This window comes from Tinamus guttatus, unplaced genomic scaffold (genome assembly GCF_059628265.1).
Source record: "Tinamus guttatus ecotype Peru unplaced genomic scaffold, ASM5962826v1 Tinamus_guttatus_pri_ptg000190l, whole genome shotgun sequence".
Taxonomy (NCBI): domain Eukaryota; kingdom Metazoa; phylum Chordata; class Aves; order Tinamiformes; family Tinamidae; genus Tinamus; species Tinamus guttatus.
The window spans coordinates 136,252-625,000 of record NW_028288724.1 but is presented as its reverse complement, the minus strand read 5'-3'; the positions used below and the strand labels follow the sequence as shown (position 1 = coordinate 625,000).

Genomic DNA, 488,749 nt, shown 5'->3' with positions numbered 1-488,749 from the left:
TTGCTGTTGCAGCAACTTCCACTCTAGATGCGGCAATTCCCATTCTGACTCACCAGGTCGTGATCACAATCCGCTTCCCTCCAGTAAGATCCCTCGCGTTCTCGCACGATCACGTCGGGGTCACCAGATGTCGAGGGTCACTCTTGCGCCAAGTGCCAGGGCCCTCTCCACAAGCCAGAGCAAACAACACCTCCACACAAAGTGAGGTCAACTCCACCCTGCTGTTGTCTGTAGCAGGGCTTTATACCGGTGCAGGTGGGCATGCGCTGAGGAGCAGCACTCATTGGCTACAGGCTCCCAGCTGATTGGTTCTCCTCCAGGTGTTCGGTTGCTAGGCGTCGGTCCAGTTCCCCACAAACTCCACTTTCCTATATATTCTTACTAAGGCCCCAACATTGTCACCATCACTGAAAGGTGGTGGCACCACTGTTGTGACTGGAGTGCTGCAATGGCTGGCTATAGGCTCCTCAGAAGGGATAGGCAGAGGAGAAAAGGAGGTGGAGTAGCAGCATGTATTAGGCAGTGCTTTGATTGCGTGGAGCTCCAAGTGGGTGATGGAAAAGTTGAGTGATTATGGGTCAGGATCCAGGGGAAGGTCAACAAGGCTGATATCCTGGTGGGAGTCCGCTATAGGCCACTTAACCTGGATAAAGAGACAGAAGACGCATTCTACAAAAAGCTGGCAGAAGTCTCACGATTGGCAGCCGTTGTTCTCATGAGGGACTTCAACCTACCTACCAGATGTTTGTTGGGAATACAATACAGCAGAGGGGAAACAATCTGGGAGGTTTGTGGAGCGCAAGGAAGAGAACTTTCTATGACAGCTGGTAAGTGAGCCTAGGAGGGGAAGAGCCCTACTGGACCTGCTAATTGCCAGCAGAGAAGGAATCCACAACTGAGAGTTGTGGTGGTTGGAGGCTGTCGTGGGCACAGTGACCACGAAATGATAGGGTTTTCAATTCTTGATGAAGTCAAGAGGAGCATCAGTAAAACCTCTACGTTGAACTTCCAGAAGGCAGACTTTGGATTGTTTAAGACCTTGGTTGGGAGAGTCCCTTGGGAGATAGTCCTGAAGAGCAAGGGGTCCAGGAAGGCTGGATTTTCCTCAAGAAGGAAATCTTAAAGGCATAGGAACAGGCCATCCCTGTGTGCCAAAAGATGAGCTAGAGGGGAAGAAGACTGGCTTGGCTGAATAGGACCTATTGCTGCAACTTCAGGAAAAAGAGAGAGAGTTTACGACCTTTGGAAGAAGGGACAGACAATTCAGGAAGAGTATGAGGAAGTTGCTAAGGTCTGCAGGGAAGAAAGGCAAAAGCACATATGGAACTCAATCCGCCCACCATTGTAAAATACAACAAAAAGTGTTTCTCCAAATACATTAATAATAAGAGGAGGGCCAAGAAGAATCTCCATCCTTTATTGGATGTGATGGGGAATACTGTGACCAAGGATGAGGATAAGGCTGAGGTACTTAATGTCTTCTTTACATTAGTCTTTAAGACTCAGATCAATTATCCTCAAGGTACTTAGCCCCCAGAGCTGCAAGACACCTATAGAGTGGAGAATAAACCCCCCATAATCCAGGAGGAAACAGTCAATGAGGGCTAGAGCACAGAGCTTTTGAGGAGTGGCTGAGGGAGCTGGGGTTATTTAGTTTGGAGCAGAGGAGACTCAGGGGAGGCCTGATCATTTTCTACCTTTCTACAAAATAAACAACATATAGATTTAATGCCCTATGTTAGGAATGCTGAGTGGATGAAAACAGGAAAATGTTTTTTTGAGTGCTGACACTGTACCCTTTGAACGAATTTCCTCAGAGCATCCTTGAACTGGCTGTTTCCCTATAGATGGGGGGTTTCGCTGCTGGAGGCACCACTGAGTACAGAACAGCCACCGCCAGATTCAGACTTGGGGAGGAGAGGAAGGAGGGATACAGGTAGGCAACCATGCCACTGCTGACAAGCAAGGGGACCACGGCCAGCTGAGGGAGGCACATGGAAAAGGCTTTGTGCTAACCCTGCTCTGAGGGGATCCTCAGCACAGTTGTAAAGATCTGCACCCAGGACAGCATAATTAAAGCTGGGAAGTTTTTTTGGCTGCATCAAGAGGACTGCCCTTAGGTAGCACTGGTGAGAGCGCAGCAGAGTCACGTGAGGTGGTTGGGAGCTGGAGCACAGGTTGTCTGAGGAGAGGCCAAAGGTGCTGTGTCTGTGCAGCCAGGTGAAAGCAGAGGGAGATCTTGCTGTTGCCTGCAGCTGCAGCTGCAGCTGTCTAAAGAGAAGATGGGGTGAGGATGGAGCCAGAGCCTTCCCAGAGGTGCCTGGGGACAGGACAAAGGGCAGCGACACAAGTTGCAGCAGGGGAAGTTCCCATCAGAGCGTGCAAAATGCATTTGAAGCCCAAGGGTGGTCCAACACTGGAGCAACATCCCAGAGCCATGGAGCATCCATCCCAGAGAGTGTCAGAGAGAAGTTGATGGCCAAGCATAGACCCAGACCTGATCTCTGCCCCTCAGCACAGAGCTCGCAGGGTCCATGTGGGCCTTGGAGCACCCAGGTCTGTGTGCTTTGCTTGCGAGCACACATGAATGTGTCTTTGGCTTCAGGACCTGCTGCAGCTGCTGTAACCCTGTGCCAGTCACAGAAGCAGGTCCTCCTCTTTCCTGTGATCCTCTCCCTACTCATAGGGCTCCTTCTTAGCCAGAAAACCCTCTCACCACAAAACCGCAAGGACTGCCATGGGAGAAGGGCAGCACTGGAGCTGATCAACTACACGCTGATGACTTTTACACGCCCCTCAGCTCCAATTTTATCCTCCTTGGAACAAAAACAGCTCTGTTCTAAATATTTTATTCAGTTGGTCCCACTTTTACTCCCTGTATACTCCAGTTTAGTATTTCTGGATTGTCAAGGAGAAGAGAGAGGGAAAGGCAGGTTAAGGGGGATGACACTGAGATGATGGGGGTTACCTCTTCTGCACTGTATCAAGATCTTTGGAACTGAATTTATAGCTGAGATCCAAACATAATACACAGAGCTGATATAGCCACTGGCCCTTTTTATTCCCTCTGCCTCATTCTCTTACCTGCAGTGCTCAATGACTTCTTATACCCTCTAGTTCTTCATGCCCTCTTCAGTAATGCCCACCCTGAGCCATAGCCAGGGCATCTGCCTGCACACCCTAATTCTGCTTTGTGAGTGGAACTGTGAGCCAGGATCAGAAGATCCAGGACCACCACGTCCTGCACTGTCATGCAGGAGGACTCAGCCCGGAGAAAGACAACCGTGTTTTGAGCTTTCCTCCACAGTCCTTGGACATTGTTCCCAAAGTTTTCAGCTGAATTTCCTGAGATGACTTATGAAAATTCCTTGTGTCAACATGCATTGTCAGGCTGTCCCAGTCTGAAGAAGCGGGTCACAATGAATAAATATAAAAACTTATTAATTTTCATTAATATTTATTTAGAATAGTCCCTTGTACTCATTATAGAGTTCATGCTCCAACCTGTCACCACACAGTCCAAAGGGAACACAAATCTACTGAGGGATCTGTATTTAATAGCTACATATAGATGTTTTTGATATAATAAATCATGCATAACTGGGATGGCTATCATGAAAAGTATCATGACTGGGGAAGAAGCCCAAGCTTTGCACACCCATGGCTTCCTTTAAGGGCCACAGGCAATTTCACAACCTTCTTTCTGAGAGTGCAGATAAGGGGCTTTACAAATGGGACAGAGCCCTTGAGGTAGAGGGTGGAACCTGGAGGGAAGAAGGAGGGAGAGGCAGGTGAGTGTCAGAGCAATGGCACAGTGATTGTGAGGTCACTTCTTGTTGTGAGGTTGTGAGGGTGCAACCTGATTGGCCAGCAGCAGGCAGGCAGGTAGGTAGGCACCGTGACCTCATCGGGGCAGAAGAAAGGCCCACCAGAGAGGAGAGCTCCTGGAGAGGGGAGAGGCAGAGGCAGGTCAAGGTGGCCTGCCTGGGAGATGGTTGCTGAGGTCACCTCTGTTGCAGCAATCGGATTGGGCAGCAGGCAGGCAGGCACAGTGAGTTCATGAAGCGGGTCAGAAAACTGGAGAGGATTGCTCAGCAGAGGGGAGAGGTGGGCTACAGCGACATGTTGAGGATGTTGATTGTGAGGTGAGTTCCTTCCATCAGCCAGATGGGCCCTTAGCAGCTGGGAGCATTGTGAGGTGATCAAGAGCATCAGGAAAGTCCCCGTTTCTGACTGAAAGGATGGGACAAGCGGATGGGAGAGGGAAAGGCAGGTAAAGGGGGATGACACTGAGATGATGGGGTCACCTCTTTTGTACTGTGTCAAGATATTGGGAAATGAAGTTATAACTGAGATCCAAGGATAATACATAGAACTGGTATAGGCCTGTGTCAGCAGGAATGCATCGTGCATGCTTTGGAGTTGTTACAGAGGACTACGGACCAGCTGGATTTTCAGGGTTCACTGAAACAACCTGTGGCAGAGACTGCTATCAGCTGCACAGCAACCAATAACCCTAAGTAAAAATTCCAAATAAAAATTTCCCAATAAAGTCAAAGTTTTAAAATGACAATCTGTCCAGGAATGTCTGTGAAGCATATGGATCATTTTGATCCATCCCCTTCTGGTATAAACCCAGGCACTTCCACTCTTTCCCTCTGCTCTTGCTGTGGGCTCTGCATTTTAGTTTCGGAGCAGGCGCATTGTTTCCTTCAACCAAGAACAGACATTTGGCTGCAGGTGTGAAGCTCTGGTTTTGCGCCTGGTAAACATCTCTTGGGGATCCCAAAGACATCAACCTGATGATGGAGCAGAGGTCCGTCTTTATTTTGCCCATGTGTGGCCCATGTCCATGTTTGTGAGCATGAACAGAGCTTTGCAAAGGGACCAGTCCCAGGACAACCCAGGACCTGCTTTCCTGCAGGCTATGGGCAAGATCTGGAAGCGCGGCTCTTGGGTAGATGGGGCCAGCAAAGCCCTGTGACCACAGGCTCCAACCTGCCCATGTGCATGCAATCTCCTCCTGCCCAGATCATCCTCTGAGGAGGGAGTCATATTGGCCTCTTCCCTGCTGCTGGCTTCTGATTCACCACAGGGCAGTGGAGAAGAGCAAAGTGCCCATCCTGCGCCCCCAACCTGCCAATTCTGCCCTACTTCTGCAACCCCACAAGCTGCTTTGCTCCCCTGGCCATCTCTTGCTACTGCTCGACCCTGCTCTGCCAGCATGGTCTCAAGCACAACTGGGACATCCTGCTCCATGTGCAGGCTCAGCCTCTCTCCAGCCAACAGGTCAAGGATCAAGCACAGAGTGGATGGAGAGTACTGTCCCCTATGCCAATGTGTTTGGGGCACATGAAGGACTGACCCTGCCACTGGGTTATCTGCCATAGCTGCCTGCACATCAAGTGGATGTCTCAATCGCTCCTGTGCCCCTACACACTTGATGGAGCGGGGATTCAGCCAGTCCCTTCCATTGCCCTATGGCTCTGCACCTTCCTCCCCATTCAGGAATGAGATGCATGGACTCAACCACCCGGCATGGACACGTGCTGTTCCTTCTCCTCTCCTTCCTGGCAGGGATAGAGAGGGGACAGCTCAGCTCAGCTCCGCAGATGATACATGTGCTAAGGGGACAGCGGGGCAGCAGCTGGACAGATGTGGGATATGGGACAGACACACAAGGCACACCATGATCAATACCGACCATTTATTACCTCTGCATCTAAGCAGGGGTCCTTCCTTCCTTCCTTCCTTCCTTCCTTCCTTCCTTCCTTCCTTCCTTCCTTCCTTCCTTCCTTCCTTCCTTCCTTCCTTCCTTCCTTCCTTCCTTCCTTCCTTCCTCCCTTCCTTCCTCCCTTCCTTCCTCCCTTCCTTCCTCCCTTCCTTCCTCTCTCCCTCCCTTCCTCTCTTCCTCCCTCCCTCCCTTCCTTCTTTCCTTCCTTTCTTTCTTCCTTCCTTCCTTCCTTCCTTCCTCCCTCCCTTCCTTCCTTCCTCCCTCCCTCTCTCCCGTCCTTCCTTCCTTCCTCCCTCCCTCCCTCCTGTCCTTCCTTCCTTCCTCCCTCCCTCCCATCCTTCCTTCCTTCCTTCCTTCCTCCCTCCCGTCCTTCCTTCCTCTCTCTTTCTCTCTCCCTTTCTCTCTCTCTCTCTTTCTTTCTTTCTATCTCTTTCTTTCATTCTTTCTTCCTTTCTTTCTATCTCTTTATTTCTTTCTATCTCTTTCTTTCTTTCTTCCTTTCTTTCTCTCTTTTCAAAGGGAAGGGCTCTGGAGCAGACACTCCTGCCAGAGCACCTTCTCTAGAGGCAAACAACTGCGGCAAAAGCCACCGAACGAGGAAGCATAGAGAGCGAAAGGCAGCCCCAGCACTACCCCTGTGTGGGCAGTGCTGAGCTCCCAGCCAGAGGCGGCTCTGACTCAGCAGGGGCAGAGCCAGCAGGGCAGGCAGGAATTCAAAAGCTGCCCCCAGGGAGTGTGAGTGACCAGGATTGCAGCGAGCAGAGCTATGGTGGTGGTGGTGCGTCAGTTAGCGCAGGCAGTTAGCGCAGGCAGAAGGTGCAGGGAGTCTCCCCTCCAGGTGTGGAAAAGAATTCTTTCCACAGACTCTTCTACCAGCGGGAGATCGGGTGAAGCCATGGTCTCCACTTGGCAGAGAGCTTCCACCAGGAAGATTGTGGTGACACAGACTGAACCACCACAGAAACATGCAGCGGTCCAGGTTTCTGGCTGTGGGGAATGTCTGAGCCTCTCCATGTTCCTGGGGAGCAGCAAAAACACCGTCTGCCTTAGGTGTGAGCAGGTGGATGACCTGCTCAGCCTGGTGGTGGAGCTAAAGGAGGAGGTAGAAAGGCTGAGAGCCATCAGGGAATGTGAAAGAGGAATAGACTGGTGGAGCTGCATTCTGCAGTCTTCCTAGGAAAGCCACTCAGAGAACCTCCCAATTCAGTCTGTAAATCCAGTGCCCTCTTGCCATAGGGCAGAGGGGGCAGAATTAACAGTATCAAGGGATGAACAACAATGGAAACAGGTCCCTATTCGATGTGGCAGGAGAAACCTTCCATGGCCTGCCTCACCTCCACCACTGACCACGTCCAACAGGTACGAGGCCCTGAAACTTGAGGATCAGATAGATGAGGTTATGAACCAAGGCCCATCCAGGGGGCTGTCTATAGAGAGGCAGTCTGGTCCACACCCTGAGGCTGCTCCCTCTAAGGAGAAAAGGAACACCCAGAAGAAGTGGCGGATGGTCGTCATGGGTGACTCCCTGCTGCAGGGCACGGAGGTGCCGATATGTAGACCTGACCCCTTATCCAGAGAGGTCTGCTGCCTGCCAGGGGCCCGAATAAAGGATGTTACAGAAAGGCTCCCAAGGCTTGTCCAGAAGTCTGACGATTACCGCTTGGTACTGTTTCACGTGGGCACAAATGATGCCACGGGGAAACTGAGGGATATCAAGCGAGATTTCAGAGCCCTAGGGATGGCCGTCAAAGGATGGGAGCCCAGGTAGTGTTCTCCTGCATCCTACCAACGAGGGGAATGGATTCAAGGAGGAAAAGGCAGATATGCCAGATTAACAACTGGCTGCGCCGCTGGGCTTGGCAACAGGGTTTTGGCTTCTATGACCATGGAACTCTGTTTTATGACCACCAGCTAGTGGGGAATGATGGGAACCACCTCAGCAAGACAGGCACACGTCTCTGCCAAAAGGCTGGCCCACCTGGTTAGGAGGGCTTTAAACTAGGCAAGAAGGGGAAAGAGGAGTGTCACACAGACAGGGCAATCAGTACCACACAGCCAAAGTCAGATGGCATCCAGCGGGAGTATGCTAGTGGGGAAGTGAGGATAAGATATGATTGTAGAGGGTCCTCTTTCACCCTCCTGCGAAACCTTACTTCCCTGAAATGCCTGTACACCAATGCACGGAGCATGGGAAATAAGCAGGATGAACTGGAGATCTGTGTGCGGTCCAAGTGTCATGATCTCACTGGAATCACAGAGACGTGGTGGGATAGCTCACATGACTGGAGTGCTGCCATGGAAGGCTATGTGCTCTTTAGGAAGGACAGGCTGGGAAGGCAAGGTGGTGGAGTTGCTCTTTATGTGAGAGAGCAACTGGAATGCATGGAGCTCAACCTGGGGGTGGATGATGAGTGAGTTGAGAGCTTGTGGGTAAGGGTTAAAGGGCAGGCTAATGTGGGAGACATTGGGAGAGGTGGGTGTCTGGTACATGCCACCTGACCAGGACGAGGAGGTTTATGAGGCCTTCTATAGTCAGCTAGATGCTGCCTCACAGTCACAGGCCCTGTTCTCATGGGGGACTTCAACTACATCAACTGGAAGGACAACACAACCAGTCCTGGAGGTTCCTGCAGGGCCTTGATGATAACTTTTTGACGCAGGATGTGGAGGCGCCAATGAGGAGAGGTGGGCTACTGGACCTTGTACTAACAAATAGAGAGGGACTTGTAGGAGATGTGAAGGTGAGGGGTAGCCTCGACTGCAGTGACCATGAGTTGGTGGAGATCAGGATCCAACGAGGAGGAGGCAAGGCTGTAAGTAGCCTTGTAACCATGAACTTTAGGAGGGCCAACTTTAGCCTCTTCAGAGACCTCCTCAGAAGAATCCCATGGGCTAGAGCTCTAAAAGCAAGGGGGGACCAAGAGAGCTGGTTAGTTTAAAAGCGGCACTTCCTCCATGCCCAGCAACACTGCATCCCTGTGTGTAAGAAGTCAGGCAAAGGGGACAGGACCTGCGTGGATGAGCAAGGAGCTTGTGGCAATGCTCAAACAGAAGAAGGAGGTGTACAGAATGTGGGAAAAAGGACAGGCCCCCTGGGAGAAATACAGGAACGTAGTCAGGGAATGCAGAGATGTGAAAAGGAAAGCTAAGGCACGTTTGGAATGCAATCTGGCAAGGGATGTTAAAAAATAACAAGAAAAACTTCTTCAAATATATTAACAGCAAAACGAAGATCAGGGAAAACGTGGGTCCACTGGTGAACGGGACAGGCACCCTGGTTACGAATAACACAGAAAAGGCAGAGTTTCTGAATGCCTTCTTTGCTTCAGTGTTTACCAAGCGCAGCCCTTTAGAGTCCCAGGCCCTAGGGACAAGAGAAGAAGCCTGCAGAGAGGAAGACTTGCCCTGGGTAGAGGAAGATTGAGTGAGAGAGCACCTAAGGAAACTTGATACTCACAAATCTTTGTGCCCTGATGGGATGCACCCCAGACTGGTGGGTGAGCGATGGATGTCATAGCTAAGCCACTCTCCATCATCTTTGAAAGATCCTAGAGAATGGGGGAGGTGCCAGAGGACTGGAAGAAAGCCAATGTCATGCCAGTCTACAAGAAAGGCAAGAAGGAGGACCCAGGCAACTACAGGCCAGTGAGCCTCACCTCCATCTCCGGAAAAGTGATGGAACGGCTCATACTGCCGTTGTCTCCAGGCACATGGAGGACAAGAAGGTGCTCAAGGGTAGTCAGCATGGATTCACCACGGGGAAATCATGCTTGACTAACCTGATAGCCTTCTACAATGGAATGACCAGTTGGACAGATGAGGGGAGAGCAGTGGATGTCATCCATCTCAGCTTCACCAAGGCTTTTGACACCGTCCCTCACAACATCTTCCTGGGCAGGGTCCGGATGTGTGGGATGGATGAGTGGACAATGAGGTGGATTAGGAATTGGCTGGATGGCAGAGCTCAGAGGGTGGTGATCAGCGGTGCGGAGTCTAGTTGGAGACCTGTAGCTAGCAGTGTCCCCCAGGGGTCGGTCCTTGGTCCAGTCCTGTTCAATTTATTCATCAATGACCTGGATGAAGGCACGGAGTGCTCCCTCAGCAAGTTTGCTGATGATATGAAACTGGGAGGAGTAGCTGATACCCCAGAGGGCTGCGCTGCCATCCAGAGGGACCTGGACAGACTGGACAACTGGACGGTGAAAAACCTCATGCAATTCAACAAGGCCAAGTGCAAGGTCCTGCACCTGGGGAGGAATAACCCCAGACACCAGTACAGGCTGGAGACCGACATTCTGGAGAGCAGCTCTGCAGAGAAAGACCTGGGCATCATGGTGGACGACAAGTTGACCATGAGGCAGCAGTTGCCCTTGTGGCCAAGAAGGCCAATGGGATCCTGGGGTGCATTAAGAAGAGTGTCTCCAGCGGGTCGAGGGAGGTGATCCTGCCCCTCTATTCAGCCCTGGTGAGGCCACATCTGGAGTATTGTGTCCAGTTCTGGGCCCCACAGTACAAAGGGATGTGGAGCTGCTGGAGAGAGTCCAGCGCAGGGCTACGAGGATGATCAGGGCCTTGGAACATCTGCCCTATGAGGAGAGACTGAGAGAAGGTTGAGAGGGGATCTAATCAGTGTATTTAAGTACCTCAAGGGAGGCAGTGAGGAGGATGGGGCCAGCCTCTTTTCAGTGGTGGCCACCGACAGAACTAGAGGAAACGTCCAGAAACTGAAGCATCAGAAGTTCCACAGGAACTTAAGGAAAAAATTCTGAACAGTGAGGGTGACAGAGCGCTGGAACAGGTTGCCAAGAGAGGTTGTAGAGTCTCCTTCTCTGGAGATCTTCAAAACCCGCTTGGACGCAGTCCTGTGCCATGTGCTCTAGGTGACCCTGCCTGTGCAGGAGGGTTGGACTAGATGACCCCTAGAGGTCCCTTCTAAGCTTAAGCATTCTGTGATTTCTTTCTCTTCTTTTCTTTTCTTTTCTTTTCTTTTTTCTTTTCTTTTCTTTTTTCTTTTCTTTTTTCTTTTTTCTTTGCTTTTCCTTCCTTCGTTCCTTCCTTCGTTCCTTCCTTCGTTCCTTTCTTCCTTCCCTTTCCTTCCTTTCTTTCTTTCTTTTTTCTTTTCTTCCTTCCTTCCCTCCTTCCCTCCTTCTCTCCCCCTCTCTCCACCCCCCGCAGTCACAGTCACACTCACTCTCATTCTCACTCCCATTCCATTTCCCACTCCTATTCCCACTCCCTTTCCTCTCTCTTCTCCCCTCTTGTCTCACGCCCCACCTTTTCCCCCGCCCCTGAGCACTTCTGAATGCTGTGCTGTGGTTGGCTGGCAGAGCTGTCATCTCCCCTTCCAGCCAATAGGAGGGGTTGTCCTGGGAGCAGTGCCATGGCAACATTGGGCCCTCCTGCCCTGGCAGCAGCTCCGCACCCTCCTCTGCGACGAGACGGTGCCATCTCGTGGGTGGCATCGCGGGGCCTCAGGGCAGCCACGGGCGCTGTGCCCAGGCAGAGCAGGGCCCCATGCCCGTGCGCTGCCCAGCCGGGCTGGGCTCTGCCACAGGGGCCCCACCGAACTCCTGGCTGCCCTGGAGTCCATGTGGAATGCGGAGCTGTGAGGAGAGTCTGGCTCTGGGCTGCGGGTGCTGGGAGCAGTGGTGCGGGGCCCTACCGTGCCCAGAGCCCTCTCCGCAGAGCCTGGCCGGCATCAGCATGGCGCCTGAGCACAGCCTGCCTTGGCTGTGGCTACGCTGGCCCAGGAATTGCCTGGCACCAGGTGTCTGTTCAGTGAGAGATGGGGAGGGTGCCCTGGCAGGAGGCTGTGCCGCTGAGCATAGGAAGGCCCTGACTGCAGAGGATGCCCTGCTAATGTTTCCTGCTCTGTGGACATGGGCCCAAACCCCATCCTCATCAAAGATGATTCTGTTTGCAGCACAAAACCAACCTGGAAGGGCTGTTTGGGAGCAGTTCTACTCTTGCAGTCCCTTTTCCTACAGTCAAGCTTTTTCAAGCTGATCTTTCAAAAGGGGCAAGACAATCATCTTGCTTGGGTGAGCAGCCCCTTCCTCCGCCCACTCCTCTCACTCAGCTCAGTCACAACAAAAGCCAGACTTCTCTGGAGGTTCACGCCTGAGGAGCCGCCTCTGAGACAGCAGATCTGCTGGTGGCTGGGACATATATGCTGCTGTGGGATAGCATTTCTGGAGCATGTGGCCTGGCCAGGAAAGCTGGAGAGCAGCATGGAAGATGCAGGTTTCCTGTTGAAGCTGAGCTCAGCTGAGCTGAGTTGTTCCATTCCCTTTGTTGATGGGAAGCCCAGAAGCTGCGATAGTGTGTGTCAGTGCCAGATCGATGTGTGTGTTCCTCTCATTACTGAACGTGGAGAAGGGAGGGTACGGTCGTATGGGGCAAAAAAAAAACCTATGGGAGTTTCGCACGTTAGACCAAATGACCCAAAACACACATGACCCTTCAGCTTTTCCTCTCAGCATGGAGGTTCTTGACCTCAGTTGAGTTTCCCCAGGACCAGAGAGCCAAATCATGGGCGTTTAAGAACACCGTGACTTCACGTGTCTCACAATCCTCATTCCTCATGGTTCCTAATTCTTACAGGTGCTTCTGGAAAACATGTCTGAGGAAATACTGGAGTTTATTGAAATGACATTCCCAAAAGTCCTCTCCTGTTCTCTCTCAGTTGCCTTCCTCCATCTTCAGCAAAAGGCAAAGGAAAGGAAAATTGTCCCAGGCATTCAGAGTGAAGGAAAGGTATAATTCCCTTTCCCTCTTGCTCTGCGGTGGTATTTCTGGACCTGCGGGGCCACAGAAAAGAAACAAGAAAGATTATGACTGGCACCTCTTCTTTTCCAGAGCACAAAATCACTTCTCACCCTCTCTTCTGTCCCTGCACCTGAGCCTTCTTGACAGCCCTCTAATGCTCCTAAGGTAATCCTAGCAGGTCAGCACATCTGCAAATTGTGTATCAGACATGACTGATGAGCTGAGCTAAACCCAAGCTGTGCATGTCCTGAAATAACCAGCAGGTACCTTCGAACTAGAACCAAAGAGGGCTTTCTGATAACTTTCCTAAGAAAGCAGTAGTGACAAATGCATTGCAACACTAGAGCATGACCTTTTCAAGCAAAGCCATGACAAGGTTGGCCAATGGCCAAATGAAGCCTCAGGAAGGCATCTTTCACACTCCCTGCCCAGAGAAGTGAGTTTGCTTTCCCACAAATCCATAGGGCATATGAATTACCGCATGCAGAAGCACATACCTCTTCTAGCCACTTCTCCATTCTCTTTTCCAGCTCTTCAACTGAGGACATTGATGCAGTACTGTCCTTTCTTGCCTTCTGTGAGGAAGTTTCATGGATGGCTGGGAAAATGCTGAAAATAGACATTATTAGGCAGTGATTTGGGCCCAGGAAGACTTTGGTCTCCATCCTGCCCTCACAAGGTTCTGCAGCACAAGACAGTTCTGTTGGCTTTTGCCATGAATCATGAGGGCTCAACTGACTCCGCTCAACTGACATGAAGAGAGAGCGAGATCACTCCCCGCTGAAATGCCCAGAGCTGCAAGGCATTCCCGCAGGAATGCTCCATATGTTCCCGCTAAAGGCTCTCTCTTGATGCAGCAAGGAGAAGAGCAGGATTCATTACAGATGGAGCCTCTGAGGGACACAGATACTCTGTCCTGGCAAATGTATTGAACATTGTCTGACAGTCCCAGCTACTGCATGGGATCAAAAACTCTCAAAGCGGCTTTGAACCTGTGGCGCAGAGGAAGCATCTCACGCACACAAGCACACGGCTACAGGGTCGCCCTCATTCATTCCTCCAAGTGTCTCACCTGCCACGAGTTCCTTTTCTTTCATGTTTCTTCCCCTGTTTTTTTTGCATATTAGTATAAGCAATTTTGGGTGCTGTGTCGCTTCTCCTTGAGAGGAGACGGTTGGCAGGTAGATTTCCTGTAGACAGAAGACAATAAAACCCTTCAGGACAGCATTGCAGAGGACTCTTGAAAAGGAAGGCTATGCAGTTCTTCTCAGCCTGAGGTCAAACTGTGAGGCATCAGGCTGATTCCTTTGAAGCCTTGTTTCCTGGCTGGACTTTGGCCATTCTGGGCACTGCCTTCTCTCTGTCTTGTTGTTTGTACTTCACAGGATCATTTTTTGGGGTAGTGCTTTTCTCACTCTCTGTCCTATTTGGAAAAAGGACACTAGCTGGGAGGTGTGGGTGGCCAAGAAGAGTCTCTCTGAGGGCGGTAATTTAAGGCAAGTGAGTAGAGCCTTCGATTTGCCTACTGATCTCACATGCCTAGAGTTCCTCTGTTGCCACAATCAAAACCAGTGAGTTGCTTGGGGCATTTTTATGGGGCATTTTTATGAGACTAGGGCATGGAAATGAGGGAAAGCTGAACTTGGAGGTATTAGTACGGGTGGGAATATTGTGCTGCGCTGAGGTCTTCTTCCCTCAGGACTCACTTGAGATTTGCCCTACTGGGGTAGCAGCGTCACCTTTAGTGCCTCATGCTGCCTGAGCCATCACACTGTTACTTGGGCCCAATGGGCTACCCAAGAGCACAGAAGGAGAAGGCACAAACCCCCATCAAGAACCATCTGTTCCATTACCATTCTGGCCAGTGCTTGCTTCTCCTTTCCTCTCCTCCTCAGGCCTAGGCTTTACAGGTGCCCCAGGTGGTTTTCTAGGTCTAGTCTTCAGCTTGTACCTGGAAAGAGGCAAAGGCATCTCTCTAAGGGTGGGGGGCACCACACTTCTTTTGCACCTTCTGTGAATAGTGGGGATACAGGGGCATTTGAGAGGTGCTGGGAAGTCCCTCTTTTTTCAAAGCACAATGGACAGAATAGGCCAGATCCTGGAGGAGTGTCTCATCAAGGTGAGAGACATCAGGAAGCCCTCCAGTGCCTGGAGGGGCATGACCTTTCTCCTCCGACTCTTGCAGTGTTTCCTTGTGCTTCCTGTGTAAATGCCAAACCAATTTCAAACCAAATCCCCTGGTGTGCTGTTGGAATGATCACCCATCTCCTGTTCTTGCTCATGTTCAGGCAAGAACACATTCATGTCCTTTTCTACAGCTTTCCAGCATCCTTTCTAATTTCTGTCTCACCCTCCGGAACACTTGCCAACCTTCCCTCGATGATGGCTGTGCACGTGAGAACCTCCATATCCCAGACGTAAGGGAACAAAAGCACCATGGGAGCAAGGACAAAGCTCTCCAAAACCCCACTAGGCACAGGCTTCACTGTGGCCTACATAGGTCCCCCCACAAAAAGAAAAAAAATGATCACCCTAGGCAGCACATTTAGGACACATTTGATTCATGCAGATCTCACAGAAAATATGAAAATGTCCCAAAGCAGCAACTAAGAGGGACCTGTACTTTGATGCACATTTCAAAGGTTGCTTATAAATGGCTTTCTGAGCAGTCTTCACAAGGACTGGCAACACAAGGTTACAAAACAGCTGCTTACGTGGCCAGCCACGGGCTAGGAAGGAAACATACTCACTCAGGAAAGACAATGACATGACGAGAGCGCGTCTGTGAAAGAGCAGTTTCAGTGCCCGAGAGCACCGAATTCCTCATCTCCGGCATCTGCAAACGGGAGAGACACATGACAGATGATGCCAAGAGAATTATCTCATTGCTCACAAGGGAAGCAAACTATTCTATTGCTTAGAGAAGAAGCTGTATCTGAAACATTCAATTCTTGTATTCCCATCAGCAGTCTCTCAGTTATGCACCATAACAACTGGAGAGAAATGAAGGAGAAAGGGGAGGAACATGCTCAGGCCTTTTGCTCAGGATTCAGAGACTCAGTTAGCTCAGGTCTCCTAATGCAGAAATCAAGGGAGGCAAGCACATGAGAAGACATTTTACCAGCTGGACCGCTTGTTTTCCCTGCTGTCCAGACCTAATGCTTCAAAGAGAGAGGAATGAGGTCAATAGACAGTAGACAGAGTTGTGTGACATTCCCGCTGGCCTAGGCAAGTGTATCCATGAGGAGATCAGGCCAAGTTTCCAAAGGGACTCATAGTTTTCAAAACCTTAAGCGAAATGGCTGAACTTGCTGCCTTACTATGCCAAACACGGCTTCAGAGGCCATCCTCACAAAAAGGGCCTCTAAAGCATGGCTTTTTGCAAGGAGGGAAGTCTAGTGGGGAAAAAAAAAAAACCACACGAGGCCTCCTCTTGTCTCGGCCTTCTTTGCTGAGAATTTGAAAACTGTGTCCTGGGTTGTATGAATCTTTGGGTGGAGCCAGTACACTTCTGCACAGGGTCATCTTCATTGCCAAGTCCTCTGAAAGCCCAAGACAAACTGTCCGGGGCGCTGAAATTCCTCTCAGCCAGGACTGTCCATGTCCTTCAACAGGTCATGGCAGGCTAAGAGAATTGCATTCTTTTGTAAATTCAAAAAGATGACAGGGAGCATTGGAGAACTGGAAAACTTACCGCAAGAAGGGCCGCTAACATCTGCTCGGTCCCGTTAAGTCTTTTCAGAAACTCTTTGTAAAATTGCATTTTCACATCTGCCCTGTCAATTACTAGCATGCCAATGTTTTTCAGTACAAACACAACATTCTTCCCACTCTCGAGGCAGCGGCAGAAAAGACGCAGGGTCTCTTCTGTGCCAGCCTCCACCGTTTTGCAGTCAAGAAATGTATTTTTGGCTATGCATGCACATTTCAGGGGTTCAGAAAGATTATGACCTAGGAAGCAGAAAAAGAGGAGCAAAGTCACTATAAAAGCACACTAAAGCACAGCATCAACAGCTTTGTGGTCTTCAACGAAGGCATTCCTATAGAACTGTCTTTCTTGACCTTCTGGGAAAATACATGCAGGAAGATGTTCGAAGCACTCTGCAGGCAGATGTGCCAAGTGGACAGCAATGCTTTCTTCCCTACAGAGTTGGAAAGATAGGGCCACAACCATCTCCTACGAATGTGAGGCTCAATGGCAGGACAAGGAGAGGAGGAAGGGGGCTAGCTGCCTTCATGGGAGCCAGGTCAAAGGACTTGGGCCAAGCTCAGCCCATTCCACACCATGAAAGAGAGCATGTTTCACAGAGCCATGTTACATGAATGAAAGAAAGAAGGAAAAAAAAATCCTGAGAAGTTGTCAGAGAAGATGTGGAGTCCTTGGAAAGGGAAGACCCACTCCAAACACAGCTCAGAGCTCCTGATGCCCCACACCTATCCAACACCATGTCCACTGCAGCTGCAGTGTTCACAGGGATGACCAGCAATCACAGCAAAACTGGCCTCTGATGGGTTTTCACACACACTAAGGTCCCAGTCTCCATTTCAAGGCTCTGTACAGCTGACTGTGACCTACTTCAAGGTGCAAGGAGATGGGAAAAGCCAGCACGAATGCTGCTACATTCAGAATTGTAGCTGTAGTCACATGTGAAATCCAATCTGGGAGAGAGGGAGTATAATGGTAATTGCCATTATGATGTCCTGGGAGCTACAAATAGAAGCTGTTTTTAGAACTTGGTGCCAGAAGTGTGGAGCTCTAAGAGTCACTGCAGAACAACAGTTATGCCTAGCCCAAAGATGTCCCCAAAAAAGGGAAGCCCAAGTTTCAGCATGTCTTCTTACCAGGAGCATAGGTCTTATCATAGGTGAGGTCATGAAGTTTCGCAATATTCCTTGAAAGATGGAATACAGGTCTGCGAACAGTCACAAGACCCTGTTTCCCATCACCAACTTGCTCAGTCACCACATGAAAGGTGCCAAGCCGAATAATCCTGACTCCCTGGAAAGAAGAAGGAAGAAAAGCATTATTCGAGTGCTAGGTGAAGAGACTTGTAACTGGTCAGCTGTATGAGGATGGAGCTTGGTGTCCTCCCCAATCCTGCTGTGCAAAGGGATGAATGGAGGAGTGGGGAAAGCTTTGGAGAACCCTTGGAGAATATCTTTAGAAGACCACTTGAGGTGTTTTCATTCCCCCTCTTCTTCATGCTCTCAAAAAATGCAAGCAAGCCCAGAACACTTATTCCTCAAATAGATCAGATGCAGAAGAAGGGCTTCCGTGGGAGATGCAAGATGGCAGACCCACCTTGTCCAGCATCAGCTGCTCTAGAATATAGTTGGAGACTCCTTCCCAGATAGCAAGGGTCTCTGGAAAAGAAGTGAAAGACATATCAGGCTGGGTGTGGCCCTGCTCACAAACATGCAGCACATGGTTAGCCAAGGAGGTGACACCTGTAACCGTACTCAGTGAGCAAACTAGGCCCTACCCTGAGAGGGTCTCAGCAGCTGAGATTGAGATGGCATTAATGGGGAGGCCTGGCAGCTCAGGTAGGCCTTCTCCACTGGGAGGCCCTTGTGCAGGGACTTCTGAGTGGGGTGTCCCGGGACAGTGGGGACAGCATCAGGGTTGGGAGGCAGGAGTCCTGGCAGCCACACTGGCACCTGAGCCAGAGGGGACCATGAGCCTGGGCTCTGGCTGCAGCCCCAGTCTCATCCATGCTCCCCTCAGCACCAGCCTTTCCACAGCCATGTTCACAGTTCATGATCTCTGCAAGACTTCCCAAGATAGAACTCCCGGAGGCCTACCCTGTGCTGGCCGCGCTGGCAATCTCTGCCTATGGAACCTGCCGTAGCCAGCGTCCCAGAACTCCATCCTAGTTTCTTTGCTCTGGATAATGAGCAAACAGGAGGTAATGAGGAAACAGCTCCTCTCCTGCTCCTCCTGCACACGTCACCGCAGCCCTGCACTACTCCAGCCGCCCCTCGCTGGTTCCCGCTCGGGGTCGTGGGCTTCTCGCAGCAGAGCAGAGCCGAGAGCAGTCCCAGCGCGTGGGCTCTCCCAGGCTCGTCGCGACGTGTGAGGAAAGGTCGGAGCGCGCGCTCTGACTGCTGTGCCTGTGACACGGGATGTCCTCTGTGAGCACAGCCCGTGTCATAGAGGGGCCCAGCCCTCCTCACCACTGGCCTGGCTATGGCTAACCAGTGGGCAGAGGCAGAATGGGGTGCTCAGAGGCTGCCCCTGTCCCATGCAGACTATTCCACAGGGATTGTCCCTCCTCCCACCATGGGTCCTGGATGCACTGGGCACTGTGACTCACCCAGACACGGCACCACGCACCAAACCTGGCTGCCAGGGCAGGCAGTGGGCATCACACAGCACTCGCTCAAGGCCACACAGTGCAGGCAGTTGTTGCCACCGCAGGAGGAAGCGCTCACCACTGAGGCCACCTCAATACCCAATAGCTGCTTGGCAGCCACTACAATGCTCTTCAGGCTTCTCCAAACAGCAGCTCCTTCCTTTGCCACTTTCCTCAGCCACAATACCTGCAGGAACTTCTGTTCAGCCATGGCCAGCCTGCAGACGGCTTTTAGACCTCGTGATTGCAGCTCCCTGGGGTCTGGGCTGTATGGGAATTGAGCAGGGCAAGAGGCCGCAGACGAGAGACCTCAACACCTCCTAGCTGGAATGGCTCTGTCCACAGAGTGAGCAGTTGCTGTCCCAGGTGCTTTGGGATGCTTAATTTTGTACAAGACATACAAATATATCTTTTTGAATGGTGTGGACCATTCAAAATATATGAGAAAATGTCAATCAAAATGAAACAAGAAACAAATTTTGAAAAAGATGTATAGAAGGAGGTGTTTAGTCAACCCTTTTCAGTCTCTACCATTCTTTATTTTAAGAGCCATCCTTTATTATGTTTATTTCTTTTGTTGTTGGTAGTGTATCCTTTGACTTACTGGTCTTTTGAGGCTATTTTGTGTGTGGTCTCTTTTTAAGGAAAGTGATTTGGAGTGGAATGCCATCACAGGGTCATGGAGATCTGGTTCCATTGCAGGAGTCCTTGTCCCCCCTGCCAAACCTCTATCTGCAGCCTTGAGAGGCTCTGGCCTCTCGCAGGTGGCCCCAGGATGGGCAAGAGGTTGCAATAGCTCTTTCATGCCAGAAACCCTGCAAGTTACTGTAATTTGTAATCAAGGAGTCACTCAGCCCCTCCTGCTGCCCATTTTACTCTGCAATCATGGAGGGAGTGCACCTGAGAAGCTTCTATTGCAAATATTGAGCACATTTGCTTGGAAATGAACATCTGTGGATTTTCCCCTGTTCCTCACAGATCCTCACAAGCTCTTGGCTTTGCCCCTCATCCCAGTGCAGAGCTGCCTTGTATTTCTCCAAAACCTGCAGACAACCTATCTGCACTCTCTGGTTCAGCCACTGCCCCTCTGGCTCCCTGGCCCTGCTCCTCTGATAGACTGCCCTGCATGTTTGCTAAATCACTCCCAGGATCCCTCCTAGACTGCCTCCATTTGCCTGTGCTCCCACACAACCCCAGGATGTACCCAAAAGCAGGACTGCTCTTATGCACGCCAGGTCTTGGATTTTATGCCACAGCTTTCTGCAGCTTTTCCCAAAGCTTCCTAATTATCCCAAGTATGAAGAATGCCACATCTTCCCAAGGAGAAACCTGCCCTTACGTGGTACTAGAGGAAGGAGGGAGGCAGGAAACATAACACGTGCAGGAAGGAGAGCTGGCAGGGAGGGGGCACAGGACAGGCACTTTGCTCTTCTCCATCACCGCAGCATGGGTCAGAGCCCAGCAGCAGGGAAGCAGCCAGCATGAGTCCCCTGTCAGAGGATGGTCTGCTCAGGAGGAGACCACACTCACCTGTGCAGGCAGGAGGCTGTGGCCACAGGGCTTCCCAGCAGGCACCTTTGTGCTGGCACCATGAACCCCAGAGCAGTCTTCCCATTCCATGCCCAGAGCTTGCAGGAATACGTGTCCCATGACAGTGCTCTTCCCTTTGCCAGGCTCTGTTCACACTCACACACATGGACAGGGGTCACACATGAGCAGGGAGTGACAAAATACAGAGAGACATTTGGGATCCCCAGGTGTTTGCCAGGCCCAAGACCAGACCTCCATACCTCTAACCAAATGTCTGTTCTTGGCTGAGAGAAATAATGTTCCTGCTCAGAAGCACCAAGCAGAGTTAACGCCAGGCGTTGCTGGCTCCATAACCAGAAGGTGACGGATCAAAAGGATCCACTTGCTTCACAGATGTTCATGGACAGTGTAGCATTTTAAAATTTTGACTTAATAAAATCTTTTGTAACTTTTTTATTTGGAATCTTTTACTTAGGGTATTTGGTTGCTGTCCCATGGATGATTGCAGTCTCTGTCACAGGATGTTTCAGTGAACCCTGAAAATCCAGCTGGTCCGTATTCCTCTGTAACAACTCCAAAGCATGCACGATGCATTCCTGCTGACACAAAGCTATGCCCACTCTGTATTTTCCTTGGACCTCAGCAGTAACTTCAGTTCCAAAGATCTTGACACAGTGCAAAAGAGGTGACCCCATCATCTCAGTGTCATCCGCCTTTACCTGCCTTTCCCTCTCCCATCCCCCTGACCGATCCTTTCAGTCGGAGACAGGGGGACTTTCCTGATGCTCCCGATCACCTCAAAATGTTCCGAGCCACAAAGGGCCCATCTGGCTGATGGAAGGAACTCACCCCACAATCTACATCCCCAACATGTCACTGTAGCCCACCTCTCCCCTCCCCCTCAGCTCTCCTCTCCATGGCGAAGGTTTTCTGACCTGCTGCATGACCTCACAGTGCCTGCCTGCCTGCTGCCCAATCCGATTGCTGCAACAGAGGTGACCTCAGCAACCATCTCCCAGCCAGGCCACCTTGACCTGCCTCTGCCTCTCCCATCTCCAGAACTCCCCTCTCTGCTGGGCCTTTGTCCTGCCCATGATGACATCATGGTGCCCACCCGCCTGCCTGCCTGTCTGCTGGCCAATCAGGCTGCACCGGTTTGTGTCCAAAGGTGCCTCCAAACACCTTTCAGGGCATCCCAGAAACCTCTAAACACATTTTGGGAATCTCCCTTGGCCTCTGTGTTTCTTTTAGTTCGCTTCATGGACCTCATGCTTTCCAGAGGGCTCTGTGTTTGTATCAGGCTAAGCAGGAACCTCTGTCTTGGGCCTCTGTTTGCCTTGTGGACCCTTCTAGGGTGTTCAGAGCACTTCTTGGAGCCTCTCATTGTCCTCTGATTGCCTTTGGTTTCATCACAGAGACCCCCACTTTATTTTTGGTGCATCCAATGAGTCTCTGCTTCCTGGGGCACGGAAGGAGCACCCAAGCACCATTCAGTGTTTTTGAGCAGCTCCCAAGTGCCTTTCGCTGTGTCCCAGGTCTCTTTTTTGGTCCGTTCCTGGGGCCTCAGGTGCCTTTTGGTGTATGCCGGAAATCTCTGTCTGTTTTTTGATGATTCTCATGGCCTCGATCTGTTTTTCAGTGTATCTCATGGGTTCCTTTCATTTCCCTTGTTGGCTGCTGTCTGATTCTCCCTGCATCCCAGGGCTCCTTGAGTGAGCTCTGGTGCATCCTTTGATCTCAAAGCAAAGGAGGCTCACGCAGGAGATCCTTGCCGGGAGGATCAAAACTGCTGTAAAACCATGAACCAGGAAAGCCCAGGGAGCCAGAGGCAGCCCCAGCCCCCAGCCCCAAGCAAGCAGTGCAGAGCCCCAGACCAGAGACGGCTGTGACAGGGGTGAAGCCAGCAGGGAGGCCGGCCCACGTCACCACATGTACAAGAGCAGCCCCCAGGGACCGCCCTGACCAGGAGCGCCATGAACAGAGTGAGGTATGTCAGCCAGGGCATGGAACGGCAGTTAGTGCAGCAGTTGGCACAGGCAGGGGGCGCAGCCTCCTCCTGGCTCAGGAAGAGAGCTCTCCCCATGGTCTTTTCCCTCAGTGAGGAGGCAATCCACCCAAGGATCTCCTATTCTCTTGCTGTAGGGTGGAGGGGGCAGAGTTAAGAGATGAGCAAGAATGGAAATAGATCTCTGTTTGGGGTGGCAGAAGAATCCCCTTCCGGCCCACCTGACCTCCACAGGTGTCCATACACAACAGCTATGAGGCTCTGGAACTTGAGGGCCCCGCGAATGAGGTCACAGATCAAGGTGTCAGAATCACAGAATCACAGAATGGTTGAGGTTGGAAGGAGAACATCTAATCCAACCCCCCTGCTCAAGCAGGGACACCTTGAGCACGAGGCACAGGGTCACAACCAGACAGGTTTTGAAGATCTCCAAAGAAGGAAACTCCATAGCCTCTCTCAGCAGTCCATCTAGGGGGTTGTCCAGGGTGAGGCAGTCACACCTTGTCTTAAGTCTGCATCTTCTAAGGAGAAAAGAAGGATAATAGTTGTTGGTGGCTCCCTTCTGAAGAGAACAGAGGGCCCAATATGCCGACTGGACACTTCCCACAGGGAGGTCTGTTGTCTCTCTGAGGCCCAAGTAAGAGACATCACAAAAGGGCTCCCGAGTCTTATGCGGCACTCTGACTGCTACCCACTATTGCAATTGCAGGTTGGCAGCAATGACATTGCCAAGAGAAGACTGAAGTCCGTTAAAAGGGACCTCAGAGCATTGTGGAGATTAGTTGAGGGAGCAGGAGCGCAGGTGAAATTCTCTTCTATCCCCTTGGTGTCAGGGGAGGAGATGGAGGACATGACGCGTCAGGAAAACTATGACATTGTCGCCATCACTGAAAAGTGGTGACACCACTGTCACGACTGGAGTGCTGCAATGGCTGGCTATAGGCTCTTTAGAAGGGACAGGCAAGGAAGGAAAGGAGGTAGAGTAGCAGTGTATGTTAGGCATTGCTTCGATTGCATGGAACTCCAAGTGGGTGATGGAAAACTTGAGTGATTATGGGTCAGGATCCAGGGGAAGGTCGACAAGGCTGATATCCTGGTGGGAGTCTGCTATAGGCCACTCAACCTGGATGAAGAGCCAGAAGAGGCATTCTACAAACACCTGGCAGAAGTCTCACGATTGGCAGCCATTATTCTCATGGGGGACTTCAACCTACCAGATGTTTGTTGGGAATACAATACAGCAGAGGGGAAACAATCTGGGAGGTTTGTGGAGCGCATGGAAGAGAACTTTCTATGACAGCTAGTAAATGAGCCTAGGAGGGGAGGAGCCCTGCTAGACCTGCTTTTTGCCAACAGGGGAGGACTCCACAACTGGGAGTTGTGGTGGTTGGAGGCTGTCGTGGGCATAGTGGCCATGAAATGATAGGGCTTTCAATTCTTGATGAAGTCAGGAGGAGCATCAGTAAAACCTCTACGTTGAACTTCCAGAAGACAGACTTTGGACTGTTTATGACTTTGGTTGGGAGAGTCCCTTGGGAGATAGTCCTGAAGAGAAAAGGGTCCAGGAAGGGTGGATTTTCCTCAAGAAGGAAGTCTTAAAGGCGCAGGAACAGGCCATCCCTGTGTGCCAAAAGATGAGCTAGAGGGGAAGAAGACTGGCTTGGCTGAATAGGACCTATTGCTGCAACTCCAGGAAAAAGAGAGAGAGTTTACGACCTTTGGAAGAAGGGACAGACAATTCAGGAAGAGTATGAGGAAGTTGCTAAGGTCTGCAGGGAAGAAATCAGAAAGGCAAAAGCTCATGCGGAACTCAATCCGCCCACCATTGTAAAATGCAACAAAAAGTATTTCTCCAAATACATTAATAATAAGAGGAGGGCCAAGAAGAATCTCCATCCTTTATTGGATGTGATGTGATATTGTGACCAAGGATGAGGATAAGGCTGAGGTACTTAATGTCTTCTTTACATTAGTCTTTAAGACTCAGATCAATTATCCTCAAGGTACTTAGCCCCCAGAGCTGGAAGACACCTATAGAGTGGAGAATAAACTCCCCATAATCCAGGAGGAAACAGTCAGTGAGGGCTAGAGCACAGAGCTTTTGAGGAGTGGCTGAGGGAGCTGGGGTTATTTAGTTTGGAGCAGAGGAGACTCAGGGGAGGCCTGATCATTTTCTACAGCTGCCTGAAAGGAGATTGTAGTGAGGTGGGTGTCTATCTCTTCTCCAGAATAACTACGGATGGGAGAGGAGGAAATGGCCTCAAGTAGCGCCAGGGCAGGTTCAGGTTAGATGTTAAGAAGAACAAGTACATGGAAAGAATAGTCAAGCATTGGAACAGGCTGCCCCGGGAAGTGGTGGAGTCACCGTCCCTGGCAGTGTTCAAGAAACGTGTAGATGAGGCCCGTAGGGACATTGTTTAGTAGGCATGGTGTTCAATGGTTTGTGTTTGCACTTGATGATCTTGAAGGTCTTTTCCAATCATTATGATTCCATGACCCCTCGGCAGTTCAGTCTGGTGGAGGGCAAGGCTGGGTGCCCAGGCACCCGCTTTTGCTCTCCAAATGAGATTCCCCTCCATCCATAACAGGCCCTGGATTAAGGCGGATTAGGTTAGGGCAAAGTGGAATATCCTCCAGGGAGACTGGGAGAGCCAAAGAGCAGTCAGTGCCAGTCCTGGGGACCAAGGCGGATGGCAGAGGCAGAAGGTAGCAGGCTATTGCGAGTCCCTGCTGAGCACCGTGCCCCAGCAGCTCCGTGTGGGGCTGTGGCAGGAGGTCAGGGAGGCCAGGCAGCCCCCGCACCAGGTCCTGTGCCCAGCTCTGGAGGAACAGGGCTTTCCTGTCCCAGAGACTCAGGACTCATGAGTTCATGGCCACATTCAGATCTCCACATTGGGGCCAGGCAGGTGCCATCCACAGTGTGTGTTTTCAGCATGCTCCCAGCCATGCAAGGGAGCTCCTCTAAGAAAGCAAAGCAGGGCACATGGGAGGACTGTGCTAGAACCATGAACTAACCTGAGAAACTGGTTAAAAGGATTGAGAGGTGGCCGGGAGAAATACATACTCCTGATTTAAGTGTTCCTAGTGCCATACAGACGTAGAGAAATGTGCATATTTATGAGCAGTGAGCATGAATGATCCCTTCCTGCACATTCCTTTGGCCATTGACCAACCTTGTCAACCTCAGGAAGACAAGACAGCTCCTAGGCACTGAAAAACAAAACATTCTCTGTGACTCTATGTTCCTGCTTCAGAAGAGTCTCTGGGCGGGATTCAAGATAAACTACTGAGGACGATTGGCATAAACCAGAATGTTTTTATCTTTTAACATTAATATAAGAGAGAAAATGAGGAAACAAAATAAACAACATATAGATTTAATGCCCTATGTTAGGAATGCTGAGTGGATGAAAACGGGAAAATGTTTTTTTGAGTGCTGACACTGTACCCATTAAACAAATTTCCTCAGAGCATCCTTGAACTGTTTGTTCCCCTATAGATGAGGGGGTTCACTGCTGAAGGCACCACTGAGTACAGAACAGCCACGGCCAGATTCAGACCTGGGGAGGAGAGGAAGGAGGGCTGCAGGTAGGCAACCATGCCAGTGCTGACAAGCAAGGAGACCACAGCCAGCTGAGGGAGGCACGTGGAAAAGGCTTTGTGCTAACCCTGCTCTGAGGGGATCCTCAGCACAGTTGTAAAGATCTGCACCCAGGACAGCATAATTAAAGCTGGGAGGTTTTTTTTGGCTGCATCAAGAGGACTGCCCTTGGGCGGCATTGGTGAGAGCACAGCAGAGTCACCTGAGGTGGTTGGGAGCTGGAGCACAGGTTGTCTGAGGGGAGGCCAAGGGTGCTGCGTCTGTGCAGCCAGGTGAAAGCACAGGGGGATCTTGCTGCTGCTTGCAGCTGCAGCTGCCTAAAGAGAAGATGGGGTGAGGATGGAGCCAGAGCCTTCCCAGAGGTGCCTCGGACAGGACAAAGGGCAGCGACACAAGTTGCAGCAGGGGAAGTTCCCATCAGAGCGTGCAAAATGCATTTGAAGCCCAAGGGTGGTCCAACACTGGAGCAGCATCCCAGAGCCATGGAGCATCCATCCCAGAGAGTGTCAGAGAGAAGTTCATGGCCAAGCACAGGCCCAGACCTGCTCTCTGCCCCTCAGCACAGAGCTCACAGGGTCCATGTGGGCCTTGGAGCACCTAGGTCTGTGTGCTTTGCTTGCGAGAAAATGCCCATGGCCAGGAATAATTGTCTACTTATGAGAGGATCTCCTGCCTGGCTACCTTCACTCAGATCTCCTTCCTCACCAGCCTCATACTCTCCATGTGGGTTCCATCTCTGCAGCCTGTGTCTCCCTCTACCACCCTGCTCACCTCAATCTTGTCATCCTGCGTGCCCGGGACTCCATTTGTGGTCTGGGAGCAGGCATTCTCCTGCTGCCCCTTCTCCATCTCTAGCACAATCTCCTGAGGCCCTTTGGCTCTGGCACCAAAGGGAATTGCTTCCTCCTGGTCAAGCTGCTCTCCTCAAAGTGAGGACCCCTGGGGCTGTGGGATCATATCTAAATAACAGAGGCTTCCTGATAGAAGACGAATACGATGAGCTGGACTAAGACCAAGGCAAAAAGATCGTGGGAAAGTCACCAGCTGCAAGAACACAGAAGTAGGAGAAGAAGAACATGTAAACAAGCTTATCAGTGCAGGATACAGGACTGTGTGGGCCAATCATGTAAACGTGTGCCCCTGATATCTACAGCCAACCTAGTACGGTAGAAGACATGTGGACAGCAGTGTGCAACCAATCGCAAGGTAAGCGTACGTGTGGCTAGATGACTTAACAGAAATGTAGTTAATAAATAGACTGCTGTAACGCCAATAAAGTGTTTCCTGCTAGATTCATATTGAAGCCTTCAGGAGTCATGTCTGGCCTCCTGCAGATGGTGATTCCGACGTGATGCGATTTCAGCGCATTTGAAGAGGGACACCCTGACGGGAGCACCTGGCTGGGGAACGGCTTGGCAGGACCAAGGTCCGGGACGGATTGGGTGGCAATCCGTGAAGATTTGAAGATTCGTTGCAACGGTCACCTGGTGGAGGTGAGCAGCCGGGGCAGGAGATGGGGAAGTCAGTAACTAAGGAAGAAAGTGCAGTTGTTAAGCTCCTCCTGCATATTCTCTCCAAGAGAGGAATTAAGTATGATGAGCAGACCCTCTGCAAGGTATTGATCTGGTGCAGAGAGAATGGGTTCAAAGCTGAGCCCCACCTAGCATTTGATGTGGAGACGTGGGAGAATGTAGGGAGGCATCTCTGGAATCATATCACTGACGGGGATAAGCAGGCCAGGGACCTTGCTACTACATGGAAGCTGGTCCTATCTACCTTATCCGATATGAAAGCGGAAAAGAAAGTGGTCACCGGAGCCATGGCAGCCTTTGCAAGCACTTCGGGCATGGGACCGTCACGCCGCCGAAAACTGCAGGCCTCAATAACATTGCAGGCCTCAATAACATGGAACAGCGTGACGGGGATCCGTTGCGCCTAGGAGGGCCTGCTGCCTTAATGGGATCTGGAAATTTTGCTAACCCTGCAGATCAAGCACAACTTCCGCCTGAGGTGCTACGCATGTCGGCGGACTTAGCCAGGGAAGCTTTGTGATCTATACCTGAGGACGGGAAACTGATCCCACCTTACACAAAGGTAAAACAAGCAAGCGGGGAGTCATATATGTCTTTCTTAGACCGCTTGCGAGAGGTCCTACAACGTGCCTCTCTGACTCCAGAAGCGAGAGAAGCCATAATGATGTCTTTAGCGGTTGAGAACGCTACTGTGGAGTGTAAGTGAGTGCTTAGAGCACTACCATGGGATGCCTCGATCGCGCAAATGATGAAGGCTTGTGAGCATATTGGCTCGGATGAGCAAAAGGTGGATTACATGGCACATGCATTTGCAGCAGCCATACAATCTTTAGTTAACAAAAACAACCCGCGCTGCTTTAAGTGCGGACGCCCCAGTCCTCTCAAAGTGCAGTGCCAGTTCAATAAAAGGGGCGGCGGATATGCGTTTAATGGAGGTTGCAATAGATGTGGGAGGTTTGGTCACCGGGAGAAGGAGTGCCGCTCCCAGGCACATGCAAATGGGAAGGTTGGGAAGTGGGAAGGCGAGCGCGCTGGGATCTTGCGCGCTGATGAAAGTAAGATCCCGGGGAGTTTGGATACCATCACCGCCACCACAACAGGAAGTGCCGGAGTGGACATTGCCCTCGCAGGAGACGCAATGCTCACTGACTCCAGTCTACAATGGCTCCCATCCACTACTTGCGGCCCGCTGGGAAAAGGATTAAGTGCACTGCTATTAGATCGCTCATCGGTTATGCGCAAAGGCCTTTTTGTATTGCCTGGTGTGATTGATGCGGACTTTACGGGTACCATTCATGCGATGGTCTGGACCCCCAGTCCACCGATTCATGTTCCGGCTGGGGAGAAGATCGCACAGCTAGTGCCGTTTTTTGCATGTGTTCCCAAATGTACATCAAAAGTCAGAGGGAAACAGGGTTTTGACTCAACCGGGACCCCTGAAATACACCTGGCAATGGACATCTCAAAATGACAACCAATGGAACAGGTAACATTAAAAAACCCATGTGGGCATCAGACATCAATTTCAATGTTAGTGGACACTGGGGCGGATGTAATGATTGTCAGTGTGGCTGCCTGGCCTCACACCTGGCCATTAGAAATTCCATCGATTCCTGTTATGGGGGTAGGTGGAGTGCGAACAATGCATGTTAGTAAGGAGCTAGTTCAATGCTGTATGGCAGATGGTGGATACTGCAGTATTAAACCATATGTCACCAATGCACCAGTATCGCTGCTAGGACGAGATGCACTAAGCCAGCTAGGTGCGCGATTGGTTACTGATCAACAGGTTTTCTAGCGGCGGTCACTGGGAGAGAGCGACCGGTGATAAAATTATCCTGGACGTCTAGTACACCTGTCTGGGTCGACCAGTGACCGCTGTCTACAGAAAAGGTTGCTCACTTACAAGCATTAGAACAAGATCAATTAGAAAAGGGCCATATACAGCCTTCAGCTAGCCCCTGGAATACGCCTGTCTTTACTATCCCAAAAAAATCTGGGAAGTGGCGATTGCTGCATGATTTGCGGAAAGTAAATGCAGTTATGAAAGATATGGGAGCTTTACAACCACGCTTACCATCGCCTGTGATGATCCCAAAAGACTGGGACATCTTAATAATCGATTTAAAAGATTGTTTCTTTACCATGCCATTGCATCCTGAGGATCATGAAAAAATCATGTCCTCTGTCCGCTCAGTTAACAAACAAGCCCCTATGCAGTGATATCATTGGGTAATGCTTCCCCAGGGTATGAAAAATTCGCCCACCCTGTGTCAGCTCTATGTCTTGTGGGCATTAACTCCCATCTGTCAGATACACCCTGAACTACTGATCTACCGCTATATGGACAATATATTAGTAGCTGGAAAGCATCTGGTGGCAGAAAGTCTGCTGACAGAAATAGAAAAGGTCCTAGGAGAGGGAGGTCTGCAGATAGTGCCAGAAAAAGTACAACGGCAGCCAGCTTGGCAGTACTTGGGCTGAGAGATGACAAGAACAGTTGTTAGGCCACAAAAGCTCTTTCTACGAACTGAAGTCACTACCCTAAACGATGTGCAGAAGCTCCTGGGCGATATTAATTGGGTGCGATCGGTCTGCAGTTTTTCCAATGAGGATATAGAATCTCTAGTACAACTCCTTCGGGGGGAGTGGAGGGGGCAGGGGTGGAGTTGATGCCCCGCGTGAGCTTTCCCCCAAAGCAAAACTGGCACTACCAAAGGTATCCGAAAGGGTATCAACCGCCTATGCCAGTCACTGGGACCCTGATAAATCGGTGGGTTTGCTCTTGATAAACCACAACCACTACCCACTGACGCTATTACTGCAATGGTCAGAGATGGAGATCCCCTTCATATACTCAAGTGGATTTTTTTGCCTATTAAACCAACGCAAGCATACAGTGACAACTCGTTTAGAAGCTTTTGCACAGCTGATAATGAAAGGACAATCTCGGGTAGTGGAAATAGCAGGATTTGAAACCAGTTTTATCGTTGTGCCATTGGCAGCAGAATACCTACAGTGGACTTTACAGAACTCTGCGCCACTTCAAGTTGCCCTCTTGGACTATCCAGGGCAGATTAGAGCCCATCTGCCACCCCATCGTTTTATGGCTGCGGTCAAACTTCGACAGTTTGAAGAGCGCCCTCCTCAGCAATCCCCAACACCGGTTAAGGGAGTGACTGTGTTTATGGACGCTGGAGGGAGATCACAGAAGTCAGCGTTAACCTGGAAAGAGGGAGACATCTGGAAGGAGGTAGTGCTATCAGACTTTTGTGCTTCCACTCAACAACTAGAATTATGTGCTGTCGTCATGGCTTTCAGCGCTGGCCAGATCAGGCCCTGAATGTGGTCTGTGACTCCCTGTATGTAGTAGGTATTGTTCAACGCATGGAACGCGCAATTCTGAAAGAAGTTGGCGATGCACCTCTGTTTGCCCTCTTTAAAACACTTTGGCTATGAGTCAATGAACGCTAGGTGCCATTTTTTATTACCCATATTTGGAGTCACACAAATTTGCCAGGCGATCTGTCAGAGAGAAACCAACGGGCAGATCAGCTGGTAGCTCCAGCATGGACAGGCCCCATGCCGGATGAGTTTCAACAGGCTCAGCGTTCCCATGACTTTTTCCGTCAGTCTGCCAAGGTGCTATGATGACAGTTTAACCTGATGGACGCTGTGGCATGAGGGATTATACAAACTTGCCCTGATTGTCAGCAGTTCACGGGTGGCCGCCTGACTGGGGTGAATTCCAGACATACCGTTCCGTTGGAATTGTGGCACGTTACCACTAGCTACAGGCCTCCAGCTAGACTCTGCACCACTATCACCACCCTCTGAGCTCCACCATCCAGCCAGTTCCTAATCCACCTCACTGTCCACTCATCTATCCCACACTTCCAGAGCTTGCCCAGGAGGATGTTGTGAGGGATGGTGTCAAAAGCCTTGGTGAAGTCGAGAGAGATGACATCCACCACTCTCCCCTCATCTGTCCAGGTGGTCATTCCATCATGGAAGGCTATCAGGTTAATCAAGCATTATTTCCCCTTGGTGAATCCATGCTGACTACCCTTGAGCATCTTTTTCACCCTCATGGCCAAGAAGGGCAATGGGATCCTGGGGTGCATTAAGAAGAGCATCTCCAGCAGGTCGATGCAGGTGATCCTGCCCGTCTACTCAGCCCTGGTGAGGCCATATCTGGAGTATTCTGTCCAATTCTGGGCTCAATAGTATAAGAGGGATGTGGAGCTGCTGGAGAGAGTCCACCGCAGGGCTACGAGACTGATCAGGGGCCTGGAACATCTGCCCTATGAGGAGAGGCTGAGGGAGCTGGGCCTGTTCAGCCTGGAGAAGAGAAGACTGAGAGGGGATCTAATCAGTGTATATAAGTACCTCAAGGGAGGCAGTGAGGAGGATGGTGCTGGCCTCTTTACACTGGTGGCCACTGACTGAAGTAAAGGTAATGGCCACAAACTGAAGCATGAAAAGTTCCACTGGAACTTAAGGAAAAATTCCTTAACAGTGAGGTTGACAGAGCACTGGAACAGGCTGCCAAAAGTGGTTGTGGAGTCTCCTTCTGTGGAGATCTTCAAAACCCGCTTGGACGCAGTCCTGTGCCACGTGCTCTAGGTGACCCTGCACATGCCGGGGGTTGGACTAGATGACTTCTAGAGGTTCCTTCCAGCCATAAGCATTCTATGATTCTATGTAGGCCACAGTGAAGCCTGTGCTTAGTGGGTTTTGGAGAGCTTTGTCCTGGCTCCCATGGTGCTCCGTGTTTTGTTCCGTTACACGTCTGCGGTATGGAGGTTCTCACGTGCACAGCCATCATTGAGGGAAGGCTGGCAAGTGTTCCAGAGGGTGAGACAGGAATTAGAAAGGATGCTGGAAGGCTGTAGGAAAGGACACTAATATATTCTTGCCTGAACCTGAGGAGGAACAGGAGTTGGGTGATCATCCCAAGAGCACACAGGATATTTGGTTTGAAATTGATTTGGCATTTTCACAGGAAGCACAAGGAAACACTGCAAGAGCCTGAGGAGAAAGGTCATGCCCATGCTCCAGGCGCTGGAGGTCTTCCTAATGTCTCTCAACTTTATGAGACACTCCTCCAGCACCTGGCCTATTCTGCTTTGAAAAAAGAGGGACTTCCCAGCACCTCCCAAATGCCCCTGTGTCCCCTCCTATTCACACAATGTACAAAGGAAGTATGATGCCCCCTGCCTTTTCTGCTTTCCAGGTACAAGCTGGAGAGGAGACCTAGGAAACCACGAGGGGCACCTGTAAAGCCCAGCCAGGAGGAGGAGAGGAGAGGCACTGGACAGAAAGGTAATGGACCTTCTGATTCTTGGTGGGGGTTGTGCTTTCTTCTGTGCTCCTGCGTAGGCCATTGAAGCCCAAGTGACAATGCGATGGCTCAGGTAGCATGAGGCACTAGAGGTGACGCTGTTCCCCCAATAGAGCAAATCTCAAGTGAATCCTGAGGGAACAAGACCTAAGGGCAGGACAACACTCCCACCTGTATTAATTAAGTTCTACCGTCCCCCATTTCCATGCCCTGGCCTCACAGACATCCCCATAACAATGCATTCGTTTTGATGCTGTCAACAGAGGAACTCTAGGCATGTGCCTTAAATTATCACCCTCAGGGAGACTCTGTTAGGCCACGCATACATCCCAGCAAGTCTGCTTTTTTCCAAATAGGACAGAGAGTGAGAAAAGCACTAGCCCAAGAAATTATGTTTTAAAGTACAAATTAAAAGAGAGAAGGCAGTGCCCCGAATGGCCAAAGTCCACCGTGGAAAAAAGGCTTCAAAGGAATCAGCCTGGCGCCTCACAGCTTTACCTCAAACTGAGAAGAACTGCATAGCCTTCCTTTTCAAGAGCCCTCTGCAGTGTTGCCCAGAAGGGTTTTCTGGTATTCTGCCCACAGGAAATCTTCCTGCCAATTGCCCTCTCTCACGAAAAAGCGGCCCCCCACCCGCCATTTCTAGTACCAACGTGCTAAAAAAGCAGGGGAAAAAAGCTGAAAGAGAAGCCACTCATGGCACTCATGGCACTCGGAGGAATGGATGAGGGCAACTCTGTAGCCGTGTGCTTGTGTGCGTGAGATGCTTCCTTTGCGCAAAATTTTCAAAGCAGCTTTGAGAGCTTTTGATCCCATGCAGTAGCTGGGACTGTCACACAGTGTTCAATACATTTGCCAGGAAAGGGTATGTGTGTCCCTTAGAGGCTCCATCTGTAAAGAACTGTGCTCTTCTCCTTGCTGCATCGCAGCTGTGGACATTTCAGTGTGGGCAGTGAGTGTGAAAGATCCCTTCCTGAGGCCATCATTTGGCCATTAACTGATGTTGTCATGGCTTTGCTATCAAGGATGTGGGTCATGCTCAAGTTTTGAAATACATTTGTTGCTACTGTGTTCCCAGGAAAGACATCAGAAATCCGTCTTTGGTTCGAGTGGGAAGGTACCTGCTAGGTCTTTCAGGGATAGGGCATGCACAGTTTTGGTTTAGCTCAGCTCAACAGTCATGTCCAAAAGACAGTTTGCAGACATGCTGACCTGCTAGGATTGCCTTAGGAGCGTTAGAGGCTGTCAGGAAGGCTCAAGTGAAGAGGTAGAATAGAGGGTGAGAAGTGATCTTCATGCACTGAAAAACAACAGATGCCAGTCCTAATCTTTCTCATTTCTTTTGTGTCCCCACAGGCCCAGCAATATCACTGCAGAGTAAGAGGGAAAGGGACTTATGCCTTTCCTCCGATCTGAAGCCCTGGAACAATTTCCCTTTTACTGAAGATACAAGGAAGGAAACTGACAGAAATGAGCGAGAAGCACACTTTCGGGAAAATCGCTGGAATAAGCACCAGTATTTCCTGAGACATGTTTTCCAGAAACATCTGTTTAGGGGTTGACCTACTAAAAACCATTCTGTGGAGAGGGATTTGGGAGTCCTGGTGGACAACAAGTTAACCATGAGGCAGCAATGTGCTTTTGTGGCCAAGAAGGCCAATGGAATCCTGACCTGCATTAAGAGGAGTGTTACCAGCAGGTTGAGGGAGGTCATCCTGCCCCTCTCCTCAGCTCTGGCGAGGCCACACATGGAGTACTGTGTGCAGCTCTGGATGCCCTAGTACAAGAGGAATATGAAGCTTCTAGAGGGGGTCCAGCATAGAGCAATGAACATGATTGAAGCACTGGAGCATTTATTGTGTGAGGAGCCTCCATTGTATGAGAGAAAGGATGGGACTAAACTCTTCTTGGTGGTGGCTAGTGACAGAACAAGGGGTAAGAGGTACACATTGAAACACAGGAAGTTTCATCTCTGGGTGAGGAAGAACTTCTTTCCTGTGAGGGTGACAGAGCCCAGGAACAGAGTGCCCAGAGAGATTGTGGAGTCTCCTTCTTTGGAGATACTCAAAACCTGCCCGGATGCAACCCTGTGCCCCGTGTTCTAGGTGTCCCTGCTTGCCAGGGGGATTCTACTAGATGATCTGTAGAGGTCCCTTCCAACCTCAACCGTTCTCAGATTCTCTTATGTGTGAGAGGCAAGGAACCATCAGAAATGAAGCTTGTCATCTACATGAAGACACAGTCTTCTTAAAGTCCCACTTAGAGGCCCACACTGTCCATCTCTGTCCTTTTTTCCTCCCAGTGTCACACCCTTTTAAGAGACATAGCTCTGCCTACAAAGGTGTGAATGGGAAGGTCCGCCACACCATTGGAACACATAGTGATGCCTCATTCATAGCAATCCCCCGCTTGAGCTCTGCTTTGCAGTGGCTGAGTGGGCTGTGAGGAGCCAGGGACTCTACCCATGTGCTGCAGAGTGCTTAGTCCTGCTGTGCAGTGGTGGGAAGGAGGGAATAGACTAGCTCTGACGTACAGAATTTCTGTCAGGTGAAATGTACTGCTCATTTGGAAGGCCTTTTCAACATCTTTATGTCCAGTTCAATTAGGTTTTGAAGAACATACAAACACAAAAACATCTATATATATATATATTTTCTTGGGGATTAAAATGTTTTTGCTGAGAGGAAAACATTCACTGACCCTTGGTGCAGAGTGAGGACAGTTAGTCTGTCTATTAGCTTTGTCCCAGCTGTCTGGTGCTTCCAGCTCTTTCCACTGGAGCATCATCACACTTATCTCACACCTGAAAAAGAAACCAGCCTCTACTGAGTGCAGAGGAATCCAGTTTGGAAGTGCAGATCTTCAAGCTTCCCTCCCTTTCTCAGAGTCCGAAGGGAGGTGGGCACACTGCCCTTCTAGCCAAGGACACACACAGGGTCTTTTCAGCTGCCCATATATAGCCTCTCACCACCACTTCCACACTCTTTGCATTTCTGTACCTTCTTGACAGTCTCTCAGATATTGAATACGCTATGAAACAGCAGAGCCTTTGTGCAGGGCATCTCACAGCCTGGCAGAGCACGACAGGGAAAGAGTCGAATGTCCTCAAGATGGTGTCTCCCTGAGGGAGAGCCAGATCAATTCCTACTCCATGGTTCATGGAGCCCCACAGGTTAGAAGGGGAGTGAGACCACCTCACTCCCACACAGAGCCCTCTGTGGCACAGCTTGCAGGGCAGCTGTGTGAACTGCAGCTGAAAACCTGCCGCCCCAAAGAACTCACGCGCAGAACAGGATCAGTTTGGAGAAGAGGGGGAACATGGAGCACTAGAGACTGACAGGCCCTCTGGAAAGCCTTCATCTTCTCCAGCAACATGGCAAGACTTTTGCTCTCAGCCTCTATTGGGCATCATGAAATGGGCCCGTGGCAGGAGAAACATGTCTGTCCTGTGCAGGGCTGTGATTGCAGAGAAGGTGGTTCATGCCCTCGACTTCATGGCTTGCAAGGCAGAGGTTCTTCTGGATGGGAGAGGAGAGCTGGGGGACTTGATCAGAGAAAAGTGTCTGCACGAGCAGGACTGGCCATGACTTGCCCACATCCATCCTGCCCTCATAATTCTCTTAGTTCCTCTCATTTTCTGACCTTCTCTGCTGCCTGGAGCAGTCCCTGCCTGGACCTGTTCCTCTGTCCCAACATCTTTTCTCTGCCAGCACTCACAGAGATGCTTTGATGTTATGATCTCCTTCCATATTCTGTGTGCTCAGTTGTGCTCTCCTGAAACCCCCCGGCTCTGGGCACTGGGCAGGGCCATTTCTTTGCATGCAGCTCCTGAGGAGCAGGTCAGAGAAAACCTGATCCTCTCACCCAGAGCCTCTCCCTGCTGCTGCAGGAGAAAATGCCCAGGCTGGCTTAGCACTGACCCTTGCAAGTGGCAGAGTCCCTGCCCTGGGCACACAGCACCCTGTGGCACAGGACACTGCTCTGATTTCAACCCTGAGATGATTTGAGAAGACTCCTCCAGGCATCCCAGTAGCATTTCTCTGCTGCCGGAGACTTACTGCATCAAGATCTGTGCATATTTCTCCAACACTGAGCCCTCCTCTGTCCTCCCAATCCACCCTTTCACTTCTCTCTCCCCTTCTGTCTTCTCTCATCTCATGTCACCAGCAGCAGGCAGTGCCTGGACAGAGCTGTTTCTAGATTTTGCTGCCAGGTTGCCATGAGCTCAGCCTATCCCAAGAGCCTTGCCCAGTTAGGAACAGTGGCCCAGCTCAACGGATGACTTGATTTCTCCTTTGTGCTCTGTCCTCCTAGGTGATACTCACTGATGCTCTCCATGACGTTTTGGAATCATTGCTGGGCCATTGCCTGTGAGAGTCTCTGAGCAGATTTTTCCTGATATTCCATACATACAGAGCGTGAAAGGTTTAATAGAACAAGTTTATGTTGAACATAGTTGATGTTACAATGGATTTTGATTTAGCAGGGGGATTCCACAATGTACAGAAATCACAAATGCACTTACACAGTTCGGTCACAATACCATGTGATTGCTGTTATCAGTATGCACAGTATGGTCACGTTCACGATGCTGGGCATCTCTAGTCTCCAGAAGGGAATATAGGGGATGAAGTCAGCACAAGCCCGTTGCTCTCTTCAAAACTCCTTTTGTACGTTGTACACGTTTTATATCCTATGTTGGGCTGAGCTATGAATACACTACCCTCATGCTGGTCTGGCTAATATCAGGGAGATATTCACATTCATTTCATCAACTCAGCAAGAAACATTAATCCACTCGAGAGTTATAGCTGCTTCTCTAAGAAGACTGACATCCTCTTGTGGCCTGTATGTTGGAATGAAGTCAATTCTCTGTACAACAGCAGTGATTAGAGAGTTACATGCTACATGATTCCTGAGCTTCCTGGGCACCTCACCCTTTGCCCGTCTCCTCTACATTTTCTTATATGGTAGGGGTTTAGTGGTTGGTCACAAAGCGGCAAGAACCAAAATGTTTCCTTTTCACGAGAACACACAAAGGAAAATAACTTGAGAGTGAACAACACATAGATTAGGTATCAAATATCTTGGGAATGGGGTGTAGAGGCAAATGGGGTAGTTACTGGTGCTGACAATATAACCATTGGATCAATCTCCTTCTGGCATCCTTGAGCTCCTTGTTCCTCAAGCTGTAGATGAGGGGATTCACTGTTGGGGGCACTACTGAGTACAAAACAGCCAACACAAGATCTAGATCTGGTTGGGAAATGGATGGGGGCTTTAGCTGGGCAAACATGATAGTACTGACAAAGAGGAAGACCACAGCCAGGTGAGGGAGGCACGTGGAAAAGGCTTTGTGCCGTCCTGGCTCAGAGGGGATCCTCAGCACAGCTCTGAAGATCTGCACATAGGACACCACAATGAAGATGAAACACCCAAAGCCTAACCAGGCAGTAACCACAGTAGCTCCGGATTTTCTGAGGTAGGAGCCTGTGCAGGAGAGCTTGAGGATCTGGGGAATTTCACAGAAGAATTGCTCCACCACATTGCCTTGGCAGAGTGATAGTGAAAATACATTAGCAGTGTGCAGGACAGCACAGAGAAAACCACTGCCCCAGGCAGCTGCTGCCATTTTGACACAAGCTCTGCTGCCCAGGAGGGTCCCATAGTGCAGGGGTCTGCAGATGGCAACAAAGCGGTCATAGGCCATGACAGTGAGAAGAAAGTACTCAGCCAGAATGAAAAAGACAAGCAGAAAGAGTTGGGTAGCACATCCCGAGTAGGAAATAGCCCTGCTGTCTCTCAGGGAATTGGCCATAGATTTGGGGACGGAGGTGGAGATAGTGCCAAGATCGAGGAGGGAGAGGTTGAGAAGGAAGAAGTACATGGGGGTGTGGAGGTGGTGGTCACAGGCTACAGCTGTGATGATGAGGCCATTCCCTAGGAGGGCAGCCATGTAGATGCTTAGAAACAGCGTGAAGTGCAAGAGCTGCAGCTCCCGCGTTTCTGAGAATGCCAAGAGGAGGAACTCATTGAAGGAGCTTCTGTTGGACATTTGCTTCCTTTGGGCATGCGGACTGTCCAAGGAGAGAAAGACATTGACAAGTTAGGACAGACTTCTCTGAGCAGGGCTTTCTTATTCTTACACCTCTGCCCTCCCCACAAAAGGAAACGATACTCCTCCCCGTCTTTCCTTTCTGTGCAGTGTCAAAGACTCTTCAGAGTGAAATGGTCAATTCTCCTGCAGATGGGGTGTCCTGAAGAGAGAGGTCCCTCTCACCCCACAGTTGATTGCCCAGAACCCCAAAGGCCAGAGGGGGAGTTGGGCACCTCGTTGTCGAGGACAGGTTTGCATGGCAGGTGCCACAAGTGCCATGTCTGAACTGCATCTGAATCCCCCTCACTAGAGACTCCAAGGGAAAAGCAACACCAACACAGACAGATGGGGAGTCATGGAGTAATGACATGATATTACTGCCAAGGGAGGCAGGGACACAGAGAGACATGAAGGCACTCCAGTGTTTCTCCTCCTCTGGGTATGTGACCACCAAAGACATAACTCATGATCTAGACTCCACAGGCCGGAGGACTGTGCTGGGTGGGAGAGGAGAAGAGGTTCTGAAATTTGTAATTTCCGTCCACACTTGGACTCTGCTGCCTGGAGCAGGACTCTCCTGCACCTGCAGGAACCAGTGTCTCTGTTCCCACATCTCTCCCTTTTCAGCGCTCACAGACCACACCCCACCCACTGGGCCCTCAGAACTGCTCTGAATCACAGCTCTAGACAGACCTGTGTGAATCCACTGGATTAATCCCCCTTGGGTGTCCTTGGCAGACGGTACCAGGACACCCTCTCCTTCTGACCATGTGGCAGTGAATTCCAATTGGAAATATCTCCTCCTCCAGCATACTGCAGAAGTTGGGAGAATAATCCTTAAAAAACAGTCATGAAATGGGATGAGTTTAGAAGACTCCGACAATGTCCTCTCCAGCATTAACCCACAATCAGACATTTCCCATGCATAAGGCTGTGAATATTGTTCCACAAGGAGCTCTCCTCTGCCCTCCTGCTCCAGATTGCCTTTCACATCTCTCTGCCTCTGTCACCTTATGTCAGCAAGAGCAGGCAGTGCCTGGAGCCCTGTTACTCTTTTTTGAGGAGCTGCTTCTGGGCAGAGAGTTGAGGATGGAGAGGAATGATGCAGGTCTCCCACACAAGAGCAGCAGTAATATATTTTATTGAGGTAAGATAGAGCGATTTAACATTTTTCTGTGGTAAATAAGACAATGATTAAAAGATGAACAATGGCAAGGTTTACTCACTTATGAACTGCATGAAGAACAGGATCAGATGAAAGTGTCAAGAAGACCCTCCTGATGAATCATGAGTTTCAGAATGGACAACCTTGCTTTCCAAAGTCCTTGTCAGAGGAGCCTGGGGATGGCTGGACCCAATCCTAGCCTCGGACATGGACAACAGTTTACGTCTAAAAGATTCTGTGTACCATCAGAGATACAGTTAAGGAAAGTTTCAAAGGTTTGCAAAGCTGCAGCATGCTATTTGTCACCTACTGAAGAGCTGTTGTGAGTAAGGAATCTTTCAACATCGAGGAGTATCCTTGAGAGGTGTCCCTGCTCAAGAAGAGGTTCTGAAGAACAGCCCGCTGCTGTGAAGGAGAGCTCAATGGGCTCCGAGCTGCCTGTGCTATTTATGGGGGGAGGAGGGAAGATGATTGACTCATAGTCATGTTTGCATACTAGATGGATTTTAGTTGGTGCATGCTCAATTAGCCGCTGCCTATGTATTGTTTATGGAGTGGTCAGGTTGAGGGTGCCACGTTTCCATGAGCTCCCTCCATCCCAGGAGTCTGGTACAGACCCTGCTGAAGGCATAAATTTCTCTCTTCCTGCTGGGAAGCAGTCACTGAGGTCATCCTGTTTCTTCTCTGTGGACAGTGCAGAGAGACTGATTCCACCATTGCCATTTGTCAAACTAGGGGATGGTTAACTAGAAGAGGTAGAAATGCCCCACTCTGGGAAACACCTCTTCCCATCTCTTCACTGCACTGGACCCCTAAACAGGAAGAAGAAGGGAGCTCATTTTCCAAGGATTCAGGTGTTTCTTGAGGTAGTCTATCTGGACATACCATGTCAGTGTATAAACTCTTGGAGTGGAGCAGGATTCAGCTCGCTCCCACGAACTCCACAAACACACAGGAGGTGGGATTCGTCTTGCCCAAGCTTGTAAAGGGTGCACAAGAGAGATGTTGTACACGCAAACTCCTTGTCCAAGCTCCTATTATAAATCAGTGGAAATGGAGGTTGGGTTCCAGTTGTCCACACAAAACTACCAGGTGACCTTTGAAAAGACAAGTTGCTTCAAGATTTGTGCCAGTGTTTCTGTGCTTTGATGGAACAAGTGTGAGACTTTCATCCTTCTAGAGAATCACATGAGGGTCAGGTGCGGAATTTCCTTGGCTATCTGGAATTCTTCTAGAGGCCTACTGCTACTACTACAGCTCCACACCCTACAAAACCGAGACACAGGCAGACCCCTACAGTGCAAATAGCCTATGTAATTCAGTGCAGACACTTGATTCACTGACATAAATATAGGTCCTTAGGGCCATGTCAAATGTTTGCGTTGTCCAGCACAACTACACGTGCCTAACAGATACAGCATGAGACATATGGGAAAGCCATTCCTTTCTTGAGTGGTTGCTGGGCCAGTGCCCTTGGGCATCCCAGGTTTCCAACCTGTGCCCAAACAACTAAAATTACTGTTGATCTTAGGCAAGGTCATTCCCATCTAACAGCCACGCATGCTGCATACATGAGAGGCACATCACAGCAAGGCCTGCACGGTAGTTTCTACATTCTCAAACTCTTCTAGTTCTACACTTGTACCTTTTTTCACCCACAGATGGTGTGACCAGGGCCTGTGTAGATGATCTCCCCAGAGTGACTGGATTACAGGCTGTCCTGTAGTGTGACTGGATTACAGACCCAGGGACTTCTTCAACGGCACTTTGTCCAACCTGGAGACTGATTCACCTCTGTCACAGGGCGCAAGGTGCTATGAAGTCAGCTTGGGCAGCAACCCCTCTCCTGCCATTTCTGAACAGCCCCGTTCTCTTTCTCCCTGACCTTAGGTACTGCAGCGTTTGCTCTGTTAGTGAGAGTCACATTCCACTATTCCACTGTCACCTGCTATCTATGTCAGCATGTCACTGCTCTGAGTGGGGGCATTGCAGACACAGTGTTCTTGGCCCTTCATAACAGCTTTCACCATGATTCCTTTGTGCTCTGTGCCACGCAGAGGCTCTACAGCTCATACATTCATAAATAAATGCATCTTGGGGCACAAACATGAGCAGATGGAGATTCAGTAGCTCTCACAGGGTTGAAACCTTCTGAGAATAACTGGCATGTGGTGGGATCACTCAAACAACTGGAGGGCTATGATAGTACAGTACAAGCTTTTCAGGAGAAATTGTGAGGGAAAATGAGGAGGAGGGGAAATGCCCTTTGTGTAAAGGGGAAACTGAGATGTGTGGAGTTCCATGCAGGGGGAGACAAGAGTCTTGGTGAAAGCATGTGGGTGAGCATCAGAAGATAAAGGTCACACTGTGATGGAAATTATGGACTACCTGATTAGGGTGAGGTTGATATAGATGCCTTTAAGAAGCCTGAGGAAATCTGTGGCTCAGAGGCCCTGGTTCCTTATGGGAAGAGTAGATGCACTGAAAGGTCCATCATCAGAATGCAAGGATTGCAGCATGGTTTTCAGAGGTTTCAGGGAATATTTCATAGCAGAGGCAACAGAGGGGCCACCAAAACTTTCCTAGATGTGGAGCTGCAAACAATGCTGAAATGAGCAGGGATGGGATAGCCAATGCCAGCCTTGCCTTCAGTGTCCTTGAAAAAGTGGAGTGAAGAAGGACAGAAGCAGGGTAGAGACTCTGGCCTTCATAGGAGCAGACTTGAGCCTGTCCAGGTGGGGGTCCCAAGGCAGACATCTCTGAAGGGCTCAGGAGCTCCACCAAGCCAGTAAGTCTTTAAGGCCAGCACCCACCAAGCAGAAGAATGATACATCCTGATGCTCAGTAAAGATGGTAAACATCTCAGAGGACCCACCTGGGTAAAAAGGGAACTGAAACCTGAGCACCATGGCAAAAAGGCAGCATATGGGAGGGGAATGGAGAAGAGATTGCACATCAGAAGCTTAGAACTGTGGCATAGACACAGTGTTAGGGAAGACAGTGCTGCCCTAGGATTGGCACTGGCAAGGGATGTTAAAGGCATGAGGATGAGCTGCTACCTCTTCAGTAATAATAAAAGGAGAAGGTGGGCTGAGTGCTGAGTGGACAGGGAGCAGGAGATGCAGAAAGGTCTGAGGAATTCATCACAGTGTTGCCTTCAGTTTTCACCAAAAAGGTTTCCCAGTCTCTTGTGCCTGGAGTCATGATTCTGAGGACAAAAACAACCAACAGAGTTTGGGATTACTGAGGGACTAGTTGTGAGAACTCAAACTATACAATGACCATCAATGGCACTGCATGGTCTGCATAGGAGGATGCTTTTAGAGCTGACTCTGTCATAGCAAGGGCACTCTCTATCACCCTTAAAAGCTTGTGGAGAATGGGAGAGGTCCCAATGATTGCAAAAAAAGAAAATATTACATCCCTCTTCATGAAAGGCCCACAGAACTACAAGGGGAGATGCAAGCACTTCAGCCTCTCTTTGGTGAGGAATGTGCAATCGAGAGAATTCTTTCACATCACATTTTTGGCCATATAGAGGAAGAGTCCACATGGTTTTCCATGGAAAATTGTGCCTCACCAACCTGCTTGCCTTCTCTGATTAAATAGCTGCATTTGTAGATGGAGAAGAGCAAACATCTTTTATCCAGAGTTTAGCAAGGTGTTTGACATCATCTCCCACCATATTTTTTGCCTGCAACTTAGGAATTTACCATCAAGAGGGACTGACAACCTGGTGCATAAAAAGTTGCTTGGATGGTCAGGCACAGAGGGGAGTGATGAATGAGTAGCCTTCATGGGGAGCCCAGAGAGAAATGAAGCAACCGTGATCACTCCAGGAATCAGACCCTTTTACCATCTCTATTAGTGACACACAGGAGGCAACACTTGACATATTTGCAGATGACCTGAAACTGCAAGGGAGAGACCAGGCATATGCTTGAGGGCTGCCCTTCAGAGGGACCTAGACAGGCAGGAGAAAGAAGCTGCAGAAACCTCAGAAAACTCCAGGAAAATACTGGGTTCTGTAGCAGGGACAGAACAGCACACCACAGTTGCTCTGTTACAAGTTAGGGCCTTGTAAACAAGCTGGGGCCTGAGTGCCTGAGTAGCAGATCTGCAGAAAAGAGGTGGACAGAAGGCAAAAGGTGGGCCAGCAGCTTTGGCTGGCAGCAAAGAAGGCCAAAAGCATCCAGGTCTGTATGTGCAGAAACAGAGCCCAGAGCTGGAGGGAATGCTGATCCCATTCTCATCAGTATTCCCTAGACCACATCTAGAATATTGCATCCAGTGTGGGTACCTGGGAAAAATAAAAGGTTGGTAACTGGAACAAAATATTTCAGAGGGCCTTCAAGATAACTGGGGAGCTGGAGCACTTTGACTGTGAAGATACGGGGCTTGTTAAACCTGCAGAACAGGTGGCTTTGGAGGGGCTTCATTTGGAGGGCCTTCCATTGCTGCAAGGAGGCCATCAAGAAGATGGAGGCAGGATCTTCACCCTGATGCATGGTGGGAGGATAAGTGAAAGATAAGATAAGATAAGATAAGATAAGGTAAGATAAGATAAGGTAAGGTAAGGTAAGGTAAGGTACAGAGAAAAGCTGTGCAGTCTCCCCACTTGGGCATTTGCAAGATCAGACTGGATCAAGTGCAGAGCAATTTGGCTGGCCCCAGAACTGACCCTGCTGGGAGCAAGCAGATTAGGCTAGAGAGTTCCTGAGCTCCCTTGACCCTAAAGGAGTCCATGATTCTTCCCTCTATATGTATCTGCAGACAGTTTCCCCTTGTCTGTGGACGTAGGTCAGCTATCTTGACCTCCTTCATTCACAATGGTTCAGATGCAGAACTTCTGGGAAGGAATCCCGAAATGCTCCTGATCTATCTTTTGCTTAACTTTCAATTCCCCCCATTTTCTTTTTCTCTTTCCACCTTCTAAGTTGTCTTCTGCCATCCTTATATCCTCTGATACAGGGAGCTCAAATCTGTCTACCCTTTCTCCATTGGTGTTGACTTGTGTTATTTTGTTTGTTTGCTGGTTGGCAGAGAAAAAATTGAATCCTCAAGGCCCTTGTCAAACTTGGGTGATTTGGAGAACAGGCACCTCATGGAGATTTGTAAGAGAATTGTAAAAATCTTACACGCAGTGGGGGATGACTGTGTCCATGCAGAGAGGTTGAGAGAAGTTGAAGAGTAGGCCTGTGGTGCTCCAGGTCTCTCTGAGGGATCTCTGTGATTATCCTCTGGTTTCGTGTTTCAAGGAGAAACAAGTGAGCAGAGAAAGACATTAGTAGAGGTAGGGAGGTGCATGGGTGCGAGTAAGGTGACAAAGCAGTTTGGTTGTCTGCTGTTTTTGGGTAAACAGGCACAGGCATGGGACAGCATACGACAGCTTGTGGTGGAGATAGCTATGGGCACTGCCAAAGCTGCAAGGACCCAACAGAACTGTCTTTGTCCTCTTGGCTATGGCTGCTCTCTCTGTCACTGAGGCCTTAAAGATGATGCTATTTTCTTAAATCACTGTGGCCTCACATCCTCCTCACATTCAGGGAGCCCAGGAGGTGCCTTATTGTTGTCCTGCACTTGTCCTTGCATGCCCCTACCCTCATAGTGCCCCTAGAAAGAGCCCTGAGCCACATATGGAGGAAGGGATCACCCTGCCCATGGGCTGTACGTCAGTGCCTGTACTGGATAAAGCATGCCAAGGTTGACTTGGCATCAGAGCCATCTAGACATTGCCTTTGTCTATGTACAATCAGCACCTCCAATGTTTTGCTTTATCAGCCCCTGAGGAGCCTTCTTTGATAGCAACCCTCAGAGGGACCCATTAACACTCCAAGAAACTTTTGAACTCTTCTTCTGACTTCAGCTTCTTGAGGTCTTTGTTCGATCTCCTCTCAGGATGTGAGGTTCATGGACTCAGCACCAAATACACCCAAGGGGCCATTAAAATGCAACAAACCTCTAAGGACCCATGACTCTCATAATTTTCTTCATTTCTTCTGTTCTTGATGGCTACTTGAAGAGCTTTCAGCAGTGTATAGACCAGAGGAGGATATCAGTGAGCACCTGAAAAGAAGGATGCCTGCTTTTTAAGCTCTCTCTATTTTTCAGCTTAGAGAATAAGTGATATTGACATTCTCCAATTCACACTGGACATTTAGGAAAAGCAGTATTTTCAATATGAGGATTTGAGGATGGACAAACTTTCTCCAAATGTCCCAACATTCCATTTCTATAATCAGCCCCTGGGGACTTGCGTCTCTCCTGTTAAAATATAACTTTTTCCATTCTTGTCTGTACCTGAATGTTACAGCTCCTCTACCCTAATTCCCATCTGCTTTTCCTAGTCAACTAGTTGCAAATACAGGAGTTTTTTTTTTTTTCTTAACTACAAAAATAAAAATAAAAAAACTATGCTACAAATGCATTAAAAAATTAAATATATTCCTCAACTCTATGTTAAGTTAAGTCTGGGCTGCCAACCAGGGAGGAATAACCTTCCTACACAAGGAATTCCCCTCCTAGAAATGTTTGTGAGAGACAGGAAAGGAAAGCCAACCATGGAGTTGGCTAAAGAAACAAGAAGACTCCTTGAAGCACAGAGCAGCAACTAAAGGATTGAGAGGAGTCAAAAGAAGGGGAAATGGAAGGAAAATGGAAAGGAAGGGAAATGGAAAGCAATGGAAAGTGCATTTATGTGCACTAGGAAAGTGCACTAGGTTTACCTAGTCTGATGCAGTGGGAACTTTAGCAATGATCAGCATAGTCAGGACATGGGAGATATGTGATTATAGAGATTACATCCACAGTTTAAAAGACAGACCACTGGTAACACAAGTTGAAGGGTGGATCGATATGTCTTTCTCCTGAGATTCATAGGCTACCTGAAACTTTCCACTATTTCATCATAGGAAACCAATGACATTAGGACTACTCAACCCTTTTAGCTGACAAAAGGGTGTTTGCTCAACATTTTTTAGATGTTGGCAAGTACTCTTCGGCTTTCCAGGGAAGGATCAGGTGTCTAACCACAAGCTTCCTGTGGCACATGAAGAGGCCCTGTTACACCTAAGGAACGTACGTCAGACTGCCAACTCTCACGGGAGGCATGTAGGAGACTACAGCCCCTCTAGGTGCAGGTGGAGATTGGGCAAAGGAGCCCAGAGCCCCTACAATGACACCAGACATCCATGATCTTGTGACTCATCTCAAACCAGTTCTGAATATCACTTTCCTTTTCAAAACAATTAAAAAAAAAAAAGAGAAATCATACAAATCACAATAATCACAATAGTTTCCCCAAGCGCAAAGCTATTATAGTAAAACAGAAGAGAAACAAGAGAGGAAAATGAACACCAAGTTTTGTAAAAGCTGAAAAATGTATCAAAATATATTCTTTATATTAGATCATGTCCTCAATTTCTTTCTATTTTTATTGACATTTTCTAAATATTTCTATTATAATTAAGACTGCATCATTACAAAGTTTGTCCATGTCTCCTGCAAAGTTGAATGTCCCTGCAAACACTCCCTCCGCAGGGCTGTCCATCCACTGATAACTGCACAGAGTGACTTGCATACTGAGGTGTTGAGCTCTCTTGACTGACAGAGGGAAGAAGGGTGACGAGCTTCATTGAAATGCTGCATCTCTAGATGAAAATTTGGTGCAAATCTCAAAATAACTGTGTTACAGTGACATCTTAAAGGAGTCCCTGATTGTCTAGCTATACTGCTTTTTCATTCCCAGCATGGCAAATGAAGGGCAACTCCATTTGAGGGGACAATGGGGATGAGACTGATCTCACCCAGTGTCAGATATCTCTTGTGTAGCTGTCTGGGCTTCTCTTTCTAAACAAGGAAGAGAGAAAAAGTGTCTCACTGTGAGATTTTGAGAGACTCCTGATGCCCAGCTTGTGCTCCAGAAAGTTTCCCTAGGTCTGGGGTCACATTTCTTAGCACCATATGAAAACAAGCTGACTCAGGGCATCCTGGGCAGCAGTAGAGTAGCAGTAGAGTAGTGGGACTGTTAACCATCCCTTGCAGTAGTGCAGTCCAATGATACCTGCATATGGGCTCACAATGTTTGAGAGAGAGCACCGAGAATGCAAAGTGAGGGCCATCTTGGAGATGCAATGGTATGGTAAAGAAACAATCCTTCAGGTCTGTAACAACTAAAGGCCATCCTGCAGGCAACATATCTGGTGAGGGTAACCTCAGTTGCAAAGCTCCCATAGGCTCTATAGCTGCATTAACCTCCCTTAAGTCATGCAACATTCCTCATATACCATTTTTCTTTGGAAGCACAAAAACTGGAGTATTCCATGGGCTAGTTGTAGATGTCCTGCTCCTCCATCAGCAAATGCAGCTGTTGCAGTTGCTCTTTTCATAAGGGCCACTGGTCTACCCAAACCGGTGTATTTGTGTGCCAGGTGAGTTGAGTGGGTTGAACCTGGGCTGGTGACCTGCCAATGGTCCCTATTGAAAAATTATCAAGCCTTCTTTGGGAATGCCTACGCACAGGGTCGTGCCAAGCTGCTCTAGCAGATCATGGCCCCAGAGAGTACACAGTACAGACAGCATGAAAGGCGCTATGGTGCCGTCCGGACCCAACACTGTCAACAAACGTACTCTCTCTCGTGGTCACTGCATGCCTCCCACACCCACAGTAGTGGCTGCTGGTTCCTTAATTGGCCAGTGGGGTGGCCAGTCACAGCGTACAATCGGCCAGCGCGTACATTCGAAACATCTGTCCCCGTATCCACCAGCCCTGCAAACTGAATTCCTTTGATAGCGCATGTCAGTAGCAGCTTCTGCTGTAGAATCCTTTGCCCAGAAAATTTGTGGCTCTCCTGTACTTCCAAAACCTTGTGATCCTCTCTCTCGTTTGTGTCCTTGCATGGAGGGCTTAGAAAAGGGACCAAACGCACAATCATCTGCTGCCCAGCAGGAATATAACGTGGGGGTACAGGAGTCCATGCCACAATTTGAAATTCCCCTGTAAAATCAGCATCAATAATTCAAGGCAATACAAACAATCTTAATTTTGTTGTAGAAGAATATCCTAATAAAAGCACATGTCGACCCTTAGCCCTGGCTCGCTGGGTGCCGACTGCAGGCAGTCGTTGGCGGGGTGGCGACTGAGGAGGGGCACGCGGATGCTCCCGCAGTCTTTCCCCTGGGTGTCCATCGCTGTGCCACCAGGAGAGCTCGGGAGAGCTCTCCCAAAGATCCAAACACCCCTGTCGGAATCAACATGACTCAGATATCAGTTAAGGTTACATCTCGGATGGTGGCCAGGTCCAGTCCCACACTTTCTCTTGTGGCTGGCCGGAGCGTGCTAGCCAAGCACTTATTTGCTACCTACTTACATTTCTTCATGCCAATGCATAGGCACAATGTTCTCCAGTGCTGATATTCTGGCAAGCTCTGATCATGTGAGCAATAGACGGGTTTTAATGTTTCAGGGGCTGCAATGTCCTTTTACAGTCGGAATTTGCATTGTCAAAGGCGAGCTATTTGAGCAACATCTCTTGGGCCTCTGGATGCTCCACCTGTTGCTCAAAGGCTCTCTGCAAGCGATCTAAGAATGCCGAGTAGCCTTCCGTCAGGCCTTGGGTGATTGTTGCAAATGACTGGGCAGTCTCCCGTCCAGCGTCTGGTATTCATCACAAAGCGCGTAAAGCTAACTCTTTACTCTAGACATATACTGGCATTTGGTATCTAACTTCTGTCTGTGGGGTGGTGTGAGGACCTTCCCCCGTTAGCATTTGCTATGAGACACACCGTGCACAATATTGTCTATAGCCTGTAGGGTGGACATGCCTTTGAATTCGTCTAAGCATACTTGATAATTCATGGGGGATCAAGATCATTTGCAACACTGATTTCCAATCCTGCAGAGTTACCCTATAACTTTCTGCTATCGATTCCAACAGTCATAGATATGTTTGATAACTTCCCACTTTCCTTTACCACCTTCCACAATTCTTTCATAGCTTCATATGGCAGTGGTTCCCACTGCGGCGGCACATTAGGTTGGTACACAACCAGCACAGCCATTAACATTTCCCCTGCCGAAGTGCCTCTCTCCTACACATTTCCCAGTGACCTGACCCTCGATCCCCTTTTGTAACCCCAGTATGTGGGTCTCGAGGGTACAAATCGGGTTCCTTCTCTGGGTCCACGAGGCCTTGGTCGAACGGAGTGTAGCAGGGAGGATCAGCCGTCCCTGCATAGGGTGGTGCTGACAGTGCTGCTGCACATGGCTGATTGCTTTTGTCCCCCTGAAGATCCCAGGCTGTTTTTAAGGTGAGCATGATCTGCCACCAGGTGGTCACATTTTTCTGCATCTGTATCACCATCCACCACCACCTCCTTAAGGTGCTTTCCCAGATCTTCCCGCACCTCTCACTGGAGTGTGCCTTCCTTTGGGAAAGTAGGTACCTTCTCCCGAATCCACTCTAGTAGAGTGACTAAATCCTTCCTGGAAACTGCCAGTTTGGTTCGTGCACCATGCACTGCAGCTCGTCCAGGCTGCCCTTCTGCTCCCAAGGCATTCCACCTCCCATGGTTCCCAAGCCACTCACCGCTAATTAGGTGATGGGTGTACCTGGGAGTTCTTCCTGCTCCGTTCCTGGTTTGGCTGGGCTACGCTGCCGCGTTTGGGCTTTGGGAGCCTCCTCTATCTTTATGCTGCAACATGGGGCACCATTTGCAGGGTATGAAATTCCCTGACTTCGGTGGGGGTGAAACCAAAGACGTGTAAGTTAAACCCAACTTATATAGCTTCCGACCCTGGAGCAGCCCCCGCCCTGCCCAGCAGCACGTGAAGCACAGAAACCCAATCAACCAATCAAATAGATTATCACACACTGATCAGGTAAGAAGCCGTCCAATGAGCTTCTTGATCATGTGCTGGCCATGTGGCTGCAGCTTCAGGCCTCTTCTGCTCAGCCCCCCATCTGCTGACCAGACATTCTTTGTTACTGACCTTAGGCTGACCTCCACATTATAGAATTGTAGAATCATCAGAATCATAAATTCTAATAGTTGGAAAAGGCATTCAAGAGCATCGAGGCCAACCATAAACCCCTCAACACCATGACTCTTAAACCATGTCCTTAAGTGCCTCGTTTGCACATTTATGCCAGGGACAGTGACTCCACCACTTTGCTGGGCAGCCTGTTCCAATGCTTCACCACTCTTCCGTGTAGAAATTTTTCCTAATATCTAACCTGAAGCTTCCCTGGCACAACTTGAGGCCATTTCATTTTGTCCTATTGGTAATTATCCTGGAGAAGAGTTTAATCCCTATCTCAGTACAACCTCCTTTCAGGTAGTTGTAGAGAGTCATAAGTCTCTTATTGCTTTAGTCCTATTCTCCAGATGAAATAAGTCCATCTCTCTTAGCTGTTCCTCATACGCTCTGTGCTCCAGCCCTTTCACCAGCTTTGTTACCATTTCTGGGACATGCTTCAGGCCTCCACATGTCTTTTTTGTAGAAGGGCCCAAAACTGAACACAGTATTGGAGATGCGGCCTCACCCATGCTGAGTACAGAGGGACAATCTCTTTCTTGGTCCTGATGGCTACACTATTCCTGATACAAGCCAAGAAGACATTAGGCTTCTTGGCAACCTGGGCACACTGTTGGCTTATGTTCAGTCATCTGTCGACCAAGACCCCCAGATCCTTTTCTGATGCGCAGATCTCCAGCCACTCTGCCTCATGTCTGTAGCATTGCATTGTCTTGAAGGGCAGGATGCGGCACTTGGCCTTATTGGACCTCATACAGTTGGTCTCAACCCATCAATCCAGCTTGTCCAGATCCTTCTGTAGAGCTTTCCTACCCTGAAGCAGATCAACTTTTCCTCCTGGCCACAACCCTGACCCCTGGAAGACACTGCTCGTGACCAGTCACCAGCTGGATTTAACTCCAAAGTCTATTGATTGATGATGCCCACAGCCTTTCCCTCATTCACTACATGAGTCACCTGGTGAAATCAGCACAACTCCTGCCCCTCTGAAGTGCCTGTACACTAATGCATGCACCAGGGAGAGCAAGCATGAGGCATGAGAGGTCTGTATACTGTTGCAGAGTTATGATTCCAGCGGGATCACTGAGACGTGGTGGGATTACTCACAGAGATGATAAATAAAGACTCTTTAGGAAGGACATGTAGTCAAGGTAAAGAGGAGAGTAGTCCTTCATGTGAAAGATCACTTCAAATGAAGGACATGCTGCTTGTGTTGGACAATGAGCCAGGCCAGAGCTTCTGGGTCAGGATGAGCAAGCAAAGAAACGTCCTGGGTGTCACCTTCAGACATTTGATGAGGAAGAAGCAGCCCTCTTCAGGCAACAGGAAGAAGACTCATTTGGAAAACCTTGTTCTCACAGGGACTTGACCCCACTCTCTATCTACTGGAGGCACAACACAGCAGGGCACAACCTCCATCCAGGATGTTGACAGCAGAGGTGGTTCAGGTCACTCTCTTCCCTTCAGTAAGGGGTGCTACGGCAATGAGCTCACTGTGGAGTGTGCCCAGGGGAGAGCTCTGAGGAAAAGGAGACATTCTGGACACCCACTGTCCCACCAGCAGAATGGACACAAAAGGCATTCCTTTCTTCTTCTCAAGTGACAGGTCCAAGGAGCCACCCCAGCTGCAGGTGACCTGACAGCAGGACTGCAGGGGCCAGATGTCATGAAATTCGGTAAAAATGACCAACTAGAGCTTTCAGCAAGACAAAGCAGGTTTCCCTGTTCTGTTAGGAACCTGCTTTGAACTTGTCCCTCAGGTCATCAACCCTGCTAGAGAAAGGAAAGGATGTTGGTGCCTGTTGGCCTCCAAGGTAGTTGTGCCTTGTTGCCCAGATATGATGTCACGATCTCTGATGTCACCATGCTGATGACCCTTGATAAGATGGTCAGGTGTGGGATATGGTATAGCTCGAGACAGCGCTGTCCCATGACCTTGAAAGACCAGTGCATCCTATTCCTCCCTTTTCTGTTCTCATGAAAAACTTACTTTAGAGATTAATTGGATATGGCACGAGGCCAGCTGGTTACTGGCATCCACAAGGCCATGAATCCATAGCTGATTGGCTCTAGTAGCCATTGTGTTAGTATGTAAGGCATTCACTTGAGCAATAAAGGGGTTATAATTAAACACCTGCTGGGGTCTGTGTAATCATTCACCACAAACGGCACACAGTGTGGGGCCTGAAGACATTTGGAATTGAAACTTGTTGCCGGTGTTGGATCTGCAGCAGAGATGGAGGAGATGTATGCACGTGTCCACTCTCGGGAGGATTCTCCCTTCACTGTATGATTGAGGTGAGAAGCTGCAGCAATTATAAAATGGGTCAGTCAGCTACGAAGGAGCAAAAGCTCCATAAAGAGATTTTAAAGAGAATTTTGAAAGAACAAGGCTTTGTGATATCAGTCTTAAAGTTGCTTAGATTGCTGATATGGAAAAGAGACTACTGCCCATGGTTCCCTTCCTCAGGTTCATATGATAGCTCTTTATGCGCAAAGGTGGGGGAGGAATTGCAGATAAAAAAGGACTTGCAGCTCAAAGTCCCTGAGGAAATCATCATCAGTTGGAAAAAAGTGATAATGCTCCTAAATGCTCTAAGACCCACAGAAGATATCTTACGAGTGTCTGCTGCCCTCCCTCTGTTCTCTCAAATAGGCTGAGCTGCAGTCTTTTGAAATATTAAGCCCTGGGTATGATGAAAAGACCTTGTGTGTCCTTGGCTAGAAGGACAGTGTGCACACCTCCCTTGGGGGCTCTGAGAAAGGGAGGGAAGCCTGAAGATCTGCACTTCCAAGTTAAATTCCTCTGTACAAAGCATTGGTTGGTTTCTTCTTCAGGTATATTCTAAGTGTGATCAGGCTCCAAGTGAAAGAGCATGTGAAGACCCCTATATGGTTCATATGGATACCCAATATGAAATATTATGGATGCTTGTATGTGTGATGAGTATAGCTATAACACCAGCACAAATTTACTGGGCTCATATCATTAATCCACCATTATTTAGACCCCTGACATGGTGGGTTGCATCTCCTCCAATTGGCAATAATCGTGTATGGCTTTACCTTTTTTTTTTTTTCCCCCAGAGAAACACTTCTCAGTTATCAAATCATACCAACCATAATCAGGCTAATCTGACCCTCTTTCACACCACCAGGCTATGGTATGCACTTCACATCCATATGCCTTTTTATTAGCATCTAATCTGAGTATCACGAATTGTAATGCTTTTGTTTTGTGTAACAAGTACTAATCCTATTTAAAAAAAAGCATATATGAATATATATAAGTGTATGGATATATAAAATATATATATAAATATATATATATATAAATACAGGTGCATATAAAATATATATTACTTATATAAATAAAATATGTGGGTCTCAATGAGAAGACTGCAAAAGGCTGAAGCCCAAATCATGGCAGCTCTTATTGCCAACGGCCTGGCTAACAAAAAAGGGGAACAGTAAAAAATGTGGGAAACGGTATAGCTCGAGACAGAACACCGCTCTCCCGTGACCTTAAAGGACCAATGCATCCTGTTCCTCCCTTTGCTGTTCACATGCAATACTTACTTTAGAGATTAATAAGATACCGCACAAGACCAGCTGATTACTGGCATCTGTAAGGCCACGAATTCAAAGCTGATTGGCTCTAGTAGCCATTGTGTGAGTATATAAGGTGTTCACTTGAGCAATAAAGGGATTCCAATTCGGATTCTGATTAAACACAAATTGCAGGCCATGTGATCATTGACCATAGTTGACCTGCTGGAAAGCAGCTCTGTGAAGACAAATTTGGGAGTCCTGGTGGACAACAAGTTAACCATGAGGCAGCCAAGTGCCCTCGTGGCCAAGAAGGCCAATGGCATCCTGGCTTACATTATTAGGAGGAGTGTTGCCAGCAGGTTGAGGGAGGTGATCCTGCCCCTCTCCTCAGCTCTGGTGAGGCCATGCCTGGAGTATTGTGTGCAGTTCTGGACTCTTGAGTACAAGAGGGACGTGGAGCTTCTAGAGAGGGTCCCGCATAGAGCAATGAAGATGATTAAGGGACTGGAGCATCTATCGCATGAGAAAACACTAGGCAAGCTGGGCTTGTTTAGTCTGCCGAAGAGAAGATTGAGAAGGGATTTTATCAATATGTACAAATAACTGAGGCAAGAATGTAGGGAGGATGGGGCCAAACTCTTCTTAGTGGTGGCCAGTGACAGGAAAAGGGGTAATGGGTACAGCCTGAAACACAGGAATTTTCATCTCCAAGTGAGGAAGAACTTCTTTCCTGTGAGGGTGACAGAGTTCTGGGACAGACTGCCCAGAGAGGTTGTGGAGTCTCCTTCTCTGGAGATGTTCCAAACCTGCCCAGATGTGACCTTGTGCAGTGTGCTCTAGCTCTTCCTGCTTGGATTATCTGTAGCCATCCCTTTCAACCTCAATCATTTTGTGATTCTGTGATCTGTAAGACGCAAGGAATCACCAGAAACGGAGCTTGTGATTCACATGAAGTCATGGTCTTCTTAAAGGCCCCTTAAAGGCCCACACTGTCCATTTCTATCCTTTTTATATCCCAGGGTAACACCCTTTTAACAGACTTATTTCTGCCCACATAGGTTTGAAGGGGAAGGTCAGTGACACCATCTGAACACACGATGGTGCCTCATGCATAGCAACTCCCTTGCTTGAGCTCTGTTCTTCAGTGGCTGAGCGGGCTGTAAGGAGCCAGGGGCTCTACCCATGGGCTGCAGAGCGCTTAGTCCTGCTGTACAGTGGTGGGAAGGAGGTAATGGACTAGCTCTGCATTTCTGTCAGGTAAAATGCAGTGCTCATTTGGAAGGCCTTTTCAGCATCTTCATCGCCAGTTCAATGAGGTTTGGAGGAAAAAGGTAACAGAGTTTTAGGGATTATTATACATGGGTATATATATATATATTTATATATATAGTTATATAGGTATATGTAGGTATATGAGTACGTATATTCCTATATATACGATTTTATATGTTTACACGCACATAGGCATATATGCGTGTATACATATATATTCCTACATTCTTTTTTTCTTGCGGAAATAAAATGTTCTTGATGAGAGGAAAGGATTCACTGGCCCTTGGTGCTTAGTGAAGACAGTCTGCCTATTAGCCTTGTCCCAGCTGTCTGATGCTTCCAGCTCTTTCACTTGGAGCATGATCACACTTATCACACACCTGGAAAAGAACCCAGCCTCTACTGAGTGCATAGCAATCTAGTTTGGAAGTGCACATCTTCAAGCTTCCCTCCCTTTCTCACAGCCCCTCCAAGGGAGGTGGGCACATTGCACTTCTAGCCAAGAACACACAAGGTCTTTTCACCTGCCCATATATAGCCTCTCAACACCACTCCACACTCTTTGCATTTCTGTACCTTCTTCACAGTCTCTCACATATCAAAGATGCTATGAGACAGCAGAGCTCTTGTGTGCAGCCTGGCAAAGCACAGCTGGGAGACAAATTTCCTCAAGATTGTGTCTCCTTGAGGGAGAGTCAGATCAATTCCTGCTCCTGGAACCCCATGGCTAGAAGGGGTCTGGGGCCACCTCACTCCCACACAGGTCCCTTTGTGGCACAACTTGCAGGGCAGCTGTGTGAACTGCAGCTGAAAACCTGCCACCCCAAAGAACTTGAGCGCAGAACAGGACAGGAGGGGAAACAAGGAGCACTAGAGACTGACAGGCCCTCAGGAAAGCCTTCATCTTCCCCAGCTAGGCATGTTGCGTTGCAGGCAGCAACATGACAAGGCATTTGCTCTCAGTCTCTTTATTGGGCCTCATTAAATGGGCCTGTGGCAGGGGACACATGCCTATCCTGTGCAGGGCTGTGAGTGCAGAGAAAGAGGTTCATGCCCTCGACTCCATGGCTTGCAGGGCAGAGGTTCTGCCGGATGGGAGAGAAGGCATGGAGGGGCTTGATCAGAGGAAAGTGTCTGCATGAGCAGGACTGGCCATGACTTGCCCACATCCATTCTGCCCTGATAATTCTCTTAGTTCCTCTCATTCCCTGTACTTCGTTGCTGCCTGGAGCTGTCCCTGCCTAGAGTTGCTCCTCTGTCCCAACATCTCTTCCCTGCCAGCACTCACAGAGATGCTTTGATATTATATAACAATTTCATTCCTGTTTTGCTTTCTCTCATCTCATGTCACCAGCAGCAGGCAGTGCCTGGAGCTCTGCTGCTCTTCACAGAGTTGCTGCTCCTGGACAGAGCTGTTTTTTGATTTTGCTGCCAGGTTGCCATGAGCTCAGCCTATCTCAGGAGTCTTGCTGCACTTGGGAACAGTGGCCCAGCTCCACAGATGACTTGATTTCTCCTTTGTATTCTCTCCTTCTAGGTGATGCTCACGGAGACAGACTAAAATAATCATGTAGACCTCTGCATTAAAATAGCTAATAAATACAATTGTTAGCATTGCAGCATGTCTTAGCAGATAGAGCACAGGACGCACAGGAGAACCATGCCCTTTTGAGTGGTTGCTGGACAACGGCCTATGAGAGTCTCTGAGCAGGTTCTTCCTGATATTCCATACATACAGAGAGTGCGAGATTTAATAGAAAAGTTTATTTTGAAGATAGTTGATGTTACAAGGAATTTTGATTTAGCAGTGTGATGCCATGATGTACAGAAATCACAAATGTGCTCACACCATTCAGTCACAATACGCGTGTGATTGCTGTTATCAGTATCTACAGTATGGTCGCTCTCATGATGCTGCACATCCCTAGTGGCCAGAAAGGAATACAGGGACTGAAGTCAGCACAAGTCTATTGCTCTCTGCAAAATTCCTTTTTTGGTTGTTCACGTTTTACACCCTATGCTGGGGCTGAGTCACAAATGCACTTCCCTCATGCTGTTCTGGATAATCTAGGGGAGATATTCACATTCATTTGATGAACTCGGGTAGAAAAGTTTGCACCTGTTAATCCATTCTAGAGTTTAGCTGCTTCTCTAACATGAAGGTCATCCTCTGGTGCCCTGAGTGTTGGGATGAAGTCCATTTTCTGTACAACAGCTGTGATTAGTGAGTTACATGCTACATGATTCCTGAGCTTCCTGGGCACCTCACCCTTTGCCCATGTCCTCTGCCTCTTCTTATAGGGTAGGGGTGTACTGGATGATCAAAAAGCTAGAAGAACCAAAATCTTTCCTTTACACAAAAATGCATTAAAGAAAAGCAAATTAAGAATGAAGTGAACAACACACAGATTAGATATCAAATACCTTGGGAATGGGGAGTAGAGGCACATGGGATAGTTACTGGTGCTGGCAATATACCCATTGGGTCAGTCTCCTTCCGGCATCTTTGAGCTCCTTGTTCCTCAAGCTGTAGATGAGGGGGTTTACTGTAGGAGGCACCACCGAGTACATAACAGCCAGCACCAGATCCAGATTTGGTTGGGAAATGGATGGGGGCTTCAGCTGGGCAAACCCAAGCGTGCTGACAAACAGGGAGAGCACGGCCAGGTGAGGAAGGCACATGGAAAAAGCTCTGTGCCGTCCCTGCTCAGAGGGAATCCTCAGCACAGCTCTGAAGATCTGCACATAGGACACCACAATGAAGATGAAACACCCAAGCGTTAACCAGGCACTAAGCACAATAGCTCCAGATTTCCTGAGGTAGGACCCTGTGCAGGAGAGCTTGAGGATCTGGGGAATTTGACAGAAGAACTGCCCCAGGACATTGCTTTGACAGAATGGTAGTGAAAATGTATTAGCAGTGTGCAGGACAGCACAGAGAAAACCACTGCCCCAGGCGGCTGCTGCCATTTTGACACAAGCTCTGCTGCCCAGGAGGGTGCCATAGTGCAGGGGTCTGCAGATGGCAACAAAGCGGTCATAGGCCATGACAGTGAGCAGAAAGTACTCAGACAAAATGAAAAAGACAAGCAGAAAGAGTTGGGTAGCACATCCCGAGTAGGAAATGGCCCTGGTGTCCCACAGGGAATTGGCCATAGATTTGGGGACAGAGGTGGATATATTGCCAAGATCGAGGATGGAGAGGTTGAGAAGGAAGAAGTACATGGGGGTGTGGAGGTGGTGGTCACAGACCACTGTTGTGATGATAAAGCCATTCCCTAGCAGGGCAGCCATGTAGATGCTTAGGAACAGTGTGAAGTGCAAGAGCTGCAAGTCCCGCGTTTCTGAGAATGCCAGGAGGAGGAACTCATTGAAGGAGCTTCTGTTGGACATTTGCTTCCTTTGGGCATGTGGACTGTCCAAGGAGAGAAAGACATTGACAAGTTAGGACAGACTTCTCTGAGCAGTGCTTTCTTATTCTTACAACTCTGCCCTCCCCACAAAAGCAGATATTTCCCCTCCCCATCTTTGCTTTCTGCGCAATGTCAAATGTCAAAGAGTTTTCCAGCTCAAATGGTCAATTCTCCTGTGGACGGGGAGTCCCAAAGAGAGAGATGGCTCATTCCCAGACAGCCCCTCTCACCCCACAGTTCATTGCCCAGAACCCCAAAGGCCAGAGGGGCAGTTGGGCACCTCATTGTCAAGGACAGGTCTGCATAGCAGGTGCCGCAAGTGCCTTGTCTAAACTGCATCAGAATCACCTCATCAGGGAGTCCAGGGAAAAGGACACAAGCAGCTCAGACAGGTGGGGAGGCATGGAGTAATGGCATGATATTACTACCAAGAGAGGCAGGGACACAGAGAGACATGAAGGCACTCCAGTGTTTCTCCTCCTCTGGGTATGTGGCCATCAAATAAATAACTCGTGAACTAGACTCCACAGGGCTGAGGGCTGTGCTGGGTGGAAGAGGAGAAGAGGTGCTGAAATATGTAATTTCCACCCACATTTGGACTCTGCTGCCTGGAGCTGTCCCTGCAGGAACCAGTGTCTCTGTTCCCACATCTCTCCCTTCTCAGTGCTCACAGACCACATCCCACCCACTGGGCCCTCAGAACTGCTCTGATTCACAGCTCTAGGCAGACCTGTGTGAATCCATTAAATTCATCCCCCTGCAGTGTCCCTGGCAGAATGTAGCAGGACACCCTCTCCTTCTGACCATGTGGCAGTGAATTCCAAATGGAAACATCTCTTCCTCCTCCATACTTCAAAATTTGGGAGGGTGATCCCAGTAACAGTCATGGAATGGGATGACTTCCCTAACCTGACTCCTGGCAGGTAGCATACCTACTGAGGTACCTGATTCTTCCAGATACCTCAGTAGCATTAATCCACAACCCGACATTTCCCATGCAAAAAGCTGTTAATATTGCTCCCACAAGGAGCTTTTCTCCGTCCTCTGCTCCAGACTGCCTTTCACATCTCTCTGCCTTCTCTCACCTTATGGCAGCAAGAGCAGGCAGTGCCCGGAGCCCTGTGTACTCTTTGCCATGAGCTATTCCTGGGCAGAGTGTTGAGGATGGTGAGGAATGATGCAGTTCTCCCAATAGGAGATAAGCAGTAACATGTTTTACCAAGGTAGGGTACACTGATTTAAAATAATTCTGAAATAAATAAGACAATGATTTAAAAAAGAACAATGGCAAGATTTACTCACTTATGTACTGCATGAAGAACAGGATCAGATGGAAGCATCAAGGAGACCTTCCTGATGAATCATGAGTTTCAGAATAGACCACGTTGCTTTCCAAACTGCTTGTCAGAGGAGCCTGGGCGTGGCTGGATCCAATCCTGGTCTCAGATATGGTCAACAGTTTACCTCTAAAGGATTATGTACACAATCAACTAATGATTGCACAATCAATCAGAGATAAAGCTAAGGAAAGTTTCAAAGGTTTGCAAAGCTTCAACATGCTATTAGTTACTCAATGAGGATCTGTCGTGGGTAAGGAATCTTTCAACATCGAGAAGTATCCTTGAGAGGTGTCCCTGCACAAGAGGAGGTTCTGAAGTACAGCCCGCTGCTGTGAAGGAGAGCTCAATGGGCTCTGGGCTGCCTGTGCTATTTATGGGGGGAGGGGGGAAGATGATTGACTCATAGTCATGTTTGCATACTAGATAGGTTTTAGTTGGTGCATGCTCAATTAGCCCCTGCCTATGTACTGTTCATGGAGTGGTCAGGTTGAGAGTTGGAGATATAAGAACACATGAGGAGGAGATGGGGGAGGAGGAGCACAAGGTCACACAGAGCTGCCTCTTGGCAGCTGCCTCACCATCCCAGGAATCTGGCAGAGACCCTACTGAAGGCATAAATTTCTCTCTTCCTGCTGGGAAGCAGTCACTGAGGTCACCCTGTTTTTTCTCTGTGGACAGTGCAGAGAGACTGGTTCTACCACTGCAGTTTTTCAAACTAGGGGATGGTTAACTAGAAGAGCTAGAAATGCCCCACTCCGGATACACCTCTTCCCAGCGCTTAGCTACACTGGACCCCTAAACAGGAACAAGAAGGGAGCTCATTTTCCCAGGATTCAGGTGTTTCTTGAGATAGTCAATATAGATATTTAACATGTCAGTGTACAAACTCTTGGGGTGGAGCAGGATTCAGTTCGCTCCCACAATCTCCACAAAGCTACAGGAGGTGGCATTCCCTTTGCCCAAGCCGAAGGGTACACAACAGAGATGTGCGCATGCAAGCTCCTTGTCCAAACTCCTCTTATACCCACACACAAATACCAGGTGACCTTTGAAGAGACCAGATGCTTCCAGATTTGTGCCAGTGTTTTCTTTGCTTTGATGGAACAAGTATGAGACTTTCATCCTTCTAAAGCATCGTATGGGGGCCAGATGTGAAATTTCCTTGCCTATCTGCAGTTCTTCTAGAGGTCTACTGCTACTACTACAGTTTCATGCACTACAAAATCGAGACACAGGCAGACCTCCACCGTGCAAATAGCTCATGTAATTCAGTGCAGATACTTGATTCAATGACATAAAAATAGGTCCTTAGTGCCATGTCAAATGTCTGCGTTTTCCAGCATAACCACATGCGTCTAGCAGATACAGCATGGGATGTATGGGAAAGCCATTCCCTTCTTGGATCGTTGCTTGGCAAGTGCCCCTGGGCATCCCAGGTTGCTAATCTGTGCCCAGACAACTAAATTCTGCCATTGTTTTTAGGAAAGCTCCTTCCCACCTACAGCCAAGCAGGCTACATACATGAGAGGCAGATAGAATCATAGAATAGAATCATAGAATTCCTAGGGCTGGAAGGGACCTCTGGAGGTCATCTAGTCCAACCCCCCTGCATACACAGGGTCACCTAAGCACGTGGCACAGGACTGCGCCACGATCCAAGCGGGTTTTGAAGATCTCCAGAGAAGGAGACTCCACAACCTCTCTGGGCAGTCTGTTCCAGTGCTCTGTCACCCTCACTGTTAATAAATTTTTCCTTAAGTTCCTGTGGAACTTTTGGTGCTTCAGTTTGTGGCTGTTTCTTCTAGTTCTATCAGTGGCCACCACTGAAAAGAGGCCAGCACCATCCTCCTCACTGCCTCCCTTGAGGTACTTACATACACTCGTCAGATCTTCTCTCAGCCTTCTCTTCTCCAGGCTGAACAGGCCCAGCTCTTTCAGTCTTTCCTCACAGGGTAGATGTTCCAGGCCCCTGATCATCCTTGTAGCCCTGTGCTAGACTCTCTCCAGCAGCTCCACATCCCTCTTGTACTGTGGAGCCCGGAAGTGGGCACAATACTCCAGATGCGGCCTCACCAGGGCTGAGTAAAGGGGCAGGATCACCTCCCTTGGCCTGCTGGAGATACTCGTCTTAATGCAACCTGGGATCCCATTGGCCTTCTTGGCTACAAGGGCACACTGCTGCCTCATAGTTCTCTTTTTCACTGGCCGCAGGTCCTGCAGCGTTTGCTCTGTTAATGAGAGTCACATTCCACTATGCCATTGGTACCTGCTAGCTATGCCAGGATGTCACTGTTCTGAAGTAAGGACATTGCAGACACAATGTTCTTGGCCCTTGATAACAGCTTTCATGATCAGTTTGTGCTCTGTGCCACAGCAGGGGGCCTACAGCTCACAAGTGAATGCATCTTGGGGCAGAAACATGAGCAGATGGAGATTCACAAGCTCTCACAGGGCTGTAACCTTCTTAGAATAACTGGCATGTGATGGGGTCACTCAAACAGCTGGAGGACTATGATAGCACAGTACAAGCTCTTTGGGAGAGATTGTGAGGGAAGACAAGGAGGAGGGGAGATGCCCTTTGTGTGCAGGGGAAGCTCAGATGTGTGGAGTTCCATGCCGGGGGAGACAAGGGCCTGGGTAAGAGCTTGTGGGGAAGTGTCAGAGGGTAAGCATCAGAAGATAAGGGTGACACTGTGCCATGTGCTCTGGGTGTCCCTGCTTGAGCAGAGAGGGGTGGACTAGATGATCTCTAGAGGTCCCTTCCAACCTCAGCCATTCTGTGATTCTGTGACTACCTGATTAGGATGAGGTTGACGCAGACCCTTTAAGCAATCTGAAGACATCTATGGCTCACAGGCCCCAGAACTTATGAGGAGAATATAATCTCTCTGACATGCCCTGAAAGGTCAGTCAGCACATATTTCCTAGCAGAGCCAACAGATGGGCCACAAGGGCTTTTGTGGAGGTGGAAACTGCAGACAAAGAGGAACTGAGGAAGGATGGGACAGCCAGTGCCAACCTTGCCTACAATGTCCTTGAAAAAGTGGAGTGAGAAAGGACAGAAGCAGAGTGGGGTGATCCGGGTGGGGGATGGCATGGGAGCCATCTCTGAAGGGCTCAGGAACTCCAGGAAGCCCCTAAGTCTTTAAGGGCAGCACCCACCAAGCACAAGAATGCTACATCCTGATGCTCAGTGAAGCTGGTAAACATCTTAGAGGACCTGCCTGGCTGAACAGGGAACTCACAGCTTAAAATCAAGGCAAAAAAGTAGCAAATGGGGAGGGGATGGAGGAGAGGCTGCACATCAGAAATTTAGAACTGAGACACAGACATGGTGTTAGGGAAGACAGTGTCGCCCTAGGATTGACACTGTCAGAGGATGTTAAAAGTCATGAGGATGAGCTGCTACCTCTTCAGTAATAATAAAAGGAGAAGGTGGGCTGAGTGCTGAGTGGTCAGGGAGCAGGAGATGCAGATAAGTCTGTGGAACTCATCATGTCATTGGCTTCAGTTTTTACCCAATAGGTTTCCCAGTTTCTTGTGCCTTGAGTCATGACTCTGAGGAGAAAAACAACCATCAGGGTTTGGGATTACTGAGGGACACAAACCATACAATGACCATCAATGGTGCTGCATGGCCTGCATAGGAGGATGCATTTAGAGCTGGCTGTCATAGCAAGTCTACTCTCTATCATCTTTGAAACCTTGTGGAGAATGGGAGAGGTCCCAGTGATTACAGAAAGGCAAATGCTACATCTCTCATCATAAAAGGCCCACAGGACAACATGGGAAGCTGCAAGCAGTTCAGCCTCACTTTGATGAGGAATGTGCAATGGAGTGAGTCCTTTCACAACACATTTCTGGGCAAATGTAGAGGAAGAGTCCACATGTTTTTTCCAGGGCAAATGGTGCTTCACCAATTTGACTTCCATCTAGGATTAAATAGATGGAGAACAGCAAAAATATTTTTTCCAGAATTTAGCAAGGTGTTTGACATAATCTCCCACCATATCTCTGCATGCAACTTGGGGATTTACAGTCTACAGGGTTACGCAACCTGATCCATAGAAAGTTGCTTGGATGGTTGGGCTTAGAGGACAGAGATGAATGAGTAGCCCCCTTGGAGAGCCCAGGGAGAAACGGAGCAACAGGGATGACTCCAGGAGTCTGACCCTTTTACCATCTCTATTAGTGACACACAGGAGGCAACACTTGGCATATTTGCAGATGACCTGAAACTGTAAGGGAGAGACCAGGCATGTGTTTGAGGGCTTCAGATGGATCTAGACAGGCAGGAGAAAGAAGCTTCAGAAAACTCACAAAGCTCACCAAGGAAAATGCCAGGTTCTGTACCAGGGACAGAACAAGGCGCCACCGTTGCTCTGTTACAAGTTGGGGCCTTGTAAACAAGCTGGGGCCTGAGTGCCTGAGTAGCAGATCTGCAGAAAAGGGGTGGACAGAAGGCAAAAGGTGGGCCAGCAACTTTGGCTGGCAGCAAAGAAGGCCAAAAGCATCCAGGCCTGTATGTTCAGGAGCAGAGCCCAGAGCTGGAGGGAAACACTTATCCTCCTCTCATAAGTATTCCCTAGACCACATCTAGAATATTGTGCCCAGTGTGGGTCCCTGTGAGAATTAAAAGGTTGGTTACTGGGAGAAAATATGTCAGAGGCCCCTCAAGAAAAGTGGGGAGCTGGAACACTTTGATTGTGAAGATATGTGGCTTGTTAAACCTGCAGAAGAGGTGACTTTGAAAGGGCTTCATTTGGAGGGCCTTCCATTGCTGCAAGGAGGTCATCAGGAAGATGGAGGCAGGATCTTCATCATCATGCATGATAAGAAGTTAAGTGATAATTGGCATAATTTGAAAGAAGACTTATTCATGGAGGAGATAAGCAAAAGTTTTTCCCTTTGGAGGATGGTCAAGCATCTGGGAACTGGTTACCCGGAGAGGTTGCAGTCTCCCTACTTGGGCATTTGCAAGATCAGACTGGATCAAATGCAGGGCAACTTGGCTGAGCCCAGGGCTGACCCTGCTGGGAGCAAGGAGTTTGGGCGAGAGAGCTCCTGTGCTCCCTTCCACCGTGAAGGAGTCCATGAATCTTCCTTCTCTCTATCTGTATCTGCATAAAGGTTCTCCTTGTCTGTGGAAGTAGGTTAGCTTTCTTGATCTCCTCCATTCAAAATGGTTCAGATGCAGAACTTCTAGGAAGGAATCCCCAAATGCTCCCGATCAATCTTTTGCTTAATGTTCCATTCTCCCCTTTTTTTCCTCTTTCCCTTTTCTAAGTTTGTGTCTTCCACCATCCTTATATCCTCTGATACAGTCAGACCAAATCTGTCTACCCTTTCTCCATTGGTGTTGTCTTGTTTTGTTGTTGTTTGTTGTTGTTGTTGTTCTTTTTGCTGTTGGATGGCAGAGAGAATCTTGAGTCCTGAACGTCCACATGAAACTTCTCTGATTTGGAGAATGGGCACCTCATGGAGATTTGCAAGAGAAGTGTCAAGGCCTACGCATAAGGGGGATGACTGTGTCCATGCAGAGAGGTTGAGAGAACTGGAAGAGTAGGCCTGTGGTGCTCCAGGTCTCTCTGAGGGATCTCCTTGATCATCTCCTGGCTTGGTGTTTCAAGGAGAAACAAGTGAGGGAAGAGAGACATGATTAGAGGTAGGGAGGTCCATGGGTGCGAGTAAGGTGACAAAACAGTTCGGTTGTCTGCTGTTTTCAGGGAAACAAGTGCAGGCATGGGACAGCATATGACAATTTGTAGTGGAGATAGCTACGGGCACTGCCAAAGCTGCGAGGACCCACCAGAACTGTCCATTGTCCTCTTGTCTATGGCTGCTCTCTCTGCCACTGAGGCCCTAAAGATGATGCTATTTTCTTAAATCAGTGTGGCCTCACAACCTCCTTACATTCAGGGAGCCCAGGAGGTGCCATATTGCTGTCTTATTGCTGTCATATTGCACTTGTCCTTGAATGTCCTTACCCTCATAGTGCCCCCAAAAAGAGCCCTGAACAACATGTGGAAGAAGGGATCAGCCTGCTCACAGGCTGTGTTACAGTGGCTATACAGTCTACTTGATAAAGCACGTCAAGGTTGACTTGACATCAGAGCCAGCTAGACATTGCCTTTGTCTACCTACAATCGGCACCTCCAACATTCTGCTTTTTCAGCCCCTGGGGAGCCTTCTTTGGTAACTACCCTCAGTGGGACCCGTGAAACTCCAAGAAACTTTTGAGTCTTCTTCTGTCTTCAGCTTCTTGAGGGCTTTGTTCAATCTCCTCTCAGAAGGTGAGGTTCATGGACTCAGCACCAAATACACCCAAGGGGTCATTAAAATGCAACAAACCTCTAAGGACCCATGACTCTCATATATTTCTTCAGTTCTTCAATTCTTGATAGCTACTTGAAGAGTTTTCAACAGTGTATAGACGAGAGAAGGATATCAGTGAGCACCTGAAAAAAAGGACGCCTGCTTTTTAAGTTCTGTTTATTTTTCAGCTTACAGAATAAGTGATATTGACATTCACCAATTCATATGGGACATGTAGGAAAAGCAGTATGTTCAGTATGAGGATTTGAGGATGGACAGACTCATTTCTCTAATCAGCCACTGGGGGCTTGCATCTCTCCTGTTAAAATATAGCTTTTTCCATGCTTTTTTTTTCTTTAGCCTTTTTTTTTTTTTTTTAGCTTTTTTTAGCTTTTTTTTCTGTACCTGAATATTACAGCTCCTCTACACCTTAGTCAACTAGTTGCAGATACAGGAGTTTTTTTTTTTCTTAACTACAAAAATAATAAAAAAGCTATACTACAAATTGATAAAAAAAACAAATACAGTCCTCAACTGTAGGCTAAATCCAGGACACCTCCAGTGTGGAATAACCTTCCTCCACAAGGAATTCCCCTCCTAGAAATGTTTGTGACAGACAGACAAGGAGAGATAGAAACACAACTATGGAGTTGGCTAAAGAAGCAAGGAGACTTTGGAGCACATTTTAGACTTCTTGAAACTCAGAGCAACAACTAAAGGGTTGAGAGGAATCTCCATGAATAAAGAGAAAGAGAACTGGAAAGCATTGGAAAGTGCATAAACCTAGACAGTCTGATGCAGTGGGAACCTCAGAAATGATCAGCATAGTCAGGACATGGGAAATATGTGATTATAGAGATTACATCCACAATTTAAAAGACAGAGCACTGGTAACACAAGTTAAAGGGTGGATCAATATGCCTCTCTCCTGAGATTCATAGGCTACCTGAAAATTGCCACTATTGCATCAAGAGAAACCAATGACATTAGGACTGCTCAACCCTTTTAGCTGACAAAAGGATGTTGGCTCAACATTTTTTAAATGTTGAAAGCTAGTCTTCAGCTTTCCAGGGAGGGATCAGGTGTCTAACCACAAGCATCTTGTGGCACATGAAGAGGCTCTGTTACATCTAAGAAACCTATTTGGGGCTGCAAACTCTCGCAGAGGGCATGTGGGAGACTACAGCCCCTCTAGGTGCAGGTGGCGGTTGAGCAAAGGAGTCCTTGGCACCTAGAATGATAGCATATATCCATGATCTTGTGACTGTGTCTTAAACCAATTCTGACAATCACTTTCCTTTTCAAAACAAGAAAAAAATACAAATCACAGTGTTTTCTGCACCTGCAAAGCCAGTATAGTAAAACAAAACAAAACCTGGAGAGGAAAATGAACACAAAATATTGTAAAAACTAAAAGGTGTCTCAAAACATTTTCCTTGTATTAGAGCATGTTCTCGATTTCTTACTTTTTCAATTTTTATTGACATTTTCTAAATATTTCTCTTATAATCAAGACTGCATCATTCCAAAGTCATTCTGTGTCTCCTACAACATTCAATGTCCCTATAAACACTCCTTCCCCAGGGCTGTCCATCCACTGCTGACTGCACAGAGTGACTTGCATCCTGAGGTGTAGAGCTCCCTTGACTGACAGAGGGAAGTATGGTGATGAGCTTCACTGAAAAGCTGCATCTCTAGATGATGGAATTGGCACAAATCTCAAAATAACTGTGAGGGAGTGATGTCTTAAAGGAGTCCTTGATCGCATAGTCACACTGCGACCACCCCCAGGCTGCTTGGGCCATCAGCACGCTGACACCAATGTGGTGGACGGCAAATGGCGTTTATTGATGGGTAACAAGGTGTTATATAGCTAAGGTTTACAACGTCACATCCGTCTGCTTACATCATAAACTAACACTATTGGCTATTAGGGGCCCTATCTTTCTGTACAGCACGATATCTTCCTGCCGCCGGACCCTAACTACCTGCAACAAGCCTGTTCCAGTGCTTCACCACTCTACGTGTAGAAATTTTTCAGACTGTCTAACCGGTAGCTACCCAGGTAGCACTTGAGTCTATTTCCTTTTGTCCTATCAGTAGTTATTCTGGATCAATCCCCGTCTCACTACGGCAGGTTGTTGCAGAGAGTGATAAGTCTCTTATGGCTTATCTTTAGCCCTATTCTCCAGACTTCACCTGTCACCTGTTCAAATGAGCACAACTCTTGCCTCTCCAAAGTGCCTGTATGTTAATGCATGTACCAGGGAAAGCAAACATGAAGCATGAGAGGTCTATGTAGTTTTGAAGAGTTATGATCCCATTGGGATCACTCAGACATAGTGGGATCACTCACAGAGATGATACTCACAGACTCTTCAGGAAGAACAGGTGGTCAAAGTGAGGAGGAGGACAGTTGCCCTTCATGTGAAAGATCACCTCAAATGAAGGGCACTCTGCTAGTGTTGGAGAGTAAGCCAGGCCAGAGCTTCTGGGTCAGGATGAGCAAGCAAAGAAACATGTGCTGGGTGTCATCCTCAGACATGTGATCAGGAAAAAGCAGCTTTCTTCAGGCAACAGGAAGAAGACTCGCATTTACAAGACCTTGTCCTCCCAGGGACTTGACCCAACTCTTTACCCGGTGGAGACGCAGCACAGCAGGGCACGAGCCCTCCAGGAGGTTGAGAGTAGAGGTTGCTCAGGTCAGTTTCTTGCCTTAGTAACACTACAGCAATGACCACACTGCAGAGTGTGCCCAGGGCAGAGCTCTGAGAAAAAGGAGACATTTTGGGCACCCACTGCTCCACCAGCAGAATGGACACAAAGTGCACTCCTTCCTTCTCCTCAGGTGGCCAGATGTCGTGAAATTCAGTAGAAATTTCCAACTCCAGCTTTCAGCATGACAAAAAGAGCAGGTTTCGCTGTTCTGTTAGGAACCTGTTTTGAACCAATACCTCAGGTCATCACTCCCGCAAGAGCAAAGGAAAGGCCTGTTGGCCCCCAAGGTGGTTTAGCCTTGTTGCCCAGATATGGTGTCACGATCTCTGATGTCACCATTGCTGGTGACCCTTGATAAGATGGTCAGGCTCAGACAGGCTCAGGTGTTTGGCTTCTGCCACCTTTTAAATCAGGCTTTCCCTGATTTGAACCCTGATATCCAGGTTTATAAATCATGGCCTTACTGAGATATTCATCAGCTGCAGACAATACCTGCACCTCAGAACCCAGCTCTTTTGGAGCCTCACAATCTCTGTCAATCTTTTCCACCTGTTACCTCCCCCTGAGTGGTTCACACAAAATACCTCAGCTTGGCATAGGTGCACGTAGTCATGGAAGAAGAAAAATGCTGTCATACAGCTCTTGTGTGTGTGAACGGGAGTGTGGGAGCACACACCAGGTTGCTTGCCAGACAAATGCAGGTGTCCTGGAAAAGGGACGAGGAGTCAGAGAGTGCTGAAGAGCCCAGGTTGTTACCTGTGTTGCAGGGACACACTGGGGAAGCTGCACCAGGTCCATCCTCCCAGAGCAGCCCCTCATATCAGCCCTTCCCAGCACTGGCTACTCACCCCAGCAGTGCTGTGGGAATGGCCATCTCCATTCTCCTGCACATCTCTCCATGCCCACCATGCTCCCAAAGCATGAGAGCCCTGGCCCTGCAGTCAGTCCAGTAGCTCCTGCTGCCCCAAAGACAGAGCAGCCTGCCCCAAGCTCACAGCCTGGATCCACGCCGTGGTCACTAGAGGATTGTACTGGATCTATGAGCTTGTCCTCTGGACTCCACTAAGTTCACAGGCAGAGCAGCAGACTCTTTTATTGATTTGGGTATATTTTCAGCTACATCTTCTGTAGAAGATTTAAGGTATGTTTCTGAGGAGATCTCCTTGTGTTTTAAATGTGTCCTGCCCCTCACAGGAATGCAGTGGAAACATAACCCTAACACCACCAAGTTGTGATTTGCTCTTGGGCCTTATACACACACCACAGCACAAGAGGAGAGTGTGGGAATGAGGAGAACCGCCCTGAAAAGAGAAAGTCCTGCTGCTGGAAGTGGAAGTGTCTCCAGGAAAACTGCAACCCCCGTGCAAAGGCTGCAGCCAGGAAATGCCTGCTGTAGCAATGAGGGCATAGTCCTGGAGAGCGGAGGGTCTGGCCACACAGGTTGCATCCAGGCTCTCGTCCCCTCCACTCCCACTCCACTGTGAGCACTGAAGCACTGGAGAGGGCAAAGACCATCCCACAGGGTCTCCCAGGAAGGCACTCTCACAGGAATGAGGGTGAGATCACACTCCGACTCTGGCCAGGAGAGCTGTGCCCTCCTAATGGGCATGGGAGCCATGCTCTCAGCCCATCTTAACTTGCCAGAGCTCTTGGTGTCATTGCTGAAAGAGACACCGCAAAGAGAAACCCTCTGCATTGCACTGAGTGCACCTGAGTGAGCTGAGACCAGCAGGCTATAGGATCCCCACATCTCTGCTAAGCAAGGGAGAAATCTGTCTTTCTGCTTCAACAAAGTCTCTGGGTCAGATTCAAAGGATTCCTGAAGACAAATGGCATGAACCAAAACCATTTTTCCTTTAATAAGAATGTAACAGGGAAAAGTCAGTAAGGAATGCACAACAGCCTTGATGCCAGTTACTCTGGGAATGAGGAGGAGATGCACATGGGACACTTACTGGTATTGACGTTGAACATGCTGAAGCAATTTTCTCAGTGCATCCTTGAGTTCCTTGTTCCTCAAGCTGTAGATTAGGGGGTTCACTGCTGGAGGCACCACCGCATAGAGAACAGCCACCCCCAGATCCAGGGATGGGGAGGAGATGGAACGGGGCTTGAGGTAGGCAATCATGGTGGTGCTGAGAGAAAGGGAGATTATGGCTAGGTGAGGGAGGCACATGGAAAAGGCTTTGTGTCGCCCCTGCTTCGAGGGGATCCTCAGCACAGCAGTGAAGATCTGCACGTACGACAGGACACCAAAAACAAAGCATCCAAATCCTAAACATAGAGTAAATATCATAATAGCAGCTTCCCTGAGGTAGGAGTCCGAGCAGGAGAGCTTGAGGAGCTGGGAAACTTGGCAGAAGAACTGCTCCACAACATTGCCTTTACAGAGTGGTAGTGAAAATGTGTTGGCAGTGTGCAGGAGAGCACTGAGGAAACCACTGCCCCAGGCAGCTGCTGCCATTTTCACACAAGCTCTGCTGCTCATGAGGGTCTCATAGTGCAGGGGTCTGCAGATGGCCGCAAAGCGGTCATAGGCCATGACAGTGAGAAGAGAACATTCTGCTGAAAGCAGCAAAAAGAGGAAAAAGACCTGGGCAGCACAGCCCAAGTAGGAAAGTGTTCTAGTGTCCCACAGAGAATTGGCCATGGATTTGGGAACAGTAGTGGAGATGGAGCCAATATCCAGGAAAGAGAGGTTAAGAAGGAAGAAGTACATTGGAGTATGGAGGTGGTGGTTGTAGACTATGGCTGTGATGATGAGGCCATTGCCCAGGAGGGCAAACAGGTAGATGCACAGAAACACTGCAAAGTGCAAGAGCTGCAGCTCCCGTGTGTCCACGAATGCCAGGAGGAGGAACTCGTTGAAGTAGCTGATGTTGGACATTTTCTGTCTTGCAGCACTGCGGGACTGTCCAAAGAAGTAGAGACGTAGACAAGTTAGTGAAGACTGCCATGAGCAGAACTTTCTCATACCTCCCTTCCCTCTAGTAAATTGTTTCTCTCTCCCTATCTCCACAAAACCGTCACTGAGCTCCATATCTTGAGCTCCATTTTGTGCTGAGGTTGCTGTGAGGACATAGAAATCATCTGGATTGCTCCAGTACTCTGAGTGAGCTACTGTGATTTCTAAGAGAGAAATGAGTCACCATGGTGTTAATGCAGAATGAGGAGAGCTCCTTGTCCATCCACCTTGTTCACAACCGTCCTCTGCATGCACCTCTTTGGTTCATGACATTTGCACACGTTACCAAGAAAAAAGTGACACCACTGAGCACAGACGAATCCAGTACCAAAGTGCACATCAGGAGACTCTGTACCCTTCCTCAGAGGATCTCAGGATCCGCAGGGTGGGCGTCTGAACTGCATTCGAAGCCCACTCTGGCCTGACAGTCCCAGGGCAAGAACAGGAACAGCATGGACAAGTGGTTAACACAGAGCAATACCATGATATTTCTGCTGAAACCAAAGGGAGAAGGAGGGGGAGAGGATGCTGAGAATCTCATGAGTATGAGATCCTTCTCAAATGGAGAATGGACCTGCCCTGCAGGGGGTCTCTGCTTCCACCCAGAGCTTGTCCCTGCAGTCCCCAGGCAAGCTGAGTGTTGCCCCTTGCAGGCAGCAGAGTCACTGCCCCAGGTACACAGCACCCTGGGGTGGCAGGGACATTCTGATAGTGCGGCAAGGAATCTTTGCTCTGAACACCTCCTGCTCCACACCAGGAAAATGGGGAGAGTCATCCAGGCAGATGCTATCATCAGCCATTGGATGTGGTAGCTTTAGAGGACTCCTCAGGGTACCTCATGGTCATTGAGACTCTCAAGGCAGAGACTTACTGTGTTAGGGGCTATGAAGATTTCTCCACCACAGAGCTCTCAGACATCCTCCCACCTCTGAACATCTTTTAACTTCTTTTTGTCTCACTTGTCTCGCTCATCTTGCTTGTCTCAAGTCAGCACCTGTAGGAAATGCCCAGAGCTCTGCTGATCTTTGCAGAGGAGCTTCTTCTGGACACACTGCTGCCAGGTTGCCGTGAGCTCCACCCCAGGAGCCTGGCCATGCTCAGAAGAGTGGCACAGCTGGAGGCGTGACTTGATTTCTCCTCTTGCTCCCTCCTCCTCCTACTAATAGTCCTTGAAGCAAACTAAACTAATTATCCCTGAAAAACAGACTGAGGCCAGCATTAGAAATTGTATTTTTAAACTCCAAGTGTCAATTCTAGCTTCCCTTCCACCAACCCTACTTCATCACATCATGCAGTATTTCTGACTTCCTCCTCTGCAGCCTGCCCCTGCTTTTACCACTTGTATGAAGACTTCTAATGCACCTCAGTCATGACTTCCCTCTTTAGCCAGGCTAGCCTCCTGAAATGTCTACTGGTTTTACTGATTATGGGAATGGAGCATTCTTATACTTGCCGGGTGCTGTCCCTAAAGTCCTAATGCCTTTCTTGAGGCCCTTTGCTCTTCAGAACTGTCTCCCTTGGGATTCCACCACCAGCCCCGTGGAGAGTCTGAAATCTGTTCCTCTGAAGGCCAAAATCTGTAGGATGCTACTGTCCTTCCTCAATCCATTCAGGATCTGGCACTCCACTATTTCATGGTCCTTGCAGCCAAAGTTTCCACTGCTAATCACATCCCTGATCAGTTCTTCCTTGCTTGCAGCTCCCCTGCTGTCCTGTCTGACAGCTATGCTAAGAATTTGTCCTCAGTCCCTCCACAAACCTTCTCTACTGCATTTCACTAAAAGTTAGAAAAAATAAAGTCTCCCCATAAGAAGCAGGGCCTGTGATGCAAAGACTTTCTCAAGTTGCTTAAAGAAGATTGCATCAACTTCCTCACCCTGATCCAGCGGTCTGTAAATCTCATCACAAAGCCACCCTGATGCCACCCACAAGCACTCAGCCCCTTCTATACCCCATGGAATATGGGATATATCTCCTTGTGTCGCAACTGCCGCTTCACACAAATGGCATCTCCCCGTCATTAATGTCCTTGCTGGTCTTTTCTGATGAGCTTCTACCCTCACATTCTAGTCCTACAGTCATGCAAGTGAGACCATCCCTTCCCAGGTATTCCAACAAGGTGGCACAGCTCCTGCATCTCTGTCGCCTCCTATCTGTGCCCCAGGCTGCATGCTTTTGTATAAATTTAGGCTGCAGAGCATCAGTTGCGGCACAGAGCGCAGATTGGTCATGGTGAAACCTCTTACAAAGAGACAAGAACACAATGTGTGCAGTGGCCCTGCTTCAGAGCAGAGACATGCTGGCATAGAGAGCAAGTGGCAGCATAAGGGTGAAACGACGTTCCCGCTAAGAGCACACTGTGTGGTAGCCAAGGCCAGAAATCCACTTATGGACATTTATACAACATCTCATCTAGTGTGTGCCATCTCTAAGCAAGAGAACGATGAGAAGGTGATCAGGAGCAGTCACCATGGATTCACCAAGAGGAAGTCATGCTTAACTGATCTGATTGATAGCCTTCTATGATGGAATGACTGGCTGTGGGGGGCAGAAAAGTGGATGTTGTCTACCTTGACTTTGACAAGGCTTTTGACACTGTCCTCCTCATAGAGAATCTCAGAAAGTGTGAGTTAAATGAGTGGGCAAAGAGGTGAATAGTGATCTGACTAAGTGGCAGAGCTCAGAGGGTTCAGCAGTGCAGAGTCTAGCTGGGGGCCTGTAGCTGTGACAGGTCAGCCCGATCTGACTTTTTACAAGTAGACCTATGCAGGTGTTAATGACCAGTGACATTATCTGCTCCTGGTGGTTGCCTCCCTGATCCCATCCCCCATTCATGCAGTAACCATCAGTAACTGTCCCAATGGTGGCATTCTGACAGGGTGATAAGGGCTAACTGAGCATACACCAGTCAAAATGCTGCTGAAATGAAGAATGGCTATAAGTCAATCATCTTACCCATAAATACAGGGAGAGCCCAAGATCCCATTGAGTTCTCCTAGCACGGCAGTGGACTATATGCCAGAATCTCCCCTTGATCAGGGGCACCTCTCAAGGATATTCTTTGGGTTTAAGAGATCCTTGCTGCAAGAGATCCATGGTAAGCAACTATACCGCTCTCCCTGAATTTGTAAACTTATGGACATAACTGTGCACAAAATTCTTTAGTCATAAACTGTTGACTAGCTCTAGGACTAGGATTGGATCCAGCTGCACCCAGACTCCTCTCAGAAGCAGTTTGGAAAGCAAGGAGGTCCAATCTAAACCCCATGACACAACCAGAGGGTCTCCTTGGTAATACAGTGTATATCTAGTACCCCATGCAATAAATAAGAAGTGACCTTGCCACAGAATCTCATTAAATTGTTGTCCATATCCATAAAAACCTATTACTGTTTCTTTCACAGGAGTGAAGTGCATTCTGTCACTCATCCCCACCACCACTTGTTCCTTGACAGTAGCTAGCAGTGTTCCCTGGAGGTCAGTACTCGGTCTAAATTTTATTCAACTTCATCAATGATCTGGATGAAGGAACAGAAGGTACTCTCAGCAAGTGATATTGGCTCCATCTCCACTACTGTTCCCAAATCCATGGCCAATTCTCTGTGGGACACTAGAACACTTTCCTACTTGGGCTGTGCTGCCCAGGTCTTTTTCCTCTTTTTGCTGCTTTCAGCAGAATGTTCTCTTCTCACTGTCATGGCCTATGACCGCTTTGCGGCCATCTGCAGACCCCTGCACTATGAGACCCTCATGAGCAGCAGAGCTTGTGTGAAAATGGCAGCAGCTGCCTGGGGCAGTGGTTTCCTCAGTGCTCTCCTGCACACTGCCAACACATTTTCACTACCACTCTGTAAAGGCAATGTTGTGGAGCAGTTCTTCTGCCAAGTTTCCCAGCTCCTCAAGCTCTCCTGCTCGGACTCCTACCTCAGGGAAGCTGCTATTATGATATTTACTCTTTGTTTAGGATTTGGATGCTTTGTTTTTGGTGTCCTGTCGTACGTGCAGATCTTCACTGCTGTGCTGAGGATCCCCTCGAAGCAGGGGCGACACAAAGCCTTTTCCATGTGCCTCCCTCACCTAGCCATAATCTCCCTTTCTCTCAGCACCACCATGATTGCCTACCTCAAGCCCCGTTCCATCTCCTCCCCATCCCTGGATCTGGGGGTGGCTGTTCTCTACGCGGTGGTGCCTCCAGCAGTGAACCCCCTCATCTACAGCTTGAGGAACAAGGAACTCAAGGATGCGCTGAGAAAATTGCTTCAGCATGTTCAACGTCAACACCACTAAGTGTCCCATGTGCATCTCCTCCTCATTCCCAGAGTAACTGGCATCAAGGCTGTTGTGCATTCCTTACTGACTTTTCCCTGTTACATTCTTATTAAAGGAAAAATTGTTTTGGTTCATGCCATTTGTCTTCAGGAATCCTTTGAATCTGACCCAGAGACTTTGTTGAAGCAGAAAGACAGATTTCTCCCTTCCTTAGCAGAGATGTGGGGACCCTATAGCCTGCTGGTCTCAGCTCACTCAGGTGCGCTCAGTGCAATGCAGAGGGTTTCTCTTTGTGGTGTCTCTTTCAGCAATGACACCAAGGGCTCTGGCAAGTAAAGGGCTCTGGCTGAGAGCATGGCTCCCATGCCCATTAGGAGGGCACAGCTCTCCTGGCCAGAGTCGGAGTGTGATCTCACCCTCATTCCTGTGAGAGTGCCTTCCTGGGAGACCCTGTGGGATGGTCTTTGCCCTCTCCAGTGCTTCAGTGCTCACAGTGGAGTGGGAGTGGAGGGGACGAGAGCCTGGATGCAACCTGTGTGGCCAGACCCTCTGCTTTCCAGGACTATGCCCTCATTGCTACAGCAGGCATTTCCTGGCTGCAGCCTTTGCACGGGGGTTGCAGTTTTCCTGGAGACACTTCCACTTCCAGCAGCAGGACTTTCTCTTTTCAGGGCTGTTCTCCTCATTCCCACACTCTCCTCTTGTGCTCTGGTGCGTGTATACAGCCCAAGAGCAAATCACAACTTGGTGGTGTTAGGGTTATGTTTCCACTGCATTCCTGTGAGGGGCAGGACACCTTTAAAACACAAGGAGATCTCCTCAGAAACATACCTGAAATCTTCTACAGAAGATGTAGTTGAAAATATACCCAAATCAATAAAAGAGTCTGCTGCTCTGCCTGTGAACTTAGTGGACTCCAGAGGACAAGCTCATAGATCCAGTGTGATCCGCTAGTGACCACAGCGTGGATGAGGCCGTGAGCTTGGGGCAGGCTGCTCTGTCGTTGGGGCAGCAGGAGCTACTGGACTGACTGCAGGGCCAGGGCTCTCATGCTGTCTTTGGGAGCATGGTGGGCATGGAGAGATGTGCAGGAGAATGGAGATGGCCATTCCCACAGCACTGCTGGGGTGAGGAGCCAGTGCTGGGAAGGGCTGATGTGAGGGGCTGCTCTGGGAGGATGGACCTGCTGCAGCTTCCCCAGTGTGTCCCTGCAACAAAGGAAACAACCTGGGCTCTCCTCTTCTGCACCCAACATGTCCTGGCACTTTTCCAGAACACCTGCATTTGTCTGGCAAACAGTCTGGTGTGTGCTTACACACTCCTGTTTCACACACACAGGAGCTGAATGGCAGCATTTTTCTTCTTTCATGACTGTGTGCACCTCTGCCAGGTTGAGATATTTGGTGGGAACCACTCGGGTTGGGGTAATAGGTGGAAAAGACTGACAGAGATGGTGAGGCTCCAAAAGAGGTGGGTTCTGAGGTGCAGGTATTGTCTGCACCTGATGAACATCTCAGTAAGACCATGATTTATAAATACCATCCAAGGTCATCCACTCCTCCAGCTTAAACACAGTGCTGGGTAAGGGTTGAAGCCACTCCTGTTTTCTATGTGAGATTTCTCTGTCACAAAGTTTGTGATGTTTCCAACAGGAGACCCATTGCTGCACCAAACTGCAGAGCAAGGCAATTTGTCCCAGGACTGCAAGCAGAATTTCACCCTCCAAGCATGCTGCAAATATGAAAATGTTCTCCGTACTCACAGACCTATATCTATCTCCTACACAGACAACTCTCCTTTCTAACCATCTCTTTGACTTGCAGATACTTTCACAGGGGCAGACATGTTCAGGCAACAGGTTTTAGTTTCTTCAGATTTCTTTCCATTTCAGAGGCTGATTCACATAGACTGCTTCAATATCAAGTCAAATGTTTTCTTGGTTGATCGGTTGGTGGGTTGGTCATGTTTTTTCCCAAATCCATATTGCAGGTGGGAAGCCCCAAAAGGGAAAGCCTGATTTGAAAGGCGGGGAAGCCAAACAACTGAGTCTGCACTTGACCATCTTCTGCAGGGTCACCAGCAAGGGTGACACCAGAGACTGTGACATCATATCTGGGTAACAAGCCACAACCATCTTAGAAGCCATTAGGCACTAACTTGCTTTCCTTTGCTCTAGCAGGAGTGATTAGCTGAGGGACTGATTCAAAGCAGGTTGCTAATAGAACAGGGAAAACTGATTTTTTTTTGTCCTACTCAAAGCTGGAGTTGGTCATTTCCACTGAATTTCACTACATCTGAACACCTTCAGTCTGGTCACCTACATCTGGGGTGGTTCCTTGGACCTGTCACTTGAGGAACAAGAAGGAGTGCAGTTTGCGTCCATTCTGCTAGTGGAGTAGTGGGTACCCAGAATGTCTCCTTTTCCTCAGAGCTCTCCCCTGGGCACATTCTGCAGTGTGCTTATTGCCATAGTGTTACAGAATGGAAGAGAGTGACCTGAACCACCTCTACTGTCCACCTCCTGGCTGGCTTGTACCCTGCTGTGTTGCACCTCCTGCAGATATAGAGGGGGCCCTAGTGCCTGTGAGGACAAGGTCTTGCAAATGCGTGTCTTCTTCCTGTTGCCTGAAGAAGGCAGGCCTTTGCAAGAAGACATCACATGTGCGAGGATGACACCCAGCACATGTTTCTTTACTTACTCATCCTGACCCAGAAGCTCTGGCCTGGCTCATTGTCCAACACAAGGGCAGAGCGCCCTTAATTTGAGATGATCTTTCATATGAAGGGCAAATCTTCTCCTTACTTTACCTGCTTGTCATTCCTAAAGAGTCTATCATCTCTGTGAATGATCCTACCATGTCTCAGTGATCCCAATGGGATCATAACTCTTCAAGAGCACACAGAACTCTCATGCCTTATGTTTGTTCTCGCTGGCACATGCATTAGTGTGCAGGCACTTCAGAGAGGCAGGAGTTTTGCTGATTTCACCAGGTGAAATGCCTAATGGATGAGGGAGAGGCTGTGGTCTATCTAGACTTTGGAGTTAAATCCATCTGGCGACTGGTCATGAGCAGTGTTCGCAGGGGTCAGTGTTGGGGCCGGTCCTCTTTAAGATCCTAATTGTAGATGTAGATGAGGGGATTGCGTGTACCCTCAGCAAATTTACAGATGACACCAAGCTGGGAGGAAGACTAGATCTGATTAAGGTAGGAAGGCTCTCCAAGGGGATCTGGACAGGCTGGATCAATGGGCTGAAACCAGCAGCATGAGGTTCAACAAGGCCAAGTGCCAGGTCCTGCACTTCAGTCACAACAACTCCATGCAATGCTACAGGCTTGGGGCAGGGCAGCTGGAGAGCTATGTGGCAGAAAAGGATCTGGGGGTGTTGGTTGAAAGCCAGCTGAACATGAACCAGCCTCGTGCCCAGGTGGCCAAGAAGATCAATGGCCTCTTGGCTTGTATCAGGAATAGTGTAGCCAGCAGGACCAGGAAAGTGATCATCCCCTTGTACTCAGCACTGGTGAGGCCGCACCTCAAATACTGTGTTCAGTTTTGGGCCTCTCACTACGAGAAAAACATGGAGGCCCTGCAGCGTGTCCAAAGAAGGGCGATGAAGTTGATGGAAGGCTGGAGCACAGAGCTTATGAGGAGTGGCTGAGGGAGCTGGACTCATTTAGTCTGGAGAAGAGGGCTAAAAATAAGCAATAAAGAGACCTATTGCTCTCTACAACAACCTGAAAGGAGGTTTTGGTGAGGCAGTGGTTGATCTCTTTTGCAGAAAAACTACTGATAGGACAAAGGGAAATGGCCTCAAGTTGTCCCAGGAGAGGTTCAGCTTAGATATCAGGAAAATATTCTAAATTGAAAGAGTTGTGAAACACTGGAAAAAGCTGCGCATGGAAGTGGTGGAGTCACCGTCTCTGGCAGTGTTCAATAGACACAGCTTGTGTCTGCTGACATACATAGAAAAACAATTCTTAAGATAAAATTGAAAAAAAATGGAGTTTAGAAAATCACAGCATTTCACAGACCAAGTATTTTGACCTTATCATAATCTTTGTGTGCTTCAGTTGCTTCTGGCCCATTTTGAATGACGATTGTATACAAAATAGAGGAAACAGCACAATAACCCCCTCCAGCGTGGAACATTGTGTACCATTGAAGGAGTGTAATTTTTCATTCCTGATATGAAAAAAGTCAAAAAAAAAAAAAAGCCAAACCAAAACTGAATGTATTGCAGTATTCTAATGAGAATAATTTCTAGGAAGGCAAATGTGTTTTCTCAAGTTTTCATCTTTATCATTTCTCTCCAATGCTTTTCTACCCATATAATCTATGTTTTTTCTTCCAGCACATTTTTTTCTCCTACCTCCCATTATTTCAAGGGATCCCTCAAAAGATATGGGCAGCATAGCCCTGCATATGCAGTGATGACTGCATGGCACTGATTTTTAGGACAGGGACCTTCACCTCATGTCATGTTTGAAAATGGATGTAAAAAGTCCTGTTTGCAGTAGCTCACATGCTCGAGAGCTCTATAAAGATAGCATAAGCAGCATCAGAAGAAAGGCCATAGAGGCAAAAGATGATATGAGAAATATGGCAATTTGGGTGGAGTAATTCCTCAGACCTTCTCCACTCAGAGTGTTGGTAGGAAATATATTATGATGACATGCTGTGTAGATAGATCTATTTATATTTTAGTCACATAAGGAGAGTAATTGCTGTAATGCATCACATAGTGTTGCCAACAACAACAACAAAAAGAAATAAATCAAACTGATAAATATTGAAACTGTGGAAGTTTATTTTTTATTTTATTTTTTATTTTTATTTTTTACCTAAATTTACTCTTAAAATAGCTTTCACATATTTCACATTTAGGCCTTCACTTGTTTGTGCACATACGGAGGTTACTACTGCTCTACTGCTTCCTGAGGTAGAAGTGTTTCCCCGTGGCACTGGGATATGTGACCCTAGACCTATGCAAACCTTTCTGGAGTACAAGAAGGACCTCAGGAATCTTTTTAGACCTGCCAATGAGACACTTTCTTTCTCTTCCTTGTTTCGAAAGGGAAGACCAGACATCTGCATAGGTGCCTGACACTGAGTGAGATCAGTCTCATCCCCATTGTCACCTCGAATGGAGTGGTACTTCATTCACCATGCTAGGAATGAAAAGCCAGTGTGTCTAGATGATCAGGGACTCCTTTAAGATGTCACTGCAACAAAGCTATTTTGAGATTTGTGCTAATTCTGCTATCTAGAGAGGCGGCTTTTCAGTGAAGCTTATCACCCTTCTTCCTCCTGTCAGCAGAGAGAGCATGACAGCTCAGGATACAAGTCACTCTCTGCAGTTATCAGTGGATGGACAGCCCTGTGGGGGGAGTGTTTGCAGGGACACTGAACTTTGCAGGAGACATGAACTTTGCAGGAGACACACAATAACTTTGTAAAGATGCAGTCTTGATTATAACAGAAATATTTAGAAAATGGCAATAAAAATAGAAAAAGAAAGAAATTGAGAACATGATCTAATACAAAGAATATATTTTGATACACTTTTCAGCTTTTACAACACTTCGTGTTCCTTTTCCACTCTTTGTTTTGTTTTATTTTACTATACTGGCTTTGAGGATGGGAAAACTATTGTGATTTGTAGAATTTTTTTTTCTTGTTTTGAAAAGGAAAGTTATTATCAGAGCTGGTATAAGATGCAGCCACAAGATCATGGATGTCTGGTATCATTGTAGGGGCCCAGGACTCCTTTGCCCAATCTCCACCTGCACCTAGAGGGGCTCTAGTCTCTCACACACCCTCTGCAAGAGCTGGCAGTCCCAAGTAGGTGTCTTAGATGCAACAGGGCCTCTTCAAGTGTCACAAGATGCTTATGGTTAGACACTTAAACTCTGCCTGAAAAGCTGAGGAGTGGTTTTCAACATTTAAAAAATGTTGAGCAAACACCCTTTTATCAGCTAAAAGAGTGAGTAATCCTAATGTCATTGGTGTCCCATGCTGAAATAGTGGAAGTTTTCAGGTAGCCTATGAATCTCAGGAGAGAGGCATATTGATCCACCCTTCAACTTGGGTTACCACTGCTATATCTTTTAAACTGTGGATGTAATCTCTATAATCAGATATTTTCAATGTCCTGACTACACTGATCATTTCTAAAGTTCCCACTGCATCAGACTATCTAGGCATATGCACTTCCCAATGCATTCCTTTTCCCTTCTTTTCTCTTCTTTCATTGAGATTCCTCTCAACACTTTAGTTGCTGCTCGGAGCTTTGAGGAGTTTTAAATGTGCTCCAGAGTCTCCTTGTTTCTTTAGTCAACTCCCTAGTTGGCTCTCCTTTCCTGTCTCTCACAAATATTTCTAGGAAGGGAATTCTTTGTGGAGGAAGGTTATTCCTCACTGGAGGCAGCCTGGACTTAACATACAGTTGAGGAATGTATTTTATTTCTTTATCAACTTGTACAATACTTTTATAAAATATTTGTAGTTAAGAAGAAAACTTCCTGGGTCTGCAACTAGTTGTCTAAGGAAAGCAGGTGGAAATTGGTGTAGAGCAGCTGTAACATTCAGACAAGAATGGAAAAAGTTATATTTTAACAGGAGAGATGCAAGTCCACAGTGGCTGATTAGAGAAATGGCATGTTGGGACGTGAGGAGAAAGTTTGTCCACTAATCCTCATACTGAACATACTGCTTTTCCTACATGTCCAGATTTCATTACAAGACCCTGTGGGTCAATATGAATTGGAGAATGTTGATATTATTTATTTCGTAAGCTGAAAATTAGAGAGCTTAAAAAGCAGGTATCCTTCTTTTCAGGTGCTCACTGGTATCTTCCTCTGATCCATACACTGCTGAAAAGTCTTCAAGTAGCCGTCAAGAATTGAAGAACTGAAGAAAAATATGAGAGTCATGGGTCCTTAGAGTTTTGTTGCACTTTAATGACCCCTTGGGTGTATTTGGTGCTGAGTCCATGAACCTCACATCCTGAGAGGAGATTGAACAAAGCCCTGAGGAAGCTGAAGTCAGAAGAAAACCTGAAAGATCATTGGACCGTTAATGGATCCCACTGAGGGTCATTGCCAAAGAAGGCTCCCCAGGGGATGTTACAGCAGAATGTTGGAGGTGCTGGTTCCATGCATGTAAAGGCAATGTATAGGTGGCTCTGATGCCAGCTCAACCTTGACATGCTTTATCAATTAGACTGTACAGGCACTGACACACAGCCTGTGAGCAGGCTGATCCCTTCCTCCATATATTGCTCAGGGCTCTTTCTGGAGGCATTATCAGGGTAGGGCCATGTAAGGGCAAGTGCAGGACAGCAATATGGCACCTCCTGGGCTCCTTGAATGTAAGGAGGCTGTAAGGCCACAGTGATTTAAGGAAGCAGCATCTTCTTTAAGGCCTCAGTTGCAGAGACACCATCCAAGAGGACAAACACACTTCTGTGGGTTCATTTCAGCTTTGGCAGTGCCTATAGCTACCTCTACCACAAACTGTCATATGGTGTCCCATGCCTGCACCTGTTTCTCTGAAAAGAGCAGACAACCAAACTGCTTTGTCACCTTACTCTTACCCATGGACCTCCCTGTCATGTCTCTGTCCTCACTTGTTTCTCCTTGAAGCACAAAGCCAGGGGATGATCACAGAGATCCCTCAGAGAGACTTGGAGCAGCACAGGCACAACATGGCAAGTGCTGTCTGCTCTGTGTCACTAATACAGATTATAAAAGGGTCAGGTTCCTGAAATCATCACTGTTGCTCCATTTCTCTCTGGGCTCCCCAAGAGGGTTATCCATTCTGTCTTACCATCTGAGCAGTTTTCTATGCATGAGGTTGCGTAACCCTCTAGATGGTAAATCCCTAAGTTGCATGCAAAACTATGTCAGGAGACGATGTCAAACCCTTTGCTAAAGTCTGGATAAAAAATGTTTGCTCTTCTCCATCTACAAATGCAGCTGTTTAATCAGAGAAGGCAATAAGGTTCATGAGGCAAAACTTGCCCTGGGAAAACCTTTTGGACTCTTCCTCTACATGTGCCCAGAAATGTGATGTGAAAGGATTCACTTCATGGTACATTCCTCACCAAAGAGAGGCTGAAATGCTTGCAGCTCCCCATGTAATCCTGAGGGCCTTTTGTGAAGAGGGATGCAACATTTGCCTCTCGGCAATCTTTGGGACCTCTCCCAGTCTCCACAAGCTTTCAAAGATGATAGAGTGTGGCCTTGGTATGACAGAGTCAGCTCTAAAAGCATCCTGGGCTAGTGCTCTAGAAGGCAGGGGGGCCCAAGAGAGCTGGTTAGTTTTCAAGCGGCACTTCCTCCACGTCCAGCAACAGTGCATCCCTGTGTGTAGGAAGGGAGGCAGAGGGGGCAGGCGACCTGCGTGGATGAGCCGGGAGCTTGTGGCAATGCTCAAGCAGAAGGCAGCGGTATACAGAATGTGGAAAAAAGGACTGGCCCCCTGGGAGAAATACAGGAACATAGTCAGGGAGTGCAGAGATGCGACAAGGAAAGCTAAGGCACGTCTGGAAGGCAAGCTGGCAAGGGACGTTAAAAATAACAAAAAAAAATTCTTCAAATACATTAACAGCAAAAGGAAGATCAGGGAGAACGTGGGTCCGCTGGAGGACGGGATGGGCACCTTGGTTACAAATAACACAGAAAAAGCAGAGTTGCTCAATGCCTTCTTTGCTTCGGTGTTTACCAAGGGCAGCCCTTTAGAGCCCCAGGCCCTAGAGGCAAGAGAAGAAGCGGGTGGAGAGGAAGACTTGCCCTGGGTAGAGGAAGATTGGGTCAGAGAGCACCTAAGGAACCTCGATACCCACAAATCCATGGGCCCTGATGGGATGCACCCCAGAGTGCTGCGGGAGCTGGCAGATGCCATAGCTAAGCCGCTCTCCATCATCTTTGAAAGATCCTGGAGAACGGGGGAGGTGCCGGAAGACTGGAAGAAGGCCAATGTCACGCCAGTCTTCAAAAAAGGCAAGAAGGAGGACCCAGGCAACTACAGGCCAGTCAGCCTCACCTCCATCCCCGGAAAAGTGATGGAACGGCTCATACTGGCCGTTGTCTCCAGGCACATGGAGGACAAGAAGGTGCTCAAGAGTAGTCAGCATGGATTCACCAAGGGAAAATCTTGCCTGACTAACCTGATAGCCTTCTATGATGAAATGACCGGCTGGATAGACGAGGGGAGAGCGGTGGATGTCGTCTATCTCGACTTCACCAAGGCTTTTGACACCGTCCCTCACAACATCCTCCTGGGCAAGCTCCGGAAGTGTGGGATAGATGAGTGCACAGTGAGATGGATTAGGAACTGGCTGGATGGCAGGGCCCAGAGAGTGGTGATCAGCGGTGCAGAGTCTAGTTGGAGGCCTGTGGCTAGTGGGGTCCCCCAGGGGTCAGTCCTTGGTCCAGTCCTGTTCAATTTATTCATCAATGACCTGGATGAAGGCACAGAGTGCTCCCTCAGCAAGTTTGCTGATGATACCAAACTGGGAGGAGTAGCCGATACCCCAGAGGGCTGCGCTGCCATCCAGAGGGACCTGGACAGACTGGACAACTGGGCGGTGAAAAACCTCATGCAATTCAACAAGGCCAAGTGCAAGGTCCTACACCTGGGGAGGAATAACCCCAGACACCAGTACAGGCTGGGGACCGACCTTGTGGAGAGCAGCTCTGCAGAGAAAGACCTGGGTGTCATGGTGGACGACAAGTTGACCATGAGGCAGCAGTGTGCCCTCGTGGCCAAAAAGGCCAATGGGATCCTGGGGTGCATTAAGAAGAGCGTCTCCAGCAGGTCGAGGGAGGTGATCCTGCCCCTCTACTCAGCCCTGGTGAGGCCACATCTGGAGTACTGTGTCCAGTTCTGGGCTCCACAGTACAAGAGGGATGTGGAGCTGCTGGAGAGAGTCCAGCGCAGGGCCACAAGGATGATCAGGGGCCTGGAACATCTGCCCTATGAGGAGAGGCTGAGGGAGCTGGGCCTGTTCAGCCTGGAGAAGAGAAGGCTGAGAGGGGATCTAATCAGTGTATATAAATACCTCAAGGGAGGGAGTGCAGAGGACGGTCATGGTCTCTTTTCAGTGGTGGCCACTGATAGGACTAGAGGAAATGGCCGGAAACTGAAACATCAAAAATTCCATAGGAACTTAAGGAAAAATTTCTTAACAGTGAGGGTGACAGAGCACTGGAACAGGCTGCCCAGAGAGGTTGTGGAGTCTCCTTCTCTGGAGATCTTCAAAACCCGCTTGGATGCAGTCCTGCGCCACGTGCTTTAGGTGTCCCTGCGTATGCAGGGGGGTTGGACTAGATGATCTCTAGAGGTCCCTTCCAACCCTAAGCATTCTATGATTCTATGATTCTATGATTCTATCCGCCTATGCAGCCCATGCAGCACCATTGATGGTCATTGTATAGTCTGAGTTCTTACAAGTAGTCCCTCAGTAATCTCACAACCCTGCTGGTTGTTTTTCTCCTCAGAGTCATGATTCAAACCACAAGACTGGGAAACCTTTCACGTGAAAATGGAAACCAACATGGTGATGAGTTCCTCAAATCTATCTGCATTCGCTGTCCATTCAGCAGTCAGTCTACTTTCTCCTTTTATTTTTACTGAAGCAGTAGCAGCTCATCCTCATGCATTTAACATGCCCTGCCAGTGTCAATCCTAGGGCAGTGCTGTCTTCCCTAACAGTATGTCTATGCCACAGTTCTAAATTTCTGATGTGTAGCCTCTCCTCCATCCCCCTACCATGTGCTAACTTTTTGCCCTGATGCTCAGCTGTGAGTTCCCTGTTTAGCCAGGCAGGTCCTCTGAGATGCTTACCAGCTTTACTGCCTATCTGGATGGAGCATTCTTGTGCTTGGTGCGTGTTGCCCTTAAAGACTTACTGGCTTTGTGGAGCTCCTGAGCCTTTCAGAGATGGCTGCCTTGGGATCCTCCACCTAGACAGGCTCAAGTCTGCTTCTCTGAAGGTCAGAGTCTGCCTCTGTCCTTCCTCATGCCACTTTTTCAAGGACACTGTAGGGAAGGCTGGCACTGGCTATCCCATCCCTGCTCAGTTCCTCTTTGCTTGCGGTTTCCACATCCAGGAAAGCCTTTGTGGCCCATGTTGACTCTGCTAGGAAATATTCCCTGACACCTTCCAAAACCCTGCTGCAATCCTTGCACTCTGATGACTGACCTTTCAGGGCATGTCAGAGAAATTTTACTCTCCCCATAAGAACCAGGGCCTGTGAGTCACAGATTTGCTCAGGTTGCTTAAAGGGGTCTGTGTCAACCTCACCCTAATCAGGTAGTCCACAACTTCCATCGCAATGTCACCTTATCCTCTGATACTCACCCTCTGATGCTCACACACAAACCCTCGCCCAAACTGTTGTCTCCCCTAGCATGGAATACCACACCTCTGAGCTCCCACTTCACACAAAGGGCATCCCCCCTCCTCCTTGCCTTCCCTCAAAGTCTCTCCTGAAGAGCTCGTACTGTGCTATCATAGCCCTACAGTTGTTTGAATAATCTCACCACATGCCAGTTCTTCTAAGAAGGTTTCAGCCCTGTGAAAGCTTGTGTATCGCCATCTGCTCCTGTTTGTGCCCCAAGCTGCATTCACTTATGAACAAATGGACTGTAGAGCCTCTACTGTGGCACAGAGTGTGCACTGACCATGGGGAAACCTGTTCCCAAAGGCTGAGACCGCCGTGTGTGCAATGCCTCCACTTCAGAGCAGTGACATCCTGGCACAGATAGCCAGTGGCAATGGAATAGTGGAATGTGACTCTCACTAACAGAGCAAATGCTGCAGTACCTAAGGCCAGGGAGAAAGAGAACGGGGCTGTTCAGAAATGGCAGGAGAGGGGTTTCTGCCTAAGCTGACTTCATAGCACCTTGGGCGCCGTGACAGAGGTGAACCAGTCTCCAGGCAGGACAAAGTGCCATTGAAGAAGTCCCTGGGCCTGTAATCCACTCACACTACAGGAGAGCCTGCAATCCAGTCACTCTGTGGAGACCATCTACACAGGCCCTGGTCATACCATCTGTGGGTGAGAAGAGGTCACTGTTACTGAATCAAGTGTCTGCACAGAATTTTATTAGCTGTTTTTAATTCAGAGATCTACATGATTATTTTAGTCTGCTCAGTGAGCATCACCTAGGAGGACAGAGTACAAAGGAGAAATCAAGTCATGCATTGAGCTGGGCCACTGTTCCCAAGTGGGATAGGCAGAGCTCATGGCAAACTGGCATCAAAACCTAGAAACAGCTCTGTCCCGGAACAGCTACAGGAGTTTCCGGGAGTTTCCCAAAAGTGTGCTGCTTGCTCATTTCTGTCAGTTTCCTTCCTTGTCTCTTCAGCAAAAGGCAAAGGGAAGTCATTCCAGGGCTTCAGATCGGAGGAAAGGCATGAGTCCCTTTCCCTCTTACTCTGAAGTGATATTGCCAGGCCTGTGGGGACACAGAAAACAAATAAGAAAGATTAGGACTGGCATCTATTCTTTCTCAGTGCATGAAGATCACTTCTCACCCTCTCTTCCGCCTCTGCACTTGAGCCTTCCTGACAGCCCTCTTACGTTCCTAAGGTAATCGTAGCAGGTCAGTACGTGTGCAAATTGTCTTTTGGATGTGACCGATGAGCTGAGCTAAACCAAAACTGTTCATGCCCTATCCCTGAAAGACCTAGCAGGTACATTCCCACTAGAACCAAAGGGGGCCTTTTCATGTCTTTCCTGGGAACGCAGTAGTAACATATGTATTGCAATTTGTATACAATATATGTATGCATGTATATGTATGTATATGTATGTATGTATATGTATGTATGTATGTAATATTGCAATTTCATAGAATCATAGAATCATAGAATGCTTAGGGTTGGAAGGGACCTCTAGAGATCATCTAGTCCAACCCCCCTGCACACGCAGGGTCACCTAGAGCACGTGGCACAGGACTGCGTCCAAGCGGGTTTTGAAGATCTCCAGAGAAGGAGACTCCACAACCTCTCTGGGCAGCCTGTTCCAGTGCTCTGGCACCCTCACTGTTAAGAAATTTTTCCTTAAGTTCCTGTGGAACTTTTGGTGCTTCAGTTTCCGGCCATTTCCTCTAGTCCTATCAGTGGCCACCACTGAAAAGAGACCAGCACCATCCTCTGCACTCCCTCCCTTGAGGTACGTATTGCATTCCTGTATGCTATATGCAATACATATCTTACACATATTAATATATGACATATTAATATATAAGATATGTATTGCATATAGCATACAGGAATGCTCCGTATGACCAGGTACGGGCTCTCTCTTGATGCAGCAAGTGTATCCCATGAGGAGATCAGTTTCCAGGGGGACCCAGAGAAATAGTTTTGAACAGCTTAAGGGGAAATGCCTGAGCTTGCTGCCTTAACCGTGCCAGACATATTCTAGGGAAACATGGCTTCTGAGGCCAACCTCACCAAAAGGGGCACTAAAGCATGGCTTTTTGCAAGGAGGGAAGTCTAGTGGGAAAAAAACCCACAAAGCCTCCTGTTGTCTTGGCCTTCTTTGCTGAGAATGTGGAAACTGGTTCCTGGGTCATATGAATCTTTGAGTGGACCCAGTACACTTCTGCACAGGTTCAACTTCATTGCCAAGTCCTCTGAACGTCCAAGTCAAACTGTCCGGGTAGCTGGCATTCCTCTCAGCCAGGACTGTCTATGTCCTTCAACAGGTCATGGCAGGCTAATAGAACTGCATTCCCTTGGGAATTCAAAAAGACGACAGGGAGCACTGGAGAACTTACCCGAAGAAGGGCCGCTAGCATCTGCTTGGTCCTGTTAAGTCTTTCCAGGAACTCTTTTTTAATCGCATTTTCACATCTGCGCCTTCAATTACCAGCATGCCAATGTTCTTGAGTACAAACACAACATTCTTCCCACTCTTAATGCAGCGGCAGAAAAGACGCAGGGTCTCCTCTATGCCAGCCTCCACCATTTTGCAGGGAAGAAGGATGTCTGTGGCTATGTGAGCAAATTTCAGGGGCACACAAAGCTTATGACCGAGAAAGCAAACAAAGAGGAACAAAGTCACTAGCAGAGCACACTAAAACACAGCATCCACAGCTTTGTGGTCTTCAAGCAAGCAGCTCCTACAGAACTTCTTGCACTTTCTGGGAAAAATCATGCGGGAAGATGCTCAAAGCACTCTGCAGCCAGATGTGCCAAGTGGATAGCAATGCCTTCTTCCCTACAGAGTTGGAAAGAAATAGACACAATCATCTCCTACGAATGTGAGGCTCAATGGCAGGACAAGGAGAGGAGGAAGGGGGCTAGTTGCCTTAATGGGAGCCAGGTCACAGGACTTGGGCAATGCTCAGTCATTTCCACATTGAGAAAAATTTCACAGGGCCATGTCACATGGATGAAAGAAAGAAGGAAAAAGAAAACAAGCACTAGTGTCCCATTCTGTATTTCAGGGCTCTGTAAAGCTGACTCTGAGCTACTACAAGGTGCAAGGAGAAGGGAAAAAAACAGCTTGAATGCTGCTATTTGACTTTACATAATCAGAGTCACAAGACCCTGTTCCCCATCACCAACTTGCTCAGTCACCACACGAAAGGTGCCAAGCCGAATAATCCTGACTCCCTGGAAAGAAGAAGGAAGAAAAGCATTATTCGAGTGCTAGGTGAACAGACTTGTAACTGTCAGCTGCATGAGGATGGAGCTTGGTGTCCTCCCCAATCCTGCTGTGCAAGGGGATGCATGGAGGAGCTGGAAAAGCTTTGGAGAACCCTTGGAGAATATCTTTAGAAGACCACTTGAGGTGTTTTCATTCCCCCTATTCTTCAAGCTCTCAAAAAATGCAAGCAAGCCCAGAAAACTCATCCCTCAAATAGATCAGATGCAGAAGAAGGGCTTCCGTGGGAGATGCAAGATGGCAGACCCACCTTGTCCAGCATCAGCTGCTCTAGAATATAGTTGGAGACTCCTTCCCAGATAGCAAGGGTCTCTGGAAAAGAAGTGAAAGACACATCAGGCTGGGTGTGCCCTGCTTCCCTTCTTCTGAAGGGAAGAAAGGACCCAATATGCCGACCCTTCCCACAGGGAAGTGCGCTGTCTCCCTGAGGCCCGGGTAAGGGACATAACAAAAGGGATCCCGAGTCTTGTGTGGCCCTCTGACTGCTGCCCACTACTACTGTTGCATGTTGGCAGTGTTGACATTGCAAAGAGAAGCCTGAAGTCCAAGAAAGGGACTTGAGGGCATTGGGAAGGTCAGCTGAGGGAACTGGAGTGCAGGTGGATTTTTCCTCTATCCCCTTACTTTCAGGGAAGGATGCTGGGGGATAAGAGCCTGGGGTCATCAGTCGAATTTGGTGTTTTTCATCCTTGGGGAAGACTAAACAGCACTGGGCCTCCTGGCAACAGATGGCGTTCACCTGTATTTCAGGGGGAAAAGATTCCTTGCCCAGTAGTTGGTGGGGCTCATTGAGAGGGCTTTAAATTAGGTATGAAGGGGGAAGGGAATAAAATTGGGATCGCTAGGGATGAGCCTAGGGGCAGAATGCCAGGGCTGAGGAAGATCTCAGCAGCTCAGCTGAAATGCATCTACACCAACGCATGCAGCATGGGCAACAAGCAGGAGGAGCTAGAGGCCAGGGTGCATCAGGAAAACTATGACATTGTCACCATCACTGAAAAGTGGTGGCACCACTGTCGTGCTGCAGTGGCTGGCTATAGGCTTCTCAGAAGGGATAGGCAGAGAAGAAAAGGAGGTGGAGTAGCAGCATATATTAGGCAGTGCTTTGATTGCGTGGAGCTCCAAGTGGGTGATGGAAAACTTGAGTGATTATGGGTCAGGATCCAGGGGAAGGTCAACAAGGCTGATATCCTGGTGGGAGTCTGCTATAGGCTACTTAACCCGGATGAAGAGACAGAAGAGGCATTCTACAAGCAGCTGGCAGAAGTCTCACGTTTGGCAGCCTTTGTTCTCATGGGGGACCTCAACCTACCAGATGTTTGTTGGAAATACAATACAGCAGAGAGGAAACAATCTGGGAGGTTTGTGGAGAGCATGGAAGAGAACTTTCTATGACAGCTAGTAAATGAGCCTAGGAGGGGAGGAGCCCTGCTAGACCTGCTATTTGCCAACAGGGGAGGACTCCACAACTGAGAGTTGTGGTGGTTGGAGGTTCAGGTTAGACGCTAAGAAGAATTTCTACATGGAAAGAATAGTCAAGCATTGGAACAGGCTGCCCAGGGAAGTGGTGGAGTCACTGTCCCTGGCAGTGTTCAAGAAATGTGTAGATGAGGCCAGTAGGGACATGGTTTAGTAGGCATGGTGTTCAATGGTTTGTGTTTGCACTTGATGATCTTGAAGGTCTTTTCCAATCATTATGATTCCATGGCAGTGCAGTCTGGTGGAGGGCAAGGCTGGGAGCCCAGGCATCTGCTTTCACTCTCCAAAGGAGATTCCCCTCCATCCATAACAGGCCCCAGATTAAGGCTGATTAGGTTAGAGCAAAGTGGAATATCCTCCAGGAAGACTGGGAGAGCCAAAGAGCAGTCAGTGCCAGCCCTGGGGACCAAGGCGGATGGCAGAGGCAGAAGGTAGCAGGCTATTGCGAGTCCCTGCTGAGCACTGTGCCCTAGCAGCTCCGTGTGGGGCTGTGGCAGGAGGTCAGGGAGGCCAGGCAGCCCCCGCACCAGGTCCTGTGCTCTGGAGGGACAGGGCTTTCCTGTCCCAGAGACTCAGGACTCATGAGTTCATGACCACATTCAGAACCCCACACTGGGGCCAGGCAGGTGCCATCCACAGTGTGTGTTTTCAGCATGCTCCCAGCCATGCAAGGGAGCTCCTCTAAGAAAGCAAAACAGGGCACATGGGAGGACTGTGCTGGAACCATGAACTAACCTGAGAAACTGGTTAAAAGGACTGAGAGGTGGCCAGGAGAAATACATGCTCCTGATTTAAGTGTTCCTAGTGCCATACGAACCTTGAGAAATGTATATATTTATGAGCATGAATGTGTCATTTGCCTAAGGACCTGCTGCAGCTGCTGTAACCCTGCGCCAGTCACAGAAGCAGGCACTCCTCTCTCCTGTCATCCTCTCCCTACTCACAGGGCTCTTTCTTAGCCAGAAAACCCTCTCAGCACAAAATTGCAAGGACTGCCATGGGAGAAGGGGAGGGAGTCATATTGGCCTCTTCCCTGCTGCTGGTTTTTGATTCACCACAGGGCAGTGGAGAAGAGCAAAGTGCCCATCCTGCGCCCCCCACCTGCCAATTCTGTCCTGCTTCTGCAATCCCACAAGCTGCTTTGCTCCTCTGGCCATCTCTTGCTGCCGCTCGACCCTGCTCTGCCAGCATGGTCTCAAGCACAACTGGGACATCCTGCTCCATGTACAGGCTCAGCCTCTCTCCAGCCAACAGGTCAAGGATCAAGCACAGAGTGGATGGAGAGCACTGTCCCCTATGCCAATGTGTTTGGGACACATGAAGGGCTGACCCTGCCACTGGGTTATCTGCCATAGCTGCCTGCACATCAGGTGGATGTCTCAATCGCTCCTGTGTCCCCACACAGTCGATGGAGCGGGGATTCAGCCAGTGTCTTCCATTGCCCTGTGGCTCTGCACCTTCCTCCCCATTCAGGAATGAGATGCATGGACTCAACCACCCGGCACGGACACGTGCTGTTCCTTCTCCTCTCCTTCCTGGCAGGGATGGAGAGGGGACAGCTCAGCTCAGCTCCGCAGATGATACATGTGCTAAGGGGACAGCGGGGCAGCAGCTGGACAGATGTGGGATATGGGACAGACACACAAGGCACACCATGATCAATACCGACCATTTATTACCTCTGCATCTGAGCGAGGGTCGGTCCTTCCTCCCTCCCTCCCTCCCTTCCTTCCTTCCTTCCTTCCTGCCTTCCTTCCTTCCTTCCTTCCTTCCTTCCTTCCTTCCTTCCTTCCTCTCCCTTTCTCTCTCCCTTTCTTTCTTTGAATCTCTTTCTTTCTTCCTTTCTTCCTTTCTTTCTCTCTTTTCGAAGGGAAGGGCTCTGCAGCGGACACTCCTGCCAGAGCACCTTCTCTAGAGGCAAACAACTGCGGCAAAAGCCGCCGAACGAGGAAGCATAGAGAGCGAAAGGCTGCCCCAGCACTGAACCCTGTGTGGGCAATGCTGAGCTCCCTGCCAGAGGCGGCTCTGACTCAGTGGGGGCAGAGCCAGCAGGGCAGGCAGGAATTCAAAAGCTGCCCCCAGGGAGTGTGAGCGATCAGGAGCGCAGGGAGCAGAGCTATGGTGGTGGTGCGTCAGTTAGCGCAGGCAGTTAGCGCAGGCAGGAGGTGCAGGGAGTCTCCTCCCAGGTGTGGAAAAGAATTCTCTCCACAGACTCTTCTACCAGCGGGAGATCGGGTGAAGCCATGGGCTCCACTTGGCAGAGAGCTTCCACCAGGAAGATTGTGGTGACACAGACTGAACCACCACAGAAACATGCAGCAGTCCAGGATTCTGGCTGTGGGGAATGTCTGAGCCTCTCCATGTTACTGGGGAGCAGCAAACACCGTCTGCCTTAGATGTGAGCAGGTGGATGACCTGCTCAGTCTGGTGGTGGAGCTAAAGGAGGAGGTAGAAAGGCTGAGAGCCATCAGGGAATGTGAAAGAGGAGTAGACTGGTGGAGCTGCGTTCTGCAGTCTTCCTAGGAAAGCTACTCAGAGAACCTCCCAATTCAGTCTGTAAATCCAGTGCCCTCTTGCCATAGGGCAGAGGGGGCAGAATTAACAGTATCAAGGGATGAACAACAATGGAAACAGGTCCCTATTCGATGTGGCAGGAGAAACCTTCCATGGCCCGCCTCACCTCCACCACTGACCACGTCCAACAGGTACGAGGTCCTGAAACTTGGGGATCAGATAGATGAGGTCATGAACCAAGGCCCATCCAGGGGGCTGTCTATAGAGAGGCAGTCTGGTCCACACCCTGAGGCTGCTCCCTCTAAGGAGAAAAGGAACACCCAGAAGAAGTGGTGGGTGGTCGTCATGGGTGACTCCCTGCTGCAGGGCACGGAGGTGCCGATACGTAGACCTGACCCCTTATCCAGAGAGGTCTGCTGCCTGCCAGGGGCCCGAATAAAGGATGTTACAGAAAGGCTCCCAAGGCTTGTCCAGAAGTTTGACGATTACCCCTTGGTACTGTTTCACGTGGGCACAAATGATGCCATGGGGAAACTGAGGGATATCAAGCGAGATTTCAGAGCCCTAGGGATGGCCGTCAAAGGATGGGAGCCCAGGTAGTGTTCTCCTGTATCCTACCAATGAGGGGAATGGATTCAAGGAGGAAAAGGCGGATATGCCAGATTAACAACTGGCTGCGCCGCTGGGCTTTGCAACAGGGTTTTGGCTTCTATGACCATGGAACTCTGTTTTATGACCACCAGCTAGTGGGGAATGATGGGAACCACCTCAGCAAGACAGGCACACGTCTCTGCCAAAAGGCTGGCCCACCTGGTTAGGAGGGCTTTAAACTAGGCAAGAAGGGGGAAGGGGAGTGTCACACAGACACGACAAACAGTACACACAGCTAAAGTCAGATGGCATCCAGCGGGAGTATGCTAGTGGAGAAGTGAGGATAAGATATGATTGTAGAGGGTCCTCTTTCACCCTCCTGGGAAACCTTACTTCCCTGAAATGCCTGTATACAATGCGCGGAGCATGGGAAATAAGCAGGATGAACTGGAGATCTGTGTGCGGTCCAAGTGTCATGATCTCACTGGAATCAGAGACGTGGTGGGATAGCTCACATGACTGGAGTGCTGCCATGGAAGGCTATGTGCTCTTTAGGAAGGACAGGCTGGGAAGGCGAGGTGGTGGAGTTGCTCTTTATGTGAGAGAGCAACTGGAATGCATGGAGCTCAACCTGGGGGTGGATGCTGAGTGAGTTGAGACCTTGTGGGTAAGGGTTAAAGGGCAGGCTAATATGGGAGACGGTGGGTGTCTGCTACATGCCGCCTGACCAGGACGAGGAGGTTTATGAGGCCTTCTATAGTCAGCTGGATGTTGCCTCACAGTCACAGGCCCTGTTCTCATGGGGGATTTCAACTACATCAACTGGAAGGACAACACAACCAGTCCTGGAGGTTCCTGCAGGGCCTTGATGATAACTTTTTGATACAGTTTGTGGAGGAGCCAACGAAGAGAGGTGAGCTACTGGACCTTGTGCTAACAAATAGAGAGGGACTTGTAGGAGATGTGAAGGTGAGGGGTAGCCTCGACTGCAGTGACCATGAGTTGGTGGAGATCAGGATCCAACGAGGAGGAGGCAGGGCTGTAAGTAGCCTTGCAACCATGGACTTCAGGAGGGCCAACTTTAGCCTCTTCAGACACCTCCTCGGAAGAATCCCATGGACTAGAGCTCTAAAAGCAAGGGGGGACCAAGAGAGCTGGTTAGTTTAAAAGCAGCACTTCCTCCATGCCCAGCAACAGTGCATCCTTATGTGTAAGAAGTCAGGCAAAGGGGACAGGACCTGCGTGGATGAGCAAGGAGCTTGTGGCAATGCTCAAGCAGAAGAAGGAGGTGTACAGAATGTGGAAAAAAGGACAGGTCCCCTGGGAGAAATACAGGAACGTAGTCAGGGAATGCAGAGATGTGAAAAGGAAAGCTAAGGCACGTTTGGAATGCAATCTGGCAAGGGATGTTAAAAAATAACAAGAAAAACTTCTTCAAATATATTAACAGCAAAAGGAAGATCAGGGAAAACGTGGGTCCACTGGTGAACGGGACAGGCACCCTAGTTACGAATAACACAGAAAAGGCAGAGTTTCTGAATGCCTTCTTTGCTTCAGTGTTTACCAAGCACAGCCCTTTAGAGTCCCAGGCCCTAGGGACAAGAGAAGAAGCCTGCAGAGAGGAAGACTTGCCCTGGGCAGAGGAACATTGAGTGAGAGAGCACCTAAGGAAACTTGATACCCACAAATCTTTGTGCCCTGATGGGATGCACCCCAGAGTGGTGCGTGAGTGGTGGATGTCATAGCTAAGCCACTCTCCATCATCTTTGAAAGATCCTAGAGAATGGGGGAGGTGCCGGAGGACTGGAAGAAAGCCAATGTCATGCCAGTCTACAAAAAAGGCAAGAAGGAGGACCCAGGCAACTACAGGCCAGTGAGCCTCACCTCCATCTCCGGAAAAGTGATGGAAGGGCTCATACGGCCGTTGTCTCCAGGCACATGGATTACAAGAAGGTGCTCAAGGGTAGTCAGCATGGATTCACCAAGGGGAAATCATGCTTGACTAACCTGATAGCCTTCTACGATGGAATAACCAGTTGGACAGATGAGGGGAGAGCAGTGGATGTCATCCATCTCGACTTCACCAAGGCTTTTGACACCATCTCTCACAACATCCTCCTGGGCAGGCTCCGGAGGTGTGGGATGGATGAGTGGACAATGAGGTGGATTAGGAATTGGCTGATGGCAGAGCTCAGAGTGTGGTGATCAGCGGTGCGGACTCTAGTTGGAGACCTGTAGCTAGCGGTGTCCCCCAGGGGTCAGTCCTTGGTCCAGTCCTGTTCAATTTACTCATCAATGACCTGGATGAAGGCACGGAGTGCTCCCTCAGCAAGTTTGCTGATGATACAAAACTGGGAGGAGTAGCTGATACCTCAGAGGGCTGCGCTGCAATCCAGAGGGACCTGGACAGACTGGACAACTGGGCAGTGAAAAACCTCATGCAATTCAACAAGGCCAAGTGCAAGGTCCTGCACCTGGGGAGGAATAACCCTAGACACCAGTACAGACTGGGGACCGACATTCTGGAGAGCAGCTCTGCAGAGAAAGACCTGGGCATCATGGTGGAAGACAAGTTGACCATGAGGCAGCAGTGTGCCCTTGTGGCCAAGAAGGCCAATGGGATCCTGGGGTGCATTAAGAAGAGTGTCTCCAGCGGGTTGAGGGAGGTGATCCTGCCCCTCTACTCAGCCCTGGTGAGGCCACATCTGGAGTATTGTGTCCAGTTCTGGGCCCCACAGTACAAAGGGATATGGAAGCTGCTGGAGAGAGTCCAGCGCAGGGCTACGAGGATGATCAGGGCCTTGGAACATCTGCCCTATGAGGAGAGACTGAGAGAAGGTTGAGAGGGGATCTAATCAGTGTCTATAAGTACCTCAAGGGAGGCAGTGAGGAGGATGGGGCCAGCCTCTTTTCAGTGGTGGCCACCGACAGAACTAGAGGAAACGGCCAGAAACTGAAGCATCAGAAGTTCCACAGGAACTTAAGGAAAAAATTCTGAACAGTGAGGGTGACAGAGCGCTGGAACAGGTTGCCAAGAGAGGTTGTAGAGTCTCCTTCTCTGGAGATCTTCAAAACCCGCTTGGACGCAGTCCTGTGCCATGTGCTCTAGGTGACCCTGCCTGTGCAGGAGGGTTGGACTAGATGACCCCTAGAGGTCCCTTCTAAGCTTAAGCATTCTGTGATTTCTTTCTCTCCTTTTCCTTTTCTTTTCTTTTCTTTTCTTTTCTTTTCTTTTCTTTTCTTTTCTTTTCTTTTTTTCTTTTTCCTTTTCTTTTCCTTCCTTCGTTCCTTCGTTCCTTCGTTCCTTCGTTCCTTCGTTCCTTCCTTCCTTCCTTCCATTCTTCTCTCCCCCTCTCTCCACCCCCTGCAGTCACAGTCACACTCACTCTCATTCTCACTCCCATTCCATTTCCCACTCCTATTCCCACTCCCTTTCCTCTCCCTTCTCCCCTCGTCTCACGCTCCACCTCTTCCCCCGCCCCTGTGTGCTTCTGAATGCTGCGCTGTGATTGGCTGGCAGAGCTGTCATTTCCCCCTTCCAGCCAATAGGAGGGGCTGTCCTGGGAGCAGTGCCATGGCAACATTGGGCCCTCCTGCCCTGGCAGCAGCTCCGCGCTCTCCTCTGCGAGGAGACGGCGCCATCTCGTGGGCGGCATCGTGGAGCCTCAGGGCAGCCACGGGCACTGTGCCCAGGCAGAGCAGGGCCCCATGCCCGTGCGCTGCCCAGCCGGGCTGGGCTCTGCCACAGGGGCCCCACCGAACTCCTGGCTGCCCTGGAGTCCATGTGGAATGTGGATCTGTGAGGAGAGTCTGGCTCTGGGCTGCGGGTGCTGGGAGCAGTGGTGCGGGGCCCTACCGTGCCCAGAGCCCTCTCTGCACAGCCTGGCCAGCATCAGCGTGGGTGCCTGAGCACAGCCTGCCTTGGCTGTGGCTACGCTGGCCCAGGAATTGCCTGGCACCAGGTGTCTGTTCAGTGAGAGATGGGGAGGGTGCCCTGGCAGGAGGCTGTGCCGCTGAGCATAGGAAGGCCCTGACTGCAGAGGATGCCCTGCTAATGTTTCCTGCTCTGCGGACCTGGGCCCAAACCCCATCCTCATCAAAGATGCTTCTGTTTGCAGCACAAAACCAACCTGGAAGGGCTGTTTGGGAGCAGTTCTACTCTTGCAGTCCCTTTTCCTACAGTCAAGCTTTTTCAAGCTGATCTTTCAAAAGGGGCAAGACAATCACCTTGCTTGGGTGAGCAGCCCCTTCCTCCGCCCACTGCTCTCACTCAGCTCAGTCACAACATAAGCCAAACTTCTCTGGAGTTCCACGCCTGGGGAGCCGCCTCTGAGACAGCAGATCTGCTGGTGGCTGGGACATATATGCTGCTTTTGGATAGCATTTCTGGAGCATGTGGCATGGCCTGGAAAGCTGGAGAGCAGCATGGAAGATGCAGGTTTCCTGTTGAAGCTGAGCTCAGCTGAGCTGAGTTGTTCCATTCCCTTTGTTGATGGGAAGCCCAGAAGCTGCGATAGTGTGTGTCAGTGCCAGGTCGATGTGTGTGTTCCTCTCATTACTGAACGTGGAGAAGGGAGGGTACGGTTGTATGGGGCAAAAAAAACCCTATGGGATTTTGGCATGTTAAACCAAATGACCCAAAACACACATGACCCTTCAGCTTTTCCTCTCAGCATCGAGGTTCTTGACCTCACTTGAGTTTCCCCAGGACCAGAGAGCCAAATCATGGGCCTTTAAGAACACAGTGACTTCACGTGTCTCACAATCCTCATTCCTCATGGTTCCTAATTCTTACAGGTGCTTCTGGAAAACATGTCTGAGGAAATACTGGAGTTTATTGAAATGACATTCCCAAAAGTCCTCTCCTGTTCTCTCTCAGTTGCCTTCCTCCATCTTCAGCAAAAGGCAAAGGAAAGGAAAATTGTCCCAGGCATTCAGAGTGAAGGAAAGGTATAATTCCCTTTCCCTCTTGCTCTGCGGTGGTATTTCTGGACCTGCGGGGCCACAGAAAAGAAACAAGAAAGATTATGACTGGCACCTCTTCTTTTCCAGAGCACAAAATCACTTCTCACCCTCTCTTCTGTCCCTGCACCTGAGCCTTCCTGACAGCCCTCTAATGCTCCTAAGGTAATCCTAGCAGGTCAGCACGTCTGCAAATTCTGTATCGGACATGAATGATGAGCTGAGCTAAACCCAAGCTGTGCATGTCCTGAAATAACCAGCAGGTACCTTCCAACTAGAACCAAAGAGGGCTTTTTGATAACTTTCCTAAGAAAGCAGTAGTGACAAATGCATTGCAACACTAGAGCATGACCTTTTCAAGCAAAGCCATGACAAGGTTGGCCAATGGCCAAATGAAGCCTCAGGAAGGCATCTTTCACACTCCCTGCCCAGAGAAGTGAGTTTGCTTTCCCACAAATCCATAGGGCATATGAATTACCGCATGCAGAAGCACATACCTCTTCTAGCCACTTCTCCATTCTCTTTTCCAGCTCTTCAACTGAGGACATTGCTGCAGTACTGTCCTTTCTTGCCTTCTGTGAGGAAGTTTCATGGATGGCTGGGAAAATGCTGAAAATAGACATTATTAGGCAGTGATTTGGGCCCAGGAAGACTTTGGTCTCCGTCCTGCCCTCACAAGGTTCTGCAGCACAAGACAGTTCTGTTGGCTGTTGCCATGAATCATGAGGGCTCAACTGACTCCGCTCAACTGACATGAAGAGAGAGTCAGATCACTCCCCGCTGAAATGTCCAGAGCTGCAAGGCATGCCCACAAGAATGCTCCATATGTTCCCGCTAAAGGCTCTCTCTTGATGCAGCAAGGAGAAGAGCAGGATTCATTACAGATGGAACCTCTGAGGGACACAGGTACTCTGTCCTGGCAAATGTATTGAACACTGTCTGACAGTCCCAGCTACTGCATGGGATCAAAAATTCTCAAAGCTGCTTTGAACCTGTTGTGCAGAGGAAGCATCTCACGCACACAAGCACACGGCTACAGGGTCGCCCTCATTCATTCCTCCAAGTGTCTCACCTGCCACGAGTTCCTTTTCTTTCACGTTTCTTCCCCTGTTTCTTTTGCATATTTGTATAAGCAATTTTGGGGGCTGTGTCGCTTCTCCTTGAGAGGAGACGGTTGGCAGGTAGATTTCCTGTAGACAGAAGACAATAAAACCCTTCAGGACAGCATTGCAGAGGACTCTTGAAAAGGAAGGCTATGCAGTTCTTCTCAGCCTGAGGTCAAACTGTGAGGCATCAGGCTGATTCCTTTGAAGCCTTGTTTCCTGGCTGGACTTTGGCCATTCTGGGCACTGCCTTCTCTCTGTCTTGTTGTTTGTACTTCACAGGATCATTTTTTGGGGTAGTGCTTTTCTCACTCTCTGTCCTATTTGGAAAAAGGAGACTAGCTGGGAGGTGTGGGTGGCCAAGCAGAGTCTCTCTGAGGGCGGTAATTTAAGGCAAGTGAGTAGAGCCTTTGATTTGCCTACTGATCTCACATGCCTAGAGTTCCTCTGTTGCCACAATCAAAACCAGTGAGTTGCTTGGGGGATTTTTATGGGGCATTTTTATGAGACTAGGGCATGGAAATGAGGGAAAGCTGAACTTGGAGGTATTAGTATGGGTGGGAATATTGTGCTGCGCTGAGGTCTTCTTCCCTCACGACTCACTTGAGATTTGCCCTACTGGGGTAGCAGCGTCACCTTTAGTGCCTCATGCTGCCTGAGCCATCACACTGTCACTTGGGCTCAATGGGCTACCCAAGAGCACAGAAGGAGAAGGCACAAACCCCCATCAAGAACCATCTGTTCCATTACCATTCTGGCCAGTGCTTGCTTCTCCTTTCCTCTCCTCCTCAGGCCTAGGCTTTACAGGTGCCCCAGGTGGTTTTCTAGGCCTAGTCTTCAGCTTGTACCTGGAAAGAGGCAAAGGCATCTCTCTAAGGGTGGGGGGCACCACACTTCTTTTGCACCTTCTGTGAATAGTGGGGATACAGGGGCATTTGAGAGGTGCTGGGAAGTCCCTCTTTTTTCAAAGCACAATGGACAGAATAGGCCAGATCCTGGAGGAGTGTCTCATCAAGGTGAGAGACATCAGGAAGCCCTCCAGTGCCTGGAGGGGCATGACCTTTCTCCTCCGACTCTTGCAGTGTTTCCTTGTGCTTCCTGTGTAAATGCCAAACCAATTTCAAACCAAATCCCCTGGTGTGCTGTTGGAATGATCACCCATCTCCTGTTCTTGCTCATGTTCAGGCAAGAACACATTCATGTCCTTTTCTACAGCTTTCCAGCATCCTTTCTAATTTCTGTCTCACCCTCCGGAACACTTGCCAACCTTCCCTCGATGATGGCTGTGCACGTGAGAACCTCCATATCCCAGACGTAAGGGAACAAAAGCACCATGGGAGCAAGGACAAAGCTCTCCAAAACCCCACTAGGCACAGGCTTCACTGTGGCCTACATAGGTCCCCCCACAAAAAGAAAAAAAATGATCACCCTAGGCAGCACATTTAGGACACATTTGATTCATGCAGATCTCACAGAAAATATGAAAATGTCCCAAAGCAGCAACTAAGAGGGACCTGTACTTTGATGCACATTTCAAAGGTTGCTTATAAATGGCTTTCTGAGCAGTCTTCACAAGGACTGGCAACACAAGGTTACAAAACAGCTGCTTACGTGGCCAGCCACGGGCTAGGAAGGAAACATACTCACTCAGGAAAGACAATGACATGACGAGAGCGCGTCTGTGAAAGAGCAGTTTCAGTGCCTGAGAGCACCGAATTCCTCATCTCCGGCATCTGCAAACGGGAGAGACACATGACAGATGATGCCAAGAGAATTATCTCATTGCTCACAAGGGAAGCAAACTTTTCTATTGCTTAGAGAAGAAGCTGTATCTGAAACATTCAATTCTTGTATTCCCATCAGCAGTCTCTCAGTTATGCACCATAACAACTGGAGAGAAATGAAGGAGAAAGGGGAGGAACATGCTCAGGCCTTTTGCTCAGGATTCAGAGACTCAGTTAGCTCAGGTCTCTCCTAATGCAGAAATCAAGAGAGGCAAGCACATGAGAAGACATTTCACCAGCTGGACCGCTTGTTTTCCCTGCTGTCCAGACCTAATGCTTCAAAGAGAGAGGAATGAGGTCAATAGACAGTAGACAGAGTTGTGTGACATTCCCACTGGCCTAGGCAAGTGTATCCATGAGGAGATCAGGCCAAGTTTCCAAAGGGACTCATAGTTTTCAAAACCTTAAGCGAAATGGCTGAACTTGCTGCCTTACTATGCCAAACACGGCTTCAGAGGCCATCCTCACAAAAAGGGCACTAAAGCATGGCTTTTTGCAAGGAGGGAAATCTAGCGGGAAAAAGAAAAAACACACAAGACCTCGTCTTGTCTTGGCCTTCTTTGCTGAGAATTTGAAAACTGTCTCCTGGGTTGTATGAATCTTTGGGTGGAGCCAGTACACTTCTGCACAGGGTCATCTTCATTGCCAAGTCCTCTGAAAGCCCAAGACAAACTGTCCGGGGCGCTGAAATTCCTCTCAGCCAGGACTGTCCATGTCCTTCAACAGGTCATGGCAGGCTAAGAGAATTGCATTCTTTTGTAAATTCAAAAAGATGACAGGGGGCATTGGAGAACTGGAAAACTTACCGCAAGAAGGGCTGCTAACATCTGCTCGGTCCCGTTAAGTCTTTTCAGAAACTCTTTGTAAAATTGCATTTTCACATCTGCCCCGTCAATTACTAGCATGCCAATGTTTTTCAGTACAAACACAACATTCTTCCCACTCTCGAGGCAGCGGCAGAAAAGACGCAGGGTCTCTTCTGTGCCAGCCTCCACCGTTTTGCAGTCAAGAAATGTATTTTTGGCTATGCATGCACATTTCAGGGGTTCAGAAAGATTATGACCTAGGAAGCAGAAAAAGAGGAGCAAAGTCACTATAAAAGCACACTAAAGCACAGCATCAACAGCTTTGTGGTCTTCAACGAAGGCATTCCTATAGAACTGTCTTTCTTGACCTTCTGGGAAAATACATGCAGGAAGATGTTCGAAGCACTCTGCAGGCAGATGTGCCAAGTGGACAGCAATGCTTTCTTCCCTACAGAGTTGGAAAGATAGGGCCACAACCATCTCCTACGAATGCGAGGCTCAATGGCAGGACAAGGAGAGGAGGAAGGGGGCTAGTTGCCTTCATGGGAGCCAGGTCAAAGGACTTGGGCCAAGCTCAGCCCATTCCACACCATGAAAGAGAGCATGTTTCACAGAGCCATGTTACATGAATGAAAGAAAGAAGGAAAAAAAAAATCCTGAGAAGTTGTCAGAGAAGATGTGGAGTCCTTGGAAAGGGAAGACCCACTCCAAACACAGCTCAGAGCTCCTGATGCCCCACACCTATCCAACACCATGTCCACTGCAGCTGCAGTGTTCACAAGGATGACCAGTAATCACAGCAAAACCGGCCTCTGATGGGTTTTCACACACATTAAGGTCCCAGTCTCCATTTCAAGGCTCTGTACAGCTGACTGTGACCTACTTCAAGGTGCAAGGAGATGGGAAAAGCCAGCACGAATGCTGCTACATTCAGAACTGTAGCTGTAGTCACATGTGAAATCCAATCTGGGAGAGAGGGAGTATAATGGTAATTGCCATTATGATGTCCTGGGAGCTACAAATAGAAGCTGTTTTTAGAACTTGGTGCCAGAAGTCTGGAGCTCTAACAATCACTGTGGGAGAGCAGTTATGTGCAGCCCAAAGATGTCCCCAAAAAAGGGAAGCCCAAGTTTCAGCATGTCTTCTTACCAGGAGCATAGGTCTTATCATAGGTGAGGTCATGAAGTTTCGCAATATTCCTTGAAAGATGGAATACAGGTCTGCGAACAGTCACAAGACCCTGTTTCCCATCACCAACTTGCTCAGTCACCACATGAAAGGTGCCAAGCCGAATAATCCTGACTCCCTGGAAAGAGGAAGGAAGCAAAGCATTATTCGAGTGCTAGGTGAAGAGACTTGTAACTGGTCAGCTGCATGAGGATGGAGCTTGGTGTCCTCCCCAATCCTGCTGTGCAAGGGGATGAATGGAGGAGTGGGGAAAGCTTTGGAGAAACCTTGGAGAATGTCTTTAGAAGACCACTTGAGGTGTTTTCATTCCCCCTCTTCTTCATGCTCCCAAAAAATGCAAGCAAGCCCAGAAAACTCATCCCTCAAATAGATCAGATGCAGAAGAAGGGCTTCCGTGGGAGATGCAAGATGGCAGACCCACCTTGTCCAGCATCAGCTGCTCTAGAATATAGTTGGAGACTCCTTCCCAGATAGCAAGGGTCTCTGGAAAAGAAGTGAAAGACACATCAGGCTGGGTGTGGCCCTGCTCACAAACATGCAGCACATGGTTAGCCAAGGAGGTGACACCTGTAACCGTACTCAGTGAGCAAACTAGGCCCTACCCTGAGAGGGTCTCAGCAGCTGAGATTGAGATGGCATTAATGGGGAGGCCTGGCAGCTCAGGTAGGCCTTCTCCACTGGGAGGCCCTTGTGCAGGGACTTCTGAGTGGGGTATCCCGGGACAGTGGGGACAGCATCAGGGTTGGGAGCCAGGAGTCCTGGCAGCCACACTGGCACCTGAGCCAGAGGGGACCATGAGCCTGGGCTCTGGCTGCAGCCCCAGTCTCATCCATGCTCCCCTCAGCACCAGCCTTTCCACAGCCATGTTCACAGTTCATGATCTCTGCAAGACTTCCCAAGATAGAACTCTGGAGGCCTACCCTGTGCTGGCAGCGCTGGCAATCTCTGCCTATGGAACCTGCCGTAGCCAGCGTCCCAGAACTCCATCCTAGTTTCTTTGCTCTGGATAATGAGCAAACAGGAGGTAATGAGGAAACAGCTCCTCTCCCGCTCCTCCTGCACACGTCACCGCAGCCCTGCACTACTCCAGCCGCCCCTCGCTGGTTCCCGCTCGGGGTCGTGGGCTTCTCGCAGCAGAGCAGAGCCGAGAGCAGTCCCAGCGCGTGGGCTCTCCCAGGCTCGTCGCGACGTGTGAGGAAAGGTCGGAGCGCGCGCTCTGACTGCTGTGCCTGTGACACGGGATGTCCCCTGTGAGCACAGCCCGTGTCACAGAGGGGTCCAGCCCTCCTCACCACTGGCCTGGCTATGGCTAACCAGTGGGCAGAGGCAGAATGGGGTGCTCAGAGGCTGCCCCTGTCCCATGCAGACTGTTCCACAGGAATTGTCCATCCTCCCACCATGGGTCCTGGATGCACTGGGCACTGTGACTCACCCAGACACGGCACCACGCACCAAACCTGGCTGCCAGGGCAGGCAGTGGGCATCACACAGCACTCGCTCAAGGCCACACAGTGCAGGCAGTTGTTGCCACCGCAGGAGGAAGCGCTCACCACTGAGGCCACCTCAATACCCAATAGCTGCTTGGCAGCCACTACAATGCTCTTCAGGCTGCTCCAAACAGCAGCTCCTTCCTTTGCCACTTTCCTCAGCCACAATACCTGCAGGAACTTCTGTTCAGCCATGGCCAGCCTGCAGACGGCTTTTAGACCTCGTGATTGCAGCTCCCTGGGGTCTGGGCTGTATGGGAATTGAGCAGGGCAAGAGGCCGCAGACGAGAGACCTCAACACCTCCTAGCTGGAATGGCTCTGTCCACAGAGTGAGCAGTTGCTGTCCCAGGTGCTTTGGGATGCTTAATTTTGTTCAAGACATACAAATATATCTTTTTGAATGGTGTGGACCATTCAAAATATATGAGAAAATGTCAATCAAAATGAAACAAGAAATAAATTTTGAAAAAGATGTATAGAAGGAGGTGTTTAGTCAACCCTTTTCAGTCTCTGCCATTCTTTATTTTAAGAGCCATCCTTTATTATGTTTATTTCTTTTGTTGTTGGTAGTGTATCCTTTGACTTACTGGTCTTTTGAGGATATTTTGTGTGTGGTCTCTTTTTAAGGAAAGTGATTTGGAGTGGAATGCCATCACAGGGTCATGGAGATCCGGTTCCATTGCAGGGGCCCTTGTCCCCTCTGCCAAATCTCTACCTGCAACTGATTATGGAGATCTGGTTCCATTTCCCCCTGCTGAGCCTCTATCTGCAGCCCTGAGGGGCTCCGGTCTGCCCCAGGATGGGCAAGAGGTTGCAATTGCTCCTTCATGCCAGAAACCCTGCAATTAGTATAACATGGAACCAGGGAGTCATTCAGCCCCTGCTGCTGCCCATTTTCCTCTCCAGGCCTGGAGGGAGTGCACCTGAGAAGTTCCTATTGCAAATATGGAGCTGATTTGCATAGAAATGAACATCTGTGGGTTTACTCCTGTTCCTCACAGATCCTCACAAACCCTTGGCTTTGCCCCTCATCCCAGTGCACAGGTGCCTTCTATTTTCCCACAACCTGCAGACAACCTATCTGCACTCTCTGGTTCAGCCAGTGCCTCTCAGGCTCCCTGGCCCCGCTCCTCTGATAAACTGCCCTGCATGTTTGCTAAATCACTGCCAGGATCCCTCCTGGACTGCCTCCATTTGCCTGTGCTCCCACACAACCCCAAGATGTACCCAAAGGCAGGACTGCTCTCATGCACGCCAGGGCTTGGATTTTATGCCTTAGCTTTCCTCAACTTTTCCCAAAGCTTCCAAATTATGAATAATGCCACATCTTCCCAAGGAGAAACCTGCCCTTATGTGGTACTAGAGGAAGGAGGGAGGCGGGAAACATAACACCTGCAGGAAGCTGAACCAGTGGGGAGGGGGCCTATGACAGGCACTTTGCTCTTCTCCATCACTCCAGCATGGGTGAGAGCCCAACAGCAGGGAAGCAGCCAGCATGAGCCCCCTGTCAGAGGATGGTCTGCTCAGGAGGAGACCACACTTACCTGGGCAGGCCAGAGGCTGTGGCCACAGGGCTTCCCAGCAGGCACCTTTGTGCTGGCACCATCCACCCCAGAGCAGCCTTCCCATTCCAGGCCTAGAGCCTGCAGGAATATGTGTCCCATGACAGTGCTCTTCCCTTTGCCAGGCTTTGTTCACACTCACACACATGGACAGGGGTCACACATGGACAGGGAGTGACAAAATACAGAGAGACATTTGGGATCCCCAGGTGTTTGCCAGGCCCAAGACCAGACCTCCATACCTCCAACCAAATGTCTGTTCTTGGCTGAGAGAAACAATGTTCCTGCTCAGAAGCTCCAAGCGGAGTAATGACAGGAGTTGCTGGCTCCATAACCAGAAGGGGATGGATCAAAAGGATCCACTTGCTTCACAGACATCCATGGACAGTGTAGCATTTTAAATATTTGACTTTATTGGTAACTTTTTTATTTGGAATCTTTTACTTAGGGTAGTTGGTTGCTGTCCCATGGATGATGGCAGTCTCTGTCACAGGTTGTTTCAGTGAACCCCGACCATCTAGCTGACCCATACTGCTCTGTATCCAGTCCAGAACATGCACGATGCATTCCTGCTGACACAGAGCTATATTCACTCTGTATTTTCCTTGGATCTCATCTGTAACTTCAATTCCAAAGATCTTGACACAGTGCAAAAGAGGTGACCCCATCATCTCAGTGTCATCCGCCTTTACCTGCCTTTCCCTCTCCCATCCCCCTGACTGATCCTTTCAGTTGGAGACAGAGGGACTTTCCTGATGCTCCTGATCACCTCACAGTGCTCCGAGCCACAAAGAGCCAATCTGGCTGATGGAAGGAACTCACCCCACAATCAATATCCCCAATATGTCACTGTAGCCCACCTCTTCCCTCCTCCTCAGCTCTCCTCTCCATGGCGAAGGTTTTCTGACCCGTTTCATGACCTCACAGTGCCTGCCTGCCTGCTGCCCAATCCGATTGCTGCAACAGAGGTGACCTCACCAAGCACCTCCCAGCCAGGCCACCTTGACCTGCCTCTGCCTCTCCCCTCTCCAGGAGCTCTCCTCTCTGCTGGGCCTTTCTCCTGTCCTTGATGACATGATGGTGCCCACCCGCCTGCCTGCCTGCTGCTGGCCAATCAGGCTGCACCAGTTTGTGTCCAAAGGTGCCTCCAAACACCTTTCAGGGCACCCCAGAAACCTCTAAACACATATTGGAATCTCCCTTGGCCTCTGTGTTTCTTTCAGTTCGCTTCAGGGACCTCTGCATGCTTTCCAGGGGACTCTGTGTTTGTATCAGGCTAAGCAGGAACCTCTGTCTTGGGCCTCTGTTTGCCTTGTGGACCCTTCTAGGGTGTTCAAAGCACTTCTTGGAGCCTCTCATTGTCCTCTGATTGCCTTTGGTTTCATCACAGAGACCCCCACTTTATTTTTGGTGCATCCAATGAGTCTCTGTCTGCTTCTTGGGGCATGGAAGGAGCACCCAAGCACCATTCAATGTGTTTGAGCAGCTCCCAAGTACCTTTCGCTGTGTCCCAGGTCTCTTTTTTGGTCCGTTCCTGGGGCCTCAGGTGCCTTTTGGTGTATGCCAGAAATCTCTGTCTGTTTTTTGATGATTCTCACGGCCTCGATCTGTTTTTCAGTGTATCTCATGGGTTCCTTTCATTTCCCTTGTTGGCTGCTGTCTGATTCTCCCTGCATCCCAGGGCTCCTTGAGTCAGCTCTCGTGCATCCCTTGATCTGAATGCGAAGGACTCTGGAGTGGAGGCTCATGCAGGAGATCCTTGCCGGGAGGATCAAAACTGCTGCAAAAGCCACGAGCTAGGAAAGCCCAGGGAGCCAGAGGCAGCCCCAGCCCCCAGCCCCAAGTGGGCAGTGCAGAGTCCCAGACCAGAGACGGCTGTGACAGGGGTGAAGCCAGCAGGGAAGCCAGCCCACATCACCACATGTACAAGAGCAGCCCCCAGTGAGCGCCGTGACCAGGAGCGCCATGAACAGAGCGAGGTACATCAGCCAGGGCATGGCACGACAGTTAGTGCGGCAGCTGGCACAGGCAGGGGGTGCAGCCTCCTCCTGGCTCAGGAAGAGAGCTCTCCCCATGGTCTTTTCCCTCAGTGAGGAGGCAATCCACCCAAGGATCTCCTATTCTCTTGCTGTAGGGTGGAGGGGGCAGAGTTAAGAGATGAGCAAGAATGGAAATAGATCTCTGTTTGGGGTGGGAGAAGAATCCCCTTCCGGCCCACCTGACCTCCACAGGTGTCCATACACAACAGCTATGAGGCTCTGGAACTTGAGGGCCCCGCAAATGAGGTCACAGATCAAGGTGACAGAATCACAGAATCACAGAATGGTTGAGGTTGGAAGAGACCTTCTAGAGATCACCTAGTCCATCCCCCCTGCCCAAGCAAGGGACACCTCGAACACGTGGTACAGGGTCACAACAAGGCAGGTTTTCAAGATCTCCAAAGAAGGAGACTCCACAGCCTCTCTCGACAGTCCATCTAGGGGGTTGTCCAGGGTGAGGCAGTCATGCCTTGTCTTAGGACTGTATCTTCTAAGGAGAAAAGAAGGATAATAGTTGTTGGTGGCACCCTTCTGAAGAGAACAGAGGGCCCAATATGCCGACTGGACCCTTCTCACAGGGAGGTCTGTTGTGTCTCTGAGGCCCAGGTAAGAGACATTACAAAAGGGCTCCCAAGTCTTGTGCTGCGCTCTGACTGCTACCCACTATTGCAATTGCAGATTGGCAGCAATGACATTGCCAAGGGAAGACCGAAGTCCATTAAAAGGGACCTCAGAGCATTGCGGAGATTAGTTGAGGGAGCAGGAGCGCAGGTGGAGTTTTCTTCCATCCCCTCAGTGAGGACATGACGCTTCAGGAAAACTATGACATTGTCACCATCACTGAAAAGTGGCGGCACTACTGTCATGACTGGAGTGCTGCAATGGCTGGTTATAGGCTCTTTAGAAGGGACAAGCAAGGAAGGAAAGGAGGTAGAGTAGCAGTGTATGTTAGGCATTTCTTCAATTGCATGGAGCTCCAAGTGGGTGATGGAAAACTTGAGTGATTATGGGTCAGGATCCAGGGGAAGGTCAACAAGGCTGATATCTTGGTGGGAGTCTGCTATAGGCCACTCAACCCGGATGAAGAGCCAGAAGAGGCATTCTATAAGCAGCTGGCAGAAGTCTCACGATTGGCAGCCATTATTCTCATGGGGGACTTCAACCTACCCGATGTTTGTTGGGAATACAATACAGCAGAGGGGAAACAATCTGGGAGGTTTGTGGAGCGCAAGGAAGAGAACTTTCTATGACAGCTGGTAAGTGAGCCTAGGAGGGGAGGAGCCCTGCTGGACCTGCTATTTGCCAACAGCGGAGGACTCCATAACTGGGAGTTTTGGTGGTTGGAGGCTGTCGTGGGCATAGTGACCACGAAATGATAGGGTTTTCAATTCTTGATGAAGTCAAGAGGAGCATCAGTAAAACCGCTACGTTGAACTTCCAAAAGGCAGACTTTGGATTGTTTAGGACCTTGATTGGGAGAGTCCCTTGGGAGATAGTCCTGAAGAATAAAGGGTCCAGGAAGGCTGGATTTTCCTCAAGAAGGAAATCTTAAAGGCACAGGAACAGGCCATCCCTGTGTGCCAAAAGATGAGCTAGAGGGGAAGAAGACTGGCTTGGATGAATAGGACCTATTGCTGCAACTCCAGGAAAAAGAGAGTTTACGACTTTTGGAAGAAGGGACAGACAATTCAGGAAGAGTCCAAGGAGGTTGCTAAGGTCTGCAGGGAAGAAATCAGAAAGGCAAAAGCTCATGCGGAACTCAATCTGGCCACCATTGTAAAAGACAACAAAGTGTTTCTCCAAATACATTAATAATGAGGAGGGCCAAGAAGAATCTCCATCCTTTATTGGATGTGATGGGGAATATTGTGACCAAGGATGAGGATAAGGCTGAGGTACTTAATGTCTTCTTTACTTTAGTCTTTAAGACTCAGATCAATTATCCTCAAGGTACTTAGCCCCCAGAGCTGCAAGACACCTACAGAGTGCAGAATAAACCCCCCCATAATCCAGGAGGAAACAGTCAATGAGGGCTAGAGCACAGAGCTTATGAGGAGTGGCTGAGGGAGCTGAGGTTATTTAGTTTGGAGCAGCGGAGACTCAGGGGAGACCTCATCATTCTCTATAGCTGCCTGAAAGGAGACTGTAGTGAGGTGGGTGTCTATCTCTTCTCCAGAATAACTACGGATGGGAGAGGAGGAAATGGCTTCAAGTAGCACCAGAGGAGGTTCAGGTTAGATGCTAAGAAGAATTTCTGCATGGAAAGAATAGTCAAGCTTTGGAACAGGCTGCCCAGGGAAGTGGTGGAGTCACTGTCCCTGGCAGTGTTCAAGAAACGTGTAGATGAGGCCCGTAGGGACATGGTTTAGTAGGCATGGTGTTCAATGGTTTGTGTTTGCACTTGATGATCTTGAAGGTCTTTTTCAATCATTATGATTCTATGACCCCTCGGCAGTGCAGTCTGGTGGAGGGCAAGGCTGGGAGCCCAGGCACCCGCTTTCGCTCTCCAAAGGAGATTCCCCTCCATCCATAACAGGCCCTGGATTAAGGCGGATTAGGTTAGGGCAAAGTGGAATCTCCTCCAGGGAGACTGGGAGAGCCAAAGAGCAGTCAGTGCCAGTCCTGGGGTCCAAGGCGGATGGCAGAGGCAGAAGGTAGCAGGCTATTGCGAGTCCCTGCTGAGCACTGTGCCCCAGCAGCTCCGTGTGGGGCTGTGGCAGGAGGTCAGGGAGGCCAGGCAGTCCCCGCATCAGGTCCTGTCCTCAGCTTTGGACGAACAGGGCTTTCCTGTCCCAGAGACTGCAGACTCATGAGTTCATGGCCACATTCAGATCCCCACATTGGGCCCAGGCAGGTGCCATCCACAGTGTGTGTTTTCAGCATGCTCCCAGCCATGCAAGGGAGCTCCTCTAAGAAAGCAAAGCAGGGCACATGGGAGGACTGTGCTGGAACCATGAACTAACCTGAGAAACTGGTTAAAAGGATTGAGAGGTGGCCAGGAGAAATACATGCTCCTGATTTAAGTGTTCCTAGTGCCATACAGACCTAGAGAAATGTGCATATTTATGAGCAGTGAGCATGAATGATCCCTTCCTGCACATTCCTTTGGCCATTGACCAACCTTGTCAACCTCAGGAAGACAAGACAGCTCCTAGGCACTGAAAAACAAAACATTCTCTGTGACTCTATGTTCCTGCTTCAGCAGAGACTCTGGGCTGGATTCAAGATAAACTGCTGAGGACAATCGGCATAATGTTTTTATCTTTTAACATTAATATAAGAGAGAAAATGAGGAAACAAAATAAACAACATATAGATTTAATGCCCTATGTTAGGAATGCTGAGTGGATGAAAACAGGAAAATGTTTTTTTGAGTGATGACACTGTACCCGTTAAACAAATTTCCTCAGAGCATCCTTGAACTGGCTGTTCCCCTATAGATGAGGGGGTTCACTGCTGGAGGCACCACTGAGTACAGAACAGCCACTGCCAGATTCAGACCTGGGGAGGAGGGGAAGGAGGGCTACAGGTAGGCAACCATGCCAGTGCTGACAAGCAAGGAGACCACGGCCAGGTGAGGGAGGCATGTGGAAAAGGCTTTGTGCTATCCCTGCTCTAAGGGAATCCTCAGCACTGTTGTAAAGATCTGCACCCAGGACAGCATAATTAAAGCTGGGAGGTTTTTTTTTGGTTGCATCAAGAGGACTGCCCTTGGGCAGCATTGGTGAGAGCACAGCAGAGTCACCTGAGGTGGTTCGGAGCTGGAGCACAGGTTGTCTGAGGAGAGGCCAAAGGTTCTGTGTCTGTGCAGCCAGGTGAAAGCACAGGGGGATCTTGCTGCTGCCTGCAGCTGCAGCTGTCTAAAGAGAAGATGGGGTGAGGATGGAGCCAGAGCCTTCCCAGAGGTGCCTGGGGACAGGACAAAGGGCAGCGACAGAAGTTGCAGCAGGGAAAGTTCCCATCAGAGTGGGATGCATTCCCATCAATGCATTTGAAGCCCAAGGGTGGTCCAACACTGGAGCAACATCCCAGAGCCATGGAGCATCCATCCCAGAGAGTGTCAGAGAAAAGTTCATGGCCAAGCACAGGCCCAGACCTGCTCTCTGCCCCTCAGCACAGAGCTCACAGAGTCCATGTGGGCCTTGGAGCACCCACGTCCATGTGCTTTGCCTGAGAGAAAATGGCCATGGCCAGGAATAAACGCCCACTTATGAGAGGATCTCCTGCCTGGCTGCCTTCACCCAGGTCTCCTTCCCCACCAGTCTCATACTCTCCATGCGAGTTCCATCTCTGCAGCCTGTGTCTCCCTCTACCACCCTGCTCACCTCAGTCTTGTCATCCTGCGTGCCCAGGACCCCATTTGTGGGCTGGGAGCAGGCTTTCTCCTGCTGTCCCTTCTCCATCTCTAGCACAATCTCCTGAGGCCCTTTGGCTCTGGCACCAAAGGGAATTGCTTCCTCCTGGTCTCCTCAAAGTGAGGACCTCCGGGGCTCTGGGGACACAGTCACCATGGGGACCTCGCTGTCACAATGGCCTTGTGGGCACGATGCCACCCCCCTCACAGAGTCCCGGTGGTCACCCTGGGGACACCATTCACTACGTCATTGTCGCTTTTTCCAGCCTCTGAGCATCTATCTGGGGAACAGGATGATTTTTTGCACTTCCCAGATCTGCTACCCTCATTTTGTAGACACTGCTCTTCTTTACACATGCTTTATAGGAGACATGCACTACAAGTCCACCCCTTTTGTTCTGCCAGCTCATCCTCACCCCTACACTCTTAACTATTTGTAAATCCCTAGGCACAGCTCCCTGCATTCCCACTTTATTCAGTGTTCCTTCTTCCATATCCCCATGGACTCCTTGCTTCCTTCCTGCCTTCCTTCCTTCCATCCTTCCTGCCTTCCTTCCTGCCTTCCTGCCTTCCTTCCTTCCTGCCTTCCTTCCTGCCTGCCTGCCTTCCTTCCTTCCTGCCTTCCTTCCTGCCTGCCTGCCTTCCTTCCCTTCCTCAGTCATTTTTGCATCCCCCTTTCCCTTCAGTCAGTCTCAATTTAAGCCTCTCCTCAGCAGTGTGTCCACCCAGATGACCACCAGGTCAGCAGGTGGGAACAACTTGCAGCCTGGGTCCCTCACTGTGGGCTTCAGGACCTCCTGCAGCTGCTGTAACCCTGTGCCAGTCACAGAAGCAGGTGCTCCTCTTTCCTGTGATCCTCTCCCTACTCACAGGGCTCCTCCTTAGCCAGAAAACCCTCTCACCACAAAACTGCAAGGACTGTCATGGGAGAAGGGCAGGACTGGAGCTAATGAATCACATGCTGGTGGCTTTTACACTCCCCTTAACTCTAATTTTATCCTCCTTGGAACAAAAACAGCTCTGTTCTAAATATTTTCTTTCATTGGTCCCACTTCTGCTCCGTGTGTACTCCAGTTTAGTATTTCTAGAGGGAAGGGCAGGTAAAGGGGGATGACACTGAGATGATGGCATCACCTCTTTTGCACTGTATCACGATCTTTGGAACTGAAGTTATAGGTGAGATCCAAACATAATACACAGAGCTGATATAGCCACTGGCCCTTTTTATTCCCTCTGCCTCATTGTCTTACCTGCATTGTCCAATGATTTCTTATACTCTCTAGTTCTTCATGCCCTCTTCAGTTATGTCCATCCTGAGCCAGAGCCGGGGTATCTGCCTGCACACCCTAATTCTGCTTTTAGGTGGAGCTGTGGACCAGGATGGGAGGAACCAGGGCTAACACGCCCTGCACTAGACTCAGGCCAGAGAAAGACAACCTTGTCTTGAGCTTTCCTCAGCAGTTCTTGGACATTGTTCCCAAAGTTTTCAGCTGAATTTCCTGAGATGAATTATGAAATTCCTTGTGTCAACATCCACTGTCATCCTATGTCCCAGTCTGAAGAAGGGGTTTACAATCAATTAATATTAATAGTTATTGATTTTTAATTAATATTTATTTATAATAGTCCCTTGTAGCCATGACACAGTTCGTGCTGCATTCTGTCACCACTATAATGCAAAGAGAACACAAATCTCCTGAGGCACCGTATTAATAGCTACACATAGATGTTTGTGATATAATAAATCATGCATAATTACAGTGGTTATCATGAAAAGCATAATGACTGGGGAAGAAGCCCAAGTTATGCATGGCCAATGGCTTCCTTCAAGGGCCAGTTTCATAGCCTTCTTTTTGAGAGAGTGAATGAAGGAGTTTACAAATGGGACAGAGCCCTCAAGACAGAGCGGGGAGCCAGGAGAGAGGAAGGAGGGAGAGGCAGGTGAGTGTCAGAGCATGGCACAGTGATCGTGCGGTCACCTTTAGGGTGCAGCCTGATTGGCCAGCAGCAGGCAGGCAGGCAGGTGGGCACCATGACATCATCAGAAGCAGGAGAAAGGCCCAGCAGAGAGGAGAGCTCCTGGAGAGGGGGGAGGCAGAGGCAGGTCAAGGTGGCCTGGCTGGGAGATGGTTGCAGCACTCTGGGCAGCAGGCAGGCAGGCACTGTGAGGTCATGAAGCAGGTCAGAAAACTGGAGAGGAGAGCTGAGGAGGAGGGGAGAGGTGGGTACAGCAACATGTTGGGGATATTGATTGTGAGGTGAGTTCCTTCCATCAGCCAGATTGGCCCTTAGCAGCTGGAAGCATTGTGAGGTGACCAAGAGCATCAGGAAAGTCCCTCTGTCTCCAACAGAAAGGATTGGTCACGGGGATGGGAGAGGGAAAGGCAGGTAAAGGCGGATGACACTGAGATGATGGGGTCACCTCTCTTGTACTGTGTCAAGATCTTTGGAACTGAAGATCTTTGGAACTCCAAGAGATCCAAGGATAATACACAGAGCTGATACAATTCTTTGTCAGCAGGAATTAATCATCCATGCTCTAGATGCATTAAAGAGGACTATGGGCCAGGTGGATTGTCAGGATTCACTGAAACAGCCTATGAAAGAGACTCCCATCATCAGCCGGACCGCGACCAATAATCCTCTTCAAAAGGTTTGAATTACCCACATGGGCATTACCCTCTGTGAAAGTTCCCAATAAAGTCAAAGTTTTAAAATGACACACTGTCCATGAATATCTGTGAACTCTGCTTGGAGCTTCTGAGCAGGAACATTGTTTCCTCCAGACAGGAAAGACATTTGGCTTCAGGGGTGGAGGTCTGGTCTTTGGCTTGGCAAACACCTGGAGATACCAAACGTCTGTCTGCATTTTGTCACTCCCTGCCCATGTGTGGCCCATGTCCATGTCTGTGAGTGTGAACAGAGCCTGGCAAAGGGAAGAGCCCTGTGGTGGGACACATAATCCTGCAGGCTCTGGGCATGGAATGGGAAGGCTGCTCTGGGGTGGATGGTGCCAGCACAAAGGTGCCTGCTGGGAAGCCCTGTGGCCACAGCCTCCTGCCTGCCCAGGTGAGTGTGGTCTCCTCCTGAGCAGACCATCCTCTGACAGGGGGCTCATGCTGGCTGCTTCCCTGCTGCTGGGCTCTAACCCATGCTGCGGTGATGGAGAAGAGCAAAGTGCCTGTCATGGGCCCCCGCCCTGCCAGCTCTGCTTCCTGCATGTCTTGTGTTTTTCCCTTATCTCCTTTTCCTAGCATCATCTGAGGGCAGGTTTCTCCTTGGAGAGATGTGGCATTCTTCATACCTGGGATAATTTGGAAGCTTTGGGAAAAGTTGAGGAAAGCTATGGCATAAACTCCAAGACCTGGCATGCATGAGAAGCGTCCTGCCTTTGGGTACATCTTGGGGTTTTGTGGGAGCACAGGCAAATGGAGGCAGTCCAGGAGGGATCCTGGGAGTGATTTAGCAAACATGCAGGACAATCTATCAGAGGAGCGGGGCCAGGGAGCCTGAGAGGCAGTGGCTGAACCAGAGAGTGCAGATAGGTTGTCTTCATGTCGTGGGAAAATAGAAGGCAGCTGTGCACTGGGATGAGGGGCAAAGCCAAGGGTTTTTGAGGATCTGTGAGGAACAGGGACAAACTCACAGATGTTCATTTCTATGCAAATCAGCTCCATATTTGCAATAGGATCTTCTCAGGTGCACTCCCTCCAGGCCTGGAGAGGAAAATGGGCAGCAGCAGGGGCTGAATGACTCCCTGGTTGCATGTTATACTAATTGCAGGGTTTCTGGTATGAAGGAGCAATTGCAACCTCTTGCCCATCCTGGGGCACACCGGAGCCCCTCAGGGCTGCAGACAGAGGCTCAGCAGGGGGAAATGGAACCAGATCGCCATAATCCTGTGATGGCGTTCCACTCCAAATTCCTTTCCTTAGAAAAGACCACACACAAAATCTCCTCCAAAGACCAGCAAGCTGAAAGTTACACCACCAGCAGCAAAAGAAATAAAACATAATCAAGGAGGACTATAAAAACAAAGAATGCTGGAGACCGGAAAGGGTTCACTAAACACCTCCTTGCTTACATCCTTTCATCCTTTGCAAGATTTGTTTCTTGTTTCATTTTGCTGGATTTTTTTTTTTTTCATATTCAGACCCACATTATTAAAAATGTATATTTGTATGTCTTGCACAGAGTTTAGCCACCTGGGACAGCAATTGCTCACTCTGTGGACAGAGCCATTAGTGCTAGGAGATGTTGATGTCTCTTGCCTGCTACCTCTTGTCCTGCTCAGTTCTCATCCACCACAGACGCCAGGATGCTTCAGTCATGAGGTCTAAAAATCGTCTGTAGGCTGGCTGTGGCTTAACAGAGGTTCCTGCGTGTTTGGTGGCTGAGGAAAGCGGCAAGGGATGGAGCCACTGGTTGGAGCAGCCAGAAAAGCCTTGTGGTGCCTGCCAAGGAGCTGCTGCATGTTTTGGTGGGCTCAGTGGTGAGTGTTTCCTCCCACGGTGGCAGCAGCCACCTGCGCTGTGTGGCCGTGGGATGAGTGTGGCATGATGCTGCCTGCCCTCCCTGGCAGCCAGGTTTTGCGTGTGCAGCCGTGGCCATGTGAGCGCAGCCGCAGTCCCCAACGAGACCAGGACCCGCAGTGGGAGGAGGGTTAATCCCTGTGGCACAGTCTTTGTCAGACAGCGGCAGCCCCTGAGTGCCTGGTGCAGTCCCTGCCCCCTGCAGGGGCAGCCCTGGCTGGGCCCCCAGTCAGGAGGGCTGGACCCCTCTGACATGAGCTGTGCTCACAGGGGACATCCCACGTCACAGGCACAGCAGTCAGAGCGCACGCTCCGACCTTTCCTCACACGTTGTGACAAGCCTGGGAGAGCCCACGCACTGGGACTGCTCTCGGCTCTGCTCTGCTGCGAGGAGCCCACGACCCCAAGCGGGAACCAGCGAGGGGAGGGGGAGACTAGCGAAGGGCTGTGGTGACGTGTGCAGGAGAAGCAGGAGAGGAGCTGTTTCCTCATTACTTTCTGAAGGGCTCCTTATCCAGAGCAAGGGGACTAGCATGGAGCTCAGGGACACTGGCCATGGCAGGTCCCGTGGGAAGGGGATACCAGTGCTGCTACCACAGGGTAAGGCCTCCCGGAGATCTTCCCCGGAGGCTGATGATGAACTGTGAACATGGCTGTGGAAAGGCTGGTGCTGGCGGGAGCCTTGATAGGGCTGGGGCTGAAGCCAGAGCCCAGGCTCATGGTCCCCTCTGGCTCAGGTGCCGGTGTGGCTGCCAGGACTCCTGCCTCCCAACCCTGATGCTGTCCCTACTGTCCCAGGACACCCCACTCAGAAGTCCCTGCCACAAGGGCCTCCCAGTGGAGAAGGCCTGCCTGAGCTGCCAGGCCTCCCCATTAACGCTGTCTTGAACTCAGCTGCTGCAACCCTCTCAGGGTTGGGCTTAGTTTGCTCATTGAGTGTCACCTCCTTGGCTAACCATGTACTGCACGTTTGTGAGCAGGGCCACACAGAGCCTGATGCATCTTTCATTTCTTTTCCACAGATCCTTGCTATCTGGGAAGGAGTCTCCAACTACATTCTAGAGCAGCTGATGCTGGACAAGATGGGTCTGCCATCCTGCACCTCCTCTGGAAGCCCTTCTTCTGCATCTGATCTATTTGAGGGATGAGTTCTCTACGTTTACTTGCATTTTTTGGGAGCATGAAGAAGAGGGGGAATGAAAGCACCTGAAGAGGTCTTCTAAAGACCTTCTCCAAAGGCTCTCCAAAGCTTTACCCAGTCCTCCATTCATCCCCTTTGCACAGCAGGATTGGGAAGGACACCAAGCTCCATCCTCATGCAGCTGGCCAGTTACAAGTCTGTTCACCTAGCACTCGAATAATGCTTTTCTTCCTTCCTCTTTCCAGGGAGTCAGGATTATTCGGCTTGGCACCTTTCCTGTGGTGACTGAGCAAGTTGGTGATGGGAAACAGGGTCTTGTGACTGTTCGCAGACTTGTATTCCATCTTTCAAGGAATATTGCGAAACTTCATGACCTCACCTATGATAAGACCTATGCTCCTGGTAAGAAGACATGCTGAAACTTGGGCTTCCCTTTTTTGGGGACATCTTTGGGCTGCACATAACTGCTCTCCCACAGTGATTGTTAGAGCTCCAGCTTTCTGGCACCAAGTTCTAAAAACAGCTTCAATTTGTAGCTCTCAAACACGACCGGCCTGGAAATATCTTGGCTGGGAAATTACCAAAACAACAGTGAGACCCCCGAAAATAGAAATAAAACTTGACATAAAGACCGTGAATGACATTCAAAAGGTACTGGGAGATTTAAAATGAGTACGAGCAATTTGGGGTCTTACCAATTCGGAACTAGCCCCTTTAATGAAACTGTTAAAGGAGGAGAGTGTGCAGATGCAGCTCGAGCATTGACAGAAGAGGCAGAACAGGCTTAAAAACCAAAAGCAAAAAGGTCACTACAGCGTATACATATCGCTGGGATCCTGACTATGATATTGGCCTTTTGCTTATTAACCACAATCGTAATCCTCTTCCATTGATTATTCAGTGGGGAATCCTCCACATTCTAGAGTGGACCTTCTTGTCCATACAGCCAAAACAAACTGTTACTACGCAGCTAGAGGTATTTGCTCAATTAATAATGAAGGGGAGACAAAAAATCATGGAAATTGCAGGCGCGGAGCCAGCATTTATTGTCATATCATTGGTAGCAGAATATTTACAATGGGCTGTACAGAACTCAGTTGTCTTACAAGTGGCACTTCTGGAGTTTCGGGGGGAACTGAAGGTTCATTTGCCCCCTCACAGATTTTTTAATCTATCATCTCTAGGGCAATATGAGGAGCAGCCACCAAAGCAATCACGGTACCCAGTCGTGGGTTTAACGGTCTTTACAGACCCTGGGGGAAAATCTCAGAAGGAAGCTTTAACTTGGAGGGAGGACAAGCAGTGGCATGATGTGGTCATTACAGATTTCCAAGGCTCCACACAGCAGCTTGAGTTGTGAGCAGCTTGAGTTGTGAGTGGTGGAAATGTTTTGTCGATGGCAAACACAACCTATTAACATAGTCTGTGATTTTCTGTATGTGGTAGGAATAGTACAATGAATGGAACGCGCTTTGCTTAAGGAGGTAGATAACGAGCAGCTGTTTCTGTTGTTTAAGGAGTTATGACTTTTGCTGGAAGGAAGGAAATGCAGGTATGTTATTACACATATTAGAAGCCACACAGGTATCCTAGATGGCCTGGCAGAAGGTAATCAAAGAGCTGACATGATCGTGGTACCCACATGGGCAGCCCCATCTGTTGATCGCTTTACACAAGCTAGGTGATCGCACAAATGTTTTCACCAGTCTGCAAACATCCTTCAGCGTCAATTTGGCTTAATGGAAATGGTTGTGAGAGACATAGTGAAATCTTGTCCAGGCTGCCAGCAACATGCCGGAGGACTGGTCACAGGAGTTAACCCCTAGCGTACTGGTCCTCTGGAAGTTTGGCAAATGGACGTTACACATTTTCCAGAATTTGGGAAGCAAAAGTATGTGCATGTCTCTGTGGATTGCTTTTCACTTGTTGTGTGGGCAACAGCACAAACTGGGGAAGCCAGTAAACATGTACATGTCATATGCGGGCTGCGATGGCGGCTCTGGGCATCCCTTGGGAAGTAATAACCTACAATGGCCCCTGCTATATTTCTAAAAATACAGAGCATTTTTTCCACTTATAGGGCATTGTGCGTGTTACAGGCATCTCTCACTCTCCCACAGGGCAGGCTAGTGTAGAGCACATGAACCAGACGTTGAAGCATCTGCTTCACAAACAAAAAGGGGGAGAATTGGGATTATTCCACAATGATTGGTTATATAAGGCATTGTACGTTTTGAACTTTCAGTTGTTACCACAGGACAGCCTGGTGCCCCCAGTGGTAAAACATGGAGCAGGATTAAAAGGAGATCTCAGAGAACTAAGGCAAGGACCATGCAAAGTCATGGTAAAAAACAGGACCACAGGGGCATGGGAAGGGCCAGCAGACTTAATAACTTAGGGAAAAGGGTATGCCTGTGTCATTACAGATGCCAGAACCAGATGGGTACCAGCGAAATCGGTGAGACCATGGCTGGAAACAGACTCGCATAAATCAGATGTAGCAGGCAGGCAATCGGTACCCTAGCTGTGGAAAGTGTGAACCTGCAGAAGGAAAAAATGGTAGAAAGAAGTGTTACTGTTATTAGATGTATATTGTGGTTCATAGGAGGTAATGTTGCTTTTAATGCTATTATAGGGGCTGATACTGCTTTTAACGCTAATGGATATGATATGCTTCTTAAACAGACTGTTAATTATACCCAGATCAAGAGTTGTTGGCTTTGTGGGACAGCAGATCAATTTGATGCATCGGTGTTAGGTATTCCTTTGAGCAACTGGACAGACCTGAATCCATATAGCCTACTCAATGCGTCATATCAATGTACGCAGGAGAATGCCACTATGGAAGGAACGCCTTTTACACTTCAATTGGTTAATAACACAGTGCCTTATATTAATTCTAGCCTATCAGGCCTGAATCTAGTCACCTTCCAAAACAAAGAAGGCAATTGGACAGCCATAAACCTTAAGTTGAACCACAGTCTAGAAGAATCAAGTAGCTACTCTGTGGGAGTAGGAAACCAACAATAGGCTGACTATTGATGGGGAAGAGCCACCACGTATACATCTCTAAGAATAAACGCAACCTGCAACTTGCTGGGGGGTCACTGGTGGCTGTGTGGAGACCAAGTTGCCCAAAAACAGCTCCCAAGCAACTGGCCAGGAGAATGTACTATGGGAATTTTAGCTGCCCCACTAACAGTATTTAACCATTCAGACATGAGGGGAATAGTAAGGGGCCTTTGGGGAAAGTCTAGAACCAAACAAGAGACTAGTAATCCTTTAACAAGATATAATACCGGGTTCCACAGCTTTGTTAGGGTGCTTTTGCCAACCCTTGGCATTGTTCAGTTAGAGAGGGTGATTTTGAATATTTCAAGTGAAATGGAAGTCATCGCTAACAGAACAGCAGAAGCAATCTTTGGGTTGCAAACAGAAGTGGATTCCCTGAAAAAGATAGTCTTACAAAATCCAAGGGCCCTTGATATCCTAACCGCACAGGCTGGAGGAGTATGTACCCTGATAAATGAAACGTTGCAGCTATATTGATCAGTCTGGCAAAATATTTACGGATGGCCAAAACATTTGGGATCATGCAAAGATTTTACATAAGGTTACAGAGGATAAGGGTCTGTCATGGTCAAACAATCTATTAAGTGGATGGGGAATTTTGGTATGCTTACAAACATTAATCAGAAGTGCAGGGATGGTGTTGTTGATTTTGTGTTGTATTCTATTAATTATGCCTTGCTTGTTGAAATGTGTGTCTAATGTGATCGAAAAAGCCTTAAAGAAGGTTTGGCTGGTTCAAGAACAAAAAGGGGAAATTGTGGAGTCTTACTTGGAGGACTATGGCCACCTGATGAACCAGCCATAGGAGAGTAAGCACATAGTGCAGGCCAAAAGGTCACCTTGAACCCACGGAATGAGGAAGTAAGAGGCAAAATGGGACCTAAGGGAAGATCGACGCGACCTGACAACAACCAATCAGAGAGAAGATGTAAACATGTGGACAGTGCATGAACAAAGGCTCTAGCCAATCAGGCGATGCAGGGACGTGTGCAGGGAAGGGAAAATTGTATTTAAGGGATGGCTTTATTTCAATAAACAGTTTTTTCAGTTTGCTTCACATTGGATTGTGCTGATCCCATGGTCTTTCTCTCCTCACTGTCCCAGGTTGCAAATAAACTTCCCACTGATCTCACTTTGGGGTTATGAAACACATTTGTGGACACTGTTCCTCTTTGCCAACATAGCATTGCAGCCTCCAGACAAAAATCCAAGTGACATGACTGAGTTTAGTAGTTCAGAAGAAACAGAAATCGACACGGAGAAAAGTGACCCAGTGCGGACAACCTGACCTCCCTTCACACCTGTGCATTTAACTGATTTTCACACTGAAATAGCAAAGGATTAACATAAGCTTTGTGGCTTAAATGTCAATAGGTGATAACACCTGGAAAGAGCTGCTGAGGAGGCAATGACTGGCAGAGAACCTGGAAGAACTCCAGTGTGTGAAACTACCCACTGGCCAAATTCCCACCTGGACCAGGCAGGCATATCCAATTTGTCAACAATGTCTGGCTGCTTCTTAGGAGCCGCTACTCCAGCTTAGCACAGCTGAGGTAAGGAAATTGTTCTAGCAGATAAAAGGGAGTCCTTGGTTTACACAGGGCAAGTCCCAACTGCTCATCCGACTCGTGTGTCTAGCATCCTCCTGTCAGCAACCACCCTGCATGCCTCCCTGGGATCCCCATGCTGCCTGGAGTCCAAGTCTTCTATTAAATCTGTTCTGTTTAACCCCTCACAAATTTTGAGTGTCTCTCTCTGCCAGTATCCACTGCTTTCTTGCCTGCCTTCCTGTCACTGGAAGAAATGCCAACATTGTGTTAAGTCTTTCGTTATGCTCTTTTAACAAGCTCTTGCTAAATTTTATTCCCACGACATAACTCACTGTTGTTTTGATGATCCTGCAAGTTGGAAGGACAAAGATGACTACACAAACCCATATATATATATATGTGTGGGTGTGCACCCTGTGCATACATATAAACATATATATGTATATATGTGTGTGTGTGTTTTATCTAAAAAGATACACATTTTCTTTGGTCCTTAATCTTTTAGGACATAGTGTGTTTTAAATCAACATACCCAAATATTGTCTGGATGTTTTCTGATGGGAAAAAGAAGCTGAGTAAATTTGATCAGTGATTACAATGTATTTCATTGGAACTATAATTCCTACTTTTATCTTCGTGCTTTCTTCTTGCACGTATTTATAAAAACCTCCCTATTTTTTTTTCTTTCCTCTCCTCTCTGTTCTACACCCTCTCACACTTAAAACAGCCAAGGCTGTGTAGAAAGACCCAGCACTCTGAAGAGTTTGACACACGTATTTACCTGTTGTAATCAAGCAGTGTTTCCTTCTGTCTATTAGGCATGTGATGAGACTCATCTTCAAAGAAGCCTCAATACTACTGAATGCATCATCTTTTATGATAGGATTTATATTGTCTGAAATACCAAAGATGCTTGTTTACTTCTCTGAATAGTCCCTATCCCTCACTTGCACTAGCACAGCTTTGAAATGAGTGTTGATATATATGATCTTGCATTTCTTGATTTAATGGTAACATGCTATTTGCTTGAAACTTTATCCTACCACACATCTGAGACTGTACCAGTCTCTGCAAAGCACTCTTGAATATTATAATTTGTTTCTGCAATGGTGAAAACTCCTCCTAAGAAAAATGATTGTCAGGAATGCCCTATGTAGTTCTGCAACACCGAAACAATATATATAATATGTGTATACCTGTATACATTTATATATCATGACAGAGCACTTAGAACAACACAGTCACCACATAAGTGCAAGTGTGTTACACAGTTCACTGATACCAGTTGAGAAATCTGGGTATAAATTCAAGAGAAGTCTTCAGTGTGTAGAAAACAAAACAAAATCCTGCTTGCATGAATGAACACGGTGATGAATTTATTCAGTGGACTCTGGGCTCCATTCTGGATCCATGGCAGCAGGACCTATCGTGAGCCCTCAATACCCAACCCAGCATAGAGGCAGCTCAGGCTTCCCTGGAGAGCTTGAGCCCCATAGGGAGCAGCCCTGTTGTCTTCAGAGGCAAAGGCATCCTAACAGTCCATGTCACAGCCCAGTTCCTGCTGACCAGCCACGCAGACTGAAGTGACCTCACAGGCACTTTGCTGATGTTGGTCTAACAAATACTTGGGCAGAAGTGACCTCACGATCTACACAGAATCCAGGGGTGACTTTGCAAGAACCCTCAGCAACCAAGTGCCTGTTGATGGGATCAAGTCTACAGAGAAGGATGTCACCTCATGATCAGCATTAATAGCACATCCCTGCTTTTGGCAGATCAGGTGCTGAGGTAGCAGTGATCTCACAGTCTTCATCCAAGGTTGGTCCTGGCTACTGGCCTATCAGGGACTCAGTCAGCAGTGACCTCATGAGCAACATGGTCTTCTGTGTACTGAGGCAAAAGTGGCATCACAATCAACATTCAAGGCGTAAGTTATCAGTCTCACAATTGCTCCTTCACTCTTTGCCAGGGACATTCCTGCTCCCCAGAAAGCCTTTGTCCAGGTTGGCGCATCAGTGTTGGTCTCCTTGGCTATTCCTGAACCCTCCCATGTGCTCCCTGCACAGCCCTGAGCTGGTAGTGCTCTGCAGAGTGAGTGGGTCGTGATGCACTGAGGCCATAAGGTGACTCTGCACTGACCATGGTGAGTTGCATGGGAAGAACACCCAGCTGGAGGGGCATCATTGCACCTGACAGCCCCGCTCCAAGGAGTGTGTGGCCATAGATGGAGCTCTGAGCATTCACAGAGCATTTCAAATGGTGTTCAGGTGTGTCCCTAGATCCAGCCCATGGTTCTTCATTGAAGGTAACATAAAACACTCTCCAGGCTCCCTCCCCTGTGCCCACAGGGTCCCCACTGTGGGCATCTATCACCAACCCTGTCATATGGGGGACAGTGCCAGGCAGATACCACTTGACCTGTCACCACTTCCAGAAACACTGGGGACCCACAAGTGAGACCTAATCCAGCCCTCATTGGCTAACACATCACCCCATGAGCTCATTGACTTGAGCTCATGGAGAGCCCCGGAAAAGTAACAGGCTCTGTCAGGGTCAGCATCCTGGAAGGCATTCTTGGTTCCATCACTAGAAGAAGAAACAATCCTTCAAGCACTGTACTCAGAAAATCCCCTTATTACACAAAGGCCATTTCTGACATGATGATAGACAGACACATTTATTGCAGGCCTCTGGGTCAGACAGACTCGATTTGTACTTCTGGAGCAGTGCGATAAATTCAAGCTCTCTTCAAGTACTATCACTGAGAATGTGCCCATAGCACAAGAGTAGCCAGAATTATATTACAAATCACTTGTAAAGAAGGATGGGCACATCATTGCTGCTGAACTAGTACTAACTGGATCAGTTTCTTTAGCGTGTCTCTGAGTTCCTTGTTCCTCATGCTGTAGATGAGAGGATTCAGGGTTGAAGGCACTACTGAGTACAGAATGGCCAGGCCCAGATCCAGAGTGGGCAAGGCGATGGAGGGGGGCTTCAGGTAGGCAAACACACCAGTACTGACAAACAGGGAGACCACAATCAAGTGAGGGAGGCACATGGAAAAGGCTTTGTGTCGGCCCTGCTTAGAGGGCATTCTCAACACAGCAGTGAAGATTTGCACGTAGGACAGCACAATGAAAATGAAGCACCCAAAAGCTAAAGAAATACTAACCACAAGAATCCCAACTTCTCTGATGTAGGAGTCTGAGCAGGAGAGCTTGAGAATTTGGGGAAGTTCACAGAAGAACTGGTCCAGAGTATTGCCTTGGCAGAATGTTATTGAAAATACATTAGCAGTGTTCAAGACCCCACTGAGAACACTACTGCCCCAGGCAGCTGCTGTCATTTTGACACAAGCTCTGCTGTCCATGAGGGTCTCGTAGTGCAGGGGTTTGCAGATGGCAACAAAGCGGTCGTAGGCCATGACAGTGAGAAGGGAATATTCAGCTGAAACAAAAAAAGTAAACAAAAATGTTTGGGCAACACACCCCGAGTATGAAATGACCTGAGTGTTCCAGAGGGAATTGGCCATGGATTTGGGAACAGTGGTGGAAATGGAGCCAAGGTCAAGAAAGGAAAGGTTGAAGAGGAAGAAATACATGGGAGTGTGGAGGTGATGGTCATAGGCTACAGCTGTGATGATGAGGCCATTGACCAGGAGGGCAGCCAAGTAGATGCCCAGGAAGAGTGTGAAGTGCAAGAGCTGCAGCTCCCTTGTGTCTGTGAATGCCAGGAGGAGGAACTCATCTGGGAAGCTGCTGTTAGACATTTGTTCTGGAGGAAAAAGCATTGAGAAATTATGACAGACTTCTCAGCAAATCCCTTTTGACTCCTCACATTATCTCCCACATTCCCCCCCTCCTCTACCTTCATTCAGCTCCCTTTTCTGACCACTGGTTTGTACTGTGTGCAGGGGCCTCTGTGCATGGACTTCAGAGGAATGAGTACTACCCTCCCAGGGTGCATAAATGGAGATGTCAAACTGCCATGTGTGTCGGTGGGGATACCTGGGGATGGGCGCCCTGAGCTGAGTGAAGGGGATTTGGTCTGCTGCCCCAGTAGTAATATTCTTTTTACCATGCAAGAGACAAATAGAGCATGCATGGCAGCTGTGCCTGAAAGGAAGATGCTTGTGAGGCCTCTTCCCCGAGACTTGCTATCCTTAACAGAGATGTTTGTATTGGAATCAGTCACAGCAGCTCCCTGGCTGCCAAGGCAGAGAAACGGTGCAGTGCAGGCAGCGTTGACCTCACCCTTTCTCTGCATCTCTGTCCCAGTGAGATGAACCCTGCTCTCACATCACTTTGCCATTTACTGTCTTCACTGTTTCTTCAGACAGTGTCATGGGAGTAAGAAGTTACTGCCTTAACTGCAGCTGAATCCCACTCCCTAAGCCCAGAGAGCACAAGAGCAAGAACAAGACCAGTACAGAGAGGTGAAGACATGAGGAACAATACTGTGCCTCTTCTACCAAAGGGGAGGCAAAGAGGGAGGCACACGTGGGCACTTAGGAAGACATCCACATCCTCCAGCTGTGCATATCAGCTCCCACACAGCCCCATCTCAGGATGGTCCTTTGTCATGCAGTGGGAAGTGGGCACCTTGCAGGAGAGAGGCCTCTGTGGTCTGCGGGAGCCCTGCCTGCTGGGGAAGGGGCTCATAACTTGGACTCCATGGCCTGGAGGGCAGAGGCTCTGCTGGGTGAGAGAAGAGACCCAGGAAGCTTGCTTAGAGATGGACATCTTCATTGAGAGGGATAGCGGAATTCTCACAATTCCCCCCTCCCACAGCATTTCTGTTTCTAGTTTCCTCCCATTCACTGATTGTATCTTCGCTGCTTGGAGTCTTTCCTCTGGGGAGCTGCTTCTTTATCCCATGTCTTTCCCTGTCAGTGCTTGTAGGACCCATCAAAGTGGAGAGAAGTTTTTCTGAGGTTTCTCACAGACCTCTTGATCTCTCAGTGTAACAATCTTGGAGTCTTGGAGTCTCAGTCCTTCTTTTTTTTTTTTTTTTTTTTTTTTTTTTTTGTCAAACCTGACAGTTCCTTTTCCACTCCCTCCAAGTACAAACAGTAGGAAGCCTGAAACATAGGCTTGGGAAAGCTCCTTATCTTAAAGGCAACAGCTTCCTTGACATTGTTCTGGAAAAACCCTCTTCAAAAAATATTCTGTGGAGGAGATAGAGCAGAGAGCAGCCCTGACCCTCTCAAGAGGAGAATGAGCCTGCCCTGATGAGGGTCACTTCTTCCACTAGGGCTTCTCCCTGCAGGACTGTATGGATGTCCCCAGGCAGGCTGAGTGCCGACTCTTGCAGGCAGCAGCATCACAGCTCCAGGTTCACAGCACCCTGGGGTACAGGGACAATGCTCTGAATTACAGCCTATGCAGACCTAGGTGCAGAACCTGGCTTCACGTCCCTGCACTGTCCTGGAGAGAAGGCAGGCACAATGCCCTGTCCATGTGACAGCATGGCTGGGAATCCCTGCTCTAAAGCACCACCTGCTCCAAGCAGGAGAAGCTCCAGTAACCACAGCAGCATTGTCCTGCAGCTCGATACTTACTGTGTGAAGGACTGTGAAGATTTCTCCCTGCAGTGAGCTTTCAGCCATCCTCCCCTTCCCACCCGTCTTTAACTTCTGAGTTGCTCATCCTATACTGGTGCCTGCAGGCAGTGCGCTGAGACCTGTTGCTCCTTTAAGAGGAGCTGCTCCTGGACAGAGATGTCTGTCTGCAGCGCCTGCCAGGTTGCCATGGGCTCCCACAGGTCCCAGGGGGCCAGGCTCAGCTCCACAATAGTATTACCCAATATATAAATATATTGCCCAATAAGAAACTTGTGGGATGGAGTAGGATTCAGTTCCTTCCTGTGTGTTCCACAAACTCAGGAGGTTTCCTTGCCCAAGTTATGGGGCACACAAAGTGGTTGTCTGCATGGGAGCCCTTGTCTAAGCTCCCACTGCAGCCGGTGGAGATGAAGGGAGGAATTCAGCCGTACAGACATACACACACATTTTGACTTTTGAAGGGGCAGGTGTCCAATGTGTAGAAATGTCTACTTGCTCTGATGCAGCAACTGTGAGACTTACAGCTTTCTAGACTATTATGTAAGGGCTAGATGGAGAATCTCCTTTACAACATGCAGTGACCCTTGATGCCTGCATTCTCTAGAACTTCACTCAAAAAGAAGCTCAGGCCTATACAAATCCAGGCTTACATAAGAGCTTCTGTAATTCAGAGCAGACTTAATGCAGTAATAATAGGAATGCAAGGGCCATGTCACATATATAGGATGTGACAACACATATATAGGATAGAACAACCACATTTCTAGTATATTCAAGATGAGACCAACAGGAAAATCAGGCCCTTTCGGAGGGTTTGGTGCACAAACACTCCAGAGCATCTCAGATTGTCCACCTCTTCCCAGACAATAGATTCCCGCCCCTGACGTTACGCACACATTAATAGCTGACACAATGAGCTTCAGTACAGGGGACATTGAGATATTTGGGCATTCAGCCAATGGAATCCTCATGGAGTTAGTTAAGGAGACAGGATAAGTAAGTCCTGCACATGGGGAAGAATACCCCCCATATATCAGGACATGTTGGCACCTGACTAGCTCAGGAGTGGCCTGAGGAGAAGGGCCTAGATGTTGTGAGGGACACTGTGCAAGGCAGTGGTGCACACTCACTGTGAATAAGCCCTGATGCCCATAAGGTTTCATCAGTAGGAGTACAGCCATCCAGACAAAGAGAGTTATTTTATCATCCTTGACTCAGCACTGCTGTGTGCCATTGTTGGACTGCCAGGAGCTTTCCTTTGTAGTAGGAAGCAGCATGGAAAGAGGAAACAACACCAAACTGTAGGCTAGGAAGTTCAGACTGGCATTAGCATGAAGAAATATCCCTTGAAGGGTAGTGCTGTGGTGCAACAAGTCACCAAGAGGGAATCAGTGAAAATCTTATGGCTTTGTGTTTCAAGAAAGAGACAGTGTGGATGGAAAGACAACAGTGAAGGGAGGGAGATGCCAGGGTGAGAAGGATGGGAAGCAGGTTGGGTGTTTATAGGCTTCAGGGACACAGGTGCAGATGTGCACCTGCAGATGTGTAGGGACAGCATAGGATGACCTGTGGTGCAGATGGCCAAGGGTGCTGGCAAGAATGAAGGGCCACAAAAGAACCAAGTTCTCTGTCCTCTTGGCTATGGCTGTTATTTCTGCCACCAACGCCTACCAGGAGACACTGGAGCCTCAATGCACTCTGTACCCTTCAGGTGACCCTGAGGGTGTTGTGTGTTGGTCCTACACTGAGCCTTCTTACCCTCAGCCACATGCTGCCCCAAGGAAGAACCTTGGGCAATGCATGAAGGAAAGGGGTTCACTGTGCTTGCAATTTTTGCTTGAGAAAACAGATGAAGGCTTTATGAGACATTAGAGTCACCTGAGTATTTCCTCTGCCTGTCTGTAATCAACGATTACAGCATTTTGCTCTAATCATCTCCCGGGAAGTCTTTGCTGGCAATGGCCCTCAATGGGACCCATTAATGCTCTAAGAAACTTTAGGGTTTGCTTCTGACTTTGACAGCTTTCAGTAGGTGTGATTCATGGACTCAGCTTCAAGCACACCATGGGGCTCATTAACAAGCAAAAAGCCCTGACAAACCATGCAATTTTCTTCAAGTCTTTTACAGCTAATTAGATTTCAAGAGTGTGGTGAAAAGATGGAGACATCAATAATATACAAGCATTTCTGCTTTTATAGCTTTATTATTATTTTTTAATAATAATAATAATAATAATAATAATAATAATATGCGATTGAATAAATGGCAGCAGTATTTTCCAATTGATATCAGCCTAGAGTGTCTCCTAATGAACTGTGGACATGTAGGAAAAGCAGTGTCCCAGAGGTCAGCAGTGACTGTATGGATACTCTTCCTCCCCATCTCCCCAACTCCCTCATTTCTCTCAGCCTCCTGGGACTTTACATCACTGGTTAAAAGCTAACCTTATTCCACCTAAGTCTGCAGCTGAGTGTTAAAGTTCATATTTTTTGGTGTTAGAACTGGTACATAATGGGTGTTTTGCTCACTGTGAGCATTGTGAAGCCACAAGGTGAATCAGGGAGGCCATTCAGGAGCTGACTCAGCCTTGGTGGGGATGAGTAAATTTCTGTCTCAGAGGCATATAGGCCAGTGACAGAGACATAGCTGTGAGAGTGACTGTGCAGTCAAAGACACTGTGCGTCTTTCTGAGTAGCTGATAGGCCAGCAGAAGGCAGCAAGGCCTTGGCATTATTGTGAGGTCTCTCATGGTACAGTATCTGACCAGAAGTTGGTCAGGTTGGGGAGGTAATTTTGATGAGGCTTCTGTCTTTTCTCATAGGCCAGCAGGCATGTGGTGGACTTGTGGGGTCACCTCCATTGGAGCAGCTGGCAGGTCAGGAGAAGACAAATGTCTTGGATGCTGGTGGTGAGGTCACTTCTGGATTTGTTGATTGTGCTCAGAGGAGAGCTGGACACCTGCAGAGCTCTAGAGCAATACAGAAATGCAACTCATTAATCAAGCAGAAGTAGATGTTCCATCATCATCTGACACCAATTTTATTCACTCCCACACCATGAGTTAGTACTGCTGTGTTTAAAATGCTGATGATATTGTCTGATGAACATGGAGTTTCGCTTTCCACTTGTTGCTAAGTCAAAGCTTGCAGCCTACTACTGGTCAGCTAGGGAGTCCAATTAGACTTTTGAGACTGTTAAATTAATCTGGTACTGGTGTAAGCAGTGGTGTTAGTAATGTGTTCTTTGCATGGTATTGGTGCTTTAGAAATTGCCCCATCAAAACAGCAGGGAGATTGTGACTTTTTGCTATAAGGTCTGAATGTTGTGTCTGGTTTTGAAGCATTCCCCTTCCTTTATGAGCAGGCCTGATCCACCCTTCTGAGAGCACTTTTTCTCTGCTTCTTGGAGGTGGGAAGTGGCAAGATGCAGGGCTGTGAGTGCATGTATTGAGGAAGTGCTTGTTGCAAACCTTTGGAGGACTAGAAGGGAATGAATGTGATGGCGAGTTGGGCTTTCTTTGTTTTTGGGGCACTTGGACATGTCCTGTGTGCTGCCCTGTGTGGTGCTGTGTCCTGTGTGTCACTGACACAGACACACTGACTGTCAACTCTCGGTGAGGCCCTGTGACAGAGCCTGGTGGTGGTCCCTGTGTCTCAGTGCTCCAAATGGGAGGCGGTAACTGGAGAGAGCATTGCTGTGGGTGGGAGTGCTGCCAGGCTGGGGAGCAGGGGAGTGCTGCGAGGAGGTGAGTTTGCTCACAAGGCCCAGGCTGCTGTGGTGGCGTGGGCCAGTGATGTTGGCAGCCTATTGCCTTTGTTGCAGTGAGGTTCAGGCCTGGAGCTTGATGGGCTCTTGACACGGCCTGCAGGCAGGACACTGCTTAAAGGCAAGGGAGTGTTTTCCCTTCTTCTGAGATGTGAAGCAAGCCTGCTTTCCCCCTCCTTTCCTAGTGTATTTGCTAATGAGAGCTTTCCCCTGCAGCAGTGTTTGCTGAGGCTGGAAGGAGGTCCTGGGAGGTGTTCATTGCCAGCTGGGTGTTAGTACTAGAAGCTCTTTGAAGGATTGAAGGCCTTCTGGTGAGATTAGTTTTTGGAGACGGGCAAGTACGTTCTTGGGAGCTGACTCTCAAGTGTCTGAGTCCTTCCTGGGTCAGATGTATTTGGAGGAGCCCCTTTGAATAGCAGAACCAAGGCAAGAGTGCCCTGCAAAGATGACAGCATCCAGGTCTCTCTTCCTTTTAGATGCAGACTCTACAAGGCCCTTCACCATCCAGGTGCAGTGTGGCCTTTCTGTGCTGCAGTGGGAAAATGAGGGAGCACCCAATGCATAGACATCAGCATGCTACGTGTTGACCCATTTTTCACCTGCACTTTGTGGTGGATATGAGGAGACCCACTTAGCTCTAGGTGCATTGCTTAGAGTAGCTGCAGTCAAAGAAGTGATGGCAAGCACACACACCCAACAACTCTCTTCCCAACTTTTTGGCATGCATTATGGCCTCTCTGTTCTTGATGCATTTTACCCCTGACTCCCTTGTGGGTACCTTGTGTGCTGCGAAGATGAGTTGTCATGCCAGTGTGGTAAGAGAGCCTGTGGTTCTGGCCTTCTTTTTGTTCAAATGTGAGTGCCTTTTGTCATTTCATAAGAAGATGTTTCTTGTGCCTCACAGCTCTAGGGAAGAGAAAGCTTGAGGATGGGAGGATTGATGGTGAGGCTTAGCACCTCTTGAAAGCTCAAAGGGGCTACAAGTGGGGAGGCACCTTCGGTGAATGCCTTGAGGGCATGAGAGGTAAAAGTGAGAGGCAAGATCTGGCCTGCCAGCCCCCATGAGAGTACTTCTCTGCTTCCTGTAGGTGAGGAATGGCAAAGCACAGAGCTGTGAGTAGGCATTCTGATGAAATGTCTGTTGCAAGGACTTGGAGGACTAGAAGGGAATGGAAGAGATGGAGAGTTGGACCTTCTTGCCAGGTGGTGGCCCCAGGATTTGGCTGCTCAGCATAGGAGGAGGTGGCTGGAGAGAGCCTTGCTCTGCTCTCAGAGCCCAGATTGCTATGCTAGTATTGTTCTGGAAGACCTGGGTGAGGGCTGTTGACAGCCATGTTCCCTCCTCGATAGAAGCCACAGATGCTCACAGTTTGGTGCTTTCTGTCAGCTGAGGTTCATGCTTGCAGTTTCTGAAGGTCTTGATGCGTCTGTGCATTTTGGGATTTTATTAACTCCCCAGGGGAAAGTTTCCTTCTCCCTCCTTAAAAGCTTTCTGCTGAATATGGACCTCAATGCATCTTCCCATCTAAGACCCTAATTTATTCTGATCCCTAAGAGGAATGGCTCATTCATAAAAGCAGTCAGAGCCGTTTCTCCACTTTGTGCCTTCCCAGAGCCTTTCGGGGGAGATGCCATCTCAGAAGAAGTCAAGCCTCTCAGGGTGGTGAGTAGCTCTGAGACTGCTCTCCTTGGTCATCGGTGGAGGTGGCATCTCCAGAGCCCCAGATACCTTTGCAAAGAGTCTCAGAATAGCAGATGCCTTGAGCCTGCAAGGGGGAGGCATCTGGAGGTAGGGGTCCAATGCCATTCTCCAGTTAAGTTTTGGTTATCTCCTAGGATAGAGATCTGAGAATCTCTCTGGAGTGCCACAGTTTGACTGCCACCCTTGTGGAGAAAAATATTTGTTCTTAATATCTAGGAAGAGTTTCTCATTGTCCAATATGACCGTGTAGCCGCTCATGCTCTTAGTGTGCATCTACAAGAAAATCTGTCTTCACTGTGCTGTAACTGTGCACAGCATGAAGATCCCCATGACTGAACAAAGCCAGCTTTCCCAGCCTCTCTCTGCCCCACACTCCAGCCCCTGACCATCTTGGTATCCCTCTACTGGAGATACTGACAGACCAGTGGTAGGAGCATTGCTGCCGTTTCTGTTGCTGAGGTCACTCGTAAATCCATGTCTTCCAGGACAGCCCAAGCCCCATGGTTGCTGTCTGTGGTTAGGAGGTCAAGGTGCCTCAGTGCATTATATTCCAGGGATAGGTAAAGGTCCTTGAGAGATCACTTCTGCCAGAGGCCCTGAGGGGCCAGTGCCTGAGCCATGCCTGCTGCTTTGGTTGTGAGGTCTCTTGTGACCTAGGGAATGATAGCCCCATTCTGGTTGTGTTGTTGCTTGTGGTTGTGAGGTCACTTGTGCCTAATGGCCTGATAGGCCAGCCCTGGTCATGTGGCTGTTTTGAGTGGTTGTGAGGTCACCTCCACCTGAGGCCCTGACACGCCAGCACTAGGCTCATGGCTGCTCTTCGTGCTTGTGACATCAGCAAGGCTGCTGCCTGTGGCTGTACAGTCACTTGTCTCTCAGTGCCTGACAGGCTAGTCCTGGTTATGTTGCTGCTGTTTGGGCTTGTGAGGTCACCAGTGGCCAGTGCCTAATAACCCAGAACTGGTTACAGAACTGCTGTTTGGGCTTTTGAGGTTACTTGTGCCTCTCTGAAGCTGGCTTGGCTGTGTCAGGACCTCCTGGTGTGGAAGTGGAGAGCAAAAAAAAAAAAGTATGAAGAGTAGCTGGAAGCAGGAACAGGCTGCAGTTGAGGAATACAGAAACAAGTCCTGGGTATGCAGTGATGGGGTCAAGGCCACAGCTCAGCTGGAGCTGAGACTTGTAGAAGAAGTCAGGGAAAACAAGAGCTTCTTCTGCTAAATGAGTAGACTGAACTGGAAAATACAGGTACCTTGCTGAATGGGGTGGTTGTGCTAATGGCAGCAAAGCAGGTGAAGCTGAGCTCCTTTGTATCACCTTTACCTTGGGCTTCAGCAAAAGGTCTCTGGGCCTCTGTGATTAGGAAAGGGATTCAAGGAGGAAGAGTAAGGAGCAGTGTAGGAGGATGCAGTCAGGATCCTTTGATCCAAGTGGGCAGGCTGTCGGTTAGACCTGCCTGGAGATCACAGGGCTCATTCTGAGCCTGGTTACTCTCACCAGACCTGATTTCTGGTTTTGACCCTAGGAATTGGCTTCTGAGCTTGAACATAAACCTGTTTCTTTATACGTCACAGTAATTCTTAATAAAATTCTTCAAAAACTCCAAAGTCTACAATACTGGGGAACCTAACCACAGATGGGATCTGTACTGCGTGCCATAAACTGATCCAAGGTCCATCCCAAGCTGCATTAGCTTGCCGTTCCCAGCATCTGAATGGACATGAGGTTTTATAATTTGCTGTCACCTTCAACTGCAATGTTAATAGAATAGTTCTTTGGAGAGGGGCAAGGGGGAGAGAGAATTTGTAGTTTTATTTTGTGATCCAAAAGCACTGGCACTGCCTGGTAAAAAGGGGATGTGATGGCTGCAGGAGGCCTTGGGCAAGAGGAGGGACTTTGATTGCATGGGAGGTGAGAGAGATGATGCAAGGCAGTGCCTGGGGTATCATAAAAGGTTCTCGAAAGGACTGGGAAGTGACAACGTCCCAATTTATTTCTAGTCCTACGCAGTTGTCAAACAGGATGAAGTATCCACATGTCCTTCTCTGGACAAAGGACAGAGAAAAACAGCACAGAGGGATCCCTCTGGGGTCCCTAAAAAACATCCTTTTGCATCCTGTCCTTCTTACTAAAAGGGCACAAAACAGGACAGAAAATCGATTCCCTGAGCTTTAGAAAGGAGGCTAAGAGCTGTCTGGGGCTTATTGAGCATGCGCGAACTAAAACCCATCTAGTATGCAAATATGACTAGGAGTCAATCATCTTTCTCCCTTCCCCTCCCCCAACCCCATTAATAGCGTGGGCAGTCCAGAGCACATCGAGCTCTCCTTCACAGCAGCGGGCTGTACTGCAGAACCTCCTCTCAACAGCGACAGCTCTGAAATAATCGTCGAGGTTGAAAGATTCCTTACCCACAACACATCCTCAGTCAGTGACTAATAGCATGTTGAAGCTTTGCAAACCTTTGAAACTTTACTTAGTTGTATCTCTGTTCTTCATGCAGTACACAAGTGAGTATACCTCACCATTGTTCATTTTTAAATCATTGGCTTATTTATCATTGAACTATGTTAAATCACTATATCTTAGCTCAGTAAAATATTTTACTGCTTCTCTCTCATGGGAGAATGGCATCATTCCTCACCGTCTTCAACACTCTGCCCTGGAAGAGCTCCTTGGCAAAGAGTAACAGGGCTCCAGGCACTGCCTGCTCTTGCTGCCATAAGGTGAGTGAAGGCAGAGAGATGTGAAAGGAAGTCTGGAGCAGGAGGGCAGAGGAGAGCTCCTTGTGGGAGAAATCTTCACAGCCTTTTGCATGGGAAATGTCTTGTAGATTAATACTACTGAGGTACCTGGAGGAGTCTTCTAAACTCATCCTATTTCATTACTGTGACTGGGATCACCCTCCCAACTGCTGCAGTATGGAGGAGGAGCAGATGTTTCCATTTGGAATTCACTGCCACATGGTCAGAAGGACAGGGTGTCCTGCTACATTCAGCAAGGGACACCGCAGGGGGATTAATCCAGTGGATTCACACAGGTCTGTCTAGAGCTGTGATTCAGAGCAGTTTTGAGGCCCCAGTAGGTGGGATATCGTCTGTGAGCATGGAAAAGGGAGAGATGTGGAAACAGAGACACTGGTTCCTGCAGGGACAGCTCCAGGCAGCAGAATTAAAGTGTGGATGGAAGCCACAAACTTCAACACCTCTTCTCCTCTGCCATTCAGCACAGCCCTCAGGCCTGTGGAGCCTAGGTCATGAATTAATTCTTTGGTAATCACACACCCAGAAGAGGAGAAACACTGGAGTGCCTTCATGTCTCTCTGTATCACTGTCTCCCTTGGCAGTAATATCATGCCATTGCTCCATATCTCCCCACCTGTATGTGTTGCTCTTGTCCTTTCCCTTGGAGTCTCTGGTGAGGGGGATTCAGATGCAGTTCACCTGCCATGCAGACCTGTCCTTGACAATCAGGTGCCCAAGTCCCCCTCTGACCTGGGGTTCTAGGCAATGAATGAGCAGACCTGTCTGGGAATGAGCCACCTCTCCCTGCAGGACACCCCACATGCAGGACATTTGACCATTTGACTCTGAAGGGGCTTTGACATTTCACGCTGTGCAGAAAGCAAAGATGGGGAGGGATAATATCTGCTTTTGTGAGGAGGGCAGATTTGTAAGAATAAGAAAGCACTGCTCAGAGAAGTCTGTCCTAACTTGTCAATGTCTTTCTCTCCTTGGACAGTCCCCATGCCCAAAGGGAGCAAATGTCCAACAGAAGCTCCGTCAATGAGTTCGTCCTCCTGGCGTTCTCAGAAACGCGGGAGCTGCAGCTCTTGCACTTCTCACTGTTCCTAAGCATCTACGTTCCTGCCCTCCTAGGGAATGGCTTTATCATCACAACAGTAGTCTGTGACCACCACCTTCACACCCCCATGTACTTCTTCCTTCTCAACCTCTCCCTCCTCGATCTTGGCACTATCTCCACCTCTGTCCCCAAATCCATGTCGAATTCCCTGTGGGACACCAGGGCCATTTCCTACTCAGGATGTGCTACCCAAGTCTTTCTGCTTGTCTTTTTCATTTTGGCTGAGTACTTTCTGCTCACTGTCATGGCCTACGACCGCTTTGTTGCCATCTGCAGACCTCTGCACTATGGGACCCTCCTGGGCAGCAGAGCTTGTGTCAAAATGGCAGCAGCTGCCTGGGGCAGTGGTTTTCTCTGTGCTGTCCTGCACACTGCTAATACATTTTCTCTACCACTCTGTCAAAGCAATGTCCTGGGGCAGTTCTTCTGTGAAATTGCACAGATACTCAAGCTCTCCTGTGCAGGATCCTACCTCAGGAAATCAGGAGCTATAGTGGTTAGTGCCTGGTTAGTCTTTGGGTGCTTCATTTTCATTGTGGTGTCTTATGTCCAGATCTTCAGAGCTGTGCTGAGGATCCCCTCTGAGCAGGGACGGCACAAAGCCTTTTCCACGTGCCTCCCTCACCTGGCTGTGGTCTCTTTGTTTGTGAGTACTATCACGTTTGCACAGCTGAAGCCCCTCTCCATTTCTCAGCCAAATCTGGATCTGGTGCTGGCTGTTTTTTACTCAGTGGTGCCTCCAGCAGTGAACCCCCTCATTTACAGCTTGAGGAACAAGGAGCTCAAAGATGCCAGAAGGAGACTGACCCAATGGGTATACTGTCAGCACAAGTAACTACCTCATGTGCGTCTAATCTCCATTCCCAAGGTATTTGATATCTAATCAATGTGTTCTTCATTTCATTTTTTGTGTCATTCTTTGATGCATTCTTGTGAAAAGATTTTGGTTCTTGCTGCTTTGTGACCGACCAGTTAACCCTTACCATATAAGATGCAGAGGACATGGGCAAAGGATGAGGTGCCCAGGACGCCCAGGAATCATCTAGGATGTAACTCACTAATGACTGCTGTTGTGCAGGTCACTGTCTTTATCCCAACAAACGGATGGGAGAACCAGAGGATGACCTTTACGTCAGAGAAGCAGCTATAACTGTTGAGTGGATTAACTGGTGTAAACATTATATCAGCTCTTCCTGAGCCGATAAAATGAATGTGAATTTCTCCCTTAGATTAGCCACACCAGCATGAGGGAAGTGTATTTGTGGCTGAACCCAACACAGGATATAAAACCTGAAAAAATTAAAAAGGGAATTTTGAAGAGAGCAACAGGCTTGTACTGACTTCATCCCCTGTATTCCTTTCTGGCAACTAGGGATGCCAGCATCAAGAACACAACCATACTGTGCATACTGATAAGAGCATTCACACTGTTATTGCAACTGAACTGTGTAAGTGCATTTATGATTTCTGTACACATGGAATCACGCTGCTAAATTAAAATCCCTTGCAACATAAACTATCTTCAAAATAAACTTGTTCTATGAAACCTTGCACTCTCTGTATGTATGGAATATCAGGAAGAACCTGCTCAGAGATTACTGGGCTCTCACAGGCCATTGCCCAGCAACCACTCCAAAAGGGCATGGTTCTCCTGTGGGTCCCATGCTCTATCTGCTAAAACATGCTGGAATATCAAGGATGTGACACGATGCTGCTGGGCTTTTTTTTCTGTCACTAAATTAAGTGTCTGCACAGAATTGTATTAGCTGCTTTAATGCAGAGATCTACGTGATTATTTTAGTCTGTCTCAGTCAGCATCACCTTCTTGGTGGGGGCCAGTGACAGAACAAGGAGTAATGGGTACAGATTGAAAGACAGGAAGTTTCATCTCCATATGAGGAAGAACAACTTTCCTGTGAGGGTGACAGAATTCTGGAACAGACTGCCTAGAGAGATTGTGGAGTCTTCTTCTTTCAAGATACTCAAAGCCTGACTGGATGTGACCTTGTACCACATGATCCAGGTGTCCCTGCTTAGAAGAGGTGCTGTGCTAGATGTAGAGGTCCCTTCCAAACTAAATTGTTCTGTGATTCTGTGATGTTTAAGAGGCAAGGAACCATCAGAAATGGAGCTTGCAGTCAATAGGGAGTCACAGTGTTCTTAAAGACCACTTAAAGGCCAATACTGTCCATCCCTGTCCTTTTTTTGTCCCAGTGTAACACTCTTTTAACAGACTTATCTCTGCCCACATAGGTTTGAAGGGGAAGGTCAGTGGCACCATTTGAACACACAATGGTGCCTCCATTCATAGATGCTCCCTTGCTTGAGCTCTGCTCTTCAGCGGCTGAGTGGGCTGTAAAGAGCCAGGAGCTCTACTCATGGGCTGCAGAGCACTTAGTCCTGATGTTCAGTGGTGGGAAGGAGGGAATGGACTAGCTCTGACATACAGAATTTCTGTCAGGTGAAATGCACTGCTCATTCGGAAGGCCTTTTCAGCATCTTCATTTCCAGTTCAATGCGGTTTTGAGGAAGAGACTAGCAGAATTTTAGGAATTTATATATATGTATATACATATTTTATATATGTGTGCCTGTGTATATATAAACATATTCATATATACACACACAAAAACATTATATAACTTTCTTTTTTTCCTTTTTTCTTGTGGATATAAATGTTTTTGCTGAGAGGAAAGTATTTACTGACGCTTGCTGCACAGTGAGGACAGCTAATCTGTCTATTAGCTTTGTCCCAGCTGTCTGGTGCTTCCAGGTCTTTCCACTGGAGCATGATCATACTTATCACACACCTGAGAAAGAAACCAGCCTCTACTGAGTGCAGAGGAATCTAGTTTGCAGGTGCAGATCTTCAAGCTTCCCTCCCTTTCTCAGAGCCCCAAGGGAGGCGGGCACATTGCCCTCCTAGCCAAGGACACACAGGGTCTTTTCAGCTGCCAATGTATAGCCTTTCACCACCACTTCCACACTCTTTGCATTTCTGTACCTTCTTCACAGTCCCTCAGATATAGAAGATGCTATGAAACAGCAGAGCCTTTGTGGAGGGCATCTCACAGCCTGGCAGAGCGTGACAGGGAAACAGAAAAATGTCCTCAAGATGCTGTCTCCTTGAGGGCGAGCCAGATCAATTCCTACTCCATGAATGGTGGAGCCCCATAGCTTAGAAGGGGACTGGAGCAAGCTCACTCCCACACAGACCCCTCTGTGGCACAGCTCGCAGGGCAGCTGTCTGAACTGCAGATGAAAGTCTCCAACCCCAAAGAACTCAAGCACAGAACAGGATCAGCTTGGAGAAGAGGAGGAACAAGGAGTGCTAGAGACAGATAGACCCTCAGGAAAGCCTTCATTTTCCCCAGCTAGTCATGCTGCCTTGCAGGCAGCAACATGGCAAGGCATTCGCTCTCAGCCTCTTTATTGGGCATCATGAAATGAGCCCGTGGCAAGAGACACATGCCTCTCCTGTGCAGGACTGTGTGTGCAGAGAAGGCAGTTCATGCCCTCGACTCCTTGGCTTCAGGGCAGAGGCTCTGCTGGATGGGAGAGGAGATGTGGGGGAGTTGATCAAAGTGTCTACACGGGCAGGACTGGCCATGATTTGCCCACATCCATCCTGCCCTGATAATTCTCTCAGTTCCTCTCATCCTCTGTCCTTCTGTGATGCCTGGAGCAGTCCCTGCCTGGAGCTGTTCTTCTGTCCCAACATCTCTTCCCTGCCAGCACTCACAGAGATGCTTTGATGTTATGATCTCCTTCCATCTTCTGTGTGCTCAGTTGTGCTCTCCTGAAACCCCCTGGCTCTGGGCACTAGGCAGGGCCATTTCTGTGCATGCAGCTCCTGAGGAGCAGGTCGGAGAAAACCTCATCCTTTCACCCAGAGCCTCTCCCTGCTGTTCCATGAGAAAATGCCCAGGCTGGCTGAGCACTGACCCTTGCAAGTGGCTGAGTCCATGCCCTGGGCACAGGACACCTCTCTGAATTATAAACCTGAGATGACTTGAGAAGAATCCTCCAGGCACCCCAGTAGCATTTCTCTGCTGCCAGAGACTCTGCCTCCACTCACCTGCAAAGTAACTTATGCCAACATCAGTCAGTGTTAGTCAGTGAAATTAGTTAAAGGGTTATTTACAAGAACTGGAAATTATGTCCCACTCTGGAAACCCGTATTCCCATCCCTAAACTACACAGGACCCCTAGACAGGAGCAAGGAGAGAGCTCATTTTCCCAGGATTCATCATGTTTATCATGTAGGGGCCAGCTGGGGATTTTCCTTGGACATCTGCAATTGTTCTAGAGACCTACTGCTACTACTACAGCTCCACTCACTGCAAAACCAAGACACAGGCAGATCCCGACAGTGCAAATAGCTTAAGCAATTCATTCAGTGACATAAAAATAGGTCCTCAGGGCAGTGTCCAATGTCTGCATTGTCCAGCACAACCACACGCGTGTAGCAGATACAGCATGGGATGTATGGGAAAGCCTTTCCCTTCTTGGGTGGTTGCTGGGCAAGTGCCCTTGGGTACCCCAGGTTACCAGCATGTGCCCAAACAATTAAATTCTGCCATTGTCTTTAGGCAAGGTCCATCCCGCCTACAGCTAAGCATGCTGCTGCGGAGTTGCAGACAGTTCAGCCTCACTTTGGTGAGGAATTTACAATGGAGTGAATCCGCTCACATCACATTTCATGGCACGTTAAAGAGAGGAAGGTGACTGGGAACACTGCGCATAGTTTTTCCAAGGTAAACTGTGCCCCACCAACCTGGTTGTGTTTTATGAATGAATAGCTGCATTTGTAGATGGAGAAGATCAAACATCTTTTACCTGGAATTCAGCAAGGTGTCTGACATCATATTGTTCCCCCCTCCCCCATATCTTTGCATGCAACATAGGGATTTACAATCTAGAGGGTTAGGCAAACTGATGCATGGAAAGCTGCTTGGATGGTCAGGCTTGGAGGGCAGTGATGAAGGGAAAGCCCTCTTTGGGAGGCCAGAGAGAAATGGAGCAACTGTGATCACTTCAGGAACCTGACCCTTTTAACATCTCTATCGGTGACACACAGGAGGCAACACTTGCCATATTTGCAGATGACCTGATACTGCAAGGGAGAGACCAGGCGTATGCTTGAGGGCTGCCTTTCAGAGGCACCTGGACAGGCAGGAGAAAAAAGCTCACCAAGGAAAAAGGCCAGGTCTTGTTCCGGAAACAGAACAACACGCCACAGTTGCTCTGTTTCAAGCTAGGGCCTTGTAAAGAGATGGGATCTGAGTGTCTGAGTTACAGATCTGCAGAAAAGGGGTGGACAGAAGGCAAAATGTGGGCCAGCATCTTTTGCTGGCAGCAAAGAAGGCCAAAAGCATCCAGGCCTGGATGAGCAGGAGCAGAACCTGGAGCTGGAGGGAAATGCTGATCCTGCTCTCATCAGTATTCCCTAGACCACGTCTAGAATATTGCATCCAGTTTGGTTCCTTGCGAGAAATAAAAGGTTTGTAACTGGTAGAAAATGTCAGAGGGCCTTCAAGATAACTGGGGAGCAGGAGTACTTTGACTGTGACGATATGGGGCTTGTTCAACCTGCAGAAGAGGTGATTTTGGAGGGACTTCATTTGGAGGGCCTTCCATTGCTGTAAGGAGGTCATCAAGAAGATGGAAGCAGGCTCTTCATTCTGATGCATGGTGGGAGGATAAGTGTTAATGTGCATAAATTGAAAGACGACTTATTCATGGAGGAGATAAGCAAAAGTTTTTCCCTTCGGAGGATGGTTAAGCATCTGGGAAGTCGTTTTCGAGTGAGGTTGTGTAGTCTCTCCACTTGGACTTTTATAAGAACAGACTGTATCAAGTGCAGAGCAACTTGTCTGACCCTGCTGGGAGCAAGGATATCAGGCTAGAGAACTCCTGTGCTCCCTTCTACCCTAAAGGAGTCCATGATTCTTCCTTCTCTCTATCTGTATCTGCAGACAGGTTCCCCTTGTCTGTGGAAGTAGGTCAGCTTTCTTGAGCTCCTCCATTCACAATGGTTCAGATGTAGTACTTCTAGGAAGGAATTCCCAAATGCTTCTGATCAATCTTTTGCATAACTTTCAATTCCCACTTTTATTTTCTCTTTCCCCCTTCTAAGTTTGTGTCTTCCACCATCCTTATATCCTCTCATACAGTGACCCCAAATCTGTCTACCCTTTCTCCATTGGGGTTGTCTTGTGTTATTTTGGTTTTTTGTTGGTTGTCAGAGAGAAACTTCAGTCCTGAAGGCCCTTGTGAAACTAAGGGGATTTGGAGAACAGGCACCTCCTGGAGATTTGCAAGAGAAGTGTCAAGTCTTAGGCATGGTGGGGGATGACTGTGTCCAGGCAGAGAGATTGAGAGAACTTGAAGAGTAGGCCTGTGGTGCTCCAGGTCTCTCTGAGGGATCTCCCTGATAATCGCCTGGCTTTGTGTTTCAAGGAGAAACAAGTGAGGATAGTAGAGGTAGGGAGGTCCATGGGTGCGAGTAAAGTGACAAAGCAGTTTGGTTGTCTGCTGTTTTCGGGGAAACAGGCACAGGCATGGGACACTATACGTACGACAGCTTGCGTTGGAGATAGCTATGGGCACTGCCAAAGCTGCCAGGACCCAACAGAACTGTCTTTGTCCTCTTGACTATGGTTGGTGTCTCTACCACTGAGGCCTTAAAGAAGATGCTGCGTCCTTAAATCGCTTTGGCCTCACAGCTTCTTCACATTCAGGGAGCCCAGGAGGTGCCACATTGCTGTCCTGCACTTGTCCTTGCATGCCCCTACCCTCATACTGCCCCCAGAAAGAGCCCTGAGCAACATATGGAGGAAGGGATCACCCTGCCCATGGGCTGTGTGTCAGTGCCTGTATAAGCTACTGGATAAAGTGCGTCGAGGTTGACTTGGCATCAGAGCCACCTATACATTGCCTTTGTCTACCTACAATCAGCACCTCCAATGCTCTGCTTTATCAGCGCCTGGGGAGGCTTTTTTGCTAACAACCCTCAGTGGGACCCATTAAGACTCCAAGAAACTTTTGACTTCTTCTGACTTCAGCTTCTTGAGGGCTCTGTTCAGTCTCCTCTCAGGATGGGAGGTTCATGGACTCAGCACCAAATACACCCAAGAGGCTATTAAAATGCAACAAACTTCTCAGGACCCATGACTCTCACATTTTTCTTCAGTTCTTCAATTGTTGATGGCTACTTGGAGAGTATTCAGCAGTGTATAGACCAGAGAAGGATATCAGTGAGCACCTGAAAAGAAGGATACCTGCTTTTTAAGTTCTCTTTATTTTTCAACTTACAGAATAAGTGATATTGACATTCTCCAATTCATATGGGACATGTAGGAAAAGCAGTATGTTCAGTATGAGGATTTGAGGATGGACAAACTTTCTCCTCATGTCCCAACATTCTATTTCTCTAATCAACCCCTGGGGGCTTGCGTTTCTCCTGTTAAAATATAACTTTTTCCATTCAAGTCTGTACCTGAATGTTACAGCTCCTCTACACCAATTCCCACCTTCTTTCCTTACACAACTAGTTGCAGACACAGAAGCTATTTTTCTTAACTACAAAAATAAAAAAACTATGCTACAAGTTGATAAAAGGAGCGGCAAGGAGAGATAGAAACACATCTACGGAATTGGCTAAAGAAGCAAGAAGACTCTGGAGTATGTTTAAGACTCCTTGAAGCTCCGAGCAGCAACTAAAGGGTTGAGAATAATATCAGTGAATGAAGAAGAATAAAGGGAAGTGGAAAGCATTGGAAAGTGCATAAACCTAGACAGTCTGATGCAGTGGGAAGTTGAGAAATGATCAGCATAGCCAGGACACGTGAAATATGTGATTATAGAGATTACGTCCAAAGTTTAAAGACAGGGCACTGGTAACACAAGTTGAAGGGTGGATCAATATGCCTCTCTCCTGAGATTCATAGGCTACTTGAAAATTTCCACTGTTTCATTGCGGGCACCCAATGACATTAGGCTTACTCTACATTTTTAGCTGACAAAAGGGTGTTGGCTCAATCTTTATTAAATGCTGACAACTACTTTTCAGCTTTCCAGGGAGGGCTCAGGTGTCGAACCACAAGCATCCTGTGGCACCTGAAGAGTCCTTGTTGCTACTAAGGCACCTGCTTGGGGCTGCCAACTCTCACAGGGGGCATGTGGGAGACTAGAGCCCCTGTAGGTGCAGGTGGAGATTGGGCAAAGGAGTCCTGGGTACCTACAATGACAGCATATATCCATGATCCTGTGACTGCGTCTCAAACCAATTCTGACAATCACTTTCCTTTGCAAAACAAGAAAAAAAAATCATACATATCACATTAGTTTCGCTACCCCAAAAGCCAGGATAATAAACAAAACAAAACCAAGAGAGGAAAATTAGCACAAAATATTGTAAAAACTAAAAGGTGTCTCAAAACTTTTCCCCTGTATTAGATCATGTTCTCAATTTCCTTCTTTTTCAATTTTTATTGTCATTTTCTAAATATTTCTGTTATAATCTAGTCTGCACCATTCCAAAGCTATTCTGTGTCTCCTGCAAAGTTCAATGCCCCTACAAAGATGCCCTCCTCAGGGCTGTTCATCCACTGCTAACTGCACAGACTGACTTGCATTCTGAGGTGTAGAACTCCCTTGACTGACAGAGGAATGTATGGTGAGGAGCTTCACTGGAAAGTTGCATCTCTAGATGGCAGAATGGGCAGAAATCTCAAAATAACTGTGAGGGAGTGATGTCTTAAAGGGGTCTCTGATCATCTAGTCACACTGCCTTTTCATTCCCAGCATGGCAAATGAAGTGCAACTCCATTTGAGCTGACAAAACGGATGAGACCGATCTCATCCCCTGCTAAACATCATGAGTGCAGACATCTGTGTTATAAAGTCTGGTTATAAAGGTGAAATCTATTTTAAGAGTAACTTTGGGCAAGAAGTAAAAAGCTTCCAAACTTCCACAATTTCATTTTTTTTATCAATTTGATTTCTTTCTTTCTGTTTTTATTGGCAACACTATGTGATGCACTACAGCATTTACTCTCCTTATGCGTCTATAATATAGATAGATACAAGGCTTTTGATACCATCCCTCACAACATCCTCTTAGGCAAGCTTCGGAAGTGTGGGATAGATGAGTGGACAGTGAGGTGAATTAGGAATTGGCTGGATAGCAGAGCTCAGAGGGTGGTGATCAGTGGTGCAGAGTCTAGTTGGAGGCCTGTAGCTAGCGGGGTCCCCCAGGGGTCAGTCCTTGGTCCAGTCCTGTTCAATTTATTCATCAATGACCTGGATGAAGGCACAGAGTGCTCCCTCAGCAAGTTTGCTGATGATACCAAACTGGGAGGAGTAGCCGATACCCCAGAGGGCTGCGCTGCCATCCAAAGGGACCTGGACAGACTGGACAACTGGGTGGTGAAAAACCTCATGAAATTCAACAAGGCCAAGTGCAAGGTTCTGCACCTGGGGACGAATAACCCCAGACACCAGTACGGGTTGGGGACTGACCTTCTGGAGAGCAGCTCTGCAGAGAAGGATCTGGGTGTCCTGGAGGACGGCAAGTTGACCATGAGGCAGCAGTGTGCCCTCGTGGCCAAGAAGGCCAATGGGATCCTGGGCTGCATTAAGAAGAGCGTCTCCAGCAGGTCGAGGGAGGTGATCCTGCCCCTCTAATCAGCCCTGGTGAGGCCGCATCTGGAGTATTGTGTCCAGTTCTGGGCTCCACAGTACAAGAAGGATGCAAAGCTGCTGGAGAGAGTCTAGCACAGGGCTACAAGGATGATCAGGGGCCTGGAACATCTGCCCTATGAGGAGAGACTGAGGGAGCTGGGCCTGTTCAGCCTGGAGAAGAGAAGGCTGAGAGAAGATCTGATGAGTGTATATAAGTACCTCAAGGGAGGCAGTGAGGACAATGGTGCTGGGCTCTTTTCAGTGGTGGCCACCGACAGAACTAGAGGAAATGGCCAGAAACTAAAGCATCAGAAGTTCCACAGGATCTTAAGGAAAAATTTATTAACAGTGAGGGTGACAGAGCGCTGGAACAGGTTGCCCAGACAGTTTGTGGAGTCTCCTTCTCTGGAGATCTTCAAAACCTGCTTGGATGCAGTCCTGTGCCACGTGCTCTAGGTGACTCTGCGTGTCCAGAGGGGTTGGACTAGATGACCTCTAGAGGTCCCTTCCAACCTTAAGCATTCTATGATTCTATGATAAATTTATCTACACAGCATGTCATCAGAATACATGACTCTGAATGGAGAAGGTCTGAGGAATTGGTCCACCTATATTGCCATATATCCCACATCTTCTTCTGTCGCTTTGTCCTTTCTTCTCCTGCTGCTTAGGCTGTCTTTATAGAGCTCTCTAGCATGCAAACTACTGCGCATAGGGCTTTTTAACTTCAATTTCAAACATGACATGAGATGAGGGCCTCTGTTCTAAAAACATGCAGTCGTCACTGCAAATGTGGTGCTATGCTGCCCACACCTTTCAAAGGGTCCCTGAAAATAATGGGAGATAGGAAGAAAAAGTGAGTTGAAAGAATCAAGAAGAGATTGACAGAGGTACAGAACAGTACATGACAGTAGGTCCATGCAAGTACAAAGAGTCCATGAAAGTCCAAAAAAAGTACAAAGAAAGCTTTTACATGTACGCAGCCATAATTTCTTTCAATGTAATTTAGAAAACGAACAAACAGACTAAGAAAAACATAGAATATTTGAGTAGAAAAGTACTGGAGAGAAATGATAAGGATGAAAACTTGAGAAGATGCATTTGCCTTCCTGGAAATTATTCTCATCCAAACACTGCAATACATTCAGTTTCACATTGGCCTTTATTTCGGTTTGTTTTCCTATCAGGAATGAAACATTGAACTCCTCCAATGGCATTCAATGTTCCACGCTGGAGGTGGTTATTGTGCTGTTTCCTGTATTTTCTATACAGTCTTCGCTCAAAAAGAGCCAAAGGCAACTGAAGCATACAAAGATTATGATGAGGTCAGATTACTTTGCTACTGGAATGCTGTGATTTTCTAAACTCCATTTTTTCAATTTTAGCTTAAAAATTATCTTTGCTTTTTTATGTATGTCAATAAACACAAGCTGTCTGTAATAGATTCGCCATGGCAAGAAAGTAAAGGAGCAAATTCTTCTGCTGTTACTGGGAAATGAAATGTAAGTTCTATAGAATCATAAAATCATCAGAATCATAGAATCATGATAGTTGGAAAAAACCTTCAAGAGCATCGAGTCCAACCATAAACCCCCAAACACCATGCCTGTTAAACCATGTCCCTAAGTGCCTCATCTGCACATTTCTTGATCAGTGGTCAATTAGGTTTTCCTGTTCTATTAAGAACCTCCATTCCCCCAGGTCATCACCCCTGCTAGAGCAAAGGAAAGCGTGTTGATACCTATTGGCCTCTAAGATGGTTGTGGCTTGTTAACCAGATATGATGACACAGTCTCTGATGTCACCGTTGCTGCTGACTCTGCAGAAGATGGTCAGGCTCAGATAATCTCAGTTGTTTGGCTTCCCTCACCTTTCAAGTCAGGCTTCCCCTTTTGGGGTTTCCCACTTGCAATGTGTATGTAAAAGATGTTTGGAAAGGGGAAGTGTCTATGTCAGAAATAGATTGAGGTCTATGAGCATGGAGAGCATTTTCATATTTGCAGCATGCTTGGAGGGTGAAATTCTGCTTGGAGTCCTGGGACACATTCCCTGGGTGTGCAGTTTGGTGCAGCAATGGGTCTTCTGTTGGAAACATCACAAATTTTGTGAAAGAGAAATCTTGCATAGAAACCGAGAGTGGCTTCATCTCTCACCCAGCATTGTGTTTAGGCTGGAGAGTGGATGGCCTTGGATGGTATTTATAAATCATGGTTTACTGGGATATTCATCAGGTGCAGATAACACCTCCACCCCAGAACCCACCTCCACCCCAGAACCCACGTTTTTTTTTTTGAGCCTCATACCATCTCTGTCAGTCTTTTCTACCTGTTACCTCTCCCTGAGTGGTTCCCACCAAATATCTCAGCCTGGCACAGGTGCACACGGTCATGGAAGAAGAAAAATGCTGCCATTTTGCTCCTGTGAGTGTGAACAGGAGTGTGGGAGCACACACCAGGCCGCTCACTAGACAAATGCAGGCCTTCTGGGAAGGGCACCAGGACATGGTTGGTGCGGAGGAGAAGAGCCAGGTTGTTCGCTGTGTTGCAGGGACACACTGGGGAAGCTGCGCCAGGTCCATCCTCCCAGAGCAGCCCCTCACATCACCCCTTTCCAGCCCTGGCTCCTCATCCCAGTGGTGCTGTGGGAAATAGCCGTCTCCATTCTCCTACATGTCTCTCCATGCTCACCATGCTCCCAAAGACAGCCTGAGAGCCCTGGACCTGCAGTCAGTACAGTAGTTCTTGCTGTCCCAAAGACGGAGCAGCCTGCCCCGAGCTCATGGCCTGGATGCGGCTTGTGGTCACTAGCAGATCACACAGGCACAATGAACTTGTCCTCTGGAGTCCACTAAGTTCACAGGCAGAGCAGCAGGCCCTTTTATTGATTTGGGTATATTTTCAACTCCATCTTTTCAAGAAGATGTCAGGTATGTGTCTGAGGAGATCCCCTCGTGTTTTGAAGGTGCCAATTACCTGCTCCTACGAGTACTCACAGGAATGCAATGGAAACAAAACCCAAAAAGCACCACATTGTGATAGATCTTGGGCTGTATACACACACCAGAACACAACAGGAGAGTGTGGAAATGAGAAGAGCTCTGAAAAGAGAAAGTCCTGCTGCTGGAAGGGGAAGTGTCTCCAGGAAAACTACATTCCCCATGTAAAGGTTGCAGCCAGGAAATGCCTGCTGTAGCAATGAGAGGAGGATCTGTGTGCACAAGTTGCATCCAGGCTCTCGTCCCCTACACTCCCACTCCACTGTGAGCACTGGAGAGGGAAAAGACCAGCCCACAGGGACACCAGGTGGGCATGCTCACAGGAATGAGGGTGAGATCACACCCTGACTCTGGCCAAGAGAGCTGTGCTCTCCTAAAGGACATGGGACCCATGCCCTCAGCCCATCTTGACTTGCCAGAGCCCTTGGTGTCACTGCTGAAAGAGACACTGCAAAGGGAAACTCTCTGCACTGGGGACATCTGAGGGAGCTCAGACTAGCAGGTTATGAGGTCCTCACATCTTTGCTCATGAAGGGAAAAGTCTATCTTTCTGTTTCAACCAGATCTCTAGGTAAGATTCAAAGGATTCTTGAGGACAAGTGGCATGAATCAAAACAATTTTTCCTTTAATAGCAATGTAGCAATTGCAATAGCAATGTAACAGAGAAAAGTCAGTAAAAAATGAACAACAGCTTTGATGCTGCTACCCTGGTAATGAGGAGGAGAAGCACATGGGACACTTAAGGGTGCTGACATTGTACCTGATGAAGCAATTTTCTCAGCACAACCTTGAGCTCCTTGTTGCTCAAGCTGTAGATGAGGGGGTTCGCTGCTGGAGGCACCACCACATACAGAACAGCCACCCCAGGATCCAGGGATAGGGAGGAGATGGAGGGGGGCTTGAGGGAGGCAATCATGATGGTGCTGAGAGAAAGGGAGATTATGGCCAGGTGAGAGAGGCACATAGAAAAGGCTTTGTGTTGACCCTGCTCAGAGGGGATCCTCAGCACAGCAGTGAAGATCTGCACGTAGGAGAGCACAGCAATAACAAAGCTTCCAAATCCTAAACAAAGGGTAAATATCATAATAGCAGCCTCCCTGAGGTAGGAGTCTGAGTAGGAAAACTTGAGGAGCTGGGAAACTTGACAGAAGAACTGCTCCACAGTATTACCTTTGCAGAGTGGTAGTGAATATGTGTTAGCAGTGTGCAGGAGACCACTGAGGAAACCATTGCCCCAGGCAGCTGCTGCCATTTTCACACAAGCTCTGCTGCTCATGAGGGTCTCATAGTGCAAAGGTCTGCAGATGGCCGCAAAGCGGTCATAGGCCATGACGGTGAGAACATTCTGCTGAAAGCAGGAAAACAAGGAAAAAGACCTGGGCAACACAGCCCAAGTAGGAAAGTGTTCTAGTGTCCCACAGAGAATTGGCCATGGATTTGGGAACAGTAGTGGAGATGGAGCCAACATCCAGGACAGAGAGGTTAAGAAGGAAGAAGTACATGGAGGTGGTAGTCGTAGACTATGGCTGTGATGATGAGGCCATTGCCCAGGAGGGCAAACAGGTAGCTGCGCAAAAACACTGCAGAGTGCAAGAGCTGCAGCTCCCGTGTGTCCACGAATGCCAGGAAGAGGAACTCATTGAAGGAACTGATGTTGGACATTTGCTGTCTTGCAGCACTGAAGGAGACTGTCCAAGGAAGAATAGATGTAGACAAGTTAATACAGACTTCCGTGAGCAGAACTTTCTTGTAACTCCCTTCCCTGCAGCAAACTGTTTATCTCTCCCCATCTCAGAAAAAAACGTCACTGAGCTCCATGGCTTCAGCTCCATTTTGTGCTGTGTATGCTGAGAGAATATAGAAATCATCTGGATTGCTCCAGCACTCAGTGAACCACTGTGATTCCTAAGAGCAAAAGGACTCTCATGGTGTTAATGCAGAGTGAGGAGAGCTCCTTGTCCATCCACCTTGTTCACAGCTGCCCTCTGCTTTCACCTCTGAGGCACAAGACCTCTGCACATGTTATCCCAGAAAGAAATGACACTACAGAGGAATCGAGTACCAAAGCGCACATCAGTAAACTCTGCCACTGTCCTCAGATGATCTCAGGATCTGTAGGGTGGATGTCTGAACTGCATCTAAAGCCCACCCTGGCCAGACAGTCCCAGGGCAAGAACAGGAGCAGCATGGACAAGTGGGAAACACAGAGCAATACCATGATATTTCTGCTGAAGGAGGAAGGGACAGGGAGAGACATAGGGCGCTGAGAAGCTTGAGATCCTTTTCAAATGGCGAATGGCCCTGCCCTGCATGGGGTCTCTCCTTCCACCCAGAGCTTCTCCCTGCAGTCCCCAGGCAGGCTGAGTGTTGACCCCTGCAGGCAGCAGAGTCACTGTCCCAGGCACACAGCACCCTGGGGTGGCAGGGACACTCTGATAGTGTGGCAAGGAATCCAAGGTGGATAATGAAGCTCTGAACCACTTGCAAGTCAGCGCCTCAGAAGCTCTAGCCACTGGGAAGTGGGAGCCTAGCTGTCGAGGACCCTGGGAGGATCCATGACTAAGGAGCAGGAAAGGGTGTTGCAGGTTCTGCAGAACATTTTAGATAAGTCTGGAAAAGAGAAGGACATTCAGCCAGGGGACATGACCTGGCTTTTAAAATGGGGTTTGGAAAATTGTAATGCTTTAAGTGAGGCAAAGGAGTCTGACCTCAGAGCCTGGGATAGTTTTGGAGTAGTGCTGTGGGACTGGGCACCTTGCGGGGACCCGACTGCGTCTTTCTTATTGGGACCATGGTGAATTATCTATGAGGCTCTAAGGAAGTATGTAGGGACCTCAGCCACCGGGATTGATGCAACAGCGCCCCTGCCATCGCTCAGGGTGGGGAAACCTGTGCCGCTGTGGCTCGAGGATTGCTATCCCTGGGTGGAAACCTAGAGGGAGCCAGGTTTCCACTCCCCACCTCCTGATTATCTGAAGGGGATGGTAGTAGCCAACCCCGTAGATCAAGGCCCTGTGACATCCTGTTCCTCAGGAGAAAGGACCGAGAAACCCTGGGCCAGGGTGGGAGGCACTTCATGCTCGGGATCTGCATGTGAGCAAGGTTGTGAGGTCCACAGTCTCTGTATTATTTGACACAAATACACGACAACAAGAAGCTCATAGAATTTGTCCAGAATTAGGTGTGGACTTAATGATCCTGCAGGGAACCAGGCAAGCGATCGGCTTGATTGGACAGCACGGGAAGCAACCAACAGAACCTGTAAGAATGCTGGAATGGGTGTTCCTGCCACATTCTGCACCAAGGACCATCGTCACCCATGTCAAAATGCTAGCTCAGGTCACTGGAAAAGGCCGCCTGAGAACCATTCAGCTTACGGGTGCAGAACCAAGGCAAATCCTTATTCCATCTACACGGGAAATATTGAACTGGCTGATGCAGCACAGTGTGGTATTCCAAGCTGCCTTAGCCGACTATCCTGGCAAACTCAATGTCCACTTGCCTCGTCACCCACTTTTTGCTTTAATGAATGTCACGGACCTGATAGAAGGGACCTTGTTCAGCCTGGTTCCAATAGCGGATGCCCTGACATGTTTTCAGATGGGTCAGGATCCACCAGAAAGGCAGCAGTGGTCTGAAAGATGAGGAACGGAGATTGGACAGAATATGTAGAAGTAGTGGAAGGATCTCCGCATGTGGTGGAATTGGCTGCAGTGATGTGGGCATTCGAGAACTTCAAAGAAGAACTGAATGTGATAATTGACTCGGCCTACGTAGCAGGGGTGGTAGCTTGATAGAGTAAGTCCACTTAAAGGAGATCACAAATCTTCATCTCTGCCCTTTTGCAACAATTGCTGAGGGCGCTGGAAGAGTGAGTGAAGCCGTATTTCATGACCCATATCCAATCATCGCACACGACGCTGCCTGGTTCTATAGCAGAAGCAAATCGCGTAGCCAACTGACTGACAGTTGCTGCTGTCCTGCCCAACTTAGTGAAACAAGGAGAACTGTCACACCAGTTCTTTCACCAGAACGTTTGTACATTGAAGCACATGTTTGGACTAACCATGAATCAGGCACGGGACCTCCATCAGCCTGCCCTGATTGCCAAATGCAGCAGACCCCACCTGTGGTGAGGGCAAACCCATGACGGTGACAATCAGATCAGTTATGGCAGATGTTTGTAACACATATACCAGAGTTAGGAAGGCTGAAATACGTCCGTGTGTCTGTGGACACCTTCTCGGGAGTAATAGTCGCTACTGCTCATTGCGGGGAAGGTGTGAAAGATGTAAAGAGACATTTATTAAGTGCTTTTGCGATGCTTGGGGTACCAACTCAGACAAAAACCGATAATGGGGCAGCATAATGGGGATAGCTCTTGCGCACTATCTGCATTCTTACAGACCTGGGGGGTCCGACACATTACGGGAATCCCGCATTCCCTCACTGTGGGAAACTGAGAAACTGTGAGAAATTGTGGGAAGCTGTGGGAATGGTGAAAGTTAGGAGTGAGAAACTGTGAAAGTTAAGAATAACAGATTAGCAGATAGAGAAACTTAAAACACAGGCCAGGCGCACTGATCTCTGGGTGGCTACCTGTTGTCCGTTAGCAGGATTGGACCCAGATAGCAATAGAGTCAAGGAATTGGCTGGAGGCAGGGGGAGGGAGCGCGTGGACAGTGCATGCTCACATACTCGGAGAATATATAAGTTTGGTTTGATGTTCAATAAAATGGATTCTGGTCCCAAACCTTAAGCCCCTGCTCCTTCAATGATTCCCACACTCCACAGGCCAAGCTATAGTAGAACATGCTCATGGTTCTCTGAAAAGAATGCTGGAAAAACAAAAAAAAGGGGGAGTGAAGGGTACACTCCTCAGGATCGGTTGAATAAGGCATTGCATGTATTGAATTTTCTGAATCAGGAAGAACATGGGGCTGTCCCAATAGAGCGGTACTACCAAACAGGGAAGGGATCAGAAAGTGAGGGACAGGCGAAAGTAATGTATAAAGATTTGCTTACGCAAAAGTGGGAAGGCCCAGTACCTCTAATAACCTGGGGACAAGGGTATGCTTGTATTCACGATGCAGAGCAAGCTGGTTAGGTGCCAGCACAATGGATAAAACCAGCACTCTCGGCATTGCTGGCTGTGGACAAAGAAGAGGATCACAAGGAGGAATTCCAAAAGCCATCAGCGGACTCATCCTCTATGGACTTGTCACCATCAGAATTACTGTAGCAGTGCCAGCTCCTCCGAGACTGCCAGAGCATAATGTTTGGGTGACCTTAGCAAAGGCTTTAAATCAAAACACACTCTGCCTAGCAACTAGTACACAGGAAGACCCTTTCAGCACCTGCCTCGCAGGGGTTCCCACAAGTATGGGGGAATGGAGGATGACTGAAATAGCCCATAATTATAGTGAACTGATTGACAAACAAAAGGGCGAGATGATTTTAGGTGCACCACATTCATTTTGGCAGAAGAACACAGATGAGAGGTGGGCTTGGGCCAAGAATCTGAGTTGAATTTACAACAAATTTCCTAAATCCCCGTTATACGGTCCCGTACAGAGCCGACCAGAATAGAATATGAGCGGAATCAGGTTAGTTAACACCACCTCAGAAATTTATCATAATACCACATATTGGTGCAATCAAACTGCAGAGAATGCCACCCTGTCGTTTCACGCCAGGGGTGTCTGCTGCAGCAGCACACGAAAAGTTGGAAAAGTTGGGATGTTGGATGTTAAAGCAAACTAAATGCGACCGCTTTAGCTCTCTCAGAGCATTTGCTTTAGTGGTTGTGCTTGCTTTTGTAGTGATAGTAGTATGCCTACCATGCCTATTACGTTTGGTTCGATCCACAATAAATGCGGCACTGGATGCGGCTTTAAAGAAAAACGTTAACTTCATGCTGATGGATTGGAGACATCAACGGGTATGCCAGACAATCAGAAGCCACTTTGGCCTGAAAGACTCTGTCAGCCTTTATCCAGGCCTTGGGAACATTGCTTCTCCTCCTGGTATACCTCTTGGGCAAGAAAACAAAAAAAGAGGAGATGTTGGGGTCAGCCTGGGCCTGGTGATGGTGAATGTCTCCTCGGCAGATGGAGGGGCTGAGCAGGAGAAACCGCAGCTGCAGTCACATGGCTAGCACATGATCAGGAAGTTTGCATCAACCTTGTGCATGGTTGGTGCGTGATCACCTGGCTGATTGGTTGGTCGGGTTGCTGGGCTTTGCGTGCTGCCGGGCAAGGCGGGGGGTGCTCCAGGATCAGAAGGTATATAAGTTGTGTTTAACCCTAAATAAAGGGCTTTGTTCACCATCTCCGGGGACCCCTGCTCCTCAATACCCCACAATCCTGGTGTGCAGCCCACTAAAATGCTAGGAAAGGTCAGTGGGCTCTCGGGCTCTCCCCGTATTTACAGGATGACTGACTTATAGCCATTCTTTCATTTCAGCTGAATTTTGGCTGGTGTGTGCTCAATTAGCCCTTATCTCTCTGTCAGAATGCAGCCATGGGGACTGTTATTGATGGTTATTGCCTGAATGGGGGAAGAGATCAGGGAGGCAAACACCAGGAGCCTGTGAAAATCAGGTTAGGCTGATCCGTCACAGCTACAGCCCGCCAGCTAGACTCTGCGCTGCTGATCATAACCCTCTGAGTCTGCCACTTCGCCAGGTATCAGCTGGCCTTCACCTCACTGCCCACTCATTTAACCCACACTTCCTGAGACTCTCTATGAGGGGGACAGTGTAAAAAGACTTGCCAAAGTCAAGGTAGACAACATCCGCTTTCCCCCCCTGCCAACAATCAGTCATTCCATCAGAGAAGGCTATCAGATCAGTAAAGCATGACTTCTTCCTGGGGAATCCATGCTGACTACTCCTGATCACCCTCTTATCCTTCTCATGCTTAGAGATGGCACACTGGATGAGATGTTGCATAAATGTTCCTAAGCGGATTTCTGGCCTTGGCTACCACACAGAGTGTTCTTAGTGGGAACCTCATTTCACCCTTATGCTGCCACTTGCTCTCTATGCCAGCATGTCTCTGCTCTGAAGCAGGGCCATTGCACACATGGTGTTCTTGGCTCTTTATAACAGGTTTCAGCATGACCAGTCTGCGCTCTGTGCCACAACTGATGCTTTGCAGCCTAAAGTCACACAAAAGCATGCAGCCTGGGGCATGGATAGGAGGCAGTGGAGATGCAGAAGCTGTCACAGGAGTGCCATGTTGTTGGAATGCCTGAGAAGCGAAGGTCTCACTTGCATGACTGCAGGGCTACAATAGGTGGGTAGAAGCTCATGAGAAAAGACCAGCAAGGACATTAATGACGGGGAGATGCCATTTCTGTGAAGGGGCAGTTGGGACATAAGGAAATATATCCCATATTCCACAGGATATAGAAGAGGCTGGGTGCTTGTGGGTGGGCATCAGGATGTATGTAAGTCTGATGAGACTTACAGACCAGGGGATCAGGATGAGGAGGTTGATGCAAACTTCAAGAAACTGGGGAAGGTCTTTGCATCCCAGGCTCTAGTTCTTCTGGAGGGACTTCAATGTCTCTAACTTTCAGTGAAATGCAGTAGAGAAGGTTTGTGGAGGACCCTAAGGACAATTTCTTAGCATGGGTGGCAGATAGGACAACAGGACTGATGCTCCATTGAATCTAGTACTCGGAAGCAAGGAAGAACTGAGGAGGGATCTGATTAGCAGTGGAAACTTGGCTGCAATGACCATGAAAGAGTGGAGTGGCAGATCCTGAATGGATTGAGGAAGGACAGTAGCAGCCTGCAGACTTTGGCCTTCAGAGGAGCAGACTTGAGCCTCTTCAGGGGGCCCAACGTGCCCTGGCGATGCTCCTGCTCCCTGCAGCACTCTAGCTGGCTGCCATTGCCCGTCTCCTGACACTCCTTTGTATCTCCCACACACTCGCTCTTCCGCCCTCCTCCCCCTTCACTTCTCCTTCTTCTCTTTCACTTCTCTCCCCCTCCCCTTCTTCTCTCCCCCCTGCCCTCTCTCCTCTCTCCTCTCTCTTCTCCCCTCCCCTCTCAGGCCCCACCACATCCCCCGCCCCTGAGCACTTCTGAACGCTGCACTCTGGTTGGCTGGCAGAGCTGTCACCTCCCCGTTCCAGCCAATAGGAGGGCTGACCTGGGAGCGGTGCCATGGCAACATTGGGCCTTGCCGCCCTGGCAGCAGCTCCACACCCTCCTCCGCGGCGGGAGGGCGCCATCTCGTGGGCGGCAGCGAGGGGTTTCGCGAGGCCTCGGGGCAGCCGGAGCTGCTGTGCCGGGCAGAGCAGGGCCCCGTGCCCGTGCGCTGCCCGGCGGGGCTGGGCTCTGCCACAGGGTCCCCACCAAACTCCTGGCTGCCCTGGAGTCCATGTGCAGTGTGGGGCTGTGAGGGGAACCTGGGTCTGGGCTGCGGGTGCTGGGAGCAGTGGTATGGGGCCCTGCTGTGCCCAGAGACCTCTCCGCAGAGCCTGGCCAGCATCAGCGTGGGCGCCTGAGCACAGCCTGCCTTGGCGATAACTGTGCTGGCCCAGGAACTGCCTGGCACCAGGTGTCTGTTAGGCGAGAGATGGGGAGGGTGCCCTGGCAGGAGGCTGTGCCGCTGAGCAGAGGAAGGCCCTGACTGCAGATGATGCCCTGCTAATGTTTCCTGCTCTGTGAACATGGGCCCAAACCCCATCCTCATCAAAGATACTTCTGTTTGCAGCACAAAACCAACCTGGAAGGGCTGTTTTGGAGCAGTTCTAGACTTGCAGTCCCTGTTCCTACAGTTAGGCAAGACAATCACCTTGCTTGAGTGAGCAGCCCCTTTATCTTCCCATTCCTCTCAGCTCAGTCACAACAAAAGCTAGACTTCTCTGGAGGTCCATCTCTGGGGAGCCGTCTCTGAGACAGCACATCTGCTGGTGACTGGGACATATATGCTGCTATGGGATAGCATTTCTGGAGCACGTGGCATGGCCAGAAAAGCTGGAGAGCAGCATGGAAGATGCAGGTTTCCTGTTGAACCTGAACTGAGCTGAACTGAGTTGTTCCATTCCCTTTGTTGATGGGAAGCACAGAAGCTGCAATGGTGTGTGTCAGTGCCAGGTCGTTGTGTCTGTTCTTCTTATTACTGAATGGGGAGAAGGGAGGGTACAGTCCTATGGGCAGCGCAAGAGGCCCTCTGAATCTCCACTCCAGTGACCGTGGGGATATGGGATCAATTCAAACATGTGCCTCATGTGCAGACAGTTCTGCCAGAGACCCCTGTGCCAGAGTGTGTCCTTCATGTGCCCACAACATCGGAGTAGAGGACAGTGGTCTCTGTCAAGTCTGTGCTTCGTCCTTGGACTGACGATCCTTGTTGTTGGAGGAAGCCTGAGACTGGAGACAGAGTGGGAAGTCCTGTGTCGCAGCTATAACAGAGCCCCTGATGGGAGAGAAGGGTTCAGCAGGAGCTTCCCAGAGAACGAGGGGCTTGTGGGGCTGCAGGAGTAGGGTTTGTCCCTCTGTGCAGGAACGGAGTCTGCAAGTTGCTGCAGTTGGGCTGGCTACAGCAGCCTGATGGGTGAGAGGTTTTGGTAAGAAAACGGTGGGATCAAGACAAGCCTGTGTGCAATTCAACCCTCCTGGGAGGTTTGGGGGTTTCACATGTCATGTCAAATGACCTGAATCTCTCTGCATCAGTGTTCTTGGTCTCATCTGAGCTTCCCCAGCACCAGATAGTCAAGTCATGGGCCTTAAAGAACACCATGACTTCATGTGGGCAACAAGCCCCATTCCTCATGGTTTCTAATCTCTTACAGATGCTTCTGGAAAACACGTCTAAGGAAATACTGGTGTTTATTGCAGTGACTTTCCCAAAATTGCTCTTCTCTCCTGTTCTCTCTCAGTTGCCTGGTAAAGGAAAGGGAAGTCATCCCAGGCATTCAATTTGGAGGAAAGGCATGAGTTCCTTTCTTTCTTACTCTAAAGTGGTATTTCTGGGCCTGTGGGGCTACAGAAAAGAAAGATTAGGACTGCTGTCTGTTCTTTTCCAGTGCATGAAGATCACTTCTCGCTCTCTCTCCTGCCCCTTCACTTGAGCCTTCCTGACAGCTCTCTTATGCTCCTAAGGTAATCCTAGCAGGTCAACATGTCTGCAAATTGTGTTTTTGATCTGATGAGCTGAGATAAAACACAACTGTGCATACACTATCCTTGAGAGGCCTAGCAGGTACCTTCCGCCTAGAACCAAAGAGAGCCTTCTGATGTCTTTCCCGAGAACACAGTAGTGACAAATGAATTGCAAAACTAGAGCATGACCTTTTACAACAGAGCCATGACAAGGTTGCACAATGGCCAATTGACCCCTCAGGAAGGGATCTTCCACACTACCTGCCCAAAGAACTGTGCTTGCCCACAAATCCATAGGGCATAAGGAGGATCTCAGGCAGTAGCACATACCTCTTGTACCCACTTCTCAACTCTATTCACCACTTTCTCCACTGGTGGCATGGCTGTAGTACTGCCCTTCCTCCTGTCCTTCCTTGACTTCTGGGAAGATGTCCTATGGATGGCTGGGAAAATGCTGAAAATAGACATTATGGGGAGGTGTTGTGAGCACAGAGGGACTTTGGTCTCTGTCCTGTCCTCGCAAGATTCTGCAGCACAAGACAGTTCTGTTGGCTGTTGCCATGAATGATGTGGGCTCAGCTGACTGTGTTCACATAAAGAGAGAGCGAGATCACTCCCATCTGAAATGCCCAGAGCTGCAAGATGTGCCCACAGGAATGCTCTGTGTGATGGGTACCAGCTCTCTCTTGATGCAGCAAGGAGAAGAGCAGGATTCATTACAGATGGAGCCTCTAAGGGACACACATACCCCGTCCTGGCAAATGTATTGAACGCTGTCTGACAGTGCCAGCTACTGCATGGGATCAAAAACTCTCAGAGCTGCTTTGAACCTGCTGTGCAGAGGAAGCATCTCACAAGCACACGGCTACAGGGTCGCCCTCATCCATTCCTCCAAGTGTCTCGCCTGCCATGAGTGGCTTCCCTTTCTGGTTTCCTGCCCTGTTCTTTTGGCATATTTGTATTGCAATTCTGGGTGCTGGGTTGCTTTTTTATTTGAGAGGAGGCGCTTGGCAGGAAGATTTCCTGAAGGCAGAAGAGTAGAAAACCCTTCAGGACGGCATGAAGAGCTCTTGCTCAGAAAGCGTGCGGGCTCTTTCGCTTAAGTCCTGCCGTTATGGCGGCCCTGCCAGAGGCTTCCTGTGCCCAGCACAGCGCCAAGGCTGGCAGAGGGACTCATGCAGCAGCTCCTGAGGCCTGCACAGCTCTGCCCTGGTGCCCTGGCTCAGGGGAGCACTCCGACACCTTGGCCAGGCTCCCAGCTAGCTGCTGCCCAAAAGCAGCACAGAGCAGCAGCAAGGGCCAGCTGCCAGAGCAGCCCCAGCTCTCCGTGTGCTGCCTTGCAGCAGGGGCAATACCTGGAGGCTGCAGCTGGAGCTCTCCCACTCCTGCTGCCTTTCGGCTTCAATTGCCTCGGCGCGTCGAGCGGGCACGGGTGCCACCACCCAGGAACCCGGGCCAAATGAGCACAGACACCAATATGGTGGATGCAGCAAATGGCGTTTATTGCAGGTACATCCAAACTTATATAGGGCACCTGTGTGCGGAGGCACGCCCCATAGCCAATAGAGTTAACATCGCCTTATACGGGCACATGCCCATCTCCCCTATTCTTTTTGCACAGCACGAGATCTTCCGACCGCCGTACCCTACACACTCCATTGGTTCAGGCCTGCTGCAGATATCCGGGCCATCGGTGCCCAGCACCTGGAAGAGAGCAGGAGACGTTGGCGGGGACGATCACAGCAGCAGCGCTGGCTCTGGCCCGGGGCCTCATGTCCCCTGCGTGCGCAGGGCAGGCAGTGCACAGAGCCAGGGGACAGGCGCAGGCAGACGCCCCTGAGGGCTTGGCTGCTCCTGGCCCACGGGCCACTCTGCCCCAGCACCCAGGCCCGCGCAAGCTCCCTGGTACCTCTGCCAGGAGCCCTGGGGCTGCTCTCGCAAAGTCAAGCCCTGGCCGTCCCCGTGCAGCCTCTGCCTGCACGGCTGCAGCTGCTGCTGGAGCTGAGCTGCTCCATGGGCTTGGGCCAGGCCCCTGCAGCCATCCTGCTGCTGCCCAGAGCCTGCAAGAGAGAAGGAGGCATTTGTAGGGCAGATCCCCACGGAAGCAAGCTCCGGCCCCATGATCTCTCTCGCTGCCGAGGCCGGGGCAGGCCTTGCCCAGCGTAGGCAGTGCTGTCTGCCTGCAGCAGCCTCTCTCCCACCAGCTGTCCCCCTTCCTGCACACCACAAATCTGTGGCCCCAGCAGCCATGGGAACGGTTACCTGGCTGCTGCTGTCATGGCTCTTCCATTCCACGGGCTCCTCTTGGGGACTGCAGTCGGCCAGGCTGGTGGTGGTACCCAGAGCCTGGAGAGAGCAGGAGGCATTGGTGAGGATGGTCACAGCACTGGCGCTGTCTTGGGGGTCTCGTGTTCTCTCACGGTGTGGGGCAGGTGGTGCAGAGCCCTGGCAAGGCTATTGCTTGCCCAACCTTGGCCCCCTCCCAGCAGCAGTCCCTTTTTCCACTCTGCACAAGACTGTGCTCGCTGCAGCCTTGGAAAAGGGTCCCCCTGTAGGGGTCCTCCTGGAGATGCTCCAGTCCTGGAGCCACTGGGAGACGGAGCCCTGGGAAGCATCAGTGTTCCTGTGGCAATAACTGCCCCTCTGGGATGTTCAACTCCTCTCAACGCCGCAGACCAGCCAACCGGGCAGCTGGCATTCCTTTCAGCCAGGACTGTCCATGTGCTTCAACAGGTCATGGCAGGCTAATGGAATTGCATTCTCTTGGGAATTCCACAACGTGACAGGGAGCACCGGAGAAATGAAGAATTTGCCGTAAGAAGGGACACTAGCAACTGCTCGGTCTCACTGAGCCTTTTCAGAAAGTCTTGGTAAATTCTCATTTTTACAGTTACCCCTTGAATTTCAGGCATGCCAATGTTCTTCAGTACAAAGGCAACACTTTTGCCACTTCCAGGCTCGATGGCAGGACAAGGAGAGGAGGAAGGGGGCTAGTTGCCATGATGGGTGGCCCATGTCACAGGACTTGGGCCAAGTTCTGCCCATTCCACACTGGGAAAGATTACACAGGGCCATGTCACATGAAAGAAAGAAGAGAAAAAAGAAAAGAAAAAAAGCATTGCACTATACCTGTCCTGGTCCTCCAGTCCATCCCAGCACCCTCTGAAGTGCAGAGAACATCCCTGCTTTTGGTCTTAGAGGCCCATCTCTGACAAGTGCCAGCATGGGAAGTTGCTGTGCCAGAGAAATGTGGAGTCCTTGGAGAAGGAAGACCCACTCCAAACACAACGCAGAGCTCCTGCTGCCCCACACCTATCACCCACGTCCACGACAGCTGCAGTGTTCACAGGGACAACCAGCAATCACAGCTAAACGGGCCTCTGATAGGTTTTCACACACATTAGGGTTCTGGTCTCCATTTCAAGCTGTACAGCTGACTGTGACCTACTTTCAAGGTAGGAGGAGTAGGGAAAAACCAGCATGAATGCTACTATTTGCCGTTACAGAGACACAGCTGTAGCCAGCTATGAAATCAAATTAGGGAGAGATGCAGCATAATGATAATTGCCATGACGATGTCCTGAAATTGTTTTTAGAAGCTGGTGCCGGAAATCTGGAGCTCTAACACTCACTGCAAAACAAGAGTTATGCCCCTAGTAAACCCCATTCTGACTAGGACTCAGCACTGAGGTGGGCTCTGCCTTGAGGCTACAACCTTAACTTGCACCCCCAGCAGAGATTTGGAGCTCAAACAGAGCTATTAAGGCATGGGGATCCCACCACGTGGCATCCACACCGTGACTCTGAGCTCAAAGGCTGCTCTGCCTGTCTGGAGGAACAAACAGGAGGCAACAGTTGGGGTCCTGCACAAAAAGCACTGCTGGGCTAAGGAAAAGTCCAAGGCTTCCTTTGCAGCACAGGCATCTCTAGCAGCTTTTCCAGAGCCCAGCAGGAGCTGCAAGCCCCCTCAGCCTCCTTCACACAGGTCTCGTAGCCTTCCAGGTGCAGCTCTCATGCAGCAATCCCCTCGCTAGGGTCACTGCCAAGGCATTTTCACCCAGCGAGAGGATAGTGCTGTGCAGCGGGAGGAAGCACTCACCACTGAGCCCACCAAAACATCCAGCAGCTCCTTGGCAGCCACCACAACGCTCTTTGGGCTGCTCCAACCAATGGCTCCTTCCCTTGACAGTTCCCTCCTCCACAAAACCTGCAGGACCTGCCATGGCCAGCCTGCAGACGGCCTTTAGACCTTGTGACTGCAGCTCCCCAGGGTCTGGGGTGGATGGGATATGAGCAGGACAAGAGGTAGCAGGCAAAGAGAGCTCAACATCTCCTAACAGGAATGGCTCTGAACAGAGTGAGCAATTGCTGTCCCAGCTGCTTTGGGCCACTTAGCTCTGTGCAAGATGTAAAAATATAACTTTCTAAATGCTGTGGGCCTGAATATGATTTTTTTTTAATGTGAGTAGAAATGAAGCAAAAAATCAAGTAGGTGCTTGTCCCTGAGCAGCCACTCAAGGGTAATTGTGCTCTTGAAGTGTCTCTGATAAGCCGTGTTTGCTCATGGCTGCATGCACAAGGAGCCTATTCAGGCAGCTGTCCACTCTGTAGAGCTCCCATGGGCCTGACCTGGAGGTAGGAGTGGGTGGAGGGGTAGAACCACCCAAATACCTGGATTCTCTCCAGCACCTGACAGTGGTTAGAGCTGGCAGGGGGGCAGAAGCAGCCCCTTCCATACAGGAGTCCTGCCTGGGCAATGGTTAGAGCTGGCAGGGGGCAGAGGCAGCCCCTTCCATACAGGAGTCCTGACTGGACAGAGGGCTGAGAGCTGCCCAAGGATGGGTCCAATCCAGACATGACCTGGGCAAAGCTTGCCAGACACACACAGTTTAATGGTGAATGATATATCAAATGTCCTCTGCCTGCTTTGGATTTCTCTCAGAGAGTCTTGGCCTCTCTTGGGCAAATATTCCCCCATTACAGCAATGCATACACTTCATTCATTATTTTCACGGTAACTTCAGAGTGCGAGTAATGTCACAGCTTTTTTAAGTACAAAAAATAATTCAGTGCTTTTTTTTAAATTCAGTTTTGCAGTAGTAATGCACAAAGCAGAAACAGGCAAAAAGAAAATATTCCCCCTGACAGCTTCCTGTCTGGACTGTGTCCAAAGCAAATATTGAAGTCAGCACTGGGTGGCTTAAGTATTTTCATAAGTGATACATAACAGCTCCCTGTGCTATGGCAAGACTCCAATAAAGATAAGAGCAAACATCCATCCTGTAAGAGGTAATCTTGGAAAATGACCTGGAGTGTTTCACCAAAGAATCTGACTGTTCTCACGAATCATGCCTCAGTGCCTCTCATTTATCTCTTCTCACTTGGAGAAACTTAGACAAAGTCTGCCTGAAGTCGTGACAGAGACTGTATCATGATGAGAACAAAACCAGTGTGACACTGGGGTTCCCTGTAATTGGGGAACTGCCACTTTCCCCCTGAAGTGATCCAACTGTAAAGCACAATCAAGAAAAACTTGGCTACACAGAGAAGGCAGCTCTCAGCCCACAAGCCGTCGTGTTTGGAGGGTGCAATGGGCTCAGCCTGACAGAGGGCCCCTGGGACAGGCAACTGTTTCCAAGCAGCAACCTCTGCCTTCTTGCCCATCAGGACCAAGTTGGCTGGGGGAGGAGAGTTGAATGACAGTGGAGAGTGAGAAATCCAAGGTGATCTATCCATGCGCCTCATTGGTTACCTTTCAAAATGCGTAGGAGAAGATCTTTCTCCTGACCTGAAAGTGGTCAAAGCTTTTGCTAAGATTTTTTTTTAAGTTAATATCTCTTCAAAATCAATGAACTTGACCGAAGTGCTATCAATGTCCTTTCCATCTCCCCTAGTGTGGCATGTTGGACAGCATTACTACCGAACGTGGAGCTTGCTTGGAGGGTGAGGAAGGCTATGGAGTTTCATGGTAGCCCATTCGCCTAAAGGGCTCTCTTGACTCTAACACAAAACTAGAAGTATCAGCATTTGAAGAACATAATGGCTCTTCCACTTTTTAGGTTCATGCCATATCATGGCCAAGGTGAAACACCTGTAAATAGCCAGGAAGTTCTTGGCTAGTCTATGTGTGTTTCATTTATCTGAAACCTTGATTTCTTCTCTGTAACTCAAGTTTCCAGATCCTTGTTTTCCGCTTTATTCACTTAGTAACTGAACAGAGACATGTGGTGAAGATGTTTCTGCGCTCCCAGGCTGGTCAGTGATACATTTCCTTGCAGTAGGTCAGCCAGCAACTCCTGGTGCCCCATGGTCTTTGGTGCTGCTGCTGATTGGACACACTCACAAAAGCTTCTGCCTGATTAGCAGAAGTGCACTTGCTATTTCTGAAAGGCAGTGGAGAAGCACCTGATCTTGTAAAGTTTTTTTTTTCTCTTTAAGTTAATATCATCAGTGCCCCTGAGCATGAGATGCAGGCAGGGAACATACTTTAATGCCCTGCAAGTATGCCAGCTCAGGAGGGGAAAGGGGACCAGGACACCTGATTCCCTGCTCTGCTCTGGCTAGGAGGGAAGGATCATGGATAAATGCCTCCTGTTCCTTACGTCAGAGATTCCCAACTCTGATAGGCAAGGTGAACCACTGCCTAATCTCTGACCACCTCCCTGACCCATACAGGCCCCCGTGCCAGGGAGAGCAAGCCAGGCATGTGGGGACTGCTCTCCCATCCTGTGCTGACTGCAAGACTGTCTTCCTCTGCCAGCTCTAGCCTCTGTCAGGCAGTAGAGGGAACCCAGGCGTTTGGGGGTTTGGTGTTTGGGTGGCTGTATTCCACCTCATGGACAATCCTCTGGGTCCTCCAGAGAGGAGGCCAGCTCCCGGAATAGAATTTTTATGCACAAAGCCCTGGGCAAACATAGCTTATCAGAGACACTTCACAATTATCCTTGAGTGGCTGCTCAGGAACAAGCACCTGCTTCATCTCATGCCCTCTGAAGAGCCACATTCTCCTTGAGGACAACACCTGCCTTTGCTGTGACAACATGGCCTTTGCTACGGACCAGGGCATTGAAAGGTCACTCCCTGGGGAAGAGACAGTGGCTTCTCTGAGTCCCATGAAGGGAAGAGACAGCTGCTGGAAGCCTAGCTGGGGATGGGCCACTGAGACCCATTGGACATGAACAGCTCTGGAGAGCAGGACTGAGGCATCTGGGAGGGCATGGTCCCTCAGGCAGCAACAGGGCCAGGGCAGGCGCAGTTTCCCTCTGATCCATGCTCTGCTTTGGGGAGGCTGCAGCTGGAGTCTGGGATGAGTTTGAGCCCCAGTGTCATGGAGGTTGGAGGAGCTGGAGCTGGGCACTGAACTCACCCCTAGCAGTTTCCCCAAGTGCAACCACCCCTCCTCTCGTAATGTCTACCACTCACCGTTGCTCATCTTTTACATTGTGTCCCAGTACATGCACTGGGTTCCTGGCAGACTGGGTGAATCTGTCTTTGTGGGGCTGTCAGGGGGAATCATGTTGGGGCAGGAGGTCCTCCCTGCAGGGTGTCCAGCTTTCATGGGGGTGCTGCCACTCGCCACCCTCTGGACGCCTGTGTCCTTCTCTGAGGAGCTGCCAAGTGCAGGATGGAGGCAGGAGGACCGATGCCAGGGGAGGGCAGGTTGCCAGGGCCAAGATTGACTTTGCCCTGGGGCTCCTGGAATGGGGAAGTTCTGGGAGGGATAAATTTGCTCCTCACCCTTAGCAGCCGCATTCAGGAATCACCAGGCCTTGGAGGAAGATGAAGGTTGCAGTGCTCAGCGTGGCTGTGCTTCTTGCCATCCTATACCACCCAGCAGATGCACTGGTGAGCTCTAATGCGAGGGTGATGGGCTTGATGCTGGAGGTGACTGCAGGGGCAGAGCTTTCCTGTGTCTGTGTGGGGCAGATGGAGTCACAGCTGCTGCCACAGGGACCTGCAGGAACCCTTCTGTGAGGGTAGAGCTGAGATGAGCTAAGCAGAGATGAGCAGAGGGGAATAATTGTGGCTGGGGCCCTGCCCAGGAGTTGTGGATTTGGGCTGTTGGGTGCCCCCTGACTGTAAGACACTGTGTCCTCCCAGCCAACTGCGGCCCAGATCAGTGAGGGACATGGACCTATCCCTGCACTGCTGGGTCCTTCTTACACCCTGACCCTCACCTCTTACCCTCCAGGAAGTGGGACCACTACGCACGGACGGAGGAGATGTGGACTTGGATGTGAAGTCTCCGGTAAGTGCTCCGATGGCTCCCAGGTCCCAGTCAGGAGCCTCAGGATCCCCCTCTAGAGACATTACCCCGTAGAGGCCTTCAAGACACCTCCTGCATGGGACACCAGGAATCTCTTTGCTCCAGACCACCTCACCACCTCTTCTTGGTGTCCTTCAGCTCCCTTGTCCTTGATCTGTCTCCTTCTCCTTCCCTGGTGTTCCCCAAACTCCTCTTTTTGGTCTCCCCCAGGCATCTCTTTCCGGGCTGCCCCAGGCCTGCACCTTTCACACCACCAGTGTTCACCAAATCTGTCCAGTCCCCCAGTCCCCGATTTCGGTTTCTGCCAAACTGTCCCCGGTCCTGACAGCTCTGTTGTGCCTACCACAGAAACAGGGCTGTGGGTGTCGGCTGCTGGACACCCCCAATTCAGCAGACACAATGTTGTCCACATCCTCCCAGACACCTGTGTCCCAGAGCAGTGTGGGGTGTGGACCCACCCCTGCACTACTGGGTTCGTCTTGTACCCTGAAACTTTTCTTACCCCTCCAGGATGTGGGGGCAGTTGACCTGGGAGACAGGGCTGCTCTGGAGCTCCTCCGTGCGGTAAGTGCCCACATGGCTCCCCAGGTTCCCATGTGGGCTCTGGCATCCCAAAGAGCCTGGAGGTTCCTTGCCAGAGACCTCATGGGAGCCCTGGGTGGGGATGGGGAACAGAGTAGGGGTTTCTCACCACCCTTACTGCTGTTGTCTCTGGTGTGGACTGAATTGCTATGGGTGAGTATCAACCTCTCTGGCTGTGCCTCTCTCCTTCCCACACATGGGCTCCTGGTAGCATCTCCGCTGCACCCAACAGCCCCAGGAAATGTAGTTGTGTCCCTCCCACAGACACCCCAGGATCATTAACCTGGTAAATGTGGTCAGGCCTGTCCCCTCTGCCCCCTTTGTGGGAAGGTGCCCCAAAATCCTGTGCTGGCTCCCAAGAACTCTCTGTGAGGGTGGCCAGAAATCTCTTCCCTCTGGAGCTCCCCATCCTCCGTTTACCATCTCCTCATGATCCTTTGCTCTTGATCTCCCTCCATCCAGCATCCCCAGATCTCCTGCCTTCACTCTTTTCCAATCAGCTCTTTTCACTCCACCCCCACCACAGTTCTCTGCCTTCCATCCCACCCAGGCCTTACCTTGTGCTGCCATTTCTTTGACGCAGCTTACTAAATCCCATCTACCCAGGCCTGCAGCATTCTTGCTGTGGCTTCCCCCACACCTTTGCCCTCAGCCCATCCTAGTCACCCTTCTTGCCCTCCCTAAGTCCCTCCCATCTGAATCGCAGTCCCTTCCCTACTGTCTCCCCAGTCCTGTTCCTTTAGCACCTCCAAATCCAGGCTCCACCATCACCATTCCCTTCCCTTTAGGACCCCGCATAGCCACATCCCTTTCTCTAGGGGTTGCCAGATACCCTGCCTTTGGGCCTCCAAATCTCATCCCCATCGCTATTGCTGCTTTTCTTTTCAACAAGACACAAGGGTCCAGGTGGACATTGCAAGCAATAGGCTTGGCAAGGCAGGGAGTTCCTATTCCCAATTAGAACATGGGGGAGCCTTTGGTCCAGGCACAATGGGGAAGATACTCCAACCCAATGTAGACTGACATGGGCTTCTTCTTGCCTAGTCCGTGAGAGATGCTGCTCTGCCAGCAGGTGGAGATGTTGCTGCTGTGCCAGTAAGTAATGGGGCGCACTTGAGGGGCAGCTGGTGTGGGGAACTGGAGGGGCCTTGAGGACAGACCCGTGTCCCTCATTGTCCCCTTTTCTGCTGCAGGCTGAAGACGCGCGAGAGAAGAGGGCTCTGGTAGGTACCACAACAGGAGCAGGCCCCAGCCCAGCCCTTCCACTAGACTGCTAGGTCACTCCAATGTCCACAATGTGTTCCCCATTGACCCCACTGCACCCCAGAATTGCCATGCGTGTGTCCTACAGCTTTCCCAGGGCCCCCTTCCTCATTGCCCCTGCTGCTGTCCCCGGTCTCCCGGTACAACCCAGCCCATCCCAGTGTGTCCCTAACATTCCCTTTCTCCACAGCCTCTGGATGCCAAGTTGGCACTTGCTGCAGCCCGTGAGGCCTAGGTGAGCAGCTTTGGGGTATACCCAGACCTACAAGGAATCCTTGACCTTGGGGGATCCCAGGACCACCTGTAGTAGGGAGGACGTGGGTTGGGGTGGGAGGACAGAGTGACCTGTCCCAGGGTGACTTGTGCAAAACCATCCCCACCCCTTCCTCTGCGCTCAGTGGGACCGCACAGACCCCCAGAGTCACAGTGCTGCCTGGGATCTGGGCTCTGAGAACTGTTTGGATCCCAAGGGTCACTGTAAGGATAGGGCAGGGCTCAGAGATCTGTACAGACCTCCAGGGTCCATGTATGGACCATCAAAGGCTCTGGGTTTTGAATGGAGCCAGGAGAGCTCAGCCCTGCCCTGAGGCCTACAGGGGATCCAATTCCCCCTCTTTCCCCTCGGCATTTCAGAGCATCCTAGTAGGATGGTGACCTCTCTCTTCTCCCAGCAGACTTTGGAGTCACATTCTGTGCCCTGTCCTTGAAGACTGGCACTGTGGATGACCCCTCTCCTGTCCCCCTCCAGTGCTTTGAGCAGATCATTGTCCCTGGACCTCAAAATCAAATCCTTGAGATTTCTGGGCCATTTTCCCCAAATGATCAATAAATGCATTAGCAAAATTGTCCTTCACGTGTGTGTTTTTATGTGTGTGTGTCCCTGTATTGGAGATGCATAATCTGAGAGACTGAAGAAGGTGCAGAAATATGAAGAGCATGGAACTGGTGGTTGGAGCCTGTATATGGACAGGTGAAAAGGCTAGAAAGGGAGTGTGCACATCTCCCCTTGAGAGTTCTGAGAAAGGGAGGGAAGCTTGAAGATCTGCACTTCCAAACTGGATTCCTCTGCACTCAGCAGAAAGCAGCAGCAGGTTTCTTTTTAAGGTGTGCAGTAAGTGTGATCATGCTCCAATTGAAAGAGCTGGAAACACCAGACAGTTGGGACAAGGCTAATAGACAGATCAGCTCTCCTCACTATGCACCAAATGTCAGTGAACCCTTTCCTCAGCAAAAGTATTTCTAGCTTTGAGGAACACTCCCCAGGGGTAACAAGGATATCTAAAAGAAAAAAAATACATATATATATATATTTAAAAAAAACCCTAAAACTTTCTCCCTCAAAACCTCATTTTTTTGAACTGGGGATGAAGATGTTGAAAAGATCTTTTGCATGAGCAGTGGATTTCACCTGACAGAAATGCTGAATGTCAGAGCTAGTCCAGGCCACCCCCTCCTTCTCTCCACTGTACAGCAGGACCAATCGCTCTGCAGTCCGTGGGCAGAGCCCAGGGCTCCTTACAGTCCTCTCAGCCACTGCAGAGCTGAGGCAGTAGTGACCTCACAATCAACACCCAAGCACCTGTCTCCTGCTGGCCTATCAGGGGCTGTGGGGGACCTCACAACCAACATGCAAGTGCTGTGCCTGCTGCTGCCCTGTGAGGTACTGAGGGAGCAGTGACCTCAGAGTTGGCATTCTGGCCATGTGCCTGCTGCTGGCTTATCAGCTACTCCATCAAGAATGATCTCAAAAGCACATGTCCCACCCATAGAGTCATAGGATCATACAATCATGGTTGGAAAAACCCTTCAATATCATCGAGCCCAACCATAAGACATTCAACACCAGGCCTGTTAAACCATGTCCCTAAATAAGTGTCTCATCTACATGTTCCTTGAACTTTGCTAGGGACGGTGAGTCCACTACTTCCTTGGGAAGCCTGTTCCAATGCTTGACTACGTTTGCCATGTATCATTTTCTCCTGACATCTAATCTGAACCTCCCCTGGCACAACTTGAGGCCATTTCCTCTTGTCCTGTTTTTGGTAGTTATTTTGGAAGAGAGATTGACCCCCACCTAGAACTACCTCCTTTTAGGTAGTTGTAGAGAGCGGTAAGGTCTCCCCTGTGCCTCCTCCAGACTAAATAACCTCAGCTCCTGCAGCCGCTCCTCATGAGGTCTGTGCTCCAAACCCCTTCACCAGCTTTGTTGCCCTTCTTGGGACACACTCCAGTGCCTCCATGTCGTTCTTGTAGTGAGGGGGCCCAAAACTGAACACCTGCTCCTAGCCTATCAGCTGCCGCAGCAGGAATGACTTCAAAAGCACGTCCCACCATATCCTGCAGTGGGCCTATCAGGCACTCAGGCAGCAGTGACCTCACAACCAGTCTCTAAGCCATGAGCCTGCTGGAAAAGTGAAAGAGTTAAATACAGTATGCACTGGAGAAGATAATGACAGCATTCCATGGAAGGGGAGCAAAATAAAATAATGTGGAGAAAAAAAAAAGAGTAACTAGTGTTTGAAGCATCTAATAAGATGCCCAAGCATTTCTCAATTAAAAAAAAAAAAAAAAAAAAAACTAATTCTGTTAAAAAAGTAAAATACATAACCATACATGAAAGGCTAATGTTGTGGAAATGTGTGAAGGTGTGCTGCAGCAGCAGGTGAGGTGATGAGAAACTGCATTGCACTTCTGGGACCTGCACCCAGAACCCATGAGTGCAAAGGCAACAGGAGCTGCCCCCGCAGCCCCTTCCCTGGGAGCAGGTCCTGGAGCTGCCACAGTGGCTACATGCAGTGACACTGCTTGGGGAACCAGGGCCAGAGAGAAACCACCGTCTTTCTGGTTCGATTGCTGCTGCAGGGAGAGTGCGGCGCAGGCTGCCGAGGTCACGTGGGCTGTGGTTTCTGCACCTGCAGGCGAGGCTTTGATCTGCCAATCCGCCCCAGCAAGGGAATAACGGGCTCTTGGGTGAACACCCTGAGAGCTGGGGGGCTCTGAATGCCTGGGCTGCCCTGTCTGCTGTCAGAGGAGTGAAGTGCCCCAGCTGCCTGCTCCTGACCAAGGCACCAGCACCAGGCTGTCCGACAAGCGGTGGACGAGACTGCACTCATGGGACGTGTCTCTGGCCATAGCAAAGAGACCTTTCATTGCTGCTGCTCCCAGCATAGCGGGACTGTAGCAGGATTAGGGGCTGTTCCTCTTTCCTTCCCTTCCTGACACAGCCCATCCCAGGGACAATCCCAGCTCCAGAATTCTCATTGTGTGGGGAAAGCTGGACACTCGCACCTTGGGCACTCGGGCAAACACAGCAGGTGAGATCCCAAAGTTCCCAGTCACCCAACTGGAATACAAAGTGCGACAGACCCACTTCCCTCCATGGTCTGCCCTGTCCCACTGAGATAGGCCCCATGATGATGCCCCAGAGCAGTAACCATGACATCCACAGTGGAGCCATGCCACATATATGGTCATGAACAGCGTTGGAGAAGTTCATTGGAGGGCTGGGCTGTGTCAGAAGGGAGATAATCTCCAATAACATCTAAAAAAGTGCCTGCTGCTTTGATTGGCTTGTCCAGGAGCTGGGCCAGCACCTGCAAATATATATTGGCCTCCCATGTTTGTTATACTGCACAAGTCTCCAGGATTTGTGGTAGGGACAGGGTACAGCAGGGCAGTGCCTTCAGGACAGGAGGCTGCAGATGGAAACAGAGGGACTCCTCATCTCTTGGGTACTGTGGCTGCTCGTCTGGGTGCAGCTGTGCTGGGGTAAGTGCCTGTTCCCTAACCCATGGGCACAGCGCCAATGGGCAGCGGTGGGCTCATTGGGATCCCTCCTGAAACATTGAACCTTCCCACAGAGCCATGAGACAAGGGTCAGAAGTGCTCAAGTCAAGACCCTGTGTCCCTCTGGGTGAGAGAAGGGCATTGGTGTTTCCAGGGCTCCTGTGCTTCTGGCAGTCGGTGCCTGGGTGTTACAGGCATCTCATCCTTGCCACACTTTGGGGACATCCTGTTCCCCCCAGCTCTGTGGCCCCGGAGCTGGTGGTGGGTCAGCTGATGACTGCAGCACTCAGTGATTCTCAGGGCACAGCCAGCCCTGGGGTTCCCAGGAGGTTTTCTGTGCTATTCACTGCCCTGGGGTCAGGGTTGCCTGGCCCGAGGAGGGGCAGTTTGTGCCCCGCAGAGAGAAGGAAAGCAGAGTGCCTGTGCTCACCCTGCAGCAGAGAGGTGCCTTTTGCAGGGGCCACGTCCAAGGGCAGGGGCTGAGCTCTTCCCCATAGGTGAGGAGGGAATGAGGCTTGGGACTGATTGGGAGGCTTGGGAATGAGGCTTCCCCCAAGATGGGGATCATCTTGGTGTTCTCTGGGGACCTGTAAAGCCCTGAAGCAGATGAGTGGATTTATGGGAGATGGGTACCTCCCATCCATGGTGAGTGGGAACAGAGAAACTGGCCATCAAGAATGCAGAGGGGAGTGATCTCACACTCCAGGGCCTGGGACTCAGCCCTAGGACTCTACACAATCACTGTACTGGGTCTCGGTGCCCTCCTAACCGGCCCCATGTCTGTGTTTGAAGGTGCTGCGGAGGTGAGGCTGGAGGATGGAGACAGCCGCTGTGCTGGGAGAGTGGAGGTGAAACACCAGGGACAATGGGGGACTGTGTGTGATGATGACTGGGACATGGAAGATGTTGCTGTAGTTTGTAAGCAGCTAGGCTGTGGATCTGCTCTCCAAGCTCCTCAGTACGGATATTTTGGGTCAGGATCTGACCCAATTTGGCTGTACTCTGTAAGCTGTCAAGGCACTGAGAATACCTTGTCTGAGTGCACACATGACGACTGGACTAAAGCTTTCTGCACTCACGCTTTTGATGCTGGAGTGATTTGTTCAGGTAAGGTATCATCCAGTTCCTTACCTCTGGGCTCAGACCTGGGATCAGGGGACTAAACAGGCTGTGACCTGAAGGAGCAGTGCGTGGGTACCAACTCAGGCCCTGACATGACTACTCTCACTGTCCTTCTGCAGCTATTGCTGCTGCTCTCCCTGGGGAGAGCCCAACTGAGCCTACCATGGGGTACATAGACCCCATCAGGGTCTTTGGGGACCATCCCACCCTCAGGTGGTACCTCAGGCTGGGAGATGAACCCCCACCCTGCCCTACAGGGTCTCTTGGTCTCCATTGATCTCCTCAGATTCTTCCAGGACATTCCTGGCAGTGCTGGCTGTCCCTGTGCCCCAGACCTCAGGATGACTTGTTTGGCACCCCATGGCTGGCAAAACAGCACAAGATAGCACAGGCTCCTAGAGTCATTCCCCTCACAGACAGGAGTGCCTTGCTTGACCCAAAGGGACTTTACAGAATGAGCAAGAGCAGGACCTGGGGTAGAGAAGCAGGGTGATGAACAGGGCACCCCTCGTCCAGGGCCGCCCTGCAAGGACCACCCCCCGATGAGCTCGGCGTTGGTGTCTGCAGGGTCGCTGGCTACTCCCTCCCATCACCACAGGCTCATGCTGGTCCTTGTGGGTCTGTGTCACGGACACCCCCGACAGCGCAGGATACCCTGGGAACAGGGAGCAATTTGAGCTGCTCTGAGGCGATTCCCCAGTCCGGCTCCTGAGTTCTCTAGGGCTGAACAAGCTGCAGCAATCCTTAGCACTGTGGTGCTGGGGACTGGACCCCTGGGGCAGTCTCTGAGGCAGCAGCATTTACCTGAGAAGTGCCTGTAGGGTCTGTGCTATGGGTCTGTGATCCAGACAAGCTCCAGAGCTTGAATGTTGGAGGAGGTGCAGGGAGCCTTGAAGGGTCTGTGTCATCAAAAGCTACTGAGAGCTTCTGTTTGACATTAATGGGATCCTTTGGATGTGGCTGCCATGGTGTGTAACTGCCAGAAACTTGTGGCAACTCCCTGTCGTTGTGGGGTTTTTAATTTATTTATTTTTCCCCAGGATTTGTTCAGCTGGTTGGAGGAAACAGTCCCTGTTCAGGACGTGTGGTGATCAGAGATGGAGACCAGTGGAAAACAGTCTGTGACTTACACTTTAGTGTGAAAGCTGCAAATGTCATCTGTAGGGATCTGCAGTGTGGCGCTGCCCTGTCCATCCATGACGGAGCTCACTTTGGAGAAGGGGTCGGTCCCATCTGGGATGAGGAGCTGCAGTGTGTGGGGAATGAGCCCTTCCTCTCCTCCTGCCCCAGGAGGTCCCTCAGCAACCAGACCTGCAGCCATGCCAATGACGCTGGTGTCACCTGCACACGTGAGCATTTGGGGAGGAGGTGTGAAAAGCCACTCACAAGGTATATGCTAAGAGATAGGGGAGCAGGAAAGTGATCATGCTGAGCATGGTGTGAGTGAAGGAGGGATGGAGTTGTTGTCTGCAATCCTGCAGTGCTGGAAGCAAAGGAAATTGTATCTCTGTGGCATTTCTATCTTGGGATGATGAGCTAGAGCACGAAGTGATGCTCTCTAAAGACCCTCACTTCCTTTTGTAATATAGCCAGGATTCAGGCTGGTGAATGGCAGCACGGCATGTTCCGGGCGAGTGGAGATCGAAGTGGAGGGGACCTGGGGAACCCTCTGTGATTCTGGCTGGGACATCTCCGATGCCCATGTTCTCTGTCATCAACTTAACTGTGGATTTGCTGAGTCCATTCCTGCAGGAGGGCGCTTTGGGCGAGGATCAGGCCCTGTTTGGAGAGACACTTTCCACTGTAATGGGCCTGAATCCCATTTGGGGCAGTGCCCTGTGACTGCTCTGGGGGTGTCCCCATGCTTGCCTGACAACAATGCTGGTGTTTTTTGCTCAGGTGAGTTCAGGGAAAATGGATTAACTCATTTTGCCCCTCTTGTGTTACATGGAAATGCAAAGCAGGGGAGTGCCTGGTAGTGACAAACTGAATTTCCTGCTGGAGAAACTATGGATTCCCATGGAGGGGTTCAGAGAGCTTTGCCAGCTCTTTCAGAGCATGTTTCCTTGGGGGAGATGAGAACTGATCAGGGAGCAGGCATCTCTACTGCTCCAGCGCATCTGGTTCAGGCCTTGGGGCCACCACCAGGCCTGGGCTGCTCTGCTCTTTCCTGGGGAACAGGCCCAGGAGGGAACTGTGGGACACAGCTCCACTCCCTTCAGCTGTGAAAGATCCTCTGCTCCCTACCGCAGCCCATACCCCCATTCTAGATTAGAGTGCGCCCTACAGACCCTGACCCAACAGCCTGCAGAATCTGCCATGAGCATGCCCAGCAGGAGGAATCCCTGAGGTTGAGCAGCACCTTGGGTATGGGATTTGCCTTTGGTCCTTCTCAGTATGAACCTCAAACTTGTCCTGGTTTGTAAAGAAGGCCCTCATCCCTCTGGTTCTTGCTAAGGACACAAGCTCCACATCCCAGATTCACAGGGATGTAGAAAGGCAGAGCCGTCCCAGCAGGAGCCAGTCCCAGTTTGGAGATGGAGCAAGGCTACTGCTCATCCTGTCACCCAGGCCTTGTACAGGCCACCACTTCCTCCTGCCTAAGCTGCTCCGGGTTCATTATTAAGGACGTACCTGATGGCTCTGGGATTTGCCTTAACCTCCAATGCTTTCCCATTTCTGTCACTGAGATGGTGTTAGAACTCAGCAGGGTTTAGGGCCCGGAAAACAAAATCCCTTGGAGAACTCCCATCCTTGAGCTCCTCACTCTGAGCTGGGTATGGATAGGTGAGCTCCAGGGTGTCCAAAGGCATGAGAAATGGGAGACACAAGGCAGGGTGCAGGACATTTCGCCTCTCTCTGAGCAGGACTCTCTGGATCCCTGCATCTGGTGAGTGGAGAGAGCTGCTGTGACGGGTGAGTGGAGATGCCCCTGAACGGGACGTGGCTCCGAGTCTTGGATGACCAGTGGGACCTGAACGATGCCAGCGTGGTGTGCAGGCAGCTCCAGTGCGGAAAGGCAGAGCAAACCTACAACTCACGAAAGCCTGAGCGAGGGACGGGCCCCGTGGGGCTGAGAAGGGTCCACTGTGTAGGGAAGGAGCGTCACCTGACCCTCTGCAACACCTCCCTGCCTGCGGCAGCACCTGCAGGAATTGCCGAGGATGTGGGGGTGGTTTGCTCGGGTGAGTTGCTCTGACGGTCCCCAATGTGCTGTGCTCCCCAAGGCTGTGAGCCCCCGATAGCCAGGTTTCTCCTGGGTGCAGGGAGCCGGCGGGTCCGGCTGGTGCACAGGGCAGGGCGCTGTGCTAGGAGAGTGGAGATCTTCTACAACGGCACCTGGGGGACCGTCTGTGATGACTCCTGGGACCTACTGGACACCACCGTTGTTTGCCACCAGCTGGGCTGCGGGGTGGCTGTGAATTTCACTGGTTCTGCTCATTACGGGGAAGGCTCTGGGCAGATCTGGCTGGACGACGTGAACTGCTCTGGGGATGAAGCTGCTCTCTGGGACTGCCCGGCCAGGCCCTGGGGGTAGCACAACTGCAGACACAAAGAGGATGCAGGAGTCATCTGCTCAGGTCTGTGCAGGCAGCAGTGACGGGAGCCTGGTGCTTCCGGGTGTGGGAATGAGGGAGAAACTGGACATGGTGGACCTGGCCCGACTGTCCTAAGCCCCCTTCTTGCCTGGTCCTGGGGACACCCATGCACAGTCCTCACTGGACCTACTCAGGGCTATAGGGAGAGCACGGGTGTCCTCACAGATCAGGGGGGAGGGTAATGCTGCACATTTGACACCTGTCTGCTCGCTTGGTGAAACTGTTTTGTTGGCAGTGCCCTCTGACTATCTGAGTCCTCGAATGTCTAGAAGAGTCTCTGCTCCTTAGAATAACCCTTCCTACTCATGGATGCCATAGAATGTCCTGGGGAATTGTCAGGGATGCTTTAGGTTTCTGTCTCCTCATGCCAAGACCAGCTTGTTCCCCCCAGTTTTGTGTTTTTCTTTCCAGAGTCCATAGCCCTGAGGCTGGAGAACAGTGATGGCTGCTCTGGGCGCCTGCAAGTTTTGTACAATGGGACATGGGGGAGTGTTTGCTCCAACTCCATGACTCTGAGCACCGTGTCTCTGGTGTGTAAACAGCTGGACTGTGGAGATGGAGGATTCCTTGAAACAGGCCTGGCACATGGCAAGGTGTCTGGCCACACATGGCTGGATCATGTTGAGTGTGGGAAGAGGAACAGCTCCTTTTGGCAGTGCCCCTCTGATCCCTGGAACCCACACTCCTGTGGTGACCAACAAGAAGAGACCCACATCACCTGCAATGGTAATGCTGGAGCCACATGTGTGCAAAGCTCACAGCAGGTCTTGCTCCCTGTTCAGTAAGGCACACTGTTGAGAAGGGATCTGGAGTGGCTTTTACTTTCCATATCAGATCATTGTGCTGTCAGTGACACAAACACAACTTCAGCTCTCAGATACATGTCCATGAGCAATAGCTGCCCTGAGCTACCCCCATGGCCAACAAGGGAAAGAGGCACATGCAGCCCCCACATCATCTTGTTGGTCTCCTCTACCTCACCTTGGACACCTGTTGGAGGTGCCTGTTGCTCTCTGTTGTCCACAGACAGGGCCCAGACAATCACCTTTTAGCTTGGGAAGTCCGTGCAAAGCATTCCAATCATGGCCATGGTTTGCTGAGGGAAGAGGAAGGGGGAGAGAGGTCACAGTGCTGGTGGATCAAGGTTAGGTAGGAACCAGGACATGCCCAGGGCAGTGCTGGCACCAGAGCTCAGAACAGCCTCCCTCTGGGGACAGGCTTCTGCTCCTCTGTGACCCCAGGAAACTTTTGGGATGAGCAGCCAGGGTAACCCTGGAGCTCAGCACTATTATACACTGCATTATTGGGGGGTTCAGCTGTGTACATGAGCAGGGGGAGGTGTTAGGAGGTTCAAGCACGGGTCAGTCCTGATCCTGTCCACATGACCCCCATGAAGCAGCCCCTTCCTTCACTGTAGCATTTCCTTCTGCACAGGGAGATGACCAGAAACCCCTCCAGCCCTACCAGCAGAGTGCCCCAACTCTACGAGCTGCACAGGTAGCTGCTGCTCCCTGTGCCCTTCTTGCCTGGCCAGGCCCTCCCAGCTACCCCAGTGACATGGAGGGTTCTGTGTTTTCCAGAGAAGGAGAAGATTCGTGTCATGGAAGGAGAGGATGGCTGCTCAGGTAGAGTGGAGGTTTGGCACCGCAGCACCTGAGGGACGGTGTGCGATGACTCCTGGGACATGAAGGATGCTGAGGTGGCCTGCAGGCAGCTGGGCTGCGGCTCTGCCGTGTCTGCCCTGGGGGAGGCTGCGTTTGGAGAGGGGACGGGTCCCATCTGGCTGGACCAAGTGGAGTGCAGAGGGACGGAGTGGTCTCTCTGGGAATGCAAGGTGCAGTGTGGGAACAGCGGTGCCTGCCAGCACAAGGAAGATGCTGCTGTGAAGTGCTCCGGTGAGTGGCAGTGCTTGATCCCCTATTTTGGGGGCATGTTTTCCCAGCTGGGCTTTCCTAGGGCCCCAGAGCTGCTCAGAGCAAGGATGTCCCTACAGAGGTTGGGTACCTGGTGCCAGGTGGGGAGCAACTGTTGTGGGGTGGGGTGTCCTCAGGCCTCTACCTGTGGGGTTCTGCAGTCCCCCAGATGCCTGTCCTGGGCTGCCAGTGCTGTCCTCCCCATGGCCCAGAACAGAGAGCCCAGGGCCTGTCACAGGCATACAGAGAAGGACTGTTCTGATGGCACCTGGAGGGGGTATCCACAGGCACAGCCACATCTTTCTCCTTGCTCTGCAGCTGCACCCAGGATGACAACACAAGCCCCACGAGCAGGTAACCTGCCCTCCTCCCTGGGTTGAGTCTCCCTGGGGCCAGTCTGTGACCTGCAGCCTGAGGGAAGGGGCCTGTGCTGGGGTGCAGGGCCCCAGAGAGGAGGCCCGGGGTGGGATCAAGTGGCTTTGTGGAGGGCTGTGAGTCACCCAGCAGTGTGAGAGCTGCCCCATGACCCAGCACAGGGCCCCCCAGCCCTGCCATGTGTGAGGGGTCAGGACTGTGGTGTCCCTGGGCCCCCACATGCCCCAGGCAAGGACCTGCCTCATCCATGTCGCTGCCCATGCAGATCCTGCCCAGAGGCATGTGAGGGAGACCGGGGGAGTCTCCGTGCCTCTTGTCATCTGCATCATCCTGGGGGCCCTGCTCTGCCTGCTCCTGGCCCTCCTGACAGGGCAAGTGCAAAGAGCCAGGACTCAGCGCAGAGGTGGGTCCTTCCTCAGCAGTGCCAGGGTGGATGATGCTTCTTGGCAGCCCTGTGGTGGCTGTGGGGCATGTGTGAGGGCACAGAGGGGTCTGGAGTTAGGGTGCTGCCTCCTGCCTTAATCACTGTTCCTTCACTGTTTGTGGGACACCCACAAACAGGAGTTTTAGGAGCGCTGATGCAGGAGGAGATGGTGATAGAGGAGGAAAGAAAAGGCAGCAAGGGGCTGGGGGAGATGGGAGCAGCAGGGTACCTACAAGGACGCTGCAGGCTGTGCTCTGGACAGCGCTGAGGGAAGGCTGTGGGGCAGGAGTGGTGCCCAGAGGAGCTCAGGTCAGGGAGTCTCTCAGAGTGGGAGTTGGTCCCTGGGCTGCTCCCTCTGTCCTGTCCTGTTCACCCATGTCAGGGCAGGGCCATGTTATGGATCCATCTGGCAAAGAGCAAGGAGCTCCCTGAGGAGAGAAACTGTGGGAGCTGCTTTCTTGCCAGAGCAGGGACTGACTCAGGACCAAAAGGGGCATTGTGGGGTGACTCTGAAGAGACAACATGAGGTGACATTGCCCCAGACCATCTCTATAGGGGTGTCGCTGTCAAAGGGGATCTGGCAGTGGTGCCTGGGCAGAGCAGTGAGTCTGGGCTGTTGGGTCAGTGCTGGTCTGGCCAGGGTGGAAGGGCTGGATGCCCACATCGGGGTCCTTCTCCTCTCTCCAAGTGCCTGTGCTGATCCTGCCCATGTCCTCAGACTCCAGGAGGTCTTTGGAGCCCTTCTCTGAGACTGTGTACCAGGAGATCGACTACAGCCAAGTGTGGGAGAAGCAGGCGAGGTTCAGTCCTCCAGGTCTGTGTGGTGGGTTCTGGGAGGGAGCACATTGCAGGGCCCTTTGCACTAGCCCTAACCCACAATGGGATGGTATCAGTTCTCAGGCCAACCATCCCCTCAGTGCTGGGCTCAGGTGAGGAGCTTCTTCCCCACCAGCTCTGCCCATCCCTGCCCGAGGCACGGTTCCTCCCTGCGTGCCTTGCTGTACTCATAGGTTATTACCCAGCAGGTAAGGGAAGGGGGTGGCCAGGGCAGTTCTAAAAGGCCCTTGGAGATGGGGCTTGTCCCATGGGAGCAGAACAAGCCCTGAGCCCTCTTCCCCACGCAGTCCCTGCTAGGTGGGTCCCCATCCCCAGCAGGGATGACCCTGATAACACTCACTGCTCCTCTTGCCAGGCTCCTCTTCAGCGGGCTCCCTGACCAAGCTGCAGCCCGAGCCCAGGGACAGTGAGGAGCATCCTGGGTAGGCACCAGGTAATGGGCAGGGAGGCAGAGGAAGGGTTGGTCTCTCCTCCCCATAGCTGTGTCACTGTCACCACTGGGATGGGGAGGAATTGCCTTCAGGAATGATTCTGGAGTTATGCAGTGTGGGCAAGAATTGGACATGTCCCGTTGAGCTCGGTGCCTGAATGGGGCCTTATTGGGCTGGACTTGTCCCTGCCTCCATCAGGCTCTGAGGTTGTCCCAGGGAGTCTCCAGCACTGGGGCAGACTCCAGCTCTGCTGTCCCTGTGGCAGGGGGTGAGGGCGCCTCACTGCCTCACACACACTCCCATAACCCTGGATCCAGGATGCTGGATTTTTGTGGCCCTGTCAACACCAGCGTCTTTGCCCTTTGTTCCTGCATGTCCTTCCTTCCTCTGCTCTGTGGGAGGGCTCCTGTCATCACCAGCTCCTCTCTCCTTTCAGAGGTCCCTGTCCTGCCCAGAGGTGACCCAGCAGATGGCAATGACGATGACAGAGAAGTATCTGACCCTGAGGAGGATCTTGTTCCTGGGCAGCAAGACTGGGAAGCACCCAGGGAAGCAGAGAAGGGTGAATGGCTTGAGGAGGCACAGAGAGATGAGGTGGAAATGCAGCTTCTGGCTCCTGGGATGCTGTCCCCAGTGCCAGGAGAGTGGCAGCAGCCTGAGAGCCTGACCTCCTGGCATGGGGAGGGAACCTGCCCCAGAGGCTTTCCTGGTGAGCAGACTGGGGTGAGAAAAGGGGTCTGAAGGTCTCAGGCAGTGAGAGGAGAGGGAGGAAGGGGATTTACAGCCTAGAAGGAGCATGTGTGTGGGGCAAACTGCAATGTACTGGCCTTGCTGCTTTCAGCAGAGGAGCCTGCACTGCTGGGGATGTGATGGAGCCCTCAGGGCAATCAGAGCTGCCCCATCTTCTCCCTTCACAGACATGGGGTACGGTGATGCTAAAGAGGCGTCTCCAGTGCATCCCCACAAGGACACCAAGGCTGTGAGACTGGACTCTGGCACCAGACCGTCCCTGAACCCAGGTCTGGGAGAGCCCATCACTGCCATGAAGTTGGGTGCAGCTTGGAGAGCCATGAGGGACAGACACTGCTCTCCCTTCTGCCACTAGTAGCCGAAAGAGCTGGGCATTTCCCCTTTTATCATTTCTGTACTTTTATCCCATGCATTGCGATTTGTTCTTATTAAGACCATGTGGGAGTTTGATCCAGAGATGATGCTTCCATCCCCAGGATTTGGATGTCTCCCAAAGGCTGAGCAGGGAGGGTGAAGGACCACAAACCAATGGGGAGACAGGCCCTGCTCCTCCAAGAGCCTGTGATCTCTGGGGTGTAGGAATAGTGATGAGCCCTGATGTGCCCAACTGAAGGATATTTCTGCTGGCAGGGACATAGAATCATAGAATCATTAAGGTTGGAAGGGACCTTTAGACATCATCTAGTTGAACCCCCGTGCACACACAGGGTCACCTAGAGCATGCGATACAGGACTGCGTCCAAGAGAGTTTTGAAGATCTCCAGAGAAGGAGATTCCACAACCTCTCTTGGCAACCTGTTCCAGTGCTGTATCACCCTGTCAAGATTTTTTTCCTGGTTTCCTGTGGAACTGTTGGTGCTTCAGTTTTTGGCTGTCTCCTCTTGTCCTATGGCTGGCCACCACTGAAAAGAGGTTGGCCCCATCCTCCTCACTTCTTCCCTGAAGGTATTTACATACAGTGACCAGTTCCCCTCTCAGCCTTCTGTTCTTCAGGCTGAGCAGGTCTGCAGAGTCCTGTTATGTCCCTCTGAGCAGGATGGGTCCAGTCTCCTCGCCCCCACTTGCTCTTTTTCTGGGCTACCCTGGGCTACCCTGGTCCCCAGGACAGGGGCCACCTCAGAGCTGCAGCACAGAGCTGCACAGAGCCCTGAGCGCTGGGCTGCAGCCCCATAGCAGTGAGCCTGGAGGTGACAGCGGGCCCTGAACACATATTTCCATGGCCGAGAAGATGTCATGTCTATCCCTAAAACAGCTGCCCATGGGAGCTGAGGCAAGATGCCTGTTCCTTGGCTGGGCTTTAAGCAGCTGCTCCCCAGTGCGAATTGGTGAGAAACCTATCCTGTGGGAACTGAGCAGGGAGGAGGGTTTGATGGTTGTGCAGCATGTGACACCCAAACTGCCTCCCTCCTCCATCCAGGGGTCTCTGCAACTTGCTGGCCCTTCCTGAGGGGGTCCTACACACTGATGGGCAAGTGAGGGCTCAGGAGAAGCACACAAAACCCGCTTCATTCTTTAACCCAGCTCATTTCCTTTCTTGCACTAAGCTGATGCCTGAAATACTCAGAGAGATACTGCTGGAATAGTTAAAAAGGAGCCAAACACACCTATTCCTGTGTTTCTATCATTATCTATATAATAGATACATGAATATGTAAAAGATGAGGCATCTGTGGCTAAACTGTCAGTTTCTGACAGTTGCTTTTTTCCCCTGCTTTAATTTTCCTTCCCTGCACTGCAGTTAACTATGTTCCCTACATCTTGTTTTGCATATTTTTCTTTCCTTTTTTTTCTGCCTGCCCATCACACTACCACTTGTGCATCCATCTTCCACTCATGTACTGGTCTCAGCCTTCTCAGCCACTGAAGCCATGTGGCTGCCACCAGCTCTCTCTGCCTCACTGCCCCAGCACAGCTCACCTCTCCTGGCAATGGGCACCATCAGTCACGAGACAAATTGAGACGTCTCTGCTCAGGGTCTAGGGTCTCTCTGGAGGCAGCAGAGGATAACGCCCCAGCCCCAGCACCCTCTCCCATGGCAGCATCTCTCCACTGGTTGCTCCTCCAGCCCCAGGAGGTACTGAGGAACTTTGGGGGACCCTAGAGGAGGTGCTGTGGACCTCACCAAGGACCACATGTGCCAGAAGAGCAGACATCACCACCTGATAACATCCCTGGTGATAACACCCAAGCAGGGGTCTGTGTGGGAGGTCACTCAGGCTTGGGAAGTAGCATACACGACACAGGGCTCTGCAGCTACAGGGGGTTGGAGTTCACATCAACTTAACTGGCTTACTCTCTTTTATAGCCAGTCAAAGCAGTGCCAGCCCACAGGTACCCAAAGGTTGTAGGGCCTCAGCCAATAATACGAGCACATCAGCAGTAACCTAGAAGTCAGCTCACAATACTGCTCAGTAGATTACAACAGGCCCATTCATAGGTCCTTCTGTGGGGAATTCCACAGCACCTAAATGTTTATGGTGAGTCCTTGGAGTCACTTCTCCTTGGTCAGGACAGTGTCACTTCTGTGTCATTACTTGTCAGTCATCGGCCCTAAATTTCTCCATAGAGACATCCTAGGAGCCATAGAAAATTGTTGCCTCAAAGGAGCACCTGAGAAGCAATTTTTCTCCCAAGGGTGGAAGGAATCCTCAGGATCATGGGGTGACAAATGCCCAGCTGGTTGGGCTTAAAGCAAAAGGAGGGAGGAGGAGGGAAACAAATCCACAAAAATGGTTCAGTTGGATTCAGAGCAGGATAGTTTTACCATTGCTGTGCAATTGCGAGGATACAGTGAATTACATTGAAGCCTCAAAAAGAAAATCTGTAACTTTTTAAAAATACATGATCTTTTATCTATCTATATGAAAATTATGTTTCATTCCACTAAAGTTTTCCTTGCTTCCAGCATGCTCTTCAGTATGGGACTGAGTCACCACAGGAGGAGAAGTTTGGCACTCCTCAGGCAGCATCCACCTCTCAGGGCCTGCTTCACTTTCCCATCCTTGAGCCTGTAGAAGGAGGATTGAGAGAGGGTCCCTGACAGTGGTCAGTGGAACTGCCCAGCTCAGAGGCCTGTGATCAGTGGTCATGCAGAAGCGAAGAAAACTACTGCATCGTGGACTATATTAGGAGTTTCGCCAGCAGCTCAGAGGAGGTCATCCTTCCCCCTCTACTCAGCACTGCTGAGTCCACATCTGGAGTGCTGTGTCAAGTCCCAGGCGCCCCAGTGTAAAAGAGACATGCATGTGCTGGAGCAAGTCCAGGTAAGGGACACAAGGATCGTTGGGGGACTGGAGCATCAGTCACATCAGGAGAGTCTAAGAGAGCTGGGATTCTTCATTCTGGAGAAGAGAAGGACCCGGGGTGTCTTACCAAAGTAATTATCTCATGGATGGCAGTAAAGAAAATGGAGCCAGACTCTTCTCAAAGGTATCCAGGGACAGAGCAAGAGGAAAGAGACACAACCTGAAATACAAGAAAATCCTTTTAAACTTAAGAGGGAACTTTTCTACAGTGAGGGTAATTGAACATTGAAACAAGATGCCCAGGGAGGTTGTGGCATCTCCATGTTTGAAGATTTTTAAAACCAAAGTGGAAATGGTCTTAAGCAAGCTGCTGAAGTTGACCCTGCTTTGCACAGGGTGGTTGGACCAGGTGGTCTCCAGATCGTCTCATTTCCACCTCAAACATTCTACAATTCTACAAATCCCCTCCAGACAATATTAGGCATAGATGCATGAAAATATCTAACACCTAATAGGCCTTGACAGGCCTATCCAGCAAAAAGTATCTGCAATGGCCTTGCTGAAGTCAGAGTAACCCAGTTATGCAAGGAAGGTATCCTTTGTAAAAGAATGAACTCTCTGTGCCACTAGAGCTTCCGTTTCTGCAGTAATTCATGCCCTCTTGCCACTTCTCACATTCTGATCATCCATATGGCTGTAGTTCAGGGAAAGACAAGTCTTTCACAGACAGAGGTATCTAAACTCTGTAACTGCCTCACTTGAGCAGAGTTCAAATCAGCACAGTCTGGCACTCTGTTGCTCTGTCTTCTCTCCCACTGCTATAGGAATAAAATTGCTCTGAATTGAACCTAAATTGTATTCTGGTTATTCCATGGCAATAGGTATTTTAGGGACTATCTGGGATACCTTGTATCTTTGGTTAAACATCAGCTCATTGGACTGGAAAGACTATATCAGATAAGGAATGGAAACCAAGGAGAAAAACAACAACAAAAAGTCAGGCATTGAAATTTCTATGATGACTCTTAAACTTTGAGCAATTATTGATATACCTCATATGAGTAAATACATCTTTCATGTGTATTCCTTTTTGGAACGCCTATACTTCAACTGGATGAAATCAAACTAAAGATGATGCCTGAGTGCTTTGTCCTTATATTCTCCAATGCTATAAAGGAGCTACTAGTAAAGAAAAATATTTTGATTTTTTTTTTTTTGGTTCACACACACTGTCATTTCAAAAGTGGTACAGACTCACACTAATTGTGGGTCAGTATATCACAGAAATCACAGACTTGACTTTTCCACTTTTCATTTCTTTTTATCAAAAGGGGAATATTTGATATTTCAAAATGCATTTATGAGTACTTCGGAAAAAAAAAGGATATTTACATTATTGCATGTTTGTTCTTCATCACAGTGAAAGTGACCCAGGACAAGTAATGGCTTTCTTAGTCCTCTCATGGCCCTACTGCCATCATCCTGTCATCCTGTGCCTCTAGCAATCTCTTCTAGATCCTTCCACCTAATGGATGTGCAGGCAGATGCCTCGGCTCTGGCTCAGGATGGACGCAACTGAAGAGGGCATGAAGAACTAGAGGCTATAAGAAATCAGTGGACACTGCAGGTAAGAGAATGAGGCAGAGGGAATAAAAAGGGCCATTGGCTGTATCACATATATGTATTATGTTTGGATCTCAGGTATGACTTCAGTTCCAAAGATCTTGACACAGTGCAAAAGAGGCGACCCCATCATCTCAGTGTCATCCCCTTTCACCTGCCTTTCCCTCTCCCATCCTCTTGACAATCCAGAAATATTAAAATTGGGTACACAGGGAGTAAAAGTGGGACAAATGAAAGAAAATATTTAGAACAGAACTGTTGGTTCCAAGGAGGATAAAATTGGAGCTGAGGGGAGTGTAAAAGCCAGCAGCATGTGATTCATCAGCTCCAGTCCTGCCCTTCTCCCATGGCAGTCTTTGCAGTTTTGCGGTGAGCGGGTTTACTGGCTAAGAAGGAGCCATGTGAGTAAGGAGAGGATCACAGGAGAGGGGAGCGCCTGCTTCTGCAACTGGCACAGGGTTACAGCAGCTGCAGGAGGTCCTGAAGCCAAAGGCACACCAAGGGACCAAAGCTGCACGTTGTTCCTATTTGCTGACCTGATGGTCCACTAGGTGGTCACACTGCTGAGAAGAGCCTTAAACTGAGATCGACTGAAGCGAAAGGGTGACTAAAAACTGAGTGAGGAAGGGATGTCCTAAGATCGAAGGAAAAAAAAAAAAAAGGAAACAAATTAAAAATGTGAAAGATAAATGTGATGTGAAAGAAAGAACACCGAAGAGAAAGAAGCGGGAATTCAGGGAACTGTGCCTAGGGATGGACAAAGAGCCAGTCAAGAGCGTGGGGGTGAGGATTACCCAGCAGAACAACAGGGGTGGATTTGTAGTGCCTGTCTCCTATGAAGCACCTGAAGCAGAGCAGCACCTACAAAACCCGTGGAGCTCAATGCAAAAATCATCCTGTTCCCCAGATAGATGCTCAGAGGCTGGAAAAAGTGGCAATGACATAGTGAATGGTGTCCTCAGGGTGACCACCAGGGCTTTGTGAGGGGGGTGGCATTGTGCCCACAAGGCCATTGTGACAGGGAGGTCCCCATGGTGACTGTGTCCCCAGAGCCCCAGGGGTCCTCACTTTGAGGAGAGCAGCTTGACCAGGAGGAAGCAATTCCCTTTGGTGCCAGAGCCAAAGGGCCTCAGGAGATTGTGCTAGACATAGCAAAGGAAGAGCAGGAGAACGCCTGCTCCCAGCCCACAGATGGGTCCCTGGCATGCAGGACACCAGGATTTAGGTGATCAAGGGTAGAGGGAGACAGAGGCTGCAGAGATGGAACCCACATGGAGAGTATGAGGCTGGAGGGGAAGGAGATCTGGGTGAAGGCAGCCCAGCAGGAGATCCTCTCATAAATGGACGTTTCTTCCTGGCCATGGCCATTTTCTCTCAGGCAAAGCACACGGACCTGGGTGCTCCAAGGCCCCACATGGACCCTCTGAGCTCTGTGCTGAGGGGCAGAGAGCAGGTCTGGGCCTGTGCTTGGTGACGACCTTCTCTCTGACTCTCTCTGGGGATAGATTCTCCATGGCTCTGGGATGTTTCTCCAGTGTTGGACCACCCTTGGGCTTCAAATGCATTTTGCGTGCTCTGATGGGAACTTTCCCTGCTGCAGTTTGTGTCTCTGCCCTTTGTCCTGTCCCCAGGCACCTCTGGGTAGGTTCTAGTTCCATCCTCTCCTCATCTTCTCTTTAGACAGCTGCAGCTGCAGGCAGCAGCAAAATCCCCCTGTGCCTTCACCTGGCTGCACAGACACAGCACCTTTGGCCTCCCCTCAGACAACCTGTGCTCCAGCTCCCAACCACCTCAGGTGGCTCCGCTGGGCTCCCATCAATGCTGCCCAAGGGCAGTCCTCTTGATGCAGCCAAAAAAACCTCCCAGCTTTAATTATGCTGTCCTGGGTGCAGAACTTTACAAGTGTGCTGAGAATCCCCTCAGAGCAGGGATAGCACAAAGCCTTTTCCACATGCCTCCCTCAGCTGGTCTTGGTCTCCTTGCTTGTCATCACTGGCATGGTTGCCTACCTGCAGTCCTCTTTCCTCTCCTCCCCAGGTCTGAATCTGGCGGTGGCTGTTCTGTACTCAGTGGTGCCTCCAGCAGTGAACCCCCTCATCTATAGGGGAACAGCCAGTTCAAGGATGCTCTGAGGACAGTGTCAGCTCTAAAAAACATCCCGTTTTCATCCACTCAGCATTCCCAACATAAGGCATTAAATCTATGTGTTATTTTTTTTCTTAATTTTCTCTCATATTAATGTTAAAAGATAAAAATATCCTGCTTTATGCCAACTGTCCTCAGTAGTCCCTCTTGAGTCTGACCCTGAGAATTTTTCAAGCAGGAAATCAGGCTTCCTCCTTCTTCGGCAGAGATGGTCCAACCTGCTATCTATCTAAAATATCTCTCTGAAGGTTCCTGCAGATTCCAGGAGAAAGTGGACTTCATCTTGGACTTAATGAACATACAATCAAGGAGAATGTTTTATTTTTCAGTGCCTAGGAACTCACCTTCCCGCTAATAACAGCATTAAAGAGGGGCTCTTGCACCTCCTTCTACACACACATTATGGATGGCACCTGCGTGGCCCCAATGTGGGGATCTGAACATGTCCGTGAAACCAGGAGTCCTGAGTCTCTGGGACAGGAAAGCCCTGTCCCTCCAGAGTCGGGCACAGGACCTGGTGTGGGGGCTGCCTGGCCTCCCTGACCCCCTGTCACAGCCCCACACTGAGCTGCTGGGGCACGGTGCTCACCAGGGACTCGCAATAGCCTGCTGCCTTCTGCCTCTGCCATCCACCTTGGTCCCCAGGGCTGGCACTGGGTGCTCTTTGGCTCTCCCAGTCTCCCTGAAGAATATTCCAGTTTGCCCTAACCTAATCTGCCTTAATCTGGAGACTGTTATGAATGGAGCAGAATCTCCTTTGGAGAGCAAAACCAGGCACCCGGGCTCCTGGCCTTGCCCTGCACCAGACTGAATGTGTGGGAGATGCTGCCAGGGAGAGGTCACATGTGTGGTCACCGGCTGCAGAGGAGGCACCTGGGGACACACACACAGAAAAACACACATGTGAAGGGCAGTTTTGCTGAATGCATTTATTGATCATTTGGGGAAAATGGCCCAGATCTCCCAGGCATTTGATCCAGGGACAGGGACAATCATCTCCTCAAACCACTGGGGGGGACATGACAGGGGTCATCCACAGTGCCAGTCTTCAAGGACAGGTCGCAGAATATGACTCCAAAGTCTTCTGGGAGGAGAGGTAACCATCCTACCAGGACCCTCTGAAAATCTAGGGAAAAGAGAGAGGAATTGGTTCCCCCGTAGGCCTCAGGGCAGGGCTGAGCTCTCCTGGCTCCATTCAAAATCCAGAGCTTTTGCTGTTCCATACACTGACCCTGGAGGTCTGTGCAGACCACTGAGCCCTGCCTCATCCTTACAGTGGCCCTTGGGATTCATACAGTGCTCAGAGCCCAGATCCGAGGCTGCACAGTGACTCTGGCAGGTCTGTGTGGCCCCACTGTGCACAGAGGAAGGGCTGGGATGGCTTTGCACAAGTCAGCCCTGGGACATATCATGGACAGACCTCTCTGTCCTTCCACCTCAACCCATGTCCTCTCCACCACAGATGGTCCTGGGATCCCCCAAGGTCAGGGATTACTTTTACTGCTGTGTATATCCCAAAGCTGCTCACCCAGGCCTCACAGGTTGCAGCAAGCGACAACTTGGCATCCACAGGCTGTGGAGAAAGGGAGTGTTAGGGATACACTGGGGTATCCTCAGCAGCGTGGCCACCCAGTTGACCATCAGGTCAGCAGACAGGAATACTCTCCTTCCAAATAAAGACTGACAACTTGCAGCATGGTTCCCTCACTGTGGCTTTGGCTTCAGGACCTCCTGCAGCTGCTGTAACCCTGTGCCAGTCACAGAAGCAGGTGCTCCCCTCTCCTGTGATCCTCTCCTTACTCACAGAGCTGTCTTAGCCAGAAAACCCTCTCATCACAAAACTGCAAGGATTGCCATGGGAGAAGGGCAGGACTGGAGCTGATGAACCACATGCTGCTGACTTTTACACTCCCTCCAGCTCCAGTTATATCCTCCTTGAAAAAAACAGCCTTGTCCTAAATATTTTCTTTCACTGCTCTCACTTCTACTCCCTGGGTACTCAAGTATAATATTTCTCATACTGTTAGCAAGGTAACCTCTAACCCATATGGTGTTTCTGATAAGGTTACCTTGGTGGCGCTGGTGCTGCAAGAGTCTGCATCCCAAAAGCTCCCCAATACAGCAATTATCTGTGAAGACTGTCCTTTTCTTCTGTAACTGTCCCTTAGCCACCTCTGAAATCCAACCGTCCCTCACAGGGCAGTCTGTATTCTGTCAGGTTCTCATTCTCTTACTTGCAGTGTCCAGTGGTTTCTTATACCCTCTAGTTCTTAATCTCCTGTTCAGCTATGTCCACCCTGAGCCAGAGTTGGGGCATCTGCCTGCACACCCTAATTATGCTTTGTGGGTTCAGCTGTGGACCACGGTGGGAAGCCAGGACCACCACATCCTTCACTGTGGTGCAGGAGGACCCAGCCCAGAGAAAGACAACTGTGTTTTGAGCTTTCCTCAACAGTCCTTGGACACTGTTCCCAAAGTTTCCAGCTGAATTTCCTGAGATGATTTTTGAAAATTCCTTGTGTAAACATGCACTGTTAGCCTATGTCTCAGCCTTAAGAAGAGGTGTAAAATTAATTAATATAAATAAATATTAATTTATAATTAATATTTATTTATAATAGTTGTTTGTACCCATGACACAGTTCATGCTCTGTCGTGTCACCCTACAAACCAAAGAGCACAAATCTCTTGAGGCACCTGTATGTAATAGCTTCATAGAGATCTGTGTGATGTGATAAATCATGCATAATTAGAACGGCCTTCATGAAAAGCATCATGCCTGGGGAAAAAGCGCAAGTTTTGCATGGTCAATGGCTTCCTTCAAGGCCCACTTTCACAGCCTTCTTTCTGAGAGGGTAGATGAAGGGGTTTACAAAGAGGACACGGCCCTTGAGGGAGAGGGCGGAGCCCGCAGGGAGGAAGGAGGGAGAGGCAGGTGAGTGTCAGAGCAATGGCGCACTGATTGTGAGGTCACCTCTGGGGTGCAGCCTGATTGGCCAGCAGCAGGCAGGCAGGCGGGTGGGCACTGTGATGTCATCAAGGGCAGGAGAAAGGCCCAGCAGAGAGGAGAGCTCCTGGAGATGGGAGAGGCAGAGGCAGGTCAAGATGGCCTGGCTGGGAGATGGTTGCTGAGGTCACCTCTGTTGCAGCACTCTGATTGGGCAGCAGGCAGGCAGGCACTGTGAGGTCATGAAGCGGGTCAGAAAACCTTCCCCATGGAAAGGAGAGCTGAGGGGGAGGGGAGAGGTGGGCTACAGCAACATGTTGAGGATGTCGATTGTGAGGTGAGTTCCTTCCTTCAGCCAGATTGGTCCTTTGTAGCTGAGAGCATTGTGAGGTGATCAAGAGCATTAGGAAAGTCCCCCTGTCTCCAACTGAAAGGATTGGTCAGGGGGATGGGAGAGGGAAAGGCAGGTAAAGGGGGATGACACTAAGATGATGGGGTCACTTCTTTTGCACTGTGTCCAAACCTTTGGAACTGAAGTTATAGCTGGGATACAAGGATAACACATAGAACTAATATAGCTCTGTATCAACAGGAACGCATTGTTCATGTTCTGGATGGATTAAAAAGGACTACGGGCCAGCTGGATTGTCAGGGTGCACTGAAACAACCTGTGACAGAGACTGCGGTCATCAATTGGAGGGCAACGAATAACCCTCTTCAAAAGGTTTGAATTACCCATGTGGGCATTACCCTATGTGAAAATTCCCAATAAACTCAAATTTTTAAAATGATGCTCTGTGCATGAATGTCTTTGGGCTCTGTTTGGTGCCAAGCATAGAAATTTGGGTACAAGGGTGGAGGTCTGGTTTGGGCCTGGCAAACATGTGGGGACCCAAATGTCTGTCTGTATTTTGTCATTCTTTGACCATGAAATTTAATCTCCATATGAGGAAGAACTTCTTTACTGTGAGGGTGACAGAGCCCTGGAACAGGCTGCCCAGAGAGGTTGTGGAGATACTTCTCTGGAGATCTTCAAAACCCACCTGGACGCTACCCTGTGTCATGTGATCTAAGGGTCCCTGGTTGAGCAGCGGGGTTGGACTAGATGATCTCTAGATGTCCCTCGCAATCTTAACCATTCTGTAATTCTGTCTGATTCGATGTGTGGCCCATGTCCATGAGTGTGAGCGTGAACAGACCCTGGCAAATGGAAGAGCCCTGTGCTGGGACACGTGTTCCTGCAGGCTCCGGGCATGCAATGGGAAGGCTGCTCTGGGGTGGATGGTGCCAGCACAAAGGTGCCTCCTGGGAAGCCCTGTGGCCACAGCCTCCGGCCTGCCCACATGAGTGTGGTCTCCTCCTGAGCAGACCATCCTCTGACAGTGGGCTCATGCAGGCTGCTTCCCTGATGCTGGGCTCTGACCCATGCTGGGGTGATGGAGAAGAGTAAAGTGCCTGTCCTGTGCTCCCTCCCTGCCAGCTCTGCTTCCTGCATGTCTTGTGTTTTTCCCTTCCCTCCTTTTCCTAGCATCACATGAGGGGAGATTCCTCTGTGGGGAGATGTGGCATTGTTCGTATGTGGGATAATTTGGAAGCTTTGGGAAAAGTTGAGGAAAGCTATGGCATAAATGCCAAGGCCCAGCGTGTGTAAGAGCAGTCTTGCCTTTGGGTATGTCTCGGCGTTGTGTGGCAGCACAGACAAATGGAGGCAGTCCAGGAGGGATCCTGGCAGTGATTTAGCAAACATGCAGGGCAGTCTATCAGAGGAGCAGGGTCAGAGAGCCCAAGAAGCAGCGGCTGAACCAGAGAGTGCAGATAGGTTGTCTGCAGGTTGGGGGAAAATACAAGGCAGCTCTGCCCTGGGATGAGGGGCAAAGCCAAGAGTTTGTGAGGATCTGTGAGGAACAGGGGCAAACCCACACATGTTCATTTCTATGCAGATGAGCTCCATATTTGCAATAGGATCTTCTCAGGTGCACTCCCTCCATGACTGGAGAAGAAAATGGGCAGCAATTGTTCACTGTTTGTTCAGAGCCATTCCTGCTAGGACATGTTGAGCTCTCTTGCCTGCAGCCTCTTGCCCTGCTCAGTTCCCATCCACACTAGACACTGGGGAGCTGCAGTCACAAGGTCTAAAAGCCATGTGCAGGTTGGCCGTGGCTGAACAGAGCAGCTTTTGTGGCTGAGGGAATTGAAAAGGAAAGGAGCTCTTGGTTGGAGCAGCCAGAAGAGCATTGTGGTGGCTGCCAAGCAGCTATTGGGTTTTTGGAGTGAAGTGCAGTGTCACTCATCCCCACCACCACTCGTTCTGTGACAGTAGCTAGCAGCCCTCCCTGGGGAGCAGTACTTGATCTAACATCAGTTCAACTTCATCAAAGATCTGGATGAAGGAACAGAAGGCACTCTGATCAGCCTTGCAGCATCAGCAAGTTTGCTAATGATTCAAGACTAGGAGGAGTGGCTGAAACCACAGAGGGCTGTGCTGCCATTCAGAGAGACCTGCACAGGCTGGAGAGATGGCCAGAGAGGAAGCTCACGAATTTCAGAATGGGAGGGGCAGGGTCCTGCACCTAGGGAGAAATAACCTCATCGGTGCCAACTGGCTGGAAAAGAGCTCTTCGTAGAGGGATCTGGGGGTCCTGGTGGACAACAGGCTGACCATGAGCCAGCAATGTGCTCTTGTGGCCAGGAAGGCTAATGGTATCTAGAAGTGCATTAGGAAGAGTGTTGCTAGCAAGTTGAGGGATCCTCCCCCACTACTCAATTCTGCTGAGGCCACCTCTGGAATACTGTGTCTGGTTCTGGGCTCCTCGGGATCAGAGGGACATGGGACTACTGGAGTAAAGCTATGAAGATGCTGAGGAGACTGGAGCATCTCTCCTATGAAGAAAGGTTGGGAGAGCTGGATCTGTTCAGCCTGGAGAAGAGAAGACTAATTGGGGATCTCATCAGCATGCACAAATATCTTAAGGGTGGGTGTCAAGAGGATGGAGCCACACTATTTTCAGTGCTGCCCAGTGATAAGATGAGAAGCAATGGGCACAAACCAAAACACAGGAAATTCCATCGGGACATGAGGAAAAACTTCTTACTTCTTTCCTGTGAGAGTAACAAAGCACTGGGACAGATTTCCAGTTGTGGAGTCTCCCTTGAGGATATTCAAAAGGCCCTTGGACGCAATCCTGCTCAACAAGCTCTAGGTGACCCTTCCTGAGCATAAAGGTTGGACTAAGTGATCTCCAGAGGTCCCTTCCAACCTCAACAATTCAGTGATTCCTTGTGTTATTCTGTGTTTGTGTGTTGGCAATTGACATTTCATCTCCAGCCACTATAACGGGACCTTTGCGAAGGGAATCAGATTTAGATATCTGTTACTCACACATCAGCTTTGGCAAGAGGAATGCCACTACCTGTGAGTTTGCAGAATGCACAAGAGAGATCTGAATCCCATTCCACCACAAGGCCTTGAAATCTGGCATGAGATGCTGAGATTGACTCACCTGAAGGATGGATAAATGAACTCAATGCATGTCCCCATCTAAGCTTGCTATATAGTTAAGAGGTGGGAATAGGGCCTCCCAGAGTGGGAAAGTTCCACCTTTCCTAGATAATCATCCTCCGATGACACAACTCCTAATGCTGGCTTCAGTCTGTCTTTGTTCTTCAGAGGGAGGCCATTGATAATTAGTTTAGACTGCTTCAATGACTATTTCCCAGGAGGAGGAGGAGGCAGCAAAAGGAGAAATCAAGTCATGCCTCCAGCTGTGCCACTCTTCTGAGCATGGCGAGGCTCCTGAGATGGAACTCATGGCAACCTGGCAGCAGTGTGTCCAGAAGAAGCTCCTGCAAAGAGCAGCAGAGCTGCAGGCATTTCCTACAGGTGACAATTTGAGACAAGCAAGATGAGCGAGACAAGTGAGACAGAAAGAAGTTAAAAGATGTTTAGAGGTGGGAGGAGGTCTGAGAGCTCTGTGGTGGAGAAATCTTCATAGCCCCCAACACAGTAAGTCTCTCCCTTGCCAGGCAATGACATGAGATACCCTGAGGAGTCCTCTAAAGCTACCACATCCCACGGCCGATAGCATCTGCCTGGACAGCTGTCCCCATTTCCCTGGTGCGAAGCAGGAGGTGTTCGGAGCAGGGATTCCTTGCCACACTGTCAGAGTGTCCCATCCATCCTAGGGTGCTGTGTGGCTGAGGTAGTGACTCTGCTGCCTGCAAGGGTCAACACTCAGCCTGCCTGGGGACTCCAGGGAGAAGCTCTGGCTGGAAGGAGAGAACCCCTGCAGGGCAGGTCCATTCTCCATTTGAGAAGGATCTCGTACTTCTCAATGCCCTCTGTCTCTCCCTGTCCCTTCCTCCTTCAGCAGAAATATCATGGTATTGCTCTGTGTTTCCCACTTGCACATGCTGCTCCTGTTCTTGCCCTGGGACTGTCTGGCCAGGGTGGGCTTCAGATGCAGTTCAGACACCCACCCTACAGATCCTGAGATCATCTGAGGATGGTGGCAGAGTTTACTGATGTGCACTTTGGTACTCAATTCCTCTGTGTTCAGTGGTGTCATTTCTTTCTGGGATAACATGTGCAAAGGTCCTGTACCTCAGACGTGCAAGCAGAGGTTAGCTGTGAACAATGTGGATGGACAGGGAGCTCTCCTCACTCTGCATTAACACCATGAGAGTCCTTTTGCTCTTAGGAATCACAGTGGTTCACTGAGTGCTGGAGCAATCCAGATGATTTCCATATTCTCTCAGCATACACAGCACAAAATGGAGCTGAAGCCATGGAGCTCAGTGACATTTTTTTCTGAGATGGAAAGAGATAAACAGTTTGCTGCAGGGAAGGGAGTTATGAGAAAGTTCTGCTCATGGCAGTCTTCACTAACTTGTCTACATCTCTTCTCCCTTGGACAGTCCCCCTCAGTGCTGCAAGACAGCAAATGTCCAACATCAGCTCCTTCAATGACATTCTCTACCTGACATTCGCGGACACACGGGAGCTGCAGCTCTTGCACTTTGCAGTGTTTCTGTGCATCTACCTGTTTGCCCTCCTGGGCAATGGCCTCATCACCACAGCCATAGTCTATGACCACCACCTCCACACCCCCAAGTACTTCTTCCTTCTCAACCTCTCTGTCCTGGATATTGGCTCCATCTCCACTACTGTTCCCAAATTCATGGCCAGTTCTCTGTGGGATACCAGGGCCATTTCCTACTTGGGCTGTGCTGCCCAGGTCTTTTTCCTCATTTTTCCTGCTTTCAGCAAAATGTTCTCTTTTCACTGTCATGGTCTATGACCGCTTTGCGGCCATCTGCAGACCTTTGCACTATGGGACCCTCATAAGCAGCAGAGCTTGTGTCAAAATGGCAGCAGCTGCCTGGGGCAGTGGTTTCCTCAGTGCTCTCCTGCACACTGCCAACACATTTTCACTACCACTCTGCAAAGGCAATGTTGTGGAGCAGTTCTTCTGTCAAGTTTCCCAGCTCCTCAAGCTCTCCTGCTCGGGACTCCTACCTCAGGGAAGCTGCTATTATGATATTTAGTCTTTGTTTAGGATTTGGATGCTTTGTTTTTGCTGTGCTATCCTACGTGCAGATCTTCACTGCTGTGCTGAGTATCCCCTCTGAGCAGGGTTTACACAAAGCCTTTTCCATGTGCCTCCCTCACCTGGCCATAATCTCCCTTTCTCTCAGCACCCTCATGATTGCCTACCTCAAGCCCCACTCCATCTCCTCCCTATCCATGGATCTGGGGGTGGCTGTTCTCTACGCAGTGGTGCCTCCAGCAGTGAACAAGAATCTCACGGTTATGCTGAGAAAATTGCTTCAGCAGGTTCAATGTGAGCACCCCTAAGTGTCCCGTGTGCATCTCCTCCTCATTCCCAGGGTAGCTGGCATCAAGGCTGTTGTTCATTTCTTACTTACTTTTCTCTGTTACATTGCTATTGCAATTGCTACATTTCCCATACTTCAACTTTAAAAGCGTTCTCTGGATCAGAGGGGAATCCATTTTCTCGACACCAGATTAACAGTTTCTGGAGCATAAACTTAATCCCTCTCTTAGAGAGTATATGCAGGAGAAGTTTAACAATTGCACCTTCTTCTTTTGTGAATCCTTGACCCATCTCCTGCCCCAGCTGCTCACCTCACAGGGTGTCGCGTTGCAATGTTTGTTCTTCTTTGTCCCCGGACCATCCTTCGATCCATCCCAGTCTCAGTCCCGCTGAGCCGTCCTCCAGTTGGGCTTCTCCTTTGGGGCTCCCCAAGCACTTCTTCAGCTTTGCTGTGCCGTGACGTGTATCATGTCGGGGGGGTCACCATCTGAGGAGAGAAAAAAACATGGGCTCAACACGATCCAATGTGAATCAAGCTGAAAAACCATTTATTGAAGAACAGCTGCACCTTAAATACAATTCTCCTTCCCCTGCACACGTCCCCGTATCACCTGATTGGCTAGAGCCTTTGTTCATGCACTGTCCATGCATTTACATCTTCTTTCTGGTTGGTTGTTGTCAGGTTGCGTCGATCGTCCCTTACGTCCTGTTTTGCCTCTTACTTCCTCATTGCGCAGGTTCATGGCGACCTTTTGGTCTGTGCTACATGCTTACTCCAACCTCTCATATTGGCTGGCCATAGTCCTCCAAGTACGACTCCACATTACATTGCCATTGCAACTGCTACATTGTTATTAAAGGAAAAATCATTTTGATTCATGCCACTTGTCCACAGGAATCCTCTGATTCTTACCTAGAGATCTGGTTGAAACAGAAAGATAGACTTTTCTCTCCATCAGCAAAGATGTGAGGACCTCATAACCTGCTAGTCTGAGCTCCCTCGGATGTCCTCAGTGCAGAGTGTTTACCTTTGCAGTGTCTCTTTCAGCAATGACACCAAGGGCTCTGGTAAGTCAAGATGGGCTGAGGGCATGGGTCCCATGTCCTTTAGGAGAGCACAGCTCTCCTGGCTAGAGTCAGGGTGTGATCTCACCCTCATTCCTGCGAGGGTGCCTGCCTGGGGCACCCTGTGGGCTGGTCTTTTCACTCTCCAGTGCTCACAGTGGAGCGGGAGTGGAGGGGACGAGAGCCTGGATGCAACCTGTGGGGACAGACCCTCCTCTCATTGCTACAACAGGCATTTCCTGGCTGCAGCCTTCTCATGGAGGCTGCAGTTTTCCTGGAGACACTTCCCCTTCCAGCAGCAGGACCTTCTCTTTTCGGGGCTATTCTCATTTCCACACTCTCCCATTGTGCTCTGGTGTGTGTATACAGCCCAAGAGCTATCACGACTTGGTTGTGTTTTGGGGGTTTTGTTTCCATTGCATTCCTGTGAGCACTCATAGGAGCAGGTAATCGGCACCTTTAAAACATGAGGGGATCTCCTCAGACACATACCTGAAATCTTCTTGAAAAGATGGAGTTGAAAATACAGCCAAATCAATAAAAGGGTCTGCTGCTCTGCCTGTGAACACAGTGGACTCCAGAGGATAAGTTCATTGTGCCTGTGCAATCCGCTAGTGACCACAGGCTGGATCCACGCCATGAGCTCGGGGCAGGTTGCTGTATTTTGGGCAGCAGGAACTTCTGGACTGACTTCAGGGCCAGGGCTCTCATGCTGTCTTTGGTACCATGGTGGGCATGGAGAGACATGCAGGAGAATGGAGACAGCCCACAGCACTGCTGGGATCAGTAGGCAGGGCTGGAAAGGTGTGATGTGAGGGGCTGCTCTGGAAGGATGGACCTGACGCAGCTTCCCCAGTGTGTCCCTGCAACACAGGGAACAACCTGGACTCTTCTCTGCAGCCACCATGTCCTGGTGCCCTTCCTGGACGACCTGAATTTGTCTGGTAAGCAGCCTGGTGTGTGCTCCCACACTCCTGTTCACACTCACAGGAGCTGAATGGCAGCATTTTTCTTCTTCCACAACTTTGTGCACCTGTGCCTGGTTGAGATATTTGGTGTGAAGCACTTGGGGCAGGTAACAGGTAGAAAAGACTGAAAGAGATGGTGTGAGGCTCCAAAAGAGGTGGGTTCTGAAGTGCGAGTATTGTCTGCACCTGATGAATATCCCAGTAAGACCATTATTTATAAACACCATCAAAGGCCATCCACTCCTCCAGCCTAAACACAATGCTGGATGAGAGGTGAAACCACTCTTGTTTTCTATGTAAGATTTCTCTGTCACAAAGTTGGTGATGTTTCCAACAGGAGACCCATTGCTGCACCAAACTGCAGACCCAGGGAATGTGTCCCAGGACCGCAAATGGAATTTCAGCCTCCAAGCATGCTGCAAATATGAAAATGCTCTCCATGCTCACAGACCCGTATCTATCTCCTACACAGACACTTCCTCTTTCCAAGCATCTTTTACTTGCAGATACTTTCACAGGAGTGGACATGTTCAGATAACAGAAACTTGCTTTCTTCAGATTTCTTTCCATTCCATTCCAGAGGCTAATTGACACAATCTCTTTCAGTCTCAAGTGAAGACTTTTTTTTTTTTTCCCCCCCAAATACACATTGCAAGTGGGAAACCCCAAAAGGGAAAGCCTGACTTGAAAGGTGGGGAAGTCAAACAAATGAGATTGTCTGAACCTGACCATCTTCTGCAGAGTCACCAGCAATGGTGACATCAGAGACTGTGTCATCATATCTGGGTAACAAGCCACAACCATCTTACAGGGCAACAGGCACCAACATGCTTTCCTTTGCTCTAGTAGGAGCGATGACCTCAGGGACTGGAGGTTCGTAATAGAACAGGGAAACCTGCTTTTTTGTCATACTCAAAGCTGGAGGTGGTCATTTCTACTGAATTTCATGACATCTGGCCACGTGCAGTCCTGCTCTCAGGTCACCTGCAGCTGGGGTGGCTTTGTGTCCATTCTGCTGGTCAGGCAGTGGGTGCCCAGAATGTCTCCTTTTCCTCAGAGATCTCCCCTGGGCACACTCAGCAGTGTGCTCATTTCCATAGTGTTACTGAAGGGAAGAGATTGACCTGAACCTCCTCTTACTGTCAACCTCCTGGATGCAGGTTCTGTCCTACTGTGTGATGCCTCCAGCAGATAGAGAGTTGGGTCAAGTCCCTGTGAGAACAAGGTCTTGCAAATGCAAGTCTTCTTCCTGTGGCCTGAGGAAGGCTGCTTCTTCCTGATCAAATCTCTGGGGATGACACCCAGCATATGTTTCTTTGCTTGCTTATCCTGACCCAGAAGCTCTGGCCTAGCTCACTCTCCAGCACTAGCAGAGTGCCCTTCATTTGAGGTGATCTTTCACATGAAGGGCAAATCTTCTCCTTACTTTGCCTGCGTGTCCTTCCTAAAGAGTCTGTGTCTATCATCTCTGTGAGGGATCCCACTATGTCTCAATGATCCCAATGAGATCATAACTCTTCAAAATTACATAGATCTCTCATGTCTCATGTTAGCTCTCTTTGGTACATGCATTAGTATACAGGTACTTCAGCGAGGCAGGAGCTGTGCTGCCTTTAACAGGTGACTTGCCTATTGGATGAAGGAAAGGCTGTGGACATGGTCTACTTAGACTTTGGAGTTAAATCCAGCTGGTGAGTGGTCACGAGCAGTGTACTCCAGGAGTCAGTGTTGCAACCGGTCCTCTTTAAGATCTTTATTGAGGATCTGAATAAGGATCTGAATTATGGAGTGCACCCTAGCAAATTTGCAAATGACACCAAGCTGGGAGGAAGAGTTGATCTGTTTGAGGTAGAAGGTCCTACAGAGGGATTTGGACAGACTGGATTGATGGGCTGAGAGCAACTGTATGAGGTACAACAAGGCCATGTGCCAGGTCCTGCACTTTGGTCACAACAGCCCCATGCAACTCTACAGACTTGGGATAGAGTGCCTGGAGAGTGGCAGGACAGAAAAGGATCTGCGGGTGTTGGGTCAACAGACAGCTCAAGATGAGCCCGCCTTGTGCCCAGATGGCTAAGAAGGCCAATGGCATCCTGGCTTGTCTTTGCAATAGTGTAGGCAGCCGGACCAGTGAGGTGATTGTCCCCCAGTATTCGGCACTTTTAAGGCCGCACCTCAAATACTGTGTTCAGTTTTGGGCCTCTCACCACAAGAAAGACATGGAGGCCCTGGAGCTTGTCCAAAGAAGGGCAATGAAGCTGATGGAGGGCTGGAGCACAGAGCTTATGAAGAGTGGCTGAGAGAGGTGAACTTAGTTTAGAGAAGAGGATAAAGACTTATCACTCTCTACAACTACCTGAAAGGAGGTCGTAGTGAGGCTGGTATTGATCTGTTCTGCGGAATAACTACTGATAGGACAAAAGGAAAAAGTTCCACGTGAACTTAAGGAAAAATTTTTTAACAGTGAGGGTGACAGAGTGTTGGAACAGACTGCCCAGAGAGATTGTGGAGTCTCCTTCTCTGGAGATCTTCAAAACCTGCTTGGATGCAGTCCTGTGCCACGTGCTCTAGGTGACCCTGCGTGTGCAGGGGGGTTGGACTAGATGACCTCGAGAGGTCCCTTCCAACCTTAAGCATTCTATGATTCTATGAAAAGGAAATGGACTCAAGTTGTGCCATGGCCGCTTCAGGTTAGATATTAGGAAAAAGTTCTACACGGAAAGAGTGATGAAGCACTGGAACAGGCTGCCCAGGGAAGTCGTGGAGTAACCATCTGTGGAAATGTTCAAGAAATGTGCAGACGAGGCACTTAGGGACGTGGTTTAACAGGCATGATGTTGAGGTGTTTATGGTTGGACTCGATGCTCTTGAAGGTCTTTTCCAACTACAATGATTCTATGATACTGATGATTTTATGATTCTATAAAACTTACATTTCATTTCCCAGTCAGAGCAGAGGTATTTGCTCCTTTACTTCCTAGCCAGGGTGAATCTATTACAGACAGCTTGTGTTTATTGACATACATTAAAAAAAAGCAAAGATAATTTTTAAGCTAAAATTGAAAAAATGGAGTTCAGAAAATCACAGCATTCCAGTAGCAAAGTAATCTGACCTCATCATAACCTTTGTATGCTTCAGTTGCTTTTGGCCCTTTTTGAGCAAAGACTATATAGAAAATATAGGAAACAGCACAATAACCACCTCCAGCATGGAACATTGTGTACCATTGGAGAAGTGCAATATTTCATTCGTGATAGGAAAAAAGCCAAAATAAAGGCCAATGTGAAACTGAATGTATTGCAGTGTTTGGATGAGAATAATTTCCAGGAAGGCAAATGCATCTTCTCAAGTTTTCATCCTTATATTTCTCTCCAGTACTTTTCTACTCACATATTCTGTGTTTTTTGTTAGTTAGTTTGTTTGTTTTCTAAATTTCATTGAGCTGCATACATGTAAAAGCTTTCTTTGTACTTTCATGGACCAGCTGTCATCGTCCTGTACCTCTATCAATCCCTTCTTGATTCTTCCAACTCAGGTTTTCCTCCTACCTCCCATTAATTTCAGGGCCCCTTGAAAGGTGTGGGCAGCCTAGCACCACATTTGCAGTGACAATTGCATGGCACTAATTTTCAGAACAGAGGCCCTCATTTCATGTCATGTTTGAAATGGAGGTGAGAAGCCCTATGTGCAGTAGTTCGCATGCTGGAGAGCTCCATAAAAACAGCCCAAGCAGCAAGAGAAGAAAGGAGAAAGCGACAGAAGAAGATGTGGGAAATATGACAATATAGGTGGACCAGTTCCTCAGACCTTCTCTATTAAGAGTGTTGGTGAAAACTGTATTCTGATGACATGCTGTGTAGATAGATCTATCTATATTATAGTCACATAAGGAGAGTAAATGCTGTAGTGCATCACATAGCGCTGCCAATAAAAAAAGAAAGAAAGAAATAAAATTGATAAAAAAATATTGAAATTGTGGAAGTTTGGAATTTGTTTACTTCTTGCCCAAAGCTACTCTTAAAATAGCTTTCACCTTTATAACTAGATGTTAGCATTTAGGCCTTCACTTGTTTGTGCACATACAGATGCTACTACATTCCACTGCTGCCCAGGATGTCCTGAGGTATCTGTGTGTCCATGTGGTACTGAGAAATGTGACCCTAGACCTATGTGAACCTTTCTGGAGCATGAGCTGGGCACCAGGAGTCTTTTTAGGCCTGCCAATGAGGCACCTTCTTTCTCTTCCTTCTTTAGAAAGGGAAGTCCAGATTAGACACAGACGTCTGCACTCATGACATCTAGCAGGGGATGAGATCAGTCTCATCCCTCTTGTCAGCTCAAATGGAGTTGCATTTTGTTTGCCATGCTGGGAATGAAAAGGCAGTGTGGATAGATGATCAGAGACCCCTTTAAGACAGTTATTCTGAAATTTGTGCCAATTCTGCCATTGCCATCTAGAGATGCAACTTTTCAGTGAAGCTCCTCACCATACTTTCCTCTGACAGTCAAAGGAGCTCCACACCTCAGGACGCAATCACTCTGTGCAGTTAGCAGTGGATGAAGAGCCCTGAGGAGGAAATCTTTGTAGGGGCATTGAACTTTACAGGAGATGCAGAAAAAAATTGGAATGCCCCAGTCTTGATTATAACAGAAATATTTAGAAAATGTCAATAAGAATTGAAAAGGAAAGAAATGGAGAATATGACAAGGGAAAGGTATGGGACACCTTTTAGTTTTTACAATATTTTGTGTTCATTTTCATCTCTTGGTTTTTTTTTGTTTTTTTTTTGTTTTTTTTTTTTTACTATCCTGGCTTTTGGGATAGCGAAACTATTGTGATATGTATGATTTTTTTTTCTTCTTTTTGAAAAAGAAAGTGATTGTCAGAATTGGTTTAAGATACAGCCACAGGATCATGGATATATGCTATCATTGTAGGTGCCCAGGACTCCTTTGTCCAATCTCCACCTGCACCTAGAGGGGCTCTAGTCTCCCACATGCCCTCTGTGAGAGCTGGCAGTCCCAAGCAGGTGCCTTAGAATCAACAGGGAGTCTTCAGCTGCCACAGGATGCTTGTGGTTAGACACCTGAGCCCTCCCTGGAAAGCTGAAAAGTAGGTGTCAAAATTTAAAAGATGTTGAGCAAAAACCCTTTGGTTAGCTAAAAGTGTAGAGTAATCCTAATGTCATTGGGTGCCCGTGATGAAATAGTGGAAATTTTCAGGTAGCTGCTGAATCTCAGCAGAGGGGCATATTGATCCACCCTTCAACTTCTGTTACCAGTACTCTGTCTTTAAACTCTGGATGTAATCTCTATAATCACATATTTCACATGTCCTGGCTATGCTGATCATTTCTAAAGTTCCCACTGCATCAGACTATCTAGGTTTATGCACTTTCCAATGCTTTCCAGTTCCCTTCATTCCTCTTCATTCATTAAAATTCTTCTTAACCCTTTAGTTGCTGCTCTGAGCTTCAAGGAGTCTTAAACATACTCCAGAGTCTTCTTGCTTCTGTAGCCAACTCCATAGTTGTGTTTCTATCTCTCCTTGCCTGTCTGTCACAAATATTACAGAAGGAGAATTCCTTGTGGAAGAAGGTTATTCCACACTGGAGGCAGCCTGGACTTAGCATACAGTTGAGGAATATATATATATATTTTAATCAACTTGCAGCATAGTTTTTTTTATTATTTTATTTTTGTAGTTAAGAAAATAAACTCCTGTATCTGCAACTAGTTGTCTAAGGAAAGCAGGTGGGAATTGGTGTAGTGGAGCTGTAAGATTCAGGTACAGATTTGAATGGAAAAAGTTATACTTTAACAGGAGAGACGCAAGCCCCCAGTGGCTGATTGCAGAAATGGAATGTTGGGACATGAGGAGAAAGTCTGTCCTTCCTCAAATCCTCATATTGAGAATACTGCTTTTACTACGTGTCCCATATGAATTGGAGAATGTCAAGGTCATTTATTCTGTAAGCTTAAAAATAAAGAGAGCTTACAAAGCAGGCATCCTTCTTCTCAGGTGCTCACTGATATCCTCCTCTGGTCTATACACTGATGAAAACTCCCCAGGTAGCCAAAAAGAATTGAAGAACTGAAGAAAAATGTGAGAGTCATGGGTCCTGAGAAGTTTGCTGCATTTTAATGGCCCCTTGGGTGTATTTGGTGCTTGAACCTCACATCCTGAGAGGAGATTGAACAAAGCCCTCAAGAAGCTGAAGTCAATAGAAGAAGTCAAAAGTTTCTTGGAGTGTTAATGGGTCCCACTGAGGGTTGTTACCAAAGAAGGCTCCCCAGAGGCTGGTAAAGCACAACGTTGGAGGTGCTGATTGTAGGTAGACAAAGGCAATGTACAGGTGGCTCTGATGCCAAGTCAACCTTGACGTGGTTTACCCAGTAGCCCGTACAGGCACTGACACACAGCCCATGGGCAGGGTGATCCTGTCCACAGTCCTCCCCCACTATGCCTAAGACTTGACACTTCTCTTGCAAATCTCCAGGAGGTGCCTGTTCTCCAAATCCCCCTAGTTTCACAAGAGCCTTCAGGACTGAAGTTTCTCTCTGACAACCAACAAAAAACCAAAATAACACAAGACAACCCCAATGCAGAAAGAGTAGACAGATTTGGGCTGACTGTATCAGAGGATATAAGGATGGTGGAAGACACACGCTTAGAAGTGTGAATTGAAAGTTAAGCAAAAGATTCATCCGGTGCATTTGGAGATTCCTTCCTAGAAGTACTACATCTGAACCATTGTGAATGGAGGAGCTCAAGAAAGCTGACCTACTTCCACAGACAAGGGGAACCTGTCTTCAGAGACATCTAGAGAGAAGGAAGAACCATGGACTCCTTTAGGTGGAAAGGAGGACAGGAGTTCTCTAGCCCAATCTCCTTGCTCCCAACAGGGTCTGTCCTTGATCCAGTCTGATCTTACAAAGGTCCAAGTGGGGAGACTGCACAGCCTCTCTTGAAAACCACTTCCCAGATGCTTAACCATCTTTCGAAGGGAAAAACTTTTCCTTATCTCCTCCATGAATAAGTTGTCTTTCAATTTATGCACGTTACCACTTATCCTCCCACCATGCATCAGAATGAAGAGCCTGCCTCCATCTTCTTGATGACCTCCTTGCAGCAATGGAAGGTCCTCCAAATGAAGTCCCTCCAAAACCACCTCTTCTGTAGGTCGAACAAGTCCCATATCTTGATAGTCAAAGTACTCTAGCTCCCCAGTTATCTTGAAGGCCCTCTGACATTTTCTACCAGTTACAAACCTTTTAATTCCCAGGGACCCACACTGAATGCAGTATTCTAGATGTGGTCTAGGGAATACTGATGAGAGCAGGATCAGCATTTCCCTCCAGCTCCGGGCTCCATTCCTGCTCATACAGGCCTGGATGCTTTCGGCCTTTTTTGCTGCCAGCAAAAGCTGCTGGCCCACCTTTTGCCTTCTGTCTACCCCTTTTGTGCAGATCTGCTACTCTGACACTCAGGCTCCAGCTTGTTACACAGCCCAACCGTGTAACAGGGCTACTGTGGCGTGTTGTTCTGTCCCTAGTAAAGAAACTGCCATTTTAACTTGGTTAGTTTTGTGAGGTGACTGAAATTTCTCTCTTCGGCCTGTCTAGGTCCCCCTGAATGGCAGCCCTCAAGCATGTCCCTCCCTGCAGTTTTGGGTCATTTACCAGCATGGCAAGTATTGCCTCTTCTGTGTCACTAGGAAAGAGGATAAACCAGTCAGGTTCCCTGATTAGGGATCACCCTCACAGTGATCACTGTTGCTCCATTTTTCTCTGGCCTCCCCAAGAGGGCTACTATTCACCACTGCCCTCTGAGCCTGACCATCCAAGCCCTTTTCTACACAACAGGTTGTCTAACCCTCTAGACAGTGTATTTCATGGAAAAAAATGGTGGGAGACGAACACCTTGCTAAAGTCCCTGTAAAAGATATTTGCTCTTCTCCATCTACAAATGCAGCTATTTAATCACAGAGGGCAACCAGGTTGTGAGGTACAAGTTACCCTGGAAAACTATGCGGAGTGTTCCCAGTCACCACCTTCTCTTTCAAGTGCCCTGAAATGTTATGTGGGAGTATTCACTCCATTGTACATTCCTCACCGAAGTGGGCTGAACTGTCTGCAACTCTCCAGCAGCATGGTTAGCTGTAGGTGGGATGGACTTTACCTAAAAACAATGGCAGAATTTAGTTGTTTGAGCACAGGTTGATAACTTATCCAGCAACCACCCAAGAAGGGAATGGCTTTCCCATATGTCCCATGCTGTAGCTGCTAGACACAGGTGGTTGTGATGGACAACGCAGACATTTGACATGTCCCTGAGGACTTATTTTTCTGTCAGTGAATCAAGTGTCTTCACTGAATTACATAAGCTATTTGCACTGCAGGGGTCTGCCTGTGTCTTGATTTTCTGGTGCGTGAAGCTGTATGATTAGCAGTAGGCCCCTTGCACAATTGCAGACAGCAAAGAAAATTTCATACTATTGGAAGCAACATCTGAACCCTGGGAAAATGAGCTCTCCTCTTGTTCCTATATAGGATTCCACTGTAGTTAAGAGATTGGAAGAGGTTTTTCCAGAGCGGTACATTTCCACTTCTTGTAGTTAACCATTCCGCAATTTGACAAATTGCAATATTGGAATCAGTCTCTCTTCATTGTTCAGAGGGACACCATAGGGTGACATCAGTGACTACTTCCCAGCAGGAAGAGAGAAATTTAGACCTTCAGCAAGGTCTCTGCCAGGCTCCTGGGATGAAGGGAGCTCATGGAAACCTGGGAGCACTGCAAAGAGGCAGCTCTGTGTAACCGTGTGCTCCTTTCCCCCCATCCTCCTGATGTGCTTTTTTCCACCCAACCCTCAACCTGACCACCCCGTAAACAGCACACAGGCAGGGGCTTATTGAGCATGTACCAACTAAAATCTATCCAGTATGCAAATATGATTATGAGTCAATCATCTTTCCCTCCTCTGCCCCATAAATAACACAGGCAGCCCAGAGCACATTGAGCCCTCCTGCACAGCAGCAGGCTGTACTGCAGTACCTCCTCTTGAGGAAGGAAATCTCTCAAGGAAGCTCCTTGCAGTTGAAAGATTCCTTACCCACTACAGAGCCTCAGTAAGTGACTAATAGCATGTTGAAGCTTTGCAAAGCTTTGAAACTTTGCTTAGTTGTATCTCTGATTGATTGCGCACATAACCCTTTAGATACAAGCTGCTGACCACATTTGAGACCAGGGCTGGATCCAGACACCCACAAGTTCCTCTGACAAGGAGTTTGGAAAGCAAGGCAGTCCATTCTGATACTCCTGATTCAACAGGAGGGTCTCATTGACACTTTGATCTGACCCTGTTCTTCATGCAGTACACAAGTGAGTAAACCTTGTCATTGTTCCTTTGTAAATCATTGTCTTATTTATCATGGAACTATGTTAAATCACTATATCTTACCTCAGTAAAATATATTACTGCTTCTCTCTTATGGCAGACCTGCATCATTTCTCACCATCCTCAACACTCTGCCAAGGAGCAGCTCTTAGGCAAACAGTAACAGGGCTCCAGGCGCTGACTGCTCTTGCTGCCATAAGGTGAGAGAAGGCAGAGATGTGTGCTCCAATGTGGAGCAGGAGGGCAGAGGAGAGCTCCTTGTGGGAGAAATCTTCACAGCCTTTTGCATGAGAAATATCTGGTTGTACATGAATACAGAGAACACTGGAGGAGTCTTCTAAACTCCCATTCCATGACTGTTTTTTTAGGATAATCCTCCCAACTTCTGCAGTAGGGAGGAGGAGGAGATGTTTCCAGTTGGAATTCACTGCCACATGCTCAAAAGGACAGTGTGTCCTGCTACCTTCTGCCAGGGACATGCCAGGGGGAAGAATCTAGTGGATTCACACAGGTCTGTCTAGAGCTGTGATTCAGAGCACTTCTAAAGGCCCAGTAGGTGGGATGTCATCTGTGAGCACTGAAAAGGGAGAGATGTGGGAACAGAGACACCTGGTTCCTGCAGGGATAGCTCCAGGCGCCAGAGTCCAAGTGTGGGTGGAAACTACACATTTCAGCACCTCTTCTCCTCTCCTACCCAGCACAGCCCTCAGGCCTGTGGAGTCTAGGTCAGGAGTTATTACTTTGGTGACCTCATACCCAGAGGAGGAGAAACACTGGAGTGCCTTCACCTCTCTCTGTGTCCTTGCCTCCCTTGGCAGTAACATCATGCCATTGCTCCACATCTCCCCACCTGTCTGAGCTGCTCCTGTCCTGTCCCTTGGACTCCCTGGTAAGGAGGATTCAGATGCAATTCAAACAATGCACTTGTGGCACCTGCCATGCAGACCTGTCCTTGACAATGAGGCGCCCAAGTCCTCCTTTGACATGCGGGGTTCTGGGCAATGAACTGTGAGGCTGAGAGGGGCTGTCTGGGACTGAACAACCTCTCTCTTTAGGACACCCCATCCACAGGACATTGGCCATTTGACTCTGAAGGGTCTTTGACATTTGACGCTGTGCAGAAAGAAAAGATGGGGAGGGGTAATACCTGCTTTTGTGGGGAGGGCAGAGTTGTAGGAATAAGAAAGCACTGTTCAGAGAAGTCTGTCCTAACTTGTCAATGTCTTTCTCTCCTCGGGCAGTCTCCATGCCCAAAGGAAGCAAATGTCCAACAGAAGCTCCTTCAATGAGTTCCTCCTCCTGGCATTCTCAGAGACACGGGAGCTGCAGCTCTTGCACTTCTCACTGTTCCTAGGCACCTACGTGGCTGCCCTGCTAGGGAATGGCCTCATCATGACCGCAATAGTCTGTGACCACCACCTCCACACCCCCATGTACTTCTTCCTTCTCAACCTCTCTGTCCTCGATCTTGGCACTATATCCACCTCCATCCCCAAATCCATGTCCAATTCCCTGTGGGACACCAGGGCCATTTCCTACTCGGGATGTGCTACCCAACTCTTTCTGCTTGTCTTTTTCATTTTGGCTGAGTACTTTCTTCTCACTGTCATGGCCTATGACCGCTTTGTTGCCATCTGCAGATCTCTGCACTATGAGACCCTCCTGGGCAGCAGAGCTTGTGTCAAAATGGCAGCAGCCGCCTGGGGCAGTGGTTTTCTCTGTGCTGTCCTGCACACCGCTAATACATTTTCACTACCACTCTGCCAAAGCAATATCCTGGGGCAGTTCTCTGCAATTCCCCAGATCCTCAAGCTCTCCTGCACAGGGTCCTACCTCAGGAAATCTGGAGGTACTGTGATTGTTGCCTGCTTAGGCTTTGGGTGCTTTGTTTTCATTGTAGTGTCCTATGTGCAGATCTTCAGAGCTGTGCTGAGGATCCCCTCTGAGCAGGGACAGCACAAAGCCTTTTCCACGTGTCTTCCTCACCTGGCTGTACTCTCCCTGTTCACCGTCACACTTGCGTTTACTCACCTGAAGCCCCTCTCCATTTCCCAGCCAAATCTGGATCTGGTGCTGTCTGTTTTGTACTTGGTGGTACCTCCAACAATGAACCCCCTCATCTATGGCTTTAGGAACAAGGAGCTCAAAGATGCCAGAAGGAGGCTGATCCAAAGGGTATGTTGTCAGCACCAGTCAACTGTCTAAGGTGCCTCTACTCCCCGTTCCCAAGGTATTTGATATCTAATCTATGTATTGGTCATTTCATTCTTGAGTTACTTTTATTTGATGCATTTTTGTGAAAAGGAAAGATTATAGTTCTTCTGGTTTTCTGACCGATCAGTAAACCCCTACCATGTAAGAAGATGCAGGGGAGATGGGGAAAGTGTGAGGTGCCCAGGAAGCTCAGGAATCATGTACCATGTAACTCACTAATCAGAGCTGTTGTACAGAGAACGGACTTCATCCCAACACACGAGGCACCAGAGGATGACCTTCATGTTAGAGAAGCAGTTATATCTCTCAAGGGGATTAACTGGTTTAAACATTTCTTCTTGAGCTGATAAAAGGAATGTGAATATGTCCTTCCGATTAGTCCTAGCAGCATGAGGGCAGTGTATTCATGGCTCAGCCCAGCATAGGGTATAAAACCTGAACAACGGAATGTTGAAGAGATCAATGTGCTTGTGCTGACTTCATCCCCTATATTCCTTTCTGGAGACTAGAGATGCCCAGTGTCGGGAATGTGAACATACTGTAGATAATGATAACAGCACACACAGTGGTAATGCAACTTAGCCGTGTCAGTGCATTTGTGCTTCCTGTACATTGCATAATCACTCTGCTAAATCAAAATCCCTTGTAACATCAACTACCTTCAAAATAAACTTTTCTATTAAAACTTGCACTCTCTCTATGTATGGAATATCAGGAAGAACCTGCTTAGAGACTCTCACAGGCAGTTCCCCAGCAACAGCTCCAAAAAAGGCATGGTTCTCCTGTGGGTCCCTGTGCTCTATCTACTAAAATAGGCTAGAATGCCAAGCATGAGACATGACACTCCTGGGCGTGATCTCCTGTCACTAAATCAGGTGTCTGCACAGAATAGTATTAGCTGTTCTAATGCAGAGATCTACATGATTATTTCAGTCTGCCTAAGTGAGCATCACCTAAGATGAGAGAGTACAAAGGAGAAATCAAGTCATCCATTGAGCTGGGCCACTGTTCCCAAGTGGGGCAAGGCTCTTGGGATAGGCTGAGCCCATGGAACCTGGCAGCAAATGCAAGAAACAGATCTTTCCTGGAGCAGCTCCTGTCTGAAGACCAACAGAGCTCCAGGCACGGCCTGTTCTTGGTGACATGAGATAAGAGAAGACAGAAAGGGAGAGAGAAGTGAGAGAGTGGAGTGGGAGGACAGAGGAGGGATCAGTGTTGAAGAAATCTGCACAGATCTTGATGCAGTAAGTCTCTGGCAGAGGAACAATGCTACTGGAGTGCTGGGAGGAATCTTCTCAAATCATCTCAAGGTTGTAATTCAGAGCAGTATCCTGTCCCACAGTGTGCTGTGTGCCCAGGGCAGGGACTCAGCCACTCGCAAGGGTCAGCAACAGGGAGAAGCTCTTGATGGGAGGATCAGGTTTTCTCCGACCTGCTTCTTGGGACCTGCATGCACAGAAATGTCCCTGCCCAGTGCCCAGAGCAAGGGTCTTTCAGGAGAGCACAACTGAGCACACAGAACATGGAAGGAGATCATAACATCAAAGCATCTCTGTGAGTTCTGGCAGGGAAAAGATGTTGGGACAGAGGAACAGCTCCGGGCAGGGACTGCTCCAGGCAGCACAGAAGGACAGAGAATGAGAGGAACTAAGAGAATTGTTAGGGCAATATGGATGTGGGCAAGTCATGGCCAGTCTTGCTCATGCAGACACTTTCCTCTGGTCAAGTCCCCCCACCTCTCCTCTCCCAAACAGCAGAACCTCTGCCCTGCAAGCATTGGAGTTGAGGGCATGAATCGCCTTCTCTGCACGCAGAGCCCTGCACAGGACAGGCATGTGTCTCCTGCCATGGGCCCATTTCATGATGCCCAATGAGAGCGAATGCCTTGCCATGTTGCTGCCTGCAAGGCAGCATGCCTAGCTGAGGAAGATGAAGCCTTTCCTGAGGACCTGTCTGCCTTTAGTGCTCCTTATTCTCCCTCTTCTCCAAGCTGATCCTGTTCTGTGCTTGAGTTCTTTGGGGTTGGAGGCTTTCATCTGCAGCTCAGAAAGCCGCCCTGTGAGCTGTGCCACAGAGGGGTCTGTGTGGGAGTGAGCTTGCTCCAGTCCCCTTCTAACCTATCAGGCTCCACAATCCATGGAGTAGGAATTGATCTGGCTCTCCCTCAAGGAAACCCTATCTTGAGGACATTTGTCTGTTTCCCTGTCGTGCTCTGCCAGGCTGTGAGATGCCCTCCACAAAGGCTCTGCTGCCTCATCGCATCTTCAATATCTGAGAGACTGTGAGGAAGACACAGAAAGGCAAAGAGTGTGGAAGTGGTGGTGAGAGGCTATATATGGGCAGCTGAAAAGACCCTGTGTGTCCTTGGCTAGAAGGGCAGTGTGCACACCTCCTTTAAAGGCCCTGAGAAAGGGAGGGAAGCTTCAAGATCTGCACTTCCAAACTGGATTCCTCTGCACTCAGTAGAGGCTGGTTCTTTTCCAGGTGTGTGATAAGTGTGATCATGCTCGAGTGCAAAGTGCTGGAATCACCAGATAGCTGGAACAAACCTAATAGACAGACAAGCTGTCCTCACTCTGCACCAAGGGCCAGGGAATCCTTTCCTCTCAGCAAAAAAATGTATAACCCTAAGAAAAGATCATGTATATAAATGTTTTTGTGTGTCTGTATGTATGAATATATATGCACACACACACACACATATATATATGTATATAGAATCATAGAATCATAGAATGCTCAAGGTTGGAAGGGACCTCTAGAGATCATCTGGTCCAACCCCCCTGCATACGCAGGGTCACCTAGAGCACGTGGCACAGGACTGCATCCAAGCGGGTTTTGAAGATCTCCAGAGAAGGAGACTCCACAACCTCTCTGGGCAGCCTGTTCCAGTGCTCTGTCACCCTCACTGTTAAGAAATTTTTCCTTAAGTTCCTGTGGAACTTTTGGTGCTTCAGTTTCCGTCCATTTCTGCTAGTCCTATCAGTGGCCGCCACTGAAAAGAGACGAGCACCATCCTCTTCACTCCCTCCCTTGAGGTATTTATATACACTGATTAGATCCCCTCTCAGCCTTCTCTTCTCCAGGCTGAACAGGCCCAGCTCCCTCAGCCTCTCCTCATAGGGCAGATGTTCCAGGCCCCTGATCATCCTCGTAGCCCTGCGCTGGACTCTCTCCAGCACCTCCACATCCCTCTCATACTGTGGAGCCCAGAACTGGACACAATACTCCAGATGCGGCCTCACTAGGGCTGAGTAGAGCGGCAGGATCACCTCCTTCGACCTGCTGGAGACGCTCTTCTTAATGCACTCCAGGATCCCATTGGCCTTCTTGGCCACAAGGGCACACTGCTGCCTCATGGTGAACTTATCATCCACCATGACACACAGGTCCCTCTCCGCAGAGCTGCTCTCCAGAAGGTCATCCCCAGCCTGCACTGGTGTCTGGGGTTATTCCTCCCCAGGTGCAGAACCCTGCACCTGGCCTTGTTGAATTTCATGAGGTTTTTCACTACCCAGTTGTCCAGTCTGTCCAGGTCTCTCTGGATGGCAGCGCAGCCCTCTGGGATATCGGCTACTCCTCCCAGTTTCGTGTCATCAGCAAACTTGCGAGGGAGCACTCTGTGCCTTCATCCAGGTCATTGATGAGTAAATTGAACAGGACTGGACCAAGGACTGACCCCTGCAGGACCCCACTAGCTACAGGCCTCCAACTAGACTCGGCACCGCTGATCACCACTCTCTGGGCCCTGCCATCCAGCCAGTTCCTAATCCACCTCACTGTGCACTCATCTATCCCACACTTCCGGAGCTTGCCCAGGAGGATGTTGTGAGGGACGGTGTCAAAAGCCTTGGTGAAGTCGAGATAGATGACATCCACCGCTCTCCCCTCGTCTATCCAGATGGTCATTTCATCATAGAAGGCTATCAGGTTAGTCAAGCAAGATTTCCCCTTGGTGAATCCATGCTGACTACTCTTGAGCACCTTCTTGTCCTCCATGTGCCTGGAGACAACGGCCAGTATGAGCCAAACAACGGCCAGTATGAGCACTCTATAAATCCCTAAAACTCTGTTACTCTGTTCGTCAAAACCTCATTGAGCTGGGGATGAAGATGCTGAAAAGGCCTTTCGAATGAGTACTGCTTTTCACCTGACAGAAATTCTGTATGTCAGAGCTAGTCCATTCCCTCCTTCCCACCACTGTACAGCAGGACTAAGCGCTCTGCAGCCCATGGGTAGAACCCCTGGCTCCTCACAGCCCACTCAGCCACTGCAGAGCAGAGCTCAAGCAGGGGAGTTGCTATGAATGAAGCATCATTATGTGTTCCAATGGTGTGGCAGACCTCCCCATTCACACCTTTGTAGGCAGAGATATGTCTCTTTTAAGAGTGTTACACTGGGAGGAAAAATGGACGGAGATGGACAGTGTGGACCCCAAAGTGGGGCTTTAAGAAGAATGTATCTTTATGTAGACCACAAGCTCCATTTCTGATGGTTCCTTGCCTCTTACAGACCACAGAATCACAGAACGGTTGAGGTTGGATGGGGCTTCTACAGATCACCTAGTAGAATACCCCTGCTAAAAACGGACACCCAGAACACGGGGCACAGGGTCGCATCCGGGCAGGTTTTGAGTATCTCCAAAGAAGGAGACTGTACAATCTCTCCGTGTAGTCTGTTCCTGGGCTCTGTCACCCTCACAGGAAAGAAGTTCTTCCTTACCCGGAGATGAAACTTCCTGTGTTTTAATGTGTACTTTTTACCCCTTGTTCTGTGTGGGAGATGGCGAGCCAGATTGAGGCTGGCCACACTTAGGCTAAACGACAGGGCCTGGCGCTCGGAAGATCCCGTGATGTACGGAAAGCGCAAGGGTAAGCAGGCATAATCCATATAAGGCAAAATATGCAAGCCACGCACGCTATTGGTTAACGCGCAGCCCCCCGCAGCGAGCACGAGCATAAAAGACGCTGACACGTAGCAATAAACGCCATTTGAAGTATCCTCATATTGGTGTCTGTACTTCTTTGGCCCGGGCGCGGGGGTGGCGCCCGTGCCGCCTCGGACAGCGGTCATCAGTTGCCAAACCGAAGGCAACAAGTGGTGACCCCGACGTGATACCCCGAGGCGGCGGACCGCAGGCGGTCGTAGGATCCGGACGGATCATGGAATCGACGATTAAGGTTGTATTAGCTTGTGCTCGAGAGTAGGGGATTTCTGTGAAATCGGCAGCTCTTAAAAGCTGCGTCGAGCGGCTCCTGAAAGAGGGAGCGACTCATTCCCCTGGTGATATTATTTTTCACCAGAATTGGGGAGAGGTGCACGTTAGCCTTAGCTGAGTACGGGATGGCGAAAGGGAGCGTGAAAGATATGAAGACGTGGGGTCAGATAAAGTTGGCCCTGCAGAGGACGAGGGAAGAGAGAGAGACATGGAAAGCGGTAAAGGCGGTGATGGGCATGACAGAAAATGTCGGGGCCCAGACGGAGGGTGCAGGATCTGAGGCGAGGCAAGGGAATGAGCCGGGGAAGCCAGGTGAACCAGGCGAGAGTGACGGAGGGAGTTCGGTGGGGGACGAGGAGTTGGGTGGCCGGGAACAACCGTCCGCGCCAATAGTAGTATGCCCCGCGCGCCCTCCACGTCCACCGGGGTACCCACGGGCAGAACTGCGCAAGGCGGAAAGAACGGTAGATGGGCCCCCAGACTCGGCGTCAATGCCAGAACAGGAGCCGATAGCGGTAGACGACCCGCAAGATTGGCTGCCGGGGATGTGGATGCGTCCCCAGTACCCACCGGAGCTCCAAGAGGGGGAGGAGAGGAGGCAGACGGCACCAGAAATGGCGCCCAGAGGGAGGAGAGGAGGCAGACGGCGCCAGAAAATGGCGCTCAGAGGGAGGAGAGGAAGCAGACGGCGCCAGAAAATGGCGCCCGGAGGAGGCGGCCACCGTCCATGCCGAAGGTCGTAGAGGGGGAGGAGACAGGACAGGATGACTTGGAGAGACTCGGGGCGGAGTTCCGGCGCATGCGCGTTGGCTCCGACCCCACACGCGAGCCTAGCTCCGCCTTCAAGGTTTTAAAGATGTTTGAGAGGCTAGAAGAAGAAGTGCGTAGGCAGCAGCGGGAGATGGAAAGGCTAACGAAAAACGGAAGTGGGGAGCAAGCCGCAAGGGCGGAGATTCCGCTTACAAACTGGCGGCTGGTGGCCACCGAGTGTGCTCTAGGAGGCCTTAAGCTCACCACTCCACCTCAGGTGCTTCTGGTGAGGGTACACCCCGAGGAGGGGATCACGAAATGGGTCCCTCTGGATCCAAAGACGGTGCAACAATTGGTCAAAGCGGTGAGTGAGGATGGCCTGCGGGCATCTGCGGTCCAGGCCTTGCTGGATGCTGTTCACGCCAACCCGATGACACCGTGGGATCTGCGCATGCTGGCACGCATGGCGCTTCCTCCCACGTTGATGGTCATTTGGAAAGAACAGTGGATGGCTCGTCTCCAGTACCAGATGGCACAGGCGGCTAATGACCCAGTTCACCCATTAAGGGCCTCCTCCATAGAAAGAATGAAAGGGAGTGACCCCCAAATGGCCACCCCGCAGTTACAAGCTGCACGCCTGGCGCCCAGAGAGGTGCAGGTGACCACTCAATGCTCGCGGGAGGCTTACAATGATGTGGCCAGGCTCCAACAGCCACCGGAGCCGTGGACCAAAATCAAACAGGGTCTAACTGAGCCGTTCGAGAAATTTTGCGATCGGCTAACCACTGCCCTGGAGCCTGCGCCTATGCCAGCAGAGGCTAAGCCGGCGATCATGCTGGAATGCATAAAGCAGCAGGGGAACGAAACCACAAAGGAGATATTACACTCTCTCCCCAGAGATTCAGCCGTAGGGGTGGTGATTAGAACCGTGATGGAGCGACAAGGCCCATCGCAGGCGGCGGTAACTGCTGCGGTGCAGGCGGCCTTAGCGGTTCGGGAGGCAACGGGAGCAAGTTGCTTCGGATGCGGGCGTATAGGTCATCATAAAGCTCAATGCCCAAAAATCAAAAAACCTGTAGGGCAAGGCCCAGGACCCTGCTGGGCCTGCGGGGGCCAAGGACACCGGGCGAGGGATTGCCGGAAAAGACAGGGAAACGGCAATCAGAGGAGGGTGTTATGGGGCGGCCCTCCTCTGCGTCAGCAGCCGCAGCCCCACCCCTCAACCCAAGGATCCCCGGCCGGGAGCTATCCGGGGCCACAAAGGGGGCAAGCGGGCACCACCACGTGGCCCTGGTCCTAAATTGCAAGCAGCGGCCCCGGGTCGAGGTGCAATTGCGCCACCCGGGAGCGGCTCGACCCCTCTGGCTTGTTATACCCATGCTACTTGATACGGGGACTGACATCACATGCATCCCTGACCAGTGGTGGCCGTGTAGTTGGCCCACAACCCCGGCTGGTCCGCTGGATGGAGTGGGGGGAACAAACGTAGCACTGCTCCGATAACCATTCTGATAAAGGATCCTCAAAATCTAAGGGGTCCACCATTGAAAGCAGAGACGCATGTCTATATAGTTGGAGCACCAGAGCCTCTATTGGGCAGAGACTGCCTAACCCAGGCAGGGCTCTATCTGTCCACTGCATCGAACCTTCAAAATTTAGCCTGAGGGCCACTGCCTATATGATGCGCCCCTCTCAAGCGATACCATTGAGATGGAAAACAGAAGAGCCGATATGGATAGAGCAGTGGCCGTTAAAGACAGAGAAGTTAGAAGCGGTGCATCAATTAGTGAAAAGTGAGTTAGAAATGGGGCATATTGAACCCAGTACCAGCCCCTGGAATACACCAATTTTTGTGATACAGAAAAAGGATAAGTCCAAATTCCGATTGTTGCACGACTTAAGGGCTGTAAATGAAAGGATGGAGGACATGGGAGCATTACAGCCGGGCCTCCCACTTCCATCAGCAGTCCCCAAAGACTGGCCGGTGGTAGTAATGGATATTAAGGACTGCTTCTTTTCGATTCCGCTAGCACCCCAGGACTACTGCAAATTTGCCTTCACCCTTCCATCCATTAACTTCTGTAAACCAACTCAGCGGTATCAATGGAAGGTCCTCCCCCAGGGCATGAAAAACTCACCTACGATATGCCAGGTCCTGGTAGCAAGAGCCCTGCAACCGGCCCGACAGAAGTACCCTAGAGCAATCATCATCCATTATATGGATGACCTCCTGTTGGCGGCTCAGACGACTCAAGAATTGAGTCTTTTGGAAGAGGAGGTTGGAAAGGTTCTGCAGGAGGAGGGATTGTTTTTACAGGAGGCAAAGACTCAGAGAGGTGAATCAGTTGAATATTTGGGGACGATCATTAGACCTACAACAGTCCACCCACAACCCTTGAAGTTATGCAGACAGATAAAGACGTTACACGACGCCAAAAAACTGGTAGGAGCCATCCAGTGGCTTAGACCCATGATAGGTGTCCCCTTAGACTTAATGCAACTGTTGTTCGCAATGCTGCAAGGACAGCATCCATGGGAGGAAAAACATCTCACGCCTGACGCAACCCAGGCGCTGGGTAAAATTGAAGGGTTAGCTAACCAGGGACGGCTTGATCGCTGGGACCCCCAACCAACCGTTGGGGCTCTACATCGCAATAACCCTCCAGGGGGCAGTCGCAATCCTCGGTCAGGGGAACCCAGAAAGGCCTTTGATATTGCTATGGCTGACCTCAAATCAGGTGTCCGTTGCCTTCGTGACGTACGCTCATGCGGTAGCTGGAATGATAACCAAAGGACGCACCGCATCGATTAGGCATTTTGGGAAGGACCCTGAAGATATCTGGGTACCTTTCAAGAGGCAGCACTGGGAGGAAGTCAATCAGAGTCAGGAACACCTGGCATTAGCGCTGGAGGGGTTCACAGGGAGTATCCGCCACGGATCCTCCCTGGAACTATACAGACATCTATCCCTGGTCGTCCCAGGAGAGCCCCTCCGGGTACTTTCAAAGCCACAGCCAGGGCGCACGGTGTTTACCGACGCGTCCTCTTGTACAGACATGGCAGTGGTGGTGTGGCAAGAGCCTACAGGCTGGCACAGGGTACGGATATCCGCACCAGGTAACAGTGTCCAATACCTAGAAGCACGGGCTGTGGCCCATGCCTTAGGGCTATGGCCCCATGAGCATGTTAACATTGTTACCGATTCCATGTTCGTATACAAACTTCTGCAGCATATGTCAACTCCAGGCTGGGCAGGGATGCAGATAGCTATAATGCTGGAAAACGCGCTTCAGGAAAGACGAGCTACAGTATCAGTAATCCATGTGCGCAGCCACTCCGGCATCCCCGGACTATATCAACAAGGGAATGATGTAGCAGATAAGGTAGCACAAGGGGTGTGGATGGTTCAGCAAGCACAGGACCTCCATAACACGCTGCATGTGGGCGCAAAAGCGCTTGCCAAACACTGTGGTATCACACTGAGTCAGGCAAGGGATATCATTGCCACCTGCCCATACTGCCAGAAAGGGACCCTCTGGGGAGCAGGGGTTAACCCCCGCGGCCTAAAGCCGAATCAAATTTGGCAGTCAGATTTTACCCTCTGTTCACAGCTGCACCCTCAGCCGTGGTTAGCGGTAACTGTAGATACTTACAGTGGATATATCATAGCCACCCAACATCGGAAAACTACCGCACGTGCGATACAACAGCACTGGGCATCCGCCATTGCTGTGCTAGGCGTGCCGAAGGTCATCAAATCGGACAATGGCCCATGCTTTATAGCCCAATCCACCAAACAATGGGCTGCGGCTTAGGGCGTTGACCTCAAACATGGGATACCCTATAACAGTCAAGGCCAAGCCATTGTGGAAAGGGCCAATCAAACTCTAAAGCAAAGAATTAAGGTTCTTGGGGAGGGGGAAGGATATACCCACGGCATCCCCGCAGGCAGACAGGCGGAAATAGTCATGAAAGCACTATACTCACTAAATCATTTCATGCGTGGTGAAGACACAAAGTCTCCACAGGAAAAACATTGGGCAGTCAACGCTATGGAAGACGGACCATGGGTCCAGGTGAAAGATCCGGACACGGGCAGATGGGAAAAGGAATGGATGCTAGTACTGCAGGGCAGGGGCTACGCAGCGGTCAAGAGAGATGGTATGGTGAGATGGGTTCCCGCCCGTTGGGTTAAACCCGACCTGTCTAACCAGGAAAAGAAGGACCTTTCTCTTTCCACAGAACCGCTTCGTGGGGAAACCCCTGAACGCCTACCACCGTATGATGAGGTCGGGGACGAATGAATGAGAACGCTCACAGAAAGACTTAAAGCCGACAAGAAGAGGACACCCCAAATTGTGTAGAGCTTTAACGGCACAGGGAGGGGGGAAATGTTGAAGTAATAAGGATAAGGTAGTAATGACAGTAGGTAAGAGTAAGATAATAATAAGATAGTAAGAATAAGATAACAATGAGAATAAGTAATTAGAATAAGATAAGAATAAGTAAGAATAAGATAGTCATATTTTAGCTAGTTTTGTTATGCATGGGGAGGGGGAGATGTGGGAGATGGCGAGCCAGATTGAGGCTGGCCACACTTAGGCTAAACGACAGGGCCTGGCGCTCGGAAGATCCCGCGATGTACGGAAAGCGCAAGGGTAAGGAGGCATAATCCATATAAGGCAAAATATGCAAGCCACGCACGCTATTGGTTAACGCGCAGCCCCCCGCAGCGAGCACGAGCATAAAAGACACTGACACGTAGCAATAAATGTCATTTGAAGTATCCTTATATTGGTGTCTGTACTTCTTTGGCCTGGGCGCGGGGGTGGCGCCCGTGCCGCCTCGGACAGCGGTCATCAGTTGCCAAACCGAAGGCAACAGTTCTGTCACTAGCCACCACCAAGAAGAGCCTAGCCCCATCCTCTTTACATTCTCCCCTCAGGTCTTTGTACATATTGATAAGATCCCTTCTCAAGTCTTCTCTTCACCAGGCTAAAGAGGCCCTGCTCACTTAGTCTTTCCTCATGCAATGCTAATGTTTCCTGCTGGGCCCAAGCCCCATCCTCATCAAAGATGCTGAAGACCAACCTGGAAGGGCTGTTTTGGAGCAGTTCTAGTCTTGCAGTCCCTGTTCCCAAAGTCAAGCTTTTTCAAGCTGATCCTCAAAAGGGGCAAGACAATCACCTTGCTTGGGTGAGCAGCCCCTTTCTCTTCCTACTCCTCTCACTCAGCTCAGTCACAACAAAAGCCAGACTTCTCTGGAGGTCCATCCCTGGGGAGCCATCTCTGAGACAGCACATCTGCTGGTGGCTGGGACATATATGCTGCTGTGGGACTCCCTTTCTGGAGCATATGGCATGGCCAGGAAAGCTGGAGAGCAGCACGAAAGATGCAGGTTTCCTATTGAAGCTGAGCTCAGCTGAGCTGAGTTGTTCAATTCCCTTTGTTGATGGGAAGCCCAGAAGCTGCAATAGTGTGTGCCAGTGCCAGGTCGTTGTGTGTGTTCCTCTCGTTACTGAATGGGGAGAAGTGGGGGTACGGTCCTATGGGGCAAAAAAAACCTATGGGGGTTTCACACGTTAGACCAAATGACCCAAAACACAAATGACCCTTCAGCTTTTCCTCTCAGCATCGCGGTTCTTGACCTCACTTGAGTTTCCCCAGGACCAGAGAGCCAAATCATGGGCCTTTAAGAACACGGTGACTTCACGTGTCTCACAATCCCCATTCCTCATGGTTCCCAATTCTTACAGGTGCTTCTGGAAAACATGTCTGAGGAAATACTGGTGTTTATCTCAAAGAGTTTCCCAAAAGTGCTCTTCTCTCCTGTTCTCTCTCAGTTGCCTTCCTCCATCTTCAGGAAAAGGCAAAGGAAAGGAAAATCATTCCAGGCATTCAGATGGGAGGAAAGGTATAATTCCCTTTCCCTCTTGCTCTGCGGTGGTATTTCTGGACCTGCGGGGTCACAGAAAAGAAACAAAAAGATTATGACTGGCGCCTCTTCTTTTCCAGTGCACAAAGATCACTTCTCACCCTCTCTTCTGTCCCTTCACCTGAGCCTTCCTGACAGCCCTCTAATGCTCCTAAGGTAATCCTAGCATGTCAGCATGTCTGCAAATTTTGTTTTGGACATGACTGATGAGCTGAGCTAAACCCAAGCTGTGCATGCATTGAAAGACCCAGCAGGTACTTTCCAACTAGAACCAAAGAGGGCTTTCTGATGTTTTTCCTGAGAATGCAGTAGTGACAAATGCATTGCAACACTAGAGCATGACCTTTTCAAGCAAAGCCATGACAAGGTCGACCAATGGCCAAATGAAGCTTTAGGAAGGCATCTTTCACACTCCCCATAGAAGTGAGTTTGCTTTCTCACAAATCCATAGGGCATACAAATTATTTCAGGCAGTAGCACATACCTCTTCCAGCCACTTCTCCACTCTCTTCTCCAGCTCTTCAACTGAGGACATGGTTGCAGTACTGTCCTTTCTTGCCTTCTGTGAGGAAGTCTCATGGATGGCTGGGAAAATACTGAAAATAGACATTATTGGGCAATGATGTGAGCACAGGAAGACTTTGGTCTCTGTCCTGCCCTCACAAGGTTCTACAGCACAAGACAGTTCTATTGACTGTTTCCATGACTGATGTGGGCTCAGCTGACTCTGCTCAACTGACCTGAAGACAGAGCGAGATCACTCCCCGCTGAAATGCCCAGAGCTGCAAGGAATGCATGCCCACAGGAATGGTCCATATATTCCCGGGTACAGGCTCTCTCTTGATGCAGGAAGAAGAGTGGGATTGATTACAGATGGAGCCTCTGAGGGACACAGAGACTCCATGCTGGCCAATGTATTGAACACCTCTGACAGTCCCAGCTGAACACCTCTGACAGTCCCAGCTACTGCATGGGATCAAAAAATCTCAGAGCTGTTTTGAACCTATTACGCAGAGGAAGCATCTCACCCACACAAGCATATGGTGACAGAGTCGCCCTCATCCATTCCTCCAAGTGTCTCACCTGCCATGAGTTCCTCTTCTTTCAGGTATCTTCCTCTGTTTTTTTTTGCATATTCGTATAAGCAATTTTGGGTGCTGTGTCGCTTCTCCTTGAGAGGAGATGATTGGCAGGAAGGTTTCCTGTAGGCAAAAGACAAGAAAACCCTTCAGGACAGCATTGCAGAGGGCTCTTAAAAAGGAAGGCTATGCAATTCTTCTCAGCCTGAGGTCAAACTGTGAGGCATTAGCCTGATTCCTCTGAAGCCTTGTTTCCTGGCTGGGCTTTGGCCATTCTGGGCACTGCCTTCTCTCTGTCTTGTCGTTTGTACTTTACAGCATCATTTCTTGCGGTAGTGCTTTTTTCACTGTCTATCTTATTCAGAGAAAGGATGCTTTCTGGGAGGCGTGGTATCCTAAGAGAGTCTCTCTGAGGGCGGTAACTTAAGGCAAGGGAGCAGATCCTTGGATCTGCCTACTGATCTCACATGCCTAGAGTTCTTCTGTTGATGCAGGCAAAACCAATGAGTTGTTTTGGGGATGTTTATGAGGCATGTTTATGAGGCCAGGGCATGGAAAGGGGGGACAGTTGAACTTGCAGGTATCGATACAGGTGGGAATGTTGTGCTGCACTGAGGTCTTGTTCCCTCAGGACTCACTTGAGATCTGCCCTATTGGGTGAGCAGCGTGGGCTCCAATGGCCTACCCAAGAGCACAGAAGGAGAAGGCACAAAGCCTCGCCAAGAACCAGCTGTTCCATTACATTTCTGGGCAGTGCTGGCTTCTCCTTTCCTCTCTTCCTCATGCGTGGGCTTTACAGGTGTCCCAGGTAGTTTTCTAGGTCTACTCTCCAGCTTGTACCTGGAAAGAAACAAAGACATTTCTTTAAAGGCAGGGGGCACCACACTTCTTTGCAACTTCTGTGAATAATGAGGACACAGGGGCATTTGGAGATGCTGGCAAGTCCTCTTTTTTCAAAGCACAATGGGGCAGAATAGGCCGGATCCTGGAGGAGTGTCTAATCAAGGTGAGAGACATCAGGAAGCCCTCCAGTGCCTGGAGGGGCATGACCTTTCTCCTCCAACTCTTGCAGTGTTTCCTTGTGAAAATGCCAAACCAATTTCAAACCAAATGCCCTCTGTGCTGTTGGAATGATCACCCATGTCCTGTTCCTGCTCATTTTTAGGCAAGACACATTAGTGTCCTTTCCTACAGCTTTCCAGCATCCTTTCTAATTCCTGTCTCACCTTCCAGAACGCTTGCCAGCCTTTCCTCAATGATGGCTGTGCACGTGAGAACCTCCATATCCCAGACATGTAATGGAACAAAAGCAACCATGGGAGCCAGGACAAAGCTCTTCAAAATCCCACTAGGCACAGGATTCACTTGGGTCTACATAGGTCCCCCCATAAAAAGAAAAAAATGATCACCCCAGACAACACATACAGGACACATTTCATTCATGCAGATCTCACAGAAGAAATAAAAATGTCCCAAAGCAGCCACTAAGAGGGACCTGGACTTTGATGCACATTTCAAAGGGTTGCTCATAAATGACTTTCTGAGCAGCCTTCACAAGGACTGGCAACACAAGGTTACAAAACATGCCGTGAACAGCTGCTTGCTTGGTCAGCCAGGGGCTGGGAAAGACGATCACATGACGAGAGCGCGACTGCGAAAGAGCAGTTTCAGTGCCCGAGAGCACCGAATTCCTCATCTCTGGCATCTGCAAAGGGGAGAAACACATGGGACATTATGCCAAGAAAATTATCTTAGTGCTCACAAGGAAAGCAAACTTTTCTACTGCTTAGAGAAGTTGCCCGTGAAACTTTCCATTCTTGTATTCCCGTCAGTGGTCCCTCAGTTATGCACCATAACAACTGGAGAGAAGCAAAGGACAAAAGGGAGGAGTTTTGCTCAGCATTCAGAGACTCAGTTAGCTCAGGTGTCTCCTAATGCAGAAATTGAAGGAGGCAAGCACAAAAGAAGACATTTCACCAGCTGGAACGCTCTGTTTTCCCTGCTGTTCGGACCTAATGCTTCAAAGAGAAAGGAATGAGATCAATAGACAGTAGACAGAGTTGTGTGACATTCCCACTGGCCTGGCCTAGGCAAGTGTATCCATGAGGAGATCAGGCTGAGCCTCCAAAGGGACTCATAGTTTTCAAAACCTTAAGCAAAATGGCTGAACTTGCTGCCTTACTATGCCAAACACGGCTTCAGAGGCCATCCTCACAAAAAGGGGCACGAAAGCATGGCTTTTTGCAAGGAGGGAAGTCTAGCGGGAAAAATTAAAAACACACAAGACCTCCTCTTGTCTTGGCCTTCTTTGCTGAGAATTTGAAAACTGTCTCCTGGGTTGTATGAATCTTTGGGTGGAGCCAGTACACTTCTGCACAGGTTCAACTTCATTGCCAAGTCCTCTGAACACCCAAGAAAAACTGTCTAGGGTGCTGGCATTCCTGTCAGCCAGGACTGTCCATGTTCTTCAACAGGTCATGGCAGGCTAACAGAATTGCATTCCCTTGGGAATTCAAAAAGGTGACAGGTATCATGGGAGAAATGGAGAACTTACCACAAGAAGGGCCACTAGCATCTGCTCAGTCCCATTAAGTCTTTTCAGAAACTCTTTGTAAAATCACATTTTCACATCTGCCCTGTCAATTACTAGCATGCCAATGTTCTTGAGTATAAACACAACATTCTTCCCACTCTCGAGGCAGCGGCAGAAAAGACGCAGGGTCTTTTCTGTGCCAGCCTCCACTGTTTTGCAGTTAAGAAATGTATTTTTGGCAATGCATGCACATTTCAAGGGCTCAGAAGGATTGTGACCTGGGAAGCAGAAAAAGAGGAGCAAATTCACTACAAGAGCACACTAAAGCACAGCATCAGGAGCTCTATGGTCTTCAACCAAGGCATTTCTATAGAATTGTCTTTCTTGACTTTCTGGGAAAATACATCCAGGAAGGTATTCAAAGCACTCTGCAAACAGATGTGCCAAGTGGACAGCAATGCTTTCTTCCCTACAGAGTTGGAAAGATAGGGCCACAACCATCTCCTACGAATGTGAGGCTCAATGGCAGGACAAGAAGAGGAGGAAGGGGGCTAGTTGCCTTGATGGGAACCAGGTCAGAGGACTTGGGCCAGGCTCAGCCCATTCCGCACCAGGAAAGATTTCATAGAGCCATGTTATATGAATGAAAGAAAGAAGAATGAAAAAAAAAAAAAAGGGGGGGGGCCATCCTGAGAAGTTGTCAGAGAAGATATGGAGTCCTTGGAAAGGGAGGACCCACTCCAAACACAGCTCACAGCTCCTGCTGCCCCACGCCTATCCATCACCATGTCCACTACAGCTGCAGTGTTCGCAGGGCTGACCAGCAATCACAGCAAAACCGGCCTCTGATGGGTTTTCACACACACTAGGGTCCCAGTCTCCATTTCAAGACTCTGTACAGCTGACTGTGACCTACTTCAAGGTGCAAGGAGAAGGGAAAAGCCAGCATGAATGTTGCCACATTCAGAATTGCAGCTGTAGCCACCTGTGAAATCAAATCTGGAAGAGAGGGAGTATAATGGTAATTGCCATGATGATCATAGAATCATAGAATCATAGAATGCTTAGGATTGAAGGGACCTCTAGAGATCATCTAGTCCAACCCCCCTGCATACGCAGGGACACCTAGAGCACGTGGCACAGGACTGCATCCAAGCGGGTTTTGAAGATCTCCAGAGAAGGAGACTCCACAACCTCTCTGGGCAGCCTGTTCCAGCGCTCTGTCACCCTCACTGTTAAGAAATTTTTCCTTAAGTTCCTGTGGAACTTTTGGTGCTTCAGTTTCCGGCCATTTCTGCTAGTCCTATCAGTGGCCGCCACTGAAAAGAGACGAGCACCATCCTCTGCACTCCCTCCCTTGAGGTACTTATATACACTGATTAGATCCCCTGCTCAGCCTTCTCTTCTCCAGGCTGAACAGGCCCAGCTCCCTCAGCCTCTCCTCATAGGGCAGATGTTCCAGGCCCCTGATCATCCTTGTGGCCCCTTGTGGCCCTGTGGCACCACTGATCACCACTCTCTGGGCCCTGCCATCCAGCCAGTTCCTAATCCACCTCACTGTCCACTCATCTATCCACACTTCCGGAGCTTGCCCAGGAGGATGTTGTGAGGGACGGTGTCAAAAGCCTTGGTGAAGTCGAGATAGACGACATCCACCGCTCTCCCCTCGTCTATCCAGCCGGTCATTTCATCATAGAAGGCTATCAGGTTAGTCAGGCAAGAGTTCCCCTTGGTGAATCCATGCGGACTACTGTTGAGCACCTTCTTGTCCTCCATGTGCCTGGAGACAACGGCCAGTATGAGCCGTTCCATCACTTTTCTGGGGACGGAGGTGAGGCTGACTGGTCTGTAGTTGCCTGGGTCCTCCTTCTTGCCTTTTTTGAAGACTGGCGTGACATTGGCCTTCTTCCAGTATTCTGGCACCTCCCCCGTTCTCCAGGATCTTTCAAAGATGATGGAGAGAGGCTTAGCTATGGCATCTGCCAGCTCACACAGCACTCTGGGGTGCATCCCATCAGGGCCCATGGATTTGTGGATATCGAGGTTCCTTAGGTGCTCTCTGACCCAATCTTCCTCTACCCAGGGCAAGTCTTCCTCTCCACCAGCTTCTTCTCTTGTTCCTAGGGCCTGGGGCTCTAAAGGGCTGCCCTTGGTAAACACCGAAACAAAGAAGGCATTCAGCAACTCTGCTTTTTCTGTGTTATTTGTAACCAGGGTGCCCATCCCGTCCGCCAGCGGACCCACGTTTTCCCTGATTTTCCTTTTGCTGTTAATGTATTTGAAGAAATTTTTTTTGTTATTTTTAATGTCCCTTGCCAGCTTGCCTTCCAAACGTGCCTTAGCTTTCCTTGTCGCATCTCTGCATTCCCTGACTACGTTCCTGTATTTCTCCCATGGGTCCTTGTCCTTTTTTCCACATTTTGTATACCGCTGCCTTCTGCTTGAGCATTGCCACAAGCTCCCGGCTCATCCATGCAGGTCTCCTGCCCCCTTTGCCTGACTTCTTACACACAGGGATGCACTGCTGCTGGGCGTGGAGGAAGTGCCGCTTGAAAACTAACCAGCTCTCTTGGTTCCCCCTGCCTTCTAGAGCTCTAGCCCATGGGATTCTACCGAGGAGGTCTCTGAAGAGGCTAAAGTTGGCCCTCCTGAAGTCCATCGTCGCAAGGCTACTTACAGCCCTGCCTCCTCCTCGTTGAATCCTGAACTCCACCAACTCATGGTCACTGCAGTCGAGGCTACCCCCCACCTTCACATCTCCTGCTAGGCCCTCCCTATTTGATAGCACGAGGTCCAGTCCCCAAAAGATGTCCCCAAAAAAGGGAAGCCCAAGTTTCAGCATGTCTTCTTACCAGGAGCATAGGTCTTATCGTAGGTGAGGTCGTGAAGTTTCACAATATTCCTTGAAAGATGGAGCAGGGGTCTGTGAACAGTCACAAGACCCTGTTTCCTGCCATGAACTTGCTCAGTCACCACAGGAAATGTTCCAAGCCAAATAATCCTGACTCCCTGGCAAGAGGAAGGAAGAAAAGCATTATGGGAGTGCTAGGTAAACAGGCTTCTGACTGGTCAGCTGCATGAGGATGGAGCTTGATGTCCTCTCCAATCCTGCTGTGCAAAGGGGATGAATGGAGGACTGGGGAAAGCTTTTGGAGAACCCTTGGAGAAGGTCTTGAGAAGACCCCTTCAGGGGTTTTCATTCCCCCTATTCTTCAAGCTCTCAAAAAAATGCAAGCAAGCCAAGAAAACTCATCCCTCAAAGAGATCAGATGCAGAAGAAAGGCTTCCGGAGGAGGTGCAGGATGGCAGACCCACCTTGTTCAGCAACAACTGCTGTAGAATGTAGTTGGAGACTCCTTCCCAGATAGCAAGGGTCTCTGGAAAAGAAATGAAAGATGCATCAGGCTCTGTGTGGCCCCACTCACAAACGTGCAGCACATGGTTAGCCAAGGAGGTGACACCTGTAACCATACTCAATGAGCAAACTAATCCCTACCCTGAGAGGGTCTCAGCAGCTGAGATTGAGATGGCATTAATGGGGTGGCCTGGCAGCTCAAGTAGGCCTTCTCCACTGGGAGGCCCTTCTGAGTGGGGTGCCCTGGGACAGTGGGGACAGCATCAGGGTTGGGAGCCAGGAGTCCTGGCAGCCACACTGGCACCTGAGCCAGAGGGGACCCTTAGCCTGGGCTTTGGCTGCAGCCCCAGCCCTATCCAGGCTCCCCCCAGCCCCAGGCTTTCCATAGCCATGTTCACGATTCATGATCTCTGTGAGACTTCCCGAGATAGAGCTCCCAGGGGCCCTACCCTGTGGTGGCAGCGCTGGCATTAGCTGCTGTAGCCAGCATCCCAGAACTCCATGCAAGTTTCTTTGCTCTGGATTACAAGCAAACAGTAGGTCATGAGGAAACAGCTCCTCTCCTGCTCCTCCTGCACACGTCACTGCAACCCCGCACTATTCCAGATGCCCCTCACTGGTTCCTGCTCAGGGCCATGGGCTCCTCGCAGCAGGGCAGAGTCAAGAGCAGTCCCAGCGCATGGGCTCTCCAGGCTCGTCGTGACCTGTGAGGAAAGATTGGAGCGCGCACTCTGACTGCTGTGCCTGTGACACGGGATGTCCCCTATGAGCACAGCCCATGTCTCAGCAGAAGGGCCCAGCCCTCCTCACCACTGCCCTGGCCATGGCTAAACCTGTAGTGGGCAGAGGCAGCATGGGGCGCTCAGATGCTGCCCCTGCCACATGCAGATTGTGCCACAGGGATTATCCCTCCTCCCACCATGGGTCCTGGACGCGCTGGGCACTGCGACATGGGCTGATGCAGCAAACCTTACTGTCAGGGCAGGCACTGGGCATCACACAGCACTCGCCCACAGCCACACAGTGCAGGCAGTTATTGCCACCGCAGGAGGAAGCGCTCACCACTGAGCCCACCTCAATACCCGATACCTGCTTGGCAGCCACCACAACGCTCTTCTGGCTGCTCCAGCCAGTGGCGCCTTCCCTTGACATTTCTCTCAGCCACAAAACCCGCAGGAACCTCTGTCAGCCATGGCCAGCCTGCAGACGGCTTTTAGACCTCATGACTGCAGCACCCTGGGGTCTGGGGTGGAAGGGAACTGAGCAGGGCAAGAGAGAGCAGGCAAGAGAGCTCAACATCTCCTAGCAGGAATGGTTCTGAACAAAGAGTGAGCAGTTGCTGTCCCAGGTGCTTTGGGCCACTTAATTCTGTACGGGACATATAAATACATCTTTTTGAATGGTGTGGAACTGAATATGAGAAAATGTCAATCAAAATGAAACAAGAAATAAACCTTGAAAAGGATGTCAAGAAGGAGGTGCTTAGTCAGCCCTTTTCAGTCTCTACTATTCTTTAACAGCTATCCTTTATTATGTTTATTTCTTTTGTTATTGGGGGTGTATCCTTTAACTTACTGGTCTTTTGAGGATATTTTGTGTGTGGTCTCTTTTCCAAGGACAGTGATTTGTAGTGGAATGCCATCACAGGGTCATGGAGATCTGGTGCCATTGCAGGTGCCCTTGTCCCCTCTGCCAAACCTTTGTCTACAGCCTTGAGGGGCTCTGGTCTCTCACAGGTCCCCACAGGATGGGCAAGAGGTTGCAATAGCTTTTTCATGCCAGAAACCTGCACATTACTGTAATTTGTAACTAGGGAGTCATTCAGTGCCTGCTGCCCATTTTACTCTCCACTCGTCGAGGGAGTACACCTGAGAAGCTCCTATTGCAAATACGCAGCTGATTTGCCTAGAAATGAACATCTGTGGATTTTCCCCTGTTCCTCACAGATCCTCACAAACTCTTGGCTTTGCCCCTCAACCCAGTGCAGAGCTGCCTTGTATTTCCCCACGACCTACAGACAACCTGTCTGTACCCTCTGGTTCAGCCACTGCCTCTCGGGTTCCCCGGCCCTGCTCCTCTGATAGACTGCCCTGCATGTTTGCTAAATCGCTCCCAGGATCCCTCCTGGACTGCCTCCATTTGACTGTGCCCCCACACAACCCCAAGATGTACCCAAAGGCAGGACTGCTCTCATGCATGCTAGGCCTTGGATTTTATGCCATGTTTTTCCTCCACTTTTCCCGGAGCTTTATGCTAGGTATGAACAATGCCGCATCTTCCCAAGGAGAAATCTGCCCTCACCTGATACTAGAGGAAGGAGGGGGGTAGGAAGCATAACACATGCAGCAAGCAGAGCTGGCAGGGAGGGGAGACATGACAGGTACTTAGCTCTTCTCCATCAGCCCAGCATGGGTCAGAGCCCAGCAGCAAGGAAGCAGCCAGCGTGAGCCCCCTGTCAAAGGATGGTCTGCTCAGGAGGAGACCACACTCACGTGGGCAGGCCATAGGCTGTGGCCACAGGGCTTCCCAGCAGCCACCTCTGTGCTGGCACCATCCACCCCAGAGCAGTCTTCCCATTCCAGGCCTAGAGCCTGCAGGAATACATATCCCATGACAGGGCTCTTCCCTTTGCCAGGCTCTGTTCACACTCACACACATGGACAGGGGGCGCACATGGTCAAAGAGTGACACCTGGAATCCCCAGGTGTTTGCCAGGCCCAAGACCAGACCTCCATACCTCCAACCAAATGTCTGTTCTTGGCTGAGAGAAACAATGTTCCTGCTCAGAAGCTCCAAGCAGAGTTAATGACAGGAGTTGCTGGCTCCATAACCAGAAGGGGATGGATCAAAAAGATCCACTTGCTTCACAGGCATTCATGCACAGTGTGTCATTTTAAAAATTTGACTTTATTTCAAACTTTTTTATTTAGATTCTTTTACTTAGGGTCGTTGGTTGCTGTCCCATGGATGATGGCAGTCTCTGTCACAGGATGTTTCAGTGAACCCTGACCATCTAGCTGGCCCATACTCCTCTGTATCCAGTCCAGAACATGCATGATGCATTCCTGCTGACACAGAGCTGTATCAGCTCTATGTATTATCCTTGGATCTTAGCTGTAACTTTATTTCCAAAGATCTTGACACAGTGCAAAATAGGTGACCCCATCAACTCAGTGTCATCTCCCTTTACCTGCCTTTCCCTCTCCCATCCCCCTGACCAATCCTTTCAGTTGGAGACAGGGGGACTCTCCTAATGCTTCTGATCTACTCACAGTGCCCCCAGCTACCAAGGGCCAATCTGGCTGATGGAAGGAATTTACCTCACAATCAACATCGTCAAGATGTTGCTGTAGCCCACCTCTCCCCTCCCCCTGAGCTCTCCACTCCATGAGGAAAGTTTTCTGGCCTGCTTCATGACCTCACCGTGCCTGCCTGCTTGCTGCCCAATCCGATTGCTGCAACAGAGGTGACCTCGCCAACCATCTCCCAGTCAGGCCACCTTGACCTGCCTCTGCCTCCTCCCTCTCCAGGAGCTCTCCTCTCTGCTGGGGTTTCATCCTGCCCTTGATGACATGATGGTGCCCACCCGCCTGCCTGCCTGCTGCTGGCCTATCAGGCTGCACCAGTTTTTGTCCAAAGGTACCTCCAAACACCTTTCAGGGCACCCCAGAAACCTCTAAACACATTCTAGGATTCTCCCTTGGCCTCTGTGTTTCTTTTAGTTCGCTTCATGGACCTCTGCATGCTTTCCAGGGGACTCTGTGTTTGTATCAAGCTCTCCAGGATGCTCTGTCTTGGGCCTCTGTTTGCCTTGTAGGCCCTTATAGGGTGTTCAAAGCATTTCTTGGAGCTTCTCAGCATTAACAGCGCCATTAACAGAGCGAGGTACGTCAGCCAGGGCATGGCACGGCAGTTAGCGTGGCAGTTGGCACAGGCAGGGGGTGCAGCCTCCTCCTGGCTCAGGAAGAGAGCTCTCCCCATGGTCTTTTCCCTCAGTGAGGAAGCAGCAAAAGCCATGGTCTCTACGAGGCAGAGAGCCAGCACCAGGGAGACTGTGGCGACACAGGCTGAATGGCCACATGTACATGCAGCGGCCCAGGTCTGCAGCTGTGGGGAGTGTCTGAACCTCTCCATGTTACCGAGGAGTAGCAGAGACAACACCTGCCTTAGGTGTGAGCAAGGAGATGAAGCGCTTAGCCTGGTGATGGAACTGAAGGAGGAGGTAGAAAGGCTGTGGAGCATCAGGGAGAGTGAGAAAGATGTATTTGTGGAGCGACACTCCACAATCATCCCAGGAAGTGCACCCAGGGAACACACCAAATCTACCCAAGGATCCCCTATCCTCTTGCTGTAGGGCAGAGGGGGCAGAGTTAAGAGATGAGCAAGAATGGAAACAGGTCTCTGTTTGGGGTGACAGAAGAATCCCCTTCCGGCCCACCTGGCCTCCACAAGTGTCCATACACAACAGCTGTGAGGCCCTGGAACTTGAGGCCCATGCAGATGAGGTCACAGATCAAGTGACAGAATCACAGAATCACAGAATGGTTGAGGTTGGAAGGGACCTTCTAGAGATCATCTAGTCCATCCCCCCTGCTCAAGCAAGGAATGCCTAGAGCACGTGGCAAAGGGTCACAACCAGACAGATTTTGAAGATCTCCAAAGAAGGAGACTCCGCAACCTCTCCGGGCAGTCCATGTAGGGGGTTGTCTAGGGTGAGGCAGTCATGCCCCACCTTAAGACTGCATCTTCTAAGAAGAAAAGAAGGATGATAGTTGTTGGTGTCTCCCTTCTGAAGAGAACAGAGGGCCCAGTATGCCGCATGGACCCTTCCCACAGGGAGGTCTGTTGTCTCCCTGAGGCCTGGGTAAGGGACATCACAAAAGGGCTCCCGAGTCTTGTGTGGCCCTCTGACTTCTACCCACCTTTGCTGTTGCAGGTTGGCAGCAATGACATTGCCAAGAGAAGACTGAAATCCATTAAAAGGGACCTCAGAGCATTGCGGAGATTAGTTGAGGAAGCAGGAGCGCTGGTGGAGTTCCCTTCTATCCCCTCAGTGTCAGGGAAGGATGCTAAGAGGAACAGGAAAAAACATCTGCTCAACTGGTGGATAGCAGGCTGGGGTCACCAGTCGAATATGGGGTTTTTTGACCAAACTAAACAGCACTGGGACTCCTGGCAACAGAAGGTGTTCGCCTGTCTTTCAGGGAGACAAGAATCCTTGCCCACAAGTTGGCGGGGCTCATTGAGATGGTTTTAAACTAGGTATGAAGTGGGAGGGGAATAAAACTGGGATTATAAGGGATGAGCATAGGGGCAGCATGCCAGGACTGAGGAAGGGCTCAGCAGCCCAGCTGAAGTGCATCTACTCCAATGCATGCAGCATGGGCAACAAGCAGGAGGAGCTAGAGGCCACGACGTATCAGGAAAACTATGGCATTGTCACCATCACTGAAAAGTGCTGGCTACCAGAAGGTAGCAGGCTATTGCGAGTCCCTGGTAAGCACTGTGCCCCAGCAGCTCAGTGTGGGGCTGTAGCGGGAGGTCAGCCAGCCTGCGCACCAGGTCCTGGGCCCAGCTGTGGATGGACAGGGCTTTCCTGCCCCAGAGACTCAGGACTCATGAGTTCATGGCCACATTCAGATCTCCACATTGGGGCCAGGCAGCTGCTATCCACAGTGTGTTTTCAGCACGCTCCCGGCCATGCAAGGGAGCTCCTCTAAGAAAGCAAAGCAGGGCACATGGGAGGACTGTGCTGCAACCATGAACTAACTTGAGAAACTGGTTAAAAGGATTGAGAGGTGGCCAGGAGAGGTACATGCTCCTGATTTAAGTGTTCTTAGTGCCATACAGACCTAGAGAAATGTGCATATTTATGAGCAGTGAGCATGAATGATCCCTGCCTGCACATTCCTTTGGCCATTGACCAACCTTGTCAACCTTAGGAAGACAAAGCAGTTCATAGGCACCGAAAAACAAAAGATTCTCCACGACTCTATGTTCCTGCTTCAACAGAGTCTCTGAGTCTGGTTCAAGATGGACTACTTAGGACAATTGGCATAAACCAGGATTTTTTTATCTTTTAACATTAATATAAGAGAGAAAATTAAGAAACAAACAACACACAGATTTAAAGCCCTGTGTTGGGAATGTTGAGTGGATGAAAACAAGAAAAGAGTGCTGACACTGTACCCTTTGAATGAATTTCCTCAGAGCATCCTTGAACTGGTTGTTCCCCTGCAGATGAGAGGTTCACTGCTGGAGGCACCACTGAGTACAGAACAGGCATCTCCAGATTCAGACTTAGGCAGGAGAGGAAGGAGGGCTGCAGGTAGGCAACCATGTCACTGCTGACAAGCAAGGAGACCACAGCCAGGTGATGGAGGCCCATGGAAAAGGCTTTGTGCTATCCCTGCTCTGAGGGGATCCTCAGCACAGTTGTAAAGATCTGCACCCAGGACAGCATAATTAAAGCTGGGAGGTTTTTTTGGCTGCATCAAGAGGACTGCCCTTGGGCAGCATTGGCGAGAGCCCAGCAGAGCCACCTGAGGTGGTTGGGAGCTGGAGCACAGATTGTCTGAGGAGAGGCCAAAGGTTCTGTGTCTGTGCAGCCAGGTGAAAGCACAGGGGGATTTGGTGCTGATTTGGTGCTGCAGCTGCAGCTGCCTAAAGATAAGATGGGGCAAGGATGGAGCCAGAGCCTTCCCAGAGGTGCCTGGGGACAGGACAAAGGGCAGTGACACAAGTTGCAGCAGGAGAAGTTCCCATGAGAGCGTGCAAAATGCATTTGAATCCGAAGGGTGGTTCAGTACTGGAGCAACATCCCAGAGCCATGGAGAATTCATCCCCAGAGAAAGTCAGAGAGAAGTTCATGGCCAAGCACAGGCCCAGACCTGCTCTCTGCCCCTCAGCACAGAGCTCATAGAGTCCATGTGGGCCTTGGAGCACCCAGGTCCGTGTGCTTTGCCTGAGAGAAAATGGCCATGGCCAGGAATAAACGCCCACTTATGAGAGGATCTCCTGCCTGGCTGCCTTCACCCAGATCTCCTTCCCCTCCAGCCTCATACTCTCCATGTGGGTTCCATCTCTGCAGCCTCTGTCTCCCTCTACCACCCTGCTCACCTCAATCTTGTCATCTTGCGTGCCCGGGAGCCCATCTGTGGGCTGGAAGCATGCATTCTCCTGCTGCCCCTTCTCCATCTCTAGCACAATCTCCTGAGGCCCTTTTCGTCTGGCACCAAAGGGAATTGCTTCCTCCTGGTCAAGCCGTTCTCCTCAAAGTGTGGACCCCCGGGGCTCTGGGGACACAGTCACCATGGGGACCTCCCTGTCACAATGGCCTTGTGGGCACAATGCTACCCCCCCCACAAAGCCCTGGTGGTCACCCTGGGGACACCATTCACTATGTCATTGTTGCTTTTGCCAGCCTCTGAGCATCTATCTGGGGAACAGGATGATTTTTCCACTTCCCAGATCTCTGCCACCCTCATTTTGTAGACACTGCTCTTCTTTACACGTGCTTCATAGGAGACACACACTACAAGTCCACCCCTTTTGTTCTGCTAGCTCATCCTCCCCCGTACACTCTCAACTGACTCTTTGTACAACCCTGGGCACAGTTCCCTGCATTCCCACTTCCCTCTCTTCGGTGTTCCTTCTTCCACATCACCCAGGACTTTTTTTTTTCTTCTTTCTTTCTTTCTTTTTTTTTTTTCCCCCCATCTTAGGACATCCCTTGCTCACTCATTTTTCAGTCACCCTTTCCCTTCAGACGGTCTCAGTTTAAGGCTCTTCTCAGCAGTGTGGCCACCCAGTTGACCACCAGGTCAGCAGATGGGAACAACTTGCAGCCTGGGTCCCTCGCTGTGGCTTTGACTTCAGGACCTCCTGCAGCTGCTGTAACCCTGTGCCAGTCGAAAAAGCAGGTGCTCCTCTTTCCTATGATCCTCTCCCTACTCTCAGGGCTCCTTCTTAGCCAGAAAAACCTCTCACCACAAAACTACAAGGATCGCCATGGGAGAAGGGCAGAACTGAAGCTGATGAACCACATGCTGCTGACTTTTACACTCCCCTCAGCTCCAATTTTATCCTCCTTGGAACAAAAACAGCTCTGTTCTAAATATTTTCTTTCATTGGTCCCACATTTACTCCCTGTGTACCGCAGTTTAGTATTTCTGGATTGTCAAGGGGATGGGAGAGGGAAAGGCAGGTAAAGGGGGATGACACTGAGATGATGTGGTCACCTCTTTTGCACTGTGTCAAGATCTTTGGAACTGAAATTATAACTGAGATCCAAACACAGAGTTGATATAGCCACTGGCCCTATTTATTCCCTCTGCCTCATTCTCTTACCTGCAGTGTCCACTGATTTCTTATAGCCTCTAGTTCTTCATGTCCTCTTCAGTTATGTCCAGCCTGAGCCAGAGCCGGGGCATCTGCCTGCACACCGTAATTCTGCTTTGCAGGTGGAGCTGTGGGCCAGGATGGGAGGAACCAGGGCCACCAGGTATTGCACTGGGGGGCAGGAGGACCCAGCCCAGATAAAGACAACCATGTTTTGAGCTTTCCTCAACAGTTCTTGGACATTTTTCCCAAAGTTTTCAGCTGAATTTCCTGAGATGAATTATGAAATTCCTTGTGTCAACATGCACTGTCAGCCTATGTCCCAGTCTGAAGAAGGGATTTACAATCAGTTAATATATTTGGCATTTTATTTATAGTAGTCCCTTGTACCATGATAGTTCATCCTCCTTCCTGTCACCACTACAATCCAAAGAGAACTCAAATCTCCTGAGGCACCTATATTTAATAATTTTTAATTAATATTTATTTATAGTAGTCCCTTGTAGCCATGACACAGTTCATGCCACAATCTGTCACCACTATAATGCAAAGAGAACACAAATCTCCTGAGGCACCTGTATTTAATAGCTACATATAGATGTTTGTGATATAATAAATCATGCATAACTACAGTAGTTATCACGGAAAGCATAATGACTGGGGAAAAAGCCCAAGCTATCAGGGCTTCCTTCAAGGGCCTGTTTCACAGCCTTCTTTCTGAGAGGGTAGATGAAGGGGTTTACAAATGGGACAGAGCCCTTGAGATAGAGGGGGGAGCCCAAACGGAGGAAGGAGGGAGAGGCGGGTGAGTGTCAGAGCAATGGTGCAGTGATTGTGAGGTCACCACTAGGGCGTAGCCTGACTGGCCAGCAGCAGGCAGGCAGGCGGGTGGGTGCCGTGAGGTCATCAAGGGCAGGAGAAAGGCCCAGCAGAGAGGAGAGCTCCTGGAGAGGGGGGAGACAGAGGCGAACAACTTGTGAGAGAGACTCCCATCATCAGCTGGACCGCAACCAATAACCCTCTTCAAAAGGTTTGAATTACCCACGTAGGCATTACCCTATGTGAAAGTTCTCAGTAAAGGCAAAGATTTAAAATGTCACACTGTCCATGAATATCTCTGAGCTCTGCTTGGAGCTTCTGAGCAGGAACATTGTTTCCTGCAGACAGGAAGAGACATTTGGCTGCAGAGGTGGAGGTCTGGTCTTGGGCCTGGCGAACACCTGGGGATCCCAAATGTCTGTCTGTATTTTGTCAGTCTTTGAACATGTGTGGCCTGTGCCCGTGTGTGAGCGTGAACAGAGCCCGGCAAAGGGAAGAATCCAGTTGTGGGACACATATTCCTGCAGGCTCTGGGCATGCAATGGGAAGGCTGCTCTGGGGTGAATGGTGTCAGCACAAAGGTGCCTGCTGGGAAGCCCTGTGGCCACAGCCTCCTCCTGAGCAGACCCCCATCTTGATAGGGGGATCATGCTGGCTGTTTCCCTGCTGCTGGGCTCTGACCTATGCTGGAGTGATGAAGAAGAGCAAAGTGCCTGTCCCGTGCCCCCTCCCTGCCACCTCTGCTTCCTGCATGTCTTGTGTTTTTCTCTTCCCTCCTTTTCCCCTAATCACGTGAGGGCAGGTTTCTCCTTGGGGAGATGTGGCATTCTTCATACCTAGGTTAATTTGAAAGATTTGGGAAAAGTTGTGGAAAGCTATGGCATAAACTCCAAGGCCTAGCCTGTATGAGAGCAGTCCTGCCTTCAGGTACATCTTGGGGTTGTGTGGGAGCACAGGCAAATGAAGGCAGTCCAGGAGGGATCCTGGGAGCGATTTAGCAAACATGCAGGGCTGTCTATGAGAGGAGTGGGGCCAGGGAGCCCGAGAGGCAGCGGCTGAACCAGAGAGTGCAGATAGGTTGTCTGCAGGTTGCGGGGAAAATACAAGGCAGATCTGCCGTGGGTTGAAGGGCAAAGTCAAGAGTTTGTGAGGCTCTCTAAGGAAAAGGGGCAAACCCACAGATGTTCATTTCTATGCAAATCAGCTCCATATTTGCAATAGGAGCTTCTCAGCTTCCTCTCTACTGGAGAGGAAAATGGACAGCAGGAGGGGCTGAATGACTCCCTGGTTGCATGTTTTACTAATTGCAGGGTTTCTGACGTGAAGGAGCAATTGCAACCTCTTGTCCATACTGGAGCAGACCAGAGCCCCTCAGGGCTGCAGAAAGAGGCTCAGCAGGGGGAAATGGAACCAGATCTCCATAACCTTGTGATGGCATTCCACTCCAAATCCCTTTCCTTAAAAAAGACCACACACAAAATCTCCTTCAAAGACTAGCAACCTGAAAGTTACACTAAACATCATCAAGGAGGGCTATAAAAACAAAGAATGGTAGCAACTTAAATGAGTAGACTAAACACCTCCTTGTTTACATCCTTTCCAAGATTTGTTTCTTGTTTCATTTTGCTTGACTTTTTTCATATTCAGGCCCACACTATTGAAAAAGATATATTTCTGTGTCTTGCACAGAGTTTAGTGGCCCAAACTGCCTGGGACAGCAATCGCTTAGTCTGTGGACAGAGCCATTAGTGCTAGGAGATGCCTCTTGTCCTGCTCAGTTCCCATCCACCCCAGACCCCAGGGTGTTTCATTCATGAGGTCTAAAAGTCATCTGTACGCTGGCTGTGGCTGAACAGAGGTTCCTGCATGTTTTGTGGCTGAGGGACGTGGCAAGGGAAGAAGCCACTGGTTGGAGCAGCCAGAAGAGCACAGTGGTGGCTGCCAGGTTGCTTCTGGGTGTTTTGGTGGGCTCGGTGGTGAGCACTTCCTCCCTCAGTGGCAACAGCCACCTGCGCTGTGCCTCCGTGGGGTGAGTGTGGCATGATGCCTGCTACCCTCCCTGACAGACAGATTTTGCATGCACAGCCGTGGCCGTGGCCATATGAGCACAGCCGCAGCCCCCAACGAGGCCAGGACTGTGGCGGGAGAAGAGTGCCTGTGGCACAGTATTTGTCAGGCAGCGGCAGCCCTTGAGCACCTTGTGAAGGGCCCCACTGTGACACGGACTGTGCTCACAGGGGACATCCCGTGTCACAGGCACAGCAGTCGGAGCGCGCCCTCCAACCTTTCCTCACATGTTGCGACGAGCCTGGGAGAGCCCAAGCGCTGGGACTGCTCTCAGCTCTGCTTTGCTGCGAGGAGCCCAAGACCCCGAGCGGAAACCAGCCAGGGACGACGGGAGTCGCGCAGGGCTGTGGTGACGTGTACAGGAGAAGCAGGAGAGGAGCTGTTTCCTCATTACTTCCTGCAGGGCTCCTTATCCAAAGCGAGGGGAGTAGCATGGAGCTCAGGGACGCTGACCATGGCATGTCCCATGGACAGGTGATTCCAGTGCTGCTACTACAGAGTAAGGCCTCCCAGAGATCTGCCCCAAAGGCTGTCACAGAGATCATGAACTGTGAACATGGCTCTTAAAGCTCTGATGCTGGAGGGAGCCTTGATGGGGCTGGGGCTACAGTCAGAGCCCAGGCTCATGGTCGCCTCTGGCTCAGGTGCCAGTGTGGCTGCCAGGACTCCTGCCTCCCAACCCTGATGCTGTCCCCGCTGTCCCGGGACACTCCACTCAGAAGTCCCTGCCACAAGGGCCTCCCAGTGGAGAAGGCCTACCAGAGCTGCCAGGCTTCCCCATTAATGCCCTCTCAATCTCAGCCTGAGACCCTCTCAGGGTTGGGCTCAGTTTGCTCATTGAGTACAATTGCAGGTGTCACAAAGCCCCTGATGCTGTGCTTTAGTGTGATCTTCTAGTGACCTTGTTCCTCTTTTTCTGCTTCCCAGGTCATAATCTTTCTGAGCCCCTGAAGGTGGAGGTGGGCATAGAAGACACCCTGTGTCTTTTCTGCTGCTGACTCAAGAGTGGGAAGAATGTTGTGTTTGTACTCAAGAATATTGGCATGCTTGTAATTGATGAGGCAGCTGTGAAAATGCGATTTTACAAAGAGTTTCTGAAAAGGTTGCATGGGAGCGAGCACATGCTAGCAGCCCTTCTTGCGGTAAGTTCTCCATTTCTCTAGTGTGTGTTCTCATGTGCTTGCCTCCCTTGTTTTCTGCATTAGAAAAGACCTGAGCTAACTGAGTCTCTGAATGCTGAGCCTTGCAAAAGGCATGACCATGTTCCTCCCCTTTCTGCTTTATTTCCCTCCAGTTGTTATGGTGCCTACGTGAGGGGCTGCTGAGAGGAACAGAGGAATTGCATGTTTCAGAGGCAGCTTCTTCTCTAAGGAATAGAGAAGTTTGATTCCCCTGTGTGCACTTAGATAATTCTCTTGGCATCATCTCGTATGTGTTTCTACCCTTTGCAGATGCCAGAGATGAGGAATTCGGTTCTCTTGGGCACGGGAATTGCTCTTTCGCAGACCCACTCTCGTCATGTGATTGTCTTTCCTGAGTGAGTATGTTTTCTTCTTAGCCCGTGGCTGGCCAAGCAAGCAGCTGCTCATGGCATATTTTGTAGCCTTGTCCTGCCAGTCCTTGTGAATGCCTCTCAGAAAGCCATTTATGAGCAACCCTTTGAAACGTGCATCAAAGTAGAGGTTCCAGTTAGTCACTGTCTTGGGATATTTTCGTATCTTCTCTTAGAACTGCACGAATCAAATGTGTCCTGAATGTGTTGTCTTGAGTCAACCATTTGTTTTCTTTTTATGAGGGGACCTATGTAGGCCACAGTAAAGCCTCTGCTTAGTGGGGTTTTGGAGAGCTTTGTCCAGGCTCCCATGGTGCTCTCTGTTTTGTTCTGTTACATGTCTTGGATATGGAGATTCTCACGTGCACAGCCATCATTGAGGAAAGGCTGGCAAGCATTCTGGAGGGTGAAACAGGAATTTGAAAGGATGCTGGGAAGCTGTAGGAAAGGACACTAATGTGTTCTTGCCTGAACCTGAGCATGAACAGGAGAAGGGTGATCATCCCAAGAGCACACAGGACATTTGGTTTGAAATTGGTTTGGCATTTTCACAGGAAGCACAAGGAAACACAGTAAGAGCTAGAGGAGAAAGGTCTTGTCCATGCTCCAGGCGCTGCAGGTCTTCCTAATGTCTCTCAGCTTGATGAGACACTCCTCCAGCACCTGGCCTCTTTTGCCTATTCTGCTTTGAAAAAAGAGGGACTTCCCAGCACCTCTTAAATGTCCCTGTGTCCCCTCCTATTCACACAAGGTGCAAAGGAAGTGCGGTGCCCTTCCCCTTTAGAGTGATACCTTTTCTGCTTTCCAGGTACAAGCTGGAGAGTAGACCTAGAAAACCACATGGGGCACCTGTAAAGCCCAGGCAGGAGGAGGAGAGGAAAGGCCAGCACTGCCCAGAAAGGTAATGGAACAGCTGGTTCTTGGTGGGGGTTGTGCCTTCTTCTTCTGTGCTCTTGGATAGGCCATGGGAGCCCAAGGGACAGTATGATGGCTCAGGTACCACTGAGGCACTAGAGGTGATGCTGCTCCCTCAAGAGGGCAAATCTCAAGTGAGTTGGGGTTAGGGTTAGGGTTGGGGGTTGGAGTTAGGGTTAGAGGGTTAGAAAAAGTTTAGGGTTAGGGGTTAGGGTTAGGGTTTAGGGTTAGGATTTAGGTTAGGGTTAGGGGTTAGGCTTAGGGTTAGGGTTTAGGGTTAGGGTTTAGGTTAGGGTTAGGGGTTAGGCTTAGGGTTAGGGTTTAGGGTTAGGGTTTAGGGTTAGGGTTAGGTTTAGGGTTTAGGGGTTAGAGGGTTAGGGTTAGGGTTAGAGGGTTAGAAAAAGGTTAGGGTTAGGGTTTAGGGTTAGGGTTAGAGTGTTAGAAAAGGATTAGGTTAGGTTAGGTTTAGGGTTAGGGTTCCTGAGGGAACAACACCTCAGTGCAGCACAACACTCCTACCTGTATTGATACCTGCAAGTCCAGCTTTCCCTCATTTCCATGCCCTGGCCTCATAAACATGCCTCATAAATATCCCCAAAACAACTCATTGGTTTTGCCTGCATCAACAGAAGAACTCTAGGCGTGTGAGATCAGTAGGCAGATCCAAGGATCTGCTCCCTTGCCTTAAGTTACCGCCCTCAGAGAGACTGCAAGGAGGTCATCAAGAAGATGAAGGCAGGCTCTTCATTCTGATGCATGGTGGGAGGATAAGTGGTAACGTGCATAAATTGAAAGACAACTTATTCATGGAGGAGATAAGGAAAAGTTTTTCCCTTTGAAGGATGGTTAAGCATAAGGGAAGTGGTTGCCTGGAGAGGCTGTGAAGTCTCCCCACTTGGACCTTTGTAAGATCAGACTGGATCAAGGACAGACCCTGTTTGGAGCAAGGAGATTGGGCTAGAGAACTCCTGTGCTCCCTTCTACCCTAAAGGAGTCCATGGTTCTTCCTTCTCTCTAGCTGTATCTGCAGACAGGTTCCCCTTGTCTGTGGAAGTAGGTCAGCTTTCTTGAGCTCCTCCATTCACAATGGTTCAGGTGTAGTACTTCTAGCAAGGAATCTCCAAATGCTCCTGATCAATCTTTTGCTTAACTTTCAATTCTCACTTTTATTTTCTCTCTCCCCCTTCTAAGTGTGTGTCTTCCACCATCCCTATATCCTCTGATACAGTCAGCCCAAATCTGTCTACTCTTTCTCCATTGGGATTGTCTTGTGTTATTTTGTTTGTCGGTTGGTTGTCAGAGAGAAACTTCAGTCCTGAAGGCCCTTGTGAAACTAGAGAGATTTGGAGAACAGGCACCTCCAGGAGATTTGCAAGAGAAGTGTCAAGTCTTAGGCATAGTGGGGGATGACTGTGTCCATGCAGAGAGATTGAGAGATCTTGAAGAGTAGGCGTGTGGTGCTCCAGGTCTCTCTGAGGGATCTCCCTGATAATCCCCTGGCTTTGTGTTTCAAGCAGAAACAAGTGAGTACAGTAGGGGTAGGGAGTAAGGTGACAAAGCAGTTTGATAGACTGCTGTTTTCAGGGAAACAGACACAGGCATAGGACACCAGAGAACAGCTTGTGGTGGAGATAGATATGGGCACTGCCAAAGCTGAAAGGACCCCACAGAACTGTCTTTGTCCTCTTGGCTATGGCTGGTGTCTCTGCCATTGAGGCCTTGAAGAAGATGCTGTTTCCTTAAATCACTGTGGCCTCACACAGCCTCCTTACATTCAGGAAGTCCAGGAGGTGCCCTATTGCTGTCCTGCACTTGTCCTTGCATGCCCCTACCCTGATAGTGCCTTCAGAAAGAGCCCTGAGCAACATATGGAGGACAGGATCACCCTCCCCATGGGCTGTGTGTCAGTGCCTGTACAGGTTACTGGATAAACCACGTCAAGGTTGACTTGGCATCAGAGCCACCTGTACATTGCCTTTGCCTACCTACAATCAGCCTCTGGGGAGCCTTCTTTGGTAACAACCCTCAGTGGGACCCATTAACACTCCAAGAAACTTTTGACTTCTTCTACTGACTTCAGCTTCTTGAGGGCTTTGTTCAGTCGCCTCTCAGGATGTGAGGTTCAAGCACCAAATACACCCAAGGGGCCATTAAAATGCAGCAAACTTTTCAGGACCCGTGACTCTCACATTTTTCTTCAGTTCTTCAATTCTTTTTGGCTACCTGGGGAGTTTTCATCAGTGTATAGACCAGAGGAGGATATCAGTGAGCACCTGAGAAGAAGGATGCCTGCTTTGTAAGCTCTCTTTATTTTTAAGCTTACAGAATAAATGACCTTGACATTCTCCAATTCATATGGGACACGTAGTAAAAGCAGTATTCTCAATATGAGGTTTTGAGGAAGGACAGACTTTCTCTTCATGTCCCAACATTCCATTTCTGCAATCAGCCACTGGGGGCTTGCGTCTCTCCTGTTAAAGTATAACTTTTTCCATTCAAATCTGTACCTGAATCTTACAGCTCCACTACACCAATTCCCACCTGCTTTCCTTAGACAACTAGTTGCAGATACAGGAGTTTATTTTCTTAACTACAAAAATAAAATAAAAAAAAACTATGCTGCAAGTTGATTAAAAAATATATATATATTCCTCAACTGTATGCTAAGTCCAGGCTGCCTCCAGTGTGGAATCACCTTCTTCCACAAGGAATTCTCCTTCTGTAATATTTGTGACAGACAGGCAAGGAGAGATAGAAACACAACTATGGAGTTGGCTACAGAAGCAAGAAGACTCTGGAGTATGTTTAAGACTCCTTGAAGCTCAGAGCAGCAACTAAAGGGTTAAGAAGAATTTTAATGAATGAAGAGGAATGAAGGGAACTGGAAAGCATTGGATAGTGCATAAACCTAGATAGTCTGATGCAGTGGGAACTTTAGAAATGATCAGCATAGCCAGGACATGTGAAATATGTGATTATAGAGATTACATCCAGAGTTTAAAGACAGAGCACTGGTAACAGAAGTTGAAGGGTGGATCAATATGCCCCTCTGCTGAGATTCAGCAGCTACCTGAGAATTTCCACTATTTCATCACGGGCACCCAATGACACTAGGATTACTCTAAACTTTTAGCTAACCAAAGGGTTTTTGCTCAACATCTTTTAAATTTTGACACCTACTTTTCAGCTTTCCAGGGAGGGCTCAGGTGTCTAACCACAAGCATCCTGTGGCAGCTGAAGACTCCCTGTTGATTCTAAGGCACCTGCTTGGGACTGCCAGCTCTCACAGAGGGCATGTGGGAGACTAGAGCCACTGCAGGTGCAGGTGGAGATTGGGCAAAGGATTCCTGGGCATCTACAATGACACCAGACATCCATGATCTTGTGACTGTGTCTTAAACCAATTCTGACAATCACTTTCCTTTTCAAAACAAGGAAAAATATCATACAAATCACAGTAGTTTCCCCATCCCCTAAGCCAGTATAGTATGTCCTCTGATTACGGTGAGCCCAAATCTGTCTACTCTTTCTCCATTGGTGTTGTCTTGTGTTATTTTGTTTGTCGGTTGGTTGTCAGAGAGAAACTTCAGTCCTGGAGGCCCTTGTGAAACTAGGGGGATTTGGAGAACAGGCGCCTCTTGGAGGTTTGCAAGAGAAGTGTCAAGGCCTACACGTAGCAGGGGATGGCTGAGTCCATGCAGAGAGGTTGAGAGAACTTGAAGAGTAGATGGTGCTCCAGGTAGCTTTGAGTGATCTCTGTGATCGTCCCCTAGTTCAGTGTTTCAAGGGGAAACAAGTGAGGACAGAGACATAAGTAGAGGTAGGGAGGTCCGTGAATGAGAGTAAGGTGACAAAGCAGTATGGTTGTCTGCTGTTTTCACGGAAACAGGCATAAATATGGGACACCATAGTTCAGCTTTTGGTTGGCACTGGTTCAGCTTTATTGGCACTGCCAAAGTTGCAAGGACTCCACAGAACTGTCTTTGTCCTCTTGGATATGGCTGGTGTCTCTGCCACTGAGGCCTTAAAGAAGATGCCATTCAGGATGTTTTTTTCTTAACTACAAAAATAATAAAAAACCTATGCTGCAAGTTGATTAAAAAATGAAATACCTTTCTGAAGTGTATGCCAAATTCAGGCTGCCTCCAGTGTGGAATAACCTTCTTCCACAAGGAATTCCACTGCTGTAATATTTGTAACAGACAGGAAAGGAGAGATAGAAACATAACTATGGAGCTGACTAAAGAAGGAAGCAGACTCTGGAGCACATTTAAGACTCCTTGAAGCTTAGAGCAGCAACTAAAGGGTTGAGAAGAATTTTAATGAAGAGGAATGAAGGGAACCAGAAAGCACTGGAAAGTGTATAAACCTAGATAGTCTGATGCAGTGGGAAGTTCAGAAATGATCAGCATAGTCAGCACATGTGAAATATGTGATTTTAGAGATTACATCCACAATATAGAAGACAGAGCACTGGTAACATAAGTTGCAGAATGGATGAATATGCCTCTCTCCTGAGATTTGTAGGCTACATGAAAATTGCTGCTATTTCATCATGGGAAAGCAATGATATTAGGACTACTCAACTCTTTTAGCTGACAAAAGGGTGTTTGCTCAACATTTTTTAGATGTTGGAAACCACTCCTCAGCTTTTCAGGCAGAACTCAAGGGTCTTACCACAAGCATCCTGTGACACTTGAAGAGGCCCTGTTGCATCTAAGGCACCTACTTGGGGCTGCCAACTCTTGCAGAGGGCATGTGGGAGACTAGAGCCACTGCAGGTGCAGGTGGAGATTGGGCAAAGGATTCCTGGGCATCTACAATGACACCAGACATCCATGATCTTGTGACTGTGTCTTAAACCAATTCTGACAATCACTTTCCTTTTCAAAACAAGAAAAAAAATCATACAAATCACAGTAGTTTCCCCATCCCCAAAGCCAGTATAGTAAAACAAAACAAAACCAAGAGGAAAATTACACAAAATATTGTAAAAACTGAAAGGTGTCTCAAAACCTTTCCCTTGTATTAGATCTTGTTCTCAATCTCTCTGTTTTTCAATTCTTATTGACATTTTCTAAATATTTCTGTTAGACTGCACCATTCCAAAGTTATTGTATGTCTCCTGCAAAGTTCAATGTCCCTGCAAATACTCCCTCCTCAGGGTTGTCCATCCACTGCTAACTGCACAGAGTGACTTGCATCCTGAGGTGTCGAGCTCTCTTGACTGACAGAGGAAAGTATGGTGAGGAGCTTCACTGAAAAGTTGCATTCTAGATGGCAGAATTGGCACGAATCTCAAAATAACTGTGAGGGAGTGATGTCGTAAAGGAGTCCCTAATCGCCTAGGCACATTGCCTTTTCATTCCCAGCATGGCAAACGAAATGCAACTCCATGTGAGGGGACAAGAGGGATGAGACTGATCTCACCCGTTGCTAGACATCATGAGTGCACATGTCTGCATCTAATCCATCTGTCTGGACTTCCCTTTCTAAAGAAGGAAGAGAAAGAAGGTGTCTCATTGTCAGGCCTAAAAAGACTCCTGGTGCCCAGCTTGTGCTCAGAAAGGTTCACATAGGTCTAGGCTCACATTTCCCAGTACCACACGGAAACACAGCTACTTCAGGGCATCCTGGGCAGCAGTAGAATGTAGTAGCCTCTGTGTGTGCAGAAACGAGTGAAGGCCTAAATGCATCTAGTTATAAATGTGAAAGCTATTTTAAGAGTAACTTTGGGAAAGAAGTGAAAAAAAAAATCCAAACTTTCACAATTTCATTTTTTTAATCAATTTGATTTCTTTCTTTTTTATTGGCAACACTATGTGATGCACTACAGCAATTACCCTCCTTATGTGACTATAACATAGATAGATCTATCTACACAGCGTGTCATCAGAATACATTATCCACCTCCACCCAAATTGCCATATTTCCCATATTTTCTTCTATTGCTTTGTCCTTTCCTCTCTTGCTACTTATGTTGCCTTTATAGAGCTCTCCAGCATGTGAACTAATTCATTAGGGCTTTTTACCTCCATTTCAAACATGACGTGAGGTGAGGGCCTCCGTCCTAAAAATCATTGCCATGCTGTCGTCACTGCAAATGTGATCCTATGTTGCCCACACCTTTCAAAGAGTCCCTGGAAATTAATGGGAGGTAGGAGGAAAACCTGAGTTGGAAGAATCAAGAAGGGATTGATAGAGGTACAGGACGCTAACACTAGGTCCATGAAAGTACAAAGAATGCCTTTACATGTATGGAGCCATAATTTCTTTCAACGTAATTTCGAAAACAAACAAACTAAATAACAAAAAACATATAATATGTGGGTAGAAATGGATTGGAAAGAAATGATAAAGATGAAAATTTGAGAAGATGCATTTGCCTTCCTGGAAATTATTCTCATCCAAACACTGCAATACATTCAGTTTCAGATTGGGCTTTATTTTGACTTTTTTTTCCTATCAGGAATGAAACATTGCCCTCCTCCAATGGCACGCAATGTTCTACAGTGGAGGCATTTATTGTGCTGTTTCCTATATTTTCTATATAGTCTTTGCTCAAAAAGAGCCAAAAGCAACTGAAGCATACGAAGATTATGATGAGGTCAGATTACTTTGCTACTGGAATGCTGTGATTTTCTAAACTGCGTTTTTTCAGTTTTAGCTTAAAAATTATCTTTGCTTTTTTTAATGTATGTCAATAAACACAAGCTGTCTCTATATATACTCACCTTGGCTAGTAACTAAAGGGGCAAGCTCCTCTACTGTTACCGGGAAATCTGAAATCTCAGTTTTATAGAATCATAGAATCATCACTATCATAGAAACATTACAGTTGGAAAAGATCTTCAAGAGCATCGAGTCCAACCATAAACCCCTCAACACTATAACCTGTTAAACCATGTCCCTAAGTGCCTCGTCTGCACATTTCTTGAACACTGCCAGGGGTGGTGACTTCACCACTTCCCTGAGCAGCCTGTTCCAGTGCTTCACCACTCTTTCTGTGCAGAAATGTTTCCTAATATCTGATCTGAAGCTCCCCTAGCACAACTTGAGACCATTTCCTCTTGTCATATCAGTAGTTATTCTGGAGAAGAGATCAATACCAGCCTCACTACAACCTCCTTTCAAGTAGCTGTAGAGAGTGATGTCTCCTATTGCTTCTCATTAGTCCTCTTCTCCAGACTAAAGTCCAGCTCCCCCAGCCGCTCCTCATAAGCTCTGTGCTCCAGCCCCTTCACCAGTTTCATAGCCCTTTTTCAGACAAGCTCCATGGCCTTCATGTCTTTCTGGTAGTGAAGGGCCCAAAACCGAACACAGTATTTGAGGTGCAACCTTAGAAGTGCCGAGTACCGGGGGACGATCACTTCACTAGTCCTGCTGGCTACGCTACTGCTCAGACAAGCCAGGATTCCATTGGATTTCTCGACTACCTGGGCACAAGGCGGGCTCATGTTCAGCCATCTGTCGAGCAACACCCCCAGATCCTTTTCTGTCCTGCAATTCTCCAGACACTCTACCCCAAGCCTCTAGAGTTGCATGGGGTTGTTGTGACTAAAGTGCAAGACCCAGCACTCGGCCTTGTTGAACTTCATACAGTTGGTCTCAGCCCATCAATTCAGCCTGCCTTGTTCCCTCTGTAGAGCCTTCCTACCTCAAACAGATCAACTCTTCCTCCGAGCTTGGTATAATCTGCATAGTTGCTGATCCTCAGCAACTCAATCATCATCCAGATCCTCAATAAAGATCTTAAAGAGGACCGGTTGCAACACTGACTCCTGCAGAACACTGCTCGTGACCAGTCACCAGCTGGATTTAACTCCAAAGTCTAAGTAGACCATGTCCATAGCCTTTCCCTCATCCACCAGGCGAGTCACCTGTTCAAAGCAGCATGACTCCTGCCTCTCTGAAGTACCTGTACACTAATGCATGTACCAGGGAGAGCAAACATGAGACATGAGAGATCTATGTAATTTTGAAGAGTTATGATCCCATTGGGATCATTGAGACATAGTGCAATCAATCATAGAGATGATCGACACAGACTCTTTAGGAAGGACACGCAGGCAAAGTAAGGAGAAGATTTGCCCTTCATGTGAAAGATCACCTCAAATGAAGGGCACTCTGCTAGTGCTGGAGAGTGAGCTAGGCCAGAGTTTCTGGGTCAGGATGAGCAAGCAAAGAAACATGTGTTGGATGCCATCCTCAGTCATGCAATCAGGAAGAAGCAGCCTTCATCAGGCAACAGGAAGAAGATTTGCATTTGCAAGACCTTGTTCTCACAGGGACTTGTCACCACTCTATATCTGCTTGAGGCACAACACAGCAGGGCACAACCTGCATCCAGGAGGTTGACAGGAGAGGTGGTTCAGGTCAGTCTCTTCCCTTCCGTAACACTACGGCAATGAGCGCACTGTGGAGTGTGCCCAGGGGAGATCTCTGAGGAAAAGGAGACATTCCGGGCACCCACTGCTCCACCAGCAGAATGAGACTCTGTGAATCATCCTCTGGAATGGAAAGAAATCTGAAGAAACCAAATCCAAGTGATGTTTTGACTGACGGAAACAAGATGGGCTTTTTGTGGCAAGGCAGCCTTTGCGAGGTGTGAACTGACGGAGGCAAGAGGGCCTTTGCGAGGCTAGGCGTGGACTGACAGAGGGGAGGTGGCCTTTGTGAGTCAAGGTGTGGACTGACAGAGGGGAGGTGGCCTTTGCGAAGCGAGGTGGCTTTGCCAAGTGATGTTGTGACTGATGGAAATGAGGTGGGCTTTGTGTGGCGAGGCAGTCTTTGCGAGCTGTAAACTGACAGAGGCGAGAGGGCCTTTGTGAGGCAAGGCAACCTTTTTGAGGCGTGGACTGATGGAGGCAAAGCGGGCTTTGCGAGGCAAGGCAGCCTTTACAAGGCATGGACTGACAAAGGCGTCATGGTTTTTGCGAGGCGAAGCCACCTTTGCTACACGAGGCGTGGACTGATGGAGGAGGGGTGGCCTTTGTGAGGAGAGGTGGCCTCTGCGAGGCTAGGTGGCCTTTGGAAGGAGTGACGTGACTGGGGCGAAGCAGCCTTTGCTAGGCGTTGACTGACAGAGGCGAGGCAGCCTTTACAAGGCAAGGAGGCCTTTGCGAGATGTGGACTGACGGAGGAGAGGTGACCATCGCGAGGCGAGGTGGCCTTTGGAAGGTGTGACGTGACCGGGGCAAGGCAGCCTTTGCGATGTGTTGACTGACAGAGGCAAGGTAGCCTTGCGAGGCTAGGAAGTGTAGACCAATGGAGAGGAGGCGGCCTTTGCGATGCGCAGAATGATGGAGGCAAGGTGGCCTTTGCAAGGCGAGACCTAGACTGATGGAGGCGCAATGGCCTTTGCGAGGCTAAGCAGCCTTTGTGAGGTGAGGTGGCCTTTGCGAGACATGGACTGACGGAGGCAAGGTTGCCTTTGTGAGGCGAGGCGGCCAATGCTCAGAGCGTTCCAGACTGGGAGAGATTTAGATGTGCCATGTCACATGGAGTCAAGAAAGAAAGAAAAAAAAAAGCATTACACTACACCCATTCAGATCTTTCTAGTAGCCCTCAGCACCCTCAGAGGTCCCCAGCAAACAACCCTGCTTTTGCTGCCAGAGGGCAGTCCCCAGGATGGGCCAGAATGATGTCGCCATCCCAGAGAAGATGGAGTTGTTTGAAACAAAAGACCCTATTCCAACATAGCTCTGAGCTCCTGCTGCCTCAAAGGCATCGCCAGGGTCCAGCACAGCTTCAGTGCTCCTAGGGAGGGCCAGCAAGCACAGAAAAGCTGCCCCTTGCTGGATTTGCATAAACATTATGGTTCCCATCTCTGTTTCAAGGCTCTCTACAGCTGACTTTGACCCACTCCTAGGCAGGATATTTGAAAAATCAGCATGAATGATGGTGTTTGACTTTACAATGTCTGCTGCGGCAGTAAACACAAGCAAAAATTTGCAGCTAAATCTGATGGGAAGCAGCAGTCCCAATACATCTAACCTGTTGGGTTTTAATTGTCATGTGCACAATGACGAGAGGAACAAAGGAGCCTGTGTCTTTACAAATGTATGAAACACTCCACATTCTTTGGTGAACAGGACTAGGGAGTAAAGGCAGGAAGGTCATGCTATACGTATACGAATGGCTGCAGTTGACCTCCAGGGAAAACAAGAGGGAGACAGAGAGCTGTCCTGATGATGTCCTGATTACTTGAAAAAAATCTGGAACTGTTATCCAGATGCAGTGTCAGAATTCTAGAGTTCTAACAGTCACTGTTGAACAAAACTTATGCACACCCAAACATGTACCACAAAAGAGGAAGCAAAAGTTTCAGCAGGTCTTCTTACCAGGAGCATAGGCCTTATCATAGGTGCAGCTGTGAACCTCCACAATATTCTTTGAAAGACAGAACACGAGTCTGCGAACAGTCACCAGACCGTGTTTCCCCACACTGACACGCTCAGTCACAACGCTGAAAGTCCCAAGTCAAATAAGTTGAACTCCCTGGAACAGGAAGGAAGAGAAGAATTATTGGAATGGTAGGTAGACAGGCTGGTGAGTTGTCATTGCACATAGAGGGTAGTTAGTGCCCTCCCCAACCCTGCTGTGCGAAGGGGATGAATGGAGGACTCAGGAAAGCTTTGGAGAACCCTTGGAGAAGGTCTTTAGAAGAGAACTTCTGGTGCTTTCATTCCCCTTCTTCATGCTCTCAAAAAATGCAAGTAAACCTAGAGAACTCATCCCTCAAATGGATCAGATGCAGAAAAAGGGCTCCCAGGGGAGATGCAGGATGGCAGACCCACCTTGTTCAGCATCAGCTGCTCTAGAATGTGGTTGGAGACTCCTTCGCAGATAGCAAGGGTCTTTGGAAAAGAGGTGGAAGACACATCAGGCTCTGTGTGGCCCTGATCATAAATGTGCAGCACGTGGTTAGCCAATGGTGCTTAATGAGCAAACTAAGCCCAACCCCGAGAGAGTCTCAAGAGCTGAGATCGAGATGGTATTAATGGGGAGGCCTGGCAGCTCAGGCAGGCCATCTCCACTGGGAGACCCTGCTGGCAGGGACTTCTGAGTGGGGTGTCCTGGGACAGTGGGGACAGCATCAGAGTTTGGTTCCAGGAGTCCTGGCAGCCACACTGGCACCAGAGGGAACCATGAGGTTGGGCTCTGGCTGCAGCCCGAACCCCATCCAAGCTCCCCCCAGCCCCAGGCTTTACACAGCCGTGTTCACAGTTCATGATCTCTGCTAGACTTCCCAAGATAGAGCTCCCAGAGGCCTTACCCTGTGCTGGTAGCACTGGCAATTGCTGCCCACAGGACCTGCCATAGCTAATGTCCCAGAGCTCCATCCTAGTTTCTTTGCCCTGTATACCATCAAAAAGGAGGTGATGAGGAAACAGCTCCTCCTGTACAAGTCACCACAGCCCTGCGCTACTCCAGTTGCACCTCGCTGGTTCCCACTTGGAGTTGTGGGCTCCTCACAGCAGAGCAGAGCTGAGAGCAGTCCCAGCATGTGGGCTCTCCCAGGCTCGTCACAACATGTGAGGAAAGGTCGCAGCATGCGCTCTGACTGCTGTGCCTGTGACACGGGATGTTCCCTGTGAGCACAGCCCATGTCACAGAGGGGTCTGACCCTCCTCACTGCAGGCCAAGCAAGGGCTGGCCCTGCACTGCGCAGGGACTGTATGGGGCACTCAAGGGCTGCTCCTGCCGCACACAGACTGTGCAACAGGGATTAACCCTCTCGCTGCAAGTCCTGGCTGCAGTGGGCACTGCGACTGCACTTACACGGCCACACAACACAGCGGGTTACTGCCACCGCAGGAGGAAGCGCTCACTATTGAGCCCTCCTAAACATCCAGCAGCTGCTCGGCAGAGACCACGACGGTCTTCTGGCTGCTACAACCAATGGCTTCTTCCCTTGCCACTTCCCTCAGCCACAAAACCTACAGGAATCTCTGTTCAGCCACGGCCAGCCTACAGACAGCTTTTAGATCTTGTAAGTGCAGCACGCCGAGGTCTGGGGTGGATGAGAATTGAGCAGGGCAAGAGGCAGCAGGCCCGAGAGCTCAACATCTCCTAGCAGGAATGGCTCGGAACAAACAGTGAGCAGTTGCTGTCCCAGGTCACTTTGTGTGTGGTCTTTTCTAAGGACAGCGGGGTCCCCCAGGGGTCAGTCCTTGGTCCAGTCCTGTTCAATTTATTCATCAATGACCTGGATGAAGGCACAGAGTGCTCCCTCAGCAAGTTTGCTGATGACACAAAACTGGGAGGAGTAGCTGATACCCCAGAGGGCTGCGCTGCCATCCAGAGGGACCTGGACACACTGGACAACTGGGCGGTGAAAAACCTCATGAAATTCAACAAGGCCAAGTGCAAGGTTCTGCACCTGGGAAGGAATAACCCCAGGCACCAGTACAGGCTGGAGACTGACCTTCTGGAGAGCAGCTCTGCGGAGAAAGACCTGGGTGTCATGGTGGATGGTAAGTTGACCATGAGGCAGCAGTGTGCTCTTGTGGCCAAGAAGGCCAATGGGATCCTGGGGTGCATTAAGAAGAGCGTCTCCAGCAGATTGAGGGAGGTGATCCTGCCCCTCTACTCAGCCCTGGTGAGGCCGCATCTGGAGTATTGTGTCCAGTTCTGGGCTGCACAGTACAAGAGGGATATGGAGCTGCTGGGGAGAGTCCAGCGCAGGGCCACAAGGATGATCAGGGGCCTGGAACATCTGCCCTACGAGGAGAGGCTGAGGGAGCTGGGCCTGTTCAACCTGGAGAAGAGAAGGCTGAGAGGGGATCTAATCAGTGTATATAAGTACCTGAAGGGAGGGAGTGCAGAGGATGGTGCTGGTCTCTTTTCAGTGGTGGCCACTGATAGGACTAGAGGTCATGGCCACAAACTGAAGCACCAAAAGTTCCACAGGAACTTAAGGAAAAATTTCTTAACAGTGAGGGTGACAGAGCACTGGAACAGGCTACCCAGAGAGGTTGTGAGTCTCCTTCTCTGGAGATCTTCAAAACCCTCTTGGACGCAGTCCTGTGCCACGTGCTTTAGGTGACCCTGCGTGTGCAGGGGCGTTGGACTAGATGATCTCTAGAGGTCCCTTCCAACCCTAAGCATTCTATGATTCTATGAACAAAGCTTATGCTGGGATGTTGCAGTGATGGGTCAAAGGCAGGGAAGAGATCCAAGTTTTCCTGCTCAAAGACAGGGAGAAATTGCTCAAGAGTTTCATCAAGTCTTGTCTATGAAGGATGAAGACCACACAGCCTCTCTGGACTACCTCTTGAGAGCTTTCTTGTTGCCGTTTATGTCCATTGCCCTTCCTCCTCCCACTTTACACCACTGTGAAGAGCTTTACTTTGTCTTCTCAAAAATGTCCCTGTTGGTATTGAAAGGTTCCTTTGAGGTTCACCTGAATCTTCCTTTCTCCAAACTGGATAATTCCCATTCTCTCAGTCTCTCTTCCCAGGCTCAAAATCCCTGAACACTTTGGTGACCCTTCAGTGAACTCCCTCCTGTTTCTCCATGTCTTTCCTAGACTGAGGCTGCCAAAACTGGAGGTAGAATTGCAGATGTGGTGTAATGAGTGCAGACAGAGTGGGATGATCATTTGGCCTTCCTTGTCATAAGGGCACACATGTGCCAGCACACATGGCACTGTTGCCAGGGCACATGCTCACTTTAGGTCCATCAGGATCTTCCATTGAGCCTTCCCCATAGAGCTGCTCCCAGTCAGATATCCATAGCCTGGATCACAGCAAGGGGCTGTTCCTTCCAAGGGCAGGAGTTTGCATTTGTTCCTGTTTGAACTCATATGGTTTATGTTGGCCCATTCCTCCAGCCTGTCAAGGTCCCTCTGGATAGCATCCATTCCCTCAAAATTGCCTATGGTCCCCTCTGCTTAAGAACATTTGCCAACATGATGAGCAAGCACTCTGTCACCTCTCATATGACAAAATTCATTGTTAAAACTGGGAAAAAAGCTCATGTCCTAGGACATACCCCTGAGGTATGCCATGGTCACAGTCCTCTTGGTTGATTACAACCCAAGTACTACTATTCTCTGAGTTTAATCATAGAATCATAGAATGCTTCGGGTTGGAAGGGACCTCTAGAGATCATCTAGTCCAACCCCCCTGCATACGCAGGGACACCTAAAGCACGTGGCACAGGACTGCATCCAAGCGGGTTTTGAAGATCTCCAGAGAAGGAGACTCCACAACCTCTCTGGGCAGCCTGTTCCAGTGCTCTGTCACCCTCACTGTTAAGAAATTTTTCCTTAAGTTCCTATGGAATTTTTGATGTTTCAGTTTCCGGCCATTTCCTCTAGTCCTATCAGTGGCCACCACTGAAAAGAGACCATCCCCGTCCTCTGCACTCCCTCCCTTGAGGTATTTATATACACTGATTAGATCCCCTCTCAGCCTTCTCTTCTCCAGGCTGAACAGGCCCAGCTCCCTCAGCCTCTCCTCATAGGGCAGATGTTCCAGGCCCCTGATCATCCTTGTAGCCCTGCGCTGGACTCTCTCCAGCAGCTCCACATCCCTCTTGTACTGTGGAGCCCAGAACTGGACACAGTACTCCAGAAAAAACACATGGCCTGTACGGGGATCGAACCCGCGACCTTGGTGTTATTAGCACCACGCTCTAACCAACTGAGCTAACCAGCCCACCCCTTTTTTTGTTTTCTTTTTGTGCATCTGATGCTCCAGCCATTCAGAGCATGACATCCTAACATGGATGTTATGACTGTTGTTGTCATGACTGTAAGACTGTTGTTACACGTCATGTCAAATACCTTCTTCAAGTCACAGTCTTTGTGTCATGAAGGACACACAGATCAGGCAGGCAGGAAGGCAGGCAGGTCAGCCAGGTAGGTAGGATGTAACCTTGGTCACTCCACACTGACTGTTCCTCCTTTATTTGCCCAGAAATATCTTCCAGGAGGACTCCAAGAATTTCCCAAGCACCACACTGTGCTTAATGACCTATAGTTCCCTAGATCATCCCTTGGTCATTTTTGAAGGTGGGTGCAAAATTGGCTTTCCTCCCATCATCTCAGTTCTCCCCTAATCTCCAAGCATTATAAAGAAAACAGACACAGATGAGAGAGGCCTTGAAAAGATGCTGGGCACATCTCTTAGCACCTTCTGATGCAACGTTTTTAGCCAACTCTTTGCCAGACTAAAAATTTCCTGATGCCCCAACATTTCTTCACAGGAGCTTTGCAGTTGGCACTTTACCATTTCCTACTGGATCTTCCAAATTTTCTCTCATCCCTCCCCGTCTGGAGGGCCCATGACTAGGATCAGTACTCAAAATGTGGCCTTGCCATCTGTGAGTCTGAGCCAATAGCAACTTTACCTTGATGTTCCAGCCATTGCCCTTCTCCAGGCCTCTGTCTGGAGTAGGACCCCTCAGACGGAAAAGATGAGCATGTTGCCAAGTAAGTGTCCCAAGGAGCACTCCAATTTTATTGGTTGTAGTTACATAGGATGTCGAGGGTCACTCTCGCGCCAAGTGCCAGGGCCCTCTCCACAAGCCAGAGCAAACAACACCTCCACACAAAGTGAGGTCAACTCCGCTCTGCTGTTGTCTGTAGCAGGGCTTTATACCCATGCAGGTGGGCATGCGCTGAGGAGCAGCACTCATTGGCTACAGGCTCCCAGCTGATTGGTTCTCCTCCAGGTGTTCGGTTGCTAGGCGTCGGTCCAGTTCCCCACAAACTCCACTTTCCTATATATTCTTACTAAGGCCCCAACATCTCCCCCTCTTTTTTCCAAAAAACAAAAATTAGCAATAAACATTGCAACATTTACAAAAAACAAATTAACATAGCTGTAAACCTCAGCATTTCCCCTCTTTTTACAAAAAACAAAAATTGGCAATACCATGCATCAAAATATTATGAACAAAAACAAAGTAACTTAGTTGCAAGCACAAATATAATCATTCTGGTCACGCTTATGATAGTGTTTCATTTTTAAATTCCCAAGACAAAAGAAAATGGTCCCAAAGGAATACACAATTTCATTTTGCTTACAACCACAGAAATTCTTCTTGGAAAGGTAATTGTGCTCTTCATTTCAGCAACAGGAGAAGGAAAAAATCTTGCCCTTTGGAGCTGGGGAGGATGGGGGTCCAAGTTAGTATGGTCAGACTGGATATGCTATCAGTTTTAGTTTTCAACCGCTGGAAAGTTCTTCCAGTCACAGAGACTGCCGCTCTTTTCAGTTTCAGACCTTGAGGAAGCTGTCCCACGATCCTGTTGCCACTGCCATTCCATCATCAGTCACACCTAAGCAACTGACACGGTTATCATGACCGGCAAGGACACCTGCTCTATCAGCTTTCAGTGCATCCCAGACATTGCAATTGAAGTCATCATAACCAGCTAGGAGGAGACATAGCTGTCCCAGATTATAAGCTTGCCATCCTGGGAGGCACTGACTAGAAGCCTGGAATCAGTCCCCCAGTGCATTGCGTAAATTTTAGCCAAGTGTCCCCAGAGTGTTCTTCTAGTACGCATTTGAATTCTCCCCACAGGGTCAATGTTGGCTGTGATCCGAGTCAAGGTGGCGTTAGCACATGCTTTCCTAGCATCCCTGATTTGGTTTTTCAGTTGCTCGGCCTCCTGGCGTAACTGGTCAAGCTCACTCATTTTCCCGTGCTAAAGTTGCACTTCACTGCCACCTCTGAGAGGATCACAAGTCTGCCCTTCCGTCCGCTGCTCATTACTCTGTCCGGTTCGTCCGCCCGCCCTGGCCTGCTCCCAGTGACACCACGGCTCAGGGGGCGGGAGAAGAAGGAGAGGGTGGTGGTTGGGGGGGGGGGGGGGGGTCGCTGGCTCTCAGCTCCTCCCCAGGGGACCAGTGCACATCAATTCTAATATGTGCACGTCAGTCTCTAATCACTGTGGATTTTGCCACAGAGAGGTTGACTCCTGCACTTCCTCGGGTTGCGGCGGAGAGTTCACAGAGGCAGCCATCGTCTGGGGATACTTGTTTGCCGCGTCCCTCACAACGCGGCGGCTCCCATTTCCCCGTATCGGCATGCCGTTCTTGCGGAACCATGATCGACACTCCGCTGCCTTATGCCCGAACCTTTGACATCTCGTACAGGTCCCATTAAATCCTCTCGGGGCCATACCTTCCATCCTGAATCTGTTAGGACACTTCCTCCTCATGTGTCCTAATCGACCACATAGGAAACATGTCCCATGAAATCTCTTGTCTTCCTTTCTAGACATTCTTTCTCCTTTAATTGCTGCGGCCAAAGCCGCACCATGTATTTTTGCTTTTTGTTCTTCCTCCATCAATGGCGCTCGGGCACAGGTCTCTATCATTTGGACAATTGAAGCTCCTGGTGGCAAAGTAGCTAACAGTTGCTTGCAAGTTTGGTTTGCGTTCTGAACTGCTAGATCCTTTGCCAATATTGCTTTCATTTCCGCAGGCACATTAGGTGCCATATCCAAGGCTTCCTTCAGTCGATCAACAAAGTTGAAAAAAGACTCATTCGGCTTTTGTGTTATTTTTGTGTATGGTAACTGTGGCGTTCCTATTTGTGGTAGTGCAAGAAAAGTGGCTAGCGCTGCATTTTTTGACTGCTGTAGTATCCTGGGGTGGAGCGCTGCCTGGGCCTCGGTTGCCCGGTAACGCCCATTCCCCATTAGTTGATCAAGGGTGGCAACCCTTAATGGATCGTCCATACTGCGATTTAGATTCTCCAACTGTTTTTCCTCTAATCTTTCCTGCCATTTTGCTAACCAAAGCATGTAAGCGGTAGAGGAAAGCAGGAGCTCCATTATCGCTCTGCTATCCGCAGGTACCATATGGGAATATTTAAACAGAGCAGAGACCTGATTTCTCACCAACTTATTGTCGTGCCCATACTGCATTACTGTTTTTTGTATGCCTTGAACAAATTTCCAATCGAGAGGTTCCCACCTGGGGCCCTGGGCTCCCATTACTACAGGAGCTGCTAGTGGTGTTAATACAAATTCTCCTTGTAACTGAGCATTCTCTATGAGTCCTTTATACCGTGCTCCCGCATTAAATGTTGGATCAATAGGTGGCATTCCCTCATCATTACTTCCACCTGCAGTGGAAGTGGCTGGGAGCTCCGGCAACAATCCTTCTTCAGCTGGGTCACTTCCTCCAGCTGCTTTCTTTTGAATCTTAGGAGCATCTTTTCGTGCCTCCCACTGCTCTAATTGTTTGTCTACATTTTCCAACCCTTCGACTATAGCCCTATGGGCAGCCTTATAGGCTGCCTTCACATCTCTGGCCTTGGACCCACCGTCTAATCGCCGCATTTGTTCTAATAATTCTGTCATTCTCTCTGCCTGTCCCCGAAGTTCTTGTCGCATTTTTTGAACCACGGCATTATCATCGTCCGATCCATCTGGGATTGGTACTTTAACTGGGTCCACTTCCATTTCGGGCGCTGTGGGGGTTGGTCGCTTTTCCCCCTCCCATTCGGGCGCTGTGGGAGGTGGTCGCTTTTCCCATTCGGGTGCTGTGGGGGGTGGTCGCTCCTCCCCCTCCCATGGGGGGAGATACTCATCCACTCCCCCCCATACTTCTTGTTCGGCCAAAGTTACCGGACATGCCTGTTTAGGTGAGGTTACCTTTTTCTCATTATCTATTTTCTTACACTGAATTGGCTCAGTATTGTTAGTACATTCAGAACTTTCAGACCCGTTTTCCTCTTCTTCTCCATGGAGCGCTTCCCAAAAGGCGATAGCAACTAACCGCTCAAACATAGGCCATATGAGACGATATGTCTTGGTGAGGCGCCACGCTTCCTCTGAGCCTAATTGTACACCGTCCCATAGTTCTTTTCCTACTCGCTCCCATGATTCAAATTTACATGCCTGGGAGGCTTCTTCTATGATTTTTCTCTTCTTACAAAATAGCAACAAATCGGTTAACTCGGTTTTCGAGACCTCAATCTTAGTTTTTTGAGCAAGCCTTACGAAGCGTTCAACAGTATCATGTTCCATTGCTGTTGCAGCAACTTCCACTCTAGATGCGGCAATTCCCATTCTGACTCACCAGGTCGTGGTCACAATCCGCTTTTCTCCAGCAAGATCTCTTGCGTTCTCGCACGATCACGTCGGGGTCACCAGATGTTGAGGGTCACTCTCGCGCCAAGTGCCAGGGCCCTCTCCACAAGCCAGAGCAAACAACACCTCCACACAAAGTGAGGTCAACTCCACTCTGCTGTTGTCTGTAGCAGGGCTTTATACCCATGCAGGTGGGCATGCGCTGAGGAGCAGCACTCATTGGCTACAGGCTCCCAGCTGATTGGTTCTCCTCCAGGTGTTCGGTTGCTAGGCGTCGGTCCAGTTCCCCACAAACTCCACTTTCCTATATATTCTTACTAAGACCCCAACACATAGGATAGTTCTGCAAGATGGTCCCAACAGATTGGCATGCTCAAATGTCCCTAGAGACTGTCACACAGCAAGCTAGGACATACAGCCTCAGCTTTAACATCACCAGGCCAAAGCCTTTTTCCTATTGTTGAGGATAGCAAAACACAGATACACACACAAAAAAAATATGTTTGTGTCCAAGAGTGCAATAGGACTGCCCAGGAAACCATCATGTGTCCTTAAGGATATCTGCCTCATGTGTTAATCAGAGTGAGTGTGATCCATGCGAAAGTGGGGAGAGCCTCTTCAGTGAATCCACCTGCCCAGTAAAGCATCAACATATGAGTCCTCAGTTAGCCCCATCCTAACCCCAAATAGATAGACTGGACTCTGGAAAAACCAATGGTTGGACCCTTCTGTATTAGCTTCATTAGGTGAGATGATTCTTCTCATTGTTGTGGTCTCTCTGAAAGACAAGACCCTTAAAGTGATCACTTTTTTCCTCAGATTTACTGGGCAATGCTCTTGTTCTCCAGAAAGAAGAAAAGTTTTCTGCTTTTGTAAACTTTAGGTGAGACTTGCTTGCCTGAGTCCCCTGAGTCAGAAATCTCCAGCTTTCAAAGTTCAAATGCTTCTAAGGGAGCCAATTATCTTCTCTTTGTCATTTCTAAGACTGTCTATCAGGTATAACTGGCTCACTCTGAAGTGTGCTGTCTTCATTAAAAATAGATAAATAAATAGTTAAAAAAAAAACACATAATAAGAAGACTTCCACCTTTCTCCTGAAATTTATTTTCTGGACAACATGCTTTGAGTGGTTGCAAATTTATAAACTGCTTCAGGTTTCTTGAGATAACTAGGTTCGCTCCGATAGCAATCAGCAGCTAAAGCTTACACAAACTACAGAAACAGTGTTACAGTTCTCATGATATGAGAATGATATGAGTTCCGGTTATCAGAGCCCACATATAACAGTTCTGGTTATACCACCAGCAAGGGTGAAAAATGTTTTTTACTCTAATACTCTGAATCTTGTGGCTCACTATATCATATGATTGCTGCTTTGTATTTGTCCTCCTATGGGCCATGCTGTAACTCTGTTAGAAAGTGAGTTCCTCTGCTGTTACAATATCAACTGGGAAGGTAGGATATATCCACTTGCTATCTCTATGTCTCCACGGTTTGCTGGAACAGAAGAACTGCTGCAACTCCACACATTCCTAAAACTGCAGAGCTCATAGGGAACTTGGACACAGATAGCTTCAACAAGCTATCAAAATCGAATATATGAGGTGTTCTTTGTGCAGAAGGTAAGTGCAAAAGCACAAGCATAACAGAAGTATTTTAATTGCAAATGTAAAGTTTTGCTGCTTTTTGCATGCATAACTTGCAAATATGGAAGTTGGATATGTAGGATGAAAATAATGCATTGCATATTGTGATTTGATGGTAATTTTGTCTGGAGGTAATAGAGATCAAAAGACTTTGTCAGCAAAGACATGCATGTTACATCTTTCTATTTTTTTTTTCTTTTTTTAACAAAGAGCAATAATGATATTAGTGGAATGGGGAGGAATAGAGATGTAAGTAATGAGGAAAGATTTTTTTTGAATGAATGAATTGAATATTCAAAGAGTCTGTGTTGGTCTCTTCTTCTCACCATGACAGAAAGCACATTTGGATGGGGAATATCACGCCTGTGACAGAGTTTGTTCTCGTGGGATTTCCAAACCGCCAGGAAGCGGAGATCATCTTCTTCGTGGTGTTCCTGTTGGCTTATTTAGTGACTGTCTTGGGAAATGCTCTTACCATTGTACTGGTCTATACAGACTGCCATCTCCATTCTCCCATGTATTACTTCCTCAGTAATTTGTCCTTCATTGAGATCTCCATGACTTCTTCTGTTGTGCCAAAAATGCTGGCAAACTTCCTTTTAGAGAAGAAGACCATCTCCTTTGCTGGCTGCTTTAGCCAATTCTACTTTTATTTTTCCTTGGCTGCAACAGAGTTCATCCTTTTTGCTGTCATGTCCTATGACTGATATGTGGCAATATGCAACCCCTTGAGATATCCCATGATCATGACGGAAAGGGTATGTGGCCAGCTTCTCCTGGGTGCGTGGGTGGGTGGCATGATTTTGATCTTGCCATTAGCAGACCTGAAAGCCAAGCTGCCATACTGCGGTCCCAGCATCATTGACCGCTACTTCTGTGACAGTGCACCTCTCCTGCACCTCGCTTGCACGGACATCTGGGTTGCTGAGCTAAGGGATTTTGTGGTGTCTGTTCTCCTGCTCCTCAGCAGTGACTGTGTTCTCCTACACCTGGATCATTTTGACCATAGTCCGCATCCCATCTGCCCATGGCAGGCAGAAAACCTTTGCCACTTGTGCTTCTCATTTCACTGTTGTTTCCCTAGGCTTTGGCATCTCCATCTTCATCTATGTCAGGCCTTCCCAGATGAACCCTGGACACCTCAACAAAATCCTCTCTGTTCTCTCCAGCATTGTGACTCCTCTTTTAAATCCCTTCATATTCAGCCTAAGGAATCAGCAAATGAAAGAAGCCTGGAAAAATGCTTTGCACAATTGCCTGGGAATGGCTGAGGAGGCCAGAAAGCCAAGAGAATCCTCGTGGCTGATAGGAAGCCAGTCGTCAACTAATCTCAATAAGATCTCTGCATTCATGGTGTCTTCTGTCAGAATGCATCCGGTTACGGCCAATGTTGAGGAATAGCACATGTCTCAAAGGTCAGCATCACGGCAGCAGTGTTGTGTCAGGCCTCACTGAAATTCTCCTGCACTTTAGGTAGTCATGGGTGTTTATGTGGTGCTATGTGGTTGTTGGGCACAAAACAGTCTCCTAATCTGACCAAAAGGCTGTAAGACTGAAAGGAACAGAAAGACCACTAAAGAAGCGGCAAAATGAAAAAAAAATGGCTGTCAATTAATTATTACAAATTTTACTAAATGTTCATCATATAGTCATGTTTTCAAATAAAGCTTTCAAGATTCATATAAAGTGTTCTGCTGGAAAGTAACATCAATTAATGCTTCATCTTTAAAGTGCAAGCTACAGCTGATAGAAATAAGATAAGGGACTCTCAGAAAGTAGATGCAGAAAGAGAAGAAATGCTGAGGAGTGCCAGAAAGAGAGGGAGAACTGAACAGGGAGGTGGAGGAATCCAAAATCAGATCTGTGTCTGTGATAGAAAGGTTCTCTGTTTCTTTTAAGGAAGTGGTGGGACCAATGAGTAAAAAGTCTAATCTTCCTACTCATTCATATGCAAAAATAGGTAGATTAGGAATCAGATGTTGGCCACTTCCCCCTCATAAAACGCTAATTTTATCTTGGAGATTTGGCACCGCTAGAACTACAAAAATAAACCTAAAAAAAATAAATAAATAAAACTGTGTGTGTCTGTGAATTCAAGTCTTCTCTTAAGAAAACTTAAGAAAACCACCCTGTGTTTTTGTCTTAAGAAAACCACCCTGTGTTTTTTATTTGGATAATCTGAATGTTTACAATGCTTGTGTAAACATATTTTCTAAGTAGCTGTTCTCATTCTTGATTCCTCAGAGTTTAAGGCTATCATCTGCTACATATCAGTCACTCAGCTAGAAATAGTGGTGGATTTCCTGGTCGAAGTTGGCAAGTTCTCCTTCCTTGACTATGCTACCCAGGTGCATTTCTTCATTTTACTGGGCAACACCAAAAGCCTTCTCCTGTCTGCCATGGTATGAGATCACTATGTGTCCTTGTGTGACTCCCTGCATCATTCTCTCATCATGAGTGGAAGTCTCAGTGTGTCAGCCTGGTGCTGGTGTCATGGGTGAATGTCCTACCAGAGCAGGCAGGGCAGACCTATCAGGTGTTCCCTTTGCCTTCCTTGCATCCCATGCCATTCGCCCACACCACCACAACCCCCCAAATTGGAACTAGCCTGTGCAGACACTTTCTGGAGATGAGTGATGTTGTACGTCATCATCTTGGTGTTCGACACCCTTCCCTTTCTCCTAGCAGTTATTTCTTATGCCAAAATTACTCAGGCTGGTTCTGAAAAGACCTTCAGTAGTGTGCAAACATGCATCCTTTTCCACCTGATGCTTATACCTTGTGGTGGTGACTCCCTTCTCCAGCTCAGGCATGGTTGCATAATTAGAACACTGAATGAGGGCTTTTCAGACTTTGACAAATACTTTGTTTACACAGTTGGGACCCATCCTGCCATCTGTAACCTCAGAAATAAGGAAGTGAGAATTGCCCTCAAGAGATTCCTATGGAGAAAGTGATACTGCAAACTGTGCAAAATAGTCACAAATAGAAACAAAAGTCCCAATGAGGTATTTGGTTGTCTGAACTTAGACATCCCATTTTAACCTTAGTAAATTCAGGTGTCCCCTGGCTTTGATTCTCCTCAAGATGGGCCCCGGTCTCTTGAGTCATTCCTGCCAAGTCTGATAGTCCCACCTAGGAATTTTCATACCTGCCGCATGTCACTGCTAGGTGATGGCATATCCCAGGAACAGGACTGGGAATTTGTTTTGTTGTTGTTTTCCATGAGGTTCCTGACAATCCATTCCTCCCACTTGCTGAGGTCCACCTGGAGGGCAGCCCTCACATATATGACCCACATATGTGCCTGATCAGGTAACATTTACAAATGTCATGACAATTGCATCTTCTAGATCATGAATGAAGCAGTTAGACAGGTTGGACAGGGCAGTAGAGAGCCCTGCATACTCTGTTGGCAGCTTCTGGTTCAACACAGCCTATTCAACAAAACCCTCTGAGCTTGATAATCCCATGATGATGATGATGATGATGATGAGCTTTTTACCTGTCTGATTCTCTCTCCATCCTATCATAAAGTCCTTACTTGTCTCCAAGAGTATTGTGGTGGACAGTGTCAAACGCCTTGCTAAACTCATACTAAATGGCATCCATAACTCTCTGCTCCTCCACAAGGACAGGATTTTTATCAGAGAAAATAATAGGTTTGGTGGGGAGTGATTTGTCTTCAGTAAATCCATGCTGACTGTTCCCAGACATCTTCTCATTCATGCAACCAGAAATGTGATCCAAGAGCATTCGCTCCATGACACACTCCTCACCAAAGTGAGGCTGAACAGACCACAGTTGTTCTTTTGCCCCCTTTTGAAGATAGGCAGAACATACTCCATTTTTTCCTATTCATTGAGGTCTCCCTTGATCTCCACAACCTTTCAAAGATGAAAGCAAGTGGCCTTGCTATGACAGTGGCCAGCTCACTCAACATCCACAGACACCATACAACTATTCCTATAAACACGTATATGTTTTGTTCTTGCAAATAATCCCTCTCAGCCTTCAGCATTGCTTTTGCTCATCATTGCACATTGCTTTTCTCTTTTGGAGACCTGACTCAAGGCAGAAAAGCCCGGAGCACCTTGTTGGTGAAGACTGAATCTAAGAAGGTCCTCAGACCTATCTACATCTCCTATTACTTGAGCTCTTGTCCCATTCAGCAGTGAGCCCATGAGTTCCTTGTTTATTCTTTCGCTGTTAGTGGAGTAGTAGCAGCACTTCCTCATACCCTTGAAATCCCCTGCAAGTGTCAATCCTAGAGAGCTTTGGCTTCCCTTACACCAAACCTGTTTCACCACTCCATAGAGTATTTCTGACTTCCTTCTCTACAGCCTGCCCCTGCTGTAGGGGCACTTGTATGTAGACTTCTAATGTACCTCAGTCATGACTTCCCTGTTCAGCCAGGCTACCCTCCTGAAATGTCTACTGATTTTATTGATTATGGGTGGGGAACATTCTTATGCTTGGTGGGTGCTGTCCTTAAAGACCTAATGTCTTTCCTGAGCCCCTTTGCTCTTCAGAACTGTCTCCCTTGCGATTCCACCACCAGTCCCCTGAAGAGACTCAAGTCTGCTCCTCTGAAGGCCAAAGTCTGCAGGCTGCTACTGTCCTTCCTCAATCCATTCAGGATCTGGCAATCGACTATTTCACAGTCATTGCAGCCAAAGTTTCTACTGCTAATCACATCCCTGACCAGTTCTTCCTTGCTTGCGAGTACTAGATGCAGCTGAGCATCACCCTTGTTGTCCTATCTGTCAGCTATGCTAAGAAATTCTTCTCAGGGCCCTCCACAAAGCTTCTCTACTTCATTTAAATGAATGTTAGAGAAATTAAAGCCCACCTCCTGTAAGAACCAAGGCCTGGGATGCAAAGACTTTCCCAAGTTGCTTAAAGAAGATTGCACCAAACGCCTCATCCTGATACAGTGGTCTATAAGCCTCATCACAAAGCCACCCTGATGTCCAACAACAAGCATCCAGCCCCTTCTATATCCCATGTAATATGGGATTTACCTCCTTATGTTCCAACCACCCCTTTGCACAAATGGCATCTCCCCATCATTAATGTCCTTGCTGGTCTTTTCCAATGAGCTTCTACCCTCCCAATGTAGCTCTGCAGTTATGTGAGTGAGACCATCACTTCTCAGGCACTCCAACAATGTGGCACACCTGTGACAGCTTCTGCATCTCCATGACCTCCTATCTGTGCCCCTGGCTGCATGCTTTTGTGCAGATTTAGGCTGCAGAACATCAGTGGTGGCACAGAGCGCAGATTGGTCATGGTGAAACCTGTTACAAAGAGCCAAGCACACCATGTGTGCAATGGCCCTGCTTCAGAGCACAGACATGCTGGCATAGAGAGCAAGTGGCAGCATAAGGGTGAAATGAGGTTCCCACTAAGAGCACCCTGTGTGGAAGCCAAGATCAGAAATCCACTTATGGACATTTATGCAACATCTCATCTAGTATGCCATCTCTAAGATGGGAAGGATAAGAAGATAATCTGGAGTAGTCAGCATGGATTCAGCAAGGGGAAGTCATGCTTAAGTAATCTGATAGCCTTCTTTGATGGAATGACTGGATGTGGGGTGGAAAAACTGGATGTTGATTACTTGACTTTGGCAAGTCTTTTGACACTGTCTCCCTTGTGGAGAATCTCAGGAAGTGTGGGTTAAATGAGTGCACAGGGAGGTGAATTGAGATCTGGCTAAGTGGCAGAGCTCAGAGGGTTATGATCAGCAGTGCAGAGTCTGGTTGGCAGCCTGTAGCTCTGATGGGTCAGCCCAATCTGACTTTTTGTGGGAAACTGAGAAACCGTGGAAAGCTGTGGGAACCAGGAAAGTTAGGAGTGAGAAACTGTGAAAGTGAGGAATAACAGATTAGCAGATAGAGAAACCTAAAACACAGGCTGGACGCACCGATCTCTGGTTGGTTACCTGTTGTCCATTAGCAGGATTGGACCCAGATAGCAATAGAGTCAAGGAATTGGCTGGAGGCAGGGGGAGGGAGCGTGTGGACAGCGCATGGACAGTGTATGCTCACATACGCGGAGAATATATAAGTTTGGTCTGATGCTCAATAAAATGGCTTCTGGTCCTAAACCTTAAGCCCCTGCTCCTTTCAATGACTCCCACAACTTTTCACAGGTAGCACTACACAGGTGTTAACCACCAGTGACATTATCTGATCCTGGTGGTTGCCTCCCTGATCTCTTCCCCCATTCAGGCAATAACTGTAACAGTCCCAATGGCTGCATTCTGACAGGGAGATAAGGGCTAGCTGAGCATACACCAGCCAAAATTTGGCTGAAATGAAAGAATAACTATAAGTCAATCATCTTACGCATAAATACGGGGAGAGTCTGAGAGCCCATGGAACTCTCCTAGCACGGTAGTGAGCTGCACGTCAGGATCTCCCTTTGATCGGGGCACCTCTCAAGGATATTCCTTGGGGTTAATAGATCCTTGCCACAACAGATCCGTGGGAAGTGACTATACTACACTCTCTGAATTTGTAAACTTTATGGATGTAACTGTGCACAAAATGCTTTAGTCATAAACTGTTGATCAGGTCTAGGGCTAGGACTGGATCCAGCTGCACCCAGACTCCTGTCAGAAGGAGTTTGGAAAGCAAGAGAGTCCAATCTCAAACCCGTGACTCAATGGGAGGATCTCCTTGATAATTCGGTGAATATCTAGCACCCCATGCAGTAAATAAGTGACCTTGCCATAGAATCCCCTTAAACCATTATCTATATCCATAAAACTTATTACTATTCCTTTCACAGGAGTGAAGTGCATTGTGTCACTCACATCCACCACCACTCTTTTCATGACAGTAGCTAGCAGCCCTCCCCTCCAAAGTTAGCACATGGTCTAACTTTAGTTCAACTTCATCGATGATCGGATAAAGGAACAGAACGCACTTTCAGCAAGTTTACTGATGATTCAAAACTGGGAGGAGTGGCTGAAACAACAGAGGGCTGTGCTGCCATTGAGAAAGACCTGCATAGGCTGGAGAGATGGGCAGAGAAGAAGCTCATGAAGTTCAACAAAGGGAGGGGCAGGGTCCTTCACCTAGGGAGAAATATCCGTATAGGTCCCAACTAGCTGGAAAAGAGCTCTGCGTAGAGGGACCTGGGAGTCCTGGTGGAAAACAAACTGGCCATGAGCCAGCAATGTGCCCTTGTGGCCAAGAAGGCAAATGGTATCTCGAAATGGACTTCTGCAGTAGGGCTACAAAGATGCTGAATGTACTGGAGCATCTCTCCTATGAAGAAAGGTTGGGAGAGCTGGAACTGTTCGGCCTGGAGTAGAGAAGAGAATGCTGAGAGGGGATCAGCATACACCAATATCTTAACGGTGGGTATCAAGAGGATGGGGCCACACTATTTTCAAAAAGCTATTTCCTGTGAGAATAACAAAGCACTGGAACAGGTATCCAGGTGTGGTGTCTCCCTTCCTCGAGAATATTCAAAAGACACCTGGACACAAATCTGTGCAATATGCTCTAGGTGATCCTTCTTGAGCATAGAGGCTGGGCTAGATGATCTCCAGAGGTCCCTTCCAACCTCAACCATTCTGTGATTCTTTGTGTTATTCTATGTTTGCATGTGCATAACTGACCTTCCATCTCTGGTGACTATAATGAGACCTTAGACAAGGGAATCACATTTAGATATGTGTTATGTACACATCAGCTTTGACAAGAGGAATGCAACTACTTGTGAGTTTGCAGAGTACACAAGAGGCATCTGAATTCCAAATCAAAAATTCCATAGGAACTTAAGGAAAAATTTCTTAACAGTGAGGGTGACAGAGCACTGGAACAGGCTGCCCAGAGAGGTTGTAGAGTCTCCTTCTCTGGAGATCTTCAAAACCCGCTTGGATGCAGTCCTGTGCCACGTGCTCTAGGTGTCCCTGCGTATGCAGGGGGGTTGGACTAGATGATCTCTAGAGGTCCCTTCCAACCCTAAGCATTCTATGATTCTATGATTCTATGAATTCCATTCCATCACAGGGCTTTGAAACCTGGCATGAGATGCTCTCTCAGATTAACTCACCTGAATGATGGGTAAATGAACTCACACGTTGATCCCATCAAAAGTTGCCTATATAATTAAGAGGTGGAAATAGGGCCTCCCACAGTGGGACAGTTCCATCTTTCCTAGATAACCGCCCTCTGATGAGACAATTTCTAATGCTGGCTTCAGTCTGTCTTTGTTCTTCAGGGGGAGACCATAGATAATTAGTCTGCTTCAATGACTATTTCCCAGGAGGAGGAGGAATGAGCAAAAGGACAAATCAAGTCATGCCTCCAGCTGTGCCACTCTTCCAAGCATGGCCAGACTCCTGGGGTGGAGCTCATAGCAACCTGGCAGCAGTGTGTCCAGAATAAGCTCCTCTGCAAAAAGCAACAGAGCTCAAGGCATTTCCTACAGGTGCCAACTCAAGACAAGCAAGATGAGCGAGGCAAGTGAGACAGAAAGAAGTTAAAGATATTCAGAAGTGGGAGGATTTCTGAGAGCTCCATGGTGGAGAAATCTTCATAGCCTCTAACACGGTAAGTCTATCCCTTGCCAGGCAAAGACCATAAGATATCCTGAGGAGTCCTCTAAAGCTACCACGTCCCATGGCTGATAGCATCTGCCAGTTTGGCTCTCCCCATTTCCCTGTTGTGAAGCAGGAGGTGTTCGGAGCAGGCATTCCTTGCCACACTGTCAGAGTGTCCCTGCCACCCCAGGGTGCTGTGAGCCTGGGACAGTGACTCTGCTGCCTGCAAGGGTCAACACTCAGCCTGCCTGGGGACTGCAGGGAGAAGCTCTGGGTGGAAGCAGACCCCCTGCAGGGCAGGTCCATTCTCCATTTGGGAAGGACCTCATACTCCTCAGCAACCTCTCCCTCTCCCTGTCCCGTCTGCTTTCAGCAGAAGTATCATGGTATTGCTCTGTGTTTCCCACTTGCACATGCTGCTTCTGTTCTTTCCCTGGGACTATCTGGCCAGGGTGGGCTTCAGATGCAGTTCAGAGACAAACCTTGCAGATCCTGAGATCATCTGAGGAAGGGTGCAGAGTTTACTGATGTGCACTTTGGTACTCGATTCCTATGTGCTCAGTGGTGTCATTTCTTTCCGGGGTAACATGAATGCAAAGGTCCTGCACTTCAGAGGTGCAAGTACAGAGCAGCTGTGAACAAGGTGGGTGGACAGGGAGCCCTCCTCACTCTGCATTACCACCATGGTGACACCTGCTCTTATGAATCACAGTGGCTCAGTGAAATGGAGGAGAAATCCAGATGATTTCTATGTCCTCACAGCAAACTTAGCACAAAATGGAGCTAAAGCCATGGAGCTCACTGGTGGTTTTGCTGAGATGGGGAGAGATAAAGAGTTTACTACAGGGAGTGGAGTTATGAGAAAGTTCTGCTCATGGCAGTCTTTACTAACTTTGCTACATCTCTTCTTCCTTAGACAGTCCCCTTCAGTGATGCAAGACAGCAAATGTCCAACACGAGCTCTTTCAATGAGTTTCTCTTCCTGGCATTCGTGGACACACGGGAGCTGCAGCTCTTGCACTTTGCAGTGTTTCTATGCATCTACCTGTTTGCCCTCCTGGGCAATGGCCTCATCATCACAGCCATAGTCTATGACCACCACCTCCACACCCCCATGTACTTCTTCCTTTTCAACCTCTCTTTCCTGGATATTGGCTCCATCTCCACTACTGTTCCCAAATCCATGGCCAGTTCTCTGTGGGATACCAGGGCCATTTCCTACTTGGGCTGTGCTGCCCAGGTCTTTTTCCTTGTTTTCCTGCTTTCAGCAGAATGTTCTCTTCTCACTGTCATGGCCTATGACCGCTTCATGGCCATCTGCAGACCCCTGCACTATGGGACCCTCATGAGCAGCAGAGCTTGTGTGAAAATGGCAGCAGCTGCCTGGGGCAGTGGTTTCCTCAGTGCTCTCCTGCACACTGCCAACACATTTTCACTACCACTCTGCCAAGGCAATGTTGTGGAGCAGTTCTTCTGTGAAATTGCCCAGCTCCTCAAGCTCTCCTGCTCAGATGCCTACCTCAGGGAAGTTGTTATTATTGTATTTGGTCTTTGTTTAATATTTGGGTGCTTCATTTTCGGTGTGCTGTCCTATGTGCAGATCTTCACTGTTGTGCTGAGGTTCCCCTCTGAGCAGGGTCGACACAAAGCCTTTTCCATGTGCCTCCCTCACCTGACCGTAATCTCCCTTTCTGTCAGCACTGTCATGATTGCCTACCTCAAGCCCTCCTCCATCTCCTCTCCATCCCTGGATTGGGGGGTGGCTGTTCTGTATGCTGTGGTGCCTCCAGCAGTCAACCCCCTCATCTACAGCTTGAGGAACAAGGAGCTCAAGGATGCGCTGAGAAAATTGCTTCGGCAGGTTCAATGTGAGCACCCGTAGGTGTCCCGTGTGCATTTCCTCCTCATTCCCAGGGTAGCTGGTATCAAGGCTGCTGTCCATTTCTTTGTTATTAAAAGCAAATATAGTTTTGGTTCATGCCACTTGTCCTTAGGAATCCTTTGAATGTGACCTAGAGACCTTGTTGAAAGAGAAGGATGGACTTCTCCCTTCATCAGCAAAGATGTGGGGACCTCGTAACCTGCTAATCTCAGCTCACTCAGATGCCCTCAGTGCCATGCAGAGAGTTTGCCTTTGTGGTGTCTCTTTCAGCAATGACACCAAGGGCTCTGGCAAGTCAAGATGGGCTGAGAGCATGGGACCCGTGTCCATTAGGAGGGCACAGCTCTCCTGGCCAGAGTCACCATGTGATCTCATGCTCATTCCTGCGAGGGTGCCAGCCTGGTATCCCTTGGGGATGGTCTTTTCCTTTTCCCTTTCCAGTGCTCCAGTGCTCACAGTGGAGTGGGAATGGAGGGGACGAGAGCCTGGATGCAACCTATGGGGACAGACCCTCTGCTCTTCCGGACCATCCCCTCACTGCTACAGCAGGCATTTCCTGGCTGCAGCCATGGCATGGGGTCTGCAGTTTTCCTGGAGACACTTCCACTTCCAGCAGCAGGACTTTCTCTTTTCAGGGCTGCTCTCCTCATTTGCACACTCTGCATTGTGCTCTTGTGTGTGTATAGCACCTAAGAGCTCTCACAACTTGGTGGTGTTTCCATTGCATTCCTGTGAGTACTGGCAGGAGCAGGTAATGGGCACCTTTAAAATACAAGGGGATCTCCTCAGCTGTATACTTGACATCTTCTTGAGAAGATGAAGTTGAAAATATACCTGGGCCTCATGATTTGCCTGTGAACTTAGTGGAGTCCAGAGGACAAGTTCATTGTCCCTGTGTGATCTGCTAGTGACCACAGGCTGGATCCAGGCCATGAGCTCAGGACAGGCTGCTCTGTACTTGGGCAGCAGGAACTTCTGGAATGACTGCAGGGCCAGGGCTCTCATGCTGTCTTTGGGAACATATTGGGCATGGAGAGATGTGCAGGAGAATGGAGATGGCCATTTCCCACAGTACTGCTGGGGTGAGGAGCCAGTGCTGGAAAGGGCTGATGTGAGGGGCTGCTCTGGGAGGATGGACCTGGCAGAGCTTCCCCAGTGTGTCCCTGCAACACAGGAAACAACCTGGGCTCTTCTCTTCTACAACCTCTGTGTCCTGGTCCCTTTTCCAGAACACCTGCATTTTCTGGTGAGCAGTCTGCTGTGCTCTCCCATACTCCTGTTCTCACACACAGGAGCTGAATGGCAGCATTTTTCTTATTCCATGACTGTGTGCCTCTGTGCCAGGCTGAGGTATTTTTCTGTGGCCCACTAAGGGAGAGGTAATAGATGGAAAAAATTAACAGAGATGGTGAGGCTCCAAAAGAGGTGGGTTCTGGGGTGGGGGTATTGTCTGCACCTGATGAATATCTCAGTAAGATCGTGATTTATAAACACCATCCAAGTCCATCCACTCCTCCAGCTTAAACACAATGCTGGGTGAGAGGTGAAGCCACTCTCGGTTTCTAGGCGAGATTTATCCTCCACAAACTGTGTGATGTTTTCAACAGGAGACCCATTGTTGCTCCAAACTGCAGATCCAGGGAATGTGTCCCAGGACTGTAAGCAGAATTTCACCCTCCAAGAATGCTACCAATGTGCAAATGCTCTCAATGCTCACAGACCTGTATCTATCTCTTACACAGATGCTTCCCCTTTCCAACCATCTCTTTGACTTGAAGATACCTTCACAGGGGCAGACATGTTCAGACAACAGGGATTTGTTTTCTTCAGATTTCTTTACATACCAAAGACTGATTCACACAGTCTCCTTCAGTCTCAGGTGTCTGTTGTTCTTGTCATCTCTCCTCTCCTCTCCTCTCCTCGCCCCTCCCCTCTCCTCTCCTCTCCTCTTCTTTTTTTTTTTTCCCAAATACATGTTGTAGGTGGGAAGCCGCAAAAGGGCTTGAATGGTGTGGAAAGCAAAACAACTGAGTCTGAGCCTGACCATCTTTTGCAGGGTGACAAGCAATGGTGACACCAGAGATTGTGATATCCCATCATGTCTCAGTGACCTCAATGGAATCATAACTCTTCAACAGGACACAACTCTCATGTCTCATTCGCTTTCCATGATACATGCATTAGTGCACAGGCACTTCAGAGAGGCAGGAGTTGTGCTGATTTGAACAGATGATTCACCTAGTGAATAAGGGAAAGGCTGTGGACATGGTCTACTTAGACTTTGGAGTTAAATCCAGCAGGTGATTGGTCAGTTCTCCAGGGGTCAGTGTTGGGACCTGTCCTATTAAAGATCTTCATTGAGGATCTGGATGAGTGGATTGAGTGTGCTCTCAACAAATTTGCAGATGACACCAAGCTGGGAGGAAGAGCTGATCTCCCTGAGGTAGGAAGGCTCTCCAGGGGGATCTTCACAGACTGCATCAGTAGGCTGCAACCAAGTGTATGAGGTTCAACAAGGTCAAGTGCTGGATCTTGCACTTCAATCAAAACAACCCCATACATTGCTGCAGGCTTGGGGCAGAGTGGCTGGAGAGCTGTGTGGCAAAAAAGAGTCTGGGAGTGTTGGTTGACAGCAGGCTGAACATGAGCCAGCCTTGTGCCCAGGTGACCAAGAAGTCCAATGGCATCCTGGCTTGTTTGAGCAATAGTGTAGCCAGCAGGACTAGTGAAGTGATCATCTTCCTGTACTCGGCACTTGTAAGGCCACACCTCAAATACTGCGTTTGCTTTTGGCCCCCTCACTGCAAGAAAGACATGGAGCCCTACAGTGTGTCTGCAGTGTGTCTTCATTGATGATGAAGGGGCTGGAGCACAGAGCTTATGAGGAGTGGCTGGGGAGCTTATTTAGTCTGGAGAAGAGGACTAAAGAGAAGCGATAAGAGACTTATTGCTCTATACAACAACCTGAAAGGAGGTCGTAGTGAGGCGGGTGTTGATCTCCAGAATACTACTGATACGACAAGAGGAAATGGCTTGAAGTTGTGCCAGGGAGCTTCAGGATAGATATTAGGGAAAATTTCTGCACAGAAAGAGTGGTGAAGCACTGGAACAGGATGCCCAGGGAAGGAGCAGAGTCACCATCCCTGGCAGTCTTCAAGAAATGTGCAGACGAGGCACGTAGGGACATGGTTTAGCAGGTATGATCCTGAGGATTTTATGGTTGGACTCGATGATGTTGAACGTCTTTTCCAGCTGTAATGATTCTATGATTCTGATGATTCTATGATTCTATAAAATTCACATTTCGTTTCCCAGTAAGAGCAGAGGAATTTACTCCTTTACTTCCTAGTCAGGGCAAGTCTATTACAGACAGCTTGTGTTTATTACCATACATAACAAAGCAAAGTTTTTTTTTTCAAGCTAAACTTGAAAAATGGAGTTCAGAAAATCCCAGCATTCCAGTAGCAAAGCAATCTGACCTCATCATAATCTTTGTATGCTTTAGTTGCTTTTGGCTCATTTTGAGCGAAGACTATACAGAAAATACAGGAAACAGCACAATAACCACCTCCAGCGTGGAATACTGAGTGCCACTGGAGGAATGCAATGTTTCATTCCTGATAGGAAAACAAGCAAAAATAAAGGCTGAATATATGGATATAATATATGGATGAGAATAATTTCTAGGAAGGCAGATGCATCTTCTCAAGTTTTCATCTTTATCATTTCTCTCCAATACTTTTCTACCCACATATTCTATGTTTTTTGTTAGTTAGCTTGTTTTCTAAATTACATTGAAAGAAATTACAGCTGCATACATGTAAAAGCTTTATATGTACCTTCATAGACCGACTGTCATTGTCCTGTACCTCTATCAATCCCTTCTTGATTCTTCCAACTCACGTTTTTCCTCCTACCTCTCATTATTTTCAGGGACCCTTTGGAAGGGGTGGGCAGCATAGCACCACAATTGCAGTGTCAAATGCATGGCACTGATTTTTAGGACAGAGGCCCTCACCTTATGTCATGTTTGAAATGGAGGTTAAAAGCCCTATGTGCAGTAGTTCACATGCTGGAGAGCTCTATAAAGACAGCATAAGCATCAAGAGAAGAAAGGACAAAGCGACAGAAGAAGATGTGGGAAATATGGCAATATAGGTGGACTAATTCCTCAGACCTTCTCCATTCAGAGTCTTGTTGGGAAATGTATTCTGATGACACGCTGTGTAGATAGATCTATCTATGTTATAGTCACATAAGGAGAGTAATTGCTATAGTGCATCACATAGTGTTGCCAATAAAACAAAAGAAAGAAAGAAATCAAATTGATAAATATTGAAGCTGCAGAAGTTTGGTGGGTTTTTTTTTTTTTTTGCTTCTTGCCCAAAGTCACTCTTAAAAGAGCTTTCACCTTATCACTAGAAGTTTGCATTAAGGCCTTCACTTGTTTGTGCACATATAGAGGCTACTATTGCTCTACTGCTCCCCAAGATGCCCTGGCCTTGCTGAATTTTCATGTAACACTGAGAAACGTGACCACAAACCTACAGGAATCTTTCTGGAGCATGAGCTGGGCACCAGGAATCTCTCAGAACCTCCCAATGAGACACCTTCTTCCTCCTCCCTGTTTAGAAAGGGAAGTCCAGACAGCTGCACAGGTGTCTGACACTGGGTGAGATCAGTCTCATCCCCACTGTCACCTCAAATAAACTGGCACTTCTTTTGTCATGCTGGGAATGAAAAGGCAGTGTGGTTATATGATCAGGAACTCCCTTAAAATGTCATGGTAACACAGTTATTTTGAGATTTGTGCCAATTCTGTCGTCTAGAGATGCAGCATTTCAGTGAAGCTCGTCAGCATACTTCCCTCTGTCAGTCCAGAGAGCTCGACACCTCAGGATGCAAGTCACTCTGTGTAGTTAGCAGTGGATGGACAGCCTGAGGACCAAGTGATTGTAGAGACGTTGTACTTTGTGGGAGACACAGAATAACTTTGCAATAATGCAGTCTTCATTATTACAAAAATATTTAGAAAATGTCAATAAAAATAGAAAAAGAATTTAAGACATGATCTAATACAAGAAAAATATTTTGAGGTACCTTTTAGTTTTTACAAAATTTTGTGTTCATTTTCCTCTCTCTTTTTTTTTTCTTTGTTTTTTTATTTAACTAATCTGTCTTGAAAGGTGTTACAAATCAACTACTGTGATTTGTATTTTTTTTTCTTGTTTTGAAAAGGAAAGTGATTGTCAGAACTATTTTAAGATGCAGTAACAAAATCATGAATATCTGGTCTCATTGTAGGGGACCTGGGCTCCTTTGCCCAACCTTCACCTGCACCTAGAGGGGCTCTAGTCTCCCACATGACCTCTGCAAGAGTTAGCAGCCCCAAGTAGGTGCCTTAGATGCAACAGTTCCACTTCAAGTGTCACAGTGTGGTTAGACACTTGAGCTCTGCCTGAAAAGCTGAGGAGTGGTTTCCAGCATTTAAAAAATGTTGAGCAAACACGCTTTTGACAGCCAAAAGGGTTGAGTAATCCTAATGTCATTGGTTTCCCATGGCGAACTAGTGGAAATTTTCAGGTAGGCTGTGAATCTCAGGAGAGAGAAATATTGATCCACCCTTCAACTTGTGTTACTACTGCTCTATCTTTTAAAATGTGGATGTAATCTCTATAATCACATATTTCCCATGTCCTGATATTGCTGATCATTTTTGAAGTTCCCACTGCATCAGACTATCTACGTTTGCACTTTCCATTGCTTTCCCCTTCCCTTCCTTTCTCTTCATTCACTGAGATTCCTCTTAACCCTTAAGTTGCTGCTCTGAGCTTCAAGGAGTCTTAAAGGTGCTCCAGAGTCTCCTTGTTTCTTTAGCCAGCTCCACAGTTGTGTTTCTATCTCTCCTTCCTCCTTTGTCTTTCACAAACATTTCTAGGAGGGGAATTCCTTGTGGAGGAAAGTTATTTCTCACTGGAGGCAGCCTGGAAATAACATACAGTTGAGGGAATTTTCTTTTTTTTTTGTATCAACTTGTATTATTTTTTATGTATATTTATTTGTAGTTAAGAAGAAAAACTCCTTTATTTGCAACTAGTTTTCTAAGGGAAGCAGGTGGGAATTGGTTTGTCCATCCTGAAATCCTCATATTGAAAACACTGCTTTTCCTACATCTCCCATATGAATTGGAGAATGTCAAGATCATTTATGCTGCATCTGGTAGACACATGTGGTTATGATGGACAACACAGACATTTGACATGGCCCTAAGGACCAGGGTCTGCCTGTGTCTTGATTTCGTAGTGCATGGAGCTGTAGTAGTAGCAATAGGCCTCAAGGACAATTGCAGATAGCCAAGGAAATTCCACACCTGGCCCCCATGTGATGCTCTGGAAGCATGAAGGTCTCACATTTGTTCCATCAAAGCAAAGAAACACTGGCACAAATATGGAAGCATCTTGTCTCTTCAAATATTACCTGGTATTTGTGTGCGGGTAACTGGCTCCCAAGCCCCATTTCCCCTGATTTATATGAGGTGCTTGGACAAGGAGCTTGCATGCAGACATCTCTGTCGTGTACCCTTTAGCGTGGGCAAGGGGAATCCCATCTCCTGTGTGTCTGTGGAGTTTGTGGGAGTAAGCTGAATCGTACTCTGCCCCAAGAGTTTATAATCTGGCATTGTATGTCCATACTGCCTATCTCAAGAAAGACCTGAACCCTGGGAATATGAGCTCCCTTCTTGTTCCTGTTTAGGGCTCCACTGTAGCTAAGAGATGGGAAGAGGTGTCTACAGAGTGGGGCATTTCCACCTCTTGTAGGCTCCTGAGATGGAAGGAGCTCATGGAAACCTTGCAGCAATGCCAAGAGGCAGCTCTGTGTGACCATGTTCTCCTCCTCTTCCTCATGTACTCTTCTACCTCTAACTTTCAACCTGACCACTCCATAAACAGTATACAGGCAGGAGCTAATTGAGTATGCACCAACTAAAATCCATCTAGTATGCAAATATGACTATGAGTCAATCATCTTCCCCCCTCCCTCCATAAATAACACAGGCAGCCTGGAGCATATTGAGCTCTCTTCCACAGCAGCAGGCTGTGCTGCAGAACCTCCTCTTGAGAAGAGACACTTCCCAAGGGTACCCTTCTTCATTGAAATATTCCTTACCCACAACAGATCCTTAGTAAGTGACGCATGTTGCAGCTTTGCAAACCTTTGAAACTTTCCTTAGTTGTATCTCTGATTCATTGTGCATGTAATCCTTTAGATGCCAACTGTTGACCACATCTGAGACTAGGATTGGATCCAGCCACACTCAGGCTCCTCTGACAAGGAGTTTGGAAAGCAAGGGGGTCCATTCTGAAACTCATGATTCAACAGGAGGGTCTCCTTGGTGCTTCTATCTGACCCTTTTCTTCATGCAGTACATAAGTGAGTAAACCTTGCCATGGTTCGTTTTTAATTATTGCATTATTTATCATGGAAATATGTTAAACCGCTATATCTTACCTCAGTAAAACATATTACTGCTTATCTCTTATGGGAGACCTGCATCATTCCTCACCATCCTCAACACCCTGCCCAGGAGAAGCTCCTCAGCAAAGAGTAACAGGGTTCCAGGCACTGCCTGCTCTTGCTGCCATAAGGTGAGAGAAGGCAGAGAGATGTGAAAGGCAGTCTGGAGCAGAAGGAAAGAAGAGAGCTCCTTGTGGGAGAAATCTTCCCAACCTTTTGCATGGGAAATATCTGGCTGTGAATTAATGCTAGAGAGGACATTGTCAGAGTCTTCTAAACTCATTCCATTCTATGACTGTCTTTTAAGGATCACCTTGCCAACCTTTGCAGTATACTGGAGGAGGAGGACGTGTTTCCAGTTGGAATTCACTTCCACATGGCCAGAAGGACAGGGTGTCTTGCTACCTTCTGCCAGAGACACTGCAGGGGGATGAATCTAGTGGATTCAAACAGGTCTGCCTAGAACTGTGATTCAGAGCAGTTCTGAGGGCCCAGTGGGTGGGATGTGATCTGTGAGCACTGAAAAGGGAGAGATATGGGAACAGAGACACTGGTTCCTGCAGGGACAGCTCCAGGCAGCAGAGTCCAAGTGTGAGTGGAAGCTATAAATTTCAGCTCTCCTAACTCTCAATGTCTTTCTCTCCTTGGACAATCCCCATGCCCAAAGGAAGCAAATGTCCAACAGAAGCTCCTTCAATGAGTTCCTCCTCCTGGCATTCTCAGAGACACGGGAGCTGCAGCTCTTGCACTTCTCATTATTCCTAGGCATCTACATGGCTGCCATCCTAGGGAATGGCCTCATCATCACAGCAGTAGCCTATGATCACCACCTCCACACCCCCATGTACTTCTTCCTTCTCAACCTCTCTGTCTTGGATATTGGCTCCATCTCCACCTCCGTCCCCAAATCCATGTCCAATTCCCTGTGGGACACCAGGGCCATTTCCTACTCAGGATGTGCTACCCAACTCTTTCTGCTTGCCTTTTTCATTTTTGCTGAGTACTTTCTTCTCACTGTCATGGCTTACGACCGCTTTGTTGCCATCTGCAGACCCCTGCACTATGGCACTCTCCTGGGCAGCAGAGTTTGTGTCAAAATGGCAGCAGTCGCCTGGGGCAGTGGTTTTCTCTGTGCTGTCCTGCACACTGCTAATACATTTTCAATACCACTCTGCCAAAGCAATACTCTGCACCAGTTCTTCTGTCAAATTCCTCAGATCCTCAAGCTCTCCTGCGCAGGATCCTACAACATGGAATCTGGAGCTATTGTGGTTAGTGCTTGGTTAGTCTTTGGGTGCTTCATTTTCATTGTGGTGTCCTATGTGCAGATCTTCAGAGCTGTGCTGAGGATCCCCTCTGAGCAGGGACGACACAAAGCCTTTTCCACGTGCCTCCCTCACCTGGCTGTGGTCTCCCTGTTTGTCAGCACACTTGTGTTTGCTCATCTGAAGCCCCTCTCCATTTCCCAACCAAATCTGGATCTGGTGATGGCTGTTATGTACTTGGTGATGCCTCCAACAGTGAACCCCCTCATCTACAGCTTGAGGAACAAGGAGCTCAAAGATGCCAGAAGGAAACTGACCCAATGGGTAAATTGTCAGCAGCAATAACTGTCTCATGTGCCTCTATTCCCCATTCCCAAGATACGTGATATCTCATCTATGTGTTGTTCTTTTCAAGTTACTTTTCTTTGATGCATTCTTGTGAAAAGGAAAGATTTTGCTTCTTGCTGCTTTGTGACCGACTAATAAAGCCCTATCACCTAAGAAGATGCAGAGGACATGGGCAAAGTGTGAGGTGCCCAGGAAGCTCAGGAATCATGTAGTATGTAGCATCTTTGCTGTACTACCAAGAAATGATTTCTTCCCAACACATGGGGCACCACAGGATGACCTTCATGACAGAGAAGAAGCTATGACTCTCGAGTGGATTAATGGGTACAAACATTTTTTCCTGATTTGATAATATGAACATGAATATCTCCCTGAGATTATTCAGAACAACATGAGGGAAGTGTATGCATGGGTCAGCCCAGCATAGGGTATAAAACCCGAACAATTAACAAATGAATTTTGCAGAGAGCAATGGGCTTGTATTCCCATGTGTTCTTTTCTGGCAACTGGGGATGCCCAGCATCATGAACGCGACCATACTATAGATACTGATAACAGTAATCACATTAGTATTGCAACTGAACGGTGTAAGTGCATTTTTGATTTCTATACATTGCAGAATCACCCTGCTAAATCAAAATCCCTTGTAACATCAGCTATCTTCTGAATAAACTTGCTCTATTAAACCTTGCACCCTCTGTATGGAATATCAGGAAGAACCTGCTCAGAGAGTACTGGACTCTCAAAGGAAATTGCCCAGCATCCACTCCTGCTGTAGATCCCATGCTCTGTCTACTAAAAAAGACTGGAATGCCAAGAGTGTGACATGATGTTGCTGGGCTATTTTTCTGTCACTGAATCAAGTGTCTGCATGGAATTGTATTAGCTGTTTTAATGCAGATATCTACACGATTATTCTAGTCTGCTCAGTGAGCATCAGCCAGGAGGAGAGAATACAAAGGAGAAATCAAGTCATATGTTGAGATGTGCCACTGTTTCCAAGTGGGGCAAGGCTCTTGGGATACGGTGAGCTCATGGCAACCTGGCAGCGCAACCTAGAAACAGCTCTGTCCAGGAGAAGCTCCTATGTAAACAGCAGCAGAGCTCCAGGCACTGCCTGCTGCTGGTGACATGAGATGAGAGAAGACAGAAAGGGAATGCAGTCATAATATCAAAGCATCTCTGTGAGTGCTGGCAGGAAAAAGGTGTTGGGACAGACGAATGGCTCTGGGCAGGGACAGCTCCAGGCAGCAACGAAGGACAGAGAATGAGAGGAACTAAGAGAATTGTCAGGGCAGGATGGATTTGGGCAAGTCATGGCCAGTCCTCCTCATACAGACACTTTCCTCTGATGAAACCCCCACACACACACACATATGGGCAGCTGAAAAGACCTTGTGCATCCTTGGCTAGAAGGGCAGTGTGCACACCTTCCCTGGGGGCTCTGAGAAAGGGAGGGAAGCTTGAAGATCTCCACTTCCAAGCTAAATTCCTCTGTATTCAGCAGTGGTTGATTTCTTTTTCAGGTGTGTGATAAGTGTGATCATGTTCCAGTGGAAAGAGCTGGAAGCACCAGATAGCTGGGACAAAGCTAATAGACAGACTAGCTGTCCTCACTCTGCACCAAGGACCAGGGAATCCTTTCGTCTCAACAGAAACATTTATATCCACAAGAAAAAAGAGTGTATATGAATGTTTTTGTGTGTGTGTGTATGAATATATATATACACAAACACACATATATGTAAATATATGTATACACGTCTATAAATCCCTAAAACTCTGTTACTCTGTTCTTCAAAACCTCATTGAACTGAAGATTAAGATGCTGAAAAGGCCTTCCAAATGAGCAGTGCATTTCACCTGACAGAAATTCTGTATAGCAGAGCTAGCCCATTCCCTCCTTCCCACCACTGTACAGCAGGACTAAGCGCTCTGCAGCCCATGGGTAGAGCCCTTGTCTCCTCACAGCCCACTCAGCCACTGCAGAGCAGAGCTGAAGCAAGAGAGTTGCTATGAATGAGGCATCATCGTGTGTTCCGTTGGGGAGGTGGTCCTTCCCATTCACACTTCTGTAGGCAAAGATAGGTCTGTTAAAAGGGCGTTACACTGGGATGAAAAAAGTACAGAGATGGACAGTGTGGGCCTTTAAGAACACTGTGACTTCATGTGGACCAGAAGCTCCATTTCTGATGGTTCCTTGCCTCTTACAGACAACAGAATCACAGAACAGGTTGGAAGAGACTTCTAGATATCATCTAATACAACCCCCCGGCTAAGCAGGGACATCTAGAGCACATGGCATAGGTCCACATCTGGGCAGGTTTTGAGTATCTCCAAAGAAGGAGACTCCACAGCCTCTCTAGGCAGTCTGTCCCAGGGCTCTGTCACCCTCACAGGAAAGAAGTTCTTCCTCACCTGGAGATGAAACTTCCTGTGTTTCCCTCCCAATGGGCTTCCTCCCATTACCCCTCGTTCTGTCACTGGCCGCCACCAAGAAGAGTTTGGCCCCATCCTCTTTACATTCTCCCCTCAGGTCTTTGTACATACTGATAAGATCCCCTCTCAGTCTGCTCTTCTCCAGGCTAGACAGGTGCAGCTCATACAGTCTTTCCTCATATGATAGATGTTTCAGTCCCTTACTCATCTTCATTGCTCTATGCTGGCCCCCTCTAGAAGCTCCACATCCATCTTGTACTGGGGAGCCCAGAACTGCACCCAATACTCCAAGTGGCCTCACCAGAGCTGAGTAGAGGGGGAGGACCACCTCCCTCGACCTGCCAGCAACACCCCTCCTGATGCAGGCCAGGATCCCCTTGACCAGCTTGGCCACGGGGCACATTATTCCTCATGGTCAACTTGTTGTCCACTAGGACTCCCAGATCCCTCTACACAGAGCTACGTTCCAGCAGGTCAATCCCTAACAGACGCTTCTGGAAAATATGTCTCAGGAAATACTGTGTTTATTCAAATCATTTTCCCAAAAGTACACTTCTCTCCCGTTCTCTTTCAGTTTCCTTCCTTGTCACTTCAACAAAAGGCAAAGGAAAGGGAAATTTGTCTTTAATTCTGAAGTGGTATTTCTGGACCTGTGGGGCCACAGAAGAGAAACAACAAAGATTAGGACTGGTATCTGTTCTTTTCTAGTGCATGAAGATCACTTCTCACCTTCCTTTCTGCCCTTTCACTTGAGCTTTCCTCACAGCTCTCTTATACCCCTAAGCTAATAGCAGCAGGTCAGCACATCTGTCAATCTTGTTTTTGATCTAACAACTGGTGAGCTGAGGTAAACCAGAACTGTGGCTTTCCATATCCTTGAAAGACCTAGGAGATCGTTTCCCACTAGTACCAAAGAGGGCCTTCTGATGTGTTTCCTGAGAACACAGTAGTTAAAATTGCATTGTGAAACTAGAGCATGACCTGCACCCTTTATCACAAAGCCATGCTAAGGTTCATCAGCGGTCAAATGAACCCTCAGGAAGGGATCGTTCACATTCACTGCCTAGAGAACTCTGTTTTCCCACAAATCCATAGGACATAAGGAGGATATCGTCAATTCTATTCTCCAGTGTCTCAACTGGGGGCAGGGCTGCAGTACTGTCTTTCCTCCTGTCCCTTCTCATCTTCAGTGAGGATTGCTGCAGCTTGATGGAGCGGGGGCGGGGGCGGGGGTGGGGGGCGGGCAGGAGGGTGGAGGGGTGGGAATTTGGTAAGAGATGAATCCCCTTGCATTCCAGCCGATCCTTAAATGTTAGAGGGGGTGGGGGTGGCTGGACTCACCTCCCCTGGCTCGCCAAGCAAGCAGCTGCTCATGACATGTTTTGTAAGCTTGTGTTGCCAGTCCTTGTGAAGGCCACTTAAAAAGTCATTTACGAGCAATGCTTTCCAATATGCATCAAAGTACAGGTTCCAGTTAGTGACTGCCTTGGGACATTTGCATGTCTTCTGTGAAACGTGCTTGACTCAAATGTGTCCTGAATGTGTTTTCTTGCATGATTTTTTTTTTTTTTTTTTTTGGTGGGGAGACCTATGTAGGCCACAGGGAAGCCTGTGCCCAGTGGGGTTTTGGAGAACTTTATCCTGGCTCCCATGCTGCTCAGTGTTTTGTTCCATTACATGTCTGGGAGATACAGGTTCTTTTCTACTCATGCACAGCCATGATCGAGGAAAGGCTGGCAAGTGTTCCCGAGGGTGAGACAGGAATTAGAAAGGATGCTGGAAAGCTGTAGGAAAGCGGACTAAAGTGTTCTCCCTTAACATGAGCATGAACAGCAGTTGGGCGATCATCCCAAGAGCACACAGGGGATTTGGGTTAAAATTGGTTTGGCATTTTCACAGGAAGCACAAGGAAGCACTGCAAGAGTCAGAGGAGAAAAGTCATGGCCCTCCAAGCGCTGGAGCTTTTCCTGATGTCTCTCAGCTTAATGACGCACTCCTCTAGCATCTGGCCTATTCTGCCTATTGTGCTTTGAAAAGAGGGACTTCCTAGCACCTCCCAAATGCCCCTTTGTCCCCTTATATTCACACAGAGGGCAAAGGAAGCGGGGTGCCCCCCCACCCTGCCTTTAGAGTGATGCCTTTGCATCTTTCCAGGTATAAGCTTGAGAGTAGACCTAGAAAACCACCTGGGGCCCAGGCAGGAAGAGGAGAGCAGAGGCCAGCACTGGCCAGAAAGGTAATGGAACTGCTGGTTCTTGGTGGGGGGTTTGTGCCTTCTCCTTCTATGCTCCTGGGTAGCCATCGGAGCCCAAGTGACGGTGTGATGTCTCAAGTAGCAGAAGGCATTGGAGGTGACGCTGCACCCCCAATAGGGCAAATCTCAAGCGGGTCCTGAGGGAACAAGACATCAGTGCAGCACAACACTCTCACCTGTATTAATACCTGCAAGTTCAGCTTTCCCTCACTTCCATGCCCTGGCCTCCTAAAAATGCCTCATAAACATCCCCAAAATAACTCATTGGTTTTGCCTGCATTAACAGAGGAACTCTAGGCATGTGAAATCACTAGGCAGATCCAAGGATCTGCTGCCTTGCCTGAAATTATCGCCCTCAGAGAGACTCTGTTAGGCCACCTGTACACCCCAGCAAGTCTCCTTTTTCCAAAAATGACAGACAGTGAGAAAAGCACTACCACAAGAAATGATGCTGTAAAGTAGAAACCACAAGTCAGAGAGAAGGCAGTGCCCAGAATGGCCAAAGCCCAGCCAGGAAACAAAGCTTCAAAGTAATCAGCCTGATGCCTCACCATTTGACCTCAGGCTGAGAAGAACTGCATAGCCTTCCTTTTCAAGAGGCCTCTGCAATGCTGTCCCGAAGGGTTTTCTTTTCTTCTGCCTGCAAGAAATCTTCCTGCGAACCACCTCCTCTCCAGAAAAAGTGACCCAGCACCCACACTTTCTGCTAAGAATATATAGAAAGAACAGGGCAAGAAACTTTAAAGGAAAGCAACCCATGGCAGGTGAGTCACTTGGAGGAATGGATGAGGGCAACCCTGCAACCATGTGCTTATGTGGGTGAGATGCATCCTCAGCAAAACAGGTTCAAAGCAGTTCTGAGTTTTTTTGTTCCCATATGACCAGGTCTCCTGATCCCTCAATGACAGGAATACCTTTATGGGCCTTAGCACCCTCTCCCTCTTGGACTCTGGGTCTCCAGAACAGTCATTTTCCATTTCCTAACAGACAGTAGCTGGGACTGTCAGGCAGTGTTCAATATATTTGCATGTGTGTTAGAGGCTGCCTTTGTAAATAACCCTGCTTCTCTCATGCTGCGTCAAGAGAGAGCCAGTACCCAGGCATACAGAGCATTTCTGTGGGCACATCTTGCAGTGCTGGGCATTTCAGCTGGGGGTGATCTCACTCTCTGTTCATGTGAACATAGTCAGTTGAGCCCACATCATTCATGGCAACAGCTAACAGAACTATCTTGTGCTGCAGAATCTTGTGAGGACAGGATCTAGATCAAAATCTGATTGTGCTCACAGCATCTCCCCATAATGTCTGTTGTCAGTGAACTTCCAGCCATCCAAGTGAGATCTGCGCAGAAGGCAAAGAAGGCCAGGAGGAAGGGCAGTGTACTCATGCTCCCAGTTGAGAAACTGGTGAAAAGAGTTGTGAGGTGGCCAGGAGAGGCATGTGCTACTGGCTGAGATCCTCCTTATGTGGTGTGGATTTGTGGGAAAGGACACTTCTGTGGGCAGGGAGTGATCCCTTCCTGCGGATTCATTTGGCTATTGGCCGACCTTGTCATGGCTTTGCTGTAAAATGTCATGCTCTAGTTTTGCAATGCATTTGTCACTATTGTGTTCCCAAGAAAGACATCAGAAGGCCCTCTTTGGTTCTTGGGGGAAGATACCTGCTAGGCCTCTCAGGTATAGGGGGATGCACAGTTTTGGTTTAGCTCAGCTCTTCAGTCACGTCAAAAACACAATTTGCAGACATGCTGACCTGCTAGGATTACTTTAGGAGCATAAGACAGCTGTAAAGAAGGCTCAAGTGAAGGGACAGAAGAGAGAGGATGAGAAGTGATCTTCGTGCACTGGAAAGCCAGTCATAATCTTTGTTATTTCTTTTCTGTGGCCCTCCAGGTGGAATATCACTTCAGAGTAATGAGGGAAGGGACTTCTGTCTTTCCTCCAATCTGAACACCTGGGACAATTTCTCTTTCCCTTGTCATTTCTTGAAGAGACAAGGAAGGCAACTGAGAGAGAATGAGAGAGAAGCACACTTTTGTAAGAAAGAAGCACACTTTTGGGACATTTGAATGAACACCAGTATTTCCTCAGACTTGTTCTCCAGAAGCACCTGTAAGAGGAGGAATGGGGCTTGTGGTGCATGTGAGGTCATCGTGTTCTTAAAGGCCAATGACTTGGCTGTCTGGTCCTGGGGAACCTCAAGTGAGGCCAAGAAGCCTGATGCTGAGAGGACAAGCAAAACAAGGATGTTTCAGGTAACTTGGCGTGCTGTGTGAAACCCCCAAACCTCCCAGAGGAGGGTTTCATTGCACACAGGCTTGTCTGGATCACACCCTGTTTTCTTACCAAAACATCACACCCATCAGGCTGCTGTGGCCAGCCCAGCTGCAGCAACTTACAGGCCCCATCCCTGCACAGAGGGAGAAACCCTGCTCCTGCAGCTCCACAAGCCCCTCAGGTCCTCTGGCCAGCTCCTGCTGAACCCCTCTCACCCATCAGGAGCTCTGCTATGGCTGCGACCCAGGAATTCCCACTATGTCTGCAGTCTGACGCTCCCTCCAACAGCAAGAATAGTCCAAGGATAGTCAGTCCAAGGAAAAGGCACAGACTCGACAGAGAGCATTATCCTCTACTCCGATGTTGTGGCACATGAAGGACTCACTCTGGCACAGGGGTCTCTGGCAGAACGTCTGCACATGAGGTTCATGTTTGAATTGATCCCAGATCCCCACAGTCACTGGACTGGAGACTCAGCGTGGAGACTCTTGCACTGCCCCATAGGACTGTACCCTCCCTTCTTTCCATTCAGTAATGAGATGAACAGACACAATGACCTGGCACTGACACACACTATTCCAGTTTGTGGGCTTCCCATCAACAAAGGGAACGGAACAACTCAGGTCAGCTCAGCTCAGGTTCAACAGGGAACCTGCATCTTCCGTGCTGCTCTCCAGCTTTTCTGGTCATGCCACATGCTCCAGAAAGGGTGTCCCATAGCAGCATACATGTCCCAGCCACCAGCAGATCTGCTGTCTCAGAGGCGGCTCCCCAGGGATGGACCTCCATAGAAGTCTGGCGTTTGGTGTGACTGAGATGAGTGAGAGGAGTGGGCAGAGGAAGGAGATGTTTACCCAAGCAAGGTTATTGTCTTGCCCCTTTTAAGGATCAGCTTTATAAAGTTTGACTGTAGGAACAATGACTGCGAGACTAGAACGGCTTGAAAACAACACTTTCAGTCTGGTCTTGAGCTGGAAACAGGAGCATCTTTGATGAGGATGGAGCTTGGGCCCGTGTGCACGGAGCAGAAATCATTAGCAGTTCATTGTTGCAGCCTCTTGCCCACGTCATTGCCATGATACTGTATATCAGTTTGTATATCAGGTTTTCAACTTTGTGCAAGGCAAAGCAAACTATAGCAGGTGGTTCTGGCCTCCCCGTTTAGCCTTTGAACATCAGGGCTGCCCAGCAGGGAGTCATCTGACACCAACGTGTTCTGAATTTTTGTAGGCAGCACAGAATACAGCAGCGCTCCATACTTTCCCCTGGTGTGGGGAGGAGAATTTTCCCTTTTCCCTATGGTTTCTCTATTCAATTGCTGAAAAAGAAAGCCTTCCTGGTGAGCATGGGAGGCGCAGGGAGGTGCCCAGCTCATAAAGGGGCTGGTGAAAACACGACCATGAGATGCTTTGAGAAAGCATTTGCAATTAATGTGTGGCTGTTCATGATTCCCTTTCACCTCTTCCTTGGACGATGACACAGGGCAGAATGGACAGCACTCAACTGTGATTCTATTTTATTCACGTGTGTCTTGTGCTTCGTGCTGCTCCTAACACTGTCCATCTCTGTCCTTGTCTCCTCACAGCGTAACAGCCCTTGCCAAGACCTATCTCTGCACACACAGGTGTGAAGGGGAAGGTCAGTGGCACCTGCCCCACCAGCGATGATGCCTCCATTCACAGCAGCCCTGGTTCAGGAGATGGGTCCTTCCCTGAGCAATTCACCGGCCTGATTCAGAGCCACAGGCCTACGACAGCTTGTATTTTTTCTCCACTAGTTGCTGTTGACCATGAGCAAAAGCCAGGGTGCCAGGCAGCACAATCTCCCAGGCATCCTAGCAAGGATTCACCATCTGTGTCTGGGCTTGAACCACCAACCTTTCTATTCACAGGCAAGCAGGATCTCTCCCTCTGGCACAGAGAGTCCTGCCTGGGGCTCTCCTGGGCAGCTCTGGCATCAGGAGAGTCACCCTTGCTGCAGCGAACTTCCCTGAGTCCAGCTACGTCCCCAGCCCCAAGGAAGAGGATGCTGCCCTTGGTCCACTGCTGGGTGCTGGTGGGCAGAATGGTTCAGGGGGAAGGCCTGGTGCCCAGGAGAGGGGTTGCGCTCAGCTCCCTGACTAGGATCAGCAGCTCTTCCTGCTCTTCCACACTCCCCTGGGAGGGCAAGAGCATTGGAGCAGCACCTACAGTGAGAGTCTCCTCCTAACCCAAAAACTGCAGAGATGTTCAAGGGGCAGTGCTCCGTGGTGTGACCTGGGTCCAGATCCAGTCACTCAGGGCACCAGGAGACACCTGTTTTCTGTACTTTTGGGAGGGAGTGATTAAGTAGCTAAAAAATCTTTCAGACAGAATGAAAACCTCATATTTTTTATTGGAAATGAATAAATGAATCCTGGGCTTGATTATTGTTCCAAAACAACATATTTTTCTTGCAAGTCATGAGTGAAGATTAATCCATGAACATTACAAAATGGCAACACCACGACAAGGAGGATCATGTTTCTCACTAATCAGTCCCCACTCTATGTTTTGCAGCGACTGTTGGGTTTCTGCCACCCCAGGTGAAGGACTCTGCCTTTTCCTTGACTGAATTCCGGCAGGGTCCTGGTTAGCATGAGTAACAGCAACTCGACCCTACAGCATGTAGAGCAGTAGATAACAGAGACCAGAGCTCTTGGATCACTGATCGATGGGCATTGAGGTTATTACCCTTCCTACTGTAGCCTTGCAGAGGGTCAAGAACTACTGTGCAACAAGTGACAACCGCATAAAATTATCTGAGACTTCCTACGAAAGAGCAAATTCCTTGTGGGATATTGAAGCAGGTATGTGGGACTGTGTAGAATGTGTTGGGGATGTTTTATAGGTATTGTGGGACTGAACAAAGCTTATGCTGGGATGTTGCAGTGATGGATCAAAGGCAGGGAAGAGATCCAAGTGTTCCTGCTCAAAGACAGGGAGAAATTGTTCAAGGGCCTCATCAAGCCTTGTCCATGAAGGATGAAGACCGCACAGCCTCTCTGCACTACCTCTTGAGAGCTTTCTTGTTGCCATTTATGTCCGTTGCCATTCCTCCTCCCACCATGCACCACTGTGAAAGTCTTTTCTTTGTCTTCTCAAAAAGGCCCTGTTGGTATTGAAAGGCTACTCTGAGATTCACCTGAATCTTCCTTTCTCCACACTGAATAAGTGCCATTCCCTCTGCCTCTCTTCCCAGGCTCAAAATCCCTGAACACTTTGGTGAATATTCAATGAACTCCCTCCTGTTTCTCCATGTCTTTCCCAGACTGAGGCTGGCAAAACTGGAGGTAGAATTGCAGATGTAGTCTAATGAGTGCAGACAGAGAGGGATGATCACTTGGTCTTCCTTGTCACCAGGGCACACCTGTGCCAGAGCACATGGCACTGTTGCCAGGGCACATGCTCACTTTAGGTCCATCAGGATCTTCCATTGGGCCTTCCTCACAGATCTGCTCCCAGACAGGTATCCATAGCCTGGATCACAGCAAGGGGCTGTTCCTTCCAAGGGCAGGAGTTTGCATTTGTTCCTGTTTGAACTCATATGGTTTATGTTGGCCCATTCCTCCAGCCTGTCAAGGTCCCTCTGGATAGCATCTACTCCCTCGAACTTACCTATGGTCCCCTCTGCATAAGAACATTTGCCAACATGATAAGCAAGAACTCCGTCACCTCTCATATGATAAAATTTTTTGCTGAAGATGAGAAAAAAAAGCTCATGTCCTAGGACATATCCCTGAGGTATGCCGCAATCACAGTTCCCCTGTTGATTACAACCCAGGTACCACTATTCTCTGAGCTTAGTCATTCCACTGTTTTTGTTTTCTTTTTATGCATTTGGTTTTCCAGCCATCCAGATCATAATATCTGTGGATACTAGATGGTTGTTGGGCATCATGTCAAACACTTCTTCACTTCTCACACACAAAAAAATGACTTACAGTGCTTGTTCTCCACCACATGTCTAGTGTTTGTGTCATAAAAGACACACAGATTAGGCAGGCAGGAAGGCAGGCAGGTCAGCCAGGTAGGTAGGACGTAATCTTCGTCACTCCACTCTGACTGTGCCTCCTTTATTTGCCCAGAAATATCTTCCAGGAAGACTCCAAGAATTTCCCAAGCACCACACTGTGCTTAATTGACTTATAGTTCCCTAGATCATCCTTATGGACATTTTTGCAGGTGGGCGCAAAATTGACTTTTCTCCCATCATCTCTGTTCTCCTCTAATCTCCAAGCATTATAAAGAAAACAGACATAGATGAGAGATGCCTTGAAAGAATGTTGGACACGTCTCTTAGCACCTTCTGATGCAGTGTTTTCAGTCTCCTTTTTGCCAGACTAAAAATTTCCTGATGCCCCAACACTTCTTCATAGGAGCTTTGCAGTCAGCACCTTACCATTTTCTGCTGGATCCTCCAAAGTTTCTCTCATCCCTCCTGGTCTGGAGGGCCCATGACTAGGATCAGTACTCAAAATGTGGCCTTGCCATCTGTGAGCCTGAGGCAGTAGCAACTTGCCTTGATGTGCTGGCCACTGCCCTTCTCCAGGCCTCTGCCTGGAGTAGGACCCCTCAGAGGGAAAAGATGAGCACATTGCCAAGTAAGTGTCCCAGGAAGCACTCCAATTGTATTGGTTGTTGTCACATGGGTTAGTTCTTCTAGATGGTCTCTATAGATTGGCACTCTCAAACGTCCCTAGAGGCTGTCAGGCAGCAAGCTAGGACACATGAACCAGCAAAGTGCTCTTGTGGCCAAGAAGGCTAACGATATCTAGATGTGCATTAGGAAGAGTGTTGCCAGCAAGTAGAGGGACCCTCCTGCACTACTCAATCTTGCCGAGGCCACATCTGAAATACTGCATCCAGTTCTGGATTCTCTTGGATATGAGAGAGATGGGGCTGCTGGAGTAGGGCTATGAAGATGTTGAAGGGACTGGAGCATCTCTCCTATGAGGAAAGGTTGGGAGAGCTGGAACTGTACAGCCTGGAGAAGAGAAGACTGAGAGGGGAACTTGCCAGAATATACAAAGATTTAAGGGAGGTGTCTAGAGGATGGGACCAGACTATTTTCAGTGGTGTGTAGTGGTAAGATGAGAAGCAATGGGAAAAACCAAAATACGGGAAAATTCCAACAGAACATGAGGAAAAATGTCTTTCTTGTGAGAGTAACAACATACTGGAACAGGTATCCAGGTGTGGTGTCTCCCTTCCTTGAGGATATTCAAAAGGCACCTGGATGCACTCCTGGGCAATATGTTCTAGGTGACCCTGTTTGAGCATAGAGGTTGGACAAGGTGATCTCCAGAAGTCCCTTCCAACCTCAACCATTCTGTGATTCGTTATGTAATTCTGTGTTTGCATGTGCGCAACTGACCTTCCATCTCCAGTGACTATAATGAGACCTTAGACAAGGGAATCACATTTAGATATCTGTTATATACACATCAGCTTTGGCAAGAGGAATGCAACTACTTGTGAGTTTGCAGAGGGGTCTGAATTCCATTCCACCACAGGGCTTTGAAACCTGGCATGAGATGCTCTCTTGGGTTGATTCACCTGAAGGATGGGGAAATGAACTCACACCTTGACCCCATCAAAACTTGCTACATAGTTAAGAGGTGGGAACAGGGCCTCCCAGAGTGGGACAGTTCCACCTTTCCTAGATAACCATCGTCTGATGAGACAATTTCTAATGCTGGCTTCAGTCTGTCTTTGTTCTTCAGAGGGAGACCATAGATAATTAGTCTGCTTCAATGACTATTTCCCAGGAGGAGGAGTAATGAGCAAAAGGACAAATCAAGTCATGCCTCCAGCTGCGCCACTCTTCCAAGCATGGCCAGGCTCCTGGGGTGGAGCTCATGGCAACCTGGCAGCAGTGTGTCCACAAGCAGCTCCTCTGCAAAAAGTAACAGAGCTCTGGGCATTTCCTACAGGTGCCAGCTTGAGACAAGCAAGATGAGCAAGACAAGTGAGACAGAAAGAAGTTAGAAGATGTTCAGAGGTGGGAGGATGTCTGAGAGCTCCGTGGTGGAGAAATCTTCAGTAAGTCTCTCCCTTGCCAGGCAATGACATGAGATACCCTGAGGAGTTCTCTAAAGCTACCACATCCCATGGCCAATATTATCTGTCAGAATGGCTCTCCTCATTCCCCTGGTGCAGAGCAGGAGGTGTTCAGAGCAGAGATTCCTTGCCACCCTGTCAGAGTGTCCCTGCCACTCCAGGGTGCTGCGTTCCTGGGGCAGTGACTCTGCTGTCTGCTAGGGTCAACACTCAGCCAGCCTGGGGACTGCAGGGAGAAGCTCTGGGTGGAAGGAGAGACCCCCGGCAGAGCAGGGCCATTTTACATTTGAAAAAGATCTCAAACTTCTCAGTGCCCTATGTCTCTCCCTCTCCCATCCTCCTTCAGCAGAAATATCATGGTATTGCTCTGTGTTTCTCACTTGTCCATACTGCTCCTGTTCTTGCCCTGGGACTGTCTGGCCAGGGTGGGCTTCAGATGCAGCTCAGAAACCAACTCTGCAGATCCTGAGATCATCTGAGGAAGGGTGCAGAGTTCGCTGATGTGCACTTTGGTACTCGATTCCTATGTGCTCAGTGGTTTCATTTCTTTCTGGGGTAACATGTACAAAGTTCTTTTACCACCGAGGTGCAATCAGAGGCCAGCTGTGAACAAGGCAGATGGAAAAGGGCTCTCCTCACTCTGCATTAACACCATGGTGAGTTCTTTTAGGTGGCTCTTAGGAATCACAGTGCCTCACTCTGAGTGCAGGAGCAATCCAGGTGATTTCTATGTCCTCATAGCAACCACAGCACCTAATGGAGCTCAATCCAAGGGGCTCAGTGACTGTTTTGCTGAGATGGGGAGAGATAAACAGTTTACTGCAGGGAAGGGGGGCGGGGAAGAAAAAAGGGTGAGAAAGTTCTGCTCATGGCAGTCTGTACTAACTTGTCTACATCTCTTCTTCCTTGGACAGTCCCCCTCAGTGCTGCAAGACAGCGAATGTCCTACATCAGCTCCTTCAATGACATTCCCTACCTGACACCTATTCGTGGACACGTGAGAGCTGCAGCTCTTGCACTTTGCAGTGTATCTATGCATCTACCTGTTTGTCCTCATCATCACAGCCATAGTCTACGACCACCACCTCTACACCCCCATATACTTCTTCCTTCTCAACCTCTCTTTCCTGGATATTGGCTCCATCTCTGTCACTGTTCCCAAATCCATGGCCAGTTCTCTGTGGGACACTAGGGCCATTTCCTACTTGGGCTGTGCTGCCCAGGTCTTCTTCCTCTTTTTGCTGCTTTCAGCAGAATGTTCTCTTCTCACTGTCATGGCCTATGACCACTTTGCAGCCATCTGCAGACTCCTGCACTATGAGACCCTCATGAGCAGCAGAGCTTGTGTCAAAATGGCAGCAGCTGCCTGGGACAGTGGTTTCCTCAATGCTCTCCTGCACACTGCCAACACATTTTCGATACCACTCTGCTAAGGTAATGTTGTGGAGTAGTTCTTCTGTGAAGTTGTCCAGCTCCTCAAGCTCTCCTGTTCAGACTCCTATCTCCGGGGAGCGGCAATTATGGTATTTATTCTTTGTTTAGCAATTGGATGTTTTGTTTTTGGTGTCCTGTCCTATGTGCAGATCTTCACTGCTGGGCTGAGGATGCCCTCTGAGCAGGGTTGACGCAAAGCCTTTTCCATGTGCCTCCTTCACCTAGCTGTAATCTCCCTTTCTCTCAACACCCTCATGATTGCCTACCTCAAGCCCCACTCCATCTCCTCTCAATCCCTTGATCTGGGAGTGGCTGTTCTCTACATGGTGGTGCCTCCAGCAGTGAACCCCCTCATCTACAGCTTGGGGAACAAGAAGCTCAAGGATGTGCTGAGAAAATTGCTTCAGCATGTATGATGTCAGCACTAGTAATTGTCCCATGTGCATCTCCTCCTCCTGAGAACAGAGGCCCTCACCTCATGTCATTTTTGAAATGGATGTAAAAAGGCCTATATGCAGTGCTTCACATGCTGGAGAGCTCTATAAAGACAGCCTAAGCAGCAAGAGAAGAAAGGACATAGATGCAGAAGAAGATATGAGAAATATGGCAACATGGGTGGAGTAATTCCTCAGATCTTCTCCATTCAGAGTGTTGGTTGAATATGTATTCGAATGGCATACTGTTTATATAGATCTAGCTATATTATACATAAGGATAGTAATTGCTGTAGTGCATCACATAGTCTTGCCAATTAAAAAAAAAGAAAAAAGAAATCAAATAGATAAGTACTGAAACTGTGGAAGTTTGGTGAAGTGCCTAATCTTCTAGATTATAAATCCCTAAATTGCCTGTAAAAATATGGTGGGAGATGATATGATGTCAAACGTTTTGCTAAAGTCTGGATGAAAGATGTTTGCTCTTCTCCCTCCACAAATGCAGCTATTTAATCATAGAAGGCAACCAGGCTGGTGAGGCACAATTTACCCTGGGAAAATGATGTGGACCAGTCACCTTCTTCTCTCCTATGTGCCCTGAAATGTGATGTGAGAGGATTCACTCCATTGTACATTCCTCATCAGTGAGGCTGAACTGTCTGCAGTTGAACTGCCAGCAGCATGCTTAGCTGTAGGTTGGATGGACTTTGCCTAAAAACAATGGTAGAATTTAATTGTTCGGGCACAGGTTGGTAACCTCGAATGCCTGGGGTGCTTGCCCAGCAGCCACCCAAGAAGGCAATGGCTTTCCCATAAGTCCCATGCTGTAGCTGCTAGACACATGCGGTTGTACTGGACAAAGCAGACATTTCACATGGCCCTGAGGACCTATGTTTATGTCACTGTATCAAGTGTCTGTACGGAATTACATAAGCTATTTGCACTGTAGTTTTGTAATGAGTGGAGCTATAGTAGTAACAGTACACCTCTAGAACAACTGCAGATGTCCAAGGAAAATCCTCACCTGGCCCCTACATGATAAACGTGATGAATCCTGAGAAAATGAGCTCCCTTCTTGTCCCTGTCTAGGGGTTCTAGGGATGGGAATAGCTGTTTCCAGAGTGGGACATCATTTCCACCTCTTGTAGATAACCATTTAACTAACTTCATTGACTAATAATGACTAATATTGGAATAAGATTTTCTGCACTATTCAGAGAGAGACCACAGATCTATCTCACTTTCCCAGGAGGAGGGAGCACGAGGAAGAAAAAAAAATATGCCCTCCGCAGGGCCTCTGCCAGGCTCCTGGGGTGGAAGGAGCTCATGGAAACCTGGCAGCACTGCCAAGGGGCAGCTCTGTGTGACCATGTGCTCCCACCCGCCCCATCAGCCTAATGTGCTTTTTTCCACCCAACCCTCAACTTGACCACTCCATAAACAGCACACGGGCAGAGGCTTATTGAGCATGCACCTGCTCAGAGGGGATCCTCAGCACAGCTCTGCAGATCTGCACGTAGGACACTACAATGAAAATGAAGCACTCAAAGACTAACCAAGCACTAACCACAATAGCTCCAGATCCCCTGTTGTAGGATCCTGTGCAGGAGAGCTTGAGGATCTCAGGAATTTGACAGAAGAACTAGTGCGGAGCATTCCTTCGGCAGTGTGGTATTGAAAATGTATTAGCAGTGTGCAGGACAGCACAGAGAAAACCACTGCCCCAGGAAGCTGCTGCCATTTTGACACAAACTCTGCTGTCCAGGAGGGTCCCATAGTGCAGGGGTCTGCAAATGGCAACAAAGCGGTTGTAGGCCATGACGGTGAAAAAAAAAAGTACTCAATCAAAGTGAAAAAGGCGAGCAGAAAGATTTGGGTAGCACATTCCCAGTAGGAAACGGCCCTGGTGTCCCACAGGGAATTGGATATGGCTTTGGGGATGGAGGTGGAGGTAATGCCAAGATGGAGGAAGGAGAGGTTGAGAAGGAAGAAATACATGGGGGTGTGGAGGTGGTGGTCACAGGCTATTGCTGTGATGATGAGGCCATTCCCTAAGAAGGCAGCCACGTAGATGCCTAGGAACAGCGAGAAGTGCAAGATCTGCAGTTCCCACATTTCTGAGAACGCCAGGAGGAGGAACTCATTGAAGGAGCTTTTCTGTTGGACATTTGCTTCCTTTGGGCATGGGGACTGTCCGAGGAGAAAAAGACATTGACAAGCTAGGACAGACTTCTCTGAGCAGTGCTTTCTTATTCTTACAACTCTGCCCTCCCCACAAAAGCAGATATTACCCCTCCCCACCTTTGCTTTCTGCACAGTGTCTAATTTCAAAGACCCTTCAGAGTCAAATGGTAAATTCTCCAGCAGATGAGGTGTCCTAAAGAGAGAGGTGGCTCATTCCCAGACAGTCCCTCTAAGTCCACAGTTCATCACCCGGAACCCCACAGATCAGAGCGGGACTTGGACACCTCATTGTCAAGGACAGGTCTGCATGGCAGGTGCCACAAGTGCCTGTCTGAACTGCATCTGAATCCCCCTCACCAGTGAGTCCAAGAGAAAGGAGAAGAGCAGCACAGACAGGTGGGGAGACATGGAGCAATGGCATGACATTACTGCTAAGGGAAGCGGGGACACAGAGACACATGAAGGCACTCTTGTGTTTCTCCTCCTCTGGGCATGCGACCACCAAAGAAATAACTCATGAGCTAGACTCCACAGGCCTGAGGGCTGTGCTGCGTGGGAGTGGAGAAGAGGTGCTGAAATTTGTAGTTTCTACCCACACTTTGACTCTGCTGCCTGGAGCTGTCCCTGCAGGAACCAGTGTTTCTCTTCCCACATCTCTTCCTTTTCAGTGCTTACAGACCACATCCCACCCACTGGGCCCTCAGAACTGCTCTGAATCACAGCTCTACACAGACCTGTGTGAATCTGCTAGATTCATCCTCCTGCACTGTCCCTGACTGAAGGTAGCAGGACTCCCTGTCCTTCTGACCATGTGTCAGTGAATTCCAAATCAAAATATCTCCTCCTCCATACTGCAGAAGTTGGGAGGGTGATCCCAGTCACAGTCATGGCATAGGATGAGTGATAGTCCTCCAAGTTCTTCAGTAGCATTAATCCACAACCCGACATTTCCCATGCAACAGGCTGTGAAGATTGCTCCCGCAAGGAGCTCTCCTCTGTCTTCCTGCTCCACACTGCCTTTCATATCACTCTACCTTCTCTGACCTTCTGCCAGCAAGAGCAGGCAGTGCCTGGAGTCCTATTACTCTTTGCCATGAACTGGTCCTCGGCAGAGTGTTGACGCTGGTGAGGAATGATGCCCTTCTTCCATTAAGAGGAAAGTAGTAATATGTTTTACCAAGGCAAGATACAGTGACTTAACATAGTTTCATGATAAATAAGACAATTACAAATGAATAATGAAAAGTTTTACTCCCTTACGTACTTCATGAAGAACAGGATCAGATGCAAGCGTCAAGGAGACCTTCCTGTTGAATCATGCGTTTCAGAATGGACCCCCTTGCTTTCCAAAGTGCTTGCTTTCCAAGAGGAGCCTGGGGGTGGCTAGATCCAAACCTATTCTCAGATGTAGTCAACAGTTTCAGTGTAAAGGATTATGTACACAATCAACTAGAGATTGCACAATCAATCAGAGATACAACTAAGGGAAGTTTCAAAGGTTTGCAAAGCTTCAACATGCTATTAGTCACTTACTGAGGACCTGTAATGGATAAGGAATCTTTCAACCTCGAGGAGTATCCTTGAGAGTTGTCTCTGCTCCAGAAGAGCTTCTGCAGTACAGCCCACTGCTGTGAAGGAGAGCTCAATGCACTTTGGGCTGCCCGTACTATTAATGGAGGGGAGGTGGGAAGGTGATTGATTCATAGTCATATTTGCATACTACATGGATTTTAGTTGGTGCATGCTCAAATAGCCCCTGCCTATGGAAGATTTGTGGAGTGGTCAGGTTGAGAGTTGGAGGTAGAAGAGCACATGAGGAGGAGATGAGGGAGGTTACCAATCTGTGCCCAAGGATGTTGCATACATGAGAGGCACATCACAGCAAGGCCTGCACTGTAGTTTCTACATTCTCACACTCTTCTAGTTCTGCACCTCCTGAACCTCTTCTCACCCACAGATGGTATGACCAGGGCTTGTGCAGATGATCTCCACAGAGTAACTGGATTACAGGCTCTCCTGTAGAGTAAGTGACTGGATTATAGGCCCAGGGACTTCTTCAACAGCACTGTGTCCTTCCCGGAGACTAGTCACCTCTGTCACAGGGCCCAAGGTGCTATGAGGTCAGCTCAGGCAGCAATCCCTCTCCTGCATTTTCTGAATAGCTCAGTTCTCTTTCTTTCGAGTCTCAGGTCCTGCAGCGTTTGCTCTGTTAGTGAGAGTCACATTCCCCTATTGCATTGCCACCTGCTATCTATGTCAGGATGTCACTGCTCTAAAGTGGGGGCATTGCAGACACAGTGTTCTTGGCCCTTGTTTCACCATGATCACTTTGTGCTCTGTGCTACAGCTCATATGTTCATAAGTGAATGCATCTTGGGGCACAAACATGGGCAGATGGCAATTCACAAGCTCTCACAGGACTGAAACTGTCTTAGAATAAGAGTCACTCAAACAACTGGAGAGCTATGGTAGCACAGTACAAGCTCTTCAGGAGAGTTTGTGAAGGAAGACAAGGAGGAGGGGAAATGCCCTTTGTGTGAAGGGGAAGCTCAGATGTGTGGAGTTCCGTGCTGGGAGGGGACAAGAGTCTGGATGAGATCTTGTGAGTGAGCATCAGAGGATAAAGGTGACACTGTGATGGAAGTTATGGACTACCTGATTAGGGTGAGGTTGACACAGATGCCTTTAAGCAACCCGAGGAAATCTGTGGCTCACAGGCCCTGGTTCTTATGGGGAGAGTAAAATCTCCCTGACATGCACTGAAAGGTCCCTCATCAGAATGTAAGGATTGCAGCAGGGTTTTCAGAAGTGTCAGGGAATATTTCCTAGCAGAGGTGGCCACCAAGGCTTTCCTGGATGTGGAAACTGTAAACAAAGCTGAAATGAGCAGGGATGGGATAGCCAGTGCCAGCCTTGTCTACAGTGTCCTTAAAAAAGTGAAGAAGGACAGAAGCAGGGTAGAGACTCTGGCCTTCATAGGAGCAGACCTGAGCATGTCAAAATGAGGGTCCCAGACCAACCATCTCTGAAGGGCCCAGGGACTCCAGAAAGCCAGTAAGTCTTTACGGTCAGCACCCACGAAGCACAAGAATGCTCCATCCTGATGCTCAGTAAAGATGGTAAACATCTCAAAAGACTCACCTGGGTAAAAAGGGAACTCAGACCTGAGCACGATGGCAAAAAGGTAGCATATGGGAGGGGGATGAAGAAGAGGTTGCACATCAGAAGTTTAGAACTGTGACATAGACACGGTGTTAGGGAAGATAGCGCTGCCCTAAGATTGGCACTAGGGATGTTAAAGGCATGAGGATGAGCTGCTACCGCTTCAGTAAGAATAAAAGGAGAAGGTGGGCTGAGTGCTCAGTGGTCAGGGAGCAGGAGATGCAAATAGGTCTGAGAAATTCTTCACAGTGTTGCCTTCAGTTTTCACCCAAAAGGTTACCCAGTCTCTTGTGCAAAGAGTCGTGACTCTGAGGAGAAAAACAAACATTAGGGTTTGAGATTACTAAAAGGACTACTTTCAAGAACTCAAACCATCAATGACCGTCAATGACCATCAATGTTGCTGCCTGGGCAGCATAGCAGGATGCTTTTAGAGTTGACTCTGTCATAGCAAGGCCACTCTCTATCATCTTTGAAAGCTTATGGAAATTGGGAGAGGTCCCAATGGTTGCAAAAAAGGAAATGTTACATCCTTTTTCATGAAACACCCACAGGACTAAATGGTGAGCTGCAAGCAGTTCAGCCTCACTTTGGTGAGGAATGTGCACTGGAGTGAATCCTCTCACATCACATTTCTAGGCCGTGTAGAGGAAGAGTCCACAACATTTTCCCAGGGTAAATTGTGCCTCACCAGCCTGATTGCCTTCTCTGATTAAATAGGTGCATTTGTTGATGGAGAAGAGCAAACATGTTTTATCCAGACTTTAGCAAGGTGTTTGACATCGTCTCCCCCATATTTTTGCATGCAACTTAGGGATTTACCATCTAGAGGGTTAGACAACATGATGCATAGAAAGTTGCTTGAAAGGTCAGGCTCAGAGGTCAGTGATGAATGGGTAGCCCTCGTGGGGAGCCCAGAGAGAAATGGAGCAACCATGATCTCTCCAGGAATGTGACCCTTTTACCATCTCTATTAATGACACATAGGAGACAACACTTGCAATGGTTGTAGATGACCTGGAACTGTAAGGGAGACACCAGTCATATGCTTGAGGCCTGCAAAATGTGGGCCAGCAGCTTTCAAAGGCAGCAAAGAAGGCCAAAAGCATCCAGGCCTGGATGAGCAGGAACAGAGCCAGGAACTGGAAGGAAATGCAGATCCCACTCTTATCAGTATTCCTTAGACCACATCTAGAATACTGCATTCAGTGTGGGTCCCTGGGAGAAGTAAAAGGTTGGTAACTGGGAGAAAATATGTCAGAGGGCCCTGAAGATAACTGGGGAGCTGGAGTACTTTGACTATGAAGACATGGGACTTGTTCAACCTGCAAAAGAAGTGGCTTTGGAGGGACTTCATTTGGAGGGCCTTCCACTGCTGCAAGGAGGTCATCAAGAAGATGGAGGCAGGATCCTCATCCTGATGCATGGTGGGAGGATAAGTGGAAGATAACATAAGGGATAAGAGAAGCTGTGCACTCTCCCCACCCGGGCATTTACAAGATCAGACTGGATCAAGTGCAGAGCAATTTGGCTGGCCCTAGAGCTGACCCTGCTGGGAGCAAGGAGATTGGGCTAGAGAGCTCCTGAGCTCCCTTCCACCGTAAAGGAGTCCGTGATTCTTCCCTCTCGCTATCTGTATCTGCAGACAGGTTCCCTTGTCTGTGGAAGTAGGTCAGTTTTCTTGAACTGCTCCATTAACAATGATTCAGATGCAGAACTTCTAGGAAGGAATCCCAAAATGCTCCTGAACAAACGTTCGCCTAAATTTCACTTCCTCCATTTTTTTTTCTCTTTCCACCTTCTAAGTGTATGTCTTCCACCATCTTTACATCCTCTGCTATAGTCAGCCAAAATCTGTCTACCCTTTCTCCACTGGTTTTTACTTGCATTGTTTTGCTTGTTTGTTTGTTTGTTGGTTGGCAGAGAGAAACTTCAGTCCTGAAGGCTCTTGTGAAACTTGGGTGATTTGGAGAAAAGGCACCTCCTGGAGATTTGCATGGTCCTATGCATGGTGGGGGATGCGTGTGTCCATGTTGAGAGGTTGAAATAACTTGAAGAGTAGGCCTGTGGTGCTTCAGACCTCTGTGAGGCATCTCTGTGATCATCCTCTGCCTTGGTATTTCAAGCAGAAACAAGTGAGGACAGAGAGACATGAATAGAGGTAAGGAGGTCCATGGGTGAGAATAAGGTGAAAAAGCAGTTTGGTTGTCTGCTGTTTTCAGGGAAACAGGCACAGACATGGGAGACCATACAACAGTTTGTTGTGGAGATAGCTATGGGCACTGCCAAAGTTGAAAGGACCCAACAGAACTGTCTTTATCCTCTTGACTATGGCTGGTGTCTCTGCCACTGAGGCCTTAAATAAGATGTTGCTTCCTTAAATCACTGTGGCCCTCACAGAGCCTCCTTACATTCAGGGAGCCCAGGAGGTCCCATACTGATGTCCTGCACTTGTCCTTCCATGCCCCTACCTTCACAGTATCTCCAGAAAGAGCCTTGAGCAACATATGGAGGAAAGGATCACCCTGCGCACAGACTGTGTGTCAGTGCATGTACAATCTACTTCATAAAGCATGTCAAGGTTGACTTGGCATCAGTGCCACCTATACATTGCCTTTGTCTACCTACAGTCAGGACCTCTGATTTATCAGCCTCTGGGGAGCCTTCTTTGGTAACAACCCTCAGTAGGACCCATTAACGCTCCGAGAAACTTTTGACTTCTTCTGACTTCAGCTTCTTGAGGGCTTTGTTCAACCTCCTGTCAAGATGGGAGCTTCATGGGCTCAGCACCAAATACACCCAAGAGGCCATTAAAATGCAATAAAGTTCTAAGGACCGATGACTCTCATAATTTCTTCAGTTCTTCAATTCTTGATGGCTACTTGGAGAGTTTTCAGCAGTGTATAGACCAGAGGAAGATTTCACGGAGCACCTGAAAAGAAGGATGTGTGCTTTTTAAGCTCTCTTTATTTTTCAGCTTGTAGAATAAATGATATCGACATTCTCCACTTCGTACTGGAAATGTAGGGAAAGCAGTATTTTCTGTATGAAGATTTGAGGATGGACACACTTTCTCCTCACATCCCAACATTCCATTTCTCTAATCAGCCACTTGGGGCTTGCATGTCTCCTGTTAAAATATAACTTTTTCTATTGAAGTGTGTACCAGAGTGTTACAGTTCCTCTACATCAATTCCCACCTGCTTTCCTTAGACAACAAGTTGCAGATACAGTTTTTTTTTCTTAACTACAAAAATAAAAAAACTCTGCTACAAGTTGATGAAAAATAAATTTCTCAACTGTATGCTAAATCCAGGCTGCCTGCAGTGTGGAATAACCTTCCTCCAGAAGGAATTCCCCTCCTTGAAATATTTGTGACAGGCAGGCAAGGAGAGATAGAAACACAACTATGGAGTTGTCTAAAGAAGCAAAGAGACTCTGGAGCATGTTTAAGACTCCTTGAAACTCAGAGCAGCAAGTAAAGGATTGAGAGGAATCTCAGTGAATGAAGCGAAAGGAAGGGAAAATTAAAGGAAATCCCTTTCCCTTAAAGGAAAGCAATAGAAAGTACATATTCCTAGATAATCTGATCCAGTGGGAACTTTAGCAATGATCAGCATAGCCGGGACATGGGAGATATGTGATTATAGAGATTACATCCACAGTTTAAAAGATATAGCAGTGGTAACACAAGTTGAAGGGTGGATCAATATGCCTCTCTCCTGAGATTCATAGGCTACCTGAAAATTTCCACTATGACATTAGGATAACTCAACCCTTTTAGCTGACGAAAGGGTGTTAGCTCAATATTTTTTAAATGTCAAAAACTACTCCTCAGCTTTCCAGGCAGAGCTCAGGTGTCTAAACACAAGCATCCTGCAGCACTTGAAGAGGCCCTATTGCATCGAAGGCACCTATGTGAGACTGCCAGATGGCAAAGAGGGCATGTGGGAGACTACAGCCCCTCTAGGTGCAGGTGGAGATTGGGCAAAGGAGTCTTGAGCACCTACAATGACACCAGACATCCATGATGTTGTGACTGCAATTGAAACCAGTTCTGAAAATAATTTTACTTTTAAAAACAAGAAAAAAAATCATAGAGATCAGAATAGTTTCCACACCTCCAAAGCCAGTATAGTAAAACAAAACAAAACCAAGAGGAAAATGAACACAAAATATTATAAAAACTACAAGGTGTCTCAAAACATTTTTCTTGTACTCTCAGTTTCTTTCTATTTCTATTTTTATTGACATTTTCTAAATATTTTTGTTATAATCAAGACTGCATCATTACAAAGTTATTCTGTGTCTCCTGCAAAGTTCAATGTCCCTACAAACACTCCCTCTGCAGGGCTGTCTATCCACTGCTGACTGCACAGAGTGATTTGAATCCTGAGGTGTCAAGCTCTCTGGACTGACAGAAGGAAGTATGCTGACGAGCTTCACTGAAAAGCTGCATCTCTAGATGACAGAATTGGCACAAATCTCAAAATAACTATGATTGATAGAGTGATGTCTTAAAGGAGTCCCTGATTGTCTAGTCACACTGCTTTTTAATCCTAGCATGACAAATGAAGTGCAACTCCATTTGAGGGGACAAGAGGGATGAGACAGATCTTACCACCTGCTAGACATCATGAGTGCAGATGTCTGTGTCTAATCCATCTGCCTGGGCTTCCCTTTCTAAGCAGGGAAGAGAAAGAAGGTGTCTCATTGGCAGGTCTAAAAAGACTCCTGAGACCCAGCTCATGCTCCAGAAAGATTTCTGTAGGTTTGCGGTCACATTTCTCAGCATCACATGAAAATTCAGCAAGCCCAGGACATCCGGGGGAGCAGTAGAGCAGTAGTAGCCTCTATATGTGCACAAACAAGTGAAGGCCTTAATGAAAACTTCTAGTGATAAGGCGAAAGCTCTTTTAAGAGTAACTTTGGGCAATAGGTTAACAAAACAAAACAAAACAAAAAACTTTTGCGCTTTCAATATTTATCAATTTGATTTCTTTCTTTCTTTTGTTTTATTGGCAACACTATGTGATGCACTACAGCAATTACTCTCCTTATGTGACTATAACATAGATAGATCTATCTACACAGCGTGTCATCAGAATACATTTCCCACCAAGACTCCGAATGGAGAAGGTCTGAGGAATTATTTTGCAAATGGCAAATTATTTTGCCATATTTCCCACATGTTCTGTCGCTTTTTCCTTTCTTATCTTGATGTTTATGATGTCTTTATAGAGCTCCCCAGTATGTGAACTACTGCAAAAAGGGTTTTTTACCTCCATTTCAAACATGACGTGAGGTGAGGGCCTCAGTGCCATGCAATCATCACTGCAAATGCGGTGCTGTGCTGCCCGCACCTTTCAAGGAGTACCTGGAAATAATGGGAGGTAGGAGGAAAACCTGTGTTGGAAGAATCAAGAAGGGATTGATAGAGGTACAGGACGATGACAGTAGGTTCATGAATGTTCAAAGAAAGCCTTTACATGTATGGAGCCATAATTTCATTTAACCTAATTTCCAAAACAAACAAACTAACTAACAAAAAATATAGAATATGTGGGTAGAAAAGTACTGGAGAGCTGTGATAAAGATGAAAACTTGAGAAGATGCATCTGCCTTCCTAGAAATTATTCTCATTGGAACAGTGCTATAGATTCAGTTTCAGGTTTGTCTTTTTTTGACTTGTTTTCCTAACAGGAATGAAGCATTGTACTCCTCCAATGGTGCTCAGTGTTCCACGCCTGAGGCAGTTATTGTATTGTTTTCTGCATTTTCAATATAGTCTTCACTCAATAAGAGCCAGAAGCAGCTGAAGCACATTAAGATTATGATGAGGTCAAAATACTTTGCCAGTGGAATGCTGTGTTTTTCTGAACTCCATTTTTGTTCAATTTTAGCTTAAAATTTATCTTTGCTTTTTTTCTGTATGTCAATAGACACAATCTGTCTGCAATAGGCTGTCTCTGGGTAGGAAGTAAAGGAGCAAACTCCTCTGCTCTTACTGGGAAATGGAATGTGAGTTTTATAGAATCATCCGAATCACAGAATCATTATACTGGAAAAGACCTTCAAGATCATTGAGTCCAACCATAAACCCCTCAACACCATACCTGTTAAACCATGTCCCTAAGTAAGTGCCTTGTCTGCACATTTCTTGAACACTGCCAGAGACAGTGACTCCACTACTTCCCTGGAGAGTCTGTTCCAGTGCTTCACCACTCTTTCCATGTAGAGGTTTTTCCTACTATCTAACCTGTAGCTCTCCTGGTATCACTTGAGTCCATTTCATTTTGTTCTATCACTAGTTATTCTGGAGAACACATCAATGCCCGCCTCCCTATGGCAGAGTGATAAGTCTCTTACTGCTTATTTTTAGTCCTCTTCTCCAGACTTCACCTGTCACCTGTTAAAATCAGCACAACTGCCTCTGCAAAGTGCCTGTACACTAATGCATGTACCAGGGAAAGCAAACACGAGGCAATGCAGGTCTATCCGCTTTTGAATAATTAAGATCCCATTGGGATCACTGAGACATGGTGGGATCACTCACAGAGATGATAGGCACAGACTCTTTAGGAAGGCCACGCATGCAAGGTAAGGAGAAGATTTGCGCTTTATGTGGAAGATCACCTCAAATGAAGGGCACTCTGCAAGTGCTGAAGAGTAAGCCAGTCCAGAGCTTCTGGGTCAGGATGCGCAAGCAAAGAAACATGTGCTGGGTGTCATCCTCAAACACGTGATCAGGAAGCAGCAGTTTTCTTCAGGCAACAGGAAGAAGATTCAGATTTACAAGCCCATGTCCTTAGAGGGACTTGACCCAAATCTCTACCCGCTGGAGATGCAGCACAGCAGGGCACAAGCCCTCCGGGAAATTGACAGCAGAGGTGCTTCAGGTCAATCTCTTCAGCAATGCTGCGGCAATGAGAACACTGCGGAGTGTGCCGGGGGGGGCTCTGAGGAAAGGGAGACATTTTGGGCACCCACTGCCTTACCAACAGAATGGACACAAAGAGCGCTCCTTCCTTCTTGAGAGAGGATCTAATCAGTGTCTATACATACCTCAAGGGAGGCAGTGAAGAGGATGGTGCTGGCCTCTTTTCAATAGTGGCCACCGACAGAAATAGAGGAAACAGCCAGAAACTGAAACACCAAAAGTTCCACAGGAACTTAAGGAAAAATTTTCTTAACAGTGAGGGTGACAGAGCACTGGAACAGGCTACCCAGAGAGGTTGTGGAGTCTCCCTCTCTGGAGATTTTCAAAACCCGCTTGGACGCGGTCCTGTGCCACATGCTCTAGGTGACCCTGCATGTGCAAGGGGGTTGGACTAGGTGATCTCTAGAGGTCCCTTCCAACCTTAATAATTCTGTGATTCTAAGTGACAGGCCCAAGGAGCCACCCCAGCTGCAGGTTACCTGAGAGCAGGACTGCAGGGGCCAGATGTCACAAAATTCAGTAGAAATCACCAACTCCAGCTTTGAGCGTGACAAAAGAAACAGGTTTCCCTGTTCTATTAGGAACCTGCTTTGAACGATTCCCTCAGGTCATCACCCCTGCTAGAGCAAAGGAAGGCATGTTGGTGCCCGTTGGCCCCCAAGGTGGTTGAGCCTTGTTGCCCAGATATGATATCACGATCTCTGATGTCGCCATTGCTGGTGACCCTTGATGAGATGGTCAGGCTCAGACAGGCTCAGGTGTTTAGCTTCCACCACCTTTCAAGTCAGGCTTTCTCTTTTGGGGATTCCAACCTGCAATGTGTATTTGGGGGGAAAAAAAAAAAAAAAAAAAAAAGACTTGACTTGAGACTGAATGAGACTCTGTGAATCAGCCTCTGGAATGGAAAGAAATCTGAAGAAACCAAATTCCTGTCATCTGAGCATGTCCACTCCTGTAAAAGTATCTTCAAGTAAAATGTGGTTGGAAAGGGGAAGTGTCTGTGTAAGAGGTAGATACAGGTCTGTGAGCATGGAGAGCATTTGCATACTTACAACATGCTCGAAGGCATATTTGCATTCTGCTTACAGTCCTGGGACACATTCCCTGGATCTGCTGTTTGGTGCAGCAACAGGTCTCCTTTTGGAAACATCATGAATTTTGTGAAAGAGAAATCTCGCATAGAAACCGAGAGTGGCTTCACCTCTCATCCAGCATTGTGTTTAAGCTGGAGGAGTGGATGGCCTTGGATGATGTTTATAAATTATGGTCTTACTGAAATATTCATCAGGTGCAGACAATACCCGCACTTCAGAACCCAGTTCTTTTGGAGCCTCACCATCTCTGTCAGTCTTTTCCACCTGTTACCTTCCCCTGAGTGGTTCACACAAAATACCTCAGCCTGGCACAGGTGCACAGAGTCATGGAAGAAGAAATATACTGCCATTCGGCTCCTGTGTGTGTGAACAGGAGTGTGGGAGCACACACCAGGTAGCTTGCCAGACAAATGCAGGTGCTCTGGAAAAGGAACCAGGATATGGAGGGTGCAGAAGAGCCGAGGTTGTTCCCTTGTTTCAGGGACACACTGAAGAAGCTACATGAGGTCCATCCTCCCAGAGCAGCCCCTCACATCACCACTTTCTGGAGCATGTGACCCCTATGGGACACCTTTTCTGGAGCATGTGGCATGGCCAGAAAAGCTGAAGAGCTGCATGGAAGATGCAGGTTTCCTGTTGAACCTGAGATCAGCTAGGCTGACTTGTTCCATTCCTTTTGCTGAGGGGAAGCACAGAAGCTTCAACAGTGTGTGTCAGTGCCAAGTCGCTGTGTCTGTTCATCTCATTACTGAATGGGGAGAAGGAAGGGTACAGTCCTATGGGGCAGTGCAAGAGGCCCTCTGAGTCTCAAGTCCAGTGACTGTGGGGATATGGGATCAATTCAAACAAGTGCCTGGGCTGTGTCATTTTAAAATTTGTACCTTATTGGCAACTTTTACTTAGGGATATGCCCACGTGGGTAATCCAAACCTTTTGAACAGGATTCAAAACAGGGTTGCTGTCCAGCTGATGATGGCAGTCTCTGACACAGGTTGTTTCAGTGAGGTCTGACAATCCAACTTGCCTGTACTCCTCTGTAACCACCCACAGCATCCACGATGCTTTCCTGCAGACGCAGAGCTACATCAGCTCTATGTATTATCCTTGGATCTCAGCTATAACTTCTGTTCCAATGATCTTGACACAGTGCAAAAGAGGTGATCCCATCATCTCATGTCATCCCCCTTTAACCTGCCTTTTTCTCTCCCATCCTCCTGAACAATCCTTTCAGTTAGAGACACGGGGACTTTCCTGATGCTCTTGATCACCTCACAATGCCCCCAGCTGCAAAGGGCCAATCTGACTGATGGAAGGAACTCACCCCACAACCAACATCCCCAACATGGCACTGTAGCTCACCTCTCCCCTCCCCCTGAGCTCTCCTCTCCATGGGGAAGCTTTTCTGAGCCGCTTCATGACCTCACAGTGCCTGCCTGCCTGCTGCCCAATCAGACTGCTGCAACAGAGGGGACCTCAGCAACCATCTCCCAGCCAGGCCACCTTGACCTGCCTCTGCCTCCCCCCTCTCCAGGAACTCTCCTCTCTGCTGGGCTTTTCTCCCACCCTCGATGTCATCACAGTGCCCACCCACCTGCCTGCCTGCTGCTGGCCAATCAGGCTGCACCCTAGATGTGACCTCACAATCACTGCACCATTGCTCTGACACTCACCTGTCTCTCCCTCCTTCCTCCATGCAGGGTCCCCCCTCTACCTCAAGGGCTCTGTCCTCTTTGCAAACCCCCTAATCTACATTCTCAGAAAGAAGACTGTGAAACTGCCCTTGAAGGAAGCCACTGGCCATGCAAAGTTTTTTTTTTTTTTTTCCCAGTCATGTTGCTTTTCAGGATAGCCATTCTAATTATGCATGATTTATCACATCACACTGATCTACATATATAGCTGTTTAAAACAGGGGCCTCAGCAGATTTGTGTTCTCTTTGGATTGCAGTGGTGACCGAATGGAACATGAATTGTGTCATGAGTACTGGGGACTATTATAAAGAAACATTAATTAAAAATAATAAGTATTAATACTAATTCATTGTAAACACCTTCTTCAGACTGGGACATAGGCTTACAGTGCATGTTGAAATAAGGTAGTTTCATAAATCACCTTAGGAAATTCATCTGAAAACTTTGGGAACAATGTCCAAGGGCTGTGGAGGAAAGATCAAAACAGGGAGTAAAAGTGGGACCAATGCAATAAAATATTTAGAACAGAGCTGTTTGTTTGTTCAGAGGATAAAACTGGAGCTGAGGGGAGTGCAAAAGCCAGCAGCATGTGGTTCTTCAGCTCCAGTCCTGCCCTTTTCCTATGGTGTAGGGTGCATTAGCAGGGAAGGTAGGGGTTAAATAGCTAATGTAGAATAAGCTGAGTCTTAGAGCACAAGGACCCATGATAACTGGCAGAGTCCGGATGTCTTGCTCATGGCAGGGGCAGAACCCTTGATAGATGGCAGGGTCAGGATGCCCTGCTCATGGCAAGGTCTGGACCCTTGATAGGTGGCGGGGTTAGGGTGCCCTGCCCTCAATCAGGATGATAGGGGGGCTGCTTATCCAGATGTTTTAATTCAGCAAAATAGATAACATTAACAAGAATGCAAAACAGGAAAACGGGAGGGGGAACACTCTTGGGTAAGAACGGTATAAAAGAGGGACGCTCGAAGTGGTCGGGGTCCGTGGTGTGACCCCTGCGTGGGAAAGCCCGGACCCCAGCTAGCTGGTAATACTTATTATCTTTCTTCTATTAATAAAAGACAATATATCTATGGTGGTTGTCTCTCTCTCCCTGTCAATTCGGATACCGGACCTAACATTTGGGGGCTCGTCCGGGATCCGAATGCAGGGGAGGAGAAAGAGATAGAGAAAGATAATAAGTCAAGGGAGGCCTCAGGGGGTGAGAGTGAGCCGACAGAAATCCAGGTGGACGCACCGAAGGATAGTCGGCTGGAGTCTGAGGGAGACGTCCCTCAGACTCCCACGAGAAGGAAGGGTGGTTGGTTAGGTTGTTTGGGAACACCGTATCTCCTTAACGAAAGGAGACCGGTGTGGGAAGGGAGAATTCTGTTAATAATCGCCCTTACTGGTTTACTGGCAGTTGTATTAACTTTGGTTTTAAGCGACGAGCTTGATACAATGGGACAAGGGAAATCCACCCCTTTGTCATTTATGTTAAATCATTTTGGATATGTTAAACGTCGGGCACATAATTTGTCTGTAGAAGTGTATAAAAACCGATGGGAGGCATTTTGTAAAAGTGAGTGGCCAAGTTTTGATGTAGGCTGGCCGAGAGAGGGAAGTTTTGATTTAGAATTAATAAGGAGAGTAAAAGAGGTAATAATGAGACCTGGGTCAGAAGGACACCCAGATCAATTTCCATATATAATCACATGGGAGGATTTGGTTCTGTATCCACCCCCATGGCTGAAACCTCTTTTGGGGGAGGGTAGAAAAGACGGAAAAGTTGATATTTACGTAGTGAGAAAGGAAGGGAAAAAAGCAGTACTACCAGATTCGACCTTATATCCAGAAATATTAGACGAAGAAAGTAGGCATAACCCCCTCCCTTACGTACCTCTGCCCGAGGCACAAAGGGAGGCGAGTAGTAGTGATCAAAGAAGGGAGAGAAGGGAAGATAGGGGTCCCGCATATAGGACACGATCTCATCAAAGAGAAGATGAAGAAGGAATATCAAGTACCACCCATGCCTTCCCAGTTAGAACGATTGGAACAACTGGGCCACAGGGACAGCGTACGTATCAATACTGGCCATTCTCTTCTAGCGATTTGTATAATTGGAAAAGTCAAAACCCCTCCTTTTCCGAGAAACCGGGGGCGTTAATTGATTTATTAGAATCCATCTTGTTTACGCACAACCCTACCTGGGATGACTGTCAGCAGCTTTTAAAAGTGCTGTTTACGACCGAAGAGCGTGAAAGGATCCTGACCGAGGCGCGAAAGTTGGTGCCGGGAGAGGACGGGAGACCCACCGGGCAGCAGAACCTTATCGATGAAGGATTCCCATTGGTAAGACCACCGTGGGATTTTGAACAACCTGAAGGTAGGGAGCGTCTCCGAACATACCGGCAAACGCTGATGGCTGGGTTGCGGGCGGCGGCGCGTAAACCTACTAACTTAGCAAAAGTAAATGCTGTTAGGCAGGAAGCCGAGGAAAGCCCTGCCGCTTTCTTAGAGAGAATATTAGAGGCGTTTAGACAATTCACTCCTTTAGATCCTATGAAGGAGGAGAATCGGGCAGCTGTCATCTTGGCATTTGTAAATCAAGCTGCCCCGGATATAAGAAGGAAATTACAAAAGATTGAGAGGTTGGGGGAGCAAACCTTACAGGATCTTTTAAAGGTAGCAGAGAAAGTGTACAACAACAGGGAGACTCCAGACGAAAAACAGGAGAGAATAAGAAGGGAAGATCGGAAACACCAAAGGGAAATGTCTAGGAGATTTTTTGAAGCAGGAGAAAAATCAGAGAGGCAAAGAAGGGGACCGCCACCCCCCAGAGGAACAGGGGTACGGTTAGGAAAGGATCAATGTGCAATTTGCAAAAAGAAAGGACACTGGAAAAATGAGTGTCCAGAAAAAGGAGAAAGGAGGCCACCTAGAGTACTGGTGGCAAAAGAAGACAGTGACTGAAGGGGCCGGGACTCGGAACCCTTCCCCGAGTCTTGGGTAGAATTAGAAATGGAAGGGAAACGTGTAAAATTTCTGGTAGACACAGGGGCTGAATACTCAATAATAAATAAAGCAGCGGGGAAACTATCGACAAGGAAAGCTCGAGTACGAGGGGTAAATGGGAGTAAGGTATATCGGTGGACATCAGAAAGGAAGGTAGATGTAGCTAATAGACAAATCACGCATTCATTCTTGTATATACCGGAGAGTCCGGTACCCTTAATGGGCCGGGATCTCTTAACTAAATTAGGGGTAAGGTTATATTTTGAGGATGATGGAATAAAAATCAATGACCGGGAAGGACGACCGATACAGGTCCTGACTGCTAGATTAGAGGACGAATACAGACTGTATAAAGAGAGGAAGGAAGAAATTGGACCAGAAACTCAAAAATGGATGAGGGAAATCCCAGAAGTATGGGCAGAGAATTCGGGAGTAGGAAGAGTTAAAAGGAAAATTCCTCTGGTCGTGGAATTAAAACCAGGAGCTCACCCGACTAGGGTTAAACAGTACCCAATGACCCCTGAAGCTCGACAAGGGATAGCAAAGCACATTAAAAGGTTACTGGAAGCTGGCATTCTGCGTAAATGCAAATCTCCTTGGAATACTCCTCTACTGCCAGTAAAGAAGCCCGGAGGAGATTTCAGGCCAGTTCAAGATCTGAGAGAAGTTAATAAAAGAGTGGAGGATGTGCATCCTACAGTCCCGAATCCATACACTCTGTTAAGTACGATGCCACCAGATATGGGATGGTATACAGTTTTAGACTTAAAGGATGCCTTCTTTACCATCCCCCTGACAAAACAGAGCCAGGAAATGTTTGCTTTTGAATGGGAAGATCCCGAGAGTGGATATAAGGGTCAGTTAACTTGGACCCGATTACCACAAGGGTTCAAAAATTCACCGACTTTGTTTAATGAAATACTGCAGGAAGATTTGAGTGAATTCAGGAGACAGAATCCTAGTGTGAAATTGCTTCAGTATGTGGATGATCTGCTGCTAGCAGCAAGAACGAAAGAGGAGTGCGAGGAAGGTACGAGGAAGTTGTTGCAAGAATTGAATAAACTAGGATACCGAGTAAGTGCTAAGAAAGCTCAGCTATGTAGTCCTGAAGTAACATATCTGGGATATAAGATACGAGATGGTAGGAGATGGCTAACTGATGCCATGAAAGAGACTGTTCTTCGGATTCAGGAGCCCAGATCTCCAAGGGAGGTTCGAGAATTCTTGGGGACAGTAGGATACTGCCGTTTGTGGATACCTGGATTTGCAGAGAAAGCAAAACCTCTGTATGAGGCGAGTCGAGAGAAACCGGACTGGCAGTGGACAGAAGCTATGGGAAAATCTTTTGAGGAACTGAGATTAGCCCTGCTAGAGGCCCCTGCACTTGCACTCCCGGACCCAGCCAAGGATTTCCATTTATATGTGAGCGAAAGAGCGGGAATCGCTAAGGGAGTGCTAACTCAAAAACAAGGACCTTGGAAAAGGATAGTGGCGTACTTATCAAAGAAATTAGACCCAGTCGCCGCAGGGTGGCCCTCGTGCCTTAAAATCATTGCAGCCGTGGCAATGATGGTTAAGGACGCAGACAAACTCACATTTGGGCAAAAACTGTATGTAACGGCTCCTCATTACGTAGAGGCATTACTCAAACAGCCGCCTGAAAGATGGATAACAAATGCTAGGCTGACTCATTACCAAGCCTTACTTTTAAACCCAGAAAGGATTATGTATACGTCCCCAACGACTTTAAATCCAGCCACTCTCCTACCTAACCCAGAATATGAAACACCTGTGCATAATTGTCAGGAGGTGTTAGCTGAAACTGCGACGGTGCGGGAAGATTTAAAGGATGAGCCGCTGCAAGGGGGAAAAGTGTGGTTTACAGATGGAAGTAGCTTGGTCGAGCAAGGAAAAAGAAGGGCAGGAGCTGCAGTGGTAAATCAGAAGGGAGAAATAGTTTGGAGCCAGCGTTTACCAGACGGCACTTCGGCTCAGAGAGCGGAACTGATAGCCTTGGCTAAGGCACTAGAAATGGCAGAAGGAGAGCGAGTGACGATTTATACAGATAGTCGCTACGCATATGGGACAGTGCATATACACGGAGCAATATACAGAGAAAGGGGATTTCTTACCTCCGCAGGAAAAGAAATCCGAAACAAAGAAGAGGTTTTGCACTTGCTGTCAGCTTTGCAGAAACCAAAAGCAGTGGCAATTGTGCATACCTTAGGACATCAGAAGAAAACCGATACGATAAGTAGAGGGAATGCAGCTGCAGATAGTGCAGCCCGGCGAGCTGCGTTAGAAGGACAAATACAAAGGGTACTAGCCCTGACTCACAACACTTTAAGAGAAGAAGAGGAAATTGGAGAGGATGAATACACCCCAGAGGAGAGGGAGTGGATTCAAAAGGTCGCAGAAAAGCAAAGTGCAGGAGAAGGACATTACGATACAGAAGGAAGAATGTTAATTCCTAAGCGGTTGGGACAGAAGATGGTGCAACAGTTACACAGTACCACACACTTGGGGGAAAGAAAAATGGGACTGTTAATAGAAAAGTTCGGGTTGAGATTCCAAGATCAGAGGAAAATATTAAGAGGGATAATAGAGGGATGTCAAGCATGCCAGGAAATGAAACCATCGAGGGTCAGGAAGGTACATGAAGGTATAAGGGAAAGGGGTGGTGAGCCTGGAAGGCATTGGGAAGTAGACTTTACAGAAATAAAACCAGGTAAATACGGATATAGATATCTGTTGGTATTAGTAGACACCTTTTCAGGGTGGGTGGAGGCCTTTCCCACTAAGCAAGAAACAGCCCAGGTGGTAGCGAAAAAACTTTTGGAAGAAATAATCCCCAGATATGGGATACCGGTGAGCATCGGGTCTGATAATGGACCAGCTTTTGTGGCAAGGGTTACACAGGAATTAGCCCGAGCACTGGGAACCAACTGGAAATTGCATTGTGCCTATAATCCTCAAAGTTCGGGTCAGGTGGAAAGGATGAACAGAACCCTAAAGGAAACCCTTGCTAAGCTAGTAAAAGAGACTGAAGAGAACTGGGTAACAATGCTACCTTTTGCCCTATATCGGGTTCGGATAACTCCATATGTACTAGACTTTACACCATTTGAAATAATGTTTGGGACCCTACCCCCAGTATATCCGTTAGAGATAAGGAAGGGAATAACTAAAAACTCAGGAATGAGGAAAGAGATGCAGATCTTAAAAGAAATACAAGATGAGTTATTCCCATTACTACAAAACTGGTATAAAAGAAATCAGAAGGGGTCAGAAATGGATATCGAACCTGGAGATTGGGTGTGGGTAAAAAGGCATAACCCAAAAACATTAGAAAGCAGATGGAAGGGACCTTATGTAGTAATTTTAGTAACACCCACTGCCGTTAAGGTCGATGGAATAGGACATTGGATTCACCATTCCCACGTCCGGAAGCTAAACAAAGAAGAGCGGAAGAAAGCAGAGGAGTGGGAGGTCCGAAGGAATAGTAACAATCCTCTGAAATTGAAATTAATTAGGAAAAATGTACAGTAACACAATTTGGGTAATTATGGTCCTGCTAATTATGATTCTGAGGTGTTCTAATGGGATATACAACATAGAAGAGAGAAGTAATATGTGGGTGACTTGGGCAAATAACACAGGGAATCAGGAATTCTGCCTGTCCCTCACCACCGCTAGTAATCCATTCAGAACCTGCTTGTTTGGGAAGCCGGGATTTGATGACAACAGTTTTAAAAAGGTATCTACGGGAAACTGCTCAGGGGTAGTAAGTGCCTCGGAATGTGCCGTAAGGCTAATTAAGGGATTAAATATCTCATTGCCTTGGGACCCCCAAGAGCTCAATTTGATGGGGGCACAAGCAATTGGAAATAGTTCCAATAATTGGACCCAAACGTGTTTTATGTTTGGGGACAAGTTTTTTGGAGAAAAGGGAGGAGTGAGACTCCTGGCACAATGGAACATTATAATTAAAGGAGGCCCTAGGCCCCAATGGTGGAATGCTTCGGGTTGGACTGATGTATCTCCCGACCCAATATTCGACTGGCGTAAGACCATAGGAGGAGATGGAACCTTCGGTCCCATATATGCAAACGGGACATTCTGTGGGATAAATGGGACAGTCGATGGGTTACAAGAACGGTACCCTGCGGGATTACCCTTAGGAGCATATGGGGGGGATCCATCAGGACAGGTACATAATAGGACAGATTTACTATGGAATAATGATACCGCTAAGGCCTTGCCAGATGGAGTGTTTCTAATTTGTGGGGATAGAGCATGGCAGGGAATACCTAAGAATGCCTATGGGGGACCGTGTTATTTAGGGCAACTGGCAATGATAGCCCCGTCTAAAGCTAAGTTGTTAACTATGAAGCAGGAACAAAGGAGGCAAAAGCGTTCCCTTGGTTTAACACCGGAATGTGATGATAATGTACAATTAATATCTGTAACCGCGCGGGTCGCCTTAGCTATCTTTGTGCCAGGAGCTGCAGCAGGAAATGCATTAAGGGAGCTTTCGAAGTTAGCCTGTTGGAGTGAGAAGCAAGCAAATGCGACAACCGAGGTATTGGAACAACTCCTGCTCGATCAGAACAGCCTGCGACACGCACTACTACAGGACAGAGCGGCTATAGACTTCTTGCTCCTCGCCCATGGACAGGGATGTGAGGAGTTTGAAGGACTATGTTGTTTTAACCTGTCGGACCATAGCCAATCGATTCAACAACAATTGCGCTGGCTCAAGGAACACACTCAGAAGATAACACGGGAAGAAGGACTGATGGACGGATGGCTAGAGTCGTTGTTTGGAGGGTTACCTGGGTGGATATCAGGACTGATAAAAGAAGGATTACGCATATTTGTAATTCTGTTATTACTGTTACTGTGTATCTGTATAATGTGGAAATGTGTAATGGGAGTAATGGAAAAAGCTACAAATCGAGTTAATTCTATGCACATAATGTTCATGCGACAAACTCAGAAAGATCGAGAAAGGATTCTCTGATATTAGCAAAAGAAAAAGGGGGGAATGTAGGGTGCATTAGCAGGGAAGGTAGGGGTTAAATAGCTAATGTAGAATAAGCTGAGTCTTAGAGCACAAGGACCCATGATAACTGGCAGAGTCCGGATGTCTTGCTCATGGCAGGGGCAGAACCCTTGATAGATGGCAGGGTCAGGATGCCCTGCTCATGGCAAGGTCTGGACCCTTGATAGGTGGCGGGGTTAGGGTGCCCTGCCCTCAATCAGGATGATAGGGGGGCTGCTTATCCAGATGTTTTAATTCAGCAAAATAGATAACATTAACAAGAATGCAAAACAGGAAAACGGGAGGGGGAACACTCTTGGGTAAGAACGGTATAAAAGAGGGACGCTCGAAGTGGTCGGGGTCCGTGGTGTGACCCCTGCGTGGGAAAGCCCGGACCCCAGCTAGCTGGTAATACTTATTATCTTTCTTCTATTAATAAAAGACAATATATCTATGGTGGTTGTCTCTCTCTCCCTGTCAATTCGGATACCGGACCTAACAATGGCAGTCCTTGCTGTTTGTGGTGAGAGGCTTTCCTGGGTAGGAAGGAGACCTGTCAGTAGGGAGAGGATCACAGGAGAGGGGAGCGCCTGCTTCTTCAGCTGGTGTGGGGTTAGACCATTTGCAGAAGGTCCTGAAGCCAAAGCCACCGGGAGAGACCCAGGCTGCAAGTTGTTCCCATCTGCTGAGCTGATGGTCAACTGGGTGGCCACACTGCTGAGGAGAGCCTTAAAATGAGACTGACTGAAGGGAAAGGCTGAGTCAAAAATGACCAAGGAAGGGATGTCCTAAGATGGAAAAAAAAAGAAAGAAAAAGAAAAAAAGAACTCCAGGGTGATATGAAAGAAGGAACACTGAAGAGAGAGAAGCAGGAATGCAGGGAGCTGTGCCTAGGGATGGACAAAGAGCCAGTCAAGAGCGTAGGAGTAAGGATTTGCCAGCAGAAGAACAGGGGTGGATATGTAATGCATGTCTCCTATGAAGCACCTGAAGCAGAGCAGCATCTACAAAACCCAGGTAGCTCAAAGGAGGGAAATGGAAAAATTATCCTGTTACCCAGATAGATGCTCTGAGGCTGGAAAAAGCAGCAATGACATCATGAATGGTGTCCCCAGGGTGATCACTAGGGCTTTGTGATGGGGGTGGCTTCATGTCCACAAGGCCATTATGACAGGGAGGTCCCCATGTGTGGCTCGACCAGGAGGAAGCAATTCCCTTGGTGCCAGAGCAAAAGGTCCTCAGGAGATTGTGCTAGAGATGGAGAAGGGGCAACAGGAGAACGCCTGCTCACAGCTCACAGATGGGCTCCCTGGGCACACAGGAAAACAGGATTGAAGTAAGCACAGGGGTAGAGGGAGACGCAGGCAGCAGAGATGAAACCCGCATGGACAGTATGAGGCTGATGGGGAAGGAGACCCGAGTGAAGGCAGCCAGGCAGGAGAGCCCCTCATAAGTGGACAATTATTCCTGGCCATGGGCATTTTCTCGCAGGCAAAGTACACTGACCAGGGTGCTCCAAGGTCCACATGGACCCTGTGAGCTCTATGCTGAGGTGCAGAGAGCAGGTCTGGGCCTGTGCTTGGTGATGACCTTCTCTCTGACTCTCTCTGGGGATAGATTCTCCATGGCTCTGGGATGTTTCTCCAGTGTTGGACCACCCTTGGGCTTCAAATGCATTTTGCATGCTCTGATGGGAACTTCTCCTGCTGCAGTTTGTGTCTCTGCCCTTTGTCCTGTCCCCAGGCACCTCTGGGAAGGTTCTAGTTCCATCCTCTCCTCATCTTCTCTTTAGGCAGCTTCAGCTGCAGGCAGCAGCAAGATCCCCCTGTGCCTTCACCTGGCTGCACAGACACAGCACCTTTGGCCTCTCCTCCAACAACCTGTGCTCCAGCTTCCAACCACCTCAGGTGGCTCTGCTGGGCTCTCACCAATGCTGCCCAAGGGTAGTCCTCTTGATGCAGCCAAAAAAACCTCCCAGCTTTAATTATGCTGTCCTGGGTGCAGATCTTTACAAATGCACTGAGGATCCCCTCAGAGCAGGGATAGCACAAAGCCTTTTCCACGTGGCTCCCTCACCTGGCCATGGTCTCCTTGCTTGTCAGCTCTGGCATGGTTGCCTACCTGTAGCCCTCTTTCTTCATCTCCTCCCCAGATCTGAATCTGGTGGTGGCTGTTCTGTACTCAGTGGTGCCTCCAGCAGTGAACCCCCTCATCTATAGGAGAACAATGAGTTCAAGGATGCTCTGAAGACAGTGTCAGCTCTAAAAAACATCCCGTTTTCATCCACTCAGCATTCCCAACATAGGGCATTAAATCTATGTGTTGTGCATTTTTTCTTAATTTTCTCTCTTATATTAATGTTAAAAGATTAAAATGTCCTGCTTTATGCCACTTGTCCTCAGTAATCCCTCTTGAATCTGACCCTGAGAATTGTTTGAAGCAAGAAATCAGGCTTCCTCCTTCTTCAGCACAGATGGTCCAACCTGCTATCTATCTAAAATATATCTCTGAAGGTTCCTGCAGATCCCAGTAGAAAGTGGACTTCTTGGACTTGATGAACATAGAGTCGAGGAGAATGTTTTGTTTTCCAGTGCCTAGGAACTCACTTACCTTCCTGCTAGTAAGAGCATTAAAAAAGGGCTCCTTGACCTCCTTCTGCACACACGTTACGGATGGCACCTGCCTGGCCCCAGTGTGGGGATCTGAACACATCTGTGAAACCAGGAGTCTTGAGTCTCTGGGGCAGGAAAGCCCTGTCCCTCCAGAGTCAGGCACAGGACCTGGTGTGGGGGCTGCCTGTCCTCCCTGACCCCCTGTCACAGCCCCACACTGAGCTGCTGGGGCACGGTGCTCACCAGAGACTCGCAATAGCCTGCTGCCTTCTGCCTCTGCCATCCGCCTTGGTCCCCAGGGCTCTGTCACTGGGTGCTCTTTGGCTCTCCCAGTCTCCCTGAAGAAAATTCCAGTTTGCCCAAAACTAATCTGCCTTAATCTGGAGACTGTTATAAATGGAGCAGAATCTCCTTTGGAGAGCAAAACTAGGCACCCGGGCTCCTGGCCTTGCCTTCCACCAGACTGAATGTGTGGGAGATGCTGCCAGGGAGAGGTCACATGTGTGGTCACCGGCTGCAGAGGGGGCACCTGGGGACACACACACAGAAAAACACACATGTGAAGGGCAGTTTTGCTGAATGCATTTATTGATCATCTGGGGAAAATGGCGCAGATCTCTCAGGAGTTTGGCTTGAAGTCCGGGGACAATCATCTCCTCCAGCTACTGGAGGGGGACAGGACAGGGGTCATCCACAGATCCAATCTTAAAGGACAGGACACAGAATGTGTCTCCAAAGTCTGCTGGGAGAAGAGAGAGGTAACTGTCCTACCAGGACTCTCTGAAAATCTAGGGAAAAGAGAAGGGAATTGGATCCCCTAGGGGCCTCAGGGCAGGACTTAGCTCTCCTGGCTCCATTCAAAACCCATTCAGAACCTTCGCTGCTCCATACTCTGACCCTGGAGATCTGTACAAACCACTGAGGTCTGTCCCATCCATATAGTGACCCTTGGGATTCATAGAGTGCTCAGAGCCCAGAGCCCGAGCCGCACAGTGAGCCTGGGGGTCTGTGTTGCCCCACTGAGCACAGGAGAAGGGGTGGGGATGGCTTTGCAAATGTCGCCCTGGGGCGGATCATGGACAGACTCTTCTATCCTCCTACCCCAACCCATGTCTTCCATACCACAGATGGTCCTGGGATCTCCCAAGATCAAAGATTCCTTGTAGGGCTGGGTATACCCCAATGTTGCTCACCTAGGCCTCGCGGGCTGCAGCAAGTGCCAACTTGGCATCCACAGGCTGTGGAGAAAGGGAGTGTTAGGGACACACTGGGGTGAGCTGGGTCGTACTGGGACACTGGGGACAGTATCATGCAAAATGAGGAAGGGGGCCCTGGGAAAGCTGTAGGACACACTCATGCTCACTGCAGTGAAATGGCAATGCTGGGGAGCAGTGGGGTATAGTTGAACACACAGACAGGCACTGGAGTGAACTAGCAGTCTAGTGGAAGGGTTGGGCTGGAGCCTGGTCCTGTTGTGATACCTACCAGAGCCCTCTTCTCTCGCACATCTTCAGCCTGCAGCAGAAAAAGGGACAATGAGGGACACCAGTCTGTCCCCAAGGCCCCTCCAGTTCCCCACACTGGCTGCCACTCAAGTGCGTCCCATTACTTACTGGCACAGCAGCAACATCTCCACCTGCTGGCAGAGCAGCATCTCTCACGGACTAGGCAAGAAGAAGCCCATGTCAGTCTGCATTGGGTTGGAGTATCTTCCCCATTGTGCCCTGACCCAAGGCTCCCCCATGTTCTAATTGGGAATAGGAACTCCCTGCCTTGCCAACTCTATGGCTTGCAAATGTCCACTTGGACCCTAATGCCTTGTTGAAAAGAAAAGCAGTGATAGGGATGGGGATGAGATTTGGAGGCCCGAAGGGAGGGTATCTGGCAACCCCCAGAGAAAGGAATGTGGCTACACGGGACCTAACAGGAAGGGAATGGTGATGGTGGAGCCTGGATTTGGAGGTGTTAAAGGAACAGGATTGGGGAGACAGTAGGGAAGGGACTGGGATTCAAATGGGAGGGACTTGGGGAGGGCAAGAGGAGTGACTAGGGTGGGCTGAGGGCAAAGGCATGGGAGAAGCCACCCCAAGGATGCTGGGGGCCTGGATAGATGGGATTTAGTAAGCTGGGTCAGACAAATGGCATTTGGGGAGCACAAGGTAAGGCCTGGTGGGACTGAAGGCAGAGAACTGTGGTGGGGGTGGAGTGAAAAGAGCTGATTGGGAAAGAGTGAGGGCAGGATATCTGGGGATGCTGGATAGAGGGAGATCAAGAGCAAAGGATCACGGGGAGATGGTAAAGAGAGGATGGGGAGCTCAGGAGGAAGAAGGTTTCTGGGCTCCTTCACAGGGAGTTCTTGGGAGCCGACACAGGGTTTTGGAGCACCTTCCCAGCCAGGGGGCAGAGAGGACAGGCCTGACCACATTTACCAGGTTAATGGCCCTGGGGTGTCTGTGGGAGGGACACAACTACATTTCCTGGGGCTGTTGGGTGCAGCGGAGATGCTACCAGGAGCCCATGTGTGGGAAGGAGAGAGGCACAGCCAGAGAGGTTGATACTGACCCATAGCAATTCAGTCCACATCAGAGACAAGAGCAGTAAGGGTGGTGAGAAATCCCTACTCTGTTCCCCACCCCCTTCCAGGGCTCCCATGAGGTCTCTGGCAAGGAATCTCCAGGCTCTTTGGGATGCCAGAGCCCACATGGGCACCTGGGGATCCATCTGGGCACTGACCGCACGGAGGAGCTCCAGAGCAGCCCTGTCTCCCAGGTCAACTGCCCCCACATCCTGGAGGGGTAATAAAAGGTTCAGGGTACAAGAGGAACCCAGGAGTGAGGGGATGGGTCCACATCCCACACTGCTCTGGGACACAGGTGTCCGGGAGGACATGGAGAACATTGTGTCTGCTGTAAGGGGGGCTGTCCAGCAGCTGACACCCACAGCCCTGTTTCTATGGTAGCCACAACAGAGCTGTCAGGCCTGGGGACAGTTTGGCAGGAACCGAACTCGGGGACCGCGGGACTGGACAGATGGGATTTGGTAAGTTGTGTCAAAGAAAGGGGATTTGGTGAACGCTGGTGGTGGGAAAGGTGCAGGCCTGGGGCAGCCTAGAAAGAGATGCCTGGGAGAGACCAAAAAGAGGAGTTTGGGGAACACCAGGAGAGCAGAAGGAGACAGATCAAGGACAAGGGAGCTGAGGACATCCAGATCAAGGACAAGGGAGCTGAGGTGGTCCAGAGCAAAGAGATTCCTGGTGTCCCATGCAGGAGGTGTCTAGAAGGCTTCTGCAGGGCCAGGGCTCTAGAGGGGGATCTTAAGGCTCCTGACTGGGACCTGGGAGCCATCAGAGCACTTACCCGAGAGTTCACATCCAAGTCCACATCTCCTTCGTCCGTGCGTAGTGGTCCCACTTCCTGGAGGGTAAGAGGTGAGGGTCAGGGTGTAAGAAGGACCCAGCAGTGCAGGGATATGTCCATGTCCCACACTGATCTGGGCTGCAAGTGGCTGGGAGGGCACAGCGTCTTACAGTCAGGGGGCACCCAACAACCCAAATCCGCAGCAGAGAGGGCACGACCCCAGCCACAATTATTCCCTTCTGCTCCTCTCTGCTTAGCTCATCTCAGCTCTGCCCTCACAGAAGGGTTCCTGCTGGTCCCTGTGGCAGCAGCTGTGACTCCATCTGCCCTATGCAGGCACAGGAAAGCTCTGCCTCTGCAGTCACCTCTGGCATCAAGCCCATCAGCCTCGCATTAGAGCTCACCAGTGCATCTGCTGGGTGGTATAGGATGGCAAGAAGCACAGCCACGCTGAGCACTGCAACCTTCATCTTCCTCCAAGGTCTGGTGATTCCTGGATGCGGCTGCTAAGGGTGAGGAGCAAATTTATCCCTCCCAGAACTTCCTCATTCCAAGAGCCCGAGGGCAAAGTCAATCTTGGCCCTGGCAACCTGCCCTCCCCTGGCATCAGTCCTCCTGCCTCCATCCTGCACGTGGCAGCTCCTCGGAGAAGGACACAGGCATCCAGAGGGTGGCGAGTGGCAGCACCCCCATGACAGCTGGATATCCTGCAGGGAGGACCTCCTGCCTCAACATGATTCCCCCTGACAGCCCCACAAAGACAGATTTCCCCAGGCTGCCAGGAACCCAGTGCATGTACTGGGACACAATGTAAAAGATGAGTAACGGTGAGTGGTAGACATTACGAGATGAGGGGTTGTTGGACTTGGGGAAACTGGTAGGGGTGAGTTCAATGCCCAGCTCCAGCTCCTTCAACGTCCATTACACTGCGGCTCAAACTGGTCCCAGGCTCCAGCTGCAGCCTCCCCAAAGCAGAGCAGAGCAGAGCATGGATCAAAGGGGAGCTGTGCCTGCCCTGGCCCTGCTGCTGCCTGAAGGACCATGCCCTCCCAGATGCCTCGGTCCTGCTCTCCAGAGCTGTCCATGTCCACCGGGTCTCAGTGGCCCATCCCCAACTAGGCTTCCAGCAGCTGTCTCTTCCCTCCATGGGACTCAGAGAAGCCACTGTCTCTTCCCCAGGGAGTGACCTTTCAATGCCCTGGTCCGTAGCAAAGGCCACATTGCCACAGCAAAGGCAGGTGTTGTCCTCAAGGAGGAATTGGCTCTTCAGAGGGCATGAGATGAAGCAGGTGCTTGTTCCTGGGCAGCCACTCAAGGATAATTGGGCCCATGAAGTGTCTCTGATAAGCCGTGTTTGCCCAGGGCTTTGTGCACAAAAATTCTATTCAGGGAGCTGCCCTCCTCTGCAATGGACCCACAGGATTGTCCATGAGGTGCAATACAGACACCCAAACACCAAACCCCCAAACATCTGGGATCCCTCTAGCGCCTGACAGAGATTAGAGCTGTCAGAGGAAGAGAGTCTTGCAGTCAGTGCAGGATGGGATAGTGGTCCCCACATGCCTGGGTTGCTCTCCCTGGCAGTGGGGCTTGTATGGGTCAGAGAGGTGGTCAGAGATTAGGCAGTGGTTCACCTTGCCTATCAGAGTGGAGAATCTCTGATCTAGGAACAGGAGGCTTTTATCCATGATCCTACACTCCTAGCTGGAGCAAAGCAGCGAACCAGGTGTCCAAGCCCCCTTTCCCCCTCCTGAGCTGGCAACACTTGCATGACATGAAGGTATGTTCCCTCCCTGCATCTCATGCTCAGGGGCACTGATGATATTAACTTAAGGAAAAAACTTTATAAAATCAGGTGCTTCTCCGCTGCCTTTCAGAAATAGGAAGTGTGCCATGAACTTGTGCTGACCAGGCAGAAGCTTTTGTGAGTGAGCCCAGTCAGCAGCAGCAGCAGCACCAAAGACCACGGGGCAGCAGGAGCTGCTGGCTGACCTTCTCCGAGGAACTCTGCCACTGACCAGCCTGGGAGCACAGAAACATCTTCACCACATGTCTCTGTTCAGTTACTAAGTGAATAAAACAGAAAACAAGGATCTTGAAACTGAGTTACAGAGAAGAAATCAAGGTTTCAGATAAATGGAGACACACAGACTTCCTGGCTATTTACAGGTATATCACCTTGGCCCTGATATGCCATTAACGTAAAAGTAGAAGATCCATTATGTTCTTCATATTCTGATACTTCCAGTTTTGTGCTTTTAGAGTCAAGAGGGCCTTTTAGGAGAATGAGCTACCATGAAACTCCATGGCCTTCCTCACCCCCCAAGCAAGCCTGGACCCTCCACATTCGGTAGTAATGCTGTCCACACTAGGGGAGATGGAAAGGGCATTGATAGCACTTTGGTCAAGTTCATTGATTTTGAAGAGATAGTAACTTAAATCTTAGCAAAAGCTTTGACCACTTTTAGGTCAGGAGAAAGATTGTCTCCTATACATTTTGAAAGGTAACCACTGAGGTGCATGGATAAATCGCCTTGGATTTCTCTCTCTCCACTGTCATTCATCTCTCCTCCCCCAGCCAACTTGGTCCTGATGGACAAGAAGGCAGAGGCTGCTCCTCACAAATAGTAGCCTGTCCCAGGGGCCCTCTGCCAGGCTGAGCCCATTGCACCCTCCAAACACGATGGCTTGTGGGCTGAGAGCTGCCTTCTCTGTGTAGCCAAGGTTTCCTTGATTGTGCTTTACAGCTGGATCACTTCAGGTGGAAGGTGGCAGTTCCCCAATTTCAGGGAACCCCAGTGTCACACTGGTTTTGTTCCCATCATGATACAGTCTCTGTCACGACTTCAGGCAGACTTTGTCTAGGTTTTTTCAGATGAGAAGAGATAAATGACAGGCACTGAAGCATGATTCGTGAAAACAGTGAACCACTCTAGGTCATTTTCCAAGATTACTTCTTACAGGATGCATGTTTGCTCTTATCTTTACGGGAGACTTACCATAGTACATGGAGCTGTTATGTATCACTTACAAAAAGACTAAGCTCCCAGCATGACTTCAATCTTTGCCTGTCTGGACACAGTCCAGACAGGAAGTAGTCATGGGGGAGATTTTCTTTTTGCATGTTTCTGCTTTGTCCATTACTACTGGAAAACTGAGTTTAAAAAAGTGTTGAGTTATTTATTGTACTTTAAAAAGCTGTGACATAATTCGTATTCTGAAGTTACTGTGAAAATAATGAATGAAGTATATGCATTGCTGTAATCGGGAATATTTTCTTAAAAGAGGCCAAGACTCCCTGAGAAAAATCCAAAGCAGGCAGAGGACATTTGATACGTCATTTACCAATAAACTGTGTGTGTCTGGCAAGCTTTGCCCAGGTCATGTTTGGGTTGGAGCCATCCCTGGGCAGCTCAACCCTCTGCCTAGCCAGAACTCCTATATGGAAGGGTCTGCTTCTGCCCCCTGCCAGCTCTAACTACTGTCAGGTGCTGGAGGGAACCGAGGTATTTGGGTGGTTCTACCCCCTCCACCCACTCCTATCTCCTGCTCAGACCCATGGGTGCTCTACAGAGTGGACAGCTCCCTTAATGGGCATCTTGTGCATGCAGCCATGAGCAAACACAGCTTATCAGAGACACCTCAAGGGCACAATTATCCTTGAGTGGCTGCTCAGGGACAAACAACTAGTTGACTTCTTATTTGCTTCATTTCTATTCCCATGAAAAAAATCATGTTCTGGCCCACAGCATTTAGAAAGTTATATTATTACATCTTGCACAGAACTTTAATGGCCTAAACAACCTGGGACAGCAACTGCTTACTCTTTGTTCATAGCCATTCCTGCTAGGAGATGTTGAGTTCTCTTTCCTGCTGCCTCTTGTCCTGCTCAGTTGCCATCCACTCCAGACCCAGGGGAGCTGCAGTCATGAGGTCTAAAAGCAGTCTGCAGCCTAGCCATGGCTGAACAGAGGTTCCAGCTACACCTGCAGGTTTTGTGGAGGAGGGAAGTGGCAAGGGAAGGAGCTATTGGTTTGAGCAGCCAGAAGAGTTCTGTGGTGGCTACCAAGGAGCTGTTGGATGTTTTGGTGTGCTCACTGGCGAGTGCTTCCTCCCGCAGTGACAGCAGTCGTCTGTGCTGTGCGCCCGTGGGACGAGCACCTGGGATGCTGTGTGCACAGCGCCATCCTCTCACTGGGTGAAAATGTCTTGGCAGTGACCCTAGCTTGTTTGCTGCATGGCAGCTGCATCTGGAAGGCTACGAGACCTGTGTGAAGGAGGCTGAGGGGCCCCGCAGCTCCTGCTGGGCTCTGGAGAAGCTGCTGGAGATGTCTGTGCTGGAAAGGAAGCCTTGGATTTTACCTTAGCCCAGCTTGGTGTTCTTTGCAGGACCCCAACTGCTGCTTCCTGTTTGTTCCCCAAGACTGGCAGAGTAACCTTTGAGCTCAGGGTCACAGTGTGGATACCCCGTAGCGGGATCCCCATGCCTTAATAGCTCTGTTTGGGGTCCAAATCCCTGCTGGGGTGCAAGTTAAGGCTGTAGCCTCAAGGCAGAGCCCAACTCAGTGCTGAACCCCAGTCAGAATGGGGTTTACTGGGGGCATAACTGGTGTCCAGCAGTGACTCTTAGAGCTCCAGACTTCTGGCACCAAGTTCTAAAAACAGCTTCAATTTGTAGCTCTCAGGACATCATCATGGTCATTATTATTATACTCCCTCTCTCCCTGGCTTCATTTCACAGCTGGCTACAGCTGCGAGACTGTAATGGCAAATAGCAGCATTCATGCTGGCTTTTCCCTTCTCCTTGCACCTTGAAGTAGGTCAGAGTCAGCTGTACAGAGCCTTGAAATGGAGAGTGGGACCCTAATGTGTGTGAAAAGTCATCAGAGGCCGGTTTTGCTATGATTTGCTGGTCATCCCTGTGAGCACTGCAGCTGTAGTGGACATGGGTGATAGGTGCGGGGGAGCAGGAGCTCTGAGCTGTGTTTGGAGTGGATCTTCCCCTTCTAAGGACTCCATATCTTCTCTGGCATGACAACTTCTCAGGCTGGCAATTCTCAGAGATGGGCCTCTAGCACCAAAAGCAGGGATATTTTGTGCACTTCAGAGGGTGCTGGATGGATTGGAGGATCAAGATGGGTGTAGTGCAATTTTTGTTTTGTTTTGTTTTTTCCCTTCTTTGTTAGATGCCTGTGATATGGCCTTGTGAAATCTTTCCCAGAGTGGAATGGGCTGAGCTTGGCCCTAGTCCTGTGACCTGGCACCCATCAGGGCAACTCGCCCCTCTCCTTGTTCCTCCTCACCTTGTCCTGCAATCAAGCCACACATTCATAGGAGATGACTGTGGCCCTTTATTTCTAGCTCTGTAGGGAGGAAAGCACTGCTGTCCACTTGCCACATGTGGTCGCACAGTGCTTTGAGAATCTTCCCAAACAATTTGTCCCTGAAGGTCAAGAAATACAGTTCTGTAGGAACTCCTTGCTTGGAGACCACAGAGCTGTTGATGCTGTATTTTAGTGTGCTCTGCTAGTGACTTTGTTCCTCGTTGTCTGCTTCCTGGGTCATAAGCTATGTGAGCCCTTGAAATGTGCATGCATAGCCAAAAATATCTTTCTTCCTCACAAAATGATGGTGCCCAAGAGACCCTGCGTCTTTTCTGCTGCTGCCTCGAGAGTGGGAAGAATGTCGCATTTGTACTGAAGAACATTGGCATGCTTGTAATTCAAGGGGTAAATGTAAAAATGGGGTTTTACAAAGACTTTCTGAAAAGGCTCTGTGTGACCGAGGAGATGCTAGCGGCCCTTCTTGTGGTAAGTTCGCCAGTTCTCCAGTGCTCCCTGTCATCTTTTTGAATTCACAAGGGATTGCAATTCTGTTAGCCTGCCATGAGCTGTTGAAGGACATGGGCAGTCCTGGCTGAGAAGAATGCCAGCTGCCCGGACAGTTTGTCTTGGGCATTCAGAGGAGTTCAACATCCCAGAGGGGCACCTCTGGGACAGGATACCAATGCTTCTCAGGGCTCCGTCTCCCAGTGACTCCAGGGCTGGAGCATCTCGAGGGGGATCCCTACAGGGGGACTCTTTTCCAAGCCTGCAATGAGCAGAGTCTCAGGGACTGCTGGTGGGAGGGGGCCAAGGCTGGGCAAGCAATAGCCTTGGCAGGACTGTGCACCACCTGCCCCACACAGGGAGAGAACACGAGTCCCTGAAGACAGAGCCAGTGCTGTGACCATCCTCGCCAATGCCTCTTGCTCTCTCCAGGCTCTAGGTACCACCACCAGCCTGGCCAACTGCAGTTCCCAAGAGCAGCCTGTGGAATGGAAGAGCCATGGCAGCAGCAGCCAGGTAACCATTCCCATGGCTTCTGGGGCCACAGACTTGTGGTGTGTGGGAAGGGGGACAGCTGGTGGGAGAGAAGCTGCTACAGGCAGACAGCACTGCCTACGCTGGGCATATCCTGCCCCAGCCTCAGCTGCAAGAGAGGTCATGGGGCTGGAGCTCGCTTCCGTGGGGACCTGCCCTAGAAATGCCTCCTTCTCACTTGAAGGCTCTGGGCAGGATGGTCATGAGCCCTGCCCTACAAACATCTCCCTCTCTCTTGCAAGCTCTGGGCAGCAGCCAAGCCCTCAGGGGCAACTGCCTCCGCCTGTCCCCTGGCTCTCTGCATCCCAGCACCCACAATTTCTAATACCAATGTGCTAAAAGAACAAGGGAAGAAACCTGAAAGAGAAGCCACACATGGCAGGTGAGGCACTTGGAGGAATGGATGAGGGCGACCCTGTAGTCGTGTGCTTGTGTGGGTGAGCTGCTTCCTCTGCGCAACTGGTTCAAAGCAGCTTTGAGAGTTTTTGATCCCAGGAAGTAGCTGGGACTGTCAGACAATGTTCAATACATTTGCCAGGATGGGGTATGCGTGTCCCTTAGAGGCTCCGTCTCTAAAGAACCTTGCTCTTCTCCTTGCTGCATCAAGAGAGAGCCAGTACCCAGGCATATGGAGCATTCCTGTGGGCTCATCTTGCAGCTCTGGGCATTCCAGATGGTGGTGCTCTCACTCTCTGTTCATGTGAACACAGTCAGTTGAGCCTACATGATTCATGGCTACAGCCAACAGAACTGCCTTGTGCTGCAGAATCTTGCGAGGACAGAATGGAGACCAAAGTCCCTCTATGCTCACAGCATCTCCCCATAATGTCTCTTTTCAGCATGTTCCCAGCCATCCATGGGACTTGCTCACAGAAGGCAAGAAAGGACAGGAGGAAGGGCAGTACTACAGGCATGCCCTCGGTGGAGAAAGTGGAAAATAGAGTCGAGAAGAGGGTACAAGAGGTATGTGCTACTGCGTGAGATAATCTGTATGGCCTGTGCCTTTGTGGGAAAGGACACTTCTAATGGCAGTGAGTGTGAAACATCCCTTCCTGAGGCTTCATTTGGCCATTGGCCGACCTTGTCATGACTTTGCTGTAAAACATCATGCTCTAGTTTTGCAATGCATTTGTCACTACTGTGTTCCCAGGAAAGATATCAGAAGGCCCTCTTTGGTTCCAGTGGAAAGGTGTCTGCTAAACCTCTCAGTGAAAGGGGATGCACAGTTTTGGTTTAGCTCAGCTCATCGGTAATATCCAAAAGACAAATTGCAGTCGTGCTGACCTGCTAGGATTACCTTAGGAGCATAACAGAGCTGTCAGGAAGGCTCAAGTGAAGGGGTAGAAGAGAGGACGAGAAGTGATCTCTGTGCACTGGAAAAGAAGAGATGGCAGTCCTAATCTTTGTTATTTCTTTTTTGTGGCCCCACAGCTGCTGAAATATGACTTTAGAGTAAGAAGAAAGGGACTCATGCCTTACCTCCAAATTGAATGCCTGGGATGATTTCCCTTTCCTTTGCCTTTGATAAAGAGACAAAGAAGGGAACTGAGAGAGAACGGGAGGAGAGCACTTTTGGGAAACTCATTAGAACAAACACCAGTATTTCCTCAGACATGCTTTCCAAAAGCATCTGTATGAGATTAGGAACCTTGAGGAATGGGGCTTGTTGCCCACGTGAAGTCACGGTGTTCTTTAAGGCCCATGACTTCACTTTCTGGTGCTGGAGAAGCTCAAGTGAGGCCAAGAACCTTGATGCAGAGAGGAAAAGCTCAAGGCAGGTGTTTCAGGTCATTTGATGTGACAAGTGAAACCCCCGAACCTCCCAGAGGAGGGTTGTATTGTACACAGGCTTCTCTTGATCCCCCCCTGTTTTCTTACCAAAACATCACACCCATCAGGCTGCTGTGGCCAGCCCAGCTGCAGCAACTTGCAGACTCTGTTCCTGCACAGAGGGAGAAACCCTGCTCCTGCAGCTCCACAAGCCCCTCAGGTCCTCTGGCCAGCTCCTGCTGAACCCCTCTCACCCATCAGGAGCTCTGCTATGGCTGCGACCCAGGAATTCCCACTATGTCTGCAGTCTGACGCTCCCTCCAACAGCAAGAATAGTCCAAGGATAGTCAGTCCAAGGACAAAGCACAGACTCGACAGAGAGCATTATCTTCTACTCCGATGTTGTGGGCACATGAAGGACTCACCCTGGCACAGGGGTCTCTGGCAGAACATCTGCACGAGGTGCATGTTTGAATTGATCCCATATCCCCACGGTCACTGGACTGGAGACTCAGAGTGGAGACTCTTGCACTGCCCCATAGGACTGTACCCTCCCTTCTCTCCGTTCAGTAATGAGAAGAACAGACACAACGACCGGGCACTGACACACACTATTGCAGCTTCTGAGCTTCCCATCAGCAAAGGGAATGGAACAACTCAGCTCAGCTCAGTTCAGGTTCAACAGGAAACCTGCATCTACCATGCTGCTCTCCAGCTTTTCTGACCATGCCACATGCTCCAGAAAGGGAGTCCCATAGCAGCATATATGTCCCAGCCACCAGCAGATCTGCTGTCTCAGAGGCGGCTCCCCAGGGATGGACCTCCAGAGAAGTTTGACTTATGTTGTGACTGAGCTGAGTGAGAGCAGTGGGCAGTGGAAGGGGCTGCTCACCCAAGCAAGGTGATTGTCTTGCCACTTTGGAGGAGCAGCTTGAAAAAGCTTGACTGTAGGAACAGTGACTGCAGGACTAGAAATGCTCCAAAACAGCCCTTCCAGGTTGGACTTGCACTGGAAACAGGAGCATCTTTGATGAGAATGAGGCTTGGGCCCATGTTCACAGAGCAGAAATCATTAGCAGTTCATTGTTGTAGCCTCTTTCCCCCCTCATTGCCAAGCTACTGTTATCAGTTTGTGTTTTTCAACTTTGTGCAGAGCAAACCAAGCCATAACAGGTGCTTCTGCCCTCCTCGATTTTCTTTTGAACATCAGGGCTGCCCAGCATAGAGAAGTCTGACACCAACATGTCCTACATTGTTGTAGGCAGCACAGAATTAAGCTGCCCTGCTCAGTTCCCCCAGTGTGGGGAGGAGAATTTTCCCTTTTCCCTCTGGTTTCCCAGTTCAATTCCTGGGAGTTGAAAGATCCTTCTCTGTGAGCATGGGAGGTGCAGGAATGTTCCCAGCACATCAAGGGGCTGGTGAAAACACGACCATGAGATGCTTTGAGAAAGCGTTTGCAATTAATGTGTGGTTGTTCATGATTCCCTTTCTTCTTTTCCTTGGACGATGACACAGGGCAGAATGGACAGTGCTCAACTGTGATTCTATTTTATTCATGTGTGTCTTGTGCTTGGTGCTGCTCCTAACACTGTCCATCTCTTAAGGGTGGGTGTCAAGAGGATGGGGCCAGACTATTTTCAGTGGTGCCCAGTGATAAGATGAGAAGCAATGGGCACAAACCAAAACACAGGCAATTCCCTCAGAACATGAGGAAAAACATCTTTCTTGTGGAAGTAAAAAAGCACTGGAACAGATTTCTGGACGTGGAGTCTCCCTCCCTTGAGGATATTGAAAAGGCACCTGGATGCAATTGTGGGCAACATGTTCTAGGTGACCCTGTTTGAACATAAAGGTTGGACTAGGTGATCTCCAGAGGCCCCTTCCAACCTCAACCATTCTGTGATTCTTTGTGTTATTCTGTGTTTGTATGTGGGCAACTGAGCTTCCATTTTCAGGGATAATAACGAGATCTTGGACAATGGAATCACATTTAGATATATTAAACACACCACAGCTTTGGCAAGAGGAATGCCACTAGTTTGAGTTTGCCATTCGTTTGCTACTGAGTTGGCAGAGTGAGCAAGAGGGTTCTGAATCCCTTTCCATCACAAGGCTTCGAAACCTGGCATGAGATGATCTCTCAGATTAACTCACCTGAAGGATGGGGAAATGAACTCACACCTTGACCCCATCAAAAGTTTCCTATATAGTTAAGAGGTGGAAATAGGGCCTCCCAGAGTGGGACAGTTCCATCTTTCCTAGATAACCGCCCTCTGATGAGACAATTTCTAATGCTGGCTTCAGTCTGTCTTTGTTCTTCAGAGGGAGACCATAAATAATTAGTCTGCTTCAATGACTATTTCCCAGAGGAGGAGTAATGAGCAAAAGGAGAAATCAAGTCATGCCTCCAGCTGTGCCACTCTTCCAAGCATGGCCAGGCTCCTGGGGTGGAGCTCATGGCAAGCTGGCAGCAGTGTGTCCACAAGCAGCTCCTCTGCAAAGAGCAGCAGAGCTGTGGGCATTTCCTACAGGTGCCAACTTGAGACAAGCAAGATGAGCAAGACAAGTGAGACAGCAAGAAGTTAAAAGATGTTCAGAGGTGGGAGGATGTCTGAGAGCTCCGTGGTGGAGACATCTTCATAGCCCCTAACACAGTAAGTCTCTCCCTTGCCAGGCAAAGACCATGAGATATCCTGAGTCCTCTAAAGCTACCACATTCCATGGCCAATAGGATCTGTCAGGATGGCTCTCCCCATTCGCCTGGTGAGGAGCAGGAGGTGTTCCAAGCAGGGATTCCTTGCCATACTGTCAGAGTGTCCCTGCCACACCAGGGTGCTGTGTGCCTGGGACAGTGACTCTGCTGTCTGCTGGGGTCAACACTCAGCCAGCCTGGGGACTAAAGGGAGAAGCTCTGGATGGAAGGAGAGAACCCCTGCAGGGCAGGTCTCCATTTGAGAAGGATCTCATACTCTCATATTCCTCAGTGCCCTCTGTCTTTCTCTGTCCCTTCCTTCTTCAGCAGAAATATCATGGTATTAACTCTGTGTTTCCCACTTGTCCATGCTGCTCCTGTTCCTGTTCTTGTCCTGGGTCTATCTGGCCAGGGTGGGCTTCAGATACAGTTCAGACACTGACCCTGTGGATCCTGAGATCATCTGAGGAAGGGAGCAGAGTTTACTGATGTGTCCTTTGCTATTAGATTCCTCTGTGCTCAGTGGTGTAATTTCTTTCTGGAGTAACATGACTGCAAAGGTCCATTACTTCAGAGGTGCAAGCAGAGGACAGCTGTGGACAAGGTGGATGGAAAGGGATTCTCCTCACTCTGCATTAACACCATGGTGACTCCTTTTGCTCTTAGGAATCACAGTGGCTCACTCAGAGTGCAGGAGCAATCCAGATGATTTCTATGTCATCAAAGCAATCTCAGCACAGAATGCAGCTGAAGACATGGAGCTCAGTGACAGATGTGCCAAGAGGGGGAGGGATAAAAAACTTACTGCAGGGAAGGTGGGAGGGAGGGGGGTGGGAAAGGAAGAAAGATGAGAAAGTTCTGCTCATGGCAGTCTGTACTAACTTATCTACATCTCTTCTTCCTTGGACAGTTCCCTCAGTGCTGCAAGACAGCAAATGTTCTACATCAGCTCCTTCAATGACATTCCCTACCTGACACCTATTCATGGACATGTGGGAGCTGCAGCTCTTGCACTTTGCAGTGTTTCTATGCATCTACCTTTTTGCCCTCCTGGGCAATGGCCTCATCATCACAGCCATAGTCTATGACCACCACCTCCACACCCCCATGTACTTCTTCCTTCTCAACCTCTCTTTCCTGGATATTGGCTCCATCTCTGTCACTGTTCCCAAATCCATGGCCAATTTTCTGTGGGGCACTAGGGCCATTTTCTACTTGGGCTGTGCTGTCCAGGTCTTTTTCCTCTTTTTGCTGCTTTCAGCAGAATGTTCTATTCTCACTGTCAAGGCTTATGACCTCTTTGTGGCCATCTGCAGACCCCTGCACTATGGAACCTTCATGAGCAGCAGACCTTGTGTGAAAATGGCAGCAGCTGCCTGGGGCAGTGGTTTCCTCAATGCTCTCCTGCACACTGCCAACACATTTTTACTACCACTCTGCCAAGGCAATGTTGTGGAGCAGTTCTCCTGTGAAGGTGCCCAGCTCCTCAAGCTCTCCTGTTCAGAATCCTACCTCCGGGAAGCTGCTCTTATGGTATTTAGTCTTTGTTTAACATTTGGATGCTTTGTTTTTGGTGTGCTGTCCTATGTGCAGATCTTCACTGCTAGGCTGAGGATCACCTCTGAGCAGGATTGACACAAAGCCTTTTCCATGTGCCTCCCTCACCTGGCCTTTCTCTCAGCACCCTCATGATTGCCTACCTCAAGCCCCCTTCCATCTCCTCCTAATCCATGGATCTGGGGGTGGCTGTTCTCTATACAGTGGTGCCTCTACAGGGAACCCCCTCATCTACAGCTTGAGTAACCAGGAGCTCAAGGATGTGCTGAGAAAATTGCTTCAATGCGTACAATGTCATCAACAGTAAGCGTTCCATGTGCATTTCCTCCTCATTCCCAGGGTAGCAGGCATCAAGACTGTTGTTCATTCCTTACTCATTTTCCCTGTTACATTCTTGTTAACAGAAAAATTGTTTTGGTTCATGTCACTTGTCCTCAGAAATCCCTTTGTCTCTTTCAGCAATGACACCAAGGGCTTTGGCAAGTAAAGATGGGCTGAAAGCATGGGTCCTATGCCCATTAGTGGGGGCGGGCAGCTCTCCTGGCCAGAGTCAGGGTGTGATCTCACACTCATTCCTCAAGAGTGCCCACCTGCTGTCCCTGTGGGATGATCTTTTCCCTCTTCAGTGCTCACAGTGGAGTGGGAGTGGGGAGGACGAGAGTCTGGATGCAACCTGTGGGGACAGACCCTCTGCTGTTCAGGACTATGCCCTCATTGCTACAGCAGGCATTTCTGGGCTGCAGCCTTCACATGGGGTCTGCAGTTTTCCTAGAGACACTTCCAGCAGCAAGACTTGCTCTTTTCAGGGCTCTTCTCCTCATTTCCACACTCTCCTGTTGTGCTCTGGTGTGTGTAAATAGCTCAAGAGCAAATCACACCTTGGTGGTGTTTGGGTTATGTTTCAATTGCATTCCTGTGAGTGCTGACAGGGGCAGGACACCTTTAAAACACAAGAGGATCTCCTCAGACACATACCTGGAATCTTCTTGAGAAGATGGAGTTGAAAATATACCCGAATCAATAAAAGGGCCTGGTGCTTTGCTTGCGAACTTAGTGGACTCTGGAGGACAAGCTCATAGTCCCTGTGCAATTTGCTACTGACCACAGGCTGGATCCAGGCCATGAGCTCAGTGCAGGCTGCTCTGTCGTTTGGGCAGCAGGAGCTGCTGGACTGACTAAAGGGCCAGGGCTCTCATGCTGTCTTTGGGAGCATGGTGGGCATGGGGAGACATGCAGGAGACATTTGCCACAGCACTGCTGGGGTGAGCAGTCAGTGCTGGAAAGGGGTGATGTGAGGGGCTGCTCTGGGAGGATGGACCTGGTGCAGCTTCCCCAGTGTGTTCCTGCAACACAGGGAACAACCTGGACTGTTCTCTTCTGCACCCTCCATGTCCTGGTGCCCTTCCCAGAATGTCTGCATTTGTATGGCAAGCTACCTGGTGTGTGCTCCCACAGGCCTGTTCACACACACAGGAGCCAAATGGCAGCATTTTTTTTCATCCATGACTGTGTGCACCTGTGCCAGGCTGAGGTATTTTGTGTGAACCAATCAGGGGGAGGTAACAGGTGGAAAAGACTGACAGAGATGGAAAGGCTCCAACAGAGTTGGCTTCTGGGGTGGGGGTATTATCATCACCTGATGATTATCTCAGTAAGACCATAATTTATAAACACCATCCAAGGCCATCCTCTCCTCCAGCTTAAACACAATGCTGGGTGAGAGGTGAAGCCACTCTTGGTTGTTATGCAAGTTTTCTCTTTCACAAAATTTGTGATGTTTCCAACAGGAGACCCATTGCTGCACCAAACTGCAGACCCAGGGAATGTGTATCAGGACTGCAAACAGAATTTCACTCTCCAAGCATGCCACAAATGCGTAAATGCTCTCCATGCTCACAGACCTTTATCTATCTCCTACACAGACACTTTCCCTTTCCAACCATCTCTTTGACTTGCAGATACTTTCACAGGGGCAGACATGTTCAGACAACAGGGATTTGGTTTCTTCAGATTTCTTTCCATTCCAGAGGCTGATTCACATAGTCTCCTTCAGTCTCAAGTGTTTTTGTTGTTGTTCCTTCCCTTCCCTTCCCTTCCCTTCCCTTCCCTTCCCTTCCCTTCCCTTCCCTTCCCTTCCCTTCCCTTCCCTTCCCTTCCCTTCCCTTCCCTTCCCTTCCCCTCCCTTCCCTTCCCTTTCAAAGAAATCTTTCAACCTCGAGAAGTATCCTTGAGAGGTGTCCTTGTTCAAGAGGCAGTTCTGCAGTACAGCCCGCTGCTGTGAAGGAGAGATCAGTGCACTCTGGGCTACCCATGCTATTTATGGAGGGGAGGAGGGAAAGATGATTGGCTCATAGTCATATTTGCATACTAGATGGATTTTCTTTTAGTGCATGCTCAATTAGCCCCTTACTATGTACTGTTTATGGAGTCATCAGGTTGAGACTGGCAGGAGAAGAGCACATCAAGAGAAGATGGGGGAGGAGGAGCACACAGTCACACACTGTGTGACTAACCACTGAGCCCACCAAAACAGCCAGCAGCTCAGTGGCAGCCACCACTAGGCTCTTCTTGCTGCTCCAACCAATGGTTCCTTCCCTTGCCTAGCATTATTCAAGTGCTAGGTGAAGAGGCTTCTGACTGGTGAGCTGCATGAGGATGGAGCTTGGTGTCCTGCTCAATTCTGCTGTGCAAATGGGATGAATGGAGGACTGGGGATAGCTTTGGAGAAACTTTGGAGAAGGTCTTGAGAAGACCCCTTCAGGTGCTTTCATTCCCTCTCTTCTTCATGTTCTCAAAAATGCAAGTAAGCCCAGAAAACTCATCCCTCAAATGGATCAGATGCAGAGGAAGGGCTTCTGGGGGAGGTGCAGGATGGCAGAGTGACCTTGTTCAGCATCAGCTGCTGTGGAATGTAGTTGGAGACTCCTTCCCAGATAGCAAGGGTCTCTAGAAAAGAAGTGAAAGACACATTAGGCTCTGTGTGGCCCTGCTCACAAATGTGCAGCATGTGGTTAGCCAAAGAGGTGACATCTGCAATCGTACTCCATGAGCAAACTAAGCCCAACCCTGAGTGGGTCTCAACAGCTGAGATTGAGAGGGCATTAATGGGGAGGCCGGGCAGCTCAGGTAGGCCATCTCCACTGGGAGACTCTTCTGAGTGGGCTGTCCTGGGACAGTGGGTACAGCCTCAGGATTGGGAGCCAGGAGTCCTGGCAGCCACACTGGCACCTGAGCCAGAGGGGACCATGAGCCTGGGCTCTGGCTGCAGCCCCAGCCCCATCCAGGCTCCCTCCAGTACCAGAGCTTCAACAGCCATGTTCACAGTTCATGATCTCTGTGACAGCCTTCAGGGAAGATCTCTGGGGGCCTTACTCTGTGGCAGCAGCACTGGAATCCCCTGCTCATGGGACCTGCCATGGCCAGCACCCCTGAGCTCCATGCTAGCGCACTGGATCATGATCGCTCCAGGAGGTAATGAGGAAACAGCTCCTCTCCTGTTCCTCCTGCACATGTCACCGCGGTGCTGCGCTACTCCAGCTGCCCCTCGCTGGTTCCCACTCGAGGTCGTGGGCTCCTCACAGCAGAGTCCAGCTGAGAGCAGTCCCAGCACGTGGACTCCCCCAGGCTCGTTGAGAAGTGTGAGGAAAGTCAGAGCATGCACTCTGAGTGCTGTGACCTGTGAGCACAGCCTGTGTCACAGAGGGATCTGGCTATCCTCACTGCGGGCCAAGTCAGGGCTACCTGTGCAGTAGGCAGGGACTGCACCGGGGCTCAGGGGCTGCCTCTGCTCGACAAAGACTGTGCCACAGGGATTAACCCTCCTCCCACCGCAAGTCCTGGCCTCGCTGGGCACTGCGGCTGTGCTCACATGGCCACAGCCCTGCACACAAAACTTGGCTACCAGGGAGGGCAGCGAGCATCATGCCACACTCACCCCACAACTGCACAGCGCAGGTGGCTACTGCCACAGCGGGAGGAAGTGCTTAACCACTGAGCCTACCAAAACAGCCAGCAGCTCAGTGGCAGCCACCGCTACCCTCTTCTCACTGCTCCAACCAATGGTTCCTTCCCTTGCCACTTCCCTCAGCCACAAAACATGCAGGAACCTTTGTTCAGCCACAGCCAGCCTGCAGATAGCTTGTAGACCTCGTGAATGCAGCACAACGTGGTCTGGGTGGGTGGGAACTGAGAAGGACAAGAGGCAGCAGGTAACAGAGCTCAACATCTCCTAACAGGAATGGCTTTGAACAGAGTGAACAATTGCTGTCCCAAGTTTGGGCCACTACGCTCTGTGCAAGGCATAAAAAATATATATTTTTTAATAGTGTGAGCCTCAATTTGAAAAAAAAATGTCAATCAAAATGAAATAAGAATTAAATCTTGAAAAGGCTGTAAACTAGGAGGTGTTTAGTCAACTTATCTAAGTCGCTACCATTGTTTGTTTTTATAGCCCTCCTTGAAGATGTTTAGTTCTTTTGTAGGTGTTTGTGTGTAACTTTTGGCTTGCTAGTCTTTGGAGGAGATTTTGTGTGTGGTCTTTTCTAAGGAAAGTGATTTGGAGTGGAATGCCACCACAGGGTCATAGAGAACTAGTGGCATTGCAGGTGCCCTTGTCCCCTCTGTCGAGCCTCTGTCGGCAGCCTTGAGGGGCTCTGGTTCCCCCCAGGATGGGCAAGAAGTTGCAATAGCTCTTTCATGCCAGAAACCCTGCAATTAGTATAATGTGGAACTAGGGAGTCATTCCGCCCCTGCTGCTGCGCATTTTCCTCTCCAGTCACGGAGGGAGTGCACCTGAGAATCTTCTATTGCAAATATGGAGCTCATTTGCATAGAAATGAACATGTGTGGGTTTGCCCCTGTTCTTCACAGATCCTCACAAACCGTTGACTTTGCACCTCATCCCAGTGAAGAGATGCCTTGTATCTCCTCACAATCTGCACTCTCTGGTTCAGCCGCTACCTCTCGGGCTCCCTGGCCCCGCTCCTCTGATAGACTGCCCTGCATGTTTGCAAAATCACTCCCAGGATCCCTCCTGGACTGCCTCCATTTGTCTGTGCACTCACACAACTCCCAGAGGTTCCCGAAGGCAGGACTGCTCTCATGCACGCTAGGCCTTGCAGTTTATGCCATGGTTTTCCTCCAGGTTTCCCAATGCTTCCAAATTATCCCAGGTATGAAGACTGCCACATCTCCCCAAGGAGAAAAGAGCCCTCACCTAGTGCTAGAGGAAGGAGGGAAGCAGGAAACACAAGACAGGCAGGAAGCAGAGCTGGCAGGGAGGGGGCCCATGACAGGCACTTTGCTCATCTCCATCAGCCCAGCATGGATCAGAGCCCAGGAGTAGGGAAGCAGCCAGCATGAGGCCCCTGTCAGAGGATGGTCTGCTCAGGAGGAGACCACACTCACCAGGGCAGGCCAGAGGCTGTGGCCACAGGGCTTCCCAGGAGGCACCTTTTTCCTGGCAACATCCACCCCAGAGCAGCCTTCCCATTTCATGCCCAGAGCCTGCAGGAATACGTGTCCCACAACAGGGTTCTTCCCTTTGCCGGGCTTTGTTCACACTCATACACACGGACATGGCCACACATGGTCAAAGAGTGACAGGTGTTCGCCAGGCCCAAGACCAGACCTCCACCCCTGCAGCCAAATGTCTGTTCTTGGCAGAGGGAAACAATGTTCCTGCTCAGAAGCTTCAAGCAGAGCCCACAGACATTCATGGACAGTGTGTCATTTTAAAACTGACTTTTTGGGAACATTCACATAGGGTAATGCCCACGTGGGTAATTCAAATCTTTTGAAGAGGATTATTGGTTGCGGTCCAGCTGATGATGAGAGTCTCTCACAGGTTGTTTCAGTGAACCCTGACAATCCACTTGGCCCATTGCCCTCTTTAATCCGTCCACAGCATGGACGATTCATTCCTGCTGACACAGAGCTATATCAGCTCTATGTATTATCCTTGGATCTTAGGTATGGAGTTCCAAAGATCTCCAGTTCCAAAGATCTTGACGCAGTGCAAAAGAGGTGACCCCCATCAACTCAGTGTCATCCCCCTTTACCTGCCTTTCCCTCTCCCATCCCCCTGACCAATCTTTTCATTTCGAGACAGAGGGACTTTCCTGATGCTCGTGGTCACCTCACAATGCTCCCAGCTGCTAAGGGCCAGTCTGGCTGATGGAAGGAACTCATCTCACAATCAACTTCCCCAACATGGCACTGTAGCTCACCTCTCACCTCCCCCTGAGCTCTCCTCTCCATGGGGAAGGTTTTCTGACCTGCTTCATGACCTCACAGTGCCTGCCCGCCTGCTGCCCAATCCAATTGCTGCAACAGAGGTGACCTCAGCAACCACCTCCCAGCCAGGCCACCTTGACCTGCCTCTGCCTCTCCCCTCTCCAGGAGCTCTCCTCTCTGCTGGGCCTTTCTCCTGCCCTTGATGACGTCATGGGATTGGGTGCCCACCCACCTGTCTGTCTGCTGCTGGCCAATCAGGCTGCAGCCTAGAGGTGACCTCACAATTACTTTGCTGTGACACTCACCTGCCTCTCCCTCCTTCCTGCCTCTAGGCTCCCCCCTCTACCACAAGGGCTCTGTCCCATTTGTAAACCCTCTTATCTGCACCCTCAGAAAGAAGGTTGCGATATTGGCCCTTGAAGGAAGCCTTTGGCGATGCAAAGCTTGGGCTTTTTCCCCAGTCATGATGTTTTTCATGATAACCACTATAATTACGCATCATTTATTATATCACACACATCTCTATGTAGTTATTAAATACAGGTGCTCAAGAGTTTTGAGTTCTCTTTGGATTGTAGTGGTGACAGGATGCAGTGTGAAGTGTGTCATGGGTACAATGGACTATTATAAATAAATGTTAATTATAAATTAATAAATATTTATATTAATTAATTGTAAACCTTCAGGCTGGGACATAGGCTGACAGTGCATGGAATTTTCATAATTCCACCACACCACAGTGAAAGATGTGGTGGCCCTGGTTCTTCCCATCCTGGCCCACAGCTCCACCCACAAAGCAGAATTCGGGTGTGCAGGCAGATGTCTTGGCTCTGGCTCACGGTGGACATAACTGAACAGGGCATGAGGAACTACAGAGTATAAGAAATCATTGGACACTGCAGGTAAGAGAATGAGACCCTGACAGACTACAGACTGTCTTGTGAGGGATGGTTGGATTTCACTTTTGGCTAAGGGTCAGCTATATGAGAAAAGGATAAGCTCCACAGAGGCTTTGGGGCTGTGTATTAGGGAGCCTTTGGGGAGAACACTCTTGCAACACCAGTACTATCAAGGTTACCATGTCAGAAACACCATAGGGTTTAGAGGTTACCTTGCTAATGATCCAGAACAATTAACTAGAGTATACAGGTAGTAAAAGTGGGAGTAATGAAATAAAATATTTAGGACGATGCTGTTTTTTTTTCAAGGAGGATAATATTGGAGCTGAGGGAGTGTAAAAGCCTGCAGCCCTGTGAATAGGGAGAAAACACAGGAAAACATAGCGCCTACTTCTGCAGCTGGCATGGGGTTACAACAGCTGCAGAGGCAAGGCCACAAGAGGGGTCCCAGGCTGCAAGTTCTCATGGCTTATTTGGAAGGAGACTGTTCCCATCTGCTGACCTGGTGGTCAGCTGGGTGGCCACACTGCTGAGGAGAGCCTTAAACTTAGACTGATTGAAGGGAAAGGGCAACTCAAAAATGGCTGAGAATGTCCTATGATGGGAAAAATAAATAAAATAAATAATAAAAAAATAATAAAAAAACAATGGTTCAGGGTGTGGAAAGGGAACCCAGGAGAGAGAGCAGTGGGAACGCAGGGAGGTCTGCCTAGGGAATTACGAAGAACGGGTCGAGTGTGTAGGGTGAGGATTAGCCAGCAAAACAACAGGGGTGGACTTGTAGTGCGCGACTCCTGTGAAGCACCTGAGAAGAGGCGACAGGTCGGTCACCACAGTGACTGTGTCTTCACAGCCCCAGGGTCCTTACCCTGAGGAGAACAGCTCGACCAGGAGGAAGCAATTCTCTTTGGTGCCAGAGCAAAAGGGCCTCAGGAGATTGTGCTAGTGATGCAGAAGGAGTAGCAGAACACCTGCTCCCTGCCCACAAATGGGCTCGGCTGGCACACAGGATGACAGAATCGAGGTGAGCAGTGGGTTAGAGGGAGACGCAGGGAGCAGAGATGGAACCCACATGAAGAGTATGAGGCTGGTGGGGAAGGAGACCTGTGTGAAGGCAGCCAGGCAGGAGAACATCTGGCAAGTGGATATTTATTCCTGGCCATGGGCATTTTCTCTGTGCTTCAGAGGCTGCTCATGCCAATGCAACAGCCTCTCTCAGTTGCGTTCTCACCCCACACGTGGGTCAGCAGGAGCTGCACGCAGATGGAAGACAGGAGCGTGCTGTTCATGTCCCATCCATGGGTGCCATGGTTTTGGAGGATGCAGGAGTAGGGGTGATATCTGCCACACTGAACCACCCTAATGACATGAGCCCAGGACCAGGCCAGCAGAGAGCACACCCCAATTCAGATGAAGCTACAGAGGAGATCAGTGCAGCTGTGCCACCTAAGACATTGGCACCTGCCATGGATCAAGCCCCACAGGCAAGCCCATCTCAGGTCGAGAGCACTGAGTGTGGCCAAAGCACAGCCCCTGCAGCTCAGCCAGGGCCTGATCCCCATGCTCAGCAGGGAAAAAGGGAGGTTCACAGGCCTGGTGCTCCAGCCTCTCCAGGCAAGAGTGCTGGGCCAGGGACACAGCAACAAGCAGTAGCAGGGCAGGGCACAAAACAGCAGTCTTCAGGCATCATCTGCTACATTTAGGGAAGGCCCCTGCACTTGCACCCAGACAACACCTCACAGTAGCTGTCCGAGGTCACCATCAAGACAGAGATGCTGGAGGAGCTTGACAGGAGCTGCCTGGACTGCATCGCGAAGAGCTTGGCCCAGCTCCAAGAAGGCGCTTTGCAGAGGATGGAGCAGAGCCTGGAAGACAGCGAGGGTGAGGAAGAAGAGGGCCAATGGAAATGTTTCTCCCTGAGAGAATGAGAAACCCAAGCAGGTGAGTGCAAAGGATGGGCTGGGGCAGGTGCTAACCCTCCTGGTGCTGGGGCCAGCAGTTGTGCCACGCTGCTACAACCTGGTTGTCCCAGTGCTGGAAGAGCCCCAGGAGGCCTTTCCTGGTGGGAAAAGCAACTCCCTTCACAAATCTCCCTGTCAGCTCCTCTCCTGAAATTCGATCCACAACTTGTGGAAACCTGAGATCATAGAAGTGGAGCTCCTGAAGGAAGTCAAGGGCAAGTGGGAGGTGCTGGAGTGGCTGTATGCTCATGCCCCCAGGGGCAAACATGAGATGAAAATGGAGGAGAGGCCTGGGAGCACTGCAGGATGAGCAAACAGAGCAGAGCACCGAGGAAGAGGCTCCTGATGAAGAGCTTGTGCAAGGGGAGGAGGTGGAGGAAAGCCCCTCCTTGCCCTGGGTCAGACCTAGCCTCAGGAGCCGCAGGGCCAACATGCAGATGCGCCACCAGAAGGTGCCCTGCTCATCCAGCAACAAGGCCAGTGAAGCAGCTGGTGACCTGGAGAGCTCCCCTCTCGACCCAGCAGCGTGCAGAGCAGCTGAGCCAGTGGCACATCCTCTGACTGGTGGCTTTCAGGATGCAGAGGACAGCGAATCTTTCCCTACATCTGCCAGCACAAGAACTCAGCTAGAGAAACTAAACTCAGCATCTTCTTCCTCTACTGGAGGCTCTTGTATTGAGATCCTGAGCCTGCCTCTTAAAGAACTATTGTCTGCAGGCCCTCCTCACCAGGTGAGCAAGCAGCACATCACCTGTCCCCAGCATCAAAGGGAGCCATGCAGTGAGCCTTGTCTGGGGTGCACAGAGGGGGTGCGGAAGCTGCCTCATGCCAGGTGTGTGGTGTCCAGCTGTCACCCCCAGCCATCTGCCCTCTGCACTGTCTGCCATCCAGTAGATGCCTGGTCCTCTCTGTTTCCAAGAGACAAAGGGCTGATGTCCCCTTCACTCTCTGCACTGTGTTCAACCATGGGACATGGATGCAGAGCAAGGAGGGAAGGGATGACCCCAGCAACAACACCCTCCCACCTCCATCCATCCAGCCCTGATGCCATGAATCCCAAGCAATGCCAGCTGATGGCACATGGGTGCATGTTCTTGCTCAGCCCATCCAGGTGGTCCCTGAGAACAAGAAGAAGCAGCCATCATCCTCTTCATTCAAGCTCACACCAGAAGTTGAGCCAGGTATGTATCCAAGTCGAGAGCCCTTCTGGGGACACTGGACCTGTCCTAGCAGAGTGAGCAACACCAGAAGCCAGCAGCAAAAAGTGCTTGGGAGCTGCATGTGCCAAAGCCATGACCTCTTGGGAAAGCCCTTGGTGGTGGGGGACAGGCAGCTGGTTGCCCTATGCTCCTGCCCACAGCTCTGCTTCCCTCCCTCCCAGAGGTCGCAGCCCCCAAGCTGGCTGCACAGACCCAGACACAGACACAGCACCTTTGGCCTCTCCTCAGACAACCTGGGCTCCAGCTCCCATCACCTCAGGTGGCTCTGCTGGGCTCTCACCAATGCTGCCCAAAGGCAGTCCTCTTGATACAGCAAAAAAAACCCTCCCAGCTTTAATTATGCTGTGCTGTGTGCAGTTCTTTACAGCTGCGCTGAGGATCCCCTCAGAGCAGGGATAGCACAAAGCCTTTTCCACGGGCCTCCCTCACCTGGCCATAGTCTCCTTGCTTGTCAGCTCTGGCATGGTTGCCTACCTTTAGCCCTCCTTCTTCATCTCCTCCCCAGGTCTGAATCTGGTGGTGGCTGTTCTGTACTCAGTGGTGCCTCCAGCAGTGAACCCCCTCATCTATAGGAGAACGATCAGTTCAAGGATGCTCTGAAGACAGTGTCAGCTCTAAAAAACATCCCGTTTTCATCCACTCAGCATTCCCAACATCGGACATTATATGTATGTCTTATTTTTTTCTTAATTTTCTCTCTTGTATTAATCTTAAAAGATAAAAATGTCCTACTTTATGGCAAATGTCCTCAGTAGTCCCTCTTGAATCTGACCCTAATAACTTTTTCAAGCAGGAAATCAGGCTTCCTCTTTCATCAACAGATATGGTCAAACCTGCAATCTAAGATATTTCTCAGAAGGTATTTCCGTGCCTGGAGCTTCTGAAAATGCAGGGAAAAGATAAGGGGAATGGATCCCCTGGAGGCCTCAGAGCAGGGCATATCTCTCCTGGCTCCATTCAAAACCCAGAGCATTTGCTGCTCCATACACTGACCCTTGAGGTCAGTACAGACCACTGAGCCCTGTCCCATCCATATAGTGACGCTTGGGATTCATACAGTGCTCAGAGCCCAGGCCGCACAGTGCGCCTAGGGGTCTGTGTGGCCCCACTGAGAACAGGAGAAGGGGTGGGGATGGCTTTGCACTGGTTACCCTGGGGTAGATCATGGACAGGCCCCTCTGTCCTTCCAACCCATGTCCCCAGAGGGTATGAGAGGAGAAATGTGCCTGCCCTGGCCCTGTTGCTGCCTGAAGGCTTGTGCCCTCCGAAGTACTTCGGTCCTTCTCTCTAGAGTAGTCCATGTCCAATGGGTTGGAGCACTCCATCACCAATTAGACTTCCAGCACCCATCTCTTTCCTGCATGGAACTCAGAGAAGACACTTCCCCAGGGGAGTGCATGGGACACTTCCCCAGGCAGTGACCTTTCAATGCCCTGGTCCATAGAAAGGGCACCAATATCCTCAAGGAGGATGCGGCTCTTCAGAGTGTATGTGATGAAGTGGGTGCTCATCCCTGAGAAGCCACTCAAACATAATTGTCCCCTTGAAGAATCTCTGATAAGCCATGTTTTCTCACGGCTGCATGCACAAGGAGCCTATTCAGGGAGCTGTCCACTCTGTAGAGCTCCCATGGGCCTGAACACCTGAGTTCCCTCCAGCACCTGACAGTGATTAGAGCTGGCAGGGGGCAGAGGCAGCTCCTTCCATACAGGAGTCCTGGCTGGGCAGAGGGCTGAGAGCTGCCCAGGGATGGCTCTAATCCTGACATGATCCAGGAAAAGCTTGACAGACACACACAGTGTAATGGTGAATGATATATCAAATGTCCTCTGCCTGCTTTGGATTTCTCTCAGAGAGTCTTGGCCTCTCTTAGGCAGATATTCCCCCATTACAGCAATGCATACAATTCATTCATTATTTTCAAAGTTACTTCAGAGTATGAGTAATGTCACAGCTTTTTTAACTACAATAAATAATTCAGTGCTTTTTTAAAAATCATTTTTCCAATAGTAATGCACAAAGCAGAAACATGCAAAAAGAAAATCTTCCGCGTGACTGCTTCCTGTCTAGACTGTGTCCAAAGCAAATATTGAAGTCAGCACTGGGTGGCTTAAGTCTTTCGTAAGTGATACATAACAGCTCCATGTGCTATGGTAAGTGTCCCATAAAGATAAGAGCGAACATGCATCCTGTAAGAAGTAATCTTGGAAAATGACCTAGAGTGTTTCACTAAATAATCTGACCATTCTCACGAATCATGCCTCAGTGACTCTCATTTATCTCTTCTCATCTGAGAAACCTAGACAACGTCTGCCTGAAGTTGTGACAGAGACTGTATCATGACGAGAACAAAACCAGTGCGACACTGAGGTTCCCTGTAATTGGGGAACTGCCCTCTGAAGTGATCCAGCTGTAAAGGACAAGCAAGAAAACCTTGGCTACACAGAGAAGGCAGCTCTCAGCCCACAAGCCATCGTGTTTGGAGGGTGCAATGGGCTCAGCCTGGCAGATGGTGCATGGGACAGGCTACTATTTTTGAGCAGCAGCCTCTGCCTTCTTGTCCATCAGGACCAAGCTGGCTGGGGGAGGAGAGATGAATGGCAGTGGAGAGAGAGAAATCCAAGGTGATTTATCATTGTACCTCATTGGTTACCTTTCAAAATGTATAGGAGAAGATCTTTCTCCTGACCTGAAAGTGGTCAAAGCTTATGCTAAGGTTTTTTTTTTTTTTTTAAGTTAATATCTCTTCAAAATCGAAAAACTAGATCAAAGTGCTACCAATGTCCTTTCCATCTCCCCTAGTGTGTCCTAGTGCGGACAGCATTACTACCGAACATGAAGGGTCCAGGCTTGCTTGGAGGGTGTGGAAGGGCATGGAGTTTCATGGTAGCTTATTCTCCTAAAAGGCTCTCTTGACTCTAACACAAAACTGGAAGTATCAGCATTTGAAGAACATAATGGTTCTTCCACTTTTTAAGTTCATGCAAAATCATGGTGAAGGTGAAATACCTGTAAATAGCCAGGAAGTTCTTGGCTAGTCTGTGTGTCTCCATTTATCTGAAACTTTGATTTCTTCTCTGTAACTCAGTTTCCAGATCCTTGTTTTCTGTTTTATTCACTTAGTAACTGAACAGAGACATGTGGTGAAGATGTTTCTGTGCTCCCAGGCTGGTCAGTGGCAGAGTTCCTTGGAGAAGGTCAGCCAGCAGCTCCTGCTGCCCCACGGTCTTTGGTGCTGCTGCTGCTGCTGACTGGGCTCATTCACAAAAGCTTCTGCCTGGTCAGCACAAGTTCATGGCACAATTCCTATTTCTGAAAGGCAGCGGAGAAGCACCTGATTTTATAAAGTTTTTTTCTTAAGTTAATATCATCACTGCCCCTGAGCATGAGATGCAGGGAGGGAACATACCTTCATGTCATGCAAGTGTTGCCAGCTCAGGAGGGGGAAAGGGGGCTTGGACACCTGGTTCGCTGCTTTGCTCCGGCTAGGAGTGTAGGATCATGGATAAAAGCCTCCTGTTCCTAGATCAGGGATTCTCCACTCTGATAGGCAAGGTGAACCAATGCCTAATCTCTGACCACCTCCCTGACCCATACAAGCCCCAGTGCCAGGGAGAGCAACCCAGGCATGTGGGGACCATTATTCCATCCTGCACTGACTGCAAGACTCTCTTCCTCTGACAACTCTGATCTCTGTCAGGCACTAGAGGGAACCCAGGTGTTTGGGGGTTTGGTGTTTGGGTGTCTGTATTGCACCTCGTGCACAATCCTGTGTGTCCTCCGCAGACTAGGGCAGCTCCCTGAATAGTTTTTATGCACACAGCTCTGGGCAAACACGGCTTATCAGAGACACTTCATGGGCCCAATTATCCTTGAGTGGCTGCTCAGGAACAAGCACCTGCTTCATCTCATTCCCTCTGAAGAGCCACTTCCTCCTTGAGGACAACACCTGCGGCAATGTGGCCTTTGCTATGGGCCAGGGCATTGAAAGGTCACTCCCTGGGGAAGAGACAGTGGCTTCTCTGAGTCCCATGGAGCAAAGAGACAGCTTTTTGAAGCCTAGTTGGGGATGGGCCACTGAGACTCAGTGGACATGGACAGCTCTGGAGAGCTGAGGCATCTGGGAGGGCATGGTCCTTCAGGCAGCAGCAGGGCCAGGGCAGGCGCAGCTCCCCTCTGACCCAAGCTCTGCTCTGCTCTGCTTTGGGGAGGCTGCAACTGGAGCCTGGGACCAGTTTGAGCCCCGGTGTAATGGAGGTGGAAGGAGCTGGAGTTGGGCACTGAACTCACCCTTAGCAGTTGCCTCAAGCCCAACAACCCCTCATCTCGTAATGTCTACCACTCACCGTTACTCGTGTTTTATATTGTGTCCCAGTACATGCACTGGGTTCCTGGCAGCCTGGGGGAATTTGTCTTTGTGGGGCTGTCAGGGGGAATCATGTTGGGGCAGGAGGTCCTCCCTGCAGGGTGTCCATTTGTCATGGGGGTGCTGCCACTTGTCACCCTCTGGATGCCTGTGTCCTTCTCCGAGGAGCTGCCATGTGCAGGATGGAGGCAGGGAGACTGATGCCAGGAGAGGGCAGGTTGCCAGGGCCAAGATTGAATTTGCCCTGGGGCTCTTGGAATGGGGAAGTTCTGGGAGGGATAAATTTGCTCCTCACCCTTTGAGGCCGCATCCAGGAATCACCAGACCTTGGAGGAAGATGAAGGTCGCAGTGCTCAGTGTGGCTGTGCTTCTTGCCATTCTGTACCACCCAGCAGATGCACTGGTAAGCTCTAATGCGAGGGTGATGGGCTTGATGCTGGAGGTGACTGCAGGGGCAGAGCTTTCCTGTGTCTGCATAGGGCAGAGGGAGCCACGGCTGCTGCCACAGGGACCAGCAGGAACCCTTCTGTGAGGGCAGAGCTGAGATGAGCTAAGCAGAGAGGAGCAGAAGGGAATAATTGTGGTTGGGGCCGTGCCCAGGGGTTGTGGACTTGAGCTGTTGGGTGCCCCCTGACTGCAAGGCACTGTGCCCTCCCAGACACTTGCAGCCCAGATCAGTGTGCGACATGGACCTATCCCTGCACTGCTGGGTCCTTCTTACACCCTGACCCTCACCTCTTACCCTCCAGGAAGTGGGACCACTACGCACGGACGAAGGAGATGTGGACTTGGATGTGAACCCTCTGGTAAGTGCTCTGATGGCTCCCAGGTCCCATTCAGGAACCTCGAGAACCCCCTCTGGAGCCCTTGCCCTGCAGAGGCCTTCTAGACACCTCCTGTATGGAACAGCAGGAATCCCTTTGCTCTGGACCACCTCAGCACCCCTTCTCGGTGTCCTTCAGTTCCCTTGACCTTGATCTGTCTCCTTCTCCTCTCCTGGTGTTCCCCAAACTCCTCTTTTTGGTCTCCCCCAGACATCTCTTTCTAGGCTGCCCCAAGCCTGCACCTTTCCCACCACCAACGTTCACCAAATCCCCTTTCTTTGGCACAACTTATCAAATCCCATCTGTCCAGTCCCTCAGTCCCCAAGTTTGGTTCCTGCCAAACTGTCCCTAGGCCTGACAGGTTGTGGCTACCACAGAAACAGGGCTGTGGGTGTCGGCTGCTGGACAGCCCCCCTTACAGCAGACACAATGTTCTCCATGTCCTCTCAGACACCTGTGTCCCAGAGCAGTGTGGGATGTGGACCCATCCCTGCACTACTGAGTTCCTCTTGTATCCTGAACTTTTTCTTACCCCTCCAGGATGTGGGGACAGTTGGACTGGAAGACAACAGTGCCCTTGCGGAGTTGAACCATCCGGTAAGTGCCTTGATGGCTCCCCAGGTGTCTATGTGGGCTCTAGTATCCCAAAGAGCCTGGAGATTCCTTGCCAGAGACCTCATGGGAGCCCTGGGAGGGGATGGGGAACAGAGTAGGGATTTCTCACCATCCTTACTGCTGTTGTCTCTGATGTGGACTCAAATGCTATGGACGAGTATCAACCTCTCTGGCTGAGCCTCTCTCCTTCCCATACAAGGATCTCGTGATACTATCTCCCCCAAAAGACGAAGATCTAGGAAAAGTACCTTTGTCCCTCCCACAGGCATCCTTGGCCACTAACCTGGTAAGTTCAGTCAGGCCTGTCTTCTCTGTTCCCTTTCTGGGAAACTGCCCCAAAACTCTGTGTTGGCTCCCAAGAACTCCCTGTGAAGGAGGCCAGAAACCTCTTCCCTCTGGAGTTCCCCATCCTCTCTTTACCATCTCCCCATGATCCTTTGCTCTTGATCTCCCTCCATCCAGCATCCCCAGATCTCCAGCCTTCACTCTTTCCCAATCAGCTCTTTTCACTCCACCACCACCGCAGTTCTCTGCCTTCAATCCCACCCAGGCCTTACCTTGTGCTCCCCAAATGCCATTTGTCTGACCCAGCTTACTAAATCCCATATATTCAGGCCCCCAGCATCCTTGGGGTGGCTTCTCCCATGCCTTTGCCCTCAGCCCACCCTAGTCACTCCTCTTGCCCTCCCCAAGTCCCTCCCATTTGAATCCCAGTCCCTTCCCTACTGTCTCCCCAATCCTGTTCCTTTAGCACCTCCAAATCCAGGCTCCACCATCACCATTCCCTTCCCTTTAGGGCCCGCATAGCCACATTCCTTTCTCTGGGGGTTGCCAGATACCCTCCCTTTGGGCCTCCAAATCTCATCCCCATCCCTATCGCCTCTTTTCTTTTCAACAAGGCACAAGGGTCCAAGTGGACATTTGCAAGCAATAGGCTTGGCAAGGCAGGGAGTTCCTATTCCCAATTAGAACATGGAGGAGCCTTGGGTCAGGGCGCAATGGGGAAGATACTCCAACCCAACGCAGACTGACATGGGCTGCTTCTTGCCTAGAACGCAGGAGATGCTGCTCTGCCAGCAGGTGGAGATGTTGCTGCTGTGCCAGTAAGTAATGGAGTGCACTTGAGTGGCAGCCAGTGTGGGGAACTGGAGGGGCCTTGAGGACAGACCCATGTCCCTCATTGTTCCTTTTTCTGCTGCAGGCTGAAGACGCGCGAGAGAAGAGGGCTCTGGTAGGTACCACAACAGGAGCAGGGCCCCAGCCCAGCCCTTCCACTAGACCAATAGATCACTCCAGTGTCCACATTGTGTTCCACATTGACCCCACTGCACCCCAGCATTGCCATTTGACCCCAGTGAGATATGCGTCTGTCCTCCAGGTTTCTCAGGACCCCCTTCCTCATTGCCCCTGGTGCTGTCCCCAGTCTCCCAGTACAACCCAGCTCACCCCAGTGTGTCCCTAACACTCCCTTTTCTCCACAGCCTGTGGATGCCAAGTTGGCACTTGCTGCAGCCCCCGAGGCCTAGGTGAGCAACATAAGGGTATACCCAGTCCTACAAGGAATCTTTTATCTTGGGAGATCCCAGAACCATCTGTAGTAGGGAGGATGTGGGTTGGGGTGGGAGAACAGAGGGTCCTGTGCAAAGCCATCCCTTCCCCTTCCTCCATGCTCAGTGGGACCACACAGACCCCCAGAGTCACCATGCGGCCTGGGCTCTGGGCTCTGAGCACTGTATGAATCCCAAGGGTCACTATATGGATGGGACAGGGCTCAGTGGTCTGTACTGACCTCAAGGGTCAGTGAACGGAGCAGCAAATGCTCTTGGTTTTGAATGGAGCCAGGAGAGATAAGCCCTGCCCTGGGGCCTCCAAGGGATCCAATTCCCTTTCTTTCCCCTTGGCATTTCAGAGGGTCCTGGTGGGACAGTGACCTCTCTCTTCTCCCAGCAGACTTTGGAATCATATTCTGTGCTGTGACTTTGAAGACTGGCACTGTGGATGACCCCTGTCCTGTCCCTCTCCAGTGTTTTGAGGAGAGGATTGCCCCTGGACTGCAAAATCAAATCCCTGGGAGATCTGGGCCATTTTCCCCAAATGATCAATAAGTACATTAATAAAACTGCACTTGGCATGAGTGAGTCTTTTTCTGTGTGTGTGTCCCCAGGTGCCCCCTCCGCAGCCGGTGACTGCACACGTGGGCTCTCCCTGGCAGCATCTCCCGCACGTGCAGTCTGGTGGAGGGCAAGGCCGGGAGCCCGGGTGCCTGGTTTCGCTCTCCCAAGGAGATTCCTCTCCATTCGTAACATTTCCTGGATTAAGGCAGATTAGGTTACGGCAAAGTGGAATATCATCCAGGTAGACTGAGAGAGCCAAAGAGCATCCAGTGACAGCTCTGGGGCCCCAAGGCGGATGGCAGAGGCAGAAGGCAGCAGGCTATTGCACGTCCCTGGTGAGCACCATGCCCCAGCAGCTCAGTGTGGGGCTGTGGCAGGAGGTCAGGGTGGCCAGGCAGCCCCGCGCCAGGTCCTGTGCCCAGCGCTGGAGGGACAGAGCTTTCCTGTCCCAGAGACTCAGGACTCCTGGGTTCACACGCATGTTCAGATCACCACATTGGGGCCAGGCAGGTGCTGTCCATAATATGTTTGCAGAAGGAAGTAGAGGAGCCCTTCATTAATGCTGTTACTAGCGAGAAGGTAAGTGAGTTCCCAGGGACTGAAAAACAAAACATTCTCCTCGACTCTATGTTCATTAAGTGCAAGATGAAGTCCACTTTCTATTGGGATCTGCAGAAACCTTCAGAGAGATATTTTAGATAGATAGCAGGTTGGACCATCTCTGCTGATTTCTTGCTTCAAAAAATTCTCAGGGTCAGATTCAAGAGGGATTACTGACGGCAAGTGGCATAAAGCAGGACATTTTAATCTTTTAACATTAACATAAGAGAGAAAATTAAGAAAAAGTAACACATAGATTTAATGCCCTACGTTGGGAATGCTGAGTGGATGAAAACGGGATGTTTTTTACAGCTGACACTGTCCTCAGAGCATTGTTGAACTGGTTGTTCCACTATAGATGAGGGGATTTGTTGCTGGAGGCACCACTGAGTACAGAACAGCCACCACCAGATTCAGACCTGGGGAGGAGGGGAAGGAGGGCTACAGGTAGGCAACCAGGCCAGAGCTGACAAGCAAGGAGACCAGGGCCGGATGAGGGAGGCCCACGGAAAAGGCTTTGTGCTATCCCTGCTCTGAGGGGATCCTCAGCGCAGTTGTAAAGATCTGCACACAGCACAGCATAACTAAAGCTGGGAGGATTTTTTGCTGTATCAAGAGGCCTGTCCTTGGGCAGCATTGGTGAGAGTCCAGCAGAGTCACCTGAGGTGGTTGGGAGCTGGAGTGCAGGTTGTCAGAGGAGAGGCCAAAGGTGCTGTGTCTGTGCAGCCAGGTGAAAGCACAGGGGGATTTTGCTGCTGCCTGCAGCTGCAGCTGCCCAAAGGGAAGGTGGCCAGAGGATGCGGCCAGAGTTTTCCCAGAGGTGCCTGGGGAGAGGACAAAGTGCAGCAACACAAGTTGCAGCAGGGAAAATTCCCATGAGAGCATTTGAAGCCCAAGGAAAAGACCTATGCACCTGGTAATAAGACATGCTGAAATTTTGGCTTCCCTTTTTGGGGGACATCATTGGGCTGGGCATAACTGCTGTCCCACAGTGATTGTTAGAGCTTCAGACTTCTGGCACCACGTTCTAAAAACAGCTTCAATTTGTAGCTCTCAGGACCTCGTCATTGCTATTATACTCCCTCTCTCCCTGATTTGATTTCACAGCTGCCTATAGCTGTGAGACTGTAAAGGCAAATAGCAGCATTCATGCTGGCTTTTCCCTTCTCCTTGCACCTTGAAGTAGGTCACAATCAGCTGTACAGAGCCTTGAAATGGAGACTGGGACCCTAGTGCATGTGAAAAGCCATCAGAGGCTGGTTTCACTATGATTGCTGGTCATCCCTGTGAACACTGCAGCTGTAGTGGACATGGGTGATAGCTGTGGGGCAGCAGGAGTGCTGAGCTATGTTTGGAGGGGATCTTCCCTTTGCAAGGGCTCCACATCTTCTCTGGCATGGCATCTTCTCAAGATGGCTCTTTTTTTTTTTCTTTCTTTTTTTTTCTTCTCTTCTTTCTTTCATCCATGTAACATGGCTCTGTGAAATCTTTCCCAGTGTGGAATGGACTGAGCTTGGCCCAAGTCCTTTGACCTGGCAAACACCAGGGCAACTAGCCCCCTTCCTCCTCTCCTTGTCCTGCCATCAAGCCACACGTTCATAGGAGATGGTTGTGGCCCTTCCTTTCCAACTCTGTAGGGAAGAAAGCATTGCTTTCTACTGGGAACATCTGGCTGCAGAGTGCTTTGAACATCTTCCCACATGATTTTTCCCAGAAGGTCAAGAAAGCGAGTTCTATAGGAATGCCTTGGTTGAAGACCACGGAACTCCTGATGCTGTGCTTTAGTGTGCTCTACCAGTGACTTTGTTCCTCTTTTTCTGCTTCCCAGGTCACAATCTTTGTGAGCCTCTGAAATGCGTGTGCATAGCCAAAACCATCTTTCTTCACCACAAAATGGTGGAGGCTGGCATGGAAGAGACCCTGCGTCTCTTCTGCCACTGCCTCGAGAGTGGGAAGAATGTTGCCTTTATGTTGAAGAACATTGGCATGCTACTAATTGATGGGGCAGCTGTGAAAATGTGATTTTACAAAGAGTTTCTGAAAAGGCTGAATGGGTGCGAGCAGATGCTAGCAGCCCTTCTTGCAGTAAGTTCTCCATTTCTCTAGTGTACGTTCTCATGTGCTTGCCTCCCTTGATTTCTGCATTAGGAAAGACCTGAGCTAACTGAGTCTATGAATCCTGAGCCTTGCAAAAGGCGTGGCCGTGTTCCTCCTCTTTCTGCTTTATTTCTCTCCAATTGTTATGGTGAAGGGCTGCTGAGAGGAATTCCATTTTCAGATGCAGCTTCTTCTCTAAGTAATAGAAAAGTTCGGTTCCCTTGTGAGCACTTAGATAATTCTCTTGGCATCATGTCCCATGTGTTTCTCCCCTTTGCAGATGTCAGAGATAAGGAATTCGGTGCTCTCGGGCACTGAAAATGCTCTTTCGCAAATGCGCTCTTGTCATGTCATTGTCTTTCCTGAGCGAGTATGTTTCCTTCTCAGCCCCTGGCTGGCCAAGCAAGCAGCTGCTCATGGAATACATTGTAGCCTTGTGTTGCCAGTCCTTGTGAAGGCTGCTCAGAAAGCCATTTATGAGCAACCCTTTGAAACGTGCATCAAAGTAGAGGTTCCAGTTAGTCACTGTCTCGGGACATTTTTATGTCTTCTCTTAGGCCTGCATGAATCAAATATGTTCAGAATGTGTTGTCTTGGGTCAACCTGTTTTTTTTTTTCTTTTTATGAGGGGACCTATGTAGGCCACAGCGAAGCCTGTGCCTAGTCGGGTTTTGGAGAGATTTGTCCTGGCTCCCATGGTCCTCCATGTTTTGTTCCGTTACATGTCAGGGATATGCAGATTCTCACATGCATAGCCATCATCATGGGAAGGCTGGCAAGTGTTCTGGAGGGTGAGACAGGAATTAGAAAGGATGCTAGAAAGCTGTAGGAAAGGACACTAATGTGTTCTTGCCTGAACATGAACATGTCCAGGAGAAAGGTGCATTCCAACAGCAGACAGAGGATTTGGGTTAAAATTGGTTTGGCATTTTCACAGGAAGCACAAGGAAACACTGCAAGAGTCACTGGAAACACTGGTGGGGGGTTGTGCCTTCTTCTTCTGTGCTCCTGGGTAGGCCATTGGAGCCCAAGTGGCAGTGTGATGGCTCAGGTAGCATGAGGCACTAGAGGTGACGCTGCTCCCCCAATAGGGCAAATATCCAGTAAGTTCTGAGGGAACAAGACCTCAGTGCAGCACAACACTCCCATCTGTATCGATACCTCCATGATCAACTTTCCTCCATTTCCATGCCATGGTCTCCTAAAAATGCCCTATAGACATATCCAAAACAATTCATTGGTGTTGATTGTGTCAACAGAGAAACTCTAGGCGTGTGAGATCAGTAGGCAGATCCAAGGATCTGCTCCCTTGCCTGAAATTATGGCTCTCAGAGAGACTCTGTTAGGCCGCCCATATGTCCCAGCAAATCTCCTTTTCTTCCAAATAAGACAGAGAGTGAGAAAAGAACTACCCCAAGAAATGATGCTGTAAAGTACAAATTAAAAGACAGAGAGAAGGAAGTGTCCAGAATGGCCAAAGCCCAGCCAGGAAACAAGGCTTCAAAGGAATCAGCCTGATGCCTCACATTTTGACTGGAGGCTGAGAAGAACTGCACAGCCTTCCTTTTCAAGAGACCTCTGCAATGCTGCTCTGAAGGGTTTTCTTGTCTTCCGCCTACAGGAAATCTTCCTGCCAACCGCCTACCCTTGAGAAAAAGTGACCCTGCACCCAAAATTGCAAATACTAATATGCAAAAAGAAACAGGGGAAGAAACATGAAAGAAAAGAAACTCATGGCAGGTGAGACACTTGGATGAGGGTGACCCTGTAGCCCTGTGCTTGTGTGGGTGAGATGTTTCCTCTGCACAACAGGCTCAAAGCAGCTCTGAGAGTTTTTGATCCCATGCAGTAGCTGGCACTGTCAGTTGCCAGGGCGGGGGTACTTGTGTCCCTTAGAGGCTCCATCTGTAATGAATCCTGCTCTTCTCCTTGCTGCATCAAGAGAGAGCCTGTACCCAGTCATACGGAGCATTCCTGTGGGCACACATTGCAGCTCTGGACATTTCAGCTGGGGGTGATATCGCTCTCTCTTCATGTGAACACAGTCAGTTGAACCCACATTATTCATGGCAATAGCCAGCAGAACTGCCTTGTGCTGCAGAATCTTGTAAGGACAGGATGGCAACCAAAGTCCCTCTGCACGCACAGCATCTCTCCATAATGTCTGTTTTCAGCATTTTCATAGCCATCAATGAGACTTCCCCAGAGAAGGCAAGAAAGGACAGTACTGCAGCCGTGTCCCCAGTTGAAGAGTTGGAGAAGAGAATTGAGAAGTGGGTACAAGAGGTATGTGCTACTGCCTGAGATAATCCTTATTTCCTATGCATTTGTGGGAAAGCCAAATCACTTCTATGGGCAGGGATTGATTCTATGGGCTGAGGCTTCATTTGGCAATTCACCGACCTTGTCATGGCTTTGCTTGAAAAGGTCATGCTCTAGTGTTGCAATGCATTTGTCACTACTGTATTCTCAGGAAAGACATCAGAAAGTCCTGTGTAGGGGGCTGTAGGGGGAGGGTGTCAGCTAGACCTCTCAGGGATAGGACATGCACAGTTCTGGTTTATCGCAGCTCATCAGATCAAAAACACAATTTGAAGACATGCTGACCTGCTAGGATTAGCTTGGGAGCATAAGAGAGCTATCAGGAAGGCTCTAGGAAAGGGACAGAAGAGAAGGTGAGAAGTAATCTTTGTGCACTGGTAAAGAACAGATGCCTAATCTTCATTGCTTCTTTTCTGTGGCCCCACAGGTCCAGAAATATCACCGTGGAGAAAGAGGGAAAGGGAATTATGCCTTTCCTTCAATTTGAACACCAGGGATGATTTCCCTTTCCTTTGTCTTTTGCTGAAGAGACAAGGAAGGCAACTGGGAGAGACTGAGAGAGAAGAGAAACTCTTGGGAAACTCGTTTGAATAAACATCAGTATTTCCTCAGACATGCTTTTCAGAAGCATCTGTAAGAGTTAGGAACTATGAAGAATGGGGCTTGTGGCCCACATGAAGTCACAGTTTTCTTAAAGGCGCATGACTTGCCTACCTGGTGCTGGGGAAGCTCAATTAAGGCCCAGAACCCTGATGCTGAGAGAAAAAGCTCAAGGGGGAGTGTTTCAGGTCATTTGCTGTGACATGCGAAACCCCCAAACCTCCCAGGAGGGTTGCGTTGCACACAGGCTTCTCTTGATCCACCCCTGTTTTCTTACAAAAACGTCTCCCCCATCAGGCTGCTGTGGCCAGCCCAGCTGTAGCAATTTGCAGGCCCTGCACAGAGGGAGAAACCCTGCTCCTGCAGCTCCACAAGCCCCTCAGGTCCTCTGGACAGCTCCTGCTGATTCCCCTCTCCCCTCAGAGGCTGTGCTATGGCTGCGATCCCAGAATTCCTGCTCTGTCTACCATCTCAGGCTCCTTCCAGTGAAAAAGGATAGTCCAAAGATGGTCAATCTAAGGAAAAAGCACAGACTCGACAGAGAGCACTGTCCTCTACTCCAATGTTGTAGGCACATGAAGGACTCACCCTGGCACAGGGGTCTTTGGCAGAATTGTCTGCACATGAGGCGCATGCTTGAATTGATTCCGTATCCCTAGAGTCACTGGACTGGAGACTCAGCGTGGAGACTCTTGCACTGCCCCATAGGACTGTACCCTCCCATCTCTCCATTCAGTAATGAGAGGAACAGACACAACGACCTAGTGCTGCCCATCAGCAAAGGGAATGGAACAACTCAGCTCAGCTCAGGTTCAAGAGGAAACCTGCATCTTCCATGCTGCTCTCTAGCTTTTCTGGCCATGCCACATGCTCCACAAAGAGAGTCCCATAGCAGCGTCTATGTCCCAGCCACTAGCAGATCTGCTGTCTCAGAGACAGCTCCCCAGGGATGGACCTCCAGAGAAGTCTGGCTTTTGTTGTGACTGAGCTGAGTGAGAGGAGTGGGCAGAGGAAGGGGCTGCTCACCCAAGCAAGGTGATTGTCTTACCGCTTTGGAGGATCACCTTGAAAAAGCTTGACTGTAGAAACAGTGACTGCAAGACTAGGACTGCTCCCAAACAGTCCTTCCAGGTCAGTTTTGCACTGGAAACAGGATTATCTTTGATAAGGATGGGGTTTGGACCCATGTGCATGTAACAGAAATCATTAGCAGTGCATCGTTGTAGCCTCTTGCCCCCCTCATTGCCATGCTGCTATTGTCAGGTTTTAATTTTCACATTTGCACTGAGCAAATCAAGCTATGGTAGGTGCTTCTGTCCTCCTCAATTTTGCTTTTGAACACCAGGACTGACCTGCAGGGAAGGGGTGTGACACCAACATGTCCTGCATTCTTGTAGGCAACACAGAATCCAGCAGCGCTGCACACTTTCCTCCGAAGTGGGGAGGAAAATTTTCCCTTTTCCCTCTCGTTTCCGAGTTCAATTCCTGGGAGTTGAAAAGCGCCTTCCCTGTGAGCAGGGGAGGTGCAGGGAGGTGCCCAGCATATCAAGGGGCTGGTGAAAACATGGCCATGAGATGCTTTGGGAAAGCATTTGCAATTAATGTGTGGCCGCTCATGATTCCCTTACTTGTCTTCCTTAAAGGATGACACAGAGCTGAATGGACAGTGCTCAACTCTGATTCTATTTTATTTATGTGTGTCTTTGTATTGGAGATGGAAATTTCTATGATCTGTAGAGTCATAAATAAGCATTGTGTAAAACAAAATCTAGACCTTGGAGGGAAAAACATTGAATCTTGATAATGCTCAGCAGAGGCCACTAACAAAGGAAGGTTGTAATACGTGGATCCCTGAAGAAGAACGAAAAGCAACATGTTATCTAAACCAACAAAGAAGTAGTTAGTTCAGAAGCAACAAGAACTGCTGCTCAGGCTGGTTTGCAGCCAGCCTGACTACAAACTGCTGTCTAAGGAAGTTTGAAGGCCAAAGTCACTGTGAGAATGAGAAGGATAAGGGAAGTGAGACCACCAAATTGAGGGATGAGGCCCCCTTCTGGAATTTGTGCAGGCACAGTCCTAGAAGGATGATATAATAGAAAGGTGGAGATTTACCCACCCCTGGGTGGCCTCCTGGCACCTACTGGCCCTACGTGACCGGACACCCCAGGGGATAAAATACGAAGGGCAGATTTGGGGGACGGAGACTCCCAATATCGAGGCCAATTTTGTCTCCTGCGAGGACGCCGGGTATGATTGAGGTGCCAGCCCCTCCAGCCTGCTATCTTGGAGAGATGCATGGTTTCGTAATTCTGCTGGCAAGTATTATTCAGTAAGTAACTTTTTTGTATTCACATGTACTAACCAATTCATGTTCGTTTGTACTTGTATCTATGTTGTGTTAATTAAAGGCATCATTGTTATTAAGTCTATTTTCTTGTCTTTGGATTGCCGAATCCCAAGCCCATCTGGCACAGTCTTGTGCTTGGTGCTGCTCCTAACACTGTCCATCTCTGTCCTTGTTTCCTCACAGTGTAACAGCGCTTGCCAAGACCTATCTTTGCACCCACAGGTGTGAAGGGGAAGGTCAGTGGCACCAGCCCCACCAGCAATGATGCCTTCATTCATAGCAGCCCTTGTTCAGGAGGCAGTGGCTGCCAAGCCACTTTCCACCATCTTCGAAAGATGGAGAATGGGGGAGGTGCGAGAAGCCTAGAAGAAAGCCAATGCCATGCCGGTCTTCTAAAATGGTAAGAAAGAGGACCCAGGCAACTACAGGCCAGTGAGCCTCACCTCCATCTCTGGAAAAGTCATGGAGCAGCTCATCTTGGCTGTTGTCTCCAAACATGTGGAGGATAAGAAGGTGCTCAGGAGTAGTCAACATGGATTCATCAAGGGGAAATTTTGCTTGACTAACCTGATAGCCTTCTATGATGGAATGACCAGATGGATAGATGAGGGGAGAGCGGTGGATGTCGTCTATCTTGACTTCACCAAGGCTTTTGACACCGTCCCTCACAACATCCTCCTGGGCAAGCTCCGGAAGTGTGGGATAGATGAGTGGACAGTGAGGTGGATTAGGAACAGGCTGGATGGCAGGGCCCAGAGGGTGGTGATCAGCAGTGCAGAGTCCAGTTGGAGGCCTGTAGTTAATGGTGTCCCTCAGGGATCAGTTCTTGATCCAGTCCTGTTCAATCTATTCATCAATGACCTGGATGAAGGCACAGACCGCTCCCTCAGCAAGTTTGCTGATGACACAAAACTGGGAGGAGTAGCTGATATCCCAGAGGGCTGCGCTGCCATCCAGAGCGACCTGGACAGATTGGACAAGTGGGCGGTGAAAAACCTCATGAAATTCAACAAGGCCAACTGCAAGGTTCTGCACCTGGGGAGGAATAACCCCAGACACCAGTACAGGCTGGGGCCTGACCTTCTGGAGGGCAACTCTGCAGAGAAAAACCTGGGCATCTTGGTGGATGACAAGTTGACCATGAGGCAGCAGTGTGCCCTCGTGGCCAAGAAGGCCAATGGGATCCTAGGGTGCATTAAGAAGAGTGTCTCCAGCAGGTCGAGGGAGGTGATCCTGCCCCTCTACTCAGCCCTGGTGAGGCTGCATCTGGAGAACTGTGTCCACTTCTGGGCCCCACAGTACAAGAGGGATGTGGAGCTGCTGGAGAGAGTCCAGCGCAGGGCCGCAAGGATGATCAGGGGCCTGGAACATCTGCCCTATGAGGAGAGGCTGAGGGAGCTGGGCCTGTTCAGCCTGGAGAAGAGAAGGCTGAGAGGGGATCTAATCAGTGTATATAAATACCTCAAGGGAGGCAGCGAGGAGGATGGTGCTGGCCTCTTTTCAGTGGTGGCCACCGACAGAACTAGAGGTAACGGCCACAAACCGAAAAATCAAAAGTTCCACAGGAACTTAAGGAAAAATTTCTTAACAATGAGGGTGACAGAGCACTCAAGCAGGTTGCCCAGAGAGGTTGTGGACTCTCCTGCTCTGGAGACCTTCAAAACCTGCTTGGACGCAGTCCTGTTCCACATGCTCTAGGTGACTCTGTGTGTGCATGGGGTTTGGACTAGATGACCTCTAGAGGTCCCTGCCAACCTTAATGATCCTATGATTCTATGATTTTATGATTCTATGACAGGTCCTTCCTGATTCCCCAGTGGCTGCAGAAATGTTGAAAGGGCCATGCTTTGTGGTGCATCCCTTGTCTAGATCCAGTCCCAGCTGAGAGGCAATCCCAACTTCTCCATCCCAGCCTGTGGCCCAGCAGAAGAGTTTAAATGTGGCTTTCTACTGAGGCTCTCAGGGCACCAGGGGACAGCTCTCTGGGACATGTCAGCTTGTCCGGGGCATGTCATGACACAGAGTATGTCCCACCCCTCAGCGTGCTCGTAGGGGATGAAGCTCAGCTGAGCAGGCAATTTGAGGTCCTCAGGGCCTTGACAAAGCCCATGAGGTAGAGGGGGGAGTCTGGAGGGACAGCACTGTCACAGCACTGGTGCAGTGATTGTAAGGTCACCTCTAGGATGCAGCCTGACTGGCCAGCAGCAGGCAGGCCAGTGAGTGGTCAGTGTCACCACATCAAGGGCAGGAGAAAGCCCCAGCAGAGAGGAGGAAATTCATCCCATCTTCCCTACTGAGAGGAGAGCTCAGTAACACTGAGCTGATGATGATTTCACTTCTTCGGCAATGTGGCAAGATCTTTGGAAATAAACTTATAGCTGGGACACAAGGATGATGCTCATGTGTATCCAGTATAGCCTTGTATCAAAAGAAGGTCATCCTGCATGCTCTGGAATGGTTACAGAGGATCATGGGGCAGCTGGATTTTCAGGGTTCACTGAAACATGCTGTGACACAGACTGCCATCATGAACTGGACAGCAGCCAATAACCCTGTCCAAAAGGCTTGGATTCCCCACATGGGCATTATCCTCAGTAAAAGTTGCCAATAATTTAACTGACACTCTGTCCATTCATGCCTGCGAAGCAGATGGATCATTTTGATCCATCCCTTCCTGATATAAACCCAGGCACCTGCACTGTTTCACTCTGCTCCTGCTGTGTACTCTGCATTTTAGTTTCAGAGCAGACACATTGTTTCCCTCAGCCAAGAACAGACATTTAGCTGTAGGTCTCAGGCTCTGGTCTGGGACCTGGCAAACATCTCATGTGGCCCATGTCCATGCGTGTGAATGTAAACAGAGCCTGACAAAGGGAACAGTCCAAATGCAACCCAGGACCTACTTTCCTGCAGGCTCTGGGCATGGTCTGGTGGGGCTGGTCTGGGATGGATTGGGCCTGGGAAGCCCTGCTACCACAGACTCCAATCTGCCCATGTGACTGCAATCTCCTCCTGCACAGACCATCCTCTGAGGAGGGAGTCCTATTGGCCTCTCCCCTGCTGCTGGTTTCCGATGCACCAGGGGTAGTGGAAAAGAGCAAAGTGCCCATCCTGCGCCCCCCACCTGCCAGCTCTGCCCTGCTTCTGCAACCCCACAAGCTGCTTTGCTCCTCTGGCCATCTCTTGCTGCTGCTCGATCCTCCTCTGCCAGCAGGGTCTCAAGCACAACTCGGACATCCTGCTCTTTGTCATCCTGTCATCACAAGATTCTGCAGCACAAGACAGTTCTGTTGGCTGTTGCCATGAATGATGTGGGCTCAACTGACTGTGTTCACATAAAGAGAGAGCGAGATCACCCCCAGCTGAAATGCCCAGAGCTGCAAGATGTGCCCACAGGAATGCTCTGTGTGCCAGATACCAGCTCTCTCTTGATGCAGCAAGGAGAAGAGCAGGATTCATAACAGATGGAGCCTCTAAGGGGCACAGGTACCCCACCCTGGCAAATGTATTGAACACTGTTTAACAGTCCCAGCTACTGCATGGGATCAAAAACTCTCAGAGCTGCCTGGAACCTGTTGTGCAGAGGAAGCATCTCACCCACACAAGCACAGGGTTACAGGGTCGCCCTCATCCATTCCTCCAAGTGTCTCACCTGCCACGAGTGGCTTCTCTTTCAGGTTTCTTCCCCTGTTCTTCTAGCACATTGGTATTAGAAATTTGGGGTGGTGGGTGGGCAGGCGGTGCACAGAGCCAGGGGGACAGGTGCAGGCAGACACCCTTGAGGGCTTGGCTGCTCCTGGCCCTCAGGGTGCTCTGCCCCAGCACCCAGGCCTGCACCAGCTCCCTGGTACCTCTGCCAGGAACCCTGGGGCTGCTCTCGCAAAGTCAAGCCCCGGCCGTCCCCGTGCAGCCTCTGCCTGCACGGCTGGAGCTGCTGCTGGAGCTGAGCTGCTCTGTGGGCTTGGGCCAGGCCCCTGCGGCCATCCTGCTGCTGCCCAGAACCTGCAAGATAGAAGGGGGCATTTGTAGGGCAGGTCCCTGCGGAAGCGAGCTCCGGCCCCATGACCTCTGTTGCTACCAAGGCCGGGGCAGGCCTTGCCCAGCGTAGGCAGTGCTGTCTGTCTGCAGTAGCCCATGCGGCCTCTCTCCCACCAGCTGTCCCCCTTCCTGCACACCACAAATCTGTATCCATCCCCAGCAGCCATGGGAACGGTTACCTGGCTGCTGCTGCCATGGCTCTTCCATTCCACGGGCTCCTCTCGGGACTGCAGTCGGCCAGGCTGGTGGTGGTACCCAGAGCCTGGAGAGAGCAGGAGGCATTGGTGAGGATGGTTACAGCACCGGCTCTGTCTTCGGGGCCTCGTGTTCTCTCCTGGTGTGGGGCAGGTGGTACACAGCCCTGGCAAGGCTATTGCTTGCCCAGCCTCGGCCCCCTCCCAGCAGCAGTCCCTTTTTCCGCTCGGCACAAGACTGTGCTCGCTGCAGCCCTGGAAAAGGGTCCCCCTGTAGGGGTCCCCATGGAGATGCTCCAACCCTGCAGCCACTGAGAGATGTAGCCCTGAGAAGCATTGGTGTTCCTGTGGCAATAACTGCCCCTCCAGGATCTTCAACTCCTCTAAACGTTCCAAACAAACTGGGCAGCTGGCATTCCTTTCAGCCAGGACTGTCCATGTCCTTCAACAGGTCACGGCAGGCTAACAGAATTGCATTTCCTTTCAAATTCCACAATGTGACGGAGCGGTGGAGAAATGGAGAACTTGCTGCAAGGAGGGCTGCTAGCATCTGCTTGGTCTCATTGAGCCTTTTCAGAAAGTCTCTGTAAATTCTTGTTCACATCTGCCCCATCAATTAGAAACATGCCAGTTTTCTTCAGTACAAAGACAACAGTCCTCCCACTCTAGAGGGGAGAGAAAAGACGCAGGGTGTCTTCTAAGCCAGTCACTAACGTTTTGCAGGGGAGAAGGATGTTTGTGCTTACATGTGCACATTTCAGGGGCTCAGAAGGCTTATGTCCTAGGAAGCAGACAAAGAGGAACAAAGTCACTAGCAGAGCACACTAAAACAGGGCAGCAACATCTTTGTGGTCTTCAAGCAAGCAGCTCCTACAGAACTTCTGGGAAAAATCATGTGGGAAGATGTTCAAAGCACTCTGCAGCCAGATGTGCCAAGTAGACAGCAATGCCTTCTTCCCTAGAGAGTTGGAAAGAAAGGGCCACAACCATCTCCTGTCAACATGTGGCTCGACAGCAGAACAATGGGAGGAGGAACAAGGAGAGGGACAAGTTGCTTTGATGGTTGCTAGGTCACAGGACTTGGGCCAAGCTCAGCCCATTCCACACTGGGAAAGATTTCACAGGGCCATGTCACAGCCATCTAACAAAGAAGGGAAAAAGAAAAGCAAAAAAAAAGCATTGCGCCCATCTTGATCCTCCAGTCCATCTCAGCACACTGTGAAGTGCACAATATCCCTGCTTTTCGTGCTAGAGACCCATCTCTGAGAAGTGCCAACCTGAGAGGTTGCCGTGCCAGAGAAGATGTGGAGTCATTGGAAAGGGAAGAGTGACTCCAAAAACACAGCTCAGAGTTCCTGCTGCCCCACACCTATCACCCATGTCCACTACAGCTGCAGCGTTCACAGGGATGACCAGCAATCACAGCAAAACCGACCTCTGATGGCTTTTCACATGCACTAGGGTCCAGTCTCTATTTCAAGGCTCTGTACAGCTGAGTCTGACCTACTTCAAGGTGCAAAGAAAAGGGAAAAGCCAGTATGAATGCTGCTATTTGCCATTACAGAGACACAGCTGTAGCCAGCTGTGGAATCAAATCAGGGAGAGATGCAGTATAATGGTAATTGCCATGATGATGTCCTGAGAGCTACAAATTGAAACTGTTTTTGGAGAAGTCTGGAGCTCTAACAGTCACTGCAAAACAGCAGTTATGTCCCCAGTAAACCCCATCCTAACTGGGGCTCAGCACCGAGGTGGGCACTGCCTTGAGGCTACAACCTTAATTTGCACCCCCAGCAGTGATTTGGACCACAAATAGAGCTATTAAGGCATGGGGATCCTGCCACGAGGTATCCACACCGTGACCCTGAGCTCAAAGGCTGCTCTGCCAGTCTGGGGAAACAAACAGGAGGCAGCAGTTGGGGTCCTGCACAAAAAGCCCTGCTAAGGGCTAAGGAAAAGTCCAAGGCTTCCTTTCCAGCACAGACATCTCCAGCAGCTTCTCCAGAGCCCAGCAGGAGCTGCAGGGCCCCTCAGCCTCCTTCACACAGGTCTCCTAGCCTTCCAGATGCAGCTCTCATGCAGCAAACCCCTCGCTAGGGTAACTGCCAAGGCATTTTCACCCAGTGAGAGGATGGTGCTGTGCACACAGCATCCCAGGTGCTCATCCCACGGGCGCACAGCACAGGCGGCTGCTGCCACCGCGGGAGGAAGCACTCACCACTGAGCACACCAAAACATCCAACAGCTCCTTGACAGCCACCACAATGCTCTTCTGGCTGCTACAGCCAGCGGCTCCTTCCCTTGACAGTTCCCTCAGCCACAAAAGCTTCAGGAACCTCTGTTCCGCCATGGCCAGCCTGTACATGGCTTTTAGACCTCCTGACTGCAGCTTCACAAGGTCTGGGGCGGGGATGGGAACTGAGCAGGGCAAGAGGAAGCAGGCAAGAGATCTCAACATCTCCTAGCAGGAATGGCTCTGAACAGAGTGAGCAATTGCTGTCCCAGGTGCTTTGGGCCACAAAGCTTGTGCAAGACATAAAAGTATAACATTCTAAATGCTGTGGGCCTGAATATGTTTTTTTTAATGTGAGTAGAAATGAAGCAAATAAAAAATCAAGTAAGTGCTTGTTCCTGAGCACCCACTCAAGGGTAATGGTGCTCTTAAAGTGTCTCTGATAAGCCGTATTTGCTCATGGCTGCATGCACAAGGAGCCTATTCAGGGAGATGTCCACTCTCTAGAACTCCCATGGGCCTGAACACCTGGGTTCCCTCCAGCACCTGACAGTGATTAGAGCTGGCAGGGGGCAGAGGCAGCCCCTTCCATACAGGAGTCCTGGCTGGGCAGAGGGCTGAGAGCTGCCCAGGGATGGCTCCAACCCAAACATGACCTGGGCAAAGCTTGCCAGACACACACAGTTTAATGGTAAATGATATATCAAATGTCCTCTGCCTGCTTTGGATTTTTCTCAGAGAGTCTTGGCCTCTCTTGGGCAAATATTCCCCCATTACGGCAATGCATACACTTCATTCATTATTTTCAAAGTAACTTCAGAGTATGAGTAATGTCACAGCTTTTTTAAGTACAATAAATAATTCAGCACTTTTTAAAACTCAGTTTTCCAATAGTAATGCACAAAGCAGAAACAGGCAAAAAGAAAATCTTCCCGTGACTGCTTCCTGTCTGGACTGTGTCCAAAGCAAATATTGAAGTCAGCACTGGGTGGCTTAAGTCTTTCGTAAGTGATACATAACAGCTCCATGTGCTATGGTAAGTGTCCCATAAAGATAAGAGCAAACATGCATCCTGTAAGAAGTAATCTTGGAAAATGACCTGGAGTGTTTCACTAAAGAATCTGACCATTCTCACGAATCATGCCTCAGTGACTCTCATTTATCTCTTCTCATCTGAGAAACCTAGACAACGTCTGCCTGAAGTTGTGACAGAGACTGTATCATGACGAGAACAAAACCAGTGTGACACTGAGGTTCCCTGTAATTGGGGAACTGCCCTCTGAAGTGATCCAGCTGTAAAGGACAATCAAGAAAACCTTGGCTACACAGAGAAGGCAGCTCTCAGCCCACAAGCCATCGTGTTTGGAGGGTGCAATGGGCTCAGCCTGGCAGATGGCCCCTGGAACAGGCTACTATTTGCGAGCATCAACCTCTGCCTTCTTGTCCATCAGGACCAAGCTGGCTGGGGGAGGAGAGATGAATGGCAGTGGAGAGGGAGAAATCCAAAGTGATTTATCCATGTGCCTCAGTGGTTGCCTTCAAAATGCATAGGAGAAGATCTTTCTCCTGACCTGAAAGTAGTCAAAGCTTTTGCTAAGATTTTTTTTTAAGTTAATATCTCTTCAAAATCAAAAAACTAGATCAAAGTGCTACCAATGTCCTTTCCATCTCCCCTAGTGTGTCCTAGTGTGGAGAGCATTGCCACCTGTAAATAGCCAGGAAGTTCTTGGCTAGTCTATGTTTCTCCATTTATCTGAAACCTTGATTTCTTCTCTGTTTGTAACTCAGTTTCAAGATCCTTGTTTTCTGCTTTATTCACTTAGTAACTGAACAGAGACATGTGGTGAAGATGTTTCTGTGCTCCCAGGCTGGTCAGTGGCAGAGTTCCTTGGAGCAGGTCAGCCAGCAGCTCCTGCTGCCCCATGGTCTTTGGTGCTGCTGCTGCTGCTGACTGGGCTCACTCACAAAAGCTTCTGCCTGGTCAGCACAAGTTCATGGCACACTTCCTGTTTCTGAAAGACAGTGGAGAAGCACCTGATTTTATAAAGTTTTTTTCTTAAGTTAATATCATCACTGCCCCTGAGCATGAGATGCAGGGAGGGAACATACCTTCATGTCATGCAAGTGTTGCCAGCTCAGGAGGGGGAAAGGGGACTTGGACACCTGGTTCCCTGCTCTGCTCTGGCTAGGAGTGTAGGATCATGGATAGAAGCTTCCTGTCCCTTAGGTCAGAGATTCCCCACTCTGATTAGCAAGGTGAATCAATGCCTAATCTCTGACCACCTCCCTGACCCATACAGGCCCCAGTGCCAGGGAGAGCAACCCAGGCATGTGGGGACCATTATCCCATTCTGCATTTACTTTAAGACTCTCTTCCTCTGCCATCTCTAATCTCTGTCAGGCAGTAGAGGGAACCCAGATGTTTGGGGCTTTGGTGTTTGGGTGTCTGTATTGCACCTCGTAGACAATTCTGTAGGTCCACTGGAGAGGAGGGCAGCTCCCTGAATAGTTTCTATTCACAAAGCCCTGGGCAACACAGCTTATCAGAGACACTTCATGGGCCCAATTATCCTTGAGTGGCTGCTCAGGAACAAGCACCTGCTTCATCTCATGCCCTCTGAAGAGCCAATTCCTCCTTGAGGACAACACATGCGGCAATGTGGTCTTTGCTACAGACCAGGGCATTGAAAGGTCACTCCCTGGGGAAGAGACAGTGGCTTCTCTGAGTCCCATGGAGGGAAGAGACAGCTGTTGGAAGCCTAGTTGAGGATGGGGCACTGAGACCCGGTAGTCATGGACGGCTCTGGAGAGCAGGACTGAGGCATCTGGGAGGGCATGGTCCCTCAGGCAGCAGCAGGGCCAGGGCAGGCGCAGTTCCCCTCTGGTCCATGCTCTGCTCTGCTCTGCTTTGGGGAGGCTGCAGCTGGAGTCTGGGATCAGTTTGAGCCCCAGTGTAATGGACATTGAAGGAGCTGGAGCTGGGCACTGAACTCACCCCTAACAGTTGCCCCAAGCCCTACAACTGCTCATCTCGTAATGTCCACCACTCACCATTACTCGTGTTTTATATTGTGTCCCAGTACATGCACTGAGTTCCTGGCAGCCTGGGGAAATCTCTCTTTGTGAGACTGTCAGGGGGAATCATGTTGGGGCAGGAGGTCCTCCCTGCAGAATGTCCAGCTGTCATGGGGGCACTGCTGCTCCCCACCCACTGGATGCCTGTGTCCTTCTCCGAGGAGCTGCCAAGTGCAGGATGGAGGCAGGGAGACTGATGCCAGGGGAGGGCATGTTGCCAGGGCCAAGATTGAATTTGCCCTGGGGCTCTTGGAATGGGGAAGTTCTGGGAGGGATAAATTTGCTCCTCACCCTTTGCAGCCGCATCCAGGAATCACCAGACCTTGGAGGAAGATGAAGGTCACAGTGCTCAGTGTGGCTGTGCTTCTTGCCATCCTGTACCACCCAGCAGATGCACTGGTAAGCTCTAATGCGAGGGTGATGGGCTTGATGCTGGAGGTGACTGCAGGGGCAGAGCTTTCCTGTGTCTGCATAGGGCAGAGGGAGCCACGGCTGCTGCCACAGGGACCTGCAGGAACCCTTCTGTGAGGGTAGAGCTGAGATGAGCTAAGCAGAGATGAGCAGTGGGGAATAATTGTGGCTGGGGCCACGCCAAGGGGTTGTGGATTTGGGCTGTTGGGTGCCCCCTGACTACAAGGCGCTGCGCCCTCCCAGCCACCTGCAGCCCAGATCAGTGTGGGACATGAACCTATCCCTGCACTGCTGGGTGCTTCTTACACCCTGACCCTCACCTCTTACCCTCCAGGAAGTGGGACCACTACGCACGGACGAAGATGTGGGCTTGGATGTGAACTCTCTGGTAAGTGCTCCGATGGCTCCCAGGTCCCAGTCAGGAACCCTGAGATCCCCCTCTAGAGCCCTGGCCCTGCAGAACCTTCTAGACACCTCCTGCATGGGACACCAGGAATCCCTTTGCTCTGGACCACCTCAGCACCCCTTCTCGGTGTCCTTCAGGTCCCTTGACCTTGATATGTCTCCTTCTCCTCTCCTGGTGTTCCCCAAACTCCTCTTTTTGGTCTCCCCCAAGCATCTCTTTCCAGGCTGCCCCAGGCCTGCACCTTTCACACCAGCAGCGTTCACCAAATCCCCTTTCTTTGGCACAACTTACCAAATCCCATCTGTCCAGTCCCTCAGTCCCTGAGTTTGGTTCCTGCCAAACTGTCCCCAGGCCTGACAGCTCTGTTGTGGCTACCACAGAAACAGGGCTGTGGGTGTCAGCTGCTGGACTCTCATCGGAATCACAGAGACGTGGTGGGATAGCTCGCACGACTGGAGCGCTGCCATGGAAGGCTATGTGCTCTTTAGGAAGGACAGGCTGGGAAGGCGAGGTGGTGGAGTTGCTCTTTATGTGAGAGAGCAACTGGAATGCATGGAGCTCAACCTGGGAGTCGAGGATGAGCGAGTTGAGAGCTTGTGGGTAAGGATTAGAGGGCAGGCTAATGTGGGAGACACTGTGGTGGGTGTCTGCTACCGGCCACCTGACCAGGACGAGGAGGTTGATGAGGCCTTCTATAGGCAGCTGGATGTTGCCTCACGGTCACAGGCCCTGGTTCTCATGGGGGACTTCAACTACCCCGACATCAACTGGGAGGACAACACAGCCAGGCATAAGCAGTCCTGGAGGTTCCTGCAGAGCGTCGACGATAACTTTTTGACGCAGGTTGTGGAGGAGCCGACGAGGAGAGGTGGGCTACTGGACCTCGTGCTATCAAATAGGGAGGGCCTAGTAGGAGATGTTAAGGTGGGGGGTAGCCTCGGCTGCAGTGACCATGAGTTGGTGGAGTTCAGGATTCAACGAGGAGGAGGCAGGGCTGTAAGTAGCCTTGCGACGATGGACTTCAGGAGGGCCAACTTTAGCCTCTTCAGAGACCTCCTCGGTAGAATCCCATGGGCTAGTGCTCTAGAAGGCAGGGGGGCCCAAGAGAGCTGGTTAGTTTTCAAGCGGCACTTCCTCCACGCCCAGCAGCAGTGCATCCCTGTGTGTAGGAAGGGAGGCAGAGGGGGCAGGCGACCTGCGTGGATGAGCCGGGAGCTTGTGGCAATGCTCAAGCAGAAGGCAGCGGTATACAGAATGTGGAAAAAAGGACAGGCCCCCTGGGAGAAATACAGGAACGTAGTCAGGGAGTGCAGAGATGCGACAAGGAAAGCTAAGGCACGTCTGGAAGGCAAGCTGGCAAGGGACGTTAAAAATAACAAAAAAAAATTCTTCAAATACATTAACAGCAAAAGGAAGATCAGGGAAAACGTGGGTCCGCTGGAGGACGGGATGGGCACCTTGGTTACAAATAACACAGAAAAAGCAGAGTTGCTCAATGCCTTCTTTGCTTCGGTGTTTACCAAGGGCAGCCCTTTAGAGCCCCAGGCCCTAGAGGCAAGAGAAGAAGTGGGTGGAGAGGAAGACTTGCCCTGGGTAGAGGAAGATTGGGTCAGAGAGCACCTAAGGAACCTCGATACCCACAAATCCATGGGCCCTGATGGGATGCACCCCAGAGTGCTGCGGGAACTGGCAGATGCCATAGCTAAGCCGCTCTCCATCATCTTTGAAAGATCCTGGAGAACGGGGGAGGTGCCAGAAGACTGGAAGAATGCCAATGTCACGCCAGTCTTCAAAAAAGGCAAGAAGGAGGACCCAGGCAACTACAGGCCAGTCAGCCTCACCTCCGTCCCCGGAAAAGTGATGGAACGGCTCATACTGGCTGTTGTCTCCAGGCACATGGAGGAAAAGAAGGTGCTCAAGAGTAGTCAGCATGGATTCACCAAGGGAAAATCTTGCCTGACTAACCTGATAGCCTTCTATGATGAAATGACCGGCTGGATAGACGAGGGGAGAGCGGTGGATGTCGTCTATCTCGACTTCACCAAGGCTTTTGACACCGTCCCTCACAACATCCTCCTGGGCAAGCTCCGGAAGTGTGGGATAGATGAGTGCACAGTGAGATGGATTAGGAACTGGCTGGATGGCAGGGCCCAGAGAGTGGTGATCAGCGGTGCAGAGTCTAGTTGGAGGCCTGTGGCTAGTGGGGTCCCCCAGGGGTCAGTCCTTGGTCCAGTCCTGTTCAATTTATTCATCAATGACCTGGATGAAGGCACAGACCGCTCCCTCAGCAAGTTTGCTGATGATACCAAACTGGGAGGAGTAGCCGATACCCCAGAGGGCTGTGCTGCCATCCAGAGGGACCTGGACAGACTGGACAAGTGGGCGGTGAAAAACCTCATGCAATTCAACAAGGCCAAGTGCAAGGTCCTGCACCTGTGGAGGAATAACCCCAGACACCAGTACAGGCTGGGGACCGAGCTTGTGGAGAGCAGCTCTGCGGAGAAAGACCTGGGTGTCATGGTGGACGACAAGTTGACCATGAGGCAGCAGTGTGCCCTCGTGGCCAAAAAGGCCAATGGGATCCTGGGCTGCATTAAGAAGAGCGTCTCCAGCAGGTCGAGGGAGGTGATCCTGCCCCTCTACTCAGCCCTGGTGAGGCCGCATCTGGAGTACTGTGTCCAGTTCTGGGCTCCACAGTACAAGAGGGATGTGGAGCTGCTGGAGAGAGTCCAGCGCAGGGCTACAAGGATGATCAGGGGCCTGGAACATCTGTCCTATGAGGAGAGGCTGAGGGAGCTGGGCCTGTTCAGCCTGGAGAAGAGAAGGCTGAGAGGGGATCTAATCAGTGTATATAAATACCTCAAGGGAGGGAGTGCAGAGGACGGTCATGGTCTCTTTTCAGTGGTGGCCACTGATAGGACTAGAGGAAATGGCCGGAAACTGAAACATCAAAAATTCCATAGGAACTTAAGGAAAAATTTCTTAACAGTGAGGGTGACAGAGCACTGGAACAGGCTGCCCAGAGAGGTTGTGGAGTCTCCTTCTCTGGAGATCTTCAAAACCTGCTTGGATGCAGTCCTGCGCCACGTGCTTTAGGTGTCCCTGCGTATGCAGGGGGGTTGAACTAGATGATCTCTAGAGGTTCCTTCCAACCCTAAGCATTCTATGATTCTATGATTCTATGACAGCCCCCCTTACAGCAGACACAATGTTCTCCATGTCCTCTCAGACACCTGTGTCCCAGAGCAGTGTGGGATGTGGACCCATCCCTGCACTACTGCGTTCCTCTTGTATCCTGAACTTTTTCTTACCCCTCCAGGGTGTGGGGACAGTTGGACTGGAAGACAACAGTGCCCTTGTGGAGCTGAACCATCCGGTAAGTGCCCTGATGGCTCCCCAGGTGTCTATGTGGGCTCTAGTATCCCAAAGAGCCTGGAGATTCCTTGACAGAGACCTCATGGGAGCCCTGGGAGGGGGTGGGGAACAGAGTAGGGATTTCTCACCATCCTTACTGCTGTTGTCTCTGATGTGGACTCAAATGCTATGGACGAGTATCAACCTCTCTGGCTGAGCCTCTCTCCTTCCCATACAAGGATCTCGTGATACTATCTCCCCCAAAAGACGAAGATCTAGGAAAAGTACCTTTGTCCCTCCCACAGGCATCCTTGGCCACTAACCTGGTAAGTTCAGTCAGGCCTGTCTTCTCTGTTCCCTTTCTGGGAAACTGCCCCAAAACTCTGTGTTGGCTCCCAAGAACTCCCTGTGAAGGAGGCCAGAAACCTCTTCCCTCTGGAGCTCCCCATCCTTTCTTTACCATCTCCCCATGATCCTTTTCTGTTGATCTCCCTCCATCCAGCATCCCCAGATCTCCAGCCTTCACTCTTTCCCAATCAGCTCTTTTCACTCCACCACCACCGCAGTTCTCTGCCTTCAATCCCACCCAGGCCTTACCTTGTGCTCCCCAAATGCCATTTGTCTGACCCAGCTTACTAAATCCCATCTATCCAGGCCCCCAGCATCCTTGGGGTGGCTTCCCCCACACCTTTGCCCTCAGCCCACCCTAGTCACCCTTCTTGCCCTCCTCAAGTTCTTTCCATTTGAATCCCAGTCCCTTCCCTACTGTCTCCCCAATCCTGTTCCTTTAGCACCTCCAAATCCAGGCTCCACCATCACCATTCCCTTCCCTTTAGGCCCCGCATAGCCACATTCCTTTCTCTGGGGGTTGCCAGATACCGTCGCTTTGGGCCTCCAAATCTCATCCCCATTGCTATTGCTGCTTTTCTTTTCAACAAGGCACAAGGGTCCAAGTGGATATTTGCAAGCAATAGGCTTGGCAAGGCAGGGAGTTCCTATTCCCAAACAGAACATGGGGGAGCCTTGGGTCTGGGCGCAGTAGGAAAGATACTCCAACCCAACGCAGACTGACATGGGCTTCTTCTTGCCTAGTACGCGAGAGATGCTGCTCTGCCAGCAGGTGGAGATGTTGCTGCTGTGCCAGTAAGTAATGGGGCGCATCTGAGGGGCAGCCAGTGTGGGGAACTGGAGGGGCCTTGGGGACAGACTGGTGTCCCTCATTGTCCCTTTTTCTGCTGCAGGCTGAAGGCATGCGAGAGAAGAGGGCTCTGGGTTTTAAAGAGAGCCAGGACAGCCAAGCCTTTCCCTGGAGCCTCTGGAGGATCCTATTACATTCTCTTTTCCCTAAACTTTTCAGAGGGCAGTGGTAGGGCAGTGACCTCTCTCTTCTGCCAGGAGACCTTGGAGTCACATTCTGTGCCCTGTCCTTGAAGACTGGCACTGTGGATGACCCCCGCCCTGTCTCCCTCCAGTAGTTTGAGGAGATGATTGTCCCTGGACCCCAGACCAAATGCCTGGGAGATCTGGAACATTTTCCCCAAATGATGAATAAATGCATTAGCAAAATTGCCCTTCATGTGTGTGTTTTTCTGTGTGTGTGTCCCCAGGTGCCCCCTCCGCAGCCGGTGACCGAACACCTGGGCTCTCCCTGGCAGCATCTCCCGCACGTGCAGTCTGGTGGAGGGCAAGGCCGGGAGCCCGGGTGCCTGGTAAAAGCAGAAAAGTAATTGGGTTCCTGGCCACTGAGAAACAAAACATTCCCCTCGACTCTGTGTTCATTAAGTGCAAGTCCACTTTCTATTGGGATCTGCAGGAATCTTCTGAGAAATATCTTAGATAGATTGCAGATTGGACCATCTGTGCTGAAGAAGGAGGAAGCCTGATTTCTTGCTTCAAAAAATTCTCAGGGTCAGATTCAAGAGGGACTACTGAGGACAGCTGGCATAAAGCAGGATGTTTTTATCTTTTAACATTAATATAAGAGAGAAAATTAGGAAAAGGTAACACATAGATTTAATGCCTTATGTTGGAATTGCGGAGTGGATAAAAATGGGATGTTTTTTACAGCTGACACTGTCCTCAGAGCATCCTTGAACTAGTTGTTCCCCTATAGATGAGGGGGTTCACTGCTGGAGGCACCTTTGAATACAGAACAGCCACCACCAGATTTAGACCTGCAGAGGAGAGGAAGGAGGGCTGCAGGCAGGCAACCATGCCAGTGCTGACAAGCAAGGAGGCCACAGCCAGGTGAGGGAGGCCCATGGAAAAGGCTTTGTGCTATCCCTGCTCTGAGGGGATCCTCAGCGCATTTGTAAAGATCTGCACCCAGGACAGCATAATTAAAGCTGGGAGGGTTTTTTGGCTGCATCAAGAGAACTGCCCTTGGGTAGCATTGGTGAGAGCCCAGCAGAGCCACCTGAGGTGGTTGGGAGCTGGAGCCCAGGTTGTCTGAGGAGAGGCCAAAGGTGCTGTGTCTGTGCAGCCAGGTGAAGGCACAGGGGGATCTTGCTGCTGCCTGCAGCTGCAGCTGCCCAAAGGGAAGGTGAGGAGAGGATGGAGCCTGAATTTTCCCAGATGTGCCTGGGGCAGGACAAAGTGCAGCAACACAAGTTGCAGGAGAGAAAATTCCCATCCAAGAGTGCAAAATGCATTTGAAGCCCAAGGGTGGTGCAACCCTTTTCCAACCAGGAAAAACGTGGGTCCGCTGGTGAACAGGATGGGCACCCTGGTTACAAACCACGCAGAAAAAGCAGAGTTGCTCAATGCCTTTTTTGCTTTGGTGTTTACAAAGGGCAGCCCTTTAGAGTCCCAGGCCCTAGGGACAAGAGAAGAAACCTGCAGAGAGGAAGACTTGCCCTGGGTAGAGGAAGATTGGGTCAGAGAGCACCTAAGGAAACTCAATACCCACAAATCCATGGGCCCTGATGGGATGCACCCCAGAGTGCTGCGGGAGCTGGCAGATGTCATAGCTAAGCCACTCTCCATCATCTTTGAAAGATCCTGGAGAACCGGGGAGGTGCTGGAAGACTGGAAGAAGACCAATGTCATGCCAGTCTTCAAAAAAGGCAAGAAGGAGGACCCAGGCAACTACAGGCCAGTGAGCCTCACCTCCGTCCCTGGAAAAGTGATGGAGCGGCTCATACTGGCTGTTGTCTCCAGGCACATGGAGGACAAGAAGGTGCTCAAGAGTAGTCAGCATGGATTCACCAAGGGGAAATCTTGCTTGACTAACCTGATAGCCTTCTATGATGGAATGACCAGCTGGATGGATGAGGGGAGAGCGGTGGATGTCGTCTATCTCGACTTCACCAAGGCTTTTGGCACCATCCCTCACAATGTCCTCCTGGACAAGCTCCGGAAGTGTGGGATAGATGAGTGGACAGTGAGGTGGATTAGGAACTGGCTGGATGGCAGACCTCAAAGGGTGGTGATCAGCAGTGCCGAGTCTAGTTGGAGGCCTGTAGCTAGCGGGGTCCCCCATGGGTCAGTCCTTGGCCCAGTCCTGTTCAATTTATTCATCAATGACCTGGATGAAGGCACAGAGTGCTCCCTCAGCAAGTTTGCTGATGATACGAAACTGGGAGGGTAGCCGATACCCCAGAGGGATGCGCTGCCATCCAGAGGGATCTGGAGAGACTGGACAAGTGGGTGGTGAAAAACCTCATGAAATTCAACAAGGCCAAGTGCAAGGTGCTGCACCTGGCAAGGAATAACCCCAGACACCAGTACAGGCTGGAGACTGACCTTCTGGAGAGCAACTCTGCAGAGAAAGACCTGGGTGTCATGGTGGATGATAAGTTGACCATGAGGCAGCAGTATGCCCTCGTGGCCAAGAAGGCCAATGGGATCCTGGGGTACATTAAGAGGAGAGTCTCCAGCAGGTCGAGGGAGGTGATCCTGCCCCTCTACTCAGCCCTGGTGAAGCCACATCTGGAGTATTGTGTCCAGTTCTGGGCTCCACAGTACAAGAGGGATGTGGAGTTGCTGGAGAGAGTCCAGCACAGGGCTACAGGGATGATCAGGGGCCTGGAACATCTGCCCTATGAGGAGAGGCTGAGGGAGCTGGGCCTGTTCAGCCTGGAGAAGAGAAGGCTGAGAGGGGAGCTAATCAGTACCTCAAGGGAGGGAGTGAGGAGGATGGTGCTGGCCTCTTTTCCCTGGTGGCCACTGACAGAACTAGAGGTCATGACCACAAACTGAAACGCCAAAAGTTCCACAGGAACTTAAGGAAAAATTTCTTAACAGTGAGGGTGCCAGAGCACTGGAACAGGCTGCCCAGAGAGGTTGTGGAGTCTCCTTCTCTGGAGATCTTCAAAACCCGCTTGGATGCAGTCCTGTGCCATGTGATCTAGGTGACCCTGCGTGTGCAGGGGGTTGGACTAAATGACCTCTAGAGGTCCCTTCCAACCTTGAGCGTTCTATGATTCTATGAACTTCCCACCTGAGCTTTCCTACCAAGTTAAAGAAGACAACTTTGTAGCAGTGTTGAAGCAGTGTTCAAGCAGTCTGCTTGAAAATGTTAAACCTGCCACTACTCTCTTTAGCCCACCGAAGTGCTCTGTGAGTGATTGTGTTCTTCTTCTGTTGCTTCCTAGGCCATAAAGAAATGGAACCTCTGAAGTGCACTTGCGTTGCTTCAGACCTCTCTGTTCCTCAGAAGGCAGTCGAGGCTTGCATAGAAGAGACCATGCACCTTTTTTGCCACTGTCTGGAAAGCGGGAAGAATGTGGCCCTTGTGTTGAAGGAAATCGGCATGCTTGTTATTCAGGGAAAAGATGTGAAAATTAGATATTAGAGAGACTTTCTGCAAAGGCTGAATGGGACAGAGCAGCTAGTAGCAGCTCTTCTTAGGGTAACTTACCATTTTCTCCCTTTCTGCTTCTAGTCCATTTGGAATTCCAGCAGGAGTATGACTGAATGCATTATGTGAATGAATTAAGTGAGCGTATTAGTGAAAGTGAGTGAAAGTACGAGTGAATGAACTAACAGTAGCATTTCATGACCTTCCTGGGCAAAAGGGCAGTCCTAGTCTAGAGTAATTTAGGCTCCCTGGACAGTTTGTCTTTAGCATTTAGAGAACTTGGCAATAAAGACTCTGGCAATAGCTGTATTGGGTCCAACCAAAGATCCATGCAGGCTAGAATCTCATCCCCATGTGCTTAGGAAAAAGCATCCAAGAGAAGGGCAGGTCTGGGGTGTTCTTCTCCCAGTAGACTTCCCTCCTCCCTGGCTTAGTGCCCTGTTGTGTCAGCATCCTATTTGAACCCATTGGCTGGTATGCTGAAGAGGAGTGACCATTTTTGCTGCAATTGCTGCCTTGCTCTATTTGTGCTGACCAGCCCTTCCCAGTGCCCCGGAGTCACAGCAGACCAAAGGAGGTCTTTCTGTCTTCATGGGTGCATCAACAAAAAGCGCTAGTGGTGACTGCAGCATCTCATAGAGAGAGATTCATTCAAGCCCAGTGCTCTTCCCCATGTCTCTAGTGCAGCCCTTGTCCTCCAGGGTGGGCTTTTAGGTACATTTGGAGAGGTGAAATGTGAAATCAGGCAGATTTGAGGCCCTTGAGGGTTAAGACAGAGATACAAGTAGGCTGTTTTTGAAGGGATTGTTGCCTACTGCAATCTTTGGGCAAGCAGAGGCACAAGAAGAGCAAGAGACAAGACATGCCCCTTGAACACATCCCAGAGGTTTGGCCCTCCCAGTTGTTACCCAGTGTGGAAAGGTAAAGGAAGAGGTTTGTCTGTCTCTTCCTCAGTCGTGGAGGGGCAGCAGTGTGAATGTTGGGAGAAATTGTGGGGTTAACCCGACATCTGACCTTTTTTTTTCCTCAGCTCAGGAGGGATCAGGTCAGGGCAGCAGGGAAAATGGAACTGGTGAAATGCCTTTTCATGTGCTTGCCTCCCTTGATTTCTGCAGCAGGAAAGACCTGAGCTAACTGAGTCTCTGAATGCTGAGACTTGCCAAAGGCCTGAGTATGTTCCTCCCCTTTCTCCTTCATTTCTCCCCAGTTGTTGTGTTCCATAACTGAGGGGCTGCAGAGAAGGACTGCATGTTTCAGAGGTAGCTTCTTCTCTAAGCAGTAGAAAAGATTGCTTCCCTTCTGAGCACTTAGAAAATTTTCTTGTCATCATCTCTCATGTGTCTCTCCCCTTTGCAGATGCCAGAGATGAGGAACGCGCTGCTCTCGTGCACTGAAATTGTTCTTTCCCAGACGTGCTTGGGTCATATCATTGTCTTTCCTGAGTATGTTTCCTTCTTAGCCCCTGGCTGACCAAGCAAGCAGCTGCCCATGGAATTGTGTTGCCAGTCCTTGTGACGGCTGCTCAGAAAGCCATTTATGAGCAACACTTTGAAGTGCACATCAAAGTAGAGGTTCCTCTTTGTCGCTGCCTTGGGACATTTTCATTTCTTCTGTGAGACCTGCATGAATCAAATGTGTCCTGCCTGTGTTTTCAAATGATCAGTTCAGTCATAGTTGAGTCAATTTTGTTTGCTTGTTTGTTTTTTGTGGGGAGACCTGTGTAGGCCACAGTGAAGCCTGTGCTTAGTGGGGTTTTGGAGAGCTTTGTCCTGGCCCCCATGGTTCTGAGTGTTTTGTTCCATTATGTGTCTCGGAGATGCAGGTTCTTTTTTCCACATGCATGGAGATGCGCTTGGGAAGGCTGGCGAGTGAGACAGGAATTAGAAAGGATGCTGGAAAGCTGAAGGAAAGGGGACTAAAGCCTGCCTGAACATGAGCAGGAACAGGAGATGGGTGATCATTCCAACAGCGCACCAGGGGATTTGGGTTGAAATTGGTTTGGCATTTTCAGAGGAAGCACAAGGAAACACTGCAAGAGCCAGAGGAGAAAGGTCATGCCCCTCCAAGCCCTGGCGGTCTTCCTGATGTCTCTCACCTTGATGAGACACTCCTCCAGCATCTGGCCTCTTCTGCCTCTTCTGCTCTGAAAAAAAAGGGACTTCCCAGCACTTCCCAAAAGGCCCCTCTTATTCAAACAATGTGCAAAGGAAGTGTGGTGCCCCCCTGCCTTAAGAGTAATGCCTTTGCCTCTTTCCGGGTATAAGCTTGAGAGCAGACCTGGAAAACCACCTGGGGCACCTGTAAAGCCTAGGTGGGAGGAGGACAGGAGAGGAGAGGCCAGCACCACCTAGAAAAGTAATGGAACAGATGGTTCTTGGTGAGGATTTGTGCCTTCTCCTTCTGTGCTCTTGGGTAGCCATTGGAGCCCAAGTTACAGTGTGATGGCTCAGGTAGCATGAGGCACTAGAGGTGACGCTGCTCCCCCAATAGGGCAAATCTCCAAAGAGTTCTGAGGGAACAAGACCTCAGTGCAGCACAGCACTCTCACCTGTATTAATATCTCCAAGTTCAACTTTCCTCCATTTCCATGCCCTGACCTCATAAAAATGACTCATAAACATCTTCAGAACAACTCATTGGTTTTGATTGTGTCAACAGAAGAACTCTAGGTATGTGAGATCAGTAGGCAGACTCAAGGATCTGCTCCCTTGCCTTAAAATATCACCCTGAGAGAGGCACTGCTAGGATACCCATACATCCCAGCAAGTCTCTTTTTTCAGAATAGGACACAGAGTGAGAAAGCACTACCCTAAAAAATGATGCTGTAAAGTACAAATTAAAAGACAGAGAGAAGGCAGTGTCCAGAATGGCCAAAGCCCAGCCAGGAAACGAGGCTTCAAAGGAATCAGCTTGAAATCTCACATTTTGACCTGAGGCTGAGAAGAACAGCATAGCCTTCCTTTCCAGACAACTCTGCAATGCTGTCCTGAAGTGTCTTCTAACTGCAGGAAATCTTCCTGCTGACTGCCTACTCTCAAAAGAAAGCGACCCACCCCCCAAAATTGATAATCTTCCTGCCAACTGCCTGCTCTCAAGAAAATGCAACCTAGCACCTAAAATTGTTAATATTCCTACCAACTGCCTACTCTCAAGAAAAATCAACCCCCCCCCTTCAAAATTTTTAATATTCCTACAAACCCCCTGCTATCAAGAAAAAGCGACCAAGCACCCAAAATAGCTAGTACTACTATGCAAAAAGAACAGGGCAAGAAACCAGAAAGAGAAGCCACTCATGGCAGGTGAGACACTTGGAGGAATGGATGAGTGTTCAATACATTTGCCAGTATGGGGTATCTGTGTCCCTTACAGGCTCAATCTGTAATGAATCCTGCTCTTCTCCTTGCTGCATCAAGAGAGAGACGGTACCCAGAACACAGAGCATTCCTGTGGGCACATCTTGCAGCTCTGGGCATTTCAGCTGGGGGTGATCTTGCTCTCTCTTCATGTGAACATGGGTCAACAGTCAGTTGAGGCCACATCATTCATGGCAACAGCCAACAGAACTGCCTTCACCCACAGAATCCTGTGAGGACAGGACAGAGAGCAAAGTTCCTGTGTGCTCACAGCACCTCTCCATAATGTTTCTTTTCACCATGTTCCCAGCCATACATGGGACTTGCTCACAGAGGGCAAGAAAGGACAGGAGGAAGGGCAGTCATAGAATCATAGAATCATAGAATGCTTAGGGTTGGAAGGGACCTCTAGAGATCATCTAGTCCAACCCCCCTGCACACGCACGGTCACCTAGAGCACGTGGCACAGGACTGCATTCTAGCGGGTTTTGAAGATCTTCAGAGAAGGAGACTCCACAACCTCTCTGGGCAACCTGTTCCAGTGCTCTGTCACCCTCATTGTTAAGAAATTTTTCCTTAAGTTCCTGTGGAACTTTTGGTGCTTCAGTTTCTGGCCATTTCCTCTAGTCCTATCAGTGGCCACCACTGAAAAGAGACCAGCACCATCCTCTGCACTCCCTCCCTTGAGGTATTTATATACACTGATTAGATCCCCTCTCAGCCTTCTCTTCTCCAGGCTGAACAGGCCCAGCTCCCTCAGCCTCTCCTCGTAGGGCAGATGTTCCAGTCCTGCAGCCATGACCCCAGTGGAGAAAGTTGAGAATAGAACTGAGAAGTGGGTACAAGAGGTATGTGCTACTGCCTGAGATAATCCTTATGCCCTATAGATTTGTGGGAAAGTGTGGGTCCCTGGGAGAAGTAAGAAGTTGGTAACTGGGAGAAGATATGTCAGAGGGCCGTCAAGATAACCGGGGAGCTGGAGCACTTTGTCTGCAAAGATATGCGACTTGTTCAACATGGAGAAGAGGTGGCTTTGGAGGGACCTCATTTGGAGGGCCTTCCATTGCTGCAAAGAGGTCATCAACAAGATGGATGCAGGATCTTCATCCTGATGCATGGTAAGAGGATAAGTGATAATGGGCATAAGTTGAAAGAAGACAGAGAGGCATGAGTTGAGGTAGGGAGGTCCATGGGTTTGATTGCCTGGTGTTTTCAAGGAAACAGGCACAGGCATGGGACACCATATGACAGTTTGTGGTGGAGATAGCTATGGGCGCTGACAAAGCTACAAGGACCCAACAGAACTGTCTTTGTCCTCTTGGCTATGGCTGCTGTCTCTGCCACTGAGGCCCGAAAGATGATGCTGTTTTCTTAAATCACTGTGGCCTTACGGCCTGCTCAGATTCAGGGAGCCCAAGAGGTGCCATATTGCTGTCCTGCACTTGTCCTTGCATGTCCCTACTCTCATAGTGCCCCCAGAAAGAGCCCTGAGCAACATATGGAGGAAGGGATCACTCTACACACAGGCTGTGTGTCAGAGCCTATACAGTCTACTTGATAAAGTGTGTCAAGGTTGACTTAGCATCAGAGCCACCTATACATTGCCTTTGTCTACCTACAATCAGCACCTCCAATGTTCTGATTTATCAGCCCCTGGGGAGCCTTCTTTGGTAACAACCCTCAGTGGAACCCATTAACGCTCCAAGAAGATTTTAACTTCTTCTGACTCCAGCTTCTTGAGGGCTTTGTTCAATCTCCTCTCATGATGTGAGGTTCATGGAGTCAGCATCAAATACACCCAGGGGGCTATTAAAATGCAACAAACCTCTAAGGGCCCATGACTCGCAAAATTTTCTTCAATTTTTCAGTTCTTGATGGCTACTTGGAGAGTTTTCAGGAGTGTATAGACCAGAGGAAGATATCAGTGAGATATCACCTGAAAAGAAGGATGCCTGCTTTTTAAGCTCTCTTTTTTTTTTCAGCTTATAGAATAAGTTATATTGACATTCCCCAATTGATATGGGTCATGCAGGAAAAGCAGTATTTTCAATATGAGGATTTGAGGATGGACAGACTTTCTCCTCACATCCCAACATTCCATTTCTCTAATCAGCCACTGGGAGCTTGCATGTCTTGCATATAACTTTTTCCATTCAAGTGTTTTTCAGAGCGTTACCACTCCTGTACACCAATTCCCACCTGCATTCCTTAGAAAACTAGTTGCAGATACAGGAGTTTTTTTTTTTTTCTTAAATACAAAAATAATAAAAAAACTATGCTACAAGCTGATAAAAAATAAAATACCTTCCTCAAATGTATGTGAATTCCAAGCTGCCTCCAGTGTGGGATAATCTTCCTCCACAAGGAATTCCCCTCCTTGAAATATTTGTGACAGACAGGCAAGGAGAGATAGAAACACTACTATGGAGTTTGCTAAAGAAGCAAGGAGACTCTGGAGCATGTTTTAGACTCCTTGAAGCTCAGAGCAGCAAGTAAAGGCTTGAGAGGAATCTCAGTGAATAAAGGGAAAGGAAGGGAACTGGAAAGCATTGGAAAGTGCATATGCCTAGATAGTCTGATGCAGTGGTAACTTTAGCAATGATCAGCATAGTCAGGACATGGGTAATATGTGATTATAGAGATTACGTCCACAATTTAAAAGATGGAGCACTGGTAATACAAGTTGAAGTGTGGATCAATATGCCTCTCTCCTGAGATCCATAGGCTACCTGAAAATTTCCACTATGTTATCATGGGAAACCAATGACATTAGGACTACTCAACCCTTTTAGCTGACAAAAGGGTGTTTGTTCAACATTTTTTAAATGTTGACAACTGCTCTTCAACTGGAAAGTTGAAGAGCAGGGAGGGCTCAGGTATCTAACCACAAGCATCCTGTGGCACCTGAAGAGGCACTGTTGCTTCTAAGGCATTTGCTTGGGGCTGCCAACTCTTGCAGAGGGCAAGTGGGAGACTAGAGCCCCTCTATGAGCAGGTGGAGATTGGGCAAAGGAGTCCTGGGCACCTAGAATGACAGCACATATCCATGATCTTGTGACTGCATCTTAAACCAATTCTGACAGTCATTTTTCTTTTCAAAAGAAGAAAAAAAAAGTCATACAAATCACAATAGTTTCCACACCCCCAAAGCCAGTATAGTAAAACAAAACAAAACCAAGAGAGGAAAATGAACACAAAATATTGTAAAAATTACAAGGTGTCTCAAAACATTTTCCTTGTATTAGATCATGTTGTCAATTTCTTTCTTCTTCTATTTTTATTGACATTTTCTAAATATTTCTGTTATAATCAAGATTGCATAATTCCAAAGTTATTCTGTGTCTCCTGTGAAGTTCAATGTCCCTACAAACACTCCCTACCCAGGGCTGTCTATCCACTGCTAACTGCACAGAGTGATTTGAATCCTGAGGTGTCGAGCTCTCTGGACTGACAGAGGGAAGTATGGTGATGAGCTTCACTGAAAAGCTGCATCTCTAGATGACAGAATTGGCATAAATTGTAAAATGACTGTGAGAGAGATGTCTTAAAGGAGTCCTTGATTGTCTAGTCACACTAATTTTTAATCCCAGCTTGGCAAATGAAGTGCAACTCCATGTGAGGGGACAAGAGGGATGAGACTGATCTCATCCCCTGCTAGATATCATGAGTGCAGATGTCTGTGTCTAATCCATCTGTCTGGATTTCCCTTTCTGAAGAAGGAAGGAAAGAAAGTGTCTCATTGGCAAGTCTAAAAAGACTCCTGGTGCCCAGCTCGTGCTCCAGAAAGGTTCACATAGGTCTGGGGTCACATTTCCCAGTACCACGTGGAAACACAGCTACCTCAGAGCATCTTGGGCAGCAGTAGAACCTAGTAGCCTCTGTAAGTGCAAACAAGTGAAGGCCTAAGTGCAAACTTCTAGTTATAAACGTGAAAACTATTTTAAGAGTAACTTTGGCGAAGAAGTAAAAAGAGTTCAAACTTTCACAATATTGACATTTTTTAAGCAATTTGATTTTTCTTTTTTTTTTTTATTGGCAACACTGTGTGATACACTACAGCAGTTTCTCTTCTTATGTGACTATAATATGGATAGATCTATATACACAGTGTGTCATCAGAATACATTTTCCATCACCACTCTGAATGGAGAAGGTCTGAACAATTAGTCCACCTATATTGCCATATTTCCCACATCTTCTGTCACTTTGTCCTTTCTTCTCTTGATGTTTATGCTGTCTTTATAGATCTCTCCAGCAAGTGAACTATTGCACATAGGGTTTTTTACCTCCATTTCAAACATGACATGAGGTGAGGGCTTCTGTCCTAAAAATTAGTGCCATGTAGTTGTCACTGCAAATGTGGTGCTATGCTGTCCACACCTTTCAAGAGGTACCTAGAAATAATGGAAGGTAGGAGGGAAAACCTGAACTGGAAGGGTCAAGAAGGGATTCATAGAGGTACAGGGCAACAACAGTAGGTCCATGAATGTTCAAAGAAAGCCTTTACATGCATGCAGCTGTAATTTCTTTCAATGTAATTTAGAAATCAAACTAACAAAAAACATAGAATATGTGGGTAGAAAAGTATTGGAGAGAAATGATAAAGATGAAAACTTGAGAAGGTGCATCTGCCTTCCTAGAAATTATTCTCATTGTAACAGGCCCAAGTAACAGTGTGATGGCTCAGGTCGCATGAGGCACTAGAGGTGACACTGCTCACCCAATAGGGCAAATCTCAAGTGAATCCTGAGGGAACAAGAGCTGAGTGGAGCACAACACTTCCACCTGTATCGATACCTCCAAGTTCAGCTTTCCCCCATTTCCATGCCCTGAGCTCCTAAACATGCCTCATAAACATCCCCAAAACAACTCATTGGTTTTGATTGTGTCAACAGAGGAACTCTAGGCATGTGAGATCAGTAGGCAGATCCAAGGATCTGCTCCCTTGCCTGAAATAATGGCCCTCAGAGAGACTCTGTTAGGCCACCCGTACATCCCAGCAAGTCTCTTTTTTTCAGAATAGGACAGAGAGTGAGAAAAGCACTACCCCCAAGAAATGATGCTAGACAGTACAAAGGACAAGACAGAAGTGGACAGTGTCTGTAATGGCCAAAGCCCAGCCAGAAAAAAAGGCTTCAAAGGAATCAGCCTGATGCCTCACAGTTTGACCTCAAACTGAGAAGAACGGCATAGCCTTCCTTTTCAAGAGACCTCTGCAATGCTGTCCTGAAGAGTTTTCTTCTGCCTACCGGAAATCTCCCTATCAACTGCCTCCACTTCAGAGAGAGCGACCCAGCACCCAAAATTGCTAATACTAATACGTCAAAAGAACAGGGCAGGAAACCTGAATGGGAAGGAACTCATGGCAGGTGAGACACTTGGAGGAGTGTGGGTGAGATGCTTCCTCTGCACAACAGGTTCAAAGCAGCTCTGAGAGTTTTTGATTGCATGCAGTAGCTGGGACTGTGATTGTAGATTGTGTTTACATTTGCTAGGATGGGGTATCTGTGTCCCTTAGAGGCTCCATCTGTAATGAATCCTGCTCTTCTCCTTGCTGCATCAAGAGAGAGCTTGTACCCAGGCATACAGAGCATTCCTTTGAGCACATCTTGCAGCTCTGGACATTTCAGCTGGGGGTGATCTCGCTCTCTGTTCATGTGAACACAGTTATCTTTTAAAATTTTCTTAGCCTGCCATGACCTGTTGAAGGACATGGACAGTTGTGGGTAAAAGGAATGCCAGCTGCCTGGACAGCTTCTCTGGGATGTCCAGGGGAGTTGAACATCCCAGAGGGGCAGCTCTTGGGACAGATGTTTCCCAGGGTGCTGTCTCACAGTGACTCCAGAACTGGAGCATCTCGAGGGGGACCCCTACAGGGGGACCCTTTTCCAAGGCTGCAGTGAGCACAGTCTTGTGCCGAGCAGTAAAGGGACTGCTGCTGGGAGGGGGCCAAGGCCGGGCAAGCAATAGCCTTGTCAGGGCTGTGCACCACCTGCCCCACACCGGGAGAGAACACGAGGCGCCGAAGACAGAGCTGCTGCTGTGACCATCCTCACCAATGCCTCCTGCTCTCTCCAGGCTCTGGATACCATCACCAGCCTGGCTGACTGCAGTCCCCAAGAGCAGCCCGTGGAATGGAAGAGCCATGGCAGCAGCAGCCAGGTAACCCTTCCCATGGCTGCTGGGGCCACAGATTTGTGGTGTGCGGGAAGGGGGACAGCTGGTGGGAGAGAGGCTGCTGCAGGCAGACAGCACTGCCTACGCTGGGCAAGGCCTGCCCCGGCCTTGGCAGCGAGAGAGGTCATGGGGCCGGAGCTCGCTTCCATGGGGACCTGCCCTACAAATGCCTCCTTCTCTCTTGCAGGCTCTGGGCAGCAGCAGGATGGCCGCAGGGGCCTGGCCCAAGCCCATGGAGCGGCTCAGCTCCAGCAGCAGCTCCAGCCATGCAGGCAGAGGCTGCGTGGGGACGGCCGGGGCTTGACTTTGCGAGAGCAGCCCCAGGGCTCCTGGCAGAGGTACCAGGGAGCTGGTGCAGGCCTGGGTGCTGGGGCAGAGCGGCCGAAGGGGCAGGAGCGGCCAAGCCCTCAGGGGCATCTGGCTGCGCCTGTCCCCTGGTTCTGTGCACCGCCTGCCCTGCACACACCTGGGACACGAGGCCCCAGGCAAGAGCCAGCGCTGCTGCTGTGACCATCCCCGCCAATGCCTCCTGCTCTCTTCCAGGCGCAGGGCACTGACGGCTTGGATATCTGCAGCAGGCCTGAACCAATGGAGTGGCAGAGCTCTAGCTTCATCCTCCCAGTATAGCCCTGTTGCAAGGCAGCACAGGGAGAGCTGGGGCTGGGCCTGGCTTCTTGCTGCTGCTCTGTGCTGGTTTTGGGGAGCAGCGAGCTGGGGGCTTGACTAAGGCAACCGGGTGCTCCCCTGAGCCAGGGCACAAGGGCAAAGTTGCAGAGAGCACAGGAGTGACCAAGGCCTCAGCAGCTGCTGCCTCAGTCCCTCTGCTGGGTGTGCTGGGCACAGGAAGCCTCTGGCAGGGCCGTGATGATGGCAACACTTATGCGAAAGAGCCTGCATGCTGTCTGAGCAAGAACTCTTCATGCTGTTCTGAAGAGTTTTCTTCTGCATACAAGAAATTTTCCTACCAACCGCCTCTTCTCAAGGAAAAGTGACCCAACACGCAAAATTGCTAGTACTATAATGCCAAAAGAACACGGCAAGAAACCAGAATGAGAAGGAATTCATGGCAGGTGAGACACTTGGAGGAATGGATGAGGGTGACCCTGTAGCCGTGTGCTTCCTTGGGTGAGGTGCTTCCTTTGCTCAACATGTTCAAAGCAGCTCTGAGAGTTTTTGATCGCATGCAGTAGCTGGGAGTGTCAGACAGTGTTCAATACATTTTTCAGGATGGGGTGTCTGTGTCCCTTAGAGGTTCTGTCTCTCTCCATCAAGAGACAGCTGATAACTTGGGCATACAGAGCATTCTTGTGGGCACATCTTGCAGCTCGGAGCATTTCGGATGGGGGTGATCTTGCTCTCTCCTCATGTGAACACAGTCAGTTGAGGCCACATCATTCATGGCAGCAGCCAGCAGAACTGCCTTCAGCTGCAGAACCTTGTGAGGACAGGACAGAGATCAAAGTCCCCCTGTGCTCACAGCCTCTCCATAATGTCCATTTTCAGCCTGTTCCCAGCCATCCATGGGACTTGCTCGCTGAAGGCAAGAAAGGACAGGAAGAAGGGCAGTCCTACAGCCATGCCCCGAGTGGAGAAAGATGAGAATAGAGCTGAGAAGTGGGTGGAAGAGGTATATGCTACTGCCTGAGATAATCCATATGGGGAAAGCAAACTCACTTCTATGGGCAGTGAGTGTGAAAGATCCCTTCCTGAGGCTTCATGCGGCCATTGGGTGAGAAGTGATCTTCCTGCACTGAAAAAGAACAGATGCTGGGGGGAGGGGGAAGGGGAGGAGGAGGAATGGGGGTGTAGGAGGAAGAAGGGGAGGAGGAGGAATGGGGGGGGGGGAGGACTGAAGGGGGGGGTGAGGGGGGGGAGGAGGAGGAGGGGGGAAGAGGGGAGAGTGGGGGGGAGGAGGAGGGGGGAGTGTCGAGGGTCACTCGAATGTTGAGGCTCACTCCCCAAATCAGAGTGAGCAACACTTTAATATGAAGGTGGTTTAACTCGTGGCGAGTGCCAAAGCCTTCTCCACAAGCCAGAATGAACAACACCTCTATGGGAAGTGAAGTCAACCCCACCCTGCTGTTTTCTGTAGCAGGGCTTTATACCCGTGCAGGTGGGCATGCGCTGAGGAGCAGCGCTCATTGGCTACAGGCTCCCAGCTGATTGGTTCTCCTCCAGGTGCTTGGTTGCTAGGCGTCGGTCCAGTTCCCCACAAACTCCACTGTCCTATATATTCTTACTAAGGCCCCAACAGGGGAGGAGTGGGGCGGGCAAGGTGGGGGGAGAAGGAGGAAGTTTCCAGCAGCGCTTTGGCCTCCAGGCCGAGCTGGGTGTGCAAGGGCGGCGCTGCACGCAGGCTGTGCGTCGAGACTGGCCATGAGCCCAGGTGTTCCTGGTGCAGGTCTGCAGTGCTTAGAATCCTCGTCCTGTGCCCCCAGCGCTCCCTGCCACGTACTGACACTCAGCGGGGCCAGGATTGTTCCACTCTGCTGGGGCCTCAATGCAGAAATTGCTGGAGAACTGCCACTGGGACATGAAGGTAATAAATGCTCAGTATCAACCATGGTGTGCCTTGTGTGTCTGTCCAGATGGTGCCATGCTGTGCCCTTAAAATATGTATGATCTGTGGGTGTGAGCCAAGCTGTCCCCTCCTCATCCCTGAGACGGAGGAGAAAGAACAGCACGTGTCCGTGCCAGGTGGTTGTGTCCATGCATCTCATTCCTGAATGGGGAGGAAGGTGCAGAGCCAGGGGGCAGTGGAAGAGACCAGCTGAATCTCCACTCCAGGGACTGTGGGGACATAGGAGCGATTGAGACATCCACCTGATGTGCAGGCAGCTATGGCAGATACCCCAGTGGCAGTGTCAGTCCTTCATGTGTCCCAAACACATTGGCATAGGGGACAGGACAGTGCTCTCCATCCACTCTCTGCTTGATCCTTGACCTGTTGGCTGGAGAGAGGCTGAGACTGCACAAAGAGCAGGATGTCTGAGTTCTGCTTGAGACCCTGCTGGCAGAGGAGGATTGAGCAGCAGCAAGAGATGGCCAGAGGAGCAAAGCAGCTTGTGGGGTTGCAGAAGCAGGGCAGAGCTGGCAGATGGGGGCGCAGGACAGGCACTGTGCTCTTCTCCACTGCCCCATCGTGAATCAGAAGCCAGCAGCAGGGGAGAGGCCAATATGACTCCCTTGTCAGAGGATGGTTCAGGCAAGAGGAGATCGCAGTCACACAGGCAGGATGGAGCCTGCGGTCGTAGGGCTTTGCTGACCCCATCCACCCCAAAGCTGCCCTTCCAAACCATGCCCAGAGCCTGCAGGAAAGGAGGTCCTGGGTTGTGCTGGGACTGTTCCCTTGGCTAGGCTCTGTTCACACTCACAAACATGGGCATGGCCCACACATGGGCAAAATAAAGACGGACCTCTGCTCCATCATCAGTTTGATGTCTTTGGGATCCCCAAGAGATGTTTACCAGGCGCAAAAACAGAGCTTCACACCTGCAGCCAAATGTCTGTTCTTTGCTGAGGTAAACAATGCGCCTGCTCTGAAACTAAAATGCAGAGCCCACAGCAAGAGCAGAGGGAAACAGCAGAAGTGCCTGGGTTTATATCAGAAGGGGATGGATCAAAATGTTCCATATGCTTCACAGTCATTTATGGACAGATTGTCATTTTAAAATTTTGACTTTATTGGGAACTTTTTATTTCGATTTTTTACTTAGGGTTATTGGTTGCTCTGCAGCTGATGGCAGTCTCTGTCACAGGTTGTTTCAGTGAACCCTGACCATCTAGCTGGCCCATACTCCTCTGTAACCACGCTAGAGCACGCAAAATGCATTTCTGCTGACACAGAATACATATCCGCTCTATGTATTATCTTTGGATGTCAGCTATAACTTCATTTCCAAAGATCTTGACACAGTGCAAAAGAGGTGACCCCATCATCTCAGTGTCATCCTTCTTTACCTGCCTTTCCTCCTCTCATTCCCCTGACCAATCCTTTCAGCTGGAGACAAAGGGACTTTCCTGGTGCTCTTGATCACCTCAAAATGCTCCCAGCTGCCAAGGCCCATCTGGCTGATAGAAGGAACTCACCTCACAATCAACATCCCCAACATGGCGCTGTAGCCCACCTCTCACCTCCCCCTGAGCTCTCCTCTCCATGGGGAAGCTTTTCTGACCCGCTTCATGACCTCACAGTGCCTGCCAGCCTGCTGCCCAATCAGACTGCTGCAACAGAGGGGACCTCAGCAACCATCTCCCAGCCAGGCCACCTTGACCTGCCTCTGCCTCTCCAGGAGCTCTTCTCTCTGCTGGGCTTTTCTCCTGCCCCTGATGACATCATGGTACCCGCCTGCCTGCCTGCTGCTGGCCAATCAGGCTGCACCCTAGAGGTGACCTCACAATCACTGCACCATTGCTCTGACACTCACCTGCCTCTCCCTCCTTCTTTCCTCTGGGCTCCCTCCTCTATCTCAAGGGTTCCATCCCATTTGTAACCCTCCTTATCTGCACTCTCAGAAACAATGCTGTGAAAGTGGCCCTTGAAGGAAGGCCCTGGCTGTGCAAAGCTTGGCTTCTTCCCCAATCATGATGCTTTTCATTTCCATTGTGACAGGGAGGTCCCCATGGTGACTGTGTCTCCAGAGCCCTGGGGGTCTTCACTCTGAGGATAGTGGCTCGACTAGGAGGAAGCAATTCCCTTTGGTGCCAGAGTAAAAGGTCCTCAGGAGATGGTGCTGGAGATGGAGAAGGGGCAGCAGTAGAACGCGTACTTCCAGTCCACAGATGGACTCCCGGGCACACAGGATGCCAGGATTGAGGTGAGCAGCGGGGCAGAGGGAGACGCAGGCAGCAGGGATGGAACCCGCATGGAGAGTATGAGGCTGGTGGGGAAGGAGACCTCGGTGAAGGCAGCTAGGCAGGAGAGCCTCTCATAAGTGGACGTTTATTCCTGGCCATGGGCGTTTTCCCTCAGGCAAAGCACATGGACCCTGTCAACTCTGTGTTGAGGGGCAGAGAGCAGGTCTGGGGCTGTGCTGGCCATGAAGGGGGGGGTGAGGGGGGGGAGGAGGAGGAGGGGGGAAGAGGGGAGAGTGGGGGGGAGGAGGAGGGGGGAGTGTCGAGGGTCACTCGAATGTTGAGGCTCACTCCCCAAATCAGAGTGAGCAGCACTTTAATATGAAGGTGGTTTAACTCGTGGCGAGTGCCGAAGCCTTCTCCACAAGCCGGAGTGAACAACACCTCTATGGGAAGTGAAGTCAACTCCGCCCTGCTGTTGTCTGTAGCAGGGCTTTATACCCGTGCAGGTGGGCATGCGCTGAGGAGCAGCGCTCATTGGCTATAGGCTCCCAGCTGATTGGTTCTCCTCCAGGTGCTTGGTTGCTAGGCGTCGGTCCAGTTCCCCATAAACTCCACTGTCCTATATATTCTTATTAAGGCCCCAACATCTCCCCCTCTTTTTTCCAAAAAACAAAAATTAGCCATAAACATTACAGCATTGGCAAAACAAAGTAACATAGCTGTAAACCTCAGCATTTTCCCCTCTTTTCACAAAAAACAAAAATTGGCAATATCATGCATCAAAATATTATAAACAAAAACAAAGCAACATAGTTGCAATCACAAGTATGATCATTCTGGTCACACTTTTATGATAATGTTTCATTTTTAAATTCCCAAGACAAAAGAAAATGGTCCCAAAGCAATACACAATTTCATTTTGCTTACAACCACAGAAATTCTTCTTGGAAAGGTAATTGTGCTCTTCATTTCAGCAACAGGAGAAGGAAAAAATCTTGCCCTTTGGAGCTGGGGAGGATGGGGGTCCAAGTTAGTATGGTCAGACTGGATATGCTATCATTTTTAGTTTTCAACCGCTGGAAAGTTCTTCCAGTCACGGAGTCCGCTGCTCTTTTCAGTTCCAGATCTTGAGGAAGCTGTCCCACAATCCTGTTGCCACTGCCATTCCATCATCAGTCACACCTAAGTAACTGACACAGTTATGATCAGCAAGGACACCTGCTCTATCAGCTTTCAGTGTATCCCAGACATTGTAGTTGAAGTCGTCATAACCAGCTAGGAGGAGTCATAGCTGTCCCAGATTATAAGCTTGCCATCCTGGGAGGCACTGACTAGAAGCCTGGAATCAGTCCCCCAGTGCATTGCGTAAATTTTAACCAAGTGTCCCCGGAGTGTTCTTCTAGTACGCATTTGAATTCTCCCCACGGGGTCAATGTTGGCTGTGATCTGAGCCAAGGTGGCATCGGCACATGCTTTCCTAGCATCCCTGATTTGGTTTTTCAGTTGCTCGGCCTCCTGGCGTAACTGGTCAAGCTCACTCATTTTCCTGTGCTAGAGTTGCACTTCACTGCCACCTCTGAGAGGGCCACAAATCTGCCCTTCTGTCCACTGCTCATTAACAGGCCCAGTTTGTCCGCCCGTCCTGGCCTGCTCCCGGTGACACTGCAGCTTGGGGGGCGGGAGAAGGAGAAGAGGGTGGCGGTTGGGGGGGGGGTCGCTGGTTCTCAGCTCCTCCCCAGGGGACCAGTGCACATCAATTCTAATATGCGCACGTCAGTCTGTAATCACTGTGGATTTTGCCACAGAGAGGTTGACTCCTGCACTTCCTCGGGTTGCGGCGGAGAGTTCACAGAGGCAGCCATCGTCTGGGGATACTTGTTCGCCGCGTCCCTCACAACGCGGCGGCTCCCGTTTCCCTGTATCGGCGTGCTGTTCTTGCGAAACGGTGATCGACACTCCGCTGCCTTGTGCCCGAACCTCTGGCATCTTGCACAGGTCCCATTGAATCCTCTCAGGCCCATACCTTCCATCCTGAACCTGTTAGGACACTTCCTCCTCATGTGTCCTAATCGACCACATAGGAAACATGTTCCATGAAATCTCTTGTCTCCCTTTCTAGACATTCTTTCTCCTTTAATTGCTGCGGCCAAAACCGCACCATGTATTTTTGCCTTTTGTTCTTCCTCCATCATTGGCGCTCGGGCACAGGTCTCTATCATTTGGACAATTGAAGCTCCTGGTGGCAAAGTAGCTAATAGTTGCTTGCAAGTTTGGTTTGCGTTTTGAACTGCTAGATCTTTTGCCAATATTGCTTTCATTTCCGCAGGCACATTAGGTGCCATATCCAGGGCTTCCTTCAGCCGATCAACAAAGTTGAAAAAAGACTCATTCATGCAGGAAAAGCAGTATTTTCAATATGAGGATTTGAGGATGGACAGACTCTCTCCTCACATCCCAACATTCCATTTCTCTAATCAGCCACTGGGAGCTTGCATGTCTCCAGGTAAAATATAACTTTTTCCATTCAAGTGTTTTTCAGAGCGTTACAACTCCTGTACACCAATTCCCACCTGCATTCTTTAGACAACTAGTTGCAGATACAGGAGTTTTGTTTTTTTTTTTTCCTTAAATACAAAAATAATAAAAAAAAACTATGCTACAAGCTGATAAAAAATAAAATACCTTCCTCAAATGTATGTGAATTCCAGGCTGCCTCCAGTGTGGGATAATCTTCCTCCACAAGGAATTCCCCTCCTTGAAATATTTGTGACAGACAGGCAAGGAGAGATAGAAACACTACTATGGAGTTTGCTAAAGAAGCAAGGAGACTCTGGAGCATGTTTTAGACTCCTTGAAGCTCAGAGCAGCAAGTAAAGGCTTGAGAGGAATCTCAGTGAATAAAGGGAAAGGAAGGGAACTGGAAAGCATTGGAAAGTGCATATGCCTAGATAGTCTGATGCAGTGGTAACTTTAGCAATGATCCGCATAGTCAGGACATGGGTAATATGTGATTATAGAGATTACGTCCACAATTTAAAAGATGGAGCACTGGTAATACAAGTTGAAGTGTGGATCAATATGCCTCTCTCCTGAGATCCATAGACTACCTGAAAACTTCCACTATGTTATCATGGGAAACCAATGACATTAGGACTACTCAACCCTTTTAGCTGACAAAAGGGTGTTTGTTCAACATTTTTTAAATGTTGACAACTGCTCTTCAACTTTCCAGGGAGGGCTCAGGTATCTAACCACAAGCCTCCGGTGATACCTGAAGAGGCACTGTTGCTTCTAAGGCATTTGCTTGGGGCTGCCAACTCTTGCAGAGGGCAAGTGGGAGACTAGAGCCCCTCTATGAGCAGGTGGAGATTGGGCAAAGGAGTCCTGGGCACCTAGAATGACAGCACATATCCATGATCTTGTGACTGCATCTTAAACCAATTCTGACAGTCATTTTTCTTTTCAAAAGAAGAAAAAAAAAGTCATACAAATCACAATAGTTTCCACACCCCCAAAGCCAGTATAGTAAAACAAAACAAAACCAAGAGAGGAAAATGAACACAAAATATTGTAAAAACTACAAGGTGTCTCAAAACATTTTCTTTGTATTAGACCATGTTCTCAATTTCTTTCTTCTTCTATTTATATTGATATTTTCTAAATATTTCTGTTATAATCAAGATTGCATAATTCCAAGCTTATTCTGTGTCTCCTGTGAAGTTCAATGTCCCTACAAACACTCCCTCCGCAGGGCTGTCTATCCACTCCTAACTGCACAGAGTGATTTAATTCCTGAGGTGTAGAGCTCTCTGGACTGACAGAGGGAAGTATGGTGATGAGCTTCACTGAAAAGCTGCATCTCTAGATGATGGAATTGGCACAAATTGTAAAATAACTGAGAGAGAGTTATGTCTTAAAGGAGTCCCTGATTGTCTAGTCACACTACTTCTTAATCCCAGGTTGGCAAATGAAGTGCAACTCCATGTGAGGGGACAAGAGGGATGAGACTGATCTCATCCCCTGCTAGACATCATGAGTGCAGATGTCTGTGTCTAATCCATCTGTCTGGATTTCCCTTTCTGAAGAAGGAAGAGAAAGTGTCTCATTGGCAAGTCTAAAAAGACTCCTGGTGCCCAGCTCGTGTCCAGAAAGGTTCACATAGGTCTGGGGTCACATTTCCCAGTACCACGTGGAAACACAGCTACCTCAGAGCATCTTGGGCAGCAGTAGAACATAGTAGCCTCTGTAAGTGCAAACAAGTGAAGGCCTAAGTGCAAACCTCTAGTTATAAACGTGAAAACTATTTTAAGAGTAACTTTGTGGAAGAAGTAAAAAGAGTTCAAACTTTCACAATTTTGACATTTTTTAAGCAATTTTTTTTTATTGGCAACACTATGTGATACACTACAGCAGTTTCTCTCCTTATGTAATTATAATATGAATAGATCTATATTCACAGCATGTCATCAGAGTACATTTCCCACCAACACTCTGAATGGAGAAGGTCTGAAGAATTAGTCAACCTATATTGCCATATTTCCCACATCTTCTGTTGCTTTATCCTTTCTTCTCTTGATGCTTATGCTGTCTTTATAGAGCTCTCCAGTATGTGAACTATTGCACATAGGGTTTTTTACCTCCATTGCAAACATGACATGAAGTGAGGGCTTCTGTCCTAAAAATCAGTGCCATGCAGTTGTCACTGCAAATGTGGTGCTATGCTGTCCACACCTTTCAAGGGGTACCTGGAAATAATGGAAGGTAGGAGGGAAAACCTGAACTGGAAGTATCAAGAAGGGATTCATAGAGGTACAGGGCAACGACAGTAGGTCCATGAATGTTCAAAGAAAGCCTTTACATGTATGCAGCCGTAATTTCTTTCAATGTAATTTGGAAAACAAACAAACTAACAAAAAACATAGAATATGTGGGTAGAAAAGTATTGGAGAGAAATGATAAAGATGAAAACTTGAGAAGGTGCATCTGCCTTCCTAGAAATTATTCTCATTGGAACAGTGCTATACATTCATTTTCAGATTGGTCTTTTTTTGGCTTATTTTCCTATCAGGAATTAAACATTGTGCTCCTCCAATGGTACTCAGTGTTCCACGCCTGAGGCAGTTATTGTATTGTTTCCTGCATTTTCTATATAGTCTTCTATATAGTCTTCACTCAATAAGAGCCAGAAGCAACTGAAGCACATTAAGATTATGATGAGGTCAAAATACATTGCCAGTGGAATGCTGTGTTTTTCTGAACTCCATTTTTGTTCAATTTTAGCTTAAAATTTATCTTTGCTTTTTTATGTATGCCAATAGACACAATCTGTCTGCAATAGGCTCACTCTGGCTAGGAAGTAAAGGAGCTAACTCCCCTACTCCTACTGGGAAATGGAATGTGAGTTTTATAGACTCATAGAATAATCAGAATCATAGAATCATTATACTGGAAAAGACCTTCAAGATCATTGAGTCCAATCATAAACCCCTCAACACCATGCCTCTTAAACCATGTCTCTAAGTAAGTGCCTCATCTACACATTTTTTGAACTCTGTCAGGGACGGTGACTCCACCACTTCCCTGGAGAGCCTGTTCTAGTGCTTCACCACTCTTTCCATGCAGAAATTTTTCCTACTATCTAACCTATAGCTCTCCTGGTACCACTTGAGTCCATTTCCTTTGGTCCTATCTGCAGTTATTCTGGAGAAGAGATAAATCCCTGTCTCACTACGCAAGGTAGTTGTAGAGAGTGCTAAGTCTCTTACTGCTTATCTTTAGTCCTCTTCTCCAGACTTCACCTGTCAGCTGTTAAAATCAGCACAACTCCTGCCTCTCCAAAGTGCCTGCACACTAATGCATGTACCAGGGAGGGCAAACATGAGGCATGAGAGGTCTATCTGCTTTTGAAGAGTTATGATCCCACTGAGATCACTGAGGCTTGGTGGGATCACTCATAAAAATGACAGACACAGACTCCTTAGGAAGGACATGCAGGCAAGGTAAGGAGAAGATTTCCCCTTCATGTGAAAGATCACTTCAAATGAAGGGCACTCTGGTAGTGCTGGAGAGTAAGAAAGTCCAGAGCTTCTGGGTCAGGATGAGCAAGCAAAGAAACATGTGCTGGGTGTCATCCTCAAACATGTGATCAGGAAAGAGTACCTTTCTTCAGGCAACAAGAGGAAGACTCGCATTTACAAGTCCTTGTCCTCACAGGGACTTGACCCAACTCTCTACCCGCTGGAGATGCAGCACAGCAGGGTACAAGCCCTCCAGGAGATAGACAGTAGAGGTGGTTCAGGTCAGTCTCTTCCCTTCAGTAACACTACGGCAGTGAGCACACTGCAGAGTGTGCCCAGGGGAGAGCTCTGAGGAAAAGGAGACATTTTGGGCACCCACTGCGCCACCAGCAGAATGGACACAAAGTGCACTCCTTCCTTCTCCTGAAGTGACAGGCCCAAGGAGACACCCCAGCTGCAAACGACCTGAGAGCAGGACTGCAGGGGCCAGATGTCACGAAATTCAGTAGAAATGACCAACTCCAGCTTTGAGCATGACAAAAAAGTGCAGGTTTCCCTGTTCTATTAGGAACCTGCTTTGAACCAATCCCTCAGGTCATCACCCCTGCTAGAGCAAAGGAAGACATGTTGGTGCCTGTTGGCCCCAAAGGTGGTTGTGCCTGGTTGCCCAGATATGATGTGACGATCTCTGATGTCACCATTGCTGGTGACCCAGGAGAAGATGGTCAGGCCCAGGTAGGATTAGGCTCAGGTGTTTGGCTTCCACCACCTTTCAAGTCAGGCTTTCACTTTTGGGGATTCCAACCTGGAATGTGTATTTAGAGGAGAGGAAAAAAAAAAAAAGACTTGAGACTGAAGGAGAATCTGTGAATCAGTCCCTGGAATGGAAAGAAAACTGAAGAAACCAAATCCCTCTTATCTGAACATGTCCACTCCTGTGAAAGTATCTGCAAGTAAAAGATGTTTGGAAAGCGGAAGTGTCTGTGTCGGAGATAGACACAGGTCTGTGAGCATGGAGAGCATTTTCATATTTGTAACATGCTCGGAGGCATATTTGCATTCTGCTTGCAGTCCTGGGACACATTCCCTGGATCTGCAGTTCGGAAGTTTCCTGTGCAGTTTCCTGTTGGAAACATCACAAATTTTGTGAAAGAGAAATCTCGCATAGAAACCGAGAGTGGCTTCACCCCTCACCCAGCATTGTGTTTAAGCTGGAGGAGAGGATGGCCTTGGATGGTGTTTATAAATCATGGCCTTACTGAGATATTCATCAGGTGCAGACAATACCCGCACCTCAGAATCCACATCTTTTGGAGCCTCACCATCTCTGTCAGTCTTTTCCACCTGTTACCTCTCCCTGAGTGGTTCCCACCAAATGTCTCAACCCGGCACAGGTGCACACAGTCATGGAAGAAGAAAAATGCTGCCATTCAGCTCTTGCGTGTGTGAACAGGAGTGTGTGAGCACACACCAGACTGTTTGCCAGAAAAATGTAGGTGTTCTGGAAAAGGGACCAGGACATGGAGGGTGTGGAAGAGAGGAGTCCAGGTTGTTTCCTGTGTTGCAGGCACACACTGGGGAAGCTGCACCAGGCCAATTCTCCCAGAGCAGCCCCTCACCCCTTTCCAGCACTGGCTCCTCACCCCAGCAGTGCTGTGGGAAATGGCCATCCCCGTTGTCCTGTACGTCTCTCCATGCCCACCATGCTCCCAAAGACAGCATGAGAGCCCTGGCCCTGCAGTCAGTCCAGCAGCTCCTGCTGCCCTAAGAGCAGCCTGCCCCGAGCTCATCACCTGGATCCAGCCTGTGGTCAGTAGCAGATCACACAGGGACTATGAGCTTGCCCTCTGGAGTCCACTAAGTTCATAGGGAAATCACCAGGCCCTTTTATTGATTTGGGTATATTTTCAACTCCATCTTTTCAAGAAGATTTCAGGTATGTGTCTGAGAAGATCCCCTTGTGTTTTAAAGGTGCCCATTACCTTCTCCCAACAGTACTCACAGAAGTGCAATGAAAATGCAATCCTAACACCACCAAGTTGGGATTAGCTCTTGGGCTGTATACACATACCAGAGCACAACAGGAGACTGTGGGAATGAGGAGAATATCCCTGAAAATAGAAAGTCCTGCTGCTGGAAGTGGAAGTGTCTCCAAGAAAAGTGCAGGCCCCATGCAAAGGCTGCAGCCCGGAAATGCCTGCTGTAGCAATGAGGGCGTAGTCCTGAAGAGCAGAGGGTCTGTCCCCACAGGTTGCATCCAGACTCTCGTCCTCTCCACTCCCACTCCACTGTGAGCACTGAAGAGGGAAAAGACCATCCCACAGGGACAGCAGGCAGGCACCCTCGAGGAATGAGGGTGAGATCACACCCTGACTCTGGCCAGGAGAGCTGTGCTCTCCTAATTGACATGGGACCCCTGCTCTCAGCCCATCTTGACTTGCCAGAGCCCTTGGTGCCATTGTGGGAAGAGACACAGCAAAGGGAAACTCTCTGCATTGTGCTGAGGACATCTGAGTGAGCTGAGACTAGCAGGTCTCCACATCTAGAGGTTCCCACATCTTTGCTAATGGAAAAATCTGCCTTTATGTACCAACAAGGTCCCTGGGTCAGATTCCAAGGATTCCTGAGGACAAGTTGCATGAACCAAAACAATTTTTCCTTTAATAAGAAAATAACAGGGAAAAGTCAGTAAGGAATGCACCACAGCCTTGATGCCAGTTCCTCTGGGAATGAGGAGGAGATGCACATGGGACACTTACTGGTGTTGACGCTGAATATGCTGAGGCAATTTTCTCAGTCCATTCTTGAGCTCCTTGTTCCTCAAGCTGCAGATGAGGGGGTTCACTCCTGGAGGCACCACCGCATAGAGAACAGCCACCCCCAGATCCAGGGATGGGGAGGAGATGGAACGGGGCTTGAGGTAGGCAATCATGGTGGTGCTGAGAGAAAGGGAGATTACAGCCAGGTGAGGGAGGCACATGGAAAAGGCTTTGTGTCGACCCTGCTCAGAGGGAATCCTCAGCATAGCAGTAAAGATCTGCATGTAGGACAGCAAACCAAAAACAAAGCATCCAAATGCTAAACAAAGAGACTAAATACCATAACAGCAACTTCCCTGAGGTAGGAATCGGAGCAGGAGAGCTTGAGGAGCTGGGCAACTTCACAGAAGAACTGCTCCACAACATTGCCTTGGCAGAGTGGTATTGAAAATGTGTTGGCAGTGTGCAGGAGAGCATTGAGGAAACCACTGGTCCAGGCAGCTGCTACCATTTTCACACAAGCTCTGCTGCTCATGAGGGTCCCATAGCGCAGGGATCTTCAGATGGCCACAAAGCAGTGATAGGCCACGACCGTGAGAAGAGACCACTCTGCTGAAAGCAGGAAAAAGAGGAAAAAGACCTGGGCAGCACATCCCAAGTAGGAAATGGTTCTGGTGTCCCACAGAGAATTGGCCATGGATTTGGGAACAGTGACAGAAATGAAGCCAATATTCAGAACAGAGAGGTTGAGAAGGAAGAAGTACATGGGGGTGTGGAGGTGGTGGTCATAGACTATGGCTGAGATGATGAGGCCATTGCCCAGGAGGGCAAACAGGTCACAGAAACAGGGCACAGAAACACTGGAAAGTGCAAGAGCTGCAGCTCCTGTGTGTCCATGAATGTCAGGAAGGGAATGTCATTGAAGGAGCTGATGTAGGACATTTTCAGCACTGGGGGACTAGGGGACTGTCAAAGGAAGAAGAGATGTAGAAGAAGTTAGTAGAGACTTCCATGAGCAGATCTTTCTCATAACTGCCTTCCCTGCAGTAAACTCTTTATCTCTCCCCATCTCAGAACACCTCTCACTGAGCTCCCTGGCTGGGCTCCATTTTGTGCTGAGTTTGCCATGAGGACATAGAAATCATCTGGATTGCTCCCACACTCACAGTGAGCCACTGTGATTCTTAAGAGCAAAAGGAGTCACCATGGTGTTAATGCAGAGTGAGGAGAGCTCCTCTTCCATCCACCTTGTTCACAGCTGCCCTCTGCTTGCACCTGTGAGGTAATGGACCTTTGCACTCACGTTACCCCAGAAAGAAATGACACACCACTGAGCACAGAGGAATCTAGTACCAAAGTGAACATCAGCAAACTCTGCACCCTTCCTCAGATGATCTGAGGATCCACAGGGTCGGTCAAACTGCATCTGAAGCCCACCCTGGCCAGATAGTCCCAGGGCAAGAACAGAAACAGCATGGACAAGTGGGAAACACAGAGCAATACCATGATATTTCTGCTGAAAGTAGAAGAGAGAAGGAGAGACAGAGGGCACTGAGGAGTATGAGGTCCTTCTCAAATGGAGACCTGCCCTGCAGGGGTTCTCTCCTTCCACCCAGAGCTTCTCCCTGCAGTCCCCAGGCAGGCTGAGCATTGACCCTTGCAGGCAGCAGAGTCACTGCCCCAGGCACACAGCACCCTGGGGTGGTAGGGACACTCTGACAGTATGGCAAGGAATCCCTGCTCTGAAAACCTCCTCCTCCTCACCCGGGAAATGGGGAGAGTGATCCTGAGAGATCCTACTGGCCATGGAATGTGGTAGCTTTAGAGGACTCCTCGGTGCTTTGTGGTCATTGCCTGGCAAGGGAGAGACTTACTGTGTTGGGGGATATGAAGATTTCTCCACCATGGAGCTCTCAGACATCCTCCCACCTCTGAACATCTTTTAATTTCTTTCTGTCTCACTTGTCTTGTTCATTCAGCTTGTCTCAATTTGGCACCTGTAGGAAATGCCCGCAGTTCTGTTGCTCTTTGTAGAAGAGCTTCTTGTGGACACAGTGCTGCCAGGTTGCCATAAGTTCTACCCCAGGAGCCTGGCCATGCTTGGAAGAGAGGCACAGCTGGAGGCATGACTTGATTTCTCCTTTTGCTCCCTCCTGCTCCTCCTCTTCCGCTCCTCCTCTTCCTGGGAAATAGTCATTGAAGGAAACAAAACTAATTATCAATGGTCTCCCTCTGAAAAACGAAGACAGACTGAAGCCAGCATTAGAAATTGTCTCATCCGAGTACTGATCCCCATGGAATAATGCTCGCTACTGTCATGGAATGAGTGGTGATAGGGGGTGAGTGACACAATGCACTTCAGTCCTGTGAAAGGAATAGAAATAGGTTTTATGGATATGGACAGTGGTTTAATGAGATTCTATGGCAAGGTCACTTATCATTTACTGCCTGGGGCACTAGATATACACTGAATTACCATGGAGACCCTCCTGTTGAGCAACAGGGTTCAGATTGTACCCCCTTGCTTTCCAAACTCCTTTTGATAGGAGTTTTGATAGGAGTCTGGGTGCAGCTGGATCCAATCCTAGTCCAAGACCTCATCAATGGTTTATGACAAAGTATTTTGTGCACAGTTATGTCCATAAAGTTTACAAATGCAGAGAATGCAGTATAGTTGCTTACTCAGTTGCTTACTCCTCAGGGTGAGGAGGCTTATAGTTGCTTAGGGTAACCTTAACCCTGAGGAATGTCCTTGAGAGGTGCCCCTGCTCAAAGGGAGATCCTGGAGATCCCCCTGTCATGCTAGGAGAGCTCAGGGGACCCTTGGGCTCTCCCCTTGTTTATGGGATAAGATGATTGACTTATAGTCATTCTTTCATTTCAGCTGAATTTTGGCTGGTGTGTGCTCAATTAGCCCTTATCTCCCTCAGAATGCAGCCATAGGGACTGTTTTGATGGTGATTCCCTTAATGGGGGAAGAGATCAGGGAAGCAACCACCAGGAGCAGATAATGTCACTGGTGATTAACACCTGCGTAGAGCTACCCCCGAAAAGTCAGGTTGGGCTGACTCATCACAGCTACACGCCTCCAGCTAGATTCTGCACTGCTGATCATAACCCTCTGAGCTCTGCCACTTAGCCAGGCCTCAATTCACCTCCCTGTCCACTAATTTAACCCACTCTTCCTGAGATTCACTATGAGGGAGACAGCGTCAAAAGACTTGCCAAAGTCAAGGTAAACAACATCCACTTTTTCCCCTGCACAGTCAGTCATGCCATCATAGAAGGCTATCAGATCAGTTAAGCATGACTTCCCCTTGCTGAATCCATGATGACTACTCCTCATCACATTTTTATTCTTCCTATGCTTTGAGATGGCACACTAGATGAGATGTTGCATAAATGTCCATAAGTGGATTTCTGGCCTTGGCTACCACACAGAGTGCTCTTAGTGGGAGGCTCATTTCATGCTTATGCTGCCACTTGCTCTCTATGCCAGCATGTCTCTGCTCTGAAGCAGGGCTATCACACACATAGTGTTCTTGGCTCTCTGTAACAGGTTGCACCATGACCAATCTGCACTCTGTGCCACAACTGATGCTTTGCAGTCTAAATTCACACAAAAGCATGCAGCCTGGGGCATGGATAGGAGGCAATGGAGATGCAGAAGCTGTCACAGGAGTGTCATGTTGTTGGAATATCTGAGAAGTGAGGGTCTTGCATGATGGCATAGCTACAATGGGAGGGTAGAAGCTCATCAGAAAAGACCAGCAAGGACATTAATGATGGGGAGATGCCATTTGTGTGAAGGGTCAGTTGCGACATAAGAAAATATATCCCAGATTCCATGGGATATAGAAGGGGCTGTGTGCTTGTGGGTGGGCATCAGAGTGACTTTGTGATGAGATTTACAGACCACTGTATCAGGGTGAGGAGGCTGATGCAGTCTTCTTTAAGCAACTTGGGAAAGTCTTTGCATCCCAGGCCCTAGTTCTTATGGGGGAACTTTAATGTCTCTAACCTTCAGTGAAATGCAGTAGAGAAGGTTTGTGGAGCACCCTGAGGACAATTTCTTAGCATAGCTGGCAGATGGGACAACAAAGGTGATGCTCAGCTGCATTTAGTACTCACAAGGGAGAACTGATCAGGTTTATGAATAGCAGTGGAAACCTTGGCTGCAGTGACCATGAAATAGTAGAATGCCAGATCCTAAATGGATTGAGGAAGGACAGTAGCGGCCTTCAGAGGAGCAGACTTCAGTCTCTTCAGGCTACCCAATGTGCCCTGGCGATGCTTCTGCTCCCCACAGCACTCTGTCTGGCTGCTATCGCCCGTCTCCTGACACTGCTCTGCATCTCCCACACACTCGCTCTTCCGCCCTCCTCCCCCTTCTCTCCTCTTCCTCTTCCTCCCCCTTCTCCCTTTCCTTTCCTTTCCTTTCCTTTCCTTTCCTTTCCTTTCCTTTCCTTTCCTTTCCTTTCCTTTCCTTTCCTTTCCTTTCCTTTCCTTTCCTTTCCTTTCCTTTCCTTTCCTTTCCTTTCCCTTCCCCTTCCCCTTCCCCTTCCCCTTCCCCTTCCCCTTCCCCTTCCCCTTCCCCTTCCCCTTCCCCTCCCCCTCCCCCTCCCCCTCCCAGGCCCCATCGCTTCCCCCGCCCCTGAGCCCTTCTGAACACTGCGCTGCGGTTGGCTGGCAGAGCTGTCACCTCCCCGTTCCAGCCAATAGAAGGGCTGCCCTGGAGGCGGTGCCATGGAAACATTGGGCCCTCCTGCCCTGGCAGCAGCTCCATACTCTCGTCTGTGGCTGGACGGCGCCATCTTGTGGTAGGCGCCATCTTGTGGACGGCAGCGCGGGTTGTTGCGGGGCCTCGGGACAGCTGGGGCTGCAGTGCCCGAGCAGAGCAGGGCCCCGTGCCCGTACGCTGCCCGACGGGGCTGGGCTCTGCCACAGGGGCCCCACGGGACTCCTGGCTGCCCTGGAGTCCATGTGCAGTGTGGGGCTATGAGGGGAGCCCGGCATTGGGCTGCCGGTGCTGGGAGCAGTGGTGTGGGGCCCTACCGTGGCCTGAGCCCTCTCTGCACAGCCCAGCCAGCATCAGCGTGGGTGCCTGAGCACAGCCTGCCTTGGTGATGGCTGTGCTGGCCCAGAAACTGCCTGACACCAGGTGTCTGTTAGGTGAGAGATGGAGGGGGGTGCCCTGGCAGGAGACTGTGCTGCTGAGCAGAGAGGTCCTTCGGGAGATGGGCTTGGAAGCATGTTGTGGGTGTGTTTGTAAACCTGTTGTTGGGCAAACGTTAGAACTGATAAAATAGATTATTGGTGCGGTGGAGACCAAGTAAGGCAGCAGCTTCCAGGTAGGTTGCACCATGTGTTAGGGTCTGGAGTGGGATTTGGATTAAAATGGGCTTTCTCACAGGAAAGATAAAGCTTTCCGGAGGCCTGACAAGGACGTTCGTGGCCCTCCAGACGGTGGAGGTCTTCATGATATTATTCAGCTTGGTGATGCCCTCCTCCAGAATATTTTGTCTATTGTACTTAGGAGAAGAGGGACTCCCCAATAGCTCCCAAGAGCCCCCATGTCCCCATTATTCACACAAGGTGTCACTTGAACTGTAGTGCCCCTCCTTAAACTGGTACATTTTCCTCTTTCTAGGTCCTACGGCTGGAAAAGCACCTTTGCCAGCTGTGAAGCACAGGCACAAGGAGGGATGGGAAAAGATGACACCACTGTCAAGAAAGGTAATGGACCAGCTGGTTCCTGGCAGGAGGTTGTGCCTGAGGTGCTAGAGGTGATGCTGCTCACCCACTGTGGGAAACCTCAAGGGACCCCTGAGGGAGCAAGACCTCAGTGCAACCCAGCACTCCCTCCTGTAGTCCATACCTCCAAGTTCCACTTTCCCCCTTTGCTATGGGGATTCAGTACCCTGGTTTGTACCGCCCACTGCTCTTTCGCTTGAGGCCTTGGTGCAGAAGAGGGACAAAGCTGAGGTCCATCTTTGGACAGTGTGTATTCTGAATCATGCCTGGAGCTGTAAGTACTTCAGGAGCAGAGTTATTTCATAGAACCAATGTGTCTTCTACTGATGGAAAAAGTTAGCTTAAACAGTGATGAAAAGTCTGGTGGCCAGTGCCAAGATTCCCTTTCCTTTTCCAAGCAAAAAGTTCTAAGCTTCTTTCTCCACATCCCTCTAGTGGTGCTTTTGGTTCGAATAGGGAGGACCTGTCACCATACGAGATTGGTGGGCAGATTCAAGGGTCTGTGGGCCCTGCATGAAAGTTTTGTTCTCAGCTTCATTAGGCCAGCTGCACATCCCAGCAAACTTCCTTTCTTTCATAGTGTGGTTAGGATAGAGAGCAAGAAAAATACTGCCACAAAAAAAATGATGTTGCACAGTAAAAAAATGAAAGACAGAAGCCAGTGTCCAGAACAACTAAAAAAAAAAGCCTTCACAGGAATCAGTGTGAGGCCTCAGGTTGAGCAGACCTGTGTAGTCTTCCCTTTGAAGAGGTCTCTCCAATGCTGTCCTGAAGTGTTTTTGTGTCTCCTGTTTAGAGGAAATGTTCCTGCCAAGAGTGTCCTATTGATATCCTCCTCCCAAAATAATGGCAAACTGCAGAAAGGAAAGGTGAAGAAATCTGAAGGAAAAGCTCCTCATGGCAGGAGAGACACTTAAAGGAATGGATGAGGGTGACCGTATACCCTTGTGCTTGTCAGAGTTGTTTCCTCTGGACAAAACATCCATAGCAGCTCTGGAAGTTTTTCATCACGCGTCACAGTGACTCCAGATTCCTTGTTCACGTCTTTTTCCAAATTTATTTCTTGTTTCATTTTGATTGACATTTTCTAAACAATTTTATCATAATGAAGCCCGCAGCATTAGAAAAGATATATTTTTTTATGTCTTGCACAGAGCTCAGTGGCCCAAAGCACCTGGAACAGCAATTGCTCACTCTGTTCAGAGCCATTCCTGCTAGGAGATGTTGAGCTCTCTTGCCTGCTGCCTCTTGCCCTGCTCAGTTACCATCCACCCCAGACCCTGTTGAGCTGCAGTCACGAGGTCTAAAAGCCATGTACAGGCTGGCCATGGCGGAACAGAGGTTCCTGCAGCTTTTGTGGTTGAGGGAACTGTCAAGGGAAGGAGCCGGTGGTTGTAGCAACCAGAAGAACATTGTGGTGACTGCCAAGGAGCTGCTGGATGTTCTGGTGTGCTAAGTGGTGAGCGCTTCCTCCCGCAGTGACAGCAGCGGCCTGTGCTGTGTGCCCGTGGAATGAGCCCCTCGGATGCTGTGCACACAGCACCATCCTCTCACTGGGTGAAAATGCCTTGGCACTGACCCTAGTGAGAGGTTTGCTGCATGGCAGCTGCATCTGGAAGGCTAGGAGACCTGTGTGAAGGAGGCTGAGGGGCCCTGCAGCTCCTGCTGGGCTCTGGAGAAGCTGCTGGAGATGTCTGTGCTGGAAAGGAAGCCTTGGACTTTTCCTTAGCCCAGCAGGGCTTTTTGTGCAGGACCCCAACTGCTGCCTCCTGTTTGTTCCCTCAGACTGTCAGAGCAGCCTTTGAGCTCAGAGTCACAGTGTGGATAGCCCGTGGCGGGATCCCCATGCCTTAATAGCTCTGTTTGGGGTCCAAATCTCTGCTGGGGATGCAAGTTAAGGTTGTAGCCTCAAGGGCAGTGCCCACCATGGTGCTGAGCCCCAGTCAGGATGGGGTTTACTGGGGGCAAAACTGCTGTCCAGCAGTGACTCTTAGAGCTCCAGACTTCCGGCACCACATTGTAAAAACAGCTTCAATTTGTAGCTCTCAAGACATCATCATTATACTGCATCTCTCCCTGATTTGATCTCACAGCTGGGTACAGCTGTGACTCTGTAAAGGCAAATAGCAGCATTCATGCTGGCTTTTCCTCCTTGTATGTTGAAGTAGGTCATGCTCAGCTGTACAGAGCCTTGAAATGGAGACTGGACCCTAGTGCATGTGAAAAGCCATCAGAGGCTGGTTTAGCTGTGATTGATTGCTGGTCATCCCTGTGAACGCTGCAGCTGTAGTGCACATGGGTGATGATAGGTGTGGGGCAGCAGGAGCTCTGAGCTGTGTTTGGAGTGCGTCTTCCCTTTGTGAGGACTCTACATCTTCTCTGGCATGGCAACTTCTCAGGCTGGCAATTCTCAGAGATGGGCCTCTAGCACCAAAAGCAGGATGTTTTGTGCACTTCAGAGGGTGCTGGGATGGATTGGAGGATCAAGATGGGTGTAGTGCAATGCCTTTTTTTTTTTTCCCCCTTCTTTGTTAGATGCCTGTGATATGGCCCTGTGAAATCTTTCCCAGTGTGGAATGGGCAGAACTTGGCCCTAGTCCTGTGATGTGGCACGAATCAAGGCAACTAGCCCCCTTCCTCCTCTGCTTGTCCTACCGTTGAGCCCGGGAAGTGGGAAGGGCATTGCCTTTGTTTTGAAGAACAGTGCCATGCCTGAAATTCAAGGGGTAAATAAAAAAATGAGATTTTACAGAGACTTTCTGAAAAGGCTCAATGGGAGGAGCAGTTGCTAGTGGCCCTTCTTGCGGCAAGTTCTTCGTTTCTCCAGTGCTGTCTGTCATCTCTTTTTATGGGAGACTTATGTAGGCCATGGTGAAGCCTGTGCCTGGTGGGGGTTTGGAGAGCTTTGTCCTGTCTCCCATGGTGCTCAGTGTTTTGTTCCATTACGTGTCTGGGAGATGCATGTTTTTTTCACATGTGCACAGAGATGATTTGAGGAAGGCCGGCAAGTGATCTGGAGGGTCAGACAGGAATTAGAAAGGATGCTGGAAAGCTGAAGGAAAGGGGACTAAAGAATTCTGCCTGAACATGAGCATGTCCAGGAGATGGGCGATCATCCCAACAGCACACAGGGGATTTGGGTTGAAATTGGTTGGGCATTTTCGCAGGAAGTACAGGGAAGAGCCAGAGTAGAAAGGTCGTGCCCCTCCAGGCACTGCGTGCTTCCTGATGTCTCTCACCTTGCTGAGACACTCCTCCAGCATTTGGCTGATTCTGCCCATTGCACTTTGAAAAAGGGACTTCCCAGAACCTCCCAAATTCCCTTCTGTCCTCATTATTCACACAAGGTACAAAGGAAATGTGGTGCCCCCCACCTTTAGAGAGATGCCTTTGCCTCTTTCCAGTTACAAGCTGGAGAGTAGACCTGGAAAACCACCTGGGGCACCTGTAAAGCCTAGGTGGAGGAGGAGAGGAGAGGCCAGCACTGGCCAGAAAGGTAATGGAACAAATGGTTCCTGGCAAGGCTTTGTGCCTTCTCCTTCTATGCTCCTGCATAGGCCATTGGAGCCCAAGTAACAGTGTGAGGCTCAGGTCGCATGAGGCACTAGAGGTGACATGGCTCACCCAATAGGGCAAATCTCAAGTGAATCCTGAGGAACAAGAGCTGAGTGGAGCACAACACTTCCACCTGTATCGATACCTCCAAGTTCAGCTTTCCCCCATTTCCATGCCCTGAGCTCCTAAACATGCCTCATAAACATCCCCAAAACAACTCATTGGTTTTGATTGTGTCAACAGAGGAACTCTAGGCATGTGAGATCAGTAGGCAGATCCAAGGATCTGCTCCCTTGCCTGAAATAATGGCCCTCAGAGAGACTCTGTTAGGCCACCCGTACATCCCAGCAAGTCTCTTTTTTTCAGAATAGGACAGAGAGTGAGAAAAGCACTACCCCCGAGAAATGATGCTAGACAGTACAAAGGACAAGACAGATGTGGACAGTGTCTGTAATGGCCAAAGCCCAGCCAGAAAAAAAGGCTTCAAAGGAATCAGCCTGATGCCTCACAGTTTGACCTCAAACTGAGAAGAACTGCATAGCCTTCCTTTTCAAGAGACCTCTGCAATGCTGTCCTGAAGAGTTTTCTTCTGCCTACCGGAAATCTCCCTATCAGCTGCCTCCACTTCAGAAAAAGCAACCCAGCACCCAAAATTGCTAATACTAATATGTCAAAAGAACAGGGCAGGATACCTGAATGAGAAGGAACTCATGGCAGGTGAGACACTTGGAGGAGTGTGGGTGAGATGCTTCCTCTGCACAACAGGTTCAAAGCAGCTCTGAGAGTTTTTGATTGTATGCAGTAGCTGGAACTGTGATTGTAGATTGTGTTTACATTTGCTAGGATGGGGTATCTGTGTCCCTTAGAGGCTCCATCTGTAATGAATCCTGCTCTTCTCCTTGCTGCATCAAGAGAGAGCTTGTACCCAGGCATACAGAGCATTCCTTTGAGCACATCTTGCAGCTCTGGACATTTCAGCTGGGGGTGATCTCGCTCTCTGTTCATGTGAACACAGTTATCTTTTAAAATTTTCTTAGCCTGCCATGACCTGTTGAAGGACATGGACAGTTGTGGGTAAAAGGAATGCCAGCTGCCTGGACAGCTTCTCTGAGATGTTCAGAGGAGTTGAACATCTCAGAGGGGCAGCTGTTGGGACAGATGTTTCCCAGGGCACTGTCCCACAGTGACTCCAGAACTGGAGCATCTCGAGGGGGACCCCTAGAGGGGGACCCTTTTCCAAGGCTGCAGTGAGCACAGTCTTGTGCCGAGCAGAAAAAGAGACTGCTGCTGGGAGGGGGGCCAAGGCTGGGCAAGCAATAGCCTTGCCAGGGCTGTGCACCACCTGCCCCACACCGGGAGAGAACACGAGGACCTGAAGACAGAGCCAGTGCTGTAACCATCCTCAGCAATGCCTCCTGTTCTCTCCAGGCTCTGGGTACCGCCACCAACTTGGCCGACTGCAGTCCCCGAGAGGAGCCCGTGGAATGGAAGAGCCATGGCAGCAGCAGCCAGGTAACCCTTCCCATGGCTGCTGGAGCCACAGACTTGTGGCGTGCAGGAAGGGGGACAGCTGGTGGGAGAGAGGCCGCATGGGCTACTGCAGGCAGACAGCACTGCCTACGCTGGGCAAGGCCTGCCCCGGCCTCGGCAGCGAGAGAGGTCATGGGGCCGGAGCTCGCTTCCATGGGGACCTGCCCTACAAATGCCTCCTTCTCTCTTGCAGGCTCTGGGCAGCAGCAGGATGGCCGCAGGGGCCTGGCCCAAGCCCATGGAGCGGCTCAGCTCCAGCAGCAGCTCCAGCCGTGCAGGCAGAGGCTGCACGGGGACGGCCGGGGCTTGACTTTGCGAGAGCAGCCCCAGGGTTCCTGGCAGAGGTACCAGGGAGCTGGCACAGGCCTGGGTGCTGGGACAGAGCACCCCGAGGGCCAGGAGCAGCCAAGCCCTCAGGGGCGTCTGACTGCGCCTGTCCCCTGGCTTTGTGCACCGCCTGCCCTGCGCGTACCTGGGACACGAGGCCCCAAAGAAGAGCCAGTGCTGCCGCTGTGACCATCCCCGCCAATGCCTCCTGCTCTCTTCCAGGCGCAGGGCACTGACGGCTTGGATATCTGCAGCAGGCCTGAACCAGTGGAGTGGCAGAGCTCTAGCCCTGGCCGGTATAACCCTGTTGCAAGGCAGCACAGGGAGAGCTGGGGCTGGGCCCGGCTTCTTGCTGCTACTCTGTGCTGGTTTTGGGGAGCAGCGAGCTGGGGGCTTGACCAAGGCGACCGGGTGCTCCCCTGAGCCAGGGCACAAGGGCAGAGTTGCAGAGAGCACAGGAGTGACCAAGGCCTCAGCAGCTGCTGCCTCAGCCCCTCTGCTGGCTGTGCTGCGCACAGGAAGCCTCTGGCAGGGCCGTGATGATGGCAATGCTTATGAGAAAGAGCCCGCATGCTGTCTGAGCAAGAACTCTTCATGCTGTCCTGAAGAGTTTTCTTCTGCATATGAGAAATTTTCCTACCAACCACCTCTTCTCAAGGAAAAGTGACCCAGCACGCAAAATTGCTAATACTATTATGCCAAAGAACAGGGCAAGAAACTTGAATGAGAAGGAACTCATGGCAGGTGAGACACTTGGAGGAATGGATGAGGGTGACCCTGTAGCCGTGTTCTTCCTTGGGTGAGATGCTTCCTTTGTGCAACATGTTCAAAGCAGCTCTGAGAGTTTTTGATCGCATGCAGTAGCTGGGACTGCCAGACAGTGTTCAGTACATTTGCCAGGATGGGATGTCTGTGTCCCTTAGAGGTTGTGTCCCTCTCCATCAAGAGACAGCTGATACCTGGGCATACAGAGCATTCCTGTGGGCACATCTTGCAGCTCTGAGCATTTCGGATGGGGGTGATCTTGCTCTCTCCTCATGTGAACACAGTCAGTTGAGGCCACATCATTCATGGCAACAGCCAACAGAACTGCCTTCAGCTGCAGAACCTTGTGAGGACAGGACAGAGATCAAAGTCCCCCTGTGCTCACAGCCTCTCCATAATGTTTATTTTCAGCCTCTTCCCAGCCATCTATGGGACTTGCTCGCTGAAGGCAAGAGAGGACAGGAAGAAGGGCAGTCCTACAGCCATGCCCCGAGTGGAGAAAGATGAGAATAGAATTGAGAAGTGGGTGGAAGAGGTATGTGCTACTGCCTGAGATGATCCATATGGGGAAAGCAAACTCACTTCTATGGGCAGTGAGTGTGAAAGATCCCTTACTGAGGGTTCATGCGGCCATTGGGTGAGAAGTGATCTTCCTGCACTGAAAAAGAACAGATGCTGGGGGGCAGGGGGAAGGGGAGGAGGAGGAAGGGGAGGAGGAGGAATGGGGGGGGGAGGAGGGGAGGGGGGGAGGCGGAGCGGGAGGAGGGGGGAGCGGGAGGAGGGGAGGAGGAGGAGGAGGAGGGGGGAAGAGGGGGGAGTGGGGGGAAGGAGGAGGGGGAGGGGAAGCGGGGGGGGAATGAGGGAGGGAGGAGGAGAAGGGAGGAGAAGGAGGGGGGAGGGAGAGGAGGGGGGAAGGGGAGCAGGAGAAGGGGGAGGAGGAGAAGGAGGAGGGGGGTGAGGGGAAGGAGAAGGGGGAGGAGGAAGGGGAGGGGGAGGGGCAAGGTGGGGGGAGAAGGAGGAGGAGGAAGTTTCCAGCAGCGCTTTGGCCCCCAGGCCGTGCTGGGTGCGCAAGGGCAGCGCTGCACCCAGGCTGTGCGTCGAAACTGGCCATGAGCCCAGGTGTTTCCGGTGCAGGTCTGCAGTGCTTAGAAACCTTGTCCTGTGCCCGCAGCGCTCCTTGCCACGTACTGACGCTCAGTAGGGCCAGGATTGTTCCACTCTGCTGTGGCCTCAGTGCAGAAATTGCTGGAGAACTGCCACTTGGACATGAAGGTAATAAATGCTTGGTATCAACCATGGTGTGCCTTGTGTGTCTGTCCTGCATATCCCACCTGTCTGTCCAGGTGGTGCCATGCTGTGCCCTTAAAATATGTATCATCTGTAGGTGTGAGCCAAGCTGTCCCCTCCTCATCCCTGAGACGGAGGAGAAAGAACAGCACGTGTCCATGCCGGGTGGTCGTGTCCATGCATCTCATTCCTGAATGGGGAGGAAGGTGCAGAGCCAGGGGGCGTTGGAAGAGACCAGCTGAATCTCCACTCCAGTGACTGTGGGGACATAAGAGCGATTGAGACATCTGCCTGCTGTGCAGGCACCTATGGCAGATACCCCAGTGGCAGGGTCAGTCCTTCATGTGTCCCAAACACATTGGCATAGAAGACAGTGCTCTCCATCCACTCTGTGCTTGATCCTTGACCTGTTGGCTGGAGAGAGGCTGAGACTGCACAAAGAGCAGGATGTCTGAGTTGTGCTTGAAACCCTGCTGGCAAAGGAGGATCGAGCAGCAGCAAGAGATGGCCAGAGGAGCAAAGCAGCTTGTGGGGTTGCAGAAGCAGGGCAGAGCTGGCAGATGGGGGCGCAGGACAGGCACTGTGCTCTTCTCCACTGCCCCATGGTGAATCAGAAGCCAGCAGCAGGGGAGAGGCCAACATGACTCACTTGTCAGAGGATGGTCCAGGCAAGAGGAGATCGCAGTCACACAGGCAGGATGGAGCCTGCGATCGCAGGGCTTTGCTGACCCCATCCACCCCAAAGCTGCCCTTCCAAACCATGCCCAGAGCCTCCAGGAAAGGAGGTCCTGGGTTGTGCTGGGACTGTTCCCTTGGCTAGGCTCTGTTCACACTCACAAACATGGGAATGAGCCACACATGGGCAAAATAAAGACGGACTTCTGCTCCATCATCAGTTTGATGTCTTTGGGATCCCCAAGAGATGTTTACTAGGCGCAAAACCAGAGCTTCACACCTGCACCCAAATGTCTGTTCTTCGCTCAGGGAAACAATGTGCCTGCTCTGAAACTAAAATGCAGAGCCCACAGCAAGAGCAGAGGGAAACAGCAGAAGTGCCTGGGTTTATACCAGAAGGGGATGGATCAAAATGTTCCATGTGCTTCACAGTCATTCATGGACAGATTGTCATTTTAAAATTTTGACTTTATTGGGAACTTTTTGTTTGGATTTTTTACTTAGGGTTATTGGTTGCTCTGCAGCTGATGGCAGTCTCTGTCACAGGTTGTTTCAGTGAACCCTGACCATCTAGCTGGCCCATACTCCTCTGTAACCACACCAGAGCACGCAAAATGCATTTCTGCTGACACAGAATACATATCCGCTCTATGTATTATCTTTGGATCTCAGCTATAACTTCATTTCCAAAGATCTTGACACAGTGCAAAAGAGGTGACCCTGTCATCTCAGTGTCATCCTTCTCTACCTGCTTTTCCCCTTCCCATCCCCCTGACCAATCCTTTCAGCTGGAGACAAAGGGACTTTCCTGGTGCTCCTGATCACCTCAAAATGCTCCCAGCTGCTAAGGGCTCATCTGGCTGATAGAAGGAACTCACCTCACAATCAACATCCCCAACATGGCACTGTAGCCCACCTCTCACCTCCCCCTGAGCTCTCATCTCCATGGGGAAGCTTTTCTGACCTGCTTCATGACCTCACAGTGCCTGCCTGCCTGCTGCCCAATCAGACGGCTGCAAAGGAGGTGACCTCAGCAACCATCTCTCAGCCACATGACCTGGACCTGGACCTGGACCTGCCCTGTCCAGGAGCTCTTCTCTCTGCTGGGCTTTTCTCCTGCCCCTGATAACATCATGGTACCCACCTGCCTGCCTGCCTGCTGGCCAATCAGGCTGCACTCTAGAGGTGACCTCACAATCACTGCGCCATTGCTCTGACACTCACCTGCCTCTCTCTCTCCTTCTTTCCTCTGGGCTCCCCCCTCTATCTCTAGGGCTCCATCCCATTTGTAAACCCCCTTATCTGCACTCTCAGAAACAATGCTGTGAAACTGGCCCTTGAAGGAAGGCACTGGCTGTGCAAAGCTTGGTTTCTTCCCCAGTCATGATGCTTTTCATTTCCATTGTGACAGGGAGGTCCCTATGGTGACTGTGTCTCCAGAGCCTTGGGGGTCCTCACTCTGAGAATAGTGGCTTGACCAGGAGGAAGCAATTCCCTTTGGTGCTAGAGCTAAAGGTCCTCAGGAGATCGTGCTGGAGATGGGGAAGGGGCAGTAGGAGAACACCTGCTTGCAGTCCACAGATGGGCTCCCAGGCACACAGGATGCCAGGACTGAGGTGAGCAGCGGGGTAGAGGGAGACGCAGGCAGCAGGGATGGAACCCACATGGAGAGTATGAGGCTGGTGGGGAAGGAGACCTCGGTGAAGGCAGCTAGGCAGGAGAGCCTCTCATAAGTGGACGTTTATTCCTGGCCATGGGCATTTTCCCTCAGGCAAAGCACTTGGACCCAGGTGCTCCAAGGCCCACACGGACCCTGTCAACTCTGTGTTGAGGGGCAAAGAGCAGGTCTGGGGCTGTGCTGGCCATGAACTTCTCTCTGACTCTCTCTGGGGATAGATTCTCCATGGCTCTGGGATGTTACTCCAGTGTTGGACCACCCTTGGGCTTCAGATGCATTTTGCATGCTTTGATGGGAACTTTCCCTGCTGCAACTTGTGTCGCTGCCCTTTGTCCTGTCCCTGGGCACCTCTGGGAAGGCTCTGGCTCCATCCTCGCCCCGTCTTCTCTTTAGACAGCTGCAACTGCAGGCAGCAGCAAGATCCCCCTGTGCCTTCACCTGGCTGCACAGACGCAGCACCTTTGGCCTCCCCTCAGACAACCTGGGCTCCAGCTCCCAAGCACCTCAGGTGGCTCTGCTGGGCTCTCGACAATGCTGCCCAAGGGCAGTCCTCTTGATGAAGCCAAAAAAGCCACCCAGCTTTAATTATGCTGTCCTGGGTGCAGATCTTTACAAGTGTGATGATCCCCTCAGAGCAGGGATAGCACAAAGCCTTTTCCATCGGCCTCCCTCACCTGGCCCTGGTCTCCTTGCTTGTCAGCACTGGCATGGTTGCCTGCCTGCACCCCTCCTTCCTCTCCTCCCCAGGTCTGAATCTGGTGGTGGCTGTTCTGTACTCAGTGGTGCCTCCAGCAGCGAACCCCCCCATCTGTAGCAAAACAGCCAGTTCAAGGATGCTCTGAGGAAATTCGTTCAAAGGGTACAGTATCAGCACTCAAAAAAACGTTTTCGTGTTTTCATCCACTCAGCATTTCTAACATAGGGCATTAAATCTATGTGTTGTTTATTTTGTTTCTTTATTTTCTCTCTTACATTAATGTTAAAAGATAAAAACATTCTGGTTTATGCCAATTGAGCTCAGTAGTCCTTCTTGAATCTGGCCCAGAGACTCTTCTGAAGCAGGAACATAGAGTCACAGAGAATCTTTTGTTTTTCAGTGCTTAGGAACTGCCTTGTCTTCCTAAGGTTGACAAGGTTTGTCAATGGCCAAAGGAATGTGCAGGAAGGGAACATTCATGCTCACTGCTCATAAATATGCATGTCTCTCTAGGTCTGTATGGCACTAGGAACACTTAAATCAGGAGCATGTACCTCTCCTGGCCACCTCTCAATCCTTTTAACCAGTTTCTCAGGTTAGTTCATGGTTCCAGCACAGTCCTCCAACGTGCCCTGCTTTGCTTTCTTAGAGGAGCTCCCTTGCATGGCTGGGAGCATGCTGAAAACACACACTGTGGATGGCAGCTGCCTGGCCCCAATGTGAAGATCTGAATGTGGCCATGAACTCATGAGTCCTGAGTCTCTGGGGCAGGAAAGCCCTGTCCATCCACAGCTGGACCCAGGACCTGGTGCAGGGACTGCCTGGCCTCCTGCTACAGCCCCACACGGAGCTGCTGGGGCACGGTGCTCACCAGGGACTCACAATAGCCTGCTACCTTCTGCCTCTGCCATCCGCCTTGGTCCCCAGGACTGGCACTGACTGCTCTTTGGCTCTCCCAGTCTCCCACTTTGCCCTAACCTAATCGGCCTTAATCCAGGGCCTGTTATGAATGGAGGGGAATCTCCTTTGGAGACCGAAAGCGGGTGCCTGGGCTCCCAGCCTTGCCCTCCGCCAGACTGCACTGCCGAGAATCATAATGATTGGAAAAGACTTCAAGATCATCAAGTCCAAATGCAAACCATTGAACACCATTCCTGCTAAACCATGTCCCTATGGGCCCCATCTGCACATTTCTTGAGCACTGCCAGGGACGGTGACTCCACCACTTCCCTGGGCAGTCTGTTGCAATGCTTGACTATTCTTTCCATGTAGAAATTCTTCTTAACGTCTAATCTGAACCTTCCCTGGCGCTACTTGAGGCCATTTCCTCCTCTCCCATCCGTAGTTATTCTGGAGAAGAGATAGACCCCCATCTCACTACAATCTCCTGTCAGGTAATTGTAGAGAATGATGAGGTCTCCCCTGAGTCTCTGCTGCTCCAAACTAAATAACCCCAGCTCCCTCAGCCACTCCTCATAATCTCTATGCTCTAACCTTCACTGACTGCTTCCTCCTGAATTATGGGAGATTTGTTCTGCACTCTATAGGTGTCTTGCAGCTCTGGGGGCTAAGTACCGTAAGGATAATTGATCTGAGTCTTAAAGACTAAGGTAATTAAGACATTAAGTACTCAGCCTTATCCTCGTCTTTGATCATAATATTCCTCATCACGTCCAATAAAGGATGGAGATTCTTCTTTGCCCTCCTCTTATTATTAATGTATTTGAAGAAACACTTTTTGTTGTCCTTTACAATGGTGGCCGGATTGAGTTCCGTATGAGTTTTTGACGTTCTGATTTCTTCCCTGCATACCTTAGCAACTTCCTTGTACTCTTCCTGAATTGTCCTCCTCTTCTTCCAAAGGTGGTAAACACTCTTTTTTTCCCTGGAGTTGCAGCAATAGGTCCTATTCAGCCAAGCCAGTCTTCTTCCCCTCCGACTCATCTTCTGCCACATGGGGACACCCTGCTCGTACGCCTTTAAGATTTCCTTCTTGAGGAAAATCCAACTTCCTGGATCCTTTACTCTTCAGGACTATCTCCCAAGGAACTCTCCCAGCAAAGGTCCTATAACAGTCCAAAGTCTGCCCTCTTGGAAGTTCAATCCAGCGGTTTTGCTGACATTCGTCCTGACTTCACCAAGAATTGAAAACCCTATCATTTTGTGGTCACTGTGCCCAAGACAGCCTCCATCCACCGCAACTCTCTGTTGGGGGTTCCTTCTCTGTTGACAATGAGCAGGTCCAGCAGGGCTCCTCCCCTCTAAGGCTCACTTACTAGCTGTCGTAGAAGGTTCTCTTCCATGTGCTCCACAAACCTCCCAGAATGTTTCCTCTCTGCTGTATTGTATTTCCAACAAATATCTGGTAGGGTGAAGTCCCCCATGAGAACAACAAGGGCTTCCGATCATGAGAGTTCTGCCAGCTGCTTATAGAATGCCTCTTCTGTCTCTTCATCCGGGTTCAATGGCCTATAGCCGACTCCCACCAGGATATCAGCCTTGTTGACTTTTGCGTGGATCCGGATCCATAAGCCATCACCCACTTGGAGCTTTACACAGTCAAAGCACTCCCTAACATACACCGCTACTCCACCTCCTTTTCTTCCTTGCCTGTTCCTTCTGAAGAGCCTGTAGCCAGCCATTGCAGCACCCCAGTCATGACAGTGGTGCCAGGACGTCTCAGTGATGGTGACAATGCCATAGTTTTCCTGATGCGTCGTGGCCTCTAGCTCTTCCTGCTTCTTGCCCATGCTGTGTGCATTGGAGTAGACGCACTTCAGCTGGGCTGCTGAGCCCTCCCTCAGCCCTGGCATGCTGCCCCTAGGCTCATCCCTAGTGATCCCAGTTTTATTCCCCTCCCACTTCATATCTAGCTTAAAGCTCTCTCAATGACCCCCGCCAACTTGTGGGCAAGGATTCTTGTCCCCGTGAAAGACAGGCGAACACCTTCTGTTGCCAGGAGGCCCAGTGCTGTGTAGTCTGCCCCAAGGTCAAAAAAACCCAAATTCGACTGGTGACCCCAGCATGCTATCCACCAGTTGAGCAGATGTTTTTTCCTGTTCCTCTTAGCATCCTTCCCTGACACTGAGGGAATAGAAGAGAACTCCACCTGCACTTCTGCTCCTTCAACTAATCTCCCCAATGCTCTGAGGTCCCTTTTAATGGACTTCAGTCTTCTCCTGGCAATGTCATTGCTGCCAACCTGCAACAGCAAAGGTGGGTAGCAGTCAGAGGGCCACACAAGACTTGGGAGCCCTTTTGTGATGTCCCTTACCCAGGCCTCAGGGAGACAACAGACCTCCCTGTGGGAAGGGTCCAGTCGGCATATTGGGCCCTCTGTTCTCTTCAGAAGGGAACCACCAAAAACTATTACCCTTCTTTTCTTCTTAGAAGATTCAGTCTTAAGGTGGGGCGTGACTGCCTCAACCTAGATAATCCCCTAGATGGACTGCCCAGAGAGGTTGTAGAGTCTCCTTGTTTGGAGATCTTCAAAACCTGCCTGATTGTGACCCTGTGCCACATGCTCTAGGCATCCCTTGCTTGAGCAGGGGGGAATGGGCTCTAGAAGGTCCCTTCCGACCTCAACCATTCTGTGATTCTGTCACCTTGATCTCATTTGAGACCTCATTTGCATGGCCCTCAAGTTCCAGGGCCTCATACCTGTTGTGTATGGACACCTGTGGAGGCCAGGTGGGCTGGAAGGGGATTCTTCTGCCACCCCTAACAGAGATCTGTTTTCACTCTTGCTCATCTCAACTCTGCCCCCTCTGCCCTACAGCAAGAGGATAGGGGATCCTTGGGTGGGTTTGGTTTATTGCCCGGGTGCATTTCCTGGGATGATTGTGGATTGTGGCTCCACCAATCTATCTTTTTCTCGCTCCACAGCCTTTCTACCTCCTCCTTCAGTTCTACCACCAGACCAAGCACTTCATCTCCTTGCTCACACCTAAGGCAGGGGTTGTGTCTGCTACTCCCTTGTAACATGGAGGGGCTCTGACACTGCCCACAGCTGCAGACCTGGGCTGCTGCATATAAATGTCGCCATTCAGTCTTCATGGTGCTGGCTCTCTGCCTAGTAGAGACCATGGCTTTGGCTGCTTCCCACTGAGGGAAAAGACCGTGGGGAGAGCTCTCTTCCTGAGCCAGGAGGAGGCTGCACCCCCTGCCTGCGCCAACTGCCACACTCACTGCTGTGCCATGCCCTCGCTGACGCGTCTTGCTTTGTTCATAGCGCTCCTGGTCAAGGTGCTCACTGGGTGCTGCTCTTGTACATGTGGTGACTTGGGCCACCCTCCCTGCTGGCTCCACTCCCCGTCAGAGCTGCCTCTGGTCTGGTGCTCTGCACTGCCCACTTGGGGCTGGGGCTGCTTCTGGCTCCCTGGGCTTTCCTAGTTCGCGGCTTTTGCAGCAGTTTCAGTCCTCCCGGCAAGGTTTTCCAGTGTGAGCCTCCACTCCAGAGTCCATCGCTTCAAGATCAAGGGATCATAGAATCATAGAATGCTTAGGGTTGGAAGGGACCTCTAGAGATCATCTAGTCCAACCCCCTGCATACGCAGGGTCACCTAAAGCATGTGGCACAGGACTGCATCCAAGCGGGTTTTGAAGATCTCCAGAGAAGGAGACTCCACAACCTCTCTGGGCAGCCTGTTCCAGTGCTCTGTCACCCTCACTGTTAAGAAATTTTTCCTTAAGTTCCTATGGAATTTTTGGTGCTTCAGTTTCCGGCCATTTCCTCTAGTCCTATCAGTGGCCACCACTGAAAAGAGACCATCACCGTCCTCTGCACTCCCTCCCTTGAGGTATTTATATACACTGATTAGATCCCCTCTCAGCCTTCTCTTCTCCAGGCTGAACAGGCCCAGCTCTCTCAGCCTCTCCTCGTAGGGCAGATGTTCCAGACCCCTGATCATCCTTGTAGCCCTGCGCTGGACTCTCTCCAGCAGCTCCACATCCCTCTTATACTTATATGCACCACTTATACTTATATGCACCACAGCTCACTCAAGGAGCCCTGGGATGCACTGAGAATCAGACAGCAGCCAAAAAAGGAAATGAAAGGAACTCATGAGATACACTGAAAAGCAGATCGAGGCCCTGAGAATCATCACAAAACAGTGAGAGATCTCTGGCATACACAAAAAGGCACCTGAGGCCCCAGGAAGGGACCAAAAAAGAGACCCTGGGACACATTAAAAGGCACTCAGGGGCTTCTGGAACACACTGAATGGTGCTTGGGTGCTCCTATGCTGCCCCAAGAAGCAGACAGAGACTCATTGGATGCACCAAAAAACAAGTGTGGATCTCTGTGATGAAACCAAAGGCAATCAGAGGCTGCTGAGAGCCTCCAGGAAGTTCTCTGAACGCCTTAGAAAGGCCCACAAGGCACATGGAGGCCCAAGACAGAGATTCCTGGAGGAGCCTGATACAAACACTGAGCCCAGTGGGAGGCATGCAGAGATCCCTGAAACAAAATTAACACAGAGGTCAAGGGAGCATCCCAAAATGTGGTTAGAGGCTTCTGGGGTGCCGTGAGAGATGCTTGGAGGCACCTTTGGACACAAACTGGTGCAGCCTGATTGGCCAGCAGCAAGCCGGCAGGCAGGTGGGCACCATGAGGTCATCAAAGGCAGGAGAAAGGCCCAGCAGAGAGAAGAGCTCCTGGAGAGGGGGGAGGCAGAGGCAGGTCAAGGTGGCCTGGCTGGAAGATGGTTGCTGAGGTCACCTCTGTTGCAGCAGTCTGATTGGGCAGCAGGCAGGCAGGCACTGTGAGGTCATGAAGCAGGTCAGAAAAGCTTCCCCATGGAGAGGAGAGCTCAGGGGGAGGTGAGAGGTGGGCTATAGCACCATGTTGGGGATGTTGATTGTGAGGTGAGTTCCTTCCATCAGCCAGATGGGCCTTGGCAGCTGGGAGCATTGTGAGGTGACCAAGAGCATCAGGCTCTGAACAGTTACAGAGCATAACAGGCCAGCTGGATTGTCAGAATTCTCTGAAACATCATGTGACAGAGACTGCCATCCTCAGCTGAACAGCAACCAATTACCCCAAGTAAAAGATGCCAGATAAGAAGTTCCCAATAAAGTCAAATTTTTAAAATGATACACTGTCCATGAATGTCTGTGAAGCAAGTGGACCCTTTGAACTACCCCGTTCTGCTTATAGAGCCACCAAATCCTGTAGTTATCTCTGACGGGACCTTCAGAGCAGGCCCATTGTTTCCTTCAGCCAAGAACAGACATTTGGCTGCAGGTGTGGAGATCTGATCTTGGGCCTGGCAAACACCTGGAGATCCCAAAAGTCTGTCTATATTTTGTCACTCTTTGACCATGTGTGCCCTCTGTCCATGTGTGGGAGCATGAACAAAACCCAGCAAAGGGAAGAGCCCTGTTGTGGGAACATATTCCTGCAGGCTCTGGCCATGGAATGGGAAGGCTGCTCTGGGGTGGATGGTGCCAGCACAAAGGTGGCTGCTGGGAAGCCCTGTGGCCACAGCCTCTGGCCTGCCCACGTGAGTGTGGTCTCCTCCTGAGCAGACCATCCTCTGACAGGGGGCTCATGCTGGCTGCTTCCCTGCTGCTGGGCTCTGACCCATGCTGGGCTGATGGAGAAGATCAAAGTGCCTGTCATGGGCCCCCGCCCTGACAGCTCTGCTTCCTGCATGTCTTGTGTTTTTCCCTTCCCTCCTTTTCCTAGCATTATGTGAGCACAGGTTTCTCCTTGGGGATATGTGGCATTCTTCATACTTGGGATAATTTGGAAGCTTTGGGAAAAGTGGAGGAAAGCTATGGCAATAAACGCCAAGGCCTAACGTGCATGAGAGCAATCTTGCCTTTGGGTACCTCTTGGGATTGTGTGAGAGCACAGGCAAATGGAGGCAGTCCAGGAGGGATCCTGGGAGTGATTTAGCAAACATGCAGGGCAGTCTATCAGAGGAGTGGGGCCAGGGAGCCCGAGAGGCAGCAGCTGAACCAGAGAGTGCAGACTGGTTTTCTGCAGGCTGTGGGGAAATAAAAGGCAGCTCTGCACTGGGATGAGGAGCAAAGCCAAAGGATTGTGAAGATGTGTGAGGAACAGGGGCAAACTCACAGATGTTCATTTCTATGCAAATGAGCTCCGTATTTGCAGTACGAACTTCTCAGGTGCACTCCCTCCGTGAGTAGAGAGGAAAATGCACAGCAGCAGGGGCTGAAGGACTCCCTAGTTACAATTTGGAGTAACTTGCAGGGTTTCTGGCATGAAAGTTCTATTGCAACTGCTTGCCCATCTTGGAGGGACCTCTGGGAGACCAGAGCCCCACACTGCTGGCAGCAGAGGCTCGGCAGGGCAGACAAGGTCACCTGCAATGGAGTCAGATCTCCATGACCCTGTGATGGTATTCCGCTCCAAATCACTTTCCTTAGAAAAGAGCACACACAAAATCTTCTCCAAAGACCAGTAAGCCAAAGGATACACCACCAACAGCAAAAGAAATAAACATAATCAAGGAGGGCTATAAAAACAAAGAGTGGTAGAGACTGAGAAGGGTTGACTAAACACTTCCTTCTACACATCCTTTTCAAGGTTTTTTTCTTGTTTCATTTTGATTGACATTTTTTCATATTCAGGTCCACACCATTAAAAAAGATATATTTGTATGTTTTGTACAGAGTTAAGTGGCCCAAACCACCTGGGACAGCAATCGATCACTCTTTGTTCAGAGCCATGCCTGCTAGGAGCTCTCTTGCCTACTGTCTCTTGCCCTGCTCAGTTTCTATACATCCCAGGCCCCAGGGTGCTGCTGTCTGCAGGCTGGCCATGGCTGAACAGAGGTTCCTGCAGGTTTTGTGGCTGACGGAAGTGGCAAGGGAAGGAGCCATTGGTTGTAGCAGCCAGAAGAGCTTTGTGGTCGCTGCCAAGGAACTGCTGGATGTTTTGGAGGGCTCAGTGGTGAGCGCTTCCTCCGGTGGGGCAGCAGCCACCTGCGGCCTTGGGTGAGTGCAGCATGATGCCCGCTGCCCTCCCTGGCAGCCAGGTTTTGCATGCATGGCCATGGCCATTGTGAGTGCAGCCACAGTGCCAATGAGTCCGGGACCCGTGGTGGGAGGAGGGTTAGTCCCTGTTGCACAATCTTCGTTGGGAAGCGGCAGCCCCTGAGCACCCGGTGCAGTCCCTGCCCACTGCAGGGCCAGCACCAGCTTGGCCTGCACTGAGGAGGGCCAGACCCCTCTGTGACAGGGCTGTGCTCACAGGGGACATTCCATGTCACGGGCACAGCAGTCAGAGCGCACGCTCCGACCTTTCCTCAGACGTCCCAGCAAGCCCATGGGAGCCCACGCGCTGGGACTGCTTTCGACTCTGCTCTGCTGCGAGGAGCCCATGACCCCAAGCGGGAACCAGTGAGGGGCGGCTGGAATAGCGCAGGACTGCAGTGACTTGTGCAGGAGAAGCAGGAGGGGAGCTGTTTCCTCATTACCTTCTGTTTGCTCATTATCCAGAGCAAAGAAACTGGGATGGAGCTCTGGGACACTGGCTACAGCAGGTCCCATGGGGAGCAATTGCCAGCGCTGCCAGCACAGGGTAAGGCGTCTGGGAAGTCTATCTCGGGAAGTCTTGCAGAGATCATGAACTGTGAACATGACTGTGAAAAGCCTGGGTCTGGGGGGAGCCTGGATGGGGCTGGGGCTGCAGCCAGAGCCCAGGCTCATCGTCCCCTCTGGCTCAGGTGCCAGTGTGGCTGCCAGGACTCCTGCCTCCCAACCCTGATGCTGTCCCCACTGTCCCAGGACAGCCCACTGAGAAGTCTCTGCCACAAGGGCCTCCCAGTGGAGATGGCCTACCTGAGCTTCCAGGCCTCCACATTAATGCCATCTCGATCTCAGCTTCTGAGACCCTCTCAGGGTTGGGCTTAGTTTGCTCATTGTAGGTGTCACCTCCTTGGCTAACCACGTGCTGCACCTTTGTGAGCAGGGCCACACAGAGCCTGATGTGTCTTTCATTTATTTTCCAGAGACCCTTGCTATCTGGGAAGGAGACTGCAACTACATTCTACAGCAGCTGATTCTGAACAAGGTGGGTCTGCCATCCTGCATCTCCCCCAGAAGCCCTTCTTCTGCATCTACTTTGGTATTTGAGGGATGAGTTCTTCTGGGTTTACTTGCATTTTTTGAGAGCATGAAGAAGAGGGGGAATGAAAACACCTCAAGTGGTCTTCTCAAGACCTCTCCAAGGGTTCTCCAAAGCTATCCCCAGTCCTCCATTCATCCCATTTGCACAGCAGAATTGAGCAGGACACCAAGCTCCATCCTCATGCAGCTGAGCAGTTAGAAGCCTGTGCAACTAGCACTCCCATAATGCTTTTCTTCCTTCCTCTTTCCAGGGAGTCAGAGTTATTCGGCTTGGCACCTTTGGTGTGGTGACTGAGCAAGTTCATGGTGAGAAATATGGCCTTGTGACTGTTCACGGACCTGTGTTCCATCTTTCAAAGAGTATTGAGGAGGTTCGTGGCCTCACCTATGATAAGGCCTATGCTCCTGGTAAGAAGACATGCTGAAACTTTGGCTTCTCTTTTTTTTGGGACATCTTTGAGCAGGGCATAAATTCTGTGCAGCAGTGACTGTTAGAGCTCCAGACCTCCATCACCGCGTTCTCCAAAGGGCTTCAATTTGTAGATCTCAGGACCTCATATGGCAATTACCATTATACTCCATCTCTCCCTGACCAGATTTTTGCTGCGATTCTGTAAAGGCAAATAGCAGCATTCATGCTGGTTTTTCCCTTCTCCTTGTACCCTGTAGTAGGTCACAGTCAGCTTTACAGAGCCATCAAATAGAGAATGGGACACTAATGTGTATGTGTTTTTTTTTCCTTCTTTCTTTCATCCATGTAGCATGGCCTTGTGAAATCTTTCTCATTGTGGAATGGACTGACCTTGACCCAAGTCCCGTGACCCAAGAAACATCAAGACAACTAGCCCCCTTCCTCCTCTTCTTGTCCTGCCATCAAGCTTCACAGTCGTAGGAGATGATTGTGGCCATTTCTTTCCAACTCTGTAGGGAAGAAAGCATTGCTGTCCACTTGACACATCTGGCTGCAGAGTGCTTTGAACATCTTCCCACATGATTTTTCCCAGAAAGTGCAGGAAGTTCTGTAGGAGCTGCTTGCCTGAAGACCACAAAACTGTTGATACTGTGTTTTAGTGTGCTCTGCTAGTGACCTTGTTCCTCTTTGTTTGCTTCCTAGGTCATAAGCTATCTGAGCCCCTGAAATTTGCTCGCATAGCCACAGACATCCTTCTTCCCTGCGAAACAGTAGAGGCTGGCATAGAGGAGACCCTGTGTCTTTTCTGCTGCTGCCTCAAGAGTGGGAAGAATGTTGTGTTTGTACTCAAGCACATTGGCATGCTTATAATTGAAGGGGCAGATGTGAAAATGCAATTTTACAAAGAGTTCCTGAAAAAATTTAATGGGACCAAACAGATGCTAGCGGCCCTTCTTGCGGTAAGTTCTCCAGTTCTCCAGTGCTCCCTGTCATCTTTTTGAATTCACAAGGAAATGCAATTCTCTTAGCCTGCCATGACCTGTTGAAGGACATGGACAGTTCTGGCTTAGAGGAATATCAGCTACCCGGACAGTTTCTTTTGGATGTTCAGAGGACTTGGCAATGAAACTGAACCTGTACAGAAGTGTACTGGGTCCACCCAAAGATTCATGCATCCCAGGAGACAGTTTCCACATTCTCAGGAAAAAAGGCCAAGTCAAGAGGAGGCCTTGTGTGTTTTTTTTTTCCCATTAGACTTCCCTCCTTCTGAAAAGTCGTGCTTTAGTGCGCCTTTTTGTGAGGATGACCTCGAAAGCCATGTTTTCCTAGAACATGTCTGGCATGGCAAGGCAGCAAGCTCAGCCGTTTCCCCTTAAGCAGTGTCTCACTTGCCTTATGCAGTAGCAAGCCGCTATTATGGCGACACACACACAGATTCTCATTAAACATGGATAGCATACACAAAATCACAGCCTCTAATAATAACTATAAGAAGCAAAGTATGGATAACTACTCACGAAGTGATACCTGCTGGCGGGATAGTGGACCCGAACATTTTTTTGAGCTGGCAGATCAGAGAGAGAGAGTTGCTGACTGGCTCCCGTGCAGACAGCGCAGGCCTCAGAGTTAGGGGTTTCTCCTTCCCCACCCTGCTCTCTCCATACTATCCTCTCTATGCCCACCTGCCTCCTGGGTCGGGCTGAGCCTACATGCCACTATGCACTGGCTTCAGGTCCTGCAGCATTTGCTCTGTTAGTGGGAGCCACATTCCAATTTACATTGCCACCAGCTATCTATGCCAGGATGTCTCTGCTCTGAAGTGGGGGCATTGCATACATGGCGGTCTTGGCCTTTGGGAACAGGTTTCCAACTCTGTGCCACACCAGAGGCTCTACAGTCCATTTGTTCATAAGTGAATGCATTTTGGGGCACAAACATGAGCAGATGGAGATACACAAGCTCTCACAGGGCTGAAACTTTTTTTTGAAAAACTTTTTTTGAAAACAACTGGAGGGCTATGATAGCACAGTAATTCTCTATTCATATCTCTCTTCAGGAGAGCTTGATAGGGAAGACAAGGAGGAGGGGGATGCCCTTTGTGTGAAGGAGAAGCTCAGAGGTATGCAGTTCCATGCTGGAGGAGACAAGAGTTTGGGTGGTGGTTTGTACATGAGCATCAGAGGGTGAGTATCAGAGGATTAGGGTGACACTGTGATGGAAGTTATGGACTACCTGATTCAGGTTAGGTTGACACAGACCCTTTTAAGCAACCTGAGGAAATCTGTGACTCACAGGCCCTGGTTCTTATGGGGAGAGTATAATCTCTGTGTCATGCCCTGCAAGGTCATTCATCAGAATGCAAGGATTGCAGCAGGGTTTTGGAAGGTGTCAGGGAATATTTCCTAGCAGAGGCAACAGGTGGGCCACAAAGGCTTTCCTGGATGTGGAAACTGCAAGCAAAGGGGAACTGAGCAGGGATGGGATAGCCAGTGTCAACCTTGCCTACAGTGTCCTTGAAAAAGTGGAGTGAGGAAAGACAGAAGCAGGGTATACACTCTGGCCTTCATAGGAGCAGACTTGAGCCTGTCCACTTGGGAGATCCCAAGGCAGCCATCTCTGAAGGGTCCAGGAACCCCAGGAAACCCCTAACTCTTAAGGGCAACACCCACAAAGCACGAGAATGCTCCATCCTGATAGGCAGTAAAGCTGGTAAATATCTCAGAGGATCTACCTGGCTAAACAGGGAGCTCACAACTGAGCATAAGGGCAAAAAGGTAGCACATAGGAGAGGGATGGAGGAGAGGCTGCACACCAGAAATTTAGAATGGCATAGACATGGTGTTAGGGAAGACACTGCTGCCCTAGGATTGACACTGGCAGGGGATGTTAAAGGCGTGAGGATGAGCTGCTACTGCTTCAGTAAAAATTAAAGAAGAAGGTGGGCTCACAGCTGAATGGACAAGGAATGCAGATAGGTGTGAGGAACTCATCAGAGTGTTGATTTCCATTTTCACCCAAAAGGTTTCCCAGTCTTGTGGCCTGAGTCATGACTGTGAGGAGAAAAACAACCATCAGGGTCTGAGATTACTGAGGGACTACTCTTGAGAACTCAAACTATGCAATGACCACCAATGGTGCTGCATGGACTGCATAGGAGGATGCTTTTAGAGCTGACTCTGTCATAGCAAGGCCACTATCAGTCTTCGAAAGCTTGTGGAGGTTGGCAGAGGTCCCAAAGATTGCCGAAAGGCAAATATTACATTCCTCTTCATAAAAGGCCCACAGGACTACGTGGGGAGCTGCAAGCATTTCAGCCTCACTTTGGTGAGGAATGTACCATGGAGTGAATCCTCTCACATCACATTTCTGGGCGCATGAAGAGGAAGAGTACATCTGGTTTACCTAGGGCAGATTGTGCATCACTAACCTGATTGCCTTCTCTGATTAAATAACTGCATATGTAGATGGAGAAGAGCAAACATCTTTTATCCAGACTTTAGCAAGAGGGCTGACATTGTCTCCCCCATATTTTTGCATGCAGCTTAGGGATTTACCATGTAGAGGGTTAGGCAACTGGACGCATAGAAAGCTGCTTGGATGGTTGGACTTAGAGGGCAGTGATGAATGAGTAGCCCTCTTGGGGAGGCCAGAGAGAAATGGAGCAACAGTGATCACTCCAGGAACCTCACCCTTTTACAGTCTCTGTTAGTTGCACATGGGAGGCAACACTTGCAATGATTGTAGATGACCTGAAACTGCAAGGGAGAGACCAGGCATATCCTTGAGGGCTGCCCTTCAGAGGGACCTAAACAGGCAGGAGAAAGAAGCTGCAGAAACCTCACAAAACTCACGAAGGAAAATGCCAGGTTGTGTACCAGGGACAGAACAACACACCACAGTTGCTCTGTCACAAGCTGGGGCCTTCTAACAAGCTGAGGCCTGAGTAGTAGATCTGCAAAAAATGGGTGACAAATAAGGCAAAATGTGGTTCAGCAGCTTTTGCTGGCAGCAAAGAAGCTGCAGAAAGCATCCAGGCCTGGATGAGCAGGGACAGAGCCTGGAGCTGGAAAGAAATGCTGATCCTGCTCTCATCAATATTCCCACATCTAGAATATTGGGCCCAGTGTGGGTCCCTGGGAAAAGAAGTTGGTAACTGAGAGAAAATATATCAGAGAGCGCTCAAGATGACTTGGGAGCTGGAGCACTTTGTGAAGACACGGAGCTTGTCGAACTTCAGAAGAGGTAGTTTTAGGCAGACTTTATTTTGGAAGGCCTTCCATTGCTGCAAACAGGTCATCAAGAAGATGGATGTAGGATCTTCATCCTGATGCATGATAAGTGATAATGGGCATAAGTTGAAAGAAGACTTATTCATGGAGGAGATAAGGAAAAGTTTTTCCCTTCAGAGGATGGTCAAGCATCTGGGAACTGGCTGCCCGGAGAGGTTGCCCCCATTTGGACGTTTCCAAAATCAGACTGGATCAAGCCCAGAGCAACTTGGCTGAGCCCAGAGTTGACCCTGCTGGGAGCAAGAAGATTGGGCTAGAGAGCTCCTGAGCTCCCTTCCACCCTAAAGGAGTCCATGATTCTTCCTTCTCTCTAGCTGTGTCTGCAGACAGCTTCCCCTTATCTGTGGAAGTAGGTCAGCGTTCTTGAGCTCCTCCATTGAAAGTTGTTCAGATGCAGAAAGTCTAGGAAGGAATCCCCAAATGCTCCTGATCAATCGTTTGTTTAACTTTCAATTCCTCCCTTTTCCCCCCTCTTTCCCTCTTTTAAGCTTGTGTTTTCCACCATCCTTATATCCACTGATAGTCAGCCCAAATCTGTCTACTCTTTCTCCATTGGTGTTCTCTTGCGTTGTTTTGTTTGTTTGTTGGTTGGCAGAGAGAAACTTCAGTCCCGAAGGCCTTTGTGAAACTGAGGGGTTTGGAGAACAGGCATCCCATGGAGATTTGCAAGAGAAGTGTCAAGGCCCGTGTGTAGTGGGGGGAGACTGCGTCCATATAGAGAGGTTGAGAAAACTTGAAGAGTAGGCCTGTGGTGCTTCAGGTCTCTCTGAGGGATCTCTGTGATCATTCCCTGGCTTTGTGTTTCAAGGAAAAACAAGTGAGGACAGAGAGACATGAATAGAGGTAGGGAGGTCTATGGGTGAGAGTAAGGTGACAAAGCAGTTTGGTTGCCTGTTGTTTTCAAGGAAACGGGTGCAGGCATGGCACACTATAGGACAGATTGTGGTGGAGATAGCTATGGGCGCTGACAAAGCTGCAACAACCCAACAGAACTGTCTTTGTCCTCTTGGCTATGGCTGCTGACTCTGCCACTGAGGCCCTAAAGATGATGCTGTTTTCTTAAATCACTGTGACCTCACAGCCTGCTCAGATTCAGGGAGCCCAGGAGGTGCCATATTGCTGTCCTGCACTTGTCCTTGTATGCCCTTGCCCTCATACTGCCCTCAGAAAGAGCCCTGAGTAATATGGGGAGGAAAGGATCACCCTGCCTATGGACTATGTGTCAGTGCCTGTACAGTCTACTTGATAAAGCATGTCAAGGTTGACTTGGCATCAGAGCCACCTAGGCATTGCCTTTGTTGACCTACAATCAGCACCTCCAACATTCTGCTTTATCTCCCCCTGGGGAGCCTTCTTTGGTAACGACCCTCAGTGGGACCCATTAACACTCGAAGAAATGTTTGGATTTTCTTCTGACTTCAGCTTCTTGAGAGCTTTGTTCAATCTCCTCTCATGATGTGAGGTTCATGGAGTCAGCATCAAATACACCCAGGGAGCTATTAAAATGCAACAAATCTCTAAGGGCCCATGATTCTCAAAATTTTCTTCAGTTCTTCAATTCTTGATGGCCACTTGGAGAGTTTTCAGGAGTTTATAGACCAGAGGAAGATATCAGTGAGATATCACCTGAAAAGAAGGATGCCTGCCGTTTAAGCTCTCTTTATTTTTCACTTTACAGAATAAATGATATCAACATTCCCCAATTCATACAGGACATGTAGGAAAAGCAGTATTTTCAATATGAGGATTTGAGGATGGACACACTTTCTCCTCACATCCCAACATTCCATTTCTCTAATCAGCCACTGGGGGCTTGCATGTCTCCTGTTAAAGTATAACTTTTTCCATTCGAGTCTGTACTGGAAGGTTACAGCTCCTCTACACCAATTCCCACCTGCTTTCCATAGAAAACTGGTTGCTGACACAGGCGTTCTTCTTTTTTTTCTTAACTAAAAAAAAAAAAAAAAAAAAAAAACTATGAGTTGATAAAAAAAATAAAATACAGCCTTCAACTGTATTCTAAATCCAGGCTGCCTCCAGTGTGGAATAACCTTCCTCCAGAAGGAATTCAAGGAATTCCCCTCCTTGAAATATTTGTGACAGACAGGTAAGAAGATTTAGAAACACAACTATGTAGCTGGTTAAAAAGCAAGGAGATTCTGGAGCACCTTTAAGACTCCTTGAAACTCAGAGCAGTAAGTAAAGGGTTGAGAGGAATCTCAGTGAATGAAAAGAAAGGAAGGGAACTGGAAAGCATTGGAAAGTGCATAAACTTAGACAGTATGATGCAGTGGGAACTTTAGAAATGATCAGCATAGTAGGGGCATGGGAGATATGTGATTATAGAGATTACATCCACAATTTAAAAGACACAAGTTGACACAAGTAATACAAGTTGAACGGCACATCAATATGCCTCTCTCCTGAGATTCATAGGCTACCTGAAAATTACCACTATTTCATCAAGATAAACCAATGACATTAGGATTACTCTACACTTTTAGCTAACAAAAGGGTGTTTGCTCAACATTTTGTAAATGTTGACGACTACTCTTCAGCTTTCCCGGCAGAGCTCAGGTGTCTTATCGCAAGCATCCTGTGGCAAATGAAGAGGCCCAGTTGCATCGAAGGCACCTGCTTGGGGCTGCCAATTCTCAGAAAGGGCATGTGGGAGACTAGAACCCCTCTAGGTGCAAGAGGAGATTGGGCAAAGGAGTCTTGGGCACCTACAATGACACCTGACATCCATGATCTTGTGACTGCAATTTAAAGCAGTTCTGACAATCACTTTCCTTTTCAAAACAAGAAAAAAAATCATACAAATCACAATAGTTTCTGTACCCGCAGAGCCAGCATAGTAAAACAAAACCAGGAGAGGAAAATGAATAGAAACTATTGTAAAAACTACAAGGTGTCTCAAAAGAGTTTCCTTGTATTAGACCATGTTCTCAATTTCTTTCTTTTTCTATTTTCGTGACATTTTCTAAATATTTCTGTTATAATCAAGATTGCATAATTCCAAAGTTATTCTTTGTCTCCTGCAAAGTTGAATGTCCCTACAAACACTCCCTCCCCATGCACTGCTAACTGCACAGAGTGACTTGCATCCTGAGGTGTAGAGCTCTCTGGATTGACAGAGGGAAGTATGGTGATGAGCTTCACTGAAAAGCTGCATCTGTAGATGACAGCATTGGCACAATTCTCAAAATAACTGTGATTGATAGAGTGATGTCTTAAAGGAGTCCCTGATTGTCTAGTCACACTACTTTTTAATCCCAGGTTGGCAAATGAAGTACAACTCCATTTGAGGGAACAAGAAGGATGAGGCTGATCTCATCTCCTGCTAGACATCATGAGTGCAGATGTCTGTGTCTAATCCATCTGTCTGGATTTCCCTTTCTGAAGAAGGAAGAGAAAGGTGTCTCATTGGCAGGTATAAAAAGACTCCTGGTGCCCAGCTCATGCTCCAGAAAGGTTCACATGGGTCTAGGGTCACATTTCCCAGTACCACATGGAAACACAGCTACCTCAGGGCATCTTGGGTAGCAATAGAACGTAGTGGCCTCTGTATGTGCGCAAATAAGTGAAGGCCGAAATGCAAACCTCTAATTATAAATGTGAAAGCTATTTTAAGAGTAACTTCGGGGAAAAAGTAAAAAAAAAAATAAAAATAAATTAAAACTTTCACAATTTTGATATTTTGATCAATTTGATTTCTTTCTTTTTTTATTGGCAACACTATGTGATGCACTACAGCAATTACTCTCCTTATGCAACTCTAGTATGGATAGATCTATATTCACAGCATGTCATCAGAATACATTTCCCACCAACACTCTGAATGGAGAAGGTCTGAAGAACTACTCCACCTATATATATTAGTCCCCTCATTCAGATCCTCAATAAAGTTATTAAAGAGGATAACCCCCAACACTGACCTCTAGAGAACACCGTGACCAGTCACCAGCTGGACTTACTTAACTCCAAAGTCTAAGTGGACAACATCCACAGCCTTTCCCTCATCCATTAGGCAAGTCCCTTGGTCAAATCAGCCCAACTCCTGCCTCTCTGAAGTGCCTGCACACTAATGCATGTACCAGGGAAAGCAAATATGAGTCATGAAAGGTCTATGTGCCGTTGCAGAGTTATGATCCCATTTGGATCACTGAGACGTGGTGGGGTCACTCATAGAGTTGATAGGCACAGACTCTTTAGGAAGAACAGGTGTCCAAGGTAGGGAGGAGAGTAGTTCTTCATATGAAACTTCACCTCAAATGAAGGGCACTCTGCTTGTGCTGGATAGATACAGGTCTGTGAACATGGAGACCATTTTCATATTTGCAGCATGTTTGGAGGGTGAAATTCTGCTTGGAGTCCTGGGACACATTCCCTTGGATCTGCAGTTTGGTGCAGCATGGGTCTCCTGTTGGAAACATCACAAATTTTGTGAAAGAGAAATCTTGCATAGAAACCGAGAGTCGCTTCACCTCTCACCCAGCATTGTGTTTAAGCTGGAGGAGTGGATGGCCTTGGATGGTGTTTATAAATCATGGTCTTACTGAGATAATCATCAGGTGCACATAATACTCCCAAACCATAACCGACCTCTTTTGCAGCCTCACTATCTCTGTCAGTCTTTTCCTGTTACCTTTACCTCCCTCTGACTGGTTCACACAAAGTATCTCGGCCTGACACAGGTGCACACAGTCATGAAAAAAGAGAAGCACTGCCATTTGGTGCCTGTGTGTGTGAACAGGAGTGTGGGAGCTCACACCAGACTGCTCACCAGACAAATGCAGGTCTTTTGGAAGGGCACCAGGACATGGCGGCTGCAAAGAAGAGCCCAGGTTGTTTCCTGCGTTGCAGGGACACACTGGGGAAGCTGAACCAGGTCCATCCTCCCAGAGCAGCCCCTCACATCACCCCTTTCCAGCACTGGCTTCTCACTCCAGCGGTGCTGTGGCAAATGGCCATCTCCATTCTCCTGCATGTCTCTCCATGCCCACCATGCTCCCAAAGACAAGCACGAGAGCCCTGGCCCTGCAGTCAGTCAGTCCAGCAGCTCCAGCTGCCCCAAGGTCGGAGCCTGCCCCAAGCTCATGACCTGGATCCAGCCTGTGGTCACTAGCAGATTACACAGGGACTATGAGATTGTTCTCTGGAGTTCACTAAGTTCACAAGCAAATCACTAAGCCCTTTTATTGATTTGGGCATATTTTCAGCTCCATCTTTTCAAGAAGATTTCAGGTATGTGTCTGAGGAGATCCCCTTGTGTTTTAAAGGTGTCCTGCCCTTGCCAGTACTCACAGGAATGCAGTTGAAACATAACCCAAACACCACCAAGTTGTGATTAGCTCTTGGACAGTTTACACACATCAGAGCACAACAAGAGAGTGTGGAAATTAGGAGAAGAGCCTGATGCTGGAAGTGAAAGTGTCTCTAGGAAAACTGCAGACCCCATGCGAAGGCTGCAGCCCGGAAATGCCTGCTGTAGCAATGAGGGCATAGTCCTGAACAGCAGAGGGTCTGTCCCCACAGGTTGCATCCAGACTCTCGTCCTCTCCACTCCCACTCCACTGTGAGCACTGAAGAGGGAAAAGACCATCCCGCAGAGACATCAGGCGGGCACCCTCAAGAAATGAGTGTGAGATCATACCCTGACTCTGGCCAGGGGAGCTGTGCTCTCTTAATCGGCATGGCACCCATGCTCTCAGCCCATCTTGACTTGCCAGAGCCTTTGGTGCCATTGTGGGAAGAGACACAGCAAAGGGAAACTCTCTGCATTGTGCTGAGGGCATCTGAGTGAGCTGAGACTAGCAGTTTATGAGGTCCCCACATCTCTGCTGATGAAGGGAGAAGTCTGTCTTTCTCTTTCAACAAGGTCTCTGGGTCGAATTCCAAGGATACCTGAAGACAAGATGCATGAACCAAAACAATTTTTCCTTTAATAAGAATGTAACAGGGAAAGTCAGTAAAAAATGAACAACAGCCTTGATGCCAGCTACTCTGGGAATGAGGAGGAGATGCACATGGGACACTTACTGGTGTTGACATTGTACATGGTGAAGCAATTTTCTCAGTGCATCCTTGAGCTCCTTGTTCCTCAAGCTGTAGATGAGGGGGTTCACTGCTGGAGGCACCACCGTGTAAAGAACAGCCACCCCCCAACCCAGGGATGGGGAGGAGATGGAGAGGGGCTTGAGGTAGGCAATCATGGTGGTGCTGAGAGAAAGGGAGATTACAGCCAGGTGAGGGAGGCACATGCAAAAGGCTTTGTGTCGACCCTGCTCAGAGGGGAACCTCAGCACAGCTCTGAAAATCTGCACATAGGACAGCAAACCAAAAACAAAGCATCCGAATGCTAAACAAAGACTGAATACCATAATAACAGCTTCCCTGAGGTAGGAGTCTGAGCAGGAGAGCTTGAGGAGCTGGGCAACTTCACAGAAGAACTGCTCCAATACATTGCCTTGGCAGAGTGGTAGTGAAAATGTGTTGGCAGTGTGCAGGAGAGCATTGAGAAAACCACTGCCCCAGGCAGCTGCTGCCATTTTGACACAAGCTCTGCTGCTCATGAGGGTGCCATAGTGCAGGGGTCTGCAGATGGCCACAAAGCAGTCATAGGCCATGACAGTGAGAAGAGACCACTCTGCTGAAAGCAGGAAAAAGAGGAAAAAGACCTGGGCAGCACAGCCCAGGTAGGAAATGGCCCTGGTATCCCACAGATAGCTGGCCATGGATTTGGGAACCGTAGTGGAGATGGAGCCAATATCCAGGACAGAGGGGTTGAGAAGGAAGAAATACATGGGGGTGTGGAGGTGGTGATCATAGACTATGGCTGTGATGATGAGGCCATTGCCCAGGAGGGCAAACAGGTAGATGCATAGAAACACTGCAAAGTACAAGAGCTGAAGCTCCCGTGTGCCCACAAATGCCAGGAGGAGGAACTCATTGAAGGAGCTGATGTAGGACATTTGCTGCCTTGCAGCACTGAGAGGAACTGTCCAAGGAAAAAGAGATGTACAGAAGTTAGTACAGACTTCCATGAGCAGAATTTTCTCATCTTTCTTCCTTTTTTTTTTCTTTTTCCTTCCCTGCAGTAAACTGTTTATCTCTCCCCGTCTTGGCACATCTGTCACTGAGCTCCATGGTTGAGCTGCATTTTGTGCTGAGTTTGCTATGAGGACATAGAAATCATCTGGATTTCTCCCACACTCACAGTGAGCCACTGTGATTCTTAAGAGCAAAAGGAGTCATCATGGTGTTAATGCAGAGTGAGGAGAGCTCCTCTTCATCCACCTTGTTCACATCTGCCCTCTGCTTGTATCTCGAAGGTACAGGACCTTTGCACTCATGTTACCCCAGAAAGAAATGACACCACTGAGCACAGAGGAATCTAGTACCAAAGCGAACATCAGCAAACTCTGCCACCTTCTTCAGATGATCTGAGGATCCGCAGGGTCCGTGTCTGCACTGCATCTGAAGCCCACCCTAGCCAGGCAGTCCCAGGTCAAGAGCAGGTATAGCATGGACAAGTGGGAAACACAGAGCAACACCATGATATTTCTGATGAAGAAGGAAGGGACAGAGAGAGACAGAGGGCACTGAGGACTATGAGATCCTTCTCAAATAGAGACCTGCCCTGCAGGGGTTCTCGCCTTCCATCCAGAGCTTCTCCCTGCAGTCCCCAGGCAGGCTGAGTGTTGCCCCTTGCAGGCAGCAGAGTCACTGTCCCAGGCACACAACACCCTGGAGTGGCAGGGACACTCTGACAGTGTGGCAAGGAATCCCTGCTCTGAACACCTACTGCTCCGCACCAATGAAATGGGGAGAGCCATCCTGGCAGATGCTATCAGCCATGGGATGTGGTAGCTTTAGAGAACTCAGGGTACCTCATGGTCATTGCCTAGCAAGGGAGAGACTTACTGTGTTGGGGGCTATGAAGATTTCTCCACCACAGAGCTCTCAGACATCCTTCCACTTCTGAACATCTTTTAACTTCTTTCTGTCTCACTTGTCTCGCTCATCTTCCTTGTCTCAAGTTGGCACCTGTAGGAAATGCCCGAAGCTCTGCTGTCTTTTGCAGAAGAGCTGCTTCTGGACACAATGCTGCCAGGTTGCTATGAGCTCCATCTCAGGAGCCTGGCCATGCTCAGAAGAGTCGCACAGCTGGAGGCATGACTTGATTTCTCCTTTTGGTCCTTTCTCCTCCTTCTGGGAAATGGTCATGGAAGCAGACTCAACTAATTATCTATGGTGTCCCTCTGAAAAACAAACACAGACTGAAGCCAGCATTAGAAATTGTCTCACCAGAGGATGGTTATCTAGGAAAGGTGGAACTGTCCCACTCTGGGAGGCCCTGTTTCCATCTTTTCATTATATAGGAAACTTTGATGGGGTCAAGGTGTGAGTTCATTTACCCATCCTTCAGGTGAGTTAATCTGAGACAGCATCTCATGCCAGGTTTCGAAGTCCTGTGATGGAATGGCATTCAGAACCCTCTTGCTCACTCTGCAAACTCAGTAGCAAATTAGTGGCAAACTCAAACTAGTGGCATTCCTCTTGCCAAAGCTGTGGTGTGTTTAACATATCTAAATGTGATTCCATTGTCCAGGATATCATTATTATCCCTGGAAATGGAACATCAATTGCCCACATACAAACACAGAATAACACAAAGTATCACAGAATGGTTGAGGTTGAAAGGGGCCTCTGGAGATCACCTAGTCTAACCTTTATGCTCAAACAGGGTCACCTAGAACATTTTGCCCAGGATTGCATCCACGTGCCTTTTGAATATCCTCAAGGGAGGGAGACTCCACACTTGAATACCTGTTCCAGTGCTTTGTTACTCTCACAATAAAGACATTTTTCCTCATGTTCTGATGGAATTTCCTGTGTTTCACTTTGTGCCCATTGCTTCTCATCTTAGACTGAAAACAGTCTGACCCCATCCTCTTGACATCCACCCTTAAGATATTTGTGCATGCCAATAAGTTCCCCTCTCAGTCTTCTCTTCTCCAGGCTGAACAGGTCCAGCTCTCCCAACCTTTCCTGATAGGAGAGATGTTCCAGTCCCTTCAATATCTTCATAGCCCTACTCCAGTAATCCCATGTCCCTCATATCCAAGAGAATCCAGAACTGGACACAGTATTTCACTTGTGGCCTCAGCAGGATTAAGTAGTGGGGGAGGATCCCTCAACTTGCTGGCAACACTCTTGCTAATGCGCTTCAAGATACCACTAGCCTCTTGGCCACAAGAGGACTTTGCTGGTTCATGTGGCCTAGCCTGTTACATAACAGCCTCTAGGGACATTTAAGAGTGTCAATCTGTTGGGACTGTCTTGCAGAACTCTCCTATGTGACCACAGCCAATAAAACTGGTGTGCTCCCTGGAACACTTACTTGGCAATGTGCTCATCTTTTCCCCCCGAGGGGTCCTATTGCAGACAGAGGCCTGGAGAAGGGCAGTGGCCAGCACATCAAGGGGAGTCGCTACAGCCTCAGACTCACAGATGGCAAGGCCACATTTTGAATATTGATCATGATTATGAGCCCTCCAGACCAGGAGGGATGAGGGAAATTTTGGAGGATCCAGCAGGAAATGGCAAGGTGCTGACTGCAGAGCTCCTATGAAGAAGTGTTGGGGCATCAGGACTTTTTTTAGTCTGACAAAAAGGAGACTGAAAACACTGCATCAGAAGGTGCTAAGAGACATGCCCAACATCCTTTCAAGGCATCTCTCATCTACGTCTATTGTCTTTATAATGCTTGGAGATCTGGGGAGAACTGAGATGATGGGACAAAAGCCAATTTTGCACTCACCTTCAAAAATAACCATAGGATGATCTAGGGAACTATAGGCTAATTAAGCACAGTGTGGTGTTTGGGTAATTCTTTGAATCCTCCTGGAAGATATTTCTGGGCAAATAAAGGAGGAGCAGTCAGCGTGGAATGACCAAGGTTACGTCCTACCTACCTGGCTGTCCTGACTCCCTCCCTGCATGCCAGACCTTTTATGATACAAAGACTAGATTTGTGCAGGAGAACAAGCACAGTAAGTGATTTTCTGTGACTTGAAGAAGGTATTTGACATGATGTCCAACAACAGTCTTGTGTTCATGTTAGGATATCATGGTCTGGATGGCTGGACAATCAGATGCATAAAAAGAAAACAAAAACAGTGGGATGATTAAGCTCAGAGAATAGCGGTACCTTGGTTGTATTCAACTAGGACTATGCCTGTGGTGTACCTCAGGTATGTGTCCTGGGACATGAGCTTTTTTCCTCAGCTTTAGCAAAGAATTTTATTATATGAGAGGTGACAGAGTGCTTGCCAAATGTTCTTAAACAGAGGGGACCCTAGGTAAGTTTGAGGGTATGAATGCTATCCAGAGGGACCTTGACAGGCTGGAGCAATGGGCCAAGAGAAACCATATGAGTTCCAACAGGAACAAATGCAAACTCCTGCCCTTGGAAGGAACAGCTCCTTGCTGTGGTCCAGGCTATGGATATCTGGCTGGTAGCAGCTCTGTGCGGAAGGCCCAGTGGAAGATCCTGATGAACCTAAAGTGAACATGTACCCTGGAAACAGGGAAGGCCACATGATCCCACTCTGTCTGCACTCATTAGACTACATCTGCAATTCCAGCTCCTAGTTTGGGCACCCTCTGTCCAGGAAAGACATGGAGAAACAGGAGAAAGTTCACTGAAGGGTCACCAAAGTGTTCAGGGATTTTGAGCCTGGGAAGAGAGGCGGAGGGAATGGGACTTGCTCAGTGTGGAGAAAGGAAGATTTAGGTGAATCTCAGAGCAGCCTTTCAATACCAACAGGGACATTTTTTGAGAGGACAAAGTAATGATCTTCACAGTGGTGCATGGTGGGAGGAGGATTGGCAAGGGATATAAATGGAAACAAGAAAGCTCTCAAGAGGTAATCCAGAGAGGCTGTGTGGTCTTCATCCTTCGTAGACAAGACTTGATGAAGCCCTTAAGCAATTTCACTCTGTCTTTGAGCCATCACTGGAACATCCCAGCATAAGCTTTGTTCCATCCCACAATACCTATAAAACATCCCCAGCAAATTCTACACAGTACCACATACCTGCTTCAATATCCCACAAAGAATTTGCTCTTTTGTAGGAAATCTCAGATAATTTTATCTGCTTGTCACTGGTTGCACAGTAGTGCTTGACCTTCTGTAAGGCTACAGTAGGAATGGTAATAATCTCAATGTCCATTGATCAGTGATCCAAGAGCTCTGTAGGACCAAGTTGCTCTTACTCATGCTAACAAGGAGCCTGCTGGAATTGAGTCAAAGAAAAGGCAGAGTCCTTCACCTGGGGTGGAAGAAACCCAACACCCCTCTGTAAAAGGTAGATTTGGGGCTGATAAGTGAGGAGCATGATCCTCCTTGTCGTGATGTTGCCATTTTGTAATTTTCATGGATTAATCCTCACTCATGACTTGCAAAGAAAAATATGTAGTTTTGGAACAAGAGTCAAAACCAGGATTCGTTTTTCATTTCCAATGATGAGGTTGTCATTTTGTCTGAAAGAATTTTTAATACTTAATCACTCCCTCTCAGGAGTACAGAAAACAGTTGTCTCCTGGTGCCTTGATAGACTGGATCTGGACCAGGTCCACGCCATGGAGCACTGCCCCTTCAACAACTCTGCAGAGATGATGTTGGGGTAGAAGGAGACTCTTGATGTAGGTGCTGCTCCAATGCTCTTGCCCTCCCAGAGGAGTGTGGATGGAGGGGAACAAAGCCCTTCCCTGAGCCATGTCTGCTACTGCATGCAGTACTGCTGTGTGCATCTCCGAAGCCAGCAGCAGAAGTGAGTGGGGTAAGGAAGTGCCCTCCTCTGGGTGATGTCCCCACAACTCTAATTGCTCCTGGGATGTGTGGTAGAGGGGCCATGGAGAGCAGGTAGATCTGATGTTGGTCAGGGAGCTGCCCACAGCCCCTCACCTGGGCACCAAACAGAATCAGAGTTAAGCGCTGTCCATTCTGCCCTGTGTCATCCTCCAAGGAAGAGAAGAAAGGGAATCATGAACAGCCACACATTCCAAACGCTTTCTCAAAGCATCTCATAGTCGCGTTTGCACCTCCTGCTCACAGAGAAGGATCTTTTCAACTCCCAGGAATTGAACTGGGAAACCAGAAGGAAAAGGGAAAAATTCTCTTCCCCACACTGGGGGCAACTGTGTAGGGCAGCTTAATTCTGTGCTGCCTACAAGGGTGGAGGTCATGTTGGTGTCACATCTCTTCCCTGCAGGTCAGCCCTGATGTTCAAAAGAAAATCGAGGAGGACAGAAGCACATGCCATAGCTTATTTCAGTGTGCACAAAGTCAAAAAATAGAAACTGATAACAGCAGCATGGCAATGAAGGGGGCAAGAGGTTACAATGATGTACTGCTAATGATTTCTGCTCTGTTGAGCAGAAATTGGACCCAAACCCAATTCTCATCAAAGATGCTCCAGTGCAAGACCAACCTGGAAGGGCTGTTTTGGAGCAGTTATAGTCCTGCAGTCACACTTCCTACAGTTAAATTTTATCAAGCTGATCCTCAAAAGGGGGAAGACAATCACCTTGCTTGGGTGAACATCTCCTTCCTCTGCCCATTCCTCTCACTCAGCTCAGTCACAACAAAAGCCAGACTTCTCTGGAGGTCCATCCCTGGGGAGCTGTCTCTGAGACAGCAGATCTGCTGGTGGCTGGGACATACACGCTGCTATGGGACACCCTTTCTGGGGCATGTGGCATGGCCAGAAAAGCTGGAGAGCAGCATGGAAGATGCAGGTTTCCTGTTGAACCTAGGCTCAGCTGAGCTGACTTGTTCCATTCCCTTTGCTGATGGGAAGCACAGAAGCAGGAATCGTGCGTGTCAGTGCCAGGTTGTTGTGTCTGTTCATCTCATTACTGAATGGGGTGAAGGGAGGGTACAGTCCCATGGGGCAGTGCAAGAGTCCAGTGACTGTGGGGATATGGGATCAATTCAAACATGTGCCTCATATGCAGATAGTTCTGCCAGAGACTCCTGTGCCAGGTTCAGCCCTTCATGTGCTCACATCATTGGAGTAGAGGACAGTGCTCTCTGTCGAGTCTGTGCTTTGTCCTTGGACTGACTATCCTTGGACTATTCTTGTTCGCTGGAGGGAGCCTGAGACCAGAGACAGGGTGGGAAGTTCTGGGTCACAGCTATAACAGAGCCTCTGATGGGAGAGAGGGGTTCAGCAGGAGATGCCCAGAGGACCTAAGGGGCTTGTGGGGCTGCAGGAGCAGGGTTTCTCCCTCTGTGCAGGGACGGAGTCTGCAAGTTGCTGCAGCTGGGCTGGCCACAGCAGCCTGATGGGTGAGATGTTTTTGTAAGAAAACAGGGTGTGATGAAGACAAGCCTGTGTGCAATGCAGCCCTCCTGGAGGCTTGGGAGTTTCGCATGTCACATCAAATGACCCTAAACACCCGCCTTGAGATTTTCCTCTCAGCATCAGGGTTCTTGGACTCACTTGAGTTTCTCCAGCACTAGAAAGCGAAGTCATGGGCCTTAAAGAACACCGTGACTTCACGTGTCCCACTATCCCCATTCCTTATGATTCCTAATGTCTTACAGATGCTTCTGGAAAACGTCTCAGGAAGTACTGGTGTTTATTCTAATGAGTTTCCCAAAAATGTTCTTCTGTCTCGGTCTCTCTCAATTAGCTTCCTTGTCTCTTCACCAAAGGCAAAGGAAAGGGAAATCATCCCAGGCATTCAATTTGGAGGAAAGGCATGAGTCTCTTTCTTTCTTACTGTAAAGTGATATTTCTGAACCTGTGGGGCCACAGAAAAGAAACAACAAAGAGTAGGACTGGGGTCTGTTCTTTTCAAGTGCACAAAGATTACTTCTCACCCTCTCTTCTGCCCCCTCACTTGAGCTTTCCTGACAGCTCTCTTATGCTCCTGAGCTAAACGTAGCAGGTCATCACATCTGCACATTGCCTTTTGGACATGCCTGATGAGCTGAACTAAACCAAAACTGTGCATCCCCTTTCCCTGAGAGGCCTAGCAGACACCTTTCCACTAGAACCAAAGAGGGACTTCTGATATCTTTCCTGGGAACACAGTAGTGACAAATGCATTGCAAAACTAGAGCATGATGTTTTACAGCAAAGTCATGACAAGGTCGCCCAATGACCACATGAACCCTCAGGAAGGGATCTTTCACACTCCCTGCCCATAGAACTGTCTTTTCCCACAAATGCATAGGTCATACGGATTATCTCAGGCAGTAGCACATACCTCTTGTACCCATTTCTCCACTGTATTCTCCACTTTCTTGGCTGTGGAATAGCCGAGGAAGAATTTCTTGCCCTTCCTCCTGTCCTTTCTTGCCTTCTGTGAGCAAGTCCCATAGATGGCTGGGAACATGCTGAAAAGAGACATTATGGGGAGATGCTGTGAGCACACACGGACTTTGGTCTCCATCCTGCCCTTGAAAGATTCTGCAGTACAAGACAGTTCTGTTGGCTGTTGCCATGAATGATGTGGGCTCAACTGACTGTGTTCACATGAAGACAGAGCGAAATCACCCCCATCTGAAATGCCCAGAGCTGCAATATGTGCCCACAGGAATGCTCCATATGCTCATATACAGACTCTCTCTTGATGCAGCAAGGAGAAGAGCAGGGTTCTTTACAGATGGAGCCTCTAAGGGACACACATACCCCGTCTTGGCAAATGTATTGAACACTGTCTGACAGCCCCAGCTACTTCAAAAACTCAGAGCTGCTTTGAACACGTTGCGCAGAGGAAGCATCTCACCCGCACAAGCACAAGGCTACAGGGTCGTCCTCATCCATTCCTCCAAGTGTCTCACCTGCCATGAGTGGCTTCTCTTTCAGGTTTCTTCCCCTGTTCTTTTAGCACATTGGTATTAGAAATTGTGGGTGCTAGGGTGCTGGGTGGGCAGGCAGTGCACAGAGCCGGGGACAGGTGCAGGCAGCCGCCCCTGAGGGCTTGGCTGCTGCCCAGAACCTACAAGAGAGAAGGAGATGTTTGTAGGGCAGGTCCCCACAGATGTAAGCTCTGGCCCAGCGACCTCTCTTGCTGGCATGCCCAGGGTAGGCTGTATCCAGCGTAGGCAGTGCTGTCTGCCTGCAGCAGACTCTCTCCCACCAGCTGTCCCCCTTCCCGCACACCACAAGTCTGTGGCCCCAGCAGCCATGGGAAGGGTTAGCTGGATGCTGCTGCCATGGCTCTTCCATTCCACGGGCTGCTCTCGGGGACTGCAGCTGGCCAGGCTGGTGGTGGTACCCAGAGCCTGGAGAGAACAGGGGGCATTGGTGAGGATGGTCACAGCACTGGCTCTGTCTTCGGGGCCTCGTGTTCTCTCCCTGTGTGGTGCAGGTGGTGCACAGCCCTGGCAAGGCTATTGCTTGCCCAGCCTTGGCCCCCTCCCACCAGAAGTCCCTTTTCCTGCTTGGCACAAGACTGTGCTCACTGTAGCCTTGGAAAAGAGTCCCCCCGTAGGGGTCCCCCTCGAGATGCTCCAGCCCTGGAGCTCCTGGGAGACAGAGCCCTGAGAAGCATCTATGTTTCCGTGGCAATAACTGCTCCTCTGGGATGTTGAACTCCTCTGAATGCCCAAGACAAACTGTCCAGGCAGCTGGCATTCCTCTCAGCCAGGACTGTCCATGTCCTTCAACAGGTCATGGCAGGCTAATAGAATTGCAATCCCTTGAGAATTCAAAAAGATGACAGGGAGCACTGGGGAATTGGAGAACTTACCACAAGAAGGGCCGCTAGCATCTCCTCGGTCACACTGAGCCTTTTCAGAAAGTCTTTGTAAATTCTAATTTTTACATTTACCCCTTGAATTGCAAGCATGCCAATGTTCTTCAGTACAAATGCGACATTCCTCCCACTCTCGAGGCAGCGACAGAAAACACGCAGGGTCTCTTGGCCACCGTCGTGTTGTGGGGAAGAAAGATATTTTTGGCTATGCATGCACATTTCAAGGGCTCACATAGCTTATGACCCGGGAAGCAGACAAAGAGGAACAAAGTCACTAGCACAGCACACTAAAACACAGCATCAACTGCTCTGTGGTCTTCAAGCAATGAGCTCCTACAGAACTGCATTTCTTGACCTTCAGGGATAAATTGTGTGGGAAGATGTTCAAAGCACTGTGCGACCAGATATGCGAAGGGGATGGCAAAGTAGGACTTCCCTACAGAGTTGGAAAGAAAGGGCCACAATCATCTCCTATGAATGTGTGGCTCAATTGCAGGAGAAGGTGAGGAGGAACAAGGAGAGGGGCTAGTTGCCTTGATGTTTGCCAGGTCCAGGACTAGGGCCAAGCTCAGCCCATTCCACATTGGGAAAGATTTCACAAAGCCATATCACAGGCATCTAACAAAGAAGGGAAAAAAAAAAAAAAAAAAAAAGCATTGCACTACACCTGTCTTGATCCTCCAATCCATCCCAGCACCCTCTGAAGTGCACAAAACATCCCTGCTTTTGGTGCCAGAGGCCCATCTCCGAGAAGTGCAGCCTGAGAAGCTGCCATGCCAGAGAAGATGTGGAGTCCTCACAAAGGGAATACGCACTCCAAACACAGCTCAGAGCTTCTGCTGCTCCACACCTATCAACCATGTCCTCTACAGCTGCACTGTTCAAAGGGATGACCAGCTATCACAGAAAAACCAGCCTCTGAAGGGTTTTCACATGCACTAGGGTCCTGGTCTCCATTTCAAGGCTCTGTACAGCTGACCTACTTCAAGGTACAAGGAGAAGGGAAAAGCCAGTATGAATGCTGCTATTTGCCATTACAGTCTTGCAGCTGTAGCCTCCTGTGAAATCAAATCAGGGAGAGAGGTAGTATAATAATAATTGCCATGATGATGTCCTGAGAGCTACCGACTAAAGGTGTTTTTAGAACCTGGTGCCGGAAGTCTGGATCTCTAACAGTCACTGCTGGACAGCAGTTATGCCCCTAGTAAACCCCATCCTGACTGGGGCTCAGCACCGAGGTGGGCACTGCCTTGAGGCTATAACCTTTACCTGCACCCCCAGCAGGGATTTGGACCCCAAACAGAGCTATTAAGGCATGGGGATCCCACTACGGGGTATCTCGGGGAAGAAACAGGAAGCAGCAGTTGGGGTCCTGCAAAGAACGCCAAGCTGGGCTAAGGTGAAATCCAAGTCTTCCTTTCCAGCACAGACATCTCCAGTAGCTTCTCCAGAGCCCAGCAGGAGCTGCAGGGCCCCTCAGCCTCCTTCACACAGGTCTTGTAGCCTTCCAGATGCAGCTCTCATGCAGCAATCCCCTCGCTAGGGTCACTGCCAAGGCATTTGCACCCAGTGAGAGGATGGTGCTGTGCACACAGCATCCCAGGGGCTCATCCCACGGGCGCACAGCGCAGGTGGCTGCTGTCACTGCAGGAGGAAGCGCTTACCACTGAGCACACCAAAACATCCAGCAGCTCCTTGGTAGCCACCACAGCACTCTTCTGGCTGCTACAACCACTGGCTCCTTCCCTTGACACTTCCTTCAGCCACAAAAGCTGCAGGAACCTCTGTTCAGCCATGGCCAGCCTGCAAGCGGCTTTTAGACCTCATGACTGCAGCACCCGTGGGTCTGGGGTGGATGGGAACTGAGCAGGGCAAGAGGCAGCAGTCAAGAGAGCTCAACATCTCCTAGCAGGAATGGCTCTGAACAGAGTGAGCAATTGCTGTCCCAGGTGCTTTGGGCCACTGAGATCTGTGCAAGATGTAAAAATATAAAATGCCTTAAAATAAAATTTCTAAATGCCGTGGGCCTGAATATGTTTTTTTTTTTAATGTGAGTAGAAACAAAACAAACAAAATTCAAGTAGGTACTTGTCCCTGAGCAGCCACTCAAGGATAACTGTGCCCTTGAAGTGTCTCCGATAAGCCGTGTTTGCTCACAGCTGCATGCACAAGTTGCCTCTTGAGGGAGTTGTCCACTCTGTAGAGCTCCCATGGGCCTGACCAGGGGGTAGGAGTGGGTGGAGGGGTAGAGCCACCCAAACACCTGGGTTCCCTCCAGCACCTGACAGTGGTTAGACAGGGGGGCAGAAGCAGCCCCTTCCATACAGGAGTCCTGACTGGGCAGAGGGCTGAGAGCTGCCCAGGGATGGCTCCAACCCAAACATGGCCTGGGCAAAGCTTGCCAGGCACACACATCTTAATGGTAAATGATATATCAAATGTCCTCTGCCTGCTTTGGATTTCTCTCAGAGAGTCTTGGCCTCTCTTGGGCAAATATTCCCCCATTACGGCAATGCATACAATTCATTCATTATTTTCACAGTAACTTCAGAATAAAAATAATGTCACAGCTTTTTTAAGTACAATAAATAATTCAGCACTTTTTTAAATTCAGTTTTCCAGTAGTAATGCACAAAGCAGAAACAGGCAAAAAGAAAATCTTCGCCCTGACTGATCCTGTCTGGACTGTGTCCAAAGCAAATATTGAAGTCAGCACTGGGTGGCTTAAGTCTTTTATTAAGCGATACATAACAGCTCCCTGTGCTACGGTAAGTGTCCCATAAAGATAAGAGCAAACATGCATCCTGTAAGAAGTAATCTTGGAAAATGACCTAGAGTGTTTCACTAAAGAATCTGACCATTCTCATGAATCATGCCTCAGTGCCTCTCATTTATCTCTTCTCATCTAGAGAAACCTAGACAAAGTCTGCCTGAAGTCGTGACAGAGACTGTATCATGATGGCAGCAAAACCAGTGTGACAATGGGGTTCCCTGAAATTGCGGACTGGAGCTGGGCACTGAATTCACCTCTAGCAGTTGCCTCAAGCCCCACAACCCTTCGCCTTCTAGACTCCTCCTGCATGGGGCACCAGGAACCTGGACCACCTCAGCACCTCTTCTTGGTGTCCTTTAGCTCCCTTGTCCTTGATCTGTCTCCTCCTCCTCTCCTGGTGTTCCCTAAACTCCTCCTTTTGGTCTCCTCCAGGCATCTCTTTCCAGGCTGCCCCAGGCCTGCACCTTTCACACCACCAGTGTTCCCCAAATCCACTTTCTTTGACTCAGCTTACTAAATCCCATCTATCCAGGCCTCCAGCATCCTCGGCGTGACTTCCCCCATGCCTTTGCCCTCAGCCCACCCTAGTCACCCTTCTTGACCTCCTCAAGTCCCTTCCATTTGAATCCCAGTCCTTTCCCTACTCTCTCCCCAATCCTGTACCTTTAGCACCTCCAAATCCAGGCTCCACCATCACCATTCCCTTCCCTTTAGGCCTCACGTAGACACATTCCTTTCTCTGGGGGTTGGCAGATACCCTCCCTGTGGGCCTCCAAATCTCATCCCCATCCCCATCGCTGCTTTTGTTTCCAACCAGGCACTAGGGTCCAAGTGGACCTTTGGAAGCCATAGAGTTGGCAAGGCAGGGAGTTCCTATACCCAAATAGCAGGGATGTTTTGTGCACTTCAGAGGGTGCTGGGATGGATTGGAGGATCAAGACGGGTGTAGTGCAATGCTTTTTTTTTTTTTTTTTTTTTTTGTTTCCCTTCTTTGTTAGATGCCTGTGATATGGCCTTGTGAAATCTTTCCCAGTGTGGAATGGGCTACTCTTCAAGTTTTCTCAACCTCTCTACATGGACACAGATTTTGGCTGGCTATACCAGAAAATACAAGGATGGCAGAAGACACAAACTTAGAAGGTGGAAAGAGAAAAAAAAAAAAAAAAAAAAAAAAAGAATCTAAAGTTAAGCAAACAATTGATCAGGAGCATTTTGGGAGTGCTTCCTAGATGTTCTGCATCTGAACCATTGTTAATGGAGTAGTCCAAGAAAGCTGACCTGCTTCCACACACAAGGGGAACCTGTCTGCAGATACAGATAGAGAGAGGGAAGAATCATGGACTCCTTTAGGGTGGAAGGGAGCTCAGGAGCTCTCTATCCCTATCTCATTGCTCCCTCCACGGTCAGCTCTAGGGCCAGCCAAATTGCTCTGCTCTTGATCCAGTCTGATCTTGTAAATGCCCAGGTGGGGAGACTGCACAGCTTATCTCCCACTTATCCTCCCACCATGCATCAGGATGAAGATCTCACCTCCATCTTCTTGATGACCTCCTTGCAGCAATGGAAGGCCCTCCAAATGAAGTTCCTCCAAAGCCACTTCTTCTACAGGTTCAACAAGCCCTGTATCTTCACAGCCAAAGTGCTCCAGCTCCCCAGTTATCTTGAGGGCCCTCTGACATATTTTCTCCCAGTTACCAACCTTTTACTTCTCCCGAGGACTCACACTGAATGCAGTATACCAGATCTGGTCTAGGGAATACTGATGAGAGCAGGATCAGCATTCCCTCCAGCTCCGGGCTCTCTTCCTGCTCATAAAGGCCTGGATGCTTTTGGCTTTCTTTGCTGCCAGCAAAAGCTGCTGGACCACATTTAGCCTTCTGTCCACGTCTTTTCTGCAGATCTGCTACTCAGGCACTCAGGACCAGGCTTGTTACAAGGCCCCAGCTTGTAACAGAGCAACTGTGGTGTGTTTTTCTGTCCCTGGTACAGAACCTGGCATTTTGTGTGGTGGGTTTTCTGAGGGTTCTGCAGGTTCTTTCTCCTGCCTGTCTAGGTCCCTCTGAAGGGCAGCCCTTAAGCATATGCCTGGTCTCTCCCTTGCAGTTTCAGGTCATCTACAAACACGGCAAATATTGCCTCCTGTGTGTCACTAATACACTTGGTAGAAGGAGTCACATTCCTGGAACCAACGTTTGCTCCATTTCTCTCTGGGCTCCCCATGAGGACTACGCATTCATCACTGCCCTCTGTTCCTGACCATCCAAGCATCTTTCTATGCATCAGGTTGTCTGCCCCTCTAGATGGTAAATCCCTAAGCTGCAGGCCAAAAAATATGGTGGGAGATGATGTCAAACACCTTGCTAAAGTCAGGATAAAAGATGTTTGCTCTTCTCCATCTACAAACGCACCTATTTAATCACAGAAGGCAATCAGGCTAGTGAGGCACAATTTACCCTGGGAAAACCATGTGGACTCTTCATGTATATGGCCCAGAAACGTGATGTGAGAGGATTTACTCCATTGCACATTCCTCATCAAAGTGAGGCTGAATTGCTTGCAGATCCCCATGTAGTCCTGTGGGCCTTCCATGAAGAGGGATGTAACATTTCCTTTTTTGCAATCATTGGGACCTCTACCAATCTCCACAAGCTTTCAAAGATGATAGAGAGTGGCCTTGCTATGACAGAGTCAACTCTAAAAGCATCCTCCTATGCAGCCCATGCAGTGCCATTGATGGTCATTGTATAGTTTGAGTTCTCACAAGGTAGTCCCTCAGTAATCTCAAACCCTGCTGGTTGTTTTTCTCCTCAGAGTCACGATTCCAGGCACAAGAGACTGGGTAACGTTTTTGGTGAAAACTGAAGGCAACATTGTGATGAATTCCTCAGACCTATCTACATTTCCTGCTCCCTGACCACTCAGCACTCAGACCACCTTCTCCTTTTATTCTTACTGAAGCAGCAGCAGCTCATCCTCATGCCTTTAACATCTCTTGCCAGTGTCAATCCTAGGGCAGTGCTGTCTTCCCTAACACCATGTCTATGTCACGGTTCCGATGTGACACATTTCCGATGTGCAACCTAGAATCATAGAATCATAGAATGCTTAAGGTTAGAAGGGACCTCTAGAGGTCATCTAGTCCAACCCCCCTGCACACGCAGGGTCACGTAGAGCATGTGGAACAGGACTGCGTCCAAGTGGGTTTTGAAGATTGCCAGAGAAGGAGACTCCACAACCTCTCTTGGCAACCTGTTCCAATGCTCTGTCACCCTCACTGTCAAGAAATTTTTCCTGAAGTTCCTGTTGAACTTTTGATGCTTCAGTTCCTGGCTGTTTCCTCCAGTTCTGTTGGTGGCCACCAGTGAAAAGAGGCCAGCACCATCCTCCTCACTGCCTCCCTTGAGGTACTTATAGACATGGATTAGATCCCCTCTCAGCCTTCTCTTCTCCAGGCTGAACAGGCCCATCTCTTTCAGTCTTTCCTCACAGGGCAGATGTTCCAGTACATCTGAGCAGAGGGGCAGGATCACCTCCCTCCACCTGCTGGAGACGCTCTTCTTAACTCATCCCAGGATCCCGTTGGCCTTCTTGGCCATGAGGGCACACTGCTGCCTCATGGTCAACTTGTTGTCCACCATGATGCCCAAGTCTTTTTCTGCCAAGCTGCCCTCCAGAAGGTTCATCCCCAGCCTGTACTGGTATACGAGTGTCTGGGGTTATTCTCTCCCATGTGCAGGACCTTGCACTTGACCTTGTTGAACTTCATGAGGTTTCTCACCGCTCAGTTGCCCAGTCTGTCCAGGTTCCTCTGGATGTCAGCACAGCCCTCAGGGGTATCAGCTACTCCTCCCAGTTTCGTATCATCAGCAAACTTGCTCAGGGAGGAGGAGTAGCCTCATGCTGTCTCTACAGAGACAGCCACCAATGTCCTTTTTGGCCCCAAGTCAGTCCCTGCTCTGAGCAGGGAGAAGCTCCCACGGCTCTTCTCCCCAGGGAGCTCCTCACTCTCTGCCAGACTGGTCCATAACATGGCCTTGCCCTGACATGGGTGAACAGGGCAGGACAAAGGGAACAGCCCAGATACTGACTCCCACTCTGAGAGACCCCCTGCCCTGAGCTCCTCTTGGCACCACTCCTGCCCCACAGCCTCATCCCAGCACTCTCCAGAGGGCAGCCAGCAGCATCTTTCTACGTTTCCTGCTGCTCCCATCTCCCCCAGCACCTTGCTGCCATTTCTCTTCTCCCCCATGACCACCTCCTCCCGCATCAGCACTCCCACAACTCCTGCTTGTGGGTGTCCCACAAACAGACAGTGAAGGAACAGGGAATAGAGAAGGCAGGACCCCCTCCCTAGCTCCTCTGTGCCCTCACACACACCCCACAGCCCCCACAGGGCTGCCAAGAGGCCTCATCCATTCTGGCACCGCTGGGGAAGCACCCACCTCTGCGCTCAGCCCTGGCTCTTTGCACTTGCCCTGTCAAGACGGACAGGAGCAGGCAGAGCAGGGCTCCCAAGATGATGCAGATGACAACAGGCATGGAGAGTCCACCGCTCTGCCTCACACGCCTCTGGGTGGGATCTGCATGGGCAGCAACACGAACAAGACAGGCCCTCACTTGGGGCACATGGGGACCCAGGGACACCCCAGTCCTGACCCCTCACACATGGCAGGGCTGGGGGGCCCTGTCCTGGGTCGTGGGGCAGCTCTCACATTGCTGAGTGACTCACAGCCCTCCACAAAGCTGCCTGCTCTCACCCCTGGGCCTCCTCTCTGGAGCCCTGCAATGCAGCATCGGGCCCCTTCCCTCAGGCTGCAGGTCACAGCCTGGCACCAGAGAGACCCAACCCAGGGAGGAGAGCAGGTTACCTGCTCACGGGGCTGGTGTTGTCATCCTGCATGCCGCTGCAGAACAAGGAGAGAGATGTGGCTGTGCCTGTGGATGTCTCCTCCAAGTGCCATCAGAACAGTCCTTCTCTGGGTGCCCATGACAGGCTCTGGGGTCTCTGCTCTGGGCCACCGGGAGGACAGCACTGGCAGCCCAGGACAGGCATTCGTGGGGCTGCAGAACCCCACAGGCAGAGGCCTGAGGACACCATGCCTCACAACATCTGCTCCCCACCTGGCACCAGGCATCCATCCTCTGCAGAGACATCCTTGCTCTGAGGAGCTCTGGGGCCCTAGGAAAGCCCAGCTGGGAAAACATCCCCCCCAAAAAGGGGACCAAGCACTGCCACTCACTGGAGCACTTCACAGCAGCATCTTCCTTGTGCTGGCAGGCGCCGCTGTTCCCACACTGCACCTTGCATTCTCAGAGAGACCACTCTGTCCCTCTGCACTCCACTTGCTGCAGCCAGATGGGACCCATCCCCTGCCCAAATGCAGCCTCCCCCAGGACAGACATGGCAGGACCACAGCCCAGCTGCCTACAGGCCACCTCGGCGTCCTTCATGTCCCAGGAGTCGTCACACACCATCCCCCAGGCTCCGTGGTGCCAAAACTCCACCCTGCCCAAGCAGCCGTCCTCTCCTCCCATGACACAAATCTTCTCCATCTCTGGAAAACACAGAACCCTCCGTGTCACTGGGGTAGTTGAGAGAGCCTGACCAGGTGAGAAGGGCACACGGAGCAGCAGTTACCTGTGCAGCTTGTAGAGTTGGGGCACTCAGCCGCTAGGGCTGGCGGGGTTTCTGGTCGTCTCCCTGTGCAGAAGGAAACACTACAGTGAAGGAAGGTGCTGCTTCATGGGGGCCATGTGGACAGGATCAGGACTGACCCGTGCTTGAACCTCCTAACACCTCCCCCTACTTATGTACACAGCTGAACCCCTTAATAATGCAGTGTATAACAGTGCTGAGCTCCAGGGTTACCCTGGCTGCTCATCCCAAAAGGTTTCCTGGTTAATAGAGGAGCAGGAGCATGTCCCCAGAGGGAGACTGTTCTGAGCTCTGATGCCAGCACTGCCCTGGGCACGGCCTGGTTCCTGCATAACCTTGAGCCACGAACACTGCGTTCTCTCTCTGCCTTCCCATTCCCTCAGCAAACCATGGCCATGAATGGAATGCTCTGCATGGATTTCCCAAGCTAAAAGGTCCTGTTTATAGGCAACATCTGGGTCCTGTTTATGGGCAACAGAGAGCAACCGGCACCTCTGAGAGGTGTCCAAGGTGAGGTAGAGGAGACCAACAAGGTGAAGTGGAGGCTCCATGTGCCTCTTCCCCTCGTTGCTCATGGATATGTTGTATTTGTGTCACTGACAGCAGAATGGTCTGAGATGGAAAGTAAAAGCCACTCCAGACCCCTTCTCAACATTGCACTTTGCTGAACAGGGAGTTGCTGTGAGCTTTGCACCCACGTGGCTCCAGCATTACCATTGCAGGTGATGTGGGTCTCTTCTTTTTGGTCATCACAGCACTGCGGATTCCAGGGATCAGAGAGACACTACAAAAAGGAGCTGCTCCTCTTCCCACACTCAACATGATCCAGCCATGTGTGGCCAGATACCTTGCCATATGGCAGGTCTGTTTCAAGGAACCCTCCATCTCTACAGTCCAGCTGTTTGCACACCAGAGACACAGTGCTCAAGAGTCATCGAGTTGGAGCAAACACTCCCCCATGACCCGTTGTAGAAAACCTGCAGGCACCCAGAGCAGCCATCACTGTTCTCCAGCCTCAAGGCCACGTTTCTGGAAGGAAAAACACAAAGCTGGGGGGAACAAGCCGATCCTGGAATGAGCAGAGAGAAACCTAATAAGAATTCTCCAGGGCATTCTACGGCATCCCTGAGTAGGGAGGGTTATTCTAAGAAGCAGGGACTCTTCTAGACATCCCAGGGCTCAGATAGTCAGAGGGCACTGCCAGCAAGACACTGTTTCACTAAGGGAGCAGAGAGAAGCATCCAATGTGCAGCACTACCCTCCCCCTTGATCTGTGGGGACACCTGTCCTCTCCCTATGCCCTGAGTAGGTCCAGCGGGGACTGTGCATTGGCGTCCCCAGGACGGAGCAGGAAGGGGGCTCAGGGTAGCCAGGGACAGTTCCCTTCTCCCTCGTCCCCTCCACATGAAGCACAGGCTCCCACCACTGCCCACACAGATCTGAGCAGACAACAACTGCATCCTCTTTGTGCCTGCAGTTGTGCTGCCCCCAGGGCCTGGCCGGGCAGTCCCAGAGAGCAGCTTCATCCCCAGAGCACTTCACGTCATCCAGCCAGATCTGCCCAGAGCCTTCCCCATAATGAGCAGAGCCAGTGAAATTCACAGCCACCCCGCAGCCCAGCTGCCGGCAAACAACGGTGGCACCCAGCAAGTCCCAGGAGTCATCACAGATGGTCCCTCAGGTGCCATTGTAGAAGATCTCCACTCTCCCAGCACAGCGCCCTGCCCTGTGCACCAGCCGGACCCGCCGGCTCCCTGCACCCAGGAGAAACCCGGCTGTCAGGGGCTCACAGCCTTGGGAAGCACAGCACATTGGGGACCATCAGAGCAACTCACCCGAGCAAACAACCCCCACGTCCTCAGCAATTCCTGCAGGCACTGCTGCAGGCAGGGAGGTGTTGCAGAGGGTCAGGCAAGTCACCTTCCCTGCACACTCAGGGTCTCTTCTGAGTCCCACCAGGCCCGTCCCTCGCTCAGGCTTTGGCGAGTTGTAGGCTTGCTCTACCTCTCCGCACTGGAGCTGCCAGCACACCACGCTGGCATCGTTCAGGTCCCACTGGTCATCCAGGACGCGGACCCACATCCCATTCAGAGGCATCTCCACTCACCTGTCACAGCGGCTCCCTCCACCAACCAGACGCAGGGATCCAGAGAGTCCTGCTTGGAGAAAGAGGAAACACCCTGAACCCTGCCTTGTGTCTCCAATTCTCATGCCTTTGGATATCCTGTAGCTCACCTACCTGTATGTAGCTTTCTGTGGCATATCTAGCTCCCTCTCAAGGATGGGAGTTCTCTAAGGCATTTTGTTTTCTAGGCCCTAAACCTTGCTGAGTTCTAATACCGTCTCAGTGACAGAAACGGGAAAACATTCAAGGCCAAAGCAAATCCTCGAGCCATTAGGTATGCCCTTAGTGATGAATCCAGAGCAGTTTCAGAAGGAGGAAGTGATGGCCTGTACAAGGCCTGGGTGATAGGATGAGCAGTAGCCTTGCTCCATCTCCAAGCCGGGACTGGCCCTGCTGGGACAGCTCTGCCCTTCTACATCCCTATGCATCTGGGATGTGGATCTTGTGTCCTTAGCAGGAAGCAGAGGGATGAGAGCCTTTCTTACAAAACAAGGTAAGTTTGAGGCTGATACTGACAAGGAGCAAGGGCAAATCCCAGCCCTGCTCAGCCTCAGGGATCACTCCTGCTGGGTGCACTCATTTGATCAGGGTCTGCAGGTCTTCTCGCTGGTCTGGGATGGGGATATGGGCTGCTGGAGGAAGCAGAGGATCTTTCACAACTGCAGGGAGTGTAGCTGTGTCCCACAGTTCCCTCCTGGAGGGAGGAGCCCAAGCCTGGTGGTGTCGCCCAAGGCCTGAACCAAATGCCCTGGAGCAGCAGAGATGCCTGCTTTCTGCTCAGCTCTCATCTCCCCCAAGGAAACGTGCTCTGCATGAGCAGGAAAAGCTCTCTGAATCCCTCCATGGGAACCCATAGTTTCTCCAGTAGGAAATTCAGTTTGTCATTGCCAAGGGCTCCCCTGCTTTGCATTTCTATGTCACACAAAAGGGGGAAGTTGAGCTAATCCTCCATTTTTCCTGAACTCACCTGAGCAAAAAACTCCAGCATTATTGTCAGGAGAGCATGGGGACACCCCCAGAGCAGTCACAGGGCACTGTCCCAAATGGGATTCAGTCCCATTACAGTGGAAAGTGTCTCTCCAGACAGGACCGGTTCCTCTCCCATAGTGCCCTCCTGCAGAAAATGGACTCAGCAAATCCACATTTGAGTTGATGACAGAGAACATAAGCATCAGAGATGTCCCAGCCAGAGTCACAGAGGGTTCCCCAGGTCCCTTCCACCTCGATCTCCACTCGTCCTGAACACTCCACGCTGCCATTCACCAGCCTGAATCCTGGATATATTACAAGGGGAAACGAGGGTCTTTAGAGAGCATCACTTTGTTCCCTAGCTCATTATCCCAAGAGAGAAATGCCACAGAGATTCAATTTCCTTTGCTTCCAGCACTGCAGGATTGCAAACAAGAGCTCCATTCCTCCTGCACTCACACCATGCTCAGCAGGATCACTTCTTTGCTCTCCTGTTTCTTAGCACATGGCTAATGGGTGGCATTTCACACCTCCTCCCCGAATGCTCCTGTGCAGGTGACACCAGCATGTTTTGCATGGCTGCAGGTGTGGTTGCTGAGGGACCCCCTGGGGCAGGAGGAGAGAAAGGGCTCATTCCACACACACTGCAGCTCTTCATCCCAGATAGGACTGACCCCTTCTCCAAAGTGAGTTCCCCGACGGACAGACAGGGCAGCGCCACACTGCAACTCCCTGCAGATAACGCCAACAGCTTTCACACTGAAGTGGGAGTCACAGACTGTTTTCCACTGGTCTGTATCTCTGATCTCCACACATCCTGAACAGGAGCTGTTTCCTCCAAACAGCCGAACAAATCCTGGGGAAAAAAAATTAAAAAATAATAAAAAAAACTCCCACAAAGACAAGGAATTGCCACAAGCTTCTGGCAGTTACATACCATGGCAGCCATATCCAAATGATCCTATTAATGTCACACAGCAACTCTCAGTAGGTTCTGATGACACAAACCCTTCAAGACCCCCTGCACCTCCTCTCACACCCACACAGTGCTCCGGAGCTTGTCTCAATCACATACCCATAGCCACAGGCATTGCTCAGGGAAATGCTGCTGCCCCACAGGCTGCCCCACTGCCTGGCACAAGCCCCCAGCACCACAGTCCTAACAGTTTCTGCAGCCTGTTCAGCCCTGCAGAGCTCAGAAACAGCCTGGGGAATTGCCTCAGAACAGCCCAAAATGCTCCCTGTTCCCAGGGTGTCCTGCCCTATCGATTGGGGGTGTCAGTGACACGGACCCAGCAGGACCAGCCTGAGCCTGTGGTGGTGTGGGAGGGAGCAGAAAGCAGCCCTGCAGACACCAACCCAGAGCTCGTGGGGGGCTGATCCTTGTGGTGTGGCCTTGGACAAGGGGTGCCCTGCTCATCCCCCTGTTTTTGTGCCCTAGACTATGCTCTTGTCCCCCTCTGAAAAGCCCCTTTGTGTCAGCCAAGGCACTCCTGTCTGTGAGGAAAATGACTGCAGGAGCCTCAGACATCTTTTTCCATAGCCATGGGGTGCCAAGAAAGTCATCCTGAGGTCTGGGGCACAGGGACATCCAGCACTGCCAGGAATGTCCTGGCAGAACCTGAGGAGATTGGTGGAGACCTAGAACCTGTAGGACAGGGTGGGGGATTCATTTCTCAGCCTGAGGCACCCCCTAAGGTTGGGCTGAGCCCCCAGGATCCTGATGGGGTCTGTGTACCCCATGGTGGGCTCACCTGAGACTTTCCCCATGGACAGCAGCAGCAGCAGCTACAGAGGACAGCGAGAGTGGCAATGTCAGCACCTGAGCTGGTACCCACGCACTGCTCCTTCAGAGCACAGCCTGGTTAGTCCCCTGATCCCAGCCCTGCTCCAGATGTGAGGAACTCGATGACTCCTTACCTGAACAAACAACTCTGGCGTCCCAAGCATGAAAGCAGATATGGTTACACCAACCATCATGTGTGCACTCAGACAAGGCAGTCTCAGTTCCTTGACAGCTTACAGAGTCCAGCCAAATCTGGACCCAAAATATCCATACAGAGGGGCATGGAGATCAAATCCACAGCCCAGCTGCTTACAAACTACAGCAGCATCTTCCATGTCCCAGGAATAATCACCACACACGGTCTCCCATTGGCCCTGGTGTTTCACCTCCACTCTCCCAGCACAGTGGCTGTCTCCATCCTCCAGCCTCACCTTCGCAGCACCTTCAAACACAGACATGGGGCCAGTTAGAAGGGCACTGAGCCCAAGCAGAGTGACTGTGTAGGGTCCTAGGGCTGAGTCCCAGCACCTGGGTTGCGAGACATCTCCTCTCTGCAGTCTTGGGATGCCCAAGGACCCGTTTCCTTTACCCCGATCCACCATGGGTACCACTCAAACGCACTCACGACCTGCACAGCTCTATGGATCCCCAGGGAGCACTGAGATGATCCCCATTTTCCGTCCCAACCCTCATTCCCTCCTCAGTCCCTGCCCTTGGCCCTGGGGCAATGAACAGCACAGAAACCCTCCTGGGAACCGCAGGGTTGGCTGTGCCCTGAGATCACTGAGTGCTGCAGTCATCAGCTGACCCACCGCCAGCGCCAGGGCCACAGAGCTAGGGGAACAGGATGTCCCCGAAGGGTGGCAAGGACATGGTGCCTATAACACCCAGGCAGAGGAGCCCTGGAAGCACTAATACCCTTCTCCCACCCAGAGGTCAACAGGGTCTTGACTTGAGCACTTCTAACCCTTTTCTCACTGCTCTGAGGGAAGATCCAACATTTCCAGGGGGATCCCAATGGCCTCACCACTTACCTATTGGCCTCATATCCATGGGTTAGGGAACAGGCACTTACCCCAGCACAGCTGCACCCAGACCAGAAGCCACAGCACCCAAGAGATGCAGAGTCCCTCTGCCTCCCTTCGCAGCCTCCTGTCCTGACAGCACTGCCCTGCTGCACCCTGTCCCTACCACAAATCCTGGAGACTTGTGCAGGATAACAAACATGGGAGGCCAATATATATCTGCAGGTGCTGGCCCAGCTCCTGGATGAGCCAATCAAAGCAGCAGGCACCTTTTTAGATGTTATTGGGGGTTATCTCCCTTCTGTCAGAGCCTAGCCCTCCAATGAACTTGTTGAGCGCCGTTCATGACCATATATGTGGCATGGTTCCACTGCAGATGTCATGGTCACTGCTCTGGGGCATCATCATGGGGCCCATCCCAGTGGGACAGGGCAGATCATGGAGGGAAGTGGGTCTGTTGCAATTTGTATTCCACTTGGGTGACTGGGAATTTTGGGGATCTCACATACTGTGTTTGCCCGAGTGCCCAAGGTGCAGGTGTCCAATGAGAACAATGAGGGCAGCTGGAATTGTCCCTGGGATGGGCTGTGTCAGGAAGGGAAGGAAAGAGGAACAGCCCCTGATCCTCCTACGGCCCCGCTGTGATGGGAGCAGCAGCAGTGAAAGGTCTTTTTGCCATGGCCAGAGACACATCCCGCGAGTGCAGTCTCACCCATCCCTTCTCAGACAGCCCAGTGCTGGTGCCTTGGTCAGGAGAATGGAGCTGGGACATTTCACTCCTCTGACAGCAGACAGGGCAGCCCAGGTGTTCAGAGCCCCCCAGCTCTCAGGACGTTCACCCAAGAGCCCATTATTCCCTTGCCAAGGCTGATTGGCAGATCAAAGCCTCACCTGCAGGTGCAGAAACCACAGCCCACGTGACCTTGGTAGCCTGTGCCGCACTCTCCCTGCAGCAGTGACCGAACCAGGAAGATGGTGGTTTCTCTCTGGCCTTGGTTTCCCAAGCAGTGTCACTGCATGTAGCCACTGTGGCAGCTCCAGGACCTGCCCCCAGGAATGGGGCTGCAGGGGTTGCTCCTGTTGCCTTTGGACTCATGGGTACTGGGTGCAGGTCCTAGGAGTGCAGTGCAGTTTCTCATCAGCAATGCTGCATCTCGCCCCAACTGCTGCTGTTGAAATGCTTCATGCATTTCCATGCCATTAGGCTTTCATGTATGGTTATATTTTTTACTTTTTTAACTGTTCATTTTATTTTATTTTATCAGATGCTTCAAATATTATTGAGGCTTTTTTCTTCCACATTTTTTTTATTATGCTCCCCTTCCGTGGGATGCTATCATTATCTTCTCCGACGCACTCTGCATTTACCTCTTTCATTTTCCCTTCCCAGCAGGCTTATGGCTTAGAAACTGATTGTGAGGTCACTGCTGCCTGAGTGCCTGGTAGGCCAACTGTAGGTTATGGGGGTCGTGCTTTTCAAGTCATTCCTGACAGAGTAAGTGACAGGCCTGCAGCAGGTACATGGGTGAGACAAGTGCCTTTGAGGTCATTCCTGCTGCAGTAGCTAGTAGGCCAGAAGCAGTTATATGGGTAGTGTGTTCAGTTTGGGACCCCTCATTACAAGAAAGACATGGAGGCACTGGAGCATGTCCAAAGAAGGACAAGGAAGCTGTTGAAGGTGTTGGAGCAAAAACCCTAAGAGGAGCAGCTGAGGGAGCTGGGGTTATTTAGTCTGGAGGAGGCACAGGGGGAGACCTTACCGCTCTCTACAACTACCTGAAAGGAGGTGGTTGTAGGTGTGGATTGATCCCTCCTCCAGAATAACTACCAAAAATAGGACAAGAGTAAATGGCCTCCAGTTGCACCACAGGAAGTTCAGATTAGATATTAGGAAAACTCTCTACACGGAAAGAGTAGTCAAGCATTGGAACAGGCAGCACAAGGAAGTAGTAGAGTCACCATCCATGGCAATGTTCAAGAAACATGTAGATGAGGCCCTTAGGGACATGGTTTAATAGGCATTGTTAAACAGGTGTTTCACAGGTTTAGCAGGGGTTGAATGGCTTATGGCTGGACTCAATGATCTTGAAGGGTTTTTCCAACCATGATTGTATGCTTCTATAGGTGGGACATGTGATTTTGAGGTCATTCCTGATGGAGTAGCTGATAGGCCAGCAGCAGGCACATGGCCTGAATGCTGACTCTTAGGTCACTGCTCCCTCAGTACCTCACAGGGCAGCAGCAGGCACAGCACTTGCATGTTGGTTGTGAGGTCACTTCCCCCACAGCCCCTGATAGGCCAGAAGGAGACACGTGCATGGCTGTTGATTGTGAGGTCACTACTGGGTCAGCTTTGCAGTGGCCAAGAGGGCTGTAAGGAGCCCTGGACTCTGCCCATGGACTGCAGAGCGATCGGTCCTGCTGTACAGTGGAGAGAAGGAGGGGGTGGCCTGGACTAGCTCTGACATATAACATTTCTGTCAGGTGAAATCCACTGCTCATGCAGAAGATCTTTTCAGCATCTTATCCCCCATTTCAAAAGCATGAGGTTTTGAGGAATAGCGTTTTAGGGATTTTTAAATATATACATATTTATGTACATATTTATATACACATATATATGTCAAATTTCCTTAAGATGGTGTCTCCTTGATGGACAGCCAGATCAATCTCTACCCCATGGATCCTGGAGTCCCATAAGATAGAAGGGGGCTGGGGCAACCTCACTCCCACACAGACCCCTCTGGTTTGCAACTTGCAGTGTCAGTATTTCAGCTGTAGCTGAAACCACCCCAATCCCAAAGAGCACAAGAGCAGAACAGGATCAACCTGGAGAGGAAGAGAAACAAGGAGCAGTACCACGATTTTACTGCCAAGGGTCATAAGCAAAGAAAAAGAGAGCTACTAAGGACAGGTGGCAATATGCCAAGGCATTCACTTCAAACCCTTTTATTGGGCATCATGAAATGAACCTGTGGCAGGAGAGACATTGCTGTCCTCTGCTCGGGGTATGACTGCAGAGAAGGTGGTTCATGCCCTGAACTCCATGGCTTGCAGGGAGAGGAGACACTCGGGGTTGATCACAGGAAAGTGTCTGCACAAGCAGAACTGGCCATGATTTGCCCAAATCCATCCTCCCATGATGTTTCTGTTAGTTCCTCTCATTCCCTGCGTTTCTCTGCTACCTGGAGCTGTCCCTGCCAGTGTCTTTTCCCTGCCAGCATGCACAGAGATGCTATGATCCCCTTCCATCCTCTCTGTGCTCAGTTCTGTGTGGAGGCCTGCTTCAGGGACAGTAGTATGGGATGCCTTGTTAGTGGATAAACAACCTCAAGCATGGCAGTGCAGGTGTTCTATCAGCAAACAAGGAGCAAAAGCAACTGTACCCCTGCTGCGTGACCAAGAGGCTGATTGGATAGTCTTAGCATAAGTCTTTAGATTATTGGTTTATTTAGTATCTGTGCTTCGCATGCTTGTAGGCAAATATGGTATTGTATCCGGGACAGTACAGTATATAAGTTTTATCTGATGCTTAATAAAATGTCTTTGGTTCATTATACTGGAGGCCCTGCTCTCAATACGCCACAGTTCTGGAAACACTGGGCAGGGGCATCTCTGTGCAGGCAAGTCCTAAGGAGCTGATCAAATAAAAACTGATCCTCTTTCCCAGAGCTTCTCCCTGCTGCACCATGATAAATTCCCCAGGCACACTGAGTGCTTACCCTTGAAAGCGGCAGAGTCACTGCCCTGGGCACATAGCATTGTCCTGGACACAGGACATTGCCCTAAATTGCAACCTTGGGAAGACCTGGGTGTACACCAGCTTCACACCTGCAGCACCCCTGGGAGAAGATAGCAGCATGCCCTGTCCTTCAGACAGCGTGTCTGGGAATCCCTTCTCTGAAGCACCTTCTCCTCCTCTGCACTCAAGAACCTGGGTGAAATAGCCTGAAAAAACAGTCATGAGGTGGGTGTAGAAGTCCACTCCAGACACCCCGGTAGCATTGCTCCACAGCCAGAGACTTACTGTGTCAAGAGTTGTGCAGATTTCTCCCAAAGCCAGCTCTCCCCTATCCTCCCACTCCATACTTCCTTTCATTTATCTCTCTCTTCTCCCATGTCATGTCACCAACAGCAGGCAGTGCCTGAAGCTCTGCTGCTTTTCACAGAGTTTCTGCTTCTGGACACCGTTGACTCTTGGCTGGCCTGCCATGTTGCTGTGAGTTCCCTCTGGCCCAGGAGCCTGGCCTCCCTTGGGAACAGTGGCCCAGTTCAATGGATGACTTGATTTCTCCTTTGTACTCTCTCCTCCTAGGCAACAATGAGGCAAACTAAAATAATGCTGCAGATCTGCACTACAAACAGCTAATACAATTCCATGCAGGCAGTTGATTCAGTGACAGAAAAATAGCCCAGCAGCATCATGTCACTTGCTAGCCATTCCAGCACAACCACATATGTTAACAGATAGAACATGAGACCCACAGGAGAACCATGCCCTTTTGGAGTGGTTGCTGGGCCAGTATTCTCTGAGCAGGTTCTTCCTGGTATTCCGTACAGATAGAGAGTGAAAGATTTAATAGAACAAGTTTATTTTGAAAATAGTTGATGTTACAAGGGATTTTGATTTGGCAGCATGATTCCACAATGTACTGAAATCACAAATGCACTAACACAGTTCAATCACAATACCAGTGTGATTGCTGTTGTCGATCTCTATAATATTCATCCCTAGTCACAAAAAATGAATACATGGGATGAAGCCATCACAAGTCCATTTCTTTCATCAAAAATTCTTTGTTAGTTGTTCAGGTTTTATACCCTGTGCTGGGTTGAGTTGCGAATGCAATTCCTTCATGCTGGTCTGGCTAATTTCAGGGAGATTTTTGCATTCATTTCATCAACTAAGGAAGAAACATTTACGCCCATTAATCCACTCAACAGTTACAGCTGCTTCTCTAACACTAAGGTCATCCTTTGGCAACTTGTGTGTTGGGATGAAGACACTTCTCAGTGGAACAACTGTGATTAGTGAGATGATACACGCTACATGATTCCTGGATGTTTCACCCTTTGCCCATATTCTTTGAGACTTCTTCCATGGTAGAGTTTATTGGTCACTCGCAGTAGCAAGAACCAAAATTTCTCCTTTTCACAAGAATGCATCAAAGAGAAGTAAGAATTAAATGAACAACAGATAGATTAGATAACAAATACCTTGGGAATGGGCAGTAAAGGGACATGATACAGTTATTGATGCTAACAATATACCCATTGGAACAGTCTCCTTCCGGCATCTTTCAGCTCCTTGTTCCTCAAGCTGTAGATAAGGGGGTTCACTGTTGGAGGCACCACTGAGTACATAACAGCCAGCGCCAGATCCAGATCTGGCTGAGAAATGGATGGGGGCTTCAGGTGGGCAAACATGACAGTGCTGAGAAACAAGGAGACCACGACCAGGTGAGGGAGGCACATGGAAAAGGCTTTGTGCCGTCCCTGCTCTGAGGGGATCCTCAGCACAGCTCTGAAAATCTGCACATAGGACACCACAATGAAAATGAAGCACCCAAACCCTAAACAGACAGTAAACAAAACAGCTCCGGATTTCCTGAGGTAGGAGTCTGTGCAGGAGAGCTTGAGGAGCTGGGCAATTTCACAGAAAAACTGTCCTACTACATTGCTTTGGCAGAGTGGTGTTGAAAGTGTATTAGCAGTGTGCAGGACAGCACAGAGAAAACCACTGCCCGAGGCAGCAGCTCCCATTTTGATACAAGCTTTGCTGCCCAGGAGGGTGCCATAGTGCAGGGGTCTGCAGATGGCAACAAAGCGGTCATAGGCCATGACAGTGAGAAGAAAGTACTCAGCCAAAGAGAAAAAAACAATGAAAAACATCTGGGCAGCACATCCTGAGTGGGAAATGGACATTGTGTCCCACAAGGAGTTGGAAATTGTTTTGGGGATAGTGGTGGAGATGGTGCCGAGATCGAGGAGGGAGAGGTTGAGAAGGAAGAAGTACATGGGTGTGTGGAGGCGGTGGTCACAGGCTACTGCTGTGATGATGAGGCCATTCCCTAGGAGGGCAGCCACATAGATGCCTAGGAACAGGGAGAAGTGCAAGAGCTGCAGTTCCCGCGTTTCTGAGAATGCCAGGAGGAGGAACTCATTGAAGGAGCTTCTGTTGGACATTTGCTTCCTTTGGGCATGGGGACTGTCCAAGGAGAGAAAGACATTGACAAGTTAGGGGAGACTTCTCTGATCAGTGCTTTCTAATTCTTACAACTCTGTTTTCTCTGCAAAAGTACCACTCCCCATCTCCACTTGCAGCCCAGATGATCACACGTCCTGTGGATGGAGTGTCCTAAAGAGAGAGGTAGCTCGTTCCCAGACAGTCCCTCTCACCTCGCAGTTCATTGCCCAGGACCCCACAGGTCAGAGGAGGACTTGGGAACCTCATTGTCAAGGACAGGTCTGTATGACAAGTGCCACAAGTGTCTTGTCTGAACTGCATGTGAATCCCCCTCACAAGCGAGTCCAAGGGAAAGGCAAGAGCAGCACATACAGGTGGAGAGACATGGAGCAATGGCATGATATTACTGCTAAGGAGGCAGCGACACAGGGAGACATGAAGGCACTGTGGTGTTTCTCCTCCTCTGCATATGCGGTCACCAAAGAAATAACTCATGACCTGGAAATTTGTAATTTCCACCCACACTTGGACTCTGCTGCCTGGAGCTGTCCCTGCAGGAACCAGTGTCTCTGTTCCCACATCTCTCCCTTCTCAGTGTTCACAGATCACATCCCACCCACTGGGCCCTCAGAACTGCTCTGAATCACAGCTCCAGACAGACCTGTGTGAATCCACTAGATTCATGCCCCTGCAGTGTCCCTGGCAGAAGGACACCCTGCCTTTCTGAGCATGTGGCAGTGAATTCCAAATGGAAACATATCCTCCTACTGCATACTGGAGAAGCTGGGAGAGTGATCCTGGTCACAGTCATGGAATGGGATGAGTTTAGAAGATTCCGCCACTGTCCTCTGTTGCATTAATCCACAAGCAGATATTTCCCATGCAAAAGGCTGTAAAGATTGCTCCCACAAGGAGCTCTCCTCTGTCCTCCTGCTCCACACTGCCTTTCACATCTCTCTGCCTTCTCTCACCTTACGGCAGCAAGAGGAGGCAGTGCCTGGAGTCCTGTTACCATGAACTGGTCCTGGGCAGAGTGTTGAGAATAGTGAGGAATGATGCAGTCCTCCCATAAGAGAGAAGCAGTAATATGTTTTACTGAGGTTAGATATAGTAGTTTAACATATTTCCATGATAAATAACACAATAATTAAAAATGAACAATGGCAAGGTTTACTCACTTATGCACTGCTTGAAGAACAGGCTCAGATGAAAGTGTCAAGGAGACCCTCCTGTTGAATCATCAGTTTCAGAATGGATCACCTTGCTTTCCAAACTCCTTGTCAGAGGAGACTGGGGGTGGCTGAATCCAATCCTAGTCTCAGATGCGGTCAGCAGTTTACATCTAAAGGATTATGTGCACAGTCAATCAGAGATACAACTAAGGAAAGTTTCAAAGACTTGCAGAGCTTCAACATGCTGTTAGTCACTTACTGAGGATCTGTTGTGGGTGAGGAATCTTTCAACTTCGAGGACTATCCTTGAGAGGTGTCTCTGCTCCAGAGGAGGTTCTGCAGTACAGACTGCTGCTGTGCAGGAGAGCTCAATTTGCTCTGGGCTGCCCATGCTATTAATGGAGGGGGAGGGGAGAAGAAGATTGACTCATAGTCATATTTGCATACTAGATGGATTTTAGTTGGTACATGATCAATAAGCCTCTGCCCGTGTGCTGTTTATGGAGTAGTCAGGTTGAGGGCTGGGTGGAAAAAGAAGCATATCTGGCAGATTGGGGGACGGGATCACATGGTAACACAGAGCTGCCTCTTGGCAGTGCTGCCACATTTCCATGAGCTCCCGCCAGTCTAAGAGCCTGGTAGAGACCCTGCTGAAGGCATAAATTTGTCTCTTCCTTGTGCTCCCTCCTCCTGGGAAACCAAGATAGACCCATGGTCTCTCTCTGAATAGTGCAGAAAAACTTATTCCAACATAAGTCAGTATTAGTCAATTAAATTAGTTAAATGGTTATCCACAAGAGGTGGAAATGATACCCCACTCTGGAAATGTCTATTCCCATCCCTAAGCTACACAAGACTGCTAGACAGGGACAAGAAGGGAGCTCAATTTCTCAGGATTCATCACGTTTATCATGTGAGGGCCAGGTGGGGATTTTCCTTGGACATCTGCAATTGTTCTAGAGGCATACTACTCTATAGCTACTGTAGCTAATATAGCTACTATTATAGCTCCACACACTACGAAACTGAGACACAGGCAGATCCCTACAGTGCAAATAGCTTATGTAATTCGGTGCAGACACTTGATACAGTGACATAAACATAGGTCCTCAGGGCCATGTGAAATGTCTGCTTTGTCCAGTACAACCACATGTGTCTAGCAGATGCAGCATGGGACTTATGGGAAAGCCATTCCCTTCTTGGGTGGCTGCTGGGCAAGCGCCCCCGGGCAGCTCAGATTATCAACCTGAGCCCAAACAACTAAATTCTACCATTGTTTTTAGGCAAATCCCATCCCACTTACAGCTAAGCATATCGCTGGGGAGTTCAACTGCTGAACTGTTGCTCAGCCTCACTTTGATGAGGAATGTACAATGGAGTGAATCCTCTCACATCACATTTCAGGGCACATGAAAGAGAAGGAAGTGACTGGGAAGAGTCCACATAGCTTTCCCAAGGTAAACTGCCTCACCAGCCTGATTGCCTTCTATGATTAAATAGGTGCATTTCTGGATGGAGAAGAGCAAACATCTTTCATCTGGATTTTAGCAACGTGTTTGACATAATATCGTATCCCACCATATTTTTGCATGCAACTTAGGGATTTAAAATCTAGAGGATTAGACACTTCATCAAACTTGCACAGTTTCAGTATTTATCATCAATTTGATTTCTTTCTTTTTTTTTTTTGTAATTGGCAACACTATGTGATGCACTACAGCAATTACTCTCCTTGTATGACTATAATACAGTTAGATCTATATAAACAGTGTGCCATCTGAATATATTCCCTACCAACACTCTGAATGGAGAAGCTCTGAGGAATTACTCCACCCATGTTGCCATATTTCTCGTTTCTTCTTCTGCCTCTATGTCCTTTCTTCTCTTGCTGCTTAGGCTTTCTTTATAGAGCCTCCCCAGCATGTGAACTACTGCACATAGGGCTTTTTACATCCATTTCAAACATGACATGAGGTGAGGGCCTCTGTCCTCAGGAGGAGGAGATGCACATGGGACAGTTACTGGTGCTGACATTGTACACGCTAAAGCAATTTTCTCAGTGCATCCTTGAGCTCCTTGTTCCTCAAGCTGTAGATGAGGGTGTTCACTGCTGGAGGCACCACCATGTAAAGAACAGCCACCCTCAGATCAAGTGGTGGATAGAAGATGGAATGGGGCTTGAGGTAGGCAATCATGTTGGTGCTGAGAGAAAGGGAGACCATGGTCAGGTGAGGGAGGCACATGGAAAAGGCTTTGTGTCGACCCTGCTCAGAGGGCATTCTTAGTCCAGCAGTGAAGATCTGCACGTAGGACAGCACACCAAAAATGAAGCACTCAAATATTAAACAAAGAGTAAACACCATAATAGCAGCTTCCCTGAGGTAGGAGTCTGAGCAGGAGAGCTTGAGGAGTTTGGGACCTTCACAGAAGAACTGTTCCACAACATTGCCTTGGTAGAGTGGTATCGAAAATGCGTTGGCAGTGTGCAGGAGACCACTGAGAAAAACACTGCTCCAGGCAGCTGCTGCCATTTTGACACAAGATCTGCTGCTCATGAGGGTCCCATAGTGCAGGGGTCTGCAGATGGCCACAAAGCGGTCATAGGCCATGACAGTGAGAAGAGAACACTCTGCTGAAAGTAGGAAAACAAGGAAAAAGACCTGGGCAGCACAGCCTAAGTAGGAAATGGCCCTGGTATCCCACAGAGAACTGGCCATGGATTTGGGAACAGTAGTGGAGATGAAGCCAATATCCAGAACAGAGAGGTTGAGAAAGAAGAAGTACACGGGGGAGTGGAGGTGGTGGTCATAGACTATGGCTGTGATGATGAGGCCATTGCCCAGGAGGGCAAACAGGTAGATGCATAGAAACACTGAAAAGTGCAAGAGCTGCAGCTCCCGTGCGTCCACGAATGCCTGTCAGGTAGGGAATATCATTGAAGGAGCTGATGTAGGACATGTGCTGCCTTGCAGCACTGAGGGGGACTGTCCAAGGAAGATGTAGACAAGTTAGTACAGACTTCCATGAGCAGAACTTTCTCATCCTGTTTTATTTTTCCCCCTTCCCTGCAGTAAACTGTTTCTCTCTCCCCATCTCAGCAAAACTGTCAATGAGCTATATGGCTTGAGCTCCATTAGGTGCTGTGGTTGCTATGAGGACATAGAAATCATCTGGATTGCTCCTGCACTCAGAGTGAGCCACTCTGATTCCTAAGAGCTGCCTAAAAGAACTCACCACAGTGTTAATGAAGAGTGAGGAGAGCTGCTTTCCATCCACCTTGTTCACAGCTGCCCTCTGCTTGCACCTCGGAGGTACAGGACCTTTGCACATGTCAGCCCAGAAAGAAATGACACCACCGAGCACAGAGGAAACAAGTACCAAAGTGCACATCAGCGAACTCTGCACCCTTCCTCAGATGATCTGAGGATCTGCAGAGTTGGTCTCTGAACTGCATCTGAAGCCCACTCTGGCCAGACAGTCCCAGGGCAAGAACAGGAGCAGCATGGACAAGTGGGAAACACAGAGCAATACCATGATATTTCTGCTGAAGGAGGAAGGGATAGGGAGAGATAGACAGAACTGAGAAGTTTGAGATATTTCTCAAATGTAAAATGAACCTGCCCTGCAGGGGTTCTCTCCTTCCACCCAGAGCTTCTCCCTGCAGTCCCCAGGCAGACTGAGTGTTGACCCTTGCAGGCAGCAGAGTCACTGCCCCAAGCACACAGCACCCTGGGGTGGCAGGGGCACTCTGACAGTGTGGCAAGGAATCCCTGCTGTGAACACCTCCTGTTCCACACCAGGGAAATGAGGAGAGCCATCCTTGCAGATGCTATCGGCCATGGGATGTGGTAGCTTTAGAGGACTCCACACGATATCTCATGTCATCGCCTGGCAAAGGAGAGACTCACTGTGTTAAGGGCTATGATTTCTCCACCATGGAGCTCTCAGACATCCTTCCACTTCTGAACATCTTTTAACTTCACTTGCCTCGCTCATCTTGCTTGTCTCAAGTTGGCACCTGTAGGAAATGCCCGGAGCTCTGTTGCTCTTTGCAGAAGAGCTTCTTCTGGACACAGTGCTGCCAGATTGCCATAAGCTCTACCCCAGGAGCCTGGCCATGCTTGGAAGAGTGGCACAGCTGGAGGCATGACTTGATTTCTCCTTTTGGTCCTTTCTCCTCCTTCTGGGAAATGGTCATGGAAGCAGACTCAACTAATTATCTATGGTGTCCCTCTGAAAAACAAAGACAGACTGAAGCCAGCATTAGAAATTGTCTCACCAGAGGATGGTTATCTAGGAAAGGTGGAACTGTCCCACTCTGGGAGGCCTTATTTCCACCTCTTAACTATGTAGCAAACTTCCATGGGGTCAAGGAGTGAGGTAATTTACCCATCCTTCAGGTGAATCAATCTGAGAGAGCATCTCATGCCAGGTTTCAAAGCCCTGTGGTGAATGGAATTCACATCCCTCTTATGCACTCCGCAAACTGACAGGTAGTGGCATTCCTCTTGCCAAAGCTGATGTTTGCACAACAGGTATCTAAATGTGATTCCATTGTCTAAGATGTCATTATTATCCCTGGAGATGGAAGGTCAGTTGCTCACATGCAAACACAGAATAATACAACAAATCACAGAATGATTGAGGTTGGAAGGGGCCTCTGGAGATCACCTAGTCCAACCCTTATGCTCAAACAGGGTCACCTAGAACATGTTGCCCAGGATTGCGTCCAGGTGCCTTTTGAACATCCTCAAGGGAGGGAGACTCCACACTTGAATACCTGTTCCAGTGCTTTGTTACTCTCACAAGACATTTTTCCTCATGTTCTGATGGAATTTCCTGTGTTCTGGTTTGTGCCCATTGCTTCTTGTCTTATCACTGGGCACCACTGAAAATAATCTGACCCCATTCTCCTGACACCCACCCTTAACATATTTGTGCATGCTGATAAGTTCCCCTCTCAGTCTTCTCTTCTCCAGGCTGAACAGGTCCAGCTCTCCCAACCTTTCCTGATAGGAGAGATGCTCCAGTCCCTTCAACATCTTCATAGCCCTACTCCGGTAATCCCATGTCCCTCATATCCAAGAGAGTCCAGAACTGGACACAGTATTTCACTTGTGGCCTCAGCAGGATTAAGTAGTGGGGGAGGATCCCTCAACTTGCTGGCAACACTTCCTAATGCACTTCTAGATACCATTAGCCTTCTTGGCCACAAGAGCCATGTGTTGTTGAAGTGAAATCTTCTCAGAGTTAACCCGTTTGCTGGGGAGAGGGTGCGGGGAAGAAATGCAGCATACTCAATATGAGTAATAAGGCAAGACTTCGTTTATTGCTATCACATACAGGCATTATATACTTCCAGGCTCATTATGATTGGTTGCTAGGAGGGTTGCTAGGTCCCAACCGCATAGGCTCTTCTCAGTTCTGCAAAATTGTTTACCCGAAGCAGCTATCTCCTCATTCCCAGCTAGCTCTTCATTCCCAGCTGGCCAAGGACAATTCGCTAACACTCCCCTGTACATTATCAGCAAGGCGCGGGTGGTGCAGACTCTCAGCACAGTATTTCCTTACAATTCCCCCTTTTTTCTTTTGTACCAATCAAGCCTTGCTAGTGAGCAAAAATATCATACGCCTAATACATGCAAAAGCACAGTTAAAGATAAGCATAAACAATAAAACAACTAGTAACATTAGCCTCGATTTTACTAATACATGCACCCATCCCCAAGTCCATGTTGGTCTGCAAAGTCTTCCCAGATGAAGAGTCTGGCGTCATGCTGCACAGCATTTGTGTGCTTCATTAGTTGATCAATCTGTCGGTGGATCGCTTTTGAGTGGTCCTGCAAGTCCATACAGCACATACCTTCCTTCACTCCAGGATTGCTAGCTAAAGTCAATTTCGCAAGGATCAACCAGACCCTCCAGACTCCTGCATTGCTAAAAATACACATTCCAGAATAATAAAGTGATGAGTGTAATGATAATCGTCTTTTCCCCCTTTTTTCTTTTGCCACTGCATGATGAGGGCAAACATTGAGATTGGGTTGAAGACAACCATGAGGCATATTGGAAGCTCAGGGCATCGCTGTCCTGCCCACCGGATGGAGATGAGCTGTCCTAGGCGATGGATGCATCGTTCCTGGATATCGGGGCACACGTTTGCGTGATTGGCCCGCACACAGTCCTCTATCCTGCACTGATAAACTTGTTTCCAGGTTTTTCCTCTCCTACTTCTGTGTTCTTGCAGCTGGTGACTTTTCCATGATCTTTTCGCCTCGGTCTTAGTCCAGCTTATTGTATCCGTCTTCTATCAGGAAGTCTCCGTTACTTAGATATGCTCACACAATTTACCCCCCCCTTTTTTTTTTCACTGATATGTTGTATTGAGTAGGCTATATGGAGTTAGGCCTGTCCAGTTGCTTAGAGGAATACCTAACACCCGTGCATCAAATTGATCTGCTGTCCCACAAAGCCAACAACTCTTAATTTGGGTATAATTAATAATACGCCTAAGAAGCATAACGAATCCATTAGTGTTAAAAGTAGCATCTGCTTCTATAATAGCGTTAAAAGCAACATTACCTCCTAAAAGCCACAATATACAGCTAATAATAACAGTAACACTTCTTCCTCCCATGTTGTTCTTCTGCAGGCTCACACTTTCCACAGTTAGGGTACCAGCTGCTTGCCTGCTACATCTGATGTCTGCGAGTCTCCTTCCAGCCAAGGTCTTACCCATTTTGCTGGCATCCATCTGGTTCCAGTATCTGTAACGACACAAACATACCCTTTTCCCCAGGTTATCAAGTCCAAAGGTCCTGTCCATTTTCCTGTGTTCCAGTCTCTCAGCATCAACTTACACGGGCCTAATTTTACTTCTGTCAGGGCTCCCCTTAGCCCAGCCCTGTGTTTGACCATCAGAGGGATTAGGCTGTCCTAGGGTAATCTCAAAAATTTAAAACATATACTGCTCTTGCCAATTTTTCATTTTTTTGTAGCTGGCATTTCAGCATTTGGTTCATATGTTCCACTATGTCATGGTCCTCAGGATGCCATGGAATGGTGAAAAAACAATCTTTTAAATCAATTATTAAGATGTCCCAATCATTTTGGAAGGTTCTCTATTTCCATTTCTATTTATGTTTGCATAGCTTCAATTTGGTTTCCTCTCTTTCCAAGGATACAAGTCAGAGCACGGCTCCCAGGCCTCCACTGGCGGGGGCGGGGGGGGGGGGTGGGTGGGCGGGTGAGATGGGGGCAGGGAACGCCGTAGTCTGAGTTATTCCTGGCTTTCCCGCTTTCAAATTCTGCACTTTCTTGTTGTGCTTATTCAGCCCTCTCTGCTGATATATATTACACAATAAAGAACTAAAGACCACAGACACAAACAGCACAAACAATTTCCATCCAGTGGCACGACCTCATGTAGCTGTGCACTCCACTAGTGAGTTCCACTGGTTGTCGGCAGGACACTGAGACTGAACATTCTCTTAAATTGGCAGATTAGAGGGTTGCCGACAGGCTCCCAACTCGGCGGGCGTCCCCGCAGAGACAACGTGGGCCTCAGTGTTAGGAGTCTCGCCCCCCTCTCTCTGCACTGTCTGTTTATGCCCGGTGCATCCTGCCATGTAGGGCCAGTACGTGCCAGCAGGCAGACCGGGGGGCGGACAAACTCCACCTTCAGTCACATAACCTTCCCTCCTGGTTGCGCAGGTGCGCATGTCAGTAAATTGTCCCAGCTGTCAGTCTGAGGGTCCTGCCTCTCTCATCTCCCTCCCTCTCAGGTGTTTGACCTTCAAATTAACTTAGAGGATGTTTGC

General features: G+C 49.4%; 6 protein-coding genes, 1 long non-coding RNA gene, 1 other non-coding gene and 5 pseudogenes across 8 annotated transcripts; 7 read left to right on the top strand and 6 right to left on the bottom strand.

The window, feature by feature from the left end:
- Positions 1–37,986: 37,986 nt before the first annotated feature.
- LOC148594880 (olfactory receptor 14A16-like) lies at positions 37,987–38,922 on the bottom strand. Its single transcript, XM_088523483.1, has one exon. It carries the CDS (start codon positions 38,920–38,922, stop codon positions 37,987–37,989), a length of 936 nt encoding a protein of 311 aa, XP_088379609.1.
- Positions 38,923–103,071: 64,149 nt separating this feature from the next.
- LOC148594879 (coiled-coil domain-containing protein 81-like) lies at positions 103,072–107,109 on the bottom strand. Its single transcript, XM_088523482.1, has 6 exons — positions 107,043–107,109; positions 106,544–106,605; positions 106,084–106,240; positions 104,935–105,191; positions 103,992–104,077; positions 103,072–103,192 (listed from the first exon to the last, which is right to left on the bottom strand). Exons 1-6 carry the CDS (start codon positions 107,107–107,109, stop codon positions 103,072–103,074), a joined length of 750 nt encoding a protein of 249 aa, XP_088379608.1.
- Positions 107,110–120,630: 13,521 nt separating this feature from the next.
- LOC104581145 (coiled-coil domain-containing protein 81-like) lies at positions 120,631–392,632 on the top strand (annotated as a pseudogene).
- LOC104565077 (olfactory receptor 14A16) lies at positions 128,694–129,629 on the bottom strand. The gene has a single exon (XM_010211729.2). The coding sequence runs from the start codon at positions 129,627–129,629 to the stop codon at positions 128,694–128,696; it is 936 nt and encodes a 311-aa protein (XP_010210031.2).
- Positions 140,652–141,587, top strand: LOC104565076 (olfactory receptor 14A16). Its single transcript, XM_010211728.2, has one exon. It carries the CDS (start codon positions 140,652–140,654, stop codon positions 141,585–141,587), a length of 936 nt encoding a protein of 311 aa, XP_010210030.2.
- On the top strand, positions 173,597–174,426 carry LOC148594878 (uncharacterized). The gene is made up of 3 exons (XR_015913299.1): positions 173,597–173,626; positions 173,857–173,901; positions 174,341–174,426. It is a non-coding gene; the product is annotated as an uncharacterized LOC148594878 (long non-coding RNA).
- Positions 177,368–202,717, top strand: LOC148594877 (scavenger receptor cysteine-rich domain-containing protein SCART1-like; annotated as a pseudogene).
- LOC148594876 (coiled-coil domain-containing protein 81-like) lies at positions 229,979–236,368 on the bottom strand (annotated as a pseudogene).
- Positions 263,502–263,575, bottom strand: TRNAI-AAU (transfer RNA isoleucine (anticodon AAU)). The gene has a single exon. It is a non-coding gene; the product is annotated as a tRNA-Ile (tRNA).
- LOC148594874 (olfactory receptor 6M1-like) lies at positions 269,966–271,019 on the top strand (annotated as a pseudogene).
- LOC148594873 (syncytin-A-like) lies at positions 298,852–340,492 on the top strand. The gene is made up of 4 exons (XM_088523480.1): positions 298,852–298,987; positions 326,359–327,104; positions 339,450–339,533; positions 340,391–340,492. The coding sequence occupies exons 1-4, from the start codon at positions 298,852–298,854 to the stop codon at positions 340,490–340,492; spliced, it is 1,068 nt and encodes a 355-aa protein (XP_088379606.1).
- A 45,507-nt stretch (positions 392,633–438,139) lies between the features above and the next one.
- LOC148594872 (coiled-coil domain-containing protein 81-like) lies at positions 438,140–441,082 on the top strand. Its single transcript, XM_088523492.1, has 5 exons — positions 438,140–438,206; positions 438,637–438,698; positions 439,006–439,162; positions 439,869–440,125; positions 441,029–441,082. The coding sequence occupies exons 1-5, from the start codon at positions 438,140–438,142 to the stop codon at positions 441,080–441,082; spliced, it is 597 nt and encodes a 198-aa protein (XP_088379618.1).
- A 5,716-nt stretch (positions 441,083–446,798) lies between these two features.
- On the bottom strand, positions 446,799–472,880 carry LOC148594871 (scavenger receptor cysteine-rich domain-containing protein SCART1-like; annotated as a pseudogene).
- Between the last annotated feature and the right edge of the window lie 15,869 nt (positions 472,881–488,749).

What these genes read in the sequence shown, in the direction of transcription:
- LOC148594880 (XM_088523483.1), bottom strand. Translation starts at nt 38,922, where the DNA reads ATGTCCAACAGAAGCTCCTTCAATGAGTTCCTCCTCTTGGCATTCTCA.
- LOC148594879 (XM_088523482.1), bottom strand. Translation starts at nt 107,109, where the DNA reads ATGGAGTTCTGGGACGCTGGCTACGGCAGGTTCCATAGGCAGAGATTG. An exon ending in TGATAAGACCTATGCTCCTG is followed by an intron (nt 105,192 to 106,083) that starts GTAAGAAGACAT and finishes TCTGCTTCCTAG; the next exon opens with GTCATAATCTTTCTGAACCC. An exon ending in CATGTCATTGTCTTTCCTGA is followed by an intron (nt 103,193 to 103,991) that starts GTGAGTATGTTT and finishes GCCTCTTTCCAG; the next exon opens with GTACAAGCTGAAGACTAGGC.
- LOC104565077 (XM_010211729.2), bottom strand. Translation starts at nt 129,629, where the DNA reads ATGTCTAACAGCAGCTTCCCAGATGAGTTCCTCCTCCTGGCATTCACA.
- LOC104565076 (XM_010211728.2), top strand. Translation starts at nt 140,652, where the DNA reads ATGTCCAACAGAAGCTCCGTCAATGAGTTCGTCCTCCTGGCGTTCTCA.
- LOC148594873 (XM_088523480.1), top strand. Translation starts at nt 298,852, where the DNA reads ATGGGCATTGAGGTTATTACCCTTCCTACTGTAGCCTTGCAGAGGGTC. An exon ending in CTTGTGGGATATTGAAGCAG is followed by an intron (nt 298,988 to 326,358) that starts GTATGTGGGACT and finishes GATTACCCTTAG; the next exon opens with GAGCATATGGGGGGGATCCA. An exon ending in TCTGTATAATGTGGAAATGT is followed by an intron (nt 327,105 to 339,449) that starts GTAATGGGAGTA and finishes TGCTCTCTCCAG; the next exon opens with GCTCTAGGTACCACCACCAG.
- LOC148594872 (XM_088523492.1), top strand. Translation starts at nt 438,140, where the DNA reads ATGGAGCTCTGGGACACTGGCTACAGCAGGTCCCATGGGGAGCAATTG. An exon ending in GCCAGCGCTGCCAGCACAGG is followed by an intron (nt 438,207 to 438,636) that starts GTAAGGCGTCTG and finishes TTTATTTTCCAG; the next exon opens with AGACCCTTGCTATCTGGGAA. An exon ending in AGCAGCTGATTCTGAACAAG is followed by an intron (nt 438,699 to 439,005) that starts GTGGGTCTGCCA and finishes TCCTCTTTCCAG; the next exon opens with GGAGTCAGAGTTATTCGGCT.